This window comes from Nomascus leucogenys, chromosome 4 (assembly GCF_006542625.1).
Source record: "Nomascus leucogenys isolate Asia chromosome 4, Asia_NLE_v1, whole genome shotgun sequence".
Lineage (NCBI taxonomy): Eukaryota > Metazoa > Chordata > Mammalia > Primates > Hylobatidae > Nomascus > Nomascus leucogenys.
Genome location: NC_044384.1, coordinates 36,685,501 through 37,262,216, shown reverse-complemented (window position 1 = coordinate 37,262,216; position 576,716 = coordinate 36,685,501). Strand labels below are relative to the sequence as shown.

The following is a 576,716-nucleotide window of genomic DNA, read 5'->3' as shown; positions in this document are numbered from 1 at the left end:
CAAGATACATATTTTAAAGTGAAAATACAAGCTATACAATTAAATATTTGCCACACATAAAATCAACAAAAAATTTGAATCTAGAGTATATAAAGAACTCCTATGAGTCAAATAAGTAACTATATACACAACTTAAAACTAAAGCAAACGTATATTTCACAGAAAAGGAAACATTAATGGCCAAAAAACATGAAGTAATTCTCAAGCTCATTATTAATCAGGCAAATTCAAACTAAGCCATAAAACCTTCCATTTCTACATTCAGCATTTTGGCAAAAGTAAAAATTTATGACAATGTCAAGAGTTGGCAAGGATGTGAGACAGAAGGGAATGTTATAGACTGCCCTTGGGATATAAGTGTATGTTTGTATAATCTCTCTATGAAGTAATTAGTCACTACTTGGTAAGCTTGAAGATGTCCAAACTCTAAATTTGAAAGGACAGTTTTCTAACCTCTCTTGTATCTCAGTGTCTTCATTTGTACATTTTACCTAACTCACAAGGCTAGTGTAATGATTCAATGAGTTACACATATAAAGTGCTTTGCTTGGAGCTTGGCGTGAAATTAGCAGTGTTATTTTTTTTTTCTGAGATCTTACTTTGCACATGTATGTACATCTTAATTAAGATTTAGTAGTCAAAGCTTTTAAAATATTCTTTATATATGGTTTCTTTGTATCACTTGATCAGGATTAGCTCATGTCTATTATATCGGATTGGGACCTTCAGGATCTAGCATATCATCTTTACAGGAGTAACCATTCAGTGGTTATTATTGGCTGAACTTTTAAGTATTAACTGACTTAAATTTTCCTTTTGGTATTCCTGTACCTGGTTACTGTGAGTGGTCTTTGTGCTAGAGGATCGCTAGGTGGTTACTTTAGGTTGGATAGTTGAAAAATAGGAAAAGAGCATTCCAGATGGGGAAAGAGCTAATGTAAAGGACCTAAGGGCTCAAGTTGAACTTGTCAAAAAACAAAACAAAACAAAACAAAGCCAGTGGCTAGAGGGAAGTATATAATCAATTTGGAAAACAAGAACGGGATCAAGTCACACTACATAAGTTTATGTTTTGTTTTGTACAGGTACAAATCCACAAACAATTTACAGCAGAGGTCTATCAAAATATGATTAGCATTTCATAAATACGTTCACGACTGCTTTGTGAAGAATAAATTGCAGATGGGCAATAGTGAAAGCAGAGTGACCAGGCAGAACAATACAGTGATAACCTGGGCAAGAAATGAAGGTGGCTTGGACTAGTAGTCATGGAGCTGAAAGGATTGAATAGATTTGAGATATGTATTACTGGTAGTTAACAGATGTGCTTAATGATTGAGTTATTGGGGATAATAAAAAAAGAAGACTCAAGGATAATGGTTAGATTTTTGGTCTAAACACTGGTATCTATTAAGATTTGAAAGCCCATGGTTCTGCTGGGTAAGAGCAGAGGATGGATAAGGAAATTGAGATTTTATTTTGGCATGTTATGTTTGAGATACAAAGTAGATATTTAATTAGATATGTCATGAGGGCAGGTAGATATATGAGTTTGGTATCCAGCGACAGGTAAGGGCTAAAGATAAAATTGAGGAACCAGCTGATTTAAACTTATATTTTAAAAATAACTTGAACTATATTTTAAATCTGTGAGTTTAAGTTTCAGTTTTCTTATTAGGTAACTTCAGAGACGTTTTTGAGCGTCAAATGAAGTAACAAATAAAGGTGTTTTGCAAATTATACTGTGTACAAAGAACATTGGATTAGGAATTAGAAGACAGGAGTTTTAGTCCTGGCACTTTCATTGGCTAATGTTAGCTATAACATGATGAAATTAGAATCAATAAACTTTTTGGTCTCTTTCTTGTCTCATGTTTGAAAAGAAAAACTTCCCTCTATTGTTGTTAGTTTTCCTCCTTCACTGAGAAGAGCAGGGCCTACATTATTTAGCTGCAAATTAATTAAACATGTAAACTTTATAATCACTTTATCAGAAAAACATTAAGCTCCTAAATGGAACATTACAAGAACATCTTAACTTTGAGCCAGAGAAAGGACCCAAGAAGCAGACTGAATTCAGTGTCTGTCTGTACAATTTTGTACTGAAAGTAAACTTGCTTTTCTTATCTTGATTTGCAGTGGCCAGTTAGTTTAGGCAAAGTGGATCTGGGAGTGAGGATAAATAATAGTAAGAAAAAGAAAAAGTATTGGATAGATTTTTTTTTATGATGAACAAACAAAAGTCTTTATTTCTATAATTAAGCAAAGCCTTTATGGGTGGAACAAACATTTTAGAAAGCATAGCTAATTTTGGCTGCATTCATATTTTTCTGTGACCTTGACATTTATATAATCTGGATGCAAATTTGTGATTAGCTTAGAGGACAGGTGAGCATGAACTGGCTAATGGGCAACAGTTTAGAGACCACACAAAAATATCACCAGTCTCTAAGTTCTACATGCCATGCACAGAATCACAAATTTCCAAAGACTAGTTAACTTAGAGCTCAACTTTTTTCCTTTAGGACCAATTATAGATGGCCTTGAATATTTTCAGTGCTGTCAACTGATATCTTATGAAAAAACCTATACTATTTTTGTACAATTCTAAATGATAGGTAGTCCCTTTACATTTTGAAACCAAAATGAATGAACTGTCTCGTAATTTTCTCCCTTGCATTCTATTTCTGTTCTTAGAGAAACAAATAGACAAATAAAGAAGTAAACATGTAAACTTATTTGAATATATTGCATCTTCTGAGAGCTATCTATTCATCTTCATGTTCTTCAAGTATTTGTTATTCAGCTTTCTGGACTGCCTCATTAATACAGTTTATCTTTTTATGCATGAGCTCATTTTAGAATTTTACATTTTAAATGTGTTAGAAAGAACCATGATTACTTAGATATTATCTGACAATTGCAGAACTTCATGGAATGTACCCCCTTCACGATTGACTCATAGTGAGCTTGCATGATTAGAAAGTCCCATATCTTCCTCTTAAGACTGTTGAGCCAGACATTACCAACTGTACACTTTTATAAAGTTTGAACTTTTTTTCAGAGTTAAATTTAATAAGTTTCATATATGGCATTTCTCTCAACCTGACTTGTCTCTTAAAAGCTCTGTGTTCACTTGACTCTCATGATCACTAGAATGCAAATCTACTCTTCCTATTCTTTGTGTTGATGAGACTACTAATGGCCAGCACGGTATTTAAGTCAAGATATTTTCATTTCAGGGCTTGTCATCAAATACCATTGTGACATATAGTGTCTTTTAATTCTAATCAAATACAAATCAAGCTTTTAGGCTGATTATTTTAATGCATGCATGGGTCGAGTTTTAGAAAACTCTGATCCCTGACATGTGTATTTAATTCTTATTTTTATAATGTAATAATTCTTGTAGTATTGATATCCACTCTTTTTAAAATGATAACATTTACACTTTCTATGTTACATTTATCCTGTCTTATTTTTGCCTAGGTTCCAGCCATTATATATCATTTGAATATATAATCTGACATCTGTTGTGTTAGCTTGTTCTTAAAGTCATACCAAAATGTCTTCTGTCAATCCTTAATGAACTATATAATGAAGAGAAAACCAAGGAGAGAATTCCATTGACTGCTGAGAGACTTGTCCTTTGCTACTTGGAATCTTTGCTTATGTACTCAATCCTATTTTTGGATCTTATGCCATAAGATCCTCAACTCTATGCTTCATTTTCTGGTGTCATGATATTATTGTGCAGATACTCTGCCTGGATATGGGTAAATTTACCTGCATATCCCTGAGGTACCGTAGGGTTGCATCTCCGATGCAGACTCATTTCATAATTCTAACCACTGAGGAACATCTATCTTTAGATATTTTTAGGTAACTCCCACCCTGCTCTTTTGTTTTCTGTTCCCAGCCAGTTACCTTATGTTGAAAGCCTACCTCTCCTTCTGTGACTAGTGTGCTAGTCTGTGGCCTCACATAGTTCATGCTTGATATTGCACCTTCTCTGATGATACCTGAAGAATATAGATACTATTAAATTGTTATTGTTATCAGTACTTTATTTCTAAAAGATTCAGTTTTATTATTAATATAATATTCATAATAACATGATTACCATCATCAGCTTGGTAGTAGTAATAGCATCAAAAGGCTTAATTAGAGCTATTAAGTTTGCTGTTTTAATGACATGGAGTAGAAATCACAAATACTAAACCATTATTATCCCATCTTCTTCAATGTCAAATGAGGCCTTTCTCAAACCAACCATGCCATGTCCTCCATTGATTAGCATCACCTCTAAAGATGGTAATTTATTTGGAATTGATCGGTCATTAATTTAACATTTTTAAATGCCAAGATTTAAATCTGAATACTAAGACAGGAGGCCAAAAGCTGCATTCATGTATACTGGCTTCTTAAATAAGGTTTAGAGATCCCAGAAATTCTCATATTCAGATTAGTTGACCAAAACAGGCTCAATTGGCCAATTTGACTTTTTCTACTACAGAAAAGAGAATTTACATTTAAAAACTGCTTTCATTGCTTCAGATGCTTTGTCTGTGCTTCATTCTCATTACAATTCTATTGTTATCTTCATTTTGTAGATGAGGTGACCAAAGCTAAGAAATATTAAATAGCTACACTAAGGAAATATAGAGCAGAATCAAAGTGTGCATAAATACATCTGACCTCAATGCCTGTTTTCTTTTTATATTCTGCTTTACAAGAAGAAAATTTTCCTAACACTTTACTAGGTATATTATCTTGAAAAACTTGCTTAATTCTCCTAGCTGTAGATTTTTTCATCTATAATATGGGTATAAGAATAGTAATCAACCCTTAGAATTGCCTTGAAGATTTAATATAAAGTTCTTAGTACAATTTCTGGCATGTAGGTGATTAAATATACGTTATATGATAATGATAAAGATAATGAAGATAATTCTTGCTGTAAATCAAACTATTCAGAAAAATTCAAGAGGAAGTTATATGGTGTTTTAGAAAGAACACTTTATTGGGAATGTACTCAAGAAAAGAAAGTACTACAAGGTGCTTCTAAGATTTCAAGCCTGGCTGATGGAGAGAATTAGATTCTCAGTATCAAAGAGAGAAATAATAAAAGCAATGATCTATTTGGAAGTTAAAAAAAAGATGTGCTTTGTTATTGGCACACAGAGTTCTATGGAGTCTCTATCAGACTGTCGAGATTGGGATAGCCAACTTGGAATTGCATAAGTGGGAATTGTGATAAGGAGAATTGTGTGAGCTAAAAAGCTATGTCTGTGAGGTCTCGGCATGCATCTCTGTTGAAGCTAGTGGAGTCAATAAAATAGATCAGAATGAGAATTTAAAGTGTACAAAGAAAAGAAATGGGAACAGAAACTTCATAACATCTACATTAAGAACAAATAAAGAACACATTTACTAGCAATAAATGACTGAGGCCCAGGAGTTAACCTATTGCCTGAAATTTGTTGACTATAAAACAATTAGAGGTTTTCCTGGGGGATAGGTGGGGTCAGTGGATAATTATAACTGACCTCTTGCTTGTTTTTTAACTCAATAATCAAAATACCCCTGCCCACTTGAAAGAATTTGTGAAGACACGTTTGCCTCCTCAACTTTTTGTCCATACCACAGAAATTTGAAGCTGGAAATTTAAGATAACTTGACTATTTTGTTCTCTTTTCTGCTTTTCTGTAGCATCAAGGTAATTTCTGTATATTCCCTTTAACTTTCTTCTATTCAGACACTGCAGATACTAGGATAGAAGGTATAGGGCTGGAAGACTGAGGCAGGTAGTAGATATTTTAATCTAGGGATATTCTTCTTAACTGATATTAGGTTGTAACTCTATCTACTTGACTGTAAATTTTGAGGATAAATTTTGATTTTTATATATTAGCAATCAAATATTGTTAAGCAAATAAATAAATAATCAACAAATGAACAGATAGATATGGGATTTTCCCAGATAAGTAGCCATGCTTAGAATTCTAGTTTTCACATATTTTAACCATTTAGAGAATGAGATAAGCAAGCAATGGGAAGTGAAAAGAATATTACCCCAGACTAGCAAAGCTGAACTAGATAAATGAGTGCTTGGCAGTGGAATTTATAGAGAAAGCTTTGCAAATCTAGCTGTTCTCTAGCTGTGGTTCTGGAAAGTGGGTTCTTCTATTACCTAAATAGTTGGTGAAGAAAGGCCAGAAAAATCCATATGCAAACTCTCTTTCTTCCCTCATTCCATTGTTGAGTGTCCTGTCAAATAATCTTACTTAGATGCAAGGGAAGTTTGAAATGCAATGTTCTTGTGCACTCATAAGGTTAAATAAGATTGGTGAACATTTAGTTACTGTTATGTTTTTCAATCTCTGAAACTCAGTAATCACGTGACCTGCTTTAGCAAATATTTTGCATTTAACCAGAATCTCCCCTGGAAAAATCTGCTGTATCTCTTTCCTACCAACTGATGCTAACTTCTAAGCAAATATCATATGCTTTAGAATTTTGTTTCATTGGTACCTCAGTTTTGATACTAATTTTTGGATTAATTCAAACTATTCTGCAGCATCAAAATGCCCCCCACCCCCAAATCTCATGACTTAACTCAGTGAAAAACTGTCATTACCTCATGTCTCAGTGTGCTATAGAGGAGGAGAAGAATTTCCCTGCTGACACTCTTCCAAGCAGGGACTCAAGGACTTTGGCTCCCTTTCTAGAGTGGTGCCATTATCTCATGCATGTAGATGAGGAAAAGTGAGTAGATGGAAAATCATGAAAGATAGGTATGATCAGTTTCTTTTTGGCTACTGTATGGACAAATAGGCTCTAAAAGGTAAAGGTTAGGAAGGAATAGACTGGTTGGGAGACTACTGCAATAATCTAGATTAGAGCTGCTGATGATTGAAGACAGGAGTTAGAGGGGGAGGTAGTGAAGAGACAGGATAGTAGATAAAAATTTAGGGTACAACCCATAAGTCCAAGTTATATAGGTAATAACTGGCAGAACCCAGAGTCAGATCTTGTACTAATGTCTGAGTTTATTGCACTATTGCATATGGCTTTAACTTTACTCTTCAGCTTATGTGTAGAATAAGCAAATACTTAACAGTCTTCTTTTTGTGGCTCGAGATACACAATTCTCCCCTATTATGATGGATCCTGGCTAGCAGGTTCACAATCCAGTCATTTGTGGGCATGGGGAGAGGCTCTCACCCATTGAGACTGCTCATACTTCTTGTTAATGAATAAGCTACACTATTCAATTGCTCAGTCAAGGGTTCCCCCCCCCCCCCCCCACCACAATCACGGATTTGGTTGTTTCATCCATTTTCTTGTTTACCAAGAGGCAAGTCAGGTGGTCTGGGATTGCTGCTTTGCTTCTAGCTGGCTTCAAGTTGAAATGACTGAATTCAACACCATTGTTGAGACAATGTACAACCCTTGTTCTTTAATTACTCCTACTTACTTTCACCACATATTGTGATTCATTTGCTTAAAACCACTGCAATAGTTGCTGCCATAACAAATGCTTTCCTGAGAGTCAGATTAATGTTCCCCTTTGTTTCCAGCTTATCTGCAGCCTGTCTGCAGTAATATACTCAACCCAAACAAGCGTATTTTTCACTCACAGCCTGCCTTTTATGAATCCCACTGACAGTTCCTTAATAAATAATACATTTCTAAATGTTCCTAAGCTTTTCTCCTTATTAATAATTCCAGTAGCTTTCCCATGGCTGAGGGGTTTAATTTGGTCACTGACTCGATTTTATTCTTGCCTGTTTCTCTATATTTTACTTTTTAAAACTAATGTCTGGACAAGAAGGAGGTTAAAACAGTGCTCTATCATAGCAGGTGTTCAATAATTATGAGTTAGTACACACTACACATTCAGATGTATAATGGACACTTTCTTGGGTGTTGTTTGTTTTTTTTTTGTAGCTCTGGCCCTTTTGCCATGAGAACAAAACAAAATCCTTGAATCCCATTGAAAGATACCTTCAGGTTGATTCTCTGGAGACATATTTGTCACTAAGTTTGCAAAATGCATTCAAATTAGCATGTTTAGGTATGAGATGTTTATTTTTGGTGTTTTCAAGAAACTATCTTTTTTTGTGTGTTTATCTATAATAATGTGGAATTGTAACTAATGCCTAAATGAAGTCTTTGATCTTTGTTACAAAAAAAGTATTGGCTCAATTAATAAAAAAACAAAAATAGTCAATTTAAGGAAAAGAAGAACAAATTCATGTAATTACTCATTCCTCACACTGTGTTTCTCTGTTCTGATAACACTAACTGGGAATGTCCATTCCATTCTTCTTCCATAAAGCATTTTCTTCATAGCTAACATCCACGTCTGCCTATTCTGAAATCACCAGTTTATGGCTACCCGGTGGATGAATTTTTAAGTACTCCCCCGTAGACTTCTCTACTGTTTCATCATTATTATTTCTTCCAGGTATATTGTGAATTGAAGGCGGGGGAGTAAGACTTTGGCTTAGTCACATAGCATTTTACGTGAGATTTATCAGAGAAAGGACACTCAATATATGTGTTATAATTAATTGATTTATTTACTTCTATTTACATGCTATCTTTTGTGTGTGTTTTGTATGCTTGTCAAGAATTTTCTTCTTTTGTGGAAACTACACAAACCAGCAATTATGTTTTCAGGTTTTTTGTATCTATGCTGACAACCAGATTATTCTACATATAGTAGGAGTTAATAAATGATGATGTACTACAAAGAGAGAGACAGAAAATTTCACCATGGTAAGAAAGTTGTTGAGTAAATTCCTTTTTCTGGAAAAACTAAACAGTTTTAAATACTAACTATAACATATAATTTGTTTGATGTGATTCCTCGTGCTGTTGTAAAACCAGTTTAGCTCCTATACTACATATACTCAGGTTTTGAAAAGAAAAGGGGTGTTACAGAAAAAGGTAGACAAGTTTGGATTCTAAGAAATTTTGATTTGGAAAACAATTCTGATAATCCTATTATGGCATGTAGAACCTCACAAAAGCATTCAGTCTTTGGAGGGAAGACACTGTCAATTCCCCACCAGGATTCTCTAGCCCTATCTTTTCAATGCACACCAATCAACTTCCAACCGCTAGCACGTGTGCTTTTTACTGTAACACTTTCTCTTGTCACAGAAATCTCCAGTTCTGCACTGGCTGGGTGAAACAATTCTAAGTCGTGTGCCCTATCCTGACTCCTACAATTTCCCTGCTAGCTTAATCTCTAGTCTACTATAGTGGTAGGTGGCTTTCTCATTTGCCTTTTATTGTTTACCTTTTCTTTGCTATACTTCCCTTCCCTGTCCCAATTCCCCACCTCCATACCAGCATTCCCTTCACCCTCAAAATACAATACTCATGCTTCAGTTCTTGAATTTGTGCCTACTTCTGGGGAACTCAAACTAAGACACCGATGTATACTTCTTATTTCAACAGAAATTTATTTTTTATTTCAATTATTTGAATTTATTTATGCTTTACTGATTTTTTTTAATGGAAACCCACTCTGGACAAATATAGAATTCTTCGTGCAAGGGCCCTAGGATTGCATGAATATGTACATTTCACTTGAGAAATAGGAATAAGCACCCTCCTGAGGAGAGCCTGCTGAACAAGCTTAACCTAAATCCTCATTAAAACACTTAGTGTCTGTATTAGTCTATTCTCATGCTGCTAATGAAGACATACCTGAGACTGGGTAATTTATAAAGGAAAGAGGTTTAATTGACTCACATTTCAGCATGGCAGGAGAGGCCTCAGGAAACTTACAATCATGATGGAAGGGGAAACAAACATGTTCTTCTTCACATGGCAGCAGCAAGAAGTGTAAAATGAAGACAGGGAAAAGCCCCTTGTAATGCTATCAGATCTTGTGAGAACTAACTCACTATCACAACCACAGAGGGGAAAACTGCCCCATATTTCAATTATCTCCACCTGGTTCCTCTCATGGCACATGGGGATTATGGGAACTACAGTTCAAGATGAGATGTAAGTGAGGACATAGCCACACCACATTAGTGTCTTATTCGCAGGGATGTTGAGAAAGGCAAATAAAATCTTTGGTAACTAGCTCATATTTGGAAGAGACACTCACCTTGAAATACCAGGGAAAATTTTAGTTTTTATGTTTAAAGGGAGTAAAAGCAAACCAAAGTTCTAATACCACGAGCATAGCAAAACTGAGATAAAAATGCAAACCTATTGATGTACTCAAAGTCCCACATCTCGGGTAATCCTCTAAATTTCCTTCATTTCCATCTGATGGCTGATCCAAAGACACTGTTTCTCAGGAATAGCTGATTGGTTGTCTGCAAATAGTCAGTCCCTGAAACTACAGTTTGGATGTGAGGCATTGGCTCAGTGAAGTGGAGAGATGGCATGAGGTAGCCTGGAACTGATTTTCTCTTCTGACTGCATATATCAGAGCCTGATTTACCACTCGTTTATAATTAGAGTATTGAACAGTGTGCCGATTCACTAAGAACACAAGCTAACATATTATATGCTACCCAAAATGTCAATTGCAAATTATTATAGCTTGTATTTGGGGGTCAAGTTGTTCTAAGTATGACTTTATGTGTTGGCCATACACTATTTCAATTTCTGTAGCTTTGCCAATGATGTGCCTTCTACCCCACACCCTCCTCCTGCTTTGGTGTCTACTGAATTTTATTTGCATTGCAATGCCCAACGTCATATGGAGTCAGATTTCGTTGCCCCACAAAGGCTTGTATTACATTCCAAGTTCTTCTGCAGTTAATGTCAAAACCACTCACTGGTTTCTCTTGTGAGGTAATTACTGTTTCATGGCTGCATGCATGTCCTTTCTAACATGGTAGTAAGACAGTAAACAACTTGAGGGTTTTTCTTGTTTTTATTTTATTTTCATGATACCTACCACTCTTTGGGCACTTAGCTTCTCTCTCTCTCTTTCTCTCTCTCTGTCACTCACACACAGACACACACACACACACACACACTTTTTTTTTAAAAAATAAATGAACCATTCATTATTTTAAAGAAATAGGTGGGTGCTTGCTAACATTCACCCTTGCTTTTTCTTTCTCTGAACATTCTCTTCAACAAGGAACAAGGATTTTTGAAGTGTTCTCAATCTCCTGAAACCCTTTCTTTAACTTCCACCGTGTTCCTGTCAGTGAGAATCTTGTCTTTAATTATTTCAGAAATGTTGCTACTAAGAGTGGTCTTCCTGCCCAATACATACAGACATACTTTCATATGCATCCCAAGATCAGAAGTACAGCTCTTCTCTAAAATCAGAGAATGAGCTGCTCAACAGCAACCTTTCCACCTGCGCATTTGGTTGCATGACTGAGTCTCTCATGTCTTCAACTTCTCTAACTATATTGACTTCCTGTTCAATCCAGACACACTCTCTAATCTCTCACTCTATTCCAACTACATTCATTTTCTGTCTCTCATTCTCTTCACCAGTTACTGAAATCTATTATTAACCCCACTTCTGGACTCATTCTATGAGGTTCTCGTCAAACATACTAAGTGCCAAATGCAGGAAGCATTTTTAGTTCATATATTACTGGACCTCCTCTACTATATTTCATCTTGTTCATCACTTTCAATTTCATAAAAATTCCTTTTTTTACTATTCTCCTGCATAGCTCTGTTGCCTAGTTCTGAAAGCTTCTTTCTCTGTGATGATCCTTTCTCCTCAGTGTCGCATCCCTCACAGATCTGCCCTCAGCTGGTTCCTCTTCTCTATGTGTGTTCTCTTCATAGATTATTTCATGTCTCTTTGTATCAATTAATAGCAATATGCTGAATCTCAATTACTACCTCTACTAGAGAGCTCTACTTTAAGTTTTAGGTTCACATATTTGATTGCATGTAAGGTACATTCACCAAATATTCTAAATCCAACAAGTCCAAAATGAACTCACTATTTTTCACCTTAATAAATTTGCCTTTTTCTCAATCAACAATTGATATAGAGTTTTTCTCCCAAATACCTTTCTAGTCCACTTTGTCTTCTCTAATTGTGTAATAATTCAAGCTTGCCATCTCTCAGTTGGACTGCTGCAGCCACCTATCAATTTGTCTACATGTCTATAGGACTGGTTCTTCAAATCCAATATCCTCTTTCACTGAAGCAATTTTTCTAAAGTATAAATTGGTCCATTTTCTTCTGCTGAAAAATCAAACATTTGATCTCTTCCATAATAAAGTATAGCTTACTTAATGCAGCTTGTAATGATCCCCGCAGTCTGTTGCCAGCCCATCTATATAGTCTTATTTCTCTTAACTCTTGTCCTAAACTATTACAGGAACATGGAACTCACTGTAGTTACCCATATATCTGTCTAGTCATCTGTTATCTATCTATCTATAAATCTATCATCTATCTATGTCTATCTTTCTATATATCTATCTACTTTGCCCTCACTCTGAGTTTTTACTTATTTCTGTACTCTGACATAAAATCTTCACCTCCTCCACCTCAATTAAACACATTTATTCTTTATTTTAAAAATAGAAATATTTTTAGAGCAGTTTCAGTTTCACAGTAAAATTTTTAAAAAGGTACAGAGATTTCTCATATATTCCCTGCCCTCATATATGCATAGCCTCCCCATTGTCAGTATCCTGTACCAGAGTGACACATTTGTTCCCGATGAAACTACATGGCATATCATTAGCAACAAAAAAGCATGGTTTACATTAGAGTTCACTCTTGGTATTGTACATTTTATGGGGTTGGACATACGTATAATGACATGTATCAACTGTTATAGTATTATACAGAGTGTTTCACTGCCCTAAAAATCCTCCGTGCTCTGCTGATTCGGCCCTCTCTCCCTCCCTCCCTTCCAATCCTGGCAACCACTGATATTTTTCCTGGCAACCACTGATATTTTTACTGTTTCCATAGTTTTAACTTTTTTAGAATGTCATATAGTTGGAATTATACAGTGTGCATCCCTATTAGATTGGCTTCTTTTACATAGTAATATGCATTTAAGTGTACTCCATGTCTTTTCATGGCTTGATAGCTCATCTCTTTTCAACATTGAATTATGTTACCACAGTTTGTATATCCATTCACTTCCTGGAGGACATCTTGGTTGCATCCAAGCACTGGATATTATGAGTAAAGCTACTATAATCATCTAGGTACAGGTTTGTTTGTGTGGGTATATATTTTCAACTCCTTTGGATAAATACCAAAACCATGATTGCTGGATCGTATAGTAAGGCCATGTTTAGTTTTATAAGAAATGGCCAAACTGCCTACCAAAGTGTACCATTATTTTATTTCTACCAAAAATGAATGCTGTTGCATCACATTCTTTCCAGCATGTCAGTGTTCTGGATTTTGGTCATTCTGATAGGTGTACAGTGCTGCCTTATTAGAGTTTTAATTTGTATTTCCCTGGTGACAAGCTATGGAGCACCTTTTCATTTCACCTTTTCACTTATTTGCCTTCTGTATGTTTTTTACGGTGAGATATTTGTTAAGCTCTTTGGTCTTTTTTGTCTTCTTACTATTGAGTTTTCAGTGTTTTTTTCTTTATTTTGGGTAAAAGTGCTTTATTAGATATGTCTTTTGCAAATATTTCTCTCAATCTGTGGCCCGTTTTTTCATTCTCTTGATGGTGTATTTAACAAAACAGAAATTTTTTATTTTAATGAATTCTAGCTTATTTTTTTTTTTCCTTTTATAAGTGTGTCAGTGCCATCATACCTAAACTTCATCACCAAACCCAAGGCCATCTAAATTTTCTCCTATGTTTTCTTCTAGGAGTTTTACAGTTTTGCATTTTACATTTAGGTCTTTTTGTAAGACCTAATTGTCAATTACATAATTGACAATTAACTCAATTTGAGTTAATTTTCATAAAAGTTTGTAAGACCTGTCTAGATTCATTTTTTATACATGAATGTTCAGATGTTTAAGCACAATTTATTGAAAAAACTGTCTATGCTTTGTTGTATTACCTTTGCCTCTTTGATGAAGATCAGCTGATTATATGGGTCTATTTCCAGGTTCTGTATTCTGTTCCATTGATTTGTCTATTGTCTCACTAACATCATACTGTCTTGATTACTGTAGCTTTATGATAAATCTTAAATTTGGGTAGTGTCAGTCCATTCACTCTGTTTTTCTCCTTCAATACAGTGTTGGCTATTGTGGATCTTTTACCTGTTCATGTAACTTTAGAATCTGTTTTATCAATGTCCACAAAATAGTTGCTGAAGTTTGGCTTGGGGATGCATTGAATCCAATTGAATAAATTGGAAAGAACTGGTATCCTCACAAAATTGAATCTTCCTATCCATTAACATAAACAGTTTCTCCATTTATTTACTTATTTGATTTCTGTGATCAGAGTTTTGCAGCTTTCCTTATATAGTTCTTGAACATATTTTTTAAGACTTACACCTAAGAGTTTTATTTTGTGGAATGCTAATTTAAATCACATTATGTTTTTAATTCCAAATTCAACTTGTTTATTACTGGTATATAGAAAAAGATTGGCTTCTGTATATTAATCTTGTATTGTACAAACTTGACATAATCACGTATTTGTTATAGTAGACTTTTCTTATTGATTCTTTTAGATTTTCCACATAAGCAGTGATGCCATCTGCAAAGTTTTTTTTCTGTCTTCCCAATCAGCATATTTATATTTCCTTTTCTTATCTTATTGCATTAGGTAGAACTTTCAGTATAATGTTAAAAAGCAGGTGAGAGGAGATATCCTTGCCTTCTTCCTGATCTTACTAGAAAGGCTTCTAGTGTCTCATTAAGTGTGTTGTTAGCTGTAGGGTTTTTGTAGATTTTCTTTTGTAAGTTGAGGAAGTTTCCTTCTATTTCTAGTTTACTGAGAGTTTTACTGTGAAGAAGAGTTGTATTTTGTCAAATTTATTTATTTTTTTGCGCAACAGTAAAGTGTTCATTGAATTATTCTGAAGTTTATTTAGACATGTTCTCTTTTATTTCCAGCCTTTATTTTAGATTCAGGGGGTACATGTGCAGGTTTGTTATATGTGTATATTGTGTGATGTTGAGGTTTGAGGTATGTATGATCCCATCACCCAGGTAAGAGAGTAGTATCCAATAGTTAGTTTTTTAACCATTTTCCCCTCCCCCCACTTCTAGTTGTCCCCAGTGTCTACTGCTGCTATTTTTATGTCCATGAGTACTCAATGATTAGCTCCCACTTATAAGTGAGAACACATGGTATTTGGTTTTCTATTTGTGTGTTAATTCGCTTTGGAAAATGGCTGCCTACTGCATCCATGTTGCTGCAATGGACATGATTTCATTCTTCTTTATGGCTGCATAGTATTCCATGGTATATATGTACCACATTTTCTTTAGCCAATCCAACATTGATGGGTATTTAAGTTGATTTCATGTCTTTGCTATTATGAATAGTGTTTTGATGGATGTGCTAGTGCATGAGTCTTTTTGGTAGAACAATTTGTTTCTAAATTCTTTGAGAAATCTCCAGACTACTTTTCACAGTGGCTGAAGTAATTTACATTCCCATCAAAAGTGTATAAGTATTCTCTTTTCTTTGCAATGTCACCAACATCTGTTACTTTTTGGTTTTGATATGAATTTCTTTGATGAGTAGTGATGTGGAGCATTTATTTCATATGTTTATTGGGTGCTTAGATGTCTTCTTTTGAGAAGTGTCTTTTCACATCCCTTTCCCATTTTTAAACGGGATTATGTTTTTTGCTTGTTGAATTGTTTATGTTCCTTATAGATTCTGAATATTAGGCCTTTGTTGGATGCATACTTTGTGAATATTTTCTCCAACTCTATTTGTTGTCTGTTTACTCTATTGATAGTGTCTTTTGCTTTGCAGAAGGTGTTTAGTTTTATTAGGTTCCGCTTGTCAATTTTTGCTTTTGTCACAATTGCTTTTGAGATCTTAGTCATAATTTCTTTCCCAAGGCCAATGCTGAGAATGCTGTTTCCTAGGTTTTCTTCTAGGATTCTTACAGTTTGAGATCTTATATTTAAACCTTTAATCCAAATTGAGTTAATTCTTATATAAGGTGAAAGGTAGAGGTCCAGTTTCACTCTTCTACATATAGCTAGCTAGCTATCCCAGCACAATTTATTGATAAAGAAGTCCTTTCCCCATTGCTTATTTTTGTCAACTGTGTCAAAGATCTGATAGCAGTAGATGTGCAACTTTATTTCTGGGTTCTCTATTCTGTTCCATTGGTCTATGTGTCTGTTTCTGTACTAATACCATGCTGTTTTGATTACTATTTGGCCTTGTAGTATAGTTCAAAGTTGGATAATGTGATGCTTCTGATGACTTTATTATTTTTGCTTGGGATTACTTTGGCTATTTGGGTTTTTTTTTTATTCCATATTAATTTAGAATTGCCTTTTTTCTAGTTCTATGAAAAATGACACTGGTTATTTGATAAGAATAGTGTTAAATCTGTAGATTGCTAAGAGCAGCATGGCTATTTTAACAATATTGATTCATCAAATCTGTGAGCATGGAATGTTTTTCCATTTGTTTGTGTCATCTATGATTTGTTTTGACAGTGTTTTGTAGTTCTCTTTTTTAGAGCTCTTCACCTCTTTGTTTAAATATATTCCTAGGTGTGTGTGTGTGCCTATCATAAATGGGGTTGCTTTAGTTTTTTTTCCTCAAATTAATCTTTTAATTTAATTAAAAATTCTAATAAATATTCAAGCAACGCTTTTTTTTGTAGTGCAAGACACAGAAACCACATATTAGAGTAAAAAGAAAATCAAGAGCAACTAAGACAACCTTTAAAAACTGAGAAAGGAGAGGAAGCATGTCCTATAAGGGGACACGAATTATTGTAAATTACAGTAATGATATCTATGTGCGTTGGTACAAAGTAATACAATTTGGCTCTCAGCTCGAATGTTCTTGGTGTATAGATATGCTACTGACTTTTGTACATTGATTTTGTGTCCCGAAACTTTACTGGTCATTTATCAGTTCCAGGAGCTTTTTGTGGAGTCTTTAGGGTTTTCTAAGTATAGAATCCCATCATCCCCAGAGAGCTAGTTTGACTTCTTTTCCTATTTGGATAACTGTTCTTTCTTTGGCCTGATTCCTCTGGCTAGCACTTTCAGTACTATGTTGAATAGGAGTGGTGTCTTTTTCCAGGTCTTAAGAGGAATGCTTCTGGTTTTTGCCCATTCAGTATTATGTTGGCTATGGGTTTGTCATAGATGGCTTTTGTTATTTTGAGGTATGTTCCTTCAATGCCTACTTTCTCGAGTGTGTGTGTGTGTGTGTGTGCGTGTGTGTGTGTTTTAATCATGAATGGTTGTTGGATTTTACCAAAAGCTTTTTCCACATCTATTGAGATGATGATATGGTTTTGTTTTAAATTCTGTTTATGGGCTGAATCACATTTATTGATTTGTGTTTGATGAAACAGCTTTGCATCCCATGAATGAAGCATCCTTGATGGTGGTGATTTAACTCTTTGATGTGCTATTGATTTCAATTTGCTAGTATTTTACTGAGGATTTTTGGGTCTACCCACATCAGGGATATTGGCCTAGAGTTTTCTTTTTTCTGTTGTGTCTTTGCCACATTTTGGTATCAGAGTGGATTTTGGTTTATATAATGAATTAGCAAGGAGTCCCTCCTCCTTAATTTTTTGGAATAGTTTCAGTAGGATTGGTAACAGCTCTTCTTGTATGTTTGGTAGAATTTGGCTGTGAATCTATCTGGCCTAGGGCATTTCTTTCTTTCTTTCTTTTTTTGTTGGGTAGAGTTTTTATTATTGATTCAAATTTAGAACTCTATATTGACCTCTTTGGGATTTCAGTTTCTTCCTGATTCAAAAGTGGAAGATTATTTGCTTCCAGGAATTTATTCATTTCCTCTAGATTTTCTAGTTTGTGTGCACAGAGCTGTTTATAATTTTCTCTCAGGGTATTTTATATTTCTCTGGGATCAGCTATAATGCCACCTGTGTCATTTTTTATTCCACATATATGTATCTTCCCTTTTGTTCTTTGTGAATCTAGTTAGTGGTCAGTTAATCTGGTTCATTTTTTCAAAAAAACAACATTTAGTTTGTTGATTTTTCTGTATGGAATATTGGGTCTCAATCTTGCTTATTTATGCTCTGATTTTAGTTATTTATTTTCTTCTGCTAGCTTTGGGCTTAGTTTGTTCTTGTTTTTCTAGTTTCTCTAGGTGTGATGTTAGGTCATTAATTAGAGATCTTTCTAACTTTTGTGGTAGGTGTTGAATGCAATGAGCCTTCCTCTTATCACTGCTTTTGCTGCATCCCAGAGATTTTGGTATGTTCCGTCTCTGTTTTCATTCATATCAGTTTTTTTTTCCTTTTGCCTTAATTTCACTGTTTACCTAAAAGTATTTCAGGAGCAAGTCATTTAATTTCCATGTAATTGTGTGGTTTTGAGAGATCTTATTGGTATTTATTTCTGTTTTTATTCCACTGTGGTCTGAAAGTATGATTGCTATGGTTCTGATATTTTGGAATTTATTGAGGCTTGCCCTATGACCAAGCATGTGGTCAATCTTGGAGTGTGTTCTGTGTGCAGATGAGAAAAATGTATATTCTGTGGTTGATGGATGGAGAATTCTGTAGATGTCCATTAAGTCCTATTGGTCAAGGGTCAAATTTAAGTTTAAAATCTTTTTATTAGTTTTCTGCCATGATGATCTGTCTAATGCTGACAGTGGAATGAAGCCCTCCACTATTATTGTGTGGCTAAGTATGTTCATAACTCTGGAAGGTCTAGTTTTGTGAATCTGGGTACTCTTATTTTGGGTGCATATATCGTTATGGTATTTAAGTCTTACTGTTGAATTGATTCATTTATCAGCATGTAATGCCCTTCTTTGTCTCTTTTTACTGTTGTTGGTTTAGAGTCTGTTTACTCTGAAATAAAAATAGTGATGCCTGCTTTTTTTGTTTGTTTTGTTTTCTGTTTATGTTGTAAATCCTTCTCCAGCCCTTTATCTTGAACCTATAGGTGTCATCATGTGTGAGATGGGTCTCTTGAAGACTATAGACAGATGGGTCTTGTTTTTTTCATTCAACTTGCCACTCTGTACCTTTTAAGGGGGGCACTTAGACTATTTACATTCAAAGTTAATATTTATATATGAGGCTTTGATTCGATTGTGAAGTTGTTGGCTGGTTGCTTTGTAGTTTCTATTGTGTGGTTGCCTTATAGAGTCTTTGGGCCGTGCACTTAAGTGTGCTTTTGTGGTAACAGGTATTGTTCTTTAGTTTATACATTTAAAACTCTCTTAAGGATCTCTTTTAATGCTAGTCTAGTGGTAATGAACTTTCCCTTAGTGCTTGATTGTCTGGAAAATATTTTATTTCTCATTCACTTATGAAGCTTAGTTTGGCAGGATATGAAATTATTGATTAGAATTCCTTTTCTTTAAGAATGTTGAAAATAAGCCCTCAATTTCTCCTGGCTATTAAGATTTCTGCTGTGAAGTCCACTGTCAACCTAATGAGGCTTTGTATATGATCTGACCTTTTTCTCTAGCTGCCTTTAAGATTTTCTCTTTAGTGTTGACCTTAAAGAGTCTGGTGACAATATGTCTTGGTGCTGTTTGTTTTGAGTAGTATCTCACAGGTGTTCTCCGAATTTCTTATATCTATATGTCCACCTCTCTAGCATGTTCAGGGAAATTTTCTTGAATTATTCCCTCAAATATGTTTTCCAGGTTGCTTACTTTTTCTCCCTCTTTCTCAGGAATGCCAATAATTGATAGGTTTGGTCACTTTTACATAATCCCATATTTCTTGACTTATAAACAAAGTATTTCAATTGTATTTTGAAATTCCTTAAGTGAGTTTTTCAACTCTGGAAGCTCTGATTGCTTTCTTTAGAAGATTTTATCTCTTCCTTCATTTTCTGTGTTGCTTTAGAATTTTCCTTGTGTTGATTTTCAACCTTGTTTTTGAGCTTGTTGAGCTTCCTTGAAACCCGTGCTTTGAATTCTTTATCTATCATTCCTGAGTTTCCATTTTGGTTAGGAACTGTTGCTGGAGAGCTAGTGAAATCCTTTGGTGATGTTATCTCATTCATATTTTTCATGGTGCCAGAATTCTTGTGCTGAATCTTTGTCATCTGGATACACTTGCATTTTTAATTTTTGTAATCATTTTTCTCTGGGTAGAATTTTTTTCTTTCTTTCCCAATATTATTTTCTTTTCCCTTTGTCCCTCTCTTTAGGGGGTGTAACTGTAGCGCATACTGGGTAGGATCTTTTGGGTTAGCTTCCATAAACCCATGCATTTCTTTTGGCAGGTTTTATGTAGGGTTATGCAGTTCAACCTACAAGCCAGTAGATGGCACTTATGGGTAATAGCAGGCTGGCTGCGCCAACGTGGAGGGGTACATATTTGATCCATGTTTATTGGGAGAAGCTCTTTGTTGCCTCAGGCAATGAGCTGATCTTTTGTTTTTGTTTTTGTTTTTCCGGAGTCTCGCTCTGTCGCACAAGCTGGAGTGCAGCAGCGCCATCTCGGCTCCCTGCAACCTCCGCCTGCCTGGTTCAAGCGATTCTCCTGCCTCAGCCTCCCGAGTAGCTGGGATTAAAGGCTTGCGCCACCACGCCTAGCTAATTTTTGTATTTTTAGTAGAGACGGGGTTTCACCATATTGGCCAGGCTGGTCTCAAACTCCTGACCTCGTGATCTGCCCGCCTCGGCCACCCAAAGTGCTGGGATTACAGGCGTGAGCCACGGTGCCCGGCCAATGAGCTGATCTTAGAGTGCACAGTGATTTGAGCTCCCTGCTCAGCCCTGGGAGGATATGGGGACGAAGATGGATGGAGCCAGACCTGGCAGTTCGGCCTACAGGTCCACCAATGGCAGGAACAAGCACCAGCACCAAGAGAAAATCCAGTGGGTGGGCACCGAGCACCCTGAGCGTTCCTAGGTGTGGAGCCAGGAAACCCTCTCATCCACAAGTTTTCTGCACAGGGATGGGAGATGGCCTAAACTCCTAATCCAGGTGAGAAGGTGCTCCAGATGCCTGGAGATCTGCCTGGGCATGCAGAAGAGAGGCCCCCACTGCACTATGATCTACGTCCATGAAGGGTGGGGCAGCTCAGGCTGTTGGTCTAGGCAAGTAGGTGCTCTAAACACCTGGACTTCTGCCCGGAGGTGGAGCAAAGAGGGTCCTGCTGCACTACCACCTCAGGGGAGCAGGCTGGGGCAAACAGCAATGGCACACACAGACGGATTAAAGGTTGCCAAGGTGGCCCTGGCTACAAGTCTCACTGTCCAAGAGAAACTGTAGCTGCAGCAGCTCTCCTCCTGGGGAGCACACAATTATAGCAACTACTGTTGAAGTGCTTTCCACAGTTCTGCCTGTGGAGGCCCTTATCTTCGCTCCAGAGCAGGTGCTCCAATCTCTTGCCTGATACCAAAATGCCTGAATGGCCCTGCTGAAAGGTTGCCAAAGGATAGCTGACTTTGTATATGCCCAGATTAAAAATGATGTCCTGCTTTTGGTACTGGGTCTGCAAAAATGTCAGCAGCTTTTCCAGTGTCTTTCCCTCAAAGCATTTCTAAGCCTCTCCTCAAGTTAGTTCCAGAGCTTGGGAGAAACCAAGTTCTCTCCCTTGGCCCGGGTTGCTTAGGTTCCCAGTGGAAAGGCAAATCACAGAGGGAGGCTCCCTGCTTCTCTCACATACAGGAGCTTCACTCAGTTTTATCAGCAAGATGGCATCACAGGGGCTGTTTGCCAGCATTCTCCTCCCTGGGATTATGAGGTGTCCTTCTTGATTGCAGTACATTCCCATTTTCCTTCTTGAATTAAAGCTCACAGAGTATAGCCACTTGTTATTTCCAAATGGCTGAGACACGCTAAAAGTCTCTAATCTGCCAATTTGGAAAAAAAAAGAAAAAGAAAAAAAAGAAAACCCAATTGCTTTTCTGTATCTATTAGCATTATTATGCATTTTTTCTTATTTAGCCTGTTATGATGGATTTATCTGGGATAAATGCCGCTTGTTTTGGTTTCATTCTATATATCATTGAATTTTATTTGCTAATCTTTTGTTGAGCATTTTCTGTATCTATTGTTTGTTAGAGATGCTGGTCTATAGTTCTCTGTTATTGTAATGTCTTTGTCTGGTTTTGATATTTGGGTGATACTGGCCTCATGGAATGAGTTAAAAAAGTATTTCATCTCCTTCTATCTTCTGAAAGAGATGGCAGAGAATTAGTATAATTTCTTCCTTAAGTGTTTGGTAGAATTTACAAGTGAACCCATCTGGGCCTCATGTTTTCTTTAGTAGATATAGACATATTCAGATAGTTTTTGATTCCTGTGTAAGTTTTAGCAGATTGTGACTTTTAAGGAATTGATCCATTTCATCTAGATTTTTAAATTTGTGAACATGGATTTGCTCATAGTGTTTCTCAATACTAAGGTCTGAATATTTGTGTCTCCTCCAAATTCATATGTTAAGATCAAAATGTGCTAGGCAGTGGTATTAGGGGGTGAAGGCTTTGTGAAGTGATTAGGTTGTGATGACAGAACTCCCATTAATGGGATTATTGCTATCATAAAAAAAGATCTAAGGGTGCTCATTCACCCATTCCAGTACATCAGGAAGTTGGGCCACCCTTACTAGACATCAAATCTCCTGATGCCTCCATCTTGTACTTCCCAGCCTCCAAAACTTTGAGAAATAAATTTCTATTGTTTATAAGCCACCCAGTTTACAGTATTTGGTTACTGCAATCTGAATGAACTAAGACACTTGATTATCCTTTTAATGTGTATGGGTTCTGTAGTGATTTCACTCTTTTATTTCTGGTATCGACAATTTGTTCCCTCTCCCTTTTTTTTTCTTAATTAGCCCGATTAGATGCTTATTAATTTTGTCTATCATTTTACAAAACCAGCTTTTTATTTCATTGTTTTTCTCTATTGATTTCCTGTTTTCAATTTCACTGATTTCTGCTCTAATTTTTATTTATTTTTTCTGCTTACTCTTTATTTAATTTGCTTTTTCTCTTATTTTCTAAAATGAGATTGTAGATTATTAATCTTAGCTCTTTCTTCTTTTCTTATATATATATTCAATTCTGTTCCTTTTAAGGAATAGCTATTTCTTTCAAATTTACTTCTGAGCATTGGTTTTGCTGCATTCCAGAAATCTTGATAAGCTATGTTTTCCTTTTTACTTAGTTCAAAAATATTTTTAAAGTTCTCTTGAGAGTTCTTTGACCCATGTGTTATTTACACATATGTCGCTTAATTTCCATGTATTTGGGGAATTTTCCAGTTATTTTTCTGTTTTTAATTTCTAGTTTAATTCCATAGTGGTCTGCGAGTAGACACGATGTTCTTTTAAGTTTATTAAGGTGTGCTTATGACCCAGAATGTGGTCTATCTTTGTCAGTGTTCCATGTGAACTTGAGAAGAATTTGAATTTGACCGTCATTATGTGAAATAGTATACAGATCTCAGTTTTATCCCAGTTGACTGATGGTGTTGTTAAATTCAACTATGTCTTTACAGATTTTCTGCCTGATGCTTGTGTTCATTTCTGATAGAAGGATGTTGATGTCTCCAACTATAATAGTAGATTCATTCTATTTCTTCTTTCAGTTCCATCAGTTTTTGCTTCACATATTTTGACACCTACTTATTAAGTGCATACATGTTAAAGATTGTTATGTTTTCTTGGGGAATTGATTCTTATTATGTAATACCATTCTTTATTTCTGATAACTTCCCTTTTTTGCAGTCTGCTCTGTCTGAAATTAATATAGCTGCTCCCACATTCTTTTGATTACTGTTGACGTAGGATGTCTTTCTCCATTCATTTACATTTAATCTACGTGTGTCTTTATATTTAATGTGTGTTTCTTCTAGACAATATATAGTTGAGTCTTTTTTTTTGAGTTCATGCTGATAATTTCTGACTTTTAATTGATGTATTCAGACCATTAATGTTCAAAGTGATTATTTATATAAATATTTCATATATTTTTTCTTTGTTGTCTTTGTTCTTTGTTCCTGTTTTTGTCTTCTGCTCTTTTTCTGCCTTATGTATGTGGTTTTAATTGAGCACTTTATATGATTCTATTTTCTCTCCTTTTTTAGCATATCAGGTATACTTTTTTCCCCCCACTTTTGTTAGTGGTTTCCCTAGAGTTTGCCATATGCATTTACAGCTATCTGGAGCTCCCTTTCAGAAAACACTATACTACTTTACAGGTAGTGTGAGTACTTTATAATAACTAAGTTAAATTATCAAAATACATTATTAAAATTGATTTAACTTGTTCCTTTTTAATCTTTTCTGTGGCTGCTAGACAATTTAAAATTACATGTGTGACTCACATATTTATTCTGGATAATAATAGTCTCAAGTTGGCCGGGCGCGGTGGCTCACGCCTGTAATCCCAGCACTTTGGGAAGCCGAGACGGGCAGATCACGAGGTCAGGAGATCGAGACCATCTTGGCTAACACGGTGAAACCCCGTTTCTACTAAAAATAACATAAAATTAGCCGGGCGTGGTGGCGGGCGCCTGTAGTCCCAGCTACTCGGGAGGCTGAGGCAGGAGAATGGCGTGAACCCAGGAGGCGGAGCTTGCAGTGAGCTGAGATCGCGCCACTGCACTCCAACCTGGGGGACACAGCGAGACTCCATCTCAAATAAAAAAAAAAATAATAATAATAGTCTCAAGTATGCTTCCACTTGGGGAGAAAAAATTGTATGTGTGTGTATATATATATATATATGCTAGATAAACAATGGACATTTATTTTTATTTTTTTTTTATATTTCTGTCTTATCTTCCAAGAATCTTTTTTTTTCTTTTTTTTTAAAATTATTATTATACTTTAAGTTTTAGGGTACATGTGCACAATGTGCAGGTTTCTTACATATGTATCCATGTGCCATGTTGGTGTGCTGCACCCATTAACTCGTCATTTAGCATTAGGTATATCTCCTAATGCTGCCCCTCCCCTCTCCCTGCAACCCACAACAGTCCCCGGAGTGTGATGTTCCCCTTCCTGTGTCCATGTGTTCTCATTGTTCAATTCCCACCTATGAGTGAGAACATGCGGTGTTTGGTTTTTTGTCCTTACGATAGTTTACTGCGAATGATGGTTTCCAGTTTCATCCATGTCCCTACAAAGGACATGAACTCATCATTTTTTATGGCTGCATAGTATTCCATGGTGTATATGTGCCACATTTTCTTAATCCAGTCTATCATTGTTAGATATTTGGGTTGGTTCCAAGTCTTTGCTATTGTGAATAGTACTGCAATAAACATACGTGTGCATGTGTCTTTATAGCAGCATGATTTATAGTCCTTTGGGTATATACCCAGTAATGGGATGGCTGGGTCAAATGGTATTTCTAGTTCTAGATCCCTGAGGAATCGCCACACTGACTTCCACAATGGTTGAACTAGTTTACAGTCCCAAATTTATTTTTATTTCTAATTTTTCTGAGTTTTATTTTTGGTTCAGGGAGTACAGGTGCAGTTTTGTTACATGAGTAAATTGTGTGTTGCTGAGGTTTGGTATATGAATAATCCCATCACCTTGGTAGTGTGCATAGTACCCAAGTTTTTCAACCCTTGCCCCCTCCCTCTTTCCCCTTTTAGTAGTACTGTCTATTGTTCTCATCTTTGTTTCTCTATGTACCCAATATTTAGCTCCCACTTACAAGTGAGAAGATGCGATATTTGTTTTTTTGTTTCTATGTTAACTTGCCTAGATAATATCCTCTAGCTGCATCCATTGTTGTGGCAATTGAAATGAATTCCTTCTTTTCTATAGCTGTGTGGCACCACATTTGCTTTAGCACGTCCACTGTTGATGGGCATCTAGGTTGATTTCATGTTTTTTGTATTGCAAATAGTGCTGTAATGAACATACTAGTGTGTGAGACTTTTGACAGAACGATTTAGTTTCCTTTGAGTACATACCCAGTAAAGGGATGGCTAGGTAGAATGGTAGTTCTGTTTTAACTGCTTTCCACAGTGGCTGAACTAATTTCAGTTTCCACTAACAGTGTATATAATGCGTTCCATTTTCTCCACAACCTCACCAACTTTTTTTTTTTTTACTTTTAAAAATAGGCATTCTGACTGATGTGAGATAATATCTCATTATGGATTTTCTTTTCTTTTTTTTTTTAAATGCATGGAATATATCTGGAAGGACATGCAAAATCTAGTTAACTCCTGGAAGGGAAACTGGGAAGTTGTAAGTCAAAAGTAGAATAAAGCTTAAGTTTTAAGCTTTTCTGATTTGTACCCTTTGAATTTATTTTCCATGTACTCACAATCTATTTAGAGTGAAAATAATAAACATATGTTTTTTAAAATAAGATTCAATCCTTATGAAGAGCTTTAAGGGTTCTTCCCTGAGCTTATTCCCTAATCAGGTTGAAGTGTCCTTATTTCTTCTGTAATTCCCAATTATCACAAACATTACATTTACTGAATTATTTTATAATTTCCATTTGCATCTTTATTTCACATATACTATGAGCTTTTGATGCACAAGAACAAATAATTTTATTAATTGTTTCAATCTCATTCCTAAACTAATGCTATATATATAATTCTTAGCAAGAATTTTCTTTTTTGCAAAAACAAGAGAGAAATAAATTTCCTATTTTTCTCCATTGACCTTAACCCTGATATTCTATGCTTTGGAACTAATGGAGAAATAAGGCAGAATTTTAAAACTGAGAGAAAAAGAGAAGTTGAAAGAGGAAAGAGAAGTGAGGCTGCAGATAGGTCATGGCTGGGCCCACACCCACTGTGGTCTGGTGGGCATCAGGCCCTGGAAGATCCAGAACAAATGCCAGGGGAAGACTGATTCACTTGTTCCTTGGCCGGCTACCTCACTTGCCCTTTCACCTGTAACTCTACCTATTGGTCTTTTTTCTATTCTGTTTAGCCATGAAGGCCCAATGCAATTTTCCTTTCATAAGGTGGCCCCTTGTACCTTGACAAAGTTACTTTAGTTGAAACTGAGAGTTTGATGGGCTTCCTGAAAATCTTATCCTACCTTCACTTTCAGCCAGAATATAAACAGTCTTTTATTTAACATCTTACAGATAGTTGACTAAAAAGAGAGTCTCACTTTGCTTGGAAGCACTTACCTCAGATAAAATTGGAACATCTTATTAAAATATATTGACCTGTGGCAGCTAGAGGCTGTGGTGCTAAAAATATTGTTAACAAAATGAATCACATTTTATAAGAGGACCGGGGCAGCTAAAATTCTGAGAGAAATGGCAACTGTTTAAATGCAGACAATGTGTGTGTGTCTGTGTGTGTGCACATGTGTGTGAGTTTGTGTGTGTGTGTGTGTGTGTGGTGTGTTTCCCCCTTGAAAGCTTTTATTGTACTCTGGAAACAAATTGGCCCCAGGTCTGGAACATGTTAACTACCTTTTCAAGCTAACACAATGCTAGAAACATGTGTCATTCCATTTTACTGAGGCAGGGCAGTATGTATTACAGCAGGAGTTATGAGTGCAAAATGCTCTTCAAGAAGGATTGTGTTCTCATGGTAGGCTAGGATTAAAGATCATTAGAAAGAGGTTATGGTTTGTGTCCTATTTGGTCATTGGATGCCAGGTCTTTTGCGGCATAACCCAGTACCTATAATACTCACATCTCTTCCTCTCTCTTTACCGAACTTAGAAAAAATGTATCCGGAAATCTATTGTATTGAAGCCAAAACCCACATTTTGTGCAATAGATTGATTCATATTACATCAAAATGCTAGTGATTCTTCTAGACTCAGAAAACTACCACCTGGACAGAGATTACAGAACTGTTAAATCTATAACAGACTCAAGACATTCTCTCCATCACATCTCCATTTAATGGCCATTCAGCTGCTCTTGAACAACCTCACAGAGACAGCACACTATGCTTTAGACAGATCCAAGTCTTAAAGCCATTTTCCTTTAACATACCTACATTCTGCTTCCCTGTAGTTTCTAAACTTAGCCTTTGTTTTATTCCTTTGAGCTAAGTAGAACAACTTTAATCTCTCTTTCTCATGGCATCATGGTGGTCCTTTGCACCCTAAGAAAATTACTTATGTCTCTTTTCTTCAATTTTCTCTTTTGAAAATTGCAGATTAATATTAGTATCAAGTTCTAGCTTTGTGGCTGTTACTATTAGTAGAAGAAGGTGGTTGTTAATGCTATTAGTAAATAAGATTACATGTATAAATAGTGTTTAGCATCCTGCCTGGAACAGAGTTAGCATTCAACAAATGTTGGCTATTTTTACTATTATTTGAAGACAACTCCATAGTCGCGTTAAGTCTTCTCTTCTCTAGAATACATATTCTTATCACCCTCATCTCTGGATTAATTTTCTGGAAGGTAGGTATCCTTTTTAATACAGCAACCAGATGTGAACATACCATCTTGGCTGGGGCCTGAATGACAGTACACACTGCTTCTGGGAATGCTCTTCTGAGTACTGTAATTCTAGAAAACTGCTTTAGCCAACTTTTACCCTTTTAAACAGCCACTGAATTCCATAAAGCATCCTTTGAATTGAAACTGCTAAGTCTTCTTCATATGAACTTCACGTGAACTATTGCAGAAACTGCAATTATGTTTGTGCCAACCTAATAGTTTATAATTTGTACCCTTTGCTGGTTTGTCCTTTAACTTAAGGATGCAAATTTGCATTTATTTCTAATAAAGTTCATCTTATTTGATTTCATCCATTATATTTTTCAAATAGTTAGCTTTTGGTGTGTGTGTCAAAAAAGGAACAGATGAGCATGTGACTTATTTCAAGCATGTATTTCAAGTAATTTTTCATATAAACAGAACCTAAACAAAAGAATTTGAACTGTTTTTGAACTTTGTTCTCCATGACTGCCCTGTTCCTGTGCTGACATCAGAATTTGTTCAGTTATCCAGAGATCTAATTCTTCGCTTCACTATTGGCAATATTTACTGGAATATTGTCAATATGAGGTATAATAAGTCGGTCTTAATTTTGTAACTTCGATCAATCCATGCTAGGAGCTTAGAATGGTGCAGAAATCAAGAACAAATTATTGATGTGTCCTCCAAGGGGCTCAACCCTGTGTATCAGGGTCTACATTTCTACTTTCTAGGTAATGTGATTTGACCCAGCACTGGGAACTAGGAACACCTGGGTGTAGGTACCAATTTGCTGCAGACACTTTAATATCTTTTAGAGGAAAATTTGCTTTTTCTTTATATCTACTTTGTATCCTTTTTTAGCAAATAAATGTCTATATGCATGCTTGTCTCTAGTCTGTCAATTCAGCACTTAAATTGATTTGCCTTTTTTAAAAAAGAAAAATATCAGTGGGAACAAAAGGAAGCGATCAATTTTACATCAATGAAAGAGCTAAGGTTTCACCTTCTAGTTGGATTACTTCTGCACATCACTTTTGAAAAGGTAATTGAAAAATTGTGCACTTAGGTGGTTGAAGACTTGTTCAGTTATGTGCTCAACCAAAAAGAAATATTTAATACTTTGTCTTTTATGCAAAGAATTTGCTAGAAATTCAGAGAGAGTCTGGCATTGACCATAGGGATTTAGAAGAAATGGCTTCTGAAGAGGTTAGGAGAGGAGGTAAGTCAGGCCTAGGCCCGGGATTTCTTACTTTGTATGTGGTATCTGCTATAGCTAATTTTTCTCAATTCCTGCAATAGAAGTAAAAGCATTGTGTTTTAAGGATAAAATTTTCCTTTCATTTTGATCCTTTTCTGCTCTGAATAATTGGGACAGCATAAAGATACTACAGCTCCACACCCTGACAACTCCTCTTGTATGGATGAGCTTTGTAATATTTTCTTTCAAAAAAGTATTCATAGTTTTAAAAGTGATTTCAAACACTAATCAATTTATCTCACTCAGCATTTCTAATTGCCTAATAGATCCCCAGACCTGGTATGCATTTAAGACATTCTAGAAGTATAATAATATTCATAGATTTTTCAGGACAGAAAATATTTGTAATAGATGTTATCTGTGTCCTGGTTGAACAACCAGTGACACCCAGCAATTGATAGACTCAGCAAGTCTTCACGTTGCACTGGTAGAATTTACTCCCATCAGATGCGTAAGTGAAATACATGGATTTTATTGAACAGTTGGTAGGAGAAATGGAAGAGCACTTTGCTTGCCATGCCTTGCAACATAGTCCCTGATGAATCACCATTTGGATAGCTCTTCTTGCCAGTTGCCCCCATTTCCAAGCCAGTAGCCTTTAATTGCCTCTTTTTTTGTCCCTCCTTCCTCTTATAACATATAATCTCTAGATTTCACTCCAACCTCTTTTTTATGCGAGACACTCAGAAAACAAAGACACCTGCAGTGACCACTCTTCTTAGAAGTCTGATGAAAACTATTAAGAATAAAAAGGGTACCACAAGACATATTTTTTACATACAAAAATAGAAATTTATGAGATAGCTAAGAATCAAGGTGAACTTATCTAGTTAGAAAGGATTTTAAACCATATCACTGAATTATCACTTTCCATTTGTAGCCTTTCCACTAGACTTAGTGCTTCAGGGAAAGGGAGAATAGGTATCACTATGTAAAATATGCCATTGCTCAGATATAAATTTCCAACAAGACATCTTAGATTTCCTAATAAAACAACAGTTTTGCAGGCAGGCTTTTACTTCCTGGGAATTCAATACTTAGCCTTTACAGATCAAAAGTAACTATTGGAGGTTTTACCATACCGTAGCCAATGCATAGGAAGGACAAAATAATTAATCATAAATAAGTGGAGATCATTTCACACAGGGGAAGGGCAATCTTTCTTGTTGTGGGAAGAGATGCCAGGAGAAAGAGGAAGTGGTGTACAAGAGACCAGAGACAGGCCAGGTGCGGTGGCTCCCGCCTGCAATCTCAGCACTTTGGGAGGCCAAGGTGGGCAGATCACTTGAGGTCTGGAGTTCAAGACCAACCTGGGCAAAATAGCGAAACTGTCTCTACAAAAAATGAAAAAATTAGGTGGACGTAGTGCGTGGTGGCACACCCCTGTAGTCCCAGCTACTGAGGAAGAAGGATTGCTTGCAACCAGGAAGGTTGAGGCTGCAGTGAGCTGTGTTTGCGCCACTGCACTCCAGCCTGGGTGACAAAGTGAGACCCTGTCTCGAAAAAAAAGGTGAAAAAGCTGCCGATAGTTTAGGAAGAATCAAGGACATCATGCCAGATTCTGATTCTTAGTTTCTCAGGCATAGCCAGGGAAGATTTTATACTTCTAAAAAGGTCCATATTTAGTAACTTGGTATACACAAGGCTATTTATAACTAACTAAAGTTGAGGCAATTATTAAGTTGGAAATGAAAGACTGGTCATTGACTTTAGCAACAGCCTATATAATATCATGCTCAAAGGCCAGGTGGAGCCAGCCATATCTCAGTGATATCAGTTAAGGGTAATATGGATGGAGTGGCTTAGATGGCACCAAGTGCACACAAGAGCCTGAAGGAGAGTCCAGGATCCCTTTAGTGTGATTCCCCTGAGAGTCAACGATTTGAGTCTTCCTCTAACCTCTGAGCCGTAGAAGTTTCTCCTTGTTAGAAGATGGCCCTATTCTTAGAAGAGGGAGAAGAATGGAAAAGTCTTAAGAGGATGAGGGAAATCCTGAAAGGTCAAATAACTATCCAAATGAAAGCAAACTATAAATTGTAAAATGGAGATAACTTTAAGATGAGAGTGAAGATGAAAGAGATGGATGAGTTTAGATATAGAACTTAATTAGAAACTACATTTTTGCAACCTGATTCATAGTTTATTAATTTTGATCCTGCCAAAATGCTTATAGTTAAGAGTCAAAATGAATTTTGTCAAAAGAAGCTATTATATGAGCTAGGAGTAAACATGCTTTGCCAAAAGGGAGAAGAAGTAGAGCCAAATCAAGGAGGGGAACTGTGAGCTTGAGTTGTCTGCCAACTAAAACTACAAACTCAAAGCACCAGAGAAGGTCAGAGGGAAACAAATTAGAAGTCAATACAATGAAAGCAGCAACAGGAGTCAGTGGTTGATTTTGCAAAAATCTCATGAATTTTTGAGCTTTTTCTTTTGTTTTCCAGGCTTGGGTTAATACTCAACAAATCAGAAAGATTTTTCTTTTGTCTCGCTCTGTTGCCAGGCTGGAGTGCAGTAGTGTGATCTTGGCTCACTACAACATCCACCTCCCAGGTTCAAGCAATTTTCCTGCTTCAGCCTCCAGAGTAGCTGGGATTACAGATACGCACCACCACACACAGATAATTTTTGTATTTTTAGTAGAGACAGGGATTCACCATGTTGGCAAGGATGGTCTTGATCTCTTGACCTCGTGATCCACCCCCCTTGGCCTCCTAAAGTGCTGGGATTACAGGTGTGAGCCACCGTGCTTGGCCCAGGAAGAAGATTTTTAAAGCAGCAAGGCCAAGCTTGCTGGAAAAAGATGCCCTCATATGAAAATGCCTAAAAATTGTTTGTTCTCATCTGTCAAAACGTGGTTCCTTTTCAAAATAAATCCTACTCAATTGAAATAGAAACTTTATGTTTCCCATTTTCCTCAGTGAGAAGAATTCTTAAATCATCAAGGCTGGCAAATTTCCTTTAGGCTAAATAGCTTACAAAATATTGAATGAGTTTCTTAACCGTGCTGCATAATTGTGTAAAATTATAAGTAATTTACATGTTAGAAAAGGTTGCCCAAAGTAGGGCCTGTTCAAAGTACTAAGCTGAACAAACAATGGAAAACTATATGCTTGAAAGCAAACTAAAAATTGGATTTTAGTCTACTGGCAATGGTCATATAACTATATAACAGAGTTACACCAAGTAGAAATATGACTCATTTTGTTCATCGCGTAAGTTGGTTTTTGTCACATTTTGTCACAGTAATTTCTCCTAAATCTAAGAGAATAGGTCTTTTAAAAATGAGATTGTTGTTATGTTCTTCATATTATTTTTTTTTCCTAAGCTGGGTTGATTTAGATTGCTGTTCACACTCAATTTACTCTCCAAACATAACTGGTTTTTCTAGAAGAGCTATTACTGAATGGCCTTCTATCACTGATGGCCACTGTTACCTCACTCTGAGATTAGCAATTAGTCTTTGACATCAGTAGCTTTTCAAAATTACCCATTCATGGCCATTCCCCCAAAAAGGTTTGTATTTTACATCATGGAATTCAAAGGATTTTGTGTAGATTTTCTTTCTCTCTCTCTTTCTTCCTTCTTTCTGGCACTAATTACTTCTTTTGTCTGCTCTCAAGCTAGTTAAAGAGAGTCTTTTTACAGCAAATGAAAAATCAACTCATTTATTTTAGCCATGTCATGGTTAGTTTGGTTCAACAGTTATTCAGAATGGTTAATCAATCAATGAATTGTTGAGAGATTCAACAAATATTTATTAAACACTTCCATGTACTACAGTCTACAGTGTACCTTCCAGGGGAAGCAAATCAAAATCAAAGCACAGTTTCTGCCCTCAAGGATGGAGGGCCCAAAACTTGCAGTGTTATTATTGAATAGAGACCCTCAGGAGGTAGTTCTTGAAAAATATTTAGGATGTACAAAACTAGAATGGATTGATCATCACAAATTTGGTGACTAGCATGAATAAAAGATTAACTAAGTAAGCCTAATGAAGGTTAAGAGTGATGAGAGTGACCTTCAGAGAGTCAAAAATCCAAAACATTTTCTGTTTAATATTGAGGTATGTTAAATATACATATATGTATATATGCATATATATGTGTGTGTGTGTATATATATATATACACACACACACATATATATATATACAGCTCCCTAACAGATTAACTCTTCTAATTATTCAGACATTGCACCTATTAATTTCCTATTGCTACCTTAACAAATTACCAAGAATGTGGTGATTTAAAATAGCACACAGTTATTCTTTACAGTTCTGAGTTCTGAAATCAGTTACACTGGGCCAAAATCAATATGCCAGCTGGGCTTTCTCTGGAGGCTCTCGGATGGAACTGGTTTTCTTGCCTTTTCCAGCTTCTAGAGAAGCAGGCATTCCTTGCATCATTTGGCTCAGGACACCTTAATCTTCAAAGCCAACAGCACAGCATCTTGCCTCAGTAGTTACACTGCTTTCTTCTGTGTCAAATCTCCCTGTGCCTCATAAGGACACTTGTGGTTGCATTTATGGCCCATCTGGATAATCCAGGATAATCTCCCCATCTCAAGATCTTTCACATTGGCAAAGTCACTTTCACCGTGTAAAGTAACATCGTCAGGTTTCAGGGATTATGATATCTGTGGAGAAACATCCTTGTGGGCCATTCCTCAGTCTACCACAGACTTCCATTGAAATTACTTCATATTATAGCAGAAAATACTAACTGAGAAAGAAAATGGATGGTGCCTCTGTTGGAAAGAGGTGAAGTGTGAGAAAGTGTATTCAGAACTGGAAGTAGAGGAGTGGATAATTCAGAATGGATTGTGAGAGTGTGTGTTTGGCCTCCTGTTTATCTCACAGACACTATTTTTTGCTACCACTGAGGTTGTACAATAATGAGCCTACATATGCATATGTGGATCCCTGGGAATATCCTGAAGGCATGAGCTCAGGCCATCTGAATAGGTTTATTCAAGGAACCACATAATGTCTCTATTTGGCAACAGGAGCTACCTCCTTTGCAGTCACAATGGAATCCACCAAATCACAGGGTCATCTTTAGCACCTGGCATGCTGCTCCTCATCTGTGTATCCAGGAGTTAGAATAATCTTAAGATCTAGAATTTCCATTTAAACAGTCATTCACTCTGTCTTCTGGACACAATTTTTTTTTTTTTGCCATGCTACAGTCTAATTCATTCTCAAAGTGCAGCGCATCATGACTTAAAATCTAATTCTTAAGCAAAATACATCCACATGCATTTTTTTTTTTTTTAAGATGGAGTCTTACTCTGTCGCCAGGCTGGAGTGCAGTGGCATGGTCTTGGCTCACTGTAGTCTCCACCTCCTTGAGTTCAAGCAATTCTCCTGCCTCAGCCTCCTGAGTCGCTGGAATTAATAGGCACGTACCACCACACCCAGCTAATTTTTGTATTTTTAGGAGAGATGGGGTTTTACCACGTTGGCCAGTATGGTCTCTATCTCCTGACCCTGTGATCTGGCTGCCTCGGCCTCCCAAAGTGCTGAGATTACAAGCGTGAGTCACCACACCGGCCATGCATTTTTAATCATCCAGAGCCAGTGACCTATCCTCATTTTTCCATACATGGTATATCAACCGATGGCACCTAAACTGCCACATGCTAGTCCTATGATTTCTTATTGATCACTGCTTTCCCATTCCCAGGACTCTAAAAAATTATGTTCTTCAAGTGCAAATGTTTTTACATTATATTTTTATGTCTTTTAAGCTACTGACAACCACATCATAACACCAAGCTGAATGTCATTCCACATCTTTGTATTTCAAATGAGCACCATTGTGAACAGAAACCCAATCTAGGACTTATGTACAATTTCTGCTGTGTTTATACATTGCTGTGGGACCTTTGATAAATCATTTTCCAACTTTGAATTTCAATTACATTATCTGAAAATTCCCCATTATACCTACTGTCCAGGGTTATGGTTAGGGTCAGGGAAGGCCATGGTTGAAAAGGCATTTTGAAAGGTAATACTAGTGTAGGGTATTATTATCACAGAAATTATCACCATTAATTAGGCTATATAAATCTTATACTTCTATATTAGTCCATTCTTATACTGCCATGGAGAAATACTCGAGACTGGATAATTTATAAAAAAGAGGTTTAATTGACTCAAGATCTGCAGGGCTGGAGAGGCATCAGGAAATGTACAATCATGGCAGAAGGAGAAGCAAACATGTATTTCTTCACATGGTAGCAGGAGGGAGAAGTGCAAGCAGGGGAAATGCCAGAAGCTTATAAAACCATCAGTTCTCCTGATACCTCACTATCATGAGAATAGCATGGAGGAAATTAATTATCCTCATGATTCAATTACCTCCCACTGGGTCCTTCTCACGACACATGGGTATTATGGGAACTACAATTCAAGATGAGATTTGGGTGGGGACACAGCCAAACCACATCAACTTCTTTAAGTTAAATCAAAATACTATAGCTTTTTATGAGTATTGATAAATAAATAGAATTGTTGAGTAGGAAAGGATCATAGGTATTATATGGTCGATATCCCTGAAAAAATAAGATAGTTTCAGTATGGTCACAGTCTAGTTAATGGTGAATCTGGAAATGAAGTCCAGATCTTTGTAGTTTAAAGCAGTGGTATTCCACCACTCCATAATACTTATAATAAAGGTATGATGACTTCTTTATTTGTTATTCCTACACTCACGTGATTAATGCTTTATCTTTGCTAAGTTTATAAAATAAAAAAATCTGTTTCATGTTACACTTAAGTATTTACACAGTTATTAAGGTTTTCTTATTATTTTATTTTCAAGGCCAAATTACTATTTTGCTTTGCCTTAGCAAATTGCCATTTATAAGAATGTCTGCTTCAAAATCAGAATGTTGTTGTTGTTGTTGTTTTAAAAGGTCAGTTTGCAATATGTGCGATGAGAATCTTGCAAATATAGACTGTTACTTTTTGTTTGTTTTTATTTTTATTTTATTCATTTAGGTTTTTTTGTTTGTTTGTTTTTCAACTTTTATTTTAGTTTCAAAAGTTACATGTGCAGGTTTGTTACATAGGTAAATTGTGTGTCACTGGAGTTTGGTATACAAATGATTTCCTCACCCAGGTAGTGAGCATAGTATCCAATGGGTAGTTTTTCAATCCTTACCCTCCTCCCACCCTCCAGCCTCAAGTAGACCCCAGTGTCTTTTTATCCATGTGTATTCAATGTTTATCTCCCACTTACAAGTAAGAACACGTGGTATGTAGTTTCCTATTCCTGAGTTAACTTGCCTAGGTTAATGGCCTCCAGCTGCATCCATGTTGCTGCTCCAGACATGATTTTATTCTTTTTTATGATTGTGTAGTATTTCATGGTGTGTATGTTTCACATTTTCGTCATTCATTCCACCATTGATGGGCATCTAGGTTGATTCCACATCTTTGTTATTGTGAATAGTGCTGTGATGAACATATGAGTGCATGTGTCTTTAGCATAGAATAATTTATTTCCCTTGGGTATACACCCAGTAATGGAATTGCTGAGTTGAATGATAGTTCTGTTTTAAATTCTCTGAGAAATCTCTAAACTACTTTCCACAGTGGCTAAACTAATTTACATTCCCACTAACAATGTAGAAGCATTCCTTTTTCTCTACAATCTTGCAAATATCTGTTATTTTCTGACTTTTTAATAATAGCCATTCTGACTGGTATGAGGTGGTATCTCATTGTGATTTTGATATGCATTTCTCTACTGATTAGTGATGTTGAGAATTTTTCATATGCTTCTTAGCCACCTGTATGTCTTCTTTTGAGAAGTTTATGTCCATCACCTATTCTTTAAATGGGGCTGTTTATTGCTTGTTGATTTGTTTAAGTTCCTTATAGATTCTGGATATTAGACCTTTGTCAGATTCATAGTTTGCAAACATTTTTATGCTCATGGATGAGAAAAATCAATATTGTTAAAATGGCCATACTGCCCAAAGCAATTTACAGATTCAATGCTATATCTGTCAAACTACAAATGTCATTTTTCACAAAGCTAGAAAAACTATTTTAAGAGTCATGTGGAACAAAAAAAATGAGCCTGAGTAACTAAAGCAATCCTAAGCAAAAAGAACAATGTAGGAGACATCACACTACCCGACTTCAAACTACATGACTAGGCTACAGTAATGGAAACAGCATAGTACTGGTACAAAAAGAGACACATAGACCAATGAAACAGAGTAGAGAGCTCAGACAGAATGTGACACATCTACAACCATCTGACGTTTCACAAAGTCAACAAAAGTACACTATGGGGAAAGGACACCTTATTCAATAAATGGTGCTTGGATAACTAGCTAGTAATATGTAGAAAATTGAAACTGGACTCCTTCTTTCCCAATATACAAAAACCAACTCAAGATAAATTAAAAACTTAAATGTAAGACTTAAAACTATAAAAACCCTAGAACAAAATCTAGGACATACCATTCTGCACATAGCCCTTGGCAAAGATTTCATGACAATGTCTCCAAAAGCAATTGCAACAAAAACAAGAATTGACAAATAGGACCTAATTAAACTAAAGAGCTCCTGCACACAAAAGAAACTATCAACAAAGTAAACAGGCAGTCTACCGAATGGGCAAAAATATTTGGTTTTAGAGATGATGAAACCAAACTGTTACTCTCAGATGACTGATTACATACACAGAGAACACCAAATGATTTGGATATAAGACACCTCATTCTCTCGAAAAACATTTTTATATGTCAGAAAACAAAAGAATGTAGGGGAAATATTACTCTTAGCATAGAGAAAATAGCAATAAAAAATTGCAAGTGACAAGGAAAGCATAGTGCTTATGGTCATTATTGTAAAGGTATGAGTTCCCACCTGGAATATGATAGCAAGATAAGGGGACAGGCCTCAGCAGGCAGTGCAAACTGATCTCACTGCAGCTTAATACATAATGAGTGTCTTCATACCTCATTGATCTCATCTGAGGTCTGGTTGAAACAGGAAATTGTTCATTTTCATTGCTGACTAGAATTCCACTGGATGAATGTGCATTGATGGAAGAATGGACAAATAGGCTGTTTTGTTTTTGTGTCAACTTGGTTAATAGGATTGTGAGGACACAGGTAGGTGTATAATGCTCCAAATTTGAATCTGTCTAATCTCCTCTATTGCACAGAATACATCGCCTAGGTTGAATGATTTGTTTCTGGGTCTCCGTGGCTGCATCTCCTCAACTGAAGTCATGAAATCATGAATCACAGATTCTGAAATGTTGTTTAGAGACTTAGTTAATTAATTGGGGTAATACTTCAATCCATTTGTGTATCAACATACCTAGAAATTCCTACTTATCTACCTTAAAGACTATACATTTCAACTTACATTTGAACTAGTTAAAAGCATGAGTTCAGGTAAAAAGTCACATAACTACCAGTCTGGTTTTGCTCTAAGGCAAAATTTTGTTTTCCTGCCTTTGAAAAATTGCAGTGCCAGGGAAGTGCTAAGTTGTATTATTATGTCAGAAACATATTTGGGACAGGTGTATAAATTGTGATAATCCCAGAGTCTTTCAAGGAACTGAAGGGAATGGATAGATCTATTGTTTAATTGGTTTAGACAGCTGTCTACACAGCTGCATCCTGGCTATTTATCTTTGCCCAGTCACATGGTCCAGGACATCTGTCTGTGCTACTTTCCACCCCTGAGAAAACTAATGAGGTCGTCAGATACGCACTTTAGCCAGAGCTGGAAAGGATCAGCTAGCACCGGGATGACTGCTGGTCTGGCTTTTCATGACATGGTAGGCACATGTTTTGTAAAATATCTCATTATTTTTAGAGTGGCAATTCCAGAACCTGTGACACAGGACGCATCTTTTGTTTGGGGTGAGCACAACATTTGCTTCTCAGTTAATCTCAGATGCTGGCTAATGCCATGTGAAAAGCTAAATGTTGACAATAAAGCTACTGGCTCTGCCTTACTCCTGTTACCTCTACTACTGGCCTTTCTCCCTAAGCCTTTCCTGTCCAAATCCTGTTCATTTTTAAATAACCAGTCAAAATGTCATCTCCATTGTTAAGCCTTATTCACTCTCAAAGTTCACATTCTCTTCCTGCAGAGTATCCGTTGAGCTTTGTTTTTATCTTGATTGGTATTTGTGCTCTCCATGTCTACTTTTCTTATAAAAACGACTGAGATAATGCCATATTTATCTTTGTGTTTGGCATGTTACAGTACTGATGAGTAACAAGGTCTTGATCTTTGTTGAATTATTTTATATTTCTAGGTGAGTTATTGGGAATCCACTAAAATTATTAAGGAGGTCTTTTTGTGAATATCCTGAATAAAAAGATAATTAGTGTTAGAGTATCCTTGGGCAGAAGTACACTAAATATTACTGTCTACAAAATAATTGTATAATTATTGTAAACCTAACAAGTGAGTATAATCCTACTTTATTAATACCAGGGATAAATTGCAGACTTAGACCAGGAAATAGGCTGAAAAGGCAAAACTCCAAAGAATATTAATGCAGAATTACATATTCCTGGAGACAAGTTGCAATCCAAGCAGTGTTGCAAGGGCAAGATGTTATTGAAAGGTTTCCTGTAGGTGTGTTTTTCTATTCATTTGTGAGTTTATTTGGAAAAAAATTATTCTAATGGATCTTTTGGTTCTGTACTGGTTCTCTGGAATGGAGTTGGTTTAGAAAATGAGACTCTAATATGCATTTCATAATTCTATAAAAAGCTGTCATCACTGTAGCAGGGTGACATGTCAGTGGACTCAGCTGTAGCATAACCTTGGAGTGGGCTGAAGAAAGTATAGTGAAGTAAGGGAGATTTACCACCTTACGGGAACTAAAAGATGTTTGAGGACCTATATTCAGAGTGGAGAAAGAGATGGTCAAACATACTTCTATCTATCAAAGATAAATTACTCCCCCATCCCAACCTCTCATACATGCATAAAATATCAAACTATGGGGTGTTGAGCAGGAAGACAAGCAAGGAAAAGGCCAGGAGGAAGCCTTTGGTAGGGAAAACCATGGCCAATAGACTTGGGAACTATATACACAGATGCCCAATTGGTTTCTTTTTCTTGCATTGTATTTCCCTTATTCCATCCTCAAACATTTAGAAAGTTTTGCTAAAATTTCAGTCTTATGTTTGCTGTTTTGGGTAAAATAAAAAGAGGAGTATGTGGTTAAGTTTTCAGTCTGTTGTTTGCTGATCTGAGTAGATTAAAGGGAGGAGCTTGGAGTGAGGGGACAGGGGAAGGCAAGAGTGAGCCAATAAGGGAGGCCAAGTAGAGACACCAGAGACAGATAACCACACAAAACTCTGTTATTTAGCAGGAGTTCTATCCTGCGGTAACTGGACATACAGTGGCGGGCAATGATAGTGACTGGATGTTAAAGGTAGGATAATCTGAAGGCTGGAGATGAACTCTTTGAACATTGAGTTCATTCACTTCTTTTCTCGTAAATAGCCAGGTCATAAGTAGGAAACATAAGACTAGCCAAGAAGGAACTAATATAATAGTATGAATTGTTGACTTCAAGAGGGCAGGTGACATCATAGTGTATGTTACTTTGAGAATGACATGGAAATAGACTGGAGTATGGAGAAAAGGGGAAAATGGGAAATATCTTTCTTTCCGGTGGGTCAAGGATAGCACTGGGTGAGCTGCATGTCAGTGAAAATGTCTCAGCCCTTTTTGTCACTACAACATGATGTGGAAAAACAAACCAAAAAGCAATTTAAAAAACATCAAATGTTTAGTCATATATGAGAAGATCATTTGTTTCTTCACTGCCTTGCTTTGAAGGATTATGTATTTTATCATTTTAACTAAAGCAGCAGGATTCACTGAATTAGGTAGGAAAATCACTAATCACAGACTTCCTCCTGACTCCTATGGAAGCTAATAAAAAGATCATTTACTCCTTTATTGTCCTGTTTTTGGGGATTACATTTTTTATTGTTTGACCTAAAGCAGTTGGATTGGCTCAGATGGAAAATCTCCAACCACAGCCTTCTTCCTGGCTCTTATAGCTCATGTGTGACCTTTGCTGTTGCATTGTGGAGCTTCCAGCACAGGCCCTGGCTGGGGCTTGTGGACACAGATGCTGTCCCCTGAAAGGGCTTAGAAACATAAAATGAAGGTGGGCCAAAATAAGAGGCTCCTGGCTCGGCACATATGATGAGCCGGATGGAGGTGGAAAATTAGATATAATTGCCTCCGTGTCATCCAAACTAAATGCCATTTAAAAAACTGCATATGGATTTTGTTTCCGTTTTGATTGTTACGGTTTTTAGAGACATCTGTGAGCACTTGTGGATATGGAAAGCAGGATGCCAAGGGTGCAGTTTTGTAAAGGTTTTGTCTTACAGAAGAGAAAGCACTGAGTTTGGAGTCTGGATTACCAAGGGCTTAAATGTTGGGTTAGAGTGCCATTTCTACTTAGGAAGTGTGTTACTGTGGGCCAATTGCCATAATTCTGAATTTCAGATTCCACACATGTAACATAAAATAGTAGTACATTTTATAAAACCAACCAGCCCTATTGCTCATGTTCTCATGATTAAAATACTTCAAGACCATCAGACACCTCCCTGCCTGCAGGACAAGGTCTGATGTCCAACACCGATTAATGGGAACTCTTTGGTCCTCCATAACTCTCTGTAATCATATTTCTCACACTTCCACTCTGACCCTTCACAATGCTTCCTTCTCTCCAGCCATCCTTGCTACTTGCATCTGACACTACTGTGCCAACCTGTCTCCTGTCTCCTTGCTTTTGTCTTCAGTGCTCTCCGTTTCTAAAATGGTACTTTGCTTCCCTAGTGAGTTAACCAACTGAGTTATCCCAGTTCCTTTTTGGAGCTTCAAATCTTAATTATTTTATGTAATTAGTCTCCCACCTTTGAAAGAAATTCCAAATACAATTAAGCACCTCTCTTTTGAGTTCCTTGTAACTTAAAAGTCTTTATGTTCCTAGCATGTAACGTAGAACTTAATATACATAAAATGCTTAATGCTTTTGTTGAATGGATGGGAAATTAGAAGTCACGAGATTGTATATTCATGATGTGGAAAGAAGCTATACTGATCACCAGTGTATGTACCACCCTCACGCCCCAGCCTTCCACACTCACTATAGCATTTCCATCAAGATTAGAGGTCCAGCACCATCAGGAATGCACAGAGAAAATGTGAGGCTTGAGTCAGATTTTGAAGGGTGGTATAGGTACAGGGGAGATTTGAGGGAGAACTAGCCAGTGATGACAGCATGAGTTCAGGTAAAAAGTCACATAATTACCAGTCTGGTTTTGCTCTAAGGCAAAATTTTGTTTTACTGACCGACAGCTTTAGCTACTTGGACGTGCCCATCAGAGTTCTGGCCTTGGATAAGGGGTGCAGAGTCTATCACTCACAAAACCCTATGTCACTCAAGCACTTACCTTTTTCAGACAACCTCCATCTACTCTTCTCCATGGTGGGTAGGATCACTTCTGTTCCGAGCTAACTTCTCCAACACCTGCTTCTACAATCCCAGCTCACTGGTTTAAACTTTAAGGTACATAAAAGTATTTTCCTCTGCATGGGCTATGAACATAACAAAATTTTTCTCTCCTTTAATGGTGGGAGACTGCAAGTCAGGCCAGAGGTAAGCATAACAATAGTGGGGGTGAGAACTAAATAATGCTTGCTACCTATGTATTTTCCCCTTGCCCAATGTATACATGTGCATCCGTGTCCTGCTCACTTTAGGGTTATGTGTTGCCTTCTATGCTTTTGCTGAATGGATGGGCCAATTAATGGGGAATGAGAAGTCATGGGGTCATATGTTCATGATATGGAAAGAAGCCATACTGATCACCAGTTTAAGCACCACCCTTGGGTGCCAGCCTTCAACAGTCGCTATAGCATTTCCATCAAGATTAGAGGGCTAGCACCATCTAGAATGCTAAGAAAAAATTCTTCAAGGCCATAGAAGGCAATGAAGAATTTGTTTCTAATTTAGAATTTAAAGGTCTGAATATTGTCCTTCCAAGGAAGGAAAGAAGGTTGGAGAGGAATAAGTGATAAACAGAGAAAATGAATTTTTCATAAGAACAAAACAGAAATCGCAAATGCAATGTTCTCGTTACCATTTACACAAAGTTCAAATATATCTTTTTGAAATATAAATTGAAATGTTACAAAACTCCTGGTGCATTTTTTTAGAACTCTAGATTTTAGATATTAAAACTTAAAATCCAGTTATTTATACCATCCCACCAAAGTGAACTTAGCACTTCAGAAACAGACCAATGACAGTGTAAAGCCCTTTCTGCCAGTTGACAATTCCATTTTCTAGGATTTGAAGCAAGTCTTTGTAAAAACTAAGACTGTATTTCCACAAAGCCAAAAAAAAAGAAAAAAAAAAAAACTAGTCAAGGTAATTTCCAAAGAAGTCACTTAAGATATTTACCTAATGAATTAAAAAGGCAGCTTTTGATGGTTATATTTGAACCCCTCTATCAGCCCTTTGTGTGTTATATGGACACATCCTTAGGAATTGCTATGTGTGTGAGTTAAAAATTATGCCTGTAGCACCAAATTATCAGATCGAGATAACAGTGTTAGGATTCCTGACCTAAAAATGTAGCCAAACCAGAGAAACAAATGATGCATGAAGCACAGTGAATTCTCCAAAGATCTGAAGTATTTGGAAGTATGACCTTGTGTGACCCAGGTCATACTGAATATCTGCTGAGGCAATGTACACTTCTTGTTTTTATTTCTGATATTTAGAAAAGAAGAACACAAATCCATCTCTTCAAATGCAAAATTCAGCCATGTAAATAAGAAAGACACTTCCATTACCAAAGTTTACTGTTCTGTTTAGTATGTTCAATGAAAAAATCTTGACTATATTTCAAATCACACTTGCTCTTACAGAAGTAAAGACTGACATGCTTCCATTTAGACTTGGGTTTGTTCTTGCATGGTGAGAATATTTTGTTTTCCTTTTTTTTAAAAAAAGAAAAAAAACGTGAGCTCCAATGAATGCACACAGCAATTTATTTTGGTTAGGTCCATTTGCTTGTCATTCTTTTTCCTTAAAATGAATGATGCCAGGGATTCAGAAAACATATTTCAAGCTGTAACCAGGTTTTGCTATGTGCCTTTTGGTGGCCTAACATAGGCAATGTGCATACTTCAGTTCTAAGTAACTTGTTTCAGAGTTGGAGTGCCAGCTCGAATACCATATGTTTCATAGATATCTATTAGCCTACTGTTGGTAGGTAACACAGATATTTTTTATTTACTTGAAGAGTAAAAACTGGCTTTGTGCAAATACTAGAGTCTAAGGCTACAAGTGTGTTTCATTGATCTTTTATTAGTAAAGCAGTTAGGTGTCAGAGGTCCCCAGTCATCCTCTGAGAGGGAATTAATTTAGAGGGGAAGAGGGCATTTTATAATTCTTTAAAGCTGGAGATTCCATAAAGAATGGGAATTGCTTTAAAGAGCTGATTGGAAATCTTCACATCAGGGGTTTAGAAAAACTTAAAAACTAGAGTTTGGTAAGAGAAACTCTATGCCTGGTGAAATGTCATCTTATTCATCTCAGCTACCACTAGGAGCCAGAGCTCTTAACTCCGGGTGGCATCTGTGTTTTGTGTTTTTTTTTTTTTTTTTTTTTTTTTATTCCTTACTACTGTGTTTTAAAGTCTTAGCATTGAATCTGATTGCCCAGTAAAGCTCTGTGGGCTATCTGAGTTTTACTTCTGTGTTTAGTGGAAAAGGTACCAGGCTTGGAATCAGGACTGCAAAGCCATGCTTTGACAGTTGTTTGATCTTGAGATATTGCTCAATTTTTAAAAATAGAGATGTCATAAGATTCAAATAAGCTAAAGCACATAAAAATGCAGCCTACAAAAGGGTAGAAAATATTTAACATCAATAATTTAGATCGCAACACCCCATGATAGAAAATGGGTAAAGTCCAACAAGGTGACACAGAAAGGAGGCATAGCCGGTGACTTCAGCAACATGGGATATGCTTTTTCAGGCAACCTTCAACTGAAAAGTTGTTCTTTCAATGCCAAAAGTCAAAGTTGTGAAAGTGCTTTTCAAAATATAGTCCACATCTAGTAGTATCGGGACTGGGTAAGATGGCTATCCTAAATGGATGTCAACAGTACAACTATATCTATCTATAGGAGTCACTTGTTATAAAAGGACATTTAACACCATACAGCCCCAAAAAAATGTACAATGAGGTTAGAATAAACATGAATGATTTCACTGAGTCATGAGCCAGTGGTGTTAATCTACCCCCAATCCTTCCCTAAAATAAGTACCTGCTTTTATTAAGAAGAAATGTATTATGAATACTGAAGCATTGAAAATATGATTGCATTTTTTCCTTCTTTTTTTAAAGGATTCTTTTCAGCCAACAATCTTGTCATCTTCACATTTCTCACATTTACTTGGCTTTTCTGGGAGAGGAGGTGTGCATTTGCTTCAGTGTAGGTGGAGCAATTTGCAGGTAGGGCTCCTCAAGATGGTTCATCGCTTGGGCTACAGTGGGGCTGCTCCCTGTCTACCTTTGGGGTTTACCTGTACAACTGGGCAGCCTCTCAGTGGTGATGGTATGTATTCTGTCATTTACTCGGAAATAAGTCTAAGAATGCTAAATTTCAGAGCTCAATACTGTAAGGATGAGGCTCAGCTGCATCAGACAACAAAAGGCTGCTTTTGTGCCAGAGTGGAGCCAGGGAGTGGCCATTTTACGGTCAGGCTGCTCCAGTTGTCTTAACCACTGAATTGTGGCCAACTTGCAAAGATAAGATGAATTGCTAGGAGCCTGATTTGCAAATAGTCAATTCAGTCAGCCATATAGACACAGGCAGTGTAAAATGGAGGTCAGCTATGCACACTCAGCTGACAAGCGATGAAGGGTTTTGCAACTTGAGGTCATTTATATGAAATGAGTCCCATGCTGAAGAAAAGAAGAAAATTGCTTCTTAGTCAAGAGCACTGAAATCTGGAATTTATTCTGAAAAGAGGCTTGGAGAATATCTGGTCTAATCACTTTCTGTTATATAAGTAAATTGAGGCAAAAGGAAATTCATAAATTGGCCAGTATTACTAGAGTTAAGGAGAGAGCCAGGATTAAAATTCAGGATTCCATCCTCCAATTTAGTGCTTTTTACCGTACCCAAGGGAAATGTGTTCCGTATTTGCTTTCAAAATGCCTTTTCAAAAAGTTGCAACAGAGGGTGTCTTATATTTTACCCTACTCTAAAGCTGGTATGAACTGATGAATGGGTACATAAAAAGAAGGAGGATATCAGACTTCCTCTTATGATATCCTTGGGATAGAAGAAGGGCAGAAGAGGGACATGAAGAAGAGTGCCCTCCTCTTTATGGTGGGGATGTTTCGTTTTTATTTTATAGTTTAGAATTAGACACTGTTGTACTTCTCTTTCCACAATTATATACGTAGAGGTTTTCTTAAAAATAGTCGCACCCATGCTTCAAAAGTATGGACGCAACTATTTTTAATATGAAGAAAACAAGGCTTCAAAAGTATTAGGAATGTTATGCTGTTTTTATGTTAATTAAAAGCCACCTAAGTGATATTTAAGTGCCAATGATATTTCTGAACAGTGGACTTCATGATATCCCGTAGGTAGAATTGGGAAGTAGCTGGTTCTGCTGTTTCACCAGGACTAACTAGAAGAAGGAACATTCTTGTCTATTACAAATCATAGTCCACGACCTCATAATGCATTTGAAAAGAAAAATTGCTTCTGCCTTTGTACATTTATCTCCATAATATTCAACTTGCTTAATCAGCAAATAAGAAATATAAACAAAATGAAGCAAACAAACAAAACAAGTAAAAGGTACATACTATTGTCCATGTACCTTTCTTTGGTTATTATATAACATATAAAACTTCCTTAAATTTTTTAATTGAAAAAAGTATAAAACGTGAAAACATTTGAAATTGCATTTATTTTTATTTGCTTTTAGTTTTGCCAACTCATTGGGTGGAACAGATATGTTTTCAACTTCTAACAGCCTATGACTTTTATAAAGCTAATTCCTCAACTATATTTATGTTTTTCACTTGCCTAAGAACCTTAATTAAACATTTGCTAAGGAATCAGAAAAAAGTGATGAATATCTGTAAGAAGAAAGTTCATACTGTCACCTAATAACTACTACTCTTAACTGAGGGTTTTAAGAAGGAAAAACAAACAGAACAAAACAAAGATCAAGAATATCTTTTATAGTTGTGCTGCCGAAACTGCATTTATCGTGCCAGAATCCTATCAGTGGTAACGTCTTACTGAATAAGCAGGTAGTTTACCTGATCTCCATCTCCACAACACCTAATAGATATTGTGGGAACACACAAATCTTATTTTATGTTCTGCTTTGTCACAAGAAAATTAGATTGTGTTCTTCCAAGGGGCATGAGGAGATATATATATATTCATTGTAATCATCCATAAAAATTACTTTAAGTTGAGCCACTATAAGCTTTTTGGGCACATGCGAAATCTGGATGACGTGTTTTGGCTCATTTCACAGTGACTTGAAAGAAAAAAACTTTATACTTTTGAGTGATTTGCCACCAGACCTTTAGAAATAAGGCAAATTTGTGGATTTTCTTCCTCAGAAGCATATTGCAAAAGAGAAGTATTGATTTTATTTCATTCAGGCAAAATTGGTTATTTATTTTTACTTATGACCATTATAAAATAGAGCTGAGCTACCTTGTTATGATCAAGTAAGAATGATCTATATTGTTTTTCTGGATATTGAGTAGAATCCAAACCATATTGAGGTCAGCAGTGTTAGACAATTTCCCAGCATTGAGAGGTGGCGATAGGATGAACGTAGCTTGTGGACAGCATGTCTGAGTCAGAGCAATAAACTCTGGCCGTGCATGTACCTCTATTAGGAGCACAAAAGAATCAGAAGCCTCATTTCAGACATGATAATGATGTAGACTTAGATGGCCATAATAAACTCGTAATTATTTTTCAGTCAATTGGTCTATTTGATGATTCCTGGAATGAAACACTCTAATGGCTCCACATTTAGCAGACACATGCGTACAGGCACAACTAAATAAAGCAGCATGTTAGTACCAAATGCCTTTGCCTTTCGATATCCCAAAGGACAACACATCTAAAACTACATAAAATTAAGTTGCATACATATTCATCAAACATTTATAGAATATCTGATTTTATAATTCAATATGCTAATATTTAGGATGGTGAAACTGAGGCCTATTATTATGTCTATTATTTTTTCCTAAGTTCTAAATCAGTACTTAAGCCACTAGGCAGCACTGGTTTGTTCATGGTTCTATTAGAAATATTGTAGGAAATGACTTAGGGCATCTTTATCCACAGTGCTTCCTCAGTTGGGTTCGGTATTACTCTACCTTGTTCTCTCACTTCAGGGCTCAGCCTGAATTATACCCCTCAGAAGGAACTGCACTGCTAATCTTGTCATCCTTCTCTCTTTTACTCTCTATTGTGGCACTCTGCCTATTTTTCTCCCAGAATTTAGAAAAAAAAAATTCTAATTATGTTGCTTATATATTCATCTGCAAGTTTATTTTAATCTTCTCCTCGTTATGAAAGCTACCCGAGGCAGGGTCCTCATCTGTGTTGTTCATCACTCTCTTGTTAGAACACGAACAGTGCCAGGGGCAATGTGTTGGCTCCATTCATATTTAATAGTTGCATAAAAACGAGGGAGAATGGGGAGAAAAACATTAATAATGTTTAAAGTTCACAGGGGAAGGAGTCGAGGATGTTAATTGATATAATGTAAGTAGAATATTCGTGCACACTGTAGAGACATTAAAAAATGCTTTGGGGGTCAATGGGTGGTAGATTGAAGAGAGATTCAGAATGTTTGGAATAAATCAGAAAAGTTTGATAATAGGTGGTTTGTGGTAGGTGGAATAAATGGCTCCCAAAGATGTCCATGTCCTCATCTCCAGAACCCATAAATATGATGTGACTTTTCATGGCAAAGGGAATTTTGCAGATACGATTAAGTTAAGGATCATGAAATAGGGATCGTAGCCTAGGTTATCCAGGTGGGCCCAATGTAATCACAGAGGCACTTATAAGAGTAAGGCAGAGGTTGGGCGAGGTGGCTCATGCCTGTAATCCCAGCACTTTGGGAGGCCGATGGGTGTGGATCACCTGAAGTCAGGAGTTCGAGACCAGCCTGACCAATGTGGTGAAACCCCATCTCTACTAAAAATACAAAAATTAGCTAGTCATCGTGGTGTGTGCCTGTAATCCCAGCTACTCAGGAGGTGAGACAGGAGAATTGCTTGAACCCGGGAGGTGGAGGTTGCAGTGAGCAGAGATCGTGCCACTGCACTCCAGCCTGGGCAACAGAGCCAGACTGCTCAAAAGTAAATAAATAAATAAAAATAAGGCAGAGGACAGTGAGAGAATGAAATGTGATTATAGAGGCACAGATCAGAGAGAAGGAAAGAGAGAGACAAAGGGAGATTTGAAGGTGCTACATTGATAGCTTTGAAGAAGGAGGAAGAGGCCGTGAGTCGAGGAATGCAGGTAGCCTATAGAAGCTGGAATAGGCAAGAAAATGAATTCTCCTTTAGAGCTTCCAGAAGTAATATGACCCTGCCCCATCCATTTTGGACTTTTTACCTCCAGAACTGTAAGATAACAAGTTGCATTTTTTAAGCCACTATGTTTGCGATAATTTCGGCAATAGGAAACTAAATAAGATTACTCTTTAATCCCAGTACCCAGAGAAATAAGTTCTTCTTGACATTTAACATTATTTGTTTTCTTTTCATAAGTGGACTTCTGATCAATGAAGACAGTGAAGGAGAATATTAGAGCTGACACTAAAAGCCCTTTGTCATATTTGAAATAAACAGTTTATTTCTAAATTACAAGTCATATTTAATTTAGCATTATATCCTTAGCTCTAAATATAATAGAAGTTAGTGTGATAAAGAAAAAGTATTAGGGAAAGCCCATATCTACTTCCCTTCCACATATTTGCATACATTTCTCTTCAGAAGGTTCAGGAACAGCAGAGATGGCATTATCCACTTTGGTCACCTCATCCTCATGTCCAGTCTCAGGGAATGTGTTGAGTACCACTCCAGAGTTTCAGAGTGAAGCCGCAGGCTTGGTGCCCAGCTCTGTCTCTAACAAGCTATGGGACTCACAAGTCCTTTCTCTTTCCTGGTTCTCAACTTATCCATAAAATGTGTGTTAGCTTATTATGCTCAAGGCCCCTTCCAGCTCTAACTTCCTAGGCCCCAATTTAAGCTCTCTAAGAACCTGTGTTCTTTCCATTTTTGTTAACCTTGTGTTGTTTTCAAGGAACTATAACGAACATTCATCCATTTCTCCAAATCACATGGTAGGTGGATTTAATTTCTAAAGGAGTTAGAGAAAGAAATCATAACTTTCTGGGAGACACTGAGGAGTCTCTGAAGAAAGAAGATATACCACATATATTTATCAGCGCTGACATTTTCATCTGATTATGAACTGGACACATTTTCAAGTAATCTTTCTGTTTTTATGATTTTGTTCAGAGAGTCAAACCAATGTCAGGATAAATGTTGAATTTAGTAACATTTCCCTTACTTACTATATTATGTAAGTTTACAAATCTGGGTGTGGCAAAAGAAGTGTTAACCCACAAATCATACAGCCTTCCAGTCTTATCTGCAGAGGATACAATCCAAGACCCTCAGTGGATGCTTGAAACCATTGATAAAAGCGAACCCTGTATACGTTATTTTTTTCTATCCATACATACCTTTGATAAAGTTTAATTTATAAATTAGGCACAGAAAAATATTGACAAAAATAATGGATAATAACATGGAACAATCATAACAATATGCTGTAATGAAAGTGATGTAAATGGGGTCTTTCTCTCCCTCTCTCAAAATATCTTCTCATACTGTAGTTGTCCTTATTCTTGTGATAATGTGAGATGATAAAATGCCTACATGATGAGATCAAGGAGGTGAATTATTTAGGCTTTGTGACATAGTGTTAGGCTACTACAGATGGTCGCCAAACATATGATAATATGATTTATGATTGTTTGAGTTTAACATAGTACAAAAGCTATACCATTCAGTAGAAAGTAGTATAATACTCCATAATGCAGAACAGCAGCAGTGAGACACAGGTCCTAGTCAACCATGCCATCATGAGGCAACCAAAACTCTACAGAGTGCTGTGTTGTCAGATGGTTTTGTAGTCTTATCCATGTGTTCTGAGCATGTTTAAGGTAGTCTAGGCTAAGCCAGTAAGTTAGATGTATTAATGCATTTTCAATTCATGATGTTTTCGATTTGCAATGGGTTTATTCAGCAGTAACCCTATCTTAGGTTGAGAAGCATTTATAGTGACCGTCTGATGACATATCAGGAGAATTATCTGCTTTAGGTGATCCTGGATCATCAGGCCATAGCTATGTAGATAATTGGATGTCAGGAGCAGACAATGTTTACGGTTGGGGATCCATGGTAGTTGAAAGCTTTTTGCCAAAACCTTTTGGAAGAACATTGTAACTGAACACTGTTCTCTCTTTTTAACTTGTCAAAGTGCTGCTTCATAAATTGCAATCATTTGGCGATCATACACAGTTGACTATTGCTGTGCTCCATTGGAGGATTGTATTTCAAAATTTTGTCCTTTAATGTCAGTGCAATTCGAACCACTTTGGCAAATTTTGGTAATGTTCACTTTACTGGTTCTCCCTCAGTCTTTTCTTCTTTATCTTCCTCTTCCTTTGCAGATGACTCAACAAGTTCTCCTTATTACTTATTTGTTAACCGTTCTTGATGGCCTTCAATACGTTCTTCCTGTTCTTCATCAGACATTTTGACAAATCCTTCTCTACCAACTTGTCTTGCTGCATGAATGGCTTTTCTAACTTCTTCCTTGATTCCTGGGAAGCCTTTAAAGTTATTCACAACTTTATAAGTTCTTCCAGCAGGCACTCACAATTTCTGGTTTTATTTTATCCATCGTCACTTTAATGAATCATATTGCATCAGCAACAGTGAATTATTTCTAGCACTACCTTACGCCAGATCAGGCTCTGCACCAATTCCTGATCAAATTCAGTCAAATAGATAGGGTGGGGGTGGGGAGAGGGCATATGTGGCCTTGAGAAATTGAATGTTGCCCTGGTGAAGGAGCTAAAGTAATGCAGTTGTATTTAAAGATAAAAATACAACCTTGACATTTTTATTTTCATAGCAAACAGATTGAAGATGGCCAGGTGCATTGTTTATTATTAATAGGACTTTAAATTCCAATTTTTCCCCTTCCAAGTATTTTATTTTTAACTTCTGAGATGAAACATTGGTGGAACATAAACAAGATGGCTTTTACCCATGTTTTCTGATTATACTGCAAGGACACAAGGCAGATAATTTTTGTTTTTGTTTTTGAGGGCTTGTGGGTTCTTTGTTCTGTAAACTACTCCAGGCTTTATTATATGTTCACAGTGTTGCCACATAATACCAGAGTTATTTGGGGCATTCCATGGTTTGTGCACTGGTGCCTCGTTTGCACTTTTATTTTTTCTTTTTAAACAACTGTAGGTTCTATTGGATATCGTCTTCCACAACAGCCTGGTTTAAGCACAGGTGAAGACATACTTTGTATGGTATTCTTTCCCCATAATCAAATTCTTCAATTCTGCCAGAAATGTGGCAGCAGCTTCTCATTGGCAGATGCAGTTTCTCCATTAATTTTTATATTTTTCAGTCCAAAGTTATTCTGGAATATGTGTAAACATCCCTTATTTGCAGTAAATGGTTTGGTGTCACTCAGTTCAGGGAATCCCTTCCTGAAGTCATTGTATAGGCACAATGCATCCTGATGCAGCACAATGCCATCAATCGGAACACATTTTTCTATTCATGTTTTACATCCGCAAATATAATGCCTTTTCCATCTTCACTAAGCACCTATCAGACACTGTGGCTGTAACTTTTTCAGTTTAAGGTGTGACAGTAAAACTAACACAAATTTCTTTTTTCTTCTTCAACAATTTCATGGCTAGAAGATTTGTTCTTACTGTAGATCTTAGCAACCTCACAAAATGTTTTTTCTTACCTTATTAAGCCAAGGACTTCCACATTTTCACTTAAAGGAAGCACTTTGTGGCTTCTCCTTGGTATATCTGAATCACCAGCATCACTTCTCTTGTATTTTAGTGCCATTATTAAGTGAAATAAAGTTTCCTTGAGCACAAACATTGCAACAGCCGATCTGATAACTTAGATGGCTACTAAGTGACTGACAGACAGGTAGAGTGTATAGTGTGGATGCACTGGACAGAGAGAAGATTTATGTTCTTGGTGGGACAAAGCAGGGCAGTATGAAATGTTATCACACCACTCAGAACAACACACAATTTAAAACTTACAAATTGTTTATTTCTGGAATTTTCTGTTTAATATTTTTGGACTGTGATTGACCACAGGTAACTGAACCTGCACAAAGCAAAACCATCGGTAGAGGGGTACTAGGAATACTACTCTCTTGCTTTTATCTGGGTTCTCTAAAATGAGAACTCCCAATGTAGATGGCCCTAAGCTTGTAACTCACATTCAAAGTCTACAAGGATAGAGAGAAATTTGAGAAACCAAACACATTTGTGTCTACATATAGAAACTGGTTTTGGGAGAACTAGTGATGAAACTAAGTTAAGCAATTATTTAGAATGGGATTATCAACATTTAATTTCTTACTACTGGATCTTGCTGAATTCAACTCCTCCTTCTCCAAATTCTGTGTGTGCAGACCATGACCTTAAAATTAGTGCTAACAGCAAAACCCCTTTACCCCTTGCAGATTTTCCTCTTAAGTCTTTCTTGGGAGAAGAATTGCTCCCATGGTGTGGCAAAAAGTAGATGAGTGTTTTGAAGAGCCATTCAGTTCATTATTGTCAGTAATAATTGAAACATTGAGTTGAATAGTTTAAAGACCTGAATGACTCATCAGATTCAAAATCAGGATCTGAACGGCAACTATTTACAATTGGAACAACCCTAAGCTTGAAAATTTCTATCTTGATTGGATAAACCAGGGCAAGTAAAAAGTTGAAGGAGTGATAAAGCTATTGGGAATAAAATATTTAGAAATCTGAGAGGTATTCTTTGAAACACAGACCTTTATTTCACAGGTAGATAGATATGTCAAGGATATTGCTATTTGGGAAGAAAAAAAATTTCCCTTGAAGTACAAGAAGGACTAACTGATATTAATCATCTTATTATATTGAAGGGCTTAACAGCCACAGCACTGGATCAGTACATCTATTATTGAGTTTTGATGATAATGCTATTATCTGTGTAAGATCAGAAAAAAAATGACTTATCTTCATTTTTCTTGTCTGTACAATGGGGATAATAGTAGCACATGATGGTCTATTCCTGGAAAGTTTTTGGGAGGATGAAATGAGATAATGCCTGTGGTTCCTGAAAAACACTAATGGCTCAGTGATGGTAGCTCTTCGTATTATTGGTAGTATTTGTAAAATATGTCTTAAGCAATTCTTCTGGGCAAGTAGTGAGCTAGAATTTGAGGACAGAGTGCCACTGAGCAGCTCACAGTCTAATGGAACAACAGCCACATAATAAATAAGAGCATTATAATGTGACAAGAAACGAAGACAGACATAGGTAAGGTACATTGACTGTATGGAGGAGGAGTTAAATAATGGCATCAGGTAAATTTAGAAAACACTGTATATAGGAGGTGATACTTGAACTCCAATTCATATGATAAATTGAAGTTTCCTAGGAGGCAAAGTATTGTGAGAATGGGTTGTCTGCCTTTTAGTTTTAATGGAAGCTGAATTTGAGTGTGCTTCAATGTAATTTTATGATCAACTAATCGTGCATGATTTTATTTATCTAGTTGTTAGCATTCATGTATGTGAGAGAGGAATACAAGGGTATCCATTTGGAAAGGAAACAAGTGCCGGATTTTGAAAGACATCATGTAGCAGTCTCAGGACTTCGGATTTAATCCTTTAGGCAACAGTCAGCCATAGAAACTTTAGAAAACTGAGGAGTAACATGATGACATATATTCTGAAATTTTAGAAAGATCACTGTAATAACATTGTTGAGGAAGGATTTTAGGTAAAAAAGACAATATGTAAGGCGAATGCATAAAAGAGTCTTAATTTTAAGTCTATGTGAGAAATGGAGGGAGTTTTATCTAAGACAGTAAAAGCAGTGATGGAAAGAAAAATGTAAATCTAAGAGGATGAAATTCAGGTTCTCAGAAACATGTGAGATGTGAAAGAGACACAGATGCCAAGAATGACCATATTGATGGTTATGAATTGAATTAACTCTTTTAATTACTGACACTATTGTTACAGGACAGGGGTCCTGATCCAGATGTCAAGAATGACCATATTGATGGTTATGAATTGAATTAACTCTTTTAATTACTGACACTATTGTTACAGGACAGGGGTCCTGATCCAGACTCCAAAGGAGGGTTCTTGGATCTTGTGCAAGAAAGAATTCAGGGCAAGTCTGCAGTGCAAAGTAAAACTAAGTTTATTAAGAGAGTAAAGTAGTGAAAGCTACTCCATAGACAGAGTAGGAATTTCCCGAAAGTAAGAGGAGGAATACATCCATCCTAGGTACAACGCTTGTATATATGGGGAGATGTGCTCTGCTACAAGGGTTTGTGATAAAGGATTAATTTTCTGAATGACTATATTTTGCAAGAATCGATATTATTATCTTTAAAGCAAAATTAGGAAGCCCTTTGTTCTCCAGATATCAGGATATTTGGACACTCCCAAGACTGGGTCTGTTTAGTAAACATTATTAATTTGTTCCCTTAACCATAAACATCTAGAGGGTAAGAATGCCTAACTTTCTGAGAATGCAACCCAGTAAGCCCCAGCCTCATTTCTCTAGCCCTTACTTAAGATGGAGTCCCTTTGGTTTGAAAGCCTCTGACACTATTAATAAAGATAGGGTATACAGATGTGGCTTGGATTAACAAGTAGAGAGAGTTATTATATTCCGTTTTGGAAATGATAAATGTGAGGTGCTTAGCTTACCTAGGAGTGGAAAGTCAGATGCCAAGTGTTATAAATGAGAGACTGAGTGGAGAGGCCTTGCATGACCATGCTTGCCTGGGGGTTGTCAGCCGGCAGGAGTTAGATGAAACCCAGACAGCCACTGTACTTCCCCAGAGACAGACCTGAAAAAAAAGATTAAGGAGTGAGCATTATCGTTACTCAAAGAGAGTACCTAGATGCTCCACCTATATTTAAACAAACAAAAAAGTAAATGTGGTGAAATGTAAAACAGTTGATGAATCTCCTTAAAGAGCACACAGGAGCTTCTTGTACTATCATTTTTTTTTCTAAGTTTAAATTTATATCAAAATAAAAATTTTATCAAAAAAACTTTGCAGCTGTGTCAACAGAAACACTATCAAATAATTATTCTGAAAATTTGTGTAGGATGAGACAGATTGACCAGGTTGATGAGATACTTTCTTTTAATTAGGTTTATTAATTATTTTGCTAATGTTGCCAGTATAAGACTTTTACTTCAATATTAAGTTATCTGATATGGATTAATAGAAAGTTGCCTAATTCTGTGATACTGAAATTTCCTGGTAATCCATAGTGAGGAATTAAGTGAATGTGTTATCATTCCAGTCAATGGGTAACAACCAGACCAGAATTCTTCATTAAAATGTAGTGGGGAATGGAGGGGTCAGTTATCCAGGAAGTGCAATTATAGGAATCCAACTTCAAGGCTATAAGTTTGACATGTGAGATGAATGTTCATATTAACAGAACTCAGATAATTTACAATCTCTGACTTGGGGCTCTTACTAGGTAAATGCCATAAAAAATGACATAGTACATTTATATTTTGGTAACACTTTCCCATTTCCTTTAGCTTGAGAAAATCTATTGAAGCCCAAGGGCTTAGAAGAACACCATACTTTTATCTGTTTTCTTTGGGAGGATATGTACAGAAAGAAGTTATTTTAGTTCCTTGAATGTGGTCATAATGTACCAGCCAGAAAGGCTTTTTATGAGTCTTCCGATACAAGATAAAGTGCATTTTGTTATTAGAATATCAGTACCAGTAGAGATACCTCTTAAAACTGGCCATTTAACAGTGTCTTTGACATTTGGCTTTTAAATGCAAATACATATTTGAAAAAAAATCCACAGAATTAATTTTTAATGATTTAAAACATCGGAAAGAATGTTTTCTTTTAAACTAAGAGTCACCAAAGAAAATTTTAATAATATAATTTTTATTTTATGTGAAAAATATATAATTTACATTGGATCTTACCTTTCTTCTCAATAACTTTGCTGTTTGATAATTGTTTTGTGTACAGTTTTTAGTAACATTCAAGGGTTGCATACAGTAACAGTGTTGTCTTCAGCTACATGACCTTGTGTGAGTTATGCAACCATTCTAAACCTCAGTTTCCCCAAAATGAAGATGGAAACAGAATATTTATCATCAGCTTATTATAAATATTAAATGAGATAATGCATATGAAATGTTTAGTATGGTGCCTCATCTATTCTAAGTAGTCAATATATGTAAGCTATTATTATCTTAAGATGAAAAAATCAGTAATTTTGTCTTTTTGGACAAATGTATCTATTAGGCTATTGGCACAGAAAATCAAAACATTCATATTCATTAATGGTATGAATTGATCATTTATGTTTTTTATTATCTGGTCAATTTAATTAAACTCACAATGTCATTTTATATGCTAATCAATGAATTATATAGTCAGTCAATATTTGTTTTTGAAAACTTACTGTATGTCCCCCGTCTTAGCCATTGTAGAGGATACAATATTTATATCTCCCGAAGGTTATTCTTTAGCTAAAAACTGAAAGCATGGCTAGTGTTTGGTTGTTTTGTGATGAACTTGTACCTCTTAGTTATTTCAATTCTCTTTAATTTAACAAATAGACGTGCTCTACTTTCACAGAGGGAATATACAGATTATACAGATAGTGGGGAATATACAGATTATGAGGCTCAGACTATATCCTTAAGAATCAGTCTAGTGGGTAAAACAAATGGTCATATTATAGCGTTATATTCAGCACAATAAGTGTGCATAAATGATAAAATGCTAACAGACGGTAATGGAGAAAAAAAAAGACTGGTTATGTCTAGCAGGCTTCAGAGGACTAGATTGAGAATGGAAGCTTGAACTGGGATGTGAAGGATGAGTACACACTCAGTTTAAAATTCCAGGCAGAGTAAGGAGCCTGGAATACATGAAGAATGAAAGAGCTGGCATGTGAAAAAGAATTACATATTACTTGGTTGCAGAAGAAAATAATTAAGTGGATGAGGCAGAGGAAATGGGAATAGATGGTATGGGCAGAATCACATGATACATCTTGTTTATTTCAATTCTTACCACATTTCTTCATGGGAAATCTAGTTCCCCCTTCTCTTTGGGCTTAAGATAAAATTCAAATGTCTTTCCCATATGTTCTTTCCCTTTCCATGTGAGATGATAATGTATATATTTCATCATGGGTGATTTTCTTGGGTGAAGAAATGAGAAACTAGAAATCTTAAAACAATAAAACATTCTTTTCCAAATATCTCACTGCTGATCCCTAATGGAGCTTCCTTCCATTATTCCAAGAGCTGCAATGACTGCTACAGGACCCTAAGGGTTTCTTAGTCCCGTCAATGGCACCAAATCAACTCTTGATTCTTCCTGAAGGGGTTACTGAGGATCCCCAGGTAGCAGCTGCCTGCTACCTGTCACTTTTTGAGAAATTATTCAGTCTCCTATTCTTACCTCTGGGAAACAGGCCTGTGAAATAGCCCATGCTGTCACATTTCTTGTTGATTTTTAGTTTTTTTTTTTCTTCTTGGCTGTTTCAAGTTAGGTCATTTTACTGCAGTAGCTAAGGGAAAGTTCTGAAGTTTTCTAGAAGAATCTGCTGAGATGACTTCTTGGCAGCCAAAAATTCAGTGTTCTAGAATGCCTGGCCAAAGCACAAAGTTCACTTGTAAATAGTAATCTCCCTGTTCACAGAGGGCAGAGAGACACCTGTGTAAATACCTGGAGTAATCCTCAGTTTTCCTAAATTGGACAGGGAAACAAGGGCAGATTTCTAGACCTCATTCTTCTCTGACTGAATCAACATCTCAAGTGGGGGACATGGGATTTGCCTTTTAAGGCAGTGCCTATTCCATAGCAACTTTTTTTCCTCACTAAAGTTTTAAGAGCTCTGATATAAACTAAAACATTTGAAGACACTGAAGGATTTTGAAAGTTGAGCTTTGGGAAGATTAAAGTACTAGCATAGTACAAGATAGATTAAATCAAGGAGAAATTGGAGGCCATGATGTAGTTAGAAAGTTATTGCACTTCTAAAACAGGTCTAAGGGCATGAGGACAGATACTAATCTGGTATTTGGGTGGATGTGTGGCTGTAAATCATGGTAATAAATAGAGAAGATTGCAGTATAAATGTTTTCTTTTGATGTGCTTAAAAGACATCTACTGGCATAACAAACTCTGCCTCATCATTAAGAAATAGTGAAGAGATGGGCATGTGCTTTAACTTAAAAGGGCCAAATGTTCTCTGTGAGTGTTGACATGAAACTGGGAATTAAATATGACCATCCAACTTCTCCAAGAAAGACATGCACTGAATTAATAAGCTCGAGAAAGCTTCATCTCACCCTAGTTGTGAATGCAACCAGATGGCCAGTCACACATGCCACTGAGAAACACTGAAGTGGTTTTGTCTTTTTTAAAACAAACTAGGTTTTGATTATTCCAAGATGAAAGCTATTATGGAAAATGTTCATTGAGATAGGACAACAATGAAGCCGACAAAAAATAGCACAAGAAACAAATAAAAATGAGAGGTTTTCTGGGGACAGGCACAAAGCAGGTTTCCAATTCTGCTTTAGTTACCCAGGTAAATGGAATTTTATAATACAAGAGCTGGACAGGACTATTGAGGCTCCAGTGTTCTTCACTATACAAATGAGGAAACAATTCAGAGATGAAGACTTCCCTGTGTCCTTTAACCTATATCACCAAAGCATTTTTATTTATTTCAAAACCGATGCAAGTCGTACCAAAATAAACACGTATATGTGTGCTATCTTACTGATTTTTAAAAATAAACCTCTTTTTAAACAAAAACATAACATAGATTCAGAAAAATAACACTTACATTGTCAATATTCTAATTGATGAATATTTACAAAATGAATTATGCAAAAATGATGCAGTAAAGAAACAGAACATTATCAGCAACTCAAAGTTCTTCTTATCCTCTTTCCCATTCACTATTTACTCTAAGCTTATGATCTCAGGTTGTTTTAATTTTAAGCCTGTTAAAACCACGCTATTTTGAAATATTTTTGTGCATGTCTTTTATAAATATACATGCTTTTCTAGAAGTATTAATTTTAGATTATAATACATGTGTACAATTAACTTATTAGATTTTACTAGTTTCCTGGCAGATACTTGCATATGGACATTAAATTTAAAATCAAATTAGCACTGTCAAGCTTGGGGAAAAGAATAGTCTGTTAATCAACTTTGCTAATGGAATACTATGCAGAAATAAAAAATGATGAGTTCATGTCCTTTGTAGGGACATGGATGAAGCTGGAAACCATCATTCTCAGCAAACTATCGCAAGGACAAAAAACCAAACACTGCATGTTCTCACTCATAGGTGGGAATTGAATGATGAGAACACCTGGACACAGGAAGGGGAACATCACACATTGGGGCCTGTTGTGGGGTTGGGGGAGGGGGGAGGGATAGCATTAGGAGATATACCTAATGTAAATGATGAGTAAATGGGTGCAGCACACCAACATGGCACATGTATACATATGTAACAAACCTGCACATTGTGCACATGTACCCTAGAACTTAAAGTATAATTTTAAAAAAAAGAAAAAAATTAGATATTTTTTTTTTTTTTTTTTTTTTTTTTTTGAAGATCTTCTTTCAGCTGATATGGCGATTCGTATGAATCCGTTAGATAGTGATAAGGCGAACCGCTAGTTTTTATTTTAGTAGAGGTACCGTTAGCAGGATTCGATCCTACCTGATCCCCCCCGCCCCAATCATACAGCTGAGCCACCGCCTGCAATATATATTTAAATAACCTGATCCACACAATATAGACAAAAGTCAATACCAGGTGAATTGTAGTAAATATTAAAATTTGAAAAATATAGCTTCAAGAAGTAATATTAAATAATACTGTCAAGTACTGTGATGACTTTTGGGCAGAGAAAAAAACACTTTTTATAAATTGATGTAATGTAGCCACATTAACCCTAAGACTTTCTCTTAAGAAATAAAAAGGTAAACACAGTGAAAGATAATTGCAATACATGCAGCTGGTAAAGGGAATGAATTCAGAATATATAAAATCTCATACAACCCAATTGAAAAGACAGCCCAATAAATATTGTGCCAGTCTGGAATGGGCATTTTAGGAGAGAAAATATCCTAATGACCAATTAAAATAAAAAACTAACATTAAACTTAGAGTTAAGTACTACCACACACACACTGAATTTGTTAACATTCATTGGAGAGGAAGACGAGCACTGGGTTTTCTCACACACTGCTAATGGGAGTGTTAATTGCCACATCTATTTTAAAAGCTGTTCTACATTATTTACTAAAGTTATGCTCTCCTGAGTTCACACCCAACAACATATATCCCATGAGACAGGTACTAGAATGCTCACAACAGATTAAGTCATAATACCGCAACATGAAAACAATACAATATTTTATCCAAAATAGTACTGATTATTAATTTTATATATCAAATTATGGAATACAATAATTAGTATGATAGGGGTACTCAAACTTTTTAAGAGAGAATAAGGGAGTGGTGACAAAGAAGAAATATTGTGCAGAAGGTATTGGTGCTCTGCTTTCTTCCCTGGATGACGATTATCCAGTTGTTTGCTTCGTGATTATTCATTGAACCATTCACACATTTTGTACACTTTTCTGAAATATATTTTTATTTCACAGTAAAAATAAACAGAATCAACCAAATTTGATAAAGAATTCTTATACTAGAAATAGAAGAGGAATATTGTGGGGTAAAAGCTAAAAAAAGAAAAACGTAGCTCCAATACTAATCAGAGTCTTTGGTTAAATTAACATGGTATTTTCACAGTGCCTTAAATAAGTCATTATAGCACCCTGATGAAATAACAAGTCAAATTAGAGCTTTGGAGGTGGGATCTCTCTCTGTAAGAGCCCATTTCTTAGTGATAACACAGCTTGGTTTAGACAAGGGATTAGGGGCCAGAGGATCTTTTTGAAGGGAAATTCGAAAGACTAAGATTATTTGAGGTTAGCTTTTCTAGTGTTGACATGTTCCAAATTGTAATTCCTCTCCCTGTTTCTTAAGGTGGCAGCTTAATTTAATAAAGTGGGAAAATATATGATTATTATTCAGTGTTATGGAATATTCCTTCTTGTGTGGAATGCTCCTCCTCCTAGGTGTGCTGGATCTACTGCTAAAGGCGATTTGCATATGAGATAGTCTCATCCAAAGCTGGCTGACTAGGATTCTAGGAGGACTGCAGTTGAGACTGGGGCAGAAGAACGTTCAGCATCAGGAACTATTCTTTCTGTGGACTTTTCTGGAGCCATCAGTATCTCCGAGTCTTTCTGTTTCTGGAAACATCTTTACTGATTATTTTAATAAGACTTTCTACCATTCATCTTTCTCTGTGGTTGTAGGCTGTTTTCATGGACAATTGACTACTCGACTTGCTCTCTTCTCTATGTAGCCTCATCCTTATTGTTTTCATATTTGTTTACATGAACTCTGGTACGCTCATTTTGTGTGTACTCAGCTTCCTGCATTTGACTTTTCACTTGATCATTTAAACTCCTATTTCTTCTTACTTAGCATGAGCACTGTAAATTAACATGGATATGGATGTGGTAAACATGAAGTTTGAAAATAATGATTTTATAATAAACAGCAGAGATAAGGAAAGAGACAAGAAATGACTGGGGAGAAAAATAGCCAGAAAGGCATGTGAATAAATAACGAAACAAGTGAAGAGATATTTAAAAAGGAGCTTGCTTAGAGATGCAATGGAATGAAGAATACTGAAGAAGTGTTGCTCACTAGAGTAGCTACAGGAAATGAGAAGAGAAGCGAGTGTTAGGATAGGGATAGTTTGTGGAAGGGTAATACGTAGAGCAAACATTTGAAGATGAATAAATTGGTGTAATATAAAGCCAGGTTCAATATCTATTAAGAGCAAATAATATACTTTTGTCCTGAAATTCTTTGGATATGGGACCCAGAAGTAATGGCAGCGAGTCTTCAAATACTAGATCAAAGCATCATTTCATTGTATGATGTGTGTTAATGAACTGATTTAAGTAAATGCCATCATGATTTTACAAACAATAATAGGAGTTGAGTGAGAAGTGCAGAGTAGCAATTTGATAGAAATTGTCCATTGGTTAGGTGGTGTGAGAAGTCCTGCTGGAGATAAAATGAAAGAACAGGTTGTGGGCTGCTCATGCTGAGACAAAGCAAATAATCCAACTGAACTCAGCGTGTCACCACTGATATCCCCAGACCTCATGGGAAGTAGTCTTCATTCACTTCCCTGTGCCATCACCTGCATGACTCAACATCCCCACCACAGTTGCTTTCTCTTTTTCTTCAACAAGTATAAAGCTCTGCAATTAGATATACACAATGACTAAAAGCATGGAACTTGCAGTCAGATCTAATGGTGACACAGAAAACAAATATGTAATTGGTCAGTTAATTATTTAAGTAAGTGCTATGAAAGAGAACTGCAGCTTGTAAAGATAGTATATAATCGGGGCGGGTGTGGTGGCTCATGCCTATAATCCCAGCACTTTGGGAGGCCGAGGTGGGCAGATCACCTGAGGTCAGGAGTTTGAGACCAGCCTGGCCAACATGGTGAAACCCCATCTCTACTAAAAATACAAAAATTAGCTGAGCGGGGTGGTGGTGCCTGCAATCCCAGCTACTTGGGAGGCTGAGGCGAGAGAATCGCTTAAACCCAGGAGGCAGAGGTTGCAGTGAGCTGAGATCACGCCACTGCACTCCACTCTAGGTGACAGAACGAGATTCTGTCTCAAAAGAAAAAAAAAAAAACTAAAACAAGATAGTGTATAATTGAAAAGCTAATGTGGACTGGGAATTTGAGAAAGGTGTTTATCCACAAGTAATGATATTTATGCTGAAATCAGCCTACTTTATACTTTTGGCATACACAGAGTTACCCCCTTCTTTCACATCTCACCCAGTCCTTGCCCTTCCTGTCCTCTACATGGAATTCTTCCCAGAGTTTCTCATGGTACGTTACCTGGTAACTGTTTTGAAATGTTTGACTATACCTAAGGCTTCGAACAGATGGGTGCACATCTAAGTGTTTGTTAATATATTCCCTAAGAACACACCATTTACTTTGTGCTCTCAAATATATCACATAACGTTAGAGTAGAATGTTTTAGTCAAAAAATGTTTTAGTCAAAAAAAAAAATAAAAGCTTGCAACGTACAATGGAAGACTTGAAGTAGAGAAGATTGAGTATCACCTGTTGCAATCATCAATGTGTGGTCTAAATGACTTTTAATTTAATATAATAGCTGCAGCTAATGTAACTAGCAGTGAATTTTAAATATTTTCTCATTGAAGACTACTCAGCAAAATGTTTGTTCTCAGCATTATAGTGATTACTCAACAAGACTAAAGAAACAGCACGTGTAAAATACAAGGTTGAGCACAACATACTCAAATGGTGCCAGGAAGACTCATTTTGGCTGACATGGGGCACTGTCTCAGTGCAAGGAAAATAGAAGGCAGTATGGTATTGCAGTTGGGAGACTAGGCTTTTGATGCTGGAAACTGAGTTAAATTCTGGCTCTTTCTCCCACTGTCAACATAAATGTTCATAGGTTACTTACTCAGTCTCTGCCTCAGTTTCTTCATTTGTAAAATAGTGATACATATTATATCATCACAAGGTTGCTTTGAGGATTTAATGGAATATTGCAAGTATAACAGCTCAGAACAGGACTATACTAATACAGAATATTACTGCTACAAGTGATTGAAGCCCAATTTAAGTTGACTGAAAGAAAAAAACAAAATATATTTTTGGCTTAGATAAAAGAGAAGGACAGGGGTGGGGTTGAACTTCAGGTCTAGTGAATCTAGGAAATCAAATTACCTGTTTCAACTTGTTCCATTGAGTCTCAGCTTCATTCTTTCCTACTGCAAATAGATCTCTTCTGTTTTTTGGAAGACATGACACAGGTTCTTTTAGACTTAATCCCATCTTTCCTTGTCAATTGTTTGTACTTGGGGCATACAGTCACGTGTTGATTTTATGCTGAGTCTCGCTAATGTCCAATGCTGATGTGAGTTTGCAGAGAGACGATGCCCAGTTAAATTTGAATTTCAAATGAACAGCAGATTTATTTGTTTGTTTGTTTGTTTGAGATAAGGCCTCACTTTGTTGCCCAGGCTGGAGTACAGTGGTGCAATTATGGCTCACTGCAAACTCAACCTCCTAGGCTCAAGTGATTCTCCTGCCTTAGTTGCCCCCAAGTAGCTGGGACTACAGGGTAAGCCACCACACCCAGCTAATTTTTGTATTTTTAGTAGAGACAGGTTTCTCTATATTGCCCGGGTTTTTCTCAAACTCCTGGGCTCAAGAGATCTGCCAGTCTCAGCATCCCAAAGTGCTGGGATTACAGGTGTGAACCACCAAGCCTGGCCAAACAGCAAAATTTTAAAAAATACGTAATTTCTTATGCAATATTTGAGACATATTTGGACTAAAAATTGTAGATAATTTTTTTACTTATCTGATTTATTTATCAATACATTTTTTATTAATGGGTTCTTTGTATTCTGACAGAAATACCTTGAATATGTTGCTGGGCTCTATCTTGCTAGCCTTTGTGTAGTACCTTATTAGATAAGATCTAAGACAATGCCACATTATTGTTCTGTCATGCTTAACCCACAGTCGAGCTATAAGAAATGCTTATGCAATCTTTGTCCTGGTTAATGCTGAGAGTGTAGGTCACCAATTTCCCCACCTCTTTTTGTCCCCTTAAATGTTAGATATCTCATTTGTTCCCACTATTTGTCTCTTGTCTTTAGCATTTTTCAGTCTGTAGTCTGGCATGAGTTCGCTGCACTTCTTCTCCTGCAGGTGACACATATTACATATTCAGAGAGGTCACATTGGATTTCCATTCTCCAAGCCTGAGGTAAGAAGCAGACACTCTACCTCTACCCTTAGGAGAAGAAATTCTCAGCAAAGAAACACCTCCTTCCATGAAAGTTTTCTTCAAATTCTTTCCATCTCCAGACCAAATCCTTCTATTCTCTATACCCCTTTGATGTTTTTTTCTTTTTGAAATTTGCATTGTGTTGGGAAGCTCACTTTGGTGCATTTTATCTTTTCTATCTTGGTGCTTTCAACATAGTCCCTAACTTAATATCCTGTCCATATGAAACAACACATTGGAATACATAATCTCTGAAGTGTCTTCTTTCACTACTTTTCTACATTATCTGGGACAGCTTTCTCCCGTTCTGTTCTGAGTGATTTTTATCCCCTTAAATGTTAGATATCTCATTTTTGCTATACAAATTTTTTCTGGTCTTGAAGTTTATTTGCAAATATTCTTATTGTAACATCAGAGGAGTTGTCACCTAGTGACTATAAGAGCTACAAAGAAGCAAAATTATTTTAAAAATATACAAGAGCATGTGTATCTACAGTGGATGCATCTTTCTAAAAAGCCATTTTAAAAAATATAACCTTCCTTAAAATTCTCCAAGAGCCCCCAGCACTAACCAGATAAGGTATAAAATGCTAAATAGGACATTCATACATTCCATGATGTGGTCCTTGCTTATTTCTCTCATTTTTACCCTTACCCCTCCTCAGTGTGTTCCTTCTTTGAGGCCATTATATTTAAATTCTTTAAGCCACTCTATGATTCCATGCCTTTGCTTACTCTGTTTCATTGTCTTAAATGCCTTTCTTGGTCTTATTCAAGTGTCAAAAAACTAGTCAGATTTTAAAACACAAGTTGAAAAATCATCTGTCCTAAATAGTTTCTGTTGAGGTTCTGTCACCCCCCTCTCTCAGAGAACTGCAGTCCCCTCCTGTCTCGTCTGTGGACCTCATTGATTCTCGCAAACACTACTGGGATGACTTTACAAAAAAAATGATTTTAATTATTACTTACTTCTATTTGATTATAAATGTTTATCTTCCTGTATCAGACTCTTAGTTCTTTGAGCCAGAATCTATATAAATTTTCTCTGCACCCCCAACAGCTAGTTCAGTATCTTGCACATGGCATATGCTCGTGTAATGTTGTTCAGAGAGTAAATTAATAGTGTGTGGGATCCCTTTCCATGTGGTCACTTTGGGATAGAACATCATGCTTCTGCTAATGTGCCAGTAGCCAAACTATTTGGGGAAATTCTATTTTGAAATTCAGAGCCACTTCAGAGCCATGCAAGAAAGCAATGTTGGTCTTAGATAGCTTTTTGTTATTGGAGAGAAAATAAAATATACTAAAATAAAAAAATGAAGTCCACCTAGAAGGTAAGAATTGATAACCCTTAAGAAGTTTCAAGTAGGCATTAAACAAGAATTGTGTGAAAAGGAGGAAACAGCAGAGATGAATGTATTCCTTTAAAGACAGCACCCCACATTATATACTGTACTACTGAGAATATTTTTCCAATGAAAAGTGCAATCTTTGTTTCTACAATTATAGAGCACTGATTTAATTTTGTTTTCTACATTTTTTGAGTAATGTTTGAGAATATCTTAAAAGGCTACATCCATTTTCTACTAAGTATTATAGGATTTGAGTCCATCTTAATATATTACCATTCGCTTCTTGTTGAAATAATAAAAGCAACTATAAATTTTTTATAAAACTTAAAAATATGGTATTCTTGTTTGATAGTCTCAGTATATGAGAGAGATTGAATATAAAAATGGAATAATAGACCACATATAAAACTAGAACTCTGACTCATTGCCTGCAGGAATTTGCCCAGAAAACCAACCCTTTATCTACAATAAACAAGCAGAAAGCCAACCTGCTATAAATCAGACTTGCAGATAGTCAGATTGCTATCACTAGCAACAACACAGGAAGCTAAACAATGATATCTATAACAATCAGCCCTGAATGGCCAGTCCTTGATTAATAACTGACAACTTTCCCGACTTTTGTCCCAACTTAGGACCAATCACAGAGAACTATACATGTAGCTCCAAGCGATCACCTAGGTTGGCTCACGTGTATTTGGCCTGCGTACAACTTCCCCATGCCAATAGCTTCCATTGGGGCACACTGGAAGCCTTCCCCTTGTTTCACTATAAAGCTTTCTTTCCCCCTCTCCTATCTGCCTTTGAGTCTCTCCCAAAACACAAGTAATAGTGACTTACTCCCTTGCTATAGCAAGGTCTGAATAAATAGACATTGCGTTTCTTACTTGGTTGGTTTTCACTTATTTCTATATATGTGATGCTCATATTTTTTTCTCCTTCAGAACGTGATAAATATTGGACAACTTATGATTATTCCACATATTTTTATCATGAAGAAATGTGTGGAAAAATGACCACAATTAATAGAATGCTTCCTTTATTTTTAGACTACAGAAAACTATATTTAGAATCTGGTTGGATTCTGATTTAACATAATAGCTCTTCTCAGTTTCTTCTTTTGTATTTTCACTGTTCCTGATTATCTACTTGCTAATTGCAGTTTTAATTATACTCTCATCTCCAAGGGTCAGGAATCTTTTTGAGAGAAGAAAAAAATAATAAGAGTAGTCAATATCCTGTTCACAAATAAACACCAAATATGTTGCAATTTTTTGTGAATCAGCAGTTCCCAGTTCTTTCTTTGCAGCCTATGTTTGAAAATTTACCTGACAGATGAGGAAACTACAGTGAAGAATATTTTAATATGCAAGACACTAGTGCTGATCGATGGGAAATTACTGGGTAAACTGCTGTGATTTGCGATCTGCAAGCAGCAGCAGAATAGAATGCCATTCTGGCTTAATTGTTCCCCTTGGTAGATGGTGTCCGTGGGATGCTACTTTAGCTGTTTTGAAATCACCTTGTTCCTGGGAATTATGATCATGAGATCTCTTCACAACTGGTCTGCTGACTTGTATATCATGTTAGATCAAAGAAAATGCTGTAAATGCTAGTTAAGTTGGGGGCCCCAGGCGTTTGTACGCAATTACAAATGCTATGTGAAGTTTTATTTTTCTTTCTGAGAATGTACTTAGGAGAAGATAAATATTCTTTGAACTGGAGTTGTCTAGCTAAGACCTACTGTGGTGCTTAGATTTTACTTCTATATGTTTTGCCCTTGAGAATCTGATGTGGGCTATAGTCAACAGATTTTATTTTAAAAAAGAAGCAAAAGAAGAAAAAAAAGAAAAAGAAAGGAAAGAAAGAAAGAAAAGAAAAGAGAGGGAAGAAGGAAGGAAGGAATTGTTCATTTTAAATCAACAAGAATTTTCTAATTTTTTCTAATTCTGTTTGTCAGTGTGGCTTTTTGCTTTGTCAGGTCATAAAGGAATTGAAAAAAGTTTATTCTTTGAAGAAAGACAAATGAAACAAATATACTGGGCTGTAAATATTTTGTCTTTATGCAGTCTCTCCTCTTTCATTTTGACTCTTTAGAACACCTGCACATGCCCTCCAGAAACAAGCACCTCTCTCTCTTGAGGTTTTTCCTTCACTGTTCTGGCAACTGAGTCATTCAGTACCCTGAGCACAGTGCTCCCTCTTGGGCAAGGCACCAAATGCCAACACATTTTATCCTTCTCCTTGAACCAAAACTTAACTCTATTCCTTTGGGGCATCTCCTTATGAATTTGGTTACAAATCAGTTTATACTTAGGTGTTTAGAGATAATCTAAGTTTACTTATTATACATTAATATATATTTTAACAATGGACTCTTGAGAAAGGCCATGGTTCTTCATAATGGGAATTTAAAGCCCTATTGAAAGCCAGCAAGGGAGATGTAAGAGGCTGTTGGCCTCCCCTGAAATGACATCATGATAGGCCTTCTAACTTATCTGTGCAAAGCCCACCCTTGACCATGATGTCGTAAAGAACCAAATATGATTCCAGAAAGTTTGAAGGCTTTATTCCTCAAAACGTCACCTGCCAAAAAAATCCATAGAATTCCCAGAGTGATGCTTTGATGTGGTCTTATTCTCTCTGAGTTGTTATTTCTATCTCAGGCACTCCATCTCTAGGTACTACTTCTGAAGATAGCAAATCAATCTAGAAAGAGACTCCCTGCACAACCTCAGCAGGAGCTAAAATCTTGTATGTTCTCTGTTCCCAACACATTTGAGAGAACTGAGGTCTTCTTTGTAGAATAAGGATTCGATTTAAGTGTTTCTGTTTATTGGTCCCTCCCTTGCTATGTTTGTAGTGTGTACTGTGCCTCTATGGAAGACTAAGAGTAGATTTCAGATACCTCCTGCTCTGGCCCTATTCTGTTCTTTGTGCTTCCTATTCAGCAGCAGGTCTATGGGATGCAAACCTTCCTTTTAAGCTGGGGTTGCTGCCATCTGCCTTCCTTTCACAAGGGGCTTTGAGTCACACCAAATTGAGATCTGCAGGTTCATGGTGTGACCTTGGCTAGTAGATTACTTAAACTTTCTCACCATTATTTTGTTTTTGTTGTTGATTTTCAAAATGGAGCTAATAACAGCTACTTTATAAAAATCTTTGCAAAGATTTAGAGCATTGTAAAATGCATAGCCTGGCATATATGCTTGGTGCTCAGAAAAATGTGGTCCTCCTGGCTCTGTTTTTCACCTTGCTAATCTCTTTGATTCTAAAGACAGATAAAAATTAACAAAGCATCTTTTTTATGAAACAAAAAGCACATAAGGTTAAAAAGTGTTAAGAAATTATAAAACCAGGTCAAAGAATTACTTCAATTTTTCTGAGTCATTACTGAAGGAGTTAGGATACATGAATATGTTACGATTTAATTTATAGGTGGTATCAAAAGGATACCTGATCTTGCAAAAATGACAGACTATGTGTTGAATTTTGAGGAGTAAAAAATAAACCACTAGATGTGAAGTTTTTCCTTTACTGATTGTGAATCAGCTGAAGTCAGGAGTCGGTGGACTTCTGACTTACTGACTTCAAAGTTATGGAATTGGTGAAGCTTGTCTTTGGTACCCCTTCCTGATTTCTTTTCTCCTGTTACTCTTTGTTTTTTTTCGTTTGTGCAATGGCCAATTTCTCTTCTCTTTCTCCTTAAAAACTCAAAAGAAACTGGTAACAGTTATTCAAATATCAGTCATTATAAATCCCTAGTTTCCAGCACTCAAGGACCTTTACATTTTCAACATTATATATAGGAGTAGAAAGATTGGTTCCTAATTGAAGGGATTTGAGCCATTTTCAAGTACAGCAAGAAAATACTTAGAGTAAAACAGAAGCCCTTTCCCAAATTCCTGAAATAAACCACCAGTAATAATCACATTTGATTTTTCTTTTATAAAAAACACTGATCTTTGAATCTGTCCCATTGAAAAGATTAGAAGATTTGAATACAAGCATGGGTGCCTTAAGAGCTACGCATGCCCCTGAAAAGACCTAGAGAATAAAGTCCGGGACCTGTAAAAAGAACTTACTGTTATACACAGCATGTCCAGATATAGAACAGCACAGCTATGTAACAGTTTCAGTAACTGTAAAATTATTAAATATAAAAACATAGGATGACAAATGTGAATATGCTTTAAAATCATTTCACATCTATGGGACTGAAGCAATGGAGATTTCATGAATCAGATATCAGCATGTCCAACTAATATATGGACTTTTCAGGACATAGGAATAGCTCTTCTATCTTTTCACTTGAAAGTAAGTAAAAAGATAGATAGTAAGCTTGTGTTTTTCTGCAATAAATATTATTTGTTTGGTAATTTATGTAGTAAAATTACACAGTAACAATAATTGCTCTAATGACCCACTTTCATTGTTTTGACACAAAGAAATCAATTGTTTTCAATAAAAAGAAATGTATTAAATAGAACTCAGTATTTCCAGATGAGCTCATTTAAATAAATTTGTTTACAATATTTAGAACAAACTACACACACACACACACCCATACAGCGCACATCAGTTTTTGTCCAGGTTAAAGTTTGTATGACTGCAATGATAAACCCTGAAATATGATTGATTTGGATTTCCTAGTTGATTTAAGGCCTTACTGTTGGTTTAAGTACAGTCTTTTTCTTTGATTTGAATTGTGCTTATATGGACATATCTGGTGCATATGCTTTTAGGTATGCACACAAGTCTTAAAAAACTAATTTATATTTGAAAAATGCAGAAGTACTTTTATTTATAAATGTATGTGTGTAGCAATAAGGCAAAGTTTCTTAAATAGATAATTAGCCTAGGAAGTGGATATGTAAGAATATGAATATTTATATTAAATTTCTCACTCTTTCTCTGCAATAGACAGTTGGCCACTAGCCTTAGATAGCCAAGACTATTTTTATACTCTATATTCTATATACCAAAGAGGTGCAAATGTGGAAATCTTGAATTTAAGACAGCAGGTAAGGCTACTTATAAACCCATGAGATTTTAAAGATTTTACTCTGTAATTACACAGACTTCTCCACAAGTAATTGTTTATATAAAGAGAGAGTTTCTTAGTCCATCCCTGCTGCTATAACAACATACCACAGACGGGGTAATTTATAAGCAACACAAGTTTATTTTCACAGTTCTTGAGGCTGGGAAATCCAAGATCAAGTCGCTGGCAGATTCAGTGTCTGGTGAAGGCTCCATCTCAGCTTTTTTAGACAGCTCCTTGTTGCTGTGTCCTCATATGGCAGAAGGCAGGAAGGCAAAAAGGCATAGCTGGTTCCCGCCAGCCCTTTTATAAAAGCATTAATCCCACTGAGAAGGTCAGAGCCCTTATGACTTAATCATCTCTTAAATGTTTCACCTTCTAATACAATCACTTTGGGGCTGAAGTTCCAACATAGGAATTTGGAGGACACATACCTTCAAACCATAGAAGAGGGTTAGTTATTCATTTACTCAATATGTATTGAACATACTATGACCCAGGCACTGTGCCAGATATTCAGAAGACAATGGTGACTAAGAATCCAATTCCCAACAATAAGGAACAGGGTTTAGGGAAAGACTGATGAGAAAGCAGTGGTTACAGAAGAGATCAATGTTCTGTGATGATAAATAATGAAACATATAATGCAGCTACTTTAGGGAGTCATTGAAGACACTCAAGAAGAAACAAAGGATAAAATGAAAGAAGAAGATGGTAGAAACAATAAAGTCATGAAGAAGGCTTTAGGCAAAGGGTGAGGATATGCTAAGGCTCAGAGAATTCCAGGGGATCCCAACATACTCAATACATTATAAAGTAAAGGGCAGGTGGTAAACAGAGACTGATGAGGAAAATAAGGGCCAGGTCATGGAAGGTCCTCACGCTGACCTAAATAATTAAGATTGCAAGCTGTTACAATAGAAACCATGGAAAGATTAAACAGGAAAATGATCCAACAAGGCTGGACCCTTAAAAGATTACTCAAGGTGCAGCATGAAAAATATATTATTGGGAATCAGGAATTGGGGTGGAAGATACGCTGCTTCGAGATTTTGTAATTTTGAAAAGAGTATTGGTAGTCTGAAATCAGATATTTTACTTGTAGTGAAAGAAATACAAACATTTCAGAGGCACTATATATGGTGGAAGAATCCAAAAGGCTTTATGAGATATTAAGTGAAGGGAATAAAAAATGGTAAAAGCGGATGGGTGTGGGGGCTCACACCTGTAATCCCAGCACTTTTGGAGGCCGAGGCGGGCAGATCACGAGGTCAGGAGATCAAGACCATCCTGGCTAACAGGGTGAAACCCCGTCTCTACTAAAAATACAAAAACAAAATTAGCTGAGTGTGGTGGCAGGCGCCTGTAGTCCCAGCTACTTGGGAGGCTGAGGCAGGAGAATGGTGTGAACCTGAGAGGTGGAGCTTGCAGTGAGCAGAGATTGCGCCACTGCACTCCAGCCTGGGTGACAGAGCAAGACTCCATCTCAAAAAAAAAAAAAAAAAAAGGGAAAAGGGAAAACTGATGCCTGTTTTTCTGATTGAAGTAACCGGTTTTATAGTGGCATTGTTTAAAGCAATAGGCAGGATTTTAACAGGTACTATTTATTAGTTAGAGTAATTAAAGCTAGCTGCTTATATTAAAAACTCTTAAAGCCCAATGGCATAAGAAAATTGAAGACTAGACTAGATGTTGCTCACCTCATAGTTTTGATAAAGAAGACAGAGTTTTCCTAGTGGCCACTCAGGAAACTTGGCTCCTTCCATCATTTGCTTAAGATAGAAATAAAAGGCATTCAAGCAGTAGGAGAGGAAGCCAAACTATCCTTATTTGCAGATAATATGATTCTACACCTAAAACTGCCAAAAAGTTCCTTAATCTGATAAACAACTTCAGCAAGTTTCAGGATACAAAATCAATGTACAAAATCACTAGCATTCTTGTATACCAACAATATCCAAGCTGAGAACCAAATCAAGAATGCAATCTCATTTACAATAGCCACAAAAGAATGAAATACCAAGGAATATAGCTAACCAGTGATATGAAATATCTTTACAATGAGAATTATAAGACATTGTTCATATAAGTCAGACATGACACAAAGAAGTGGAAAAACATTTCATACTCATGGATAGGAAGAATCAATATCATTAAAATGGTCATACTGCTCAAAGTGATTTACATATTCATTGTTATTCTTATCAAAATATCAAAAACATTCCTCACAGCATTAGAAAAACTATTTGAAAATTCATATGGAACCAAAAAAGAGCTAGAATAGCCATGGCAATTCTAAGCAAAAAGAACAAAGCTGGAGGCATCATGTTTCCTGATTTTAAACTATACTACAAGGCTACAGTAGCCAAAACAGTATGGTACTGTTACAAAAGCAGACACATAGACATATGGAACAGAATACAGAACCCAGAAATAATGCTACACACCTACAATCATGTGATCTTCCAAAAAGTCAACAAAAATAAGCAATGGGGAAAGGAAGTCCCATTCAGTAAATGGTTCTGAGATAATTGGTTGGCCATATGCAGAAGACTGAAGCTGTACCCCTTTCTTTCACCGTATACAAAAATGAACTCAAGATGGATTAAAGATTTAAATGTACAACCCAAAACTATAAAAACATTGGAAGATAATCTAGGAAATACCATTGTGGACATAGGGGCTGGTAAAAATTTCATGAAAAAGATGCCAAAAGCAATCATAACAGAAACAAGAATTCACAAATGGGACCTATTTACACTAAAGAACTTTCACACAGCAAAAGAAACTACCAACAGAGTAAACAGATAAACTACAGAATGGGAGAAAATAATTGCAAACTGCACATCTGACAAAGGTTTAATATCCACAATCTATAGGGAACTTAAACAAATCAACAAGAAAAAAAAATCTCATTAAAAAGTTTCCAAAGAACATGAATAGACACTTTTCAAACAAAGACATACAGCCAACAAGCATATGAAAGAATGCTCAACATCACTAATTATTAAATAAATGCAAATCCGAACTACATTGAGATACTATTTCAGCACAATGTCAAAAGATAACAGATGCTAGCAAGGTTGCAGAGAAAAGGGAATGTTTATACACTGCTGGTGGAAATGTAAATTAGTTTAGCCATTGTGGGAAGCAGATTGGTGATTTCTCAAAGAACTCAAAGCAGAATTACTATTTGACTCAACAATCCCATCACTAGGTTTGCTGAAGAATTAAGGATTATAAAAAGGAATTCAAATTATTCTACCATAAAGATACATGCATGTATGTTAATTGCAGCCCTATTCACAATAGCAAAGTCATCAAATCAAAGTAAATGCCCTTCGATGGTAGACTGGATAAAGAAAAAATATGTATCTGATTTAATGATTTTTCTACTGTGAATGGTGATGACTTTGCTATTGTGAATATATATATATATATCACATGGTGCGTATCTATATATAGATACATAGACATATGTATCTATGTGTCTATATACATATACACAGACATAGACATACACACCATGGAATACTAAAGAGCCACAGAAAGGAACGAGACCATATTTTGCAGCAACATGGATGTAACTGCAGGCCATTATCCTAAGTAAACTAACATAAAAACAGGAAACCAAATACTACATGTTCTCACTTATAAGTGGGAGCTAAAAACTGAGTACATATGGATGTAAAGAAAGAAGGAAACAACAAATACCACAGCCCACTTGAGAGTGGAGAGAGGGAGGAGGCTGAGGATCAAAAAGCTACCTACCAAGTACCATGCTTATTACCTGGGTGTTAAAATAATCTGTACCCCAAACTCATGTGGCATGCAATTTACCTATATAACAAACCTGCACATCTATCACTGAACCTCAAAAAAAGAAAACAAAAGAAAAACCTTTGGGTATAATTATTGGTACCTGGAACAGACATAAAGCGAATTAATCAGAAGCATAGTACACTTTTGAGATAAATATATTGACAAAGAAACCATAAAACTAATGTGAAAAACAATCCACTTGATTGTTTGTTTGAAACATAAAATGATATTTAGGCTTTCTACTTTCCAGAAGAAGGCAGGCTTTAAAGTCCATACAATATCCAAGTATGTGTAAAAGGAGGAAACTTTTGGGCAGACAGAAAAAACATATTTCCCCTTCTTCATTGCATCAGAATGGGGCCACGTGACTAAGTTCTGGCTGCTGGAATGGGGCCAGAAGTTTTGTCCACCCATTGCAGCCTAATTGCTAGAATGTGCTACATGATGTTTAATGTGTGTGCTCTGACTTAGTTGACCATGTGACAGAAACTAAAAGACCACAGGATGGATGAAGCTACACTGGGAGAGCATTGAATTACATGAGAAAAAAACTTCCAAGTGTTAAACCACATGTATCAGAGGTTAGCTGTTACCCTAGCATCAATCATTTTTTTCCATCAGTGTAGGCTTAAGAGAGAAAATGATGCTTTCAGTTTAAAATAGTTTGACTCAGCCACCCCTTTGGGATGTCTAGAGTCCAATATGTAGGTCTATTAGAAATTGCAGGAGTAGACGACATTACCCAGGAATTAAGTATGCGGTGAGAAGAAAAGGGAGCCATGGGTCTTACTCCTGAGGAACTCTGTCATTTATAGATGGTCTGAAAAGGGTTGTCACTAAAGGAAGCTACTAAGAGTTGATCATGGATATAGAATGAAATTTAGGAGCCTGTATTGTCACTAAAATACAGAAAGCAGGTGCTTCAAAGAGGAAGCAGTTCACCATGCAATACTGTGCAGAGACATAAAAAAAGATAAGGGTTGAAAGATACCCATTGGGGTCTCATTGATGATTCTCAAAACCAGCAGTTTTATAGGAGTAGTGAGTGTGGCTCCAGATTTCAGTGGGCTGGAGCCTGAGTTGAAAGTAAAGAAGAAAAAGTGTGTAAGTGATTTCCAAGAATCTTGGATGAAGGTGAAGAGTAAGATAATAATGTAACTAGAGGAATGTATAGGGTGAAGGCAGGATTTTAAGACATGAGAGGATAAGAAACGGGTGAATGATTGACAGACAGCTCTTCATCTCTACTGGTGATTACAGAGAATCCCATTTTACACATATTATAGCTCCACTTCTAATCCCAAAACAATTTCCACATTTTTTCTACATTCCTGTGAAGTTAGATTGTAAAGTTCTTCAAGTCAGGGGATGTCTTCTATCTCTATGTCTTCTCCAAGGCTAAATGGACTTTGAGCACATAAGAGTGTCATAAATATTTTATTGATATTCAGCCACAATAGGTTTTGTCACTGCTTGATGAGAAATCAGATTCTGAAGAAAATTCATGGTATTACATTTCAGAAATAGGAATAGAATAGAAATTAGAAGAGAAACAGGATCCAATTTTCAAGAATTTTGATGGAATTTACTAGAGAGTTTTCAGAACATTCTTCTGTAAAGATTTTTAATATTAGTTTGCCACTAGCAATTACTATAGCATCAAATATAAAACTGCATATATATGTTATAAAATACTTACATATTCCTATAATTGTAGTTTTAATGTGACCTTTTAAATTTTTATTTCATTTATTAATCATATTAATGCTAATAAACTACTACTAATAAGTGCACCTTCACTTTTATTTAACTTTCACATTAGGTAAATCTAGTCCTGATGCAATCCAGGAAGGTAGGCTAGAAGATATATTTCTTTCTACTTCGTGACAGATGGGATTCGAATTCAGTTTCTTTACTTCCCAGTCCAAGGATTTTGCACTATACAAGCTCAATACATGCATTTTTGACATTTATGTCTCAAATATTTGGCTGCATACACCTAGTCCATTTTTGTGTCTACCTTCTTATCCCTAGGTTCTTTGATCTTTGGTATGTTTGAAATGAAGGATAATTATTTCATCTAAATTGAAGTGACTGCATAACACATCCATCAAACCTATATTTGTTAGATGGCTTATAGATCATGAAGATTTGAGGACTAGCTCCGTTTGAGAAGCCCATTCAGGCTGCCAGAAACCCTTTTCATCTTACCGGGCTGGCACTTAAGGTCTTGGCTCTGTATCCAATCTTAGGGTACTCAGGGAACAACAATACACTTGCTCACATTCTGCAAATCTTATTAATAACATTGCTCAGTGGGTAGGTAGAAACTAGTTAGTAGGGTGAGGATATTATCTGTGCCCTTATAATAAATTGATGCTGTTTGTTTGTTGTCTACATGTGAAGCTTATTCTGGCCATAGTAGAAAACTGATACCAGTAAAGGCAGTGGATCAGGAATGCAAATCACTTCAAACTACAGAAAATTTTAATGTTTAAAGATTATCTCAAAAATACATTTAGTTTAAAAAATAGCAGCTCATGCTACTAGCAGCAGTTATAACATGATAACTCCACTGTGATTATCTTAGCAATGGTCAATCCGCGTTTTAATTGTCTCTTTGTCAAATTGTAGTTAATGACCTTTCCTTCTCATGAAGGTGGAATAAAATATGCCTTTGGAAACAAACAGAAGGGAACATAGTCTAATGAGAAATTCAAATGAGTGATATGGAGCTGCCGAGCTTGCACCTAGTACTGTACTCTGAATGGCATGTTCTTAGTAATCAGATATTTTTGAAAATTATTTTAAAATTATGAAAAAAGATAATTGGTTGTCAGCTGGAGACATTTCGGAGTTTTGCAAGCCAATTTTGAACTAAGTTTTATAGCCAAGTTCCAAATACTTTGAAACTGTGCTTAAATTGGAGAGTTAATCTCTCCCAGAAAATATTATCATTAAATTTCCAAGAGAAGAATGCCCCTTAGAAATACAGACATGGTTTCAATGAAAGAGATCTGGACTGACTAACTGTGCATTTTGTGATTAGGTTCACCAACAGTTATATATACATACAGATATTTTCTAGACAAGCCATTTAACTTCTCCATATGTTAGTTTTTTTCACTTATAAAATGGGAAAATAATACCTGTGCTTTTTGCAGTAATTCTAAGGTGTAAAATGTGTATTTCCAAAGGAATAAGTATTTAGAAAATATTTATCATTTAGTGATGCAAGGTTTATCATTAATATGTCCTAAATTCCATATTATAATTCACTAGCCATTGTGGACCTATAGTACTTCGAAATATGATACACTTTTCTTTTCTTTCCTTTTTTTTAGATTCTATTTTCAAAATTGGCTCACAGCTTGGATATATTTGAGTAAAGCAGCTCCTCCTTATGTCCCCAATCATATGGCTCTTGAGCATATAGGGAAGAGTGTGAAAGGAGAGGGTGGGAAACATTACATTAAAGATTCAAACTCCTAGAGTTTTTTTGATTTTTAGTGTGATCTTTACCCAAAAAAAAAAGGAAGAAAAAGAAAAAAAAAGAGTCTATTAAGGCATCTTCTATGGTCAGATATATCTATTTTTTTCTTTTTTTTAACTTTCATTAAGTACCACTAAATATTAGGTTCAATTAAACTTTATTAATCTCTTCTGAGTTTTGATTGAGTATATATATATATATATATATATATATATATATATATATATATATATCAAGCAGGTATCTGCCTTTAAACATAAGAGACCTCCTAAATGCTTTATTTTATGAGTTGCCCTGTTTCAGATTCAGCTTTGTATCTATATCACCTGTTAATATGCGTGGACTCACAGAAATGATCATTGAGGGAACGCACCCTGTTTGGGTGTAAGTAGCTCAGGGAAGCAAACCTAGCAAGTAGCATTTGGTTTCCTAGATAATGGTGCCATCTTTTTGGCACTGATGGAGACAATGAAATATTCATGAGTTTCTTAAAGCCTTTTGGAAAGAATGTGTGCTGGAATGGAACATTAATGAGCCAGTTTCTTCTGGTTTCATGCCAAGCAGGGGCTGTTAAATAATTAAGGTGTGACAAGCCAGAGTCTACACAGGAGGAGGTGGGAAGAATCAGTCGCTCAGCATTGGAAATGTTCCCCTGCCATCTTGAAATGAACACCCATCTGGTCCAAGTTATCTTACATTCCTTCGGGTATTCTCTTTAAAAACCTTATGGTATCCAATGCATTAAATTGTTTTGATAAAAACCTGCTTCAGGAACATTGAACTACTTCTAACATGTTTGGAAATCATTTAATTAGCCTTTATTGAGTGCGATCAGCATTGTGTTAGGCACTGGAGAGAAAAGCGAGATAATTGTGCATCAAGATTCCTGCCCTCTTGGATCCCCAAACTAGTCGAGAAGCTATGGAAAAAGTTACTGTGTGAACAATTGTTTAATTTTTTAGAGGTTGAAATGCTTTAGGGAAAGATGCATTGACTGTTGAGTCAAGGAAGTTTTCATAGAAGATGAATGAGCTTGGGCCTTAGTGGAGATATTAGACATCCATGAGCAGAGGAGAAAAGAAGGTTTTATCTTAAGAGAAATAAGCAAATGAACAAAAGTATAGAGGAAGAAATGCACAAAAGAGGAAGAGAAAAAATAATCTGTGATGGTATATTAATAGCACTATAGAAAATAATGTCCTTGTTTTTCACACACTAAAATATATAAATAGTACAAGCATATGTTCTATAGGTAATGTTGAGTTGATGGGACAAAGTGTTGACTCTTCAGGATATACAAACTCTGAAAGCAAAGGTGGGTTCTCAGCAGAGATTGCTTTAGTCTTTCAGTAAAGTAGGCAAACTGAATTCTGACGAGTTTTTATGAGTACAGATCTTTCATATCAGGTCATGAAAACAGACATTTTCACAGTCTTGCATTAAATATGCAAAATCTCATGGTTCTTTCATAATAGAAAGTATTCCTGCTGCTTCCCTTGGTCATTCATATGTTATCTCCAGAATTGTCAGTCTGCGTCCTTCTCTGGAAGGCTGGGCTTTGCAGATCTTTAATGACTACATTTGCCTGTCTATATTTCTGTTTTCCCTTAAGCAACTGTTACTAAGCATGCACTGTGCATAGAATAAAAGGTTTTAAAAATGGTGTCTCTCTCTCTGGCTTACAATCTAGTTTAGAGAAAAACACAAATAAGAACATTTATAAACAGTCACCCAGAATCTTACCAAACAAATCTTATCTAGTATCTTTATGAATTTTCACTTAGCCTTTTTATCCTACATGGCATGTGTAGTTTATTTGTTCATTTTCTAGAATTATAATTCTGTCATATATACAGTTGATGTAATTTATCCCCTTTGTGATATGTTAAAACATATCCTATTCATTTGCAGAATATGCTTTTTAAAATTTTTTTGAGTCAGGGTCCCTCTCTGTTGTCACCCAGGCTGGAGTGCAGTGTTAACATCATAGGTAAGGTCATAGCTTACTGCAGTTTCAAGCTCCTGGGCTCAGGTGATCCTCCAGCTTCAGTCTTCCAAGTGGCTATGACTATAGGTCCATGCCATCAAGCCCAGCTAAGGTTTTTTTTTTTTTTCTTTTTTGAGACAGAGTCTCACTATATTGCCCAGGCTGGTCTTGAACTCCTGGCCTCAAGCAATCCTCCCACCTTGGTCTGGCCTCCCAAAATGCTGGGATTACAGGTGTGAATGACTATGCCTGGCCTTTATTTGTAAAATATACTTAATTGCCACATAGTGTACTAAAATTTATTAAAATATTCTTGCATATTTATTTACATTTTATGCTTTATTACTAGCTTTATTACTACAATTAATGCTTTGATAAACATTATACCAATCTATAATTCACTCGTTTATTCTCAGAGTAATTTCCTAGATGTGAAATACTTGTTTCAAAATCTATCAGCATTGTTAGTGATTTTGGCACATATTACCAAACTTTCCTAAAAATACCAATTTATTATTCATTCAATATATGAGAAGGCCCATCTGTTTCATAAACAATTCCTTGTCAATTTGTATATGACATTTTAAAAAGATCTTTGTTTATTTCATAGATGAAAATCATGACATTGTTTTTACTTGCATTATGTAAAAAGTTGAAAATTTTCTCATTTATTTAATGGATACTTATGTGGGATTTTTACTTGTGTGTGTGAGTTGTTTCATTATGACGTTTTCTCACTCTTTTATTTCTATAAGTAGGCTTTAGTAACTATTAACAACAATAGTTATTTTTAAATTCTTCATAAAACTTCTAATAATTATAAATTGTATTTGAAAATTAATGAAAAATTATAGCCAAGGCTTGTTTATACCAAATGCAAGCATAGAAAGAAAATTGAAATCTTATTACTTTTTGTCATATTTAAGAATAGGTTTAAATTATCAGGCATAAGCTTTAGAGCCTGGTCATTTTCTTCTAATACGTATATCTGATTTTCAGACCTAAGGTCCATTTGTTGGTCTTCATCACTTGATAACACACAACCTCCTACCTGCTAGGAGTTACTGAAATTCAGACATAGATTCTTAGGAGACAATGCTGTTTTTGTTTATTTGTTTTTTTTTTGTTGTTTTTAAAGAGAACAAATGGTACATTTTATTATAAAGGGGAAATTTATCTTTAAATGCATGGAAATATTTGCTAATCATTGTTCCACCTTGGGGTTTTTGAACTTGCTCGTTCATCTCCCTTGTTTCTGCCAGCCGGAGGTAACAGCATCATTCCTGTTAATGTATAATTTCACTCCTCTATTACATTCTTCTTGTTTGTATAATTTCACTCCTCTATTACATTCTTCTTGTTTTACCATAGTCTTCCATGAGCTGCAGTCTTTTTTTTTTTTGCTAATCCTTCCATATAAAAATCATGTTATTTGTTTTTGATATATAACTTGCAGCTTTAAAGGTATTATTTCCTCAAAGAAAAGAAAAAGTACCTCTGCCCTCGAAATACTTGCACACTTTTTAAAAACTTAAGAACAGCTAATTTTTAGAGTTAGGAAAAGGGAATCTTATTATTTTAGAATGTGCTGAATCATCCAATATAATGCAGCAATTTCAATTTCAATTTTACCCTCAGACTAATTGCCCAGAAAGAAAAATAAATATACAAGAAAGTTAGCTATGTACAAAGTGGCCAGATGAACAATAGATAACAAAGGCATTTGGGAGATGATGTATTTATCTGTTCTTATCCCATCTCATTCTATTCATTGAGGCGACTTAGAATAAGAGAATGACATCAATAGTGAAGGAAAAAAAGATAAATAGAAAACAAGACTAGAAAAGGATGAAATTAGTACATATAACTGCAGGCAGAGGTTACACATGTAGCTTTAACAAAGAGGGAATACAGATCAGTTTAAGATTCACAGTGTCCATGAAAGCAAACGAGCTGATCCAAGAGGAGGGCATTTCTTGATGCTGAGATGTACACACCCTATCTTGATGGATTTAATTAAAAAGTATTATTAACATAATAACAAAAAGACTTGAATAAAGGGAAGAGATGCCAGACTGACCTCAGGCAAAATAACTGGGCATACTAGTATATGATTTTCTAGCATTCCATATTTTTACCTATCAAAGACTTTTGACACTATAAATTCTTGCATAGTTTTGTATTTTCCCTGCCAAATGGTGTACTCAATAATAGTTATTCAATGATTTTATTCTCATTGCCAGATATGTGGTATAGCAGCAATACATTTTGAGAAAAAAATATAAATGCATATATATTTTTAAAGAAAGGAAAGACATTTTGGGACCTGGATTGAGACGTGGTACATATTGGTGCTGGAGTTAGTGACCCAGGAAGGCCTGCACCAGGTTTTGTTTAATGATAGGTATATCTACAAGTTGCAAAGACAATAGAGGTATATTGAATGAACCTCAGTCAATCAAATGACTTTCTGCTCTGTATTGCAAGTTGGGCAAGCTCAAGGTCAGTACGTTGACATGGGAGAACTGAGTACAGGAGTTAAAGTCAAGAAGGATTGTTCTTAAGTTATGGAATTCTTGGGCTCACTAATGTGTTCGTATTCCTGGTTGTTGCCTATCCTCAGAAACACTGCCTTTGGGCTTAGGATGGGTATCTGCACTCCAACTCTGAATTTTGTCCTCTGCCTTTCTTGAACTAACTTTTGTTACCTTCTTTATTATTCCTTTATTGAGAACTACCTTTTATCAAGCATTTCCTGAACACTTGGGATAAAGTGGAAGAGAAATCCACAGCCTGCCTTCACATAGCTTGAATTCACAGGGATATAGACATATAAGGTTGAAGAATTGAAATGTTCCTACAGTTTATGGGATAATTTCTTGGGAAACCTAGTAGTCGTCCAGCCCTTGCCACCTTACAAAGCTATTTTGTTTTCCATTTTGTGTTGCTAAGTCAAACCAGAGTCTTACTTGCTTGCAGTTAAACTTGTCACATCAAGTTCTCGAATACTCATTGTGGGAACCGATCCACTAGTCAGGTGTCCTACCAGTATGAGAATCAGTTCATGCATTCCAACCACTGTCCTAGACTAGGTTATTTTCCAACCTTCCTGGCCTGCTCTCTTCTATTGCTGCAGTAGACAGTATGGTTTACTGCATTTGAAAGCCAGGAAGAATTCAGCAGAATTCAGCTCTGATACTCATCAGGAGTGTGACCTTGCAAAATTATTTAACCTTCTGATCCACAGTCTGTGAATAGGAATAATAATGCCTTTCTCTAAAGGTTTCTGTGAAGGTCAAAGCAGATGAAATATTATTCTCTCCCAGTGTCAGGCACAGCAGCCCTTATTTCCTATCTTAGTTCCCGAGAACATAGGTATAGCCAGTAAACTATGCCTGAAGGAAGGAAGTAGAAGTCTAGGAAACTGAAAAATGATTCAATGAATTTATAAGTTGGGATGATTTCCCTAGGCAGTACCCTTAAATAACCCATTGAAAGCTATAATTTATTAGTAATGTTTGGGATAAAGTGACTTATCCTTTGGGAAATGTAAATGATGACGTAGTTATAATCATTGTTGCTTATTATCTTGTATTCATTTCACAGTTCAAAATATGGTGAGTTAACTCTATGTAGAAACAAAATTACAATAACTAAGAACACCCAGCATTGGTAATTGTTTTGTATTCAAATCTATTAAGATGTTTGTTATCTTATCTTTGCATAGAACTTTGTAAAATATTTAGTGATTAAATAAAAAAACTTCAGAAAAAAGGTTTGCCATAAAGGAGAAAAATATAGTTTCTCTCATTTCTTGCAATAATGCCAACTTGTGTGTGTGTATATGTGTGTGTGTGTAATTTTGAATAGCACTAAAGTTTAGAGTGTCATTGTACTTTCTAAGTGTTGATTTGTGTTTTAAATCCTCCAGCTGGTGTAACATAAAGCGGCAATTTAGTTATATTTTTATTCAGTCAATCCCCCACACTTGCTCATACTTGCTCTTCCTAGGGCTATGAGCCTTTATTAAGGTTATAAAATGCTTTGACCTTCATCAAAGGCACAGTGACTTCCCTTGAGGTCCAAAGCATTAATGATGAGGTGAAATGCAAAATCATTATCTGAGGGCAGCATCTCTCCTACCTCAGTAGCTATTCAAATCATCCAATTGAAAGGCAAACCTATCCAAAAGCTAATAAAGAATTCTCCCCGGCAGTTGAAATATTGGACAAATTGCTTTTCAACTCATGATAGGATGTTAACTGGGTGACAGCCCAATGCCGCTGGTTCACTATATTCCACCTCTGTAAGCTGGGTAATTGATGGTCTTTAGGTCTAGAGGTCAACAGTTGTTGGTGAGTTTGCAATGAGAAACTTCACCATGGAAATGGGCCAGTGGTGGGTGTTTATGACTTGTCATTGTTTCAGCGTCAAAGTCTCTATGAGGAAAGCCATACTTATTTAGGGGTAGTGTCACATTTGCATTCGACAGTTTATGAAAACTTGTAAGTGTACTGGTGGAAAATTGAATGATGACAACATGAAAAAATGTTACTTATGTGAAAATCAGTTTATAAAGACTGTATCTCATTCCCTTCCCTTCAAAAACAAAGCAGTTTGCACCAAAGTATGTAACACTCATGGGTGATAGTGGTGACAAATAAGTGTCTCCAGTAAAATCAATCTGTTTATTTCATCCCAGATTTGAAGACTATATTTAAAAAGCTCATGTATTTGAGAGCTAGAATAAATCATGAGAGTTCATCTTGACCAGTTATTATCCCACTTTCATATATATAAAGTTACTCATTAGTTACATGGTTAAAAAATGGGGGAGTCCTTTAGGAATACATCAAAATTTGGATTCCTTATAATTATCATATTTATAGTGAGGCAGGTGTTCTTGGGCTTCGATTGCATAATGCAATCATTTGATGTATACTATCAGAAAGATAAAATACGTCCCAGTTAAAAGGGATCTAAATAAACAACTAATTTAGGCGTATCCATCTATTTCCTGTGTCCACAGAGAACCTGGATCTATATAGGTGAAAATGTAAGTTGGTAATTGTTGTCAACACATCTTAATACTTGCTTGAAATAATATATTTACTGATAGATATAAAGATCAAATATATTTGCTTTTGACTCTTTTGACACAAACAAAGAGAAACAAGAGGGAAACTGTGACTGGGCTAAAGGAGCTAAAAACAAGAATCAGAAAGAGTAGTTCCACTCTAAATCTGAACACTAAAAATGTATCTTGGTAGGTTAGAGCATACCTAAAAGTAAAGTGACTTGTGGGAAGTATATAAATTCTGAACTTTTTGTTAAGGTTAGAGAACTAAATTTAACCACTAATGTTTGTGTAGGTCTTGGTACTGCCAAAGCACTTCCTCATATAAACTGGGCATTAGCACGTAATACACAGAGCACTGGACTGAGAATCAGAAGACCTGGCTTCTCAGAATGACTCAGACAATATCCATAACAAACTTAAAAAGTTTGGTCCTTAATTTTTTATGATATAAGATAATCTTTAAGGCTTCTTCTAGGTTCAAACTTCATGATGCATGTACATTCATTACTGTTAAATGTGTATTGTACACAAGAAATCCATTAGGCTAGTGTGACTAGAGTTATGTACACTGGGACTTTGGGCATCTTGAAGGCAGGAGGTCTGCCTCCTAAAGACTCAACCATCTGTTTCCTCACTTTTGAAGGAGCAAATATTTTTAAGGTAGCAATTGAAAAATAAAAAGTCTAATAAGGAGAATTTTAAGGTAAATTTGCCTTGGACCTAGTTAGCCTGTGGTGCCCTATATAGAGTTAACTTCCGATTGGGGAGCATTTGGGTAATGCCTTCTAAAGACTACCCCTCCAGACAGTGTTTGGACTCTAGTTTCTCATGGAAAAGAGGAGTGAAAGGAGAAGCTGAAGAACTAGTGGAACTTATGTCTGTGTCTTCAATATTTCCTATAGATGAATACAGAAAAACAAGAAAGAAACAAAATTACTCCAAGCAATGCATTCAACATACTTGAAGGTAGAATATGGCTTAATTTTTAAATAACTGTAATCACAAAAGAAAGAAAGACAAATGAAAACAAACAATAAAACACCAAATTCCTGGAATTTCTTTTATGAGTTTGCCATGGCACGAGACTGAGAGAGATGAAACAAGAGCAATCCGAGGAAAAGTGGAGGGAGGAAACAAGAGGGAAGCTGTGATTGGGCTAAAGGTGAGCTAAAAACAAGAATCAGAAAGAGTAGTTCCACTCTAAATCTGAACACTAAAAATGTATCTTGGTAGGTCAGAGCATAGATGGTAGGGAAAGAATTTAGTAGTGCGTGTCACTTGACATGGGAGCCCCCCAGAGCTCCTGGGGAAGAAAAAGACCAAAAGTGAGAAACATCTTTCATCAATTAAGTGGCAAGAGAAAAAGCAAAAGGGGAGATAGTAGGGCTCTGCAAGATAAAAGAGGGCAAACAAACAAACAAACTGGAGGACACCAGTTTTTCCCCCAATCATAAAACTAAAACGAAAATCACTAAAGATTCTAGACTTTGATACCGTGACAGAAGAATATGCCATTATAAGTATTAATCTTATAAACCACCCCAAATCCACAGAATAAACAGAAGAAAGACAAATCTAAACAAAATTACTGTAACATATCAGAAAATATGTTTTAGCACACTTCAGCTGATATTTTTTCCCTGTAGAAACATAAAGCAGGACTTACAGTCTCCAGTCCAGCATGAAAGAAGCTTAGAAGTGACTGCTCAATCCTAACAAGTAAAAAGCTGAAAAAAACTGAAACATCAACTCTTCTTAAATCTGTAAGGGTGGTAAGGTCATAGGACAAAGTGCTGCCCCCAAAATTGGAGAGACAGACAGGCTGAATACAGAAAATCACAACTTATTAGAAGCAGAAACCCATGAACAGAAACCTCCATTGAAACTAGAGCAGGGGTAGAAAAGCATGAACTGTAGCTGATGAATTGCTGGAGGCTGAGTGCTGAAGTAGAAAGTGGAATAAACTTATTGATTGTTGTATAGGCAATAGGTAGGATTTAAAGTATACTATTAAAAATCAACAAACCAGAGAGTAAAGTGTTAAATAAGAAATCAGGGGACAAAAGAAATAAAATAATAAAAAGAAGTTAACAAATTAGATTATATAAAAACAGAAGTTGCGTGTGTGTGTGTGTGTATGCCTGTGTGTGTGTGTGTGTGTGTATTGCCTGAGAGTATATTGGGGCATACTTGTACAGCGTGGTTCAGTGAGAATGCTCTTCCTTTAGACTTGAGTAAATGCTGTTGAAAGCACAGGTATCACTAGCATAGAAAAATACATGAGTGTATGTGCACAAATATGTATATATATATATACACACATATACATTTATCTCTGCAATGCATTGTTTTTCAACTTGGAATTGAGAACGTATGTGATTTTTTTTTTTTTTTTTTTGAGACAGAGTCTCGCTCTGTCACCCAGGCTGGAGTGCAGTGGCGCAATCTTGGCTCACTGCAAGCTCCGACTCCCGGGTTCACGCCATTCTCCTGCCTCAGCCTCTCCAAGTAGCTGGGACTACAGGCGCCCGCCACCACGCCCGGCTAATTTTTTGTATTTTTAGTGGAGACGGGGTTTCACTGTGGTCTCGATCTCCTGACCTCGTGATCTGCCCGCCTCGGCCTCCTAAAGTGCTGGGATTACAAGCGTGAGCCACCGTGCCCAGCCATAACGTATGTGATTTTTATTACATGAACTGTTGTTGCTTTGACAGAAATGGCAAGTGTAACTAAAACTGTGCAAACCCTAAGCACAGTTGCTGTGTTTATCTCTGTAATAGTGATAATATGATTAAGGGAATACAAAATATGTAGGATATGGACTAGCCATAGTGCTGGTGGCAAAAAGGAAAGAAAGGACATTACTCTTGAGCAAATGAGAGATACAGTCAGTGTTGGATTTCTTCCGGTATGTTTGGGTTTTAGAATTATATTCTTATTCTCTTTTTTGGTTATGTCTCTGCCAGGCTTTGGTATCAGGACGATATCCTTGATGAACATTGATGCAAAAATCCTCAATAAAATACTGGCAAACCGAATCCAGCAACACATCAAAAAGCTTATACACCATGATCAAGTGGGCTTCATCCCTGGGATGCAAGGCTGGTTCAACATATGCAAATCAATAAATGTAATCCAGCATATAAACAGAACCAAAGACAAAAACCACATGATTATCGCAATAGATGCAGAAAAGGCCTTTGACAAAATTCACCAACACTTCATGCTAAAAACTCTCAATAAATTAGGTATTGATGGGACGTATCTCAAAATAATAAGAGCTATCTATGACAAACCCACAGCCAATAGCATACTGAATGGGCAAAAACTGGAAGCATTCCCTTTGAAAATAGGCATAAGACAGGGATGCCCTCTCTGACCACTCCTATTCAACATAGTGTTGGAAGTTCTGGCCAGGGCAATCAGGAAGGAGAAGGAAATAAAGGGTATTCAATTAGGAAAAGAGGAAGTCAAATTGTCCCTGTTTGCAGAGGACATGATTGCATACCTAGAAAACCCCATTGTCTCAGCCCACAATCTCCTTAAGATGATACGCAACTTCAGCAAAGTCTCAGGATACAAAATCAATGTACAAAAATCACAAGTATTCTTGTACACCAATCACAGACAAACAGAGAGCCAAATCATGAGTGAACTCCCATTCACAATTGCTTCAAAGAGAATAAACTACCTAGGAATCCAACCTACAAGGGATGTGAAGGACCTCTTCAAGGAGAACTACAAACCACTGCTCAATGACATAAAAGAGGATACAAACAAATGGAAGAACATTCCATGCTCATGGGGTGGAAGAATCAATATCGTGAAAATGGCCATACTGCCCAAGGTAATTTATAGATTCAATGCCATCCCCATCAAGCTACCAATGACTTTCTTCACAGAATTGGAAAAAACTACTTTAAAGTTCATATGGAACCAAAAAAGAGCCTGCATCGCCAAGTCAATCCTAAGCCAAAAGAACAAAGCTGGAGGCATCACGCTACCTGACTTCAAACTATACTACAAGGCTATAGTAACCAAAACAGCATGGTACTAGTACCACAACAGAGACATAGATCAATGGAACAGAACAGAGCCCTCAGAAATAATGCCACATATCTACAACTATCTGATCTTTGACAAACCTGACAAAAACAAGCAATGGGGAAAGGATTCCCTATTTAATAAATGGTGCTGGGAAAACTGGCTAGCCATATGTAGAAAGCTGAAACTGGATCCCTTCCTTACACCTTATACAAAAATTAATTCAAGATGGATTAAAGACTTACATGTTAGACCTAAAACCATAAAAACCCTAGAAGAAAACCTAGGCAATACCATTCAGGACATAGGCATGGGAAAGGACTTCATGTCTAAAACACCAAAAGCAATGGCAACGAAAGCCAAAATTGACAAATGTCATCTAATGAAACTAAAGCGCTTCTGCACAGCAAAAGAAACTACCATCAGAGTGAACAGGCAACCTACAGAATGGGAGAACATTTTTGCAACCTACTCATCTGACAAAGGGCCAATATCCAGAATCTACAATGAACTCAAACAAATTTACAAGAAAAAAACAAACAACCCCATCAAAAAGTGGGTGAAGGACATGAACAGACACTTCTCAGAAGAAGACATTTATGCAGCCAAAAAACAGATGAAAAAATGCTCATCATCACTGGCCATCAGAGAAATGCAAATCAAAACCACAATGAGATACCATCTCACACCAGTTAGAATGGCCATCATTAAAAAGTCAGGAAACAACAGGTGCTGGAGAGGATGTGGAGAAATAGGAACACTTTTACACTGTTGGTGGGACTGTAAACTAGTTCAACCATTGTGGAAGTCAGTGTGGCGATTCCTCAGGGATCTAGAACTAGAAATACCATTTGACCCAGCCATCCCATTACTAGGTATATACCCAAAAGACTGTAAATCATGCTGCTATAAAGACACATGCACACGTATGTTTATTGCGGCACTATTCACAATAGCAAATACTTGGAACCAACCCAAATGTCCAACAACGATAGACTGGATTAAGAAAATGTGGCACATATACACCATGGAATACTATGCAGCCATAAAAAATGATGAGTTCATGTCCTTTGTAGGGACATGGATGAAACTGGAAACCATCATTCTCAGTAAACTATCGCAAGGACAAAAAACCAAACACCGCATGTTCTCACTCATAGGTGGGAATTGAACAATGAGAGCTCATGGACACAGGAAGGGGAACATCACACTCCAGGGACTGTTGTGGGGTGGGGGGAGGGGGGAGGGACAGCATTAGGAGATATACCTAATGCTAAATGACGAGTTAATGGGTGCAGGAAATCAACATGGCACATGGATACATATGTAACAAACCTGCACATTGTGCACATGTACCCTAAAACCTAAAGCATAATAATAAAAAAAAGAATTATATTCTTATAGCTTTCTTAACACCCACTATTTATTAAAATTCTTTCAGAGGAAAAACAGTAAATAAGCCTGAAACACTTACTTTACCTTCACACTCGCTTTTCCATGAAATGCCTTAACAAAATGTTTTATTATTAAAACCATTGCATCTTAGCAGAATAAACATTTTAATTGGATGGGTTGACAAAAGGTGACTCATTATCTTGTAGAATATTTTCCCAACCAGAGTCTGTGACCAGTTGCTCTTAGGGTTGAGCTTTTCTCTTACATATCAGAGCCCAACATATTCCATACTTTCAAAATAATTACAAAATAAGTATACAAAAGTGTGAACTACTTTTTATTTTTAACAATTTATATAGAGATCCAGTTTTCCCTCTTTTAAACACATTACAGGTTGTCAGTTCCCTTTGTTGTTTATAGCTCCATAAAATTTCAACCCCCATGAACAAAAGAATATGCTAGTCTACAGAACTAAACTTAAATTATTTTGCTCCTACTCAGAAAAGTAGTTTAATTATTTCATAAACTTCCCTCACTTAAAACAAATTTATTCTGTCTTTGATGCTTACTATAAATTGCAACCATGCTTCATTCTAATATATTCTATTACTATTTGGATCCTCAGAAGATTTAAAGGATGCCAATTTCCTGTACAATTTATCAGAAAATATTTAGCAATTCTGTTCAGAGCAAACTTATAAAAATACAACTAACAAAAGGTATATTACATTGTTTGCATTTTAGCATGTTTTCAGAACTGGTAACCTAGTTCCTTCTTGCTTCCTTTTGACAAGAGTAAGTTTAAAATTAAATATTAACCCTCCTCTCCATAAAAATACACATATATTATTTATTTAGGATGCACCAGTTATAAAATTATTGAGATTTTCATACTTTTCTGCAATACCTACATAAGGATTATCCTTCTTTATTTGATTTGATTCTCTTTCCTCATCAATTTTATTTAGTAGCCCTGTCACCTACTCCTGTCTAAAAATTAAATGAAAGACACTATTCCCTGGGTGGAAGAGGGAGGGTTAAACTTTCTTCTAGCATTTCTTTTTGTTTTCCAAGAAAAAGGTTTCTAACTAACTGGTGGATCAAATCCCAGAGCACTGGACTGGGCCATGCACACTCAAGTGTTAGGTTTCTGTGTGTTAGAAGGCCATTCATATTGTGATGGTCAATTTTATGTGGCAACTCGACTAAGCCATGGTGCCTAGTTGCTTGGTCAAACAATAGTCTACTTGTTATTGTGACTATTTTTGGCTTTAATAACATTTAAATCAGTAGGCTTTGAGTAAAGTAGATTACTCTTGATAATGTGAATGGGTCTCAGTCAATCAGTCAGTCAATCAGCTGAAGGCCTTTAAGAGCAAAGACTGAGATTTCCAAAAGAAGGAATTCCAGCTCAAGACTGTAACATCAATTCTTAGTTCAATCTCCAGCCTGTCAGCAGCCTGCCCTGTGGATAATCTCTCTCTCTCTCTCTCCCCCCCCCCCCCTCTCTCTCCTGCCTCTATTGGTGTTGCTTCTCTGGAGAGCCCTGACAAATAACACCTGCTAGTGGGTCTCTCCTATCCATTTTCTCCTTGTGTTTGTCTGGTGGAGGAAGTTTACCACACAGGGCCCACTCTTTCATTTATATTTGTTCTCTGTTGTCATGCCCCTTCCATTTCATATGAGTACAAATAAAGATAAGAATTTTTCCTCAGAGGTAAGAAATCCCCAGACTGTGAGTCCAGAGACTCCTGCATGGTGTCTTCTAGGCACCTGGCTAAGACAAAGTGATCCTTCCCCTAGTGTGTGCGGCTCCCTTAGGACCACAGATAAAGCCAAATATCATCCAATATAATTATAAATCTTACATAATATGCCAACATATTCTAATGCCTAAATTTGTTGGAGATTGAAAGGGGAAGCTCTATGTTGCCTGAATCTGTCTAAATCTGGTTCTAACACAAGATGGAACCACTCTGGCAGAAGACAGAAAAAAGAGTGGCAGAAAATCTCATCTGTTGAGGTCTCACTTTTGCTCTCAACCCAAGGCATTTGTTCTACATTATTATATTATTTAACATCATTAAACTCACACCATAATCCTGTGAGGTAAACATTGTCATAAGAACACTCAAGATCACAGAGCCCTTAAATGTCTGAGCTGACAGCCACTCCAATAAAGGAACACCCGCTCTCATAGCTGTCACTGTTTGTTCATCTGCTGGCTAAGGTGATAGAGATCCATAAACCCACCACAGAGGTGAGGATTGGCCTTAAATGTTAATTTTCTGAAGGTATTTAAATTAGATTCTTCTAGAAGTTTTATTCTTCTAGTCGCATAATGAAGACTGTTGTCCACCAAAATCCACATTCTTTCAAAATTATGGAGTTGGACTAAGATTCAGCTGTGTTATTGCAGACTGCATATCTTAGCCCTCTTAGCAACAAAGCGTTGATATGTAAATGAATTGACATGTGGCCTTTCAGATTTTGGATATCTTGCTATACTCTTTTTTCTCTCCCTACTGGCTAAGATGACCAGGGCATGGCCAATCATGAAGTCATTTTCTGCAGATGGCAATACCACTGTTCCCCTGTGTCTCTGAATCATGACATAAAGGGAACAACCCACTTGCCAAGAACACCCACCCTGGACTATTACATGAGTAAGAAACAGACTGGTATATCTCTTAAGTCACTGAATAATTGTTACGTGTCTTATTACAACAGAATACCTTAGTCTATCCCAGCCAGGCATATTCTGTTATACTTTTAGTTAATTTATTAACATATAACATTTTACTATATGAAAATATAGTACCCTAAAATGAATATTTCATTGGTGAACTTATTGTGATAATAAATATATTTATGCATGACCAAAATTAATTGTCAAGTGAATAAATTGGGGAAAAAAGAAGATTACATCAAATTCGTTGAATGTCAATATGTTTAAAAAAAAAGTAATTGGTAATATTTGACTGTTTTTTCCTTTCCAGTTTATTTTAAAAGCAATATGTAGATTCAATGCCATATCAGGTGTGCACTCAGTCCATATATGCAGGAGTATTTTTATTTCTTTGTTGCTCTTCATTATCGCTATGTCCTAAGCTTATCTCAAGCAAATTATATTTTCAAAATCATTAATAACAAAAAATGAAGACAGTGTCTCCACCATTTGCTTGTTCATTTAAATCACATCATTGACTTCTCTGATGTCTTTTAATATGGCAGACCTTTATTACAGATGTTTGGTGAAGTCTCACTGAAAATTGGGCAATGGGATAGATTAATTCTCATAAGCATTTCTAACTTCCTATAACATGGTTATTTTTATTAAAAAATTATTACAGAAAGATGCCTTTCCAAACTTACTATTTTTTACTTCCTTAGATAGCAGATCAATCTAGTGTCCTAACAATACACTTAAATTTGTTTTCGTGATCATGGAACAGATGGGCACATATAAGAAATGCCAAGCTTCATCAGTTTGGCTGAATATAGATGTTCCATGTGGTGATTTTCAACATGGTAAAGGGGAGAAAAAATTGATCTAGCGACATAGCAAAGGCAGTACTAGATAATTTCAGTCTTCATCTCCCACCTTAGCCCAACTATAAACTTTTTTCTCTTTATTCATATCTTCTACTCTTATCTTTCTATGGCCCCTAAATTCTCATCTGTGAGATATAATTTATGAAAACATCCATTGGGTCCTATAAATATTTTTAATAAAAACCCATTTCACTTGAGGAAAAAAAATACAAAATCCTTAACTTGGCTTCCAGTGAACACATTTTTTCCCATGCTGGCATGACTTCCAGTTGTTCTATATGTTTTCAACATTCCTAAGCCACAGTGACCCTTGTGTTTTCACTGTTTTTTAAACATTGAGTACTTTTTTCCCTTAAGGCCATCTCACACATTGTGTCCTTGGCAGGAATACTTTTTTTTATCCACTCTTCTCTCTGCTTCAAGTTAAATGACACTTCCTCAGAAAGGCCCTTTCCAACCAACCTTCTGTGTTATAATTTAGCACATACCAGAATTGTAATTTACTTTTGTGTCTGACATTAATTTAATATCTGTCAGTTTTCTGTAGTGAATACCTATTGGTTTGCCTACTCAGTATTCCTTCCCATTTTCTATGAGTAGAAATATCTTTCTGGAAATTTCTTTCCTCGCTCAGCCTTTGTGAGATATCTCCTAAAGATGTCTTTTCTGTTATAAAATTGTAACATCAACTACAATTTTCTAGTAGAGAAATGGATCCCTAAATATAAGACTTTTCTGCTAGTCACAGTTGATTGAAAAAGGGCCAGAATTTTTCCATAGGATTTTTAAATCGTAATTATCACAGTCAGTCTTCTCTCAAGAAGAACTCTCATGCTTTTAGCAGCCTTGTTTCTACAATTTGAAGAAATACAAGATGTCTACAATAGAAGACAATGAGGCTAACATGCAGAAATTAGATGTGAGAAGGACACTAAGAGTAGCAGCAGTGAGTGAGTTCCTGGGACTAGTTCTCCTAGAAACCAGGTTCTAACACTGACCTTCTTACAGACGGACTGATCTTATGAGGTACTCCAGTGTCTAGATACCTTAAGTTGGACTCCTGTTATTGATAATCAAGATTGCCCAGGAGCTGTACACTTGACAAAGTCATGGTGTGTCTCTCTTAAGAGGATGCCCAATCTTTCTATTTTCTTTGAAGCAGACATATTTGCATGATTTTGCAAAGGAAGCCTATATGTTAAGGGCCTATTAAACTACAAAGGACTCACATACTAATAATTAAGTTTCCTTATTTCTATTTAGACCTTCAGTGATTATGTGAAGGGCTTTCATTTTGTTTTAGGTTGAAATCTGAAAAATGTCCGGAGTGTGGAACTTTGCTTAGTACCTTGATTAAAGCCAACCATTCTAGATTTTTTTCGCTATTATGTTTCTTTCTTTCTATTCTCCCAAAACATAAACTCTTATTTAAAAATATGTTTAAAATTGTTTTTGTTTGTTTGTTTGTTTTTTGACAGAATTTCACTCTTGTTGCCCAGGCTAGAGTGCAATGGTGCGATCTCAGCTCACCACAACCACTGCCTCACGGGATCATGTGATTCTCCTGCCTCAGCCTCCTGAGTAGCTGGGATTACAGGTATGTGCCACCATGCTCAGCTAATTTTGTATTTTTAGTAGAGACGGGGTTTCTCCAAGTTGGTCAGGCTGGTCTCAAACTCCCAACCTCAGGCAATCTGTCCGCCTCGGCCTCCCAAAGTACTGGGATTACAGGTGTGAGCCACTGCACCTGGCCATAAAAATGTACTTTTAATAAAATGTATTTATCTGATTTGTAGCATTTAAGATTTCCTATATTTGGTTAGCTCAGGTGTGGTTGGGGGTGGGAAGGAACTCAGCTATTTTGATAATTTTTCCTGAGACTATTTTGCTAATGAAGTCTCCACAGATCCAACTGAGTGATGTAAAAATATAGGCTCCCTCTGTTTCTCAAAATTCCCACCCTGGGACCATACTCTTGCCACCTCACCATATGCTTAGAATATTTCAGGGAGTAAAGTCAAGTTGAAACAACATTTCCTACTGTTTCACCATGATTGTTTGTACAACAGATGCAGGCAATCCATCAATGCCAGGAGGAACTGAAAGGAAAATGTTCTCATGACCATAGACACCAAAACACAATCTTAAAATGCTGTCTTAAAAAGCAACAAAGAGCAATATTGGGCCCCTTTGAAAAAATAAGTATATTATTAATAATAAAATATTTAAATGATCCATTTGGAAGGAGATTGAACATAAGCCAAATGGAAACAAAGATTGGATAATTGGATAGGTGAATAATTGCAATAATGACAATGATAACACGTAACTAATTATAGATTACAAAACGCTTTCTGAGCCAGGCATGCATTTCATGTATACAGCAGTTCACATGAGGCAATGTTTTTAGAGATGAGAAAAATAAAATTTAGTTAGGGGAAGTGATAGAACGAGTGTTGTCAGATGAAATACAGGGCATCCAGTTACATTTGAATTTCAAATTTTTTTAAGTTTAAATATGTCTCAAATCTTGCGTACTTATCTGCATTCGAATTTAGCTGGGTGCCCTGCATTTTTATTTCCTGAATCTGGTAACCCTAGATATGATACAACAAGATTACACAGTTAGTGATTGGCAAAGCAGGTAATCCTTAACAACCAGTGGAAAAGGTAGTAGCTGACATGAACTTTGAAGTCTCTAGTGTACACTCAGGTGGAATTATTGTCATTGGCAGGGCATTGCGTGAGAAGTAACTTCACATCCCAGATTGCCAGGTGAGAAGCTAGTTTGAAATTGTCCCTGACCGGGCACATATTCTATTGAACCTTTTTGAAATATGTGTGGTATGTTGACACAGGTGGGGATATACATTAATTGTAAAGATTTCTTCAGTGACTACCACATCCACCAATCATTGAGGGTTAAAGATCTCTTCAAGTACAATGTGTGCTCTGAGATATTTATGAAGAACTAGCACATAATTTAAAAAATACTAACCAACGGGTTTCAAGTCTGAGCTTGGACTCTGTTAGGAAATAGATTCCAGAAGGGACATTTTGTGGACAATATAGAAACAAGGCCCTCTACTTTTCTGAACTTGTCAAGAGTCACTGTGGCAAGTCAGTGAAGACTTTGGTGGGCTTCTTGATTCAGTCTTCAAGGCAGACACTTATGGATCCTACTAAGTACTACGTATTGTTCCAATAATCACAGTTTTTAGATTCTTGAATCTACATATGAGTGAAAAGACAAATAGGTAAGAAACCTATAGATTTTGTCAATAGAAGTTCAAAAATCTGAGTTATTTGTTTCAGAGTGAGCAATCAGAGAGAAATTTCAGAAATGTACATATGACTTTTTTTTTTCCAGATGTGGCCAAAACAAGAGTTCTATGACTTACTTTATAAAAAATAAAACTTAGTTAGGGGAAGTGATACAACTAGTGTTGTCAGATGAAATACATATCAAGCTAGACAGAAGTAGTACACATCAAGCAAGACAGAATCGGATAGTGGTAGCTGGTCATGTTGACTTGACTGTAATAAGATGCAATTTATAGATCTGGGCTTAGCACAATTTTTTTTTCCAGTGGACATATCCATAGAACACTAAAAATAAGTTTCCCCATGGGGAGTCAGAGTCATTAAGAATCCTAAGAAATGGGATCTTCTCCCTTAGGCAGCAGAGTTGAATGCATGGTGCTGTCTCCTAGGAGGAATTCAGTTGAAAGTTATATAATAAACTAGTACTACTCTGTTACATTTTAGGTGTAATCACCCATTTGGGTATTTCTTGACTAAAGTGGCCTTCAAGTATCATTCCAGGAGTATGCCTCCAGTACCATGAGAAATGATGACATAGACTTCTACTGTGGAGTGAATGATACAAATGGGGATTCAGCAAGCCCCAATCTGTATGTGCTCAAACTAGGCAAAAAAACATTAAGAGGCTTAACACTTGACAACACTAAAAAGCCATAAGCCCCAGTATTGTGTTCCAGGGCAATGCTAAAATTTATAGATTCTTTAAAATATAAACATATCTGAAAGGGAGAAAACCACTTATATCTAAAGGAAACAATCCCTGTAAGTGATGGTGGAAGAGCAGATCAAACTCCAGATAGAAAGTGATGCAGATTTAATTAAGGAGAGACACAAACATCATTGTCATGAGAATGATAGGGAAAGTTTGGGGAAAGCTCACTTGAGCCAAAACTTTAGAGATTTTGCCACGTGGGTGCTTTTCCATCTTCCTAGAATAACAAGATCAACAAATTATGACCATTTTTGGAATCAAGTTGCTGTTTATTCTCCTCAAATTGTGTACAGTGCACTATGAGAGAATGAATAACATATAAGCATTTATGCTTAAAACTTCTTGCTTTAGAAATTATCTGTCATTCAAAATGTAAGTTCCCTAAGCTACTTGAGTGGATATTTGTGTCTTTGATGAGAAAATAAAAGAGATAGAAAAACTAAAGTTTTAATAGGGTTTTGCCAAAGGTGGAGGTATAACAGGAGGAGAAAGACTGAAATTTTAACATAGTTTCTCTACTTTTTATCCTATAGGAAATACGAAAACATCCTTGCCATATGCTGGAATGGTGTACTGCTGAAGGCAATGGACACTGGGGTTGTTTGTCCCTAATCACAAGGGAGCAATACCAGATCTATTATCTCAGGTTCAGAGAAGCGTGGTGTCTGACCTTCAGACAGGATCGAGTGCCGAGTAAAATAATTCCAAATATAGTCTGGGCCTTGCATGTAATACAGAGTAAAAGTTATCATAAGACACTCTCGCCAGTTTCTGTCACTTGGTTCCTCAGATGTTTAGTTCATTCTAATTACACAATCAGCCTTCTGATTCAATGAAGACTGATGAGATTGCTCACTTGCCACCCTGGAGTTCAGTTGGCAGCAAGTGAGGGAAAAGGTGAACTCTGTAACAAGGTTTAGAAGCCCTTCTTTTCTTAACTCCTTATAAAACAGAGAAGATGAGGAAGGAGAAAGGCACTGTCGTTAAGCTCTTAGCCAAGGAATCACACATACACACACACGTGTGTGTGTGTGTGTGTGTGTGTGTATTTCAACTCAATGTACAAGGACTTCTCAGCCCATAGCTCCTTTGAACACATTGTTTATCTCCCATAGCAAGAAGGACTAAAGTAACCAGAGATTTCATAATCTCTGGCCTGTAACATTTCTGCTGAAATATCTGCTGTTGGTCTAATGGGGTTTCCTTTAAAGGTGACTAGTCACTCTTCTTTTGTTAATTAATTTTTTTTCACTTTGACTTTAGGCATTCTGAATATAATATGCTATGGTGAAGCACTTTATGCAATGTATATTCCTGAGGATTGCTGGGCCTCCTGTAACTGGATGTCTGACTCTCTTGCTAGATGTGGAAAGTTTTCATCAATTATTTTCTTTAACAGTTTTTCTAAGCTTTTAAATAATCTTTCTTTCCCATCAGGAATACCAATAATTTCTAATTTCAGTCACTTTATGTAGTCCCAGACATCTCAAAGGCTTTGTGCACCCCCTTTTGTTCTTTTTTGTTGTCATTATCTTTGTCTTACTGGATTATTTCAAAAGACTTATCTTCAAATTCTGAGATTTTTTTCTTCAGCTTGATCTATTCTGTTACTGAAGCTTTCAAATACATTTTGTACTTCCTTCGATAGATTTTTTTAGGTTTAGAATTTCTGCTTTTGCTTTGTAAGATACCCATCTCCTTGATACATTTCTCATTAATATCCTGAGTTAATTTTCTAATTTCTTGAAGTTGGCCCAAGGGTGGAATGCAGCCCAGTGTTAAACTCTCAAAATTGTGCCTTGAGCCTGTGAACAGAGAGAGCAGATTTCTTCTCAAGTAAGTAGCATAGAAAAGAGAGATCCAAATAAACACAATTATAAATGAAAAAGGAGACATTATAACTGATACCACAGAGGCATAAAGATCATCAGACACTATTATAAATAATTATATGATCACAAACCAGAAAACCTAGAGGAAACCAATAAATTCCTGGAAGCAACCTCCCAAGATTAAACTAGGAAAAGGAGAACTCTTACTTACACAGACCAATAATGAATAGTGAGATTGAAATAGTAATTTAAAACTCTCCCAGCAACAACAAAGCCCAGGACCAGGAGGATTCACAGTGAAATTCTACCAAACATGCAGAAAGAACTACCACCAGTCCTCCTGAAACTTTTTCACAAAATCCAGGAGAAAGGAGCTCTCCCTATCTCATTCTACAAGGCCAGTGTCACCTTATCCCTGAAGAACATAGATGCAAAGATCCTCAACAAAATACTAGCAAATCGAATCCAACAGCACATCAAAAAGATGGTACACCATAATCGAGTGGATCTTATCCCAGGGATTCAATGATGGTTCAACATACACAAATCAAGAAGTGTGATATATCACATAAGCAGAATTAAGGACAAAAATCATAGGTCATTTCAATAGATGCAGAGAAAGCATGTGATACAATTTAGCATTAGTTTATAATAAAAATCCTTAACAAACCAGGCATAGACGGAAGATACTTCAACGTAATAAAGGCAATATATGACAAGTCCCCAGTCAACATCATTCTTAATGGAAAAAAGTTGAAAGCGTTCCCTCTAAAAACTGGAACAAGTCCAAGATGCCCACTTTCACCACTTCTATTGACTATAGTACTGAAAGTTCTTGCCAGGTCAATTGGGCAAGAAAAAAATAAAAGTCATCCAAATTGAAAAAAAGAGGAAGTCAAATTATCCCTGTTTGCTGATTTTATGATGTTATATTTAGAAAATCCTAAAGACTCCACCATCATACTCTTAGATTTGATAAATAAATTCGTGAAGTTTCAGGGCACGAAATTAGGAAACAGGAATTTGTAGCATTTCTATACACCAATAATGTTCTAGCCTGGGACTAAATCATGAAGGCAATCCCATTCACAAAGATACAGAAAAATGTCCCCCCCAAAAAACACACAAACAAACAAACAAACAAACAAAAAACCTAGGAATATATTTAACCAAGAGTGGGAAAACATCTCAATAAGGAGCACCACAAAAAACTAATGGAAAAAATTTTAGATGTCAAAAGCAAACAAGGAAACATCTCATGCTCACTGATTAGAAGAATCATGATCATTGTTAAAATGATTATGCTATCCAAAGCAATATACAGATTCAATGCAATTTCTATCAAATTCTAAAATTCATATATAGAACCGAAAAAGAGCATGAATAGATAAAGTAGTCTTAAACAAAATGAACAAACCCAGACCAGAGGCAGCGTATTACCTGACTTCAAATTATACCATAAGGCAATAATAATCAAAACAGAATGGTACTGGTATAAAAATAGACACATAGATCAATGGAACAGAAAAAAAAAAACCCAGAAATAAAACCACATACCTACAACCAACTAATCTTCAACAAAGTCAACAAAAATATACACAAAGGAAAAGCACCCTATTCAATCAATGGTGCTGAGAAAATTATATAGCCATATGAATAAGAATGAAGCTAGACTCACTCATACTTTTCACCACATACAGAAATCAACACAACATGAATTAAAGACCTACAAGTAAGACTTAAAACTATAAAAGTCCTAGAAGAAAATGTAGTAAAAACACTTCTGGACATTGGTGTAGGCAAAGAATTTATGATGAAGATCACAAAAGTGAACACAGCCGAAACAAAAATAGAGAAGTGGGACTTAATTAAACTAAAAGGCTTCTGCACAGCAAAGAAGCAGTCAACAGAGTAAGTGACAAGCTACGGGATGGGAAAAGTATTTGCAACCTATGCATTTGACCAGAATCTGCAAGGAACTCAAACGGCTCAACAAGAAACAAAAAATAACCCCATTAAAAAGTGGGCAAAGGACATAAACAGATATTTTTAAAAAGAAAACATGTAAATGGCCAAGAAAAAAAATGTTCAACATTACTAATCATCAGAGAAATACAAATTAAAACAACAATGAGATACCATTTTACACCAGTCAGAATGGCCGTATTAAAAAGTCAAAAGCAACATATGTTGGCAAAGATGTGGAAAAAAAGGAATGCTTATACATTGTTATAGGACTGCAAATTAGTACAACCTCTACAAAAATACAACAGGGAGATTTTTCAAATAACTGAAAATAGAACTAGTATTCAATCCAGCAATTTCCCTACTGGGTATATACCTAAAGGGAAAGAAATCAGATCAAAAAGATAACTGCATTTTTATGTTTGTCATAGCACTATTAACAATAGCAAAGTTATGGAATCAACTTCTGTCCATCAACAGAACATTGGATAAAAAAAGGGATATACATATACCATGAAATACTACTCAGTTATTTTTAAAAATGGTGCATATGTACAACTTTTTTTATCCAGCTTATCTTTGTTGGGCATTTAAGTTGATTCCATACCGTTGTTATTGTGAATAATGCTGCAGCAGACATACGTGTGCATGTGTCTTTTTAATAGAGCAATTTACATTCCTTTAGGTATATACCCAGTAATGGGATTGCTAGGTTGAATGGTATTTCAGTTTTTCGGTCTTTGAGAAATCACCACACTCTGATCCACAATGGATGAACTAATTTACACTCCCACCAACAGTGTATATGTGTTCCTTTTTCTCCACAAACTTCCCAGCATCTGTTATTTTTTGACTTCTTAATAATAACCATTCTAACTGGTGTGAGATGGTATCTCATGGTTTTGATTTACATTTCTCTAATGATCAGTGATGTTGAGGTTTTTTTCATTTGATTGTTGGTTGATGTATGTCTTCTTTTGAAGTGTCTGTTCATCTCCTTTGTCCACTTTTTAATGAGGTTGATGTTTTTCCTGTAAATTTGTTTAACTTTCTTATGGATGGAATACTATGCAGCCATAAAAGAGAATGAGATGTCCTTTTCAGGAACATAGATGGAGCTGGAGGCCATTATCCTTAGCAAAATAATAGAGGAACAAAAAACCAAATACTGCATGTTCTCACTTAAAGTGGGAGCTAAGTGATGAGAACACATGGACACATAAAGGGGAACAACACACACTGGGGCCTATTGAAGGGTGAAGGGTGGAGGAAGTAAAGTATCAGGAAAAACAACTAATGGATACTAGGCTTAATACCTGGGTGATTAAATAATCTGTACAATAAGCCTGTATAATGTTTATACAAATTTACCAGTGTAATGAACATGCACATATACCCCTGAACTTAAAATAAAAGTTTTTAGAAAACAAGAATGATAAAACTTTCTCTGTACTAGCAAGGAAAAATTCCCAAGACATACTGTTAAGGACAAAAAGCAAGTTACAAAACAGGTTATATAATGAGCTACCTTTCATGTACACGCATATGAGAGGAGTAAGAACATGTATTCACATTTATTTTCATTTACATAAAGAAACACTGGAAGGATATATAAGAAACTATTAAGAAAGATATAAAATAAAGAGCAGAGTTTCTACAGGGTAGACCAGCCAGAGGTGGAAAATAATACTACTCAACCTGCACCTTTCAGAATAATTTTTTCATGTTTTTAATTTACCTTTACTACCTATTTATTTGGTTCGGGACTCCATTTCCTTCACTTTGAGACCAAGTAATCAGGCTTCAGACTTCTTACCTCTGCCTGCCAAAGTCACTAACCTCATGACAGACATAATTTAGGTTAGAAGAACAGCAAAGTTCTTCCTCAACTGTTTCCTTAGAAAAGAACAAACTGATAAAACATGTGGGCCCCTAAAATATGAACATTATCTGTAAGACTGAGTTAAAATGTGTTCTAAAAACATCTTCTAAAAATGTGAAAACAGCAGAGGTATGACCATTTGCTAAAAAAAAAAAAAATATGTTGGGGGGACAATATGTTAAAAAATATGCATGGAAAAGCAGTATAGAGAATCGTCCTCCTTCTCTACTCCTTTTACAATTTTGATTTCATTCTTGAGTTTTCATAACGGACGTTTGTAAAGAGGGGAGATTTGCATTCAGGTGTAAGATTACAAGCATTTTAAGGCAACTTTCAACACAAGTATTTTTTTTACTAATCACTTCTGTGGTTCCCCTGCCCCAGACAAGAAAAAAAAAGAGAAATGGAAAGGGAAAGCTACGTTCAGGGCATGTAAAGGTTTTATCTAGCTTTAAGGGTTAAAAGAATTAGCACAAAGTTTAAAAAAGTTAAGCCACTTGTCTAAAAAAATTAAATAAAATCATGTCTTTTGCAGAAACATGGATGCTGCAAAATGGAGGCCATTGTCCTAAGTGAAATAACTCAGAGACAGAAAGTCAAATATTTCATGTTCTTATTTATAAGTCAGAGCTAAATATTGGGTATACATGGACACACAGAATGGAATAATAGACATTGGACACTACAAAAGTTGGGAGGGTGGAAGGGAGATGAGGTCTGAAAAATTATCTATTGGGTAAAATGCGCACTGTTAGTGTGCTGGATACACTAAACATCCAGATGTCACCACTATTTAATATATACATGTAAGAATCTGCACTTGTACCCCCTAAATACATAAGCATTTAAAAATAAAATACTCAAAAATAAAAAAAATCTGGCATAGACAGTGAGATATTATGTCTATTAGTAGTTTAAGCTTCAGCTGCAGGACCGGTTAGCCTGAGAATCCACACTGCAGGGGTGACAGCCAGCAATATATGAAAAAGTCCAGATTCTAGAAGCAGCTATGCCAAGGTATATTGATCTACACCTCATTTTATGCAAGTTACATTGGTGAGTGTAGGAACGTTTTTATTAAATAAATTAGTTCTTCGGTAATTATGTTGGTAAATAATAAAAATAGATGTTAATTGGTAAAATTGCAAGGTATTCAAGGTATGTGGTTGACCAAAAAATATAGAATCACTTCCACTGTTTAAAAACAGAGCATAGAAATTCAGTCAGAAGAGTAGTCTCTATGTTAGGAAAGGAACTGGAGACTATTTTTTTTTGAGACGGAGTCTCGCTCTGTCGCCCAGGCTGGAGTGCAGTGGCGCAATCTGGGCTCACTGTAAGCTCCGCCTCCCGGGTTCACGCCATTCTCCTTCCTCAGCCTCTCCAAGTAGCTGGGACTACAGGCGCCCGCCACCATGCCCGGCTAATTTTTTTTTTTTTGTATTTTTAGTAGAGACGGGGTTTCACCGTGGTCTCGATTTCCTGACCTTGTGATCCGCTCGCCTCGGCCTCCCAAAGTGCTGGGATTACAAGCGTGAGCCACCGCGCCCGGCCAACTGGAGACTATTTGGTCCTGCCATTGGTTTGTGAAAAGGGATAGTTACATGATGATGATAAGAGTAACAGAATCCTACCTCTGGAAGTATGTGTGTGTTGTGTGGACCTTCCAGGCAAGCTGATAGAGAATCACAAAGAAATTGAGGAACTGCAAATTTACAGAACATGAAAAGGAAATAGTGTGTGCCTGCTTACAAATAAAGGAGTATTTGTTTTTAAATAAACATTGTTTATGTGGCAAAATTTGGTCTATAATTGGTTCTCAGTGTAATTCTGATTGCAAGGTTCTGAATGGAGCTAACTGTCACAGGGCATTACGTCGTTCAGTAGCTCTTACTGCCTCCAAAAAGATCCCAAGAGTTAGACACAGTCAGATTGGCTTGAGTCAGTTTCCAACGCTTAGGAATAACTTTTAGTGGCTACTTTTAGCACTTTAGCTGACCAAGAGGAGAGAGATTTGAGGAAACGGACCAATTTTTGATGCTACTTAGAGTATGAAGCCATTATCTTCAGGCCATGTATCCACAATGTGTACCAGAGCCCACACTAAAAAAGTTACCTTTCTTCAACAAATATGCAGAGTTGAAGATGGGAAATTTAAGGGAGGTGACTGAGAAAAAAAAGAGATGTTATTCAATGAGAATATGGATTTGAGGTGATAACAGTAAAGTGCTTTTGAAGCACTTTTGAGAAGCTCATTTTTGTAGGAGGAATATCGACACCTGGGAAAGTTGCTTTAAATAAATTATGCTGCCAAAAGCACACCAGGAGAGTAGATGCGCTATGAACACAGAGACACAGAGCTGAATTAATGAGGACATCTTGTATTAAATCATTTGACAACCTGGATGCCATTTGTCATTGAAATGCAACTAAATATATATTTTATATACTATAAAATGCTCACTTTCAGATAGAGTGTATTACAATGTGAATATATCCACCCATGCGGATGGATATATTTTTCTCTGCCTAATTCCCTGTGGGGATGTGTGCTGTCAGAAGGACGCACCCTTAGATGCTGGGTAGGGAGGGCAGGACAATGATAGGCCTCCTGCAAGTAGCACCTGGCAAACTGCTAAAGAATTCATACTAATGGGGAAGGCTAGAGGGCTTTTGTGGAATGTGGAAACACTTTAACCTACTCCCCCCTCTCCAGGGTCCATCTGTACACTGTTGCCAGGTTCATCTTCTTCAATCTCCAAATTTTTCATATCTGTCTCCAGTTTATAACCCTTCAAAAAGTTATTTATTTCTCACAGATGAAATCCAAATACCTACACTTGGCAGTTCAGACCTTGCAGGGTATAGCCTATGGAAAGAAACCCTTCTTGGAATAAGCTGGGAATTTTCATGTTTGCTACACTTACCTTAAACTAGATTGGCTGTGCTTTTCTCAAGCTTTTTCACTCTGTTTGCTTTGCCAAATTTTATTCTGAAAAGAATCAAAGGTTTTGTGTTTGGGGGAAAAAAAGGGTATGGCTCTGTTCCCAGTTGATTCTATAGGTAGTTCTAGGAAAAAACAAAGAGCAAAACTATAAAACCTTCCTTTTCATGAGAAAAGATTGCTTGCCCACAAACTCTGTCTAGGCATTCATAAGCAATTTACATAATCAACATGGATTCCAAGTATCTCTGCACTCAACTGCATCAGATAAAAACAGTTTGTGCAATATAAATTAACTTGGCTCTCCCAACTTCCTATTTATAGTTAAGGAAAAGCTCTCTTACCATAAATGGAAAGAGGATGTTCTAGGATCAGAAACTTGTATCGATGTGCCAAGGAAGTAACACTGCAACTTGCCCCCTCTGAAATTATTGCTTATCCAGGCCTTCATTTTACCACTGGAGTGAGAGGCATCTAAGGAAAATACTAAAAGAGAGAAAAATGTCCAAAGAGTGGAGCAAAAAAGATTTGTATAAGCCCAAGTGCAAAGGAATCTGGTCCTGTGCCTCATGCCTGGTGCCAGTCATCCCATCTATGGCCAGGCAGAGTTAAGGTAGGATAAAAAAAAATTCGTGTTCCAAAATATGTGCCTATCAATGCTTCTCTTTCTTTACTTTTCTAGTAAAAGATGAATTGCAACCTTTGACTAACATGACAACATTTTTTTCCATATCTGAGACAAGTTTAACCAGGGAACAGTCCATTTGTGGAGGCTGCCTATGGTGAGATTAGCACAAGAGGTAACTTAGAGTCCCGGAATGAGTGTAGGAAGCAGAGGTAGAGAGAAATGAAAATAAACGGCATCTCACCCTTTACTTTCACAACCCAGGGTTCCAATTGGTTGGAATACACACCTGGCCAGGGGTATGCTGAAGAGCATACCTGAGTTATATCTCTCTATTTTCATTTAGTACTTCCAATTTGTTTCCTAAAATCTTGGGTGAGTTTCACATTCCCTTTTATTCTCTCCTACCCTCTTAGGAACCTCAGTAAACATCAGGCACTCGGTGTTCTCCAGACTGCAGTGGTGGTGCAGCTGAGGGGGCTGTGTTTGGAGGAGTAAGTGTCCACTCTCATGCTATTTTATTTCTCAGGCCCTTTGTCATGGCCTTCTTAGTGGTAAGATCTGGGAGGGTACAATATGGTGATAGATGTAACTTTTGCTTTTGAGAGGTAAGGTGAAGTGAGGCCTGAGTAAAGATTCACCAGTTTAGGAAGACATTGCAGTTTGTTTCTATTTGTTCAATTCAGTTTACTAGGTTAGAGAAGAAGATAGAGACTTCAAGCAAGGCCTGGCACATAAATCTTCCCTTGGCTAGACAGTCAATCATTAAAATCTCTCTTGAGGTTGTAAAACTTTTACTTTCTACTTGCCCCTACCATAAAAAATTAAATAAAATAAAGAGTTGCTAATTTTGTGGGTCAGAAATTTCTAGAATATTGAGTGGATCATATTTTCTACTGAGTGGAGTTACTCTTCCCTCTGTTTTCCATTCTATTATGCTTACTCCAGAGAGATAATGTTTTGGGCTTCCTCTCTCCCTCCCCCTCCCACCTCTTTTCCTCTCTGGGAGAAGAGGCATGACAGTGAAGAATATATAATATACAATGCCAAATAAAGTGAGTAATTGCTTTAGGACAGTGGTTCTCAGACTTTGGAAAGTCATGAATGACTAACTTTTTCAGGGACTTACATAAGCTTGATGATATTATTTGCCAAGATCAATATATACCTTTACATAAATAAATATAAGTATACATACTACCTACCATCATCATAGTTTGATAAAATGGAGGATACTTTATCATCAGAAATGTAATAAAATATTTTGGGTTTTAAAAATAATAAAATTGGCTTTTAAAAAAGCTGTATTATGAAATTTCTCCTGGTCAGACGAGGACTTCATCATTTGTGTAGTAGAAGATCGAAAAAGGGAAAGTTTACTATTCACTGATGTTGAGCTGCTAATTTAAGTCTAGCTCTGGATCACGTTTGGCTTGGAGACATAAATGAAAGAAGGGCTGATGATGCCAAAGCTCTCTATATAATTATCATTTTTAAGAGTTATATTGAAGCATAATTGTCATACAACAAACTACTCCCATTTAAAAGGTACTCTTTAGTAAGTACACTTTGATGTGTCTATACACCTGTGAAACAGCATCTCAATTAAGACAGCAAAATCTCCATTAATTCAAAAAATTTCTTTGTGCTCTATTGCAGTCTCTTCATTTAGTGCTTCCCATATCCCTAGGCAATCACAGGTTTTTTGCTATAAATTCCATCTTCAAGATATTTATATGAATAAAATTGCCCAGTATATATAGTATATACTCTTGTGGGGGGATTGCTAGGCTTCTTTCACTCAGCGTGCTTATTTTGGATTTATTTATGTTGTAGTATATACTAATAGTTCTATTTTATGTTGTGGAATAATATTCCGATACATAGATTTACCACATCTTGTTTATACATTCATTTGTTCATGGCCCTTGGGTTGTTTCCATATTTTGGCTATCACTAATAAAGCTCCATGAACATTCATGTACACATCTTTGTATAATGTGCTTTATTCCTCTTGAGTAAATACCCAAGAACAGAATGGCTGGATTGCATAGTAGCCATATGTTTATTCCTAGAAAGGGTTTTTACCCTTTTACATGCTGACCAGCAGCATATAAGAATGTTCCTTTTCTCTTTTTATTTCCAAATTTGGTGTGGTATTTTTTTCAGTTCTATCCATTCTAATAGATGTATAGTTGTATTTGTTATAGTTTCAACCTTCATTTCTTATAAGTAATTATATTGAACCTTTTTTTTTTTTTAATTGAGATGGAGTTTCGCTTTTGTTGCCCAGACTGGAGTGCAGTGGTGTGATCTCGGCTCACTGCAACCTCCACCTCCCAGGTTCAAGTGATTCTCCTGCCTCAGCCTCCCAAATAACTGGGATTACAGGCATGAACCACCATGCCCAGCTAATGAACATTTTTACATATGCTTATTTGCCATGCATGTATCATCCTTGGTAAAGTGACTGTTAAATCCTTGGCAACTTTTTCAAATTGGGTTGTTTGTGTTCTTATTATTGAGTTTCGAGTGAACTTTATATATCCCTGACAAGAGATATTTTTTAAAATCAGATATATGCTTTGCATGTGTATTCTCCCAATCTGTAGGGATTGGGAGAATTAAAACATAAATCCTTATCTTTTAATCCTTTTATGAATCTCTTTCAAAGAGAACCAATTTACAGGTTTGTTCTTTTATGTCTTGTCTGCTGGTGTCTTATATCTAGCAACTCTTTGCTTAATCCACATCACAGAATATTGTCTTATGTTTTCTTCTATAATTTTATGATTTTACATTTAATGTTTACATGTATGACCCATCTTATTTAATTTTTATATAGTTTTCCAGGTATAGATTGAAGTTTTTTTTTGCATGTAATGTTTATTCTAGTATCATTTGTTGAAAAGAGTTTTCTTATCTTCTAAATTTACATAGTTACTTTAAAAAATCAGTGGTATATATATGTGTAGGTGTGTTTCTGAATTTTCCATTGTTTCATTTATCTATTTGTCTATCTTAATGCCAGTATCACGCAATCTTAAAAATCTTGAAATCAGGTGATGTTAGACCTCCAAGTTTGTCCTTCTATTTTAAAGTCTTTAAGGGATATTCTAGGACCTTTGCATTTTCATATGAATTTTAGAATCATTGTGTCACAATTTGTACAGAAAATGTCTGCCAGAATATTGATTAGGAATATGTTGACTTTACAGATCAATTTGGAGAATATTTAATATCTTAGCATTATGAGTATTCTGACTCATACAGAAGGTTGCTTCATTTAGATTTTCTTAATTTTTGTCAGCAATGTTTTATAATCTTCGGCATGCAGGATTTTCACATATTTTGTTATTTTTTTCTAAATATTTCAAATATTTTGAATTTATTATACATCGTTTTACTTTTTAGTTCTGATTGCTTATTGCCAGTATATAGAAATGCAATTGAATTTTTATGTAGCTACCTTGTATTCTGAAAATTTTCCAAATTTACTTATTGGTTCTGGCAGCCTTTTAATAGATTCCAAATAGATAGATATGGTCTTTGAATAGATAATAATAAACAGGGTTCTAAATAGATAAATAATATTGTGTGTGAATAAAGAGAGTTTTACTTCGTTAGTTTCATTCCTGTTTTCTTCCATTTCTTTTTCCTATCTTATTGCATGGACTCGAGCCTCCAGTACATCCTTGAATAGAAGTAAGGAAAGTGAACAACCTTGTCTTGTTTCTGACCTTAGGGGGAAAGTATTTACTTTACATTATGAAGTATGATGTTGAGTGTTGATATTTTTGTATGTGCCCTTTATCAGATTGAGGAATTTTTCTCACATTTCTGGTTTCCTATGTGGTTTTCTCAGGAATAGATGTTGAGATTTGTCAAATGCTTTTTCTGTGTTTATTAAGACAATCATAAAGTTTTAAAATCTATTCATATGGCAAGTTGTATTGATTGATTTTCATATTTCAACCAACCTTGAATTCCTAGGATAAACCTTACTTACTTTTAATCATAATATACTTTTTATATATTGTTATATTCAAATTATAAAATTTTCTTTGGAATTTTTTAGTTAATTTCATGGGGATCTTTATTTATAGTTTTCATTATAATAATGGCTTTGTCCAGTTTTGGTATCAAGGTTTTGTGGGATGAAAGGTGGTCCTCAAAAGGATATATCTTCATTCTAATACCCAGACTTTGTGAATATTATCTATATGGTAAAAGAGTGAATAGCACCTTTTATGGGAAAATATGATTAAGTTAAAGATCTTTAGAGTTGATGCTTATCTAGGATTATCTGGTTTGCTCTAAATCCAGTGATGAGTTTCTTCATAACACAGAGGCAAAGGAATATTTGAGACACACAGAAAAGGTGAAGGCACATACAAAGAAAAAAACAAAAGGCAAAGTCATCACAGAGGCAGAGATTGAAGGGATGTGGTCACAAGCCAAGGAAAACTTGGGAACACCAGAATTACAATTGAGATTTCAGGAAAGACACTAAATAATGAATCAGAAAATAAAATGAAGTTGTTGCAAGAAAAATCAAGAATCTTGGATAGGGTAATGATAAGCTCGAGAATTCTTCTGAGATGGGAATGTCATCATCACCCCACTAAGAAGAGAGGCATGCTGTGTACATTAGCCCTAGGGATTGTGGAAGACCCACAGAAAAGCCTAGACCAGAAATTAGAAACAATTATCCATAGGATTTTTCCACAATACTTTTATAATTGATTTCTTTCACCAATTATTTCTATCAACATGTTGGAGTTTGCTAAGTGGTTAACATGTGAGGTTTAAAAGACAATTAACTAAGAAAATGGAATTAATTGACAAAGTTTTAAGTATTCTATAACGAAGCCTTTTATGAGAGTATAACGTGTTTCATGAAAAGAAATAAAAACTTTGAAATTAACCATTTCTTCAAAAATCAATGGTAACTCTGAAATTGATTGCTTCGAGTCTTTCTTTGGTCTTATATATGCTACAGTCTATGGTTGATTAAGCCAAGACCTTGCCTTTTTCACATGTTCTTAAATATTTGTCTACTAGAATATAAAAAATGTGATGACAGACTAATGTAAATGGAAAGCTTCACATTGCCAAATGGATTCATGTAAATTGCTACCCTGGAATTCTTATAACTGGTTATAATTCCCTGAAAAAAAAAAAAAAACCTGGCTTCATAGTTTAAAAATGATAAGCTCCTAGAAACATCGATTTTAGTTTCTTTTTTTCTCAGCTAATTGAGCCAAATGACCCAAGTGTAAAATGTGCCAGCAGCATTGGTTTTATTTAATAGAAAAAGCTTTCTTATCTACAGAGAACAGCAAAGAAAGCCTTGGGTGTGCACATTTGTCTATGAAGCAGCAGTATCTTCACAGGCCTTGGCCTTTGGGGCAAAAACAAACAAAAAAAACAAAAAAAACCGCGCAGAACAAAGAATAGTCATCTTGAATTTTGAGTAGATACACATTTAGTTGCACTTGTAGATTACCTACAGGCAATTGTGTCTCTAATTCTTTCCCATTATAAATTCTAAATTGTCCTCCTGGGATTTAAATAAAAAAGGATTAATGAACATTTTCAGGGAAAAAGACCAGACATACCCACTTAGCATCTTTCTTTGACATCTCACGTAACCTCTCAGCATCTTCCTCATATTTCCTGTTTAATTTAACCTGGTAATTTTTATTAAGGACAAAACCCACTAGAGAAAAATGTAAATAAAAGGTCAGAGCTCTATCTACTTTGTTATAAAGCCATTTTTATGATTTATTGTTTTTTGAGGGCATTCTATTCTCTCAAAATTTAGTGTTTAAGTTTTGTCTGTCTCCAAAGAGGAGTATCTTGCATTCATCTCTACAAATGTTTATTAAGTGCCTATGTGTACCAGACATGTACAAAATTCTGCAAATATTAAGAAAAATAAGACATAATTCATTTCTTCAAGAAGTGCTCATCCCAATTGAGGTGATAGATATATTTACCATTCACAAAATACAGAATAGAAAGAGCTGTGTATGTGGGGTGAAAATTGCTGTGGAATCTCAAAGAAAGAAATACTTTTCCTTTGCAATCTTTGTATTGCAGTTCACCACCACTTAACAACAACAACACGAAATCTCATGAGTAATGAACTTGAATGTAAAAGACGGCTTCAGAGACAGTGAGCTGACATTTTACAGTTTGCCCTAGGAAGGTACCCTAAGTTTGATTTATCCATATTTTGAAAATACAGCCAGCACAGCCTTGACAGATGCTATAGAGTAAGCACAGTGGGAATCCAAAGTCAGCTGCAATTCTAGGCTGAAACATTTTTTTTCTTCACACATCTTTGCACCTACATAACTTGATACAACTTTAGAAAATTTATTATCTGGACATTATCAGTTTTGCTCTGAGAATAAGTTTACTATGAGTTTTTGAGAGAAGGAGATATCGCTATTGATGACAAATGACTAAAGAGAAGATTTTAATCTACTTGTTTTTTATATATCCTTTGGAGATGGTTACAGAAGTCAAAATGCAGGTGAGCAAACATAATTTTTTGGTGTTCCTTTAGTTTTATTGATTTTTAAAGAAACAGACAAGAAAGGAAAGCATGGCTAGCTAATGAATTCTTTGTTTCTTAGGTATACTTCTATATACTACATTTAACCTATTTAAATGCATCTAATTTAGATTTAAAATAACAGAGCAATTTCTCCTCTATTTATATGGGATTTATTGATGAGTGGAGTTTTACATAGTTTTGGAAGGCATTAGAGTAAGGATTCAGGGTATAACGGCATTTTATAATAACAAATGTTCAATACCTTACAATGATTGATATTTCTGTGGCTGAAACAGCAGTAACAGTAGAAGATTTTTATAAGAATTCCATTTTAGCTTCATTAGAGATCTCCAAATTATTAGAGAGAAAGTGACAACTGCTTCTGCAATTGTTATAAAACAGATTGTTCTAGCAGTACTCTTTAACTATTTATTTTAAAAGAATTTCAAATTCACAGAAAATTTGCAATAGAGCAAAGAGCTTCTGTATGCCCTTTGCATAGTTTCCCTAATTGTTACATCTACCAGATTTGCCTTAGTGTTTTCTCTGTATATTGTGCTTTTTCTCTACCACGTGAGAGTGAGCTATACACATGACACACTATTAGCCCTCAGTGCTTCAATGTATATTTGTAAAAAAGAGAGACATTTTCTTCATAATGAGAATACAACCATCGAAATCAAAAAATTATCAAACCAATGTTACCATCTTTTCAACTGACCCCGTTCAAAGTTTACCACTTCTCTGAATTATATTTACAGTCTCCTGAATCATGTGTTGCATTTAGTTGTCATAACCTTTTAATCTCCTTTAACCTTGAATATTGCCTGCCTTTCCTTGTCTTTCATGACGTTGATGTTTTTAAAGAGTATAGGCCTGTTACTATGTAGAATTTCCTTCAATTCACATTTGAGTGGGTTTCCTCATAATTTATGCATAACTTATACACAAACAAATAAAAAATTGGGAGAGGCAGCAATTCATTACAAGTGATGCTATGTTTTCTTCATTGCATTATATCAGAAAGCACATGATGTCAATTTGTTCCATTACCGGGGATATTAACTTTTATTACTTGGTTAACATAGTGTCTGCCTTGTTTCTCCACTGTAAAGTTAATTAATAATAAGTATAATAAATTCTTAATTAATAAGTGATAAGTCTTTTATGAGAAGATACTAGGACTTATGCTGTAAGGTAGAGCTGTCCCTTCTCCATTTATTCATTTTTATTCAATTATTGATATCAGAATAGAATGATGGGTTCTTATGTGAAACTATTATATATATAAAATATAGTAAAACCTCATACATATAAGGTTTTTACATATATATGTACTTGAGGTTTTATTTTGAATGCTCTATTTATTTTTGTTTTAGTCAATTCAATAAGAGCCCCCTTCAAGATGGCTCCTTTGTCTTTTAGATATATACCCATCATTTTCTGAGTACTTTCCTACTATCTGGTACCATTTCTTCTAGGCTAATCTGCTATTTTTTTGTGGCCTCAGTTTTGGAGTCAGCCATATCCCCAAGGACCTTTCTTTTTTTTCCTTTTATTTTTTAGTATAGTGTTTGGAAATGAAACACACACACATTAACACATACATATATTTGTTTCTATCCATTTATCTAGTTGTCTATCTGTCTGTCTGCCAAATATAAGTTCACCCCACTCCCCCTAATTTCAACCCAACATCACAGGGTTTATTCTAGTATTCACCTTTTCATGTTTGTACAGTGAGGAGTCTAGATGAAATAATTATCAAAGTTTGTATATATTTGCTAGTTCTCCCTGTGTATGAACAGTTTAACAGCCACAGAACAGAAAGTTCAGTGCTGGGCAAGCTTCATGACCTGCACTCTGGCACACCTTTCAAAAAACATAACCCAGAAGAGGAGGAAGGGAAAGAGACAGGAGGAAAGGAGGAGGAGGTAGGGAAAGGAACCATACTTATTTTTTTACATTAATGTATGGTTTGTATTTATGTTATTTAGGGTGTATGTGTGTGTATTTATTTATATATATATAAAATGGAGTGGCATGCAGCCTTGAACTCCTGGGCTCAAATGATCTTCTCACCTCATCCTCCCAAGTAGCTGGTACTACAGGTGTGCACCACCACACCCTGCTAGTATTTTTGTTTTTATTTTTTGTAGACATAGGGTATTTATGTTATTGAAGCTGTACTTGTAGTACTTAATGTCTGTAGTAGTATTGAGTATGGATATTTCATTTAAATTATACTCACTTGACCAATTTTTATAACCAAATATTGTCATCCTTGCAGGTAAAAAGAGGGTATCCATGTTATGCCATAATTCTATTTGTTTTACCCCAATATTTTATAATTTTTGTACAAATTATAGCGTATATAAGAGATAAGAACTACTACAGAGAGAGAAGTAGTAATGTGGTGATGATGGTGTGTGTGTGTGTGTGTGTGTGTGTGTGTGTGTGTGTGCTTGCATGCATGAAAACTTTTTATTTTTCATCTTTTTAATTTATTTTTATGAGACCTCTGTCACCCAGGAAGGAGTGCAGTGGTGCAATTTCAGCTCACTGCAACCTCTGCCTCCCAGGTTCAAGCGATTCTTCTGCCTCAGCCTCCTGAGTAGCTGGGATTACAGGAGTGTGCCACCACTCCTGGCTAAGTTTTGTATTTTTAGTAGAGATGGGCTTTTGCCATGTTAGCCAGTCTGGTCTCGAACTCCTGACCTCAGGTGATCTGCCTGCCTTGGCCTCCGAAAGTGCTGGCATTGCAGATGTGAGCCACCGCTCCCAGCAGAAAACATTTTTTATTAATTGTTGAGGAAAGCTGACTGACCTGGCTAATTGAGTCATGAATAATAGCACAACATTTTTGGTAAAAATAAATACTTGTAAATAGCTATACATAATTTAATAGCATATCTTTCTTATCCCACAACTATGGGGAAATGCAGCCTCACACGTGTAAGCATTTTATTAGCTCTTATTAGCTCGGAGACACAAAGTAGGCATATAACCTCTTTGTTAGGCATGATGAAATCTCAGATCTGGTTCTCTGTGAGTTCCAGTGGCCCTTATTAAGAAAAGTGAACTTAGAGTAAATGTGACAACACATTAGGGGCAAGTTCCATCTAACCACAATCGTTACCAACAGCCAGTTTCTAAACACAAGATCAATTAGGAATCAAACCTAGGGAGTGGTTGTAAGTCACGAACAATGAAGAACTCAGTAGATTCTCATACTCTATGCAGGCAACAATACAGACTGTATCAGTGTTTTAGATAGTATGTAACCACCATTAATTTCACCAAGAAACTTACACATTTTACATGTTTATGCTAATTAACAAGTTGCTAATTTTACTAGTACGAAGATATTTCTAGGATTCATTATTCTAACTAACTTGAGGTACAACAAACACACATTTTAGCTAAAATGCCAAATGACTGAGTGTTAAGATATATTTACCAAAAGCCAAAAGTGAAGTTGTATCATTATTTGTGGTCAAAAATTAAATCAATTAACCACATTGCTATATAAGATCAAAATTGAACACCAATCTTCCCTTTCCACACATACTCACTATTGCCTATGCCAAAACACTTTTTAATAAATTTTAAGCCAATTATAGTCATAATAACAATTCATCCCTAAATATTTCAGGTTGTTTTTCTAAAAAATAAGTCTTTTTACATGGCTAAAATGATAGAATCAACTTAGCAACAGTAGCAATAATTCCTCAACAACCTAATAACTAATAAAATGCCTCCTTCTGTCCAAAGATGTCCTTTGTTGCTCACCTCTCCCAGTCATAATCCAACTCAAACTGTACATTACATTTTGCTATATACAATAAGATTCTTTTTCAATCTTCAGCAGTCTTTAATGCAATATCATTCTGCTAATTGACCTGTAAATTGCCCATTTTGGATTTTTGTGATTACTTCCTTGTGGTATCATTTGATGTTCTCTTTATCCTTGTATCTCCTAAAAATTGAAAGTTAATTCTAAAGATTCAATTAAATTCAATGTTTTTATGTTACATAGATACCAGAGGTAATTTTATATCTTGCATATTATTTTTCTTGAATTTGAGGATCCTTAGGAACGAATTACCTTTCATTGAGTTAATACATTTCAATCAATATAATCATTATCTTTTTGATGTTCACATTATCACAACATTATTCTGCAGAACCTCCTTCAAGCTAGCACCTTCGTTCTTTTGACACGATCAAATGATGATTGAAAACTTTCCTCTTTTTTTTTGCACAAGATGTACCATGCACCCCTTCTACTATTCCTGCCTCACACATGGAAACGAGACATTTTCCCCAGGAACACAGTATTCTTTTAGTTGAAAATTATATTAGAAACAAAAGTCTAGATTCTTAGGATATATATCAGCTTTGGATAAGATAATATCTCTTTGTCAATTTTGTTGGATTAGTAAAGATGTATTTTTTTCAAATCATGAGTTCAAATTGCTATTTCTAGGTCAGCTGTAACATCACAGTGTGGATATGATTAGGAAGTAGAGTTCCTTTAAAAAATTGAGTTTTCAAGGAAGTCCTTCTAGAAAAAGTGACATGAAAATTGTGAAATTGTGAATACAAGCTAATGTATTCACATTAGCTTCCTTGGAAGGACATTCTAGTTAGATAGAGAAGTACATACAAAAACCCTAGGTAGAAGCTTGCTTAGGGTAAGGAAGAATGAGAGATCCAGTGTGACTGGAGTAAATCCCAGTGAAAGAAGACAGAAACAGAAGAGACAAAATCAGCATGGGTGTGGAGAGTGGGGAGATGGAGGACACATCCTGTACATCATTGGAAGTATTTGAAGGGATTTGCATTTTGTGCTAGGTAAGATGGACGACAATAACAGGACATTTTCTTTTGTTTTAACTTAACCAAAGATTCACTGAACCCTGGAAAATGTGAGAAGAAATAGGAGCTTAAGCACTTCTTTGTACATTGAGAAGAGTGTTATTTGCTCTGTATTTCTAGATAAATTTTTGGTAACATGCTTTAAAAGCTGAAATGTATATACTCTGATTTTCTAAATCAACTTGCAAGATTTTTTCGTAATAAAGTAGAACAAGTATTCAGAATAATTTACAGTAAGAAAAAATGAGAAACAATCTATTAGAGAAATTATTACAACTATGTTATTTTAATGAAGTATTATACAGCCATTAAAAGGATGACATGAAGCTATATTTTTTTACATGATGAGTGCTACGTCATGTACACTCAAGGGAAAGAACAACAAACAATAAACTAAGAAAGATAGGAAGAAAATCATAAACTGCTTCTTTGAAAAGTTCTCTTAGTTCTTTTAATCTTAAATAGATAAGTTTTTGACAAGAGAAATAATAAAAAACAGATGTAATTAAAACATAATTTTAAAAAATGGTTAGGTATAATAAAATGTAAAATATAATAAAATATATGACAGTGAATTTCCCAGAAAAAAAAATAATTTACAAACTACAAGCAAAAATAACTTATAAAAAAAAAAAAAAAAAAAAAAAAAAAAAAAAAAAAAAAAAAAAAAAAAAAAAAAAAAAAAAAAAAAAAAAAAAAAAAAAAAAAAATGACAAATTGGCCAATAACTTTTAGTGATGGTGAAATTTTATATTTAAAAAAGCTACTTTCCTTCCTTAACCAAATGTAAAAATTCTTGGCCTAAACAGTTTTGACACACCTTCTACCAAGCTTTTAAAGAAATAGATATTTTATAACTTATATAATATTTTCCAGAAAAATAGAAAATGAGAAATGATTATTCAGTTGTTTTGAGGTTTGTATAAGTTTTATCCTCAATCCATTATACACAGGATGAGAAAATTAAGTGTAAAAATTCAAAAGACAGTATTATCTAATAAAAACATATAATGATTAAATAGGATTTTGCCAGTTTTCTAGATGGTTAACAATAAATTACCATACTAACTCTTATCATGGCCTGTAAACCTTGCATAATCTGGCACCTGCCTATGCACTTCAGCATAATGTGTGTCTTTCTCCATTGTTACTAGATTCTAACCACACATATTTCTATTTCTTTCTATGGAGCATCAAGCTCTCAGTTGTCTCACAGCCTTTTTGCTTAAAATTTCCTTTCCCTGGAATTATTTTTCAAAATCTTTCCTATTGACTATATTTTCCTTCTCCCATCTCATGTTGAAGACTTGCCCCTCAGAGAGAACTTTCTTGACCACCCTCTCTCAGAGAAGCCCCTCTGTCTACCTTCCTTTCCAGCAACTATCTGAATATCTTACATGCTATTCGTTTATTTGGGCATCAATTCCCACTTACTGAAACACAGGCTGCCTAAAGGCAGAAACCTTTGGAATATAGGGCTGGACCACAGGGCTCACTACATATCTTTACATAAACTTCACAAATCATGAAAGGGAGCATGAACAAGTTATTTGGTACCTCAGTTTCCTCATCTTCTATTTGGCCTAATAATCAATGCCCTGCTTACCTCAAGGGATCTTTATGAGAATTCAGTAAGACATAGAAATGTGAAAATTTATTCTGACATGGGAAAAGATATTATTTTTATTACTATTCTTGCTCTATTATCATCTTAGCTGTTACCACCATTTGAAAAATAACATCATTCTCAGTAAACTATCGCAAGGACAAAAAACCAAACACCGCATGTTCTCACTCATAGGTGGGAATTGAACAATGAGAACTCATGGACACAGGAAGGGGAACATCACACTCTGGGGACTGTTGTGGGGTTGGGGGAGGGGGGAGGGACAGCATTAGGAGATACACCTAATGCTAAATGACGAGTAAATGGGTGCAGGAAATCAACATGGCACATGGATACATATGTAACAAACCTGCACATTGTGCACATGTACCCTAAAACCTAAAGTATATTAAAAAAAATATATATATATATAAAGAAAAATAATCAAAACTGCAAAATAAATTTTTCTCCTAGTTCTTGTCAGCATCAATTATATGAGGTGGGTCATACGGCAGCTGGGATGTTGTAATCATTTCTAATGTTCTCTCTTCAGGGATATAGATAGACCATTCACTACTTGCCTGAAAACCAAGATTATTACTGTCGTATTTTTCCACCATTGAGCTGTGCCAAGGATGTTTATGTCTGTTTTGTTGCCTTGTAAACAGATGAACAAGATCCAAAAGGAGAACCACGGTGGCTGTGCTGGGATAAAAGGCTGCCTTGCTTTTTAAAAGCCATCAATAAGAAATACGGGGATGCAGGAGGACTGGTTGTAAATGGAAGACATCTATGTGAGACAGAAGCAATCTGTCCATGAATGCAGTGGGCTTTCCCTAAGCCAGCAATAAGAAGAAATGGGTGTAAGGCACAGGAGACACATCGAAACATTATTTTTTAAGAAAGTTGAAAAAATCTCATCTTTAAAAATGATTCCCAAGATAGAATTGTTTTCAAAATTTTCTGTTTGGTCAATGTCGCATGAATTTCTCACGGATTAATTATTGATTTAACTTGAAATATTAATGGGAGTACTCAGTAGGTACCACGCCTTGTTCTGGAGGCCAAAGCATAATCAATCATGCTTCAAATTTCAAGTACAGAAAACGGCACAAACCTATTGCGTATACCTTTAAGTACTTTGTAGTTTAGCAAGTGGTTTTCTGTACATTACCTTATTAAACTTCCAGAATAAATTCTGGAGGCATATAAAACAATCAAGCCAAAATTATCTAGGCAAAATGACTTCCTCAAAGTCATTCAGTTAATAGATGGTGTAGCCTAGATGTAAATCAGGTCATCTGCCTCTTAAATCAGTGCTCTTTTCAATCCATCACTCAAGTGCTTGTTATCTCAAAGTGGGTGGCATTAGCAGCTATAACACAGGCCACGATGTAGTGTTTGCTCTGTGACAGCCACACATCAAGTGCCTGGAGAAATAAGAGGTTACCTGGAGGAATGAAGTAAGAAATTACCTGGAATTTCTTCCATACCTGGAAGGCATGGCATTTCTACAAAGACCAAATAGATGAAACAGAACTTCTGCTAAGAAGGAGCTCATGACCTTCTTGGTGCTTATGATATAGTTGATATCTGAAATCATTGTATAGCTGGCAGCATAAACAGCACTAGGAATACAGAGAAAGTAAGATGATATCTGAGAAAGTGCCAATGAGAGATACAGTTAAGAAAGAAAGAAAAATAGGCAAGAGCTATAAACAGGAAACCCTCATGGCACTGTAACTCGGAGAACTGGCCACTTGAAGTGGCAGGTTGTCTGTATTATAGGATGGGCAGCAGTATCACACGCTGTCAGATCAAAGGTCTTGGGGTTGAGCAGAGACCTCAGTGGAGTAGAAACTGGATTGAGGAGTAATAATAGCTATTTCTTTAATTATCATTTGGTTTCTCCTGAAATAACCACACTAAAAATAATTAACCAAATAAACTTTATGATTCTGTAGTGTGAGGCTAGATTTAATTACTGCATTTTAATGACTTTTCGCATTGTCAGGTACCTCAGGCTGGTTTTAATGCAATCAAGTGGGCATTTATAATGGATAAGGTCTTCGGATATTGTCAAGTTTTCTCTAAAGATGCTACTATCTAGGTGGCTACGTGAATACAGACTATAGTATTCAGTATTTAAAATATTATTTTTTTCTTCTAAATACAAAATAAATAGATGCCAATTATAGAAAATTTAGATAGCACTGACATTAAAATACTTTGTAATGTTAAATTTTGGATATATAAGCCCACTGTTAAAATTTTAAAGTACTGTTTTAAATTTTTATTATTTGTATATTTATATACTTATTTGTATTTTATGATTATAATTATATATGACATATATATCATATATACATATATGTAATACATATACGTATACTATTACATATATATGATATATATAAACATGTGTAACACATGTGAGGCATATGAGACATGTGTATGAAATGATTTTATATGTCATATAATTATCATATGTATATATAATTTTATGTATAGAAAAATTACTATTTATATATATTGTGTGTATGTGTACCCATATACATATAAACAGAAAGAGAGACAGCACATTTCACTTACACTGTCATTATACTGTGTATACAGTTTTGTGTTCTGCTTTTCTCCCCACATAACAATTGTGAAAATTGGAGTGTATTATGTAACCCTATATATTAACCTCATCTCTTTCATCAGTCACCTTCTCATAGGCATTTGTGCAAAGGAGGGTTTGCCAGACAACTGTGCCTGAGTCAGTTCACTTTGCAAATGATTTTTGCACTGCTTGCTGCCCTCTTGGTGCCACTGTTTTCTCTGTGGAGGCTCAATAACTGGGAATCCAGATCAAATTCCCCTGATCCAATTTAGCCACCACTGTGCTGACCTCACCAAAGGGGTCATGCAGAGAAAAGTATAACCATCGATGGCCCTATCTACAAATTTTACTAAATACCACACAATGAATACTGTGCGTGCTTGTACAATCCACTTTCCTAAAGGATGGAGAATGATCAGAGGTGATTAAGGCTCAGGGCACAAGAGGTAGAGTGGAAAATAACCTGGATGCTGAATAAGGCAATTCCTGGAATCTAAGGAAAAGAAAGAAAAATTAAAAGCTTTCTGCATCCGCCATTGCTTTGATTTGCTATATTGTCTTAAAAATACACTCTCTGACCCTGCTACTTCCTCAAAGGGGCACAATACCTTTGAAGCAGCTATGGTTGTCTAGGGTAAATACCCAGGGTTCTTCTGGTGCCGGGAGAGTTTAGGAGACAGACACACACGAGTTTAGGAGCGGAGGTTTAATAGACAAAAGAAAGAGAAAGAAAAACAGCTCTCTCTCTCTAGTGAGAGAGAGGGAACTTTCAAGAGGAAAAGGCTGGCTGGTGGTGAATGTGCTGGATTTTATGGTCAGGTTTGAGGAGATGGTGTCTGATTTGCATAGGGCTCACCGATTGGTTTGATGAAGTGTGACGCTTGCATAGGGCAGGGAAGGCTGGTCACCCCACCTTGATCTTATTATGCAAATGAACTTTCCCAGGCCTGTGCCATCTTGTCTGCTCCTTACTGTACAGGTGGCTGACAAAGACAAAGGAAGGTGGAGCCGCCATCTTGAACATGTCTAGTCCTTAGTTCCTGCTGGCATTCACCCGTGCAAGCTCCCAACTTGTTTGTCTATGTCTGCAGCTCCACTTTACAGGCTGCTCTTTGTTAGAAAATGATTTGAGGCTGCTTTTCATTAAAAGGAAAACCTTACGGAGGATTTCCATACCCTCACTATCCACCTAAGTAATTCTTCCTAACTCCTGTATCACCTTTAGACATCATATTTCCCACAGTCTGTGCTGTGTATTTTCAGAAATACACACTCTGAAGTGGTTTTTGAAGGTTCAGATGAAGAAGGGCCAGTGTATGTTTCTCAGAAGACCAGCTCTGCCTCAGGGTAGTGAGGGCCCACATCTGGTACACTGTGAAATCTTTGCCAGTGTGAAAACATAAGCCTTTGCCTTTCTCGTATTTCTCCAGTCTTCATGTGGGAAAAAATTAGATGAAAGTCACCTAGATACATTTAGGCACATGGACACATACACACACTCTATACAAATAATAATTCTCACATCAAGGACAAACCTAAATACATTTTGTAAGAGGCATTTTTTTCTAATGCAAATAATCCATACAGCTTTCCCTACTCATTATGTAGAAAAAGCTTTACATGGTTCTGTAGAAAAGTATCAGATATAATCTCTTCTCCTACTTCCAGACATATCCGGGGCCTACTGATTCATAAGAAATGAAGCCTAGTAACTGTAATCATGAAGCAATCAGTGATACCTCCTGAAATTTCAGTTTTTCTTTACCTTGAGATAGAAAAATGTCTTAAGCATGATATGTTTCCTTTCTGAGTGCCATTATTTGCTTAATTACTCCACAATGGTTGACTCTTCATGTTTTCATCTCTCTTGTCTATAAACCTATCAACCTTTAAGGATTCTTTCACTTGCTTCACAAACAAACAGAAATGTTGGAGTGTATAATAAGCTAAATGGCAAAAACAATGAACAAACTTTCAACAAGCCTAGGTTCTGAGCTTTACTATTTCGTTAATGACGTGAGGATCATTGGACAAATCACCTAGACTTTATGTACTTCAGGCTCGCTCTTTTCAAAATTATGGAGAAAAGCAAAGCAGTCTTTAAAATCCCTTCAAGCACTAGTCTATGGCTCCAGAAATATTTGAATCAGTAATTCCTAGCTTTGAGCCAGATTATTTCCAAATGCTTTGAACTATCTTTGATATGTAACAAATTATCAGCCATAAAGGGAATTGTTTTTGATTTTAAGTAGAATGGCATCTGTCAGGGTTATTTAAGACAAACAGCAATTGTTTAAAGTAAAGGAAAGGGAGATAATTGTGGAAAAGTTGGTTATCAGTGAGTGCCTTACTGACCTCGATCATTACATAGATGACCCTCTGTAGGCTTTCCATCACTTAACATTCATTATTGAGCTCCTGTTATAAGCTAGGCACTGTCTTAGCACAAGGGATCCAGTAGTAATCGAAACATAAAAGTCTCTATGCCAGAGATGTTAAATTCAAGGCTTAATCATTACGGAATAGACCAAGAGCTTTGTCAGTGCCAAGCTAGGGAAAGTATAATGCCCTTGTGTGGGGGGAGGTGTGAGAGTTTAGTCCTTATGTGGAGCTTGAGGGAGGACAGGGTGCAGAAAAGAGGAAGAAGATTCTTTCTATTATAACAAAGTAAAAACTTGTCTAGCCCAAGCCTGAATAGATTTTATACTGCTTGCCTCATTTTTGTCAAGATACCTGGCCTGAGTGATCTCACCTCTTAAAATATCTCTAAAAGTTACTCAACTTTTTGACTATATCCTAAAATTCTGACTATATCCTAAAATTCTGACTAATGAACTTTGGCCTCTGTCACTATTTCTTCCTTAAAAGCCTTCTAAGTAGCTCTCAGATTGAAATCTGAGAGAAGTAATGCTAAAAGCCTTCCAACATGCTAACCTTTCATTTCCAGCTACTATCCTCTCCCTCAGAGCAAAGGTTACCTAAGATATGGCACTCATGTTGAAATCCAGACTGTGAATGTATGCTCCTCCAAAGCAAAGTGTAGGTGTACTGTTATTTCTATTCAATATTAAACTGTTTCCAGACCACCATTGCCCTCACCAAAAATGACACAGTAGGAATTATAGGAGTAATAGATTAAATTTAAAATAATTTAGATTTGAGAAAGATGAGGAAAGAAATCAATAGTTTAAAAGCACATGAAATGACAATCTGATAAAAGTGAAACAGATGCAGATCCTAATATCCTAATATCTAGTCAACTACTATTACCACAGATTGGGTAAATTGTGTTACATCTCTGCACTTTAGTGTCATCATCCATGAAATGAAACAGATCAGAAAATCTCTGGTGTCTAAATATATCTTTCTGGTATGGTTTAAGCAATCTTATTGAGAGCAGATGATCCCTTGACTTTTCCAGAGCCACAATCCTCTAGTTCTTACTTTACCTAGGATGTTTTAATTCTAGAGATAAGAAAGCTAAGATGTGAATTAACCACTTTTTTAAAGGACAGGAATACTTATATAGTAAATACAGGATTTTTTCAAGTACCTGAGCAAGGAAAACATGGTCTAAGCTTTTGAAGCAGAAGTGTCTTGATCTCAGAGAAAAGGAAAGGGCTGCCAACAAAGATAGTTAAGAATGTAATAGACAAGAGTCTTGGATGTTTATTATTCATCTAATACAAAAGTATATATAGGGAGCTTCTGGTGATTTAAAAATTAATATTTGATATTCTTACCTTCAAGAATAGAATATGGCAGGTTATATGGTATGTCTCTTTTTATTATAAAAGGTGAAGTCTCTCTCTCTCTCTCTCTCTCACTCTCTCATCACCTGTTCTAAGGGATGCCAGCTTGTATGCCAAAACTGAGCTATAGTAAGGTCCATGTGATGAGGTGTTGAATTTGTCTCTGGCCAAAGGCCAGTGATGAACTGAAGCCCTCAGTCCAACATCCAGCAAGAAACTGAAGTCTACCTACCAACAGCCTCTTGATTGAGCTTAGAACTGAGCTGTTTTCCAGTCAAGCTTTTAGTTGAGATTGCAGCCCAGATTATAACTTGACTGCAACCTCATGAGAAATTTTCAGTACAAATCATCTAAGCAACTTGCAGATTCCTGACCTACAGAAAATAGTAAGTAAGAGAAAATTATTTTTATGTACTAAGTTTTGAAGCAATTTGTTATGCAGGATTAATGCCAAAGTGAACTACAGTCCCTCTCTAAGGTGTCTTCCATTTCTTTGGTATCTCTATTTGCTACAAAGTAAACATACATTTCCAAGTGTGATCTCCAAAGTCCATTTTAACCTATTTCTTTCAAACACAACACTTTAGACAACACAACATTTCTATACATATTACCTGCGTTGCAGTCTAACTGGAACTAGACTTTTCAATGGAATTATGCTTTTAAGATGCTGAGGTTTGGTATGTGGTTTTTCCTTGGATTAAAATAAATAAAGAAAAACAAACAACCCTTCCCACCAAACTATTCAGCTTTCAAAGCACATCTCTTTTGCAGTATACCTTCAAGTTTAAATATACTAAGTCTGTCTAAAATGGAACGCCTGAAATGGAGTTTGAGTTCTAGCTCTGCTCGTTAAAGTTGTGTGATCTCAGGCATGTAACATTCTCACTTCTAAAAAATGGGGTCATATTTTGCTACATTAAAGAATTAATATATGGATTAAATCAGACAGTATGTGTGAAAACACTTAACAGTGCTTGATGTGTAGACATTAAATAACTGTTTCTTATCATTATCATTGTTATTCTCTTCCTAATTCATAGAAGATCACTGTGTTTATTTAATTCAGATACAATCTCTTCTTTTTAAAAATCTGATTGTACTTTTCTTGTTCTTCTCTAAGGGCACTTATTATATTTATTACAATTCTTTCTACATTCTAATTATTTTATGCAGGGATGGTATAGTTTCTCTCTTCCCTGAAGTGCCTTACATATAGCACAAAACTATAAGGAACACCATATGTGTTTGTTGAATCAAGTCAAACTTTAAGCTTTAAAATAGTTTTTTAAAGTAATATTGGCTTCTAAATTTTTTCCTAATATCTGCAACTCAGATGACTCCAGGTAGTTGGATATTTACCATATTCTTAATATCTCCATTGAATGATTTTCTGTTACTACTAAGAGTAATGAGCATCTTAGGCTTTATAGTTAGATGTGATCTAACTATAGAGCACACCAGGCCAGTCCTTTAGTTGAGCAAAGTTTCTTCACCTTTGTTTCAAGTCAAGATACTGAAACTCCCTTTCAATTCTAACTTCTGAAAGTCACACTTTCCTTATATATCATTTGTCTTTTGTTTAGTTTTAATCTTCAGGTAGACAAAGAGACTGACTTTTTAGTACTCCAGTCATTATGTACCTTTCTGGTCTGTATAATAAAAAGGCATTTCCTTTTGGGCCAAATAAAATTGACTTTTTAAAATACTTGATTTGGTTTCTTTCCTTTGATTTTACAACTTGAGAAGTCTGACATGTGAATTTAATGATTCACATAAAAGCCTAGTGTATTCATACAAAAACTACTTTTATGTGTGTTCTGGTTCCTGAGAAGACTGAAAGCGTATGTGCTAGTCTGAGAAACAAAGAGGAAAAAAAAAAGACCATTTGAAAGGTAGTAAAGGTTTATTTTACATCCTAGTTGCATTTATGCCACTAGCTGTGATTACCTTAAAATCTTTATATATATATATATATATATATATATATATATGTGTATATATATGTGTATATATACACACACATATATATGATACACATATATATGATAATAAAAAGCAAATATACACATATATAATAAAAAGCAAAGTAAAAATGTTTTTGTCCCTAGCAAATTGTGTTATTAGCCACATAGGTGTATTGATAAACTATATTAAAATCATAAATTTTTTGAGAGCTAAAAGAGAGCATGGGAATGATCTCATCTAGTCATTCCTAATCTGGGTTCCTAAAGAGCTATTTTCAAATATTTTTAAAGCCTAATATAAATTATTCAATGATCTATTATATAAATACACAATAAACTATTTCACAGAATATTCAGATCAAAGGAGTGAAAATAACAATAGAAGATGTTTGAGCTGGTATTTTCTTGCCCTGTTTTTTTTTTCTTTAATATAAACAAGGAAAATGAGCCTTAATGGTTTATTTTCTCAGGGTAACTCAGAACACTTGTGTCAGGACTCATAAGCCTTTTGCAGATTTCCATTTAGTATTCTTCTTATCTTACCTTCTGACTACAAATCATTCTGAGACTGAACTAATTGTCTGTGGTCTCCCTGGTAAGAGCCTTATGACTCTATATATGGGCCAAATAGTAGCCAGGTAAAAGCTTTCAGAGAAGCAGACTCTTACTTTAGTTGCTGGCTTCACACTTTCATTTTTGAAAGTCTCTGTGATGGCCACTGCCATCTGTATTTTGGATCTGACTTCTTTGGATCTCTATGTTATACCCGTGCTTTCTGTGCAATTAGAACCTGTCCAGTTTTGGTCCCACTTATTCACATTAAAGATCATTATGACAATATTATTGTAATAATAACATATTTACTGAACATCTACTATGTAATGGCTATTTTATTAAATGCATTAGACACATACTTCATTCAAAGCTAGTAACAACTCTGTGAGGTTCCAGCAAGTAAGATTTATATAATTCAAGTATTTGACCATGTTTGCTTAACTTCTGAGTATTTGATTCAAGGTTATTATTTAGGCATTATGGTTAAAAAGCTGGTGTATTCTCAGTCAGAATGCAAAAAACTTGGATGTCAAAAAATTGGTTTTTTTTTGCCCAGGTGGGAGCTGCAAGCTAGTCCTGCCTCCTATCTGCCATCTTAATCTCATTGTCCGTTTGTGTTTATATAATCAAGATCAAGTTTCTTATAATTAAAAAATAGATAAAAATTATTCTTATCATTTTCTCACTCAGCCTTTCCTCCCTTTTTACTAATTTGGTGTCCAATATATGAAGGCCTTTTTTAAGCAAAGACTTACCTTTCCACCATGGCTTATCTATTTATCACAGCTTTAGAAAGATGCTCATAGAAGCTGTCAGGTCAAAAAGGATCCAACAATTTAACAATGTTTATCAACAGTTTACCAATTAATAGCTTACAATAAGTTCATGCACATTTCATGAAAGGCTATTTGTATTTTAACAAAGATAAAATATTAACTCAAAAGCATGACTCAAAAATAATAAAATTTGTGGGGGATAAAATTACAGAAAGTTATATTTCAAGTGGGGGAAAATAATTCACAGTTAACCCCAAGTCACACGGTATAGGCAGTTTTCTCATTCCTGCTTACAGTCAGATATATATGGGGTATTGTGGAGAGAGGTATATATGAGGCATTAACAGAGTTTCATGCCATGGTACTATGGGTCTATATTCAGATTATCTGGGCTCTGGAACTTAGGTTTTATTTTTTGTTGTTAATTCATTCAATAATCCTGCATTGGTTGAGAAGCTAATAATACACACAGCACATCCTTCTAAGTGTATAGAGAGAGGAATGCAGTCACGACTTCTGTGCTCACAGAGTATACATGTAGTTTCAGGTGGAAAACACAGACTGCACACTTACATGTTAAGTAACTCACAGTCACACTTGTCAAATGAGGGGCTTTGAAAAGATAGACCAAAGGAACTTATCCTAGCCTAGGGTGTCAGGGAAGACGATGGGAAACCACTGAAAGGTTTGACTGAATGAGTGACAAGAACCAGATTTGCATTTGGTTTTAGATGTATCTTCTCAACCAACACCCTATTTATCCTCTTCTCTTTGTAGCCAAACTGCCTTAAGATTTTTCATTACAAAATATTTTTTTCTTAATTTTCTATTTACTTTGTAAACATTTTGTACTATGAAATATATCATACACACAAAATGTATATCAAATCTATATACAACTTAAAAGTGAAGGTGGTTAAGATATATTACCATACCAGGGGGGAGGAGCCAAGATGGCTGAATAGGAACAGCTCCGGTCTACAGCTCCCAGTGTGAGCGACACAGAAGATGGGTGATTTCTGCATTTCGAACTTAGGTACCGGGTTCATCTCACTGGGGAGTGCCAGACAGTAGGTGCAGGACAGTGGGTGCAGCGCACCGTGCACGAGCTGAAGCAGGGCGAGGCATCGCCTCACCCAGGAAGTGCAAGGGGTCAGGGAATTCCCTTTCCTAGTCAAAGAAAGCGGTGACAGACGGCACCTGGAAAATCGGTCACTCCCACCCTAATACTGCACTTTTCCAATGGGCTTAAAAAACGGCACACCAGGAGATTATATCCTGCACCTGGCTCGGAGGGTCCTAGGCCCACGGAGTCTCGCTCATTGCTAGCACAGCAGTCCGAGATCAAACTGCAAGACAGCAATGAGGCCGGGAGAGGGACACCCGCCATTGCCGAGTTAGTTGTTTGATTAGGTAAACAAAGCTGCCAGGAAGCTCGAACTGGGTGGAGCCCACCACAGCTCAAGGAGGCCTGCTAGCCTCTGTAGGCTTCACCTCTGGGGGCAGGGCACAGACAAACAAAAAGACAGCAGTTACCTCTGCAGACTTAAATGTCCCTCTCTGACAGCTTTGAAGAGAGTAGTGGTTCTCCAGCACGCAGCTTGAGATCTGAGAACAGGCAGACTGCCTCCTCAAGTGGGTCCCTGACCCCCGAGTAGCCTAACTGGGAGGCACCCCACAGTAGGGGCAGACTGACACCTCACACGGCCAGGTACTCTTCTGAGACAAAACTTCCAGAGGAACGATCAGACAGAAGCATTTGCGGTTCACCAATATACACTGTTCTGCAGCCACTGCTGCTGATACCCAGGAAAACAGGGTCTGGAGTGGACCTCTAGCAAAATCCAACAGACCTGCAGCTGAGGGTCCTGTCTGTTAGAAGGAAAACTAACAAACAGAAAGGACATCCACAGCAAAATCCATCTGTACGTCACCAGCATCAAAGATCAAAGGTAGATAAAACCAAAAAGATGGGAAAAAAACAGAGCAGAAAAACTGGAAACTCTAAAAATCAGAGCTCCGCTCTTCCTCCAAAGGAACACAGCTCCTCACCAGCAACGGAACAAAGCTGGATGGAGAATGACTTTGACGAGTTGAGAGAAGAAGGCTTCAGACGATCAAACTACTCCGAGCTACAGGAGGAAATTCGAACCAATGGCAAAGAAGTTAAAAGCTTTGAAAAAAAATCAGATGAATGGATAACTAGAATAACCAATGCAGAGAAGTCCTTAAAGGACCTGATGGAGCTGAAAACAAAGGCATGAGAGCTACGTGAAGAATGTGGAAGCCTCAGGAGCCGATGCGATCAACTGGAAGAAAGGGTATCAGTGATGGAAGATGAAATGAATGAAATGAAGTGAGAAGGGAAGTTTAGAGAAAAAAGAATAAAAAGAAATGAACAAAGCCTCCAAGAAATCTGGGACTACATGAAAAGACGAAATCTACATGTGACTGGTGTACCTGAAAGTGACAGGGAGAATGGAACCAAGTTGGAAAACACTCTGCAAGATATTATCCAGGAGAACTTCCCCAATCTAGCAAGGCAGGCCAACATTCAAATTCAGGAAATACAGAGAACACCACAAAGATACTCCTTGAGAAGAGCAACTCCAAGACACATAATTGTCAGATTCACCTAAGTTGAAATGAAGGAAAAAATGTTAAGGACAGCCAGAGAGAAAGGTGGGGTTACCCACAAAGGGAAGCCCATCAGACTAACAGCGGATCTCTCAGCAGAAACTCTACAAGCCAGAAGAGAGTGGGGACCAATATTCAACATTCTTAAAGAAAAGAATTTTCAACCCAGAATTTCATATCCAGTCAAACTAAGCTTCATAAGTGAAGGAGAAATAAAATCTTTTACAGACAAGCAAATGCTGAGAGATTTTGTCACCACCAGGCCTGCCCTAAAAGAGCTCCTGAAGGAAGCACTAAACATGGAAAGGAACAACCGGTACCAGCCCCTGCAAAAACATGCCAAATTGTAAAGACCATCAAGGCTAGGAAGAAACTGCATCAACTAATGAGCAAAATAACCAGCAAACATCAAAATGACAGGATCAAATTCACCCATAACAATATTAACTTTAAATTTAAATGGGCTAAGTGCTCCAATTAAAAGACACAGACTGGCAAATTGGATAGAGTCAAGACCCATCAGTGTGCTGTATTCAGGAAACCCATCTCACGTACAGAGACACACATAGGCTCAAAATAAATGGATGGAGGAAGATCTACCAAGCAAATGGAAAACATAAAAAGGCAGGGGTTGCAATCCTAGTCTCTGATAAAACAGACTTTAAACCAACAAAGATCAAAAGACATAAAGAAGGCCATTACATAATGGTAAAGGGATCAATTCAACAAGAAGAGCTAACTATCCTAAATATATATGCACCCAATACAGGAACACCCAGATTCATAAAGCAAGTCCTGAGTGACCTACAAAGAGACTTAGACTCCCACACAATAATAATGGGAGACTTTAACACCCCACTGTCAACATTAGACAGATCAACGAGACAGAAAGTTAACAAGGATACCCAGGAATTAAACTCAGTTCTGCACCAAGCAGACCTAATAGACATCTACAGAACTCTCCACCCAAATCAACAGAATATACATTATTTTCAGCACCACACCACACTTACTCCAAAACTGACCACATAGTTGGAAGTAAAGCACTCCTCAGCAAATGTAAAAGAACAGAAATTATAACAAACTGTCTGTCAGACCACAGTGCAATCAAACTAGAACTCAGGATTAAGAAACTCACTCAAAACCACTCAACTACATGGAAACTGAACAACCTGCTCCTGAATGACTACTGGGTAAATAATGAAATGAAGGCAGAAATAAAGATGTTCTTTGAAACCAACAAGAACAAAGACACAACATACCAGAATCTCTGGGACACATTCAAAGCAGTGTGCAGAGGGAAATTTATAGCACTAAATGCCCACAAGAGAAAGCAGGAAAGATCTAAAATTGACACCCTAACATCACAATTAAAAGAACTAGAAAAGCAAGAGCAAACACATTCGAAAGCTAGCAGAAGGCAAGAAATAACTAAGATCAGAGCAGAACTGAAGGAAATAGAGACACAAAAAACCCTTCAAAAAATTAATGAATCCAGGAGCTGGTTTTTTGAAAAGATCGACAAAATTGATAGACCGCGAGCAAGACTAATAAAGAAGAAAAGAGGGAAGAATCAAATAGACGCAATAAAAAATGACAAAGGGGATATCACCACCAATCCCACAGAAATACAAACTACCATCAGAGAATACTATAAACACCTCTATGCAAATAAACTAGAAAATCTAGAAGAAATGTATAAATTCCTCGACACATACATCCTCCCAAGACTAAACCAGGAATAAGTTGAATCTCTGAATAGACAAATAATAGGCTCTGAAATTGAGGCAATAATCAATAGCTTACCAATCAAAAAGAGTCCAGGACCAAATGGATTCACAGCCGAATTCTACCAGAGGTAGAAAGAGGAGCTGGTACCATTCCTTCTGAAACTATTCCAATTGATAGAAAAAGAGAGAATCCTCCTTAACTCATTTTATGAGGCCAGCATCATCCTGATACGAAAGCCTGGCAGAGACGCAACAAAAAAAGAGAATTTTAGACCAATATCCTTGATGAGCATCGATGCAAAAATCCTCAATAAAATACTGGCAAACCAAATCCAGCAGCACATCAAAAAGCTTATCCACCATGATCAAGTGGGCTTCATCCCTGGGATGCAAGGCTGGTTCAACATATGCAAATTGATAAATGTAATCCAGCATATAAACAGAACCAAAGACAAAAACCACATGAGTATCTCAATAGATGCAGAAAAGGCCTTTGACAAAATTCAACAACCCTTCATGCTAAAAACTCTCAATAAATTAGGTATTGATGGGACGTATCTCAAAATAATAAGTGCTATCTATGACAAACCCATAGCCAATATCATACTGAATGGGCAAAAACTGCAAGCATTCCCTTTGAAAATAGGCACAAGACAGGGATGCCCTCTCTCACCGCTCCTATTCAACATAGTGTTGGAAGTTCTGGCCAGGACAATCAGGAAGGAGAAGGAAATAAAGGGTATTCAATTAGGAAAAGAGGAAGTCAAACTGTCCTTGTTTGCAGATGACATGATTGTATATCTAGAAAACCCCATCATCTCAGCCCACAATCTCCTCAAGCTGATAAGCAACTTCAGCAAAGTCTCAGGATACAAAATCAATGTACAAAAATCACAAGCATTCTTATACACCAATAACAGACAAACAGAGAGCCAAATCATGAGTGAACTCCCATTCACAATTGCTTCAAAGAGAATAAACTACCTAGGAATCCAACTTACAAGGGATGTGAAAGACCTCTTCAAGGAGAACTACAAACCACTGCTCAATGACATAAAAGAGGATACAAACAAATGGAAGAACATTCCATGCTCATGGGGTGGAAGAATCAATATCGTGAAAATGGCCATACTGCCCAAGGTAATTTATAGATTCAATGCCATCCCCATCAAGCTACCAATGACTTTCTTCACAGAATTGGAAAAAACTACTTTAAAGTTCATATGGAACCAAAAAAGAGCCTGCATCTCCAAGTCAATCCTAGGCCAAAAGAACAAAGCTGGAGGCATCACGCTACCTGACTTCAAACTATACTACAAGGCTACAGTAACCAAAACAGCATGGTACTGGTACCACAACAGAGACATAGACCAATGGACCAGAACAGAGCCCTCAGAAATAATGCTGCCTATCTACAACTATCTGATCTTTGACAAACCTGACAAAAACAAGCAATGGGGAAAGGATTCCCTATTTAATAAATGGTGCTGGGAAAACTGGCTAGCCATATGTAGAAAGCTGAAACTGGATCCCTTCCTTACACCTTATACAAAAATTAATTCAAGATGGATTAAAGACTTACATGTTAGACCTAAAACCATAAAAACCCTAGAGGAAAACCTAGGCAATACCATTCAGGACATAGGCATGGGAAAGGACTTCATGTCTAAAACAGCAAAAGCAATGGCAACAAAAGCCAAAATTGACAAATGGGATCTAATTAAACTAAAGAGCTTCTGCACAGCAAAAGAAACTACCATCAGAGTGAACAGGCAACCTACAGAATGGGAGAACATTTTTGCAACCTACGCATCTGACAAAGGGCTAATATCCAGAATCTACAATGAACTCAAACAAATTTACAAGAAAAAAACAAACAACCCCATCAAAAAGTGGGCGAAGGACATGAACAGACACTTCTCAAAAGAAGACATTTATGCAGCCAAAAAACACATGAAAAAATGCTCATCATCACTGGCCATCAAAGAAATGCAAATCAAAACCACAATGAGATACCATCTCACACCAGTTAGAATGGTGATCATTAAAAAGTCAGGAAACAACAGGTGCTGGAGAGGATGTGGAGAAATAGGAACACTTTTACACTGTTGGTGGGACTGTAAACTAGTTCAACCATTGTGGAAGTCAGTGTGGGGATTCCTCAGGGATCTAGAACTAGAAATACCATTTGACCCAGCCATCCCATTACTGGGTATATACCCAAAGGATTATAAATCATGCTGCAATAAAGACACATGCACACGTATGTTTATTGTGGCACTATTCACAATAGCAAAGACTTGAAACCAACCTAAATGTCCGACAATGACAGACTGGATTAAGAAAATGTGGCACATATACACCATGGAATACTATGCAGCCATAAAACATGATGAGTTCATGTCCTTTGTAGGGACATGGATGAAACTGGAAACCGTCATTCTCAGCAAACTATTGCAAGGACAAAATACCAAACACTGCATGTTGTCACTCATATGTGGGAATTGAACAATGAGAACACATTGACACAGGAAGGGGAACATCACACACTGGGGACTGTTGTGGGGTGGGTGGAGGGTGGAGGGATTGCATTAGTAGATATACCTAATGCTAAATGATGAGTTAATGGGTGCAGCACACCAACATGGCACATGTATACATATGTAACAAACCTGCACGTTGTGCACATGTACGCTAAAACTTAAAGTATAATAATAAAATTTAAAAAAATTAAAAAAAGATATATTACCATACCATGAGATATATTACCAAGATTACCTCCACCTTGGGATACTACAGTATTTTTGTCACCTCTACTTCTACTTATCTCCTATATGAAACAATTCTGAGTTTTATAATGAATCATTTCTTGCTTTCCTTTATTCTTTTACTACATACAACTGCTTTCATCAGCAATATGTTGCATATTTTTGCCTATTTGCAAACTTTACAGATGTATGTGTCTGTCTATATACACACGTGTGTGCGCATACACACAGACACATATATATAGCCATGGGCAGTACAACTCTAAAAGAATTTAACAATTTGAAACAATTTTGCATCCAGATTACTTTGCAAGTATCTTTAAGTTCTCATGCCAATCCATGATCCTGTTTTAGAAAAAAGATCTACAGAATACATCAAAGGTTGGTAAATAAATGTGATACATGTGTATATTAATTAAAATATTATGCTTGGCATGTATGTCTTTTTTAATACACTGCTTTAACCAATGTTTTAACCAATGTTTAACCAACTATTGCATGGGATGAAATGTGCTCTATTATAAATGAACAGAATTATTAGCATTGTGTCCATTTACCTTAAAACTAGCTCATACATTTCTGGTGAAACTGTTTTTTATTTTTGTTATGCTATGTAATATCACGGTATTAATGTGCTCATTTTCGATCTTAGAGTTTTTCCTTCTCTATTACTTAGATATGTTATTACCAGATTATTTTTTAAAAAATTCTAGCTAATATCAAGCAGAGTAGAAGTTTATTTGTCTAGAACACTACAGACCAACTTCAGGATGGCCCTGAACTGCATGAAGTTGTTTATGTACACACATAAGTCTATCTGTGCATATAGTTGTAAGTGTAGTTGTAAAAATGAATATCATTCTTGCAACTTGCTCTTTGTTCTTTATTCCATTTCTGCTCGTTCTCCTTGATCCTTGTGAACACTTTATAATCATTTCTCCTTTCTGTTCCTCCCCTCAAAAAATTTGCTTATTGGGGATTATTATACATAAGAATTAGAATATCCAAGTCAATTTCTCACAATCTGGCCCCTGATTGCATGTTTCTTCTGTAATAATAATTGCCTCTTTGTGTTTCTGTCCATTTCTTCTCTGGTAGTGCTGTCATCTTGTTTTGGTGTCCACATAAAACTCTTGACAGGTTACATGAATCTAAAGAATGTGATACCGAATTATCCATGAGATAACTTTATTTTATTTTGTGACATGGCCTCTCACTCTATCACCTAGGCTGAAGTGCAGTGGCATGACCACAGCTCAGTGCAGCCTTGAACTCCGGGGTTTAAGCGATCCTCCTGCTTTAGCCTCCTAAGTAGGTAGGACTACAAGCACATACCACCACACACGACTATTTTTTTAAAAATATTTTTTATAGAGATGGAGTCTCACTATGTTTCCTAGGCTGGTTTTGAACTCCTCGGCTCAAGTGATCTTCCCGCCTTGGGCTCTCAAAGTGCTGGCAGTATAGTTGTGAGCCACTGCACCTGGAATATATTATTTTTTACCTCATATTTATTCTCTCATTTGATCTTCACAACAAGGAAATTGATAAGGGTCACTATTCTTGTTTTTACAAAGAGAAAAACAAAAGCCTAGAGAAATGTCAAATATTTTTATGATCAAAAATTCAATTACTGATATATCTGAAAATATATCCACATCTCTTACTATTAATCGAGGCCTAATTGCAGGCCTCTACTTAGCTTAGTGACTAGGTAAAACCAAGTAAATCTCTAGTACTAGGAAAGATAATATGCTTGTAATAAGATAATCTAGATTTAAGTCTTAGCATTGCTAAATACTAGATTTGTTACTTTATTCAGATAACTTCTCCTGGATCTTATCTTCTACATTTATAAAAAGTAAAAATAAAAGAAGAAGGGAGACGGTCATGTTTGAGTTTCTCTTGTCTCTTCCTGCTCTAAAATCTTTAATGGTATGTTATTTATTGGTAAGAATCATGCACACTGTATGAATAACTCTATCCTGCTCTCTGGCATTGCGGATAAGAGCACTTGTAGTTCCTTGCAGGAAAGAAGGAACATCTCCTACAGAATGCCTCTAGGACGCATTATAGCCTCAGGCTCATAGGACCCCACATATAACAGCACTCAGCTTTGTAAGGAGCAAAGGGAACCAAATGACTTGGAACAGGATTTTGACATGCCTGTCTTCGCCAATCCCTGCTAAACTGCTGATACTGTTTCTCCTTGTGAATCACTTGATACTCACTCAGTTGTGCCATCACCAACTGCTCTTCTTGGCAGGGCCCTCTGAGGGCTTTGCGGGCCACTGCCTATGATACAGTGCCAAATGGATTGTGGGATGGATAATTGACGATCAAATAAGCATCCTGCCTTGTGGCAACAGAAAACGTAACTCTTATTATTACGTATGCAGCCTTTCAAAACGCCATGTTAAATAGCCCGTGTGAAAGGAAATTAACCAAATTACTATTAGGAGTTACTTTTAAAACAGATGAATTGAGGGGCCAACGATGCTCACTTCTAATCAATCACAAAGGTTTTTCTAATTTCTATATTTTTCATGCCTCAATTCAGTTACTCACCATTTAGTCATTAACTTGCTGCAAGAGCCTTCTAACTGGACTTTTTGCTCTTAGTCTTGTCTGTTTCAACCCATTTTTCACAGTACTGCTTTTTTCAGGAAGGTTCCCTATATTCTTTACCATAAAATCCAGTTTGCTTGGCATTACATAAAATACCTTTCCTGAAGTAGACCCTTCTAGGCTGTCTAGCTCCATTCTTTGTCACATACCTCTGCTCTCCTTACATGCAGCTATGTCAGCCTATTGGTAGTTCTTTTGACAGAGGTATCCTTATTAATGATGAATACTTAAATGCAAATTTTTAATGAAATAAATCATTTACCTTGAAGAATGACAACTTAGTGATTGCTGTGAGGGTTATTTTTGGTAAAACCTGAATGTTTGCAGTTGCTCCCAAGCATGGAGCACAACTCAGAAAGAAATAATACATAATGAGTGCTGCATTGGACCAAATGATAGCCCTGCAAAAGATATGTGCATGCCCTCATCTTCAGAACCCCTGAATATTATCTTATTGCAAGAGTAAATATTTCTGTATGTCTTCATTTGGGCTGCTGTAACAGAATACCATAGACTGGGTGGCTTAAACAATAGAAATTCATTTCACACAAGTCTGGGGACTAGAAAGTCCCAGATCAAATTGCATGCAGAACCACGTCTGATGAGGGCACTCTTCCTGGTTTGCAGAAAGCCATCCTCTTGTTGTCTCTTCACATGGCAAAGAACAGAACAAGAAAAAGCAAGCTTTTGCGTCTCTTTTTATAAGGACACTAGTATGGTCCGAATGTTTGTAAAGCTCTCATGAATGGGATTTGTGCCCTTATTTAAAAAAAATAGCCAATAGACTTGCCTCACCTCTTCCACCATGTGAAGATGCAGTTAAGAGATACCATCTACAAAGAAATAGGCTCCCACCAGATGCTGAATCTGCTGGAGCCCTGCTCTTGGACTTCTCATCCTCCAGAACTGTGAGATATAAATTTCTGTGGTTTAAAAGCTACCTAAGTATTTTGTTATAGCAGCTTGAACAGACTAAGCCAGGCACTAATCTCATTCATGAGGCCTCTATCCTAATGACTTAAATATCTTCTAAAGACTCTATCTTCTAATACCTTCACAATGAGTATCAGGATTTCAACAAATGACTTTTGCAGGTAGGGTGGCACAAATATCCAGTCAATAACATTGTATATTGTAAAACATGTGATTAAGATGAGGATCTTGAGAGTAAGATCTTATCTTGGATGATCCACGTTGATCCTAACTCTAGTAACATGCAAACTTGTAGAACAGAGGCACAGGGAGTTTTGAGCGAAGAAAAGAAAGCAATTTGCCTATTGAGGCAGAGACTGGAGTAATGTGACAAGCCAAAGAATTCTGGAGCCAGGAGAAACTGGAAGAGGCCATGAGTTCTTCCCAGGAAACTTTGGAGAGAGCAAGTCCCTGCTGACACCTTAATTTCCAATTTACAGGCTCCAGAACTGTATGAGAATAAATTTCTGTTATTTTAAGCCACTCAGTTTGTTGTAACTTGTTACAGTAGCCACACGAAACTAATACAAGCACTTTAGTGAGAAGCATAGGTAACTAGGAGTGCACAGAGTCTAGCAGGAAGGATTAACTGAAGACTTGCAAAGCATATAAATAAATGATTTGCCCAATGTCAAATCTTCATCCTTACACTAAAAGTAACTAAGAGATCATTGAGTCACAGATTTTATTTGGTAGATAGGAAAGCTGAGGACCACTGAGGTTCCACGGCTTTTTACAGCTCTACGTGTGGAGAGTGACAGGGCCATGGTGAGAGTTTATGTATCCTGAGAACCCCCAAGGCTCTCTTCATCAGCCATCAATGCCTGTCTGTTGGAAATGGCAGCTTTATTCACTGTAACTCTATTTGTAATTATAAAATGTGGAAACATGACTAGGTCACCACAACAGAAAATTGGTTTGCATAAATTATATTACATTCAAATGATGGGATACTGGTAAGCCATTAATGTATTCCAGTTATTAAGATGCATACTATAGAAATTTAAGAATATATATTGAAACAAATTTATGATATATATCAGAGAAAACAAGGAATTCCCCAAAGATAGTAGTGGGTACAATTTTCTTTTTATAAAGAAATCATTAAAAAATAAAGCAAATGTAGACTTGAAAGGTCATACACCAAAGTGTTAATTGTAGTTGTTTGTGATAATAAGGATTATAGATGACTGTTTTAAAAAAATTGTTTTATATTTTTTTCTGTAATAAATATATATTGATTTTACAATTAAAAGGATTTTTTTTTTTTTTGCTTAAATTTCAAAGAACAGTCATTGTGTGCCAATCCCTAAGATGCTGTTCAGGAGACCAGGCATAGATATCTAGTCTATATTGTAATTGAGAATTAGGTGAGGGGTTCGGGATTCAAGGCTATCACAAGGCAGAAAGTACAGTGAGTGAACAACAAAGAAGCAGGAATAAATATGGATGGAGATGGTGAAAAGGGGATGCAGAAGCAGATACATTGGCTAGAAGATGGAAAGTTTACAGATAGACTTTGGATCTCTACTCTGTTAGCTAGCTGAATTTTATGATTTACATTGCCATTATTAATTCTAACATATAAATTATTTTGAAGACTCAATGTTTTCCTCAATGTGAGATCTCAGACAAGGCAGTCTGTGGAACATCTGGGCAGTATAGCCTGAATATCATAGAGATAAACTTTCCATTAAGGTTGGAGTCAGCTGAAGCCTGACCTATTAGAGAGGGGTTGCCTGGTAATGAGAGTGAAGAGTTAGGAGAGGAAGATTCAGGCAAAAAGCAAGGGTGTGTATAAGTCTATGTCTCTATTTGTGTGAACATCAGTCCTTGAACAATCCCACTGGTCTTAGAAATTTAGGGAGATTAATTTTTCAGTGAGAATGGACTTTTGAACAAAGATGGAAAATAATAAAAAACTCCCCAATCTGATAACAGGACAAGAAAAGTAAATCTTTTAAAAAATAGTGATGTTTTACATCTTGCCCTGTAACAAGTTTAGCTGTAGTTGCAGCTGAAATATAGCATTATTCGTAGCACCTTTTGGGGAGTATAAATTGCTATAAACTTCCTGGAAAATAATTTGACACTTTTAAAAATTTGTCCTAAAATCTTGAGGAAAGAATTTGAAAGGTAGACAAAAATTGTGTATACATATGTCATTCCTGTGGTATTACTAATATTGAAAACCCAGAAACAAATTAAATGTCCAAAATTAGATGAATGATCAAATAATATATAGTACTTACATATGATAGACTATTCTGTAGTCATTAAGAATCATATTTATAAAGAATTGAGTGAAAAAGGAAAGACATCAAATTGTAGATACATTACGTTAACTATACATAATTTATACCGAAACATGAACATTTTACACACACACAATACTTTGGAGGACATTTTTCAGTCTGAAAGTTTTAAAAAATAAATGTATGCATGCCAATTTTCAAGAACATATTTACTATGTAATCAGACATATCAGTACGATCATATACATCTTTCTCTTTGCAAAGTAATTAACATCTTACTTTCTTGATATATCAAAAGTTCAAATTATTGCCTTTTAAGATATAAGCCATTTTAACTGGGGTGAGATAATAACTCACTGTAGTTTTGATTTGTATTGCTTTGGTGATCAATGATGTTGACCACCATTTCATATACCTGTTTGCCATTTGTATGTCTTTTTTTGAGAAATGTCTATTTAAATATTTAAAGCAAATCAGTATATCTAAGAGATATCTGCACTCCTCTGTTTGTTGCAGCAGTAATAACAATAGGTAAGCTTTGGGAGCAACGTAAGTGTCCATCAACAGATGAATGAATAAAGAAAATGTAGTACATATACACAATGGCGTACTATTCAGCCATAAAATGAAGGAGATCCAGTCATTTGCAACAACATGAATGGAACTGGAGATCATTAAGTGAAATAAACCAGGCACAGAAAGGCAAACATCACATGTTCTCACTTAATTGTGGTATCTAAAAATCCAATCCATTGAACTCATGGACATAGAGAGTGCAAGAGTGGTTACCAGAGGCTAGAAAGGGTAGTGAGTGGTTGAGGGGGAGGTGGGTATGGTTAATGGGTACAAAAAATAGACTAAATAAGACCTCCTATTTGACGGCACAATAAAGTGACTATGGTCAATAATAACTAAATGGCATATTATAAAACAACTTAAAGAATGTTATTGGATTGTTTGTAACTCAAAAGGTAAATGCTCAAAAGATGGATACCCTGTTCTCCATGATGAGCTTCTTTCATATTGCATGTCTGCATTAAGACATCTCATGTACCCCATAAATATATACACTTACTATGTACCCACATAAACTTTAAAAAAACAAAAAATTAACAACTTCAGATTATATAGAACATATAGATACAGACTAATTGGAAAATTGGGGAACAGAAAATATTAAAACTTTTTTTATATATGAAAATAATGGTGTATGCAGATAGACCTTACTTGTTTCTTCTGTGTTTTAGCAGCACATTGCATATTTAGTTCATTTATAGGTAATTTTCTGAATGGTAGAGGAGTTCTTTGTTGTTCTGGATCCATAAAGAGATAAGAAATAAAGTTCATAAAGCTTATCCACCATGATCAAGTCAGCTTTATCCCTGGGATGCAAGGCTGGTTCAACATATACAAATCAATAAAAATAATCCATCACATAAACAGAATCAATGACAAAAACCACGTGATTATTTCAACAGATGCAGAAATGGCCTTCCATAAAATTCAACATCCTTCATGCTAAAAACTCTCAATAAACTAGATATTGATAGAACATATCTCAAAATAATAAGAGCTATTTATGACAAATGCATAGCCAATATCATACTGAATAGGCAAAAGCTGAAAGCATTCCCTTTGAAAACTGGCACAAGACAAGGATGCCCTCTCTCACCACTCCTATTCAACATAGTATTGGAAGTTCTGGCAAGGGCAATTAGGCAAGAGAAAGAAATAAAGAGTATTCAAATAGGAAGAGAGGAAGTCAAGTTGTCTCTGTTTCAGTTGACATGATTGTATATTTAGAAAACCACATTGTCTCAGCCCAAAACCTCCTTAAGCTGATAAACAATTTCAGCAAAGTCTCAGGATACAAAATCAATGTGCAAAAATCACAAGCATTCCTCTTCATCAATAATAGACAAGCAGAAAGCCAAATCATGAGTGAACTCCCATTCACAATTGCTACAAAGAGAATAAAATACCTAGGAATACAATTCACAAGGTATGTGAAGGACCTTTTCAAGGAGAACTACAAACCACTGCTCAAGGAAATGAGAGGACACAAACAAATGGAAACAAATTCCATCCATGCTCATGGATAGGAAGAATCAATATCATGAAAATTACCATACTGACCAAAGTAATTTGTAGTTTCAATGCTGTTCCCATCAAGCCACCATTGACTTTCTTTGCAGAATTAGAGAAAACTACTTTAAATTTCATATGAAACAAAAAAAGAGCCATATAGCCAAGACAATCCTAAGCAAAATGAACAAAGCTGGAGGCATCACACTACCTGGCTTCAAACTATACTACAAAGCTACAGTAACCAAAACAGTATGGTACTGGTACCAGAACAAATATAGAGACCAACGGAACAGAAAAGAGGCCTCAGAAATAACACCACACATCTACAACCATCTGATCTTTGACAAACCTGACAAAAACAAGCAATGGGGACAGGATTCCCTATTTAATAAATGGTACTGGGAAAACTGGCTACCCATATGCAGAAAACTGAAACTGGACCCCTTCCTTACACCTTATACAAAAATTAACTTGAGCTAGATTAAAGACTTAAATGTAAAACCCAAAACTACAAAAGCCTAGAAGAAAACCTAGGCAATACCATTCAGGACATAGGCATGGGCAAATACTTCATGACTAAAACACCAAATGCAATTGCAACAAAAGCCTAAGTTGACAAATGGGATCTAACTGAACTAAAGAGCTTTTGCACAGCAAAAGAAACTACCATCAGAGTGAACATGCAACGTACAGAATGGGAGAAAATTTTTGCAATCTATCCATCTGACAAAGGGCTAATATGCAGAATCTACAAGGAACTTCAACAAATTTATAAGGAAAAACAAGCAACTCCATCAAAAAGTGGGTGAAGGATATGAACTCGCACTTCTTAAAAGAAGACTTTATGCAGCCACAAACTTATGTAAAAAACTCATCATCACTGATCACTAGAGAAATGCAAATCAAAACCACACTGAGATACCACCTCATGACAGTTAGAATGGTGATTATTAAAATGTCAGGAAATAACAGATGCTGGCGAGGCTGTGAAGAAATAGGAATGCTTTTACACTGTTGGTGGGACTGTAAATTAGTTCAACCATTGTGGAAGACAGTATGGCAATTCCTCAAGGATCTAGAACCAGAAATACCATTTGATCCAGCAATCCCATTACTGAGTATATACCCAAAGGATTATAAATCATTCTACTATGAAGACACATGCACACATGTTTATTGCAGCACTATTTACAATAGCAAAGACTTGGAACCAAGCCAAATGCCCATCAATGATAGACTGAATAAAGAAAAATGTAGCACATATATAACATGGAATACTATGCAGCCATAAAAAGGAATGAGTTCATGTCCTTTGCAGGGACATGGATGCCGCTAGAAACCATCATTCTCAGCAAACTAACACAGGAACTGAAAATCAGACACCGCATGTTCTCACTCATCACTCATAAGTGGGAGTTGAACAATAACACATGGACACAGGGAGGGGAACATCACACACTGAGACCTGTCACATGGTGGGGGGCAAGGAGAGGGAGAGCATTAGGACAAATACCTAATGCATGCAGGGCTTAAAACCTAAATGACAGGTTGATAGGTACAGCAAACCACCATGGCACATGTATACCTATTTGACGAACCTGCACGTTCTGCTCATGTATCCCAGAACTTAAAGTAAAATTTAAAAAAAAATCAAGTTTCCCCACATAAATATGTACAATTACAATGTGTCAGTAAAAAAATAAAAAATTAAAAAAAATTCAAAAACGCCCTAGCTGATATTCCGAAGAGTCTTGCCTTAACACTCATGCACAAAGTCAACTGGGAAAGTTTTGCATTTGAGATGCAATTCCCTGAAGTTCAAATGATGACTTGTGCCTTTACTTTCTCATGGGTTGTACCAAGCATATGCCTGGCATATAGAGGGTGTTGCAGCTTGTGTCTGTGGCCTACTCCAGAGACATACTCCACACTTTTCTCCCCCAACACCTCCTTGCTAAGATAACTTTGATTTTGTCAACTAACTAGTCTTTTCCACAGGGCTCTATGTTTTTTACAAAAGTCTGAACCGGTAGACAAATCTCTATTTGTCTAAATTAATCATTGTAATAACATTCCCCAAACCAATGCCATGTAACTTAATTCTGATCAATGAGATGTAAGGGTGAGTCTGCAGATATTGCTTTTGGGGAAGCTGCTTAGCTCTTAAAGTAACAACGAAGAAATAGTCCCTTTGCTTTCTTGTGGACATGGATATCGGGAGAATGTGGTGCCACAGCTGTCTTGTAACTGAGAGGAAGCTAGTCAAACATTAAGAAAGGCAGAATAAAAGTTCAAAAGTCCTTCCAGACACATTCGAGATACTGAATTAACTAACCCAGAGCCACCTTGAAGCAATCCTACCTTGTTTTACTCTTTGTTATACACAGCAACAAGGCCCTTGTGTGGTTTAAATCCTTCTGAGTTGGGTTTTCTGTTACTCAAAGCTGAAAACATTTCAATTGACAGAGAAAGTAAAGAAAATGTTTGTTGAATTGAATTCAGTTAGAAATATCATGTGAGATTCCTAAGTAGACACAAAGGGCTAGAAGACAAGGTAAGAGACTTAGTCAGGGGGCTGGTCATGTAGAAATTTAGGATCTGCATCAAAGCTTTGCAGTGATGAGAAGCTTTCAGTGATTTTGAACAAGGAACAAATAATATTTGATTCTACTATTTTAAATTCATTTTTGTGCCTTCAACATTGTTTCCTATTCCTAACTTCTATTACAGTTAATTATTTATATATAATAAAGCTGTCTTGCTTTCATTCTTTCTGTCTTTTCCCTTAGCCATTTGTCTTTTTATTGATCTTCTACAATTCTTATGATTTTAACATTAATGCTATTCATCCAGCTTTGGACTTTTGACCTTCTTTCTCTTCTGCGTTTTCTTCTATTTGCCCCTTGGCTTTGTTGTATGCTTTTCAGGGCTTTTAGTCTCTCCAAAAAGAAAACTCTTTTAAAAGTGTGGGGTCAGGGCCAGGGCTACATTTACTGAAGTGGATATAAATAAAATTGAATCTCTTTGCAAAGTAAATCAGTGGTCTTGAATGAATATTTCAGTGTAAATTAAATTTCCATACTTAAGATGGACATTTGGAAAGGCTGACCTACAATAAATATGTTGTTTCCCATTTTCTCTTTTTAATAATGTGGAACCTTTAGATTTTTCTTTGAAGATATGAGTTTGCTAGTTTTGCAGTTGAGTGAAATTTGGGATTTGGGTAAAATATAATTTATTTGAAATTGAGATGCCCTTTCTCATCCATTTTCCTTTAATTATGCTCTGTTTTATCTCATATTCTCCAAAATATGCCTGCTTAAACATTTAAGCAGTGTTTATCAAAGACTTTCTAGACTTCATTTCTTTGATAAATTGAAATATAATTGTCTGCATCACATGAACATCTGGTTTCAAACTTGTTAGCTGTTCTATATTTGGGAAATTATAAAATTGTGTTGTTGAATATTAGTTGAATTATAAGGCATTCAATAAGCATACAGATGTGATAATATCAGTGGGAAAAATCCTTTTCCATGAAGACTTTGATTTACTTAAAGTTCATTGACTTGATTAAGAAATGAGACAAAAGAGACAATGACCTGACATTCAGTGGACTAGGTTGTACCTTATTATCTTCAAATACTTTATTCTCCTTTTTCTGACCGTGAGGTTTTAGCCGTGGTTCTTTCCTGTAGGCTGAAGTCTTAGTGGGAGAACGATACTTTTTAACTTTTTTTCTAGACTGGAAAGACAAAAAAAAGATTTCTTCTCTCTTTATTTTGAGGGTCATAAATTATCTTCATTTTGAATTATCTGAGAACCCCCTGCTGATCAGCTTCTAGAAGGTAGAAGGCAAATATTTTCTAAATGAATTTATGTATTCTCTGCTAAAGTACATATCAGTAGAGTTATAGTAAGATTGTCCCATCTTTTCCTGTTTTATTTATTTATTTATTTATTTATTTATTTAAAATGAAGTCTTGCTTTGTCATCCAGACTGGAGTGCAGTGACACAATCTCAGCTCACTACAACCTCCACCTCCCAGGTTCAAGTGATTCTTCTGCCTCAGCCTCCCAAGTAGCTGGGATTACAGGCACACACCATCATGCCCAGCAATTTTTTGTATTTTTGATAGAGACAGGGTTTCGCCCTGTTGTCCAGGCTGGTCTCAAACTCCTGATCTTAAGTGATCCACCCGCTTCAGCCTCCTAAAGTGCTGAGATTACAGGCATGATCCACCACACCTGGCCTGATTGTCCCATCTTTTCTAGGGAAAGCCTAGAAAAAGTGTTCTTTCTAGGAAAGAGCACAGTTGTGTTACTTCAACGACACAATATGTTTATTCATTTACTTACTTACTCATTGATTATTCTCTATATAAGACCCTGTGATGTATTTTAATGTGCTTAATCTCATTTATATTTTATACTAATTTGTGAAATAGGCCTCACTATTATTCCCATTTTACAGATTAAGAAATGAGAAGCTCGGAGCTCAGAGAGATTGTAGCTTGCCTAACATTTTACTGCTTATTTGGTTGTTTAAAACCATTCATTCTGAAACCAGTGAGCATAAAGTGATAGGCAGTTTTGAAAGAACAAAGTGAAGGTCACCTTCAATAGTATTAAAATGATGAAGAAAACACACAAAATGGAGGAAAGAGATAAGTCCCCAGGAACGTGATTTTATTATTTTGCCATGCCCTAGCTCATGAAACAGCCTTTTCCAAAAGCCATGGCCTGTGCAGTCTTGTGCTCAGAGAAAAGGGTACAACTGGGGAATCTATACACATAGTTTTTCCCCTTCACTTCCATACTATCACCCTAGACCACACTTGCCCAATTTTGAACCAAGATTATGGCTGGTACCTGTCAAATTATCATCTAGCTATCACTGTTTTCTCATCTCAATCCGTCTTGCATTTAGTTGCCAAATAAAGTTGCTCTACATCAAACTGCCTTTAAAGAAGTCTGAAGAACTTCTTGGCCTGCATAAAATACTCGGACTGTTTGGAGAAGGGCTTTGTAAAATTTGTTGTAAGTAGAAAGAAAGAATGGGTCGTCATTGCTGTGAAAAATGATAGCATCACATTTCTCTAAAGAGTGACCAATTCTTTTAAATTTTTATTCAGCCCTGAATATAGGTATTAGATTACATAATTGCTCATAAATAAAATACAATCATGGCACACTCTTTTCTCCTTCCAATCAATTCTCCAGAGCAAGAATTACCATTTTAAAAGGCAAATAATTGTTATTTCATCCCACTGTTTAAATTCCTTTAACAGCCTCTGGTTTCTCTCAACCCCCCCCCAAGTGGACACACATGGTCTTATTCCCAAATTTTCCCTCCTGTCTCATTATTTCACAGATCTTTTTTTTCCTTTCATTTCCTGTAATATTGCTCTCCATTACTTACCATTTGCCCAATTGCCACAGGGATGGTGCCCATACTGGTCTTACTGCGAGAAACCCCTTAATACCTTCCCTTTCCTCTTGGTCTAGATAATTGGTGTTCATTCTTTACATGGCAACTGAATCCTCCTATCTTCAGGGAAGCCCTGACCTCCTCAACTAGATCAAATTCTCCTATTACGGACAATATTTATGTACTCAAACTCTCCTTTATTGCATTGACTGCAGTCGCAAATTTAGAATTACAAATGTAACTATTTCATAGCCATCTTTCCCTGATTAGACCATAAGCTCAAAGAGAGCAAGGACCATGGCTATTTTAGTACAATTTTATCTGCAAGCTTAATGCAGTCCTTGACACAAAATGGGTTCTCAGAAAATGTTTTCTTAATATATGGATGAATGGTTTGGATCGCTGTGTTGATTACTGAGGGGTTAATAAACAATGCTGTGTAGAGTGTGTTGCACACAAGAGTTCAAAATATTAAGTAACTGAATGAATACATGAATAAGTGAAATTGAATGATCTGTGAGCCAATTATCTACTTCTGAATTTGTGGTTCACCTATCATTTTAGTTTGACATTTGAGACCATACATTTACTACCATAGAGGTCCTCTTTCTTTCCACTGATAACTGAAAAGATATGAGTAACTTCTATTATTAACCTATTAAATCCTAATGAATTCAGAAGATATGATATATAGTATATTATACAATATATTCCAGAGGCCAAGCTAAAGCATTCAGGGAATGTCTATCTTTCTATATCCTAATCCCATTCCCACTTTATATAGTAAAGCTTAGTGCTCAGAAAGGTGAAGGACTTCACTGACCCAAAGTCACAGAGTCTATGATTCCGGCATGATGCAAACAGAAAGCTCTTGAGTCTGTAATTGATAGGGTTTTTGGGCTTACTAAACATCTGCAGGGTACTGACACATTAACAGTGCTTTTATTTCTCACTTTACCTGTTCTACATTTAAACGTACAGTCTAATTGCTGTAAATACAGCATTTCTCACCAGTAATAAATTAAAAACCTTTGGCAAACTTCTCTTAATTGATGCTTTCACTCCCTTGTCTAATGTACTACCCTGAAGGGAGTGACTTTCAATGGCATTGCTTTCAGTGTCTTATTCGTCTTACCTAGAAAGGAAGGCAGACAGTCCTCATATTTTTAAAGGAATTTAGATTTTAAAGAGACACTATGGATCTGTTCCAGAAACCATATTTTAAAATGTATTTATTATATGGCTTTAATTACACCTCTAGAGAAGACTGAACAATGCAACACAGACAGTTCACAGCATAAATTATTGTTATAATCTTAATGGCATAACAGGTGCACAAGGAGAATATGTTTGTTCCTTCTTTTGAGGTTAAATTTACTAAAAACTCTACTTTTGAGATTATATTTACTAAAATTTTACTAAAATGGAAAATACAATAATCTAAAGTCATCCTAGCAAAATTTGATGTCTGAAGTTTCACTCAAGCCTAAAGTTGTCACGTCTTCTTTCCATTTGCCTCTTCCTTGAGTTTTTCATCACTGGCATTTTTACACTGGATTTTGGCATATTAAGTCCCTAAATGGCAGTGAAGGTACTTCAAGAGGTAGACGGAGCTTGACTGACCTCACCTGCCTTGGGACTTTTCCTTCCTTGCGGCCTCAGTTTCTCTCTCTATAGGGGAAGACTGAGTTGAAATAATTTATGTGGTTTCCTGACACACTGTTTATCTGTTATGTAATTTAACTTTTTCTTTAAGACACAAGGTTAATTTCTATGGAATATTAAAAAAGTGGATGGAATACAAATCACACTGACATTATCATTAAAACTATGCACCAGTTTTTTACAGGGCTGAAATGTCGATTTATAAATGTACTCTTTTGTCCGTAAGAATAATTTGGACCAGTATTTTGGAAGGAAGACGGAGACACCAGGTTTCATATACCATGGGGAATTAAAGGTTGAACTAGACTGAAGCAAATGGATGAAAAAAGTAGAATATGGTAAATCTGGGTGAGTTTTGCATTACATTCTTACTTCCCACCCTGCTTTGTTGTTCTTCATCCATTTATTTCTCTTAGTAATCCTTTTATCCTGTGGCCTCTGGTTACTTTGTTCTATCCCATGAATCCAAAGTCTTAGGTACAATAGATGATTTATGCCTATTACCCCCAAAATGACGAATGGTCTAGGTTCCCTTTCTTATCTTCAAATTTCACATGTTCTTTTTTTTTTTTTTTTTTTTTTTTTTTTTTTGAGAGAGAGTCTTGCTGTCGCCCAGGCTGGAGTGCAGTGGCGTGATCTCGGCTCACTGCAAGCTCCGCCTCCCGGGTTCACGCCATTCTCCTGCCTCAGCCTCCCGAGTAGCTGGGACTACAGGCGCCTGCCACCGCACCCAGCTAATTTTTTGTATTTTTAGTAGAGACGGGGTTTCACTGTGGTCTCAATCTCTTGACCTCGTGATCCACCCGCCTCGGCCTCCCAAAGTGCTGGGATTACAGGCGTGAGCCACCGCGCCCGGCCAAATTTCACATGTTCTTTGATCCTTCCACCATAGGCCCCTTTGCTCAGCTTTCAAAAATAGCAACTAGATCATATGACAAATATATTTATGTTGTTGATATTTTAATGAGATGACTAAATTTACTACTTTCTTAACATTTACATTTAATAGTGGATGGGTGGGCTGAAAGAATGGCTGCACTTCTGCTATCTAACCCCAAATAGAAACTCTAAGAGAAAAACTTCAAGCCAAGTAGGATTTAAGCACAAGCTGAAAATAGAGGGTTTAAGCCAGGTAGGTTTTAGGGCTCAGTCTTAAATCATGTAAAGACTCACATCAGAAGAGCTATGACTTTTTACACAAAGATGCTCATATGTAATGGAGATCTATCTATCTATCTATCTATCATCTATCTATCTATCTATCTATCATCAATCATCTATCTATCATCTATCTATCTATCATCTATCTATCAACTATCATCTATCTTTTGGGGTTTTTTTTGACACTGAATTTAGATCTTGTTGCTCAAGTTGGAGTGCAATGGCAAAATCTTGGATCACTGCAACCTCCGCCTCCTGAGTTCAAGTGATTCTTCTGCCTCAGCCTCCCAAGTAACTGGGATTACAGGTGCGCACCACTACGCTCAGCTAATTTTTCATATTTTTAGTAGAAATGGGGTTTCAACATGTCAGCCAGGCTGGTCTTGAAATCCTGACCTCAGGTGATCTGCCCGACTCAGCCTCCCAAACTGCTGGCATTACAGGCGTGAGCTACCATGCCCTATCTGTCTGTCTGTCTATCTATCCATCTATCCATCTATCATCTATCTACCTACTTACCTACCTATCTACCTACCTATTTGAGATGAAGTCTCGCTCTGTTACCCAAGCTGGAGTGCAGTGGCACGATCTGGGCTCACTGCAATCTCCGCCTCCTGGGTTCAAGAAATTCTCCTGCCTCAGGCCCCCAAGTAGCTGGGATTACATATGCATGCCACCACGCCCAGCTAATTTTTGTATTTTTAGTAAAGACAGGATTTTGCCATGTTGGCCATGCTGGTCTTGAACTCCTGACCTCAGGTGATCCACCTGCCTCAGCCTCCCAAAGTGCTGGGATTACAAGAGTGAGCCACCACACCTGGCTAGGTCATTATATTTTTAAATTTTTAAAATATATTTCCATATCTTGAAAGTTGTATTGACCCATCATTGTCTCTCTCTCTATATATATATGTATATATATACACACACACACAGATATATATATACACGTATATAGACATATATATGCACGTATATATACATACGTATACATACACGTATATATATATACACACATATATGTTTTTTAAGATATATAAATATATCTTTATATATATTTAGTGCTTCAGTGGAAGAACAGAAGCCTCCTAAAAAAGGGCATCATTTCACATCTTTGACTACTAAATTCTGTTTTGTTTCTTATCAGAAGAGCAATCTTGTCAGATTACTTAAAAGTTTGAGCTTGCAATGAGCTATGATCTCACCATTGAACTTCACCTGGAAAACAGAGCAAGACCCTGTCTCTAAATAAATAAATAAGTAAATAATGAATAAATAAAGCAAATGGGTCACTCACCACGATTTTTTTCTTAACCCCCCACCCAAAGCCTTTTGGGCTGAATATGGTGTGAGGTTGCTTTGGGAACCCTGGAGCTACTGACAAACTTCCTCATAGCCATGGGCACACTCAGTATTTTCAGTCAAGCTCCATTCCCATTGGTCTGTGCTTGTATATCACTTTTGCCAAGAAATATTAGGAGTAATCTGGACTCCTTGGGGCATCCACACATGGGCTAGACAGAGGGGGTTCAGAGAACTAGAACAGCTTCACCGAAGCAGTACTCAGGAATCCCAGTGCCCTCTTTGTGTCATGTCAGGGATCCAAAATGGTGGCAGAGGTGCTGGGAGAGGTGGGCTAGAAGGACCTGGGCCAGAATAAAGAACTGTGTTGGAAAGGACTTTGAGACCCATGGAAAAGGGACAAGTTCATTGGCTCCAGTAGAGACTGCCTGTTTTTCATGGCACATTTGCCAACCCCTGACATACCTCATAGTCAACCAGCCCAGTAAAGAGTGTTAGAGAAGATCTTGAGTTTAAAAGATCACAAAAGATACAGGGGATACCACAGGGCACAGAAGAGAAGGAAACTACTGCTATGAGGTCACTAAAGCCACACCTTTCTCCTACACCCAGATGCAATTTGAAAGGGAGAATAAACAGAGAAGAACTTTGAATAATCAAACACTGACCCAACTGCACCCAGCAGAGGTTGGTTAGTTAAAGAAATGTATTAAATTATTGTCTCAGATTAGCACTAAATTACTGGCATGAGCTAAATTTAGTCGCTTCTGCCACCAGCTCCCCCTTAGTCAGGAGTTCATGAGAAAGAACAGATAAATTATAGAGAAATAAACCAGCTGTTCCTTGTGCATCTGAGCATCGTACAAATGATGTGTAGCCCAACTGCCCAAGTTTTTTCCTCACTGATATTTTATACAGAAGTTTGCAGGTTCAACTAGTGCTTCCTGAACAAAAAATATAACATCTTAGGCTCCCATTTGTCTCTGATCTGAGAAATTATTTAGTCATGCATGTCTATAAGATAAATTAATAAAGAAATACCCTAACATAGGTAAATGATACTTTTCTGAGGGACAGTGATTGTATTCAGAGTTTCCTAGTACCTTTTCACCAAATATACACACACACACACACACACACACACACACACGTGCAGTATCCAGAAAAGTTTTTGGTACACAGTAGGCATTTCATTGCTATTTGATCAATTGTGTTGGATGACTACACATTGGCCTACAACAAACATTTATGCATATTGGGCAAAAGCTTTTAGAGACTTGCTTGGCAATGAAGGCGTATGCACACTGTAGTTCTCTGAGTTTTTGGGAATTACTTAGATGTCCTAAGTCTGGTAAGAAATTTTCAGGGATATAATTAGAAACAAGATCTTGATATTTTGTTCTTACACAAACAAGAGTGATTCAATAGCCCTTGGCATAAATATCTAGGTTTCATTATGGGACACTTTCTTTTGGTTCATTCTTTTGAAAGAAAGACTGGTTTAAAATAATGCTCAATGTCTGCCTCTGTCTCTGCTGGTGATAATTACCTTATATTCTTTTAGCATGTGGGTTATAATTTACAGAACTCCTTTATACTATAGAATAAAATGATTGGACTTGGTATCTGTTCCCCAATCCAAGCCTCAGTGACAATTTCTAAGCTACATAAATATTTACCAGGACTCTAGAAGCACAAAGAAAAGATAGAGCAAAGGAGAAATGAGCTAGAGAACTCTAGAGCCAAAGGCAGAAGAGTTGACAATGAAAGATAAAAGTTAAAACGTATGAAGATTTGATTGTGTTAGAAAATGTGCCAAACACTATTATTTACGTATAGGGCAATCAACAGGTTTTCAAAAATGCAGGCTCATCATTGGAAATTAGGTGCCAAGTATTATTTCCTAGATTGCATCTTTTGGCAAACAGGAGAGTCGCTGATGTATGGCAGCATTCATATGGCTTTCCCAGGCTTGGAGGGTTCTGAGGCCCTGGGCTGCAAAAGGCAAAGAATGTACTGGAGGTGAGTGTGCCGGTTTAATGGGACAAAAGCAAAGGATTAAACGTTCCAAGGCAAAGAAAGGAGAAAACATTGACCAGTTCTAAGACTATGAGAAAGACTCTTGCTATCTTCATGTCTTCATGTTGTCTCCATGGTTTTTTTTTTTTTTTTTTTTTGCTTTCCTCCTAATTATGAATCCTTTACAATTAAAAGGTACAGTGGATCTGGTTTTAGTGGCAATATAAGATGGGGGAAAACTGGTTAGTTTGTGCCTCACTCCATAGAAGATGTGGCTTGAGTAAAACCCTAGGGATAAAGTGGCAGTAGTTACTAGCAAAAGATAAGTATATGACAAGTTCCTTGATCCCAGGGTCTAAGAGAACAAAAGTGAAGTCTAAGAGGGTTTGAGAAACAGCTTTGGCCTCAAGCTATAAAAGGTCCCACAGGTACAATATCCTGAAAGGCTAATTTCCAGTTCAGCATCTAAAAAATGATAATCCCTAAATTCTCTTTTAGCTGTATCTGTATCACTATGTAAAATGTCTTTTTCTTGTCTGAGAATTTGTAATCCCATTGTTCTTTCAGTGGAGAGAAACTCATAGGTAAATGTTAAGCTACAGGGCCCATGTCTGAGTGATTCATTTCTGAATTCTCAAGTACCAGAGGCATTGTGAATAAAGAAGAATAAGTGATTGAATATTGAATGATAACTATTGTTAGGCCTCTGAGCCCAAGCTAAGCCATCATATCCCCTGTGACATGCATGTACACAACGTACACAACATCCAGATGGCCAGTTCCTGCCTTAACTGATGACATTCCACCACAAAAGAAGTGAAAATGGACTGTTCCTGCCTTAACTGATGACATTGTCTTGTGAAATTCCTTTTCCTGGCTCATCCTGGCTCAAAAATCTCCCCTACTGAGCACCTTGTGACCCCCACCCCTGCCCGCCAGAGAACAATGCCCCTTTTTCCTTTACCTACCCAAATCCTATAAAACGGCCCCACTCCTACCTCCCTTCGCTGACTGTTTTCTGACTCAGCCCGCCTGCACCCAGGTGAAATAAACAACTTTACTGCTCACACAAAGCCTGTTTGGTGGTCTCTTCCCACAGATGTGCATGAAATTTGGTGCTGTGACTAGGATGGGGGGGGGGACCTCCCTTGGGACCTTGGGAGATCAATCCCCTGTCCTCCTGCTCTTTGCTCCGTAAGAAAGGTCCACCTACGACCTCAGGTCCTCAGACCGATCAGCCCAAGAAACATCTCACCAATTTCAAATCCGGTAAGTGGCCTCTTTTTACTCTCTTCTCCAATCTCCCTCACTGTCCCTCAACCTCTCTCTCCTTTCAATCTTGGCACCACACTTCAATCTCTCCCTTCTCTTAATTTCAGTTCCTTTCATTTTTCTAGTAGAGACAAAGGAGACACGATTTATCTGTGGACCCAAAACTCCGGCGCCGGTCATGGACTGGGAAGGCAGCCTTCCCTTGGTGTTTAATCATTGCAGGGATGCCTCTCTGATTATTCACCCAAGTTTCAGAGGTGTCAGACCATGCAGGGATGCCTGCCTTGGTCCTTCACCCTTAGCGGCAAGTCCCGCTTTTCTGGGGGAGGGGCAAGTACCCCAACCCCTTATCTCCATGTCTCTACCCCTTCTCTGCTTTTCTGGAGGAAGGGCAAGAACCCGTCAACCCCTTCTCCTTCACCCTTAGCGGCAAGTCCCACTTTTCTGGTGGAGAGGCAAGTACCCCGACCTCTTATATCTCTGCACCCCAATCCCTTATTTCCATGCCCCAACCTCATATCTCTGCACCCTGACCCCTTATTTCTACATCCTGACCCCTTTTCCACTTTTCTGGAGGGTAAGAACCCCCAAATCACTTCCCTCCGTGTCTCTACTCTCCCTTTTCTTTAAACTTGCCTCCTTCATCATAGGCAACCTTCCACCCTCCATTCCTCCTTTTTCTCCCTTAGCCTGTGCTCTCAAGAACTTAAAACCTCTTTAACTCACACCTGACCTAAAACCTAAATGCCTTATTTTCTTCTGCAATGCCGCTTGACCCCAATACAAACTCGACAGTTGTTCCAAAAAGCCAGAATATGGCACTTTCAATTTTTCCATCCTGCAAGATCTAAATAATTCTTGTCATAAAATGGGCAAACGGTCTGAGATGTCTGATGTCCAGGCATTCTTTTACATATCAGTGCCTCTCTAGTCTCTGTGCCTAATGCAACTCATCCCAAATCTTCCTTCTTTCCCTCCCACCTGTCCCCTCAGTCCCAATCCCAAACATCGCTGAGTCTTTCTAATCTTCCTTTTCTACAGACCCACCTGACCTCTCCCCTCCTCCCCAGGCTGCTCCTTGCCAGGCCGAGCTAGGTCCCAAATTCTTCCTCAGCCTGCACTCCTCCACCCTATAATCTTTTAATTACCTCCCCCTTCACACCTGGTCTGGCTTACAGTTTCGTTCCGTGACTAGCCCTCCCCCACCTGCTCAGCAATTTCCTCTTAAAAAGGTGGCTGAAGCTAAAAGTATAGTCAAGGTTAATACTCCTTTTTCTTTATCCAACCTCTCCCAAATCAGTTAGTGTTTAGGCTCTTTCATCAAATATGAAAAGCCCAGCCCAGTTCATGGCTCATTCGGCAGCAACCCTGAGACGCTTTACAGCCCTAGACCCTAAAAGGTCAAAAGGCCATCTTATTCTCAATATACATTTTATTACTCAATCTGCTCCTGACATTAAACAAAACTCCAAAAACTAAATTCCAGCCCTCAAACTCCACAACAGGACTTAATTAACCTCACCTTCAAGGTGTACAATAATAGAGTAGAGGCAGCCAAGTAGCAATGTATTTCTGAGTTGAAATTCCTTGCCTCCACTGGGAGACAAACCCCAGCCACATCTCCAGCACGCAAGAACTCCAAATGCCCGAACTGCAGCTGCCAGGGGTTCCTCCAGAACCTCCTCCCCCAGGAGCTTCTACAAGTGCCAGAAATCTGGCCACTGGGCCAAGGAATGCCCACAGCCTGGGATTCCTCCTAAGCCACATCCCATCTGTGCAGGACCCCACTGAAAATCGGACTGTTCAACTCACCTGGTAGCCACTCCCAGAGCTGCTGGAACTCTGGCTCAAGGCTCTCTGACTGACTGCTTCCCAGATCTTCTCGGCTTAGCAGCTGAAGACTGACACTGCCCGATCACCTTGGAAGCCTACAAGATCATTACAGATGCTCTGGGTAACTCTCACAGTGGAAAGTAAGTCCATCCCCTTCTTAACCAATATGGAGGCTTACCTTATTTTCAAAGGCCTGTTTCCCTTGCATCCATAACTGTTGTGAGTATTGACAGCCAGGCTTCTAAACCTCTTAAAACTCCCCAACTCTGGTGCCGACTTAGACAACGCTCTTTTAAGCACTCCTTTTTAGTTATCCCCACCTGCCCAGTTCCCTTATTAGGCCAAGACATTTTAACTAAATTATCTGCTTCCCTGACTGTTCCTGGACTACAGCCGCACCTCATTGCTGCCCTTTTCCCCAGTTCAAAGCCTCCTTCGAATCCTCCTCTCATACCCCCCAACCTTAATCCACAAGTATAAGATACTCTACTCCCTCCTTGACGACTGATCATGCACCCCTTACCATCTCATTAAAACCTAATCACCCTTACCCCCCTCAATGCCAATATCCCATCCCACAGCACGCTTTAAAAAGATTGAAGCCTGTTATCACTTGCGTGCTACAGCATGGCCTTTTAAGGCCTATAAACTCCCCTTACAATTCCCCCATTTCACCTGTGCTAAAACCAGCCAAGGCTTACAGGTTAGTTCAGAATCTGTGCCTTATCAACCAAATTGTTTGCCTATCCACCCCGTGGTGTCAAACCCATATACTCTCCTATTCTCAGTACCTTCCTCTACAACCCATTATTCTGTTCTGGATCTCAAACATGCTTTCTTTACTATTCCTTTGCACCCTTCATCCCAGCCTCTCTTCGCTTTCACTTAGACTGACCCTGACACCCATTAGGCTTAGCAAATTACCTGGGCTATACTGCTGCAAGGCTTCACAGATAGCCCCCATTACTTCAGTCAAGCCCAAATTTCATCCTCATCTGTTACCTATCTCGGCATAATTCTCATTGAAACACACATGCTTTCCCTGCTGATCGTGTCCGATTAATCTCGTAAACCTCAAACCCTTACAAAACAACAACTCCTTTCCTTCCTAGGCATGGTTAGTGTGGTCAGAATTCTTACACAAAAGCCAGGACCACACCCTGTAGCCTTTCTGTCCAAACAACTTGACCTTACTGTTTTAGCCTAGCCTTCATGTCTGCGTGCAGCGGCTGCCACTGCTTTAATACTTTTAGAGGCCCTAAAAATCACCAACTATGCTCAACTCACTCTTTACATTTCTCACATCTTCCAAAATCTATTTTCTTCCTCATACCTGATGCATATACTTTCTGCTTCCCAGCTCCTTCAGCTGTACTCACTCTTCGTTAAGTACAATTACCATTGTTCCTGGCCCAGACTTCAATCCGGCCTCCCACATTATTACTGATACCACACCTGACCCCCATGACTGTATCTCTCTGATCCACCTGACATTCACCCCATTTCCCCATATTTCCTTCTTTCCTGTTCCTCACCCTGATCACGCTTGATTTATTGATGGCAGTTCCACCAGGCCTAATTGCCACACACCAGCAAAGGCAGGCTATGCTATAGTATAAGCCACTAGCCCGCCTCTTAGAACCTCTCATTTTCTTTCCATCATGTTCTTTTCGGACTCAGCCCGCCTGCACCCAGGTGAAATAAACAGCTTTATTGCTCACAGAAAGCCTGTTTGGTGGTCTCTTCACACGGACGTGCATGAAAACTATGCCCCTCATCCCTCTTCTTCCCTAATTAATGATTAAAAACTGTCCTTAGCCCATGAAGATGGGCTTGATGGATTCCATCGCATGCTTAGCTTTATGGTTTTCTTCTTCATGCTTGCCTATTAAACATTCAGAACTGTGCTCTCTGGTAGTGTATTTTCTGAGCTTGAATTTAATAAACCAATTCACACAATGGGAAAAAATGAGTGAATGGGCAATTTCATTTTACATGATGAGCCATTGTAAAACAAACAAGAGAAAAGCCTCTGGTAGCATTTAATGTAAGGGGAGAGAGGAGATTTTGGCAATATAGGGAGCTCACAGGGTCTCTGGAGCCATCAAGCCTCATACCTTACAAATAGTCCTGATGCAGGTGAAGCAGCCCTAAGAAGGACTCCTCAAAGGGGGGGAGCAAAGCATCCTTTAATGAGCATATGAACCACCAAATTCATAGTAGCTTCTCTCTTCCCACTACAGAGACAATATCCTTTTGCCACAGCCCAGTGCCTTCACTGTGATAATTTTGCTACAGCTTAACTGGGGCAGAACACTGTAAATACACAGATATTTTATTTCAGCTCTCCAATGACCCCAAACCAGTTCCTATTATTAATAATTCCTGTAAGGTTTATCTCTGGAGCATTCAAGAAGCACCATGACTTCTACAATTAAGAAAAGACCAGGCTGCAGATTTCTGCTCTGAATTATTTCCTGAGCTGCTTCATTATTTACTGAGATTCCTGAAATGCAAACAACCAGTGTTATCAGGCAAAGGCAGATCCCCTGAGCCTTTTATCATTCTGGCTGCAATTTTGCATATTTCCTTTATAACCAGACAGCATACCAAATGAAGCTAGACTCTTTAAAGGGAAATGAGGCAATTGGAATGTCAATTTTATTTAGTAATATATTGTAAAAACTGAACAGCATATCCAGCTGATTGACAAAATCCATCCAACTGTTAAAGGCAAAACAAAACTATCTCAAGAGGTACAGTTATGCAGATCTTGCTTTTACCTACAGGCAGATATTTAAAGAGAGAGAGACACACACAGAGAGAATATTGAAGCAGAATGCTACATATGGAATTGTCCAACTAATAAAATTCAGAGAGAGTGAGGAACTCAAAAGCAGAGATATCATGTCATATTTTCTCTCTTCTTCTTCAAAGATCCTTTTAGCTTCTTCCACAGGCTGTCTTTTCTCTTCAGTTTCTTTTCCATCAAGGATGGCATGGACTCCTTCTTGCGAATTTCCCTCACCAAGCCATGAAAAGCATCATCAATACAGAATCTGAGGGCTGCAGAGGTCTCAAAAAAACCACAATTATATTCTTGGGCAAGACTCAAGCCTTCTTCTGTAGAAACCTAAGGAAAAAACAAATAATGTTAAAAAGACAGAAAGAGAAAGACTCTTCAATTAAAAATAGGTTCTCTACTAGAGCTGTGTGTCAGGCCTCTGAACCCAAGCCAAGCCATCGCATCCCCTGTGACTTGCACGTATAAGCCCAGATGGCCTGAAGTAACTGAAGAAACACAAAAGAAGTGAAAATGCCCTGCCCCGCCTTAACTGATGACATTCCACCAGAAAAGAAGTGAAAATGGCCGGTCCTTGCCTTAACTGATGACATTCCACCGGAAAAGATGTGAAAATGGCCAGTCCTTGCCTTAAGTGATGACATTACTTTGTGAAAGTCCTTTTCCTGGCTCATCCTGGCTCAAAAATTCCCCCACTGAGCACCTTGCGGCCCCCACTCCTGTCCGCCAGAGAACAAACCCCCTTTGACTGTAATTTTCCTTTACCTACCCAAATCTTATAAAATGGCCCCACCCCTATCTCCCTTTGCTGACTCTCTTTTTGGACTCAGCCCGCCTGCACCCATGTGATTAAAAGCTTTATTGCTCACACAAAGCCTGTTTAGTGGTCTCTTCACATGGAAGCACATGAAAATGTGGACCTCAGTTACATTTAAAAATATATAGCAATGTGAGAATTTGTTTTAAGAGAGAATCCTAGAATTTTAGAATTTGAAGGACAAATGAGAAATTAGAATCCTTGAAAGGACAACGGATTAAAAAATTGAACTAGAAATCAGCTCTCCAGAATTCAAAAAAGCAACATAGCAAAGTGGTCAAAGAATAGCTTTATATTAAATCTGCTTTGTTCCAAGTACCAGTTCAACTACATTTTACCTTTGCAAACTTGGATAATTTTTTTGACTTTTTTTCCCAATTTCCTCAACATAAGATATTAATACCTACCTCAAAACCTCTTTGTTAGGGTTAAGTGAGATCATCTAGAAGAGGCGCATGCTGGGCACATGTTTAAAGCTCTATAAATGTTGGTTGTTATTATAGTCCAGAGCTTTCACTTAAGAGTAAGTTGAAGAGATGGAGTTGTCATAAAATTAAAAAATAATAATCTATCAAAAGAAAACGAAAAGCAAACACCACCATTATGGGTAAATAAGTCTCTAGCCAAGTATTCCAGAGCAGGTTTGACACTCCATAAGTCTTTGGTGGTACTTACCCATGCTGTGGTTCATGCTGTTGTAAGGGATCTCTAGAAATCATAAACTGACTGAGGCCAGGGACCATGTCTGTCTCACTTATCATTCCCTTAGTATCTACTACAGCTTCTGGTACCTATGTCACCATTAGCAGTATTAGAAGAGTTTAAAGAATGATCAACAAAATTACCCAGGGTTGAATAAATATTAACTAAAATATAAAGATAAATTAGACACATACATTAGCACAGTGGATTCTATGTTCCTGTGGCTGGTACTAACATTCCTACTCAAAATTTAGTGATCCCATAAAGCCCTACCAGATTATCAGTCCAGAATCCTGAGTTACCAGGACTCTGAATAATAAATAGACCTCCGAGCTCACTCATGTTGGATATGTGTCATAGCTAAGAAAAAAAAACCTTCGTTATTTTAAGCTGTTGACATTTTGCAATTGTTTGTAATCAGGGCAGAAACCAACTTTTTAAACTGTTACAACACATCATATGGTTAGTAAGTGGCTGAGCTGGGGTGTAAAAATCTATCAAGTCTATCCGATCCCAAAGACAGCACAGACAGGTTCTTCACTCTAGTCTGTGATAGATTGATCTCACTAGTGGCTGTTGAACAGAGATGAGTAACTTGTCACATTTTAACCCTATGAGATAAAACATGTCTGGATTCTCTCTCTTTTTTTATTTTTTTTATTTTTTTCATTCCTACTGGTAAACATGCCAATTTTTTTAGCTCATTTCTGTCTTAAAATAACTTAAGAAATGCAGCAAAAACAATCAACTAAGCTAATAACATTCTGACTTGCCAGCAACTGAGCAAAGTTATGTTTATTAAGTAACTTCCCTGATTTTCAAGTTATCACAAGTGATAATCTTACCAAATGGTATGACACTGTATAACGTGGGTTACCATTTATTTTTCAGTCACCTGTAAGAATTTTCCCCACCCAGAAGCTAATGACTCATATTTTACATTTTGTATAGCAACACAACAGTTCTGGAACTATTTTCTATATTTATTGGCTTTCATTAGGTTACACTTATATTAATACAGCCTAAAGGCCCTTGTGGCTTGCAAAATATTTTTTGTTTTGTTTTGCTTTGTTTTGTTGCTACACTGCTTTTTAGCAGCTAAGGAGTAGATTTTTGGCAGCTCTGCTCCAGGCTGTCAGGTGGGTTCTGGTATATTCTTCTTATCCTCTTATTTTGGGACTCAGGCTAAGAGAGCCCCTCTTATCTGGGAAATGATATTCCCATAATATAGAGCAGATGCACAGGAGGCAGGAATTATTTTATCTATATCCCAGGGGCCAAATGACACATGGAGAAACCTAAAGTCAATGAGGCAGGACATATGCTCAACTCACATTGAAGCATGACAAGAGTGGAGAGAAAACACAGAATTTTAAAAGAATCATTCAACTGACCACAGTCAATGTAAATGCATTACAGTCTCCAATTTTAAAAGACAAAGACTGTCCAACCAGATTTTACAAAAATCACTTGCAGTACCTTATATGTAAAGATACAGAAAGTGAAATTTGAATGGAAATTTACACATGAAGAAAGTTGCTATAGTTTAAATATCAAAGTAGACAGTAATTAAAAATAGAGCATTATTTGAGCAAAAGAGGAATATTTTCTAATAATAAAAGAAGACATTATATTAATTAATTCTTATGTACTAAAAATATAGTCTCAGTTTAAATTTTAAAAGTTGACAAAATAAAATCCAAAAGTTTAGTGAGATATTTTAATGTGTCTCTCTCAGCAATTGAAAGAACTGGTAACAATCCTATTGACACTAGTACACAAGAGACAGAAAGACGGAATCCTCTCTAAATCATTATATGAAGCCAGTATAACCCTAATACAAAATCCAGGAAAGGACATAACAAAAACAGAATTTAAAGCAAAAATAACATGATAATCTCAATAGATGCAGAAAAAGCATTTGACAAAATCCAGCATCCCTTTGTGATTAAAACCCTCAGAAAAATTGGCATAGAATAGACCTGCCTTACTGTAATAAAAGATATCTATTAAAAACTCACAGCCAATGTAGCACTGAATGGGGAAAAGTTGAAAGCATTTCCCCTGAGAACGTGAACATGACAAGGATGCCCACTCCCATCTCTTCTATTCAACATAGTACTGGAAGTCCTAGCCAGAACAATCAGACAAGAGAAAGAAATAAAGGACATTCAAACTGGTGAGGAGGAAGTAAAACTGATGCAATTTCCTGATGATATAATTGTATACCTAGAAAACTCTAAAGACTCTTCCAAAAAGCTCCTAGATAAATGAATTCAGCCAATTTCAGGTTACAAAATTTATATACACGAATCAGTAGCTCTGCTATATACCAACAATGACCAAGCTGAGAATCAAATCAATAAGACAACGTGTTTTACAATGGCTGCTAAATAAATAAATAAATAAAATACTTAAGAATATACCTAACCAAGGAGGTGAAAGACCTCTACAAGGAAAACTACAGAACACTGTTCAAAGAAATCATAGACGACACAAGCAAATGAAAACACATCCCATGCTCATGGATGGGTAGAATCAATACTGTGAAAATGACCATGCTGCCAAAAGCAATCTATAAATGCAATTTCCATCAAAAAACCACTGTCATTCTTCACAGAACTAGAAAAAACAATCCTAAAACTCATATGGAAGCAAAAAGGAGAGCACATAGCCAAAGTAAGACTAAGCATAAAGAAAAAATCTGGAGGCATCACATTACATTGAAACTATACTATAAGGCCATAGTCACCAAAACAGCATGGTACTGGTATATAGGCATATAGATAAATGGAATAGAATAGAGAACCCAGAAATAAAGCCAAATACTAACAGCCAAGAGATCTTTGATAAAGCAAACAAAAACATAAAGTGGGGAAAGGACACCCTACTCAACAAGTGGTGTTAGGATAATTGGCAAGCCACATGTAGAAGAATGAAACTGTATCTTCATGTCTCACCTTATACAAAAATCAACTCAAGATAGATAAAGGACTTAAATCTAAGATCTGAAAACATAGGAATTATAGAAGATAACGCTGGAAAAATCCTTCTAGACATTGGCTTAGGCAAATACTTCATGAGCAAGAACCCAAAAGCAAATGCAACAAAAACAAAGATAAATACTTGGGACTTAATTAAACTAAAAAGTTTCTGCATATCAAAATAAACAATCAGCAGAGTAAGTGAACAACCCACAGAGTGGGAGAAAATCTTTGCAATCACACATAGTGGAAGAAAATCCACGGAGTGGAAGAAAATCACCACAGTCTTGTCTATACATTTGACAAAAGACTAATATCCACAATCTACAAGAGACTGAAAGAAATCCGCAAGAATAAAACAAACAATCCCATCAAAAAATGGGCTAAGGAACTGAATAGACAATTCTCAAAAGAAGATATACAAATGACCAACAAAAATATGAAAAAATACTCAACATCAGTAATGATCAGGGAAATACAAATCAAAACCACATGCAATACCACCTTACTCCTGCAAGAATGGTCATTATCAAAAAAACAAACAATAATAGATGTTAGCTGGATGTGTTAAAAGGGAACACTTTTACACTATTGGTGGGAATTTAAACTAGTATAAACACTATGTAAAACAGTGTGGAGATTCCATAAAGAACTAAAAGTAGAACTATCAGTTGATCCAGCAATGTCACTACTGCATATCTATCCAGAGGAAAATAAGTCATTATATGAAAAAGATACTTGCATATGCATATTTACAGCAGCACAATTCACAATTGCAAAAACATGAAACCAGCCCAGAAAACAAGTGGGAGCTAAGCTATGATAATGCAAAGGCATAAGAAAGATACAATGGACTTTGGGGACTCAGGGGAAAGGGAGGTAGGTGGATAAAAGGCTACACGTTGGGTCCAGTGTACACTGCTCGGGTGATGAATGCACCAGAATCTCAGAAATCAACACGAGAAAACTTATCCATGCAACCAAATACCTACTGTTCCCCCAAAACCTATTGAAATAAAAGTAAGTAAAGAAATAAAGAAAAAATTAACAGGCAAATATTCAGTAAGGATATGGGAGACTTGAACAAAACAAACTCAATTGATCCAATTGACATATACAACATGTCATAGCTAACAAATGAAAAAGTCACATTCTCTTCAAGTTAACTTGGAACATTTATAAAAATTGACTTTATCCTAAAGTGAATCTCAAAACATTTCAAAGAATAAAAATTACAACATAGTCCAAAATAAATGAAATTGATCTAGAAATTTAAAAAACTCTACTAAATTCCCAAATAGTTGAGAAAAAGTATATATCTAAATAGTCAATAGGTCAAAAAAGAAATTATAAAAACATTTTCAAAATATTTGAAATGAAATGCTAATGAAAATGCACTGTTTCAAAAAAAAATGCACTGTATCATAACATAGGACTATCTATAGCTTTATTCATACTGATGCTTATAGCATTATAAGCATGTTTTTAAAAAGCATAAACACTCAAATTTAATGATCAAAATATTTACCACAAAAAGTAACCAGAAAGCTCAGCAAATTAATTTAAAGAAAGTAAAAACAAGGAAATGATAAACAGATAAATAAAATAGAAAACAATTATGCAATAGAGAAGATGAAATCAAACATGAATTCCTTTTATAAAGATGTCAAAATTTATAAAGCCCAGAAAAGACAGATTAAGGGTGATGAGGAAAAATAAGTCATAAATAAACAATATTAAGAATGAAATAGTGTATATCACTTCAGATACTACAAACATAAAAAAGATAACATGTGAACATGATGTTTGTCCCAATATATCAGAAATATTAGATGAAGGAATAATTTCCACCAAAATATAATTTTCAAAAACTTACACACAAAAATAGAAATTCTATATTGTCCTATACATTAGACAAAAAATTAAATTTGTGATTAAAACCTTTCCCATAATTGTCTCTATGACCAGAAGCCTTCTTTGATGAATATGTGTAGATGTATGCAGCAAAGACATGCAAATTGTTTACAGTAACATTATTCACAATAGCAAAAACAAGCAAACAAAAACACCGAAAGCAACACAAACCTTATTGCCAGGAGACTTGATAAATAATTTGCTATATATTAATACAATGTGATGATGCTGTTCAATGTAAATAAATGACATACTATTATATACAACTTAGATAAATCTTACAAACATAACAATGCTGAGTGAAAGAAATCAGACCTAAGGAACATTGTTGGTAAATTTTTAATTTTAGTATAGTTTTCTATTTACGGAATATGGCAACATATAATTCCCATTTACCCCACATCCAGTTCTCTCTATTTTTACATTAACACATTACACGATTACATTTTTTGAGAGGTTAAAAACAGAAAAACTATTGTTTAGTGTTAGGAGTCAGTATAGTGTTTCTTTGGAAGGAGATACAAGAAAGTTTTCTGGGTGCCTTTAATAATCTTCCATTATTAACCAATATGGTGATTTTAGGTGAGTTCATGTTGTTGTAATTCATGAAGCTCTATACTTATAATTTGTCTGCTTTATATGAAACTGCAATTAAACACTCAATTAAATAAATGCATTGTAAAACATGCAGCACTCCCTTTGAATTTGGAGCATAATTTTGTCCTCCAGTATAGTACTATTTCTGTATCTAAATATTGCATCATTCACAGCAAATAGGATATGTAAGATCTCTAAATCAACTCAGATCACATCAAATCATGCTTTGTCACAAAAAATGAGTTGAGTCTGGTTAGGTTATGCTAACAAATACATTAAGAAAAACTTTTACGTATCATATTAGTTTGGATTTTTATCTAAATCTAAACAATCAGATGACAAATTGTAGACTTGTATTAGTTTTTGGTTCGAAGGTTCAATATCATAAAGATAATAAATCATTTCAAATTAGTGTATAATTTCAATGAAGATACATTCAAACCCTGAAAACTTTTGAATCATAGGATGTCATACAGGGATACTAAAATTCACAGAGAAGAATAAAGGCACAAATAGAGAATAAATATTTGAATTCTAATAAGAAGGAGGTAGGAAGAAGAATAGTAACAATAATGTTGGTCTCACTTGATTAAGGCCATCTGTAAACCTATAATGGTTCAGGCGTGGGGCATTAGTTAAGGGTTAGACAAATAATCTTACTACAGTGCAATAGAGAACCTGGAAAAAGATCAACATATCTATGGAAGCTTTTTGTATTATTGGGATATCATTCCAAATCAGTGGAGAAATTAAGGTGCTGTCAATGGTGCCCTGACATTGAGTTATCATTTTGGATTATTTTTGACCAACATGTATAGGAGTTATTTCCACCAACATAGAAAGGTAATTTTTCTTTAAGAAGAGTAGAAGTAGAGAAGGATTGAAGTTAAGTCTTTAGCTAAATCCATAAATTTTTTAAGCATTTGAAAAAATATGTTTAGTTGCATATCTATAGTACATATATAGATATACATATGCATATTTTATACAAATGCATACTTACATTTATAAAATATTTCCTAATGGTTAAAATGTAAGCATCACAAATAAATCATTAGGGACATCAAAATTCAGTTAAAAGTCCAATATGATAATCAAGCTCGACCAGAAATAAAATCAGTAAACAAATCCCACGCAAATGTTCTTGTTGGAATGATATACAGCAAAACAGCACCTTTAATAAATGATATAAGTGAATATTTTATTTTTTGTAGCAGGCTGAAGTATACGTAAATTGTGACTACTCATTACTTTGATAAGTAATGTAGGAATCATGGACCATCTAATTCAAAGCATAAAATGTAGTTGCACATGATCTTAGATTTATTATCAAAATATTAATTCTATGTTATCTAATGGAATAATAACATTAATTTTCACATTTGCTATAATATCTAAATGGAAGTTATACTTAGTAAAATATTTAATCTTTTCTATATTTCCTTAAAAATTATTATTAGATCAGTGACATAGTTTTTATGTTTTAAGAAAAATACCAAAAGTGAAAGCATACTTCAACAATAAAGTTTTATGTTTCAAGAAAATACATTTTCATGTTTTAAGAAAATTTCATCTCATACTAATATTGACAAACCATATATTTGTCATACCTACCTTTGAGCTTGAAATTTATATGCCATAAATTTAATGCAAGAATTTGAGTCCAAACATGTCAAAAAACCAAGCCCCAAAATATTAATTTTTATAGATTTCTGGGTTTTATGCTTACTATTATGGTCCATTTGAAGGTCCATTTGAAGGACATATTGCAACAGCATCATAGGGAATAATTTTTAGGACCACAGCAGTCCACTAGTGGTGGTCTGACTAGTTTGGAACTAGAATGTATTACAAGAAGTAACAGCTTCCATATTAGAATTGAAAACTAAGGTAATTAACATATTCTTTTAGCATAAGATATCTTGTCTATCTGAATTTTAAGTAAAATTAAATTTTAAGTAAAATTAAATATTGAATATTCATCAATATTCATCTACTTTATATAGTAACTCCTAAGAAAGAAGCACAATGGTAGAAAGGAATTAAATTTTCTTATTTTTCAAATGAGGAGTTTCAGGCTCAGAAAGGTTAAGCAGTGGTTAGGAAATGGTTCAAGGTCACACATCTAATTAAGTAAAATATCCATCAAGTTCTACTATCTTCCATTAAGCACCGCTTCCCTTCTTTCTTGCTGTCTCTCATGGGGAAACCTTTACAGTTTCTTGTGCTAGGATTCTGTACATATTTAGCTGATTGTTCTGATGTGAGGTTTTACAACTTAAAATAATTCTTAAATAGTAAACAAATGGCACACAATATTTTATATTGCATTTACATGAAAAGTTAATTTTTTAATAAATGCAGAAACACGCCAGGGGTGGGGGTGGGGAAGAAATGTTGCAGAGAGATTATTTTAGGGGTAAGAAGCAATTGATGCAGATATCATTATACCACAGTGCCCCTCAACTGCAAAGAAGGAACGTTTTTGATTTAATGTGCCACCAGGAGGCCTTAGAAAGCAATGGCAGAAAAGAAGGAATAAAGAAAAATGTTTCATACAAGTAATAGAAAATTTCAATAACCCAGGGGTGCCATCTTTTTAATATATATGACCTTTTTCACCGAAGAAGATCACTGTGTAATACGCCAGGTACTCCCTGAAATGCTGGTTCTCATCTGCCAGAGGAGGCATTAGAACACAGCCACAGCTGCATGGGGGGTTGATGAGACCACTGGGGCAAAAAGGCAGGCAGAGCCTGTTCTAGTCCAGCCCAGCTGCTAGTGGGAAGTGGCAAGCATCCTGGCCAATTAGACTTTCAGTCCCAACAATCTGCTGACTTCAGGAGCTTTCTAGCTCTCTGCATATTTTTATCTTTTACCTGAGCTCGGTAATTAAATTAAATTATTGTAAAGGTAGCCAGGGTAATGGTGGTTGCCTAATAAGCTATATAATTCCTAGCAACACAAAAGGAAACTCTGACACTGCTTTGCTATAATTGCTAACCTTGAGTGAGGGAGTGAGGGAGATTGGCAGAAAGATGGGTCCGGCTCTTCCAACAGAAGCTTTGCAAGCAAAAATCTTAGTGGTTATGCTACTGGGTGCTGTTAAAATGCTTAGTGCATACAGCAAACTCTTTGGATTTATTTTATATTTTTAATATCTTCTTGTAAGTGTTTCACTCCATTATTTCCCATGGAGCTATTAATTTTCATTATGCAGTCTACATCATCAAAGTAGCAGGAATCAAAATTTCCTGGGAAATTTGTGAACAACACATCTTATTTGCTAACTTGAAGGAAAAGTGGCCCGAACTTGAATTTTTCTATTTTCATTTTGTTTAGTTGTATAATTGATTTTGATCAGTTTTAATAATATTAATGGCCTTGCCAGTTTTCTTGACCAGTTCTAGTGAAAGTGCTTTTGATTTATTAAACGATTTATTCACTTATTTAATATGAGAGTTACTTTAAAAAAATCATTTTCCATTTAAAGGTAAATGCTTACATGTCATCTCAAACTCCTTCCGGGAAAAGCAAAACAAAGCAAAGCACTGGCAAGATGTCCCACCCTTAGCCGCAGTCACTGACACATGGAAAACCATTCTTGACAGATCAGAGTGTGCTTATAGGGTGTCCCTTCCAAGAGTGCTCTATCTGCTCTGCTATTTTTCCCCAATTATCTTTTTTAGATGAGTGAACAAGTCTGCAAACTAAGCAAAACCTCAACTGGTGAGGAGATGTCAGTAACTTCTTAGCACTTCCCTCTTTTAGGAGGGATTATTTTGGAGCCTCCTTCTCTTGTATTGTAAAGGAGAAGGGCAAGAGTCTTCCTTGCCTTCTTTGTGGTAGGCAGAAGGAAAAGAACTCCTGGTCTTGGTATCAAAAACTCAGATTTCCACCTGGGTTCTTAGACTGGTAAGGAGTGTGGATTGGGGAAAGGCAAGAGTAGGAGTCAACAGAGGCAGTTTGGTTGCAAGCTTGTGTGTAGGTCTCTTTAGAACGTGGAGTACATTTTACACAGTAGAGCCCAACATTCCTCAACACATATTTTTATGCCTTTGCATATTGCTTTTTTCCCCCAATCTGGAAAGTGTTTCATCTTTCTTCTCTCTCACTTCTTCCAGACCTACTCAAAGCTTTACAGACAGTGCAGTCAGTCTATGGTGACCTTGGTGGCCTCTGCTTTGCTGTGCAACTTATCATCCTTGAGAAGTTCCTAGGCCTTAGTTGTTTGATCTCACCAACCAAACGCAAGGCAGCTGGACAGAAATCATATTTTGTCTTATCTTAATCCTCATTGTGCCACACAATAAGCAAGCCACACACTTTGCAGTGGCAGGTGCTCATTATTTAATCTGGATGATGATGAAAATGACACCAAATAAACAGTCACTGGAGACCACAGAGTCCATTATAATGAGTTCATAAAATTGAAATTTCAGAGGCCAGGATATTGCCCTCAACTGTATTTTTGCTATATTGTGGGCTTCAGCAAATGCCTACAATTGTGCTACAGTGGGTAGGTTCTGGAATCACATTACTAGGATCTAAATCCTGGCTACACCACTTTTTAGCCATGAATTCTCAGGGAGTTGCTTAGACTGTGGTTTAATTTCCTCATAAAATTCTACTTCATAGAATTGGTAATAGGATTCAATGAGCTATTACATGAAAGGCACTTATATAGTTCCTAGTATACTGTGTACTCCCAATAAATATGTTTTTGGTTTGTCTGTTCACTGTCTGAAAAGAAGACAGAGGAAATTTTAACTTCTTTTAGATCACATTTTAGTCCTGTTTATAATTTTTTCTACTTCTCACCATGACCTACAAATTCTACATGGTATTATCTCTGTCTGTTTCCCCAAGCCCGATTCATACCACTCTCCCTCATTGATTATATCCCATCATATTCGATACATGCTCAGTACAAAATCTTCTTGCCTTCAAATATTTGCAGTTGTTGTTTCCTCTGCCTGAAATGTGCTCCCCAAATGTCTCCTCCTGACTGTTTTCTTCAAGTCCCAGCTGAAATATCGCCTCCACTGACACCTTGCCTGACCATCCTCTCAAAAGCATTCTCACACATCCCCACTAATGCCATCCCATTACTCTTATTTTGTTGATAGGAAGGGCACTTAATTACTATCTGAATTCATCTCACTAATTTGCCTATATGTATTTTTCATCACCCATCAGTATAAAGTAAGCTTAGTTATTGCTGAAAATGTGTCTGTTTTGTTCATCTCTGTACCTGATCTCCAGCAAAGTGACTGGCACTTAAGAGGGCTCATTATTTGTGGATGACATCACTGGAACCTAGGCCATGAGAATACAGCTGAGGCTATAATAAACAGAGGAGTTTGTTGTCGATTTAGACAAATAGATAAATTAAAAGGAAATCTCAGATCAAAGACAGTGGCTAGCACAGGGTACAGCACTGTGGTGGCATTTATAAGTAATGCCCAGCCCTGTCTTAGTGGTTCTCAGCTTCCTGAGACAGGGAGCCTTAATCTTAGACCTGAATGGCAAGTAGTAATTATTTAGGTTGGTGAGGGGAGGTGGGATGTTGGGGGAACAGGAAGGAGTCTCGGTAAAGGGACTAAGAAAGGCCTAAGGCAGAAGTGATCATGGTGCTTTTGTGGGATCATCAGTAGTTAATATGGTTTAGACCAGAGCACAAGGGAGAAGAAGTGAGTACGAGCACAATCAGAGGAAATTAGTGAGTTTAGACATCTAATTTATTCAGATCTGTATGAGATTTGTTAGGAACCCATCAAATAAGTAATTTTTAAAAAGCCTATTTCTTGAGTGCCTACTCTGGAAATGTAATAGGTTTTCTCTCTCTTGCTGTTCTGGAGAGATATTGATTGAGTGGAGAGAAAAGCAGGACATAATAAATTAAATGGTGTAGCCAGTCGTTCTGAGACGCGGGATGGTAATGGCTCTAGGGTAAAGGGCTTTAGACTGCTTTGTGCAGGAGACATTTGAAGTCTCAAAGGCCTTGTGCTTTTCATCCCAGAAGCTCTGGTGTGCAGGGGGGAAAGGTTGCCATGGCAGCCAGTAGTTGCTATGAAGGGAAAAAAGAGAAGGTTAATGCTAAATATTTTGCTAAGAGCAATATCTGCCTTCTTTTTGAATTTTTCTCCTAAAGACTTTGCTTTTTAAAATACCTTGTTAAAAACATAAATCAATAAAATTGGGCAGTACGTGCAATATCTATAAATGCAGGACTATGCACGTGTAAATACACATGCATGTATGTGCATGGCTAAGGATATCTTCACATATTTGCACTAATAAATAAATACGTGTATTTGATGTGTATTAAATCAATGGTCCTTCTGAATCTTCAGGGGATTGGTTATTGTGAATAGCTAAATTTTCCATTTTAACATGGCCTAAAAATGTACTCTTTAAAGACCAAAAAAATTTTATTATTTAATCTATTATGTTAACAAATTTATAAACTTCCATATTATACTTTTAACACATAAAACAATTTAAATAATAAATTATATAATTCTACAATGTCTGGATCTCCTGCAGAATATAAGACCAAGAAGGCAAAGGACATTATATTGCCAGCAACGCCTCAATGCTTTGCAAGTGAACCATGTTCAATAAACACCTTTCCTATCTCTTCACCGAATGGAGACTGAATAAATTGATAGGAAGTTGACCAAAGAGTAACCAACCAATTACTACAGAAGAAACTCTCCGTGAATTAACTAGAGAATTGGAAGCTGAAATCTCACTTGAATTACTTAAGGTTTTAACTTATTTTCATTAACATAGCTATGCAATTCATTTAAAATGTCAAAATGCTTGATTACATATGTTGTCAGGTTAGAACATGGCCCTGCAGAATCTCTGGACAGAAAAATAAGAAGACCGGGTCATCATGTCTTCTTGAATGGAATCTAGGGACCACAGTAGCAGATGACTTTGATGAAGCCTAGAGGAAAACTCAAGGTTCCCCAGAGACATCTTGGACTCCTTCAAGCTCACAATTTGGGTAAGGCGTGCCATGAAAAGAAGGATGAAGTAGAACAAAATAAATTTTACAAAAGTTCTAACCCTAATATCTACAGAAAACAAAACTGAACGAATATTCTATATTTTCTGGCTTTACACACAGGCAGACAGGCATTTTTTGAAAATGTAGGTGCCTGTGCTTATTGGTACCACTATACATTTATATTCAATCTTAGCAGAGTCATCAGTGCTCTTGTCAATCGTTCTACTTATTATCAGCCAGTTCCCTTTCCTATTTCTCATTTAGTTCTTCAAATCCTTCATTTCTTGTCTCAGGTCTCTGACCCCATCCTTATTTTAAGCAGATGCTCTCACCCTCCTATTTCACCTCAGTGAGGAAATAAAAGCATCCCAAAAGAATGATTTCAACATCCTGGACTAGCACCTAGAAACTCATCTGTATTATTAGACATCTTATCTTACTCTTTCTCCTCTCAGGCAAAGAGAGGTTACTGATTCTTGTCAAGTTTGATACCTCTATCTGGGCTGAATAACCTTTTTTTTTTTAAATCTATTTCAATCTTGCAGTATTAGTTGTCCCACCTTTTTCCTATATTTTCAGTCTTCTTCTGTAATAGCCCCTTTGGTTTCAGAAAAATATTCAAGTCTCAACAGTTTTTAGAGTCCAGTTCATTTACTCTCTTATATCTGCCCTTTTTATAAGGTTAAACCGAGAAAGGATAGGGCTGGGGAAGGAAAGGATTAGAAAAAAAAAATATGTACAATTTCAAAATAAAATACGTTACAGGTTTATGTGCTAGTTTATCTTAATCACTTCTAATTTGCACATTAATATTCACAATCTGTATTCTATTTCACCTCATTCTTCTAACATAGTTTTGCAAAGCTACCATTCTTACTGTCAAATCCAATAGATGCTTCCAGCAATTTTTACCAACTGCAATATTTGACAAATTGCCTAGTTCCTTACTTCAATTCCTCTCCTTTGAATTGATGCTTTCCTCCTTTCTTGATTTTCTAATCTTTTTTCTTTTTGATAACCCTTATTTTATTTTTATTTTTATTTTGAGAAGGAGTTTTGCTCTCATCACCCAGGCTGGAGTGCAATGGCACAATCTTGGCTCACTGCTACTTCTGCCTCCCGTGTTCAGGCAACTCTCCTGCCTCAGCCTCCCAAGTAGCTGGGATTATAAGCAAGTGCTACTGCGCCCGGCTAATTTTATTTTATTTTATTTTTTTTGTATTTTTAGTAGAGACGGGGTTTCACCATGTTGGCCAGGCTGGTCTCGATCTCCTGACTGCAAGTGATCCGCCTGCCCAAAGTGCTGGGATTACAGGCATGAGCCACCATACCTGGCCTGATTACCCTTTCTGAATATTCTGTCTGAATATTCTGATGTTTGACTCTTTACTCAGGCATTTCACAATTATGTGCCCATTGATTCTGTCCTTGATTCTGATCAGGACTTAAATCATCAACTCCTACAGTTCCCAAGCCTTCAGGCTTGGACTAGAGCTATACAAATGGTTTTCCTGAGCCTCCAGCTTGCAGATTGCAGATGTGGGACTTCTCAGCCTTCGTAGTAGCATGACTCAATCCTTCATAATAAATCTCTTTCACTATATCTCTGTATATCCTATTGGTTCTGTTTCTTTGGGGAACCCTGAGTGATACAATCCTAAAAGCAAAAGAATTCAGGATTGCAATAAGCTTAAGGGTCATCTTTCAGGACATTAAATCATTATCTATGTCTCTTCCACATCTCCGTTAATGACTGTCTAGTTTCTGTAGGCACGCACTTACTGCACATTCCTCCATAAAATGATCATTTCTGTCAATATTTCTTACATGTAGTCAGAAGAAAATTTGAATTTCTGAGCTAAAATTGTTCCTGGTCTTCAGGTACTCCAAATTCCATCTTATATGAACTGAAAAAATGAAAACAGTTTGGGAATACCTAAATTTCCAAGATAATACAGTTCTTCAATATTGGAATTCGCATTAAATCCCAGGACTGTCTTTTTATTACCCTATCTGTCTCTTTGTCTAGAACACAAAGATAATGGGGTTAAAGAGATGGTGCACAAGACAAGAGCATTGTCATATACAGTAAAACGAAAGAAAAGGTTTAGGAAAGAGACTTCCTGGGGCAATCAGGCTTGCATTGAGATGGGGGGAGACAGGGATTAGAGGCTGCTGCCATTTTTTCCAGTTTAGTCAGAAAGCAGCTGAAGACCTTAGACAGCTAGAGCTGGGGCTCTCACTGTGTTAAATCTATACACACACACACACACATATATACGGATATATATGTGTATATATATATGTGTGTGTGTGCGTGTATATATATATATGTAAAAATTTTTTTTTCAAGCTTGAGTTTCACTCTTAGCTGCCCAGGCTGGAGTGCAATGGCATGATCTCGGCTCACCGCAACCTCTGCCTCCTTGGTTCCAATGATTTCCCCGCCTCAGCCTCCTGAGTAGCTGAGATTATAGGCATGTGCCACACGCATGGCAAATTTTGTATTTTTAGTTGAGATGGGGTTTCTCCACGTTGGTCAGGCTGGTCTTGAACTCCCGACTTCAAGTGATCCACCGGCCTCGGCCTCCCAAAGTGCTCGGATTATAGGCATGAGCCACTGCACCTGGGCTATATTTTTAAAATTTACATTCTCTAAGTGTCTTTGATAATAGAATATATGTCTCCAAGTCTCCATCCCCTTGGATTGTGGGGATATTATGTAGATGCAAGTGACTGCACAGATGACAGCTTTTAACTGTTGCAAGAAACCCCTCTGTGGCCTTAGAAACTCCTTTCATTTGTTGCTGCCCAAGCCTAGTTGCTTGATCATTCTTCAGGTGAACAAAATGACCTGCCTCAATGGCTGGACACACAGCATGCTGGTGTAAGGAAGGTAATCTTGACAAGTTTGTTAAGAAGCAGCAGCCTGAGACTGCATTTCTAAGTCAGTGACACCTGTTTTCTCTTCCAGATTCTGGTCATGTCAGAGCACCTGGCAAACAACACTATCACTGCAATGGCTTGTCAGCTCACTGACATTATCTGTGCTTTATTCTCCACAGAAGCAGCTGAGAACCTAGTCTGTGTTAGTCAAAACAGTAGGTCTCACTGAGATACATTGGAAAAAAGCATCCTATTTAAGAAGATGGTTGCTGAAATCAAACGGCCTGGGTTCTAGTCCCAGTTCTGCCACTTACTAGTTGAATGATCTTAATTGAATTACATATATGCTCTAATACTCAATATCCTCATCTTAAAATGGGTTAAAAAGAGACATGATTGATATAATAAACAGAAGGCCAATTGCTTATTATGTACTAAGTGTAATGATATAGGGACTTTTTGCTTGTTTATTCATTTAACGCGTGGCTGGTCTCCCCGCATGCATCATGCATCCTGATATGAGTGAGAAGTTTGATTCTTGTTTTTATGACCACCATGAGAGGGTGAGGCTGGGGACTCCTATGATTAGATATTCTAATATAGTTGACTTTATTGCCATATCTGTCCTCAGAGTGGTGGATTCTTCCTTTGGGCATATTTTATTGAATCAGACCTAAAAGCATTTTGCTAAAATCACAAGTCTTCATTTGCAAAAGCAATCACAGTTATGTTTAATCAATGCAGTCTAGAGTCACTTTTCTCTTCAATCTGTTGAGAGACATAGATATTGTTTCAGTTTCCTTGTTGTTTGCCCACACCTTTCTTCTGCATATTCCTGTAAATTCCTTGTTTTCCTTCATTATCCTGTTTTATCACTTTAGCTTTTCTCCTTGGACTTGTCTTTTTTTGTATCTGCACTAGTCAATATCCTGCTAATCCTTACAGGTTTTCTAACGTAACTCCCAGTCTCCACTTCAAGAAGTGTTTGTTGATCTCTGAGACTAGGTATAAGTTTTCTTTTTTAAATAAAGAAATCCCTAAGCATTTGCTTCTTATCACTTGTCTATTATTACAAGTAATATTTTTCTTATTCTTTACCAAAGGTAACTTTCATGGACATTAGAGCAGTGTTCCTTTTATCTCTATGTCTCTTACAAGTAGAAAAATCATCAAATTGACTTGAAAACCTGACCCCTATTTCCTAATATTAACTATTAACGAACTAATTGTTTATAAAGTCCTTCTCTTCTTCCAATTAACACAACTCTTTCTTTAAGAATTTCAATTCTTAGTTCATCCCCCTCTCATAATATGTGAGTATCAAAGCGACATGAATTTGCTCTTATTTTTAAAAAATTATTATTTTTGAGCCAGAGTCTAGCTCTGTTGCACAGGCTGGAGTGCAGTGGCACGATCTTGGCTCAGTACAACCTCTGCCTCCCAGGTTCAAGTGATTTTCATGCCTCAGCCTCCCCAGAAGCTGGGATTACAGGAATGCACCTCCCTGCCCAGCTGTGAATTTGCTCTTGAGATCAGCAATTAATTTTTCCCAGTGACACCTAATTCAGCAAAAGTACCAGTTCCTCTGACCAACTGTAATTTGTTTAAGTGCAAACCATGCATTGAGATGGAAGAGGCAGGGATTAGAGGCTGCCTGGTAGAGATGTAAGCCAAGAAATCATGGAATCATTGTCATTAGAGACACTGCCAGAAATAAGTTTATTCACATGTGAGAGAATTCCAGGCCATTTGTATAGGTCTCACTAGAAGGAAGTTAATAATATTAAGAGGAAAATAATTCTCTGTTAATTTTATATCTTTTAGCCTTATGCCTGGCCTTTATAAACAGATCCAGAATAATCCCCCCCCCATTTCCTTATGTACAATAACTCTTCTAATATGGAAAATACAGACCATGTCTTCTACTCATTGTTTTATCACTGAACTGTATTCAAAAGATTGTTTTGTCTTATTTTCAGAAGACAGACTTCAACCTGCAGAATCTTAAACAACAATGACATAGAGAGAAGAAAAATGAGTATATGGTTCTATCTTTCTTTGTTCTTACAGAAACCAAAAATAAGTATCCACAGAACAAATAAATACCAACAACAACAATGAAATTTTTGATGCAAGATCATTACATTTCTAACAAAAAGGATGCATAACTGCTTGACCACACCAGATATTAAAGGTTTTTTAAACTACGCTTGATACTCCCTCTGATTGGATAAGAGTAGAATTTCAAGTCTTAGTTTGTCCCCCTCTCATAATATGTGACTATCAAAGTGACCTGAATTCACTCTCAATTTTTTAAAATTATTTTTTAGTTGAACACTGCACTTAAATTTATTTGTCATATTAGAATTTTCTGCTTTCTGGGAAATAGCTTCCTTCAATGACCTACTCCAAATGCATTTTCCCCAGCTTGCAGCCTCTTAGGAACATTGGATTAGCAACATTTTTGTTGATCTCAAATCAACCAATGCAGTATATATGTAACTAGTACACCCTCCATAAATATTTACTAAACTCAAATCATTCAGATGAACATTAGCAAGATGAGTTTCATAATACAGCCATGTGTCATTTAATGATGGGGATACATTCATGAGAGATGTGCCATAAGGCAATTTCATCATTGTGCAAACATCATAGACACAAACTTAGATGGTACAACTTACTATATACCTAAGCTATATGATATAGCCTATTCTTCTAGGCTGCAAACCTGTACATCATATTGCTGTGCTGAATACTGTGGGCAATTGTAGCACAATAGTAAGTATTGTGTATTTAAACAAAAGAAGGTACAGTAAAAAATCATATAAAAGAGTAAAAATGGTACACCGGTTGGGTGCAGTGGCTCATGCCTGTAATCCCAGCACTTTGGGAGGCCGAGGCAGGTGGATCACGAGGTCAGGAGATCGAGACCATCCTGGCTAACAAAGTGAAACCCGTCTCTACTAAAAATACAAAAAATTAGCTGGGCGTGGTGGCGGGCCCCTGTAGTCCCAACTGCTCAGGAGGCTGAGGCAGGAGAATGGCGTGAACCCGGGAGGCGGAGGTTGCAGGGAGCCGAGATCGCACCATTGCACTCCAGCCTGGGTAACAGAGCAAGACTCCATCTCAAAAAAAAAAAAAAAAAAAAGAGGTACCCTGTATGGGGCACTTACCATGAATGAAGCTTCCAGGACTGGAAGTTGTTCCCATGAGTCAGTGAGTGATGAGTCAACATGAAGGCCTAGGACACCTCTGTACACCATTGTGAATGTTCTAAACACTGTACACTTAGGCCACACTAATTCAATACAAAGTATATTTTTCTTTCTTTAATATTAAATTAATCTTAGCTGACTGTAACTTTGTTGATTTATAAACTTTTTATTTTTTATAACTTTTTGACTCTGGTAATAAAACTTAGGTCAAAACACAAACGCATTGTATAGTTGTACAAAATGTTTTCTTCTAAGTTTTTTCTATTTTAAAAATTATTTTATTTTTGATTTTTAAACTTTTCTTTTAAAAAGTAAGACACAAACACACACATCAGCCTAGACCTACACAGAGTCAGAATCATCAAGACATTACTAAGTGATAGGAATTTTTTGGCTTCACTATAATCTTATGGGACCACGGTTGTAGATGCAGTCCATCACTGACCGAAATGTTATTATGCAGCACATGACTGTATATCTGTTTTTCTGGGTCTAAGATGAGTGACACTAAATTGTTGAAGGATGAGGAAGATGTTCTGATCAAATAAATAGTGCTGCAGAGAAGATTAAACCAACAGAACTCAGAAATGACTGTTACACATGAGTTTCATTCCAAAGGAGATAAGCTAAGTTAGTGTTCTGCAAAGCAGCATCGTGGTCACACTGATTTGGACACTAGTTTTCTGATCAGTAAGATCAATGGAGAGGTCTAGAAGATAATTGAAGTTACTTCTACTCTCAGCTTTTAACGATTTCTTAAATTTGTTTTTCTTTGCCTCACTCCATGCCTGCCTATCCTTTCCTCTTGAATCAATCTTTCAATGTCCCATTTCCAAGAGTAGAACCAACATTCACCCAGATGCTAACTGCCTCCCACCTTCCATATGCTACACCCTAGCTACTTAAAAGTACTTGCCCTTTTTAGAATGTATTATTACCTCTACCTAGATGCATTTTCCAGGGACATACCCCATCTCTTGAAGGTTTAACCTCCACTGTCTTTGAAGTGAGCCATTATCTTTATCCCTTAATTACAAATCTTTCCAGGTACCTTATAGATTAGATGTCCTCTTTCCCCCATAAATACCAGTTCTTGAGGAAGAAACTATCAAGTTCACCTTCCATCCTCAGAATTTAACTATAGCGGAGTTTTAATAAATATTTTTTGAATGGATTAGATTCACAAACAAAGTCACAGCATCAAATCACTAATGTTATCCTCTCATCTGCTAACCTTCTTATTTCACTGAGCATGTGCCATCTCTGAGAAAGCTATGAAGTATTAGCCTAAATAATTAAAACAAAAGTTTGCTTAAAAAACTAATTTGTGATGCAGCCTTATTTAGTTTGTAGTGTTTACTTGCCAGCTGATTTGACACATTTGAGAGTCCATTTATCTAAGCTATCTTGAAACGTCACTGTGGCTTATTGAAGCCTTCATATTCAGGCATTCAGTATATCCTTCATCACTAAGTTTCTCTGAGCCTATATTTTCTTCTCAATGGGGCTTGGAATATCCATTACTTTTGCCATGTTTCTGTAGCTAATGCTTGGAATGCATAATAAATACGTTTGCAAATTGGTAGGGTGAATATTTTGCAATTATAGAAGCAATTAATATTTGGTTGTGTAAGAAAAAAATCTTTTAAGAATCATGCATCCAGTAACAAGAAATGTATGCCAATGCCTAAGCTTTAACTATATGTAGAGAGAATAATGTCAGAACAGTAATGCAAATGACTCAATTCATGGACAATTTAAGAACAATAAACTTTAACTTGGAACATGTCATTATCTTCTCTGAGACTTGTTGACATACAGCCTGTCCTCATGAAAAAGGAAATATTTACTGTCTCCACAGGTATTTTACAACATTAAAATTCTGTTTGTGGCTTTTGTAAACCTCCCTGGAAAATTATAAGTGAGATTAAAAGAAACTCCTACAGCCTGGGGAGGAATTGATAGATGACCTGCCATATTTAAGACAGCCAACTTTCTGCTGAGGTCAGCCCTCACATACTGAGAGGACAAAAGCAAAACCCAAGCCCCAGGGAGAGCAGAGGCTGAAAGAACAAAGTGTGTTGACATCAGTGACCTCTAGCCTTAGACTAACGGGAAAGACTATTCTATTATGTATGTTTATATACATAGATGCATAAATGTTTACTTTCATATTTTTATATGGACACATATAATACATAATATGTTTTGGCTGAGACCCCACCCAAATCTCAACTTGAATTGTATCTCCCAGAATTCCGACGTGTTTTGGGAGTAACCCAGTTTTAGGTAATTGAATCATGAGGGCTGGTCTTTCCTGTGCTATTCTTGTGATAGTGAATAAGTCTCATGAGATCTAGTGGGCTTATCAGGGGTATCCATTTTTGCTTCTTCCTCATTTTCTCTTGCCACCACCATGTAAGAAGTGTCTTTCACCTCCTGCCATGATTCTGAATCCTCCCCAGCCATGTGGAACTGTAAGTCCAATTAAACCTCCTTCTGTTCCCAGTTTAGGTATGTCTTTATCAGCAGCATGAAAACGAACTAATACAGTAAATTGGTACCAGTAGAGTGGTGTATTGCTGAAAAGACACCTGAAAATGTGGAAGCAACTTTGGAACTGGGTAACAGGCAGAGGTTGGAATAGTTTGAAGGGCTCAGAAAAAGACAGGAAAATGTGGGGAAGTTTGGAACTCCCTAGAGATTTGTTGAATGTCTTTGCCCAAAATGCTGATAGTGATTCGGACAATAGAATCCAGGCTGAGGTGGTATCAGATGGAGATGAGGAACTTGTTGGGAACTGGAGTAAAGGTGACTCTTCCTATGTTTTAGCAAAAAGACTGGAGGCATTTTGCCCCTGCCTTAGAGATTTATGGAACTTTGAACTTGAGAAAGATGATTTAGGGTATCTGGCAGAAGAAATTTCTAAGCAGCAAAGCATTCAAAAGATGTCTTGGGTGCTGCTAAAGGCATTCAGTTTTATAAGGAAAGCAGAGCATAAACGTTTGGAAAATTCGCAGCCTGACTATGCGATAGAAAGAAAACCCCATTTTCTGGGGAGAAATTCAAGCCAGCTGTGGAAATTTGCATAAGTAGGAAGGATCCTAATGTTAATCCCCAAAACCATGGGGGAAAATGTCTCCAGGCCATGCCAGAGACCTTCAGGGCAGCCCCTCCTATCACCGGCCTGGAGGCCCAGGAGGAAAAAGTGGTTTCATAGGCAGGCCCAGAGTCACTGTGTTGTGTGCCTACTAGGGACTTGGTACCCTGTGTCCCAGCTGCCCCAGCCGTGGCTGAAAGGGCCAACTTAGAGCTTGGCCTGTGGCGTCAGAGGGTGGAGGCCCCAGGCTTTTGCAGGTTCCATGTGGTGTTGCGCCTGTAGGTGCACAGAAGTCAGTAATTTAGGTCTGGGAGCCTCTGCCTAGATTTCAGAAGATGTATGGAAATGCCTGGATGGCCAGGCAAAAGTTTGCTGCAGGGTGGGTCCCTCATGGAGAACCTCTGCTAGGGCAGTGCAGAAGAGAAGTGTGGGGTTGGAGCCCCCACACAGAGTCCCTACTGGGGCACTGCCTAGTGGAACTGTAAGAACAGGGCCATGGTCCTCCAGACCCCAGAATGGTAGATCCACCAACATCTTGCACCATGTGCCTGGGAAAGTCACAGACACTCAACACCAGCCCATGAAAGAAGCTGGGAGGGAGGCTGTAACCTGAAAAGCCACAGGGGCAGAGCTGCCCAAGACCATGGGAACCCATCTCTTGCATCAGCATGACGTGAATGTGAGACCTGGAGTCAAAGGAGATCATTTTGGAGCTTTAAAATTTGACTGCCTCACTGGATTTTGGACTTGCAAAGGCCTGGTAACCACTTTGTTTTGGCCAATTCCTCCCATTTGGAATGGCTGTATTTACCAATACCTGTACTGCTATTGTATCTAAGATGTAACTAGCTTGTTTTTGATTTTACAGGCTCATAGGTGGAAGGTACTTGCCTTGTCTCAGATGAAACTTTGGATAGTGGACTTTTGAGTTAATGCTGAAATGAGTTAAGACTTTGGAGAACTGTTGGGAAGGCATGATTGGTTTTGCAATGCCAGGACATGAGATTTGGAGGGGCCATGGGTGGAATGATGTGGTTTGGCTCTGACCCCACCCAAATCTCAACTTGAATTGTATCTGCCAGAATTCCCACATGTTTTGAGAGGGATCCAGGGAGAGGTAATTGAATCATGAAGGCCAGTCTTTCCCATGTTATTCTTATGATAGTGAATAAGTCTCATAAGATCTGATGGGTTTATCAGGGTTTTCCACTTTTGCTTCTTCCACATTTTCTCTTGCCACCACCATGTAAGAAGTGCCTTTCGCCTCCCACCATGATTTTGAAGCCTCCCAGCTGTGTAGAACTGTCAGTCCAATTAAACCTTTTTTTTTTTTGCTCAGTTTCAAGTATGTCTTTATCAGCAGTGTGAAAACAAACTAATACAATACATATGTATATACATTATATATGTAGTAATATATGCATAATATAGTATATAGCATATATATGTAACCTCATGAGAATAAAAATAAGATGCAGTGATTTTTTAATATCTTTTACTTATCATTATAGATTTATGCTCCGCATTCTCACTGATCTAGTTATCTTTCTGAATAATTTTGTCAGAATGATACTGGGATCAACCCAAGATAGATTTTGATGAGGAGTTACCATTAACAAAATCATCTAAATCAGGATGGCAGGCTCAAGTGCTGGTCTCAAGGTAGCCAAGCAATAAATTGCCCTCTGGGTGCCTGAACCAGCCAACTACCAGTCAGCAGAAGTTGAAGGTTTCCATGGATACCTCATCCAGGGCACAGGTGAAGTGATAACTCTTCAGAAGCTCTTTGCATAACTATGATGGCTGAGAGTTCAGTGGAGGTTAGCCTAATTAGTTACCAGGGTGAAATTAGTTTCTATGACAGTTTCCAGAGCCCACTTTAATCACAGGACAAATAGAAATGAAGAAATGAAATTGTGAAAGGAAGTAGAGATTTAAACTTATATCTGTTTTTATTGTTCCTTTAATATTATTGAATGATTCCCTGTTGCTTAAAACAGAAATTCACAAATTTATGTTTTAGGAAAGATACCCCATTTCCTAGCTGGATACTAGATGTTTTATGAATTGCAGCATATAGGACCATGCCCAGATTTCTGTTTTTCATGGATAAGGTACATTTTACAATTTGGAGTAGGTAGGGCTGGGTTCTACACACATTTCAATGATAGATATTTATCATTGCCTGCCCTGAAGGCCTTCTCCCACACGTTTAAAATGATATCCCAACTTCCCTTTGGACCAATACCCTTCTATTTCTCAGCTCAATAGTTTTTATGGAGTTGAGTCTATTTCTGGCTTCTGGGGTAGGCAAGTAACCCAGGCCAGGCTATTCAGAGAACTACATCCCTCTATCCAAATGCTGGTTGTGTGATTAGCATCTGACCTAAACAAGCTGATGTGATTCCTCTGTGGGAATTTTGCTAGCATTCTTGGGAAATCATCATGTCTTTTGATAGTAGAAGCTAAGATTGTGAAGTGTTTCTACCTAAGAAAAAAGTCAATAGAAAGTTAAGAAGAAGAAAGAGAAAGATACATTCTGATAATATCGTTAGGGGCTCTGAGTCCACTTATACCTGAAGCCAGCTGAATTGGGTTTCCCAGTTACAGGAGCCAATACATTCATTTTTGTGACTTTATTTTTTTAAACTACTACATTGGTATTCTGTAAAAACTAAATGGGTCCTAATATAGTTATCAAGTTTTTTTTCAGCAAATAATTTACAATTATGTAAGCCATTGCCTGGGACTCCTTTCTAGTCATCTGGAGTTTCCAGCTACTATGTAGACATTACTGTGAAAAGATCCCACAGTTGAAAACAAGATAAATTTTAAATGACCAGGTTCAGTGGGAGCCTGATACCTTTTACTAGATCTTCATATTTTGTACCAAATTTCAAGAATTGATTATGTATTGTTTAAAAGATAAATGTTTTAATATAGACTAAAAGCAAAAACAAAAATTTTGTTTTGGCACACCAGAAATTGGTGAGCAGGGTACTATCACTTCCTCTCTCCATCTCATGGGACTCAGAGGGCCACTCTATCTATGATTCCCTGTAAAATATTATATTTATAAGAAAGATGTCTTACTTCCTAGCTGGATATTGAATGATTTCTGAATTGCAAGATATACCACCATGCCTAGAGCCACTGGACAATGGGAGAATGAGTGAACCTTAGGAAAAGGGCAGAGTGTTACAGTGAGTTGGAAGAATTCCAGTATGGGTTTCTACAGATCCAAGACAGTCATGGCTGAGATTTCTAGTTTTTTTGTAGCCCAGGCCAGGTTTGGAAAGAAAGTGCAGTTTATGGTTGTCCACCCAGAGACTGCTTCATAGGGTCAAGAATTGGTGTCTGGGGCATACCTGGAGGAAAGGAAGAATACGGAATTGTCCTGTGGGATCTCCAGTGTTACAAATCATTTGGGCCACCTGGGCACTGAATGACAAGCTAACATAACACAAATAGTTTGGACCACTGTCAATGCCAAAGACCAGTTGGTAGGATGGTCACACCATCCAGAGCCAGCAGAAAAGTCACAATGTCCTAGAGGCATAGCTTCCTATCTAAGTAGAACATAATAATCCTCATGTGTCCCTCCATAGACTACACACATATATTCCTGCAGTTTCTGCAGTGAGAGAAAGTTGATGGAACAGGAAGGAAGAGAGTGAAAGGAAAGTGAATTAGTGTTCCATTTCCTTGGCATGAGCCTCATTCTAGTTCTGTGAAAGTTCAGTGCAAGCTCTTGAAGACGGGACTCTGAACTAGAGAGTGACAAACAGTAGCATCTAGATTTTGTTAAATATTTACCAGATACGGAATAGCTGTAAACTGGAAAAGACTGAAAACAAAAAGGATACCATTAATATTTTCTTGGTAAGGGATAGAGATATTGTTATTTGGCAATATTAAATTTTCTACTTTTGCATGCCAGTTCACAATGGGTTGGAACTTAAAATAGCAAAATATATTTCAGTTATGTCTGTGAGTTGAGACTGCTCAATACAATCTTTCCATTGACACTCAAAAAAAAAGAATAAAGAAAGAAAGAAAGAAGAGAAGGATGGAGAGAGGAAGGGAAAAAAAGGAAAGGACTCAATCCATTACTACCATCATTTCATGTCAAAAAGGTCATTTTCAAAGCAAAACATAAAATGAGGAGGAAAGAACTAATATGACCTCTACTTTCTCTCTCTTTTTTCTATTTTATGGAAGAATTGTGCAAATTGTACAAACTGGCAATTGGATGCAGAATACAAACTTTCTGAAAGAGCTTCTATGATTCCCACTCATTTACGTTTTCAGGACCATATCCCACTTTGCCTCTTTACTCTTGGCTCAAACTACCTCAAACTGTATTTTTTTGTTTAAATATACATTGTTAGTTTTCCTTTCATTATTTCTGTATCTGTACTTCCCTTAGCTAGACATGTCTTTCCTTTCTTATCAGTCTAAACAATCAATAATTATATTATCAAGACAGGTATGAAACATTAGTTTCATTGCGATGTTATTTTCTCTTATGTTTCTTGTACCTTCTTCTATAATAGTATTTATCACATTTCTCTTTAATTTTTTTGTTGATATACTTTACTTAAACTCTTTGAGGGAAGGGAAGAAGTATACAGTAATAGTTAACAGCATAAATTCTTGTACTTACATATCTGTAGTGAAATCTCATAATCATGAATTCAAATTCTATGGGGCATTAGGCAAACTATTTTACCTCCCTGAGCATCAGTTTAGCTGTTTTTGTATTCTTTTTTTTCTCAGAATTTGGTATTACCATACAGTATATATGTAATACATGTTTGATTATTAAAATCATGAATGAATTGATTTGAACAAATATATGGAGGGTATTAAATGTATAAAAGGTCTCTGCTACCAGTTTCTGGCAAAGATCCACTAAAACATCTGTAATTTCTTGAGCAATTAGGATGCTAGGTACACCTATTGTTCAAATTTTTGCTCTTTGACCGTGGTTCCTGATACAGAGCTCCTAATAAAATGTTCTTGGTGACAAAATTGTCTTTTGTTCTAATGAGGTGACTTTTGACTTTCTTGGGCTCCTGGATGAGAGCTGATCGCCAGAAAGGCCAAGCCATGATTAAAAGCTTGAAATTTTCAGCCTCACCCCCAAAACTCTGGGAAGGGAAATCCTGGGGTAGTTGGAAATGATTTTTGCTCTTACCTTTGGGAAGCTCTTTATACATGTTGCTGCTGCTGCACACCAGGTCTAGTGAGACCTTGGGAGAACCGTGGGTCTGGGAGAAGGGTCAAGGGTGGAGAGCAAAGATGTGTTTATTTAAAATTCTCCTTTCATTTGAGACAACTTACCCTCCAATAAGATCCATAAACTTAAGCCATATTAAAAAGACCTGTTTCTTTATACACTGTATCTCTTCATCCAAGGAAAAATAAAATTGTTTTTAACCCCCTTCTGTGCAAGGCAAAGACTAAATATTGGTGTTTTCTTAATAAATATTTATGTGTATGCAAATAAAGTGAAAGTCTTTAAAACTCCTGATATTTATGAACTGATCATAAAGTTTGATGCAGAACTGACATCTCTGACTCTCTGAGAAAACAGATTGAAAGGAAATCAATTCAAACCAAAGGTAATGGAAGGAAGCTCTTTGTATATGCTTGGAATAAATAATAAAAACAGAGTGATAGCATTGATAGAATCTGAAGGTAAGAATATCGGGAATATAAACTGATGAAAAAAAGTTTATTTTCTAGATTATGAGTGTGGCAAACTAAGGTTATTAACATGGGTGTGGCCGACTAAGGTTTTTAACAACAGTGGACTTGAATAGTTAGCCAGTACAGAGACCAGAAGACTGAAATATGCCCTCCTTTAAGCAAATTTGTTTTAAATAATTTATTTGGTGGCAAGTCTGTACTACATGCTGGGTGAGCAGTATCTAATATAGTCTCTATCCTCAATTTTTGAGTGTATATTTTAGTACTGAAATGCATAGTAATTAGTCAATTTAATATACAATAGCAATTACAATAAATGCTATGAAGGATAATTGTATGAAGAATTAATTAGTATACAAATTTGAATACATCCAATCAAGGAAGTTGGAGAAAGGATCCTCAGGAAATAATAATTGATCAGAGAGATGATAGAAGAGTTGGCATTAACTAGATTTACCATGTCTATCTCTATAACACAAAAGCTGGACTCTTCCTATATTTTATTCTTTAAAATAGTAATTATTTAAAATGACTAACAGGAAAATATTTCCCTCTTTCATTTACTTGGTTTTCCTCTAAATTCTAATTGGTACACAAAAAGGTTTGTAGAAAATGTTGAACTAAACGTGAATGAGAGCAATGGAATTGACAGTTTTACCAATGCTGTGAAAAGCAATTAATCAGCGTCACTAGGAGCCAGTAGGTTAACACTTCTTTAAACAAAAAAGATATTTTCACACCAGTAAAAGTTAAGAAAAGGAAAGCAATTCAGACCATTTACAAAATGTTTTTTTTTTTTCTCTTTGAAGTCTCACTGTGAGACTAGTATTAGTTTAATGACTACATATTTAAATGGTAGACTCAATGGTGGTTTCTTTGCTTCGCTTTGCTTTGCATTGCTTTTTCCCCCACTCTCCTCCCAACTTCATAGGCGATTTTTTCAGACAGGACCTAGTAATTTAACTATAGGGGGAAAGTCTCTAAGAGGCCAGAAAACCATGAGGGGTAAATCCATTATGTGTCTTCCTTGGAGAATAGCATACTCTCTCATTGCTGCCCCACAACTTGACTGTATCAGTGTATCTATGAAAGACCTGTCCTCAGATAAGAAAAAAAAAAAGAAAAGGTAAAACATAGAAATATTATCACTATGATTTCCCCAGACAGTATTTATGTGACACAGAGAAATCAGGTCAATCAGGTAGATAGGCATTTTTTTTTAACATTATCAATCGTTCAAATTGACTAGACTTTTTTTTTTTAACTAAACCAAATGAATAATTTGACACCATGGAGAGATAGCCTTACTCAATTTGTTTATTTATTTTAAATATCAAAATTATTGTGAAATATTAGAAGGAGAGCTATATCTAAATGTCTTTTATTCTTATATTAGTTTTCCCAAAAGTAAAACATTTTTTGAATGAGAAGCTTATAGTAGATTCTGAAATTCCATTACCTTTTAATACGTAGTGATGGAAACATGAGCATGACCATGACCACATATATGTTCTTCTAGTGACACTTTATACACAACAGTATGATCGCAGAGATTGAGACTTCAAATTGTATTATGCTTTTGAGCACATTAAACCTTATCATCTATACTTTGCTCATTGCAAAATAAGCAAGAGGAGTAGAAAATGATGTTTTGTTGAAAAAGTGAACTTATGTGTTTATCAGTTTATATTGATATAACAGGGAGTCCAAGTCTTAGTGGCACAACATAACAAAAGTTTCTTACATACATTACATTTATTTGTGACATATGCAACCTTCACCACAGTTCGGCTGAGGGTTCTGTTCATTGTAGCCACTCAGGAATCCATTGTATTGTAAGAGCTGCCATCTTTAATAAGTCTAATCACTATGCTAGAGAGAAAAGACATATCTGAAAGGCTTCGCGGTAATAATTAAATATTTTGGCCCAGAAGTGACATGGCTTCATACAATCATAAGAAAACTATGAAGGGTAAATCAACTACGTGTCCAGAAGGTAGAGACCCAGAAATATTTTAGGTACCACATTAATAAATGCCATACCCGGCCGGGCGCGGTGGCTCACGTCTGTAATCCCAGCACTTTGGGAGGCCGAGGCAGGCAGATCACAAGGTCAGGAGATTGAGACCATCTTGGCTAACACGGTGAAACCCCGTTTCTACTAAAAATACAAAACATTAGCCGGGCGTGGTGGCAGGCGCCTGTAGTCCCAGCTACTCAGGAGGCTGAGGCAGGAGACTGGCGTGAACACGGGACGCGGAGCTGGCAGTGAGCCTAGATTGCGCCACTGCACTCCAGCCTGGGCGACAGAGCGAGACTCCGTCTCAAAAATAAATAAATAAATAAATAAATGCCATACCTTCTTAAGAGTAAACAGTGACATCAGGACCAAAATAGATTCCTGATAGCCATCTATGGATTTCCTCTTTTCTAGACTTTCCCAAGGCAGTTCTGAGGGCAGAAGAAACTAACACACACACATACACACGCACGCACACACACACACACACAGAGATGTAAATACACACATACACACACTTTCGTACTTTCTTTTCTCCTTCTCAGTACTATTGAGTAAAAAAATAAATAAGTATCTTGCTTAAGGCAATAAATTGATGTGCTGAGATCATGAGAAATGCTGTAAGAGCTCGAAGACGGGTTCAACTTACTTTGTGATTAAAGTTGGCAGCTGCAAGCAGTAAGGATTTTAGATCGAGTGTAACAGTGTAGGAAAAGGGCATAAACACAAAGGGAAGATATAGTGATAGGAAGGATAGAATCTGAAGAAAAGTATTTCCAGGTCTTGGGCAAATGCAAATATATAAACAGTTGGAAAATAGATGATCAAAAGAGCAAAGACACCTGAGAATAAAGATAGGTGACAATTTTATTAGAGTCATTCATTCACTTATTTATTCTTTCAGCAATTACTAACTGATGCCTGACACCTGTTAAACCTGTAGTTGGCTCTCGATACAGAAAGTACAAGATAAACCCAGTCATTCACTCCATGGAACTCATAGGCTTACACATAAAAGGGTAATATTATTATAACTAATTTTTAACCTTCACTGAGAACTACTACAAACACATGAACTCTGTGTTCATTGGAAATTATACCAAAAAAGTAAAAAATGTCAATTTTACATGCTTCTTAAATTTATCAATATCAAATATCTTATTTAATTTTCAACCTGCTTCTTAAATTTATCAATATCAAATATCTTATTTAATTTTAATAAAAACAAACTTATGAAGTACTAGTATCATATCCATTTATGAACAAGGACACTGAGGCTCAGAGAGATTTAACAACTTGCCAAAAGTTTTGCACTAGAGTCTAAATTCAAATTTAAGAATCATGACCCTGTTTCTCATACTCTCAATTATTGTTCAACAAAATTATAATAATAATAAAATAATTCACATGCAGGAGATTCAGTGTAATGAGAAGCAATGGGAAGGGCATAAAGAAGGGAAATAACATTATCAGAGTTACATTTTCAAAATGTGATGGTCAACATGTATCTAGAATAGACTTTAGAAAGTCTAGAGTAGAAGAAAAAGGAAAACAAAGAAATTTATTGAAGTATTTTAAAAGCATGAGATTGGATTAGGGTGGTGGTAGAAAAGGTGGAGGAAAATGGTCAGATTTTGCAATACTTTGAACATATTGTTCCCAGATTGCATGTGGGTTTAAGAAAAGGGGGGAAAGTTGTTCTTAGGTTTGTGTCCTGATCAGTTGGGTGAACAATGTGCTATTTACTGAGATGAGAAAAACATAAAAGTTTGAGGGCAGGAGAAATCAAAAATTCTGCTCAGAAATCTTTCAGTTTGAAATAAAATATTAAGCCTTCCCATTGAGAAGAAAAAATGTCAGTCTGGCCATCAGAAACACATATCTGGACTTCAAAAAAAAAAAAAAGAGAGAAACAAGACTGGAGACATAAATTTGGGATTCAACAGCATATAGATGGCATTTAAGTCATGATCCTGGATGTCTGAGTGTAAATAAATCTCTGGGACTTTCAATATTTTCAGGTCGGGAAAAGGAAGAGGAACCAACAAAGAAGACTTAGAAGCAGTAGCCAATACAATAGGAAAATAACCAGGGGAATGTGGAATCCTGAAAGCCGTGTAAAGAATGCTTCCAGTTTCAAAAGAAAAAAGTGATCAACTGTGTCAAAAGTTGCTGCTGATATGTCAAGTAAAATGGGATATAATATGTTGGAGCTCATTGTCAGTATACATATTGTCATTTAGATCCAGGTCACTCCTCACTTCAGATTTGCTAGAGATTTTAGTAACATAGCTTTAGACCACAGTCTTATTTTTTCTATGGAAGCTACTGCTACCAAAAATTGAATTTTCAAGGCTTACTCCATGGAAGAGGCTAGTTGTTTTCTCCTAAAAGCATATGTTTAACTTAAATAGCTAGTATCAGATAAGCAGTGGTGTCTGGAACTTTTAGCCAGCATAAACCATATAATCTCTTGCTACATGACAAAATAATCATATATATTTAAAAACATACTTCATAAAATGATCATCAATAAGTAAAGAACACTTGCAACATAGTAACTCCAATTTGGCACACCATTTATCCTATTGATCCTCTTTGCATATTGGTTTTCAGAAAAACTTTTTTGTGTGTGTTCTGCCCTACAACTCCCATTTGGAAATTTGCTGTTCAAAGCCCTCATGCTGCCTATGGCTGGCTGCTGTGCTTTTAGAGCAAAGGCACAGAGTAGGACTGATCTACACAAGTACTCTAAAATAGTATCATTAAGCCCCTTAGTTAATTAGGTCTGGACTGCTCCCTTCTGCAATCAGAACAGGAATTATATGCTCATTTCCTCTCTTACAGTGTCACCAAAAGAAAAAAAATCTTTACAGAAAATATGGCAGCTCCAGATGGTGACTTTCCATCAATTAAGAAAACAGATAATTTTAGTTAACCCTTGGAAATCTTACTGTCAACTTTTTTTCTCTTTTTTAAATCTATTAACTCTGTAAAAGATCTTAACATATGTTTGCTAATGATTAATTATCTATAAATATCTACTGGACTTTATAAACACTTATACTCCACATAAAATTGAAAATTAAGAAAGACCAATGCATTTTCCTAGTGAACACATTAAATATATTTTAACAGAAAAATGATAACCCATGTACATGGGATTATCTGTCAGTTTTAGAAGTCATTCTATTGTTCGCAGCACCAGACCCCCTGACAGCACCAGGCCAGCAACTCTGCAGTCACCATTACCAGCTCTATTACCCACCACATGATGCCTGTATCCTTTCTCTTGAGTCCTAGCTGCTAAAAATTCCATGTAGATTGAAACATTCCAAATGTCTATATCTGAACAGCTAATTTCTTATTTTACATATTTTCCTTAGCTATTTGGCAAGCATCTAAATGCTCTTGAGCACTTCCATCCCATAATGGGCAAAGACGGCACACACACAAAAAGAGGCAATCCATTTGACTGCTTGTCAGTTGCAGCTCTGAAAAATCTATTTCCCTCTGGACAAGAGATTGGTTACGATTCATTAAACTCATTGACTTACTATGAACTCTTTTCAATTTCCCTAGTAACCCCCTTCCCCAGAAAAATGTTAATTGAACCAGCACATTATAAAAATCAGAAGTTTGACTGAGATATTTTTTGATTCCAAGAAATAAATTTAGTGAAGACACCATGATTTTCATATTGACCAAGATGTCCTAAATGTTGTCCTCAGCTCAACTGAACTTTAGACTGGCTTCTTCCTGCCGAGAGACCCCTGACCTCCCTTTACTTAGAGCATTTATTTTATAAAACTTGCCCTTGTGTTTTCTCTTCTCCTTTGAGATGTAAATCTTCAACGCACGAATATTTTTTTTCAAGAACTTGTGAGCCATCCCACTGAAATGCAATTGTCAAAAAAGATAGAGCCCCTGTCTCCCTTCCTCTGTTGGAGGGTAAGAGGCTTTTTTCCAACAAGCAACAATTAACAAACACATAACCTGATCACATGGAGAAAATTCCCTCACAACATCCTACGGTGCTTTTCCATTAGCTCACCCCGGTGGTTAAAAATCTCCCAGCTTTTTTTGCAGGGGGATTAAATTCAAACTCTCTCCTCTATTGCAAGTCTTGACCCTTACTGCAATAGTCTTGAATGAAATCTTCCTTTCCATTTTTAATAAGTACCTGGTGCAATTATTTTTATAGTATAATAACAGGAACTGTGAAATATGTGATCACAATATAAATGTAATTCTCATCCTACAGAGCTCACCGTCTGTTCAATAAACAGAAATGAAAATGCATGAGAGAATTACTGAAAAAGTCAAGGGAATAGAGATTCTATGAGAGAAGTCAATGTGATTTGGAAATGGCCTACAAATAAGATCATAAGTTAACACCTGTGTGAACACAAAGGTAATATTGCTCAAAGAACAACTCTGACTTTGCCACTAACTGCCCTGTGACCTTGAGCAGGTTACTTAATATCCAAGGATCTTGGATTTTTTATACATGAAATGGAGAGAATAGTCGATTTTGCTATGTAATGAAACTTAAAAATAGCCATTGAGTAACTATGATATGATAGTTGTAAATTTCTAAATGTTTTATATATATTAAATTATTTGTTTTATATATATATATAAAATCGTTAAATCAAATGCCTAGTCAAGTCTCAATTTAGAGGTTTTTTTTTTTTTTGCCAGGGTTAGGGATCATGGCCCATGTCACAGCCTCAAGGGGTCCTGAGGACATGTACCCATGGTGTTGGGTTACAGCTTGATTTTATATATTTTAGGGAGGCAGAAGTTATAGTCAAAGACATAAATCAATGCATTGGCTTGGTATAATTGGTTCAGCCCCAAAGGCAGGACATCTGGAAGCAGGGGGCTTCCAGCTCATAGGAGGATTTCAAGATTTCCTGATTGACCATTGGTTGAAAGAGTTAAGCTCTGCCTGAAGACTTCAACTCAGCTTGAGTTAAGGTAAGGCAGGAAAGGGTTCTGGAAGCCCAAGCTTCCTATCATGTAGATGACACCTCCAGGTAGCAGGCTTCAGAGAGAATAGATGTAAATGTCTCTTCTCAGATCTTAAAAGGTGTCAGACTCTCTGGAAAAGACCTAGTAAGAGAAGGAGATTCTCTATATAATGTAAATTTTCCGTATAAGAGACTTTTGCAGGACCATTTCAACATACGTCAAAGAAACGTATTTTGGGGTAAAATACTTTGATTTCCTTCAGGGGCCACTGTCTATCACATGATTTTATACCAGAGACAAGTTGGAACTTGGTATCTTATTTGCTACAAAGAATTTGTTTTGTCAGTCGTTAATATCTTTCTGTGTTAATGTTGATGTTGGTCAGTTGTGACGGAATTCTAAAGGGAGGAAAGTGTAATGCGCCATGTCTGACTCTCACTTTCCCTCATGGCCTGAACTAGCTTTTTAGGCTTTTTTTTTTACCCATTGGCCAAGAAGTTGTCCAGTCAGTCGGTTGGGGGGATTAGAATTTTATTTTTGGTTCACACATTCAATTTTCACAACAATGTTAGATGGTACTATTATCATCTCTATTTTATATATGAGGAAACTGAGGCAAAAAGAAAGTAAATATCTTGGTAAAAATAATCATTTCCTTTGTGGTTGACCTGCAGCGAAACTTTAAGCACTATACTTTACTGGTTACTTGACTCAAATAATAACTGTGAAAGTGTTTTCAAACTGAGAAAAGAATCAAATATACTGAAAATAAGTATAAAAAGAAATCCACTCTGAAAATAATGAAAACTGGTTCACTTTAACATTTCTGATTTTATGAATTGTAGGCTGTAAGGAGTAATAAACAGAAACTCTATAAATGATGTTTTCCTGATATTCTTTTCAGTTTATATATTCTAAAAGACCAAATATTTGTCTTCCTCTTTCATACTTATTTGAAAATTCTGCTTAAATTTCTACATACCTAAAGCAGCAGCATAATCCCCTGATAAATGCTTTTCTTCATAATGCTAAGAAGGACAGATTGAAATTGGTGCTTTCTGTCATCCGAAAGCAAGGGAGAGAAAACCTAAGAGGTGCGAACCTTCCCTTTTGTTTATTCCGCGTGGCTAACCACCCAAAGCAGCCTCTCTGATCTCTCCCTGCGAGCCTCAACTGCCGCTACTCAGAAGGTCAGGATTGTGCTCCACACATCTGTCACCATATTCCTCATGACTTTTAGGCACCAGAACCCAGAGGAATGGTAGAATTGAGCTGGGTTATTGATAAATATTGATAGCATGTATTAAAACATACTAGTGCATATGAGCTAGTTCTGCTTTTTGGTGATTTTGTTCTCTGACTCTTCTCGGTCTTGCTTGTTGCTTTTCAATTATTTGCACGCTTGTGTTAATGTATTCTGAAAGATAAGCAAGGCTAAGGAGAATAATGAGAACTTAAATGAATCCCTTCCTTTACAGTTGTAAGCAAAAGTCTGATGGGGTAGAGCTGAAACTAACAGACATTTGCCATTTGACTTTTGCTCTTGGGAAAAGGGATAATTTCATCCGCCTTTTTGCATTGTTCTATTTCTGGCATTTTTCCAACTAAGAAAAGTTTTCTGATGCAACAGCAAATAAATATTTATAATAACTCCTTGAAAATATATTAAAGATTAGCTTCAAGTTTCAGAAAAAATCTAACTGTTCAATATCTTTCAAAGCACAGGAAAATGTATAGTTTCTTTGTGTGTTCAGTATTGGTTTTATCTGGAGGTAAAGACTGGATTAGCCTTAAGTGTCTGGAAGATGGCTATTTAACCATCCACTCAATTGACATTTAGTTGGGCGGCTCAAAAATTGTTCCTTGTTACTATAGCTAATTTATAAAATTAATAGTTAGAGATTAGTGCTCATGTATTTTTGAGTAAAGTATTTATTGAATAACTACTATGCTCTTATTCCTTAGTGTTATATAGTATGTTATTTGGCTCTTTCTAAATTGTTATACCATATAACAGGCAGCAGGATAATTTGCTTAAAAAATAGAAATATTTATAATATATTTACATATATCTTATAAGATATTTATAATATATGATGTGTTCATTTATACACATATTTGCCTGGCTAGCAAGATGATTGATAGAAAGATAGATGGATAGATTAATAGATATACAGATAGGTGGAAAGATAGGTAGATAGATGCAACATAAAACAGTCGTGCTCTATAAGTGTAAGACAATTTAGACAAAGAAAAGAATAGCATACAAAACATCATACAGGCTAGAAAATAAATGTTCTAAAAATATTGTAAGAATTCTGCAGGTCAGTGTTCATAAGGAGAATCATAGAAACTGAAAAGCAGATATGCTTTAATAATTATGGTTTTAAGCCTAAGCTTAATGTGGCCTAGAATCCCCTTGGTGGGGAATGTAAATGTTTCAATTACAAGACAGAGAGCGCTAAACATGGACAACAAAAGGCAGAATCTTATATCCACTGGGAAAATTTTAAGTGCCAGAGACAGGCAAAAAATAAGCAAGATCATTACTAGGGAGTCTGGAAAGGTAATGGTCTTAAGAATTCAATAACAGAGAAAGGCGAGAAACAAGACAATCGTTGATGGAAACAGTTACACATGAGCAACCATAGGCCAGTGGACCAACCAGGATATTCCAGGAACTCAGTTTGTACTACAAAGTCTATAGATGCTGTGTTTAAAATACTTTTAAGTCCAACTTATTTCATTCTGAGTATTAGTGTCTTAGCAAACACATGTTTGTGCAGATTCTGATGCCATGCATGGAATTAATTGTGTAATGTGTGTATATTTCACTCAAAATAATAAGGAAACCAAGGCAAAAGTGAGGATAGTAAGGACTGGAGTGGCTACAGAAAGCCACTCCAAAAAATGGAACCTAAGCTGGTCATTGATATGTGGGCAAAAATGGACAGGCAGAAAGTGGTTATGGAGAAATTAGGGCAAAGAGTAAAGGTATGGGAGAAATAATGAGAGGATTTCAAGATAAGTGGAAGGAAATAAAGATTTTACATGAGTTGGTCAAATTATATTTAGCCTGTGCAATGTTAAATGCAGTTCTGAATACCAGCTTCAGGAGTAATAAAAAATTAGGTGGTTTTCAACTGAAATAACACTTAATTTTTTTTCTATTTTAAACAAAAATGTTGATTTTTTTAAGTTTATAATTTTAAAACAAGTTCCAGAGGCCGGACAGAGGACGAGAGCTGCATGTGAAATGTCTATATTCATAGTTACATTTAGCACTACTTAATTCTGCTTAGAGGAGTGAGTTGGGAAGAGAGAGAAAAGAACATTTAATAGCTCATTTTCCCTGAGTTTCCCAATCAGGTAAGTACCATAGAACATGGCATCGTATTTATCAGTGCGGATCTCGTTTTAAAAATAATTTATTTGTAAACATTTGGTGGACATGAGAGCTGGATTATAATTCTAACAAGCTGATGGAAGGTAAAATTTATATCAACTCCATTATGGCAAGGTCATTTATTATTCCTTATTGGGTAACATATTACAGATATTTGTTTCTGAAACCTTCAATTAATCACCATAACTCAGCACTCATGTACTTCTAGATATTAAGGAAAACTTTCAGGGGAAGAAATTTTCAAAGAATTAACAATGGCCAAACCGTGCTTTCCTTGTTCATTAGTTATTTGGAGTGAGTGTAGTTATACTTCCCACTCTCCTACTATACACAGTTCTACCATAGTTCTACCATTTTATTCACATTATATTTGCCCATCTCCCTTTTGTATATCTAAATTGTGCATATTTTTCAAGGCCAAACTCAAAATATGGTAGCTACATAAACCCTTCCTTGATGATTCTAGTCTTTGTTCATCTCTCCCTCGCGCTAAAAAAAAAAAAAAAAATAATAGGCCGGGCGCGGTGGCTCACGCTTGTAATCCCAGCACTTTGGGAGGCCGAGGCGGGTGGATCATGAGGTCAGGAGATCGGGACCATAGTGAAACCCCGTCTCTACTAAAAAATACAAAAAATTAGCCGGGCGTGGTGACGGGCGCCTGTAGTCCCAGCTACTCGGAGAGGCTGAGGCGGGAGAATGGCGTGAACCCGGGAGGCGGAGCTTGCAGTGAGCCGAGATTACGCCACTGCACTCCAGCCTGGGCGACAGAGCAAGATTCTGTCTCAAAAAATAAATAAATAAAATAATAATAATAATAATAATCTTAAAATGAAATGAAAGATAAAGGCGGGAGAATGCCATGGTTGAGGAACTAAGGTGGTGGATTTGAAAATACTTGGGTTTCAACCACTGTGCTGCTATTTTCTTTTAGCTGTCAGGCAAATTACTTACTCTTCATTTTCCTCAATTTCTTCCGTTGTAGAATGGGAGCAATAGCAATGTTCAGGGCAGTTATAGATATTGAATGAGAAGATTTTCCAATATGCTTTACATGGTACTTGATTGTAAATTCTCAATAAATGTAAGACATTTCTGCTAGTAAAATATTAGAATTACTATTAGTCCACCAAATCAGAGAAATTTTTAGAAATGGAACAACTGCATTTTTTACATTCACACCAACTGCAATGTTTTTTCTGTCAATAAAAATCTTAACTAGCCTTCCATATTCAGTTCAAATCTTAAATCTATCATTAAGACTCTCAAATACCTTAGTAATCATTAATCTCCTTTGAATTACCCTAGTATTCTTAGGGAGTTACATAATACTTTAACAACATGATTTATAAAACATTGAATGCACTTTGAATTCAAACAGACCGAAGCTTGAATCTCTTTTCTGTCATTTCCTTGTTATGTATCATTAGACACGTAACTATAAATGATCAAAGGTAAGGGATTTTACAAGTTCCATACAGGAAGATCTAAAAGAACTATTCTATTTTCCAACTATGAGTCACATATTTAAATGTAATATTTAATTTTAAAATTTAGTTACACATATAAAAGCATTTGTTAAATAATATATTAATTTAGATATAACATTTTTTCATATTTTATAAAAATTATTTATCCATTCATAATCATCTTTGGTATCAGCATCTCATAATTCAGTCATTTCGAAGGTCATCAAACCCTATTTTCCAGAGCTAGTTGAGATACTGCATTTTTGAATTTCTGAAAGATGCTATCTATGGACATTTTACTTTAAGTCTCAAGTTTCATTTGCGTAAGCTTGGCATACTTTTTTCATTTGCTCTGTAGGAATAGTTGTGATCCAAATTATTTACTGCTTTGGGTTTTTAAATGACTTTAAAGTCTTGTCTGTAATGATCCCAGGACATGGAGTTGAGAGATTATATCTCTCAGGAATCATTATTAAATCCATGTTAAGTTTCTTGGCCTCTCTTTTTTTTAAATTTAAATTATATTTCTAGAATCATCCAACTCCAGCTATGACTGAGAATGTTTCAAATTAGGATGTCTCCATCTTATGCTATTTTATTGTATAAAATAAGATAACTGAGGGTGACCCAAATTTTGAGCAGTACTAAAAGACTCAACCATGAGGTTATTCTGTTTATGAGGGATAGTTTTGTGTTTCAGCATATGTGGAACTCATCCTCCTTGTGTGTCAGCAATCTCACTTATAAAATAGTATTGCCTGTGTATACCTACAGTTCTAGAATTGTGGGGATGGTGAACTAAATGAGATGGCAGGCAGCACACGGGGTAGCACGCCCAGCACACTTTGCATCTTTCATACATTTTACAGTTAGAAAGGGTCGCCAAATTCATCAGAGAATACTGATGGCAGGGTAACTTGCCCAAAACAATGCAGCTAACATGAATCTGTACACAGTTTATCCTTGAGTAGGCAGTTAAAAATACCTTTCTTAAATTGAATGTACTGTACTATATTATGCTATGCCATAATTTCTTAAATTGAATGTACTATAGATGAAAGTAAACAACTTTGGAACTAGATGAGTAGAACAGTAATTCACAGCAGATGAAAAGGGTGAAAAAGTGAGGTGAGTGGCTCAAATTTTTGGCACATGAGGACAGAAAAAAGAAAATAAAAACCAGTGACTGGAAAATGGTCCTAGAGATATAACTGGCAAGGAGGCTCAAAGTATTGACAATTATGTTTTCCAAGTTAAGACTTTTGGTCTGGTAGTTGACTGATTTATATTAGTGTGAGTTTTAACTTTCCTGTACACAAGGGGTCCGAATTTATTCTAGATAGCTGTCACTTTGATATCTATCTTCTACCTTCTGTGTGTACTCTTATTTACTCGAGGCATTTAAAAACTGACACAAGACATTGTTATTCATGAAGTAAATATATTTATAGAATAATTTTACAGCACTACCATTATGCCTTTAGAACTACTTGGTATATTTGTTTTTGACAGAAATTAAAATAAAATCATTTATTAAAATATATGCAACTATTAATAGGAGCGGTGAGAGAGGGCATCCCTGTCTTGTGCCAGTTTTCAGAGGGAATGCTTCCAGTTTTTGCCCATTCAGTATGATATTGGCTGTGGGTTTGTCGTAGATAGCTCTTATTATTTTGAGATACGTCCCATCAATACCTAATTTATTGAGAGTTTTTAGCATGAAGCGTTGTTGAATTTTGTCAAAGGCCTTTTCTGCATCTATTGAGATCATCATGTGGTTTTTGTCTTTGGTTCTGTTTATATGCTGGATTACATTTATTGATTTGAGTATGTTGAACCAGCCTTGCATCCCAGGGATGAAGCCCACTTGATCATGGTGGATAAGCTTTTTGATGTGCTGCTGGATTCGGTTTGCCAGTATTTTATTGAGGATTTTTGCATCAATGTTCATCAAGGATATTGGTCTGAAATTCTCTTTTTTGGTTATGTCTCTGCCAGGTTTTGGTATCAGGACGATGCTGGCTTCATAAAATGTGTTAGGGAGGATTCCCTCTTTTTCTATCAATTGGAATAGTTTCAGAAGGAATGGTACCAGTTCCTCCTTGTACCTCTGGTAGAATTCAGCTGTGAATCCATCAGGTCCTGGACTCTTTTTGGTTGGTAAGCTATTGATTATTGCCACAATTTCAGAACCTGTTATTGGTCTATTCAGAGATTCAACTTCTTCCTGGTTTAGTCTTGGGAGGGTGTATTTGTCGAGGAATTTATCCATTTCTTCTAGATTTTCTAGTTTATTTGCATAGAGGTGTTTGTAGTATTCTCTGATGGTAGATTGTATTTCTGTGGGATCGGTGGTGATATCCCCTTTTTCGTTTTTTATTGCATCTATTTGATTCTTCTCTCTTTTCTTCTTTATTAGTCTTGCTAGCGGTCCATCAATTTTGTTGATCTTTTCAAAAAACCAGCTCCTGGATTCATTAATTTTTTGAAGGGTTTTTTGTGTCTCTATTTCCTTCAGTTCTGCTCTGATTTTAGTTATTTCTAGCCTTCTGCTAGCTTTTGAATGTGTTTGCTCTTGCTTTTCTAGTTCTTTTAATTGTGATGTTAGGGAGTCAATTTTGGATCTTTCCTGCTTTCTCTTGTGGGCATTTAGTGCTATAAATTTCCCTCTACACACTGCTTTGAATGTGTCCCAGAGATTCTGGTATGTTGTGTCTTTGTTCTCGTTGGTTTCAAAGAACATCTTTATTTCTGCCTTCATTTCATTATGTACCCAATAGTCATTCAGGAGCAGGTTGTTCAGTTTCCATGTAGTAGAGCGGTTTTGAGTGAGTTTCTTAATCCTGAGTTCTAGTTTGATTGCACTGTGGTCTGAGAGACAGTTTGTTATAATTTCTGTTCTTTTACATTTGCTGAGGAGAGCTTTACTTCCAACTATGTGGTCAATTTTGGAATAGGTGTGGTGTGGTGCTGAAAAAAATGTATATTCTGTTGACTTGGGGTGGAGAGTTCTGTAGATGTCTATTAGGTCCACTTTATGTAGAGCTGAGTTCAATTCCTGGATATCCTTGTTAACTTTGTGTCTCATTGATCTGTCTAATGCTGACAGTGGGGTGTTAAAATCTCCCATTATTATTGTGTGGGAGTTTAAGTCCCTTTGTAGGTCACTCAGGACTTGCTTTATGAATCTGGGTGCTCCTGTGTTGGGTGCATATATATTTAGGATAGTTAGCTCTTCTTGTTGAATTGATCCCTTTACCATTATGTAATGGCCTTCTTTGTCTCTTTTGATCTTTGTTGGTTTAAAGTCTATTTTATGAGAGACTAGGATTGCAACCCCTGCCTTTTTTTGTTTTCCAGTTGCTTGATAGATCTTCCTCCATCCCTTTATTTTGAGTCTATGTGTGTCTCTGCACGTGAGATGGGTTTCCTGAATACAGCACACTGATGGGTCCTGACTCCTTATCCAGTTTGCCAGTCTGTGTCTTTTGATTGGAGCATTTAGCCCATTTACATTTAACGTTAATATTGTTATGTGTGAATTTGATCCTGTCATTATGATGTTAGTTGGTTATTTTGCTCGTTAGTTGCTATAGTTTCTTCCTAGTCTCGATGGTCTTTACAATTTGGCATGTTTTTGCAGTGGCTGGTACCGGTTGTTCCTTTCCATGTTTAGTGCTTCCTTCAGGAGCTCTTTTAGGGCAGGCCTGGTGGTGACAAAATCACTCAGCATTTGCTTGTCTGTAAAGTGTTTTATTTCTCCTTCACTTATGAAGCTTAGTTTGGCGGGATAGGAGATTCTGGGTTTAAAATTCTTTTCTTTAAGAATGTTGAATATCGGCCCCCACTCTCTTCTGGCTTGTAGACATTCCATGCTCATGGGTTGGAAGAATCAATATCGTGAAAATGGCCATACTGCCCAAGGTAATTTATAGATTCAATGCCATCCCCATCAAGCTACCAATGACTTTCTTCACAGAATTGGAAAAAACTACTTTAAAGTTCATATGGAACCAAAAAAGAGCCCGCATCGCCAAGTCAATCCTAAGCCAAAAGAACAAAGCTGGAGGCATCACGCTACCTGAATTTAAACTATACTACAAGGCTACAGTAACCAAAACAGCATGGTACTGGTACCACAACAGAGACATAGATCAATGGAACAGAACAGAGCCCTCAGAAATGATGCCGCATAGCTACAACTATCTGATCTTTGACAAACCTGACAAAACAAGAAATGGGGAAAGGATTCCCTATTTAATAAATGGTGCTGGGAAAACTGGCTAGCCATATGTAGAAAGCTGAAACTGGATCCCTTCCTTACACCTTATACAAAAATTAATTCAAGATGGATTAAAGACTTATATGTTAGACCTAAAACCATTAAAATCCTACAGGAAAACCTAGGCAATACCATTCAGGACATAGGCGTGGGCAAGGACTTCATGTCTAAAACACCAAAAGCAATGGCAACAAAAGCCAAAATCGACAAATGGGATCTCATTAAACTAAAGAGCTTCTGCACAGCAAAAGAAACTATCATCAGAATGAACAGGCAACCTACAGAATGGGAGAAAATTTTTGCAACCCACTCATCTGACAAAGGGCTAATATCCAGAATCTACAATGAACTCAAACAAATTTACAAGAAAAAAACAAACAACCCCATCAAAAAGTGGGTGAAGGACATGAACAGACACTTCTCAGAAGAAGACATTTATGCAGCCAAAAAACAGATGAAAAAATGCTCATCATCACTGGCCATCAGAGAAACGCAAATCAAAACCACAATGAGATACCATCTCACACCAGTTAGAATGGCCATCATTAAAAAGTCGGGAAACAACAGGTGCTGGAGAGGATGTGGAGAAATAGGAACACTTTTACACTGTTGGTGGGACTGTAAACTAGTTCAACCATTGTGGAAGTCAGTGTGGCGATTCCTCAGGGATCTAGAACTAGAAATACCATTTGACCCAGCCATCCCATTACTAGGTATATACCCAAAAGACTATAAATCATGCTGCTATAAAGACACATGCACACGTATGTTTATTGCGGCACTATTCACAATAGCAAAGAGTTGGAACCGACCCAAATGTCCAACAACGATAGACTGGATTAAGAAAATGTGGCACATATACACCACGGAATACTATGCAGCCATAAAAAATGATGAGTTCGTGTCCTTTGTAGGGACATGGATGAAACTGGAAAACATCATTCTCAGTAAACTATCGCAAGGACAAAAAACCAAACACCGCATGTTCTCTCTCATAGGTGGGAATTGAACAATGAGAACTCATGGACACAGGAAGGGGAACATCACACTCCGGGGACTGTTGTGGGGTGGGGGGAGGGGGGAGGGACAGCATTAGGAGATACACCTAATGCTAAATGACGAGTTAATGGGTGCAGGAAATCAACATGGCACATGGATACATATGTAACAAACCTGCACATTGTGTACATGTACCCTAAAACCCTAAAGTATAATAAAAAAAAAAAATGTAAAAAAAAAAAATAAAATAAAATAAAATATATGCAACTATTAAAACACAAAGATACTGAAATACAAATGTATACTTACTTAAATGGCTTTGCCTTTACTGTTAGTTCACACAGAACTCTTTGGAGCACAGTTTGGCAATTAATTGATCTTAATTCTGGGGACTGACAATCATCTCTGGTTTCATCCTATTATCCCAGTGGTATTTTTCACTTGTCTTTTATGTGAACTCTTTGCTCCAGTCACATAGAGCTCCTCATTTCCACCCACAGACCCTACATAATAAATCTCAATGCTATGACTTCGTGTCACACCAGAAAAACCCATCACCTTTCTTTCCATTTATCAAAACTCGTTTGTTCAGATCCAGTATTTTTGCTCCAGAGAACTTCCTCGTGATCCTATGTTGTTTTATCCTCATCCTGTTCAGAATTTCTACAGCTCTGATTATCATACTAGACCATCATAGAATTTCAGAAAATACTCTAGAGGTGACAAAATTTATAGACAGGAAAAATGGAGTCTTTCAAAGAGCAAAATGAAATTTCCAGGAAAAAGAAAATAACATCAGCATGCTTCCAGGAGGGATGAAGGGCTTCCTTACAGAAACTCTATTATGCAATCTGCCATAAAGAATATAATAGATATATCTCCTAATGCTATCCCTCCCCCCTCCCTCCAAGCCACGACAGGCCCTGGTGTGTGATATTCCCCTTCCTGTGTCCTAGTGTTCTCATTGTTCAGTTCCCACCTACGAGTGAGAACATGCGGTGTTTGGTTTTTTGTCCTTGCAATAGTTTGCTGAGAATGATGGTTTCCAGCTTCATCCATGTCCCTACAAAGGACATGAACGCATCTTTTTTATGTAAATGACAAGTTAATGGGTGCAGCACACCAACATGGCACATGTATGCATATGTAACAAACCTGCACGTTGTGCACATGTACCCTAGAACTTAAAGTATAATTTAAAAAAAGAATATAATAAACACTCAATGCAGAAAGAAATATTTTTTGAGTACTAAAGAAGCAACTGTAAAAATCTGAAGCTCAAGCTATGTTTTCCAAACATGAGTTAGCAGGTTTGGAGTCAATGCAATTGCTCATTTGTGATAAGTTCTTTGATATCATGCTATTTAGTTTAATGAACCTGAATGTATCTTGTCTCTCAAATTAAATCGGCTTATAGGAGACAAGCATATGTCTTTCCTTAACTATTTTTATCAGTCTCATCTGACTACTCAGTAAAAACTTTTGGAATTAGTAAACATGAATCCTAATGGTTTAAAGCAGAAGTTTTCAAACATTTTAGATCTCAAGATTCCACTCTTAAAAATTATCGAGAATTCTATGGATCTTTTGCTTATCTTGGTTATATGTTAATATTATTTACTTATTAAAAATTAAAACTGATACATTAAAATATGTATTCATTTATTTAAAATAAATTTATTTTAATTTAGTAAAATTTAACAATTAAAAATTAATATGAATGTTAAAAGTTTAAAATTTAAATTATCAAATTTTAACTTGAAAATTTGATAATTTATTAATTCATGTAAAATAACATTAATATACACTTTATATGTTAACATAAATAACTTTGGAAAAAAGTAATTATAATTTGCAAACAAAAATATTTGTTGAGAAGAGTGTCATTGTTTTACATTTTTCCAAATGCATCTGGTTTAATACAAAACAGCTACATTCTTATATCTGCTGCTTAATGAAATATTTGCTAATGTATTGTTTAGTTAAAATATATGAAGAAAACCTGAGATCACATAGATACTTAGTTGGGAGAGGGAAAATTATTTTACTAGCTTCTTCAGGTAGTTTTGGATATTCTCTTTTGATACTACACCAACACTTGGCAAAACGATAGTTTATTCTAAAGTTCGATTGCAATGTGGAAATCCAGAACCGAGTTAATAAATGCTCCACATTTTGTTACACTTAGAATTCATTGGTCAATCTTGCAATTTGAACTAATCTTTATCCATGAATTGTTTTGAAAAATCCTGTATTTGTCATTTAAAATCATGGTTTACTCTCCAGTGAAAGTTTTAATGTTGATGTGTTTTATTATGTAATTTCAAAAATGAGATTCATTAATATCACCACCAATTTTGTCAGAAAAGTTTTTAAGTATTGGAAACCCGTCTAGTTCCATGTAGTAGATGTAAATTTCCAAAATTCTAATTACTATTTGAAAGTTTGATGACATTGTCATTTATTCTTCAAGTAGCAAGCTAATTCATTCCTTTCTGAGGCAACATCTATCAAATACCCAAGTCTGAAAAGCCATAGTTTGTCAGTTGGTCATTATAAATAAAAAGCAGTGCTCTAAACAAAGTGGCTAATTTTGCATGCCACTCAATTGCCCAAGTGCTTTTCCTGTGGACAACCATGTAACATCAGTATGGGGCAGAACTGGTTTATGTATATTTACCATCTCTTCATACAGAATATTACAGAGCTATGTAGTCAAGGGTAGAGATTTAATAAAATTAATAATTTCTAAGAATTATTCAAAGACATTCTTTTATTTTTGTCAGTTTGTCAGTGTGAATCAAAGACATTCTTAAGTGAAACTGGCATATCTTTACCGTGTGTTGTGATCAATAATAAAATGCCTGCTAGTAGAATTGGGTGCCACTATGTTTGTTCATTCTAACACATCAACAATTTTACCTAACATAATTTCTGTAACATCAGTACAAATGTCAACAGAGTGAAAATGTAAAAATGCTCTTAATTGTATTATAAAAACGGTGTTGACATTGTAGATTCTCTAAACAGGTCTTGATTATCACCATGGTCCGTAGGCTACACTTTGAATCACCGGTCTAAGGTTATATCTATGTTGGACCACCAATGCCAATGTTTAGGCTAAAGTATTTTCTTCCTTTGCATTGAATCTATAGATTGCTTTGAGCAGTATGGTCACTTTAACAACATTAATTCTTCTGGTCCATGAGCATGTGAAGTTTCTTCATTTGTTTGTGTCATCTACTATTTATTTCATTGATGTTTTGCAGTTTTCCTTGTAGAGGTCTTTCATCTCTTGGTTAAATTTATTCGTAGGTATTTTTTTTAGAGATACTGTAAATGGGATTGTCTTCTTTATTTTTGTTCTCAGCAAGATCATTATTGGGGTGTAGAAAGCCTAGTGAGTTTTGTACATTAATTTTTTTATCCTGAAATTTCACTGAATTCATTTCTTAAACTTAAGAATTTGTTGATGGAGCCTTTAGGGTTTCCTAGATATAAGATCACATCATCAGCAGAGATAATTTGGCTTCCTCTTTTCCAATCTGGATGCTTTTTATTTAATTATCTTGCCCGATTGCTCTGGCTAGGACTTCCAGTACTATGTTGAATAGGAGTGGGGAAAGTAGGCATCCTTGTCTTGTTCCAGTTTTTAGAGGGAATGCTTTCAACTTTTCCCATTCAATATGATAATGGCTATGTGAGTTTATAGTACATGAGCCTTATTATTTTGATGTATATTCCTTCTATTCCTAGTTTATTGAGAGTTTTTGTCATGAAGGGATGCTGAATCTTATCAAATGCTTTTTCTGTGTCTATTGAGATGATCATATCATTTTTGTCCTTAATTTTGTTTATGTGATGTAACAGATTAACTTCAATTCTTTCACATAGAATCTTTACAAACTAATTTACAAATCTGCAATTTCATATTTCTTAGCCCCACTCCCACACATTTATAATTTCCCTGCAATTTGAAAGGCCTCAATTTAGACAATCTGAGATATAGCTAATCTTTCCTCTTGTGTTTCCTATTCAAATAACACCCAACTGAGCAGATGGATCAATACGCATCTTTGCCACTAGACACATGTACCTCCTGCCTATTTTAAGGATGTAAAGCCCTCTAATACAGAAAAAAAACATTGGATGAGAAGACCTACTTACATGAAAATACCTTAATTTACATTTATTTATTTTTATTTTTTTGAGACGGAGTCTCGCTCTGTGGCCTAGGCTGGAATGCAGTGGCTCCATCTCGGCTCACTGCAAGCTCCGCCTCCTGGGTTCAAGCAGCCTACCGGGTAGCTGGAATTTCAGGCGTCTGCCACCACACCCAGCTAATTTTTGTATTTTTAGTAGAGATGGGGTTTCACCATGTTGGCCAGGCTGGTCTCCCACTTCTGACCTCAGATGTGCCGCCAGCCTCGGCCTGCCAAAGTGCTGGGATTACAGGCGTGAGCCACTGAGTCCGGCCCTTTATTTTTTTAATCTCTAACTTAAAGTTTTTAAATTCTTTTTATTTTGATAACACGCCTACAGGAAGAGAAGTTTAATGATGTGTTCTCATTTTACAGATAAGCAAACTTATGCTCAAAGAAGCTGAGACATTGTTGACTATTCTACCTGCTCCTCTGGTCTGGGTCAACCTTCCTAGTGATAGCAAGAACAGAGACAACGCCATCAACAAGCTTCCTGGGTGATTCCATTCTTGGCTGCCCATCAGACACAGAAATCCAGGGGAGTGATGCTCCACCCTTTCTTGGCCTAAGGGTTTCCTCCCTACATGCCTTTTGTTGTTCATAGAATAAGCAATCTAATGTGGCAATAAACTTAAAATCCATATTAAATAAATTAACTTGGGAAGCAGCAGGACTGTAGGATCCCCAAATTATTAAATATGCATATTTGAATTAATATAGTCATATAAGATAATCCAATTTTCTTTTTTTCTTAATTACATAATTTTTATTCGATATGTTTGTTGGCTGTCTATACCAACCCCAGACAAATCCTAAACTGCTGCCTTGACCAAATTAGATATGTATCTTCAGTTCTTTGCTTTGCCATTTAGTTACAATATACGGAAAATGAGTTTGTGTCCCAGACCACTCTGTACGTGACTGGGTAGTTAACCTTCTTTTGTCAATAACCTTAGCAACTGTTTCTGTTGTATGCTAATGAAATTATATTATGCTTTCATAATTAAACTTTTGCAAGTAACCAAATATTTACTTCATTGCAGTAGCTTGTTGAGAGCTATCTATTGGTGCCCCGCTGACCTGTTTCATTATTTTTCCACTTCCTTTATACAATTCATTGTATTTTGCTGAACAAGTCTGTTTTCCTAAGATTGTTAAATCTTAATTTTAAAAAGCTAAACTAGACTTAGAAAATTTGAATACATTTTATTGACACATTCAATTCTTATTGTTTTAATCCATTTTTGTGGTAAACATTTGCTGAGTTCTGCTTTTTTAATCTATTCCTGTTTCTTTTCTTAACATAAGATTTTCCCCAATGGTTCAATCTTTCTTCTGTGCTTGGCCTATGCCATTATAGTACTATTGATTCCAGCTATGATTTCAGGGGCACTTATTTGACTCCAGCATGACCAGTGAGAGTACTGCCTTCTACTGGGCTCAGTAATTTGTCGAGAGATGGGAATGTGACCCAGTCATAGCTAATAAAACATCATAAGGATTTTGGTAGACTGCTTGAGAAGAAAAATGTGTTCTTTTTCACTGGCCATGAACTTGGAAGGATATGACTTTGGATCTGTGGTAGTTTTCATGACATCATGATGGAAAAATTGATCTGAAGATGGAGCCATAACATAGAAAGTAGCAATGGATGGAGAAAAAAATAAATCTCGATATATATTTAATCTTGGTTCCAACTATACAAAAAAACTCATCTATGTCTTGCAATTTTTGTTTATTAATTCAATGAATTTATCTCCCCCACTTTTTTCCTCTCCTTAATTCAACTTTATTTGGGTGCTCTTTGATTTACAGCTGGTTTAATGCACACCTGGGCCAAGAGTGCATGGTACTCATGACTTAAATGCTTAATGGCATCAGAGCTTAGTACGTGGGGAATAACTGAACTATAATTTAGTCAATTTAATTGACTTCTTGCTATTTACAATATCAGTCATCGCAATGTAACTAGGCTCAACTCACAATTCCATTGCTATTTTCTAATCTGTTCTAGTCTATGCATATACGATATTATTTATAATAATAAGAGTAACCAATTTTCACTTCCATTTGCCTTGCATTTTATATATGTCAGAGCGTTTTCACATTTATTCTCTAATTTAATCCACAGACAATTCAATGAATTAGGGCAGGTGGCATTTACATTTTACAAATGAGAACGATAAGGAATGTATAGATTGCACGGTGTGTCGACGTTCATATACCAAGTCCATAGTGAAGTCAAGCAAGACCCCATTTCTAGTTGAAGAGCTTTTTCATTTACTGTCCTATTCCACAGGTTGACTTTTTCATGTAACCGTAAATTCATTTGTAAAATAAATACAAATGCATCCCAAATCTATTTATTTTTAGTAATATGTCATTGAATAATTGCCTCACTAATGCCAGCTTTAGTGAATGGTCAAATTCCACTCTTTCTGCCCTCCTGTGCAAAACTGTAGTGAGTCATGTTTTGTTAACTTTTTCTCTCCAAAGTAATAGCTGATTTGCCAGTATTCTTATCCGGATACCAAGGGAAATACTGAAAGTTAGCAAATGCTCCCTCTTCACAAGCACTCTCGCTGTTAACCTAGAGCCCTCAAACAAAAAAAAAATGTGTGTTTCAATAATAATGTATTTATTAGTTTCTAACTACTTCTTAAAATGGTTTGAATGGACTCTAATATAAGACCTGCTAGTAGTAATACAAGTGACTCTGTTAAATATGCAGGATACAGGAGGAAGCAGCTATATGTAAAATAAAATTTCATCTTTTGAGTTTAATTTTTATCTATAAAATGATACCAGTCAAATTTTCTAAGCTTTTTTCCCTACACTGCCAGACAGAAATTCTTCATTTAAACTTAACCGTTTTACTTCTTGGCCTGTTGAACAGTACATAGGCATTTTTAATCATCCCTCATACATCTACTCTTCCTCTGTATCTAAGAACCTACACTATCATTTTAGATCAGCTCAGATTCCATTTAGCTATTACATAAATCCTATTCTGACTTCTCAGTCAGTCATCTTTCTTATCTGGACTCTTTGTTCTTGTTTAAGGAAAAGGTCTCATTAAGGGAAATAAATTTGGGGGACTTCAACGTATTAATGCCAAATAAAGTCATGAAACTGAATGAGATCACCCAGTAAGTGAGTACAGTTAGAAAACAAACAAACAAAAAAAGAGGCCTGAGGACTGAGACCTGGGCATTCCAAATTTAGAAGTTGGAGAGATAAAGAGAACCCAAAGGGAAAAAAAGACTAAGAAGGAGTAGACAGAAGCTTCAAAGTAAACATTCAAGTGAAAGCAAGAAGTATTCTAAGGAGAAAAGAGTGATCCACTGTGTCAAATACTGTTTTTGAATCACGATTAATTTTTACTCCTCTACTCCTGTTATTACTTGATGGAGGAAGATGGGTATCAAGATTAACCAAAAAGTTTCTTGATTTTTTTCTTTTCACATTTTCTGGGACACCCTAATGACTGTTGGAAAAGCCTTCTCTCATATCCATATCCCTTACAATTTCTCATTAGCACCCTACAATTAACTTTTTTTTTTTCCTGAGACTGTCGTATGCTTAAATTTTCTGTGCTCCCAAGTTCACTATTTAACTAGAGTATAAGAAAGAATACAGCTATCTCATAGGCATACATTCTATTTTCCTCCAAGAAAACAGTTCACTCTTTCTGGTGAAGGTAAGGCCAGGAACTCCTTCTTTTCCTCCTTCCAGAGTGCCCCACACGGTGCTAGGCTGCACATCGCCTAGCAGACACAAGCAATCAGAACTTCCCCAGCCATAAGGAATGCAATGTTGTAGCAACGTTGTAGCCATGGTTCTTCCCTGACTTAGTAGCATCAGACAAGTCACTAATCTTTTCAATCATTGGAATCTTCATTTTTAAAGTAGGCATATCAACCTAGGCCAAATAAATTAAGTCATTTATATGATATCACATTGAAAGGTATAGATCATTGAATAATCTAGGTTTGACTAATTAGTGAATCAGTTTTGCATTAATTACAATGCTTGCTTCTACAGTATGTCTTCCAAAATTCTCCTAACAGTTCTCGATTACAAAGCTAGAAACATAAGCAAACATGAGCTCACATTTTTTAAGGTTAATACAGATAGTTAGATCTTAGAGACACAGTTTATATCTCTGATTTCTACTTCTGATTAAAAAAATATTTCACATGGATGTCTCTGTGCAAACAGCTGAAATAATTTTTTAAAACCCTCAGAGCTAATAAAAATGATGGAATTATTGTATGGTGCGCGTTTATTATAGGAAACAGTTCATATTATGCAGTAAAAGCTGATTTATATCATGTTATTTATCAAAAGAGGAATGAGAAATATTTGAGGACTGCCTTGCTAATTTTTCTTTTAGCCTGATGAGAAATAATACACAATAAAAATGATAAAAATAATCACCAGATAAGTTGACACTGGTGAGAGGCATACACCATTTACTTACATTTCTTTTCCATGAAAAAAATCTTAATGTGTCAAAGACAGTAGAAAAATTGACACTAACATTTTAAATGTTTTTCCTTTTTTGAAACTAAGGAGAGAGATGGGCAAGAGGACCCATATCTGCTCCTGGTCGCACTAAGCTGGGTGCTGTGCCCAGGGTTTTACATGGGTTTTCTTGTGGGTCAACTCTCTTTAGGCATTCCTGTGAAATGGACAGACTAATACAGTGAATTAAGCTGAAACGCTCCCTTAGCCCTCATATTTTCTTTTAGTGATTTTCCATCCACTACCCTCCACTGCACTTCTTGGCTGTACATTTCTACCTGCCCATGCTGTATTTGGAATTGAGCCCACTTCTATACTGAGGTATGTTCCCTTCATGGAAGAGTTTCTGAATAAATCTGATTTTACCACTTTCCTGTCCAGCTCTGGTTTTCCTTTGACAGGTCTTCCAGAAGACTCAGTTACCAGAACTGCATTATAAATTCAGAATGGAATAAATTGCAAATATTACTTAATACCTAACTATAGTTCCTGCCTCCTTAAGTAAAGACAGAAGAGCTCAGGACATCAGAATAGTGATGTAATTCACTTGGTAAAAGCAATAAAAAGAAGTTAAAAATCCCTTTTTTCCTGAATTTACCTGGAGCTAATCTTAGATATCTCTAAATCTATATGTACCTATTTGTAACAAGGAATAAGAACTTCGTAAGGTTATTAAGAGAATTAAATAAAATAAACAGTATCTACAGAGAGCATCTATACACCAGGCCCTCAGGAGATGGCCTGAGCAGAGGAGACCATAAATATTAGTCTCCTTCCTTGCTCCTTAGCTTATTTTGTAGGAGAAATGAAAAGGACTGGAAATCAGGCATATAATCTAAAAAGAAACTCAAAGTCCTAAGAAAAGTCATTCAAAAAATCAGAAAGTCCATGGTTGTGAATTGTAGTACTGAAAAGGAGGACAAGATGTGTTTACTCTTGTGGTGGTCACACTTTTATTCACTCAAAGCACATGAAGAAATTCCACTTCCATGTGAAATTCTGGGCTCTACGGCCAAAATTTTATCTCTTTCTATCTTATCAGAAGAAAAAAAAATCAAAAGACTCACCATCATATTATGCAGTTTATAGTTTTTTATTTTATTTTGTTAAAAGTAATTATTTGCAAACTTGGGCATGTTACTATTGTTTGTTGCAAACATGAGAAAGGGACCTCACAACTAACCTCAGCACAGGCAAATGCAAGACCCCCAAGATCTAGGACCACCCCCTAAGTCACTATTAGGCCTTGAAGCAGTACTGCCTCAGAAGTTTTCAAAAAATGTTTTCCTCATTAGCTAAGTTCCACAATGATTACCTTGCTATGAGCTGAATTTACATGGATAGAAAGCATGGAAAACAACATAAAGGTCACTAGTGGGAAGAACTAAGGGCTTAACTTATTCATAAGGCAAATTTAAATGTTTTACAAAATACTGAAATGGCAAGGCATACAAGGGAATATAAGACATACAATGCCTACAAGAAGGCGGACAAATAAAGGGAAACATGCCACTGTTCTTGGCTGATTCTCTATACTCTTATTTGCCAAATATCAGGTTTGTGTCATCCTCTATATTTCCTTTCAGATCTACAAATTCTGTTATTCTAGATCATGAAGCTTAACTTCCTTGAAGATATGCAGGCTATCATATAATAGCATGAAATATGTAATTTTAATTTTTGGATCTTTTAAGCCATTATCCCACTAGAAATTTTGCCTGCCTTTTCAGCATATATGCATTGAGATTGTGGTGTTTTGTTTCAGTTACTCAAAATTCATCATTAAGTAACCTCTATGTTTCAAGAACCATTCTGAATTTAGAAAGCCCTAAACAATTATCTCAAGAAGTTTTCATTCAGATCCATTTCTGTTAATTCTGGGAAAGACAAAAAGGTTTAGGATTTGTGAACTTAATATTAGGGGAAATGGTACCCCACAGTCATGCAAAGTTAAAACTGAAAGCATTTCTGGCAAGCAACGGTTTCTCTTTGTTTTTTAAGCATTGAGATTATGTATATTTGATGAAAGCTAATTTACTTTAATTCAATTTCCAATAGTTTATAATAATATTGGCTTTTCCCTCCTAATGTTTATTGAGTTAAAGTATTACAAAAACAAATAGAATATAGCACATAACCGATAGATATTAAATTGGAAAGATAATTACAGATCTTCAATCAGACTGTCCCTTCTGATGGGACTATAGGGAAGCAAACTTGTCAAGGGACATTACATTGCACCTTATGTTCTATTCTGGCTTTCTTTCTCCCCAGCCCCTCCTCTCCACCATTGGCACCCGGCCAGTTAATGGTTACATTGCATGTTGAAAATTGGGTTGCCACTGATTTCCAGACAATTGCTTCAGAAAAGGGTTCTGTCTTTACTCACAAGGACTTAATTGAAAATCTCTTGTCTCTCTGTTAGAGAGAGCCTGGTGATAACTCTGATGCAGATGGAGCCATAAAGAACCCTCCCCTCAGGATCTCAGCATGCTGGAGAATCTTTCTGGAGACTTTTCACAGATCTTTAATCATAATCAACCCAAGGAACTGCAGCCAGTCTCATTGCATAAACTGTTTATTTTAGTTTTAGTGTTTGTTTGTAATTACTTGTTATCCTCAACTACTGTCACGCTGTCAACATATTAACTTCAGCAGTTATCAGGAGGGAATTATTCTGAAAAATAAATAGGGCATCTCTGTCAGGACTTCAGAGATAGAAAATAGAAAAGTAGAAAAAGCCAAATGAAATTCTTTTCCCTACCCCAAAGCCCCCAGTGGAGCTGGAACAATGGATTAAAAGGCAATCCTTTCATGAAATTGCAATATAAGTAGCTGAAAGACTGTTACAGAATAATAAGATTATAGAATTTCTTGGAATGGGCTTTAGAAATAATCTAGCCAAACCCTTTACCTAAAGTAGAATTTCTCACTATTGCATTTCTCATAAATAATCATCTTTCATATCCATTTGAATGCCCAAATAAATAACTCTAAAAATATTCCAAATTAACTTACTAATCTTCACTGCTCTTCCCATAGCCCAAGCTACCAATATTTCCCAATTGAGCTATTGCAATCTCCTCCTAAATGTTAGTTACTTTTTTCTCTCTCAGCTTCCTTAATCTATTTTCCTTTCAGTAACTGGAGTAATCTCCTTAAAGAAACAAATCCAGGCCTCTTATTTTCTTCAATGACCACTTTCTTATAATACAATGAAGACTAAAGTCTCACAGAGCTGAGCATGATCTGGATCCTGCCAAACCTTCTAGTTTCATCTAAGAAAATGCTTCCCCATATTTTATGTCTCCATACATATTGGTTTTACTTTACTTTTTCATTTGCAATGAGCAACATTTGTACTTAAGTTCCCTGATCCTGCACTTTCTTAGTTTTTCTTTTGACAATCAGGTCTCAGCTAGAGTTCACCTCAACACAAAGCAGCCTTCTCAGAACCTCCCAGACTAATCTAATTCTCCCACTATTATTATAGATCTTGCACTTTTCTTTCATTAATTTATTATAATTGGAATTTAAATGATTATTTGTATATGGATTTTATATCTTTCCCTCCACAAAGCTATCGGCTCCATAAAGTTACGGAATGTGCCTGTCTTAGACACCACTATATCTCTGGCACTTTGAACAGCAGTCTGGCTCAATAAACATTGGTTAATCAAAAGAATGGATAAATAAATGGCATTTATTTTTTAAAAAATCATTATTAACTATTATTTTGTGAGCCTGTTCATCCTGTGAATAGGACTACAAATTCGATCATTTCTTTCTTATGTTGCTTCTTTGGAGCTGTGCACTGCTGGTCCTATACATGTTTAAGGACAGCACATTTCCCTGAAGCATTTATTGTTATTTTTTAAGATGATATTGATTGTAACTTTATCCACTGTATATGGAATCTGGTTTCAACCTTTAGCTGCCCTCCTCTAGATCTCTAGATTTCTGTGCTACTTCAGGGATTAAGGGATTAATATTTAAACCATTATACACATTGATCTGAACCTGCTCAATTCGCATGTGGAAGTAAACGTCAGAGCTGATCTACTCTTAAGGTAATTGTTACTACATTTGTTTGAAGCACGTTGCATTTTTTTTTTTTTTTTTTTGAGACGGAGTCTTGCTCTGTCGCCCAGGCTGGAGTGCTGGAGTACAGTGGCGCTATCTGGCTCACTGCAAGCTCCACCTCCCAGGTTCACGCCATTCTCCTGCCTCAGCCTCCCGAGTACCTGGGACTACAGGCGCCCGCCACTATGCCCGGCTAATTTTTTGTATTTTTTTTAGTAGAGACGGAGTTTCACTGTGTTACCCAGGATGGTCTCAATCTGCTGACCTCGTGATCCGCCCACCTGGGCCTCCCAGAATGCTGAGATTACAGGCGTGAGCCACCGCTTCCGGCCGGCATTCTTTCTTCTCCTCCAAACTCTCTTATGTTTTCCCCTTAGTTTCCTATATTGGAATTATTACCTCTGACTGTTTCCACAATTCTGTTGGCTACTTCATTCTGTTAATTTTGCATGCATTCCCTTGGTAGTTTTGTCTTCTCCCATAGGTTTCTGTAGCACCAATTTTTTTAAAATTTACTATTAATCTTTAATGGAAAGTAGAAACAATAAAAAAAGCAAACAGCCTCATGTGTCATAATCTGTCAACTATAAAGCATCACACAAATGTATGTCAGTGTTGATAATGATGAAGTGGTGATGATGGTGATGGTGATGAAAAAGAAGAAACAGTTGTTATATCCACAGAGAAGCACCAAGCTTCACTTCTAGTCTTTAATTTTTAATTACACAATCAGCCTTGACTAATCCCAAATTAGTTATGAAAATGTTTGGATATAACATGGCTGGCTGCTTGGTCTGAAAGTCTAAGCTCCTGACTAAATATAAGCTGACCACATACATGTATTCTATTGGATTAACAAGAGCTCAGTTACGTATCTATTCTTTGATGTTGAAATTTATTGGAAGGCAGAAAGATCCAGAATGTCATGAACTCTAACTGGAAATACCCTGGGAATAACTTGTTCTTTTTTCAAGCATAGGACACTGACATCTGGGTCCTTTTCAGAATCAGAATATCCAAAACCCTGCAGTGATTTTAGCCAGTTACAAAATGCGAAAAATTTGAATTCAGATTTAACCCATTAAAGATTTCCCATCTGAAATTCTGCAGCAATAATGAAAATAAGCACTAACTTATGTACCTCAGGCCTAGAGGAAATCATACCGATAAGCTACAAATAGCTAACTCTGGTTTCTCCCTTGGTTACTAGCACCAATTACTGATGACTGTCATTCCTTCTTTCTTTCATACCCATCTCCTGAGTTACAGAGGGATTATGATGTATTTAAACAGCTATTTGAAAGTGTTTCCCATGACGCTGTTTTACAATACACAAAAATGTTAACTGGATGCTAGTGCTACCAGATGTTTCTGCAGTTTGTTGAACAATGTACTCACAGCATGGAAAACTGGGCTTCTGCTCAATGTCATTTTGGCCATCCAAATGCCAGGAGTCATGGGACTTTTTCTGTAACCACACTAATAGCCCTATTTATTTATTTTATAATTTTTATCTGACTTATTAAAAAGATTACACAGCAGGCATGAAAACAATGCAAGAAACACAAATCGTGAAGCCCAAATGCAGAAAATATAGGATATCATAGTCAGAATTAGATAGAGTTGAAAATAGGGTCAAAATTAGAAGCATTAATTTTAATTAGGATTATAATTAGGATAAATGTTAAGTCTTTTACTTGGGTGCAAACAATCAGTAAAAATGCCAAGATGCTTGAGATTTTATCTGTGAACCAGTTTATACAAAATGAGAAAGCAGTTCATTAGATTGCATGCTCAGTATGAACGAACAGTGATATGGTATAGTTACAAAAAGTAAACGTAATTTTGAGCGGCATAATAGAAAAACTAAAAATAAGAAAATCAGAAATTGCACTGTTCTTGGCCCTGATAAGATAACATCTGTAGTCTCGTGTGCAGTTTTAGGCATTGTGTTTTACGGAAAATACTTATGGAAGGATGCACTGATATGGAAGACAAATGAGCAACATTGTCTAGTGTCATCATTTCCTGTTTGCACGTTGACAAGATAAAAAATGAAAAACTTTGTTAAAAAGAAGAATGGCTAAAAGGATGGAGGCATTATTTATTTTGTAAACAATTCCTGGGACTTCGGGCATGATTTTTCTTAAAGTGGCTCTTCAAACCACGTATGAAAGTTTTCTTGCTGAACCATCTTTTTCTTTATTCGTTTTCAGGATTGATTCTTCTGATACTGCTGATTACATGAATGCTTTCATACTTCCTCACTTTCTCTATACTGGGTGTCTTAGAATCTCAAAATCATGCTATTTTCAGGCATTTTGAAATGTTATGCCCTGTTTATTTATAAAACAAAACAAAATAAAAATCTCTAACATTTTATTTCCAGCTTTTTTTGTTTTGTTTTGTGGCAGTATACTATATGCTTTGGAGTGAGATAGTCTTTAGAGAATAATGGCTCTGCCCTCTACCAGAACCCGGCCCTGGGCAAGGCCTTTACCTTGCTAAATCTTAATTTCCACTTCTGTAAGTTGGAGACAATAGTGCCACTCATTCTTCATTCACATATAATTTTAATTAAATATTCATTAACAACCAGCATAGGCATTGTACATCTACTAAGATAAAACAAACATTAGCTTATCTGCCTATCTATCATCAGTAAATTCCAATGACTTCATCATTCCAACCTATTTTTTATTCAAATATATGGGTTTCTTTTGTTAAATTAAGCTGAATATGCCAAATTTTCTCAGTCTCATATTATCCACAGAAAGGAACTGAGATCCACCTTATTTAATACTAAAATGAATTAAGAATATGAAGTAGAAGTTTGTTATTCTGACCACTTGGAGCTCTTATATTGTCTTGAGATATCTGACCTGGTTTGATTTGATATTGTTTGTCACTGAATACTATATGATGGTGTGAGTGTTTGATCTGATATTGTTTGTTGCTGAATACTATATGGCCATGTCAGTATGTTTGCAGTGGATTGTAAACAATGGGAGCTCTTCATTTCTGTGCAGCTTTCCTGTTAGTTTTCTGTAAGTGGAGCAGAAATTTAGTATGCATTCTTTTGACTATTGTGGTATTATAGGATGCAAGGGTTTCCTTGGCAACCTAATTTAAGCAGTATAAAATAATAGAGCATGTTTTATAGGGCAATTAATACACGTTTTGGTACATTCCAACCTGATGCTGTTTGCTGCCCACGGTATTTATTAATAGTCCTATAAAGCATTTTGCAAACAACATTGCTTTGATAAAAATAAAAACATTAATTTAAAAAATTCAATTCCAGTAACAACTCTGTTTTAATTAACTTTCAAAATATGTTTCCTCTTTAAGAAACAGAAGCGGTTATATTGGCTAGCATAGAACTGGATCCTGAATAGGACAAAGTACAGGTAAGTATTGAGATGTTGTGCCACTGTTAAGAAAGCCTGTTAACATCATAATTTTAGTTACATTCAAGCCTAAAAAGAAAACATGAGCCGAAAGGACTTGATACATACTTATTAGTGAATGAATCAAGCCATTTATAAGTGAATTGAAGAATAGAGCCACATCTGGTGGATTATAAACCACACACACAAAAAATGAGAATAAGTTTTTAAAGTCAGGATGTCCCAAGGGAAGTTTTTACAAAGCATCAGCACTTTCAGGGTAACAAAATACGGATCAAGCGTAAATTGTACAAGAAAGAACATTCACTCCAACATGGATTGAGACTTATTTTCTTAAGAAATTAAAGAGGCTGGGTGTGGTGGCTCAAGCTTGTAATCTCAGCACTTTGGGAGTCCGAGGCGGGTGGATCACTTGAGGTTAGGAGTTCGAGACCGGCCTGGCCAACATGGTGAAACACTGTCTCTACTAAAAATACAAAAATTAGCTGGGCGTGTTGGTGAGCACCTGTAATCCCAACTAATCCCAACTACCTGGGAGGCTGAGGCAGGAGAATCGCTTGAACCCAGGAGGCGGAGATTGCAGTGAGCTGAGATTGCGCCATTGCACTCCAGCCTGGGGCGACAACAGTGAAACTGTGTCTCAAAACTAAAAAAAAAAAAAATCAAACAAAAGAAATTAAAGATAAATACATTCTAGGTATCCCCAAAGGTTTTTCCATATTTAACGCGATAAATGATTAACTCATGGCCTTGGTCCCGAAAGTAAATGTCAACTATCACATCCCACTGTGACTATGACCAGAGTATGCTGACTCAACTCACTTGAGGGTCTTTACCATCATCAGCTTACCAGAACTGATAACCTCTAATTCCTGTTTTAATTTGCAGAGAGGGATACATTTTAAAACCTGGAATTTGTAATTCTCTGTTTTCCTAGATATTCCCTAATCAGGCACACATGAGATAGTGCGCAGAGCAGTGTGAGGCCGTTGGAAAGAGAACAAGGATTTTTAATGGTGAGGCTTGACGATTATTACAATTTTCATCAGCAAAAATTATTTTAAAAAGCAAAAGCACAGCAAAAAGCAAAAGAAAACACCCACCTTTCTCTGAATACAAAAATTTAAGACTAAAGACCAAGATTCTAGACCAGTGGTTCTAAATAGTTTATGTGAGTTACATCTATTGAATTTTACCATATTAAAAACTAAAATTAAGAATTTTTATCACATTTATTAATTCATGTTAAAATAACAATTATAAATCTGTTACAAGTTAACATAAATAACTTCTTATGAAAAATACATTTTCTAAAACAGAGCAAATTTCTGAGAACAGTATTGCTTTACATTTCTTCAAATCTCATTAATATCTGATTACCTATTTTTGAAATGTAATATGTTGCAAGATATTATTTAGTTGAAATACATGAAGACTTTCTGAGCTCATAAAGTTGAAAAAGAGAGTACTTCAACAGCCTTTCCAAGTGATTGTGGATATTCTTTTTGCTTTTATACCAAAACTTGACTAAAATAAGTTCTAATGTAGAATCTAAAATCATACGAGTAAATGTCATATATTCTATTACATTTAAATTTATTTTTCTAGGTTGCATTTCAAATGAATCTCGTACTCATGCCTGATTTCGTAACATCACGTAGTCATCACTTGGAAAATATCGGCTCACTGAGCTATGCTGATCTTACAAATGTTAACACATTGATTATACAATATCAAAGAATCACATTTATTGATGTCGCTACCCAGCTCATAAGACAAATCTTTATGTGTAGGGAGGCTGCAAAGTCAGGATGCAGATAAAAGCTTTCAAAATTTCTAAATGTCCCTTACTCAAACTTTATTGCTGACTACAAATACTGCTCATGATTTCCCTTCAATGGACAGGCTTGCTTTAATACAATTTTGAGAAATTGTCTACCAACCTCTCACTGAATACTCATAGTTTGTTTGTCAGTCATGCTTTCAGGTAGAAATAGTGTTTTATGAAAAAAGCCACTCACCATTTAATGACATAGGTAGTTGTTCTCAAGACTACTTTGTACTTCATTTCACAAAAGTGTTTTAGGTGCACCTCTCATTTCACTGACAGGTTAAGAGATAGGTAATCAAAAGCGGAGATTTAATAAAATTTATATATATATATATTTACAAATCCATTGAAAGCATTCTTAAATTAAACTGGCTTTTTAAAGTTTATTTTGGCTGGGCACAGTGACTCATGCCTGTAAGCCCAGCACTTTGGGAGGCTGAGACAGGAGGATCACTTGAGGTCAAGAGTTCAAGACCAGCCTGACCAACACGGTGAAACCTCGTCTCTACTAAAAATACAAAAAATAGCCAGGTGTGGTGGCACACACTGTAATCCCAGCTACTTGGGAGGATGAAGCAGGAGAATCACTTGAATCCGGGAGGCAGAGGTTGCAGTGAGCCGCGATTATGCCATTGCACTCCACCCTGGGCAACAAGAGTGAGACTCGGTCTCAAAAAAATGAAAAAAAACAGTTTATTTTTACTTTTATTTTCTTCAGGCCTGCATGACCATGAAGAACACAATGGCAATACATGCAACTTGTGGTACTGCGTTGATTTGTGCTAACGGGCCAGCAACTTTCACCTCATTTGCTTTTACATAATCAGTGTAAATGTCCCCACAGTGAAATAAGCTAGTAGCAACTTACTATTATGAAAATAGTTTTGACTTCATAAGATCTCAGGGGTCTGTGGACCACACTTTGAATGTAGCTATTCTAGATTAACACTTTGCAAAGCAATTAGCCTAAATTTGCTTGACTTTAGAAAATAAATGATTACTGCATTTGCAAAGGCAATAGTTATAAAATTTTTAATATTTCTCTAATAGCTGAGTCCATACTTAAGCAATACTGAGAAAATTCAGGAGAGTAAATTATAAACAGGATTTTCTAGGCTAGCAGGTTAAAAGAATTATTACTCTCTGAAGGAAATAACTTTTTATCATGATAACTTAAAAGAATTACTGCTGTGATATATTTACAAAGGGTGCGTGGCTTTAAATTATATATTGTATTAATTGTAACTGTTCATATTTTCTTTCTTTCTTGTCTGGACTTCATTATCCCTATGGTATTGGCCTTTCAAATTATGTATCTTTGAATCTTTCAATTTATAAATTTGTTACCTTAAATTTCAAAAAAGAAAGCCATTTTAAGCTGGGTAATTTCTTCCTTTCAATATTCTTGACAAGACATGGACCTTAGACTCCTCTGTTTTCTTGGTGAATAGGTCATTCATTTCATACATTTTAAGCAGCCTTGAATAAAGTCTTGTGTTCTGAGAACACTTCTGATATTTTAAAATATAGTAGGCTGGGTGCAGTGGCTCATGCCTGTAATCCCAGCACTTTGGGAAACCAAGGCGGGCAGATCACCTGAGGTCAGGAGTTCGAGACCAGCCTGGCCAATGTGGTGAAATCCCATCTCTACTAAAAATACAAAAATTAGCTGGACGTGGTGGCAGGTGCCTGTAATCCCAACTACTGGGGAGGTGGAGGGAGGAGAATGGCTTGAACCCTGGAAGCAGAGGTTGCAGTGAGCCAAGATTGCACCACTGCACTCCAGCCTGGGCGACAAGAGCGACACTCCATCTCAAACAAAAACAAAACAAAACAAAACAAAAAAATAGTATCTGAAACTGTTTATCCTGAGTGAGAATAAAAACATAAAACAAAACATTTATAGTGCTTGTGCTTTTGTTATTTACGAGAACCCTTGTCCCTTAGAAGCACAAAGCCCTTGTCCCTTAGAAGCACAAAGCCTAGAGGCAAGATTACTTTAACACAAAGTGAATGTGTGTGTGTGTGTGTGTGTGTGTGTGTGTGTGTGTGTGTGTAATCTGAAGGAAAATAAATTAGATGTGAATTTCCTTGAGGACTTCAGCAGGTAATGGTGTAGGTAACGTCAATGCTAAAGATGTTAAAGAAGGCTTTCTGATCATCCTGGCTTATAGAGAAATGAAAAGCAATTCAAAGCTGGTTCTTTTGGCATATGTGGATGATGTGTTCGAAAGAGCCCCGCAGATCCTAATGAGCTGTCGGTTGGCCAGCTAGTCAGAATTCTCAGTATGCCAGAATAAATACGAACAAACGATTAATGAATTCCTAGAAGACAGCATGGCATCTTTCAAGGTGGTTTTGCTCAATGGAGCAAAAGCAAAATCATTTAGCATCCATTCTCTCGCCTCAGAGTTGCACGAGATAACTGAGAAGAGTGCGTTACTGCTGAGAAGAACTAAAATATTAACATGAAGGTCTGTATCACAGATGCTGGATATTTACCATACTCAGAGGTCTGCATTCTGCTAAAACACATCAAGAGGATCTGGAAAATGATGTGCTTCACAGAAAAGAGAGATTACGCACTCATGCAAAAAATACACATAGAGGACATGTAAAGTCATATTTTTTTGTAGAGATTTTATTCCCCCATCCTATTGTTAAAGGGAAGAGCCACAGTTCTGTCTTTAAAGACAAAACCTGATTCTATATCTTATTTCAGTGTAGATTTCATGATAAAAATATTTAAAATTAAACAAACTTAAGTAAACATCATTTGAATTAATAAATTGGCAAAAAAAGAGAATTCAGTTTTTTTTTCGTGATGAGTAAGAGGGAAAGGCATAGTTAACACATTATCAGTTAAAAGTTTGATTAAACTGAAAAGTAGGCCATCTTTGTTCAGCAGAGTTTCGTCTTTAAACTACTTTTGCCCTATTTTGTAAATGCCAGAAAAAATGGTAGGACATGTAATTTGTTCATGTAAATCATCATTGTGTGGAAAAATTCATCAAAGCCTGGGCTCAATAAAAGATCTCAGCTCTAAAAATAGCCAGAATATAATTATACTGTTCTATTTAGACAGGCTCTCTACTAGTAACTGTTACTAAATTTAAAATAATATTGATACCGGAAATGCTGGCCTCAAGCTTTACAGTAAAGATCTGGATTTCCCAAGCTTTCTAGCAACGTTAAAATAAAAAGAGAGCTTTGTTTAGAATGTATGTACATTAGGTGAAATTTTGGATTAGAACTGGTCTTGTTTTCAAGGATTTCATCATACTGTTGAGATAGGATAGGCAAAACAAAATGTAAAGGTCATAGATACTTATTGCATTATGTGATTAATAGAAATATGAAATTCAAGAAATTATTCTGACTATATTGTGTTTTGAAAATCATCTGATTTGAGTCATAAAATTTTAGTGCTGGAAGGAAACTCAGAGAAAATCACAGCCAAATGCCCTACTCAGATTAAAAAATAGGGGCATGGTTAAAAGACTTGACCAAAGTTCTATAACTAGAGAAAGATTTAAATTCAAGCTTCCTAAATCCCAGTATTATTTGCTCTCCACCACACTAAGCTGCCTAATCACATGTGATGGGTAGTTTTGTTAAGTAAGGCTTCAGTTTGAGCCATGAAACTGGGGAATTTCAAATAAATTCCAAAACTACCCTGAATATTTGTTTTTACTTAGTCATGAAAAGCCAGTTCTAAATGAAATCTTGTAGCACTTACCCACTTGGATGAATGTTCAACCTTTCCCATCTCACCTGTATGAGGCTACTTTGTAGCACTGATTTCTACCGGCCTTGAATACAGTTTTGTATGAATATATGTGTCATAAAATAACTATCTAATATAAGGTTTGATAGAAGAAATAAGACCCAATGTTAAATAGATCAGTAGAATGACTAGTTTACAATAATCTACTACATATTTCAAGATAGCTAGAAGACAATAATTCGAATGGCTGTAGATTAAACACACATATTTAATGTGATAAATATCCCAAGTAATAACAAATAACTGATTTGATCTTTATAACTTATATGTTATATATATATAACTTATTATATACAATTTTTATATATAAGTTATATATAACATATATGATATACGTTATATATAACATATATGATATATGTTATATATGTTACATATATGTATATATGTTATATATGTTATATATGTTACATATATGTATATACGTTACATATGTTATATATGTTATATATAACATATATATTAAATTATCAAAACTATGTATATCTATTATGTATCAATTTTAAAAAATCCCAAAATCCTGAGAATAACTGTCTAAAGAAAGAGATTATTTAAGAATTGTAAGGTAACTTTTAATGAGGTGTTTTGGGGCCGTATTAATATATAATGGGGCTCATTGTTGTAGGCTATTACAAATACTGTCAAAACTAGTAACCCACAGAAAAGAAATCATTGCTTGCCTTTATAGTACAACTCCTCTAGTGCACTTGCAAAGTAATCTAAGAAAGACATGCTCATTAGTGGCTCATTACTTAGCTGGCTAATTGCTGTTCATATCAGCAACACAAATCACAGAAAAAACTTATTAAAGTAACCTATTAATTTTTTTTTCCTGAAGAGCTTCATTATACAGTATCTTCTCCTAATTAATGTAATCAGCACCATAAAAATCCAAGATGAAAAAGAACCATTAGGTCATCTGCATTCAACTACCTGGAAATAGAGAGGCTATTCTCTGCAATGACCAGTCCATTAATCTCAAGCAAGGAATCTCACTGACCTCACTATAAATAACTGCTTGCCTTTTAAAAACCCCTACCTATGACGTTAAATTTCTTTACTCCATAGAAATTTTCTTGGCTTTCTTTAAGAGGAGAATAGGTGCTAAAGTTCAGAGTAATTTCTCCACATGAACCTTCTAATGCCTTCTTACTAACTCCAGTACGAAGCCATTAAACCTTCAGATACAAAATCTAAAGTTTTTATTTTGCCTGGTTTTACACATTGTGACTCCAGACTGCCTTTCTGGTTTCAGCCTCCTAGCATTGTCTGCTCTCTAAATCTGAACTTTAAGCTTCAGATAAATCTTTTCAATTTTTATCTTTCCAAAAAGTGGTATCATTTTCCCTAGCTTTGCCTTAGTTTCTGCCATTCTCTCACTTTGGGATAATAGACTCATTCCTTTCAACTTTAAAAATGTACAGAAAATTTTAGATTTTGTCTGGAAAGTTAGAGTAGATGACCTCAAAAGCCTCTTTTAATTCTTAGATATGACTGTTTCTTATTCATCCCTGAGGGATCACCTAGCTTTAGGCTGCAGACCAAATAAAAGATCTAGAAAGAGATGATTACCACAGACTTAAAATTACTTAAATGCTATTCTTGATTCTTGAGTATTATCCATACTTTTCCACTGAATATTAAATGACAGCACCATCTATAGCCAATAATAACATTTTTTTAAGTGTACAAAATTTCACATTGAAGTCATATTTGTAGAAGTTATGTAGATGTAAGGATATGTAAAGTAGGGCCACAGCCAGAAAACAAAGGACTACACTAGTGTTGAATGGTTTTACAAATGACCAAGATGAGACAGAACCATATGTTAGTGATCCAGGAAAGTCTCCCAGATTGTAAAGATCTGACAAGAGTTCCAAAACTTACATAGAGTCAAATGGTTGAACTCCATATTTAGCTTCCTTAATAATGAGATCTAAAGTTGTTTTGAAAGAAGTAAATTTAAAAATAAATAAAATGATAAATATCTAATAACTAAAAATAAATATCACACATTAAAAATCCACATATTGTCATGGCTTAGTTGAAAAATATGTCATATCAATCCAAATATTGTCATGCCTTAGCTGAAATGGAATGGAAGGATTCATTTGCAAAGCATGGCAAGGTGCTAGAATGTTGAGTATATAATTACTGATTAAAAGACATCAAAGCCAAAAGAACATATATAAAATGATGAAGAAATAAATGAGCAAATATCATGAAAACTAAGTTATTCAGAGAAGGCAAAGATCTAGGTCTATTTCAAGCAAGCATTGGGTAAATAAAGTAAATATGAGCTACTTATGTATGAGTATTGAATCATTCTTCATAAATATGAAAGTCATGGGGCTACCAGTACATAAAGAAGATACTTGGAAGCAGAAGAAAACACAGCTACCTATAAATATGCAAGATGTATGGTAAGTGAGATAGGAGCAACTTTTCATAGTAGATTGCATTGGTATAGAAGTTATTGGTGCTATTCATAGACTATTTCTGGCTCTCTGAAACCAGGACATAATAGTATTTTACATCCTAGAGACTTTTGAAAATAGCTATGACTATGTGACTCACTTTGGTCAACGACATGTGAGTCACATTTTAAAGGTTAGTGTACATGTCTCCATATTCCCATTTTCCTGCCTTGAACATCACAGAAGTCCAGAAATGGAGCTTCCTCCTGCTTGTGTCTCTTAGTGAGGATCATGGGAAGTAGAATCGTCTGCCAACTTAAGATTGACAAGAGTAGAGACAAAAAATCAAGTTTTGTTGTTTTAAGTCCTTTAAAGTCATTCGAAGAACATTTTCAGCATAAACTGGTTCATACTGAATGAATAAAATGGCATCTTTGGCTTGGAGAATTTTGTTAGAATGTCCCCATTTCTTTACTGTACCTCTCTTACATGGTAATACAGCAAAGTGATTGATTTTAAGTGTTCTACTCCTAGGAACTTTCCTCTCTGAGAGACAGACTGCAGATCTTTCTTTTATATCCTTAGGGTTTAACAAAACTTCTGGCATTTAGCAAGATCTTCAATGTGTTTTGTGGAAGGAGAGAAAAGGGAAAAGAAAGGAAGAAATTAAAGAAAGGTGGATTGATGCAAGTCTCCCAGGCTATTCATGCTGATTGGATAGACTGATTTATTCAAGAGTTTGTGACTTATATTTATCCTGCCCAGAGACAAATCTACTCTTAAAAAAGCCCTTCATTAGCTTTAATGTTGCAATCATTCAGAGTATTTCTCAAAAAGTAAATTTTGCAAACCTTTCAGCCTGTTGACAAGTTTTACAAAAAATTAAACTATTAAGTTTCTAATGAATGTCAATATGTGCTTTAAACCATATTCTGTTTTATTTGTACAGCCACCTCAATGAATATTAGATCCTAAAGTTAGGTTCATGTTAGTATCTCGTTCAGTCCACATGAAAGTGGCTTTTTGGCAAAAGAAAGTATAGAAGAACAGAATTAGTTTTTGTTTGGCATATACAAACTTGCAAAAAATCATTGGCAGATAGTAGCATAGTAAGAATAAATAGAGAGTTTTTACTAAAGTTTATTTTTACATAGTATTTTCTTTTGAAGGTGCCTATTTAATAGGTTCTCTTATTAAAATAAACATCATTGGTTGAATTGACTTTATCGTTAACAAAGAAGAATTAAGAAAATAATCATTGAAAGAATTCCAATAATAGGCCATGTATTTTGAAAGAAAAAGAAAAGTAGTGGTGGAGTTACATCTGTAGATGGATTTTTCTAATATCAACAGCTTTAGAGAAGTATCATTGTCCATTATTCTGAATTTTTTTGGCATTGCAGTTTTATGTTTTATTCTTTTAAGTTTAATAATAATATAAAAATTAGGAAAATAAAAATTCATGTCTAAACTTATATTTGTACTTATTTTCAATATATCAAAAACAGCCATATAAGTCAATACTGAGCATCTACAAAGATAGTCCCTCTTTAAAAAGATGCTATGTATTATTCAAATTTGACAGAAACCATCCAGTAAAAGAAATAAATTCATTTAGTAACCTTCTGGTGAAAGTTAGTACTCCAAAAATAAAAATAAAATTCAAAGTAGTGGGGATCTAGACTAGATTGCAACTCTGACTCGGGCGGACAGAGCAGCATGTGGAGGCTTGCATCATGATATTTTGCTGCAGAACGACTGTAAAAATAAGTCAGGAAACCCAAGAGCACCCACAGACCCTCTGAAGGAAGCAGATTGCTCCTGCAGGACTGGAAAGACACCACAATACTACGAGTGCCCAAACTGTGGAAGTGCGAATGGGAGATCGTCTACCCCAGAACACACATCCCCACTGGGGAAACTGAAGGTCTAGATTATGGGAGAAGATTCTAACCCTACCTGGAGCTGAGTCAATTGAGAGAGCTGAGCGAAATACAGGGGTAGAGGAAGCAGCGGGGTAAGGCCTGAGAGCTCACTGTGTCCCCTAGCAAACCATTTCTGCCTGGCCTTTCAAGGGGTCCTTCGGGAGGGCAGCCAGAGGCACTGGGAAAAGGCCAGAGGGAAAGGGAAATCTCCAGCTGAACTTCATGATAATTTGAACTGACTGAGAAGTCTCCTAGCCTGAACTCAGGGGAGGGCATTAATCTGGTGTGCAGACTCCACAGGCAGAGGAAGAAGGAAAGCCATACTTGCTATCGAAGCTGGAAGGCAAGCAGCCTGGGACAAGTTCTCAGCCCTACTTGTCCACTGCCTGGAAACAGACTCGGTGCTATTGGTGGGGGCACAGTGGAAGCGAGAACAGCCCTTTGGATTGTGTGGGAGCTGGATGAAGCCTGTGACTGCCAGCTTTCCCCCACTTCCCTGACAACCTGTATGACATAGTAGAGATAGCCACAATCCTCCTGGGATCATAACTCCATTGACCTGGGAACCTCACCCCCATCCCCCACAGCAGGTGCAGCAAGACCTGCCCAAGAAGTCTGAGCTCAGACATGCCTAGCCCTGCCCTCATCTGTTGGTCCTCCCTACCCACCATGGTAACTGAAGTCAAAGGGCAAATACTCCTGGGAGTTCTAGGGCACTGCCCACAGCCTGTTCCTCCCCATACTACCACAGCTGATGCTTTCTGGAAAGCTCCACCTCCTGGCAGGAGGCCAACCAGAACAAAAATAGTTCGTTAAACCACCAAAGCTAAGAACACTTACAGAGTCCATTCTCCTCTCCCGCCACCACTTTCACTGGATAAGGTGCTGGTATACCACCCCCAGTACCAGCCTGGAGCCTGGTAGATTTGCTGGGTGACTACATCCAGAAGAGAGATAAAGATCACTATGGCTCAGTTCTCAGGAAGTCACATCCATAGGAAAATGGGGACAGTAGTACATCAGGGGAACATCCGTGGGAAAGAGAATCTGAACAACAGCCTTCAGCCCTAGACCCTTCCTCTGACACAGCCTACCCAAAATAGAAGGAACCAGAAAACCAACTCTAGTAATATGGCAAAACAAGGTTATTTTACATCCCCCAAAAATCACACTAGCTCACCAGCAATGGATCCAAACCAAGAAGAAATCCCTGATTTACCTCAAAGAGAATTCAGGAGATTAGTTATTAAGCTAGTCAGGGAGGCACCAGGGATAAATGCTCAATGAAACAGATAGCATAAATAAAAAACAGTCAAAACCTCAGGAAACAATGGACACACTTACAGAAATGCAAAATGCTCTGGAAAGTCTCAGCAATAGAATCGAACAAGCAGAAGAAAGAAATTCACAGCTCGAAGACAAGGTCTTCAAATTAACTCAATCCAACAAAGACAAAGGAAAAAGAATAAGAAAATATGAACAAAGCCTCTAAGAAGTCCGGGATTATGTTAAACGTCCAAACTTAAGAATTATCACTGTTCCCAAGGAAAAAGAGAAGTCTGAAAGTTTGGCAAACATATTTGGGGGAATAACTGAGGAACATGTTGCTATCTATATACAATATGTATACAGAATTGAGACAATTGACATGTTCAAAGAATGGAGAAGAATGAAACAAAGTAGGTAATTATTTGATGAATTTTAGTAGAATAGCCCTGTACTTGCATGAATGTAGAAATTAATATAGCTGAGGGTAAGGCCTTTCTTATGAAGTGGGGAAACATACTTTTTAGAAAGTTCTCCAGGGTATCTGAGGCAATCAGAACAATGCAAATCACTCAAAATCCAGTTATGTAGCAATCAGGGATACAATAGTAACTACATTTATTTGACACATTAATGTATGTTTAAAAATCTAAAAATCTTCATGATAGCAGGGGACAAACATAACAACCATAGACTATACATATTGAAAACGTCATTAATTAATGGTGAGAGACAGTTGAAAGACCTGGCTTTCAGAATCCAGTCTACACAGAGAGCATGACAGCATAATCTTTTTCCAAGAACCACCTCAACTTTGATCTTTGAATCAGCTGATAGGTCCCTTGGAAATAACAATCCAGTCAGGACAATGGTGTGCCAGTAAATATTTAATAATCAGATCTCCAAGCAAAAAAAAAAAATGTCTGATTCGTAGTTTGCCAATTTCCATGGTATAAATACCCCCACTGTGGCTGATTTCAAACTGCTGATTTCATGATGTCACTGAACACAGACTTGAGAAGAGATGCTTGTGCACAATTGGCTCTTGAGAGTTAACATGAGCCAGCGGGAGCCAATTCCAACACACCATGGAATCAGGGGCACTCTCATGTCCTTCTGCATCTAGGGGAATGAATTCACCAAATGGTTCACCTAGGAAGGCTAGATATTACCATCATGCTCAGATAGTATTGTTATTGAAGTGCGCATAGATAAGTAAATTGCAACACTGGGAAATAGAAGATTTTGAGTCAAGAGACGTATTGTCTAGTCCTTTCTCTGCCAATAACTGCCTGTGATACTTAAGCAAGTCTGCTCAATTCTTGGAGCCTCAGTTTTTTTAAGTGTAAATGAAAGGCTTACATAATATTGTTCCCAAGAACTCCTTCTATTCAAAAATACATAATCCCACATAATAACACAATGTAAACAGCAAGGCAAGGCCCTGTGACTACTGTATCTAAGCTAACGAGGAATGATACTACATCTGATAATTAGTTTTCAAAAGGCTGTACATTTGAATGAACTCCACTATAAGATCAAAAAAACCAGCAATAAACAGAAGACCCTGATTTAGCTAGGAGGAGAGGGAGAGGAAACTCTTTATTTTGGTTCCACTGCTCACTGTGCACCAGATAGTTGAAAGTATCAGCTAGATAAGTGCCTCACATACTTTAAGGTGCATAAAAATAACTGGGGATCTTGTTAAATGTAGATTTGGATTGAGACATTCTGGGGTAGGGTCTGAGAAACTGCATTCCCAACAAGCTTTCAGGGGGAAGCTATACTGCTGGTCTGAGAATCAGACTTCACAGAGCAAAGATTTAGATTGAAGTAAAACTTTATTTATTTATTATTATTTTTTTTTTTCCAGTTTCTCAGACTCCGATCTAGCTCTGGAAGAACTTCAGGGAGAAAAAAGGGATTTGAATCACATCAGCTATTTAAACAGATCTGAATTCACTTTGGTAGACAGAACATCCACGATTTAGTTGAAGCTAAATTGATTATTTGATTCACTGTGTTCTCAGATTCTTTTTTAATATTTTTCATCTAGTTAAAAGGTTTCACAGAATGTAAGACAATGGATTAGATTTGCAGAGTTTTGTTGGCATAATGGAAAAGAAAATCCATTTTGTGACCAGTTTGATCTGTAATAATTAGTTTCACAATTATTATCCAAAAATGTCTTTGAATAATTAATTGGATAATGTTCATGTAGGTTTGAAATTACTTCCATCAAAAGGGTAACATTTATTAGATGTCATAATTATGATATGTACTAAAGGAGTTCAAAATAACAGATTAGCATGGCTTTTGAAGGCAATTGCATTATAATGGAAGTAAAACTGTATTGTAATTCAGTCTATCTGCATTGAATTTTTGATGAATGTCGCTTATCTTTAAATGGAGATTGAGAATTGGAGTTTGGTCCAGGGGAAGGAGGGAGGACTTTAGGGCCAATGAAATTTGGGCTTGAAATTTTGATTGGCCAAGTAATAATTGTGCAACCTAAGACAAACCACATAACTTTTCTGTGCCTCAATTTCCTAATACATAAAATAGGGAAACAATATTTCTCTTTCAGGACTGTTGTTAAAATAAGTGATAATATTTATGAAGCACCTAATACAGTACATGCACAAAACAAGCATCCAATGAGCAGACATTTGGAGTAAATAGTTTTCATAGTTATTATAGAAAAATTATATTATTTTGTGCTATATTTTCTGTTAATAATCATATAAAGAATTTATTTAGAGATAAAAATTGCATTTATTCCTAACACATATTAGAGTAGGTATTATTAGAGTAATATATTTGTCATGTTATTTTGATTTTACAAGATGAATTTTTATTAAAAAGAGTAATCATGTCTACCAATAAAACATCTATTTAATATGCTTAATTGTTAACATAAAGTAAAATACTATAATAGACTTCTTTGAAAACAATAAAGTATGTTATAGATATGAGTTACTAAATATTCCACCAGAAAAAATGGTCATGCATTATCTGATACACACAGTTAAAATACTGATGCCTAGAATGGGCAAAATTCGGCAAGATGGATCTGTAATTAACTTCATAATTCCACTTTTGCCTGTTTGTGCTACATATTACCATTGGTACTATGAAAAACACTTTAAATGTATAAAGTCGGATGCTTTTCCTCTGAGAAACTGAAAGATAGGATTCACACATGAAGCCATTAGAACCTTACATGATAGAATGTACAGGGCTAACCATTTCTATATGTAAATATTTAGAAAAGAATGAACTCTGGATAATAGAAGCATCAACTAAGTCTTTGCAGAGGTCACAGATTCTAATTTTTGACCTTGAATGTTAGGTGGATTGGGAAAAGTTGCTACAAGCATTAATGGATCACATTCACTTAGCTGAGTATAACAAGAAGCACAGAAACAGAGCAATGAGTTTTGAGCATGAAATCCTGTACACATGCTACTGACTGTACTAAAAAATAAATCCTCAGAAGACATAGTCAATATAGCTCAGTAAGTAGAAATGGGTAAATTATGGAGCATCTGGACTACAATACAGCAGCATTTGAGAACACTGTGGTAGGGTGAACAGTGACATAATACAGAAAGTAAATCCAGTTAACAGTTAGAATTGTTCTAGGTAGAAAGAATTGAAACGGAGAAACATTCAAAGTAGAAAGGATATAGTGGTCTACAAAAGTGCATAAATATTGAGTCTTTAAAATATGTTCCTATTCCTTATCTCTGTTACCAGTGCTAAATGTTATAAACATATTGCACAGAATTAAGGAGATGACAGATCAATGCTATATCAAAGTTTAGATAAGAAAAGTCATTTGTTCAAGAATATGAAATACAAATGAAGGCAGAGGTGGTAAGAAACCTAGCTTGTGAGCAAAAGTGAGATACTCTTATCTAAAATAAATGTTTCTCTTTCTGCCTTACATAATGAGACGTTACAGTTGAAATCGGAGGAACTGATAGCATCCAAATCATTGGAATCACCAAATTTGTATTCACCAAGTAATAGGATTATGCAAAAACAATGTAAATGCCACAGTCCTTGCATTTCTATCCTAACACTTAATGCTGAAAACTCTTAGTTCCATTTCATTAAAATCACCAGAGATTTGAAATAACATGTAAGCGATATGTCAAACATAGAAAATATTGCCATTCATAAACTGTTCATTTCCAAAGAATATCGTGTTAAATCCTTATTATTTCAGGTGTGTTTTTTTTCTTTTTTTTTTTTTCCTTCTAAAGCAAGCTTGACTGTGTCTTGGTGATGTATTCTCCAGCAGAGTGGGTTTTATTGTATGTTTTTATATTTAAAAAAAGTACATCTTTATGTGTATCTCATTGTACTCTACAAATATCAATTAATTTACCCTGCTTATGTTATCCCCAATTCTTAAAAGATGGAGTGCTTGTCTTTCATTATCTAGCAAAACAATGACTTTACAAACATGTATAAGTGTTCGACCTGTATTCATTGTCCCATTTTATTCGCCTGTTAAATGCATTTGGGTCAGCAGAGAATTCAGTAAAAACAGCAGTAAAAACAAAGATCAACATGTACAAAAAACAATGGATGTTTTCTATGTGATACTAATATGGGTAGAGTACAGTCGTTACCATACCTGGTTACGCACAAAGGATTTGTTTCAGGATCCCCTGTGGATACCAAAATCCACGGATCCTGAAATCCCTTATATAAAAGGCCAGAGTATTTGCATATAACCTACACATATACTTTTGCATACTTTAAGTAATCTCTAGGTTACTTATAATACCAATATAATATCTACATATCATTTTATTCATGTGGATTCAATCTAGTACTCAGCACAGAACAAATTTAAGTTTCACTTTTTGGAACTTCTGGAAATTATTTTTTCCCCAAATATTTTGATCCACTCTTGGCTGAACCCATGGATAATGAACCCACAGATATGAAGTCAATTCCATTTTCATTTCACCACTGGCATTCACCTTTAGTTCAGCTTTGACTGAAATACTCATTCATTTGATCACTACATTTAAAGCATCAGAAACTATTCTTTGAGCTATAGATATACAGATGAACATCATCAGGACCTGACCTCGAACAGAAAATAAGTGTTTAGGTAGAAGGCAGAAACAAACCAGTTAAAAAAAAAGTGAACTGAATTATCTTTCATTCATCTCTTTACATTTAGCATTCTTCTCTGGTCTCTGCCCCAGCAGTTTGACCTACAGGGGCTACATCTATAGGCTTTTTAACTCTCTGCCCTCCTGTAGCATTCAGCCAATGCGGAATCATGGAAGGGATTGGAATGAAGAAGGGTGACATCAGACTTTATATTCCCCTGGCTTTCTTCTTAATGGTTCACCTTGGTTTGCCTTCGCCCTTGTACTGAAAGTCACCAAGTCTGTTAAGGTGGGTCTCTCTACAAGACTTCTTGCCAGATTCTGCTAACCATTTCTTCTCTTTATCCTTTCAGGTCTGGAGATAGAAAAAACTATGAGATATTGAACCATCCTTTCTACACTCTGCCCACCTTTGTGTATAGTCTTTTTCTCCTTATCTGATTGCCCTCTGTTTCCTGCTAGGACACTGATATAGTTTGGATGTATGTCCCTTTCAAATCTCATGTTAAAATGTGATCTGAAATGTTGGATGTAAGGTCAGGTGGGAAGTGTTTGGATAACAGGGGTGGATCCTTCATGAATGACTCTCCCCATGGTATTGAATTCATAGGAGAGCTGCTTGTTTTAAAAGAGCCTAGCTTCTCTGTGTTCTCTATGTGACACATCTGCTGCCCCTTCATCTTCCCCCATGAATAAGTTTCCTGAGGACCTCACCAGGAGCAGATGCCAGTGCCATGCTTTCTGTACAGCCTACAAAACTCTGAGCCAAAATAGGCCTTTTTATCTCAGTAAATTACCCAGTCTCAGATATTCTTTTATAGCAATGAAAAACAGACAAATACAGACCCTGACTGATAGAGAAGACTTTATGTAACTAATGGGAATTAGAACCAGACCCTGTATAACAAAGAGGATTTGAGGAAATGATGTAGCACGACGAGAAGATTTAAAGAAGGGGTGATGAACAAAAATACTACCTTAAACTGTGGCATCAGGATGGTACAAGGTGGAGTCACATGACTATAAGCATGTTAGTTTTGATGGAGTAGACAGTTCATGCTGTGAAAATGTGGATGATAAGGCCGTAACTGTTACTTTAAAGCAGTAGTTGTCAACCAGGGATAATTTTGCACCCAGGGGATATTTGGCAATCAATATCTGGAGACATTTATGGTTGTCAAGACTGGAAGAGAAGAGGAGGTACTGGAGGTGCTACTAACATCTAGTGAGTAGAAGGCATGGAGCCGTAGACATCCCGCAATGCACAGGTAGCCCCCTCTCAACAAAGAATTACTCAGCTTAAAATGTCAGTTGTTTAGTTTGGAATATGTGTAGTATCCTTTGACTACTTGCCCTTCCGTTACAATGCAGGCAGGCAGGGAAGGTTCATGCATTCATTCAGTAAATACTTACTAATTACAGATTATCTGCATAGCACTGGGTGAAGTCCTGTGATACAAAAGCATATAAAAAGAACACAGTTCCTAACCTCACAGAGCCTGAAACTAAAAATGAAGCAAAAAACACATTAATCAAACTATTAACAGAAGTTCATGTAAAATAGAAACTGGGTAACTGTGACCATTGAAAACACAGGAACTTAAAATGGGAGAAAGGGGAGGGAGTTGTTCTATCTAATGAGATCAGAAAAGACCTGATATAGAATCCTAAAATAGTCTGGATGTGTATCCCCTCCTGCAGGAATCCAGTAGGAATTAGGTAAGGCAGGAAGAAAGCTAAATGCAGAGGAGACAGTATGTGCAGAGCTTGGAGATAAGAGACACTGGCTAACACCATTCATGCCTGTAGAGTATTTTTACTTTAGTATTGCATTTGTGTTTGAAACTGTTTTATTTTTCCTCCAATTAGAGAATAAGTAGTTCAGAACTCAGAACTGTTTTCTATTCCTTTTCAAGCTTCTACACCTGTAGAGAATGCTTTATAAATGGCCCTAATTATAATTGGCTCAATGGCTAATCATGCATAAAACTTGGGATCCAAAATTTAGACCCTAAAGTTATTTGGCAATTTCACTCATATTGAAGAAAACTTATGCACATGTTGTTGGCGACGGTTGATTGTGGCAGTTTAAAGAGCTGCCCAAGTCTCTTTAGATTTTGTACTCTAGTCAGTTTCATCTGCAATGGTTGGTTCCAATACATTGTTGTACAATATTAATAGACACCAGAAATCACTGCCCCAATCTGGCACATGGGTTGAAAGCACACTAAATGGAATGTCAAGAGACCGGCACCATACCTCCAGCTCTGCTCTAATTACTCCATAACAATCAGAACCTTCCTAAAACTATGCATCCTGGTTTTTTCTGCTAAAGGTTTATCAATAATATCTTTATTTTACATATCTGAAGAAACAATGACACCGTGTCTTTGAAACCACACAAAAACTCATAAAGTCCTAGGCAAATGTAAAGACATATACACCTATTTGAAAATAAGAATTGGGAATTCATAGCATAAAAAGCATCTGCATGAAATTCAAAATGCAAAAACACTGGCCAACATCCAAAGAGAATAACAACTACAATAAAGTTGGCAACGAAGGCGTTTGCCCTTGGAAGCAGAGTTTAGGCAGGAGAAAGAAACTAAGTGATTCCCACTGTTGAGACTGTGCCCAAGAAAACTATGGTGGAAAGCCTATCTGTGGAGCATCCCCAGAGGCTCTAGTAAAGAAACCAGCACTGGGGGGCAAGAAAGAGGCATTACATTCCTGATGGGGCAAATGTACTGATAGCCTCAAATCAGATAACTCTAATGCCTGCTTTGTGATAGGTAAAGACAAAAAATACCCATTTTCATTTTTAGTCAGAAAAATTTCTCTGAGTGCTCCCTCAGCAGTGGTATTTTACAAAAATAAAGCCTCAGAGCCAGCCAAATTTTACTACAAGGATATTCATCACAAAATATTTTGCACATTTGTTTCAAAACTATGGAGACAGATATGGCCAATCCCTAACTGATTATTTAAGTTTACCTTTATACAGCTTGGATAAAAACTCAGTGAGAGGAAAACGAACTTGTTATTTCCACGCATCTGCATTCCACAAGCATTTATCAAATGCCTACTTGGTGCAGAGAACTTTGATAAAAACTGTGGAAGCAAAGATTAGGTGAATAAATAACTGCTAACATAAAAAGCATATTTAGGTGTAAACAGCGTTACAGGAGAATCAAGAGATCAAGTTTCTATTTTTAAGTTCTGCCTAACATGGTTGTGCCTGTGGCTGGCAATTTATCCCTGCATACTTGTTTCTAATTATAAAAAGAGAATGTGGATTAGAATAAAATGATACTAGTAAGTACATCTATAATTTATTATACATCTATTATGCACCAGTACTACACCAGAAGTTTTACATTCACCATTTTATTTAATGTTTATGAAAAATGTTTGAGATAGATATACATATTTAATGGATAAAAAAATGGGCTCAATTCACAGAGTCAAGTTAATAAATGAGAAAGAGGCAGAACGGAGATTGAAGCTCATGCTCTCCCTATCATCTTATTCTTTTCCTGTTCAAGCGTGGGGAAGTTGTTTGAACAAGCATGTGTTCAACCTTACTATTATCAGGAAACACTCTTTACATGTACAGCATAATTCCGTGTAAGTCGTCATCTTTTCAAATGAAGACTTTTGGTTCATCTTCAGACAGTTTCCACTCATTTCTTTGTTTATTTAAATCAAATAATTATTCAGTAAATTATGTTAAAAAATCATGAGAAAATATTAATTTCACTATTACTAATGGTTCTAGATGCATGAGTTTATGACTTTCTGAGAAATATTTGAACTTTGAACTCTTCTTCACAATGTACCATATTTTTAACCTTGAATGTTAATACACTGAAAGAAGTGAATGTTGAGTTGATAAATTCTCTTGGTTTAATTTCATACATTTACAATTTAAAAGCCAAAGAACAACGGGAAGGTTGTAACTGACACAGTAAGTCAATTAGACTGTTACAAAGATTGTCATAAACAAGGAATGACTTATGAAGATGTGTTCCACTTTCATTACCATTGTCCATTCTTTCTTGGAATTAATATAAGAGTACAATATTCATAGCTATTTTTGACACTCCATTGACAATTGTAACAGTATGTACAAGATTCATTTCCTTGCTACTTTTCAACCTGTTTTCTCAAAATATGGTAATCTAAATATTAAGCTGAAGAGATAATAATTGACATTCCAGATCCAATAATGCATGGTTATAAATCAGATAATTTTATATCTCTGAAGATATATTAATCTAAAAATCCATTTGAAGGAGTGGGATTTTAATAAGGATATTCCTATCAAATTATTCTCCTAGGCAAATCTCTAGCTATAGCTAGTTTAAATCCTGTAGGGGTTTTGTGTTTATGTGTGTGTGTGTGTGTGTGTGTGTGTGTGTGTGTTTGTCTTTAATTACGACAGAAAAAAACTAAGGAGAAAAATTTTGATAATGAAGAAAAATGCAGAGCACATACTATCAAGACTTTATTGGCAGAATTTCAGCAAGTTATTCTATGCCTGATAAAAGGTCATATTCAGAGAGCCATATTCACGAAGTTGAATTAACTTCTATTTTCAAGCTAAAAAAGTATTAGATTGGACCATTCCCATCAACTCCATTAATTGCAAGAATTTGACATTTTGCACATATAACCGGTTCTACAATTTTGACTGAATTCATTAATTTAGTTAAATAAATTTGATAATTTAGTCAAATTTATGTTATTTAATTTAATGAAAAATAATGGTCACCTCAGGTTTTTTAATAACTGATGAAAATTATTTCCATTAATATATATAATCTCTAAAGACAAAATAAATATTAGTATAAGTATATGGAGAATATGGGACAAAGAAAAGAGTAGAAAAAATACATGAAGCCAAATTCATTCCATAATGTATTCAATATAAGCTAGAGATAGATTAAGAATTTAATTCTAAACTTTTAACAGACAGTGTTAACTGGGAGATAGGACCAGCTACATAACTCAGTGTCTTTATGGTATAAGTTAATTGATTGCCTAATTAAAAGATAATATTTCTAGTACTAGCACCTATAAAAATTTTTCTTAAAGGAATAATGCATCCATAATGTCCCCCAAAACATCTTTAAAGTATACATTGTTTGTGCACTAAAACATATTTGATTAAAAATTTTGTAGACTAAGCATTTTACACAAAACTATAGCACAATTTTACTTATGTACATCGATGTAAAAATGACATAAAATATAAGCAAATCAGTTCTAATAATATATAAAATAATATCAACAAGAATAACAGTAGCAAAGATTTCATGCCTGGTACTGTTCTATGTGTTTTATGTATGTATGTATGTATGTATATTAATTTACAATAATCTTTAGGAAAAATTATAATAGTTTTTAAAAGGATCAAAAAAAAAATTAGGTGTGTTCAATTGGAAACTAAGGTTTGGCTAGCATACCCTTTGCGCTTAAGTCTTCTGTGCAATCTCTATGCCTTTCACTCTTTTTCAGCTATTTTACAACTCTGTAAGTTGTAGAAAACTGGTAACAATGCAAATAATTCTTGACTATATAAATGCATAATTTTCATCTGGTAGAATTGCAATTAATTATTGCCCTGTGGATAGACTCATTTGACATCTCTTTGACAATTAATTTCTCCCTTGCTTATTGTCTATATGTGGAGCACTTCTAACTTTCCTTTAAATCAGTTGTGACATCTTGCTAAATCCCTCATTAATTAGTCAGTTAAAATTATTGGCAAATGTTCATCGTATATTTATTTGAGAGTGAGGATTTTACCTTTTTCACACACACACACAAAATCCTAATTGGGTTTATATATATTTACTCTCCAGTTGAAGCAGGCACTCTCTTACATCCATTTTACAGAAGAGAAAGCTGAAGCATATAGATGTTAAGTAACTTCCCCAAGACTGTTCATGTAGTAAGTGGCATGGCCAGAATATGAACATCGAGATTATTAGGTTTATCTCAACATGATAATGTTTAATATTGTAATTGATAGAGAAAGAGATTAAGAGAGAACAAATATTTAATCATGGCAAGAGATGCAAAAAAACATTTCATAAGATTGTACGTTTATTTCTTCCCACACCAATCAACCAAACAACCAATCTCTCCCAGCAACCTGAGGTAAAGAAACTGGGAGCTAGCATCATGTTTTAATGTTTACGTATTAGAATTATTTCCATGAAAGTAAGAATGTATCAAAATCCTACCATCCCGCAGGTTGACATTATACAAGAAGATACAGGCAGTACCTTCAGATGAAGAAAACAATTTAAAGGTTGGAATAAAAATGTTATTTACTGACAATTTGATATCTACATGGACTATTCTAAGGTTTTTCAGAAATATAATGTAAGAATTAGGTGAGTTCAGCAAATGTGCCAAATACAAGCTGAATTTTCAACAATTAGTAGCATTTTTAAATATAAGTAATGAAAATTAGAAAAATAAAATACTAAAAACTAAAATCCATGTTAGCAAAATAAAATACATACTTATAAACAAATCTAATAATAACATCTGTCTCTATTAGAGAAAATTACCAAATATTATTGAAAATATAAAAGAAAATAAATCCAGGTTATGGCAGTTATTTGGTTACTTAAAATATATGTCAGTTCTCTAAATTCATATGGAAAAGTCCAAAAATGCAATTCTTAAAACAAACAAGCAAACCAAAAACAAGGAGAGAAGACTTTGCCTAATGTGTTTGAGGTTTTGTGTAATGCTATTTGTCTATAGTAATGAGAACTATACAGTATTTGTGCAAGAAAGAATAGAATACAGGGTTTAGATGCTGACCGGCATAAGACTGTGTTATATTTTAGAGGAGGTATCAGAAAATGCTGAGGAAAAGAAGAATGTTAATAAACATTGTTGAAGCAATAGATTTTCTAATTGAGAAAATAAAATAGCATTAGATATCTTCATTGAATCACATAAAAAATGAAGTAAAACTATAGATTAATTATTAGAAAATATAAAAAAGACTGACTTAAAGACCTCAGGGTAGTAAAACATTTCTTTAATCCGGCTCAAAAGGCAAAAATAATGCACAAAATAATGAAGATATTTGTACAAAAATCAAACACTTTTTTTTAAAACAAAAGACTACAAAAATAAAATTGAAATTAAAAGGTAGAAAAACTAGGGAAGATATTTCCAGCATAAAAAAGAAAAAGGGAATGGGCAAGGAACTCACACACAAATCAGTAAGAAAAATAATATGACAAAATATAAAATAAACATAGGATACGTATAGGCAATTCACATAAGAATAAAATGGAATGGTCAATAAACATATAAAGACGTTCGATATCAAGTATTTAGAAAAATGTAGGCTGAGCGTGGTGGCTCATGCCTGTAATCCCAGCACTTTGGGAGGCCGAGGCAGGTGGATCACGAGGTCAGGAAATCAAGACCATCCTGGCTAACATGGTGAAACCTCGTCTCTACTAAAAATACAAAAAGTTAGCCGGGCCTGGTGGCAGGAGCCTGTAGTCCCAGCTACTGGTGAGGCTGAGGCAGGAGAATGGCACGAACCCAGGAGGCGGAGCTTGCAGTGAGTGAGATCGCGCCGCTGCACTGCAGCCTGGGCGACAGAGCAAGACTCTATCTCAAAAAAAAAAAAAAAAAAGAAAGAAAGAAAAATGTAAAATAAAACCACAATGAAATGCCATTTTATTCTCTATCAGGTTGGAAAACAAAAGGAAGAAGTTTGACAATAATAAGTGCTGACAAGGATATGCATTGACAAGAAACTCTCAGACTCTGCTGGCAAGACCATGAATATTTACAACCACTCTGGAGAGGGCTTCGTCAATAATTTGTATGTTATACATATGCAATTATCAATTCAAAAAATAGTTATAAAATATTCAGTGAAATTATTATCAAACACTTACATTGATCATTAAAATGAAAATAAACCTCATAGCTGAGTAACGGTAGAATATTTCATTGTGTCCATTACTTGGAGCACCAGCATAGATAATTTGCTTGTAAAACATCCACTTAGGTGACTACATTGTTTAAATTACCTGTAGATTTTTAAACTACCATTCAGTTACATAATGCAAGGCTATTATTTAGTGATAACTTTGGTTTTAGAATAGGTGACATGTAGCTCTTCATTTTTGCAGAAAATAATTAACAAAATCAGTTGGCTGTTAAAGCAATTAAGTTGGTTAATATAAGAGAATCGGTTAGGTTAGGCAATGGTGACCCAAGACCTTTCATGGAATGAAAATTGAACCTTGGTGGTAACTTGACAGGAGACTCACCATTAGTTCCAGGGAAAGAAACATGGAAAGTCAAGGGAACGTCACCGTGGCCTGGAGCGTAAATATTCATAGTATATTCTATTCTCACATTGGAAGTAAACAGGCGACTGAAAAGGCTTAGACTCAGCCTTATCATGCTTCTCTTGTTGCCTAAAAACTAAATTCATGTTCTGGAAGTAAAAATTAGCACCCCTTCTCCTTAGGCTCTGATATTCAGGACAGGCATAGACTATCTTAAATAAATCTTAAAAATTAAGAGGCTCTTCGGACAGGGCACAGGTGCTGCCCTAGACTCGTTTTCTGAGTAGTTTGTGCCCTTTTCTGGCAGGGCACAGGTGTTGCCTCGGTGACCTCTCACCATTGTCTATGGGTAGTGGAACACTAAGAGAAATTCCTGGGATCCTTCCTGGATCATTGGAAGAACCATCTGGACAGGTGGAAATAAGTATATTACAGATGGATCGGAGCCAGAAGCCTGACTATCCTCTTTATATGGTTCTTTTTTGTCTTATGGTTCATGAGTACAATTGGAATAATTCATCCAAAATCTGATTCTGATGCCTAATATATGATGATCACCTTAGAGACATATATGATTATCATGGCTTTTTCAAACATGATTTTTAGATCTAGAATTACAAAAGTAAAAGTAATATTAATGCTATAAAACACACGTCTCTTCATATAAAATCTGGATAGTATGACACACCAGAAAGTAATACTTTTACAAAAGGTTAAACTCTACTACCTACCCAGGGATAATTATTTCTAATTGGAGGGTGGCTCTGTGAGCTTCCTGTGTCTCTAGGTTGAACCTAAATTGCAGGGAGATGTTCTGAGGGAGAGAAGGAGAGCCAGGTATGACTTCCAGTACTAGAGAGCATACAATGGCAATTAAAGGACAAAGAAAAGGTCCCTGACCATCTGTTGTTAGATGAGACTTTCTCAAATTAACACCACCTTTCTGGCTATGTTTCTTAAAAGTCAGCATAAAGGGTAATCAAACTCAAAGAAACTTAAGGAAAACTACAGGATGACAAGGAGCAGAGAGAATATAAGTAGTGTGTGAGGTTAGGAGATGCGGACTAAAAAGTAATTAAAAATAAAATAAAAGTAGAAATAGCAAAAGCAAACAAAACATAATATAAAAGATATGTTATAATTTAGAGGATTAAAAGAACAGAAAATAAATCAACGGTAAAGTTGAAATGAAAAAGTTAAATATGAAAATAAGTGAATGTAAGGATCCATGGCAAGGATTAAAAAGTAATAGAAATAAAGAGGATTGAGGAAAGCTGTATTTAAATTATCATTCAAACAGTGGGAAAATGAGATACATAATTGAGGAAAATAGAGGAATAAGAAAATTACCAGAAGCAAACAAGGAGTGAGAATTTCTAAAAATTCTTGCAGCTGTCCAGTTGTTTTTCTTGACAGATACCCTCACCCTAATGTAATGGGCAGACTTTAAAGACCATAACTAGCCAGCTGTACACACTGAACTATCACTTCTTTCAAGGTCAGGCTCATAAAGCCACTGTCTGATGTGGTAAGGACATATGTTTTTAATACAAAGCCACAGGTGCAGTTTCTGGGTTGCAAAAGCAACCATTAACAACTCAATTTGGTGTTGCCTGGTGTTCTGTTTTCTATTCACAGTAATCATTTAGAATGGCAGTTTGAACTGCTTTTTACTGTAATAAGATGGTCAACGTGGTCAGGATTTCACATGACTCACAAATATAGACAGCAGTGAGAACTCCTTCCTGAAAGGAGTTCACTCAGTTGCTGAGGAATTTTCCAGGGAGAAAAAGTGTCCATGAATAACCCAGGGGAAATTATACACTGCCCATTCAACAGACTTGCTGGATTAAGAAGATTAAACTTTGGATCTGTAACGTGTATAGAGCCAAGCTCTACAGGAACTAAAGAAAGACAGGAATTTACTAATAATCTGTAGTTGAAAACAGGGCTGGCAAATGAGACTAGAACTCAGAGGTCCTTCCACATCACTCTTTCTATATTGTCTGACTGCCTTGTAAATATAAAAACAATAGATGCTATAGGAATTTAAGGCAAGATAGGGAACAAGTTCTGCTTCAATCATAGATAGGTTTATAATGAGTGCTTTTTGGTGATAATTTGTTCCTTTCCGAGACTATTAAATGAATCAAGGCTGATCAAGGTCTCCACTTAAAAACAGAATCATGGGGTCACCAATTTTACTTTCTTCCCAAAAGTAATTGGTAGAAATGGATTCTTCTTCCAGTAGTATTTTCTAATTTACTCTTCTAAATAAGGGCACAGAACAAAGATGTAGGAACTGAAAGTGCTTTTTCTTACTGCATAATGAAATTCAAGTGTGCTGACCTCCTGACCATGATGTATAAGTCTAATGATTTTAAAATTACTTCTGCCTGCTGAGTTGTATATTCTACCCTGGGACTAACTAATTATCATTTTAAACTGAACAGATTATGTAAATGAGTGTGCTTGATAGTTTGTTCTTTTCTTTGTGTATACTATGAAAGGCAGGAATAGTTTCTCAAATAAAATGAATTAAACATCTGTGCTTAGGATTGTCTCAGTGTTACAACACTTGTTTTCTCATAAAGATAGTTTTATATCTAGACAAGCAAATGCTTCAGAGGAAGAGTAATTTGAAGGACAGTAGGAAACTCCCATTCTCCACAAAATTAACTTTGTTTTTTATTGCTTTCTTTTCTACCAGATTTGTCCTTTGTTGCTAAGAATCTTTTTCTTTATTACTATTATGATTATTTTTAGTTTAAATCCATTGTTAATTTGGGCACATTTGCCTTGGTAGTGTGGTCAGATCCTTTAATCAAAATACAGATAGGGGTGTAGTCTGTGTGGGGATGGACATGGGGCTTGTTTGAGGCCTTAAAGGAGAGTTCCAAAGAGCAGGAAATGTGATGGAGGGTCTAGGAAGAAGAGAGAGAACTGGAGGCAGGAAGAACTGTAATGAGGCTGACATTTGTGAATAGTAAGTTCTACATTTGATCTAATTCTTGCAGGTATGGAACTGCAGGTAGATAAAACATGCACTTAACTAGGAAATGGATGTTCAAGTAAGATTGACTATTGTTCCTGCCCCACTCCCTAGTATCAAATATACATGAAGGTCAGGGAAACCACCTGAGTGATTAACTCTGCTGCTAGCCCTCCAGGCCTCGCCCCTTCCCTGCAATGGCTGTGACCCTACATAATCCTGTAGCTTCTAGAGCAGTTACTTGGAAGATCAAGCTTGATATCCACTCGATTTTCTTCTGATCCAGCAAACATCCACACAAACCCAAGCCACAAATTATCATGTCTACTATTTTTATACTTGACTTGCTATTCGTAGGTTAAAGGCAGACTCACAGGAGAAAGCTTCAGGGCAGGCAACAACCAGAGGAAAAATTGTACAAAATAGGCTGAAAATGGGAAAGAAATGAAGAAGCAAAGAGGAAATCGATAGAGAGGCAGCTTATGGTCCAGGGCGTGTCACTAGATTTGGCTTTTAATCATTTAGTATCTGGTCAGAGTTAAAATGAAACCAACCATTACATTTAATCTTGAGTCTGTAGCAGTAGTGAATAGCTAAGTGATGTAATAAATATGTGATTAATTTCCAAATAATGTAAATACCAAGTGAAAAGTGTTGATGAAATAAACTTACAGGCCAGTCACTTAATCCCACCCACAATGATGAAAGCAGAAATTTTTCTTCTTAGATTATTTCACACAAAACCTGATTTCCAAGCAATTCCCACTGTCAGAACACACCTAATAAATAAAAAAGACCCTGAATGAAAATCTTATCTTTTATTTATTTCTATTGATGTACAATTTTTGTACATATTTGTGGGGTACACATATTTCGACACATGCATGGACTGTTTAATGACCAAATCAGAGTAGGATATTAGCCACCTCAAACATTTATCATGTATTTGTTTGAAAACATTTCATATTTTCTCTTCTAGTTAATTTGAAATATACAACATATTGTACTTAGTTATAGTCACCTTCCTGTGTTATCAAATATTAGAATTTATTCTTTCTGGTTGGGTGCGGTGGCTCAGTCCTGTAATCCCAGCACTTTGGGAGGCTGAGGTGGGCAGATTATTTGAGGTCAGGAGTTCGAGACCAGCCTGGCCAACAAGGTGAAACCCCATCTCTATTAAAAATACAAAAAAGTAGCTGGGCATGGTGTTGCATGCCTGTAATCCCAGCTACTAGGGAGGCTGAGGCAGGAGAATCACTTGAACCCCAGAGACAGAGGCTGCAACAAGCTGAGATCCCACCACTGCACTCCAGCCTGGGTGACCGAGTGAGACTTCATCTCAAAAAAAAGAAAAAAAAAAAAAAAGAGCTTATTTGTTTTATCTAGTTGTATGTTTGCACCTATTAACATACATTTATTCATCTCTCCTTCCCCAACACACACCCTTCTCAGCCTCTAGTATCTATTATTCTACTGTTTACCTCTATGAAATCAATTTTTTCAGCTCTTGCATATGAGTGAGAACATGTGATATTTGTCTTTCTATTTCTGACTTATTTCACTTAGCATAATAACCTCCAGTTCCGTGTTGCTGCAAATTACAGGATTTCATTTATTTTTATGGCTGAATCGTATGCCATTCAGTATATATACTACATTTTCTTAAATCCATTCCTTTGTTGATGAGCATTTAGGTTGATTCCATACCATCGCTGTTGTGAATAGTCCTCCAATAAACATGGGAGTGCAGATATCCCTTTGATATACTGAAGATCTTGTCTTTTTGAAAGAGAGGATAAACTCTATGGGCATGAAAGCTACTTTAATCTGTACAGCATTTTACATTACAAATACATTGGATAAACTCTATGGGCACGAAAGCTACTTTAATCTGTACAGCATTTTACATTACAAATACATTTACATATACTATCTCATGGAATTAAATAAGTAAAATAACTTGCACCAAAGATCAAGTAACTTCAAAGTTACAGATGGACTCAAACTAATTCTCTTGAGTCAAAATCCCAAGTTATCTCAATCTCTTATTCAATTAGAGAAGTGACTTGTTCAGTATACTTGTATTGGTTGATTCAGATCAAATTGGACAATATAATATAACAAGTATTTATTGAGCACTAACTCTGTGCTCAGCCTTTGGTATGTATGGATAGGAAGAAAAACAAAGAAAAATAAAATAAAATAAAATAAAAGACACTATTTTTCTCAGGGTACATTCTTCCTGTGGTGAAAAGGATTAGCTTTGTGAAGAGGGGAAGGGAGAAGAAACATTACGTTGTTATTATTGTCTGCTAGGTATGGTGCTATTGATTTTAGACTTTTCAATAACCACTAAAAATACATATTGCTTCTGTTTTACACAGAGGAGTTCAAACAAAGAGAAGTAAAATAACTTGCCCTCTCCCCAAGCTGATGTGGAGTGGACTCCATCAGACTGAAGTCTTTCCCTACCATGCTTTTCTCCTTCCCAGGGGTTATAATAAACAAACAAAAGGCAAAAACTCATTTACCATGAAGCTCACAAGGAGAACAACACAGGACTGACTGTTTTGTCCAAGATTCTTGCCTGGTTTGTTCATGGTATAGTTGCAAGTTTTGTAGACTGAGAATCCAAAAGTCTGCAGTCTAGATTTATACTTGTTTTAAACTCATTCTGGGGACTTGGACAATTCGTATAAACTCCAAGAGCCTTTATTTTCTTACCTGTAACTTAATGGAATAAGACAAGCCCAAAGGTTTGCCTTATTTCCAAAATGATGCTTTAACTGAGTTTGATCTACATTAATTATATGACTGGATGGTTGAAACTCCATTATTTATACCTGCAATGATGGGGGTGGGGTAGAATTTTGTTATCATACTCTCTGTCTCTCTCTAAAACACACACATACATACACACATACACATGTACTTCTACGATAGTTTTGAGTAGTTTTCAAAATGTTTTGCAGAACTAAAATAAGATTATCTGTATAAAAATTAATTTTTACTGAGTAGTTAGGGAAATGAATTAGAATTACATGAATAAATATTTTAAACCAGTTGAAAAATATTTAAATATGCAAGTATACAGTGAGGCACTATACTATTTTTTCAAACAATATCACAGTCCAATAAATACATTCAATATTTTGCACACTTAAATATATATCTACAAATTAAGCTAAAAATAGTTCATGCCAGAGTGAATTCATTGCATCCTTTAGGATGTTTTTGGCATGCTTGACATAAATTAGTCTCATAACGGACATGATTGTTAAACCATGCAAGCACAAAACAAAATTCATTTAATTTTGCTGAATGAGCTGGTCAAGCAGGAGTCCTCAAACTGTCCTCACATTACCCTTTGACATAAGGAGTCAAATGTTTCTACTTGAAGAATCATACAGTTATAATCTGTGAAGTTTCCAGTTACAATCTTTCACTTTTAACTATTTCTAACTAGAGTAAGATTTCAGGTCAAAATGTTTCAGACAAGTCAAAAGACGTATTGAACAATATGAGAACTATAGTTAATAATAGTATATTGTATTCAAGATTTTTGCTAAATGTGTAGATTATGGCTGCTCTTGATCCAGGAGGAAAAAATGTACAGCTATGTAAGATAACAGATATATTAATTTGTTCCACTACAGTAATCATTTACACACACACACACTCACACACACGCACACAACTTATAACATCATGTTCTATAACTTATATATACACAATAAAATTTATTGTAAAAAATATTTCTGGAAACCTATGTTCTATATTGGCCTCACTCAATGCCCTTGTAAGGGGATTTCTCCAAAGCTTACATTAGTCCATTCTATTTATATAATATTATCTTTCAAAAACTTCTCCTGCTACTTGTTTATTAAAAGATTTATTGACCCAATATTTAATAGATATTATAGCAGGATATGTACAAATGATGTGCAGAGAAGCACACATAAAGTTGGAATTGTACCTCAGAATGATGATCTTTAAATATAAGTTTTTCAATGTAAATAAATTAATGCATGTGAAGGCAGGAATCAGTTTTAGATACCATGGGCACCAGATACTTTCAGAATAACTGGAGATTAAATAAGAGTTATAAATAAATAGGTATAAATTAAACTCTTTAAAGAGTTATACATTTAATTTTATTAAATAAAAGTTATAAATTAAAGTCAGACTGTTGTTTGCTCAATATGGTACAATTTAAATAAAAATAGTAAATTGATATTTGCCAAATATAAAATTGTTTATCTCATTATCAACAACAATGCATTTATTTGTAGTAAAGTATCCAAATCATTTCACTTCTTTGGGCTTCAGTTTTCTACTTTGGAGAGTGGAAAATGAGGTAATCTTTAAGTATCCTTTCTAGGTGTGAATCTTATTTCTTATTTAAGAACTTATTTCTTACACACTTCCTACTCCCATTTCAAAGTTGTGGGAAGAAAGAAAATTTGGACAGTAATAATCCATGAGGGCAAATGTGACACAACCTTTAATCAAACCAAACCAACCAATATTAAATAAGAAATCTTTCATCTCATACTTGACTTTCTTTTTTTTTTCTCTCAAGTAAGTGTCCTTCCTTTCTTGTCTTGGAGGTCACAGTGGGTTTAATGCTCCCTGGAAGTAAGGATCTACAATAGATTCTATATCTATTTTAGATATAGAATCATCAACGGCTGAGCTAGGCTGAAGGAAATGACACAGAGTGGGATGGGGAGAGTAAAGCTGAAGTCCTCCACTCTGCCTCCACTTAGGAGCCCACGTGTGTGGAACAGTCAACATACTAAAAGGCAGCATGAAAGCCTTGGACATTGAAGACCAGAAGGCAAGAAAACAGCAGAAAAAAAAGGAGGTCAGCAGGCAAAGCAACCAAATTTTACTTCTTCAGAGCTTTATCTCAAAATGAGAGAGGAGAGGCTTCGTTTGGGGATGCTAGCATAACTTTTCCTCATTGTCGGTTAATAAAGACAAAGAAAAAGAACATTAAGCCCCATAGAAACGGTATGAACAGTAATAGTGAAGAAAAATGCCACCAGCTCTTTTAGCCTCTGCTGAGTAATGTTCACTTTACTCTGAGATTACCAAAATATTCGGAAATGATATATCATCCTGTTTCCCATCCCCCTTCAGAAGGAAAAGAGCTTTGAGTTAAGTACATCATAGTTTTTAAGATGCTTTCTGATTTGCGTAAGAATTTAATCAAACCTTTCCCCAATACAAAGACTCTCAAGAATACTGCTCCTGATTGATAAGATGGGAAGGACTCCAGTTGTCTTTACCAACATCAGACAGACCCACTGGGTTCACTAATGCATCATTTTTCAAACTATCTATGGAGACAGCTGTTTGTTTTCTTTTTCCAACTGTCATACCTGGATACACAGTCCTAATGTACACCCACACCACTCCAAGCCCTCTTTAATAAAGCAACTCAACTGATTATGCCCTTGAATATCGTAGTAATGTTAAAGTGCTATAAAAATTTCTTTTTTTTTTTTTTTTTGAGACGAAATCTTGCTTTGTTCCCAGGCTGGAGTGCCACTAGTGGAATGATCTCAGCTCACTGCAAACTCCACCTCCCAGGTTCACACTATTCTCCTGCCTCAACATCCAGAGTAGATGGGACTACAGGCACCTGCCACCACACCTGGCTAATTTTTGGTATTTTTAGTAGAGACGAGGTTTCACTGTGTTAGCCAGGATGGTCCGATTTCCTGACCTCATGATCTGCCCGACTCGGCCTCCCAAAGTGCTGGGATTACAGGCGTGAGCCACCACACCCGGCCTCTTTTTTAAAAAAAAACCATTTACTTTCAAGTTCTATACTTATCTCATGCTAATCATATCAGTTTATGGGCTGGCACCTGTTTAGGGAACTACTTTGAGCAAAAATGCTATTCAAAGCTGTTAGGAGACGCGCAAAAGAATTTGGCTAAAGCTTTCTCCAATAACACAGTTCCTTAGATAAGAGAAGCAAAACTACATGACAGGAAGATGAGCAAAGAAAGTATTGGGATTTGGGGTAAAACTTGGTCTTTCTGTAGTCCCAGTTTGAGCCATTAAGCCAATTTCCCCAGGTTGTGTTGTTTATTTTTGCTGCTTTGTTTTTATTTACATGTAATTAAAAAAATCTTTTAATTGATATTAAACCACGCATTTTGGAAGCAGAACACTCTCGGTTTCTGTCTACACAGTACCAACGAAATTAGGTAAATATAGGACTATAGTAGTAAAACATGAAGCAGAAAAATAAATGAATCATATCAATTAATATTTTCTAGGAAGGAAAATACCTGAGTGACTTTTTGGGGAGAAAAAGATGTCATGGCAATATAAAAACCTGACAAACTCAACGCTGATTAACCCCATCTCTAAAGTGCTGAAATTCCCAGATTCCACTACAAAATCGGATTCTTCATTACACATTCCACTCTTTAATTGCTTTATATATTGTATTGCTTTTTCATTTCTCCAAGCAGATTAAATAAGCTCACCAAAGGCAGAGTTTGTGCAATATGTTTTTTTTTTCTTTATATAACTGCATAGGACTTATGTGAAGTTCTTCTCTGCAAGAAAGAGTAGGGTTTCAAGAAATAGCCCTTCTACTTTTTCATGCTTTTTGTAAACACTTCCTCAAAACTTTATTCTGCAATATCATTTTTGGTTAAAAAATATGATGGACTGGAATCCTGATGGATTTTTAAAATAACTTCTAGAAGTTCTTCATTTTCTAATAACAATTATAACAATAAAAATTACTACTATTATTAGTGTATGTTGATGCCAAGATCCCTGGCTGTATGTCATGTAATACTACCTCTAATCTTCCATGGCAATTAAAGGGCATGAGGCTTAAATTTATAGGTGAGAAAACTGAAATTTAAGGAGGTCAAATAACTCATCCCTGGTCACATAGTTACTAAGTGGCAGCATTAGTACAAAGCATCAAAACAGCTTTGTCTCAGTCCAAAGCCCATTTTCTTCATATTGCTTTGTTTTTCCTATAGACATGTTGCCTTTTTAGGCTTACAATGTCTTCTTGATTACACGCCTCAGAATTTGAAAACCAAAATCTGTGGGTTTACTTTGATACCCTAAAGCCTATGAGTCCGGATTAGGCACTAGAAAGTTTGCTTCAGCTGTTATTTACAACCAAAAAGAACAAGCATTAGAAACAGCTACATATGGTATTGAAACTGGCATGCACAATTTTCTCTCACTTGAGAAGAAGGAGCTTGCCAGAGCTAGTGCAAGCCTCACCTTGCAGAGCAACTTCCGACAACAAGACGTTCAAGCCAGATGGGTCCTGGCAATAGGCATCACAACAGCCAGCCCATAATGACAAGAGAAATGCTAACATGACAGAAAGCTAGTAAACATATTAAAAATCTTCCCTCATCCTAAACCAATCCTTTGCACACTGGAAAATGAGAAGAGCAAAATCCCAATAAAACAAATCAACAAAAATCAAGAGAGGGAGAAGCTCCATGTCTGACTTCAGCTGACCTCCATTAGAGGGCCATTTTTTTAGGATCAATACCCCTAATGCATAACTATAGACACCCACCAATCAATGGGAAGTGATGAAAGAAGCAGAATCAATAAACATTAGAAGAGCTAGAGAAAGCGAAGAAAGAAAAAAAATACAATGAGAATACTGGACTTTGCTGAAATGAGAGGTATGGGAATTGCTTGAGAGCCCTGTGTTTTCTCACTAATCTAAACTATTTCCCTCAACTGAAAAAAGCTTATATCTTGGCCTAGGTTTACTTTATGTGCAGATGGTTAATATCACAGTGTGACTTGAGGGCTTGATTGACTTAAATGATTTCCTCAAGAAAATTCCATAGTATGAACCATATGAAACTATCATGTGATACTATAATGTAACAAAGTCCTGTCTTCGTGGTCTTCTTATAAAGAGTAAGTGCTCCTAGGAGGCTAATACATCATGTCATTATCACTGTAACATCAATTATGTAGCATCTACCATTTAGCAAGTACTTAATATTACTGTGGCCAGATAAAATTCAGAACACCATGCAATATTTAAGACTGAGAGAATGAACATACGAATGGACAGTGGTCAGACCATACCTAAAAATAAAATGCTGACCCACAACCTTCAACAATTTCCCCAGGAAACCAACTTCATATCTATAATAACCAGTCCAGGAAGCCATTCCACTCTATGTCAGACTTGCAGGAATCCAGATTGCTATCTCCAGAAACAATCCAGGAAGCCAAACAATAACTTCTTTAAAAATCAAAATGGCTAGCTTTGGATTAACAACTGAAAGTTTCCCTAATTTTTGTGTTTGCTTTCAACTAAGGGTCAACCAAAAAAGGTTGAATGTACACTCCTAATCTATCACATACGATGTCCCATTCGGGTTAGCCCACCTTAAAGCTTCTGTATTGCAAAAAACTCCAATCAGGGCAGAGCTGAATCTTTTGCTTGTTTCCACTATAAAGCTTTCTCACTTCGCTGCCTGCCTTTCAGTCTCTGCCAAAATACAAGTGATGGTAGCTGACTCTCTTGCTACAAATAAATAGCCTTTGCTTATTCTCATTTGTTTCTTTAACTTATTCCCCCAGGACATACAATCTTAGAAAATTATTTACTGTTTATCTAAAATTTAAATCCAACTGGGCATTTAGTGTTTTCATTTGCTATTTCTGGCAACAAATGCCATATTTACTATATGCCAAGAACTTACTATATGGCAATACTTACTGTATGCCAAGAACTTACTGTATGGCAATACTTAGAGTATGCCAAGAACTGCCGTTAAGAGTTTGACACACATTGCTTTTAACTTTTTTTTCTTTTTCCAAAGACGGAGTTTTGCTCTTGTTGCCCAAGCTGGAGTGCAACCGCTCAATCTCGGCTCACCGCAACCTCTGCCTCCAAGGCGCAAGCGATTCTCCTGCCTCAGCCTCCTGAGTAGCTGGGATTACAGTCATGTGCCACCATGCCCGGCTAATTTTGTATTTTTAGTAGAGACAGGGTTTCTCCATGTTGGTCAGGCTGGTCTCAAACTCCCGACCTCAGATGATCTGCCCACTTCGGCTTCCCAAAGTGCTGGGATTACAGGTGTAAGCCACCGTGCTCGGCCCCTTTTAACTTTCACAATATTCTGAAGTAGATATCCTTCCTAAATGGGGCATCTATGGCTTAAAGACATTTAGCAATTTGCTTGAATCCTACAACAAAGGACTCAAAACCACGTCTGTCATATGGTAAATCCCATGCCCTTTACCACTAGACTACCTTCTGAAGTTAGGACTGGCATCTCCACAGTGGAATTTGTACAAAATTCCTGTTTGGCAAGACCTGAATGCTAACCTATAAGCTAGCGAGCAGGCAGAAATTGGTAACCAAGGATACTAAGTAGAGGGAACACTGAAGATGTGCTAGATTAGGGAAAGAAAGAAAATGAGAAAGGATGATGATGTCAATGATAAGTTTCATTAAATGCTTTTATGAAAACCTCATCTTAAAAAATGCAAACATGCATGATCATTATAATAGATATATTAGACAAGCTAACAGATATTTTCCTTTCTCTCCAATCCCTTGTATACCATAAACTGGTAGAAAAACAGCCTTCAGTTTGCATAATAGCAGCTTTTCATCCATAAAGCTTAAACTAAATAAAATTTGAGGATCCTTTTTGAAAATGTGTAGTTTTAAAGTTATAAAATCGTAAAATGTTACTGCTTTCAAATTTTCCTTCTATAAAGAGCTATGATAAATTTAGGTGAAATTCAATTTCCAGAAAAGAGTATTTCCTCCTCTTGATGGTTTGCTTGTTTCATCTAACGGTGAAAATATATCACCCATAATTTTTCATTTTTATATCCTGGAGACCTGAAATTAGAGTCAATAGTAAGACATTTAAACTGTTGCTTTCAGTTTGCATACCCCAAGCTTACATCAAGATCTGAACTTCTCTGTATACTTCCTAGCTATCATTCAATAACTATATTATACCAGTGAAATAAGTTTATTAATTTAGGTTGTGTCATGCTTCCTATTGTGGATGTTAATTCTTACTTTTAATATTATAAATATGTATATGCTTCCGTGATTGTACAAGGGAATCATCTTACTATTATTTATTAATCCAGCCCAAAATTGTCCAAGCTCTGAATCAGCTGACTTATATCATAGTTTATATTGATCTCTTTTCTCACTCAGCCCTCAAGAGCTTTGTCATAAAGCTTGTGCCACCCATGTCTGGCACATTCTGCAACCTGCATTCACATAATGGATTATTTTAATCATAAGTTGAAGATCTCACATTATTTTTCACAAAAATTCTTTTGTGGTATTTTCCCATTGTTCCAGACAACTTCCAGCCAGTTGAGGGAGGTAAAAAATGTTTATTTGCTGTGGGCTGATATGCAACTAATTTGCCTATTAATGATATTTCTCCCCAGGGGAAAACATTCCTTTAATGTCTTTGCCGGGTTCACCTTCTGCGTTGATGCAGGTCTGATTACCATTTGTTAATTTTATTTGCATTCATTGATCCGTTTATATATCAGTCACAATTTGACTTAATTTCCATTTGGTGGAAAGTATACATGGATGTTATCAAAGTGTCTAGGAAATAAAAGAGGCTTGAGCCTCGTATTATCCAATGTCTGTCATTTTTTAACAAAATGTATAAATTACCTGGTCAGAAATAGAAGGTGCAAATGTAAATTACTAATGTAAAATATTTTATTTCCCCAAACTATCATTTTATTGAATATAATAAATATATTCAATGTATTTTTCTCAGTATAAGAAAGTGTATTAATGTAAATATACATTATAGGAGATGGTAGGACTAGAAGTCTTATAAATATGCTTCTCAGATATTTATCAAACATCATAAGCAGAGTTAAGACTTTAATAGGACACTAATCTATGTCTTCCTACCTCAAACTGAGAGAAAGTTTATTACAGATTGAGCATCCCAAATCCAAAAATCTGAAATTCAAAATGTTCCAAAATTTGAAACATTTTGATGTACCAACATGATGCCACAAGTGGAAAATTCCATACCTGACCTCATATAATGGGTTGCAGTCAAAACACAAAAAATTCAGTCATCCCAGAGAAAGTGTGATCCAGAAATAGAGTAAAGCAGGTCCTGATGACTTCAGCTGAGCCTCTTAGCCTTATAATTTGTCAAAGCTCAAATGAAATTAGAAAATAATCTCTTCCAAAATTCTTTTACAGAATAGAGAGCTGAGGCCCAAAATCGTTTAGTGATTTTATCAGATTCCTATTGATTTCTAAAGCCAGTAATATTTCTATTATTATGTTTTTGTTAGAATCAACTAAAGTCAACATTTTTACCTAACACCTGCCTTGCACTAGATATTCTTCTAAGCATTGAGGATATAATGGGGAAGAATGTGAAGTCTTTATAATTAAATAGCCATGACTAGCAGACAAAGCAGCAGGTAAACACCCACCTCACATAGAATGTGATGAGTGCTACAGTTGGAGTGAAAAATGGCTATAGTGATTCCAAGTAGGGACACCATACTTGTCTTGTGGAGCATTATTTGAAAAAACTCCATATATTAATGAGTATATGGTTCAAACCCATAAGTTTTAAAACCTGCTATGTCAGCCGTTGAAAAATCTCCAGTTGCCTCTAGGTATCCCTTATAATTTTCTCCTGTTACCCTACTGAGATATCAAAAGAAAGCAATGAAATATTGATCTCAGGATCATAATTTAGAGATCATGAAATACATACTTATAAAACTCTTTGATGCTTTGGCCAAGATCCCTTCCAGGGTGTGACCACCTGTCTGGAAACTTGGTGCACATGACTCAGACACATAGGGCCACAAAAGGTAAAAGCTGAAGTAAGAGATTTTATACCTCTCTCCAGAACTCTGGATTAAAAGCACAAGTCTGTTCATTTATCATTTTATTAGCCTCAGTGACACTGGAATAAAGCAAGAAAGCTCAGGGGGGGTTCTCAATTTAAAAAGTTTTTGTGACCTATTTCTATAGAACTTTGGCAAGTATATAACAGACTTGGATATCAGAAAAATATGTTTGTAGCAATGACTGGCGAGATAGTGATGAAACAGGGTCTGTCAGCTCAAGAGAAGTCTCAGAACACAGATTGATTTTCCCAGAGAAACTGATACCTAAAGAAGTATCTGAAATACAATTAAAGATTATTTTGGTGAAGGCAAAAAATAAAAACATTTGAGTAAGAGAAAATGTTACCTATTACAGGAATAAAGGGAAAGAGTGACTTAAGAAATATAAAAGAGATAGAGTCTAACTGATAATTAAAGTGACACAGGATTTTCTCAGACTATTTGTTGGACTCATAATAGGGGTATATGTTTTCTCAGCCTACCATGCTCAACCCCTTGTGAGAGGGAGCATGTGAGCAAGTGAGTGTGGGACTCGGCCAGCCTCTCTGGGCACTGACATAAGAGCAAGCTCTGTGTGACAGTGCCCAGATGGGGGTGCCTGCAACCCCAAAGCCCCTGGGGCATGTTATGATGCTCTCTTAGCTCCACCATCCATGGACAGCAGTGTATCAGCTCAGTTAGCCACTTGCCTTGTCACTTGGGGCAGCTGCCCTCCACTGGTGAGGGCAAAGGGACAATGTGACAGCCTTTCCTGGGTACCTGAACTTGGTGGGTCCAGACCTCTCGTCCAGCATCCAAGAAGAATGAGGTCACCTAGACACTTGAAGGATGATGAAGACAGATAATTTTATTAAGTGATGGAAGTGGTTCTCAGTGTAGAAGGAAGCTGGAGAGGGGATGGGATGGGCAGGTAATCTTTCCTGAACTCTGGCCAGCTCCTTCACGAAGTCCAGCAGGCTCTTCCCTGAAGTCATGCTGTCTCGCTGAAGTCAGGATGCCTCTCTGAAAGCAAGCTGCCTCTCTCTCCCCTACTGACTGAGTCTGAGGTCTTTATAGGCACAGGATAGGCAGGGCAGGGTGGGGCGGGCAGTATGTAGCTTTGGAAAAGGCAACATTGATTGGTAAAAAGACATTATTCAGAAGGAACCAATCAGGAGAGAGTGGGAAAATAGGAATAGAAGTTCTCACTTTGGGCCTCAGGTTTCAGGCTACCTTGGCTTGAAGGTGGGGTTTTATAGGGTACCTGTCCCTATCTGCCTAGAATTTATCTGCCTCCACCCTCTATCAAAAGTAGTGCCAGATACATAACAAGTATTCAAAAAATATGTGATTATTAATTGTACAAGTGGACAATGAAGTAATCGAGGTTAATATTTAAGTTTTGGGGCAGGGAGTTTTATTAGTGGACACTGCTGACCATTATTGCCATAAAAATCTAAGAATGAGGGCAAATGATGTGTTCAATTTTGAATGCCTTAGAATATCAAAATTAAGAAGTTGAGTATATGGGATTGTAAATCAGTAAAAAAAAAAATCTTGATAATACAGATTTAGTAGTAATTGACATATTGAAGACAAATGGAAAAAATAAAATGGAAGAGATTTTTCAGGGATCATGAGTAGAGAAAAACAAATGAGGAAACTCAATGGGGTAGTAAAAATTAAAGGCCAAAGTGAAAAGACTACAGATACTAGACAGTAGCTAAACTTTTCAAACAGTGTGAAGAGGTCAAATATGTTTCCAAATGAAGACAGTCCAAATATATAGATTTGAGGAAAAAATATATAGATTTATATGTTCTTATATATGTATAAATTATCTATATATTTATGTACTATATAATTTTATTTTTATTTAAGGGAAAAATGTATTTACATAGACAGTATAAATAGAGATTTGAGGAACATTATTGACAAACTTGACCTAATTAATATACATTGCACCCATTAACTGTAGAATGTACATATTTTTGCAGTACGTGAAGCAATTATAAATATTGGTCATATATTTGCATAATGCAAATTTCCTTACATTCCAAATAATTTAAATTATAATAGAAATATTACATAAATTTTACCTATTAAATATTGTAGAAATTATAGAGTATATTGTCTCACAAATGTGCAATTAAGCTAGAAATCATCAAATACAAAAGGTAATTAGGAAACACTTTTCTACGCAGAGACTAATAAATACTTCTATAAAAAAGTATCAAAGAAGAAATCACAATTAAACTTAAAAAATACTTTCAAGTATTTAGAATTAGAAAGAAATATTATATCTTCAAACATGTGGGTTGCAACCTAGAAGGAAATTCAAAACTTTTTTAATGCATATATGAGAAATAAAGTTTTAAAATCAGTATGCTACATATCAATGTTAAGAAATTAGCCAAACAACAAACAATTCAAACTAAAAATGTAGTAGGTAATAGGAAGAAAATAACAAACATAAGAGCAGAAATTAATCTAATAAAAAGCAAAACAAAACAGAAGCTCTTAAAAAACAGTGATTTAGTTGTATTAATTCCTGGACATACTGAGCAAAAAAGAGAGATAGCAGAGAGTAACTAAAATCAGGAAGAAAAAAGGGGATGTTATGTAACTTCATCAGACACTGAAAATATCATAAGCAAGTAGGATTAATTATAACTCAGCAAAATTTACATTAAATAAACAAATTCCCAGGAAAAAATACATAAAAGCCACATACAAAGAAAAAATCAGAATAATTTTATAATTATAAAATAAATCTGTAACTAAAAACCTTTGTAAAAACAAGGTTTTCAAACCATGAATTTGCGTATGTATTTATTAAAAACATAATCTTACATAAATTATTCTTGCTTGGTATGGCATCAGCTTTGATAATAAAATTTAACAAGAGAGTTATCACAGTGGAAAATTAGAGTCCAATCTCACAAACATAGATGCCAAAATCTTAAATAAAATAGTGGCAAACCAAATCCATCAATATATAAATGAACACTAAATCACAAATCGAGGTTATTCTGAGAATTAAAATTTGGTTTAATATTCAACAAAAAAACCAATGTAATTATTTTTGTGAACAGAAGAAGAAAAAGTACACAATTATATCAATAGATGCAAAATACTTCAATGTTATTATTCATTAACGTAAAAATATTTAACTAACAAAGGATAAAAGGGAACTCCTCAAATTTATAAGAAGTATTTATAAAAAATCCAGAGCAAACATCATACTTCAATTTTAATGTTAAAACTTTATTTTTGAGGTTAGGAAAATGTCATGAATAGCCACTGATAACACTATTTAACATTTTACCAGAGTGTTAGAACACTTGATATCTTGAACTGGTGTATAATTTCATGGGTTTTCACTCTGGTATAACCTATTGAGTTGTGCCTTTATGTTTTGCACTTTGCTGTATGTAGGTTACATACGCCTCTTCCTCCTCCAAATGGGAGTGTTTACAACAAATTACTATCATTTGCCATGCGGTAAAAGGTCTTCAAAAAACATATATTGGACTGTTCCTCACTAAGGAAAGTGGTCAGTACTTGTTAAATTCAACTGAACAAACCTGAACTTAAGCATACACAGTTTAACTTGAGTATTCAACAAAGAAAAATGTGGTATAAAAAGATGTTGCCTTAGAGAAGCAACTTATTGGACTATAGGAAATAAAGAACTAAAGAGAAACAAAGATATCCTGACAACCATAATCATTCATGTCCTGGGGCTCAACTTAATGCTCTTCCTGACTATGCTATCTCCATGCCAGGAACGCTGCAGAACTAAGTTGTCTTACTGTAAGCAATACTCTCTATCATTGGATCAACACTCAGACTCCAAGGGAAGTCATTTTAATTTAAAAAAAATAATAAAAGTAGCAAAATTACCTTCACTTTAAAGATCCTTTTTTGCCCTAAAAAAATTCTAAGTAGTTCATTTAATAAATCTTCATGCACCTCAAGATGATTGTGTCATCTGTCATTCTTCATGTCTCCAGTCCATATAACCATAATTTCTAATTTTAAAAAACAGATATCTTTTATTAAAGAGATTTAAGTCTTTTAAATTATATTTTTACTGCTGGAGAGATAGTTGGAATTATTTGTAGCTACGTTCTAGGTAGGCCTTTGGGGAATAACAATTACAGTCTGCAGTATAACTTTCAGTGTTTCAAGAAGGAAGACACAATATACATATATTTTAAAAATGTAAGTTAAATAAAGGATAAGAGCATTAGAATTTGAATTAACAGATTGCTGTATTTTTTGAGTAGTCAGTTAGCAGGATCAAGGTAAGATAACTAGACATGTTACCAGGCTGGCTACCAGATGATAAACCTAATTTATAATGAATTTAGTAAGTATTATGATGGACACTGTGATAGGCCTCCTAGATCCCCCTATAATGAGAGACATTACCCAGCTGCTGGAAATGTAGTAGGCAGATAGTGTTCAGTTGTCAACTCCTTTGGTCATTGCCTATCTTCTGGGAGCTGTCTAGCCAAGCTTATTCCAAGGGTGGTTTTCATCAGATACTCTTCAATGTTGGCCATGTTGACATGTTGACCCAATACAGAACAATGCTGAAAGGCAATTCTCATTCCAAAACTCTTCCCCTAATAGGTTTGGCTGAGACTGTAATTGGGTTTGCATTGCAGAGCTGAACTTCTTTTTAGAATCTACTTCCTACAAAACACAACCTATTACAAGGCTCACAGACTTAAAAGGACTATAGTAGTATAACATGTTCAAGACTATGAAGCCTAAATGGTCTTTCTCAATACAAGTTAAGTGAGTAGATATATCAGTGTATACCTATCTTCCTGTAGTCACAGGCTTCAGTAGTCCTAACTGAAACTTGGCGGTTAGCATGGAACAACAATGTAGCTACAACTTAAACAACACTTATTCTGTGGCAAATTTCTTCAGATTTGTGTATGTATTTATCCATAAAAAATGTTGTGAAGTAGGAATTATTATCATAATTTAATTTACAGAGAAGAAAATGGATACCATACATACTGACAAGCTAGTGCAGGTTATAAAGACAGAGAATGACTGCCTCAGGTTCAAGCTGCTGCTTGACTACAGAGTTCTCTCTCGTTAGCATAAATGGCGTGTCATTTACAGAAAGCACATTGTGAAGTTTTTTTTTAGTGAAAATATTTTTGAAGTACTGTTCTGAAATGGTTATTCAACTTTAGGGGTTATTTATTAGAATAGTTTGATGATTGAAGCAATGTTTTGGTTCTTGAAATTGTTTAATTTTAAGAAAATGTCATTGATTATTATGGTTTATCTGAGATAGGTCTGTAAACATATTGATCACTATTTCTAGGCCTTCGATCCACTTGCATTTATGAAACTAGATCACAAGAAACCAAAAGGAACACTTTAAAAAAAAACATTTTATATGCATTAGTTTATTTAATCTTCCCAATACTCTGCGTTACCTGCTATTTTCAGATGAGGAAACAGACCTAGTGAAGTAAGCTGACCTGTCTACAGTCACATAACCACAGGACATCTAGTGTAGAGCTGAGATGTGAACCCAGGCAACCTGGGCCCACACCTGAGTGCCTAACTACTCTATATACTGCCTTTGAATATGATCCAGTCTAAAATTCAGTATTTATAGGCCAAATAGACATTCTCCATCCAGACCACAACAATCTCTATTATATAGCACCTACATCTCATCATACACATGGTGCGCCAATAGGAATACTTTTTGATTTAGTGTCTGTGTTTGCAAGTGCATCTAAATTTATTTTAGAGTCGGATGACCTGGGTTCAAATTTCAGTAGTGCCACTCATGTACTGTAAATGGCTCAACTTGTGGAATCTCGGTTTTCTTGTGAGTAAAAGTCAACTGATAGTTTTTTCAGGGTAAGTGTGAAGATTAACTGAGATGATGAAAATAAAGTGTTCAGTACAGTGCATGGCATATAGTGAGAACCCAATATAGTCATTGATTATTATTAACATCTGTATTAGTACAACTGAAGCACCAAGTTATCTTCAAGTTTGAGAGTGGACTTCAACAATAAGAAAAATGTGAAAAACCTTCTATTCAAAACCTTCTAAATCATGTAGTGAATCATGGAACATTTATTCATCATCACCTCATATAAACTTAAACAGAACAATAATGTATAAATTAACTGTTTCTAACCCAATCCAGCTTGATGAGCTAGAAAACCCTAGGAAGGCAGGAAAACCCTAGGGAGCTGTGATCTCAGCTCAATCAATTAAGAGCTCTCTGACAAGGGAAAAGCCATTTCACCCTCTTGGTCCTCAATTTTCTCATCTATATAATTAGGACTACATTAGATAAACTCTAAGTTTCCCTTAAACAATAATAGTCCACAATTCTTATGCTAAGTATTCTAACACTAAGGTCCAAAGTACATGTCCTTCCAATTTTTAAATATACTAGAAAGTATAATTTTAATTTAAGAAAAAAATACACCCGTGTGTGTGTGTGTGTGTGTGTGTGTGTGAATATACATAACGAGATTAATAAAATGTTAATGAATCCCTTCTGGGGCCACACTGGACATTTAGGGAAGAAAAATATCTGGCAATGATAATTCTTTGGAATGCTCCGCTCTTTACCTCTCTCTATTTAATTTGCTATCAAAACAATCAGTTAACATCTGGACAGGAAATTCAAAATGCCACCAGTTTGGAATCATTTTACCCTAGGGCTTGGCTATCACTCAGTTTCACCATTATCCACATTATCTAAATTGCTTGAACATGTTTATGCACGGTTAATGGATTGTATTGTAAAGAGTAAAGTTGGCCTGGACATAAGTCTGGTGGCAGACCACATTTGATGATGACTGTGTTAATAGCCTTTATGCATGAATTCCTTTTACACATCAAGCTGACTCACTGGCAAAGATATTCCTGAAAGATGGAGTGATTTCAAAGGCTTGAGGAAGATTATTGAGAATGGATGAAAAACACTTACACTTGATTTTCTAGTGAGAAAATTCGATGTTTATAGAAAATGTTAAAGATATGTAAATAAAGAAAAAATATTTCATGAAAGCAATATGTAGAAGATACAATATCTACCTTATTATTTTTCTTTGGTTTTCATGAGAAACCACATAAAGTTTTCTTAACAGTGGGGTTTTCAGGGCCCAGACCCATACTATAGTGTTGGCTGCAAGTCCTACTTTGTCCAAGGTGCTTCCTTAACTCCCGGTTCTTATACCTAGTGATCTCATCCATCTCTGAAATTACTGTCACAACACATTAGGCATTCTCTTTATGACTTTGTTCTGTCACCATAACATACATTGTTTTCTCAACCTACTCTATAATTCCTAGGCTGGGAACCAGATGTTATACATTTTTCATATCTTCCACATTGCCTTTTACAGTGATGTATACATAAGAGGTGCTCGTGAGTGAGAAAATAAAGAAAATTAATGAATTATAATGAATTAACTGGCAGTGCCAATGACCAAACTTTACCTAATCTTGTCAAATTGGTGCCACTTTTTCATTCAGATGATGCCAAAAGTCTAGCCAAAGGAAATTGCTATTACTCCAAAAACCCTATTTTGAGGTGGCTTTTTCTCTTTTCTATCTCTGCAGAGCTACTTGATACTTTACATTTGTGGTGTGCTTATCATCTTAAATGTAACTTTTCACGCAGAATCTTGTCTAATTTTGACAATAAGCCAGTTGTGTATTCAATAATTTAATTTTGCTGATTGTTTTAGAATCAATTACTAAACATAACATCTAGAGATATGTGTTTGGGAAGCAAAACAAGACAAAAGCAACAAACACAGAAAAATGTGGAGGATTCTAAAAATATGTGCTCAATGTTGCCTATCACATCTTATTTCTAGAAGCAGTCATAGGCATGGGAGCAAAAATTGAAAGGCAATGGTTTTCAATATTTTTTTAACCCTTGAACTCTTAAAAGATAGATAAAGGGCTGGGCGCATGGCTCACACCTGTAATCCCAGGAATTTGGGAGGTCGAGGCAGGTGGATCCTGAGGTCAGGAGATCGAGACAATCCTAGCCAACATGGTGAAACCCCATCTCTACAAAAATACAAAAAATTAGCCAGGCTTGGTGGCACACGTGTATAGTCCCAGCTACTCTGGAGGCTGAGGCAGGGGAATTGTTTGAACCTGGGAGGTGCGGGTTGCACTGAGCTGAGATCGCTCCAGCCTGGCGACAGACCAAGACTCTGTCTCATAAAAATAAAAAATAAAATGAAAGACAGGTAAGGGTCTCACAGCAGTGCACGTAACTCCCATGGGTAATATTTGCTCTCTGAGGTATTTGAAGAGGCAACAGTTTGCAGGATACATGGGATCCCACAGATGCCTACAGTCCTCCCTGATTTTTGTCTGCTTCCAGGCACCAGGGTAGTGGATCTGATCTCCAGTTCAAGTGCACCACAAGGATATAAAAGTGCTGGTCACCATCTACTATCACCCTCAAGACTCAACCATAAAATTCTGTTCTCTAAATTAAGCCATTAAGTCCTGAAGACAGCTATTAAAATACAAAGTGTGCCTTAACACAATAAAATGGTAGCAGATTATGATATAATTCTCTCTCATTTATAGTTTAATACATTTAGATGAATTAATCAGGTTCTTTGCTGTTGCTTTACAATCTATGATTACAGCTTTAAAACTTAGGAAAGGTCAGTTTTGAAACAAATTGAAGGTAGTAAGAAAGGCAATAATGAATTTAGCATATAGGGAATCACAGATAAATGTCCTATTGACTTAGGATACATAACGAAATATTAATAAGGCCCTGTACAGTTGAACTGATGTGTCTAAATATGAGATTTAGGATGGGTTAATTAATTGGAATCTTCATGGTGTTCAGGCTCTGGGACTTTTTCCTCACTTTCATCATTTATTTGTTACTCAGAAATGTTGTTGAGAGACAGGGAATAGAGTCAAAACTAAATGGAAGTGGAAGTCCATTTCCAGATGCTCTCCTTTGAACAGATTTGTCCTCTTCTATGATCACAAGCCCTTTATAACCTTGTCACCTCTGCCTTTATAGTTTCTAATTTACATGCCCGTAAAATTAAGTGAACTCAACTTAATTCTCTTTTGAGACTTTGTTTTCAGAATTTCTTCTTCCCACCCTCCCTCCCTCTCTCTCTCTCTCAATCTTTCTTTTCTTTTCTTTTTCGTTTTTCTTTCTTTTCTTCTCTTTCTTAGACAGGGCCTTTCTCTGTCTCCCAGGCTGGAATGCAGTGGGGCAATCTCGGCTCACTGCAACCTCTGCCTCCCATGTTCAAGCAATTCTCCTGCCTCAGCCTCCCAAATAGCTGAGATCACAGGTGTCTACCACCATGCCTAGCTAATTTTTATGTTTTTAGTAGAGACGAGGTTTCACCATGTCAGCCAGTCTGGCCTCGAACTCCTGACTTCAGGTGATCCGCCGGCCTTGGCCTCCCAAAGTGCTGGGATTACAGGCATGAGCCACCATGCCTGGCCTCTTTTCAGAATTTTGTAATGACTTGAAATAAATTTGTGATACCTGTCTTGTATGCATGTTTACAATTAGTTATGCCTTCAACTGATATAAAAATGATCAAAAAGTAGATCTATCCACTAAGCCATTTGGGGTATTTAATGAGATGATGTTGAGTTGTCACAATTGACACTGCACAATTTTAATAACTTATATAACTTTAATAACTTTAATAAAGACTCATAGAATATTATACAGGTTACAAGTATTGGAGGATTCATTTCTCACATATGCATTTATATTTTTGGCTTCTTTACTCATATTTTAAGCTATTATTATAATTTTAATTTGGTCTCTACAGCAGAATTTCTCAGAATCTGAGGATTTGCCCTTTTAGATCTGTATCTCTCATTCAGCCTAGTAAAGTCCTGTGTACATGTTCAACAATTTTCAGTAATTGTATGGATTTGCCAGCTATTTTAGGTTCTACAAAAAGGCAATTCAAACATTTGTTCTCCTAAATCTCTGACCTGTGTCAAACCTAAAAATAAGTTGCAATACATGTTTAGAAAAAAACTCTGGGTTTATGTTCCAATCAAGTGATTAAATTTATTCTATTCAAATAAAACTTATTTTCAACTTGTAAGTTCTGTGTAAACTAGATTTAAAGGAGATAATCTATTCCTTCTCTGCCTTCTCTTATTTCTTATTACTGGTAGCTTAGTACATTGCTTGATCCTTTAACTGTATCATGAAATTAGTAATTCATTGTTAAACTTGATTATTATTCTTTAAACATTAGCTCTATCTCTATAAATATGATGTAAACTCCTTGAGGACAAGGACCATGTCTTACATTACTTTGGTTCCCCGCATTCTATAACTAAGATTAGTACAAAGTGGTGTAGTACATGTACCTTTATAGTTTTATTACTTAATATGTTTCCAAATTCTCCAATCAGTAGGTCAGAGAAGATGATATAACCTTAGTTTGATTGTCAGGGGCCTATATATTATTCACATTATATTCCCATAGCTCTTTGCCTAGGATCTTTAAGATAGTAAGCTTATAATAAGTAACTAGCAAGTGGGAGATCTTGCATGATTATCCAGGAAGGCAAGCGAGAGGCAAAATTCCACCTCACTTTTCCAGTCAGCAGAGGGTGAAACATTCTTGTGTGGGGAGGTTTTAAGCTTCCTTCCTTACCCAGGATGCTGTGTCATTAATTGAGCCCCTACCTTTCTTTTAGGGTCTTAAGAGTAACTGTGAACTTAACTTGGCCTTTGGAACTGAAACAAACATAGTTTTATTTCTCTGCATATTTCTCTGTCTATGAGACCAGGCATACAGTTGAACAATACTGAGAATTAAAAACAAACAGCTAAAGTACTTCTTCTAGGAAATATTTGCTCCAAGAACATAAGACTATGAACCGATTAAAATAGCTTTATATCTAGATTAACAGCTTGATCATAAAAATTTACATTAAGACCTTGGCCTTACTGTATCCGTCAATCCAATACTAGTATGACATAAATACTGAGTAATCCAAACCATTTGCCCTTCCTGAAGGACCCACCTTAACATCACACAACTACTACCCAGACCCCAAATCCTACAAATCCTATAACTACTCTTCTCTGATCTCCTCCTTTTCAGATGCTATTGAGAGACTATAAAGGTGGTATTCTCCCTTACTGGAGTAGGTGTAAAAAACTTGGATTTACCTTATTAATACATTTCTATGATAAAATTTAGGGAGAGTCAACATCCAACAATTTTCTAAATCAGGTGGGAAATCAGTCATCAGAATTACATATTATAAGTATTCTCATTTCTAAAAACTAGAGAAATATTTTGCACAGCTAAGACATATCTCTATCAAATGTTATTTTATGAGATTTCAACACAGTTTTTACATTCCTGAGATAACAAGGCCTGGTGGGATCTTGCTTTTTTTGAGGTTAGATTATTGTATAGAAACTTTTCATCAGGGAAATACTCTCTACCCTTCTAATGATTTTACTTAAGCATTACCATTGTGAAATTTATAAGAGATTAAGAGGTAAATTTTTATTCCAGAAGCATTTTGAAAGGGCAGAATAGTCATTCAAGATATACAATTATAAGAGAGGTTAACCATCTCTGCTCACTGCTATAATTCACCAAATGTATCACACAATAAAATTCTGTGATAACTCACTTTTCCTGACAAAACCTGTAATGAGAACAGAAAATGGAATAAATTCATCTATTCACTTGACCCAACCTGTAAGTAGAAAGGGGGTAAATGCCACAGAATTATACCTTCTAAAAGTCACCATCCAGCTGTAGTCTCATGGTTTTCCTTAGATTATTTAGCTATATATCTTTTATAAATCTTACCTCTCATTTCAAAAAATTCACAAAGTCTAGTCAGCATTTTAGGTAATAGTTATAGAATGCAACCTAGAAAAACATTTTGAATCCTGTTTTTTCTAATTTTTATAGCATATAGCTTTCTATCTTGCCTCAGAGTTACTAATTACATCAAATGCTACAAAAGGATGATGATATGCAAACATTTGATAAACATCTACTATACATAGATAACTCTGCTAGCTGAATCATTAGTGAAATTTTAGTATTTTTTTAAGAGGCACTATGTCTGTTCTGTCTTTATTGAGAGTGATGTTGGGGCTCAAAAAATACCCCAAAATGAAGCCCTCAGAAGCAGCCTCAGAAGTAAAAGTTTTTATTTGACTTTCTTCGGCCCTCCTGTTTCTCAGGCCTGTTCGAAAGTGCCTAGCCATAGAAACTAGAATCCTTCTTTCCAAAGGTGAATCATAGAGACCAGAATCCCTTTTCCTCAAACCATCCGTAAAGCCTAAAGATAATATCCTAACTTTCCCTCACTTTTCTATGTAAAAACTGTCTAAAAAGAAATTGTATGTGATCTACTTCGTTTGACTATAGGTCATAAGACCTTTATTCAGGAGAGAGTCCTATCTCATACCTAGAAGGAAGGAATTGCATACTCAGAAAGGCCAAGAACAATCTAGGCAGACATGCCTTGCTAGGTTACCCTACTCCATCTAGCCGCATTAGATCATACCTTTTTTGCCCAGTCATATTTCTGTACAGCTCTCCATACTTTGTTGAGCCTACACATAAAACTAGACAATTTCTCTTGAATCTTTTTCATTATGAAGCCTTCTGTGTATACACATTAAATTCATTTGTATGCCTTTTCTCCAATTAATCTGCCCTAGGGGGATTGATTTTTCAGCAAAACTTCAGAAGGCCAAGGGGAACTATGATACCTATAGTGATATCAAGAGGAACACAAGACAAACACAGTCACAGTACTGTTCTAACTGGATTCTGCCTTCAATTCTTCCAAGAGCAAGCTCCTTAAAATCATCCATGTTTAATTTTTCTTCTGAGCATGAAGGGATTAGACTAAAAGAGTGGTTCTCAAATAGTAGGAGAGGGGAATTTTTCCCATCTTTCCCAAGAAGATATTTGGCAATTTCTTGAGACGTTTTTTTCTGTTCTTTTTTTTTTTTTTTTGAGACCAAGTCTCTCTCTGTCACCCAGGCTGGAGTGCAGTGGCGGGATCTCGGCTCACTGAAAGCTCCGCCTCCCGGGTTCACGCTATTCTCCTGCCTCAGCCTCCAGAGTAGCTGGGACCACAGGCAACTGCCACCATGCCTGGCTAATTTTTTGTATTTTTAGTAGAGACGGGGTTTCACCGTGTTAGCCAGGATGGTCTTGATCTCCTGATCTCGTGATCCGCCCACCTCGGCCTTCCAAAGTGCTGGGATTACAGGCATGAGCCACCGCGCCCGGCTGAGAAGTTTTTAATTATCACAGCCAGGGTTAGGGGAGATACTAGCATCTAGTCAGGAGAGGCCAGGGATATTGTGAAACATCCCACAAACTACAAGGTCACATTCCACGCAAAATATTATCTGTCCTAAAATATCTGTAGCTTTACAGTTGAGAAATACTGAACTAAAACATCTCTAAGATTCCACTTCAAATTCTATAAATCTTCGTCCAACTCTTTTTTCTCTATGTGATTCTTTTCAGCTCATTTTTATATCAAATCACACATTTATGGACAACAGCATTGAGTTATTTGTTGGAAGATAAAAATTTTAATTACTCTGGTATAATTTTTTTCCTGACAGTCTAACAGATCCTTAGCATAAGAGCTTATAATTGGATACACAAACAATTATACAAATAAATTACTAAAAATACCTTATTATAGAACAAGACAAGTCAAGACATTTTAGGTAAAAGAGCCTAATCCTCCTGGTGTCATTTACAACTACATCCCACACACATCATAGCCAGCCCCTGCAAAGGGCCTGTATACATCACAAAGTAAGAATTGTGCAATGAAGTGGCTATGCCCTGGATGTTTTTGCATACATTGATATGAAGGGGATCTTTATTTCTGCAATTGGAGTGTACAGGATCATTTGATTTGGGACAGGTTGCAGGCCAGAAGTGATTTACGGAGGGAATTACATGGTATTTGGTAACGCTCAAGACCTAGGTACTGGGAACGAGTCTTGGGCTACATAGATAAGACCAAAGGTGATTTAATAACATTTGCAGGCTGTGCACAGTGGCTCACACCTGTGATCCCAGTACTTTGGGAGGCCAAGGCGGGGGGATCACCTGAGGTCAGGAGTTTGAGACCAGCCTGGCCACCATGGCGAAACCCCGTCTCTACTAAAAATACCAAAATTAGCTGGGCATGGTGGCGCACGCCTGTAATCCCAGCTACTCAGGAGACTGAGGCAGGAGAATTGCTCGAATCCAGGAGGCGGAGGTTGCAGTGAGCCAAGATCGAGCCATTGCACTCCAGCCAGAGCAACAGTGAGACTCTGTCTCAAAAAAACAAACAAACATTTGCAAAGACTTTAAAAGTTTGAGTTCAAGCAGAGTTGCTCTTAATATCAGGTGACAACATATGAAAGATATGGAAAGAGGACCATCTCTGCACCTCTGCATGAATACCCGTTCTGCTCTGGAATCTAAGAGCTCTCAGGAGCAGAGGCACTTTGCACTCTCCCAGTAAGCCCCAATAGCAGCGGGCTATTTTAAGAAGCTTCACTAGAAGAGGGACAAAAATGTATGACTAGGCACAAGAACAGGAGAGGAGAAACCCACAGAAGCAGACGGTGCAGCATAAATGCCACAAAGGAGTCTCCTGAATGGAAACTTGCCCCATTAGAATTTTTTATAAAAGATTTATTGGAGTGTAATTAACATACCATAAAATTGACCCACTTAAAGTATAAAGCTCAGTGGTTTTTATTATATTTAAAAAATTGCGCAAACCTCAACACTATATAATTTTAGAACATCATTATTGCATTCAAAAGAAACTTCATAGACATTTGCAGTTGATTCCAATTCCCCATTCTCTGGTCCCTGAGGCTGTGGCAACCACGAATCTACTTTCTGTTCTTGTAGACTTCCCAATTCTGGAATTTTCATATAACTGGAATCATAATATGTGGTCTTTTATGTCTGTATTGTTTCATGTAGCATAATGTTTGCAAGATTCATCTATGTTGTACCATTTATCCGTACTTCATTTCTTTGCATTGCTAAATAATATTCCACTGTATGGATATATTACATTTTGTTTATTATTTCATCAATTGATGGCATTTTGGTTGTGTTCATTTTTGGGGTATTATAAATTATACTGCTATGAACATTCATGTATAAGTTTTTAGGTGGACATATGGTTTTCTTTTGGATCTATACTTTTGAGTGGAACTGACGAGTCATCTGGTAACTCTATGTTTAATATTTTGGGGAACTGCTGAACTTTGTTCCACAGAGGCCACACCATTTTAAAGTCTCACCAGAAATGTGTGAGAATTCTGATTTCTCCATATCTTTGTCAATTATTGTTGGGCTATGCCTTGTTTATTTTTGACATTTGTGGGTGTGAACTGATGTCTCGTGGTTTTGATTTACATTTCCTCAATGACTAATAATGTTAAGCACATTTTCCTGTGCATACTGACCATTTAAAAAAAATCATCCTTGGAGAAATGATTATTCAAATTCTCAGCTGATTTTTACATTAGACTATTTGTCCCTATATTGTTGAGTTGTAAGTGTTCTTTGTGTAGCCTGGATAAAAGTCTCTTAAAAGATATGTGATTTTTCCAACATTTTCTTTCATTATGCAGGTTTTTATACTTTTGATAATGTCTTTAAAGCTGAAGAATTTTTGATTTGGTATGTCCAATTTAATTTGATAAATCCTAGTTTTTTTCTTTGTTGCTTGTGCTTTTTGTGTTACATCTATGAGTTCATTGTTTAATCCATTATGAAAGTGTGCTGCTATGTGTTCTTTTAAGAATTTTACAATTTTACCTTCTACATTTGGATTTATGATCTATTTTTAAATCTCTGATTTATTTGACTTTGTATGTGGTATGAGATATTTAACGGTAGTTCAAATTAATTTTTTTTTTGAGACAGGGTGTCGCTCTGTCTCCCAGGCTGGAGTGCAGTCGTGTCATCTCTGCTCACTGCAACCTCCATCTTCCAGGTTCAAGAGATTCTCATGCCTCAGCCTCCCGAGTAGCTGGAACTACAGGTGCTATGTGACTATGAATATGTCAGAAATTTTCAGAGCCCCTCTACACATTTCATTTCCTTGATTTTTAAAAAACAAATTTTAGAAAGCCTCTTGTTTATACTATCTTGCGTTACCACCTCAGACAGTTGCACAGTTGAACAATTGTCACTGATTATTTTTGATGAATATCCTGGGGACAAGTCTTTTCTCACTAAGGAGCTCCAACTCTAACCCAGGACAAATAAAGACAAACCATGTGAGTGAGACTTTTCTTGGGAAATTTCATGTGAGTCATGCAGTGCTCTAGAGATTAAGTTTCTAGGGAGCTCAAAACCTGTTTCCCTCTCTGGTGGCTGCTAGGCTACAGTTTTTAACAGATATCGTGTTTCTAAGACAGTTGTTTTAAGACCATGGAACTGGGAAGAAGGAGATGGGAATGGGGCAAGTTAAAAATGCCACAAAGCTTGTTGTTCTTACAGAGATTCAGACATTTTTCTTTAATAAATACTCATAGAATTGTTGAGAGCATTTGGTTAATTTTCAGAGTTTTGAAAAAGTTGATTTTAATAATTTTTTCCAGTGTTCTCATTGCTTTTATGGAGAAACAGATTTTTAGACATCCTTACTTCAACATTCTGGAAGTACTCTTCTGTTTCTTTAGAACTTGAACAAAAATTATGCCATTTCTTTTGACCTCCAATTAGGAAGAGGATGGGGAGAATAGACTGAGAATACCCTCTCTAGGAGGAGTGCTACCTATTTTAAGAAACATAAAAATTTCCGTCAGTTTCTACATAGTCTCTACTAGGCTGCAGAGAGCTTAGTAATGAACCCTGGTTTTTATGCATTCTTTATGCCAGCAGACAAGACTTAAGGCAGGGCCTGAAAGAAAGCAGATGAACCAAAGAGAAAAAAAAATGACCTCATTCTGCACAGCCATGTTCCTATATTCCCAGGATAGCAAGCACCTGTGCAGGTTACACTTTGTATGAGGGAAAAAAAATGTTTCTTAAAACCTATCTATCTCTGAGAATTAGTCTTTGTCTTTATAAAGGATGCATGCAGGTATACGGGTGTGTGTGTTTTTGTGTGTTTCTGTATCACACATTAATTTACATTGTACACAAGTGTATGGACGAGATGCAGTTTCTTTACTTTGTTTATAACAGGCCTGATCTTTCTCATAAGATTTATACCTGAGTATAGTGAGAAGATAAAATAAAACAACTATATTTGGGCAATCTGCTTTAAAACTTGTTAGGACTCAATAGCTTAAATAGACTATTTAGGTTTACATTGAACTGTTTACTCAATATTCCATATTTATCTCCTCCACTTACAGCTACTCTCAGATAATATATGAGTAATGAGGAAAGAGTTTGAGTAACCTGATGGCAGTTAGGGAAAGGACATTGTTCATCCCTTGCCTGGGTGACATTCTCTGAAATATGCTTGACCCTAGTTCTATCTCTGGCATCTCCTGACTGATTTAAGCAGCAGCAGCAATCTGTATTTTTGTACCCTCTCAGGGACTGCCAGATGACTCAACTTCCCCTTTTCTTTTTTGCCTTTTAGTCTCATTGGGTACTTATTTCAGACTCTCTGATCCATATCTCTGTCATGACATCACCAACTACTCCACCACTGTATGCCCCATGGGAGGCAAGCTGGTTCTCAATGGGACATTCACATGACAGCATAGACTAAGGCTCAGAAATATAACAGAGACCCCATCTCTTTCTGACCATGCTGTTCCACTAGATCAATAAATTGATACTCTTCTTATTTTGGGTTGGGGTCACCCATTTTGTTAAGAGATTCTGCAGAGCAATCTTCTTCTAGAGTTTCTAAAAATAAATATATCAAGAGTCTCTCTGTCCTCTATTTTCATCAAATTATCTAATACACCTCCTCTTCTCCCTTTCAGTATGCCTGTGCTAAACAGGGGCTAAACAAACCTAGAACACCTTATCTCCTTTAAATATGACTGGCTTTTATTCGTATTATTTCTGAGCATACTATTTCGAATGCCAGAAATTTTTTTAGATCTCTCTGTATTGCAACTACCACAATCCTAATCCTACCTTCTACCCTGGATGTTTGATATTTAAGACTGACAGAGAAGAGGGTCTGGTATGTTGAAAAACAAAAGAGAAAAGCATTTTACTTTTTTCTACTTTTTAAAAATTAATAATTGATATGGTTTGACTCTGTGTCCCTACCCAAAATTCATCTCAAATTGCAATCCCCGTGTGCCACGGGAGGGACCCGGTGAGAGACGATTGGATCATGGGGGCTGGTTCCCCTATGCTGTTCTTATGATAGAGAATGAGTTCTCATGAGATCTGATGGTTTAAAAGTGGCACTTCCCCCTTCACTCTCTCTCTCCTGCCACCAGGTGAAGAAGGTCCTTGCCTCTCCCTTGCCTTCCGCCATGATTGTAAGTTTCCTGAGGCCTCCCCAGCCATGTGGAACTGTGAGTCAATTAAACCTTTTTCATCCAAAATTACCCACTCTTGGGTAGTTCTTTATAGCAAGTGAAAATAAGCTACAATAAAATGCAATAATATTACACACATCTGTAATATGATCCAAAGAGACAAAAAGATGCTTTGACTGATGAAGCCAAACATATTGCATTGTGGTAAATATTATGTGATACAACCACCTTTATCCAAAAGCAGAAATCAATAATTTGAGGTTCCTGGTTTTAAACTGTAGTGCCAATTTCATATTTGTGAGTCCATTAAAACTTGATCTAATTCTCACAGGCTTTCCCTTTATACATTTATTACTAAGGTATTTTATTGTGTGCTACACATCATGCATTATACTTCACAACTCAACATACAAACTGCCTGAACTGAAATATGTGTTGGTTAACATCAGTGTTTCAGCCTCCCAAGGAAGTGTCATTTTTTCCTTGCAATTCAACTCTCTGTTCTGGGTTTATATAACTTTCCTAACAAGATTATGAAACTCCTGAGAACAAAGAACAAATCTCCTAACTTTTTATATTTTCACTGTTGCCTATGATTAGGTAGAGGATAATGTTGGGGAGCATAAAACACATATTGAATAATCTATTGATACTTAGAATCTTTGTCTTCCCACAGATACCAATTTGGGATTCACATGCCTCCTGTTTTTATTTTTTTTCCTCTGTCTTCACTGTTGTGCCTCCAACAACAAGGTGAGGCATTGTATCCAATGAATAGAGCGGAAGCCTCAAATCTGGAAACTGTAGACTAATGTTTATAAATTGTGATCATCCTCTGGGCACAGATTATAGAATTTACTGTGTTGATATGCCAGCAAAATAAACTATCCATCATTACTAAAAACTTGTAGACAAGCATATCTAATTTGGCAGAGTCTTCCTTTTGTTGGCTTTTGGAATTCAAGGGTATGTAGGTGTGTATATGCATTTATCTTAGACTTCTCATCATTCAAAAGGACAGTTTGAAAAAGCGTGACAAAATCAGAGAATCTTTAACCTTAATTATCAAAGTTTACTTCTACCATTATTCTTCCATTAAATATACCAATATTTAACTCTCCCTGATTTTCTTTGTGTTATTTTTACCAGTGAAGAAGAAAATTCTCCCACTACATCTTTCCTGGTGTCTGTAATTTACTAAAGAAAAATGATCTAGATAAGAGTAAACTAACAATGTTATCGAACTTCTTATAAGCAGTAACATAAATTTCTTTAAAATTAAATTTGGAAGCCACACATGCTTTTTTGGAAATTCCAGGAAATGAACTCTCCAATTCTTTCTCTGAATTAACTCCTAGTACATTCAGTGGAACCTTTCTCATGTCCTCAGCCCTGTTTCCACTAGTGCCAGGTGAAGTATTTTAGCAGTGCAAAAGCTTTGAATATGGCTACAGAACACCTCAATCCAAATCTCAAGCCATAATACAGAAGATTCTAGAGATTTCTAGAAAATTCTAGAAAACCCCTTTCAAATGATCAGCAAAGGGTGTGTATTTCAAGAATAAATCTAAATAAACTAGTGAGAAGCCGAAATAAATAACTGGGGTACTGAAGCCAAACTAATTGCATCAGGTACTGGGTCTGTTAAAAAGAAAGAAACAATGATGAGATATCATTCAGAAATTGTTCTGGGGAACTAGCAACTCTATTCACAAATTGAATGACAAGATTGTATAAGGAAATGGAAAAAAAAACTATGTGAAGTTGATACTGTTAAACAGAGTCAATCAGCCCTTTCAATAACTTCCTGACCCAGAACACAGTATATAACACTTTCCTATCAATCACTCACATCTACCTGTTGGTTGCCATGCCTTTCTCCCTTTTATTTGGAAAGTTTAAATCATCACAGGAGAAGTTGAACCAGGTATCAACACTTGAAGTACTCACACCATTAATGAGATTTTCAATTTTCTTTACAATTTCATCTTTTTCCACATTATGCCCCTGAATAATTGAAAACAAAATTTTATAAATTACAAATCCACATGAAACCTCTGTGTACAATAGTCATTTAATTAGTCAAGGCTTTCTGTTGTTGTTATCATTAATAGAGTAATTGGTGTTTCTACTGCATACTCTGCACTCTGGTGTACTCTGATGGGAAGTGAGAGCTGCTGTCCTTTCATGGGAAATAGCCAGACATCTGGGCACTGTCTTCAAACGAGAATAGCACAGGAATGGAATCGAAAATTCTGCCTTCATCATTTTGGCAGTTTTCAAAGAGTCTCGCTCATATTGAAATTCTTGAGTTTCTAGGGAGAAATTCTGTGCTATTTACACCATGCCACTCAATCTGTTCTTCCATTTATCCAATGTAAAGAACCAGATCCTTTTTCACAGAGCCTGAGTTACACTACTCTCTTCATTTCTGCCTAGCAAGAAATTCCAGTGACTTCAACCCACAAGCTTAACAATTTTCAGTCCTCCACTAAGCCTCGCCAAGGCAGGTTAATTTTTAGGAGGCTCCATATACCCTGAAAGGTGGGGATTGCTATGGACCCAGCTCACCATGTGCCCACAATCTTTGCCTGTGTATGGAAATGCATGCCTTGTATAAAAAGCCCCAACCACCTGCCTTACTTACTAAATGGACACTCAGCTGCTCTTTGGGAACCTGAGCTTCAGTCTGATTGACAAGAGTCCATACCTTATAACTCATTCTTATCAGCTCTCATTCCCAAGAGGTTAGACTCTGTACTTCACACCCAGAACTAGTTATAGCCCAGTTACTGACTCAGCATATCACCTCAGCCATGAGCATTATTATCTATTCTTTGTAACAATCCCTCACAATAAACTCTGGCATGCTAATCCAATCCAATGCAAGCTGGTCCTAATCCAGTGCAAGTTTTGATGACTGATTGTGCATAGTTGGCCATCCCAATGTGTCCCTGGGCATGCTATGTTGGGCCTCAGTCCACTTACTTTCCTTGAGGACCTGATGTGGAGTCCCTGTGTTCTGCAAATCCAAGCCCATCTGCTATTGTTATTACCAGCACAGATAGATTGAATTTAATTTCTTGACCAAATTTCTCCTGTGGCCTTCACATGGTATATTATGGCATCTCAGATAAATAGGCACATAGCAATGTATAAACATATTACCTTGAAATTTAACATAACAGGCTTTCCCCAAATTTATTATACTTTCTAGATATGAGTCACTCATTCACTCAATAACATTTTCCTAGGCCCTTTAACAGGACAACAAGCAGCAAAAAATCAAGTACTCTATCTTCCAGTATTGGATTTTTAAAAAAATGAATAAGAAATTGAAGTTTTAAGAAGAGACATGAGACATTTAGTTTTATGAACTTCAGAATTGGCTACTTGAAGCTTTGGTTATGCAGATTGCTTGGGTGACTGCTAATATGTTGATGCTAGAATTTAGAAAGACTAAATCTAACTCTGAGCCTCCCCCACCATTCCCCCATGCAACTACAATACACTCTGCATATATTCCCAGCCTCATGCAATCTACATTCTGGAAAAACCAGATCACATATGTCTTCCCAAATGTTTTACCAATGTCTTCAGGCTGCATCCTCTGCCTGGAATGTTCTTTCCACCAATTTCTACCTAGGCAACTTTTCTCCTGGCACTTCTTTTTCTGTGATACCATCACCTCATAGAAGCTTATCAGCAAATCCAGATCCTTAAGCTTGGTAAAACCAGCACCATCACCTATCTATTTCTTTTGTGTAAAGCCATCTCACAATACAGTCCATAGATAAAGCAATTGACAGAAGATGCCTTGGACCTGAGTGGGTGTTTATTATGGTTTTGAAACAATTGACATGAGAAGCTGGTGGGTTATTTTCTTCCATCTTCCCTTACTTAAGCATTCAAGTTACTAATGGATACCTTAAACTAATGCACATGTCTTGTTATCAATCCTTAAGAAATACTTAATATTCAAAAAGGAACAAATGTACATTTATCCCAAGAAACATATAATGTTGATTAATATTTGTAAAAGAAATGAAAATATACTCTCTCATAGACAAGTGGTCTGTGAACAGAATCAATGCTGTGCTAGATAGTAAAGAAAGAAAAGATTGTATTTCTCTCTCGAAGTCTCTTAATTTTCCATTAAACTGCCTTTCCCAAGCTCTGATACCTGTCTGATCTATCTCTCTCCAAATCAGGCATCTATTCCCCCATTATTCCTATTGAAAATGGCATAATTGTTTTCCATGTGCTAGGTCTTATGCCCTTGGGAATTGGTCTTCAGCATCATTAACCATGACAATTATTTCAATATTCATCTTGTGCTGTCAGGGGAAAAAAAAAAAGCACCCACTTCTCCTAGGGTCACTCTTTTCTTTCAGATATTATATGAATGTGATTTTTAGCAGTTCTTTAGAAAATACCTCAATCTCATTTTATTCTTAATATTTAACCTCAGTATTATTTAGCTCAGTTCAGTATGAAATCATATTTAAATGGCTCTTTTTTGTATTTAAACATCTTTAGACAGCTCAAAAAGTCCTCATTATAGAGTCATAGTTTTTATATTTCTTACATGGCTTTTGTTCTATTTTGTTTGATTGCACCTAGTTCTCTGTCACCAAGGGGCACTTACTAATTGAATCTCCTGCTTTAAGTTTAACACCTTCCAAAGTGAGTAAGCTTTAAAAATCTCTATTTTATATCAGCAAAATTGAGCCATCATTTGTTCAATGTGAACTATTCTTTACTGTTCCTCATAAGACTGCTCTTTACCTTAATTGGGAGGGAGGCTTCTTTATAATCTCCCACTGATTTGCTTTGGCTTTTTTTAGTACTGTCAACTCTACTAACATGAGAACATTAATTAAATGTGGCTGGTGACAACAGGCTTTGTGGGGATTCTGTAAAATTCATATGTCCTATGTCAATGATTGACAAGTGAGAGTGCATTAGAATCACTGAGCAAAACTCAGTTTGCTGGGCCCTAGTCCTGTATTTCTGATTTGGTAAGCCTGGATTTGCTCTAAAAAGCTGTATTTCTGACAAACTCCAAGCAGACGCAACTGGTCTGGGAAGCACACTTTGAAAACAAATGTCCATAGAATCCAGTCTCAATACACTCTAATTATAATTAACTAGTCCAACAGGCAATCAATATCCTAAAGAGTGCAGGTGATTGGGGGAAAAAATGCTATTGGAAGGTCATAGAGGCTCATGCCTGTAATCCCAGCACCACTGAGGTGGGCGGATTGCTTGAGACCAGGAGTTGGAGACCAGCCTGGGCAACATAATGAGGCCCTATTTCTGCCAAACATTAAAAAAATAAAATAGCCGAGTGTGGTGGCACAAGCCTGTAGTCCCAGCTACTCAGGAGGCTGAGGTGGGAGGATTACTTGAGTCCAGGAGGTCGAGGTTTCAGTGAGCCAAGATTGCACCACTGCACTACAGTCTGGGTGACATAGCAACACCCCGACTCTAAGGGGAAAAAAAGTACTATCACTTTCTTCATGATTCTCAGCAATTTCGGTACACTAGAATGATCTGGGGGAGCTCTTAAACCTCTGGAATCCCCAATCAATTAAATCAGAATTTCTGGTTGAATCTCAGGCATTAGAAGTTTCTAAAATGTCACCGGCTGTTCCAATGTGTGGCCAGTGCTGAAAACCACTGCCTTACTTTAAGGAGTATTTTCCACAGGTAAGTCAAATCAGTAAGTTTGGAAGTTCAGGGGCAAGTTAGTGTTTGTCTTCACTTATACTATGTGATTTACCAATAGAAAAAGTAGACACAAGCATATTTTTCCATACATGCTTTTTTAACTGCTGGGAAAGTAAATCCATCACTTTCCTGCAAATTCATGCACATTGAGAAATGTGATTTAAATCAATGGTCCATTCAATTGTCTGTTACTGTCTTTTCTTCCTCAGTGGGATCTCTCATAATTGCTCCTTAGTTTTCATTTCCATACTCAATAAATTATTAAAAATAATAGCTCATATTATTCTGGTCTTGTGGGAGAGGGAGAAATGGCTAGGTTCAGCTGTGAAAACCCAAGTTTAAGCAAACTGAGGAAACCAAGCCTGGCTTATCAATGTTACATAATTTGCTCAAGATCTTATGGCTAGTACATGATGGATGTAACAAACATTATTTTTAATTTCACACATTATTTCATTACAAAAAATTAAATGAGTGCTTGTTAGATGCTAGGCAGCAGTGTAGACACTGTGGATGCTCTTTACTAAATCAATAAATACTTGTTAAATAATGCTCAACTATATGGAGGTGGAATATACATGAGACTCATGAAGAAATGGTGCCATCTTTGTTAACATCAATCCAAAGAATGTGTACAGTGAAGGTTCACCAATGACTTAAAATTATCAGGCACAAGAATGCCACTCTTTAATTCATTATTTAATTTACTCTTGGTAGTATTCAAGTGGAAATTGGAATACCAGAATCATCATAGAATCAGGAACCTCAATGGCCTTTTTTTCCCCAGCCTTTCTCCTAATTTAGTGCACCAATTATAAAACGTCTGTGACAGATGACAGTCCGGACTGGGCTTGAATACCTTGAATTAAGGGGCTTTCACTTCTGTACTAGATAGCCTGTTACATGGCTGGAAGCTCCAGTTGGTGAATTCTGCCCTAGATGGAATCCCAAATACATTTACACACAAGTTTTTTCTTTTAAATTTAGTCCTAACATCATTTGTGGAACAAATTTTATTATTTCCTCTAAATCAGCAGTCCCCAAACATATTAGCACCAGTGACCGGTTTCATGGAAGACAATTTTTCTACAGATGGTGGTGGGTATGGTTTCAGGATGAAACTGTTCCACTTCAGATCAGGCATTAGTTAGATTCTCAAAAGGAGCACACAACCTAGATCCCTTACATGCACAGTTCACCATAGGGTTCGTGCTCCTCTGAGAATCTAATGCTGCAGCTGATCTGATAGGAGGTGGAACTCAGGCAGTCATGCCTGCTGCCCCACTGCTCATCTCCTGCTGTGCAGCCCGGTTCCAGGCCACAGATCAGTACAGGTCCATTGCCTGGGCTTTGGGGACCCCAGTTGTACATGACAGTATTTCAATTCTGATTTCTTAGATAATAACTGCTCAGAGACTACTTGCCTCAATACTTCACTAAATATTGGAAAATATTGTTTCTCTTTATATAGTCTTGCCTTTATCATCTTGTCATAAATTTTTTATTATAGTTGCTGCACCAACATTCATTTTTAGGCCTGATATAAAAGTTGTTTGAACCCCAGTTGTACCCTGTCCCCTTTGATCTGGTTAAAACTTTCCATCCCTGTATGGTTGCTTGGGATATAACCCATTTGTCCCTCATCCCACACACCAAATGCCCAACACAGCTCACTGCTGCTGACCAGAATAAAACTTATAATTAACAACAGAATCATGTAAATAAGTTCTCCCCTTTGTATGTGTTTTCTTTAAACTAGTGAATCCACAAGTCATGAAGGAAAGCTTAAAGGATAATGTTCTTGGACCTTAATAAAGGTATAGTCCCACATATCCTTTCTCTACTCTCTGCCTGTTGGTTGAGTTCCCTGCCACCTCCAGACTTCCCATTGGCCCTCATGGGCACCCCTCTTTTCTCTGGGATCTGTAAGTAATACCTTTCTTCTGTTTTATTTGTTTAGTTTTATCTTCTTATTGTGCCTCACATGGCAAACACACACTAACCTAACTTTCTCCCTGGACATTGGTCTCCTAGAGAGTGGCTACTTGTCTTGTTTTATGGCCACTCATAAAGACCTCAAAATCAAATTAAAGAAAAATCACAACACATCTGGTTCAGATTTATATATCAACAAAACTTGGATAATTAGAACTCTTCTTAATAATAGAATCAGTTGAGTTATCTTCTGAGGCTGTCGTACCTTTTTTTTTTTTTTGACACACAGTCACTGCAGTGGTGTGATCTTGGCTCACTGCAACCTCCACCTCCCAGGTTCAAGTGATTCTCCTGCCTCAGCCTCCCATGTAGCTGGGACTACAGGTGCATGCAACAACGCCTGGCTAATTTTTGTATTTTTAGTAGAGACAGGGTTTCACTATGTTGGCTAGAATCTGCCTGCCTCAGCCTCTCAAAGTGCTGGGATTACAGGCATGAGCCACCACACCCAGCCTGTACCTTCTATAATTCTTTTCTAGGATTGAATTTTGTTACCTAATAATTATAAAACAACGTTCTCAAAAGGTATGAAATCCTTTTGAAACAAGGACTCATCTTTAAAATGCTACGACTGAAGATCCCATACATAGGGAAATTCCACGCAAGAAAACAACCAATAGGGTAGGCCAAGAAGCAAGCGCATGTCACTGTATTTCATGTGAAAGGTTTCCTATAAAGTTGGGCAATATGGCAGCCCTGCTGAGATGATAAGAAAAAAAAAACTTCTTTGATAAGAACATTCAGAATAGAAGTTTTGCCTTAAATCTTAGGAAATTCACTTTTAGCAGTTTTGTCAATATACCTTTCAATAGCTTTATAGTACACAAATATTTCAAGTCCTTAACGGCTTAATTTCCTACAAAAGACTGAATATTTCACTTTTGGAGGTTAACTTTCTCATCAACAGAAACAACTGTGTTATTATCACCGTTACGATGTGGACTGCAAAGCTATCAATTATTGACTTGTGGTCTATGTTCTGACTGTGATGACCTACATCATGCACTGGGCCACTCTTGCAACAACTAACTCATGTTGAGATATTATTATTCAGTTCATGTTTGTAAAATATCTCTGAGATTAAGTCTTCTATAACTGCTGCAGCTCCTATTCATCACCTCAACTCTCTTAACCCTGTTGCATTAATCAGCAACACACATTTTAACACTTAGTATTTTCTAATATTTCTTTGTCTGGTATGATATTATATCTCAAAAACTACATTTTAAACTACATTTAAAACATTCTGTAGAAGTCATAATCATATACATAATCACGCAAAATCATTTATGTGATGTGAATTTAAGTGTGTGTCTGTATGTGTATGTGCGTATACACGTGCACACACATATATATTCTAGCTATTACTTGCTAAATAAACATTTTATATTTCATAATACAAAAATAAAACAACCATTGATTTATTATGAATAAGGTATAAAGTAACACCTGGACACACAACTAATCCATCCTGAATCTGTTTAAGCCAGATATTATTTGTGCCTCTAGATAACCAAATGTCATGGACGCATACTACTGAGGAAAACTTAGAAGCCGAGAAATAAGACAGCAAACACAATCACCAAAACTCATTATTCCTCAGCATGGGCCAACCAGGTGTAGATGTTCTGTATGTCTCATGGCCAAAGGTGTAGAAAGGTAGAAGCTGCCTTGGCCAGTACACTGGGCTTAAAAGTGAAAGTACTCTAAGGGAAACAACAAACTTTATCATGTTACTTTACAAAATATTTATACATCAACTTAAGAGTGGCTAAGTAACACTTAGCTTCTCTAAGTAACAAGACTTATTTCAAATGATCTGGGGACACAGGAACCATGGTAGGGAGTATGTACCAAAGCCCTGGGAACATCCTGTATGTCAGGGATGTGAACATTAGCCAATAGCTTTGTCCCACAGACTCATTCAGTTTCACCCTTTGCCAGGCTGCCAAATTGGGGAGGAAAGTGAATATCCAGGGCCATCTCCATTGTCCTTCATCATCGTGCTTTAAAAAATAACTCCTCTATATGTGAATTTTTCTATTAAGTAAAAAACAAACAAAAAAAAACCAAAAAGGATTTGTGGACTTTTTTCTTTTAGTGTTAACACTTTATTTTAATTACAAGTGACAGGAAACCCTCTCAAACTGGCTAGGCCATTGAAGAAAATCGATTGGCTGATATGGCTTAAAAGTCCAGAAACAAAACTAAATTCAGATATGTCTTGTTTGTTGCTGAAATGTGATCAAGACCTAATTTTTCTCTCTTTCTTCCTCTCTATCCATTGAAGATTCATCTACACTGTAGACCTGTGCAGATTCAGACACCACCTCATGATGTCAAAATTGCTGCCACAGGAACAAGGTCTTCTCTCTACAACAGCTGAATAGAAGTCCTAGTCCTCTCATTGCCTGGATTTGCATCCTGTGCCCAATACTGAATCAATTGCTGTAGTCCATGGAATCCTAAACCTTCTCTGTTCACAGCAATCTGGTGCCTCAATAGTCTTTTTCATGATATCCTAGGTCAAAATAAATACACAACAGTTCTGTTTATTAAGTAATTAGGTCCACATAACTTGATAAGCATTCATACCCTAACAACATAGTAGCTGCTTGAATATATAATACACATATGTATTTTTAAAAGCACTTTTATTTTTAAATAAACATAATTATCTAGTAATGGGATGTGTGGGCTACGGCAAAATTTCTCAAATGTTAGAATCAGATTAGACACTTCCACTCTTATTCCTTGTCCCATATTAATTTTTTCATGCAGTACTTGTTGTTTTTATCATGATAATAACTGAAAAACCAGCTTCATAAACATATGATATCATTTGGAACATCACACAATCCATTGTTGTTTGTAGTGTACTATAGATGTATCACAATGAGTATCACCGGATGTATCACCGTGGCTCTCTTAAAAATTTACAGTATCTCATAATCCACACTCTGAAAGCCAAAGATGTCATTAGAATGATGGAAGATGCTGCTTGGGCTTAGCTGTCCTAACCTAGTCCTTGACCTGAGGGTGAGGCTGACTTCATATAACTGGGTGTGGAGACATTTTCCAAGGGGAATTCAAGATGCTGTTTAATAAAATGAATTGAGAATGTTGCTGGGCAGTAAGATCTCCATTATATCCAATTTGTTTTTCCTTATTATTGAAATGTGATTATATTTATTTGCTTTTTGTGTTTTATCTATTGAATGAGACTTAAAGTTCCCTAAGGGCAGAAGCCTTTCTATAGTTGAAAAACATTTCAAGTCTATACTTTTCATTCATTAAAGTCCATAAGGTTCATATTATTAGTTCCCCTTTGAATAGAAAAATGCTGATCACATAAAAGGTTATATTTAATAAATGATTTTTGACTGGTTGAGAATGTGAGAGAAATTCTTACGAGTAAAAACACAGAAGACATATCTAGGAACAATTTTTTCCCTAAGTAATATTCCCCATATTTATTTTATACACTTTGGTTTTAGAGTTATTTAACAGTTCTAGTAATTTTATTCCCTTTTGTTGTTCTCCTCGCTGTTCCTTGATGAGCTTTTAATTTTAAAAAAAGATGAGAATACATTAACAAGGAAGAAAGAGCATTTTTCTTCTGCCAAACAGAAGGAATATTCAAGATGGTAAAAGTAGATATCAGAAACTTGTTAAAGCAAGTCTTCAAAAAGAAAAGAATGCTGCACTCCTAAAATTCATTTGTTTTCAGGAAGGAGGGGGCAAATTTTCCAAACTTACATAAGAAAATTAACTTCTCTATCCTTGGAAATAGTCTTGAAGCAGAGAGAGGCTGCATGGCATAGTGTAAACAGTACTGAACTGGGAATCAGAGAACTGTGGCCCTGGGGGAACACAACATCACTTTCTTGCTGATAATTCCTGAGTTTAACTTGGAGAGCACAGCTTTAGATACAGAATGGGAAATGAAGGCTGATTCTCCATCACAACATCATTCCAATGAGAGATGGAAGGGAGCAAATTATGAATCAACATAACCCTGCTCCCATCACTGAATTATTGAGTATGAAACTAAAACCTTGGAGAGGCTTAAACAATCTATCAGCTGCTAAGCTTTCGTTAGAAAATTAGCTCATGATATGTAATGGTCTTTCTTATACATTTTAATTCCTTTTAACAGTTTAAATAGAGCTTGAGTAATAGCTTCTTAATGTTCACTACAGAACGTAACTAAATCTTTAATGGACTCTTGCTGCAGCCTGCTTAATATTGTAATTTAATTGAGGTCTATGTAAAAGAAGTTTTCTTCTACTTTTTTATATATTTATACTTGCAGATTTGTTAAGGATCCATGTTTCAGTTAAACTGTTTTGCATAAACACAACTAGTATTTGTATGTGACTGACATGGAAATCTTCACAATAGAAGAAACTTTACGTTTGCATTGTTGAAATCTTTAGATTAGAAAATAAATTGTAATTGAAAAAGTAAGAACTGGCCAATGCTTAATTTCTATTTATGTATGTGCAGGACCAAGGACCTGTCTTGTGTTTCCCAGCTGTGTACTGTGAAACCACCATCTTGCCTGTTTCTGGTATGCAATGCATTTCTCCCTTTAATCAGGTTCTGGGCTCAGAATCTTCATCATGCCACGTTATGAATCAAGAGAAAAATTGAAAAACAACTTCCCTTTACTAGAGGATTTGACTTTTTTTTAGGCACCAACTTGCGAAGCTGAAGGTCTAATGATGTAATTTCGCACAGTTGTCCATAGTTGGGGAAAGAGAGTGAATCCATATGAGAGGTGGTTTGCAAGGAGTCCAGATAAGGTTCACACAGGGCTTCCTAGTGTCATGAGAATCACACTGCAGAGCCAGGAATCTATTCCTCTGAAATTGAACTAATCATGCACAGGCGGCATGTGGTTTAAAGTTTATGTACATAGTTTAAGCAGGGAGAAAAATTGAGAACCAGAATAGTCAGCATGTCATGGTGACTGGCACCCTCATCTTTTCTACATATTGCTTTCCTGTCTCTCGGCTCTCCCTACAACTAGAGTGTCTGCCACCTCTTTTCCCCACTTCCTGCCATTCATTTAGTCTTTCATCCCATATTTTCCTTTATTCTCTCTGTAGTTTTAGCATGACATTCCTGTCCTTTGAGATAAGTAACAATGGATACATTCTTGTGTTTCATTTTGTTTCAAATTTTGAATTTACCCCCTTGGGCATGTTACTTTATTTTTTCTAAGCCCCAGTTGCCTTCTTTCTCTCTCTCTCTTTTTTTTTTTTAAAGGTAATATACCTACTTCACAGAATTTTTGTGAGGCTGGAATGAGAGAGGCTATAAAGAGGATAGCACTTTAGATACTGTAATATACTAGTAAATTGTGTTGTGCTGTTGCTGATGTTTTTATTTCTCCATGACTAGCAAACCTTTGAACATGTGGAAACAGAGATGCTTGGTGGTATGCAGGCAAAATCTGTAGTCAATGCCAGGTCTGCCCTCCTTATTCAATATGCTGAGTTCATGTAGCTGACTATTGTTTAAAAACATGTTTTAGGAGTTTTGCAAACAGAATATAATTGGAAACCAGGAATATTTTTATTACCAGTACAGATAGCTTCGGAAAAAATGGAAAATGTAATAGACCTATCAGTGAAGCCACCCTTTTTGTCTTCTTTACCCATCTCCACCCAAATCTTTCTATCCTGTGTTTTGCCTGTCCTTTCTGGTGAAGAGGGTGATCTAGTCTTTTCAAACTTAACAGAGTTCTAGGGATACAGCACATTGACTGGCTCAGCTATTTGCATTTGAAAATAGCATAGATGGGATGAATGCTCTACATCAAGGATTTAACCTTAGATAATGTCATTTATCACCACAGAGTTTGTGAAGGAGATAGTTTGGAAATGGCTTCCTTTAACCTATAATACCTCCTAAAGCATCAACAGATTTTTTTTACGGAAGGGTAGGATTTGTGAAGGTCAAATCATAAATCCAAAAAAAAGAAAATTCAATTCATTATTCAGTTAGTCACTGAAATTGAACGATACGGACTCAAAAATTTTAGAGCCAGAAAGGTAGAAATGTCTTTACAGATCATTTGGTAGTTCAGCACTCTAACTTTTAGTATAGAAATTAGGTCTCAAAGAAGTCAGATGATGAATATATTTCTCATTACAATGACCAGTATTACATAATTCATGTATTTTCTCCCCCAGTGAAGACATTTTTACCACATATTCAAATAATAATAGTCCATTCTGAAACCAAGCATCAATTAAACTGTGCCTGAAAGTTTTTTTTTTTTTTTTTTTTTTTTTTTTTTTCAGAAAACTACACTGATTAGTTGAGAAAGTATGTTCATGTGGAGTGATCATTTTTAGGGGAGTAGAAAGGGAGTACCTAAGATGAGACAGAAAAGGAATGAGGTCTTAAATTAACTTTGTTTTCAATTTCATGCCTCTTTGCTCTCCTTGGTCTCTACCACTTGTGAGAAAAGTAATCACATGGGGATGAAAAAATAAAAGCAAAAACCATGAATAACATTATTACTGAAATTGTAAAGTTAGTAAATAACACTAGAAAACACCTTCCCTGGTAATTTTGAAAAATATATCTTTTGTGTTTATATATTTAAAGATTCATATTAATTTTAGTACAGGTTTTTTTTTCTAATAAGTAATAGCCAAGAAGTAATAAGTAATAGCTAAGAAATACATTGTTAAATGCCAGTATTATGCTCCTATGGGTGCATTTAATTCTTTGTTCCCACATAATTTGATATTTTGTGAAAATGAGCTACTATCCCATGGTATTAAAATATTTGACATTAAGTTCTTAAGAAATTCAGGGATTTCAATTTTTTTAAAATCCTGCTATCCCTGGTAAGAGTAGTGGAAAATCCAAACCCTCACAGTTTTAAACTCCATTTTCACTAGATGGACTACTCCCTGTACTAAAGAATGGCACAGGGAATTAGCCACAGAGAACATTTATTCTAGTTTTCAATGTTCTGCCTCTTCTTTACCTTCCACTACCCTTGAGAAATATCATTTTTATAGTTTCACTTTCTGTGACAGACACTGACATTTTTGAAACTAAAGAAGAAAACTACCAAATTATTAAAAGAATCAAGACAGCTCAGGTATAGTTGGAAGACATATGGTTAGGGTATATATTATATAAATATACACATAAAATTCAAGTATTCAGTTATGTTTTGATTAATGTTTTATTCCTGCTCTATTTTTGACCTGAGAGAGATCTTTGTTATTTTCAGGTGACTTTAAAATTTTAAATATTTTTTGTTATTTTTGTGGTTATCTCTATGAGGGTAACTTTGTTTTGCTAACTGCTATTTGTTATCTTCCCATCAATACTTTTTAAGTTCCTACTTTGTGCTAGGTTCTGGTCTAGATTCTCACCATTCATGAGTAAACAATTATGAAAAAAACAACGCTTATCTCTGTTTTGTGTTTGTATACACTATATATATATATATGCATATACACACATAGATACATATCTCTATACAAATATTTATGTGTGTATATATGCACACACATATGCATAGATAAATATGTATGTTTATATACAGCTTGAGCATCTGTATTCTGGAAATCTGAAATCTGAAATACCCCCAAATCCCAAATCTTTTGAGCACAAACATGATGTAACAAGTGAACAATTTCACACCCGACCTTATCTGACAAGTTGCAGACAAACCACAGTCAAAACTTTATATAGCATAGTTGATTAACATGTATTTTGTATGTTATATATAAAATATATTGTATTCTTATAATAAAGTAAGCTAGAGAAAGAAAAATGTTATTTAAATAATCAAAAAAAGAGAAAATATATTTACTATTTATTAAATAGAAGTGAATCATCACAAAGGTCTTCATCTTTTTTGTCTTCAGGTTGAGTAGGCTGAGAAGGAGGAGGAAGAGGAGAGGTTGATCTTGCTGTCTCAGGGGTGAAAGAGGTGGAAGAAAATTTGAATATAAGTGGATCCACACATTTCAAACCCATGTTGTTCAAGATTCAACTCTGTGTGTGTGTGTGTGTGTGTGTGTGTGTGTGTGTATGTGTGTATAAGTTATATAATCAAACACTGCAATTTCCTGCCTCTCTCTCCCCCTGCTTCCAAACTTATTCCCCATTGGCAACCACTTTCAAAACATTTTGTTATTCTTTTGGTGTAAATCTCCATGTCACTACAAACCATTCTTACATTGTAACTTCTTGAGTTTTCTATGTTAGGCATTTTCTCTTGACTTTCTCTATGGAAGGTGAGAATTTAGCTTTCTGTAACACCCCCCGCCCCCCGTCCCCCGTCATCAATTCTTACTTCTACTCATTTATTTTCCTCATATCTTTATGGCGTATTTTGACCAGAGTACTAAGTGCTATTCTAAGTGACCCTTGTAATTTCTCCACTACTTAAAAAATCTTCCCTAGGGTTTATAACTATTTTGGTCTTTGTTTATGTTTCCATGTACTCATCACTAATTCAATATCAAAATCTCCTCAAATTATTCTCATTTTCTCTCAATATATTTAAATATATCAGGTATTTTACCAAGTCGATCTTTTTAAAGAATCTTCTACTAGAAACTTCTGACTGGTTCCAATCTGAATGATTTCTTTCCAAACCTGTGAACAGCTTTCATCCTGGGACACTTTCACCATCTTCCTATAAATTTTCTCTTTATTTTGAGCCAAATCACTTCTTGCCTGAATATTATATTTTCTCCTGTATTGTTCTACTCCTTCGTTGTAACAGAGAATATCTTCCAAAAGTTTGATAACAAAAGGTACAGGGACGAAGTATATTTGATATCTTGAATTCTGAAATATCAGTCTTATTTAATAAGTGAGCTAGGTATCAATTTTATTGGGATTTGCCTTCAGAGTTTTTAAGGCATTGCTTCACTGTTTTTAAAATTCATTGTTGCTATTATGTTGTACAAAGCAGAAGCTATTTTCATTTATGATCACTTGCATATCACCTGACTTCTTTTTTGTTTTATTTGCTTTTGTTTTCTCTTTCTGCAAGCTGGTAATCTTCGTTCTTTATATGTTCTTTTCATAAAAGTATATTTTGTTACTTTTTCGAGTTTTTTTCTTAAGTTTCCTCCTCTATCTCCTCCAAATTATCTTTTAAATATTGTTTGTTTTGGTTTCTAGTTTTTCTAGTTTTCATGTTCCTCAAATGATAGGTCATCCAATATTGTCTGCTCATAATTAAAAGTGAAGCATTAAAAAATAAAACATTCTTTTCAAAGTTAATAAACTTTAAGTGGTTGGGCAGAACTTGTCAATTGCAGGCTTCAATTATAACAATTTAGGATTTGATGATTGAGTTTTAATCTCAATGTATTTATAGGTATTACATGCTCATAGGCTACTAATTTTCTTCTGGAAACACTAGCTCCAGTCTGTGTATCTGACTGCTAGATATCTGGGAGTTCAGTGAAAGAAGAGGGCTGGCTTGTAACATATAGTCACCCAATGTTCACTTAATTTCTCTCTGTTGAGTTTAGATCCATTTCCCTTAAGTGATCTGGTGTTCCTGCTACAGAGACACAGTTTCATCTTTCCAAATCCAATCTTTTCGTACCTGAGAGAGGGGTGATAGTATAGTTGTGTGGCAAAAAGGACTGGATCTCGTATTATAGGTTCTTCTTATACAGACTTCCCAGCAACTCTCCCGTTTGTGCCCTACCCTGACTCCATCTCTGGAAATACCTGGGGCTGTTTGGGACTTCTAGAGCATAAATCAATTTCTTTCTCAGTTTTCTTTACTGCTAGCTAAAGATCTGCTTTCCAACTTCTGTTTTCTTGATTTTTGTTTTACCCCTTAAAAAAATCCCCTTACTATTGCTTTAGTGGGGTTTCAAGAGAGTTGAAAATATGTGTGTATATTCAAGCTACCAACTGTAGCAGGAACCAGTCTGTTACTGTTGAAAGTTTTGTTTTGTTCTGTTTTTGCCTTTGCTTGTGGCATCTGCATTATTGTTCTTGCCTTGTTTTTATCTTTTATGTATGTAATTTTTCTCATTTTTTCTAGGTATTTATGCCTCTTTTGTCCCTAACATAATTATATTCCTTAGAGTTTCCTGTCTCCATATCTGTTTTATCCCTTCTCCGTAACTTCATCCTACTTTAAATACTTCATATACATTGATGACTTTGAAATCAGAATCTTGAACCAAGAATTCACCCTTCTGTTTCAGAATGGTGATTATAACAGCAAGGGCATGTGTCCAAAACAGAATTCTTCCTCTTCCTACCTCTTTTTCTTTTTTTTTTTTGAGACGGAGTTTTGCTCTTGTTGCCCAGGCTGGAGTGCAATGGCATGATCTCGGCTCACCGCAACCTCCACCTACCGGGTTCCAGCAATTCTCTTGCCTCAGCCTCACGAGTAGCTGGGGTTACAGACATGCGCCACAACGCTAGGCTAATTTTGTATTTTTAGTAGAGACGGGGTTTCTCCATGTTGGTCAGACTCGTCTGGAACTCCTAACCTCAGGTGATCCACCCGCCTCGGCCTCCCAAAGTGCTGGGATTACAGGCGTGAGCCACTGCCCCCGCCCGTCTTCCTACCTCTTTTAAACATCCCACATCCTGCTGCCTCTCTGACACTTGGAAACTCACTGTTAATGGTACCACAACCTACCCACTAATTTAAAACAAACAAACAAAGAAACAAACAAACAAAAAATAGAAGTTGTTTAAACATCTTGTTGTCACTTGTTTTCCATATCCAATTGGTCAATAATTCACATTTACTTTGCTATCCCAATTCTTATTCAATAATGCTCAATTTTTGCATGTCTTCTCTTATTCTAATAGATTCAGATTTTTACTCCTTCAATCGATTCTTTATTCAACCTTCAAAATGATATTTTCTAACACATAAATAATACTAAGCCATTTCCTTGTTTTAAATGTCCAGTAATACCTCTTTGTGTCAATTCCTATGGAAAAGTCCAAGGCTCTTCATGATCCTACATCTTAGTCATCTTGGCTTCCTTGCTGTCCTTGCATTTTCTCCTTTCTGTATACATGAGGGGGTTGCAGCAAATGACTTGAGATTCTTGAAATTGTTCATGCTTTTTCCCTCCTCTGCATGCTCTGTTATCTTTACATCTTTATCTGTCAGCTCTTCCTTAAAATCTCAACTCAGATCTAAGAAGCATTCTCAGCATGGTCATGTTGCTTATGTGCCCCTCTTCTGTGCTTCCTAGTTATAACTATCGCTTAGCACTTTCAACATTGTGCTCATTATGGCCTATTAGATCAAGAGTTTTCCAAGGTCCAGAATTATATCTTATTCATGTCCAGTAGTAACACCTAGATGGTGAGTGAAGAGTGTTTATTGGATTAATGAATGCCTGTGTTACATTTTTAATTGTTATCTCAGGCATACAGGTGGATTACTCCAAAGCACATTGCTCATTTAACTTTTTCTGCATGATTGTACAAATCTTATTCTTGCTTTTCTACAGAATATAAGCATTTCATGCTTTTTTCAAAGCAGCCTCTGGTTATGGTTTACACCTCTCTATTTCACATTGGGCTCTTGCTTTCCATTTGATTATTTTTTAACTATTTATTTTCTGCCACTCAAGTTCATAACTGGGTACTAAGATACAGGCTTAATGGATTAGTATTCAAAGATGGAAAACCATCCAGCTACTGCAGCAATGAAGATATCAAATTAGAGGCAGTGCTGATTCATTCCTTCCCCATATGACATCTGTGTCTGCAAATGCTTGCTGGCTATAATATGAGGGGTCTGGATCTTAGACTGCATCATGCTAGTACATATTTGGAGGCTGACAATTTTCCATTCCTCCATGTTTTCTATTTAAAAATAAGTTATCCTTGTAGCAGTCTTTGCTAATTTCAGTGATGACTAATTATTTATATCTGACTGTCCATATGCTTTAAAGACTTTGACTTAGAAGGAACCATCAGTCCAGTTAAACAACCTAGTAATTCACACTGATGCTTTACACAAAATCTACTGGTTAGCTGGTGGAAATGACTGGGTAATTCAGTCAAAAGAGGTGAATTTTTCATGTTAGCATAAAAAGAGGTCAGAAGTTGGTATCAAGATCACTGGGTCTAGTCACTGTCACTTTTTAAGTGGTTTGATATGGGTCAATCAGTGAAACTCTAAGCATTGATTTCTGCTTCTGACAAATGGAGTAGTAGGAGGAATATGGTCTTCTCCAGAAGAGGACCACAATCTATTGTTAAGAATAGAGCCCAGCCTGGGCGACAGAGCAAGACTCCGTCTCCAAAAAAAAAAAAAAAAAAAGAATAGCGCTCTATTTGGATGATTTCCTCTGATCTCAGAATTGCTCCTACAGACTATGGGAACGGTGCTTTGTAGTTCTAGTAAACAATGAAAAATTAGGCACATTTGTAGTTTTATGATACACCTTTCCCCAACACTTATATAACATCTGGCAGTAAGTAGGTAGCTTGATAGCATATATGATCATATATTCCATTATATATTTGTATATATTATGTATTTATATTAACAAAATCACTAAGAATTAAAGAAAATTTCTCACTGTATATCTAAAAACCAATAGATACATGTTTATGAGTTACAAAATAAAAACACTTTTGAACTGCAAATAAAGAAATAAACTGAAGTGGCGTGTGTGTGTGGGTGCACGAGAGTGTGTGTGCGTGTGTGTGTGTGTGTGTGTCTGATTGTATTTCAGAACCCCAGGCAGACCTGGTGTGCTAACATATGTAAAATTCTAAATGCTGCACAAAACACTACTAAGGCTAAGTTAGTTTTGTTCCTGACAATAAAGCCAGGAATGGAGGAAGCTGGTGATCTAATATTGCTTAATTGACTATTGCACAGTGCACAATGTCATTGTAATTGCTCTGTAGTTAATTTGTGGTACTCTGTATTTGTTCCATCTATGACTATGTTAATTTTCTTGCCAAACATTATCATAATTCATGTGTAAATCCTCTGTTGAAGAAATTGGACATTAGAGACTCAGCAGGACACAGATTTCCAATAGCACTTTTGCAAATTAGTTCCTCTAGGTGAATGCTTCGGGTTTTTCAGATTTCCTTTTGCTTCGTCCAACATACGAGAGGACAAGCAAATCTTTTCTCTCAGTGGGACGCCCCCATGCTATTTTCAGAAATAGATGAATTTGTGATTATGTAAATAATTCTTTGAAGTAACATTTTATGATTCTAGAAATATAAAAATGGAAAAGTTTCTCTTCAAATCTTGGGTAACTCCAGCTATCCAGAAGTTTGACTTATCAGAGTTCCTCTGTTCAGACGACTGATTTTTCTTTTTAAAAGAGCTACTACTTCTAAAAATGAGTCTTGAAGATCATGAGTCTAACTACTATTATTTTCTGATTAGAATCCCAGAAGTGCTAAATGGCAACCCTAAAATGATATAGCCCATTAGTAGAAGAACAATGTCTTTTTTGCCGTGTGTAATGCTATACATTATAAAAGTCTGTAGGTTACTCAGCCTTAAAAAAGCAGAAAACATTTGCAAGCCAATAAACTTCTATGTAATAACCCAAATAAACCCAAATTATAGATGTCACAACATTATGGTTTGCCATATGCTAAGAGTTAACAACCTAGAAAGATGTTCTTCAGGAGAAAAAGCCTGTCAATTTGAAAACAGAGCATAGCAGTGGGTCTCAAAGGCTTTTCTAAGAAGTGAGTAACCCAGGAACTAAGCAGTCTCTCCCAGGAGCTGAGAACTTTAAATATATTCTGAGCTTGCTTGTCCCCTATTGGATTCTCAGTTGATTTCTCTTAGCCTGGAGGGTTTAGACTCTCAAGTGAAATTACTCTCTCTCTCTTTTCCTTAATGTCAACAGTTAAGGTCATAACTATGATAAACCCAAGACAATACCAGTCATCTGAGAAAACTTCCCTTTGGAAATCTCCACACATAACCCTAAAATAAGTGAAATAATCTTAAGATCTTTCACCATGATTGATAGATTTCTATCACTTTTTCTCCTCATCATGGCTGTTCATGTTATGTAGACCTGTGAGTTGTGTCATTCCAGAGATGCCAGATAATTCAATCACCCTCAGTATTCATTCCCCAGTACCATTTTCATTATTAGAGGTGTTCGTTAGAACCTACTGGAGAGTGAGTGTATTATTACATTATCTTGAATAATAAACTGGTAACTTGCTATTATCCATAGATCACAGGTTAATTTGTCAGTTGAGCAAAATGCTACCTGACAAGCATGGGGAAGCAGAATGCAGAATAGGTAAAACTTTAGTTAAGTGAAGTGAGAGAATTTTAAAACTTACAGGGAGTGATCCTTGTTGGTTATAGTGTGATTAGTGGATATCACATAAGGCCACCATTGGTTTCTACATCAACTATTTTCCTTCATTTTCCAGTCAACCTTCTTTAAAGGTTATTTGCACTTAAAATATCCACCCCGTCACTCTAGTTCATTTTTTAACCACTTGCAAAAAGCTTCTACTACAGCTCCTACTGAAACTGTTCTCACCAAGCTTACCAAAGTGAATGGCTTGATAGTTGTTAGGTTATACCATTGGACTAACTCAAGTCAGTCTTGATATTAAAATGCTTCTGTTGTGAATTCATCTTAAATCAAGGTAACAATTGGCTCTCAAAGGTATTGCTGGCAGCAAAATAAAATGAGAGCATTGAAATGGAAATAGAAAATAAACAAAGACAACTCAAGAGCTTTACGTGCTGCTTTTGTAACATTCATTTCACAGATGGTAAATTAAAATCACTTATACCCCAATAAAAACACCAATTACTAATAGAAATATTCTCTAGTTAAAGAATAGTCAATTAGGGCTGGGCGCGGTGGCTCACGCCTGTAATCCCAACACTTTGGGAGGCCGAGGCGGGTGGATCACAAGGTCCGGAGATCAAGACCATCCTGGCTAAAGTGGTGAAACCCTGTCTCTACTAAAAATACAAAAAAAATTAGCCAGGCATGGTGGCGGGCACCTGTAGTCCCAGCTACTTGGGAGGCTGAGGCAGGAGAATGGCGTGAACCCAGGAGGCAGAGCTTGCAGTGAGCCAAGATTGCACCACTGCACTCCAGCCTGGGAGACAGAGTGAGACTCTGTCTTAAAAATAATAATAATAATCAGTTAGGCTCCAAAATATATTGGAAATAGTACAAATATATTTTCATGGATCTTTACTATTAGAGGAGAGGGCTGGTGGAATAGCAGTAATATCTCATTAGTTTTCATATTGTAGGACTTTCCATATGGATATTACAGACCATTAACCAAAGTCACTTAAATGCAAGACATTTTCGAAAGGTTTAACACATATTTGCATATATAATTTCTGTGATTCTGATTTAAAAATTAATCTAATAAATTTATATTAATGCTCCCATTTCTTAATAAACTTCCCAGATCTCCAAGGACCTAGCCATAGAAGTGTACTGATTACGTTCATTCTCTGACATGATCATGAAGGGGCCTGAGTCCGACAGCTCAGTGTCTTTTCCTTAGGAAGTGATTTATTAGTAACCAGGATGTGTGATTATATTAATTCAGCAAATTTTATTTTCTTCAAAAGGAATTCTTCTCAATTTTTTCCTTTAGATGAATTGGGAAATAAAGGCCAAGTGATAATTTTTGATTTACTGCTGTCTATGATTTTCAATGATAAGCTGCTGATTAAAATATACATTTCTAAAGTGTAAATTTTGAAACACATCTCTACTTCTGTCAGTTTTATATTTGCTTCCTATCAAAAGCATCATAACATCTTCATCAGACAACAGAGGAATGAATACTTTAAACAGAACTTAGAAACTCTATTGGGTGCCGCATAACAATATAAATGAGCATAATAACAATTAGTAGGGTATAAATAGATTGATAAAAATTATGCTAGACATGATAGATATGCTATATAGCACAATAGGAAGAACTAGAACATTAATAAATTGAGATGTTTGGATTGTATGAATTAATAACTCAACTGTTTTGTTTCTGCTATGGAATAGAGAGATTCCAATGCTAGGTTTCTTCTAGTCTTTCATGGTCAAGTAGGTCTGCCAGCACATTGGGAAATTATGCAAATTGGTGTAAATCTTAGAAAAGTGAAAGTAACTGGGCACATAAGTTGTACTGCCTTTTCCATAATTTGACATCTGTATGGTATGTGAGAAGATTGGCAGATTATTTTGTAGCACATAATGAATGCTAACATAATTTGGGGCATGCAGTATTAATATAATAAATAAAATGAACCAATGCAGAAAATGACAGAAGGGCAACATGAAAATTAAACAGAAATGATAGTAGTAAGATTGGCTGTTTTCTAATTATGAGATAACAGGGATGCCTAGCTGCCTTCTAAATTATTTGGATTGGAAACAAATTATCTAGAAAACTCATAACAGAGTTCTAATAATTCTCTTTTTGCAAGACCACAGTGCTACTTTCATTCAGGAAGGATGACAGAGTTGAAGTCCCAGGTCAGGTAAGATTGTTTCTAGAAAGAATAAAATAGAAATTGGAAAGCCAAGGTCCCCCAAAATTATGAGGTTGACAGAGTACTTTTAGTAACAAAATAAAATATTTGTTTAAGAACAATTATTTGTTTCATTTAATTCATTTTGAAGTGTGACTTTGGAGAAAAAGATATAATGCTGTTAAAATAAATCATACCTAAAAAGATATTAGGCTAAATAAAAGCACCCAAGACTTTAAAGGCCAATTGTAGGAGTTATTAAGAAGATAAAAAATACAAAAAGTAAGTAATAAATATTCCTTAGTTATCAAGAGAGAAAGAAGTAGTTTCTTTGAGAAAAAATAAAACAGTACTTTCTATTTCAAAAAACATCATGTTATTTAAGATTTTTTACTGGTAAAATGATTTGCATATGTGATTTCATGGTAGGTAATCTCTCTTGGAGTTTGACAAGTAGCATGAAACAGAAAGTTTCAGACTTCAGGCTTAGGTAATATATCACTCCATACATAAAAGAATTGTGAAAATCCAAAACACTGACAAAAACAAATGCTGGCAAGGATGTGCAGCAACGGGAATTCTCCTTCATTACTGGTGGAAGAGGGGGGAGGATGCAAAATGGTACAATCACTTTGGAAAACAGTTAGGCAGTCTCCTAAGAAGTTAAGCATACTCTTATCATGCAACCCAGCAATCAAGCTTGTTGGTATTTACTCAAATGAATTGCAAATTTATTTCCACACAAAGACTACATACAAATGTTTACAAAAGCTTTGTTCATAATTTCCGAAACTTGAAAGCAACCAAGTTGCTTCACAGTAGGTGAATAAACAAACTGTGGTACATTCATACAATGGAATAGTATTCAGCATCAAAAAGAAATGAGCTATTAAGTCATCAAAAGACATGGAAGAAGCTTAAATGTCTATTACTTAAGGGAAAGGAGCCATTCTGAAAAGTCTACACAATGTATAATTCTAACTATGTAACATTCTAGAAAAGGTAAAACTATGGAGACAGTAAAAAATCAGTGGTTGCAGGAAGTTAGAGGAGACAGAAGAATGAATAATCAGTGCACAGAGGATTTTTAGGGCAGTGATATTATTCTGTTTTATGCTACATGAATTATGCTGCCATGGATTTGTCAAAATCCATAGGAAGTACAACACTGAGAGCAAACCCTAATGTAAACTATGGGCTCTGGGTGGTAATGGTGAATTAATGTAGGTTTATAGATTGTAACAAATGTACCACTGTGGCGGGGGATTTTAATTGTGTGGGGGAAGGCAGAAAGTATATGGGAGCATTCTATATTTTCTACTCAGTTTTGCTGTGAACCTAAAACTTCTGTAAAAAAACAAAGGGTTTTTGTTTGTTTGTTTGTTTGGTTGGTTGTTTTTTGTTTTTGTTTCTTGCCACTAATGGTAATGCTAGGTTGAATGGTAGCTGTTGTAAGCTATCTGAGAAATCTCCAGACTGATTTCCACAGTGGTTGAACTAATTTACATTCCCAGCAACACTGTATAAGCATTCCCTTTTCGCTGCAGCCTCTTCAGCATCTGTTTTTTTATTTTTTTTCTTTTTAAATAATAGCCTGGGTATATACCCAAAAGAGAATAAATCACTCTACCAGAAAGACACATGCACTCATATATTCACTGCCGCAGTATCCACAATAGCAAAGACATGGGATCAACCCAGATGTGCATCAATAGTAGATTAGATAAAGAAAATGCAATACATATACACCATGGAACACCACAAAGCCATAAAAAAGAATGAAATCATGTCTATTGCACCAACATGAATGGAGCTGGAAGCCACAATCCTAAGTAAATTAAGGCAGGAACAGGAAACCAAAAACTGTATGTTCTCACTTGTAATTGGGAGCTAAACATTGAGCACATGTGGAAATAAACATGGAAACAATAGATACTGTGGACATCTGGAAGAAGGAGGGAGGAGACTGGGTTAGAAAACTACCTACTGGGTACTATGCTTAGTATCAGGGTGACAGGGTCAACACTCCAAACCCCACCATCATACAACATTCTCATGGAACAAATCTGCACATGTACCCCCCTGTTTCTAAAATGAAAGTTGAAATTTTTTAGATTTTTTTAATTTGAAAATATTGAAAAAACTAAAATGCATTTTAGTATAATGGACAATATTTTGGTCAATTGTATCTGTTATAAAGTTAACATATACTATTTTAAAAATAAATGACATATTCTCTTTAAAAACCACCCAGGCTATCCAGCTTTCCTCAGGTATTCAAATATGAAGAGACTCTACTGATCCAAAATTACTTAGTATATCCACCAACGTACAGGTGTAGTATTTAAATTAACATAAACAACCTCTTTAGAATAATTCCTTATCTTTACCACATGCTAAACTTTCTGATTTCACTCTGCCTTAGATGAATTATATTATATATATAACTATAGGAAAATTGGGTTATTTGTGTTGCTTTCTTGCAAGAAAATAAAGTAGAATTACCATTGACTACTCAATATCATAGATATTTAATTTCTTGACATTTCTGTCATGGTGACAGACTTACATTCCTAGATATTATAATTAACTGGGGTTTCTAACTGAAGAAAGAAGCCAGTTTTCTAAACTGAAAAATCAGTGATTTTTTTTTGTAATGGATTAGTGATAGCACAATGCCTTAAGGCTAAGGAGAAAAGTCATTTTGTGATGGACACATTATTGACACGCTTCCTTTTAAAAATGTATACCGCCATCAAACATTTATACATATAATCACAGAAGATAAACATACATACTCTATCTCATGTAACATAAGCAGGCATGTGTGTTGACAACGAAGGTTCAGAGAAATGCAGAAAGAACATTAGTTTTTTTTGCTATTTATAATCCATTACATCAAATACTTTCAAGTAGGGATAAGAATCACCATTCATTTAACCAGACTTGTCCTTGTGCTATGAATTTGTTTAGTTTTGTTTTTCACAAAGGACATACATTAAAGAGATAAAACCCCCTCCTATCTCCTCCAAATGTTCAGCCTCTTTGAGTGACTAAATATATTTATATGTTTAGGCAGTATTGTATTATGCATTATGTTATAATATAAGAAGCTGGGTGATTTGGGCATCATTTCTGGCTGCCACTGAGATGACCTCAGGAAAATCATTTGACTTGAGTGGTCTCGATTTACAAAATGAGAGTTTCAGGATACTTTATAACTATATTGCCTTCCAATTCTGTTTCTATATTCTTTATGGAGGATAAAACATGGTTACTCTTTATTTGGACTATTCCCTATCATCATCCTATTATAAAAAAAAATTCCAAACAGAAATTGTCATGAAAGTTACCAGTAGCAAAAAAAAATTCAATGATATACCCAACAATGAGAATTTTAAAGTAGTTTTTATCTTGTAGATAAAATTTTTAATACTATCTACTACACAGCTTGAACTCTATTTGGCAAGAAACTTAATTTTTGAAATTCTTTAAATGCCACAGAAGGAAAGAAAGAAAAGAGGGAGGCAAGAAGGGAGGGAGAAAGAGATGGAAGGAAGGAGGATGAAAGGAAGGAAGTTAAGATGGAAAGGAGGGAAGGAGACAGAGAGAGAGAAAGAGAAGCAGGGAGGAAAGAAGGGAGTGATGAAAGCATAGACATTCTAAGAGCCAACAAAAAGGCCCAGAATTATCTTCTTGTTAAACTTTTACTAAGTAATGGCCAAGGACATCAATGTAGCCTGCTTTTAGACCCACTTAACTGGTTTCACATTCTTTCAACTATGTTGCCAAATCTAAAAAAAAAAATTATAAACACTGAAATAAAAGAATAATAAAGATAAATCAACTTACCTCTGCCTTATTAAGCTTCCATAAACACAGAGCTATATTAGGGAATAGGACAGTTGCTTGGCATATAATTCTAGGAGCAATGCTAAACTATCACTGGAAATAGATATGACAAAGAAATTTATATTTACCAGAAGTTATATCAGGGACTATTTAGTTTATAGTTGAAGAGAAGGTTTTGATGAATTCTTTGGGTGCAGGAGGAGGTTGAATCCTCCAACAGACATATTAAACTAAAAATAGATCATCATTTAGTGACTAAAAAAGAGGAACTTCTGCATAATTGCAGAGCCTGTGTTTGTCGAAATCCAGAATGTAAGGACAGAGCTGAACAACGCAGTAGAGATGCAACCCTGGCCCCAGCAATTTTTCTTCTCCGCCTTTCCCTGGTAGTGCACTGAGCTTCAATCCTAAATGACTACTGTTCTCATATTTTAAAAACAGCAACTTGAAGGTACATCAAACCATCTAGATATTCACATTCTTTCACTGAACTGTCATATAGCCTTTCATCTCCATATTTAAAACACATAAACAATTATTATAATCTCTACACAAGTTACTGAAGTTATTAGCATATTTTCTCTGTATCTTATTTATATAGAAAATAAAAATGCCATTCAATGTCCACAGAAAAACCTGCGCATGGATTCATGGTTGCCAAAATTTGGAAGCAATCAGATGTCCTTCAGTAGGTAAATGAATAAACAAACTATGGTATATCCAGACAATGGAATATTCTTCAGCATTTTAAAAAATGAGCTATCAAGCCAGGGTAAGACATGCAATAACTTCAAATTCATATTATTAAGTGAAAGAAGCCAATCTGAAAAGGCTACATGCTGTATAATTCCAACAATATGACATTCTGGAAAAGGTGCAACTATGGATACAAGGAAAAGCGTAGTGGTTGCTAGGGGTAAAGGGGGAGGAAGGGATGAATAAGCAGGGCACAGGTGAATTTAAGCAGTAAAACTATTTAGTATGACACTATAATGATAGACGCATGTTATTATCTATTTCAAAACCCATATAATGTACAACAATAAGAGTGAACCCAATTACAGGACATGGGCTTAGGGTAATAATGGTGTGTTGATGCAGATTTATTGATTGTGACAAATGGACTATTCTAGTGAGGGCTATTGATAATAGGAGAGGCTTTGTATGTGTGAGGGCAGGGGGTGTGTGGGAACTTCTGTATTTTCTTTTCAATTTCTCCATAAACCTAAAAAAAAAAAACACACACCCTCTCTAAAAAATAAAGTCTATTCACCACAACAAACCTCTCCTGGGTAGAAGGCCCAGGTCAGTGTTACATTCTGCCAAAGTTCATGCTCGCCTCCTCCAATCTACATTATAATCTTTTGCTTCTGAACTCTGTAGCACTTCTTACCTAAGTACTAATTCAGCTCTAAGTATATATTCTCTTTTGCACTGTTAAAAAACCTTTCATATGTGTAGGCCCCATTTTTCCAGCTTAAGTGAATGTCTTTTCTTTAAAATTTGTCCCAGAGCTGGACTTACTATAATTAAGAAGTTCTCATGAATTAATGTATTTTAATACTATCTTAGTTGGGGTCTATTGGATTATACAGATTCTTAAACTATGACTAAAAAATAATAAACTCTGTTCTCAGAATAGCTTGATGCTTCAGAGGAAATAATCCTGCTTAAGAGGCTGAGGTCTGCATTACTAAATTGTTTTGCCCATATTAAATCTTATCTGACATTGTGCTGCCTGATTCACATTCAGAATCTGGAGTGGCTTTGAATCTATGCAAAGCACAACACTTGAAAATGTAGTTGAAGAAAATACCCCAGTCATTTGACAAATAAAGCAGCTTTAGGATTATGTACATAAAACATGTGTTAGTGACAAAATACCTGTAAGAAAACTAAGAATATCTATTTTTCTTTGAGATAAAAATGGATAAACAGAATTACCTGAAATCCTGGTGTCTTATAGAAAGATCACCTACTAACTGTTCTTTGCCTGGCAATGAGTCTGAATACTGAATTCACAATGTTGTGTTATCAGTTCTCCGGATGGTCCATCTCCAAAGTGGTCTGAGTTAGGTCCACTGAAGTGAAAGAACTAACACTAATTGTCTCTGTTATTACCTCCACCTCTATCCAGCTTTGAATCAAAAAATTATTACTAAAGCATGGAGGCCATTTTTGGAAATTGTATCACAATAGATGGTCAGTAGGTCCTAAAATCCAAAGCCCACAGGAATTTGGAGACCAATTGAGCATTTTAAAAGCTAACTCTCCTGGGTGTGGTGGTGCATGCCTGTAATAATACCAGCTACTCAGGAGGCTAAGGCAGGAGAATCACTTAAACCCAGAAGGCGGAAGTTACAGTGAGCCAAGATCGCCACTGCACTCCAGCCTGGGCAGCAGAGCGAGACTCCGTCTCAAAAAAAAAAAAAAAAAAAAAAAAGCTAACTCTCTGAGTCTATGCTGTGCTGCTATAATAAAATACCTTAGTCTTGTTAATGCAATATAATAAATATTAATTTCTCACAGTTCTGGAGGCTGGAAAGTCCAAGATCAAGGCATCAGTAAATTCAGTGTCTGATGTGGGCTTCTTCTCTACTTCCAAGATGCCACCTTCTTGCTGTGTCCTCAAAAGGCAGAAGGGGTGAACAGCTCCCTTAAACCTCTTTTATAAGGGCACTAATCTCAGTATAATAGCAGAGAGCCTTGATGACTTACTCATCTCCTAAGGGCCTCAGCTCTTCATACTTTTGCATTGGAGGTTAGATTCCAATAGATATTTTGGGGGGACACAAATTCAAACCATAGCACTTTCTAATTTTAGGATCTTAAAAACATGGAGTTGGTCATATTAGGACATGAAGCCTGTAAATGGAGCACCATCTTTGAAATAGTTTTTTACATGTTCCTGTTAATGTGAATTTCCAAGTATCTATAACGAGGATAGAAGGCAAGTGAAAAAGAGGGAGTCAAAAAGAGAACCACTGACTTCATTCTGTCATGGGCTGGTATACCCCTCACTCCTTTCACTACTCTTTGGTCATTTTTCACCCTTAGTTAAAACTCATTTATTTTTTTAAAAAGCGGCTTAACTCACAAGATTAAAACAAGTGACACTGAAATGTGAATGAGCAATAGAAGCAATCCCTTCACAAAATTATTACATTTAAAAGATCAAATTTTAGTAAAAGTAATTTACCAATTGAGAGATTGTAAACTGTATTCAGGACAGCAAGCATGATAGAGCTCTTTGTCTATGTCAGAATGCTGATGGCGCTCAGCAGAAAGAGCACAGCTTAGCTGATCCCTTGCAGCCGTACATCACTGCTGTCACCTCCCTATATATCCTGTGGTGGCAATGACACATGAAAATAGAAAGAAGACAGGATGTTGGCATAGTCAATGCAGTAAGTGCTTTGTAAGGCAGCTGGCGAAACAAAAAGATTGTCCATAAAAAATGCATTGATGTCACAAACCATGAGTTTCTTGGAGACCAAATTCTAGCAGAAATCAACAGAAAACTGAATCCAATAATCGGCAAGACACACAAAACATTTCAAGCATCAGTGAAGAGAAACTTATCTAAGAGGCAAGGAGTATATAGTGGTCTATAAAAGAACCTCACTAATTCCTGGATGGATAATGAAAGAGCAATGTATTTAACAAAATAATTATTAGTAGAACAACACTTAATATAAGTACATTTATAATACTCAAAAAGTAGCAGTCTGATCAGTATAGGCTATGCTATGATAATTAAAGGCTATGCTAAGATCAGTCAGGCTATGATAATGAAATAAATAGATCTCGATAAGTCTGATATTGGTAAATAGTAGACTATGAAATCAACTCTAAAAAGGAAATAATGAGAGCAGTTTATTAGAGTCAAAATTGAAACACTTTACAGCTACACTTAATTTATAATGAAAATTAAACTGCTGTCTGGAACAAATTATACTGTAGTATGATAGGCAATCACATTGACTGACTTTTCTGTATATAGATATACTTTTGAATAATTTGTAGAAGTCAGTTTGTCTGAAAAAGTTCAGTGCTAACCATAATTGCTCTACGCATAGAGAAGTTGTTTTCGCAGAGGGATTAAATGTCTTTAGGCTTTGCCCTTCCAGGTAAATATGATGAACATAAATGCAGGTGTTCACTTAGTCTCTTCTCAAGTTATGAAGAACCTAGTTTGGAAGTGGAAGCCTCAAGTATCAGTAGAGGGAGAAAGAGGGTGAATTTCCCTCTTACCCCTAATGAGGAAATCTGCAGATAGTTTTATGATAACAAATTAATTAAAGTTTGGCATTTTAATCTTATGCAATCAGATATAAGATATGAATTGGAAACTCCTTTCAAAACATTTTATCCTACTAGTCTTTGTTTTTTTTTCTAGTAATTCTTGTAGTGACTAAATTGCCCTGTTTTATAATACTCAGAGCCTCAATTATAACCTTCGCATAGCTTAAAATGATTACTAGTCATTACCAATTAAAGATTTCAGATCAAATAGAAAATGTTTCCTATTTTCTGACATTGAGAACAATACATATGTATTTTAGATTCATGGTATTAGACCATAATTCTCTGAAAATGAAACATTTTATAATTCTTCCACATTACAATCTTAAGAATTCTCATTAAGTTCCTTTCAAATACATATTATTATTTTTACTTCCTGTTCTATCAATCTCCAGATTTGAATGTTTTGGGGGCAGTAAGACATGTGAGCACAGACTTCAACATTAAAGTTACAGTGCTCATGGTCAACACCAAAGTAAAAAGGCCACTATGTAAAAATGTGATTGGATCACCTGATTGAGGACATAAGAGATGTAAACAGTTTTAAGTGAAATTCAAGAAAACTGGATTATTGTCCAGGATTTTCACTCAATAGTTTTGTGATCTTAGGAAGTATTCGATAAGACACTTTCCTCTTGCATGGAGTGCAAAATCTGACATCTCTATTAACTAGCATAAAGGGATCTCTCAGTCACAATGCAGAGTGGAAGGAGCAAGTTGCACAGCAATATGGGCTTAGTAAAGCATGAATAGGCATTCAAAAATCTATAAGGAAACACACCAAACTGATAACAGTGGTTTTCTCTGGGATAGAAACCAGGAAGATGGGGGATGTGGCAGGTACAGTAGAAGGCAATCAAAGGCAGACTTTAGATTTGCTGGTATAGTTTTCGTTTCTCACGCCTGTAATCCTGGCACTTTGGGAGGCCAAGGCTGGCGATCACCTGAGGTCAGGAGTTCGAGACCTGCCTGGTTATCATGGTGAAACCCCATCTCTACTAAAAACACAAAAATTAGCTAGGCGTGGTGGCAAGCACCTGTAATCCCAGCTACTGGGGAGGCTGAGGCAAGAGAATCACTCGCACCTGGGAGGTGGAGGTTTCAGTGAGCTGAGATCGCGCCATTGCACTCCAGCCTGGGCAACAAGAGTGAAACTCTGTCTCAAAAAAAAAAAAAAAAAAAAAAACAAGTTTGTTTTCCTCTATCACTTGTCAGAAGGCATGGATTCAACTTTCACTTCAAATTTCATCTGTAGAGACAATGACAGGAATTTTTCTTGCCTTCTCTTGTACAGTATGTCTCTCAATGGGCATTTTTCGGAACATTATCCTGGCTAACTGATTTTTTAGAGAGAAGAAAGTTAACTGCTCATTACGTTTTTAAAGAAGTTTATCAATATTGTTTAATGTGAGCGTGGTATTCTCTTTTCTTTCTGTTTCAAGCTATGTTCCTCTGCCCACTCTCTCAACATTGTAATACAATCTTGGATGCTCCTTTGAAAAATGTTTTCTGTCTTATGGCTAAGATTCTGCATCCTCTTTTCAGTCAGAGGAATGTGCACATATTAATTTAATCTATTGTGCTAGGAAGTCTAGATTGCCTGGAGGACCTGATATTATATCAGAAAGTATTCAGTTGACTCAGCCTTTTATACACTAAACTACCTTTGCTGATCATGGTGAGCTCCAGTATGTTTAATTATTATTTACTGTGTGAATACAACATCATAGAGTGAGAAAACCTGTTGAGCAAATGCCATTAGATGGGTATTCTAATCCTGGCTTAGGTAACAGTTTTGTGACCTGAGGAAGTTCACCTTACTATGTTATTTTCTTTCCTTACTTTAACTTGGCTTATCTGGTTTTCTTCAACAGGCTTTGGCATTTTAAATGATGCAGTCCTCTTCAATGTACTTAGTCAGGTGTGACTTCTTCTCTATACCTGTCATAATTCTTTATCTTTTCTGAGACCAGCCTGTCAACCATATAATCACAGCAAGGTTCTACAGGTACTACACAGTCATTGGAAGAAAGCAATGAGAGAATGTGTCATTTCTCGTTTCTTTTACTTCTTTATATAAAACACCTGATAACTCACTCCCTTTTTGCTTTCATTATCCACCGTTACCTCCCAACACACTAGTTACAGTGTCAGTCCTGAGAGAGAGAGACTTGCTGTGTTAGATTGTGATCTGATGGCACTGGGGAGTGTTAGAACGGCAGCTGGTTGACAGTGGGAAAGGTTAGTCTGAGGCAGTGGGAGGTGGGTTTGACTTGGTGCCCACAGGGACTATGAAGAACTGTGATGGTAAACAAAGTAGCTGAGAATGCCTTATAACTTTGTGATTGGCAAATGTAAGGACAGAAGAATAAAACATCTGCATAGTCTACCACATGCATTCCTAATGCAGAGACCCCAAAGGGAGCAAAAGGTTGATTTTAGGGGGCTAAAATGTCATACTTTGTTTATGTATAAAGCACAAATAAATATATAGCACATAAACCTGTACAGTATACCTATGGTATTAAAGTTTCATGGTGGATGTATTTAGGAAAAAAAATGTATAAAACACCTACTTAGGTGAATTAAAATAAATTCAAATATAAGTATAAATTAAAACTCAATAGATGTAAATAAAACTCAAACATAATATAACTAGACATATAATTTAAAAAAAGGATTAGAAACACTGGTCTAGCATCATTAAAAAATAGGCTATCAAGTATAAAGAGGCCTGGATAATTAGGCTTAGGGATGGAATGAGATTCCTGATGATAGCTGATGTAAATAAATAAATGCTTCAGTCTTTGTGTTATACCACAAGAAAACCGAAGATTGTATGGTTAACATCTCTGGCAGCAGCTGATAATCGTGGGCAAAAGATGGACGCAGAGGTAGAGGAGGGTGAAATGGTCAGGATTTCCTATTGAGACTCCAAAGAGAAAGGGGCCAGGGTTCAGATTCTGTCATTGCTTTGTAGGCTCCCTAACTTGGGAGGAGAGGATTGAAAAGTGTGGGTGGCTGGGCACAATGGCTCACGCCTGAAATCCCAGCACTTTGGGAGGGTGAGGCAGGCAGATCACATGAGGCCAGGAGTTCCAGGCCAGCCTCACCAACATGGCAAAACCCCATCTCTACTAAAAATTAGCTAAGCGTGGTGGCGGGTGCCTGTAGTCTCAGCTGCTTGGGAGGCTGAGGCATGAGAATTGCTTGAACACGGGAGGCAGAGGTTGCAGTGAGCTGAGATTGCACCACTGCACTCCAGCCTGGGCAACAGAGTGAGACTGTCCCAAAACAAAATCAACAACAAAAAAGAGAAGTGTGGGCAATTGTATAGTCTTCTTCAGAAAGATTACGGGTTTAAACATTGAGGACCAGGATGTCAGACCACAAAAACAAAAGAAGCAAGCATGGCATTATTACTGTAACCATATAATATCAAACTCCAAGATAACTTTGAGTGACAATCACTAAAATAATAAATGTTATTATATAATTTGTTCGATTAATATAGTCCATATTCAAATTTCACTGTTTGCCCTCAAAATGTCCTTTAAGCATTTTTTCCTGCTCCAGAATCCAATGCTAGTTTAGGGATTCCATGTGATCATCATGTCCTTTTAGTTATCTTCAATCTTGCCTGTCTCTTGGCATTTGTCTATTACGACAGACAAATTGTAAAAAGTATGACCAATTAGTTTGCAAAGAGTCTCTCAATTTAGACTCCTCCAATGTTTTCTTGTAATTAGATTCAAGTTATACTTTGGAATAAGAATATTACATAAGTGATATGTCCTTTTCAGTGCCCCTCATTGGAGCACAAAATATTCTTTGTCTCATTACAAATGATGCTCACTTTTATCACTTAGTTACAGTGTTGTCCTTTAAGAGTCTTTGTTGTGATAATTAATACTTTTTAAATAAATAATTAATTTGTTAAAAGTTATTTTATGACTATGTAAATATCCAGTTCCTCATAAAAATCAAACATTCACCCAATAGTTTTAGCATCTATTGGTTATTCTTTTTAAAAGTAATTACTTTACAGTTTCTTTCACTCACTGATCTCAATAACTGAATCATCTTATTTTTCAACTACATTGAATGTTGTCACGTTTCGGTGGGCATAAGAATTATGCACTCATTTTGAAGTGTCCTGTTCCTTATCTTCAGGTATTTAGATTAATTGTTTCTGTGAAGCTAAGGAACAGGATACTTCAAAATAAGTGCTTTCCTTGGTGAAGGAAACTCAAGCTGGAGGGAGAGATCAATAGTTGAGATACCCTATATGGCAAGTGAGTCTTTATTGTCTGCAGTGTCCCATATGTCACCTCTGTCATCACTGATGTTTTTTCATTTGTCTGTTAACTCACTGTATCTGAAACAGCTTTTCTCTAGTAGCTGCTTATGAAAAGGCTTCCCATCCTACGAGTCTTAGTTCATATTGGTTCTTCTTATGAGAGCTATAGTGAGAGAGCTATAGTGATTACCTTTATTTCGATTCATGGTCAAAGTGTGAGGTAATGCAAACCTGAGGTGCATTAAAAGCTCAGCACTGGGACATTCATTTCCTTCTGAAAATATGCATGCCATCACTAAAGATATAAATGTGTAGCCTGTGATTGGCTGAAGCTCAGCTGTAGTGATTGACTGAGACCCAGGTATTTTTTATAAAATATCCTGTTAGACTTTAAGTTTGTTTATGTATTAAATTAGCTTGTAGTTCCTTACCTAAGGAATCAAGGTAAAGAAGCAGCCTCAGGCCAAATTTAGTTTAATTTAACACATTTTTAAAATCTTCATAAAAGTACATACTTTCTCAACATTGTATTACATATACAATCTAATATATTATTAAATCGAGCAAGTTAGTTTAATAAGTACATAATTATATAATTTAAAAACAATAAAATTTAATTAATGAAATTAATGAAAATGGACCACCAGAAACTAATTATTAACTAACCTCCAGTAATAATATCTAATGTCAATTAGAACTTAGAGTATGTATTATATATCTTAATTAATCTAAATTGAATGTGTGATTAAGAAATTTAAGATTATTTTTAATAAGGTGCTTTTCATTCTACAAAATTTAATGCTGTATAAGTTTTGAAGAAATTTCTGCTTCTTTTTGGTGGAAGATATTATTATAAAACCTCACATGTGACAGATATAGTATAGACACTTAATGAGTTTTAAAATTAAAATAATGTCTCTGGGGCTTTTCAGAAAACCTACCTTAGAGTCAGGAATCTAAATGAAAAGTCAGGTTATTAGTCCATGCCATGACAGGCAGACACAGTCACTGGTTAAAATTAAGCGAATCCCCATATACAAATAATTAGGCTTAGGATATGCCAGGTTAACACTGCACAGCCTCATTGTACTATGCCTTTTTAAAAAAGAGAGAAGCTAAAGAGCTCACATGAAAATACCTTTTAGTCAAAGGGTTTCTTTTGATGGTATTGGCTATACCTAAAGCCAAAGCATCATACGATCACATCCCTGACTCTGTCTTCTAATATAGGCTTCCTTAAAAAAAAAAAAGTACCCTTAAATAATTCTCTCCCTCTTTTCATTAATATCAGTGTTGATAGTACTTTCAGTAACAAGATATGTGAGGGATAACAGTGATTCAGCTTTGTAGGCTGAGGCAGAAGGGCTTAAGAGGAAAAACTTAGATGTTTGTGAAAGGGGAAAAATATGAATTATATCACAGAGAACATAGTAAGAGATGGAATCAGAAAGCAGGTAAAGCGGGGGTGAATCTTTAACAGTGTCTCTCAAAGTGTGAAACACAGAACTCTAGGCATTACCAAGACTCTTTTAGGAGATCTGTGAGGTCAAAGCTATTTTTATATCACTGTTAAAATTTTATTTGCCTTTTTTTTACTGTGCTGGCATTTTTACTGATGGTGCAAGGGCAATATTGGATAAAACTGATGGTTTCTTAGTATGAGTCAAGGTAGTGGCACCAAATTGAACTAGTACTTTTCTATTATTTGCTGCCTACTGCTCACAGTATAAAGAATGGCAGTTTAAGAATAAATTTGATGAGACAATAAACATTATTAATTGTATTAGATATTGATGTTTGAGTTCATATTAGTTTAATATTATGTGTAAGGAAATGGGAATGATGCATAAAGCAGTTCTGCCAATGTACAATTGTTGCCTTGGATTAAAGCACTTTTACAGTTGTTTCAGTGAGAAGCTGAACTAGCGATGATTTTATGGAACACTATTTTTGTTTGAGAGAATGATTAACAGACAAACCACAGTTATTCAGACTTGAGTACCTGGCAAACATTATCTTGACAATTAAAGAAGTAAAGCTTTAATTACAAGGGGAACTGACAACACTTGTGGCCAGTAACAAAATTTGAGCTTGCAAGCAAAAATTAGAATTTTCGAAAATGTGTATCCCCCATCACAGGCTTAAAAATCTCCCAATTGTAAAAGATTCTAGATATATTGCAGTAAAATTAATGAATGTGATGTTTTGATATTGTACAAGTAGATGTGTCACCATTTAAAGAATCTGTATAACTCATTGAATCAATATTTTTTAAAAGTCCAATGCATGATATTATAAAACCATGCTGTTTTGCTAAAAGGTCAATTTAAAGTGCAAGACAGACCAATGAGTTTTGATGTAGGAGAATATACAAGTTCATTGGCGTGGCTTTAGATTGCACATTGTAACTATTTTTTAAGCAAATACCACTTGTTTAATTTTGCTGTATTGTCAAAGGAGAATATCCAAATCTCTCTGGAAAAATACATTAAAATATCCTCGCTTTTCTGAAATCAGATTTTTTTCATATACTTTAACCAAAACATGTTTATTGCAGATTGAATGAAGGTGCAGATGTAGGGATCCAGCTGTCTTCTTTTAGACCAGGCATTAAGGAGATTTGCAAAAAATATAAAACAATGTCACACATGACTAATTTTGAGATAAAATATAGGTATTTCCCATAAAGGTCTGTTACTAATATGATCATGTAATGAGTTCATTGTTAATTTGAATAAAATATAAATATCATTCATAAATTTGAAAATTATACCTTAATTTTTAATTTGATAAATGTCAAAAGGTATGACGCAGATAAACAGAAGCTCTTTGTGGGGTTCTCAGTAAGTTTACAAATGTAAAGGAGACATTCAGAACTACTGGTATTTATGTTTCCTGCCTATAACATTTTTTTAAATTTGTCCTGATGGTGATTAGTATATTGGCATGTTGTAAAACCCTAAAGTAAAGCAAATTATTAAGAATATAAATTCAGAAAAGGACAACAGATTGCAAACAGTGGAAGTCCCACAGGGAGCTTCAAAGTTACTGAGGATGTTCTGTTTCTTGGGTATAATGTTTACAGATGTTCATTCTATTATTGTGTACTTTATAATTTACATATATTATTTTATATATTGTTTAACCAAGTATTTCAAAATTTTAAAAGGTGCAAATAGAATTCTAAATAATAATTTACTGGAAGATGGGAATGGAAAAAATTGGAGGGCCATTGAGGTATACAAATGCATTGTTTGTCAAGATAAAAACACCTTCAGAAAAAAAAATATGTTTGAGGAAAACTGGAAGTTAACATAATAGAAATATAAACTGTAACATCCAAACAATAAGAGAGTTAAAAAAGAAACAAGGAATTGTTAACTAATGACAGAAATTAATTAAAAGAAAACAATCATAAATAGGAAATGCCAAATAAATAAAAATGTATCCGTAATTATAGGCAAATGGATTAACATTGACTTTAAGTAATTTCATAATATTGAATTTTAAAACTGAATTCTATAAAATTAAAACAAAATGTATTTATATAATGCTTACAAGAAGCACAATTTAAATAAAATGACAGAAGATGATGGACTATAAAAGATAAAAAAAATGTCAAAAAGATGGAGAAGGCATAAAAATAGTAGAAAAAGAAGTAATGCTGGATATTCAAACATAATATACGAACATGCTTTTAACAAAGTCATCTTAAATATGACACCAACTACGAAAATTATGGGAAAGAAATAGACAAATTTTCATTCACACTAAGGTGCAATATTTTAATGTGCTTCTTTCAGAATCTGATATAATAAATAAGCCAAAATAAACCCTATGTAATATATTTATTGATAGATAAGAGCAGGTTAATAGGTTGATAGGGATAGCTACACTTGTTTCTAGAGCCCCAAAATATAGAAGATATTTCATTCTTAAGCACACAAAATATTTTGCATAAATTGATTATCTAAGAGCTGCAAAGCAATTTTCCATTTTAAAGAGCTGATTTCACAGAGACTGTGTTGTCTGACCATAATATAGCTTAATCAGAAATAAAATATTTATGTATAGATATAGTATAAATGCATTTTTAGTTTGCAAACTAGAAAAATAAAACTCGACACAATTTTTATGCTATTAGGTGAATATATGACATTTATTTACAAAAATATAAATTATCATAATTGGCTCTAGAATAGAAAACCTTCACCTCAATCCATGACTGCTACCACTATCCAATCTATCCCCACAAAAAGGAGGATAAATCAAGTCCAGAAACTTTTACAAGCCTTCATGAAACAGATAATGCTATCTATCACAGAAGCACAGATCAAGAAGGAAGGCTACTAGACTTATTTTATAAGTCATTCTTACCTTGATGCCAAAATGGACAGGAAGAATACAACAATAGAAATATAAGCAAATCTTACTAAGGCATCCAAAGTGAAAAAGCAAGCAAATAAATCAAAGCATTTTTAATCAAAATCAAAGAAGAATTTTTCCTGAAACTAGGCAAATTAATTATAAAATGCATGTGGCAGAAGAAAAGTCCAAGAATTTAAAAGACAATTAATAATAAAAATTAGGAAAGGATATTTGCCCTACAAAATAGCAGTATAAATTGTAATGCTATATTCATTATAATATTATATAGGAAGATATATAAAATGTATAGTGTTCCTACAAATGGACCCAGGCACATACAAGAATTTCTTTGTATGACAGTGCCAATTAATATCTAATATTTGATCAAGAAGATTTATATAATGGAAAAAAGTACTCCATTTCTATGTTGCATCATAAACAAAATAAATGATTAGATAAGCCTTAATTGTCTAATCCAAAGTTTGAGAGTATTAGAATACAATGTAAGAAAATATTCCTGTGGCATCAAGCAAAACCCCTATCAGCAGATACACTATGGGTAGCAATGAGTCAGGATAGATGCCAGCCATGACACTGGAATAGGGTCCCGTACGTCTTTGCAGTGTCAGGTATTAGTCCTAAGCTACTGGATCTTTGGGAATTTAAGCAGTGTCCCAGAGAGGGGCATGAGAGACTAGAGCAGCAGTGATCACTTGGGCAAGAGGGAGGCCTGAGGTCTGGGAGGTAACTGTTAATGAGAGCTACAAGAGTATTTTATAGTTTAACAATGGATGTGCTGTTTCAGTGTTCCCTAACTACATTAGTTCTGGCCTACTGAGGAAGAAATTTGTAGGCAAATAACAAAATACAACTCACGAAAGGAAACTGAAATAATAAAGTAGATAAAATAAATGATAGATTGGCATATACACATTTAACATAAAAAAGAATTAGCTGGGATATATAAGAAATTTATATTCATCAATTCATACACAAAAGGCAGATAATAATAGAAATTTGGGCAAAATACGTAAATAGATAATACACAGAATGGGGTGTCAAAGTACATGAAAAATTGTCCCACCTAAGTGGCAATCAGAAGAATGAAAGTCAAAACAGAAGGATGAGATAAAATTTAACATTAGCCAGATGAGCAAAAATTGTAAAGTCAATAACTAGGACATAGAAAGATGAATTTTTATTTATTCCAGAGGATGTATACATAAATTAGTGCAATTGTTTTGGGATAAAATTTGTCAATAATCCATAATACTTAAAATCTGCATGCCTTCACACAGTTTAATTTCCCTTCAAGCCATGTCTACAAGGGAAGTTTTTTCACTTGTATTTGAGGAGATGTGCACAGAAACATTCATAATGGGATTGCTGGTAATGCAAAGGACTGGGGGGAAGTTTAATAATAGATCAATAGATAATTTTAATATACTCATTGTTTGGAATATTATTGTATGGTCATTTAATAAATAAATTAGATTTTGTATGTGTTAACATAGATATCAAAATTATAACAATGTGTGAAACAAGAGCAGGGTAAATACATCTATGTGGATGTAGTTGTATACCTGTAAAACTTGCTGTATATATGTGATGTATTTAAATTTACTTAAATATTACAGTAGGTAAAACATTCTGTATTATATCTAAGCATACATGCTTTTTAAGAAAAGAAAAACATGTTTTTTTGTTTGTTTGTTTGTTTTTTGACATGGAGTCTCGCTCTGTCATCCAGGCTGGAGTGAAGTGGTGCAATCTTGGCTCACTGCAACCTCTGCCTCACAGGTTCAAGTGATTCTCCTGCCTCAGTCTCCCAGGTAGCTGGGATTACAGTTGCCCACCACCATGCCTGGCTAATTTTCGTGTTTTTAGTGGAGATAGGGTTTTACCATGTTGGTCAGGGTGGTCTCAAACTCCTGACCTCAGGTGATCTGCCCACCTTGGCCTCCCAAAGTGCTGGGATTACAGGCATGAGCCACCGTGCCCAGCCAAACACATGTATTTTTGATATTGGTTATATCTGCTCTAAACGGATCAGAATCTAGGATGCTGATAAAACTGATGAGACAAAACAGAGTCCAGGTAGGTGGTTGGCTTTAGCAGAACTAGGGATAAAGGCTAAGGAGGAAAAAAAAATACTTATAAGAAATGTTTTCCCATTTATCAATTAAAAGTAAATGAAGCAAATTGAAATATATATATATATCTGCCTATACACGTATTTTTCCAGCAATCTTTTTATTTTAAGTCTTATATCTCTTCAACGAAAGTTTGTTTTTTCAATATTGAATACCAATTTTAAATAGGCAGGGGAGGATATGTTCCTCTGTTTGGGACACCCAGCCGTCTTGAATTCCCAAGACATATGCAATTATATGCTCTGCCCATTATTATGATTCTATTTGCCATATGGCAGCAACAAAATAATACAAATTTTATTTTCTTATCAAAGTAAAAATCAAATCTATCTCTCACAGTGTCTCATCTATACAGACATATATATACTGAATATGCAGCAAAATAGAATCATAAAACTCCTAAAATCATATTACATTGTTATTTATTACTATGTGGTTTTCTTTATAAGAGATGTCCCCTTTGATTACAATAAAAGGGTCTTTTTTTCTTTGATCCCTTCTAATTCAACACATTTTAGAGGGAAACAGGGTAATTCTTAGTTTAAAAAGTAGCATGATACACTTAAGACACTCTGATGATGCTTTTGAAATTATTGAATTCTAAGAGAAAAGCCACCTTCTATCCAGCTTCTATCCTGCTGTTCCTAATGATAATTTTAATTGCAGATTATTTTCATTTTTGGAGCATTACTGATAGATTGGAAACAGATGACATACATCATTAATTGCCATTTATGGAACACTGCATTTCAAAACCTGTCTTGTCTGCCCCATATTTGTCTGATAATTATGAAAATAGGTTTTTTTGCCTCATTAAGAGAACCAGTAATGAAAACGATACGTCTTTTTCTATTATTCCTTGTCTTTGTACAAAACACTCAAGGCCTAGACTAGCCAACTGTCCTACCTATTGTCTTTCTCTCATTCCTGTCATCAACTTCAGAATCTGATGCCTTAGAGGAGGCACTCAATAATTTTTGAATTGCCTTTTCCTAGGATGGTGATGTTCTGTGGGGTCATTATCTCAAACTTGTTGTTTTGCCTATACGTCCCTCAGTGTGTGTTTCATAACAAAAAGAAAAGCATATTATGTCTCTACTGTTTTTTTAAGTCTTCTTTTAGAAAAGATTTCTTTCTGATTTTGTGTAAGTTAGTTTATTCCTTAATTAAGTATATAGACTAGTCGTGTAGGCAGATATGTCAACAAATGAATACAGTGTGAAAAATGCATAAGGAAAATCACTGGCAGTGTAGAGGTCACAAGAAAAGGGCACACCAATGTTTCATATTCAGTGACTAGCAAAAGGTATAGTATGGTGATTGTTTAAAAGTTCAAAGGGATGAGAAGTAGCAAAATAACTTGGCATGATGGAAGTGGACAAGGGTCATGCTTAGAAAAAAGAAGACATTGTAATTTACTCTGTAGACTGTTGAAGGGGTTGAGCACAATGATAAAGACATTTTCAATTTTTAGACATGCATTTGGAGAAAAACAAGCTCAAAGCTCAAAGCAGAAACCTACCAATGGTGCTTAACACAGGCTGGGAAGAATCTAGCATAACCATTATTTCATCTGTATGGCACTGACTCCATATTCCTCTACCTTTTTTTTTTTTTTTTTCTTGAGATGGAGTCTCGCTCTGTTGCCAGGCCAGAGTGCAGTGGCGTGATCTCTCAGCTCACTGCAACCTCTGCCTCTGCCTCTCAGGTTAAAGTGATTCTCCTGCCTCAGCCTCCTTAGTAGCTCGGCCTACAGGCATGCACCACTACACCCAGCTAATTTTTTTTTATATTTTTAGTAGAGACGGGTTTCACCATCAGAAGAAATGGAATGCTGTATTCAAATTGTTTAAACAAAGTAACTGACAACCTGGACATACATAGAATGTTGTACCCAAATGTATATACTTTTATAAAACATGCATGGAATATTTAACAAAACTAGTAAAAGGAGTGCTATAAATCAACACTTTATAAATTTCAAAGGACTAAAATTGTACAAAGTACATGCTTCTATAATATTATAAAATAAGAAGGTATTAAATAAAATGATAACTAGCAATTTACCATATAATAAAAAATTAAGAACTACAAATCTGAAAAATGCATGAATCAAAGCAGAAATCACAATTGAAATTAGAAAATATTTTTTACTGAATAAGAAAAATATATAGAAATTTAGAATAAAGCTATATAGCTAAAGGCTTCCTTAGAGGAATAATTATAACCTTAAATATATAAATTAGAAAAGAAGACTGGATGATAATGCATGTGCTGAGTGAGTATCCATATGAAGTATTCAGAAACGGAACAGTAAATTAAATTCCAACAAATCATAAAGAAGAAATAATCAAAATAAAAGCCGAGGAAAAAGTAAATCAAAAAATGCCAGGATAAACTCATTAATAAAAATAATGAAATATAAAGAAGAATATATCAAGACCTGAGTTTATTCCAGAAACATATGGTACATTTTACAATTATAAATGAATTGGTGGAATTCACCATTAATACAATTACAAAGTCAAAACTTATGCTTGAGAACACTAATAAAATAGATGAATACATCTAAAGATTGTTCAAGAAGAGTAGAACTAATAAACTATATCTGGAATTAAAAAGGGGACATCACTTCAAATTCTACAAACTAATAATATTAGAAAGGCTTACAACAATTTTGTACCAATAAATTTGGAAATTTGACAAAGTAGATAAATGATTAGAAAAATTAAATTTATCTAATGAATACAAGAATAAAGAATCTAGTTGCAAAACTCGTAAAAGTGTTGAACTCATAATTTAAAACTTTACAACAAACAATAGGCCCATAATAATTTACCAGTGAATCTATTCCAACATTTTAAGTAAATAGTATCATTCTTACATAAATTATTTCAGAGAATAGGAAAAAAAAAATAGTTCTCAATTTCTTTTGAGGCCATAGTAACACTGCTTCAACTAACAGTTGACCAGGATATTTCCAAATTAACAAATTAACAAATTCCAAATTTCCAAATTAACAAAATATTAATCCAGGTCAATCTTACTCATGATCAGAGATACAAAAAAATCCTAAACAAAATATCTGCAAACTGAATCCAGCAATATGGCATCAAGACTTGAGTTATTTTCAAGGAAATACCTCGTAGACTTACTTCACACGTAAAAATAAATCAATAAAATTCCCAATTTTATAACATAAATTGATGAAATTCTCAATTTAATAAGATAAATCTTATAATTCTATCAAAGGAAAATAAAAAATATTCATAAAATGTAATATTCTTTCATGATAGAAACTCTTAGCAAACAATGACTTAAAATCAATTTTATAAAAGAAATGTCTGTCACAGTAAACATAGTTAATGAATACATGTTTGGAGCTTTTTGTTTGAAATCAGAAATGGGAAAAAGATGCCCAATTTAATTTAGCTTTTATATTTAGACCCATAATTCTATTCCACACTGCAAGAGAGAACCTGGAAATAATTCAAAAACGAAATGAGATAGGATTAAAAAGTAGAAAGGAAATAAGACAATGTTCATTATTTATAGATGACATCAGTGTGTATATAGAAGATGCTAAAGGTAAATTGTTAAAATTAATAAGCGAATTTTTTAAAATTATACTTTAAGTTCTAGGGTACATATGCACAACGTGCAGGTTTGTTACATATGTATACATGTGAGTAAGGCCAGAGCGTATGGATAGAAAAATGGTCTCTCTCATAAACAGCTGCAGTTGAGATTTCAGTCAACAGCAAGCATCAACCACCAAATAGGTGAGTGGGAAAATCTTAGATGACTCTAGCCCCAGACACCATTTGGCCACAACCAGATGGGAAATTTGAACAATAACAGCCTAGATAAACACAGTTAATCCCTAGGACCCCCAATAAGTAATAAATAAGAAAATAATTACTGTTTTAAGAAACAATAACTTGAACTGATGCATTGTGCAACGATGAATAGTAGGTAAATATATTCAACAAATAGAAAATAAAATGTAAAAATGATTCAATCTTTCAAAATTGAGAAAAACGTAAAACTGAATGAAAGATGTGCTAGTCTTCCTTTTAAAAAACTCTAAAATATGACGGAAAATATTAAAGATTAAATAAATAGTATTTACAATGTTCATTGATTAAAATATTCAACTTTGTAAAGTTGTCAATTCTCCCTAAGTCATTCACTGTAATTCAGTCGAAATGTGGATAGGTTTATGTGTTTGCATGTGGAATTGACAAGCCAATTTTAATATATTTATGACAATGAAGAAGACCAAAAATAGAAAATGTCTAGGTAAGAAAAATAAATTTGAGACCTTTCACTACCATATGTCAAGTCTTATTACAGAACTACTGCAACTGGGATATTATGTTATTAGAGTAGTTATAGACAGACAATGGAACATATGAGAGAGTCTACAAATGGACTAACACACACATGGTCAGTTGCTTTATCACAAGGGTGACCTTGAAGAGTAATAGAGAAAGCAAGATCTCTTTCACAAATGGCACTGGGTCAAATTGACTCTCATATGGACAAAAAAAAAAAAATCATCCTTACCATAGGAATTCTAGTAGGACTACAGGTATAAACATGTAAGGTAAAATAAACAATCTAGAAGCAAACAAAAATACAATTTTCACAAGCATAGGCAGAATAAGATTCCTTAAAATAGTTTCACAGAAAGCACCCACTATAAAACAAAAGATCGATAAAATGTACCCCAATAAAATTAAGAATTTATTTTAATGAATGGTATATTCAAAGAATGATAAAACAAACCAAGTGGGAAAAATATGTACAACATGTATTTCTGACAAATGACCACATCCAAACCAATTGTCAGGACTCCTACATACTACTAAAACAAGATAACCTAATAGAAGACTGGCAAGGGACTCGAATCAGACTCTAGTGAAATAGGATATGAAAATTACCACTCTGCATTTGAAAAGAGGCTCTTCTTCACTAGTATCCAGGGGTATGCAAGAAAAACCACAAGGAAATATCATTACATGCAGAATGGAACGGAATGTTTAAAATTAAAAAGACTGACAAGTTAGCAAGGATTTGGAGTAAATGGAATTCTCATATACTCCTGGTCATAGTGTCAGTTTAAACAACCACACTGGAAAACAGTTTGGTAAAATCTACTGAAGTTGAACATATGCACATGTTATGACCCAACAATTCCACTCCTAAATATAGAACCAATAAAAATAATGAATATGTGATTCAAACAATAAGAGAAAGAACATTAATAGCAGCAGTATTCATAAATGCCTCAAACTGGACACAATCTAAGTGTCTATTAATAACAGAATATATGAATAAATTGTGATATATTCTAACGAGGGAATATTCTATTATGATAATAATAAATGAACATGTAAAACCGTGGATGAACCTCACAAATATGCTATTGACTGAAAGAAGTCAGAAACGTAAGAATACTCCTGTAAAATTTCATTTATGGCTGGGCGCGGTGGCTCATGCCTGTAATCCCAGCACTTTAGGAGGCCAAGGCGGGCGGATCACGAGGTCAGGAGTTCCAGACCAGCCTGGCCAATATGGTGAAACCCTGTCTCTACTAAAAATACAAAAATTAGCCAGGCGTGGTGATGGCACATGCCTGTAGTCATCATATGTGATTAAGCTACTTCTCCGGAGGCTGAGGCAGAAGAATTGCTTGAACCTGGGATATGGAGGTTGCAGTGAGCTGAGATCGTGCCACTGCACTCCAGCCTGGGCGACAGAGTGAAACTCTGTCTCAAAAAAATAAAATAAATAAATAAATAAATAATAAATATTTTATTCAAAGTATTAAAAAAGGGTCAACTAGTCTGATGTTAAAAATCAAGGTAGTGGTTTTCTTAGAAGAGAAAGGGGATCATTTACCTAACAACCTTCAGAGGAGTTACGCTTTTAATGTGTCAGATTCTATTTCTTGACTTGCATGGTTATGCAGCTATATTCACTTTTTAATAATTAAATAAGTTGTACACTTATTATTGGCATACATTTCTACATGCGTGTTAGTCTTTAATACAAAAAAAAGTTTCAAAATACATTGTACAAACCTAAGACAGCTTAAAAAGAGATTACTCAAGAGTCTCTAATGAATACTTTCATTCAGAATTTCTTGTAGATGTGGCAGGGTGCAACCCTCCTTAAGAGGCCAGATTTGGTCTCTTAATTGCACAGCTATCATTACTCTCCTCCCGTCTTCCTGTTGAAAAGGAGGTGTAGTGAATACAAGCATATAAAAGGGGTCCCCCTTATAGAGAAGAGGAGGGTTTTGTGGGAAATATAGCAAATTGATTATTGAAAATCCTGATGAGGATTGCTCTCTTTCTTGCTCTTAGCCATCTTTTGACTCTGTGTCTTTTCTACCTCTTGAATTCTCCTGTTTAAAATGAGGTGGTATGGATTAAATTATAGCTGAAATCCCTTCAAACTCAAGCTGTTTCTCCCTTAGAGTTGTTCTGTGCATTTTCATAGATTAAAAGAGGTCAGTACCACCTGAACCTCACTTTGCAATCAATCAATCAATGGCCATAAAATACCCCATATATACTCAAGACAGTGCTGGAATGTGTGAGGGATTTAAGAGAATTAAAATAAAGAGAGACTGATTTTGAGGGACTTATAGCATAATTTAGAAGAAAATAAAAAATAAATATTCCCAGAACAAACAGTAATTAACAGCATCAAGGTGAGGCATTTGATATCTATTGAAGAAAATGATAAAACAGAAAATTTGGTGAAGTCATGGAAGAAAATGTGTGCTTTAACCTGGGCCTTGGGGAATAGAGCAAAGTGGTGAGACTAGGAAGGCATATTTAGTTGTCCAGTGTGAATACAGGCAGGAAATACAATGAAATATGCATGGAAAAATGTTTGCTGGAGCTCAGAATAGCTACCTTCTAGTGATGAATAAAAAGTAAAAATATTTATTAGCTGAAAACCCATTGATAGGTACACTCATTTTACCTCTGAGCCGTTACTGGATTCTACAGTTTGGAAACGGAATGGCCTTAAAATGAGATGGATACAAAATTTCAGATAGGAGAAATAAGTTCAAGAGATCTATTGTACAACATGGTGACTTTAGTTAGTATATTATATACTTAAAAATTGCTAAGAAAGTTGATTATGTGTTCTCACCATGAAAATGCTAAATTTGTGAAGTAATACATGTGTTAATTAACTCTATTTAGCCATTCCATAGGGTAAACAAATTTTAAAACATCATGTTGTACATCATGAATATATACAATTTTTACCTGTCAGTTAAAAAGCGAATAATAATTTATTATTTATGTATTCTTTTTTTTTTTTGAGACTGAGTTTCACTCTTTCACCCAGGCTAGAGTGCAGTGGCACGATCTTGGCTCACTGAAACTTCTCCGACTTCTGGTTTCAAGCAATTCTCCTGTGTCAGCCTCCTGAGTAGCTAGGATTATAAGTGCCTGCCACCAAGCCCAGCTAATTTTTGTATTTTTTAGTAGAGAAGGGGTTTCACCATGTTGGCCAGGCTGGTCTTGAACTCCTGACCTCGTGATCTGCCCGCCTTGGCCTCCCAAAGTGCTGGGATTACAGGCATGAGCCACCAGGCCCAACCGTGAATAATTAAAAAAAAAAAAGAATAAAAGATAATAAACCGGGGTCTGACCTGCATGAGTAACAACAGCAGAGAAACTCCAGCCATTCCAGTCTCTACTTCACATGTAATGCAGTAGCAGGCAGAACAACCCACTCTCAGAGCCAGCATCAGCAGAACCCTGCATCCTCCTGGCACCAATGGACTAGGAAAGTTCCTATTACCACTGCAGACAACATCAGAGGTTGAGCAGGAAGCCCCAAAGACGTCAAGTAACAAAACAGACTAGAAAGCATTGCAAGGAGAGGGACAACTAAATCATCATTGGACCCAAAGCCCACAAAAAGTAGTCCAGAACTCACATAAAAACCCTAAACAGAGCAACTTCCTGCCAAAACAGAAAATGTAAATAGGATTATGCATCTCCTAATGTAATGACTAAAATGTCTGGGATGCAATAAAAATCACTGGTACCAAAAACCAGAAAAAATCACAATATGAATGAGAAAAGACAATTATTTGATACCAATACCAAGACTATCCACATGTTGGAATTATCTGTTAAAGATTTTAGCCAGGCATGATGGCTCATGCCTGTAATTCTAGTGCTTTGGGAGGCCAAAGCAGGAGGATTCTTGGAGGCCAGGGGTTCCAGACCAGCCTGGGTAACGTAGTGAGACCCTGTCTCTATAAAAATTTTAAGAATTAGTCAGGGGTGATGGCATGTGCCTGTAGTCCCAGCTACCTGGGAGACTGAGTCAGGTGGGTTGCTTGAGCCCAAGATATAGAGGTTGTAGTGAGTTATGATCATCACTGCACTCCAGCGTGGGTGACAGAGTGAAACCCAGTCTCAAAAAAAAAAAAAAATTAAGGCAACCGTCATAAAATGCTTCAATAATCATTATAATTTACTGTAAAACAAATTTAGAAGACATGGAAAATCTCAGGACATAAATAGAATATATAAAAATAAAAAAGAATCAAATAAAAATTATGGAAGTGAAAAACAAAATAACCAAAGAAAAAAACAAGCAAAAATTTCACTAGATGTTCTCAATAGTAGAGTGGAAAAGACAGAAAAAAATCAGTGAAATTGAAGACAAATTAATAGAATTCACTCAATCTGAACAGCAAAGAGAAAATAGGCTAAAAGAAAAAATAAACAGAGATCAAGGGATCTGTAAGACAATAACAAAGATCTGACATTAGCATCATCATAATTTTGATAAAGAAGAGAAATGGAGAAGAGCTAAGAAAGTAGTCAAATAAATATTGGCTGAAAACCTCCCAAATTTGGCAAAACACATAAAGCTACAGATTCAAGAAGCTGAGCAAAACTCAACTAGGTTAAACCTAAAACTACACCAATCACATTATAATTAAACTCCTGAAAACTAAACACAAAGAATAAATCATTAAAACAGAGAAAACTGCTGCATTTTCTATAAAGAAAAAGTAAGTTTAATGACAGAATCTGTCATCTGAATCCATGGAAGACAGAAGGAAGTGATATATGTTTTATCAAGTGCTGAAAGAGCAGTCAATCCCAAATTATGTATCTGGTGAAATCATCCTTCATACTGAAATAAAGACATTCTCAGTTGAAGGGAAATTGAAAGAATTTGTTGCTAGCAGATTTATCATTAAAGAGTAGCCATAGGACTGCTGGTGGGAATGTATAGGTAGGTAAGTCGGTGCAAAAATAATTGTGGTTTTGCCATTGTTTTAAATGGCAAAAACCACAATTACTTTTGCTCCAACCTAATAAATTAGTACAACCACTATGGAAAATTGTATGGTGATTCCTTAAAGAACAAAAATTAGAACTATCCTTTGATGCAGGAATCCCACTATTGAGTATCTATCCAAAGGAAAAGAAGTCATTGTATGAAAAAGACACACACCCACACATGTTTATAGCATCACAATTCACAATTGCAAGGATATGGAACCAAACTAATTGCCCATTGACTGAGTGGATAAAGAAGATGTTGTACATGTACACCATGGTATACTACTCAGCCATAAAAAGGAATGAAATAATGTATTTTGCAGCAACTTGGACAGAGCTTGAGGCCACTATTGTAAGTGAAATGACTCAGGAATACAAAACCAAATATTATACGTTCTCACTTGTAAGTGAGAGCTAAGCTATGAGGACGCAAAGGCATAAGAGTGATATAATGGACTTTGAGGACTCAGGGGTTGGACTTTTAGGAGTAGGGTGAGGAATAAAAGAGTACACACTGGGGACAGTGTATACTGCTCAGGTCCACTAAAATCTCAGATATTACAACTAAAGAACATAACCATGCAACTAAAACACACCTATACCCCAAAAATTGTTGGAATACATTTAAAAACCCTCCAGTTTTGAAGTTCATATTTTGTAAATTTAAAAATCAAATCACCCTAATACAATAAAACAATTTATTTTCTCAAAAAAACAATTATTTTCTCAGGTGGCAGGTCCAATAAATCTCAGAAATCACCACTAAAGAACATAAACATGTAACCAAAACCCACCTATACCTAAAGATTGTTGGAATACATTTTAAAATCCTCCAGTTTTCAAGTTTATATTTTGCAAAGCTAAAAATCAAATCACCCTAATACAATAAAACACTTTATTTTCTTAAAATACAGAATGGCTGAAGGAAACTCTAAACTAAAAAAAAAAAAAAATTATAAAAGATGATGAGTGGGATCTTTAGAAAGTAAACAACAGAATGAGTAAAAATTGCAGTAAACATAAGAAGACCATCCTTCATTTCATGAGTTTAAAAATTATATTTTATATTTGGAGTAAAAGACGAACACCATCTGACATGGTGTTCTATGTATGCAGAGGAAATGATTGAGACAATTATACCTGAAAGCGGTTAAGGGGACCTACACTGAAGTAAGGTTTTTATACTTAACTTGAAACAGTAACACATTGACACCAGCAGGCAACTACCAAGAAAACTATATAAACAGCTATAATGAAAAACATAAATACATCAAAATAGAATTCTAAAACTATTTTCAAGTTATCCACAGTTAGGCCAAGATACATACAGACAAACAATGGACAACTGAGAAAGACAAAGTGAAAACAGAAAACAAATAATAAAAAGGCAGACATAGGCCCTAAACTATCAATAATTATTTAATTGTAACAGTCTAAACCAATTAAAAGGTAGTGATTTGCATAGTGGAATTAACAAACACCACCCACTTATATGTGGGCTGTAAGAAATCTGTTTCAAGCATTATTGATACGGACAGGAGGCAGGGAAATACTGGGTATAAGAGAGTGGTTTCCTGGCAAGGGCTCCACTCTCAAGCCTGGAAACCCACAACCCTAAATGGGAACAGGCATTCCTGTTTTCCTGCCCAAATGTTGCATTTTGGCCCACAACACCCCGTTAACCTGTACATATATAAACCCGAATCCTCAGGCTCCAAGAGCAGATGAGCAGAGGAACAGAAGAGTGGCAAAGCGGCAGAGTGGCAGAGTGGTGAGGCAGAGGAGAGAAGAAAAGGAGCACCTGAATGTTGACAGGAGTTCAGCTGGGGACAGTTGGAGAGGTTGGCTGCAGGATGACCATACTCCAGGGGATGATCATCTTCCCACTCCATCCCCTTTCCAGGTTCCCATCCATCTCACTGAAGCCACCTCCATCACTCAGTAAAATCCCCACAGTCACCATCCTTCAAGTCCAAGTGACCTGATTCTTCCTGGATGCTGGACAAGGACCCAGGAACCAAGAGGGCAGGGTGTAAAAGGCTGTCATCTGACTCTCCACTGAGCTGGTTTAACATTTAGCCATCTGTGGACAGCAGCTGCTAAAAGGATATTAATTGTAACACACCCCTAGACACTACCATGGGGCCAGGGTCCAAAAGCGCTCGCCCTTGCTCCTGCACCTGCCCATCTGCCTGCTCCCTTTCCAGTAAGGGATTTGAGCACATGGTGGTAGAGCCACATTCCTGTTGCAAGTCCCAAGAGGGGTCAGAAGACTCTCCTGTTTCATTATGACACAGATAAGTTGAAAGCAAAAGGATAGAAAAGATATATCAGGCTAACATTGATTTTTAAAAAGGAACAACTATAATAATACCAGATCAAGGAGACTTAAAAGCAAACGAAATTACTACACACAATGAAGGACATTACAAAATTATAAATGGATTAATTTGCCAAGAATATAGCAATCCTAAATGTGTTTGGACCAAACAAGAGAACTTCAAAATACATAGAGTAAAAACCAATAGAACAGAATGAGAAAGAAATCCATAATTATAACATGGGTTTCAAAATCCCTTTTTTTTAATTTTTTTATTATAGTTTAGGTTTTAGGGTACATGTGCACAATGTGCAGGTTTGTGACATATGTATCCATGTGCCATGTTGATTCTGCACCATTAATCGTCATTAGCATTAGGTATATCTCCTAACCCGTCCCCCCCCCCCCCCCCACAACAGTCCTGGAATGTGATTCCCTTCCTGTTCCATGATTCTCATTGTTCAATCCCCCGGCGCCTGTAGTCCAGCTACTCGGAGGCTGAACAGGAGAATGCGTGAACCCGGAGCAGAGCTTGCAGTGAGCGAGATTGCGCCACTGCACTCCAGCTGAGCAAGACTCCGCTCAAAAAAAAAAAAAAAACTCCAAAATCCCATTTTTAACAATTGATAGAAATCAGCAAGGATAGCGAATAATGAAACATTAAACAACAAGATCTACTGACATTTACAGAACATTGTAACCATCTACAGCAGAGTACATATTCTTTTCAAGCTTACATGGAACATTCACCTAGATAGACTATATCATGGTAATAGAACAAACTTTAACAAATAAAAAAAAAAAAAATCACACAGAGTATGTTCTCTGACCACAATGTATCAAAGAAGAGTATAGCAATAACAGCAACTCAGGTGGAAATTTTTCAACATCTTACAAATTAAAAATATACTCCTAAATAATGCATTGGTCAAATAGGAAATTTCAAGGGAAAATAATACATAGAGTGGAATAAAAATAAACACAAAATATATTTTTAAGAAGACATAAAGAAGAGCAAAATAAATTCAAAACAAGCTGAAGGAAGAAAATAATAAAGATAACATCAGAAATCAATGAATTTGTAAACAGGAGAATAGGAAACTAATAAAACTAAAAGCCAACTCATTTAAAAAAATCAATAAAATTGGTAAACTTTTAGCAAGATTGACAAACATAAATTGAGACAAGACCTAAATCATAAAATCAGAAATGCAATAGAAGACATCTCAACAGATCCATGGGTAACTACATAAGATAGTGGATATGTTAATTTGTTTCACTACAGCAACCATTTTATCATATATACATATCTTAGAACATTATGTTATATGCCTTATATATATATATGAAAAATTTTTATTGAAACAAATTTTAAAAATGATTACAAGGAAATATTATGAATAACTTTACACTCATCGATTCAGTAAGGTGGAAGGAATAAACTTCTTGAAGACCACAAACTCCTCAAACTCAGTCAAAATCAAATAGATAAATGGAATAGTTCTATAACTATTGAAGAAATCAAATTTTTATTTTAAAAACTTCTGCTCAAGAAATTTCCAGGCCCAGACGGTTTCACTGGAAATTTTACCAAATATTCAAAAAAGAATTAACACAAATTTTACACAATTTCTTTCAAAACCAGAAAAGGGAATACTTCCTAATTCATATTATGAAGCCAGTATTATACTGATACCCAAGCCCAACAGGGATCACATGAAATGTAAAAAATGTAGACCAATATATCTGATTAACTTAGATGAAAATAATTCTGAACAAAATTTTATCAAAATATTATGGAAAAATATATATGTATAATAATGCACTATGATAAAATGTGACTTATTCCAGGTATGTGAGACTAATTAAATATTCAAAATGTATTAATGTAGTCCACCATTTCAATAAGCCAAGGAAAAAAAACTTATCATATCATTTACTACAGAAAAATCATATTAAATACCCATTCATGAAAAAAAATTCACTTTCAGTAAATTAGGAATATAGATGAATGTCCCCAAACTTATAAAGAATACCTATAAAAAAAACTATACCAAACATCATAATGGTGAAAAATTGAATGCTTTCCCTCTAAGATTGGACACAAGGCAAAGATGTCTTTCCTTACACTTACAGAAATGATCCTGGAAATTTTAGCCACTGCAATAGGCAAGGAATGGAAATTAAAGACATACAGATGAGAAAGAAAGAACTAAAACTCTCTATTTACAAATCACAAGCTTGTCTGTATAAAACATCCCAAGTAATATACAATATACTTTAAGAACTAATAAGTTTCTCTCATGATGAATACACAAAATGCAATTGCATTTCAACATACAGATAAGAAATAATTGGAAACAAATGAATAACAAAAATATAATACCATTTCCATTATTCCTAAGAAAATTATATAGGTATGAATCTAACAGCTACAGTTTTTGCATAATTAAAATTATAAAATGTTGATGAAGAAATCAAAGAAGAGCTAAATACTTGGAAAAACATATTCATGGATTGGAAAACTCAACATAGTAAAGATGTCAATTCAACATAATTTAACCAATAGGTTTAATTTAATTTCTTTCAAAATGTCATTGCAGTTCTTTGTAAACATAAAATTACTCTAAAATTAACAGAGAAACATCAAGCATTAAAATAGACAAAATATGTTTTAAAAAGAAGAAAAACGAGGGAGGAATTATTGATGTTAAGACTTATGTATGTATGCTGAACTAATCAAGTCAGTCTGGTAGTGGCAGAAAGATAGACGGATCAAAGGAACAGAATAGAACATGCAGACATAACTCCACATGAATATGCCCAATTAATTTTTTATAAACTTGTAAAAGCATTTCAATAAAGAAGGAAAAGACTCTTCAATAAATGATGCTGGAGCAATTAACCATCCATCAGCCAAAAAAAAACCACTTTATACAAAAATAATTTTCAAAATGGATAATTGGTATAAATGTGAAACAAAATGATAGAATTTTTAGAAAAGAACATAGGAGAAACTCATGGGTACCTACGACTAGGCAGTGTTCTGAGATTTGATACCAAAACCACAATTCATAAGAGGGAAAACATCAATACATTGAGTTCATCAAAACGTAAAACTTTTACTCTGTAAAAGATCCCATTAAAAGACAAACTACTGACTAGAACCAAATATTTCCAAGTCACATATCTACAAAGGGTTGGAATCCAGAATATGCAAAGAACTCTCATAACTCAAACTTAAAAAAAAAAACAATCCAACAAGAAAATAGTCAATGGACACAACGAAAATGAAAATAAGCATTATCTTAGGCGAAATAAGCCAGGAACAGAAAGACAAATACTTAATTATTTCACTTATACATGGAATCTAAACAAGTTGGGTTCACAGAAAGAGTAAAAAGGTGGTTACTAGGGACTGCAGGGAGGGGTTGGTAAGATGGTCAAAGGATACAACATTTTGGCTAGTTAGGAGTAATAAGGACAAGTGATCTATTCTGCAACATGGTGGCTGTAGTTATAACAATGTGCAATTCCTTGTAAATAACCAAGAGTAGATTTTAAGTGTTCTCACCACAAAAAATAAGTATGTAAGGTAATGCATATGTTAACTAGTTCAATTTAGCCATTTCACCATGTATAATTTTACAAAACATCATGTTGTACCTGATAAATATATATAATTTTCCTTGTCAATTAAAAAGGTAAATAAGAAAAGAAAATTGTCAGAAGCATGTACAGATACTTAACTGTAGAGGATATTCAGATGACAAATACACTCATGAAAATATGTTCAATATCATTAGTCATTAGAATAATGCAAATTAAAATCATAATGAGATATCACTATACGCTGATCCAAATGACTAAAATGAAAACTAGTGATAATATCTAATGCTGGCAAGGGTGAGACTATAAAATAATAGAGGCATTCTGGAAAATACTTCAGCATTTCCTTTCAAAACCAAAATGGACTTATCATAAGATCTAGCAATTGTGCTCTTGGGCATTTATTCCAGAGAATTAAAAGCTTATGTTCACACAGAAACTTGTGTGTGAATGCCCATAGCAGCTTTCTTCATAATAGCACCAAAGTGGAAATTACCCAAATGTCCCTGAAAAGGTGAATAAACAAATTGTGATATATCCAAATCCGAATGCTATTTAGTAATAAAAAGAAACATGCTACTGATAACAAAAACTTGGATATAATTCAGGAAATAATGCTGAGTGAAAAACAATCTCAAAAGAATGCATATTAACTCATTTTGTTCATATAATAATCAAAAAATAAAATAATTATATAGATGAAAAATGAGGTAGTAGACTAGTTCCCAACTAGTAGTTAGGGGTTGGGATAGGAAGGGGATGGAGAAGGAGCAACACGATGGGCCTCAGAGTAATGGCAGAGTTGAGTGTCTTGATTATGCTGGTGGTTAAGCAGGCTACACATGTGACATAATTGCATCAAATTATACACATACACACATGCATGAGTACATGTATAACTGGTGAAATATGAACGAGCTTTGTGGATTGAATCAATGTCACTTTATTGTTCTTCATATTATTCAAGAGTTGCATAAGATGTTAACATTGGGAATGTTAAGAGAAGGATGCACAGGGTTTTTATACACATTTGTTTGTAACTTCTTGTGGATCTGTAATTATTTCTAAATAAACAATCTGTAAAAGCTGAATTATGTAATTCCCTAAGCATGTGGTTGAGTTAAAGTAAAAAAAAAAAAATAATAGTACTCCATGAACACACAGCTAGTGCTCCTGATTCTGAGTATCTGTAGTTCAGTCTATGGATATCATTCATTTGGATTTACGGTATTGTCTTGAATTATCTAATGCACCTACATTTATACATATAATTACACACCCCGCCCCCCATACACTTGATTATTGAGTACAGCCAGAGCCTAACTGCTGAGTGTTGAGGAAATTTTCCACAAATGTTAGGGTTTGGGCAGGCAAGGATACCTGGGAAAGGGTATAGAGACCTGAAATCTTATGTAGGGTAATAAAAAATTTAAAAAACTTTACTCACTCAGTATTTACTTCCTTTTTGGCACCTCTTTGAAGTGATTGGTTTTAAAAATTACAAAAGGTTAGTTAAGAGTGGTATTGTAATATTGGATTTCATTTCAAGGAACCAATCCAATTCCCCAACAGCTTTGCTTTTTTCTTTTCCTTAAAAAGAAACAAGCTTATTTCCCAAAGCCTTTTCTGGCTTGTCAATTTTACAAATGCAGTCAATGATCCATGAAAACCAAACAATTCAGTGTAAGACAATTTAAATAAAGAAGGAAAGCAAACAGTTACAATGTCAGTTCAATCTGAGGGAACACAGGCTCTGTTCCAATGAAACATGAAACTATCAACTGGAAGTCTATTTAGGTGTAGATGTGCAACATAAATGGTGAAATTTAGATTTTTCTAAATGACAAATTTGCCTAAAAACTAGATTAAATCTGTAACACTTTCAACATTGTTGTTTTTAACATAAACGCTATTTTATATTTTAAACATTTGTATATATGCATCTATATATATACATATATTTGTATATATGCGCATATATAGTATATATACATGTATTATTATTATATATATATTACACTATATGTGTATATATATTTTTTCTTTTAGGTCTCAAATATTTCATTTAAGGCCTTTAAAACACTTGTAGGTTCTATGCTCTTATAGTGTCCCAAAATAAAATTATCCTTCATTTACTTCATTTTATATTCTAGGCCACTGGCTCTCTAACTTTAGCATACTATACTCTAGAATCACCCAGCTAATTTGTTAAAATAGATTGCTGTGCCCTACCCACAGAGTTTCTGATTTACCAGAACTAGGATGGGGTCTGATAATTAGTATTTCTAATGAAGATCACAGGTGGTACTATCTCTTCTGGTTTGGGGACAACATTTTGAGAACCACAGTTCTCATCCAAGATGAGTTTTTCCATACATTTAAAAGTTAGTTTAGCTTTTCTGGAATGGCCAGTAATCTTTTGTATGTGTCTGTTGTCTATCTCCAGATTACTCGCCTTTACTTAGCTCATAAACTATGCAAAAAGGCAGTAATTTCTTCAAGGCTCTCTTAGGCATATTTCAGTTATTAAAGAATTGCTACTCTGTTTTACAGCTGAAAAAGTGGGAAATAATTTCAAATTTAATTTTGCAAAATCCATGTGCTGAAGCCTGTATCAGAAAGCTCCCTAGGCCTTCACCCAGATTAGTTACTGTTACTTTTCACACAATTCGTATGCACTTGATTAGCTACTTTCTAATTTGTAAGAGAGCATATTAGAAGAATAATAACCCAAAGACTATTACAATAATCCAGATGAGGGATAGGGATAGTAGCACCCAGTATTTATTGAGGCACTACTCTGTGACATACACTGTGCTAGATAATCTACTGACATTATCTCATCTGTCCCACCCAAAAAACAATGACAGAGATATTATCATCCTATTTTACAGAAGTAGACACTGAGACAGAGTCTGAAGCACAAGATATTTATTAGGAATCAACATTTGTGAAAGGAAGGAGAAGGAGGCAGGGTTGAGCAGAGGGAGAAGTTGAACGTTAATGCAAGCCCAACAGAGTCTTTACCAAACTAGTGGGGGCTCCCTAGCAAGATTTGCCTGTCAGTATCTCACATTGGGCTGAAATGGCTGGAAATGTATGCCTACACTTAACTGGAAATGAGTTTCCCCAGAAACAGTGTGACATCAAGCAAGGAGGCTCTATGTAGCTGAGGCTGACCCTTTAAGCACTTAATGGCTGGAAGCTATCTATGAATTATATCTTCCTACTCCTGTGCTGGATAAGAAGTACTTCTCTGAAGAACTTAGGTACAAATCAGTGTCTGTCACTGATTCATCCAAGGACACAGTAATCATCCGAGTAACAATTCAAACCCAGGACTATCTGATTCTTTCAACTACATAATCTGTTAGTTTCTGTATGCTGCTTACACTTCTTAACAATGTCATGAGGACTCCATCATGGACACCCACTGGATTGTGTGATAATGCAGTAATGACCTCAGGTATCACTGAGGAATGTAGAAGAATTTGTTGCTACACGAAAGGTCTGTAAACCTCACTGTAATCTTGTCACTTGCCATCCTGTCAGTGTGCAGTATGAGTATGGAATTTGTGAACAGTCAGCAAGCACTATCCCTTTCACTCAAGCTACTATCATTTCTCATTCTGATGACTGAAAGAGCCTCCAAATGCATCTCGCTGCTTCATGGTTGCTTCAACCAATGTCAAGACTGACTAAATAGAAATGTATTCATACCACAATTCTGCTCAAATGTTTTAAACAATTGTTGTTCTAATTTAAATAAAATCCAAACTCTTACCAAAGAACTTTTTAGCTCTATAAAACCTGACCCTGCCTCCTCAACCAGCTATTATGGCTTTCAAATATGCTAAGCTAAATCCAATTGTGAAGATTTTGCAAGTGCTATTTGTTCTGTCTGGAATGCTCTTCACCCAAATCCTCCCCACAGTCCAGAGTTGTGCTCAATGCTGTCTTTTTAGAGAGGCCATCTTGACCATCCTAGAGAAAATACAGTTCTGATTCTTAAACTCCACATGCCAACGCCTTCCCTTGCTTCATTTACCTCCTTTGCTCTTTTCACTGCTCAGAATTGTGTACACATGTGTGTATGTATGCATGCATATTTGAGTGTGTATAATTTTATTCCTAGTACCATTTTTGCAATGTGCAGTTAGAATGCACATAACTGTACTCAAATTGCTCATTGTCTGTCTCCTCCACTGTAACTTCACATTATTGCATATAGAGATATTAGCTGTCAAGTTCATCTGTGTACTCCCAGATTCTGAAAGAGTGCTTGTTACCCACTGGGAAAATGAATTAAATTTAAAAAATGACAATAGTGAAAACATGTATGTGTAAGCTAAGGTAATTCAAATTCCAGTTCTACAACCAACCAGTTTGGATAAATCATGTGAAACTCTAAGCTTTGTTTTATTTTGTTTTGTTTTCTGTCTCAATTGGAGTTAATACATTCACATTTATTTAATTAAATTAAATAACATATTACAAAATGCTATGGAAAAGATAAATAGGGCTAATTAATTGTTAAGTGAATTTGGCTATCTATCCCAAAATAATGAGTAAATTACCGAACTTTTTTTTCTCTTCAAAAAATAAGCCCTCATCATTTAGAAAATATGTTTATATAAATTTTCCAATGCACTGATGATGAAAGATAATTAAGCACTACTCTTATTTTTTTAAGTTTGAGCGGTATTTGCAATTAATTACTACTTTACACTATATCCAATATGCTCTGCTATATATTTATGTTTTGTCTTTGATTAAATGTGTCTACAAGGGAGACACTATGAAATTATGCTTAGGATGCTTGATATGTGTGTACTAGGCAGACTGATCTTCCAAGTTTCCCACTGATCACTCTACTGCTTGTGTACACTCATAAGACCCAAGGTTTCTTTCTTCCTCTCTAGATTGATCCTTTTCGGTCCTTCCTAAAATAACTGTCACCGTTCACCTTATCTTTCTTACTTGGTCAAGATATTCATTCATTCATTCAGTATCTTCGTTCTTCAAATGTGCTACCCACATGGGTCTCTCCTGGTTTTCAAAAAGCACTGCACCTAGGAAATGTGCTATATTGTTCAACATTTAATTGTATTGTTTAAGGGGGGCTTTCTCCCTACATCATAGGCACAGATCCTGAGGAGAATAGAAAGTTCTTGAGGACAGGGACTGGATTACTCATGCCTTTACTATATTCCAAAACCATCACCACCCTCCAAAGATAAGTAGATGCTTGATAGAACTCTGAATAGATATTATGCTTTTTTAATCCAGTAATTCCTAATTCACATGGTTCCAAATACCCCTCTAAGTAAAGAAATGAAACTATTTTAATTAGATATCTCACTAAAGAATAAATAAAGGCCTTTCATGATTTCAACTCAGTACTTCAAGAGTTATGTAGACTGTGGGAAGCAGAGCTTCAAGGCCTAAAGCTGAGAATCAAGCTGCAATTACGCTGTTGGTACCGAAAGGTTTGTCTATCTTCAGGATATCTTCAGGATAAAACAGTTTAGCCAGGCGCAGTGGCTTATGCCTGTAATCCCAGCACTTTGGGCGGCCGAGGCTGGAGGATCACCTGAGGTCAGGAGTTCGAGACCAGCCTGGCCAACATAGTGAAACCACGTCTCTACTAAAAATACAAAAATTAGCTGGGCATAGTGGTGGGCACCTGTAATCCCAGCTACGTGGGAGGCTGAGGCAGGAGAATCACTTGAACCTGGGAGGTGGAAGTTGCAGTGAGCGGAGATTGTACCACTGCACTCTAGCCTGGGCGACAGAGCGAGACTCCATCTCAAAAAAAAAAAAAGTTTGTGGTCTGCAATTGATGTAAAACTTTCTAATCTAGCTCCCAAATCCCTGAAACTTCCTTCATTCATAGACTACTTCTACTTTGCACAGCCGTTCAGGATTTTGGAAAAAGAGAAATCCAGGACTGTCTCCTTCTACTCTCCAGCGGGAAGACAGAAGCCTGCATGAATAGGGACAAAGAGCATGGGAGCTCAAGGACCTAACGTTGTTCAGGAATTAAGACAGGCTTTAGAATAGTCTGGATAAACTTTGGACAGAATTTTTTGGCTGTTATAAAACAGAACTTTACAGTAATTTTGAAACCCATTTCCTTACTTTTATTTTTCCTCTCACCAAAAGGATAAGGAAACCAACTTTGGGCTACTGCTTGCTTGTCCATGGCCTGGAACTGCCCACTCCAAACCCAAAGAATTATTATCCTGATTCTTCCTGCTCCTCCTTGTCCATAAGATGCTATTGCTCTGAGAAGCATGCTAGTATCTTGAAGCTGATATAAACAAATAAATTCATGATAAAATGGCAATGGTTTGTAGGCCAACCATAAGACATAGTGAGATTTTAAGTCAGAACACACTGGGTTTTGTCTCTCAACTCTAACTAGCTGTGTGACCTTGAACAAGTTATTGAATGTATTAGAGATTCACTTGACTCATATGTAAATAGGTACAAAGGAGACTACTTCCTGGTCTTGTGGTGAGGATTAAATAAAATCATGTGTGTAACGTGCCCAGCACAGAGCCTTGAAAACACTAAATGTATCATCAGTAATATCACCATCAAAATCAATATTTTTCACAGATTAAATACTATCCTTTGAATCCTTCCACATTAAAGCTCAAGGAGGTGAATAATGATAAACACATAATACATTAAAACTCATTGTCTTTTCATTTATTTTTTATCTTTTTTAGAAAGGGCCCTGGGATTTCCCAAAATGCATTAAGAATATAGGCACCTATTCTTACCAAATATGAAAAGAAGCAGCTTCAACCATCAGAATTCTTCCCTTCCAAACTCTTTCAGTGTAGGCTGATAAGGAATAAGAATTGCTTAGTGAGAATCCTACTCCTTTGCCTCTCACCACTAAACAATAGCACCAGCGTAATTTCACCTTGGAGAGTTTAACTTTATAACTCTAGGAATTCTCACAGAATTCTTTTGAGCTGCAAACCATCTAGGTGTCAGCATCTTTATTTTTCTTTTGAGTTTGCTTTTTTTTTTACATGAAGAAATAGAAACCTAACCTTTCAGATATTGATGAACAAAAAGAGTACAATGTGATAGTGTTTTAGTCTTAATTTTGTCACTAGCTGCGATAGTTTAGTAAAGTCAATTGCTATCAATATATTTATTTGTCAAATGTCCTCAGTCTTCAAATGCTTGGTTTACAAATACACAGAGCAGTTACAAGATAAAAGTGTGAATTGAAATCATTTTGCTCAGAAGAAACCACTCTGCAGTTTTAAGAATAATTATTGCTATCACAACCACAGCCAGAAGCCAGATTTTTACATCAACACTTCATTACTGGAGACAGTGATACACAAACATTTTTACAAAGACTGCAATTTGTGTTTTCATGGTTTTTGCACTTTCTGTGACTATCTTGTTTACAGTACTTGCTTTTATCTACAAGGAAAAGACTATCAAATCTGCAAAGTTACTCAACTTAGTATCTTTTCCTGGGTTTTTATTTCAGTGACATTTGTAATGCTTGTGATTCACTTCACTGCTAATCTGAAAGGAGCAGCTAATTATCCAGGCTGGGATAGGGGTTCTGATAAACATGCCTTTGTGAGATCCTAAGTATCACCTTTGAGCCTGGTAAGACAGGGCCTGGAGAGTGAGGGAAAAGTAAATGTCAGCCAGCTTTGGAGTCATGAAGAGCAATCATTGTAGAGAAAGTTTAGTTGATTTTTGGCCTGAAAAAATGTTTCCTGAATGTTTTCAAATTCACTAGCTTTTCAGAGTCACTTATAGCTTTCCTAACTGAAACCCTGTCAGAGGTTTTTGTACTCCAGGAATTCTTAGAAGTGCAACAAAAATGGGCATATGATCACTTGGTGGCACATTTAGGGTGCTTTGTCACACTAGTTCCTAGAGGCCCTAAGAAAAGTAAAGCATTAGCACTCTTCAGAGGAGTATAGGAAAGGTTCAGCTACTAAGCCTCCAACTTTCTTCCTTTCTGCCAAGTATCTAAAATAGATTCTATTTAACTGATGAGATAAACTTGAATTCTTAACCCATAGAAATGCAACCATATCATTCTGAACATGTCTTTGGAGAAAGAGAAACAACAAAGTAAGACAGCAGAACAGTTGCAGAGGAGATGAACAAATATTACAGTTCCTAAAACAATAATTAGCTGCCATTTTAAGATGCTTAGATTCTCAAGTAAAATATACAAAAATATCACCACAAAAATGCATTGCACTAAATCATAGAAATATATTCCCTGTTAAACATCAACTTGTAAACATGGACTCTGTGTGAGATCTTTTCAATTTAAGAAAACTTAAAACATATTAAGCATGAAAATCCATATTTACAATACCCTTAAGATAGGAGACAACTATTTGTTTTAGTGGAGATTCCTACGTTAGTAAAAGGTTTTACTAGTTGACTAATTTAAATAGGCTAACGATAAATCATTAACTGGAATAACATGAACTATTGAAAGCCAGTTCAAATTTAAGGTCAATGAAAAGAAAGATGAAGCATCTCAATTTATAACAAAGCAACTCAATTTAGAAAATTAGATTTACAAAATTTGATTTACATGCCACTTCTCAGTAATGTTACTTTGTACAATGTGATTCATGGGAATGGAATTGTGATATGATTTGCCTGATTCTTGAACCAGGGCAACTGATTTATCATTACTATCTTGAGATCTCAGGGAGGAAGCCATCACAGTTCGGCCATCTGTTATTGCCCAAGAAGTAGTGTCTGACCAGATGAGAAGAAAATATAATCAATGAACTATGTAAGTTATGGTAATGGATCCCAATCTAAGCTAGCCATAGTTTCTTCCTTATAAATTTTGTTTGTTCGGAGAAGTTTTGAGACTGTCTGTTGATCACATTGATATAGCAGATGCAGCCTGAAGGAAATGGATGGTATATAAAAGTAATTTCTGATGCAACCTGAGAAATAGTGGCTTGTTCTAATTCTGGAAGGAGGGAAAGATTCTGTTTTGATCATCTATTGCTGCATGAAAAATTACTCCCAAAACATGGTAGCATAAACAATTTCATTTTATTTGCCACTGATTCTCTAGGTCGGAAATCCAGACAAGGCTTACCTGGGAGATATTCGTGTTCCATGTGGATTGGCTGGCTATCTTATGAGGTTACAGTTACATGGTGGCTGGTGCTGAAACATGCAAAGTGGCTTTGCCCACATGTGTAGTGTCTTGGCAGGGACAGCTGTGAGCCTGAATCTCATTTTGTCCACATGACTATCTTCTCATGGTTAGCTTGGGCTTCTTTACTTGAACTCAAGGGTGAGCAGTTCAAGTGGCAATGGCAGAAACTGCAGAAATCTTAAGGCTACACTTCAGAAGTCAACAAGAATCATTTCTACTGTATTCAGTATATAATCCCAGATCCCAGGGGATGGGGCACTAGTAAGGGCACTCTGCAAAATAGCATATGTGGTGAAATATTATGGAGGCCAACACAATTTACCATGGGACCACCATGACTTATTAGAAAAATCATGTGCATAATTTCTTTCTCATAATTTTCAGTGTGAACCTGGGAAAGCAGTCATATTTTGTACTATGCATCCTCAGAGCAAAAGACAGAAGCTACCAGATAAAATTGGCACTCACCTGGCGGAACTGTTCCAGATCAATTTTGTTACCCACCAGCACCAGGGGAATTTCATAGGTGTGGCGGACCTGAAAAATGAGCTCTTTAAACTTGGCTGCCTCCTGAAATGATTGACGGTCAGTGACGGAGTAGCAGATGATGAAGCCTTCCCCACCTCGCATGTACTGCTCCCGCATGGCTGTGAATTCTGCCTGCAGGAAAAAAAAAAATTAGTTTTGGGCTCTCAATATAGCTAATTAATATGAGGTTTAAATGTAATCATTATGAAATTTGAATGTTTTAAACTATTAAGAATATTGATATTTAATAATAGATTTCATTTATGAGATCTTAGAAAAACATATTAAACAGCAATTTTTACTCATGGACTCTTAGGGATTATATAAAGATGATGTTTTTTAATTTGTAATGACCTCACTTTAAGAAAATGAATCTAAATGTTTATACTCCAATCATTAAATTTATTTGAACCCAGGCTAGATATTCTTTAAATTACATATTTCAGATATTTTCTCACTCCCTATTTATTGGAACCAATTTTCTTTTCTGGAAACATTGAAGAAAAAAAATTGTATAATCTAAGGAAGTTGGTTTCACTTTGCAAATGAAAGTTGGTTTGTATAGGGGATTTGCCATACGTCTGCCAAGGAATCTGGGGGAACAAATTTTTCTACTCAAAAATATGAAAATGAATTAGAGTTAGACCTTGGTTTTCCTTGTGAATGGAAAAAGTTATTAGCATTGATAATTCCAGATCCAGTTATTTGTTTGGGTGTTAGATTTGTCTCATGAAGGTGCATAAACAGAAGGATCTGGATTGTTGAGGGATGGTTCAATTTCTACATTCTGCTGACTCTTTCATCTTCTTTCAACTACAACTTCTCGGTGACTGAGAATTCAATATTTGGTCTGAATTACAATTTGGAAGGTTCCTTTAAGTCTAAAATATCTGTTTTCATTCAATTTTATTCTGAAACTACTGTTAAAATGACAATGGCTAATTAGATAGAAGCGATGGAAAATATGAAACTTCTGTCGGTGGAATAAGCAATGAAAGAACAAAAGAGCATGTTGTGACTTGGACAATTTGTGCTATAAGTAATCAAAAAAATAAAAGTTTAGATGGGTTTTAACTGTGTTTGAAGAATTTGAGAAAATGGGACTTCTTTACCTAGCAAAATGTTTATAAGAACTCACAAAATGCCCTACTCAGAGTAATTGCTTAAATAATGTTAATTTGATTTAAGCTAGCTTGAAAGATGGGAGCATTTATGTAGATCCAGGAACTTTGGAAAACTAGGGTGGTTGCAAGTCCAGAGAGTGATAAAGTTAATAAATTCCTGAGTTAACAAGTGAATTTCACAATCATTTGCAGTAAATGTGGAATAAATGCAAATAGCTTTTGCATCGGTTTCAAGCAATCATTTCTAAGTTGCAAGAACTGGATCACAGAGAGGACAAGAGACTTGTCCAAAGACTGACAGCAACATGATATAGAGTTGGTTCAAAAAACTCATCTTACCTGACTCTCACTGTTACTTAGCATTAATTTTTATTTTAACTCAATCCTAACTTTCACTATGTGAATGAAATGTACTAATTTGGGAGAAAAAATATCCTATTGGATCCACATTTCATTCCTGAACCAAGATTGAGTAATAAAATATCTGGGATCCCTCATAGTTCTGACATACTCTGATTTTGAAACCCTATGTCTCAATCAAAACCCCATAATTGACAGGACTCGACTGGAGAAGTATGGACTGAAAATGATAACATGTTTTTCAAACTCATAATTACATTTCTTTGGAAAATAAATTATAGGATCATCTTAGAAATATGTTTGATCTTGAGGAAAACATAATTAGATCTGTTATATCAGTTGTATATGATTAAATGATAATAGAAATGCAAGCTAAACTGGAAAATATCTATTTTACAAATTAAAGTTTATGCTATTTTCTGATTACTATTTTCAGTACTAAAGTTTTTGATTTTCAGTCGTCTAGTCCTTTTTGAAAATTAGCAAATACAAATATTAGCAAAATGTTTGAATGATACAGATGTATCTAGTACTAATTTAGTTTTCTTCCCACCTCAAACTTCTAGTTTTCCTTTTCAAATGCATCAGTTAATAGCTTCTTTAACTTTACACTACTGTCTGTGTACATACAAGCATGTACATATTCCTTCTTCCTTTATACGTCATTCTAAACTCAATGAGAAACATAATATATACCTTTAATTAAAATGTAGTAGCCCTAATATACCTTGGAAACTATTCTATATAAGTATATATAAATTTTGCTTATTCTTTTTTATAGAGACATCATAATTCTTTTTATACATGTACCATAATTTATTTAGCTACTTATCTATGAACAGGCATTTAGATGGCCTCCTTTTATTCTTATTATAGACAATGCTGTGATATATATTCTTAAACATCCATATCGCACAGATTTATCTATACCTGAGAAACAGTATTTCTAGGACAAAAAGAACATACATTTTACTTTTGAGAAATATTGCCAATCTCCATGCCAAAGACATTGTATCAACAATACTTTCTCCAACATTATATAAATGTGACCAATTCTCCTCATTTTCAACAATGCTGCTTATCAAATTGTTCTACTTTTACAAATTGTAGAATTGAAACATCATGTTCCTTTTATTTGTATTTATAATTTATGTGTTATGATCAACATGTCCTGTGATTTATATTCATTTATATATTCTCTTCTATATACTGATTTTATTTTGTTGTGAAGAATGTAGTAGTTTTCTTTGAAGGGGGTTGGTTCTTTTTGTTGTGCAATTGTATATTGTTTTTTAAATTTGAACTGAAGGAATATATTTCAATGTGAGACATAAGAAAAAGAGCAATGCATTTTACTACTTCAACAAAAATATACCGTAATGAAATGACTAACAAAGTTGATAAAGTGTAACAACCTGTTTGGAAGACAAGCAAATTACAGAAGGCAAAATTCACAGAGAATATTGGATGATTGAATGAATAAAGGTCCAACAGTGCTTGTTGACCAGATTCAAAGTCGTACACATATCACATTAAAAATAGATATGTTAAGGAATAACATCTAATCTAAATTGGAATCTCTAGGTATGAAGTTCCAGCATACATACTTTAAAATTTGGATGATTTTTGTTTTGCACCTCTCTGTATGAATACATAACTGAATGTATGCTCAAGAGTGGTCTTTATATTCTAGAAGCGGAGAAAGACAGTCATAGTACATGACCTCTAGGACTGTTACTAACTTAGAGCATGTCTTCTGACATGTCACATAACCTCTCTGTGCCTCAATTTCCCCCTTTGTTAAAGATGGATTAGGACACACACTTAACCAGTCTTACAGGACAGTAGAAAAGCTCAAATGAGAGAAGAGATGTGAAAATGCTTTGATGATTTTTTTAAATACAATACAAATCAAGCCTATTATTATCTCTGGTACAAATCTGGCAGAATAGAACCATTCACTGGGAGAACAGGCATGAAATCTTCTTTTAGCTGCATTAAATATAAATGTGGCAGTGTTTTTTATATAAGCTTAATCAGAAAAGTATTAAGCTTTTTTTCCCAAACAGAAAATCTTTCCACCAAGAAAATAGATGTAATGAAGCTATCATAATGAATGGGGAGGATATTTTATCTTAGATGACCTTTTCTATACCAACTCTTTACACAACATGTATATATGTATCTGTGTGTGTGTGGTGTGTGTGTGTGTGTGTGTGTGTGTGTGTTTTACTAAAAGATGCAGTAGAGGCTGATGGGACCCAGAGATTTGAGCAAAATCTCTGTACTATGTATCAACTTAATAATATATGATAACGAAATCACTTTAAAAGGAAAAATGCTGTGTTCAACATGTTGCTTTTGTCTTCATTCACCCATGAATTAAAGATCCCTATACTTTCTGTTTGGTGTATCCTGAATGTTAATAACTTCCTCATTTGCTTCCTGCTATAAATTAAACTTGTTGGTTAATTAATCAGGAACATTACTAGATTCCATTTGCTGTCTATAAGTAGCAACATGTTTATGAAACAGACCGTTTGTATAAAATACTACAAATATAAGCATTTCTAATATTTTCAGAGCTATTCTGAATACAACATTCCAGTTTGATCAGTTGCCTTTGATATACTCCCTTGTATTAAAATTATGTGATAATTTTTCTATATTCAGAAAATGAATAAAGAATTTTTTATGAATCTCATATTCCAGCTTCTTGATTATCAGAGTAATAATTTTAAGCAGGTATTAGAAAATGTAGGAACTGGACCAGCTCCCCGTTGCATTCAAGTAGCAGTACTACAAAGATATGAATGCCTCACTGTATTCAAAAAGCACTAGCACTGTATTCAGACCAGCTTATTAACCACTCCCAGTAAGGGCACACAGATAGCATTACACATATTGATCTGAATCCCTTTTGGCCATCTCTTTAATACATCACATGTCCATATTTGTTCTCCTTATGGAAAAAAAAAGTAAATTAAAAAGCCAGACAGTCATACACCTAACACTGTACCAAGTGGTAGAATACATATATATATATATCTGAACTTATCTGAGTTGGAGAAACACAACCAAGCCAAGATAAAATGAATGAATAATAATTAAGATCTAAATGAACCTTGAGGTTGAGAAAATGGCAAGAACAGTTTTCAGAGGGAAGGCAAAGAGGGCTTGGTGAGGGAAAAGGATGTGATGTTCTTCCTTAACTTTATTATTTGTATAGAGCTCCTCAACTTTCAGGTAACCTCCCTTCCAAAGATTATGTATAGTCACTCTTAAATAGCCTTTCATAGTCCAAATTCATCATTTGCATAGTAGTTAATCATCTAAGACCTGCTTACCCTTCAATAGTTGAGTTTTTGGAGGGTGGCATAGCACAGAATCAAGTGATTGTTGTTTCTTTTATTTGTATCTTTTAAATGAAAGTATAGACAAAATTATAAAGGATTAAAGTCTAGGTATCATAAATTTACTATAATTTATGCAAAGCAAAAGGATTGCAATAAGTAGGAGTGGTGGTTTCTCAGTCTCAATCTGATGCCTTAAACTGGTTATGTCAATTGAAATAAAAACGAACAAAGAGCTTTTATAAATGCCAATAATATGAGGTCAAAGATTGTGCCTAAAAGTCAAAATGTAATTAACAAATACCATTTTACAGTTTTCAGAGAAGATTATCATTTGTTTTTTGGTATTTGACACATATTTTTAGGAATGCATTTTATCATGGAATACTGCTTGTACTATGCCTAACTCATTCATCAAATATTTATTGAGCACTTATATATGACAGGCATGTAAGATTTGAGATTGCTAAAATGAATACATATAATAAAACTAAAATATGGAGATATATATATATATATCAAATAAAAATTAGAGCATCAGAACCAGGATAGAGTGAGGAGACAGAGTTTGATTTACAATTTGACTCTGAAAATCTAAACAACCCGAGCTACAATGAAAACATGATCAATCATCACTTTTGTCATCAATTAACAACATATTAATTTGACACAAATCTCCCCTAAGCACTGATTTCTGAAGGCAATTTCTCTTCTTGGGGTTGAGATAACAGACAACATCCCCAGTGTCAACCCAACTAGATCTGCAGTATCAGATTCTCTAAGACTAATCTGTGATTGTGGTTTTCAATGCAAGCCCTGCCAAACATTTCATAGTCATACTCAATAATACTGATGGAAGCTTCAAGCAAGATAATATAAAATCATTCTGTAGAAAATAGTGTGTAATAATTGAGAATGATATTTAAAATCTTTTTAGTTTAGTTGTTGGCATTGAAACTGGAGGCTTGAAGGGTACTTGGAATCCAACTATAATGATGGCTCCTGGAAAACTGTTAACTAAATACAATTTGAATAAGTGTTAAGGTTGTAACGCAGGAATAGCTGCATAATTTGTAGATCCCAATGCAAAGTGAAAATGTGAGGCTACTTGTTCAAAAATAATTGAGAATTTCAAGACAGCAAGAGTAAAACATTAAAACAAGTGCGATGCCCTTCTGGGCTTGGGACCCTGGGCAGCTGCAGCAATTGCCAGCTCATGAAGCCAGTCCCACTGCAATGGGATTAGCACAAAATAACAGCCAGGAGCACATGTGAGGGGAACTCCAAAGAAGACTCCATGGACAGATGCCCCAGAAAGAACACTGGCAATTATGTTCAGAAGTCAAGTCACTACTGAAGCATCCTGACCTCAGTGAGGAGCACAGGCCTGAACAAAGATGGATGTTCCAGGAGTTGAGAGGTGTGGAGTTGTGGCGAGACCGAGAGTATAGGGTGAAAGACTGGGATAGGCCCTTAAGAAGAGAAACGATGCAACAGAAAGAGGTGTGAGTATGACTCACATAAAGAGGTGGTATGTTCTTGTTGCCAAGTGAGATCAGACTCTTGAAATCCCTGACAACCAGGTTTTGGGTTTGATGCAGTAGGAAACCAAGAACTCAAGAGATTTTTGTCAGGAGGAAAGTAACAAGCAGGCAGCCCTATTTTAGTAGGATTGGTCTGGCAATGGTGAGAGTCACAGTGGAGGAAAGGGCCATTGAAAGCAGGGAGAAAACCATGAAGGCTTTCGCAGTAATTCTGAAGTGAGGTTTCACAAAAGGAGAAAGAAAAGGGGGGAAATCCTTGAATGAGAGGTCACAATAAAGAAAAACAAAGAGAAAAGAATTATGAAAAAAGGACATGAAAAACGTATCTCACATTAGATATAAACAAAGTATAGAGATATTAAATGAGATGGCCGAATTCCCAGAACTATCAAGTAGAAAATCAGAGACACATTGATACCACTGCCTTGCCAAGGAAAGAAAGAATTAAATTAAATTAAATATAGTTCCAGCTTTTGTAGCCCTGGATCTGGTAGCTGTAATGACAGAGATCAGCTGATTGAGAAAGTAAATAACTTAAGGGCCATCATGTCCCATACAGAGTTCTACTTGTCTAGTTAGAGTTAATATTAGACATCCAAATGGAACTATCCATAGATAACTGGAAACACAGCTTAGGTGAAAGATTAGAATCTAAATGGGGTAGTTGTGACAGACTCAGGGGGCAAGCCTTTTTGATTGAATATGTGAGTTGGAAATAGGGTACAAAGCAATTAGTCTGGATCAGTTTGGGGGGACAAATTCTTTTTGTCCCTTCTTTTTGAGAGCTGGAGCTTTGCCTCCATTTGAAGTATTTTATCTATTTTAAAGGAGTTTTTACAAAAATGGTTTTTGACAGCTTTCTTCTAGTTTTGTTCTTTTGCCAGGCATGCTCAGTACTGAACAGTCCTCAGATTTTGGCACTTGCGCCTCTGCCTCTTTCTTTTATTGTAATTACATGTGTTTTACTCTCATTCCCATCACTAGACTCTAACCTAACTGAGCATCATATTCTCCAAAGCACTAGGGACAGTGCCTGGATCAAAGCCCAACAGATAATTATATTATCACTTGGTTAATTACTTACTTTAACCTAAATGTTTTTAAATATGTTACTATTCCCTGGATGATATGCACTTTAAGGGGAATGAGGATTAGAGGCTGGAGGATGAAGATAAAAGGGAAAGAGAATCAAATCCTTAAACTAAATGGATAAAGCTTTTAGTTACTTATTCATTCCTGTACATGTAAAGCCAGGTCTAGTTTAACTTTTAGATAAACCTATATCCTACTGAAATCCACAACGATTATAAAGCAAGTTAATGTTCCTTATTTCATTCTCTAGCATTAGTCATTTGTCTTACGCTAAGAAGGGAGGAGGAAAGAGGAATCTTACTGTATTTGGATCAAATTTTGCACCAAAATTTCTTTCCCATAGAAGTTTGTTTGCCTTTCCTCTTTCTATTTGACTTGTATTTTGTCAAAGATTTAAAGTTTCATGATCACCTCGGGGGGGTACAAGTCCACTAAAAGATATTTCTAATCACAGCTGGCTTCCTGTTTATCCTGGAGGTCACTCATACTGGGAGCTGTTTTCCTGCTGATAAAACCTACAGGAATGTGTCTTGGAAGAAGCCAGCATAACTGTGTTGTGAAAGGATTTCATCTGCTGCAGTTTAGTCATTCCCAATGTGATACTGAAAAGATGATCTCAACAAAAATAGAGTGAAATAAGAAAATCCACATGACAAAGTTGCAGTTGCTAATTGATTTAGAGTATCTGATAGGATACTACTATAAATAAGAAAAATGATATGGGACTCATGCACACACATACCCACACATGTTTTCTCTAAAAAAGCTTCACCATCCACAATGAAATTCATATTTCTAAATATTGAATACAAAATAAATTACTATTTGGTTCCTCCTTCAGTAAAAACCAAATGATCTTGTTTTGCAATATAAATAATAATTTGTCTCCAGATAATTATAAAATTTTAGAGTTGTACTGAGAGGCCAGCACTCCCTCATGATACAAATGAGGAAAGTGGTTATTAGAGCAGATGTTTGTCCTCTATAACATCAGAAGTACAACCAGGAAGAGATTACAAGGTTCTTGACCATCATAAAGTGCTGGATATACTTCATCCTCCAGCTTAGTTAAACCTCCTGAGTGGCTGCTGTAACCCCAGGGTCTCCCTTTTCCAATCAATCCATCAATGGGGGGAAATCCATCCATTTCACTATCTGATTACTCTTCTTTAAGTACTGCATTTATTCTGCAGCTCTTCTGTCTCCAAAGGTCCAGTGGTTACACATTTACTTTCACATCAAATCTATACTCATCAGCCTGATTTTAAGACCCTATATAATCTGATATCATGCTACCAATCAAGCTTTATCTCCAGTTAATATTGAATATGCCCTCTCTAATGGGGTCACTTCTCTCATGGCCTGATCATAAAAGCTGTCTCTCTTACCATTGTGCCTTCATGCACATTATTACTCATACTTGAACCTTTTCTAGGGAATTGAGAATTTAGTGATTATCAGATGCAAACTTTTTACTTTGCAGATGAGAAAATCAGAACCCAGAAAGGTAGTGATGATATCATTTTCTCATAGCTAATTAAAACACAGCCAGCTCAGAAATTCCAGTTTTCTAATCCCTTCTACATCACATGGGTAGCCTTCCTTCCTTTGCTGTGATCTGAATCCTGTGCATGCTTCTTAGTCAATTATATTCTTCCCGTTTTTTTGTGAACCCATGCCTAACAAACCCAGCCTTTATTGAGAATAATTTTTCTGTATATTTTCATCACTTATGAACTTAAAAAAATAGCAATTAATTATATCTTTCTTATTTTCTTTTTATTCAAGGAATTAGATTTGTGACACCAAGCAAATTTTAAACATTTTAGAGGACAACATCTATGCTTAAACTGTGTTTAACACTTATGTTGCACTTATATTGCTTGGTAGATTTTTAACATTAAAAAATTCAATTAAATTGCTGCCATTTGAACAAATAAATGCCATTTAGAAAAATACTTTGATGTGCTAACTCTATGATAATGTATGTATTCTGGAACACGGACATAATAAGCAAGCTTCTAACAGTAAAGGAGTTTGTGAGTACTAATAAGGTACATCATCCTAGATAAATCTTTTAAGAAAATTGGGAGAAAAAAGTTTTAAAATTTATATTGTTTAAGGACATGCCTGTACAATGAAAATCAGCAAAATTTTTGTTCCCAAGTCAGTCAATATCTTTCTGTCTTTTAAAAATACATTTGTAACCTTGTGAAATGGTTTGGCTGTGTCCCAGCCAAAACATCATCTTGAATTGTAGTTCCCATAATTCCCACATCCTGGAAGGGACCTGGTGAGAGGTAATTGAATCATGGAGGCGGTTACCTCCATGCTGTTCTCATGATAGTGAGTGAGTTCTCGTGAAATGTAATGGTTTCATAAGGGGCTTTTGCCCCTTTTGCTCATTCTTCTCCTTCCTGCCACCATGTGATGAAGGACATATTTACTTCCTATTCCACCATGATCGAACACTTTATGAGGTCTCCCAGCCATGCTGAACTGTAAGTCAATTAACCTCTTTCCTGGCTGGGCGCGGTGGCTCACACCTGTAATCTCAGCACTTTGGGAGGCCGAGGCAGGCAGACCACGAGGTCAGGAGTTCCAGACCATCCTGGCCAACATGGTGAAACCCTGTCTCTACTAAAAATACAAAAATTAGCTGGGCGTGGTGATGCACACCTGTAATCCCAGCTACTCAGGAGGCTGAGGCAGGACAATCCTTTGAACCTGTGAGTCGAAGGTTGCAGTGAGCCGAGATCACACCACTGCACTCCAGCCTGGTGACAGAGCAAGACTCCGTCTCACAGAAGAAAAAAAAAAGAAACCTATTTCCTTTATAAATTACCCATTCTCAGGTATGTCTTTATTAGCAGCATGGGAACAGACTAATATGCCTTGCATCTTGCATACAAATATATTAGGAAAAAATTTAAATATATAGAAAAAAATCATTGTTTGTTCCATATTATTTCAACTCCCTGCAGTAACTGTGCTCAGTCAAATAATTTGGTTATGCAAATGTAATTGTGTTTCATTACACTTTTAGACTCAGGTGAGCTGTTCCATCACATAAAAACATCATCATATCAGTTTGGTAATTTTAGAATCATTTTGATCCAGTTATTTAAAATACGACAATTTTAAAATTGCATATTCAACTACATTGGAAAAAATAGGATTTCATTATTAGGTTAGAGCCAGGAAAAATATGGGGATAATGGAGAATGATGAGATAATGAGGATATTTGAGTTTTAAAATTATCGAGGCTGGTTTCTATTATGGTATTGTTTGTGAGATGCCTCAAGATGGATTCACTTGGGAAGTTAATAGTTTTTCAAATTGTCAGTAAGTTGTAGTAAATATAAAAAGTATGGATATATGAATATCATATTAACATACAGCATAGATATTAACATCGTATGATATCATATGCATACATATAAAATATAAGCACATATATTAATATTGTATAGCATATGTTTCATTATTTTAAAATGTATTTTGGTGCCTAGGACATACAATAATTTTAAACAATGCTTTTCTGAAACCCTTTCTATTGCAGCAATATTTTAAAATCAAAAGCTTCCTGTTCAAGAGAGTCAGTAATTTCTCAGTCTCTTGCCCCTCAAAATGCAACTGAAATCACAGAACTATTGTTATTATTTGACATCTATACTACTATTGGAAACCCAAATGATGGTAACAGTAACTCAAAATTTCTGGAAAATTAAAAGTGAAAGCAGAAAAAAATGATAAATAGAAAGAGTCCTAATGAAGTCTTGGGAATCATCAAACACAGCATCATCAACAAATAGAAAAAGTCAGAGTGTCTGTGGGTAGTGATCAGGGTAATTAAACAAATAAACAGCTGGGACAAAAAAAAAAAGAAAAAGAAAAAAGAAACACCTTTCCCCTACATTATCAGTTACTGCCTTTACCACTTGTTCAAAACCCTGAGGACCCTGTTAAGGAAGATACAAGGTCTAACGGTGGGACATTCTGGTGTTAGTGTTGGGGCCTCGAGAGAGAGAGAGCTGAGCAGATGCTGAGATGATTCTGAATTGCTTCACTAGAGAGTGGAGTGGGGCAGGGCTGAATGAATGAACAAGGACACTGCTCAGGAAATGTGCTAAGGGAATCCCCTATATCACCCTACAGCAGAGACACTCTCTCCCTCATTTTTTGTGGCAGTCTTCTGCCTGCAAGTCTTTCAGATTTTAGCAAACACGGATACCGCAGGGTTGGTTAACAGCCGTGAAGCTCTGGACTCATCCATTCAGCACTTATTAGATGGTGTCAGTGCAGTTGCATGGGGTGCCCCTGCTGGATACTAAGATCGAAGAGAGTCGGGAACTTGTCTAATGTGTTCCTCCTTATACAGTCTTCGTACAGTGTCTGCTATAAGATATTAGACATATTGTTACCAGAAGGCTGACCTGGAGTGTGAGATGTCCAGGTTCTTGGTGTGTTCAAAGAATTGAACAAAGTGCGCAAGGTAACAAAGGAACGAAATGGTGAAAGTAGGGATTTACTGAAGCTAGAGAACGTTCCACAGGGAGGCAGCAGGCCCCCAGCAAGTGGCTCAAGACCCTGGTGACAAAGTTTTCTGGAGTTTAAGTGCCCCATTTTGAGGTCCAGATTGGCTATCTACTATGCGAATGAAGGATTTGGCCTGTGGCCATTTAGAGCCCAGAGTGGATTTGGCACCCTATGCAGATGAAGGAATGGCCTGCATTTGGCCCGCGGGCGATCCAAGGCAGTTTCCTTTCACATCCGAGATACAGTGGGAAAGGGGGTGGTGCAGGGAGTAGCTTCTGATACTTTGTTACTGGGGCTTAGAGACATAGGGATAATATATGCACTATCATTTAACTGGTGAAATTGCCAGGACACACATAGACTTCCATTTCCTAACCAGCTTTTGCCATAACAAAAGTAGAATCCAAACTTCCATCACACTGGACAATGTTAAGTTTCCTTTTAAGTATGTGAAACGACACAGAAAAGTGCAAGAGGTTGTTGTTAATGATGTTGTTTCATTTTCAGAGAACTCATAAACAAGAACCATTCTGAGAAATGTTGGACTGCTGAAGTGAAGAACCAGAGACATTACACATTTTTCTAACTACTCAGAAACTTTTCCTGACTCCTGTTCATTCTGTGGTCTCTATCTTTTATGCACTATCATACTTACAACACCAATTTAACCGTTAAGTATATATCTCTATGCTACATGTGGCATTCTTTAGTCCACCTTCATATCAAGGTGAGTACATGTGATGTAATTATGAGAATGTGGGCCGGGCACAGTGGCTCACGCCTGTAATCCCAGCACTTTGGGAGGCCAAGGCGGGTGGATCACCTGAGGTCAGGAGTTCAAGACCAGCCTGACCAACATGGTAAAACCCTGTGTCTACTAAATATACAAAAAGTAGCCGGGCTTCGTGGTGCATGCCTGTAACCCCAGCTACTCAGGAAACTGAGGCAAGGGAATCGCTTGAACCTGGGAAGCGGAGGTTGAAGTGAGCCAAGATCATGCCATTGCACTCCAGCCTGGGCAACAAGAGCAAAATTTGACTTTTTTTTTTTTTTTTTTAAAAAAAAAAAAAAGAGGAGAGAGAGAATGTGACCTGAGGGAACCACAAACATGACATTGGATCTGCTGGGCAAAGATCTTGATTTCTCTGACCATCTATTTTCTCATCTGTACTATGGAAAATCAATGCCTTTCCAGTACCACCAACATGAAGATTAAATAATATAATGTATGAAAAATGCCTTCCTCTATGTTGGTTCTAACATAGTTTGCCTCTGAAAAATACTAGCTATATTGTTACTGTCATTTTTTTCCTATCCTCATGAAGCTCACCAAAGTAAAATCCCTAATTGCAATTTTTATTCTTGAATAATTTGGCCAACAATTTTGTCTTTAAAGGTTCTTGAAAACATGCCTGCTTCTATGCAGTGCCCATGAGGAGAGTACTCTATTATCCAAGGGATTCAAAAATTATTTTTTATGCCACTTGAACCTCAGAGGTACAGCAGAGAAGGTGGTGAAGGGGACAGTAAAAGCTTGACTGTGCTGGCAACATGATAAGTAGGGCAGCATGCATGGATTCCTATTTCCTATTATTTAAATTAGGAAAGAAAGAAAAAAGGAGATGTGCTCTGGAAAGCATCAAATGCAACTGCAAAGCTGGTTTAGTTATCAGCTAACCACAAAGCTTCCTGATCTACATTGTCTCAGGGCTGGATCTCATTTGCTCAAATTTAGATTGACTGGAAAAGAGGGTACTAAGACAGGGATAGAATATTTCTGGGAGTTAACATAAGTTGTAAACAACAGAGATAAAATTCATTGGGGGAACATAAAAACTAACCCAATCTTATCAAACTGAAGAACTCAGAAAATAGTCATTGTAACTATTTAGGGACATAAGAGGATAAACACAACTCTTCAGGAGGCAAGGGATTGGCTATAGCTCTTTGAGAGGCAAATGTAAGGTAGGGTCAAGGCATAGGTAGTTCTCTCCCTCTGACTGAGGACTCCAGTGGCTGTGGGGGATTACTCTGAGCTAAGGAAACTTCAGCCTGAGGCAGAGTAGATAAATAGAAGGATACTCAAATATTGGTCACCAAGGTATTCCAAGGATATTTGTAAAGAGGAAATATGATATCTAAGAAAGAAAGGAGAGTGGAAGAGTAACTACATTTCACTTGATTCAACGAATGTTTAAAATTGGGTATTTGAAAGTTTTAAGTGAGAAAGGAAATAAGTATAAAACAGTATTGAGTGTGGCCAAGGGGATAAAATAATGGCATAAAACAAAAACAAGGGGCTTTCAAGCAATGGATGCAGAAAGCCTGGTGGTAGAAATGCCAGTCCAGGAAATATCTGCAATGAGACTGAACAAGTTCGAACACATCTATTTCAAGAAATTTTGATCTTGGATGAAGAAGAAAGAGCAAAATGATACTATAAAATAATTCCTTCTCACCTAATTTTAAAGATTCAGTAGAGTTTAAGACATGTGGTACATACTGCCAAAATTTGGTACTTCCTTTCCACCTCTTCCCTAAAAACACTGTCCTTTAAAGCTGTTGAAGGAAGACTTAACAAGATAACCAAGTTTCAACTTTAAAATATGCTTTAAGACATAATTTTGCTTCCAAAATAGCAAGCTGCCTACTCCAATGTTAGAATTGAAGAAAGATCCAAATATGGAAAATATTCTATTTACATTTAGTCCAAATGCTCAAGAATTATTAACTTACTCTGATAAGAGAATTATTAGTAATAAAATTATTAATATAGCACATATAATACACTTTTTCAAGAGGTGGCATCTTGCTCTGTTGCCCAGGGTGGAGTAGAGTGACACAATCATAGCTCACTGCAGCCTCAACTTCCCAGGCTCAAGTGACTCTCCCATCTTAGCATCCTGAGTAGCTAGGACTACAGTCACGTGCCACCATGCTCAGCTAATTTTTTATTTTTTAATTTTTGATAGAGATGGCATCTCACTATGTTGCCCAAGCTGGTCTCAAACTCTTGGGCTCAAGCAAAACTCCTGCCTTGGTCTCCCAAAGTGCTGGGGTTATACTGGTGTGAAGCACCACCCCCGGCCAATAAACTACTTCTTATTTGCTTAGAAGACATTAAACAAAACAACCAACTTAATAGAATTTTTCAAATACATTTATTGAGCACGTAAGAAAGCAGATGATTTGAAAATGAAAACTGTCAAAGAATTATATCGGCAAGAGGCTAGTGAGAGGGATTAATCATGGGGTTCTGAAGCTATACTGCCTGGGTTTGAAATCTGACTCTGCCACTTCATAGGTCCCTAGGATTCTGTTTTCTCATCTGTGCAATGCGGTTTAAAAGAGTGCCTACCCCATAAGGTTGTTGCAAGACCAAGTCTGTTATTACAACTAAAGCTCTGTAAAAATTTCCTTTTGTAATCTGCTTCCAAGACTACCTGGACATAGCAAGAACCAATGTACTTTAGCAACTATAAATATTGCTTGGTTTACTAGGTCTGTTTCCTCTGCTTAGCTCAAGATAGAACTAATAGCTCTATTTGTCATAAATGATCAGGAATGAGATGTGGAATTGCGGTTTGGACTTGCCCCTTTTAATCACCTTTTGTTAGGCTGACAGAGCTACAAATAAGCCTAAAGCCACAGATAATTACCCACAGGAAGAAATTCTACTTATCTCCTGAAATGGTTTACTAATGCTTAATCTGGTATTACTATTAAAAGAAAATACCTATTTCAAGTTTTAAAATTTTGTTCTTTATTCCAAGTAAAATACGCCTATAAAATTTTTTTGCAAAAAAAAAAAATGCTACTGAAGTAACATTAGTATTTATATCTAAAACCTGGACTGCAAGCCTGATTACAAACATAGGTCTCCCTTCCAACATTATTGCTAGAGAACAATATAACCTTTGATAGCTTTTGGCACATCATATAATACAAAAAAAACAAAATAAAAATACATCATTTAAAAAAATTATAAGTATAATAATAGTGTGAAAATACCGACTAGAGCCAGAAGGATTTGCTTGAGAAAGTTTCATACATGTACACGGCAATTTGCATTAATTTGACCATTCCCTATTGCTTGTCAACCTGAATGAAGGCCTGATAGAGATAAATCATATAGATTAACACTCTGAAAGGAAGCCAACATTGGTGTTTTAATGCAGCCAAAGCCAAATAACAACAGTCCAGGAAAGATACATTTTATGCCCCCATGCATTTGTTTATGCAGCTCCCTATGCCTTAATTTCCTTTCCATTCCCCAAGGTTCAGTTTAAATGCTGCAGATCACATCTTCTCCTATTTCTCTTCAAAGGAAAAATGCTCTTTCAAATTTTGATTTTGAAAGGCTCACTCTCTCTATATATACACACACACACATTTCATATATATTAATATATTTAATATATTATTAATATAAATTATATAATAATATATAGTAAATAACATTATTATATATTCACTAAAATTATATATAGTTAAATATATATAATGTGTATATATACACACACATATATAGACACACACACACACATTACACACCCTCTCTTCACAGGGGCACTGTGTTATCCTTGATGTCTACTTGTTGGCCTATCACACTGTATGGCTGGCTTCCAGGTCAGGTGCTGTATCTTTTCAATGTAAGTAAGAATGAATTAGCAGCGTGCTGCACACAGCACTTAGTAGGTCCTCCACAACTATTTGTCAAATGAATGAAAAAACACATGTCATATAAAGTCCTTAACAATGTATATGACTCTTTTGTAAGCTTCATTTTATTTTTCAAAAAGAATAGTATTAAAAGGCATCAATAATTCCAATTTATAAATTAGGAAAATGAAGCTCAGGAACATTCAGTATTTTGACCAATGTCAGACAGTTAGTGAATAGGGAGATGAGAATCTCAATTTAACTCCACTTAACTCTTAATTCTGATGTACATTCCAAAATAGCATGCTGGTAAGTTTTCTGACTCTTAGAGCAGCAATGTCATTTGTTTTATGGTACAAAATCTTGCTGGTCGAGGAATTTAAATGCAACTGCTCTGATAGTATAAACCAAGGTCCCATTTATTTCTAGTTGATATCTTGGAAAATTGTGTTTATTCTGTCAGGCTTGACACTCAGCCTTCTAATGCATATTGTTTGGCTTTCTGACATTATTCAGCAGAAGAGAGGCTTTAAACAACATTTCAGGGAAAGGAGCAATAGTTTGATCTTGAATGTGGGGAAGAAGGGATATCCAGACAGAGACTTTACAAAGGCAAAAAGAAATGAGCAAATGGTATATATCATTTTAAGCAGATTTGCATGACTGGAGCCAAGAGCTACTGTCAAGGAAGAAAATAGAATGGCTGTACATAGAATTGGGATAAGAAACTGTCAAGATGGTATGATTTGAGGAACACTAAAAGCTATTCCCTTGCCTAGAAGTATTTTCCCTGCTGACCGCCCCCCACCCCTCACCAATGCCTAATATTACTTATTTTTCTGAGTTAGAGCATCAAAAATTTCTGTTCACAGTCAAGTCTCTTTTCCAGGAGGGATGAAAGTTTCATTGTTTGCTGCCCATAGATACAATGTGAAATGGTTGATCAAATTACCCAAGGTTAATAAATTCCTTAAAGCAATGCAAATAAATCCAGAATAAGGCATGTAAACAAATGTTTTCTAGAGAAAGTGATATAACCCCTACTCCCCTTACCAAACAGTGTTGTTGTGGAGTAGAATTAATCACATCGATTTTCTATGGGGAAAAATGCCAGATACTTTAATGTATTAATATTTGCTTTAATATCTAACATGATATATTTAAGTAGAATTAATAACATTGATTTTACAGTGCTGTTGGTCAAGCATTGTTCTGTTTCATATATATGTATGTATATTTGTGTGTATATTTAATATGTATGTTTTATTCCAGTTAATTTTATGAACAACCCTATAATGAAGAGACTAAGGAACTAAAAAGGAGACAAACTAAGGAACAGAGAAGTTAAATAACCTGTCCAAGATCATACAACTAGTTAGTTGTAGAACTGGGATAGGTAAATTTGTTTAATCTCTGTCATTTCCATTATAGCAGTTTATGCAAGGATAGGTGAATATTTTACTGGCATTCAAATTATCAAGGTATCATTTATGTATGACTCATCAAAAAAGTTGTTTTATAGTTGTTATCTTAATTGTTCAAGTAAAAAAAAAAAACAGTGAATATGTCAAACACTTACACTGATCTGCCCTTTGCCTTTTCAAAGTAGAAATAATCCCTTAGACCCTAGAAATAACAGTTGATCACCCCCAAACCTCTCCATATGGCTTGGCATAAGGACTGCTTTTTACTGGCACACAGAGTGGTTGCTGCTGGCAGGACTCAACTTCTATAATTTTCAAATTAATTGAAGGCATGCATGTACCTTCACCCTCTGGACAGTGAAGGAGAAGTGGACTCTCAGTATCAGAAACCTCTCTCCACTCAGGAGTCCAGTGTTTTGCCTCCTGGAATATTTAACATTAAATCAAGTTTCACAGCTATGTACTGTCTTCCTCTTCCTTTAACTGTTACCATACCTTCGACAGTAGGTCACAAATAAAGTCATTTTCATCAATGTTGTTTTGTTACACATTGATGAGGAAAAAATATCCAGCCACCGTCTGCGTGGAGTTTGCACATTGTCTCCATGTCCACGTGTACTTTCTCTGAGTGCTTGGGCTTCCTTCCATGTGCCAAAGCTGTGTCCATTAGGTGAATTTTTAGGTTTAAATAGCTCTATTCTGAGTAAGTGTGGGTGTGAGTGTGGCCTGCAATGGGATGGTGTTAGTCTACAGTGGGTTTCCACCTTGCACCCTGAGCTGTCAGGATAGGAAAAGGAGTAAATGAATGAATACAAATTATTGTAAAATAAAAATTCACCAAATCTGCATCATCATAGAAATGTTTGACAATAAATGATGTGATAGGAAAGCGCCCATCGAGCCTGCTATATTGGTGATTGATGATGTTTGAACTGCATGGTGCTAGTGTGTCCAGAGCTGGTTCCTTCTGGTGTGTTCACAGTCTTGCTGACTTCAAGAATGGAGCTGCAGACCTTCATGGTGAGTGTTACAGCTCTTAAAGATGGCACGGACCAAAAGAGTGAGCAGCAGCAAGATTTATAGTGAAGAGGGAGAAAGAACAAAGCTTCCACAGGTGGAAGGGGACCCAAACAGGTTGCCACTGCTGACTGGTGTGGCCAGCTTTTATTCCCTTATTTGTCCCCTCCCATGTTCTGTTTCTGTCCTATCAGAGTGCCCTTTTTTCAGTCTTCCCTGCGATTGGCTACTTTTAGGATCCTGCTGATTGGTGCATTTTACAGAATGCTGATTGGTACATTTTACAGCATGCTGATTGGTGCATTTTACAATCCTCTTGCTAGCTACAGAGCACTGATTGGTGTGTTTTTACAGAGCACTGATTGGAGCATTTTACAATCCCCTTGTAAGACAGAAAAGTTCTCCAAGTCCCCACTCGACCCAGGAAGTCCAGCTGGCTTCACCTCTCAGTAGGAGATACTCCTGACAATTTTCAATTTGCAAATACTTATTCTTTGATTTAACCTACCATGACTATGACCATTGTCACCCCTGAATCACCACAAATTGGGTAAATCATTCTTTTACATGTTTTTATTAATCTTTTCTAAATGTATGCATATCTCACATTTATTTATTTTTAGAAGTGGTTTGGGTCTTTATTTAGAAATTTGATAAATTTTTTGCCCAGAAATAGGTCATAGGAAGTTAATTCTTGTTTATATATATTAGCCTATGGTAGAATTGGTTTTGTGATGTTATTTGATGTAAAATCAATGTTTCCAAGAACCTGTCAATGACTTTAGGACATTAGGTGAGGACTTACTGTACTTACTTTTGTCCTAAATTATGGAGTCATCCTTCTCTTTTATTCCCACACCTCACATTGAATCTGTTAGCAAATGTTGCCAGCTCTACCTTCAGTGTATCTCCAGAATCCAACTACTTTTTTCTTTTGGAAAGGACACCACCATGGGGGTAATCCCCACCCCATTCCCTTACTTTATTGCAATAGACTCCTAGCTGCTTTTCCTGCCCCTCCAAGGTCTGTTATCAATACAACATTCAGACCAAGTCTCTGAAATGTAAGCCATGTCAGGTCCCTTCCCTACGTGGCTCCCATGTCCATCAGTGGAAAAAACAAGAAGTCTTGACAATGAGCCCTGGGGCCATATGCAGACTGCCCTCTACTCTAACTTTTCTGTTCCTGTCACTTACTGAGCCTCACTTGCTCATCCCACTCCAGCCACACTGGCCTTTCCTGTTTCCTAAATGTGCCAGGCAAACTCTCATACTTCTTTGTTTACTTTTTCATTATAGTTCTTATGCCATCTAGCACACCATCAAGTTTGGTTGTTTATTTATGGTATTTATTGTTTGTCTCCCCCACTACAATGTAAGCTTCATGAGTTCAGGGATTTATGTTTCCTATATTTGCAGAAATGTCCCCTAGCCGGAGGCATGCCTGGCACAGGACAGGTGATCATTGAGTCTTAGGAAGGGCTGATTGGCCAGATGGGTGGGCCCCTGTGATTTCGAGAGAAAGTGTGCATCTCAATGAGATAGGCTCTATTCAGCTGCAACGCACCATTTTCACATGGGAGAGAGAGCCAGAAATGTGAATTTTTATCAGGTATCTCCCAATTCTAAGATTGAGAAATAATTTTAAAAATTCCATCATTGTTGTTGATGATGATGTTTTGTTTTTGGGTCTTCAAACTAAGCCAATCACATTGGTAGGGACAGGTTTGTCTACAAGTTGCTACTTTGGGGCTCTGTCCTGAGACTGTGAGATGCTAAGAATCTTTTTAGATTAATACTCAAAGATTCTACTTAAGTTCCATTTTCCAGATCACACTTATTTCCAAGAAAATGTACAATTTATAAGAGCCAATGTCTTCAGTCATCCTAGGAGAGAGATTTTGTCGCTTCTGGAAAGTCTCTCTGCATTGAACCATCTAGGACAGACAAGAGGGCAGCTGCAATGATTAAAGGAGTTCTGAGAGTGATTATTTTAATTATTGCATACTAAGAAAACTCAAACATTAGTTTTTGATTTACATCCTCTTTTGTTTATAAAATAATATTTCTCAAAAATTTACTTAAAATTAAATTAATGAAAGAAATTAATTACATTAATTTCTATTCAACTTTATTTTATTCTCAAATATAATTTATTTTCATCTGATAACTTTAGCACTTGTACTTTATAAGATATTTTACAGGTATATTTTGTCACTGACAATTTAGCATTCACTTAATTAAACTGTTCATTGATATTTATTCCGTAAGAGTCTTTCTGCAAAGGGCAATTACATTCTACAAATATGCATAGTCAATAAGTGCATCCAGCTTTTTTTTTTTAATTCTTTATTTGTCCCATGTGAGTGAAAATGTTGGGTTATCAGTTTAATATTCATTTAGGCACACGTCTCTTCTTTGAAAAGGCAAAACATAGACTTGCAAAGATCCATTCCGTTAGAATATCACAGGCTGAACATGCGTCCAAGAATGTGGGCACCAACACTGTGTGAATTTGGTATAGGTTTTTGCTGCGAAGGCAAACATTATGGGTGGTGGTGTTGAGTGTTTACCCATGACAGAAGAAGCATTAGCTTATTCCAGTTAGGCAGTGATAAGGTTACATTTGATTTGGTTACTAATGTCATCATTTTGTACTGGGTGTGGTCTTTTTTAAATTTCTGTTCTCTTATCCTTTTTAAAACATGCATGCATTTTATTTCTTTCTCAGACTTGTGCAAGGACGCATGATATCTATGAAGGCTTTTATTTATAAGATGTGCAAGCTACGCATATCAAATCCAACAGTCAGATAAAGTCAGCTTATCAACAAATAACAAAAAATACTCAAACCAGTATTTGATAAATGTTAAGCTAGTTTTATCACTGGAAGTCTTTGCATGAGGAAAATAAGAACAGAGGAACATCAGATAAATGGTGTTGGTTGAAGAATAAGCACTAACTGGATAATGTTTTTTGTTGTTTAATTTCTATTTTTTAAAAAAGGTCATACGAAGGCAAATTTTAAATGCTGTGAATACTTTGGGTGCATATTTTAGGTACCTGTACGCTATCTTTTAATACAAAACTAAAATTTCTCAAATGTAAAATTAAGTAAACTGACCATAATATGTAGACCCTATGAAAAAATAGTTTAGTCTAAAGGAATACAAACCTGCATGCTAATACGACATTTTTATTAAAAAAGTTGCACTTGTAATAATATCTTAATGTAGGCCAGTTGTTCACACAGCTTGCCGAACCTCAAAATTTGCATTTCTAACAAGTTCCCAGTTGATAGTGATAATGCTGTTCTGAAAACCACACGTTTAAAATCATGGATGTAGCTTATGTTTTTCTATATCTCTTCTTTGTGGTAGGTCTGTTACAATTCTATTAAAGACAACACAAAATTCTCGTGTTCAGGAGGCAGTCTACGCTCTTTTAAACCACAGTGAATCTAATGTTTCCTATCAGTTAATAAATTACTATACAGGTATATTTTTTAAATATTCTAATAATATATACTGTACCTAAAATTCTGAGAGATTTCAAGGGTTAAGGAGTAATTACTTTTCTTATTTGCTAATAGGAATAAAACAGTATACATTTTCTAAACTTTGTAAGAAGTTCTATCATCTGAATCTTGCCAACTTTGTTCTTGTTAAGGGTGCTATGAAAGACCTAGAAACTAGGAATTATCAAAGGTAAAACTATATTGCCTAAAATCTCAAAAAAATATCATTTTTGCTACAGGAAATTTAAGGTAAGGTACTCTGCTATTTCAGCAGAGATGTAAATGAATGTGAAATTTAGTGAGTTAGCATCCAAAGATAGTAAAGAAAAAAATATGAAAGGTCACTTTCAGCTCTGAAAATCTTATTCATGGTAAATTACTGTACCTAAGCTTTAGAAGTGCAAAAGAATATTTTTTTTCTTTCCATCTTGGTTCCAGAATTTCTTTGCCTAGCAAGAGATACTATGGACCAGTAGCAAAATGGGTCAAAGAAGAGAAGTGCTAGCTCTCTTTTCTTTTTTTACATAATTTAGATGAAAATTATAGCTATGAATATATGGATACACTATAGAATTTCCAACTAAGCAATTGGGAAATGATTCATTGAAGAGCTAGATTTGTGTTAGTTCTTAATCCAAGCATTTAGACATATGGATATGGGGAAAAATGACCTTCAAGAGCACATAAAACTATTAGGAAAGAGAAGGATGTTAGAAATTGAGATGCAGACATAGCGAATAGCTAGTGGTTCCATTTGGAGAGAAAGCTTAACTGAGAGTGGACTGAATTCCTTTGCCTTGAAAACACAGTTGACAGCTGGATTGATTAATTCATTTCTGAAGTCCAGGTTAAATTGTTTGTGGATGTTGTGATCAGTCGATTATTTACAATTCAATGAGTGAATCTTTCATTGCCCATGGCTGAACACCTTAAGAAAATGGAATTGAGTTCCTTCAGTGTTTTGCTTTGGATTTCCTGTATTAACCTTTGTTACTGCCTGCGACATTTCATGTCTCTGATTTTGCAGGGCATATTAGAGGGAGCAAGCCTTCTTAGAAATCACTTGATAAGGACTGAACTTAATAGGGACTTTAAATGTTACAGTTATAAAAATGAAGGATTTTCTATACAGAGAATGAGGCCATGAATCAGCAACACTGCTACTATCCCAACATAGTAAGCATGAGGTGGGCAAAGGAATTAGAAATGTGGGTCAGTAGCACATGGACTATGAACAGCTTGAAACAGATCAGCACAGAAAACTGCAGAGCCAATGGGTATTGATATAGAACATCCTGTTCAATGTTCGTAGTAGCTGTATATAAAATATATTTAAGTCAAAAGAAGAATAAAATACATATATTTCTTCCCCTAGAGAGTAGGTACTATTACTTCAAGATATATTTTATCCTTTACCTAAAGATAATAACTAAAAAACTTCTCCAAGTATAATTTGTACATATTTATATCTACGTATGTATCTATATGGATTAGATGGATTGTACCTAAGTTAACAAAGTTAGCAGAACTACTTTTGGAATGCAGTTTTCAGCAGACTTATTTCTGTTTCAGTATGATACACCATACCTCCTACCATTCTAAATGTGGCACATATAATATGCTTTTAATTGGAATGAATTGCATTTAATCTCATGCAGAGGATACTGAGACATTTGTGACATCTTTAAGCATAATGAGGAATGGAAAACAAGAAGTGAAAATAATTTTCTTAAATAATATAATGTCCTGACATGTTGTTCAAATGTTCAAAAGTATTGGCACACTGAGGTAGTTAGAGGAGAGAGGGGAGGTGTGTGGCAGTTCCAAGTTAACTCCCAGGGCCTGATCTCTGATATTTGGTCTTCCTCAGTGACACTCTTGAGTTCTGCAGGAGCAAGGAGGAGTTTATGATTCAGGGTAATGTACCAGTGTTCATCCTAGGGCCAGAATGAACAGGTGTCTTGTTATAGAATTAGTAGTCTAAGAATGGGACACATCAGATGGGATGACAAGAATTGAAGTCAGGACATAAAATACAAGTTTGGAAAGTGCACATGTATTCTAGAAAATGGACCTGAGCAGAATGCAAACTAGGGAACCTCCCAGTTTGCCCAAGGAGTCCTAGATGATATCTGACTTGTCTGAGGTATTTGTTAATACATCCTTATCCTCTGAAAAGTGTCCTATTTGGATAAGTTATATGATCATCTTAATCAGAGGAAAATGAAGAGAACGAAACTTCAGTTGGGGCATTGCTCCCTCAGCTGGAGCAAACCCAAAGCATGCAAAATGCTGTGATGGCAGAACCCTACTCCCAAGTCACCCTCAAACCACCCACTTTCCTCTCCATTATACCTCAAGAAACAAGTTAAATCCCAAAGTATAGGAAAGGAAATGAGAAAGTCAAAGAATCCTGCCCACCTGGGAGCCTAGAATTCTCAGAGCAACTCTGCTCTTGTTAAAGCTTCATTGGTTTTTCAACTTACTTTTCAGTTCTTCTGATTTCCCACAGCTCTACTTCCCATCTGTGTTTCAGCCAGTCACACAGCTGGGGAGAAATTAAAATAGAGAGTTCTGCAGCAATACTTAGAATTTGGAGCTCTAATTAGATGCCCTGCCACATAGACCATGGCTTCCAAGCCAAAAAGATCTGAACTATACCACATATCTTCCTGCTCCAAAAGGGACACATGTGTGGTGTGGGGTGCCCAGTGAAATGCCAGTAATTCCCTATTGATGTGAGGATGACGGGGAACTCTCTGAATAAAGGAGTCAGCCTAAATAACAAATAGAGAGAGGCTCCCTAAAAGAAATTTATTTGGGAATAGGGCGTTGCAATGGATATATGCATACCATAGTAAATTATGTGTATATTCAGGGAGGTAAAGGAAGACAAAGGTTTTCAAATGAAAAAATGAGGAACATCACATAAATGTTTCAAAATAATTATTCTTGGCTACGAAGATCAATAACAGGGGTGATGCCAGTCTGTGGTTAGACAGGCAATTGCTGGGCAGATATCCTTGCAGAAATATGTTTTGTGTAATGTTGTGATGGCCTTTGTGCAAGGTTGTAGTTTTTGCAGCCTTTTTCGGTATCAGCTATACAAGTATGAGAACTCTCTCTTCATAGCCTTCCTCGGCTATATTTAACTATTTCTTATTAGTTACTCCACTTTGATTCCGACAACTTTCACAAAGAATATTCAGAGGTACAGAACTACTTGGGGCTTTGGGATTAATAATCTGAGACTTGTCTCTCCAGTGATGAAAGCATCTAAAGAATAAATTTGGTTGAATAAAAAAAAATAAAAGTCTCACTGAATCTTTACCCCAATTGATCTGCATTTTAATCTGTTTCTGAAGGGAGCATTTTTAGGGCTTGGATGTTATATACACAAGAAAGAAAGAATAAATATCTGCTACTCATTCATATCCACATAATGGGAGAATCATCTCTTAGCATCTCTAAGATTTGACTTTGTGAAAATTAAAACAGCTCATGCACAAGATACAACATATTAAATCATATAATGAGGCTTGCACCCAAAACTAGAAGTTGCCTATTTTACTTCTTCCAACATTTTGTGCTTCTGTGTTAATTTTCAGTCAATTATTCTATACTCAACTGCTTATCTTCTTCTAGTTAATTAAATATTACAAGGCTACAGTAGCCAAAATATCATGGTACTGGTACAAAAACAGACAAACAGACAAATGGAACAGGATAGAGAGCCCGGAAATAAAGCTGCACACCTACACCATCTGATCTTCAACAAAAATAAACAATGAGGAATGGACTCCTTATTCAATAATGGTGCTGAGAGAGCTGGCTAGACATCTGCAGAAGAATAAAACTGGATCCCCATATTTCACCATTAAAAATTAGCTCAAGATGGATGAAAGATTTAAATGTAAGACCTCAAACTATAAGAATCCTACAAGAAAACCTAGGAAACACCATTCCGGACATAGACTTCGGGAAAGAATTTATGACTAAGTCCCCAAAAGCAATTGCAACTAAAACAAAAAATGACAAGTGGGAACTGATTAAACTAAAGAGCTTCTGCACAGCAAAAGAAACTTTCAATAGAGTAAACAGACAACTTATAGAATAGGAGAAAATATTCACAAACTATGCATCTGACAAAGGTCTAAATATCCAGAATCTATAAAAAACTTAAATAACTTACACAAGCAAAAAGCAAATAACCCCATTTTAAAAAATGGGCAAAAGACATGAACAGACATTTAAAAAAAAAAGGTAAAGAAGTGGCCCCCAAACTTGTGGAGCGTGTGAATAAAATGCTCCACATCACTAATCATCAGAGGAATGCAAATCAAAACCACAATGAGATACCATCTCACACCAGTCAGAATGGCTATTATTAAAATGTCAAAAAAAATAACAGATGCTGGTGAGACTGCAGAGAAAGGGGAACACTTATACCCTACTGGTGGGAAAGAAAATTAGTTCAGCCACTGTGGAAAGCAGTTTGAAGATTTCTCAGAGAACTTAATACAGAACAACCATTTGACCCAGAAATCCCATTACTGGGTATATATCAAAAGGAAACAAATCTTTCTACCAAAAAGACACATGCATTTGCATGTTCATCATAGCATTATTCACAATATCAAAAAGTCATGGAATCAACCTAGGTACCCATCAATGGTGGAATGAATAAAGTAGAAAATGTAGTGTATATACACCATGGACTATTATGCAGACATAAAAATGAATGAAATCATGTCCTTTGCAGCAAAAAGGGGGCAGCTGGAGGCCATTATCCTAAGCAAATTGACACAGGAACAGAAAACCAAACCATATATTCTCACTTACAAGTGAGAGCTAAACATGAAGTACTCCTGGACATAAAGATACCAATAGTAGATACTGGGGACTGCTAAAAGAGGAGGGATGGAAAGGGGAAAGCATTGAAAAACTAACAGTTGGATGCTATTCTCTGTACCTGGGTGATGGGATAATTCATACCCCAAACCTCAGCATCACACAATATACCCAGGTAATAAACCTGCAAATGTACCTGCTGAATCTAAAATAAAAGTTAAAAAAGAAAAAAAATATATATATATATAAACATTATATGATCCAGCAATTCCACTTCTGAGTATTTAACCAATAGAATTGAAGTCAGTATCTCAAAGAGATATTTGCACTCCCATATTCATTGCAGCATTATTTACAATAGCCATGACATGGACTGTAAATAATGCTTCAACTAAATGTCCATTCATGGAATAACGCAAATAGGAAATGTGGTTTATATACACACACTGTGTATTAGTCTGTTCTCATGCTGCTAATAAAGACATCCCTGAGACTAGGTAATTTATAAAGGAAAGAGGTTTAATTGACTCACAGTTCCACATGGCTAGGGAGGCCTCACAATCATGGCTAAAGGCAAATGAGGAGCGAAGTCATGTCTTACATGGTAGCAGACGAGAGAGTTTGTGTAGGGGAATTCCCTCTTTATAAAACCATTGGATCTCCTAAGATGTATTCACTGTCACAAGAACAGCATGGGAAAGACCCACCCCCATGATTCAATTACCTCCTACTGTGTCCCTCCCATGTCACATGGGTATTACGGGAGCTTCAATTCAAGATGAGATTTGGGTGGGGACATGGCCAAACCATATCACACTGGACTATTATTCAGCCTTCAAAAGGAAGGAAATCCTGCCATTTATAGCACTATGGGTGAGCATTGAGGACATTATACTAAGTGAAATAAGCCAGACACAGAAGAACAAATACCATATGATACCACTTATGTGAGGAATCCAAAATAGTCAAACTTTATAGAAGCAGAGGGTTAAATGATGGTTGCCAGGGGCTAGAGAGAAGAGGAAATGGAGATTATTAGTCAAAAGGTACAAAGCTTCAACTGTACATCATTAATAAACCCTAGGGATCTACTGTGTAGTATAGTGACTATAGTTAGTGATACTGTATAGCATACTGGAAATTTTTCTGAGAGGGTAAATTTTACATTAAGTGTTTTTATCTGCCCCAAAAAAAGAGCGTGGAAGGAAATTTCTGGAGGTGATGAATATGTTTATGGCATAGATTGTGTTGATGGTTTCACAGATGTATACTGTACAGCTGTTTGCATGTCAATCATCCCTCAATAATGTGGTTTAATAAAGAAAATAAATGATACTACAAGTAAAAAATCTTCCAATTTTATGAAATAAAAATATATATACTACATACATACACATTCAGATATATATAATGTATAAAGAAGAATTTAGGCCACCACCAGCTTTAGAAATAAAATATTACTAGAGCTATCAGAGTTCCTATATATCTGTCACTGAGAACAAGGCTTGTATTCTTGAGGGAAACATTATCCCGCATTTTTTGCTTATCTTTTCTTTCTTTTCTTTACAGTTTTATATTCCTGAGGTGTTTTTTTTTTTCACATTATACCATCCTTTCTCAGCTTTCCCAGAAAATCTACAAAATAAATCACGTTGTTTTTCATGGTTATCTTCCTCTGCAGAAAACTACATTGTAGTTTTCTTCAATCTACAAAATCAGTCTCGTTCATTTGTTTATTTTGTTTCTTCCCAAAATGTGTAGCAATCTCTCATCCATTGTCTTCTCTTTTTGTCTTTGTGATCATGCAAACTTTAGTATTTTAATATCGTTTTAATATGTTTTAAAAGAGAGAGGAAAGAGACATATGCTGACATTCTGCCATGTTTATTTCTAAGTCATTGTACATTATTAAAATATACTTTTTAAATTTCTCCTAAAACCTTATCTTTTATTATGATATTGACTATTTTAAAGAAATACCAAGAATCAATGATTAGAAAGGAAAGATACTTGATGGAAAAAATGAGCCATCTCAGTGGCACCCTAAAAGTGAATGATACAGAGGTAAGGCCAGGAACAGCTGTTGCTTTGGGACTATGGGAGAACAAAAAGGACATTATAAAACTATAGGAAGCATTTGTAGAGGAGCCAGTGGTAGTATGATTCTCATGACCTACCGACTCTGGCCTATTAGGGGCAGGGATGCTTAAAAGAATAACAGGAACCCCTTATTTGGTTAACACCATTTATTTCTTATGAAATCACAAAGACATATCTGAGAGGAGGGTCTTGTTATCCTCATAAACAACACCGTTAAAGCTTGGGATATTTCCCACAGTTGCTTTCCCCAGAAAAGTTCTTTCAAATTTAGTTGTGATGCCCAATGCTATTCTTAAAATATTTCGGTTATTATTTCTATAAATAAATGTTTAAAAGAAGTGTGGGATTTTAAAATAAACTACTTTAGAATAACAGTAGAGACCAGATAATATCTAGAGAGCCCTTCCAAATATTATGCTCTAGGCTGAGCTGAGATCTCAGGCTTTTCTTATCTTCTACAATGAACTCTATTTCTCATCTAAAACTTGAAAAGAAACAAGTTTGCTGAAGAGGATATTTCTGCAAATTGTAGGGTTTATGCTCCTGAAGTGTCTGAGGTTGCAAGAAATATATCTCACAGAGAAGAGTATAAAAGCAGAAAAATCAATAAATGCAGCAGTGTATGTTTTAAAATACAGTAAATTGGGCACGGTGGCTCATGCCTGTAATCCCAGCACTTTGGGAGGCCGACGCGGGCTGGTCACTTGAGGTCAGGAGTTTGAGACCAGCCTGGCCAAGATGGTGAAACCCTGTCTCTACTAAAAATACAAAAATTAGCCTGGCATGGTGGCAGCACCTGTAATCCCAGCTACTTGGGAGGCTGAAGCAGGAGAATCGCTTGAACCTGGGAGACAGATGCTGCAGTGAGCCGAGACTGCTCCATTGCACTCCAGCCTAGGCAACAAGAGCAAAATTCCAACTCAAAAAAAAAAATACTTTAAATATATTAGGTTGTGGCAAACGTAATTGCTGATTTTCCCATTAAAAGTAATGGCAAAAATAGATGATGGTATCAACTTCCAAAAAAGAAAATAGAGAGTAATCAATTTGATCTAGTCCATGATCCTTCTGAAGCATGTTCTTCCTTATTCAAGACAGGCAGCCTCACAAGCTCCATATAATGTAGACTTGATCAGATTTTGGTTTTTTGAGCCATCTCTTACTTGCTTGAAGCTGAAAGTGTTTTGGATTTATATTTTCCTTTTATTTTTTTTTAAATTTTTAAGGTCTTAATGAGATTGTATGTACAATATAGCCTTTAGATGATTTTCTCAGTGCATGTTTATGTCCCTAATCTCCAGCCCATACCATGAATTGGTGCTTTCTCTATGTTCTACCAACCACAAAAGCACTTCTATAGTAAATTTCCATCATGGGATGATAGAACAAAGATTATTGTCACCTTCCTTGTTTTAAAAGGACAGATGTGAATCTCTATACATGTTTTGCCTCTATTATCTTCATTCATTTAAAGACTTCTATTGTCTTTCTCCTCAGCTTTATCCTTTCAAAAATATGTCACTTTACATTTACCACCTCTCATACTGTTCTCAATTATTACTTTTCCTTCTCTGCATAGCAGACTAAGGTCACAATAACTGAGAAAGCAATAGGCTGTATGTTTGCTTAACAATACTTGTGTTGTTGGGCATTTCAAAGTATTTTATATCAGACAAGCTATGTGAAGCTTTGGGAGGTCAGGAGGACACACTGGTGTCTCCATGCAGATATGAGGAGGCCAGGGTAGAACACGAGGTCATTTTATAATACATTTCTGAGGAAGTCAGATAAGCAGTAATTAAATTATCAGAAAAAATAGTTGACCATGATAATTCAAGCTGTTTCAAAACAGTGACAACAAGAGCTGTAACCACAGATTGAAATTGTTCAATAATACTATTGTCATTTCAGCCAAGAGTTACTGCTGTTGGAAACCAAATTGTATGCAGAAGAGCAGACACCAGAGAGTCCAAGGATTCAGATATAATATTTAACAGGTAGATGAGTAAGATAACAAACCAAACACACAAGTGATACCAGGCTGATATGAGGGCAGAAGCCAGCTAACCGTGGTGGCACATGAATAACAGTGGTTTGATTATGAACTGGCCTCGCTTTGGTGTTGAAGATGCCCCAACACTCTCTCCACTTAAGTTTTAAGGAGGGTACTGTAAGGTTAGGACTTAAAAGGGTCAAAAGGTCCTTCCCCTTCTGACGTTTTATGATTTCATGGCTTTCCATGAGAAATAGCAAGTCAACGTCAGAGAAGAGGCTAAGATCTTATTCTCTGGTTATATGCCTGAGTCTGTACCCCAAGTATTCTGATGTAATTTGTTTGAAGTAGCCTGATACTCATGATGTTTTTAATTACAATTGTCCTTTTTATTGCGATTTAATTCATACAAGAGAAAACTCACAATTTGAAGTGTGCAGTTCAGGTTTTTACTATATTCACAAATTGTGCAATTATCACCACTAAGTCCAAAACATTTACTTCACCTTGAAAAGAAATCTCAAATGTATTCCTTGTCCCATCTTTCCAAGCTCCTGGCAACCACTGCGAGACTGTAACTACTCTGTATGAGTTTACCTTTTCTGGAAAATTCATTTAGTCTTTTTGGATGTAATTTCTTTTGCATCTGTATGTAGTCTTTTGCATCTGTCTTCTTTCACTTAGCGTAATGTTTTCAAGGTTCACCACCTCGGGGTGCTTAAAAGCTACCTTAGGTGATTCAAGTATGCGGCTAAGATTGAGACCACTACAAAAGGAATCCTCTATTCACAGAAAATTCAGGTAAAGACTGAGTCACTGGAGGATCAGAAAGTTTGGGTTCACTCTGAGTTTTGAAGTGATTCTTAATATCCAAGGATAGATCTACCTCCCTTAGCACCATAAGAGGAATGATAATCTCTACCCACACTCCACATCTCTGCCAGAGGATGCTCATGATTAAAAGAAATAGGTCAAACCCCCAATAATCTAGCCAACCCTGGCTCAGTGCCTCAGGAATAAGTGCTGATTGCTAAACAAGTCCTTTTAATTCTCTCTGTGTCCTCCTTTGCTGTCATTCTGCTAAATCCTTGATCACTTAGGCATGGAGATAGTGTATCTGTAACCTCCATGGACTATTTGGGCTTTGTGGAATGAGAGGAAGGTTAGAGATAAATGAAACATGTACTTGAAATTTGATTTCCTCTCTGCTCCATTTCATCGGTTTGAGAGACGGTAAATCTAATCACAGATTGATCTTATTAAGTCTAATGACCTGATGATTAACAAGAGAAATGCATCCATGGTCAAATTGCCTGTTTTAATTATTCTAAGGAGCAGTACCATCAATGGGCAGCAGGAAGCAGTCTCTTAGATGTGGGTTAGCTTGCACATGGTGTTGTCTCGGTTATTACTCTCTTGATACTTAGCAGAGAAATTACATCCAAAAAACTCAGATACACTCAGTGTCTCACAATTTGCAATAGGCAGTGTGAGGCAGAGGTGAAAGGTTTGATCTTGATATGTTTCACAAGTTGTAATGGCATCCTGGCATCCCGGAAGGCTGCTAAGAGAGGAGGTGAGAACAAGCTGGAGAGGAGTCCATTGGTAGGAGATAAAGAGGAGACTGTTGTAACACAGGGAAGCCAAGGTCTAGGACAAAATGTTTACTGATAATTCAGGCAAAGACTGTTTGGTGTCTGGGCTTTTCTATGGCAAAGGCCTCTTAGGGACCATATAACTGACCTGACTTCATACTATTAATCAATATCAGTAAAAAAGTGGAATAGTTTTAAATGATACATACATTAGGCATTACATATTCACTTAAAACACAAATGTATATTCATTTTCAAATCTTTGATGGTGAGCCAACACACCCCCTTTTGGAAATAAGTCTGCCAAATGCAGTTATATTTTTGCACAAAATATCCATAATGCATCCTTCATGCTTTATATTTTGATACCATTAAAGTAGAACAAGAATTTAACACAGTTTTGAGTCTAGAATCTGTAAGAATTCAGAATTATAGATTTTTAAATGACAAATTTTAAACTGTCTTGCCAATCCCTGTTGCAACAATAATTTGGGAGAAGAGAGAGCTAAGACTCATGGTTAACATATCATTTCAAATTACTCAACTTGGTCTGCATGTTGACTCTCTTCTCACAGTATTTTATCAGTTCATGCAATTTATGTAAATTAAATAATTCCTGTAATCCCAGCACTTTGGGAGGCCGAAGCATGTGGATCACTTGAGGTCAGGAGTTCAAGACCAGCCTGGTCAACATGGCGAAACACTGTCTCTACTAAAAATGCAAAAATTAGCCAGGCGTGGTGGCACGCGCCTGTAATACCAGCTACTTGGGAGGGTGGGGCAGGAGAATCACTTGAACCCAGGAGGTAGAGGTTGCAGTGAGCTGAAACTGTGCCACTGCACTCCAGCCTAGGCAACAGAGTGAGACTTCTTCTCAAAAAATTAATTAACTAATTAATTGATTCATTAATTAATAACAATTTACTTAAACTAAAAATTATGTGCAACTGGTATAAACTGGTTTGGAAGAAAATATTACTGTTTGTAAACATGTTGGAGAGAGCTTCAGTTCAGGTATAGCAGAGTGCAATCTTGCTGCCAGGATTTAGAAAATTTGAGGCATTGATCATTAAGATTTTGAGAGGAAGCAGGGACCACTGGTTAACCTGGTGGGTGAGTTAAAGAGGAGGCTGGTTAAAAGACTTCCTACTGTAACAGCTGATATGAACAGAGTGAGGTATCACAGGCTTGGGGAGCCATGGATTGCTCACCTTTGGCAAGGCAAGAAACAGTCTATAAAAATTGGTTTCTTATCAAGACTATTTCAAGATCAGCAATTTGGAAATGTCCAAAGTTTACAAATTTGCTAGGTATAGATTTCTGTTTTAAAATGTAATTTTGCATTAGCATCCCAGCAATTCTTATCTATTGTTCTATATAAAATGTAGGGTCTTGATCTGTTATGTTACAAAATATATAAAAAATTATTGACCAAGATATGTACACTTCTGGTGCCTACATATGCATTCAGCAGCTAGAAATGTGTTTCTAGCTGGCTCCAGGTACTGGGATAAGAACGATATCAATTCTGATTAGTATAGAAGCTTCAGGCAGCCACGAATTAGCTAATATGATAATACATTTCATACTAATGGGACATAAACTAGGGATGCTTTTGAAATGCGGGGAACAATGTTTTTAATAACAAAATGTGGAGATGAGGACAAGCTTGATAGGAATCTGTTGGGAAGAGGTAAAAGAATGATAAAATCTAATATATAATTTGATCATGAAAAATACTAAAATGTCAGACCATGTCCAGACCATTGATATTGCCAAGCAAACTCCGGAACATTTCCCTAAATCCTATCTCTACATCTGAAATGACTCTGGAACGTGCCCCCTCTGTCCATTCACAGAGCCAGGCTACCATCCTTTGCCTGAAATTCTGTAAAGGCCTTTTAATGATCTTCCTACATGTATTGTCTCCCTACAGGGATTCCAGGGTGAACATTTAAAAAGACAACCCCACTTTTATTACTCTCCGTCAGTGACATCTCATTACTCCTGGAACAAAATTCAGACTGATTAACCCGGCTGACTGACCTGCTTAGCCCTATTTTGGCACATGGTGCCTGACATGCTCCCTGTCTGAGCAGTACTGGGCATCTCTCAATTTACAAACTTGCTATCCTCTCTCCTGCTACAGACGCACCCATATGTCAGTTTTCATGCCAACAATAGTTTTTATTTCCTCCCCATCTGCCTCCTGAACTCAAGATCATGTCTTAAAGCCTTCATTGACCTTAACCCTCCATATTATGCAAGGTTCACCGTGCACAGTTGCAATTGTATAAAATAGTTTAGTTTTACATCTGTCTTTTGCACTAGACCACACTTCATGAAGGGACTCCATCTCTGCTTTGTTCCTACACTTTCTTGTGTCCCGCTTCATATGTAAACATCGTAGGCTCTTAATAAAAGTTTGCTGACTATATTAACTATTTCTATTGCTTACAAAATAATTTGAAGTCTTATTATTTGACATTTTAATTGCTAGAGCTAAAAACTGTAAGGACATTGCCAATATTAAAACAGTCATTTTAAGACAACAAAAATGCTTTTTTATAAGACTTCTTTAAATATTAAGGTAAAATTTATTTACTGATTTCAGGAATTACAGTATATATAATAAGTTTAACAAGTACTATATTATCACTCTTAAATTCTACAATTAAACAGTTACATCTTCCACTCTAGATCCTAAACAGATACTAACTTTAAAAAGACAGTTTTCTCACTTATTAAAAATTTTCATTTATCATTCTCCTTTTTCAATTTACATGTTAAAAGACTTTCAATTCAATCTTGAAATAAATGGAATGGAGGGCCCAGGCTAGTATGTTACTATTCTCCTAACAGGCTCTGGGGACCAGTCATTTGTCAGATTTAAGCCACTGTACTCCATTTAGACTAATTCATATGATAAAAACTGTAGCATTAATAAAATTTCATAATTTAATTGCACTATGAACCATTGCTTAGAGGCTTATCTGTCCCACAGAGGATCAACAGCCTGGTGAGGACATCACAGCTTATGTAAAATAATGCAGCCATTTATTGTATGCCTAAACTTGAGATATTTCTGAGATAATGACTAGAGAGATGAACAGGCATGTGGAGAAGCCACGAGTTGGTATGTCTTAAGTAAATGTAGTATGGGTAAAATTCCGAGAAAAGATGAATGAGATTATGTACACTACCAAACAAATACTGAGGTAAAAGAGGATATTTTTAAAAAGTAAATTATAGCATCAATTACAAATAGTCAGAAATTTCAACTCTATAGATTAATTGAAATGTCTTAGCACTGTTCAAGCTTCACTCTTCTGTGGTAGATTCCCAAGGACATAGGATCTTCATAAATGGCTACTTTTCTCAGCATCATCTTAGAAGAGAATTAAGGAATTATCACAGAAGTCTACGTTACCTAACATTATAAACATATTTTCACGGTCAAAACCTCTACAGAGCATGTAAACTTGAGAAGATTTGGAAGCAATTCTTTGAGAATTGAGGTCCTGACAATGTTTTTTTGTTTGTTTTTGTTTTTGTTTGAGATGGAGTCTCACTCTGTCGCCAAGGCTGGAGTGCAGTGCAGTGGCATGATCTCGGCTCACTGCAACCTCTGCCTCCTGGGTTTAAGCAATTCTCCTGCCTCCGCCTCCTGAGTAGCTGGGATTACAGGTGTCCACCACCATATCCAGCTAATTTTTGTATTTTTAGTAGATATGGGGTTTCACCATGTTGGCCAGGCTGGTATTGAACTCCTGACCTCAGGTGATCTACCCACCTCAGCCTCCCAAAGTGCTGGGATTACAGGCGTGAGCCACTGCATCCGGCTCTGCCAATGTTTTTAGCAGTGCTCCTCCATGATCATGAATCCAAGCTGAAGGTTGAAGCCAACAATATTTACAAGCTCTAAAGATATTTCCTAACTACATTTTATTAACAGGACCTACATCAATAATGTAGGCTAGCATAAACATGGCAAGATGATATACAGTTTGTTATCAGCAAATATATTGACTAGCATGTTTGTTTTCTTTATTATGAAGAAGGTATACTCATCACTTCCTCAAGATAGGGGAAAAATTGTCTTCCTGTTACAAAACAAGCCTCTCAAAACATTATGTATCTGTATACTTTTAATCAATCACCTTTCTTCTAAGGTTTATTTTAATGGTTAAATTTTTTGTTTTTTGCTTATTAAGTATATTTATAATGTTCCCCCTTGTGTCTTGGAGTGTCTACTTTGTAAAATTAAGGATGTGGTGGCATATTTATAAACTATTATATCTGGGATAAACAGAGGGGAATTATTTTAAAAGTCATTCTGGTTTACAGGGTTCATATATAAAAGAATAAAAAGTTGAAAATAATAAATGTTATATTCACTATACACCTAGCTCATATGTATCCTAATCTTCTACTGTAAAAGCAATCCAACAACTTCAGTTTCTTTTCTGAAGTGACGAATTCCACATTGTCCTTTCATCTCTGAGTTTAATAAATATCTGATGAGAAATACTATTAAAGTTGTTACCAGTCACTCCAGAAGTAGAGTTTTGACAAAGATTGGACAGCAAAGCTGGACAACTTATTGCAGGACACATCAACTCAGGTTTAACACAGGAGTACTGAATTCCGAATATGATTACACTCAGACTGTGGACTCTTATCAAGACTCAGCTAGAGCTATTCAGCAAAGCTTCCTCTAGTACTATCCTCTGATAACTGGCTTTCACTTATAACCACACATTTCTCTGAACTAGAGTGTAAAATCGAGGTAGGGGTATACATGGCACCTAAAGACCAAGTCAAGAGAACAGCTGTGCAGGTGTAAAATAATCACATTGATTCATTGTGAAGATGTGTGACCCCTATTAGTGAGTTGACTTCATAGTTAAATTTTATAATCATATCCCTTGAGCCACTGGGTGTGTTGCTATTTAGGCTACATTTTCTATGGTCTCACCAGAGCCATATGAAAACAGCAATAATTTTTCTTTAACCACCACAACTACTAACATGGAGTCATCTGGCATTCTAATATCAATTAGTGGAACAACCTCCCAAAGTGGTATTCTCTCAGACGACAGTGAGAGTATGCGTTTTCCATGGCACGCTCCATAGAGTCTTTATAAATATATTGATTCTATTGACTTTCTGTACTTTAATGAGCAGATGATGATTGGCTGCATCTCACCCGTGTCTTGCCTATTTTTTATTGCTCCATAACACAACAACTTTTCTGTAAATTTTAGATGTGAGAATAAAGGAGAGAAATGTTTAGGGGTGAAAGCACTGGTAGCTATGGAAGCAGACTACTACCATACTTACACATGGAATCTGCCTGATATAAAATAGTCAACCATTCTACCAGAAAGAACTTTGGATTTCCTGGGATAGCAACTTTATTTTAAAATCAAAGTTGCATATCTGCAAATAAAAGTAATAGCACTTTGCATTTTACTATCAATGGAGCTTTTCTGTATTATAGCAGGACAGTGAGAAAACAATTTAAAAAACAGGAAGAGGAAACCCATTTAAAATGGTTTTAAAACTATTTTTATCCTTCGAGGGCATGAGTTTATAAGCCCATTAAAATATTGCTGATGAAAATGCATTTTTAATTCCCATTAGATAAGATTATATTTTAACTTTCATTTGAAACTTGAATGGATTCAAGATGAGAGAATAGCATTTTCAGAAAATAAGCTGAAAGATCCTACATAACTGCCAGAACCACTCACAGACGTGTGTTTAGGGAATGAAAGTGTGTTTTTCTGAACAGGCTTTGAGAATCAAACAGCTTTTGCTTCAAAGTAGAAAGCAGGATGCAAAATTTTTGGCTTAGGAGCCTGGCAGGAAAAATATGTATTTTGATTTCTTAGTGATATCAAAGATACTTATTAGCTTAGTGGAGGGACTCCATTTAGTTTCAAACCGTCATTCTAACATAGACCCCCTATTTCTGTGAGTAGTCTCTGAATGCGATGGTCATTATTGTTTTCATTTGCATTAAATAGAACTCAGAATTCACAGGATGCTAGTATACAAACAAACTTAACAAATGGTCTCCAGGACAATCCTATATAAAGTGGCTCCTCGTCAAATTCTATTGATCAGAAGACATTTTTTACCTACTTTTGAGGGCACTTAATGGCTCTGAGACAATACATTTTCCAACTCTTTTGGTCACAGTGTGTCTCCAGTTGCTCATTAAAGTCAAAATCAGCATGCTATTTACCTATCCGTGTTGCAAGGAATAATCCACGTTCCTTGAAAAGGAGCATTTAAGCATCTCTGCTGCCTAATTGCAGAATTGATTTCTAATGGAGAGGTTTGGTTCCCCAAATACCATCTTTTCCTGATTTTCAGATGAAATGCAACATACTTATATTCCAGAGCCCTTGAAGATTCTTAGGAATAAGAATAGGTTTAATAGAAAATAAGCTTACCAATAGTCTTGAACCAGAAAATTCCAGGATATATTATTTTCTTCTGCAATTGATTGAAAACAGTTACCTAATTAAGAACCACCTACAATATAGCTAGAAAGAGCCCAGGCACAGACAGTGACATGGGAACATCCAGCATATCTGGAAATCCATGAGGGTCAAGACAATATTTAGAAGAAAATAAATGGAAAACTGGGTTCTTGAAACTTATTCAAGGCCTGAGGAATCCCTCTTACTCTTTGACTATCTTTCCAAAAGAACACTGAAAAAGTTTTAACATCATAATATTGCTATATTCATGGGAAAAAAAAAAGAAGGAAAAGTTTTTATAATACCTTTCTTTGGCTTTGTCATCAAAATGTTGTGAAAGGACAATAAATCCTGGCCGGGCATGGTGGCTCCTACCTGTAATCCCTGCACTTTGCGAGGCCAAAGAGAGCTGATCACTTGAGGTCAGGAGTTTGAAATCAGCCTGGCCAACATGTTGAAACCCCATCTCTACTAAAAAAAATACAAAAATTAGCTGAACATGGTGGCAGGCACCTGTAATCCCAGCTAGTAGGGAAACTGGGGCAGGAGAATCGCTTGAACCCAGGATGTGGAGGTTGCAGTGAGCTAATATTGCACCACTGCACTCCAGCCTGGGCAATAGAGTGAGAATCTGTATTAAAAAATAATAACAGGCTGGGCACAATGACTCATGCCTGTAATCCCAGCACTTTGGGAGGCCGAGGTGGGTGGATCATGAGGTCAGGGGTTTGAGACCAGCCTGGCCAACATGGTGAAACCCCATCTCTACTAAAAATACAAAAAAATTAGCTGGGCGTGGTGATGTGCACAAGTAATTCCAGCTACTCAGGAGGATGAGGCAGGATAATTGCTTGAACCTGGGAGGCAGAGGTTGCAGCGAGCCGAGATCGTGCCATTGCACTCCAGCCTGGGCGACAGGCCGAGACTTTGTCTCAAAAAATAATAATAATAAATAAATATAATAATAATAATAAAATCAATCAATCAATCAATCAATCAAACTTCGGGCCTCAAACTCATTAAGCCAAAGGGGAAAGTTAAACTGGGAACTGGGTCAGGCAAATCTTCCTCCCACTTTTGGTTCCTAAATAAGACAACTACTAGATGAAAGACACGAACAGACACTTCTCAAAAGAAGACATTTATGCAGCCAAAAAACACATGAAAAAATGCTCATCATCACTGGCCATCAGAGAAATGCATATCAAAACCACAATGAGATACCATCTCACACCAGTTAGAATGGCCATCATTAAAAAGTCAGGAAACAACAGGTGCTGGAGAGGATGTGGAGAAATAGGAACACTTTGACACGGTTGGTGGGACTGTAAACTAGTTCAACCATTGTGGAAGTCAGTGTGGCGATTCTTCAGGGATCTAGAACTAGAAATACCATTTGACCCAGCAATCCCATTACTGGGTAGATACCCAAAGGACTATAAATCATGCTGCTATAAAGATACATGCACACGTATGTTTATTGTGGCACTATTCACAATAGCAAAGACTTGGAACCAACCCAAATGTCCAACAACGATAGACTGGATTAAGAAAATATGGCACATACACACCATGGAATACTATGCAGCCATGAAAAATGATGAGTTCATGTCCTTTGTAGGGACATGGACGAAACTGGAAACCATCATTCTCAGTAAACTATTGCAAGGACAAAAAACCAAACACCCCATGTTCTCACTCAGAGGTGGGAATTGAACAATGAGAACACATGGACACAGGAAGGGGAACATCACACTCCGGGGACTGTTGTGGGGTGGGGGGAGGGGGGAGGGAGAGCATTAGGAGATATACCTAATGCTAAATGACAAGTTAATGGGTGCAGCACACCAACATGGCACATGGATACATATGTAACAAACCTGCACATTGTGCACATGTACCCTAAAACTTAAAGTATAATAATAATAATAATAAAAAAGAAAAGCTACATGCCTCCCCTATATTTTGCCCACAAGGAAATTCCCAGTGAGCTCCAAGATTTTTACCCTGAAGTGTTTCTGTTAAAATCCTACCATGGCAATGTTAATTGATTGTTTATCTTTACAGGTGCAGTCACTGCTCCACCCCCACCTGACACAATGCATATTTGATTGTTCCCCTGCCCAATTTTGTCTATGTTATCTTATGTAAAAATGCAGATTCACTACTAAGCCAGACAAAGGCATGAACGACTATGTTTTCCTACTTCCACTTACATAAAAATTGTGTACTTCTCAATATCCTGCCTTTTCTCCTTTAAATTTGGAGCCCTCAAAATCATCTTCAGAGAAAGGCATAAACCTGTCTCTGGGGTGTGCATCCTTAACTTTGGCAAATAAACCTCCTAAAATGATTGAGACTTTTCTCGTCATTTTTCCTGACTGACAATGTCCTATTCCTAGAAGACTTGTAATGGTAGCCGTCACTAGCCATGTGTTTTTCTTTTAATAGACTAGTAGTCTGGAGGTTGTGCATATAAATATACTTCTTCAGCGATATTAAGCTTTTTGGGAGAAGCCCTTCTGATTTATCCTTCTCTGGTTACCATTTTGCTTGAGCAAAAGCAGTTGATTCTCATTCTTAAAACTTAACTGAGAACTACCTTAACAACACATTAATGACATTTTCTCTTAATCAATTGGCACATCTTGGCTAAGTTGCAAATTTCATGAAGGCAGAAAAAAATGTTTAAATTTGTTTGAATCTGTCATAGCTATTAGTAATGTTCAGAGACCATGATCCATGTCCAATACTGAATAGTTCACTGTTAAATGAATGAACAAACCAGTTTTGAGAATGATAGAATGTTAGAGCACAAAATCCTTTAAATAACATTTAACTCTTTAAGAATGGGAAGAAAGTGAATCACGGACACAATAAATATTTTGTCTTACCTAATGCTACATATCCCAGTTGAGTAGGATGTGAAAAAAAGAGGTCATATGATCTATATGTTTCATTCATTTTTACTAAGTCTTATTCTTAACTGTGTTTCTGCTTCATGATGCAACTGTACCGTAGTTATGGCAAGCGGTATGGGCTAAAGCTAATGTCCTCAGTAATGTGACCAAATAGAATGCAATATTGTCATTCATTTATATAATCTAAATCATTTCCCAACTGATCAATATATGGACCATGTAAATCAAGGAAAAGCTGAAAATAAATACTCCTAATGTTTAGAATTAGGGAGGATAAAACTTTTTGTGCAAAATATTATAAAGGATGTAAAGAAATACAAAAATATAAAAATGTGGTGGTAAACAAACGTGTACTTTTTTTTTTCAGAATTCTTCCATGATTTTACCAACCTGAGTATTTGATTCATTGTCCAAAGTTTCCAACTAGGTGTCTTTTAATTACATCAGTGATATTCTCAAAAAGTGATACATGAATAGCAAGCACTACCACTCAGATAGTCCAGTCTTACTCACCTTCACAGAGACAAGCTTTTAAAAGAGATAACATAGCCACATCACTGTACGATTTCAGAAATGATTCATGAGCATAAGGCTAGGATCACTCCAGCTTTGTCATTTAGAAGCCATGTGACCTTGCATAAGCCACTTAACCTCTTCTGAGCCCCAGTGTCTTTATTAGTAAACTGAAGAGACTGAAATATGTGACCTCCTGAAGCTCCTTCTAATTTTTTACATTCATAATTATAGAAATTTTCATGGATATTAAGTAGAAACCTTTGTAAATTGACTTCAGAGTTTCTGCCAAGAGCTATCCTTAGTGAAATTTCTGTTGGCACAGTGGCCCAGCAGTAATTATAGGATGCAAAGTTCTTCCATTGTCCAATACAAAAATGAAATACTGAAGGAAATGCTTTGAATTAATGGTGATCAGTAAGCTAAGAAATGAATGTCGAGAGATCATTGAATGACATTCTGTTTTTCGGCTATTTCGATCAAAAGTATACTTTAGAGAATCTTGGTAGCCATTTTATGTAGTACTTATATGCCAAGTACATATATATTTTTTAATTTGGCAAATTTAGTATTGAAATTGTGAAGTTTCAGCTAAAAGTTTAATGATAAATATAAATCTAAATATTCTACATATCACACTGATGAGCAATTAGGTTCTTAAAGCATATTTTGATGAAAACATTCACTATGAGAGAAAGCTAAAAAGGTGATATGATAAAATATGTAATAATGAAATTTGACATTTCTTCAGTTTTGAGTCTAAATTCTTTCTTAATATGTACAAAAATGAAAGTGTAAGTTCTCCAAGGTCAGGGACTACCACGATTTTATTTCTTTTGTATCAATATGGAACAATCAACAATTGGGGCATTATAAATGTGTATGTTCAATTAATCATGTTGAGAATGTCAGACACATATAGACATATAAATAAATAAATATATATATATATATATATATCTCCACATATAAGAGGAAACACAGTTGCCTCTTAAATACAGGGAAATACTAAGAACATTGTGATTGGCTTCTATAAATCTTTTGTAAATCTTTCGCAGTTGATGGTCTAGATAATTTTTTTTCCTGAGTCAATACAGATATTTACCCTTAAAACATACTGTAGAAATGGTCATCTTGTAAAAGGTGGTTGTTGTTGTTGTTGGTTTGAGACAGAGTCTCGCTCTGCCGCCCAGGCTGGAGTGCAGTGGTGCAATCTTGCCTCACTGAAAGCTCCTCCTCCCGGGTTCACGCCATTCTCCTGCCTCAGTCTCCCGAGTAGCTGGGATTACAGACGCCCGCCACCACGCCAGGCTAATTTTTTTTTTTTGTATTTTTAGTAGAGACGGGGTTTCACCGTGTTACCAGGATGGTCTCGATCTCCTGACCTCGTGATCCGCCCATCTGGGCCTCCCAAAGTGCTGGGATTACAGGTGTGAGCCATCGCACCTGGCCAAAAGTTTTTTCTAAAATTTCACATTTTGTGCCTTCTTTAGCAAAAAATCCAAATCATAATTTTTAATATATTGATACTTTAATAGTGTTATTTATTAATATTATTATACCTAGCTGCTTGCCTTTAGAGCAAATGGTTCCAGACTTACATATTTATAAAATAATTTTTAAGTTTTATCTTACATTTTAAAATAATTTGATCTTTTTTCTATAAGTTGTCAGTTTATTTTACTGTTAAAATATTTGCTTCTGGAAACCCAGTTTTAGTTCTAGAAATTTAGGAAATCAGCATGTTATATCTGATACTAATATCAAATAGACTCAGAACGAGAACATCATAGTCTCCCTTGTCGTGACAGAGTTTATAAACCACGTATGAATTTTATTTTATGGATTTTTTTGACATTTGCTTGGGCTACTGAAATCATTTTTATTTGGTTTCTATTTTCTGGTCTTGTTCAGTATAGTGACTGGCTTTTCAACTATGCATGTTTAATCATAGTTGGATTTATAGCTATGTACTGTACAGAGCCGCTGTACTGGGGGAGAGCTACTAGTTTGTGGTTTGGATGAACTATATAAATTAATTCAAACTGGAACAACTTTGAATGAAATTCAATGCTACCAAAAGAATTAACAAGCATTAATTGCTATACAGCAGGAGATACCAACTAGGAATGTCCTGGGAAAATTAGGATTCACACCAATCCTGTTTGCAGTAATGTTAATAGTGAATTGTTTTCAAGCATCTCAGAGCCAAAACAGTGGATCACAATGAACTTGGCCCATTTTCCCCAAGATCAAAGGGTATGCTTAGTTCTATCAGTTTGGGATATGAGTATGGTTGTAAATATACTCTGTCTTCTCATAGTTAAAGCTGGACTGGCATTTGTTGATTCTCCTAATGACAATGCTTATAAAATCAGTTTGTACTTAAATGTCTGGCTGTATTTTTTACTGTTCTTTTTCAAGTTTTCTTTTACCTTTTCATCATATATTTCTGACTATATGGCAAGTCCTTCAGGTTAAGCCTTATTTCTAGAGCTTTTAAAAATGTGCCTTACTTCTAGATGGACTAGATAATGCCAGCATGGAGTGATTTAAGAAGTATGTGAGCGGAATACACATTTTAAGATTATAGTAACAGGATACCTGTATTTGAGTCTAGCGTTGGGTAGGCAGCAGTGAGGAGAAGTACATTGGAGGAGGTAGTAAAAGGAGGGTAGCAATCTCTCCACTTCCTCAGTGTCACATCCTAAGGATAATATATGAATTTGAACCCTGGGAATGTTCTTAAAGCCTACCTTCCCATACCTTTTGATTTTGATGTTACAAAGCTTGCATCGACTCTTAGTAAGTTAGCATCTATCAAATAATCAAAACTATCAAAATGTAGTAAAAGCAGACAAGAGAGTTTGGACACATGTATTGATTCTAGAATATAATTAGTGAGGAAATGTCCTAAACATCATTCTAATTGAAGCTCTTGGTTTGGAACTTTATTTCCAGTTTGGGAACAATTCTAGCCCGTTTTGTTCTTCTGGACCTTAAAATATCCACAACCATTTGTAGAATAATGGGATTCCTTAAAGAAGGGGTCATGCCCTTAAGTATTCTCTTTAAAGATAAGCCACAAACTGGGGAAGAAAGGAAAAAAACAAATTGTTTGTGGCTAAAAAGCAATTTAAGCTTTCAGAGAAGAATTATATAAAAATTAAGCTAGTAGTAATTCAGAAATCACAGGGCTTTATATCTGGAAGTCACTTTAGAGATCAAGTCTAATTTATTCATTTCACAGATGAGTAAACTAGGTCGAGATTGGCTACAGGACTTGCTTTGACTGCAGAGTTGGTTAGGAACTAAACCTAGTACCAAACTACAACTGTTTCCCATTGTTCCAGAATGACTTAATCCAGGCCAAAGCCAGTTATGGGGCAAGACTTAGGTCGTGGAATTGACTGGATATGTCAGCATTTCAAAAAAAAAAAAATCAAAGAAAAAAAAATTTGCAGAATTAATTTTTTTACTTCTAATAAGAATGAGGATTATTCAATACATTTATAATTAAAGTAAACTTATATATATTTTGGTAGAGTTTCACCTAAACTTATAATTATTTTTAAAATACTTTATCTTTAATTTTTTATTTAGATCATTTAGATATCAAAGATAACCCAGTATCAAAATTTGTGCACTTCTACCATAGTATTTATTATAATTTGCTGCAATTTTTAATTTAGTGTATCTTCACTTCCCCAAACCGCAAGCATTTTGAAGAGAGAGCCTCAATTTTATTTCACTCTGTATTTTCTTGACCTATTGCAGTTCTTGGTACACTCTAAGTTATTCCATAAAAAAAGTGAAATAAGAAAGAGCTTGAGTGGAAATGTAAATTGATTTTAGACATAGCTAGCTTAAGAATTTGCTGTACTACCTTAGATAAATCACATTACCTCTATGAGCCTTGCATTTTCCATGTATGTAATGAGTAATTTTTTTTTCAGGAGATAGATCTGGAACCAATAGATGGAAACTATAAAGAAATTCTCAGCTCATTGTAAGAAAAACTCTTTCTAATAAGTAAAGTTTTCCAAAGCTGTGCTTGTTTGTTTCCTAAAACAGAATTCTTAACAAATGGAAGACATCAATCATAGGCTTAATAAGCATGTAGCGGAAGAGTTAAGTATTAAAAAAATTAAATGCTGGAAAGGCTTAGGGTACAAGTTCTTTATAATCTGAGATTTGGTGATGCCATAGGATTATTATGGCACTGCAAGATTATGTGTATAGTAAGATGAAGGGCAGGACATGCTACCCCAAAATATGGTACCTTGGAAATGCAGAAAACCTCAAAAGCAGAAAGGTCTATCTGAACTTCTCTCACCGCTGCTCTTTTGAAGACCCTCATTGACAGGTATCCAGTCCTACACCCAGAGGAAAGGAATATTGCACAGAAATGCCAAAAAGAATTTTTGATCCTTTATGGTTTGGTAATGGTTTGGTTTATTACCATTAGCAATGGTAATGGTTTATTAATATTAGGTTATATCCATTTTTATTCAATCATACTTGGCACACTGTTCATTCTTAATCAAACCTGAGCATAAAAATACACATTTTTTCCTGGGTCTTTGAGTCTTCGTTTTGGAAAGCTCCCACATCATGTAAAGCTTTGGTTAAATAAACATTATGCTTATCTATTGTTAATGTCTCTGTCTTTTGTTATAGTGTGTCAGCCATGAAGCTTACAATGGGCAAGGAAAATATATCACTTGGTATCTCTTACAAGCACAATCATGAAACACATTGGGACTTGGCCTCCAATATTGCCACCAAGAAAACACCCACTTTACTTCTTTGTATAACATTTTACTCAAATTCTAGGTGATGACATTAATAATAGCTTTTCTGTCTACTTCCTGGATTTGTTGTAAGGATAGTAAACTTCAACATACATTGAAAATTAATAGTACCAAAAGAAAACAAGGTGATACTATTAAAAATATTTCAATGGTGTTCTCTCCTGTTCCCTACAGGGAACATAAGTTCTGTTAAATCAACTGTATAGACCACCTCCTGAATGGAAGGATTTAATAATGGTTTGAAAGCCAACATATCATCATCTGTTTAGCCTGATGTACTCCTGACTATGTTTGGCTGCAGTTGAAACTAGCTTTAAAAAATTTTTATTGATATGAACATTTAATAGCTTTATCTTTTTAATTGTATGTTTGCCAGTTTCTCAGTATTACTAGAGCATAGAATTTCAGATTTATCTCATCACTTACCACTTCACCCACAATGAGGTAAGATTCTCCATCTCCAGCCATATGTAACTAAAAAATGTTCTATTAATATTCTGTATTGCTCAGCTATTGCCACAATAATGCTACAACACAAACCACCTCAAACTTAGTGTCTTAAAGCAACTAGTGTTCGTGATTTTTCTAGTTCACAAATCTGTGTGGTATCTGTAGCAGATCTGTTCCATGTGTGGGTAGACTGGGCTTTCTTTCTTTGGGTTGGGTTTAGGTCTTTTCACAGGTTTTCTCAATCACTGAGGACCAAGGGCTATCTGCAGCATTCCCTTTTCTTGAGAAGTAGCACAAGTACACTTAGTGCTTCTAAAGACCTTGGACTAAGACTAGCAGATTGTCTCATCTGCCTGCATTCTATTGGACTAAGCAGTGACATAGCCAAGTCTACATCAATAGAAAGGAGAAATATATTGGCTATTCATCATTATATTGGCACCACACTTGGGACCAAGTAAGTCCACATAAATACTGTAGACTGAATGAATATTCAATAAATGAAAATTTCACTTTCTACCAAAGCATAATTCTAGTTGAGTGTTTCCAACAACACAAATTTGCTATTTCCCAGAGCAGCCATTTTTTGTATTTGAGCATTTTAGTTGCTACAAACCCCCTGTTATCATGAGTAAAATTTAACCTACTCAATGTTCTTCCAATTAGATCTCCAGTTTCCACTGAAAAACAAGCACACTTCCTCTTAGATAAGATAGCCCTTTCAAATAATTGAAATAATTTTTCCATTGTATATATTCCCAGTGGCTTCAACAGTTCTAACCCCCATAAGTCCATTGTTCAAATGTTTCTAGAAGCAAATGCATCTGTTAATATATAGATTTCAAATAGTCTTCAAATAACTCATAAATATAGAAAGAGATGACCTATTTCTAGTTGCTTGTACACTATCAATATTCCAATTATGCAGTTATTTTAAAAACAGTAACATAGTGATGAAAAAATACAATGTTTTAAAATAATGAAAATCTTTAAGTACAAAGGGAAATAATATAATGAAGATTTGTGTATACATGATGCAGGTTTTCAACTTAATAATTTCCTATATTAGAACTCTAATAGAATATGAATCATCACATGCATAGTTAAAATCTACTTTGTATTTCCACCCTTTCTTAACTTTTCCCCTTTCCCCCATAAGAGGTAATGACGTGCTTAAATATTTTATAAAAATTTACCACATTCTAAGCCACAATCAAAAATTCTATGTACATCAAATAATCCATCTTTACAGACTACATTATTTACATTTTGATCCAAAATCAATAAAAAATTATAAACAGGATGTGTATGTGAAACAAAGTCTACTTTTGTATTGACTGAAGTATTCTGTTTAAGTTAAATGTGTTTACAAATCTTCTACAACTATACAGCCTTTTAATCGAACACCAACAGAGGTGCATTAAAACTTTCTACTACATAAAATTTTGAATTTGTAAATGATTTACAGTTCTCTTAATTTGCCTTAAATATTATAGATTAGAATTTTAGAATATTGTGAAGATTTTTTTACAAACTGACATTTCTACTTTAATAATACTTTTGCATAACATCTATTTGCCTTATATTAATACAGGTATACTTGCTTTGGGTTTGGCTACTTTTGCCTACCTTTTTAATTCCTTATTTGATTTTCCATTTTTCTGTACCATTTGTCTCCTTTAACCCAAATATAGGTTAGCTTTATTCTTTTGTTCAATATGATACCGGCAATATTTGCCTATTTTAGGACAGAGATTTATTTATTTTGATTTCTGATATTTTGATATGTATATATTATACTTCCTTGTTACCTTTTTATTCTTCCTTTTTTGTCTTATATTGTATTAACAACTTTTTATTTATTCTTCTCTTTTTCCTGTGCTTGTATCAAATTACATGGTTTATGTCTAGCACTTGATGTATGAGTTTATATTTTTAACATAATCATTTTGAAAGTATTAAGTTAAATAAAATATCCACCTTTCTTCAAAATATATCTAAGGCATGGAGATGTTTTAAATCTTATATCTTTCCTCACAACTTACTTATAATTGTGATGTAGTATTTTAGTTCTATTTTTATATCACAAAAAAATTACTTCTCTTTCTCTCCTCCTCCTTCATTTTCTTCTTCCCTACAGGTTTGCAAACTAACGTAGTAGACCATACTAAACCTTGGTTATGTCACTTATTCCATCAGACTCCTTAGCCTTAGTTCCATTAGCACATTTGCTAAGCAGATCTTTCTTTATATTCACCTAAAATTCTCTAATAGAAATGATTATCACATTAGGATCTATGTCAGAGTTTTGTGCAAACCTGAGGAAAAATAATAAAGTATTTTTAAATTTTATAATTTAATTGGCAATATAACACCTACATGGACTCTTTTATTTTTAGAAAATTGAGAGAATTTGGAAATATTCTGGTTGGTAATTTTGATTCTTTTTAAATTTAATTCCTGATTGTTATCACAAATTTGTTCTTCTTCTGCTTGAATAAAGTCATCTTCTCCTTTGTGGTAAATATATTGGAAGCTAAAGCATAAAATAAACTCAGAGATTGGAGAGGTTTAAGAACATCACCTACCTGGCCAGCAGTGTCCAAGATGTCCAAGTAAGCTGGCTCATTGTCAATCCTGACCTGAGTCTTATAAGCATCTTCTGAAAAACACAAGACAACATTTACATTTAAATGTGACAGGAAAGGCATTATTAATTTTTAGATTTCATATAGAAGAATTTCTAAGTAAGTTACTAAGATAATCAGAAATATTCCTCAAATAACGTATATAGATTGAAAAATGATGTAACTGGGGAAAATATAGGAGAAAGTATTTCTGCTTATGGTGAAACCAAGTAGATTTCTCTTTCATCAGGAAAATTTTATGATCTGAGGTGCCCTAGTGATGTTACCTAGAGAAAAACATGGAACAAATGTTATTAGTTATTTCCTAACAATGCAGGGCAAAATTGCATCCTATCATCTTTTGTTTTTATTATTATTATACTTTAAGTTTTAGGGCACATGTGCACAATGTACAGGTTTGTTACATATGTAACCATGTGTATCCTATCATCTTAATGGTAAAGGGCTGAAAGCTTTTATTAGAAGATCGGGAGTAAGACAAGATTCCTTGCTCTCACCTCCTTTGTTTAACATAGTACTAGAAATCATAGCCATAACAATTAGGCAAGAAGAAAAAATAAAATCATCCCAATTGGAAAGGGAGTAAAATTATCTCTGTTCACAGACAACATAATCTTATATGTAGAACCCTAAAGGTTACATACATGCAAACCCTAAATGAATTTGGCAAAGTTGTAGAATATAAAGTCAACAAGCAAAAATAAGATATGTTTCTATCAACTAATAACAATATAAAGAGAAAATTAAGAAACCAATTTCATTTATAATGGCATCAAAATTAATGAAATACTTAGAATTAACAAAGGATGTGAAGACTTCTACATTGAAAATGGTAAAATGTTGCTGAGAGAAATTAAAGAAGGCACAAAATATTGAAAGACATTTGATATTTATGGACTGACAGATTGTTAAAATGTCATACCTGCCAAAGGAATCTACAGAGTTAATGCTGTATTAAATGGCAATTCTGTTTTTTGTTATTTGAGAAATTACCACAACACTTTCCACAATAGCTGAACTGATTTTCACTCCCAGCAGCAGTGTATAAGCATTCCCTTTTATCTGCAACCTCACTGGCATCTGCTATTTTTTTGACTTTTAAATGGCCACTCTGACTGGTGTGAGATGGGATCTCATTGTGTTTTTTATTTGTATTTCTCTACTGATTAGTGATGGTGACATAAAGTGATGTAGAATTTTATCAAAAGTCTTTTCTGCATCTATTGAGATAAATAACCATGTGGATTTTGTTTTTAGTTCTATTTATACAATGAATCACACTTATTGATTTGTATACGTTTAGCCAAACTTGTATCCCAGGGATGAGGCCTACTTGATCATGATGGATTAGCTTTTTGATGTGCTGCTGGATTTACTTTGCTAGTATGTTGTTGAGGAATTTTGCATATGGATGAACAAACCATGGCTGAGAGTGTGGGATCCAGGTCATGGGCTGCTTTATAGTACACAGCCAGGACCAAGGTCAGTGGGCCTGTTACTCAAGACAGAGAGGACCCTGAGCAGACAGTGATGATGGCAAGGTTAAGGCCAAATTTCAATACAGCTGAGTCCACAGGGAGATGAGGTTGTCTTTGGGTCTGTAGTTGGGGCAACAGTAAGTGAGTCTGCCACCTGGATTTTGGCCTGCCTTCTCAAAATCTTCATCTTTGGTCTGGGGCTCTACTAGAGTTTCACAACTTCCTGCCTAGCTTCCCAAGCTCCCACCATGTTCCCACAAAGCCATTTGTGAATGGCTGTCAAATTATTTGTTGCTATGGGGGAATATGAGTGGGAGATCTCCTATTCTGCCATCTTGCTGACATCATGTACCCCAATTCAAGATCTTTCTTCTATTTTAATGTAAGCATCTACAGCTAGACATTTCCATTTTAGCACTGCTTTTGCTATATCCCATCAGTTTTAGAATGCTGTGTTTTCATTTTCATGCATGTCTGACTATTTTCTAATTTCCCTTGAGATTTCTTCTTGAACTCATTGATAGTTTGAGAATTGGTTGTTTAATTTCCACATGTTGTAAATCTTTCAATTTTCTTTCAATTGTTGGTTTCTAGTTTTATTCCATTATGATTGGAAAAGATACTTTGTATGATTTGAATATTGCTTCCTACTTATACTTGAAAGATAAAGAAATGCTTCCTGGGAGAAGTAGCACCTAAATTGAGTAGGAGGAGTTAAGAGAAAGTGAAGCAAGAGAGGAAAGGAAAAAAAGAAAAAAAGAAAACCAGAATCCCAAATGTTGAAAAGAGTATGGAACAACAACAATAAAAACTTAGATAATTTCAGTGTACCTAAATCCTAGAGTTTAGAGAAGACATGTTGATGAAATGTAAGAGATAAATAAGATTAACTTATGAATATATTTAAAAGAATCATGTATTTGAATGAGGTATCTGAAGTCAGACTGCCTGGGTGTAAACCCTGGTTCTGGCATTACTAGCAGTCTGATTTTAGGAAAATCACTTGACCTCTCTAAAAGGTAGATGTCTCATTTGTAAAGGTAACAATTATTTGTGTTTGGGTCATGGAGTTGTTGCAAGGATTAAATGATACAAGAAGAGGAAGTCACCTTATAGTTTGTATGTAATAAATATAAGAGTGTCTTGCATGCAAAAAAACTAATAAAGGGTGAATATGTTCATTATTATTAAGAAACGTGGAGTTCATTATAATGCCATCTTCAAATGTGCATTTTAGAATGCTCACTCTGGCTGAAATGTGGTGAGTGAATTGCAAGATGGAAGACTGGAGGTACAGAAAGAAGATTAAGTAAATATGTAGTAATTCAGGTGAGAAATAATGTGTAAGATAATGGCATTAGGGTTGGAGGAAAGTTGACAGGTTTGCAAGATGTTTAAAAGGTAGAAACTATAGCACTTAGTGACTAATCATATGAGAAAACAAGAAGGAGGAAGGTAGAAGAGAAACTCTCAGATTTCTTGCATTTGAAGCTGGGCAGATGGGTATGACATTTCCTGAAAGAGGGAAGGCAGAAGGATAACCACAGGTTTAATTTTAGAAATGTTGACTTTGCCATGTCTGTGGCTCACTCAAGTGAAGACAATAAAGAAACAGTTATCTGGGCCTGAACTTCTGGATAAAGCTCTAAGGCTCTTCTTTCATTGTATTCATTTATGGTCTTATTCATGCCAATCTTATTCTACATATCTCAGCCTGTTAAATATCTATACTTCTGTAAAACACAGTTTTACACATTATTGGTAAAACACAGCTGGACTTCCTGAAACTGGAAGTCATAAACTCCTAGAGTCTGGCTGCAATCTACATTTTGTTTTATGTAGTATTTATATTATAAGCAAAGAGCAAACTGAATCACTGCTAAAAGCTTTTAAAACATCATCGGATTTTGGCACAACTCAATAATTATTCATACTGTTGATTGTGAGCCACAAGTAAACAAATGAATGATTTTCAGAAACCATTGTTGTAGAAAGTAGTAATGATCAACGATAGGAGGCATTTTTCCAATGTATAATGCTGAGTAACTCTCACAAGTCAGATTATTGCTAGCTGCGGGAGCTATGAAGACACACATGGGCACATAAAATCATGGTCTTTACTCTCAAGGGGTTTGTAAAATAATGGTAGGAGACATACATATAAACACACATATACAATGGGATGTTAAAATCACAAAATGTTTAAGAGCATAAATGCCACTTCAAGGAAATTCATTTCTTATGACTGTGCTCCAGAAGGCAGAAGTTGTGGAAAGTATGACTTGCAGGGTGCTCCATCTAGTATGATTTTAGCAACTCTCAGCCATTCTAAATGTATTCAGCATATGGCCAACCATACAATTTTTCTATTTTCTATTCCACTGCTCTTTGTACATTCACTGATCTTCCTCTCACAAAAGAGAAATCTTGTGGAATCACTTGCAATTTATTTGAAGATGCATGGGGTTGTTTTTCAATTGCATAGGGAAATAAGAATAGTTACTCTGAAAAGGGCTCTGTGACCCAAGGATTATAAGTGAAGCTTTCAGATTTCGTGTTTGTTTATTTAAACTCAAAGCCCCAAAGAAGAGCCTGCTGAGGCCAGGGGCACGCTGAGTAATCTAGGCGAGAACTCCTCTGTGTGATTATCTGAGCTCTAGATAAGCCCAGCACATGAAACGTATATCAAATAAAAGCTTCTCTTGGGATCAGAAAACCCCTTCAAAGGGACTTGATGAGAATTGGCTGGAAACTAAAGCCAGACCTTTTAGCCATGGTTTTTTTTTCTCTCTTTTAAAAAGTGTCTATCAGAGTACACATTTCATTGTGGGGAATCTAGGTCACCTGCCTGGCCTCCATAGAAACTAATCCTTTTCATTTCCTCCCCATAAACAATCTTTCTGTTTCCATTCATTCACCCCCTTTGAGACCACCCATGTAGGAATACACTGTCAGAAATACTCTCTTGAATGCATATAAACACTTCCCTGAATTTCAATCATCTGCCTATAGGCCCAATCCTGAAGTGAACTCATTTATCTTCCCAAGCATGAGGCCAAATGCATACAAAGCTTTATCAGGCAGAAATGGTAGCAGCTGCCTGCTATATCATTTGCGCAGAAAAGCACACTGGGACTGCATTCTTGGCATCTACTGCCTTAAAATTTCTCTCAAAGTACCAATGTTTAATTTGAGATCATTGCTTCTCAGGATATATCTTCTCCACTGTCCCTCTTCAGCAGAATTGCGTAAGAAGATATCACTAAAGGCCTGTATTAAAGCCTCAAATCTATCACTAAATATCTGTTATTGGTTGGCCATGAAACCTTATTTGTAAGATGGCGATAATAGTAACACTAGTCAATGCGTGGGATTTCTATAAGGATCAACAAAAGTAGCATATAAGACAGTGCTTTTGAAAAAAGAAAGCAAAATTCAAACTCAAGGAATATTATGTTATGAGTTTTATTTAGTACTGCTTCAAATTAGCCATGAAACTAAATTAAAACTAAATTATTTCTGCTATTTATATTTACCCATGTGGAAATGTTTTTCCCAAGTAAATCATAAACATTTTGGCAAGATATGTTTGCAATAATAACTAGAAATATAAAGTTTTTGATTAATTAAAAAGTGTAAGGTGTTCTGGATAATTTTCCCAAAGCAGCTAATGTATTTTTTCAGAATAATCATATTCATTTAAATAATTTTAAAATATTTTAGTTGCAAATATAAAGTTAGGATAATATAAGACCACCAAAAATATATAACTAAGAAAAAAAATCAGAAATTTAATGGTAAATTTTCATTAAATGATTTTCAAATATCTTAAGATGATTGAATACTTCTTACATGGTTTACCTCATAATCTGAAATATATAAGTGGTATTACAGTGAAGCTATTTTTCTATAACTCCAAGCTATTATACACCTCCAATATATTAATCACTGACCCAAATTTTTTAAAGGCAATAAATAGTACAAAGTCTCATAGAATCTATTTATAAGTTCTTTCTCAAAGGATTACTTGAATAAATCATCTCAATTGTAGGTACATATGTGTGTCTGTGTGTACAGAGCAGAAGTATCTTGCAATGTACTGTGCTGGACACTTTTTCTTGACCAAAATGTTAAATCCTGGATGAATCAGCATAATACAAATCTAATGTATGTATCAATATATTGATCAATAAAGGATTCAATATATATTTGAGTATGGAATAGGTGCTGCACACTCAGATGGCAATACAGTCTACACAATTGAAAAAGCCAGGTGGTTTCCACCCACATTGAATTTATAATCTTGTGGGAATACATAAAAAAGCAATTGCACTGTATTTTAATGACTGCTACATTAGAAGTACTTTGAAGGGTTCTTATTTAGGGAGATGTCAGAGAACACTCAGAGGAACTGATGTTGAGCTAAGGTCAGTTCTTCAAGTGATGGATTGAAAACAGAGTTAGGAAGGAGGAAGACGAGGGCTCTGCCAGGATAAGAGAAAAGAAGTTGCATGAGATCTGATGTAACCCTTCCTTTGGGCCTAAACATTCAGTGAAATGTCATAAGAGTCTACGTGTTTGTTGGCTGTGAAAAAGGCTTGTAAAACTGGCTGAACTGAGTTTGTGGGATGACTCAGGGTAAAGAAGAACAACCTTTCCTATCACAGAAGTAAAAGCTGAAGACAGGGTGCCACAAGGAAATAAGCCCTAGAAATTCACAGGAATTATAAGGCAGAGCATGGATTTTTTCTCATGCTGTAATATTAACAATTCAGTACAGTTTACTTAGGTCTCTGAGAAATAGGAGCTTCCAGATGATATCTGACTTACACAGCAATTGAAATCTTTCCCTCAGAAATCAACTGCCCCACTAGCATCTATTTATATAGATGGAATCTCTCTAGTATCAGAGGGATGCTGATTGGTATCAACTACCCCACTACCACTAGGTAGGTAATAGGGTAGTTGATATCAATCAGCATCTCTCTGATATCCCCTGGAGATTCCCAGTGTCACTGCTCTGGAAAGTCTGCCCAAAGTGGCCAATCACACACTTTCTGTGGTGTTTGCAGGAAGATTCTCCAGTGACTAGCATGCTTGTCAGAATGTCTGTGCCCCTGGACTCCTCTGCAGGAGGCCTTGCCAAGAACAGAAAACCCAACGTGGAGGGGCCAAGCTGGGGTGTGTCCTGTGGAAACACAGAACCCTTCCTGGAGATTTGTAGATACAGAGGACCACTACTGGAAGATGCCATTTTTAACAATGACTTATCAGATCAAGGACAAGCAGATGGAAATGTATTTGATAAGGAATATACTGATCTTCTGATCATGGGACATGTAGCCCTGGCAAGAGTATGCAGAAGGAACAGCCAAATCACTGCTCTTCCCCAAAGTCATTATCTACAGAAAATGCTTCAGGGTGTCTCTCACATGTTAGAAACATTTCATCTTTCCCTTTCAAACTGAGAGAATAGAAGGATCCATTGGAAACCTAATTCCCTGGCTCTCTTCTGCCAAATAAATATGAGCAACAGGACTAGGTCACAGTCACTGATGCTGAATGTCTCCAGTTCTTTGTTTCTGCCTCACTTAATTATTGTTTGGGGATGAAGGGGAAGAGAAGAAAATATTCTTTCCTCCCCAGCACCTGGCATCTCTTGGTCTACCTTTTTAACCCCTCAAAAATACCGTTGAAAAATGGCTTTATGATCCTAAGACCATGATCTCTGCAATACCTGTCTTCCAGAGGTTTTATATGATAGAATGAGCTTAAATACACATTATTTCTTCACAGAAATAAAAAGAACTTTTATGATCAAGGCAGTTGTATGAGTCTCAGAGTCCTAATGACTCTTCAGCCTCATCTGATGGTCTCCTCAGAGAGGATTCCAATGTACCTCTGATGCCCATCGAGAAACTATGAGAGTATCTAGTGACAAAGGTCTGATTTATACTAAGACTGCTATTACTGGGAAGATAAAATCCATGAAGTTTTTCCTATTGTTCCTGCTATGTAAAATTTAAAACCAGGAGCCAATCATAATCCCAAAAGACACAATCCAAAATGCCATAATCTTGAATGTTGAAATCCTGGAAGATCAAAATTCCAGAAACAGAATTCTGGAAAAAAATTAAAAAATATTAAAAATATATTTATTCATATTTTTAAGGGAATTCCTTTGAGAAAAATGTATAAATATGACAGAATACTTCATAGGCCACCTTAAACAATAAAATAAGCAATAATAACATACATATTTTTGCAAACATAAACACTCAGGTACATTAATGACAGTCTCAGGAATATAACAGCTATGAGAAGATAAACTATATTCATAAAGAAATAGGTCAAAAAGTGAAATGTATAAACACATATCACAAAGGTTGCTCATTGTGTGCACGTAGCTTTATAATTGCAGTCCACAGAAACACTGTCATGAACAACCTAAGTCTTGACTAGATTGACTAGAATCCATGATGGGTCACCACCATGTATGTCTGAAGAGCTGAGATCTCAAGAGATTTTATATTTCACAAATGCAGATGTACAAAAAGGACTTCTCTTCATTGATGGTGGAAGGTTTAACATTTTTACATTGAGTACCAAGAAAGCCAATGTTGTAACTCTTAGTCGGAAGCCAAAGCCTCAAAACTTGGGGAGCTGCTGGTGTAAGACCTGGAGTTCAAATGCTGGTGAGTCTGGAGTTCTGAAGTCCAGCGCAGCAGAGGAAAAGTCTGTCTCAGCTCTCAGAGAAAGATCAATTCACCTTCTGCACTTGTTCTCTGCAGGCCCCCAGCCAACTGGATGGTGCTGCCAATGTTGATGGCAAATCTTTCCCAGCTAGTCCACTCAGACTCACATAGTGATCTCTGCAAACACCCCCCCACACACACCCAAAATAATGCTTTACCAGGCTTCTACATATTCCTTAATCCAGTCAAGCTAACACCTAAAATTAAGTCCACAAATCCACTCCTTATCATCTTGGCACCCATACACATTTCCTAAAACCATACTTAATGTCCAAATAAAGACAATCACAAGGTAATAGTTTCAGCTAACATGATACAGTTATCCCATCATTGTAATTTTCAGGATTTTAGATGTTAGGGATTTTAGACCTTTGGGATGTAGATTTAGGAATTTTGACCTTTCAGGATTTCAACTTTCGGGATTATGGCATCAAGGATAGTCTTTTGAGATTATTATCCAAATTTACACTTGCTCAAAAATTAAATACTTATGTGTATATTGAACAAAACACATACATAATTTATATGCTAAAAATTATACAATACTAATGAAAGAAATCAAATATTTAAATAAATATTATTTTTAGAGATTGGAAGACTCAGCATAATAAAGATGTTCATTCTGTTCAAATTTATGTCATGATTTAACAAAATTCTTATCAGAATTGCAGAATATTTTTTGTATCTATAGCATAATTATTTAAAATATTTTATAAAAAAGGAAAGGATTTGGAAGATAATTTTAATTCCACAATATAATGAATAGAAAGGAATAGGAATTTTGAAAAAGAAAAATAAAATGGAAAGAATCAGTTTACCTGATTTCAACAGTTATCATACAGCTACAATAATCAAAACAATATGATGCGGGCAAGGGATACAGACACACAGATAAATAGAACACAACAGAGAATCCAGAATAAAACCCACAAAAATGTGACTGACTAAATTTTGACCAAGGCACAAAAGCAATTTAGTGGAGGAAAAAAATAAGCGTTTTTAACCAGTGGTGTGGGACCAACTAAAACCCCATTGGCAAAACAAACAATCCTAGAGCTAATCTCATGTCTTTCACAGAATTAACCTAAATAGATCACAGAATTGAATATGCGATTTAAAGCTACAAGTTTTAGAAAAAAAAATGAGAAAATCTTCAGAATCAAAAAGTCTTAGAATTAAATTTCTAAGATGACATATTAAGCATAGACTATAAAAAAAGAACTTCACCAAAATTTTAAAAATCAGCATCTTTTACTCTATGAAAGACTCCATTAACATGAGGAAAAGACCAGCTAGAACAGCAGAAAATATTTGCAAATCACGTATTTGATAAAAAACTCGTATTTAACATATATAAATAACTCTCAAAACTCAACAGTAAAAGCAAACAAATAGGCAATCCAATTACAAAGTGATCAAAAGACAGGAAGGGCAATTTTCACCAAATATTATATACAGATAGCAAATAAGCACATGAAAACATGTTCAACATTATTAGCCTTAAATAAGTACAAATTAAAACCACAATAAGATATCTCTACATACCTATCAGAATGGCTAAAATAAAAAATGTAGTGACATTACCTAAGAATGTATAAAAATTGGATCAGGGACACATTGCTGATGGATATATAGAACGTTACAACCACTCTGAAGAACAGTTTGGCAGTTTCTTACAATAATTTAAAGAAAACTAATCATGCATGTATCATACAGAGCAATAATTGCATTCTATATGTATCATATAAAATAGCAAGTGCACTCCTGAGCCTTTATTTCAGAGAAATAAAGACATGTTCACACATGAACACAAAGAAAGTAATGTTTTCAAGTTGTTTATCTTAGCTTTATTCATAATGGCAAAAAACTGTACACATAGCAAATATTTTTCAATCAATGAATGGTTATGCAAACTGTGATACAACCATATCACGGAATACTGTTCAATAATAAAAAAGTAGTGGAGTATCATTGATACAGGCAATAAAGTGTGTGCATCTCTTTCAAATTATTCTAATTGAAACAAGCCAATCTTTATTGGTTACAAACTATATGATTCCATTTATATATTATTTAAGTGACAAAATTGTAGGAATAAAGAACAGATTTGTGGGTGCCAGGAATTGTGGAGGGAGCAACGTATGGCTTCATAAGGCAACATAAAGGATCCTTGTGGTCAGGGAAATGTTCTGCGTCTTGACTATCAATATCAATATCCTGGTTGTGACACTTTGTTATAATTTTCAAGAGGTTACGATTAGGAAAACTGCGTGAAGAGATATGAGATGTTTCTTTATTACTTTTGTTTTTTATTTGTTTTCATTTATTATACTTTTTTGGCTTCCAAGAAGAAACAATCTGTATTATTTCTTATAATTCCATGTGAAATTATAATTATCTAAAACTACAAAGTTTAATTAAAAATATCAGTATCCACTTATGTTTTAAAAACTCCAAATTTCAAAAACATATTAGAAAACTGGACACAGAAAGCATCTTTCTTTACTGATTACTTGGTGTCTAAACAGAACCAAAAGCTAACATCATGATTTATAGAAAAATACTAAAATTATTCCCTCTGAGAGTGGGTACAAGATAAGAATACTCAGTATCAACTATTTTATTCGCCTTGTGCTCGTGATTCATACCTGCTTAATTCTGCAAGAAAAATGATTTATGTGAAAAAAAAGTTTAGCATAGAAAAAATGCCACTATTCATGAAAAATATTGTTTGGGCAGGCATGTAGAAAATTCAAAGAAGTTATAGAAAAACTAGATTAAATAAATGAATTTGTTGAGTTTTCTGGCAACAAACTTAGTAAAGAAAAATCAATTTATTTGTAAGTATAAGAAACAAAGAGATGGGAAATTAGATTATTTAATGATTCAATTTACCACAATATAAAAAATTATCAAGTTCCAAAGAATAGATCTTGTAAAACTTTTGAAGACTTCTACTTAGAAAGCTATGAGATGTTATGAAGAAAATTAAAGATCATCTAAATAAGTGGAAGTATATGCCATGTTTATGGGTTGGATGATTCAATATTGCAATGATGTTAGATTTTCCCTAATTGATCTAGAAATGCATATCAAACAGATTTTGGGGTGGGAGCAGTGATGCACGAACCGATTCTAAATTTATGTGGAAATGAACAGAGCCAAGAATTTGTTTAGAAAATCTTGGAAAAGGACAACAAGCTCTATCATGTATTAAGACTTACTGTTAATTCATAGCAGTTAAGACAGTGTGATATTGGCACATGGGTAAAAAAATAAACAGAATAGAGAACCTACACACTAATTAATCATTTTTTAATATTACAGTTGGCATTTCTGAGCAGTGGAAAAAATCTTTCAATAAATAAAATTGTTAATTGAACATAAATATTATAATTTATATATTTGATATAAATATTGGGAAATAATGGAATTTGCTACCTTACACTATATACAACAAAGAAATTTTAGTTAGATTGTAAATATAAATATTCAAAGAAAAACAATAAAGCAAATAGGAGATACTTTGGAAGAATACCTTCCTGACTTAGAGTGATAAATCTTAATAACTAATATAAAATGGCATAAAGTAAAAGATTGACCAATTGGAATACATTTATAAAAATTGGGCTACATTAAAACAAAAAAAATTGTTCATCAAAAGTTTTTAATATGAGAATGAAAATATGAGTCATTTTATGAAATAAAGTGGATGTAACAACAAAACGTTCATGTCCAGAATATGTATGGTTTTTTTTTTAGGTGGAGTGTGGCTCTTGTTGTCCAGGCTGGAGTGCAGTGGCAGGATCTTGGCTCACTGCAACTTCTGCCTCCTGGGTTCAAGCGATTCTCCCGCCTCAGCCTCCCGATTCTCTGAGATTACAGGCGCCCACTACCGCGCCTGGCTAATTTTTGTAATTTTTAGTAGAGATGGGGTTTCGCCATGTTAGCCTGGCTGGTCTTGAACTCCTGACCTCAAGTAATCCCTCCCAAACTGCTGGGATTACAGGCGTGATCCACCTTGCCCAGCCCATATCCGGAATATGTAAACATTCCTACAAATCACTCACAAAAAGGCAACCTCCAATGAAGGGCAGGCAAAAGATTTAGGGTTAGCTTTCTTTTCGGTTGTTGTGGTGGTGGTTTTTAGTTGGTTTGTTTGTTAATAATAACAGATAAAGCTGTTCATTTTTATTATGTATTTTATTTATTTATTTTGAGATGGCGTCTCGCTTTGTCGCCCAGGCAGGAGTGCAGTGGCATGATCTGAGCTCACTGCAACCTCTGTCTCCTGGGTTCAAGCGATTCTCATGCCACAGCCTCCTGAGTAGCTGGGACTATAGGTGTACACAACCATGCCCAGCTAATTTTTGTATTTTTAGTTGAGATGGGGTTTCACCATGTTGGCCAGGCTGGTCTCAAACTCTTGGCCTCAAGTGATCTGCCTGCCTTGGCCTCCCAAAGTGCTGGGATTACATGGTGAGCCACCGAGCCCAGCCAGCGGTTTATTTTTTGTAATAAACCAGAAATGTAAATTATTATTTTAGTAAATAAACTTAAAGCTGTATAACTTTATTAACATCCAGTAAAAAGCAAATTAAAACAATGATATGATACAAATGCTAACCTAACAGCCTGGCAAATTTAAAAGACTAACAACATCAAATAATGGAGAGCTTGTGGTGCTATGAGAACTTTCATAATACTACAGATGGTGTGTAAAATGGTTCAACCAGTTTAGAAACTGTTTGGAACTGTTTGGAACTATCAACTAAAGCTGATCCTACATATAACTTATGTGGCAGGCTGAATTATTGGTTTCAGTTATATATATACATATATGTGTGTGTGTGTGTATGTATGAGAGCATAATATAGGTGTTTATATATGTGTGTGTGTATGTATACACACACATGTATCATGCTGTCATGGCAAGTGGGTGTACTGCCCCATTTTTTGATTTTAGACTTGACTATGCAACTTGCATAATAAAATAATAATAGATGTGATGTGAGAAGAAGCATGAAACAGGCATGTGCAGTACGGCTTAGGCTGCTTTGATTTTTCCATTGCCATGGGAAAAATAGTCCCTCAACCTACTGATTTCAGAAGCAACCTAGATACCTATCTGAAACAAAGACATCCCAACTCATCTACAGGTGTATGAGGGACAAACAAAAGTTATCGTTACTACTCCGACTTTGTGGCAATGTGTTATACAACAAAAACACACTAGAACACTTTACTACAATCAATTTCACACATCAGGGATATATGTACATGTAGAGTTGCACATGTGCGGGAAAGGCATAAATGAAAATATTTATATCACCATTATTCATACCATCCCTAAATTGGAAACAACTAAGATGTCTTAGTTCATTTGTGTTGCTATAAAATAATACCTGAGGCTGGGTAAGTTATAAAGAAAAGAGGTTTATTTGGCTCACAGTTCTGCAGACTGTACAAAAGCATGAGGTCAACATCTGCTTCTGATGAGGGCCTCAGGAAACTTATACTCATGGCAAAAAGTGAAGTGGAGTAGATGTCATGTGATGAGAGAGGGAGGAAGAGAGAGGAAAAAAGGGGGCAGGCTCTTTTCAACAAGAGCCTTGTGGGAACTAAGAGTAAGAACTGTGAGAGTAGTACCAAGCCATTTATAAGGGATCCACTCCCATGACCCAAACACCTTCCATTAGCCTCACCTCCAGCATTGAGGACCAAATTTCAACATGATATTTGAAAGGGACAAATATCCAAACTATATCACCAGAGTGTATCAACAGTAGATGTATAAATCAACTCCAGTGTACTCATAGAGTAGATTACCTTTGCTATGAATTTTTTTAAACTATAGAATACAACAATGTGGTTCAGTCTTAGAAACATAATGTTGAGTGAGAAAATCTAGACAGAAAATACACTTTACTTTAAAAAAAAAAGTTTTAAAAAAGAGAATTTTGTAAATTCCTGAATTGTAAGAAAGGAGAAAATATTCACTTTATCTAACTGTTCCTATTTTTATGGTAATATTATATTTGCATAAAATTAACCTATGATTTGATTAATTTTTTCCAATAATTTTCTTAATTTTCTCTAGTCTATAACAATTGTATTTCAGATAATGACAATTTCTGGATAATTAGTCTTCATATTGAGTAAATACATTTCTGAGAGTGTTGGTGAGTATTGGTTTTGCGGATGAAAAACAGAATGATGTGGAAGGACCTTTCTGTTCAAAACATCTTTCTCATTGGCCTGGCATGATGCCCTAAGTTCCACCTCTCTGCTTCATTCCCTCTGGTTAAGATAAGCCATTTTACTTCCAGGAACTCCTATTAAAATGCAATAAAACTACAGGAGAGGTAAAATATTAGGCTATTATCAACCACAAACACCTTACCCTGAGATTACTTTTGCACAAAATTAGCTGTCACAAGAGAAAGCAGAAAGCAGGGCCTAAGGGAATGATCAGCAGAAATGATAAAAGGGAAATGGAAGGGGAGAGAAATACTGCTAATAGATTTAAGAGCAGAGACTAAGAGAGTACTGGGTGAACAGCGGAGCTGCAAGAGGTGGATGGGCTCCTGAGGACCAGAAAGGACCACGGGTTAGGGCAGCAATCTGCTGAAGAGTAATGCATGCACGGGAGAAAAAGGTTCATTCTGTTTTCTTCTCAAAACTGATTAACAATAAAACATGTTTTTTTTTGTTCCCCAAGTTTGTTGAATATGGAGTTTTAATAAGTGAACCCTGTTATACACCAAAGATAAATCTGACAGAGAGGAACACAATGCATGGAATTCTAGGCTTGCCTTTGTGAAGTTGGACAATCCTTAATTTGTCAGCTTCTCTAAGAGCTACAGAAACAAAACTTCCTCTATAGAAGGAGGACAAAAAGTTCTGTTTCTGTTCTTGTTTTTGGACAATGAATGGGCTACCATAAAGCTTAATGAACTTTTCCGTACATACAAATCTCCTGAGGATCTGGTTAAAATGCAAATTCTGGTTCAGTGTTGGGCCGGGACTGGGATTCTGTATTTCTAGTAAGCTACCAGGCCATTCCATACTTCTGGTTCAGAACCTACAATAGCACTATGCAACAGAAATACAATATGAGCCACATATGCAATTTTCTAGTAACTATACTAAAACAATAAAAGGAAATGGATTAAATTAAATGTAATATATGTTATTTAACTCAATTTATCCAAAATGTCATTTGAATGTCTGCAAGCAATATGGAAAAATATTAATGAGATATTTTACATTAATTTTCTTACACTAAGTTATTAAAAGCCATGGTTCATATTACACTTAGAGAACATGTTGATTTGGACTAGTCACATGTCAAGAACATGAACGCCCACGTAGCTCATGGCTACTGTGTTGGCCAAGGCAGATCTAGAGAGAAAGGATCACTTGTTGCAAAACCGTAGATCTCCGTAGATTCAAAATGTAGCCATAGAATATTCTTTCACAGCTCTTTGTGGCCTTTTTGATTAGATGAGACAAAATAATAATTTAAAATATAATACAAGTGAATGTCATCCCTACTTATGGTTTAAGCTCCTACTATGTTTTAGGTAACCATTTCATAGTTTACTTTTTGTACTAGTCAGGGTTATCCAGAGAAACAGAACAAGTAAGATAGATATATGTACACACACACATATATTATGCATTTTCCAACATATATATTACACGTTCTATATTTACAGATATGTGTGTGTGTGTGCGTGCGTGCGTGTGTGTGTGTATGAACTTATTGTAAGGAATATAATAATGGAGGCTAAATCCTCAGATCTGCAGCCAACATGCTGGAGAGCCAGGAAAGCCATTGGTGTTTTTTGAAATTCAGTCAGTCTGAATTTGAAGGCCTGAGAATCAAGAGAACTAATGGTGTAACTTCCAGTTCAAACAAAGGAGAGGACCAATGGCCCCAGTCCAAACAGACAGGCAGAAGGAGTTTCCTTATTACTCAGCTTTTTAAGGTCTTCAATGGTTTGAATGGGGCCCATCCACATTAGGGAGGGCAATTTGCTTTACTACCTGTACAGATTCAAATATTACTGTCATCCAGAAATACTCTCACAGACATATCCAGGATAATGGCTGACCAAATGCCTAGGCACCCCATGGCCCAGTTGATTTGATGCATAAAATTAACCATCACACTTGCCTATGAGGGCTTTCTGCACTTGCCCAGTCAGAAACCGTTGCACTCCCTATTGAACTTCTAAAAAACCTTATGCATAACTCTGTTAAAGAAACTTTTTCATTCTGTTGTAATTATTTGTCTTAGTCTCAGCTGTTTGAAAGCATGAAGCATGCCTTATTCATCTTTGTATATTCATTTTCTAGCATTCTGACAGGTACATAATAAGTGGTCAATAAATTCAGTTTACTTTCTTCTCACATTGTGTCTAGCACTCTGCTCAGTTTTTTCAGTTGTGATGCTTATTTAATTTGCACAACACATTGTGAAGCATATATCAATATGTCAATTTTAAATATGAAAAAGAGGTATTACACTTTACAATCACAGACCAAATAGGAGGTGGTTGGGAGATTAAACTAAGTCTGTTAGACACCAAAAGCTGCTCCTATTGTGCTACACTGTTTTTTTTTATTATTATTTTTATTTTTAAAGACTAACCAAAGGAGTACAGAGGTTTTCTTTCAAGATTTGGGGTTGTTCCTTAAATGAACTGAGTAAATGGACTAGACTCCCAAGTCTAGTCCAAGCTTAAATTAATACTCAGATATAAATAATAAAAAGCAGAACCTTTTCGGAAACCATATTTAGTAAAATGCAGGAAAATCATGATATTGGACAACTGTTAAGTTTGTAACCCAGCATCTTTTGAGTCCTACCTTCCATGATTGAGATAGAAGCAGAAATGCACTTTCCCAGCCCCCTTTGCATAGCGGTTACAGGCTCGTGTATCCAATGAAAACGTTGATTCAAATGTCAGCCATATAAGGATATTGGTGCCAGGTGTATTTGAATTTCTGGGAAGAAGACAGAGTAGGCAAACACACTCCCATACACAATGGTGGCAATGACAGTTTCACTGCTGGGTTGGTGCAACCAAAGCATAATTTAGACCTGCTTCAGGATGTGTACTCTCAAAATTCACTTCTGTGTATCCACTGCAGGTGATGTAAGCAATACATAACAAATTCTTTCCAATTTGGGGCACCTTGAAATTGTCATGCCTCTGAGCCCAAGCTAAGCCATCATATCCCCTGTGACCTGCACGTACACATCCAGATGGCTGGTTCCTGCCTTAACTGATGACATTCCACAAAAAAAGAAATGAAAATGGCCTGTTCCTGCCTTAACTGATGACATTATCTTATGAAATTCCTTCTCCTGGCTCATCCTGGCTCAAAAGCTCCCCTACTGAGCACCTTGTGACCCCCACTCCTGCTGCCAGAGAACAAGCCCCCTTTGACTGTAATTTTCCTTTACCTACCCAAATCTTATAAAACGGCCCCACCCCTATCTCCCTTCACTGACTCTCTTTTGGGATGCAGCCCGCCTGCACTCAAGTGATTAAAAGCTTTATTGCTCACACAAAGCCTGTTTGCTGGTTTCTTCACATGGACACGCATGAAATTTGGTAAGAACCCCCATCCCTTATTTCTGTGCCCTGACCTCTTATCTCTGTGCCCCAACCCCTTATTTCTGCACCTCGACCCCTTTCCCACTTTTCTGGAGGGTAAGAACCCCCAAACTCCTTCCCTCCATGTCTCTACCCTTCTCTTTAAACTTGCCTCCTTCACTATGGGCAATCTTCCACCCTCCATTCCTCCTTCTTCTCCCTTAGCCTGTGCTCTCAAGAACTTAAAACCTCTTCAACTTGCACCTGACCTAAAACCTAAATGCCTTATTTTCTTCTACAATGTCGCTTGACCCCAATACAAACTCGACAGTAGTTCCAAATAGCCAGAAAACAGCACTTTTGATTTTTCCATCCTACAAGATCTAAATAATTATTGTTGTAAAATGGGCAAACGGTCTGAGGTGCCTGACATCCAGGCATTCTTTTACACATCGGTCCCTCCCTAGTCTCTCTTCCCAATGCAACTCATCCCAAATCTTCCTTTCCTCCTGCCTGTCCCCTCAGTCCCAACCCCAAGCATCACTGAGTCTTTCTAATCTTCCTTTTCTACAGACCCATCTGACCTCTCTCTTCCTACCCAGGATGAGCTAGGTCCCAATTCTTCCTCAGCCTCCGCTCCTCCACCTTATAATCCTTGTATCACCTCCCCTCTTCATACCTAGTCTGGCTTACAGTTTCATTCCGTAACTAGCCTTCCCCCACCTGCCCAGCAATTTCCTCTTAAAAAGGTGGCTGGAGCTAAAGGCATAGTCAAAGTTAATGCTACTTTTTCTTTATCCAACCTCTCCCAAAATCAGTTAGCGTTTAGACTCTTTTTCATCAAATACAAAAACCCAGCCCAGTTCATGGCTCGTTTGGCAGCAACCCTGAGATGCTTTACAGCCCTAGACCCTGAAAGGTCAGAAGGCCATCTTATTCTCAATATGCATTTTAGTTTATTACCCAATCTGCTCCCGACATGAAATAAAGCTCCAAAAATTAAATTCTGGCCCTCAAACCCCACAACAGGACTTAATCAACCTCGCCTACAAGGCGTACAATAATAGAAAAAAGTTGTAATTCCTTGCCTCTACTGTGAGACAAACCCCAGCCCCATCTCCAGCACACAAGAACTTCCAAATGCCTGAACCACAGCAGCCAGGTGGTCCTTCAGAACCTCCTCCCCCAGGAGCTTGCTACAAGTGCCACAAATCTGGCCACCAGGCCAAAGAATGCCCGCAGCCCAGGATTCCTCCTAAGCCGTGTCCCGTCTGCGTGGGACCCCACTGAAAATCGGACTGTTCAACTCACCTGGCAGCTACTCCCAGAGCCCCTGGAACTCTGGCCCAAGGCTCTCTGACTGACTCCTTCCCAGATCTTCTTGGCTTAGCGGCTGAAGACTGACACTGCCCGATTGCCTCAGAAGTCCCCTAAACCATCATGGATGCCAAGCTTCAGGTAACTCTCACAGTGGAAGGTAAGTCCGTCCCCTTCTTAATCAATACGGAAGCTACCCACTCCACATTACCTTCTTTTCAAGGGCTTGTTTCCCTTGCCTTTATAACTGTTGTGGGTATTGACGGCCAGGCTTCTTAACCTCTTAAAAGTTCCCAACTCTGTGCCAACTTAGACAATACTCTTTTAAGCACTCCTTTTTAGTTATCCCCACCTGCCCAGTTCCCTTATCAGGCTGAGACACTTTAACTAAATTATCTGCTTCCCTGACTATTCCTGGTCTACAGCCACACCTCATTGCCACCTTTCCCCCAGTTCAAAGCCTCCTTCACATTCTCCCCTTGTATCTCCCCACCTTAGCCCACAAGTATAAGATACCTCTACTCCCTCCTTGGCGATTTATCATGCACCCCTTACCATTTCATTAAAACCTAATCACCCTTACCCTGCTCAACGCCAATATCCCATCCCACAGCACGCTTTAAAAGGATTAAAGCCTGTTATCACTTGTCTGTTACAGCATGGCTTTTTAAAGCCTATAAATTCTCCTCACAATTCCCCCATTTTACCTGTCCAAAAACCAGACAAGCCTTACAGGTTACTTCAGGATCTGTACCTTATCAACCAAATTGTTTTGCCTATCCACCCCGTGGTGCCATACCAGTATACTCTCCTATCCTCAATACCTCCCTCCACAACCCATTATTCTGTTCCGGATCTCAAACATGCTTTCTTTACTATTCCTTTGCACCCTTCATCCCAGCCTCTCTTTGCTTTCACTTGGACTGACCCTGACACCCATCAGGCTCAGCAAATTACCTGGGCTGTACTGTCGCGGACAGCCCCCGTTACTTCAGTCGAGCCCAAATTTCCTCTCCATCCATTACCTACCTTGGCATAATTCTTCATAAAAACACACGTGCTCTCCCTGCTGATTGGGTCCAACTGATCTCTCAAACCCCAACCCCTTCTACAAAACGACAACTCCTTTCCTTCCTAGGCATGGTTGGATACATTTGCCTTTGGATACCTGGTTTCGCCATCCTAACAAAACCATTATATAAACTCACAAAAGGAAACCTAACTGTCTCCATAGATCCTAAATCCTTTCCCCACTCCTCTTTCCATTCCTTGAAGACAGCTTTAGAGACTGCCCTCACCCTAGCTCTCCCTGACTCATCCCAACCCTTTTCATTACACACAGCAGAAGTGCAGGGCTGTGCAGTCAGAATTCTTACACATGGACCAGGATCATATCCTGTAGCCTTTTTGTCCAAACGACTTGACCTTACTGTTTTAGGCTGGCCATCATGTCTCCATGCAGCGGCTGCTGCTGCCCTAATACTTTTAGAGGCCCTCAAAATCACAAACCATGCTCAACTCACTCTCTACAGCTCCCATTATTTCCAAAATCTATTTTCTTCCTCACACCTGACGCATATACTTTCTGCTCCCCAGCCCCTTCAGCTATACTCACTCTTTGTTGAGTCTCCCACAATTACCATTGTTCCTGGCCCGGACTTCAATCTGGCCTCTCTCATTATTCTGGATACCACACCTGACCCTCATGACTGCAACTCTCTGATCCACCTGACGTTCACCCCATTTCCCAATATTTCCTTCTTTCCTGTTCCTCACCCTGATTACACTTAGTTTATCGATGGCAGTTCCACCAGGCCTAATCACCACACACCAGCAAAGGCAGGCTATGCTATAGTACAAGCCACTAGCCCGCCTCTTAAAACTTCTCATTTCCTTTCCATCGTGGAAATCTATCCTCAAAGAAATAACTTCTCAGTGTTCCATCTGCTATTCTACTACTTCTCAGGGATTATTCAGGCCCCCTCCCTTCCTTACACATCAAGCTCAAAGATTTGCCCCCACCTAGGACTGGTAAATTAGCTTTAATCAACATGCCCCGAGTCAGATAACCAAAATACCTCTTAGTCTAGGTAGACACTTTCACTGGATAGGTAGAGGCCGTTCCTACAGGGTCTAAGAAGGCCACCACAGTCATTTCTTCCCTTCTGTCAGACATAATTACTTGGTTTGGCCTTCCTACCTCTATACAGTCCTATAGTAGACCGACCTTTATTAATCAAATCAGCCAAGCATTTTTTCAGGCTCTTGGTCTTCAGTGAAACCTTTATATCCCTTACAGTCCTCAGTCTTCAGGAAAGGTATAATGGACTAATGGTCTTTTAAAAACACACCTCACCAAGCTCAGCCACCAACTTAAAAAGGACTGGACAATACTTTTACCACTTTCCCTTCTCAGAATTCAGGCCTGTCCTTGGAATGCTACAGGGTACAGCCCATTTAAGCTCCTGTATGGATGCTCCTTTTTATTAAGCCCCAGTCTCACCAGACCAACTTGGACTGTGCCCCAAAATACTTGTCATCCCAACTATCTTCTGTCTAGTCATACTCCTATTCACCGTTCTCAACTACTCATACATGCCCTGCTCTTGTTTACACTGCCAATTTACACTGTTTCTCCAAGCCATCATAGCTGATATCTCCTGGTGCTATCCCCAAACTGCCACTCTTAACTCTTAAAGTAAATAAATAATCTTTGCTGGCAGGACTATACTGAATCTCCTTAGGCACTCTCTAATTGGATGTCCTGGGTCCTCCCAAATCTTAGACCTTTAATACCTGTTTTTCTCCTTCTCTTATTCTATTAGTTTTTAAATTCATACAAAACTGTATCCAGGCCATCACCAATAATTCTAAATGACAAATGTTTCTTCTAACAGTCCCACCATATCACCCCTTACCACAAAATCTTCCTTCAGCTTAATCTCTCCCATTCTAGGTTCCCACGCTGCCCCTAATCCCGCTCGAAGCAGCCCTGAGAAACATCGCCCATTATCTCTCCATACCATCCCCCGAAATTTTCGCCATCCCAACACTTTACCACTATTTCATTTTATTTTTCTTATTAATATAAGAAGACAGGAATGTCAGGCCTCTGAGCCCAAGCTAAGCCATCATATCCCCTGTGACTTGCACGTACACATCCAGATGGCCCATTCCTGCATTAACTGATGACATTCCACCACAAAATAAGTGAAAATGACCTGTTTCTGCCTTAACTGATGACATTATCTTGTGAAATTCCTTCTCCTGGCTCATCCTGGCTCAAAAGCTCCCCTACTGAGCACCTTGTGACCCCCGACTCCTGCCCGCCAGAGAACAACCCACCTTTGACTGTAATTTTCCTTTACCTACCCAAATCTTATAAAATGGCCCCACCCCTATCTCCCTTCATTGACTCTCTTTTCGGACTCAGCCCACCTGCACCCAGGTGATTAAAAGCTTTATTGCTCACACGAAGCCTGTTTGGTAGTCTCTTCACACGGATGCTCATGAAAGAAATCATCCTAGAAAAATGACTGCCCACACCACTTTACAGAAGACTTGAGTTTGGACACTCAACAACCTGGTCATCCCTATGAAAACTGTTTTTCCTAGACCTGGCTCTTATTCCCTCCTCCTTCTTTAGGCTTCTGCACCATGTGACATTTTATTTTTTCTTCTCTTCCCCACAGCAGAAATTCTCATTTATAGTCCCTGTGTCACCTTTAAACATCTGGTCTCCATTTACCTTTTCACCACTCAGTGGCAACAGCCTGTTGTTTCAGAGATATGCACCAGAGCAAAAGACAAGGACACACAACTACTGATTAATTTTTATAGCACATAATTCACTCCTTAGTTTTTCTCTCCCTTCTGAGGCAACAAATGTAGAAAATGTCTTCCACATGTGGAGCCCAAGTGATTGGCACATGTCCTTTTTATATGGTTAAGGGCTATCAGCAGAAACTCAAAGATATATTTTTGTTTTTTTATTATTTTTTTCCTGTTCCCTTCCCTCCTTCCCTTCCTATGCTCAAAGTTATGACTGCATTTGGGGGGTAAAAAAGCAATGTTGAGAAACCAAGGAAAGAGAGGTAAGAAAGAAAGAAAAAGAAGAAAGAAAAGAAAAAAACAAAAGAAAGGAAAGAAAGAAAGAAGAGAGAGAAGAAGGGGGGAGGGAGGGAGGAAGAAAAAACGGAAGAAAGGAAACTGACTTGGAGTTCTTACCTGATTAAAAGTTTACCTTGTTTCATATTTTAATGCCAGAGAGACACAGCTAATGATGCTAATCTTGTATCTCATATGTGTTGTCACAGATTTCACCTACTCATTCAAAAAATATTTTGAGCATCTACAAATTTGTTCTGGGGCATAATATAATCAAAACTGAAAAAAAACCACATCTCTCACATACTATAATGTAAAGGAAGAGAACTTAAAATAATAAAAGGTGATAAATAGTGAAGCACTATTTTACCATCTCAAGGTGTTCCCACCAACTCTTGGAAAATAGCCAGTGACTCCAAGAGACATTCAAATAATAAAGATGAGGAGTAGGTTTCAACATCTGGGATTTAAACATGCTGATGATCATTGACATAGAGTTATTTTTCCATGTCCTTGACTACTGTATTGAGAAAGAGAGAATTTCAGTGAAAAACAATGGAAACTTTAGATTGTAACCAAGTCATCTAAGCCACAGAACAATGTAGCTTGCAACGAGGTTCTGAGAGTTTCACCACAATACATTTTTTTAACTTACTTCCAACTTCCAACAACTCACTGCTATTTGTCCTGTCTTCTAAACACACAGGACTTTTTTGTGTTCTCTTAATAAACCATGGGATGGCACAGTTTCATGACATTGTTTTACTAGGAATTCCTTCTTCCACCTCTCTATTATGCAAAGTGCTGCCCATTAGCTTTAAGAACCACCTCAAATATTATTTTCTTTGTGAAGGTTTGACTTACCCATCTGTCTCAAAATAATTTATATGCCTCTTTTTCACAACTACAAATCAATTTACCACATCTCTACAGGAACACTTTGCTCATAAGTAGAGATGCCTATAAATTCTTTCCCATACTCCCTTTTTAGTTTTGGCTATTCTGTTTGTGGAACATAACCCTCTACTGTCTCACTGCTAAAGTGCATAATACTCTTTTTGCCCCATAAGCTAGGTCAAATAGATTGGACCAACACTAAGAATTTGGTCTTAGATAACAAGTTGAACCTGATTTTCTGGAAATAGGTTTTGGATCTTTTTAAAAAAGATCCCTTGGTGATTCTAACATGCAGCCAGAGGTACAAATCACTGAACTAAAGGAATAAAGCTATACACTGCATTGAGTCAATAATATTCAATGTCTCAAGAATGTAAACAAAGAGATACAGAAATTAAATTACTAGATATCAAGATCATGTATAGCCAGACTGGGCTCCCAATTTTGCCAAGTGGGTGTGCTAAAGCTTAGAAGGCTGCTCTGTCAGTCTGCAATGGTGTCTGCAATTAACGCCTCTTCATTCTTTTGCAGGGGTTGGGGGAATAATTTCATATATCAAATAATAAAAGAGGTAGGTTTATAGGACTTTTACAAGGTAGCATAGACTGTAAGTGTTAGATGATTGCAAACTGGGTTACTGCAGGGAATTTGTTGTTGGGAAGACCTAATTTGAGGTCCAGTTCTACAATGTGTTAACTCTTAATTTTTATCACCAAGGACTACAGACGTGAAGGCTTTTTATAACTAAAGAAGAAAATAAATGTCTACCTCAGTGTTTCTCCCTACCCCTTTCCCCGAGTCTTGAAGAAAAGCAAATTTACAATTTCCTTAAGAGACAACTTTACTATTATTTTCTAACTTCAAGAAGTTCTTCAGTTTAAACTTAAATATCTTTATTTGCCTCTCAGGCTGATCTCTGCTTATGCTATGATGTTTTCATAGGCACGATGAGCAATAATAAAAAAAAAATCTTTCATTACTCTGATCAGTTTATTAATCTGACACTCATAATGCAGTTTCACTTTTTTAAAAATGCTGACACTCATGGCCATACAGATTGCATAGAGTACAATCCTAGATGGTCCTGTTTCCTTAAACTCCAATTTGAAAGAAACTACCTGGAAGTGTGAAAAGTGAAGTCCCTGCCTATAAGAAAAGGGGAGAAGTGACATATTTACATACAAATGTGTATGGCCATATAGTTGCAGCTAGAGCAAAAATTAGGATACTCATGGGGCAAAAGAGGTTGTTTCCACTGGAGAAAAAGAAGTCAAACAATCCAACTTGGCAAATTAACTGAGAGTTCCAAAATTAGAAATGGCCCTGATAATTATAAAGTGATCTGAGAGAAGAAATTGAATGCAAAACAGTACCTGATCCATGAAATCATTGACGATTTTATCAGGACATTTGAAGGTTTTAATTTCATGATTTTCAAACTCTAGAGAAGTTAAGATTTTCAAAAGATACAAAAAGACAATATATCCAGAAAATAGGTGGTAAAAAGAGGAGGTTGTAATGCTGAAGAATGGCAAAAATGGCAGACCTCTTTGACTTCTTATTTCTTCCTTTAGTAAGACAATTGTATTGAGAATCAAAAGATCACACTAACATTTGTAAAGAAAGAATGAAATCCCAAGGTGTATTATTAGATTGTAAGGGAATATGTAGCTACTCCAATGGAGTGAAAAATCTCCTTTTTCAGATTAATGGCATTTTAAAATTCTAAGAAAATGTATAAATGACAGTTTGAACCATCACCACACAGGGTAATGTGCTTCGTATAGGTGATTGACTTGCAATCTCAGTTGATAAAATGGAGAAGTATAACCTGAGAGCAAAGATAATTGGAGAGATTAGTAAATGTTTGAATTACTCTGTCTACACTGATAAATGGTATATTGTTTTAGGTATGTAGAAAGTTTTCTAATAGTTTGCTATGAATGTTGCCATGTGTCACAATTTGCTTTGTATTTTTATTAATTTTCACAGAAGTACAGAAAAATACATGTTCATATAGGAAGATGGTTAAAAACTGAGAAAGATAATGAATAGTTTAAATGATGTAACTGGTATCCCAAAGGTCCTTGACAGGGTTAAAGAATCAATTGCAATAGGACAAGACTCAATGGAGATCGATACAAATTTCAAAGGATGTTTTGATTTTCCTTCTTAATATCTATAGACAGGATTAAGAGATTTACATTCAAAATAGCAGTTATGATAAAAATGAGAATTTTTCTGTTGATAAGTGATACGGTTTTGCTCTGTGTCCTTGCCCAAATCTCATCTCAAATTATAATCCCCACATGTTGAGGAAGGGATGTGGTGCGAGGTGATTGGATCATGAAGGCAGTTCCCCTATGCTGTTCTTGTAATAGTGAGTTTTCATGAGATCTGATGGTTTAAAAGTGGCAGTTCCCAGCTCCCACCCCCCTGCAGCCATGTAAGATGTGCCTTTGCTTCCCTTTGGCCTTGAAGTTTTCTGAGGCCTCCCCAGCCATGTGGAACTGTGAGTCAATTAAGCCTTTCTCCTTTAAAAATTACCCAATCTCAGGTATTTCTTTATAGCAGTGTGAAAATGGACTAATACTACTGGAATCCCAATAGAAGTCAATGAAGTGAAGTATTTACAAAAGCCAGCCAAACTCTCTTGGGCTATAGGGGATTGCATTGGGAAAGTAGAAATACCTGCATTTATTTAAAACAGTATTATCTACTGATCAGGCTATTTCTATTTCATTCTTTTATTTCATTTCATTCTATTTCATTTCATTCATCTATTTCATTTCATTCATTCATTCATTCAATGAACTATTTCATTCATTGCAGTGGGATACCACTCTGATATTGACAGACTGTGATATACACAGGGAGGGACAAGAGTCATTTTTGGATTTGAAGCCTTGCTACAGAAGAGAAATGGAGGATAAGAAATGGAGGATGTTCAGCCTAGAGAGGGGAGGGCCACACAGTGAATGTTTAATGTCAAGTTTTTAAAGGGTTTCAATGTAGGCAGAAAATGTTATTGTGGCTCTAAGGGACATAAAACAAAACAAAAATAAAATATTTGGTGAAATTTCAAGGAAAAAATATTTTAGCTCTATATAAGGAAAAAAATGTATAGGCAAGATGTTCATATACAGGCCAAAAGATAAGATGGGTTTTAATGAAAGAAAGTGAGTGCTGATAAACACAGGCTGTAGTCAGAGAGATGTGGTAAACAGTTCAAACATAAGATGGGTGGTTAGATTGAATATCTTTTAATATATTTTTCCTATCTCGGTATGGAGGAATTATGGAAACAGATAGGGAAGATCATTATAAACATATTTGAAACTAGAAATTGAATGAGAAATAGTGCTTGTCTTATTAGCGCATTTGGGATTTTATCTGGAGACTTCAAAGTTTAATTTCACTTCTTTTAAACACAATTTTCCTCATTTTCTCTTTACGTTATTAACCCTCTAGCTGTACTTTCTGAAGATCTTGTGTCAAAGGGCCATTCATCTGTTAACATAGAATTGAATACTTTTAAGCTGTTCTGTGTTTTGGAGTAGCACAATTAAGAAGATGAGGAATAACTCCTCTCGCAGCTGGAACGGATGTGTGTGCATGTCACAGGAATGAAATTTCAGAACTCTAGTGGATTAGTCAGGGTTATCTAGAGGGACAAGACTAATAGGACAGTTGTATATATTAAAGGGAGTTTCTTAATGAGTACTGGCTCACACAATCACAAGGTGAAGTCCCACAAGAGGCCATCGGCAAGCTGAGGAGCAAGGAAGGCATTTCGAGTCCCAAAACCTCAAAAGTAGAGAAACTGACAGTGCAGGCTTCAGTCTGTGGCTGAAGACTCAAGAGCCTCTGGCAAACCACTGGTCCAAGAGTTTAAAAGTTGAAGAAGTTGGAGTTCAATGTTTGAGGGCAGGAAACATCCAGCACAGCAGAAAGATGAGGGTCGGAACACTTAATCGGTCAAATTCTTCCACTTTCTTCTGCCTGCTTTTATTCTAGTCACACTGGCAGCTGATCAGATTGTATCCACTCAGGTTGAGGGTGGGTCTGCCTCTCCCAGTCCACTGACTCAAATGTTAATCTCCTTTAGCAACACCCTCACAGACACACCCAGGAACAATACTTTGCATCCTTCAATCCAATCAAGTTAACACTCAATATTAACCATCGCATTCAGTAACACACTTTTAAAAACTACCCATACATTAGTGACAATTACCACCCTCTACCTAAAGCTAAAGCTCTTTAAGGTGAGAGGATAAGAGGTACTGGCTGCAGGATGCACTAGTCCCTGCAAGGTATCCAGATGATCACTTGCAGGGACTAGTGCATTGATGAGCCACCGGAGAGGAAGAAATCTGATCCATTTTAATTATTTATCTGGAGTAGAAATTATAATCTACTATAACACCTGTTGTAGGAGGAATAATGCTGCCCGTCCCCCAAAGATGATTAAGTCTTAATCCCCAAAATCTAGGACTACATTACATTACATTGCAAGGGGAAATTGAAGTTTTATGTGGATTTAATGTTGTTAATCAGCTGAACTCAGCATAGAGAGATTATTCAGGATTATCCAGGTGTGACCAATGTAATCACAGAGGCCTTTAAAGAGAAAGAGAGAGGCAGAAGAGAATGGGGAAAGACGTGACTACGGAAGGAAGGACAGAAATAGGCTGTGCTGTTGGCACTGAAGATAGGGGGCAGGTAGGGGAAAAGAGCAAGGCATGCAGGGCAGCCAGGAGGAACTGGGAAAAGAGCAAGGAAACATTCTCTTCTAGAGCCTCTAGCAAGGAACTCAGGCCAGCTGGTACCTTGATGTTAGTCCAGTGAGACCTGTGTCAAAACTCTGACCTCCAGAACTGTATAACATTAAATAATGCATTGTTATAAGTCATTATGTTCCTTCTCATTTGTTATGACAGCAGTAGAAAACTAATAAAACATCCAAGCACAACTTTTTTTTCTGCATTCAGGAAACAAAGAAACATATTTAAGAGAACAGAAAGGTAGAATTCTCTTAAAACCATTTTTAAATGAGAGATTTACCAATGTTATTTTTCTAATCTTGTTTGTATATGTGTAACTTATTTTTCTGAGTGAAAACACAAAGACGCTTACCTTAATTACAAACAGTAATCAGAGTTGATTATCCCTTCAAAAGAAAGCCTCTTATATGAAGAATCGGTCTCATACAGATTTTTGTTTCCTGGCAAAAATTCACTGAATTAAAAATAAATTCATTCAGTGTTAATCACATCTATTTCTTGACTTCTATTTAATTGACTCTGGTACCAATGTCCATAATAATTAGCAAGAAAAGAAGCTACAATTCTTCGATAGCCTGTTCTGCTCATCCAGCTAGTAAATGGATGACTTGATATTAAAACGTTTGTCTTTCTGATGCCAGAAATTCGGTCCTCTCCACTCTATCATTACTTTTTTTTTTTCCTCCTCAGTGACACACACACACACACATTAATATTGCTCTCCTAGGCCTACCCAGGTTCTGAAAAATTGTCAGTATGGTCTCGAATAGCGTGTCTTCCTCCCTATTTTGAAAGTAGAAAAATCTCAATTTTCCTACCCCAAACGATATTCAATATGACCTTCCGTGGCAACAGGTTCATTCTTTCTATGCTTTTTCTGTACTCTATTAAAAAAATCAGAAGGATCCGGGTGTGCTCTGTACTGATTTTTTCCCCCTAAGTGGCTGTTTCACCTGCCAAAAACAGTACTTTAATTATCAGTAGAGATGACTATTCTGACTAGCCTGGAGATTTTTTTCTGCTTAAAATGCTGTGTATTTATGAAAAGGGCTTTCATTTCATATTACTGTATTTAAATCTGCCTCTGAGAGTGGGGACCCTAATGAATAAGGTCTGTACTAAATGTATTTAATTATTACAGAGTTTCCAGTCTCTGTTCCCTAGGCCTGGATCAACATGCCTATCACAGGGAGGCACATTTTCAGCAGGTCAGTTCTCCCTACTCTGCTTAGAGTGAGTTTAGCTCTTTCAGAACTGAAGTTAGAGGTGTTTTATGCAAACATGACCCATAATCCTTAGCTTACATAAATTAGGGTACTTCTATTTATCTCAAGGGCTGTTATCAACATTAAAAAAGTAATTTTCAAAAGCTTTTTTCAAAGTTAGCATGAGCCTCATAGCAGGACTTCCCCATAAACAGATTTAAATCTACTGGGAGACCTCAAATGCCTCCAGTGTGCCTGACACTTTCTGGGAAGTGCAATTAGTCCATTCTGCTGACTCTGAGCTTTGCTCCTATACTAATCTTTTCTCTGGAATGAATGACCTTGTACCACCTCTGCTTCATACTCATCCTCCAGGACTTGGGGTAAGTACTTCCTCCTCTTCTATGAGACCATTCGCTACAACAAAGTAATAATTGTCCTTTGCTACTCTCACTCACAGATTTTCTTTCTGTAAGATTTTCACATTGTGCTTCTTATTGTAATTATTTATGTTGGCTATTATATTCCTATTAGATTGTTAGATCTGCAGGCTCAATTACTATGCTGTGCTCATGTTTGCATATCTTCACAGCATTGAGCACAGCCTGGCTATCAGAATTGAACCAAAGTACCAAAGAAAGAGGTCAGGGAGGGGAAAAATAATTGTGCCAGAATCTGGAAATATTTTTTGTGTAACCTCTAAGACTTCCTAGCTATGGGCCCTTTAAACAAATCACTGCAGCTAAGAAAGAAAAAGTTATAGACTTGGAGATTATGACATAGAATTTTTAAATTATAGAGTGCCCAACCCCTCAACTCTTCACCTCTAATGCTTTAGCTAATTCTATCTCATCTCCTTCAATCTGGCTTTAAAGCCTGCTGTGATAAACTCTAGGTTATCAAAGCTTGAGAATATGAAATTTGATTTTTAAAAGGAAATATTGTAAACTAGATAGTTATTGTAAAGTTGATTTACAAAAATAAACCTGGCTATTAATTAAAAATTATCATTTATTTCTATTTCTACATATACAAACAGTTGTTTACAAAGGGAATATTTTTAAAATCTGTAATATACACTTTTACCATCTCTGAGATTAGAAGACCATGTTTTGAGAATGGAAACTAATGTGTTTGAATAAAATGATAGTGAAAAAACACTATTAACAACAAATGCACATCCATTTTCCATTAGGAGAACTCACTTAATTACTCTAAAGTAAGTCTCCTGTTGGCAGTGACAGCATTGCCCAAATTTTTGGCAATGACATAAGATAAAACCACTTAGAAGAAGTGAAAATAGATTCTGGAAAGATGGCAAGGGCATAGATTTTGACTCTCCCTCAATTTCCTCATTTAAAAAAAAATGCCCCCTAAGGCAAAACCATCACTTAAATAAAGTATCCCATAAACCCAAAAATATGATTAGATTTAAGACTTATTACTGAATGCTCCACATTGCATGGGATCAGCATATGTGTAAGAGAAAACAGAAACAGAGGTAGACAACATGAGGTCTGATGGATTCAAAAACTAGTACTCATTCAAAAGGCCAGAAAGCATCTTGGAGAATAGTGGCTGCAACTGAGGGGGAGTTACACACTGCAATAGCCAGAGAGGGCAAGAAATCCTCAGAAGAAATGAAGATGGTGAAGTAGAAAGCTCCCTCAATGCTTCCAAAACTATTTAATTAAAATTCTTTTTCATAACAAAAGCCCACGCTGAGAATAAACTTTTAGAAAAAATAAATGAGAGTAACAGGCTTAAGAGAGACAAAGGAAACAGAATGTTTAGATAAAAGTGGGAGAAAAGAACAAAGAGAAAATCTCCCAGAAAATAAGCCTTGAACAGAAAATCGTGCTGTATAGTAGTACAATTTTTAAGAAACTATCTTAAATGGTGCCTCTGTCTAAAATATCAGGAAAATAAATTTTATATAAAAATGTATAAAAAGTTAAAGCCATCTTTTGTACAAACATAAGTAAGAAGAAGAAAGTAGGAAGAAGAAGAAAAAGAAGAAAGAGGAGGAGGAGGAGGAGGAGGGGAAAGCAGCAGTAGCAAAATGTCCTGTAGACAAGAAAATCATACAGGACAGTTCACCAAACATTTGAGAATGTTACCCAATGTTTTTTAAATGAGTTAAAATGCATTAAGAGCATAATGCAAGATATTAAATAACACAAATCAGAATTAGGAGAATTAGGAAGTAAGGTTATAAAAACTTAGGAAAGAACAAATCATGTCAGAAATAAAGGCTTAAGTAGGAAGAGCTCAAGAGTGAATAAATACAATTGGTGATGCCTTAAGAGTTGTGAAAGATAAAACTTAAAAAATGTTTAAAAAGGAAAATAAATTTAAAAAATAAAAAACATTCAAAAGAATTAAAAATACATGACATGCAAAGAAGTTCCAAAATATTAATAATAGTAACCTCCAAAGAAGGAGAGCAAAGCTAGAGAAGACAGTAAATATTAAAAACTACAATTCAAGATGATTTTCTGGAATTAAAAAGAGAAGAATTTAAAATTACATTTAAAAAAGTTACATTGTATACTTGAGAAAATCAGCCCAGAACCACCATTACTAAGAGAATGCTATATACAATTATTGGACTTGATAGAAAAACCAAAAAGAAGAAATAATAAATAATAGAAAAAAAAGTTAGATTGTCATCATACTCTTTATTAGAGAAAAACAGAGTAATTATATTTAAGGTGCTCAAGGAAAGAAAATATAAACCAAAGATTTTATATCATGCAAACTAACTTTCAAGTATAAAGATAATAAACAATTATCAACATGCAAAAACTTAGCAATGTTTCTATAAGCCCCTTCTTGATAAAATAATATAGAAGGAACTTCGGATGACTCACATAACGGATAAGATGTTGGCTTAAGTAGGGATAAGCATTAAATCTATATTTATATGTAGAATTAAGACTATATGAGGGAGAGGATGTCATGGCTGTATGCTCTGACAAGATACACTACAACTATTTTTAAAATGTGAAAAGAATGGGGCCAGCATATGCAAAATTTTATTTTTTAACTTTCAGCCATCACATTTTCCAGCTCTGTTCACTGAAAAAGTTTAGAAGTAATGAGCAGTCAGTAGCAATGACTATGCCTAGCACACAGGTTGTGGTGTTAAATCACCATTTTGTGCTGAGACAAACCAGAGGTTTTTGAGAAATGGCTGAGTACAGTTCTGAGGTGGGAGATGAGCAAGAAGAGCCACGAACATATTTTCATATCGGATAAGAAGAAAACTAACAAAGACTACTAGAGTTGAGTTCATAAGACTCAGGAGTCAACTTGAAAAATTGCTACTGGCAAAAGATAAGGCAATTGGAACATCATTAAGGACAATGACTTCCTTGAAATAATACCCACCAGGTATGTTTGTCTATAAATTCACAATAACATATGATTACTTACGGAAAATACTAGAGAATCATCTCATTATTTTGAAAACTGGTAAATAATGGAAAGACTCAAGCAATTAATTATCTTGCCATTTTTGTACAAACTAAAACAAGGAGTGATCAAATAGCATTGGTCATTTCATTTTATAAAAACATTCCAAAAACTAAGAAAAGTAGGAAAGATAGAGTTGGGATATCACCATTTTGCAATTCTTAATGAATTAAGAAACTAAGCATTGATTATCAATGGCTGTTAACACAAAAAGCAGGCAACCAGATATTGTGTGTCTTTGGATCAAGGAGATAACGCCACATATGAATTTGTCTTTCCACAAAATACCAAATCTGAATGTGACTAAATCTTTAGCTCCAACTAGAAATTTGTAGGAATTTCTGAAGCAGATTAATGCATTAAACTATGCAATGAATAACAGTAGAGAGCAATTAATATTAATATTTTTAAAATAAATTGCTCAAACACAAATAATACATGTAATTTTACACATACACATAGATACGTAAATATACTCATATAGGTATCATACAATGTACATATAAAAGATTATATGTACACATACCCATATATATTAAGAGAGTGGGGAAAATAATGGTAAACTATAGTTCTACTTGTATCAATGGAGTTATAAAATTATAAAGAAAAATTTAAAAGTGATTTCATAAGAGCTGTAATAGGGTTACTTGTAGTGGAGAGAGCGCAAAGAGAGCTTTGGGGTAACTGGCAAAGTTCTACCTTATTTCATAAATGGCAGTTATAAGGATACTTATACGAACTCATTAAGCTGTACATTATGTTATCTTCAATAAACAGCAATAAAAAGTAAAAAAAATAAAAGAGCTAAAGTAGAATATTCCATTTATTCAGACCATTTATTTCATTATGAAATAAACCTGACACTATTCAATACTAAACCTCTGGGCATATTTTATATTACCATGAGCTGTGAGAAACAAACTTGGGATAGCTTTGTATAAATACTTCTGTCCTGGAAAAAAAATCTTTTTAAAAAGGTTGTAATAGCACCTTGATAAATAAGACAATTTATTTAAAGAAGTAGTATCAATGTAATGTTTATTACAATAAATACACAAGGGATTCAGAAATTTTTATTTTCTAGCTATAGCCTCTGTGGAGCTCAGTTTCCTAATTGGTTAAAAATACAGGAGTTCATGTTTGTTTTGTTAAAGTTATGCTGAGGATCAAGTGAGATTCAATTGCAAACATAAAAAAGCAACACAAAGAACTATATCCTCATTTGGAAATGTGGCAAACTACCACCACTCTAAATGATCTTCAAGTAGTCAACACCTTAAATATTTGGTATTTATTAAAAATAATTAATTAGAAACCAACCCATCGCAATGTCAGTAAAGAATCTAAAACTTCTCTAAAAATAACCTGAGACATCCTAATTCCCTATGTCTACACTAGAAAAAAAATTAGTTAAATATACACGTCAGTCACGAACATTTTTTTAAAATTTAAATGTAGCGTTGTTGTTTGTAAATAAAGAAAATAATACAAGAAATGTGACGGCAACATTTTTCAGCAAGTGGAGCTCAGTAGGGATAGATCATTTAAAATAAAATGACCTGAATGTAATTTGTATGTGGACAAACGATTTTCTTTTGCACTCTCAGGTCCTCTTTGCAAGGATAGGAAAAAAACAGACTTATTTAAAGAGTTAAAACGCTTCCACTTTCAATACAAATGGAGAAGAAAAAGAGAAGTGTCAGGCAACAGAAAGTTGGTCATTGGTGAAGTTCAGAGAAATTAGGCAGCTGGAATATTCTCACAACCCATCGCCTCTTCTTCTTGGAGCAGCCTGAATATTTTCATGGTCTTATTAAAGACAATTTCAGAAATGCTTTTCTACATCATTGGATGCCATTTTTAAACAGACTAAATCTTATGAAAATTTATGTTTAATTCTAAAACATGTTCCACCCACCACCGTATTCCAATTAAAGCGTGACATTGACACATCCCATGTCCCTGTCTGATGCAGTGTTGAGAAGGCACATAATCTCACATGCTGGTATCTCTCCAAACCAGGAAGCTTCTTTCACCTCTAATTTGCATGATGCATTCATTTTCAAATTAGTCACGTGATTAATGAGCATCTTGGAGAGTGTCCAGTTTTATCCACTCTGTCATGTTCCCCTTATTCCCACCACTAGACTCAATTAACTCTCCCAGCTAGTGCCAAATGATTGCACACAGTATAAATCATGCTTGTTCATTTGTTCCAGAAAACAATCACATCCACTGCAATTTAGAAATTGTTTTCCATTGGCGAGGATAATTAATTGTTAAAATGTGTATCAGCAAGCATTTTCCTTTACTACATAGACTAAACCTTCAACTATTTGATATTTATCAAACTCCAAACTTGTACTCCACAGTCTTCATCCTCAGCCTCTGAAGAAAACACTGCAGGTTTGTAGAGAAATTCTTATAATGAGCTGTTTTTGTCAAACTTGAATTAGGCTGCAGCCCTCTAATAGAAGTGAATTAATGTAAGAATGGCTTCATAATGAGGAAACTGAAGACTTAGGTTATTGTTTTTTCACCATCTTATATTATTTGTTTCTCCCTCTCACAGCTCAGCTGTACTTTGCAAATTTTTATTATTTGAATATCCAGTCATAATGTGAAAATTAAGCTCTGCTCTTCACACCATCTCAATTTAATTGACATTGTTTTCACTTCATGCATAATCTAGGAAGAAAATGATTGTATTTCTTCTGCAACAATTTTGTTCAGGTTTGAGTCATTAATAATTACAAATTCTTGAAAATAAAATATAATAGTTGCCTTTTAAAACAGTTACATTTTCACTGGAAGTTCCAGACAGCATTTCTGTTTCACAAAGGAAGAATAGTCATCGGGCATCTTGGTTAAAATTATTTGTTTAATTGAAAAACTTTAGATCTTTTACTTGAAAATGCACCCACACGCACACATACCAGAGCTCTAGGTCATGACTAATTTTTACAGGAATAAAAGAAAAGAAAAAAGTTGTAAACAGGTAACTGTGCTGTGGTTGTAATATTTGTACATGTTCAACATTACATAATTTATTGAGAAACATGGGATAACAATTATTCTGTTGCCAGGATATATGGGAGAACAATAGCTGTTCCCAACATATATTTCTGGGTGCTAAAGACATGAGACCTAAATAGGTAGAAAGAGTCCTGGTTCCTGTGAAAGATAGTGGAAAAAGAAATACATGTCCAATAAAAGATAATGGTTAATGATAAATGTTATACAGAAAATTTTATAAAGATAATAAAATAGAGTGTCTCCAAAGAGAAAACATTTCAGAGGATATCCAAATGACAAAGAGGAGTCAGCCACAAGGTATAAAAGTCCTCTGGGCAGATAAAGCAACTAGTGGACAAAAGCACGAGAATCCGGATCCATCGTGGTGGTGTGATCAAGGAGGAGCAGGAAGGTAATACTGGCTAAGGAATAATGTGCAATCAGAAGAGTGGAACAGAATACAGGAAGAGATAGAGGAGCAGCCAGGAGCTGCATCATGCAACCAAAGGGGCCAGCTGTGTTCCTCTAAGTGCAATACGAAGCAAAGGAGAGAGATGTCCTCTGGCAGCTATGTGGAAGACAGACCAGAGTGAGACAAGACAAAGAAGTGGAGGGGAAGCTGTGTCATTTTTGGCATGGATTGCACAGTCTAGCTCTACCTTTTGTTTTATTTTATTTTATTTATAGATTAAAGAAAAGTTTGGTAGAGAAGAATAACAGAAATTAAAATTATTAAATTCTTAAAATTATTAAAAGAATAAGAGAAAAACAACCAAATAGAAGTTTTTATCCTGAAAACAAAATATTCCTAGGCCTAACTGAAGAATTCTATATTAAACTTCACTGATAGGAATTTGAAACTTTGTTCACTTCCTTCTGTCATAAACATTTCTTTCCTTCTACAGTTATTTCGGGGTCAGTTTCAGTTTGATGTGTTCCTAGTGCTTTTTCAGACATCTCAAACTGAAGGGCTCATTTTTTGCTTTCTGAAATTCCAGAGCAATTACTGTAAATGCCATTTCCTTGGAATATTCAATAAAGTAGTAATAATTTCATATTCCTCTTAAACATATTTTTGTATTTTAATCGGGAACATCAATATTTGAGTACCAAATTAAAAGACTGCATAAATTGAATATGGTAAGATATTTAAGGTCAGGAGAGCTTTTTTGTGTTCCTGAAATTATTCCATTGGGAAACTGCCTATTTTTCCCATGTTCATGTCCAACGAATTCTGTAACCCTAGGACAGCATTAAGAAGAGTTCAGCTAAGAGCAACATAATTGTGAAAGGGGTTAATAATAAAATTCAAGGTTCTTTAGTGCTCATCTCATTTCTCTTTTTCAGATGGTGCAACCTAGAAGTATAAATTACTGCAGACTGAGCATTACTGTGCAAAGGTCAAGACTATTTGTTTTAAATTTACTGGATTGCACAGCACTAGAAAAATACCTTATTGCCTTCAGATAGTGATTTTCTTTTTTTCTTTACCTCTATAAATCAAAACCACCGTATTTTTTAAATGGGAAAAATAATTTCTATATACAAACTTTTTAGCACTGCATTCTAAACTTGAATTGATATACAATAGAGCTGTCTTGTTTAAAACATAGTAGAGATCATTTATTCTGGGGGATTTGTATATCATACTTCTGAGGATCTAAGAGAAAATAACGGATTTTCACATTTCAGTTAAATTTATGGAAATACAAAGGGTAGTATCTGTATTTCTACCTTTTCTGATTTTTAAGCGTTCTCTATACCCATTTTATTGGTTTTACTTTTCATACTCTATGCTCAAAAAATAATGTATCTAAATATATGTATTATATGTTATTTTATTTATAAATAAGGACTATTATATATTTCCATAGTATGATTATAGAGAATAATTTTTATTCAGCATTTATCTAAAGTTTATAAAGTCTGCACATATATTATCTAAATCAGTTCTTATAACTCCACATTTTATGGCAGATAATATTAGCCACATTTTGTAATTGAAGAAATTCTGATCCCAAAAAGTTAAGTGGCCTGCTAAAAACAGAAAATTTGGGGGAAAAATCCATCACATGCAAAGGTCACACATTTATCACAATATTATTGATTTTATAATCATTTGAGAAATTATTCTGTCCAAAAATTCCAATGTCCGTTGACAGTAAGCCATATAAAAGGGAATAAAAGCACTAGCCCATATTATTTTGTGTCTCAGATGCTCTTCTCCAAACCAATAACCTGATTCACCTTTTTCAGAACAAATCCTCTCCCTAAAATTAAACATTTCGTGTGTACAGACATGTGCCTGTACAAGGCACAGTTGAGTCATATTTTGAAAGGCTGCAACATCACTGAACTGATCAACATGATGACTTTGAAAAGATTCTTATTTGAACACCAAATTCTGGCACTTTTGTTTAAAAATTGTTATAGTACTTTATGATTAACCACAGTGGTTTATTTTTTTTAAACAATGCAAACATGAACTATAGCTTGATAGCTAATAGTTTGCATGTGAGTAATGAATATAAATTTGTGTCAATCATTTTCACTTTCCTAGTGATAATACAGTGTCCAGGAATCGTGACTGAGAATTACTGCTCCTGCAGTTTCTGATTCCCAGTGGGCAGAATGTTGAACTTTCATTATACACTGACAAAATATATTTCTCCTAGTATTTATATATGAGCTTAGGAAAGGAAAGTACAACTACAACAGAAAAACATGCCATCATTTGAGGCCGAGATTACATGAACATTTCTGTATACTGCCACATTTTTTAAACATTCCTGTATCATCTGCATTATACAGCGCTGAAGTATTAGGCTTATATGACTCATGCTTTCCTTCTGAGAACATTGCTTTTGGCACTATCAGAGTAACTATCTGCATGATGTATTAACTCACTGCCATTTTCGGTATCAAATGCTATGAACTCGAAAACTAGATAAATAAGCATCTTGATGTTGTGTGTAAAGACAAAAGGAAAACTGACTTCCACAAGGGTCTGACATCCTCTCCTGGGCATACTTCTCACAAACTATGTCCTTTTGGTTTCTTTATGGTTCCCTAGCTCTAGGCTAGATACACTAAATGCTGCCATCGTTGAGTCATTAAGCTTCTCTTAAGGAGTGAAAATATAGCATCTAAATTTATTCACTAAGTAAAATCGAGTTTCTTTAAGGCTCCGCTGCTGGGTAAGGCACTGGAATTTCAAAATAAAAGATAATTATGAAACCAATAATCACAGTCACTCACAATCCAGGGGAAGTGGAGTATCAGGGAGCTTATCCTTGAAGCGGTAATCCTTGAGCTTATTTGTGAAGCAAAAATAGGCTTTAACTAAGCAAAGCACAGAGAATTGAGGCAGAAGTAGAGGTAGAACAAGGCATAAGAACATACTTCAGACACATAGATTCACTTTTTGAAGAAGCACTGTGGAATGAGGAGAGGCATTGATATTTAGTACAAAAGAAAAGATAGTATTGCTTAAGTGCAAAGAGAAAAAGAGAAGAGAATGGTGCTTACAAGGCTCAAAAAGTTGACAGAGCAGCCCAAGTACAGCATTGCAGGACATATTACCCTTTTTTTCCTCCTGTTAAGGAAAGTCATTGAAAAATGTTAAGCAGAAAGAAGGATATGTAGTTGTGTTGTGTAAATGCATGTGAACATATGATCATATCTGAATTTTAAAATGATCACTCTGGAGACTTTCTTTCTAAGATGGAGAACTTTATTCCTATCTCAGATATGTAGAAATAATTAGAAACAAACATTTTAAAAATATAATAAATACATAAATTTTCTTCAGAAAAGAGACTTTCAAAAGCAAAAAGGAAGAAAATGTGGGAATAAGAACAAAGAGACCAACACTGTAAACAAAAAACACAAAATAAGAGTGCAGGAATGAGTCCAAACATACCAGTAATTTTTAAAACCGTGAATAAGTTAATCTATTGAAAAGAAAATTTAACTGATCAAATGGAAAAATTCTTATATATAAACTACATATATAGATAGCAATAAAATGTTTAATAATCTGTGTAATATAGCTATGTACAATAACATGAATAAATTTCACAAACATAATATTGAATGTAGAATAGCCAGATGAAGAATAACACAGACTGTATTTATAATTACACATATATATGTATTACAAAATGAGGCAAAAATGTTTACGCATGCTTGTTTTATATTAAAACTGTTAAGAAAAGCATGGAAAATGTAGGGTTATAAAGAACATGGTTGTGGGTAGATAGCATGAGAAGTACTTATGAAATGTTGACACAGCACACTGTTTTAGCTGTGTAGTAGTTATATGAGTGGTTACTGTGTAATAAAATATTGAGCTATAGCAGTCATGAGAGTGAAAATATTTTTAGAACATATTTTGGAGATAGAATCAATAGCTCAATGATAGCATAGCTAAGAGAGGTAAGTAAAAAGAGTCAAGGATGACCTCCAGTTTCAGAGCTTGAACTACTAGATGGATAGCAATGTCATTCACTGACTCAGGGAACACCACAAGAGGAACAATTTGGATAGGCATGAGATCATAAGTTTAATCTGAAATGGTAAAATTTGAGATAAGTATAGAGCATCCAACTAGAAATGTCAAGTAGGTAATTGGATGTTTAGTTTTAGAAGTCAAAAAAATGATCTAACTTATTTTCAGATGTATGAGATACAAATTTTGGAGTCAGAGACATATATGTAGATGGCAAATAAAAACATGATAATTTTCGAGATTGTCTGGAGAAAGAACCTTCATGCTTACTTGACTGTGAGAAGGTGAGAGTCTAGGATTAATTAAGCCTTGAAAAATACCTAGATTTATTGATTGGATATCCCAGAATGAGTTTTCAAAAGCAGCAGAGCATTGCCTGAAAATAAGTAATGAGCCATAAGCCAGGGGATTATGTTGAAGGAGACAAAAGAAAAGAATGCTTCTCCCCAAAAGGACATAATCATCAGTATTGGTTACCTCTTAGAAGTACAGTAAAACATTGACTGGCTATCATGCACAAAATATGACAGTATATGGAAGCTTAAAGTAAAAACACCACTCATGCTGATACTTGTAACCCCTGTCTATCTTAAACAGTCTCCTATGGCCTCATATATTCAACTGCTGAGAAGCTTCCAGTTAGTTAACTTGGTTTGACTAATGAAGGTTTAATTATTCCCAGGTGCATGACTATGTAAGGACATTAGGAAAATACACATATTTTTTAAAAATGCTATTACCCAGCATCTAATTAAAAAAGTGAGAATTTGTTTAATGTACAAAAGCATCAGTCAAGTAAGCATGAAGATGCATCAACTTTTATTTATGACTTTCACAGATTATACGCATCTGGAAGATTTGTTTCCTATCATTTCACATGACTGACAAAAATAGAAAGATAAAATAAATTTTAGCTGTTTTCTAATATACACGAACTGTTGCTTACATTGGTGTGGTGCTTGATAGCTTTTAAATTGTTTTTTACATAGTTAATTTTAGCTTCAAAACAGGTTCATTTTTGTTTTTAAAAATAAATATGGCTGGCATTATTTTACAAATAAGAAAACAAAGGCTCAGATTGGATCAATAACTTGCAGAGAAGGACAACTAATTTGGACTCTGCTCTTCTGATATTTAATTCAGTCCCTTTTACTATAACATTATAAAAGAAGATGTTTTCTCCCCCTATCTTCTGCCCCAGGTAAATCATAAGCACACCAACTCTAAATGACTGCATCCAGGAAATATTCAAAGTTAAAGAAAATTATCTATCTTTGTACTAATGAGAATGCACATTATGGGACTCTCTTTAATCAGAGTAAGTCAAATTATAGAATATGGACAATTGACATATTCAATTTGGTTATTTACAGGAATCTGACTAACCAAATATTTCTAAATATTTTTCTCCATGTCCTCACTTCTTGCTGAATAAATACATACTAATATGGACAACTTCAATGTGAAATGTCAGAATGTTGTCCTCCTTATTCACCAGGAACTGTATCAACATAGTAGTTAAAATTACATTAGTTAAATTGAAAGCTTTAAGCAGAATCTGCCATGGCTAATAACAAAGCTCTTCTTTGAAGAGGCCAAAAATTAGAAGGTAATTGTAAACAGCTCTGACACTGGGGTCAAAAATTATGGATTAGGATCCTAGTTTTACCAACTTCTAAATATATGGCACTAGGTAAATGTGTCTAAATTACACTAAATCATTGAAAGTACTGAGAGGTGTGTTACAATTTTAAATGTATCCCTAAGTAGAATATTTTACACTCTACATTTTTAAAATGATAATTACACAAATTGGGAGAGGAAAATGCACACTTTGTTAGCTCATTTTAGGTACGCTTAAAATAGCTTTTACATCTCAATTTGCTTTCATCGGCAATCAGTCAATATATGTAGGTCATGTCTACACGAATACTTTTCTTCTCACTCTAATTATTTACATAATTGGCTTATTAGGAGTCAATAAATAATAAAAGATATCTTTAAAAATAAGCTATTAAAATAATACAAAATATAAATATAAGTAATTTGATTGCATAACACAATTGGTTCATGTTTGCTTTGTTATTTAGGTTGACTAGCAGTTATTTTAATTAGCTTCTGAATTTGGTCAGCATCAAAGATGGTTAACTAAATATTTCATTGGTTATAGTACTATCTGAAAACGATATTAAAATAATAATTATAACATTGTTTTTATTACGTTACTTAGCAGTAGTAGTTAGTATTTAGAATTAGGAAATGATTACAGTATGCCAGGTTCTAGGCTAAGCACTTCACATTTATTATCTCAATTAACCCTCACAGGAGACTTATGTGGTAGGGAGAGTTATTATTTCCATTTTTCATTTGGAGAAATAGAGTTCAGTAAATCATACGTAGAAATGTAGTTATCTTCCCAGCATCACACAGATGAGAGTCACATGCGATTTAAAGCCAGATGCATCAAACATCCATCTGTGAGCTGGTAGGGCTGGCCATTAGTTTTAGAAGGTTTCGATTATTTACAGTGAATCAGTAATTCTGGTGAATATAGGAAGAAAATTGTCTTTGCAACCTGATACACACACGTTCACTGCAAGAGTAAGACAGTACTAAGTTTATGCTGATGTGAAATTTCTTTCTTTTTTTGTACCACATAAAGAATTAGTAGGGGGGTGCCCTAGTAAGTTGAGCTCAAAGTCAAACAGCTTGTAAAATTTGTAAAATTAATCACACCGTTCAGTTCACTGTCTCATCCCTCTAACTCTTTCTCCCTCACACTGCCCCTAACACAAGGCGTGATTAGAGTAGCCACAGATGTTTCTGGCATCAGAGAAAGAGGCAGAGGGCATTGCAGAGGTCAATTGACTGGGACACTATTAGAACTGAAGTTTTGGGCTGCTTACTTGCAGAGGGGCTTTCCAAGGCCCTATACATAATTATGTATTCAAAGTTATATCTGTTTCTGCTTTTTTTTTTTTTTAAGATACAAGTATTTCAGGAAACTACATCAAGTGGGCTAGTAAGAACTTAACTATACATAGAAGTGATTGCATATAAAAATACATACCATTAAAACAAGTTAAATTAAATGTATCCCCAAATCAAAACAGAGATAATTCATAAAACAGCAAGAGAAAACAATTAAGAAAGAATGAAAGAAAAAAATCAAAGAACAAAAAATATACAAAACAACCAGAAAACAATGAACAAAAAGACAGAAATAAGTGCTCACGTATCAAGATTAATCTTGAATAGAAACAGATTAAATTTTCCACTTAAAAGATACAGACTGGCTGAATAGATTTTTTTAAATGATACAAATATATGGTACCTAACAGAAACTTATTTCACTAGTAAATACACATACAGACTGAAAATAAAGGGATACAAAAATATATCCCAAGCATATCAAAACCAAGAATAAGCAACAACAAAAGTACAGGCCAATATCCCTAAAAAACATAGATACAAAAATTCTCAAAAAAATACTAGCAAATTAAATCAAACAGAGCACCAAAAAGATAATACAATATGATTAAGTGGCATTTATTCCAGAGATTCAAGGATGATTCAACATATGCAAATCAATAAACATGATACATCACATTGACAGCATAAAGGAGAAAAATTATATGATTATCTCAATAGATGCAGAAAAAGCATTGATAAAATTAATATCCCTTCATGGCAAAAAAACCCCCCAAAAACTAGACATAGAAGTAACATACCTAACATAATAAAGGCAATATATGAGAAACTAACAGCTAACATCATACTGAATGGGGAAAAGCTGAAAACATTTCCTTTAAGAACCAGAATAATACAATGATGCCCACTTTCACCACTCCTATTCAACATAGTACTGGAGATCCTATCCAGAACAATCAGGCAAGAGAACAATATGAAAGGCAACAAACTGAAAATCAGTAAGTCGAATTACCCCTCTTTACAGATGACATGATCTTATATTTAGAAAACCCTAAAGACTCCATGAGAAAACACTAAGATCTGATAAATATATTCAGTAAAGTTGCAGAATACAAGATCAACATACAAAAATCAATAGTGTTTCTATACACCAACAATGAACTAGTGGAAAAAGAAATCAAGGATTCAATCCCATCTACAATAGTTACAAAAAAAAAAAAATCCTAGGAATTGATTTAATCAAGGTGGTGAAAGACCTCTACAGGAAAGCTGCAAAACACTGAAGTTCACATGGAACCAAAAAAGAGCCCGCATTGCCAAGTAAATCCTAAGCCAAAGGAACAAAGCTGGAGGCATCATGCTACCTGACTTCAAACTGTACTACAGGGCTATGGTAACCAAAACAGCATGGTACTGGTATCAAAACAGAGATACAGACCAATGGAACAGAACAGAGCCCTCAGAAATAATGCCGCATATCTACAACTATCTGAACTTTGACAAACATGACAAAAACAAGAAATGGGGGAAGGATTCCCTATTTAATAAATGGTGCTGGGAAAACTGGCTAGCCATATGTAGAAAGCTGAAACTGGATCCCTTCCTTACACCTTATACAAAAATTAATTCAAGATGGATTAAAGACTTAAATGCTAGACCTAAAACCATAAAAACCCTAGAAGAAAACCTAGGCAATACCATTCAGGACATAGGCTTGGGCAAGGACTTCATGTCTAAAACACCAAAAGCAATGGCAACAAAAGCCAAAATTGACAAATGGGATCTAATGAAACTAAAGAGCTTCTGCACAGCAAAAGAAACTACCATCAGAGTGAACAGACAACCTACAAAATGGGAAAACATTTTTTGCAACTTACTCATCTGACAAAGGACTAATATCCAGAATCTACAATGAACTCAAACAAATTTACAAGAAAAAAAACAAACAACCTCATCAAAAAGTGGGTGAAGGACACGAACAGACACTTCTCAAAAGAAGACATTTATGCAGCCAAAAAACACATGCAAAAATGCTCATCATCACTGGCCATCAGAGAAATGCAAATCAAAACCACAATGAGATACCATCTCACACCAGTTAGAATGGCCATCATTAAAAAGTCAGGAAACAACAGGTTCTGGAGAGGATGTGGAGAAATAGGAACACTTTTACACTGTTGGTGGGACTGTAAACTAGTTCAACCATTGTGGAAGTCAGTGTGGCAATTCCTCAGGGATCTAGAACTAGAAATACCATTTGACCCAGCCATGTCATTACTGGGTATATACCCAAAGGACTATAAATCATGCTGCTATAAAGACACATGCACATGTATGTTTATAGCAGCACTATTTACAATAGCAAAGACTTGGAACCAACCTAAATGTCCAACAACAATAGACTGGATTAAGAAAATGTGGCACATATACACCATGGAATACTGTGCAGCCATAAAAAATGATGAGTTCATGTCCTTTGTAGGGACATGGATGAAACTGGAAAACATCATTCTCAGCAAACTATCGCAAGGACAAAAAACCAAACACTTCATGTTCTTACTCATACGTGGGAATTGAACAATGAGAACACATGGACACAGGAAGGGGAACATCATACACTGGGGACTGTTGTGGGGTGGGGGGAGGGGGAAGGGATAGCATTAGGAGATATACCTAATGCTAAATGACAAGTTAATGGGTGCAGCACACCAACATGGCACATGTATACATATGTAATAAACCTGCACGTTGTGCACATGTACCCTAAAACTTAAAGTATAATAATAATACAATTAACAATATATATATATATAAATAAAAAAAGAAATCAAAGAAGACACAAAAAACAAATGGGAAGACATTCCATGTTAATGCATTCAAATAATTAATACTGTTAAAATGGACATATTAACCAAAGCCATCTACAGATTCAGTGCAATCCATATCAAAAGAGGAATGCATTTTTCACAGAAATAGAAAAAGCAATCTTAAAATGCATATGAGGTCAGGCACAGTTGCTCACGCCTGTAATCCCAGCACTTTGGAAGGCAGAGGTAAACGATCACTTGTGGTCAAGAGTTCAAGACCAGCCTGACTAACATGGTGAAACCCTTTGTCTACTAAAAATACAAAATGCCTGTTGTCCCAGCTACTTGGGAAGCTGAGGCATGAGAATCACTTGAACCTGGCAGACGGAGGCTGCAGTGAGCTGAGATTGTGTCACTGCACTCCAGCCTGAGCAACCGAGTGAGACTCTGTCTAAAACAAAACAAAACAAAACAAAATGCATATGAAACCAGATAAGAGCCTAAATAGACAAAGAAATTTTGAGAAAAAATAGCAAAACTGGAGGCATCACATTACCTGACTTCAACATATGTTATAAGGCTATAGTCACAAAAACAACATGCATGGTATTATTACAAAAATAGACACACATAGTCCAAGGAAGCAAAATGGAGCACCCAGAAATAAATCCACAAATTTATAGCAAATTGATTTTCAACAAAGTTGCCAAGAACATGCATTGGGAGAAAGGTACTGTCTTCAATAAATGGTGCTGGAAAAACTAGATATCCATATACAGAAGAATGTAATGAGACTTCTGTCTCTCACTACATACACAAAAAATTTCAAAATGGATTAAGGACCTGTTTGTAAGATCTGAAACTATGAAACTATTACAAGAAAACATAAGAGAAATACTCCTGGACATTGGGCTAGGCAAATATTTCATGTCAAATACCTCAAAAGCACAGACAACAAAGGCAAAAATAGACAAACGGGGCTGTATTAAAATAAAAGCTTTCTACACAGAAAAGGAAACAGTCAACAAGATGAAGAGACAACCTGTTGAATGAGAGAAAATATCTGCAAACAATTCATCTGACAAGGCCTAATATCCAGAATATATAATGAACTCAAAAAACTCAATAGCAAAAAAGTAAATTAATCAATTTTATAAAATAATAATTTCATTAACAAATGAGCACAGAACTCAAAAGGATATTTCTCAATAGATGACACACAAATGTCCAAGAAGTATATGAAGAAATGCTCAATATAATTAATCATCAGGGAAGTGCAAATTAAAACCAAATGAGACATTATCTTACCCTGGTTAGAATAAGTATTATCAAGTAGTGAAAAAATAACAGATCCCGGTAAGGATGTAGAGAAAATAGAACTCTTACACACTGATGGTGAAAATGTAAATTAGTATAGTGATATGGTTTGGATTTATGTCTCCACCCAATTCTCAGGTTGAGTTGTTATCCCCAATGTTGGAGGTGGGGCTTGGAGAGAGGTGATTGGATCATGGGGTGGTTTCTCATGAATGGTTTAGCACCATTCCCTGGGTACTGTTCCTGTAATAGTGAGTGAGTGAGTGAGTTATTGTGAGATCTGGTTGTTTAAATGTGTGTAGCACCTCCTTCATCTCTTCCTCCTGCTCCAGCCATGTAAAACGTGCCTTCTTCCCCTTTGCCTTCCACCATGATTGTAAGTTTCCTGAGGCCTCTCCAGAAGCAGAAACCACCATGCTTTCTATGCAGTGTGCAGAAATGTGAGCCAATTAAACCTCTTTTCTTTATAAATTACCCAGTCTCAGGTATTTCTTTATAGCAATGCAAGAACAGATTAATCCATACAGCTATTATGGAAAACAGTATAGGGGTTCCCAAAAAGACTAAAAGTAGAATTATCATATAATCCAGCAATTTCACCATTGGGAATTTATCCAAAGGCAAGGAAATTATTATATCAGAGGGATACCTGCATTCCCATGTTTATTGCAGCACTATTCACAATAGCAAAGATAAGAAATCAACCTAAATGTCCATCAATGGATGAATGAATAAAGAAAATGTGATACATAAACACAATGGAATACTACTTGGCCATAAAAAATAAAATCCTGGCATGTGCACAACATGGACAGAACTGGAGGTCATTAAATTAAGTGAAATAAGCCAGCCACAGAAAGACAAATATCATATGTTCTTGCTTATAAGTGGAAGCTTTATTTTATGGAGGTAGAGAGTAGAATGATATTTACCAGATGCTAGGAAGGGTGTGAGTGGTTGTTGGTCGGGGATAAAGAAAAGTTGGTTAATATGTAGAAACATACAGTTAGATTGAAGGAATAAGTTCTAACGTGTGGAAGCAGAGTAGGGTAACTACAATTAGTAATGAATTGTATAATTCAAAATAGCTAGAATATAGGACTTGAAATATTTCTAACACATAGAAATGGTCAATAGTCAGGATGATGGATACCCTAAATACTGTGATTTGACCAGAACATATTCTCTACATGTAACAAGATATCACATGTACCCCATAAATATGCACAAATATTATGTATCAATAAAATATTTCTAAAGTTTCCATATTAACCTCCTGACATTTATTTATTGGTAAGCTTGTATTTTCTGTCTCTTTCACTAAAATGTAATCTCTATGAGGGGAGGAAATTTGTTTTTTTCATTGCTATAGCCCAGCTCAGAAATAATGTCCTGAACATATTAGATATTTATTATTACAAAATGAATGAACATGACAGAATATTGATAGGTAAATCAACCAGAAGGAGTGAGAATTCTCCTAGTCTGAAAAACTCAACAACAATAAGATAATACTAGCATATTTAAACAATTAGTGGTTTATTCAGAAGAGCTTATCATGAATGCTGAGAAAAGAGTGTTTTTTCAATTTTTCTGGGACTGATGAAATCATAGTCTATTTTGGAATACAGAACAAAGTGTTGTAGTCTTTATTGCAAGACCAATGCAGTCGTGAAAGATGTGTTATGCATTCTTAGTATGACATCATTAAAACTTTCAGTTTTCTTAAATTCCTTGGACTGATTCAATACCAAACAGGCAAGTCACATATTCCCATGTAAGACAGCTGTCATGGAGATCATATGCTACTCATATCCAGTTTTTCAATAGAAACTTCACATAGTAGATTGGATCAGAATTTCCAATTATGATTTCTCCTCTTTTATATAGTTTTGCCACAGGAAAAATTATGATGATCATAAGTGCTTTGAGTAATTCCAGTTGCAGTGACAGTAATATCTCATTGTAAGTTAATAAACTGACATTATGGTTGCCTTTCCATTCTCTATGAATAGATTCTCTGAGACTTCAAAGAAGAGCACAAAGTCTAGGTGTCCTTATCCTGACAGCTTTCCATTTCACCATTTTCATCTTATAGTTCGATTAATTCCTGCTAAGGAAATCAAAATATTCATTTTGTCTTCAGCAGAGTATAAAGCAATTATATCTACATTATTTCACATAAAAATCATGGAAAATAATGTCATCACTACATTTTTATAGATGAGGAAAGGCCAGCAACATATGTTAAATTTTTCAAGGTTGAAGGGACAATAAGTACTTTAGTTATTCACTCAACAATCTACTGATTCTCTGCTATAAATCACACAATGATCATTTTTGGGAGACTCCAATGACTAAAACAGCATTTATTTTCTAGCTAAGGAAGACACATACAACTATATACTAAATAAGAAGGTAAAATGTGCTTTGAGAAAAAGAATAGAAGAGAGTGAGTGTATTCTGGAGGTTCGATGGTGGTCAGTGTAAGCATGTTTGAAAAAAAGGCATTTGAATCCTGGAGAAGAGACTTGAAAAAGATAAGGATGTTAGCTCTTAGAGTATTTTAAGAACAGTATTCCAGGAAAGGAAATATCAAGTGCACAGATGTCAGTGTAAGAAATTATCTGGCATGTTTCAGAAACAAAGAGGATAGTAAGGACATCAAATAAATGAGGAAGAATGCTAAAAAATAAAAGTCAGATGGCCAAGTTATGTCATTCATATGCTTTTATAGGCTGTTGTCAGTTACTTTTTACTCTGGGTGAAATGAGGAGCTACTGAAGGGTTTTGAACAGAGTGACATAATCAAGCTTATGTTTTAAAAAGATCTTTCCAGTATAAAAATAGACACATAGATCAATGAAACAGAATAGAAGGCCAGAAATAAAGCCACATACCTACAGCCAACTGATCTTCCACAAAATCAAGGAAAACATACACTGGAGAAAGGACACCTTATTCAATAAATGGTGCTGAAAAAACTGGATTGTCATATGCAGAATAATGAAACTGGACACCTATCTTTACCATATGCAGATATTAACTCAAGATGGATTAGAGACTTAAATGTAAGACCTAAAAATATATTTAAAAAAAACTAGAATAAAAACTGAGAAAAACGCTTTTGGACATCAGCCTTAGCAAGTAATTCATGACTGAGACCTCAAAAACAAATGCAACAAAAACAAAAATAGACAGATAGAACTTAATTAAACTAAAAAGCTTGGGCACAGCAAAATAAGTAATCAACAGAGTGAACAGACAACCTGCAGGACAGGAGAAAACATTTGCAAACTATGCTTCCAACAAAGGGCTAATATCCAGAATCTTCATGGAACTCAAACAACTCAACAACAACAACAACAACAACAACAACAAAATAGCTCATTGTAAAGTTGGCAAAGAACATAAAAAGACTTTTTTTTTTTTTCAAAAGAAGACACACAAACAGCCAACAAATATATGAATAAATGCTCAGCATCACTCTTCAGATAAATGCAAATTAGACCAATGAGAAATCATGTTACACCAGTCAGAATGGCTATTATTAACAAGCCAACAGGCCGGGCATGGTGGCTCATGCCTGTAATCCCAGAACTTTGGGAGGCCAAGGCAGACGGATCACTTGAAGTTGGGAATTCAAAACTAGCCTGGCCAACATGGCGAAACCTCATCTCCACTAAAAATACAAAAATTAGTAGAGGGTGGTGGCATGTGCCTATAATCACAGCTACTCAGGAGGCTGAGGCAGGAGAATTTCTTGAACCCAGGAGGTCAAGGCTGCAGCGAGCCGAAATCATGTCACTGCACTTTCAGCCTGAGTGACAGAGTGAGATTCTGTCTCAAAAAAAAAAAAAAAAAAGGCAGCAAATAGGCAAATAGCAGATCTTGGTGAGGACTGCAGAGCAAAGGGAATGCTTATATACTCTTGGTAAGAATGGCAAGAATGTAAATTAGTATAAACTCTGTGGAAAATGATACAGAGATTTATCAGATAACTAAAAATAGAACTACCATTTGGTTTAGCAATCCTGCTACTGAGTATCTACTCCAAGGAAAATAAATCATCATAGCAAAAATGTACCTACACCTGTATGTTTATTGCCGCACTATTCACAATAGCAATGACATGGAATCAAACTAAGTGTCCATAAAAGAAAGACTGTATAAAGAAAACATAACATATATTTGACATATCTATATGTCACATACATAGATATATATGTCACACACACACACATATATATATGCCATTAAATACTACTAAACCATAAAAAAAATAAATCATGTCTTCTGCAGCAACATGGATGAAACTAGAGGCAATTATCTTATGTGAACTAACTCAAATAGAAATTCAAATATCATATGCTCTCACTTGTGAGAGCTAAATATTGTGTACACATGAACATAAAGAGTATAATAATAGTTAATGAAGACTCCAAAAGGTGGGATGATCCGGGGGTGTGAGAGATTAAAAATTACTTAATGGAGACAAGGTACAATATTCAGGTGATGGCTACACTAAAAGACCAGACTTCACCACTATACAATATATCCATGAACAAAACTGCATTATTACCTCTCAATCTATAAGTAAATAAAGGCAAAAAAATAACTCTGTTATAGTGAAAATAAGCTGCAAAGTGAGGCAAGAGTAGAAACAAGGATCTAAAATAATAATGTAGGCTGGGGATTCTTCTGGATCAGATCAAGATGGTAGCAGTAGAGGTAGTGAGAATAGATGAATGTTGTACATATTTGGAAGTAGAGTCAACAAGACCTCCTGAGAGTATATTGTGTGGCAAAAGAAAAAAATCAAGAAAGAGCCAAAGGTTTTAGGTATGAGAACCCAGAATGATGAGATTACCATAGAGATAAGAAAGGTTGGCTGGGCACGGTGGCTCACGCCTGTAATCCCAGCACTTTGGGAAGCCAAGGCTGGTGGATCACGAGGTCAAGAGATTGAGACCACCTTGGCCAACATGGTGAAACCTCATCTCCACTAAAAATACAAACAGTAGCTGGGTGTAGTGGTGCGTGCCTGTAGTCCCAGCTACTTGGGAGGCTGAAGTAGGAGAATCACTTGAACCTGGGAGGCAGAGGATACAGTGAGTTGAGATCACACCACTGCACTCCAGCCTGGCAACACAGCAAGACTCTGTCACAAAAAAAAAAAAAAGAAAAGAAAGAAGAAAGAAAGAACGAAGGAAGGAAGGAAGGAAGGAAGGAAGGAAGGAAGGAAGGAAGGAAAGAAAAGAAAGAAAGAAAGAAAGAAAGCAAGAAAGCAGGCAGGCAGGCAGGCAGGCAAGGCTGTAGATGAAAATTTTTTTTTTTTTTTTTGTAGAAAGAACCAGAAGTCAGCTTTGAACAGGGGAATTTAGGAATGTCTATTAGACATCTAAATGGAGAAGTTGAGTTGGAAGCTAGAGATATAAGTATGAAATTCAAGAGAGAAATATAAGATAGAGAAATAAATTTTGGAGTTGTAACATATACATGATACACAAGGCCATGACACTGAAGACAATCACCAATGAAGGGAATTTGGAGAGAGACAATAAGAAGACCAAATGCAAGAAGACTAAATGCTGAGTCTTAGGGGGACTTCAATATTCAGGTAAACAGGAAGAACTAGACAGTGTCAGAAAAGCTGTTACAGAGGTTAGAGGAAAATCAAGAGAGTATGATATGTTGTACGCCAAGTGAAAAAAGTGGATGAAATCCAAGAGTGGTAGAACATATCAAATGCTGCTGGTAAGTTAAAATGGAAAGAATTAATGTTGTCCTCGGACTAGCCACTAAAGAGTCAAGGTAACCCTAATAAAAGCAATTTCAGTAGAGCGATGAGATGAAAACATGGCTAGAGTTGATTGAAGAAAGTAGTAGAAAGGGAATTAGAGTCTGGTGGTACATTCAACTCTGAGTGGCTTTATAGCAAAGCAGTGGAGAAATGCAAAAGGCACTAGTAGAAGTGGGGAAAAAATTTTTAACGTTTCTTAATATTTAGAGTGCAAAAACACCATTTTTATGATGATAAGAAGTGATTCATAACAAGAAAATATTGTTTCGAGCAAGATTTTTGATTTGGACATGGGGATGGAATCTACTGAATGGAAATGGTAGTACTGGCTTATGTAGGAGCATTGGAAGTTCACCTAAGTTAATAGGTGGCAAGGCTAAGTGTGGACTCAGAGTGGTGGGTAGCTTTAGAAGTATCTTCTGGATGGGAGTCTTTAAAATTTATCTTCTAGATGTTTCCATTGTCTAAGTAAAGTAGAAAGCAAGGTCATCAGTGAAGATGTGAAGACAGGAGGAGAAGTTGGTGATTTTGGAGCAGTGAGAAATTGAATAGTCTATGACCTGGAGGTATATTCTAGAGCACCATTAAAAGCCTATTTAAGATCAAGCATAATACATTTAAAGTGAGACCAGGCTTCATGGTTATACTCAGCTACTCCAGTGCAATTTCATAAAAGGTTTAGGTTTACTTTGGGTGGTGCTTAGCTTACTATATCGAATGAGAGAGCCAAGAGGTCTGAAATTATGTGACCATAGAAATCTAACTTAGACAACAGGGGAAAAAAATGTCACTGAAGTTGCTCATGCATTCTTGTATTCCACAAATGTTTTCATCATTCCCAATAAACATGCACTGTGCGAGGTCCCGTATGAAATTCAGAACAAAGCAGGCATGTTTTCTGACATCATGGAACCTACTTTTTATATGGGAAGATGAACAAAAAATTAATGTAACTTTTAACTCAGAACTGAATAAATATGATTCAGGAAACAAACTGTGTGCTGATATAGGAAATGCACCTGTATGTTTTGCATTTGTATGTGTGTATGTGTCTGTATGTATGCCTATGTGTGTGTTTATGTGGTAAGCAGTTAACTTAGATAAGGTGATCAGAGGCCTCTCTGAGGAGATGTATGCAAACTGAGACCTGAAGAATGAGTAAGAACTTGTTCTGTAAAGAGCAGAAGGAAGCTGTTTAAGGTACAGGAGAGTATCTTGACAAAATCCAAAGGCAGAGAAGAGGTTGCTTGGCATATTTAAAGAACTAATGGGAGTCCAGTGTGGTTGGTGCGCAGCAAGCAAGAGGGTGTTACAGGATCCGTTTGGAAAGAAAATACGGAGCCAGGATGAAGGCAGAATTCAATACCCAATTTAATTAGTTTCATATGAATTATCTTTCTATTGTACCACATTCAAACATTCCAGAGTCATTAATAAATATAATTCTTCAAGTTTAGTTTATAGGCCTTGATTTCCTTCAATAGTTAAATTATTCCAGTTTAGTTTATAGGCCTTGATTTCCTCCAAGAGTTGTACTGGAGCACTTATTCTGCCTAGTAGTAATATCCTCCCTTCTCCAGACCCCTTCAGTAAGTATCCGTTCAGTGTTTCTCTGTAGACCATGGCTCTGTGGTTTGCTCTCTAGAATAATTGGATACATTAATCTATGCAAATATATAAATGACTCCTAATGGCTCTGGGCATTAACTCTCCCCTGAGCATTTATACTTTAACAGGAATTTTCTAGTGACACAAAGGAGTGACTCTATTAGTGTATATTTTAGACACAGAACAGGCCATTTTAGTGTAATTCAAACACAGTATTTTTCTAAATTCCTAGCTTAAGAAGTATTTTGTTTTTCTACAAGAGATATTGAGAAATGTATACTTAACGTGGTACATTTGTTCCATGTTGGTCTAACAGCCATTGAGCATGAGGCTATCTGCAGATGACCTGTCTATATTGTTTTTTTGTTTTGTTTTTTATTTTGTTTTTTTGTTTTTTTTTTGAGACGGAGTCTCGCTCTGTCGCCCAGGCTGGAGTGCAGTGGCGCAATCTCGGCTCAATGCAAGCTCCGCCTCCCGGGTTCATGCCATTCTCCTGCCTCAGCCTCTCCGAGTAACTGGGACTACAGGCGCCCACCACCACGCCCGGCTAATTTTTTTGTATTTTTAGTAGAGACAGGGTTTCACTGTGGTCTCCATCTCCTGACCTCGTGATCCGCCCGCCTCGGACTCCCAAAGTGCTGGGATTACAAGCGTGAGCCACCGCGCCCGGCCGACCTGTCTATATTGTTGATGTACTTTGCTGCTGATATAAAGTCCTTGTTTTTTCAAGCTTCCCAAATCATTCAGGAAGACTTGACTCTATATATAGCATTTTATTCTTTTTTTGTAGAACTTGTTACAGTCCTTATCAATTGCTCAGAAAGAATATAAATCTTTCAGGTGAGACTATTATGCAGTTTTCATGGTTTGTAAGTGAAATTGGAAGTCTAAAACACTAAAAGAGGAAAAGCATTCTCAGTTGAGTCAATTACAAGAGGATGTGTTCCTTGAAAATGGGATATGTAAGTATAGTTGGAAACTTGTTGGTCTTGTGAATTTCTGGGCACTGTGAGAACCAAATAAATGGATGGGCAAATGAGATAATAAAATAATAACTGATTGCTCGGTTGTTAAAGCTGTTTTCTTTCCAAAGGGAAAGCAACCCTAAGAAACAATGGATAGGTCCTTAAGGCCAGTTTTTTTGTAACTGAATTGTGTTCTGTATTAATGTTATGACCTCAAATCATCTTAATGTAGTGAGACAAAAAAAAGAAAAATTGGACTCTAGACAAGGAGATATGATCAGCTCTCAGAGATGATGAAATAAAAGTAGGCAAAGAAACTCAATGAAAAAGGAATTCTTGCCTATCATTGTGCACCTTTGATTCCTTTGCTTTGAACAATGCCTGAAACATAAACATTTATTAAGGAACTAATATTGAATAAAGAGGAAGGATTAGGAGAGCAGAGGAGTAAGAATGATTGGCATTAGCACAATGTTTAATTTTTCATGAAAATTTTCTTTTGCTAATCATTTTAGGTCAAGAAATAGTAATTAACAAACAGAATTTTTATAAAAGACTACTAGAACACCTTTGATTAGTTATTAGTTTAGTTGCTCACCAGGACTCTAAAGTTACTATAGCAATATCTAAAAATTATTAATGCTTTCCTAGAAATGTATTTGCTTACTAATTTTCCATTTAATGAATATTTTATAGCATCTGCTATATGTTCAACATTCTGTTTAGGTCTGGGATACACTAGTAATAACATATTGGGCTTTTTTAACCTTTAGGACACTTTAACAGATAATTATCTAAACAATTATTTAATTTCATAGAGATTAGTGATATTAAAAGTATTCAACATTCTAAAAGAATGCATAAAAGAAAGGTTTATTTTTGGGAAGTCAAAAGGGGCGCTCTTGGGGAAGCAATATTTAAATTTAACAGAAAACTACGAGTGAATGAAGCAAAAATGTAGGTGAAAAAGTGAAGAGCATTCTGGGTAAAAATATGGGTGAAAATGCCCTAAGACAGAAAAGGGCTTGACTAGTCTGTGGATCTAAAATAAGGTGGATCTGGTTGATGCCCAAGAAAGAAGTGGCAAGTGTGGAAGCTGAAGACATAAATAATAGCAAGACCATAAGGGTCTTCATTTTCTTCTTAGAATTTTTATGCTAAAAATAATACAACACTAGGGACCATCAAACAGAGATTACAGTAGTCCAAATTTATAGTTTTCAAGATTTTTTTTGGTTCTGTGTAGAAACCAATTTTAAAACAAGTCCAAATTGGAGATGGGTGTGGCTTAGAAAAAGATGACAGAAAAGTTTATAGAGAGATGGGGACAGTTTTAAAACCTGTTATAAATGTAGAAACAACAGAATTCTGTGAGTGGTTTACTGTAGAAGTTTAAATAGGTATCATGAATTATTCATGGGTTTTTGGCATGAGATGCTGGTGGATCGGGTGCTTTACCATGAGAAAGAATCCTGGAAAAAGTAAACATCTACTACGGAAAATCAGCTATTAAAGTTGAGGCATGTTTAGTTTTTCTGCTTTGGAACTAACAAATGGAAAAGTTAAGCAGGCTGTCAGTAGTATTCATCTTTCTCTCACAGAAGAGTATAAGACTGTAGGTATCTAAACCCTTAGCCAGGCCTGCAAGATCTTCAAAGATCTGGTGCCTGGTAATGTATTTAGCTCTTGCTTGCCATCCTACATATTATACCATTTACTTCACCCTTGGGCGTCTGGTTCCCAAAATGCCCCAGCTTTGTCACTTGTTGTGCTGCCTTGTCTCGGTGCCTATACTTTTTGTTTTAGCAATCCCTCCTCTTCACCGGCCTAATTCCTATGCATCTTTCAAAAATAAGTACAGAGATTATCTGCTCTAAACTGTGAAAGAAAATTATGACAGGCAATTGTTTTGGACTATTGAGCTCCTGCCCTGGGCCTAACAGACGAGACCAAACCAAAATGAAGTCACTCACGCTAGATGCCACAAAACCAAACTGAAATTTTAAGCAAGCAAATAGACCCGTGAACAGACCAATACTTTCTGAAAGCAAGAGATTCCATTCTACCTGAGTCAATGTAATAAAGAAGTCTCCTCTGCTTTAACCCTTACAAAAACAGTAATGTGAAGTAACCTCATATTAACCAATCAGCTTTTCCTTTCTATTGTTATAAATTCATTGGTTACTGATGTTGAAATTGTTGCCAATAAATAAGGGGAACAATTACTCCTTGGGAAGAACGCTGGTATCAAATAATATATCTAACTCTTTTCAGTGATAAAGGGATCTTACGTTTTCAGAATTGAGGTATATTTGAAAGAAGAATAACTCTAAGCTGAATATAAGGGAGAAAATAAAGCCATATATATCTCTCAATTATTTTAGACAAAAGGCTATTTAAAAGCCTCAGTCAGTAGGGTAACAAACAGATCTAGAGAAGGATTGAAAAATATTTATTTCCTATCTCAATTGTGAAAAAAGTATCCTTGATAGGTATTATTCTTTTATAATTTGAATGATTTTCAAACTGTACTAATATGAATTTCCTCTTAAGAGGTCATTAAGTCAGCCACACTGAGTTATAGTTATGTAGCAGAAGCAGGTGGAAGGTAAATTATTTCAGACTTTTACCTTCTGCAAGCAGAATACCAATGGAAAATTGTTAACCAATATTCCCACTAGAAAGGCCAAGAAATGAAATGATGGGAAAATCGAATCAAAAGTAATAAAGTACTCTATGTTTCCATTTTCAAACTTCTTCCTCTAAAGCTGTTTTATTTATAGCCAGATAAAGGTACGATTTTAGCTATCTGTTAGTACTGAATGTCCCGGTATCTTAATCTCAAGTGATAGATGGGCCTCATGGATAACTAAAGGAGACATCATCATATACTTCTCATTTCTTCTTTTTGAAGGAGTCATTTATGATTTATTCACATCTACTGCCCTATTCAAGCTGTTAGATGTGAGAGTTTGATGAACAAGAAGCTGGTTTTTGAGACACCAATACATACAAAGCTTAAAGAATAACAGAAAATTTAAACAACTGAGTGAATTTCTGATTTCATAAATTATATACTATATTATTGAATTTTCCAACAAGATAAAAGATTCAGAGATTTTTCCAAAGATTGTCCCTTTTCTGTAACTTACCGTGTGTGGTACAAAGCTACTGGCATTCTAGAATTAAGATATTTAGAAAACAGACTTAGAGAATTATCAAGCAATGGTTGCAGCCAACCACTTCTAAAACTTTACAAAGTAGTTTCTTTCTCTTTAGAAACAAACCTCAACTTATTGAGGAAGTCCTTTCCAGTTACCACATACTGATTGCATGTACTTAAATATAATCAATTTACTTCAACTGATGAGGTGGTCTTAATAAATAATCAGACATTTAAAAATATGTTTTATATATGTCAGCAATGGTATGCAAGCAAATATTCTGGGGCCTTTTGGGAAAGAATACAGGAGCATAATCTACAGGATAACATTTAATATATCAAGTAGGATCTTGAATTAAAATTTCTTGATAAGCATAATAGAAACTAGATGATCTTACCCATGGGTGGGGTGAGGATAAGAGATAATCAGACTGAGGGAACAAATAGGGTAAGTAATGGGGAGTGGTTAAAGGAGCTCACCATCCAGGCAGCCAGTCAGCCATGAGGCTATATGCCTCCCTCTCTGGGAAATAAAGCTTGATGTGTTTTTAATACCAGTGTGTTTCTAGACAAAGAGTACTACGGTGGACTCTGCTTGAAAATTTCCAGCTAATCCTTTAAAGTAGTTTTTTGAATGAGTAAAGCAATTTTAAAGATTTCCAGCTAATCCTTTAAAGTAGTTTTTTGAATGAGTAAAGCAATTTTAAAGACATCTTTTGTGCTTTGAATGAGGCAGAAAACTTGTTCCCCAATGCAAAGCCTCTGCAGTATATTATGACAGAAAGAAAAGTGGGTAGGAGGAATAAAACATGGGTGGTGTTTTGGCTCTAGCAATATTTTAACACCCTAAATGTCAGCTTCCTAACCTTCAAGATGAGAATGATGGATAATATTATGTCTATATCTAACGTTCCAAATGCACCATTAACATGGCTAAATAACTCTGCAGTAGAAAATTCAGAGACTGACCGAAGTGAGCAAATACATATATAATCACATCAATTTTATTATCCAGAGTACAATTTTATTATCCAGAGAAACTTCTCAAATGCAGATAGATATCCATTATTAGATACTGAAATCACTTAATGGATTCCAACTACCATTTACCAGAAAGAAATAAAATAGATAATAACAGAGTACCCGGCAAGAAGTTAAGGACAAATATTGTCTCTTGAAGCTTCTGTTGTGGTACGTTACATATGATAGATTTGTGTGTATGTGTTCTGGGTCATAGAGTAAATTATATTTATTTTCCAACAACATTGCTATTATTTTCAAGCCACTTAGTAACAGTATCTTTATTTGAGCTTACGGAGAAAAGAAGTTTCCACTTACCTATAGTAGGGTCATGATAATCAGGGAATTGATGACTAATAAACTGCATTGTCATTGCTGAAAGAAAAAAAAACACATTTTGTTTAATAAAAATTCACTAATTCAACAATATACTTACCAACATAGTCCACCAATCTTTTAAAAGGTTATGGTGAATAAGTTAGTTATGTGAGTGACTAATTTAATTTCACACAAAATGAAAACAATAAGACAAAGTTCTAGAGGGAAAAATGTGTCAGATAATGCCAGATACTTCTCTGAAATAAATATGTTCAAAATTTAAGTGTATTTCAATAAAAATGGTATTAGAGTAAAAATAAAGAAGCTCTTGACATAATGAAAATGTAAACCAGTTACAGAATCCCTCTTGACCTGCTCTGGCTAAATAGTTGGTAATGATGTGCAAGTCCCTTTCACCAAAGAATCTGTACAATCTCTGGGACTCTAAGTTTTTCATCTTAAAAGTGAATAGATACCCTCTGAAGTTCTTACGAACTATAAATATATGTAATTACATGATTTTTGTCTTTAACTGTTCAAAATTAAAATTATTTCAGTTACTTTTATTTTGCCTATTTATGTTATTGACCACCTTTTTTTCATTACTTTTTTTTCTGTAATTCTGTATTCTCCACATTATTTCCAAACCTATGATTTTGTAAAACATTTGTAATATTTCTATTGTAAAGTATTTCCTCATGTGAATTTCCATTATTAGGAAGCAAAAGGAACTCTGAAGCAAAACAATAAACTTAGATAAAAATGGTGTATAATAGCTCTTCTCTTTCTTTTTTCCTCACTTCTGCATGTGTGTTTGTTAACAGACTCTCTCCTTGAGTAAATTTTAGGTGAGATCCTAAGCCTTCTTCTCTACTAGGCCTCAAACAAGGACCCTGTCCTTGCATTCTGGCTGGGTCTATATATCCCACTTGTAGTACAAATCCTGCTAAGTCAGTGTAGAAAGAATCCTCCCCTGATATCTGATCCTCTGTCCTACCTTCAACAAGTCACTTTAGCAAGAATCTTCCTTCCCTTGATGTCTCCTCTTAGGAATTTTCCATTCACAGGTGTAACCCCTCCCCTCTCACCTTCCTCCTCCTCTGTGCCTTGCCTATACATATCTGCGTGTTCTTTCTGTATTTGGAATTGAGCCCAGTTCTATACTGATGACTCTTTTCCCTTATGGAAATAGTTCCTGGATTAAATTTATTTTTATCACTTTAACTAGTGTCCAGCTCTGGTTGTTTTTAACAGTGTGTACACACTTTAGCAAATGTTCAGAGCAGAGAAGACTCAGTTACATTCAAAAACATGGGAATGCACTAGTCTGACCCTGCTGAGAAATGCAAAGAAATGGAAACTGACACAGTGGAAGAGAATTTCTGTTTTATGCTTTAACAATTGTTTACTTCCTTTATTCACATGGACAAAAGACGTCTCTACATGTAAGTGTTACTCAATTTGACAACTTTGGGCAAATTTTTGAAATGCAAATCAACATTCCTTACAGATAGCCTGAGGAGTTAGAATACTTCGGGTAAACAAACTGAAAGCAACATGTTTATTAAGTGGATATGAAGAAGCATTTGGAAAATGCTTTTCCTGAGTTTTAAAATGGCAGTTGCCTCCCTCTCTGAGTTCCTGACTGGTTTACTCCCAGTTAGAACACAGAGGTCAGAGGCATGGCTTCATGTGAGCAATTAGCTATGGGTAGTCAGTCATCTCAATTTCAATGATAGCTTAGTTCAGTACATTTAAAACTAAAAGGAGGATATTCCTACTCCACTCAAAACAAATGGATATAGACTTAATTACTAATGTGATTAACAGTCTCAACATCCACCTTATGATAGTGAATTATTTAGGCTAAAATCTCAAAGATGTCTTTGCATCCCTTCCCTCTCATATCCTCCATACAAACATAAATTTTAAGATTTCACTCCAACAAATTTTTCATACATCTTGATTCTTTCTGCTGTTACTCTAGTTCAAAATCTTATATTTCTTTTGAAAATCTCTATTGCATTAGACTAAAAACTGTTTCCTCCATAATTATTTTATTTTCTTTACATTAGCTCTTTCCCAATGGTACCAACATCATCATTAAAAAAATTATGTCACTCACATGTCAGCTGCTATTAAAATAAAGAACATAATCTTCAACATGATATGCTAATATATGTGGTCTTTCGTGAACCACATTCATCTTTCCTTTCAGTCTGAACTTATATCACTGCCCAAACAGCTACTAGTCTTGTTCTCGGACTTAGTGTGGTACTTTCCATCCATGAGAATGACTTTATCCTATGACATAAAAATGACCTTTGCCGTCTTCATTTTGATATCAGAATGATGAAGACTCGCTCCTTGCCAAAACTTCAGTCAGGCTCCTCTGAACCCTCTTCTCACCTACACCTAAACTTTTGTACTTCCATATTCATCTTTTCATAACCCAGATTTAGCAAGAATACTGCTAAATCAGTTTAGAGAGCATCCCCTACCCTTGCTATCTGATCATTCTCAATACCTGATCAATTTCTTCATCCCCACCACTCCTCAAGAAATATTTGATTTCCCTGCCTTCAGCAAGAATCTCATTAAATTTGTTTAACCAGAATCACCTCTTCTGGATATTTCTTAGTAATTTTTCCATCCACTGACCCCAATCCTGCTTCTCGGCTATACATCTGCCTTAGTGCTTGCTGTATTTGGAACTAAGACCAGTTCTATACGTAGTTCTTCTTTATCCTTTGCCATAGTTCCTGAATAAAATCTGTTCTTACCAATTTAACTATTTTCTGGCTCTGATTTTCTTTAACAATGTTAAGAATGATTGATATCGCTACTCATATGTCACACCATTCTATTCACACATTTAAACCTTCCTCTATCAGGTATCAGTACGTGATAGTCACGGAAGCTGTCAAGAAGCAATAGAAAGAACTGTTATGGGCTAAGTTAATTGATATGCAATTGGGAAGGAATTGTGGAGCCTGAAGAAGTTTTGAACAAATTAAAAAAAAGATATGAAAGCATTTTAATAAATAATAGAAATATTTGGATATTAGACTTGAGAAACATACAGCCAACACCAGAAATAAATGAATCAGTCAAGGACTTACCTGTTAGAGTTATTTATAAGAACACCTAGGCCGGGAGCAGGGGCTCACGCCTGTAATCCTAGCACTTTGGGAGGCCAAGGCGGGTGGATCACCTGAGGTCAGGAGTCCTAGAACAGCCTGGCCAACATGGCGAAATCCCGTCTCTACTAAAAATACGGAAATCAGCTGGGCGTGGTGGCGCATGCTTGTAATCTCAGCTACTCAGGAGGCTAAGGCAGGAGAATCACTTGAACCTGGGAGGTAGAGGTTGCAGTGAGCCGAGATTGTGCCCCTGCACTCCAACCTGGGTGACAGAGCCAGACTCCATCCCCCTGCTACCTCCCCCCGCCAGCCTGCCCCGCAAAAACAAAACAAAACAAAACAAAAAAAAGTATATATTTAGATGATGGAGTTTGTGCTTTAATGGAAAACTGCTGCTTGTTGTATAATTGAAAAAAGCCGTTTAAGTGTGGAATCTTCTGACCCACCGCTGAGACAGAATCAAAGCAAAAGGAGCCAGCTGAGCTTTGTTTCAGAATTCAAAAGATAATTTTAGAAAGATTGATTTGTATAAGTTTCTTTTGTGTTTTACAAAGTGGATCCCCTATGGGACATCTAACAGGCATTTCCATTTGGGGGAGATAATTTATAAAAAAACAGTTTTTGAAAAATCTCTCCTAAGTACCTATCAAGCTCAACCTGTTATCACACTGGAGAGAATCTGCTATCAGTCAGACTGGAGATTAAATTTTATTTCATTTTATGTTACACAGTTTTATATCCTCAAAAAATTGGCATTCTATTATTCCTTGCTACAGAGCAACTTCATAAGAAACTCAAACATCATAATTCTATCCTTTTTTCAGATATTTTAATTGTATTGACTTTATAATATCTTAATACATTGGTTCTAAAAATCTAATAACAACGGTCTATCTTTTACTCCCAAAACATTCATTTATATACACACAAGAACACAATATTGAGAAATGGGTAATGATCAACAAGTCCCAAGTAAGAACAGTTGTCCTAGAAAATATCAGCATAAGTCATAAATCAATATTTTGATCAGAATGTTAGGGTATCAATGAACAATGCAATTGTGAATTGTGGCTTTTATTATTTAAAAGTTTCCCTTATCTCATTTAATTATTTTTATCGTTTTGGTGTGATCAAAGTTATAATCACTGCATTAACTTTGTTTCAATTTGGGGGGTTTATTCCTAATTTTTGTTTGAATTTACAATCGTAAATCATTGTGTTTCAGGAGGTTCTTTGTATATTACAGTGCTGGATTTTTTGCACCAGTTTAAAATTTGTTTTATTTTAATAGGCAAGTTAAGTCCATTCACATTCTTGTACTCATGTTCTCATTCTTGTTTTGGTCTAAGGTTTAAAATTGAATATAATAAATCTTCGTCAATTAGCTATTTTTTTTTCAAAGTTTTCCCAATCTTCTCTTGACTGGATGGAGGAATATATATATATATATACACACACTTATGATAGAATTCATGGGTACAGTATTTCCAGTGTTATTGCCTATTTTAAACTATTTTTCTATAGCCTTGATACTTACAAGACAACTTGGCTGGATATAAAATACTTGTCCTGCACTTTTCTGAACCATGTTAACTGTTTGATCTGTTTTTCTGGAGATACTAAGGATTCTTTTTTCTTTATAGTCCACTAGTTTTACTAAGTTATGTCTTGAAATTAATAGTTTCAGGCCGGGCGCCGTGGCTCACGCCTGTAATCCCAGTACTTTGAGAGGCCAAGGCGGGCGGATCATGAGGTCAGGAGATCGAGACCATCCTGGCTAACACAGTGAAACCCCATCTTTACTAAAAAATACAAAAAATTAGCCAGGCATGGTGGTGGGTGCCTGTAATCCTAGCTACTCAGGAGGCTGAGGCAGGAGAACAGTGTGAACCCGAGAGGCAGAGCTTGCAGTGAGAAGAGATTGTGCCCCTGCACTCCAGCCTGGGTAACAGAGTGAGACTCCGTCTCAAAAAAAAAAACAGTTTCAGATTTCTTTTTTCAGGTACAAGTGGGTCTTTTCAATAAGTAAATACATATTTTCTTTAATTTCTAGAACTTTTTATTGAATCTTTTTTTATATATATATATTGTTGTTTTTATTCTTCAAGGATTTGACTTTTTATGCTGTTGAATATTTTTTGCCTGGTTTTCGTTTCTACCACATTTTCTCTGACATTTTAGACCTTGTAAAAATTATTATTAATCACATATTAATTCTCTTGTTTCCCTGCTCTCCAAATGTCTCAGTTTCATTCCAAAGTATTCTCCCAAGAGTACCTTGTGATTTGTCCCTTATTTCTGAGACGATTTTGTCTTTTCCTACAATTTCTTTTTTCTCAGTATATATCTTCTTTAAGTTATTTCTGTTTCTCAGTTTTTGAATTTCTGATTCTGTGTTTAAATTCATCTACACACGATTATTTGAGGATGTTTAACTCAGTTAAGCTTCTTGTAGTACATGTCAATACTTTGTTAAATTTTGGGGGAGAATATTTATTAGCTTAAAAGAGTTGACTCCCTCTTCTTCTTTCTTCTTAGGGTAGTTTTGTATCCTGTTTGTTTCACCTTTTTTTCTCTGTTTCTATGTATTACATGTTCAGTTTTACATAAAGGGTGTTGTCTTCTGTCAGGTTAGTAAGGTGCAGGATTTTTTTTTTTTCAAATTAGGTAACATTGACAGGTGGTGGGGATCATAGAAGTAATTGTCATATCGTTTCTCTTTGTTTTCAACAGAATCTTTAGTTTTCTTCATTACCTTCCTACTTTTTCCTTCACTGCCACATCTTGAAGGTGAATACCTCTTTTCTACTTATTTCCATCTCCCTGAGAAGCAGATTGTCAGTTCTGATTCTGTTTACTGTCAAGCACATTATCACTGCTGTGAAACATAAACTTTCAGACTAATTTGCAGCATTTTGGCAATTAGTGTCGTATGGCTTTCTTTCAAAAGATGATTTTACCAATATTTCATTTAAGTACTTGACTTTGCTCTCCTCTTCTCCTCAGTCTTTTAAGTCTTCCCTCTCTCCATCCTCCACAACCACAGCCTTGTAATGGCAGCAGAATTTCTGTTTACATTTTTTTTCTTTTCTTTTTTTTTTTTTTTGAGACTGAGTTTTGTTCTTGTTGGCCAGGCTGGAGTGCAATGGTGCAATCTCAGCTCACTGCAGCCCCCACCTCCCGGGTTCAAGAGATAATCCTGCCTCAGCCTCCCAAGTAGCTGGGATTACAGGCATGTGCCACCATGCCCGACTAATTTTGCATTTTTAATAGAGACAGGTTTTCTCCATGTTGGTCAGGCTGGTCTCGAACTCCTGACCTCAGGTGATCCACCCTCCTTGGCCTCCCAAAGTGCTGGGATTACAGGCATGAGCCACCACACCTGACTTCTGTTTTATTTTTCTACTTAGAGGTAATTTGACATTCATGGCATAGATCACATGTGGTTTAATTGTACTTCTTGTTGGTATTTTGGCTTTGCAGAAGGATGTATGGAGAAATTCAGATCAAGAGGCCAACTATATTCTCCTATTCATTTCTCACTGACCAGTAAACCCTTATGTGTAAGATGGAGCCCACAAAATTCTTGAAGAATAGACCTTCAAAACTTGATGCTGAAAATTAGCAATTAATTTTTTCATGGAGAATTTAGGTCAAATATGACCTAAACACAATATATTTAGTTTCTGTTCTTATCTATGCATCAGATTACTTCAATTAGAGGATTAGAATCTATTTGTCTAAAAAGGCCGAGAGAGAAGTGTAAGAAAGACTGTCACTGGATCCCAATTTGGTCAAGACCTCCTAGAACAAGAAAAATCGTGCTGTCCCAAAAGATTTCAAAGTTCACCCATAAAACACCTATTGAGCATCTACTGTGTGCTAGATATTGGGAATACCAAATAAATAGGTGGAACTCTTCAAATATAGTGAATTCTAGATGTGTTTTAGACATCCTGAATCAGAAAATTAAGCTGCATGCATGTGTGAGTGTGGGTAGGGGAGAGATTGATGGAAATAGGTGCCCTGGCATAAGTAGAATGTATAAGAACGCTATTTCCTAGCTCTGTCTTACAAAGAATTTATTAGTGCAAAAGGCAAATGGCTGAACAAAGATTTTGGTGTCTTTGCTGCAATTATTTTTCACTCATGTCAAGTGCAACATAAGGGATGCTGGAAGATGACTGTTCTGTTCTATGGAGTCTTTCCCAGATCCCCTCATCAGGTGGTCTCCCATCCCTCAGAACTGCAAGGCCTCCTCTGAGTTCTTTATGACAAATTGGCATAAAAGTGAAATAAGAGAATTCAGAGAATTGTGTGACAGAATGTTAAGTAAAAAAAGTGCCATAAATATTGTACATTACTGTATCCACAGTCTATTATTAAAACTCAGTTACTTGGCTCTTCCTAACTACTATGAGATGGGGTGCATGTTAGGAAGAAAAGAAAATAGGTTTGGTGAACACATAGCAGGCTCCAGCATAAGGGGGAAAAGGATATTTAAAGGAAAGGTGGAAATGTCAAATGAAGGAAAATGAAATGTTATACTTTCCCCCCAAAAAGAAAAATCATTTTCTGAAAAACTAACTTTGGCCTTAATGTTCCTCTGTATCTTACTAGCTTCTACAAGGAATGCTTCTAAATTATCTGAATAAGCACCTTTTAATTTTTGATGAATATTAACAGAAATTATTATAAAAAACCATACTTTTTAAAATTTTTGTAGGGTGTAACAACCTACATGCTAGAAATATATGCATAATTGTATTTATTACTTTTAAAAATTAATTATCTAGATAGGAGTACATCTGAAATAATATGTGAAGCTTTTTTCAGGTTAACTATGTGGTCATCATAAAAATATCTGGGAAAAGACATAACAATAGGAGGCTTTTTCTACTTTAGGCACATAAATGCTTCTTTGAAAGTTGGTTAGTGGCTTTATGGATACAAAGAAAGTGAAGAGTGTGTATGAGTAGAGAAGACATTGGGTCAGAATATTTGCAATCTTTATAAAAGTAATTAGGGATGAAAATAAAGAATGCTTAGTAGACTCTTAATAGCCCTTTGCTTTAACTTCTAAAATTATTACAGTTAATTTATTACCCTTGTATAGCAAGGAAGAATACTATCCTACCATAGAAATGGACATTACTTAACGGTAAGCCCTGGATACTATTAGGAAGTACCTGATGGATTTCATATCAAAGACCCTTTTTCTTTATTAGTGGCTATATCATTAACATATGTTATGTAAATGTAGTGTTTCCAAGGACTTTATAAAATATTCATTAAGTACATATAATAAATAATGGCCAAATGCATCTTAAATGTTCATACAATGGTAGTGGTGAGAGATTAAAAACAATCATTTTTAAAAGCAAACACATTTTGTATGGACTTCTTTTTTCATGCACATATTTTTATTTAAATTTCCATTTCATTATTCAGATATTCCCGTAATTTATTATTTCATTTTAAAGTTAAATATAAGTCAACTGCTTCTTGCTTTGCATAATTCAGTATTAAATCATCAAATTTACTTCTCTGAAAATCTGACAGTATTATATATCACCCTCCTTGGAATGTCAGTGGTATTTGGCCAGAGGCAGAGACTGTCAGTTATGAAAGAGGAAAATTATAGAAAGGGGTTATTTCCTACAAAATTTTATATATATATATATATATATATATATATATATAGCATAAGATCATATAATTCATTATTACTCCTCCAACCCACACCCACTCCTCCAAAAAATACTTGATATTTATGCGAAGTACTAAACTAAAGCAATTTAGAGAATAATGCAATCTAAAAACTCAAAGACAGAAGTTGGCAAATCACTGCTTTCCCTTTGAGAATCGATGTCCTGTCAGTGAAATGGGAAAAAGGAGATTGGGAGAGAGGTCACTAAGATTTAGCCCCATTTGTCTTGGTTTTGGGGACCATGAAAAAATCACGCAAACTCTCCAACTTAATTTTCTCATCTGAAAAATGAGAAGAGGGAAGAGAGATAACTTAAAACCGCCTCCAAATTAAGCATTCTGCAATGCCTCTTTCTTCGTTTCATTGTTACCATCATCACCATTCCTTCCTCATCTATTTAGGATCTGGTTATTTCTCTTGTACTTCAATCCTCTATTTTATTCATTCTGTTCCCGTCATATTGGCCTTCAGAGTTTGTCACACCTTTCAGTAACGCCCTTTCCCAAGGAGAGTCTTTGTTGGTGCTTCTACCTCTGCCTGGAGAACTCTCCTCCAGATACCTGCATGGCTTGCTCTATACTTCTTTCAGATTATCATTCACTTGGGCCTTCTCTGGGAGGTGTTCTCTCATTACTGAATTTAAATCAAAACCCTTTCCTCCTCCTTGGAACTCCCAATATTCCCTTGCTGGCATTCATTCATTCAAAAATATTATGTGTCAGACACTGTTTAGATAGTTGGGATACGTCAGTGGACAAAACAGATGAAGACCCTTGCCTTCTAAAGGTTTACATTTGAGAAGAAGATGGGGAGTTGTGGAGGACAGCCAGTGAAAAAACACACACATTTGCTTACACAGTAATAGTGTGTTTAATGGTGACAACAGCAACAAAAAATAAAATTATTATAGCACTATTATTAAAATAAACATTTATTATGGTAGGTGGGATAAAATTCTATGACAAAATTAAATAAATATACCATTTTCAACAAGAATAAGAACCATGTACCATTTTCCACTATTAAATAACTTGTTCATATAGTTTATAAAAAAGATAATAATGAGTATTAAATTATTATGTCTTTTATGTCCCAATAGATATATTTACCAGAAATTATAGGATTTTTATTGAAGACATCATTATTTAAAATAAGGCAGAAATTATATCTTTTAAAACAATTTAAATTTAGGATATTTTATATATCAATTTAAGAGTATTTAAGTTTGATTTATAACCTCACAAAATTCCTTGAAGGAACAATTTAACAAAATTGTTTTGAGAGCCATGCAGTAACTTGGTTAGGTTACAGAGCAATATCAAGGAATCAGATTGATTGGGCCATAGGACCCCAAAGCCAAACTCTTTCCATTGTGCTAATTGGTTTTCATTAATTCCTTCCTCTTACCTGAAAATTTATGCACCATGTGGGCCATTGATATTTGCTGAGTAATAACATACATGTACACTAAATGTTTATTTTTGAATGAATAAATAAATAAATGCATCTAAAATTAACTTTTGACTCAAAGTCAAATTAAAGTAAAAGCAGGGAGACTGGGCTGGGCCTAGTGGCTCACGCTTGTAACCCAGCACTTTGAGAGGCTGAGGCGGGCAGATTACCTGAGGTCAGGAGTTCAAGACCAGCCTGACCAACATGGAGAAACCCCGTCTCTATTAAAAATACAAAATTAGCCGGGCGTGGTGGCGCATGTCTGTAATCCCAGCTACTCGGGAAGCTGAGGCAAGAGAATTGCTTCAACCAGGGAGGTGGAGGTTGCAGTGAGCTGAGATAGCTGAGATAGCGTCATTGCACTCCAGCCTGGGCAACAAGAGTGAAACTCCGTCTCAAATAAATAAATAAATAAATAAAATAAAAGAAAGCATGGAGAGTGTTCTTTTATTTTCCCCTCAGCACACATATTTACAAACATTTTCTAAATTGCATTGAGTTGAGGGTCAGAAATAGAGCTACAAGAATCCATAGCACAGGATCTTTCCCAAGGACATGCCCAGAGGAGGCATGGCAGAATAGCACCCAGCACCTAGGCAGCCAAGCTGCTGTGCACGGAGAATAAGACTGAGATAACCACCAACCTGGAATGGCCCCAAACAGGAGTGATAGGATCTTTTTAAAGTCAAGGTAAAAGGGAGGTACTAAGCATAGTAAAATAGGGTCCTTGTGGGGTTTGGTAAAGATCTCCTAATTCTCTTTGCAGCTTGTAATACTGACAACGTTGATCTTCTGTACTGAAAGAATGTTGAATCAGAAATTGGGTAAGAGGTATCCCGATCCCACTTTAATGACAGCTTTCATTTTTTTTCTAATTAATGCATTTCTAAAATGAAAGAGGTTCTCCTCTGTTTTCTCTAGGAATAATACAGGTTCTAAATTTCTATAAAATTAACATTTAGAAAGGGGTATTCAGCACTGGTGGTTTGGTGCTTTCCAGATCAAAAGCATAATTCAGCATATTTATATTAAGGTAATGAAGCTCATTAATGCAGGCTAATACCAAATCTATACTTCCCAGAGTCAGAATTTCTGAACCAATTATTTTCTTAGAACAAATCCATCACAGTTCAAAGGTGGGCAGGGAATCTGAGATTGTGATTTAATTTGTTTATTTAGTCATAAGACATTTACTGAAGGGCTGGCATGTCTACGTTTCTATAGGTGTGTGGTTATAGGATACGGATGGTTGAGAAGAAAAGGAATGAGATTTGGGGGTTGAGGGATAGATTAGAAAACAGCATCATTTGGTTGGGGAAATGGTGTTCAACTGAGCAGCTGGATGGGAGCAGCACCTTTTGCAATTCTTCATTTCCCTGAGTGTTTTTCCTTCTATGGAATGTTCCCCTTTACTTGACATTTCTCCACAAACTCACTGCTAATGGAAAGAAATTGTGCTTTCCAGGACTTTAAAAACTCTATTCATCTTCACTGACTGATTTTCAAGGATGATTGATGAGACACAAAAAAGCAAAGAATATTAAAACTAAATATTACCAGTCATTATTTATTTGCTGTATGCTGACAGTTTATTTTGAACTTGAAGAAGAAAAATAGACATTTTCACTAATATTTTCTCAAGTATTTTAACATTTAGGATAAACCTCATCTCCTTAGGTAAATGGAATACCTAAGGAGTATTTCAGTATGCAGTGCCCTGCATACCTGTGCCAACATACGTAAATACAACTCTCTCTGTAGTGCCATTCTTATAGCATAATAACTAATGGAGACAATTACTGGAGTCTCATCTACATGAATGGGTGGTAGTAACTACAGACAATTCCAAAGCATTCAGATTTTAAAATGTGTATAATTTTTCACAGGAGTTATCATAGATGTTAATATCTAATCCATATGAGAATTAATATTGTTATCATTTGCCACAATAAGAATTTCCTCTGTCTTGACACCCTGATCCTGCAATGAAAACATTTTTTGACATTTTAGATAATCATGTTAGTAACTACTGGACACCAACGTACACCCGCGGCTGAAGGTTTTACTTTCATTGGTTTAGAAGATTATCAAAGCATTAAGCACCCGTGATTTAAGTGTTGCTGTAATATCTGCATACATCCTAAGCATTTTCTTTTGTTTGATGAATCTCCATCCTACTTGTAACAATTTTGTAAAAACACTTTGAGAAGAGATCATAGAATAGTCAACTGCCTACCTTATCAGACGGGCATTGGGAGGGCAGAAATAATATTTTTACCTCACCTCTAATATCTTTTTACCTCCTGCCTGGAACTTCCCATTTTGTGCCTTGTATCATGAATGTGTTTGGCTTCCTAGACTCTTTTCTTAAGACATTATTAGCTTCCACCAGCTTCCACAGTCCTTCATGAAAAAAACTGAAAATGGAGGATGGACCATATCCTGAATAAAAGGCATACTCTTTCATGGCCTTATCTAGATCATACTTATTTAAATTAATTACGGTAATAATGGTGATAATCTTTATAATATTATATTTTCATAGGGTTCTTTTGGTTTATACATTATTTTAACTGTATTTTTCTTTTCACAACATATGTGAAATAACATCAATCTAAAGGCAATGGCTAACAGGCTGGGTGTCAGATGCAAGATAGGCAGTCCTGATAGGCTGGAATGATGGGACAAACCCAGAAAGATAAAATGTAACGGAATCATGCAAAAATCTCATATTTCAGTCAATAATCAATGTGACAATTACAAAACTACAAGAATGAGTCAGTGCTGGTATGACATCTGTTCAAATGAAAAAAGATGTGGAGGTTAGGATCAGATCTACGTAATTATCTGACACAACATAAAATTTGAAGGATTTGCACAGTTTTAGAACAGATTGTGACCACATTATTAATTTTCAACATATCACTTGTTGGTCCACTAGGCTGGATTTGTTATGGTGACACAAACACATCCACTGACTAGATCAGTCCCTGGACTGGATTTCATCTTGCCTCCACAGTAAACGTGCTTTGGCTCCACACAGTACCCTGAGATGAGCTCTGCCTAAAGCTGGGCTGCTTCTACTGGCTTCTAGTCACCTGACAGGCAGAGGCCTTGGCACCCTAGAGACTGGGAACATGGTGTCTGGCAGACAACACAGGGTCTTCCGCAGTCAACATTTACAGAATTGAATCATGCCTATTCTGTCTAGGGCAGTGGTTCTTAAAATATGGTCAAATAACCCTTAGGGTCTGAGAGGCCTTTTCATAGGGTAAATGAGGGTCTCCCTTTTCCCACTTGTCCGTATAAAACCAGCTTTCCTTATGTACTCAACCAAAACAACATACTTTAGCATATTGAACACAGAAACAGATAGACAAATGCAATTGTCTTTTAAGCTACGCATCCATGGGTAATTTAAAACAAAACTTCAGTTTTAATTTATAGTATGGTAGATATCAATAAAAATAATTCACATAAACAAAGCTCTTCAGGGTGCTCAGTAATTTTCAAGTGTTTAGTGTGATCCTCAGATCAAAGAGTTTGAGTGCTACTGATCTAAGGTAAAACATTACTCTTCCAAATAAAAAAAAGCTATAATTATTCACACATCAATTAATAAGTATTTCAAAAGCCTATAATCAAAGATGACACAATTTGAAAACATACTTGGACAAGTTGTCTATATGACTCCAGATCATTTCTTTTTTCTCATTTCCTTTTATTTTTCTACCATTTCTCCTTTCTCAATGTCATATATTCATGGCTATTGTGCTTATATGTCTCCCTTTTTTCTTATGATCCTTCGCTTTTTCACTCATTTTGTCCCTCTTGCCATATCCAACTATTTCTCTCAACACTCTTTCTCCCTTTCTAGAACTTGCTGTCATTTTTTGTTTTTCCACTTCACTACTATCTTACCTGTGCACAATATCAAATTATAGAATTAAAAATTAATGCTGTGCTTAATCAATAAAGTTTTAGTAAATTTCTGCCAAATCACTCCATCTACTCATCCCAAGACAGCTAATATTAAAATTTTGGTGACTAAAAACCAAAACAACACCAAAAATAAATTTACAAGTTATACTTAAGTGTAATGCTTGCATTTTTCTCTTGATACACTTTTCAATATTCTTAGGAAAATATAAAGAGAAAATAAAGTTAAAATAAAATAAAATTATTATATTTATAAACTAACATATGAGGAGTCTACAAATGAGAAGAGTAAGCAAAATGTGAAGAAAAAGGAATAAGTTTCTTTGAAAAGGCCTGAAGCCAGGGGCTCAGAGAGATGGACCATGCCAGGGAGACATGCAATGGAGCATGGTTAGAAAATTTGGGACAATTTAATAATAGATGTCAAATTTAAAGTTTTGCTTGCTTTGTGTTGAAATTATACTCCTTTGTTTCTCCTCTTTAATAAATTATATGACACAAAAGTATGAGGGGAGTTCTACTGTTTAAACCCATCATGGAGTGGAGGCTGACTGGTCAAAGAGGAGGGCAGCCTTGGAAGCTGAAAGCAAAAGTTGAAGCACATGAGGCCAATGAAATGGCTGCAGATGTGAGCTGACTCAGGGATAACCCACAGGGATCTGTGATCTATCAAATTTGGAATCACTAAAGGTACAAAGAAAGTATACTGTCACAATGTGTGTTATGCTGGGACTTGAACAATTCCATTGAGACATTTTCTGACTTTTAAGCCAGTTCCTTTAACAACCATTTTATTATATGGTTGTATTATATGGGTTCACTAAATTCAAAGCTAACTGATGTCAGGCTCCTGTTTCTTTTGTATATCTGTAACAATAATATTAGTGTTAAACATGACATTAAGTGTAGCATGTATTCATTAAAAATTGGTGACTGGTTCACCGCTGATATAAATAAATGCATCAAATATTTTGAAACCAGTAATTCAAAGAATTAGGTATTTAGGTTGTGAGATAACATGAAACTGTCAGTCTGGGAAAATGGTTAAGGAAACAAGTGCTAGAAGCTTAAGACATTTCCTGGATATTTACACATCATGTGGCTTTAGGAGAGTTATTAAGTAATTAGTCCTCTTTCATAGTTGCCTCATCTATAATGTAGGGTTAATAATAATACCAACTATGGGGTTGTTATGAAAAGTAAGTGAAACAATATATGTAAAGAACTTAAACTAGTGACCAGACAATCGTTAAGTTCTTGATAAACATTTACTGAGATTTACTTTTAAACCATTTTATTTGGAATGATTCAACTGATTTGTCTTTTTCAATGTTTCATCATGGTCTCAGGGTCTATCTAGCTACAATATTTTTTTTTTATAAAACCACAGCTCACATTTGCTCATATGATGTTGTCCCATCTGTTTGAAATATTACATTTCAATCAACTGGTGTTTCGCTTTAATGAATACACCTTGTTTGATGTTCCTTATATTATTATGGGAATGCCAGTTGTTCATTTTTCTGTTGTTTAATTAATGAATTAGTAAAATTGTTTCAACCACATGTTAGACTGAATTGAAAAATAGTTTGAATCTAGAGTAGTCACTCCACTTATTACTTGGTTAGGGTTGTTTTCTGCTGTTAGCTCTTAATACATGAATTGTAGTATCACCAGTTTGGCACTCCAACTCTCTGGAGGAAAAGTTAAGTGAATTATGGAGAGAAAACTGGCAAACCAGCACTGACAGACATGATGATAGTGAATCTTGGCTTGTGAAATTCCAAAGACAGCGTGTAGTTCCGTTTCATAAACAATGACACAATAAGAACTACCGGGAAGTTGTCCAGGGTTTGATAGAAAGATCATTGAGCAACAGTGTCAGTAGAGCTAAAGTCTCATAACACCAAATGCTGGTTCATTAAATTAATTCAGACAAGTCACAATGACAGCTCTAGCTCAATTTCTTTAGCTCTAAATTCCAAGCAATGTACTAGATATGTTCTTTTTATTTCCTGTACATTTAATCAACAAACAACTGCACTACAGCTAGGTCCTCTGTTAAGTTTTAGGGACACAGAGGTAAAAGGGGTAAATTCTATCTTCAAGGAACTCACAGCAGAATGAAGGATAAAAATTAAAAAGATAATTACATCATTGTGCACTAAATGTTATGATAGTTAATCGCAGGTTCTAATTTAGGCAAAGAAGAGGGAATGCACTCCAACCTTGGGGAGAATTAATTATTTCTCTGAGAAGACAGGGCATGCTGAATCTTGAATAGTGAATATGTATTAATAGTTAATGGTGCACATGGGTAAGAAGTAGAGGAAACTTACTACGAGCAAAGGAAATAGCATGTGCCAAAGTTCCAAAGGCTCAGGCAACAAGTGGTATTCAGGCATTTCTGCTAATTCAGTATAGATGGAGCTCAGAGTGGATGTAAGGCGTACAGCTTGCAGATGGAGGCTGGAGAGAAAATCTAAAGTCATATCACCAACGGTCCATTGTGTCATTAAACATTTTAAACTTTCTTCTGAAAGCAATGGGTAATTGAGAAGGGATTTTTTTTTTTTTTTTTATGAACGAGACATACTCAGAATTGCTTTTTATTTGTTTGTCTGAGACAGGATCTTGCTCTGTCTCCCAGGATGGAGTACAATAGCACAATTATGGCTCACTGCAGCCTTGAATTCCCTAAGTTAAGTGATTCTCCCACCTCAGCCTCTCTAGTAGCTGTGCAAGTGTGCACCACCAGGACAGGATAATGTTTAATTTTTCTGTGTGTAAGGACAGTATCTTACTATGTTGTCCTGGCTGGTCTCAAACTTCTGGGCTCAAGTGATCCTACTGTCTTGGCCTCCCAAAGCACTAGGATTATAGGTGTAAGCAATCTTGCCCAGCAGAATTGATTTTTGAAAATAAAATCTACCAGCCAAGATGAAGGAACAGATATAAATAGACATTTCTGGGAGCAGGAATACCTGTTAAGAATCAGCTGTGTGAAATGTGAATGAGAAAAGGTGAAGGCTGCGAGAAGACTCCAGCAGTAGAGGTGGTGTGGTGTTATGGTGTTTTGGTATATATTGGTTTGCATCCAGGGTTCCTGGTTCATAACTCCATAGTAATGCTTGTTTTAGTCTTTTGTTACAATGTTGGATGTATTGGGCCTCAGGGGCAGGCCTCAGGAAACAGAATCCCCTTCTGTCCTCCATCTTCCCCAAAGCAGGACTGTAATCGTTCCTGCCTTTCTGATTATGGGTTTAAGATCCTTCCCAGAGAGGGTCCTGCCCAATACCTGAGGGAAGCAATGCTAACATTGTGAAGCTTCCATAGAAAACCCAAGAGGACAGGGTTTGAGGAGCTCAGGACAGCTGAACACATGGAAGCTCCTGGAGGACAGCACGCCCAGGGAGGGCATTGAAGCTTCACGCCCCTTCCCCTATACTTTGCCCTACGTGTCTCTTCATTTGTATCCTTTTGAAATATTCTTTTCAATAAACTGGTAAACATAAGTAAGTGTCTCCCAGAGTTTTCTGAGCCGCCCCAGCAAATTAATCCAACCTAAAATGTGTTAGTGAGAACCCCAATGTGAAGCCAGTTGGTCAGAAGTTCCAGAGGCTCGGACTTACAACTACTGTCTGGTGTGGAGGGGGGAATACTGGGGGCTGGGACTCCAACCTGTAGGATCTGACACTATTTCCAAGTAGATAGTGTCCCACCTGACTTAGAGGAGACCCAGTTCACTACTTGGTGTGTCAGAAAAAAACAAAACAAAACAAAACACGTATTTGGCCACAGAAGTCTTCTGTGATAATGATTGCTGTTGTGGTGGCATGAAAGTAGAGAAAACATTCAGTTAAAGGTGAGAGATTTTTCCATTACAGACAGAAAGTTTTGTAATAGAATGAATAGATATTACAGAAGAGAATTTGAAGGAATTGGAGACTGATCGAATAGATGAGGTATGGAAGATAGTTATTTTTTTCTGGGTGGATGGGATGGTGACCTTTGCTAAGGGAACACAGGAATGGTAAAAGGTTGAACAAGATAAATATTTCCATCCAGGAGAGGTTCACTTTAAGGTGCCTGTGGGCTTATAATGAAAGACATTCATAAATTGGACATGTGTGTCTAGAGATCGGGAGATGATCCTTCAAATCTTTGCATATAGTATAACAAATTTATTTAAAAAATTAACTGGCCAGGCGTGGTGGCTCAAGCTTGTAATCCCAGCACTTTGGGAGGCCGAGGCGGGCAGATCATGAGGTCAGGAGATCGATACCACAGTGAAACCCCGTCTCTACTAAAAATACAAAAAAATTAGCTGGGCGTGGTGGCGGACGCCTGTAGTCCCAGCTACTCGGAGAGGCTGAGGCAGGAGAATGGCGTGAACCCGGGAGGCGGAGCTTGCAATGAGCTGAGATTGCGCCACTGCACTCCAGCCTGGGCGACAAAGCGAGACTCCGTCTCAAAAAAAAAAAAAAAAAAAAAAAAAAAATTAACTATGAAAAACTTTTTTAGTGTTAACTGCCTACTAGCCATTGGTCTAAATCTAAATAATTAAATGAGTGAATATTAAGTACTTGCTATACGCATTGCTCTTGCTTTGAAGTAGCTCATTAACTCAGGAGGGATATAAGCCTTGTTGGCTAACTTACAAAATAGAAAATCAAAATGTCAAAAAAATGTTTAACTTTTAACCTTGTAACTTGTTATGGAGACCCCCTCAATCACCTCTTCCCAGATAAAATTCCTGCTTGTTCAAGCTAGAGGTTCTTTTGGACCCTTTTCCACTCCCTATGTCTCTTCTTACCTGATTTTTTGATTATCACAAGCCTGTACATATCCTGTATGACACAGAGTCAGAGAAGATACCCAGGACTCTACCAAAGTTTTACAAGACATGCCAGACAATAGCTTGCTGAACAACAACACTCCACTCTCATGAATGTACTTTAAGCTCTTACTCCTCTTGCTACCATTGTTCATCTATTCAACAGTGGCTAATAAATAAAGAACGACAACTTATTTTCCTTCTCACAATGTCAACCTTTAATTATGGAATTAACTTATATTATGTATATAACTTAAAAAGCTAAATAATGCAATTGATATGTGTGTAAAAGACCTGAACTTAAATCGTTATAAAAATAATGGCTGCTCTGAGAAATTTAATTAGGATTGCGTAAAGAATAAAGAGCTATTTATAAGAGTGATTTATTAATTGGGCTTATATGTTTCTATTATGTTATCCAAGGCAATTTGTAGGATGTAAAATATAATTTGAAAAGAAATGATGAATATTTCCTAACTCTGTCTTTACGAAGACTTCATGGGCTTTATCATATAACCTCCCATGTAAGACTCTCTAATTCCTATTACATACAGGATCAGTTCCAAACTCCTTAGTTTGAAACTCAGAAAATCTTCCTAATCTGTTAGCCTGAATTTGAACAAAAAAGTCCAGGGGCTGGTGACTTATCAAACTGCTCCTCCACACTGTTGACATTGCCCCAGTCATGTCTCTTATCTACTCATCTCTTTCTTCTCTATTTAAACTCGTAACATTTAGCTCAGTTTCCCTTTCCTAAGAACTTACCTGATCCTCCCAGTCTTTAATGACATCTAATTACCTTAAGCACTAATTCTCTGCCTTCTCTCACACTCTAATAATATACATAGGTCTGTGACTTCAAGTAGCCTATCAAAGTCTGTGACTTCAAGTAGCCTATCAAAGTAAGTGTAGAGAAAGTGACCAGGAGTAAGCAGGAGAAAACAGTTCTATCTTGCCCACCAGTAAAGGCATATTGCATATTTTTTTCAAGTCTTGGAGGCACTTTTTGATAGATACTATTTCATGTGGATAATTAAATGGGGCCCAGAGAGGTTTGAAAACTTACCACAACCCTCTCAACTTTTAACAGGAAACACTATTTGAATCCAGTACTGCCTGGCATATGTTCTTCATCCTCTTACCTATAGCCACGTTGTAGGGGTGTAGGCTTTGAAGTCAGGGTACCAGGATTTAAATTGCAATGCTGCTCCTTGTTAGGTGTGTGGATTAGTTTAGGAAATGCTGTCTAAACTCTTTGTTAAGTAATTTACGTACTTACTAGTGGTAGGTTTGTGAGCAAGAACCCTAGGCCCTGATACATAAGTTATGCTCACTTCATAAATAAGGAAATTGAAGCACAGGGAGTTTAGGAAACTTGTCCAGAGTCATATAAAAAGACACACAACTGGATTTCAATCCCAGGCAGTCAGCCCACACTCTGAACTAGTATACTCATTATTATGATAGCTTCTATGGAAAGCTATCATAACCCCTTTAAGCAACAATAGATTTCTTATGTATAAAATGGGTATAGAATTGTTTCGAGGATTAAATGGGATGATAAGGACAAACTAAGCATAATGACTGGCACATAAAGGAACTAGATAAATATTTTTTGTTATCTTCATCATCTTACTATGCTGTCTGGAGGGCTGGGGGAAGGGACTCAATATTTTTACCCCACCCGAAAGGGATTCTGAGCATATTTAAATGTTCTACCTCGTATTCGTTGATTTGATTATTAAAATGTTAGGTGTTTTAAAAAATAGCGAAGAAAATAAAAGGCATTATCAAGTATTGACAGATACATGGATTAGTAAAAAATTATATTTAAATCATAGTAAATGATGGAGCATTGTTTTATGCTTTCATATACAAAGTAGTTCCTTGTAGAAGAAATTTCCTCTTTAGATCTTATATCCATTTAACAGCAGAAACCAATAGTATAATCTACTGCAGAATCTGAACACTTGCTTTAATCATACTTGCCTATAATAGAGTCATACAAATGTATTTTGGACCCTATCACATCAGTTTCTATCATTACCTCCTTTACTCATAGCTAAATGCTCCCAAGGCAGAGTTCTTGGCAGGATTTGGACACACTGGAACTCTTTGACCACTTGCAATTCCCCACTGAGAGGGGAAATCAGCTCTTTGTTGAAAGTTAGTTTTGCTTTGTCCCCACCTCCAAATTTGAGCCAGGCTGTCTGTAAACGTATGTCTGTGACTGCAAGGATGTCAACGCTAGATTGTGCAGCTGGGTCAGTGTCAATATACTTTCTGATAAAAATGAAGGACCTGAAGGTAGACAGGATTATGATGGCCCCCAGCTGAGGACAGAAAGAATTTCAAGATAAGGTTAAAAGGTGTCTCTTTGAGGCAATTTATAAATGTGTTACTAATAAGATTAGGAAGAGTTCTGAACCTCACAAAGAAGACTAATCTTTAACACCTAATAGCTAAATTGGACTGTGTCGAGTAACATGTTTAAATAAAGAAAGGACATAATAATGAAAGGTGGTCTATATGGACTCGAGAATATTAATTGAAGCATAATTACACACCAGATGGTTCAGCAATGACTATGGAGGAGACAAATGATATCTGGAAGATAAGTATTTTAATAATTAGAAAGACAGACTTAGGATATGCTGGGTAAAATTTTCCATAGCTCTTTTCAATTCCTTATATGCTGTTTCATGCTCTAAAACCCATCTGCTTTCCTAGTCTGTTTTCTTGGTACCTTGATAATAGAAAGATTTCCCGACATAGCAGAAAATAAGGTGATTCGCCGAAGAATAACTCTCATTGTAAATTGGCCATTCTGCACTTTAAATTGTTTAAATTTGATTAGAATGAATTAGTCTCACAGATTTTGTTACTCCCATGATGCATTCATAAAAGTTTGTTTGTGAACCTGCAAAACCAAGAAGAAATCCTGACATGTAGAGATGCCCTCATGGTGATGTATGTGGTTTTCAATCTGCTGATTGTTTTCACCTACTCTTGAGTTTTCAATTATAGCTGTGCATTGGATTCACCTTGGTTACTGTTAAATGCATCAATTCATGGGTAACCCTTCAGGCTTGTGGAAGTAGCTAGGGCCTGATATACTGTTATTTAAAAAGCTTTTGAGCTGATCCTGTTGTTACATTTTCTATGCCTTCTGAAAATGTGGCCATAGAATAAGGCCCTATTCATGAGAGAAGAGCAACCTGATAAATCAGTGATTGCTTCTCAGTTATGTATATAAATAACAATCTCAAAAAATTGAGAACTAGCCATATTCTTACAAAGAAAAGCTGTGTAAGCAGCATAATTCTTTCAGCGCTCCCCATGGGGTCTCCTCCAGAGACATGGCCTCTGGGAGAGCTTGATGGATGTCTGGTGATGAAAACAATGATGAAATGGCACTAAGACACTAAGATGGAAGTTATGGTTGTGGGTGCTTGACAACCCTGTATCAAAAGCTGAATTAGAGGCAGATTAGTTAAGACAATCTCTCAACTTCAAGTATAATACCCCTAAATCAAAAGAGGGTGCCCATGATATCCTTCAAGTTATCCAGAAAAGAGTAAAAAATGATTAAATAAAATATATTCATCATTATCCACAAAAGGGTGGGTTCATATTACATTTTTTGTAGCTCCTTTAGTAACTCCTGAACACAAACACAAAAGGAATTCTTCACTGCGTTTGAAAAAAAGATGTAATTTAAAATATAACACAAAGATAAAATCCACAGGTGTAACTTCAAATAAATGACATTATTTAGTACCAAGGATGGTACTGGAAGACTGGTTATGAGGTTTTTGGACATGTTGTTGGTCTAGGAGAAAAGGATGTGGATTCCAAGGAACATAAAACTTCAGAGGTATACCACAGGTCTAGTAGGCAAGGATGTGAATGCAGAGAAGTAAGCTAAATGAGCCGGGAAAGACAGGTACCTTGGTGTTGGCAGGCAGAACTTTAAGGTTATGGGTTAGCAACAGCAACCTAAAAATTAGAACTTTGTAAAGGTGAATTCCACACCTAAGCCCTCAGTTTTTCTCTGAATTTTATTGGCTTCCATAGTGTGTGTGGATAATCTACATGAGAAGGTTTACGTACAGAGTCCAGTCCTGTCTGCAAAAGTAAGAAATAAGTGAGGGCATATAAATAATATCCCTAGATCTGTTCATACTGGACAAGCAACAGTTGTCTATTATTATTGCACATGCAGAAGCCTAAACTTACCAGGAGATTTTTGCATAATACTATATTTAATATTTAATAATACAAGTTAATATTTACACTTTAAAAAGTCACTGATAAAAACAAAGTCCGGGGTATTAAAGAATCGCCAGTGCTCTCTGGAAAGCTAGGCCAACACTATGAAACTCATCAATACTACAGCACACTGAATCTAAAAAAACGATGAAAGTAATATTCCACCCAAGATTGTGCAGACACTGTCATCAAAACTAATAAACATTTATGGCAAAAGATTATTGGGAAGCTTCCCTTCCTGGAGCTGTTTTCTCCTAGGGAAATATGAATTTATAGGAACTATGGTTTAAAGGAAATTCTATCACCCATCATATTTTAGGCTGAGAAATGACCAATAGGGGACAGTGTAAGTGGTGGCACTTATGAAACAGGAAGTCAGCACTTGACAGCCATTTTATTACCCCTTGAACATATTGAAGAAATAAATCATAAAGGTCGTAAAGAATTTGGGCTTTTGAAATCTGGGCTTGGGAGCAAGAGCCAAAGTCTATGTAGACTACAGAGATGTATTCTAGGCACTGTACTCCCTTGAGTTGCTCCAGGCATTAGTAAGGTCCTGACAGTCAAGCATTTCCCGGGGTTCACCAGGGAGGAATGAGCAGGACGATAGCTTTTGACTTAACAGAACTGCCATGATCTTTGAATTGACCTCAGCAAACAAAGCAAACTGCCTGCTTCCTTACTCTTGCCCAGATACTTCAAATTTCCATAATAAACTTTGATTTGATGATAATCATGGGATTTTTCTTTTCCCTGGTGTGAGTTCTTGAAAAAATAAAATTCCTTGTTCTTGTTCTGATGATAAAGGGTGCATAAGCAAGTCTAACCCGCCAGTGGAGACTATTTGTAGATATAGTATATTGAGTTATATATTTCTTTAGGCAGGAGGACTAGCTAACAGTATGAAATGCTTATTCATATTCGTTATATCCAAGTTTTCTCTTTCCATGCCTTCTCTTGTCCTATAATATATTGTTCTAATCAGCAGACCTATTTTCTGCCCTCTTTGATACCACGATCTTACTTATTGTTTGAGTTAAATCACAGAGGCCTGTAGCCCTTGGCTTTCTCAAAGTGAAGCACTATATATAAAATGAGTTACTGCAAATAAGACAAGGGCCAGTGCCATAAACCTGTCAACCTCATCTCCAGGATTTTCATTCCAAATAGCACCACATGCTTTCTTAATATTACTTCGCTTTGAAAAAGGACAAGCTTCTATTAAAGTTAGGCATCTATGAATCTCATGTTTCAACACATTCCCAATAACACAAAGGAACTGGGAATATTAAACATGGATCATTTTGAATAGTTTTTTGATAAGGTTGTAGTGTATGTGCACGCACATGCATGCACATGCATTAAACTGGCATTCAATATTTAGTTACCACGAGAAGCAGGTGGCATTTAGTGTGGGTTTAAGATTAGGGGTATAGCACCTTATAGTTTTCCATACTCCACCCAGGAACATCAAATAATTATGGGGCAGCAGATATTAATATTTTCTCTAGCAATGGAGCTAATCTTCCAAGTGATCGACACTTGTTTTTTTTTTTTTTTGTATATCATCTAAGGCCGAACCAGAAGTAGCAAATGGCTTGGGCCAAGAAATTAAATGAGCTCAGAAGCCAACCATCCTTGGGAGGATTTTGGTGTGTCTTTCCTGGGCAACACTTAATAGAATTTTGGACTTTCTGGATCTGTATGAGAAGAGGCACCATACAGTGAACAAACAAAGCAAACAAGAAAGGTATCAGGAAGATTTTAATTTTGGCATAGCATCTGGTAAATGTATTATCTCTAAATTAAAGTGGTAATTAAACTAAGGTAGAATGAGCTGAGTAGTAGTTTAGCAGCCAAGTAATTTGCTGCCATGGTACATAGTTTAGAAGCACAAGCTTGGTTGTAACTTTGTTGATAGTAATGTTGATGTGTCCTTTTTTATGTATTTCAAATATCAAATAATTCAAATCACTTGAATGTACAGTGATACAAAAATTACCCTTGAATCTATGAAAGGATGATCAAGTAAGTGACTAGCATGAGAAGCCCAGGTGTGAATTACTATTCTTAGACATAAAGATTCTACATTATCTGCTACTCAAGGAATAATCCAGCTTTAGATTCACCCGGGAGCTTGCAAGAAATGCAGACACTAAAGACTCCATCCCAGACCTACTAAATTAGATTCTAATTGGAGGAAGAGAATTCAAATGTACATTGAAGTTTGAGATGCACTTCTGTACTACACTCAGAAGATTTGATACATCCTTGTGTGTGTATGTGAGTAGGCAGGACATGTACACAAGAATCACTCATAAACATCACACTGTCACTGAAAATTAAAGTCTATAAAAAATAACTGTTTCTCCTCAGGTGCAGTGTCTCATGCCTGTAATTCCAGCACTTTGGGAGGCCAAGGTGGGCAGCTTGCTTGAGCCCAGGAGTTCAAGACCAGCCTGGGAAACGTGGCAAAACCCTGTCTCTACAAAAAAATCAAAAATTACCCGGGGATGGTGGTGTGCACCTGTAGTTTCAGCTACTCGGAAGGCTGAGGTGGGAGAATTACTTGAGCCTGGGAGGTCGAGACTGCAGTGAGTTGTAATTGCACCACTGCACTCCAGCCTAAGTGTACAGAGTGAGACCCTGTCTCAAGAAAAAAATATAGCTTATTTTTCAATACATTGAACCCTTGAGCCTATTACTAATATTGTTCCCTGTCTCCTGCTCCTCAGGAACAACTTGCCTCCAATCTTCAACATAGCTGCTCTTCCCTACTGGCCCCACACCAAAAACAAGCTTGCACAGGGGCTGTAGGCTTGAAGAATGTATGGAAATGAAATATGTAAATACATTTCTTCTATATTTTTTTCCAAAAAGGAATGACATGATCATCTTTTTAAGATAGTAGAAGTCATTGTTAGTATTTATTGAGGACATACAATGTGCAAGTCTTTCTTGCATGCATTTTATATACATCATCTCATTTATCCCCAAAATGACATTGTGACATGGGTATAATTATTTATCTGTTTTATGGATGTCAACAAGAGTTACAGAAACTTTAAATAATTACCTATGGACATAAGGCTATCATAAGGTAGAAGCAGACTTCATTCAAAACCACAGTGTTATTCTTGCTTTGGGTAGAGTATTCAAATTACAGGGATTTTACACTGGTCCAAGCTTAAGCGATATCAAGGGTTAATAGCAGTTATCACAGACAAGATATACGTGAGAAATTGGACTAATATAGAATAATTAGGTTAGAAACAGGACAGCAAACAGAATGAAGAGTTCACTGATCTCTCCGTCTATCTAAATTAATTCAATTTTTCCTCTTGCATACCAAAGTTCCAGCACTTATAACTGATGGACACTGATGAAATATCTCCTTTCGAACTTCAGTAAACACTTATTTGAATTAAATTACTTTGACCACTTACTAACTTGACTTGTTTTATTGTTCCATGAAATGTGAAATTTCTCCAGTTAAACTGTGACTTCCTTGTGGGGATGAGAATCATTCTTACACTTTTTTTGTATTTTATTTTACAGAAAAGACAGCAAATGTCCTGGCTTTAGCTTTTGTTTAACATGCTTATGGATCAATTAACTAGCAGGTTCTGGACAACTCTTGATTTTAAGGGATGTCCTAGAGTGGGTCCAGGATTTAGACATGTGCAACAAGTGGTAAGTAACCCCACCTCGGAGGCTAAGAAGGCCTCCTTAGAGAAGTTCCAGGAAGTTTATGTCAGGGACAATTAGGCTTAAAGCACAGTCTTTATTCCGTTTGTGAACTGAAGTTCATCCATGACAACACAGCATATTAACTAAATAATTAACTTGAAAAGATCTGAGAGGTATTTCATAGAGAGCAGTAGAATTTTAGATCTAAAGCAAACTTTAGAGAGGATAGCATTCCAACTCCCTGAATCAGAAATCAGAGTTCATAGAGAATAAGAGAGTTATCAACGTAGCCAAGCAACACTCAAAATAGAATCAAGGTCTCCTGATACCTTGTCCAGTATTACTCTGCCATATGATGCTATCTTCACAGCCAAGCACATTTGATGTTATGATTGAGTAATAAAACTTCCTCATTAGAAAGGAGTCTGAATGCCACTAATCTTGTAATGAAACACTTGATTCCAAGTTCCACAATACAGTCACAATGACACCAGAATAATCCAGCAGATAAAATTGCACTTACAGTTAAGAGCCCAAATGGTTAGCAATGGGATTGGGAGATGCTGTGAGAGAATTAGCTATGCCTTCATATTATTCCAGAACATATTGGGTCTGGTGTCCACTACCAAGCTGGACGCCAGTGATGGGATCCAGCCAATGATGCCAATGATGTTAACTCCATTGAGGAAAGGATTAATTAACATTGAAACTTTCAAAATATGGACACATAAAAACAAATTGAAATGCACCCCAGTCATCCAAAGATCGTTCAGAAAAAAAAAATTAGTAGATGAACTAAAACACAGTGACTACAGATTTTCTCTGGTGTACATAGGAGAAAACAGATCTTGTGCCTTTTACACTGACAATCAAAATCGGCCCTTATTTGGCTCTGTTGCATGTAAAATCAGGTATTTTAGATCATTCCAACATGAGGAAAGCATCATTGTTATCCTTACAGTTTATAATGAGTACAGTAGAGAGCAGATGCCCAGTATTTTTTTGAATCCTTTTAATAGCAACTAAATAATTGAGCATGGCATACCCATAGCAAGTGTTTTCATGCACTCATTTAATGTATTATAACAATCCCTGTGACCAAGATATTATAATATCTACATTATATATAAAGAAACTGAGGCTCATATATGCTGTAAGTAGTACAGTGTAACATAACTGATAAATGATCAGGACAGAATTTGATTTCAAGTTTGCCAGATTCTAAAACCAGTCCTGTCAACCATTTTATGATGGTTTATTTATTGGCTCTCTAAGTCATTTCAGGTTTCTTTATTTTTTCATAATATTGATTTTACAATTATTTTCACTAGACTAATATATAATAGTAATCCATAAAATAGTCTACCATTTCTCAGTATTTTCTGAAACTTTTTTTGATTCATACATATTAACATATTCACAGAAAGCTCAGGGCCCTCTTATCCCTTGTAGAAAAATAATAAGCAAAGGATATCAGACTCTTTTTCAGGGTTGGGTATGCTACAGGTGATAGCAAGAGGAGACAGACAAATTCCTAGGCAGACAGGGACAGGTCCCCTGTGAAATCTGACCTTCAAGCCAAGAACAGTCTAAAGCCTAAAAACTGAACTGCCAGTTCTGGATAGAGTCCATGACCTGAGGGAGAACTTTCATCTCTGTCTTACCCACTCTTGATTGGTTCCTTTGGAATGATGCCTTTTAACCAATCGAATGGTGCTTTTTCTAAGACCATCCATAGACCAATCAGTAAGTAGCCCCCCGTTCTAAGCTCATAAAAACCCCCCACTCAGCCTCACAGAAGGCAACCCACTTTCAGGTTCCCTCTCCCTGCTGAAAGCTAGCTTTCTGTTGCTCTATAAACTTCTACTTTGCCTAACTCATTCTCCAGCGTCTGAGTACCTTATTCCTCTTTGTTTCAGAACAAGAACCTGGAACTTGCTAAACTGAGGGAGTGAAAAACATGTAATGCTCCTGCCCACTGAGCTGCGGACAGTGGGAGTAAAAGAGCCGTCATTCTCCCTCCCACTCACCAACCAATGAGAGAGAAGAAGCTGCTGGTGGCCGCTCCCTCTAGCCCACCAAACAACAGGAGAGAAGCAGCCACGGGATGCCACTCCCTCCCACTTGCTGAGCTACGGGAATGAAAAAGTGAAGCTCCTGGCACTACTTTCGCTGACTCACTGAATTAGGGGTGCAAAAAAGCCACAACATAGGGAGGTTTACATGTATTTAATGTTTATATGAGCTACTATGCAGATATTCAGGGCATGGATGGATGAGAAAAAAAAATAGGGCATTTTGCTGTGTGAAGTATTATGACAACCCTCAGGATTTCCTAAAAAAATTGAGAGTAAATGTCTGTACTTTCCTTCAAGACAAAAAAGAGGTTATTCCTTAAGATGGGCAGTTGTGACCCAGTTACAAATAAAAACATCACAGTTCCTCCTCCTCTATACATTCTATATATTCCCATACAGTACAGCCTGTAATCCATTATTCTTAGTGGCTGAAAAGATTTTGATGAGATTTATTTTTTATAGTTTAGAATATATGAATAATGAATCTTAATGTTCTAGTCAAGACAAATATTGGATAATAGTATTAAATATGAATTCTCAAATTACATGCATAGCTTCAGAGACTTTGATAAGCTACCCTTTGTCTTCAGGAGAACCACTAAATTGGGGAGCTCCGCAAGGCCAAGATCAGTAGTTTAAATCAGTCTGGAGTATCTAGAACAGAGCTGGGAAAAGTTAATATACTTTTGATAAATATGAATCTTATTTGACAGGACAAAATGACCACGTTTAAGTATGGGCAAGTGATATAATATCAATTGGGCACATAATAAGGAAAAAGTAATTCTGACATGCAAATGGTGATTCAGAGTGACGTATAAAGCACTAATTAGATAAAGGCATTCTAACAGAAATATGACATGGAAAACTTAGAGGGTGCGTGGCTATCAATACAACTGGACTTTATTAATAAGAATTAGAAAATTGTGGTTATATTTTGAAAAGGAAAGTCTAGGCTCATACCAAAGTGATGGACATGGCAAAGAGATGGCTATGGTAGTTACATATTTTCCTTGAGGGTTATAACCAGAGAAAGAAGTTCACAACAGAACAGATTTAAATCAAACTATACAGATTAAATTACAGCTGGACTCATGCCTTTCTTTAAAAAGTTGTTCAGTAAATATTAGTAGATTTGAGTAAAAAAGAGATAATACATCTTATAAATTTCAATATGGAATCATTATATTGCCAATTTATCTTGGAGAAGGGGTGGTTTAAAACAAGATTCACCATACTTGTGTCAGGAATTTTTCTCACAGCCAACCGTCAAAAGCACAGGGTTCTATGCCCGCAGAGCCTGGTGTGTTGACCAATATTGACTAACTTACTTGGCTCCATTGGTGACCTTTGGGGCTAAATGAGTAGCCAATTTCTAGTTTATATGCAGGAATATAAACCCAATAACTTTCCATTTGTGTAAGAACTTATTTGGGGACATTGATAACCCTTAGGCATTAACAATTTTAACAAAAGTCATTTATTTTACTCCCCTTTTGAAATTAATTTTAAGTTGTTGGAGAAGTTTTATGGATTCTTCTTTAGTAATATATTCCAATCAGGAATCCAGTGAAATGCCTTTAAACTTCAATTTTGAGTCATAAGTTATTTTCTTTTATTTAGGGTACAGCTTTTCCTGGAAATCTTAAATACATAAAATACAGTTCTTATGTGACAGCTTAGAAGATTCACAAAAATGAGAACTAAAATATTTTTCTCAAAGTCAAGGATTGCACACTTCTTTCATTTGTTACTAAGCAGATAACCAGGCATGTTATGTCAGTAAGTCAAAAGTGGGCTGTGGGAATGATTATGGAAATGTCTATTAGGTACCAACAAGAGCTGGGAGGTCATAGGCAGGAGTAAGACCTCATCCAGATGACAACTCCTCATTACAGAATTCTAGTGTCTTAAAATGAAAGACATGTTAAAACTTCAATCATTGGTTTTACAGATGAAAAATTTATGTCCAGAGAAGGTAAAGGATTTGATTAGGGACTAAGAAGCTCAGCAGTGGCAATACTGGAAGCAGAAACAAGATTTCATGGCTTCCTTAACATTTATTCAACAAAGTCTGCTAAAGTAATAGATGGATGCCCTCATAAAGTGATCACAAATTTCAGAACAGAAATAAGTAGAATTCAATCTTGGATTTGTCGAAGGAAAGTAAATTAAGGTAGGAAAAATGCTAGCATCTTCCTAACTACAGAAATATCAACTCACCAGAAATTTATATATCAGAATATATAATTCACTAATAAAAACATTTGTTAAGCGTTGGTTTCAAGTTAGAGTAATGCATAGCCTTTTCAGAAGAGAGATAAGTGCATTTATTATTGGTGAAAATAGCTTATTCCCCTGACTGCAGTAGCTCTAATTAATGTACATTTTGGAGGTGACAAATTTCTTTTCACATCCTATTACTAAGCAATACACATTTCACTCAGGATAACACAAGAATTAAATAAAGAGATGCAATTTCAGACAGAATAAAGTCTTAGGATCAGTAGATGGCAGACAGGTCCCCATAAAACTTTGAAAGAACACTAGAGCAATATGATTTCTTGAGCAATTTTTCTTCTGGCTTCATGTGATGTGTTTTAATACAGATACCCTTAACAATGAAGTTCTGAAACAACAATGGTCCCTATAAGGACACTTTTCAAAATAAATCACAATTAGAACATTAAATTCTCATTCTCAATAAGGTGACTGGCCAGATATCACTTTACGTAAAAATTTAACCAAAAATTTTATATTCTGTATTCCTCACAATAACTATTTATTTTTATTATTTATTTATTATTTATTTATGAGAGAGAGTCTTGCTCTGTCACCCAGGCTAAAGTACAGTGGCACAATCTGAGCTCACTGCAACCTCCACCTCCTGGGTTCAAGCAATTCTCCTGCCTCAGCCTCTCCAGTAGCTGGGACTACAGGCCTGAACCACCAACGTCGGCTATCATTTTCACTTTTTCTAAACATGCAAAGTAAATCACAAAATAGCAACTTATTTCATTTTAACTAGACTTTTTTTTCTGTTTTTGTTTTTATTTTTCTATGCTTTCCTTTGGTGGGCACTCATCAGTAGAACTTTCTGAATCACCAGGAACACATCTTCAACCATCTGTACATGCATAGGTACTTTAACAGTAATCAAAGTGTTTTATCTTCTTTATTCACTTGAATTAATACTATCTCATTTTCACCCCCTTTCATTTCATAAAATGGAAGTGATTAGACAGATATTCCTGCATGCTATTGAAAATTGTGTGGTAACAAAACTAAGACAAAGATCGTAGAACTAGGTAACTCCCACTTATGTGATCATGGAAGGTTTTATAGAGAATATAACATTAGAGTGAAGACATGAACAATAAATAAAATTTAGAAAGTTAGAAGTGGTAGGTGGAAAACTTCGAGTATATAAATAATGGCTTAATCCAAAGCATGTAGTTGGGATAGAAAAAAACACATGGTGAGGGTCTGTTTAGTGAGTAGCATTTATGTTAAGGCTATACAATTATATCCGCAGTAATATTTAATTGTGCTTTAGTTTTATGACAACAAATTTTAATTTACAGCATTATTTCTCAAATTTGAGACTTCATGGATTTCCAAAAATTATTTCAATGGTTTCACACCATAGATTCTACCTGATTAGAATCTATGAATTAAAATCTGGAATTTAAGCTAATTCTAGATTAAAGGTTGAGTGCTATCTATTTAATTAAACATTTGATGCATCATCATCATTATAAAAAATGTAAGCACATGCACTGAAACCAAGTGGTAAGTCTGGGTTACAAAGTGCCCGTCCAGAATGATCTAGAACATGCTTACAATGATTTATGATTGGCTATTTAATTCACAAAATTTACTAAGAAAATCCATAGAAAAATTGTGTACTCTGATAGCAAGGGTCTGTAAACCACCATTTAAGAAGCACTGTCTTATAGGCAATCGTACAGCATGAAAACTTAAAAGCACAATCAAATTGGTACTTACAGAATAAATATTCCAGAGGATTTCATCTTAAGAGACAAATGGGAACATCTGAAATAACATGTTCATTAAACTAGTCTATCAACTAGCATATAGATAAGGCCCTAGGTTTACCCTAGGTGATAGGTGCTAGAGAGACAAAGATAAACACATGGTTGTGTCATAAAGAAACTCATGGTTTAGTTAGAAGAAAGTCCTCTAGACATATAAGCATAGTAAAATATGGAGATTCAATGGTAGAGAAATTGACAAGGAAGCGCCATTTAATGTAACTTGGAGGCCAGAGAAGACTGGTTAGGCTAAGCATTAAGCAATGCATACAAACTGTATTTAAGCATGTGTTTGGACATGTGATTAGAAATGAGGTGGAGCTTTTAAAGAAGAAAGGACAGCATGGATCAACGTTCCTTTGATGTTTCTAAAGTGAACAGCTGGAAGCAGGGGTTGCTTAGGAATAAGACTGAAAATCTAGACAGCAACTAGATCCCTGTGATTGTAGTAAATTGATATTAAGGAGTTGATTTTGTCTTTAAGCAATAGTGAGTTCTAGGATCCTGGGAAGGAAGACATGACATAGTTGACTTGGCATTTCAGTAAGATAAGTATAAGGAGAAGTATAGCAAAGAAGAAAGACAGAAGACTAGTGTAATATTATTCAAAGTAATGATAACTTTCTGGGATACAACATGAGTGATAGAGATGAATAACTGCAGGATAAAAATCATATTCAAAAGGTAAAACTAGTTAGTAGGACACCACACACACATAAGGAGTGACTAAAAGGAAAAAATTAAGCATCAGCTATTATATTTCCAGCTTATTGGGTATATATCAATTGAAAACAAGAATGTTGACAAAAGGGGTCAAACTCTGTAAAATATTTGAAGAGATTATTCTGAGCCCACCACGAGTGACCACGCACACGATGCAGCCCAAAATGAGTGACCATGTGCATGACATACCCCTTGGGAAACCTGAGAACATGTTCTCATGGTGGTCAGGGCACAGCCCAGTTTTATACATTTTTGGGAGACATGAGACATCAATCAAATACATGTAAGATATACATGGGTTTGGTGCAGAAAAGTGGAATAGCTCAAATCAGGGGCTTCTTGGTTATAAGTAGCTTTTAAAAGTTTTCTGATTGGCAATTAGTTGAAAGAGTTATTATCAATAGAAAGGAATATCTGGGTTATGAATGGGGTTGTGGAGACCAAAGTTTTATCATGCAAATGAAGCCACCAGGTAGCAGGCTTCAGAGAGAATAGATTGTAAATGTTCCTTATCAGACTTAAGATCTATGTTAATGTTAAATGCTGGTCAGCTGTTCCTGAATTCCAAAAGGGAGGAAGGCATAATGACCCTTCTTATTCTCATGACCTGAACCAATCTTTCAGGTTAACTTTGGGGTGCCTCTAGCTGAGAGGAGAGAGTTCATTCAGATGGTGGGAAAGGATGGGGGCTTAGAATTTTATTTTTGGTATGCAAGACTATACTGAGAAGAGAAAATAATTAAGAAAATAAAATGATCAGTTTAGTTTTTGACATGTTGATTGTGTAAGGCCTGGGAGATATCCAAGGCTCTAATGGAAGACACAATACAAACTTGAAATTTGGGCAAATGCTATGACCTGGAAATACAATTGTAAGATTCAACAACTTAGTATTTGACCAATGTGATGAGGATGTATAAGATAGCTACAATTTATTGAGTAATTAGAGGAGGCTGGATTCTCTCCAAAGTTCTTTAAATGAATTATCTCATTTAAGGCTCACAATGAATCTATGGAATAGGTACAGATGAGTAAACTGAAGATTTTATTTCAAGAGGTAAATTGCCCAAGATCACACAGGTAGTTAGGGTTAGAGCTCAGACTCAGGCTTGAGAAAGCTGACTTCAGGGGATTTACTCATAATAACTGGGCTAACCATCTGAAACATATGGATTCTCTGAGAGAGTGTATAATGAGAGGAGCTTTGGACAATAGCAGAAACCTAGGGAACAGCAGCAATTTTATATTTTATATTTATTATTTTATTGGAAAATGAGCCTATGAGTGACATAGAAATCAGAGAGATCCTTAGCAAACCAGGAGGCATAGTGTCATGGGCATCAAGAACCTAGAGAAGGATGCAGTGGTCAATTGCATAACTGCATTCTGGAAGGCCAGTAGAAAGGTAATATTGTTCTGGCAGTTGAGAGAAAATATTCAGGAATGTCTGCACAATGTCTTCACAGTCTAGCTTCAGTAGATTTTGGAATTTAAATGATATTGCAATTGGTAAGGTAGAAATTGATTGATGTGACTATAGCTACTTTTCTGAAAGTTCATAAATACAAAAAAAAACACATAAGACAAGAGGCTTCAATTTGTGTTGGCACAATTTACATGTTTGTGTGATTTTTGAACCTTGCTTCCCTAAACTCAGCATTTCAGAGGCATTCAAACCAGAGTGACTCCATCTTGAGTGAGGGCTAGGAAAAATGAGGCTGGGACTTGCTGGGGTGCATTCCCAGGAAGTTAGGTATTCCTAGCCTCTAGATGTTTCCGGTTAAGGGAACAGATTGATAGTATTTACTAAACCGATCCAGACTCAGGAACGTACTGATATCCTGCAATCTTGAGAACAGAAGCATTCTTTATTTTGCTTTAAAGAGAACATCAATTCTTGCAAAATATAGTAATGAAGAAAATTAATCCTTTTTCACAAACCCTTGTAGCAGAGCACATCTCCCTGTGATTTTTTGTTGCTGTTGTTTTGTTACCCTATATATAAACAAGCATTTTACCTAAGGTGGGTGTGTTCCTCCTCTTACTATTGGGAACACCCTACTCTGCCTATGGAGTAGCTATTCTTTCACCACTTTATTTTCTTAATAAACTTGCTTTGGCTTTACACTGTGGACTCGCCCTGAATTCTTTCTTGCGTGAGATCCAATAACTCTTTTTTGGGATCTGGATTGGGACCGCTTTCCTGTAACATTCTGAATTGCTCTAAATAAGTCTTCGTGTTATCTCTGTTAATTTGGAAACACAATGTTATCATCATCTCTTTAATTCCATCTAGACTTGGCTTGTCTCTACCACGTAACCAACCTCCTTGTTTTTGTCCTTGCCCACCTACAGTCTATGCCTCATACAGAAACTGGAGTGACACATGGAAAATATCAATCAAATATTTATATCCATGCTCAGAATTTTCTGATGGCTTCTTATGACACTTAATATAAAATCTGAAATCCTTGCCAAAGACTTACACAGTCTTCTGGGTTTGGTCCCTACTACATCTGTGACCTTATAACTTAATGATGTTTCTTTCTGGAGTATTCTTTCACCAAATATTCACAAAGCTTTTTTCCTCTCACTTCCTTCAGTTCTCCGCACCGATGCCACTTCCTCAGAGAAAATACCCTTGAGAACAATAAAATAATAACTTTCTCACCTCTCTCTACCCCTCTTGTTGTGCCTTATTTTTGTCACATTACTTCTCATTACCATTATATTATATTGTATCATATTGTAATATACATTTCTTCTAAAATGTAAGTTCTCTGAGTCCCCGTAGCTAGAAAAGAGCCTTGCATTGAGAAATGCACAAGTATATATGTCAAATGAATGAGCAAAGGAAGGAAAGTATGCTTATGGCAATGCTGCATATTGCTAGGAAAATAAGAGTGGGGGGACTTATTACTTTAGAAGTTTTATTCAACTGGAAAATAATTTTTCATGGCTCTATTTAAGGAAGCATATCACCATACTGTCAAATAGACAATATGGGTTAGAGGAATTGGTAATCAACAGATTACAATCATTTCGCCAGGACCTGAAAGCTTAAGAATGTAAAGGAAAGCTATAATCACAATTTCTCTTTCTTCCCTTCTGCTTTTAGAAATATTTCAGGAGACAAAACCGATGGTGATCCTCTAATTTCTTCATTTATATTAATGGCAAGCTATAATGGAGAAAGTGGTAATAAGGAAGATGATTTCGATTCAGCTCAATAAAACTACAGTGAGTCCCTGAGTGCCAAGGACTGTGCTAGAAACGAACAGCAAAGTGCCATTTCAAAGAAAGAAACATGATGAGCTAAGAATCACATTTGTTCGCAGGTCACACAGGATGTGTTTTTAACCAGAGTGAATGCAGTGGAGGATAAGGGAAGCAGCTTTTATTGATCTTGTTATTTATATGAAAACATGATTTGCCTGTTTACCACAGTGTTCATTAAGTGCATCAGCTATTATGTAGTGAATTTTTCCAACACAATGAATATATTCAGCTGAAAATTACCAGAGCAACCATCTTATAGAATGATAATGCCTGTGAGAAATACAGCAGTAATCCAGTCAAATGTCTGCCCATAGATTTGGGTATTGCTGTAACAGTCCACATGCTTTCTGCAATTACAAGCCAGCTCCATATTTATCAGTTTATTTTCCATATACAGCCAGTTTTATCATCCTTTAGACCTTGTAAAAAAAAGCTGGTAATTAACCTTTTCTTGTTGCACTTGTATAAAATGTGACTGAAACAACTTAATATAGGAACAAAAAAAGAACATTGGCTTTTTATGGCTTCAAAGTGAAATGTATATTTTTACCAATAATTTTCTGGGTTTCTCCATCTCAGTGATATAAATCTTGCAGACTTTTCTGTTGCATCTATAAGCAAGAGAAATTTTTAATTGTGAGGTTTGCTTTAGTGGTTCTGTTTCTCTGAAATTTGGAAGTAATTATCTTTTAAAAGTCCTGAATATTCTCCCTTTTCAAAACCATCTTGGTGTCAGGCTTAAGTTTTTATGATCACTCTAAATTGTTAGAATCTGATGCTTTTATTTCAACTCTAACCTGTATATATCAAAATATATGGAACTACATCCCAGATTCTCAACTGGTGATGGAGTGGGGGTGGCGGTGGGGTGAGGCTGTGAATTTGAATGGGACAAAAAGAACATCTTTATTTCTAACTAACAATTGGAGGATACCCTTTCAAAATGAGTCTCTGATTGACAGTTGGCATTTTCTTCCATTGTTAATATATCTACTCTACTGGAGTACCATTAGCAGTATCCGTGGCTTTGTTACCAGTACACATATGTGCTTTTTGAATCATCTCCAGGTTGTACAGATATCTCCAGTTGTTGCTAATGATTATCAATACTTTAAAATTACAGTATTATTTTCTCTTCTGAGATCTTATCCGATGTGTGCTTAAGGAAGCATTTACATTACTGTATTACATTTATTAATACTTTGACAAATTATTTTAATACAATTGGTTTTCTTTATAATTCTACCTCCTTTATTTTGTATTTAAAAGCATTATTAAGAGGAGAGGTTCTATAGATTTCATCAGACTTTCAAAGGTATCTATGACTCAAAATCTGACAGGTGAACGGGAAGCATACTCTACCTTTTTTTGTTCACTTATTCTCCTTCTAATCTCACTATCATCAAAAGAATGATCAGTTTTCAGAAAATTCATTTATGCCTCTGGTGGTTTTTTTTGCTGTTGTTGTTGTTGTTGTTTTGTTTTTGAGATGGAGTCTCACTCTGTCTCCCAGGCTGAAGTGCAGTGGTGTGATCTCAGCTCATTGCAACATCCACCTCCCGGGTGCAAGGGATTCTCCTGCCTCAGCCTCCCAAGAAGCTGAGATTTCAGATGGGTGCCACCACGGCCAGCTGATTTTTGTATTTTTAGTAGAGATGGGGTTTTACCATGTTGGCCAGGCCGGTCCCAAACTCCTAATCTCAGGTGATTCACCCACCTCAGCCTCCCAAAGTGCTGGGATTACAGGAGTGAGCCGCCACACCTGGCCCTAATTCATGGTATTTTTATTCCCGAGCAGTTCACAAAGAAAGTTCCAGAATTGGGATCTGTCTTCTAAGTCTTTTTCCAAATCAATTTGCTTATGACACTGTTGGCAGAGTTAATAATCAGCCAGGCATTTAGGGCTGAGAGTTCTTTTTAGCTTTTTATGACTACATAAAATTGTAAAAAGAAAACAGGACATCACTCTCAGAGATAAAAGGGAAGAAACTCTTCAAGTCTTTGGGAAATTACACCTGTAATGTTTCAGTGAAAAACAAAACAGTCAATTAGCAAGCTAGTCATCAACTCTTGCTAAGTAGCTAGGATGGATTACTGGTCTAGTTCTTGCTCAGAGGACTTTAGAGTTTGTTATTTTTCCGCCATGCAGATTTCTTCCACAAATCTTTACCTTCTTACCATCTCTACTCTGCATTTCATCTGCCTGTTCTGAATCTCATTTTTCAGGCTTTTTGCAACTTCCCACATCTTGCAAGGTTGTAACTAATTAATCTCTTACTGGAATTGACACTAAAGGAAAAACAAAGATACAAGAACATTTCCTCACATTCTATTTCTCTGTTATTCAACACTTAACACTTACTAGGTGTGGGATGCTGTGGGAGAAAGGAGAATAAAACATAATTCTCCTCCTCAAGCTGTCTTACACACTCTAGCTTCCTCTTCTCTCTGAATCATGCTCCCCATATACCCTTTCAGTATGTTTCAACGGATCCCATGTGTCTGAATTTAGAAAGTAATCTTAGGGTAAATTGCTATTTCTAACTAGAAATGTAACAATAACTTAATAATGAGGGTGTAGAACTCCTCAGAGGCCGCAGTCTATCTTTCTGAAAAGAGGAAGAACTGCATCATCTGGAAAAGTTAATGCTCCCATCCCCCAACTTCTTAGTCAGATGACAGCTCATCATCTCATTGATTAGTATGGAGATCAGTCCGCATTGACCCTCTGAAGATTCCTCCACTTGTTTGCTTGTTTATGTTGTTTGTTTTATTCTGACAGCTTTTTGAAAGGGTGCTATCATATGCTGGAGTTTTGACTTTCATTGCTTTGTTATGTTCTTTTTATCACAACATAGTAGCAGAAAATGTGAAATAAGTTTAATATTGCCAATATTTTGTTCCTTTGGATGTATCTGGTGCGGCATTTAAAGGGATATCATTCTTTCTTTGTGATGCTAGCTCCAAACATATATTTACATGTAAATTATTACTGATCTCCACTATGCACTGTCTTCATATAACTAAGGCCCTCATCCAAAGATAACCCTGCCTGATTAAGCCTTTAAATTAAAACCTTACTTCTTTAAACATGGATTCACTTTTGCAGATATCGTCATATGTGAACTTAGTTAGAGGTGGATGTGGATACAAAGACGAAAGCAAATATGGATCCTGCCATCCAGGAATGGCAATTAGGAACCCTCCCCTCCAGCAATCCAGACTGGTTGACTGGACATACCTGGTTTCCACTAACCATAAAACATAAGAGTCCTATAATGGCATTTAAAGAGGTTTTGCTGTGCATAAGAAAAAAATTAGAAATAATTTGTGGGTTCTGGGAATGTCTCATGGAAGAGGTAGCAGTTTAAATGGGTGTGAAAGCATGGAAGGGTATTTGATAGGCAGAGACAAATGAGAGAAAATGTTGTTATCAATGACACAGTGGGAGGAACAGGTGGATTCCTCCACCTGGTGTGCGTGGACCATAATGTATGTGAAGGAAGGTGAAAAAATGGGTAGTTTTACAAAACAAAATTAGATTGCTTCAGAAACAGCCTTTTCATTTTTTAGATACACAATTACAGATAGTAACTTTACTAAATAGTCTTTTGCTATTTAGAAGCAGCATAAGAACAGTGGCAGTAATTAGAAAGTAGAGATCGACTAAAATAAACTCACTTAATATTTAAGTAAAAATTTTGCAATCAAACCACCCAGCAATGAACACACTTAAATCTCTTAACACCTTTGTCTGTATATCGTCAGATTTTTCTTTGCATATGTTTGTAGGCATTCATTTGTGTGTTTATACAAATGTGTACGTATTTATAAGTAAACATGAGATTACACTGTACAAATTGCTTTGTAACTTACTTTTTTCAACTAATAATTCCCATCCTTCTACTGCAGTATATGTTTATATTATACACAATTCCGACTATGTTCAAAGTTCCCCAATGAGTCCCGAAATTTTATGCATACCTAATTTACCCAAACTGGGATCTCATCCAAAACTGTGCATTACCCCTTATTTTTGTATGTGTTATGACTTTTTTTTAAGATACGTGTACATGTATGTTCATTGCAGCCATATTCACAATAGCAATGACATGGAATCAACCGAAATGCCCATCAGTGATAGACTGGATAAAGAAAGTCTGGCACATATACACCATGGAATACTATGCAGCCATAAAAAGGAATGAGATCATGTCCTTTGCAGGGACATGCATGGAGCTGGAAGCCATCATCCTCAGCAAACTAGCACAGGAACAGAAAACCAAATACCACGTGTTCTCGCTTCTAAGCAGGAGCTGAATAATGAGAACACATGGATGAAGGGAGGGGAACAACACAGGCTGGGTCCTATTTTAAGAGCACAGTGGGAGGGAGAGCAACAGGGAAAATAGCTAAGGCATGTTGGGCTTAATACCTAGGTGATGGTTTGATAGATGCAGCAAACCACCATTGTACACATTTACCTATGTAACAGACCTGCACATCCTACACACGTACCCTGGAACTTAAAATAAAATAAAAATTTTAAAAGACTCTTTTAAAAACACAGTACTAAGATGTCTTAAATTATTTATTATTTGTAGTTTTGTTGTTATTAAATTCAACTATATCCTGCTTTGGTTTCATGCTTACCAAATAAGAATACTCCTATTCCCTGCTGTATTTAATGTTTAAATCAGCAGCTCTTCCTTTTGTTATTTCTAATATGGGCACCATTAGTAAAAAAAATCAGTTTTTTCACATTGATCTATATATGATACAAGCAAAAGAAAACTAGTTTTCTCTTTCATAAAGTGGCATGAACAGAGGTTATGCTGAAAGAAGTTTGTAGGCATCTTCTTTTCTGTGTGTCTATGATTAACTTCTTTGATAAGAAATTGACTCCTTTGTAAATCTTAATGTTTAATTAGTTTAGAAACTGTGAGAGGCTTAGATACAACCACTCCTAAGCATACTCAATGCATACATACATATATTTTGCTTTACAAAGAATGACTTTTTATAGAAAAATTGAATTCTGTCTTAAAACACAAAATTTAAAGTATGAAGTTCCTGTGATTTTTTTCTTAAATATAGTGCTGGTTTCTGAGTCTAAATATACATGCATATTACTTTTAGCATCATTTAATTATAGTTGGAATTGTGGTTGCAACCACCTTTCAATTTGCTGCCATTTTGCCTCTTGCCACGAAGTTTCATTCTGGCTCCCCCTCTTTTTGTCTAAGAACCTGTCAGTCTCATCAGATGAGCAAAAAATGCCCTTGCTTTTTTCAAGCTACACTAGACAAAAAGGAAAGAGAAGAAAAATGGGCTTTTTGAAGATGATTGAATTTTGTATGAATCCAAAGCTCATTTCCTTTCTGGCTTTAGTGAATAAAAGGATATTTGCGAGATCCTGCAATACTAAGTATCGTTTTTTATCATTTTAACATGGGGAGCTATTTCAATAGAAACAAGCTGAGACGAAGGACAATTAAGCAGAGGCCTGGCTTTAGAGTGCTGTTGGCATTCCTAGACAGGTTCCTTTTTGTGATAATATCTAAGTTCTATTCAATTTCCTCAGCTTTATACTGTGGTACTTACAGCTTCACATTATTTGGATTGTGAGAATATATTATTTATTTCTTCTACGAAGCTTAAAACAGTACTACTGAAACCTGGATATACAGAATGGTGACAAAAAGAGGGCCATCCCCAGAATGTGTTGACTGATTTCTGCAGTTCATTAAGTGCTTATGAAATGTTTGTCTACTTAGAGCTGCATAACTATAGCATTCTTTCCGTTAAATTGATCTTTTTTTTTCTCTCAGTAAGTATTTATTGAGCATCTACTAAATGTCAAGCTTGGGATACAGCTGCAGTGAACAGGAAAAAAAGCAAAAACGAAAACAAAAATCATCCAGCCTTACATAGTTTATGTTCTAATAAGGTATATGCTGTGTTGTAAGGAAAGAGGAGTGCAGGGGTGACCAGAAAAAAAAAAGGTATAATATGAAATATACTGAATTTTGGTAAGTGCCAAAGTAATACCTAAAAACTGTGCAGGTATTGAGGGTGGGAAGTTGCCAGGATGGTCTAATAAAGAAGGTAACATTTGATTGAGGTCCATAGATATGTCTAGCAACATCTCTTTCTAGCTCATGATGCTGAAGAAGGCAGAGAAGACTCATGTTACCAGATGAGCTAGACATAAGTTAAATCCTAAGAGAGACGTTTAGATAGCAATGGCAAAGAGTGTGTTGCTTCTTTTTAAGAGGCTCAAACACAAGCCTCAGTTGAATCCAATAGGACCTATAATTTCTGTTTCTTCATAAACACTGTCAGAGCAATCACAGGTATATAGTGCCAGGAAATAGAAAATGTGCCTGAGTGTTTTCTATGTATACGTACTGAGAAGGCAAAATTTTGCTTGTGCATGTGAGGATGTTTATTATAGAATCTTATAAAAAATCCATCTATTAGGTAGCTAATAGAATCTCCATTCAAACTCCCAACTGGGGCTGAAATTTCTTGCTTGTATCCCTGATGACATGGCCAAAGTACTCTTTTCTTGAACATTTTTCTCTGTGGCATTTTGTTGTTGGGTAGCTTCTATTCCAAGGAAAAACATCTTCATGTTGAATTTAAGCCTGGCCCTTTGTAACTTGAAATTTTATCTGTTTTTATCATTATTACATTTTTAGTGAGAATCCTGTAACACCAGGAGACTCCAGTTCTTGTCCAGGATTAAGCACTAACTGGCTTTACGGCTATGATGATTCATGTAACATCTTTTGAATTCAAATTGTAACATGAGCAATGTAGCAAGCACTTTTATAACTGACAGCCCATCACTTACCTGACAGCTATTGTGCCCACCACCTGTCACCATGTCTATTTCTATAGCCTGAACAAAGTCTATGTGCATTTACCCGTGTATTCTTTATTAGATGTTATTAGAGATTAAAACAATAGTGTCTAGAGCAGGTAGTACGTAGCATTTTTTTAGGACACTGATTTTTTAAATGTATTATGCTTCCATTTTCTGTGTAAGATGAGGCAAAATTACCTAGATGCTGACTTCTCTTCAGCTAATTCAGGTTAATATTGCCATCAAATTCTCAAATTTAGCAAAACATTAATATTTTTTCTAACTGACATGCCTTGCTTCCTCCAAAGACATTCTCTTTTGAAAGGGATGCTAAAAAAAGAATCTTCCTCTGACCTGGCCCAATTTCACAGTCAACCTCAGCATATTGCATACCATGGACAGCTAAGCTTTCTGCTTTTTATTACTGTGAGTAATGACATTGTCAATGTTTAATTTTCTAATTTTAAACTCCCTGGCTGAGATTTCAAATCTCTCAATATTCTCGCGCTTGACAATTCCTCTAACCACATCTCCATTCTCTACAAACCTAAACTCTCCACAGATTGAGCCTGTCCCCACTCTGACCTCTCTGTGTGCCAGATGCATTCTTGCCACTGTACTTTTGCCCAAGCTTAGAGGGAAGGGTCTACATACTTCCTTCCAGCTAGTCTTCCATCCAGGTATAGCCAAATTCCCCCCTTTACAAGAAAGCCTTTCCTGATCACTGCCACATATATAAATCTATACAGCCTTTGAATTCCAAAACATTTGGAATCTCTTTTTATGGATATATTCGACACCTCCAAGTAGTCTGTAAGTTCCTTTAAGCCTCATGGATCCTTGCATTGCGCACATGCTAAATATCACTGGCTCTGTGTACTACCTAGCATAGTTTACATTCCTCCTGGAGCCATCAGGGAAAAGAGCATGGCCACAGGGTGCAGGCAAACCAGGGAGAAGGCTAAGGAGAATCCCAGACTCCCGCTTCCCGGGACATTTTTGGCCTCAGATATGGAACTTTGGACCCAGAAGAGTTAAAAGCATTGTCTCAGACTATCTTTCTTAATCTTTTTCTGATTTGTTTCTCTCTGACTGTGGTCTTTTTATCTCGGCTGCATCAATCTTCTATCCAAGGGCATCTACAGAGTCCAGAGGGCTAGTATACATCCCAGAGGAGCAGGAAAAGGAGCAGGGACACTGTAAAAGATGTGCCCTGGCTGGACTGCAGGATCCACACCGTAATTAAATAAAATTCCAGTGACAGAGCAGAGCCCTGTCAGATAAATTACATTCTGTTTGAATACTTAGCACTTTTTTTCTTGGGCAAACATCAAAGATAATTTGTTTCATTTAAAAAGAAAACAATTGCAATTGCTTTATAAATATTGTTCAATGTAGTAGCAAAATAATTTATAGAAATACAGAGCCTTACAAATCATCTAATTAAATTTTTAATTTTTCAAGTGAAGAACCAAAACAAACTAAAATCACAAAGCTTGTAAAACTTACTCATGATCACTCTTTAGGGAAGGCTAGAGCTGAGATTTGTGTGTTTTTTGTTTTTTTGATTTGTTTTGTTTTGGTTTTTTACTAACACTGGAAATAAAACAAAGACTGAACAGACAAATCAGAAAAAAAATACTGGATGCACTATAATGAACATTTCTAATTCGCTATAAACATTTTTGTGGCCAGGTGACCAGAAATCAAGAAAATATATTTTTCAGATATTTTCATGTATATTAAGACACAATTAATTTATGAGTGAAGAATTTCCAATTTCTCCTATAGGACTAGTGTAATCCCCAAAGATCATCATTAGTAAGGCTCTGATGACAACTAAAGCCGTCAAGAGTGTTCCTTGGAAAAACTCCAAGCAAGGGAAACCTGACTTATGACAGGTGAATACAAAAGACAATTTTCCTTTCCCATAATTGAAGTCAGTGTCATTTTTCCATTTGATATTTTAAGCATCAGCAATATGTCTAAGCAAACTGGAGACATACTACATTTGAAAGTAAATTTGGAGCCTATAATCCTGGTTTAATCAGACTCACTGTCGGTCAGTGAAGTTTGTCATGATTGGACTTCTCCCCTACAAAGAAAAGGAAGCCTCGGCCTTCGAATTTCAAATTTGAATATGAGAAAGGCACCTGAGTTTCAGTGTGCTGCTTCAGTCAGTAAAAGTGTCTCTGTCACCCACCTGGGTTCTGCCACAAATTCTGCAAATCTTACTCATTACATGTGATGACAGTTGCTATTAAATACTGGTTTTATTAAGATGTTGGTTAATTTTCGTATTCAAAAAGTAATTAAAGAGAGGGAACTGAGGCTTTAACTTTCACTCAGTATTCACCACACTCAGTTCTTATGTTTCTTTGTATTTATTGGTAACTAAGACCTCTGGGTCTAATAGACTTTCTGGCCACCAATCTATATTCAGTTCCTACCCTGTACCAGGCCGCTTTCCTCTGTTAGAGAATGTATGCACATCAGCTAATTCCTCATATCAACTCATCAACCCTGCAAAGGCAGGCATTTTTCTTCCCATTCTAATGATGAGAAAAACAAGGTCAATACAGGTTGTATATGTTCTGCTCTCCAACGTAAAACTTATCTGATTAGTGATAGATAAAGGAGTTGTATCTGGGACTTTCTGATTCTCACACCTTGCTGTCTCCTTTTTAATGTTTCTAAATTTAACCATTAGGTAGGGCTTTTGTGCAACATTTGGATGTTTGATCACATTGACTTAGACATCCAGCCCATGGCAACCTGAAGCTGAATGACCAAAAAAACCTACCTCCTTACCTCACACCTCTGCTTCTCCCATCTGCCCCCTTATTGCTTATGTGCTACTTTGTTTTTTTGTTTTGTTTTGTTTTGTTTTACATTTAGGCTTGAAAAATTAGCATTGACCTTAAATAATTTTTTATTTCCCAAAACCCACTATAGGCTTATTTCGTTTGATTCTTTCACAAAGCAAGGTAAGAAGGGAAATTCTTAAGTCTCCCAGTTTGCTGCAGAAGTCACTAAATCCCAAGGCAGCCATTCAATGACTGGCTTAACATCACTTGCTGCCACTCACTTGCTCTAAGAACAACTTTTATTCCTGTTGTGTCCTGTATGCTTTCCATAGGGTTCGTTCTCCTTAAGAGGGATGACCATGTAATTTACTATCCAAACTAGGACACTTTTGAGGATGAAAAAGGATTCTGTTTAGAATAAAGCAAGGACAACAGGGATATACCGGGATCCTGGGGCAAACCTCAACAGATGGCCAGCCTAGTCTAAATGAACCTGAAAGTTTCCTTTAAAACAATGATCCTTATTAGCAAATTGCCAGGAGTTTTGGTGACAAATGAAAGTCTCTGTTATGTAAGAAATTAATCCAGTTTTTCTAAGTCATTGATATACTAATTACACCTATAAGTCTATTAATGGATATACACAAACACTAATAAAAAGGCCTAAAAATATTTTACCCTTTGGACATCTAAACTTACTTATGTAATAACACTTAGAAAAATAATCATGATGCTGCTTATGTTATAGCACTTTATAATTTATATACTGCTCTTGTAAGGGGCTAACATCATTTATTATTTTTTAAGCTTCATAATAACCGTAATGATAATCATCATAATTATGGTTAATATTTATTAGCAACCATGCATTCTCTCAATCAATCCATCTCGGTAAACTATAGAGTAAGTATTATTGTTTCTCTGTATTGGAGAGAAAGAAATTTAGGGACAGAGAGGTTTGGTAACTTCATTGTCATGCTGCTGCTAAGTCTAACTTCGTATGTGCTCTTACCACTATTCTTCAGGAGTTCTCCACCTTGAGATAAATATGCATGCCTCATCCTTCCTGTTTCTTTCACAGACAAGCAAACTAGGGTATCAAGAGGCTGAGTTCCTCCTAGAAGACTCCTGATTATATTTAAAACTCAGGTCTTTTTTTTAAAAAAAAGACTCCTGAGTATATTTAAAACTCAGGTCTTTTTATTTCCTGTTTGTTCTGCCCTCTTTTATCACACAGTGCTTCATGAATAACAGATTTATTTTTAATCAATACCATAACCTGTTTAATTATGTTCAGAAACTTCAATGTGAGTTTCAAAGCCTATATCAACAGCATTCCTTCTCATGCTGTTTGACTTTTCTTCTTTCCTTTCTTTCTTCTTACATTCATTTTTTTCCATCCTTCTTCCTTCCTTCCTGACTGCCTACACCAAACATCCTCTGAGTAACTGTTTAATTCTTAGCAGTAGGCTAAGCACAGGTTACTCTAAGACAACATAACCCATTTAAGATAGTCATAATCTGGTCCTGGACTTTTTTTATTGGTAGGTTATTAATTACTGCCTCAATTTCAAAACTTGTTATTGGTCTATTCAGGGATTTGACTTCTTCCTTGTTTAGTCTTGGGAGGGCGTATGTGTCCAGGAATTTATCCATTTCTTTGAGATTTTCTAGTTTATTTGCATAGAGGTGTTTTTAGTATTCTGTAATCATAGTTTTTATTTCTCTGAGGTCAGTGGTAATATCCCATTTATCATTTTTTATTGTGTCTATTGGATTCACAGACAAATTCTACCAGAGCTACAAAGAAGAGCTGGTAACATTCCTTCTGAAACTATTCCAAACAATGGAAAAAGAGGGACTCCTCCCTAACTCATTATATGAGGCCAGCATCATTCTGATACCAAAACCTAGCAGAGATACAACAACAATAAAAAAGTTTCAGGCCAATATCCCTGATGAACATCGATGTGAAAATCCTCAATAAAATACTGGCAAACTGAATCCAGCAGCACATCAATAAGCTTATCCACCACGATCAAGTTGATGCCATCCCTGGGATGCAAGGCTGGTTCAATATATGCAAATAAATAAACATAATCCATCACATAAACAGAACCAATGACAAAAACCACCTGATTATTTCAATAGATGCAGAAAAGGCCTTTGATAAAATTCAACACCCCTTCATTCAAAAAAACACAATAAACTAGGTATTGATGGAACGTATCTCAAAATAAGAGCTATTTATGACAAACCCATACCCAATATCATATTGAATGGGCAAAAGCTGGAAGCATTCCCTTTGAAAATAGGCACAAGACAAGTATGCCTTCTCTCACCACTCCTATTCATTGGAAGTTCTGACCAGGGCAATCAGGCAAGAGAAAGAAACAAAGAGTATTCACATAGGAAGAGAGGAAGTCAAATTGTCTCTGTTTGCAGATGACATGATTGTATATTTAGAAAACCCTATCGTCTCAGCCCAAAACCTCCTTAAACTGATAAGCAACTTCAGCAAAGTCTCAGGATACAAATTCAATGTGCAAAAATCACAAGCATTCCTATATATCAATAATAGACAAACAGAGAGTCAAATCATGACGGAACTCCCATTCACCATTGCTACAAACAGAATAAAATACTGAGGAATACAACTTACGAGGGATGTGAAGGACTTCTTCAAGGAGAACTACAAACCGCTGCTCAAGGAAATAAGAGAGGACACAAACAAATGGAAAAACATTCCATGCTCATGGATAGGAAGAATTAATATCGTGAAAATGGCCATACTGCCCAAAGTAATTTATAGATTCAATGCTAGACTTATCAAGCTACCATTGACTTTCTTCACAAAATTAGAAAAAAACTACTTTAACTTTCATGTGGAACCAAAAAAGAGCCCATATATCCAAGACAATCCAAAGCCAAAAGAACAAAGCTGGAGGCATCATGCTACCTGACTTCAAACTATACTACAAGGCTACAGTAACCCAAACAGCATGGTACTTGCACCAAAACAGAGACATAGACCAATGGAACAGAACAGAGGCCTCAGAAATAGTACCATACATCTACAACCATCTCATCTTTTACAAACCTGACAAAAACAAGCAATGTGGAATGGATTTCCTATTTAATAAATGGTGTTGGGAACCTGGCTACCCATATGCAGAAAACTGAAACTGGACCCCTTCTTTACACCTTATACAAAAATTAACTCAAAATAGACTAAAGAATTAAACATAAAATCTAAAACCCTAAAAACCCTAGAAGAAAACTTAGGCAATACCATTTAGGACATAGGCATGGGCAAAGACTTCATGACTAAAGCACCAAAAGCAATGGCAACAAAAGCCAAAATTGACAAATGGGATCTAACTAAACTAAAGAGCTTCTGCACAGCAAAAGAAACTATCATCAGAGTGAACAGGCAACCCACAGAATGGGACAAAATTTCTGTAATCTATCCATCTGACAAAGATCTAATATCCAGAATCCATGAGAAACTCAAATAAATTTCCAAAAAATACCCAAACAGCCCCATCAAAAAGTGGGCAAAGAATATGAACAGACACTTCTCAAAAAAAGACATTTATGCAGTCAACACACATAGGAAAAAAAGCTCATCACCACTGGTCATTAGAGAAATGCAAATCAAAACCACAGTGAGATTCTATCTCATGCCAGTTAGAATGGTGATCATTAAAAAGTCAGGAAACAACAGATGCTGGCAAGGCTGTGGAGCAATAGGAACACTTTTACACTGCCAGTGGGAGTGTAAATTAGTTCCACCATTGTGGAAGGTAGTGTGGCAATTCCTCAAGGATCTGGAACCAGAAATACCATTTGACCCAGCAATCCCATTACTGAGTACATATCCAAAGGATTGTAAATCATTCTACCATAAAGACACATGCACACATATGTTTACTGCAGCACTATTTACAGTAGCAATGACTTGGAACCAACCCAAATGCCCATCGATTATAGACTGGATAAAGAAAATGTGGTACACATACACCATGGAAAACTATGCAGCCATAAAAAATGAGTTCATGTCCTTTGCAGGGAGATGGATGAAGCTGGAAACCATCATTCTCAGCAAACTAACACAGGAACAGAAAACCAAACACTGCATGTTCTCACTCATAAGTGGGAGTTGCACAATGAAAACACATGGACACAGGGAGGGGAACATCACACACTGGGACCTGTCAGGGGGTGGGGACTAAGGGAGGGATAGCATTATGACAAATACCTAATGCATGCAGGGCTTAAAACCTAGATGACAGGTTGATGGGTACAGCAAACCACCATGGCACATATATACCTATGTAACAAACCTGCACGTTCTGTACATATATCCCTTAAAGTATAATAAAAAAAAGTCACTCATAATCTATTGAAAGATGCAGACCTATCAGTTGAGGGTTTCTGTAGCCTGCACCATGGCCATGTGTGAGGAGCAGTGGGAGTATCTCATAGTTCTGTGGATGAAGTGGGGATGAGGGGGAGGTAGGAAAGGGTAGAATAAGAAGGAAGCGGGAGGCTTTTTTGAGGAAATGCTGTAGTGGCTTTGCAGAATGAGAGAAGAAAATGTCTTTTTAAAAGTATTTATTGACTTCTCTTATATAGCATTAACAAAAAAAGAAACAAAAAGAAAAATAAAAATACTTATTAATGTATTAATTTTTAATAAATAATAATTGTATATCTTTGTGGGGTACAATGTGATATTTTTATCTATGTATGCACTGTAAAAAGATTAAGTCAAACTGATTCACATATCTATTACCTCACCACCTTATTGGGTTTTTTTGTAGCAAAAGTGTGAAAAAAATCTATTTTTTTAGCAAGTTTGAAATATACAATATGTTATGATTATTTTGTTCACCACACAGTACAATAAAATACTAGAAAGTATTCCTCTAGTCTAACTTTGTACCCTTTGCTCAATATCTTCTCTTTTTTCATTCTTCTCCTTTCCTACCAGCCTCTGGTAATCACCTTTCTGCATTCTGTTTCTGTGAGGATTTGTTTAGAGTCTACATACATGAAGTTGTAGTATTTGTCTTTCTGTGCTTGGCTTATTTAATTTTGCATAATGTCCTCCAGTTCCATCAATGCTGTTATAAATGACATAATTTCCTTATTTTCTTAAGGTTGTAGAGTATAGGGTTAGTATACCTTATCCAGTGACATGGTTTGGCCATGTACCCACCCAAATCTCATCTTCAGTTGTAGCTCCCATAATTCCCACATGTGACGGGAGGGACCTAGTGGAAGATAACTGAATCATGGGGGCAGTTTCCCCCATACTGTTCTCATGGTAGTGGACAAGTCTCACGGGATCTGACGATTTTATAAATAGGAGTTCCTCTGCACAAGCCCTCTTGCCTGCCACCATGTGAGACGTGGCTTTTGCCTTCTGCCATGATTAAGAGACCTCTCCAGTCACGTGGAATTGTGAGTCCATTAAACCTCTTTTCCTTTATAAATTACCCAGTATGTCTTCATCAGCAGTGTGAAGATGGAGTAATATATTCAGAATGCTTGGGACTAGAAATGTTTTGGATTTCAGATTTGTTCAGATTTTTAAATATTTGCATTATCCTTGGCTCAACATTCCTAACCCCAAAACCCAAAATATGTTATGCTTTAATGAGCATATCTTTTGAGTGTCATGTTAACACTCAAAAAGTTTTAGAGTTTGGAGCATTTTAGATTTTTGGATTAGGGATATTCAAGATGTATAGACATTACAACTGATACAACAGAAATACAAAGAATCGTAAAAGGCTACTATGAACAACTATACACCAACGAATGTATAACTTGAGGGAAATAGATGAATTCCTAGAAACATGCAACCTACCAAGACTGAATCAGGAAGAAATACGCATGATGGAATACCACATAGTCTTAAAAGAAACAGTGCTTTTAGAGGGAGCTGTTGGAGAATTTACATGTGAATAGCAGGGTAAAATGTAAATGCAACTGTAGAGAAAAGTGGAGACAAAACTTGAAGGCTGTGTATGCCCCACTGCGGGATTCACATATTAATATGAAGGCTGGGGATTAAGACCACATCTCACTCCACAAAAGGCACTGCACGACTGGCCAGAGCAAGGCCCAGGGGCTCCCATGACCAGTGAAATAAAACATGCAAAGGGAGCCACAGAAAGGGCTATGGGCAAACAGTAGGAAGCCTTGGGATGCTAACCTCCTGGATGAAAAGATCATGCTCTATCTGGCACATTGCTGTGGAGAAAGAAGAGGGCAAATGCCACACTAAATGGCTTCTCAAAGACAGTTCTGAGAAAGAGTAGGGCTAAATAGAGTGCAATAAGAGTTCAAATCTTCCTGCAGGACAGGGACTATGTCACGCTCATCTTTGATTCCCAACAGGTGGTGCAACTGCTGGCCCAGAGTAGGTATTCATGGCTGGGCATGGTGGTTCACACCTGTAATCACAGCCCTTTGGGAGGCTCAGGCGGGTGAGTCACTTGAGGTTAGGAGCTGGAGACCAGCCTGGCCAACATAGCAAAATCCTGTCTCTACTAAAAATACAAAAATTAGCTGGGTGTGGTAGCAGGCATGAGTCCCAGCTACATTCTGAGGTATGAGAATCACTTGAGCCTGGGAGGTGGAGGTTGCAGTGAGCTGAGATCACACCACTGCAGTCTAGCCTGGGCAAAAGAGCAAGGCTCTGTCTCAAAAAAAATAAAAAATAAAAAAGTAAAGAGTAGGTATTCGTGAGTCATTGAGTAGATAGAAATAAGAGATAAGATCTTAAAAATAACCATAGTAACGCTTGGATGTGTTCCAATGTGTCCTTACTAATAGGCACTATTTTGAGCATTTTATAGACATTAATATAACTAATCTTCAAGATAATCCTGTGAGGCACCTCAGCACCTGTGTCTCCCTTTGAGATTCAAACAAGTTTTTGAGCTTTGATTACTTTTAATTACTCATGAAGTTACCTTACTCGGTCTTACCAAAAAGTGACAGTGTGATTTCCTTCTCTCTGGTCCTACAGTATCTGTATTCAACAATGTTGTGAATAAAAACCACAGGTCGTTTTATTTCAAAGGTGTCCTTCATCAAATACCTGTCTTGTATCATCTTTTCTTAGTTTCAGGTAAGAGTCTGAGGGAATTTGTGTAACTGCTCGAATAGTACAAGAACACTCATAAGTTTATTGAACAATATTTCTTTTTTAACCATTCTTGTATTGAAGTTGCTGAAGCTGCTTGGTGGTCCTTGGTGTGGTTGTCTAGAGGCCAACTCACCAGCACAAACAGCACTAGTCTGGAAACACAAGTGACAATGATGTGAGAGATACATGTAGAAGCCAAAGCTTGCCTCTAGTTACACATAATTTCAGTCTTTGCTATTGTTGTTAGTCTGTTGTTTCTTAATAATTTTACTGCATTAATATTAGCCTAGTCTATGAACACAATTACAAAGCCTAGTAGCCCAAAATCAGAAGAGTTTATGTCTAATCCAATTCCTGTACATAATAGCTGTATAGTCTTGAGCAAAACTGTTAAAATGTCTCAGACGTCTCCTCTTTAAAAGGCATATTACTCCCTACACCATTTTTAATTGCTCTTAGAGAAACTATGTAAAAGCAAAATAAAAACTTTGAAGACTTTTCAAAATGTTATTAAGGGACTACTAATGACATTATCTGAAGCAGGCTTGCTGGGAACTTTTGCAGTTGCCCAACATTTACAAAAGGAGAATGTAAGAAAAAATGAAGCCAAATTACAAGTTCTTTAATGTTCTAATATTTCTAATACATTGTATTTTATGAATAAGCAGTCCACTAAGAATAGTTTAGTAAAAACTTGAAGCCAAATGAAAACTTGTTTAGTCTCTATCTTGAGGAACATGAGAGGTAGGCTTTTATGGATACCTCTATTGCCTAAAATTCTCCTCACAGTAAAAAAACTGGTGTAATTCAGGGAAAGAATAGAAACAGGATAGAGAGGAAAATATACAAAGTTGTAGTACAATAGTCTATCTTAAATCATTTCATGATTTTTATTAACAGCAAAATTCAAAATAAATTATTCATCAAATTTGTCCACAAATATTTTCTTGAACTTGAGCTGGACTTTGATGAACACAGTGCATTTGGTCTGACATTTATCATCATTTTCATGGCCTCCATTCCACTTTGCTTGGATCGTTATAAAGCAGCAACAGTGGATTAACTGAATCCATAGCTATCAACCAAGGGGGACCTTATTGGAACATATCTATGTTCAATGTTCTCCTTCATGCAATATTTGTTCTTGACAGAGGCAATCTAAGGAGAGGTATGTAAAAGTGTTAATTATGGAAAAAACATGAGGCAAAGTTTTTATCATTGATTATTTTGGAAAAATATAAACTGAGAGTTCACTGAAAATACAGTTAATAAAAAATAATCTAAGGTTCTTGAGATAGTTGTGTGTATACACATGTATGTTTTAAAAGAGTTTTCCTGGCAGAAGATAAGGATGCCCTTTCTCACCACTCCTATTGAATGTAGTGCTGGAAATCCTGGCCAGGGCAATCAGGCAAGAGAAAGAAATAAAGGGCATCCAAATAAGGAGAAAGTCAAACTACTCCTGTTTGCAGATCCTATATCTAGAAAACCCTATAATCTCAGCCCAAACACTTCTTAACCTGATAAACAATGTCAGCAAAGTCTCAGGATACAAAATCAATGTGCGAAAATCACCAACAACAATGAAGCCGAGAGCCAAATCAGGAACACAATCCCATTCACAATTGCCATAAAAAAGAATAAAATACCTAGGAATACAGCTAACCAGAAAGGTGAAAGATCTCTACAATGAGAACTACAAAACACTGCTCAAAGAAATCAGAGATGACATAAACAAGTGGAAAAACATTCCAAGGTTGTGGATAGAAAGAATCAATATAGTTAAGATGACCACCCTGCCCAAGACAATTTGTAAAAAAACTATTTTAAAATTTATATGGAACCAATAAAGAGCTCAAATAGCCAAGACAATCCTAAGCAAAAAAATAAAATAAAATAAAGCTGGAGGTGTCATGCTACCTAGTTTCAAATTATATTACAGGGCTACAGTAACCAAAACAGATTGACACTGGTACAAAAGCAGACACATAGACCAATGAAACAGCAAGGAGAACCCAGAAATAAGGCTGCATACTTACAACTATCTGATCTTTGGCAAAACTGACAAAAACAAGCAATAAGGGAAGGATTCCCTACTCAATAAAAAGGATTCTGTATTCCCTTCAGCCACAAGTGGAAGGCTAAAAATTGGTCCCCTTCCTTTCATATACAAGAAGTAAATCAAGATGGAATAATGATTTAAATGTACATCCAAAACTATAAAAAGCTTGGAAGACAACCTAGGCAATACTATCCTGGACCTAGGGATGCGCAAAGATTTCATGAGGAAGATGCCAAAAGCAATTGCAAAAAAAGCAAAAATTGACAAGTGGAATCTAATTAAACTAAAGAGCTTCTGCACAGCAAATGAAACTATCAACAGAGTGAACAGACAACCTACAAAATGGAAGAAAAATTTTGCAAACTGTGCATCTGACACAGAAGCTACAAATAACTTAAACAAATTTACGAGAAACAAAAAAACATTAAAAAGTGGGCAAAGGATATGAACAGACACTTTTCAAAAGAAGATGTACATGTGGCCAACAATCATATAAACAAAAGCTCAACATCACTGATCATTAGAGAAATGCAGATCAAAACCATAATGAGATACCATCTCACACCATTCAGAATGGCTGTTACTAGAAAGTCAAAAAATAACAGAGGCTGTTGGGGTCATGGAGAAAAAGAAACACTTGTATGCTGTTGGTGGAAGTGTAAATAGTTCAGCCATGTGGACGACAGTGTGGCAATTCTTCAAAGACCTAAACATGAAAACACCATTTGACCCAGCAATCCCATTATTGGGTATATACCCAAAGGAATATAAATCATTCTGTTATAGAGACACATGCACATGCATGTTCATTACTGCACTATTAACAATATCAAAAACATATCAATCTAAATGTCCAATGATGTTAGACTGGATAAAGAGATTGTGGTACATATACACCATGGAATACTATGCAGCCAAAAAAAGAACAAAATCATGTCATTTGTAGGAACTTAGATGGAGAAAGTTTGCTAAGGCCATTATCCTTAGCAAACCAATGCAGGAACAGAAAATCAAATACTGCATGTTTTCACTTACAAGTTGGAGCTAAATGATGAGAACACATGTACATATGGAGGGGAATACCACCAGTGGGGCCTGTTGGAGGGTGGATGGTGGGAGGAGGAAGAGGATCAGAAAAAATAATGAATGGGTACTAGACGTAGTATCTGGGGGATGAAATAATCTGTACAGCAAACTCCCATGACACAAGTTTACCGATATGACAAGTTTACCTATATGACAAACCTGCACATCCCTGAACTTAAAATAAAAGTTAATAAGAAGAAAATTCTTTAAATAAGTTAGAGTTTTCAAATTTGTCCTCTTGAATTTTAAAGTAAATAAACAGAATGTGTTTTCATTTACTATTTATTTTAATATATATTATATATTTCATTTACTATTTATTTAATGTGTATACATCAAACACTTACTTTGATAAAGCTATTGGCCTTTGTGCTATTATTTAAGACAAAGAAAATAAAATTGTTGTCCTCACAGTGTTTATACATTCACTTGTGGAGATTAGACAACAAATGGCAATCTTAAGACAGAGACATGTTTTATTTTTTGTTTTTATTGTTGCTTTTCACACCAATACCAATGAGATTCACTAACATCTTTGGGTAGGAGCTTAATCATCAGTTCTAACATTTAGATTATAGATTTGCACTGGGTGATACTAAAATGCTGAATAATGTGGTCTTTACTATGGCCCCATTTGGAAACCCCTTGCTTCTGATAAATATGACCATAAGCAGCAGGTCATGATTATTTTCATTTGGACCCTCTGCTGTGGCTGGGCCTGCAAGGCTGATTTCCTATGAGCCACATGTGCCTCAGATTCCTTCACTTTAAACTGGATTGTTCTCCGGAAATTAAAACAAAATTGGATGTTCAGTTACCTAGCAGAAAGAAGATGTGCTACAAAAGAAATCGCATTATATGCTCCAAAGACAAAGATGACCTTTGGATTATGCGTTATTTAGGATTCTGAATGCTCCTGGTCTCTTCTCTGCCTGCAATAATTGAAGGAAGATTTCATCTGTTTTATTTAACCTTTCCTTCTTTAGCAATATTTAAAAAACATCTGATGTGTCCATTTTTCCTTGGCCTTAGCTACATCTAGGTTTTTAAGCACTACCTACACATATCTAAGTAAAATGATTTCAAGTTTTGAAAGAATTCAAAATAATTATATGCTAAGTCATTTATCATTCCATATATATTATTTCATGGATAATTTTAATGGTAACTGTGGTCAAAACAGATAATAGAACTCTTCTTTTGATGACATCGCATGCAAACACAATATGAAAAACAGTCCTACTTTCCAACATACTGGGACCTCTACCACCTTGGAAAAATTATCAGAGGATCCAGAGAGTGATTCTTTAGATTGCAGATGCCCATGCAGTTACCTCTCCCCAAGAAACATGCTTTTAGCAAGGACTCTGTAGAGGTCTGACTCTGTAATCTCCAAAATTGAGGCTCATGGAGTTAGAAAACTCACACTCTAGCACATTTGCAATAGCCAAAATCAAAGATTTGTTTTTTCCTCTTAAAAATGGAGTAATCATACCTGCCTGACCAGGTCACAAAATTACTAGGTCTGAATATCTTAAGACTACTTTGTGTAAAAAATGGTTTTATTCCCTAAAATCTGTTTAACTGAAATGAAGTTTGTCATCTCTTCATATGAAAATAACAGAATAGATTCTCACTGAATATGGGGTGTGTTTTTGATTTTGTGAAACTTAAATGCAGTCTCACGATTAACTGAAGATATTCTAGGAGCATTTCAAAGACATACTAAGTCCTTCTTCAGATCAAAAACCAATGTGAGTACAAACTGAGAGGACCATGGTTGCCAATAGGAGCCCCATATTAACTGTTATCAAGACAGAAGCTCAGCTTGAAGGCAGCATTTTATGTCAAAACAGTTTCTCAATATCAAGTAAATGTTGAAAGAATGACAGTGAGGCCAGTGAGTATTATGTAATTGCAAGCAACATAATATTATTAAAGCAAGAAATCATGGCTGAAACTTAGGTTCTATAAATGGTCTCTTATTTTGCCTCTCTTGGGCCAGTCTGGAATAGTCAGGGGGAGTTTCTGTCTTTTTGTTAGTAAAAGTTACACATTAAATAATGTTATTTTTATCACTAAATATTAGCTAATACAAGCTTTGACAAATGCATAGTATATTCTTATATGTAAGCAAGGTTATAATTTCTACACAATAGCTATCATTTATTTTTTTAAAGAATAAAATTACAGGGTAAAACCACTAACACTAATTTTATTAGCATTGAGTCAAACAGAGAAACTTCTTGAAAAAGAATATGTGAGTAAGTGGGAGAATTTATTTAAGAGCTGGAAAACATCTTGAGTTAAACGAATTCAGTGCTTTCGCTTTCTAAATGAGAAAATAGAGCCCTAAAGTACTGAAGGCTACTGTGGTATTTCTTGTTAAATTGTGTCACTGTCAGTCAAGGAAAAATGCTCATTTCCCTGAGTCTATTGGAGTGGGCTGTACCTCCCTCCCTACTATCAATGGCAAAGCCTAACAGCTAGTTTTCATTGAGGAGATGGAAATATGCTATCCTGATTTTCTGTAACAAAAATCACACTTACTTCGGCTATATTTCAGGGAAATGTGTTTTTTAAAATGTTTATTACTATCAGCAATTTATTGTTATAGACCTGGCTCTTTTATTTATTCCCCCTTTGTTTTTTTGTAACTAGAGGTTGTTGGGAGATTTGCTTCCCCAAAACAGCCACATTTAAGTATATGATAAGGGAACTAGAGAATGAATATCCTGCAGGTGATGAAACCTATCAGCATGTAGAAGGTAATGCTTTCTTCTGAGGTGAAATTTCCAAAGAGTCAGTTCTCTGTGAGGTCAGTGAAAAAGAGAAGAAATGAGCTAACTCCAGCATTTTGGTTGCTGGGAGGTGTAGGATCCAGAGACAACTGGGGAACTGATGAAGATCATGAAAACTGTTGTGCCTCTCAGGTCAGTACTGACACTGACTTGCAGAAACGCTAAAATTTACCGTCACCACACTATCTTCACATTTCCACATTACATTAAAATAGTTTATGCAAGATGAGCTACCAAGGTTTGGATTGCATAAGAAACATATGTGCGAAGCAAAGTTGAAAATGAAAGCCAGGGCTGGAACTGGGGTGAGGCAGGCACAGAATTGGAGAGAGGAGCAGGGGAGCAAGCACCAAAAATTCAATAATCTAGAAAAATTACTTTTAATAAATATTTAAAAATTCAAAATTAATGCAAAAATCCATGAAGAACATTTCAAAATTGGTATTAGTGTTTCTTTTTTTTTCACTTTGTCTCAGGCTCCAATATGATTCGGCATGGCTCTGATGGAAGATATGGAAGATCAAGGGAAGCCAAAGAGAAATCAAATAATTATTTCTATTCGTAACATTGAATATAATAGAAGTAGTATTATAGAAGATGGGTATTTACAAAATCTGACTTGGAGATGGAAATGAAAGCTTATAGATTAGCTTCAAATCCACCTCTCTCTTGCTTTTAATCATCTCATAATGTGGATCAGTGGTCATATATTGTGCAATATATTTTCTTTCATCTGGTTCTTGATAGCATCATGAATTGTTAATTACTTTGAATTCAGTGAAATGACATTAGAAGGGTTAAAAAAGACTTTCAAGGAAACAGGATTTTTATGATACAGAAAATGGCATTGAGTTTCACGGGAAAATGTATTCAGGGAAATTGTATTGAGAGTAGGCCCAATTTGTTTGTAGAAAGACTTCAAAATTAATTAATAGAATTAATGTAGATATTATGGAATGACATATGAAAAGATGACATCAAGGAATTAAGAATGAAAATAAGTCAAAATATTAGACATAAATTAATAAACTGTTGTTTCCATCCATTAGAAACCTGAGGTGGTACATTCTGTTTTAAAACACAGACAAGTGTTCTCATTGTTCAATTCCCACCTATGAGTGAGAACATGCAGTGTTTGGTTTTCTGTCCTTGTGATAGTTTGCTAAGAATGATGGTTTCCAGCTTCATCCATGTCCCTGCAAAGGACATAAACTCATTCTTTTTATGGCTGCATAGAATTCCATTGTGTGTATCTGCCACATTTTCTTAATCCACTCTATCATTGATGGACATTTGGGTTGCTTCCAAGTCTTTGCTATTGTGAATTGTGCTGCAATAAACATACATGTGCATGTGTCTTTATAGTAGCATGATTTACAATCCTTTGGATATATACCCAGTAATGGAATTGCTGGGTCAAATGGTATTTCTAGTTCTAGATCCTTGAGGAATCGCCACACTGTCCTCCACAATGGTTGAAATAATTTGCACTCCCACCAACAGTGTAAAAGAGTTCCTATTTCTCCACATCCTCTCCAGGATCTGTTGTTTCCTGACTTTTTAATGATCACCATTCTAACTGGTGTGAGATGGTATCTCATTGTGGTTTTGATTTGCATTTCTCTGATGACTGGTGATGATGAGCATTTTTTCATGTGTCTGTTGGCTGCACAAATGTCTTCTTTTGAGAAGTGTCTGTTCATATCTTTTGCCCATTTTTTGATGGGGTTAAAAAATGACGAGTTGATGGATGCAGCACACCAACATGGCACATGTATACCTAGGTATCAAACCTGTACGTTGTACACATGTACCCTAGAACTTAAAGTATAATAAAAAAATAAAAATAAAACATAGACAAGTACACAAAATAAATTCAAAACTCACTACTTGGGAGAAAATTTGTTTAAATTGCTTGATCTTATGTAAAAAAGTAAACTTAATTTTAAATTCAATGTAATCATTGTATCTAAACACAAATGGCATAGGATTATATCTTTAATACCTATCCACTTACTTATCTGCAGTATAACTGCACTCGCTGATTTGATCAGTTCAGCAACAAATGCAGATTCTAAGTATTAACTCAAATGACATGATAATTTGATTAGACAAGATATTTAACACTATTATATCTGGAAATACTTATGTACAGAATATGGATGTTAAAAAATCTACCTTTTTCCTTTACACTAATGTTAAAGGTGGGGAATATAAAGTCAAGAGAGGTTGGTCACTCAGCTCGCTACTGAAAGATTCTGGCTTACTAGGAGACAGTAGTAATTTATACACAGTAATGTCTGCGTTTACAGTAATTAAAACTTTGCAAAGGTGTTAATAATTAGAAGAAAAAAATGCTTGTATAGCACATGTTCAAGAAGCAGAACAACCTGGAAAATTGAGACTATTTCACACTGGAGTAGAAAAAGAAGGAAGGAAACAGAGGAGTGAATATAAATCCCAACTTGTAAACAAGTATTTCCTCAGAGTCTGTTAAGAAATCCACGAAAGCACATATTCTAATGAAGATGGTCTAGATTTGCACCAGCAAACCAGACAAGATGAATTGAATGAAACTTTAAAATTTGGCCTATCTGAATTTCTCTGGTCCATATGGTAGTAATTCATATAATTTAGCTGGAAACTATCGTCTTCCTTGTCAGGTTATTAAACAGTATCCTTTGAGATTTAGAGGGGTGACAGATTTCCTAAATCTAAAAATGAATCTACATTTCAAGAAGAGTACACCATGTGTATAATATCACAGAAGATTATTTTTAACATGGAAAATTTCACTTCAGGAGAAAGTATGTATTTATATTGCCTATAACATTCAAAGACACATACTAGCAGATACATGAGAACAGATTATTTACATATTATGTTTTGGTGACTACTGGAGAGATACTCTTGCTTTCACATTTCTCTTTTATCAGCCTACAATAATATCTAAAATGGTTTTAAAATCATGTTAGTATGTTTGTTTGGTGATTAAATATATTTAATAAAACAACTATAATTACCCACTAAGTTGAGTGGTGGGGGTTCACAAGTGTTTGTTTTATTCTCAACCTTTCTAGGTTAGATTTTTTTATATGTATCAAGAAATTCATACTCAAAAAGTATCTAAAACTAAAATTCTAGGGAAATTACTCAACGTAATTGATAAAATCATTTATGCCACAGTTTCTTGAATAAGTAAATTTTGAGTTCTTTGGGAAAGTACGATGCTAAAAACAATATCTAATGGACTGAGAGAAAAATGTAATGAAGGGATAAAGAGCTTCATTCTTAGAAAGAGGTGTGTATTTGATCCTATCCAAAGGGTGTTAGCTGTAGTTTAGAATTAGAAGAAACTAATTTTAACTAACAAATATCAAGTGTCCCATATATCCTGAGCCCTTGCTATCATGAGAAAGAGAGAAAGCAGCATCATGTAGACTAGGGATTCTCAAACTGCTATACAATATAATTATACGGGGAGATTTGAAAACACCCCTTAGAGTTTGTGATTTTGTAGATCTGAAATGTGGTGTGAGCATTTGTATTTCTAACAAGTTCCCAGATGCTGTAGCTGCTGAGGACCAGGGAGCGACAATTTGAGAAGTACTGGCATAGAGTATAGAGCATATAAAACTTAACTTACAGGGGTTTATATTATAGAGAAAAGACAGGACATACACAGAGGAGGTTAAATATACAAATCCGAATACGTTAAATGTTAAATAAATAGCACAGACAGCGAAAAGTAGAAATACTGAGAGGGAGAATAAATTACTGTGGGTTTGGATATTTACCTCTTAGTTCTTGAAGAATAAGTGAAATTAAAATAAGCAGAGAAGATTCCAGAAAGCTACTGGAAAAGAGTAGGATATCTTATGCAAAAGTTATGTATAGAGACGTAAGGTATACTTGGGAGACAATGGAAAGTTCCTTTTGTCTGGAGCAAAGGGTTTGTATAAGAAAACAATAACTCCCATTGGGTGAGTTTTATTGGAGGCTGATGCTAGAAGGTCTACATAGAAATCTGAATAAAAAGAAAACTTTATCCACCAGACAGCTTTTAAAGACCTGAAAAGTGTCACTACAGAGCTCTTTATTACAATGATCTCCAAGGGTAGTTTTCCAGCCAGGCTCCAGTGAACTTGCTATTACATAAATCATAACCAAAGTCCTGTCCTTTGGAAGACCATCCATCACTTTCAGGAAAGAGGCATTTTTAATATCAGCAAATTAAACACAAATGGATATTCAAAACTCCAACAGATGATTAATCAATAAAGGTGGAAGCAGAGGACCTTATTAGTTAGCTAGATATTAGCTGGTGTAGCTAAAGTGCTAGCTACAAAACTTGAAAATTAAAAATGATAGCACATGCTGGGAGTGATGGGGAGCAGCTCAAAGAGATGTAAAATGTGTGACCTTCCAGGATAAGCTCAAATTGAACAAAATACTGAAGCTATAACCTGGTTCCTTAAATTCTCTTTTGAATTCACTTGTTTCTAAAGGTTTTCTGCATGAGAAACTTGCAGTGTTGGAAGTTGTATTAGAAAGTCCTTTTCTGAGGGATCAGAACGACTCTAGGTAATAACCTTTTACCGTCAGAGTTTTCAAAAATGGCAGAAACATGTCTCTTCCTTTCTGGGAAGAACCAGGGGTTTAGAAATCAGAAGCCACTTTCTTTCCCAGAAAATCATTAGCAAAAGCAGCCTTTGGTTCCCCTCCTTCTAAGCCCATTTGCTCAGGATTACATGAATCTTTTCACCCTAGATAAAGAGAGAATAGTTGTAACACATAGGGATGTAAATAATAAATGCTTTTATTGAAGTAAGGGAGAATAAAGTCATCTCAGTCTTAGAGAAAAATGGAGAAAACATAATTGTCAGCCTAGGTAGGACAGAATAGGTTTTTTGTAAAGACATAATGGTTACAATAACAACAACAATAACAACCACGACGACAATAACTAGTGCTTATGAGGAAGTGCCATGTACTGTTTTCAGGATTTTATTTACAAGAATTCATTGGAAGCCTATTCATTAATTCATTGGAAGTCCACTGTACTATCAAACCCATTTGACAGAGAAGAAAACCAAGATTCAGAGATGCTGAGTGATATACCCATGATCACAACATTGCTGAAGGAATGGACCAGGATTTAAATGCTGGTAGCAAGATCTCAAATCTTTACTCCTAAGCACATACTATACAAAACAAACCCAGCCTCAGAGGAATGAACAGTCATGTCAATATTTGGGATGAAATAGAGAAACAGGATGGCAACATCTGGCCTATGCTCCTAAGAAAACTTCCATGCTGTTGGCATATGATTTTAAGGAAAGGGGAGATGAACTTTTCTGATTTTCTATTTTGGTTCTAGGTAAATCATATATAGCAAACTTATGTGGAAAAGATAATCAGAAAAAAGAGCACTAACAAGATCAGCTTTGATGCTTTGGTAATTGTAATTTCCTTATCATTTGTCTCTCTTTGTCTTTCTGAAGGTGTGGGCTCGGGCTAGTTCTATGACTCTAGCATCCAGAATGATGACTGGAAAGCTATATAACTCAATACATCTATACTGCATATTAAATGAATGAATTATTCAGTTTAAACCTCCTTAATAGAGTGTGATTTCCAAGGTTATAATGATATATAAACGAGTTTTTATTTACTCCCTTTCATTTAGAAATGAACATTACATTAAGTAATGTAAGTTTGCATTTTTAATCTTATATATATATCAATGTATTTCTTCCTCACCTTAACTGTCAGTCATTTTATTAATATAAACTATCAGTCTTTCTGTTAATATAATAAAAAATAGTAACTTCAGACATTTATCAAATACCTATATACAGATGACACTTGTTTATTTGGATTATTAAATTTAATCTTCATATTTCCCCTACAGCATAGGTTCTGTTTCAAAAACTCTTAAACTCAATGGGAGTATAAGCATCAGAAGATCATAAACACATGTGTATTTGTGTATTTTGTCTCTCTATAATATCAAGAGCCATGTATGCTCTCTTTTGCTGCATAACATTAAAATAATCTTGCAGGGTTTTTTTTCTGACAAATTTGCATAGAATAATCCATTTCAATTGATGGCAAAATTATTTTTGGCTTAGGCCCACAACACTCTCCTATTAATTACTAAATACTTTTGGCATTTCTTTCAAAATATAACTAGAGTCTTATCACTTCTTATCTCTACTGCTACAGCCCTGAATCTCACAACCCACTAGCAGGGTTGGTATTATTTTCCATACTTTAGAGATTAATACATTGAAGCTTCACAAGTTTAGGTAACTTTATTTCATTTATTCACTAGGCGGTTGGGAGAATAAAACAGATATTCTAGTGTTGGAGAAGGCCAACAATAACTAGTAACATAATCAGTTATTACATTGGAAAGCAATAGGTGCTATAGAAAGAAAAAAGTGGACCAAAGAAAGGGAGATTTGGATGTGGTAGGAAGGTGAGGTATTTCAATAGAATAGGCTGGTGCGGACAGGTCCATTGATGCAACAATAGGAGAGAGATGCTTGAAAAAGATAGAGTAAGCCAAGCAGATATCTGGAGAAAATTATCCCAGGCAGAAGGAAAAGCTAACACAAAGACCCTAAAAGGGAAGTGTGCCTGTCTGGCATATTTTAGGAACAGCATGGAAGCTGATATTTCTGAAGTAGAGAGAGCAAGAGGGAGGTCAGTAGGACATGAGATCACAGAAGTGACATCGGCTGTTAAAAGTGCTGTGAGTGAAACAAGAGCCATGGTAGAGTTTAAAGCACAGTGATGACAAGATCTGACTTATAGCTTAAAAGGACCACTCTAGCTGCTGTGTTAATAAATTGCAGGAGACAATTGAAACATGGAGAAGTGTTAGTGCAAAACTATAGATACAGGAAAAAGAGGATGGTAAGTTAGAATTCAATTCACAATTCAGTTTTGAAAAAAGGACACCTCTGGATATACATAGAAGACAAAACCAAGGAAATTACTTATGAACTGGATGTGGAAGTATGAAGGAAAGAGAGAAGTAAAGCATCAGGCCAATGTTTTGGACCTGCACAATTGGAAAGATGGAGTTGCTATCAATTGATATGAGGGAGGCTGGGGGTAAACAAGTTTGAAAAGAAGATTGGTGGTTTAGTTTTGGGGAATTTTAGTCTGCATTTCCGGACTTCAGAATCCCCCAGTGCCTCTCCCAATCACTGCCTTATCCCTTCCTTGAAAGGAGACTACGTAGGTGATCTTTTTCTTTTGTGTGTGTATGTATGTATATACACACACATGCACAGACATATATGTGTGTGTTTGCATTCACACATAAATATATGCACATATATATATTTTCTGTCTATGTATAATTAATGTGTATGTGTATATTATACATATATAAATTCTAACACAATTGATTCACTCATAGTAATGAACATGTAGACTTTTAATTGAGGACTATTAGGAATAATGCCACTGTAAACATTCTGACCATGCCTCTTTGTTCATACATATGTGAATTTCTATTGAGTATATATAGCTAGGAGCAGAACTGCTAAATAATCTGATCAAGTTACATATATTTCTTCATCTTGGTACCGAGTGTCAAATTATTTGGTATGGTGGCTGTATGAATTCATACTCTCATTATACCCTACCTCTCGGTTAGCATTGTAGTCTTTTTAAATTTTTGTCATTTTAATTATGTCTAATTATCCAGATATAAATTTAGATATAAATGTAATCTAGATAAAAATTTAATTTAATACAAAGATATAAAGGTATATAAATGATATTGAAGCCATGTGACTGGATAAATTACCATAGGAAATTAAGATGAGAAGAAGCCCTGTGTCCTGCAATATTAAGAGATCTAGAAGAAGAGGAAGAATCAGCAAAGTCACTTGATTTATTAGTGGGAGAACTGAATTTCAATGCATGCCTGTCCCTCTTCAAAGTCCATGCTGTTTCAAACATGCCAGGCTGTCTCAGAATTACATTCAGAAAATATATAAATAAGCTAAGAGTGGCAGACCACTGGTATTCTTGTCATAGCAAAGTATTTTAGGTAAAAATGTTTTCAATTTGCTTTTCTGTGATGAAGTAGAAGGCAAATTTTTTAAGGGCAGAAAAAATATTAAAGGCTTTTGTGGGGTGGCTCTAAAAAAAGTGTGAAAGCTCCTATTAGATCGTTTAAGCTCATTCATTAAGACAAAGCAAGTAGAAAAGAGTGAGTAGCTAGCTAAAAAAAAGCAGACAAAATAGGAAGGAAAAACTTTTAATCCTAGAGAGTAAAGTTGTTTTCTGTATGTTTATTTGCTTTTCATTTTATTGTTGTTTTGTTTGTTTTCTAATAATGGCAACAACTTTGCCTATGAAATAAGTTTTGCCTTCTTGATTTTACAGCTTCCTGACATCAGGGAGAATTGATGCTTTGATTTGAATCTAGTCCTATTCGAGATTCTATGGTCTTCTCTTCTTGGGATTTCCTCTTATCAAAATTAAAATTAAATCTTATGCAGAATGATTTTTACCCTCCCAGGAAACATATGTAGAAACGTGTGGCTAATTCAGAATTCAGTGTTGCAACTACAGTCTACCTCAGTTTTTCTTCATGGTGACCAAGAAACAATTGTTCTTTCTTATGTTAGTAAACATTCTGAACTTAGAACTTTGGGGATAAACAATGTTCTAAAGTCTTACTTGCTGTGATCTTCTCATAACATTTTATAAAATACTTTCTTTTCTCCTCCTCACTCCAACCCTCAGGAAACCTTTTTTTTTTTTTTTCCCGGAGAGTAGTCCACAGTTCTGGTGTGCAGTGGGAAAAGGCTTGGGAAATAAAACATGAGCTATTTTCATTGTTTCATATGTCGGGTATCCTAATCTTTTGCTTTCAAGGAATGTGTACACTGCTTCTGATTCTGTCTGCTGGTGCATGCTCAGTTCTTTTTAATTCAGCATTTATGTATTTATTTATTATTTTTCTCTTTGGAGACAAAGTCTCGCTCTGTTGCCCAGGCTGGTGTGCAGTGGCATGATCTCGGCTCACTGCAACCTTTGCCTCCCGGGTTCAAGTGATTCTCATGCCTCAGCTTCCTGAGTAGCTGGGACTACAGGAGTGCACCACCAGAGCCAGCTAATTTTTGTATTTTTAGTAGAGATGGGGTTTCACCATGTTGGCCAGGCTGGTCTTGGACTCCTGGCCTCAAGTAATCTGCCCACCTCGGCCTCCAAAAGTGCTGGGATTAAGGACGTGAGCCACCACGCCTGGCCCTTAACTCAGCATTTATATCTTGTTTGTGACTATCTGCCATGTTTTGATGGACAAACTTCCTGTGGTCTATTTGTGTTTCTGAACATCCTAAACACTAGGTGGGCTTATTGGCCTTCAAATCCATTGTCACCAAAGATTGTTAATGCTAGCCTGAGTCTAGGTTGTTCCCAAGCCACACCCTTACCCTATACTCACATACCTGCCACTTCTCTCTTGGTACCAGTTTCTTTCTCTATTATTTATGGCTCTATTGTGAACTTTTAGAATATTGCTTAGTTTTATTTTACTACATATGCCTGGTGTCTTACTCTCTGAATTTCCTCAAAGATGAAAAAGGGTATTATGTTTATAAATATTTTTGAAGATTTACTCCCATAAGTATCATGGGAAAAGAAGGACAATATATAATCCATTTTCTACTCTTCATGAATTTGCTATTAAAACGGGAAAATTAAATATAAAGAGATAACAAATTAAATATAAATTCAAACTTTAAATAACATCTTAAGACCACAAGCCAGATGCTCAAAGAACCTGTGTAATTGTAAATAGTTACTGGAAGGGATAATAATCAGAAAGAATTTTAAGTGTTATAAAGACGAGAGAAGATATTAGACTGGAGTAGACAGGGAAGATATTAAAGAGCAAGAAGTACTTGTGCAGAATCTGAAAGGACAGATCAAATTGAACAAATTGAGGGAAAGGAGGAGAGAGCTTATTTTAAAATAACTTTGTGAATAATATGGGAAAGAAGTCCTAAGAATTTGGGGAACAAAAAGTAAAATCGTTTGTCTAGAAGGTAGATGACAGTGATGGAAGGACATGTCTGGGTCTATTTCAATTCTAAAATGATGGTGTTGGAATATAGTAAGATATCTTAGTTGTTCGAGGAGGAGAAGAATCAAAATGGTATTTCAGGACAGTGGTATGAAGTGGTACGAAGAGCAGATAAGAGTGGGATATGGGGGTTTAAAAGATGATAGAAGAAATCCCACTACTAGGTATTTATCTAAAGAAAAGGGAGTCAGGATATCGAAAGGATACCTACACCCCCAAGTTTATTGCACCACTGTGCACAATAACTGAGATATGGAATACACCTGAATGGCCATCGACAGATAAATGGATAAAGGAAATGTCATATACATACGTAATGGAATGCTATTCAGACATGAAAAAAGAATGAAATCCTGTCACTTGCCACAACATGGATGAACCTGGAGGACATTACATTAAGTAAACTAAATCAGGCATAGAAAGATAAATACCAAAAGTTCTCACTTGTAAATGAAATCTAAAAAAGTTGATATAGAAGTAGAACTGTGGTCATTAGAGGCTGGGAAGAGAGAGGGAGGGGAGGATGGGGAGAGTTTGGTTAACAGATACAAAACCACAGCTAGATGGGAGGAATGAGTTCTGGTGTTCCACAGCGCTGTATAATGAATGTGGTTGGCTATAATTTATTGTGTATTTTCAAAAAGTTAGAGAGGGTTTTAATGTTCACAGCACAAAGAAGTAATAAATGTTTGAGGTGATAGATATTCTAATTACCATTATTTGATCATTACACATTGTATACACCTATGAAAATAACGCATAAATACATATGATTATTACTTGTCAACTAAAAATGAAAGGGGAAAAAAAAAGATTCTGAGGTGTTCCAGACTTCTGTTACTCAGAATTTGCCCATATAAAATCCCTAATGTTTTTCCACTGATTTCAGTCCTAAGATAATAATATTGGAATAAAGTAAGAAATATTTCTAAACAGTAAATAAATAAATAAATAAATATAATAGGCAGGAACCAATTAGCTAAAGTTTTTTACAATTTCAAATAAAAGATGTGCCCTTTTGCTACCAAATAAAGAGCCTGATTTCTTCAATTAAACAAAAATCTGTATCCATGTAGCTTATTATTAGCTTTTCCTGCAACCATTAAATATGACTCTTTCCCTTTAAATGTTCAGTGTTGCTACTATGGAGAATGGAAGACATGTCATATTACTCAAAATGTATTAAAACAATACACATATTGGAAAAATTAATTTCAGTCTGGATTCAAGCAGAGGCATGCTCTGTTAAAAGCCATAGCCCCTCTAATCAGGCCCTTTGTGGGCTATTGTAGCAGGCAATTGTCCTCCAGTCCTTTCTCTAACAGGCAGTGCACTGTGTGTGTGTGTGTGTGTGTGTGTGCGCGTTTGTGTGTGGTATGGATCAATTATGATGAATAAAGGGATTGTTTACTAAGGTAACTAGTAAACTACTTTTATTACTGTCACTGAAATTACCACTCAAGAGACCAAAGCAGAAACTAATCAATATAAGGATCTAGAGAGCAAGAACAGGAATAGAGCAGGTGCATAGACAATGGCAGTTCTACAATATTCAACCCAAATTGTATTTTCCTAGGACCTATCTGAAATATGTGTCACTACTCTTCCCTATGTTACAGAGGTAAACTGCCTTAGGTGGAGGCATGGAAGGAAGGAAAAATAAAGGAAGGGAGGAAGGGAGGAAGAGAGGAAGGAAGGGAGGAAGATAGGAAGGGAGGAAGGAAGGAAGGAAGGAAGGGAGGAAAGAAGGGAGGGAGGGAGGGAAGGAATGAGCGGTTTTAATGAAGGTGTAATATTGGGCACTATAATCTATAGTTTTTATTTAATATTTTCCAATGTCACCTACCCAGCAATTCTCTGAGGATATTTTAATTAAAGCCCTTAATGAGGAAAAGGGAGACTCAAAGAGCTTAAGTGACCCGTGCAACGTCAAGTGTTGTTAAGGGTAAATAAATAAAAATAAAGCTATCCATTTATGTTATAAACATTGTCCCACAGTTTGTGCCAGGCTATGTCATTAATATTCTGAGTATGAAGCATTATAGTAGTTATTATTGTCATCCCCATTTTACAGATAAGAAAAGACAAATATGGATGTCCTAGGTTACCCAAACCCCCAGTTCACATTATTCTGTCATCACTTCTTTGGTGGGGCTTCATTCTACAGATTGAAGGTTGATCAAAATAATACATGGTAAGGAGCACACTGGACAGTGGTTAAGGGCCTCAGCTCTGGCAGTGGTTGAGTTCTGCATAGTCACCTCAGGCTCTGGGTTCCTGAGTGAATTACTCACATCTTCAAGCTTTACTGTTCTCATCTATTAATTAGAGATATTAACCACACCCACACTGCTGGGTTTAGTGAGACTTAATAAATTAACATATTTAGTGCATTTTGAACAGGGTCAGGTATATGCAAAACTCAGAAGTGTTCGCTTTTATTTTGCCATTCATTGCAGGAAGAAATTGAAAGAATAATAGTTCGGACAAAACAAGAAATATTCCTCTTTTGTGAATGCACACAGATTTATGAACACAAACACACACTTTATTGCGCATTTTAAAGCATATTAAGAGGGACTGTGAACTGGTAAAGTGTCTAAGGACTTCTGATTCATTCAATAAGTGACTACCCAAACATTGACTTTCACATATACAAGAAATCTTCTGATAAAGAACTTCCCTCGTCCACCACCACCACAACTTCTCTAAGAGTTAAAAATCTTTCTTCAGTGTTCCATTGTAAGATCACAAATTATCTACACTATCTCATTTCAGTTCAATTAAACATTTTTTCCTGGGACTGCAAATATAGTTTTCTCTCTGATTTCCTTTTCAATGCAACATCTCCAGGGAGGCCCCAATCCCCCACTACCCCTTCGGCTTTACATCCTTCACGTATACTTTAGAGAGAATCAGATTTCTATCTGCCCAATACACATGGCAGTGGCAGGATGCTGAAGTGCTTGGAGTATATGGGGACCAGAACTATCAATACTCTCATGCTGAAGCTGTGGTGTTAGCTGAAGTAGAATGATAGTAGGCAAAAAGGGCAGAAATGATGATCTGGCAGAGTGACTAGCAATGACACTTAGCTGGTCCCTGCTGAGCAATGAGAAGGACAGATGGTACTGTTTGGTCAGGGTCACCAGAAAGCTGGTATTTATGAGGAAAGCCCAAGTGATTGAGTAGATATCATTGATGGGCTTTGCAAATGGCCAGATTCATTGATAGGAGTGCACCTTGCATGTGTGTGAGCAGTACAGAGGACCACCGTCTGTCAGTGTGTACAGTCGCAATCCCAGCACACTGCAAACACACACATGCACAGAAATAATCAGTCATAGGCAGCAGGTTGCTCTCCAGTGAGATTTTATGCTGGTTTACGGGAGGCAGCATGGCCTATTGGAAAAATTCATGCTCTAGAAAGTCAGGAGACTCTAGTCCCAGTGCTACAAATGAACAGCTGAACGATGTATGGTAGGTCATTTTAACTTCCTAAGCCATAGTTCTCATTGCTTCCAAAATACCTCCTATACATCTCTATCATTGCCTCACAAGTCTGTTTATACATCTTGTTTGTTACCCTGGTGGACAGGGCAGAGGCTGTGTCTAATTCTTGGTCCTATCTGTGGGCTTTTCACAGGTCTAGGCACGCATGCGTGCACGCACACGCACATGCACACACAAACACTCTTTTGTCAGTTTCTATTAATTATTCCAAAATGTATATGTTTAAAGAAAATATGCTTCCCTAAGTAAATCAGCACCTAATTTCAAAAATCTGTATGGTTTACTCAGCACCCTGTTTACTTTCTTTGTTAGCATGACCCCAGGTTTCAATAAATTCCTGTAATTACTGGGTTACTTGGTTTTCTCAAGTTGAAAGGAATTGTCACCTTCTCTCTATGTGGTTGAGGCTCCCAAGGGTCTCTGAATAGACAAGAACAAACCAGTCTTTGGCACCTCCATGCTAAAATGTTTAGTCAGAGCTCCTCATGCCACCCACTACCCCATCTAATAAGGGTAGCACTCTCCGTTATGTAGAAAATTAAAAATATTAAAATATTTTCATATAGATGATTTTGTGTGATGTTTAAAATACATGTATGAAAATGCGGCCGGGTGCAGTGGCTCACGCCTGTAATCCCAGCACTTTGGAAAGCTGAGGCGGGCGGATCACGAGGTCAGGAGATCGAGACCATCCTGGCTAACACGGTGAAACCCCGTCTCTACTAAAAATACAAAAAAAAAAAAAAAATTAACCGGGTGTGGTGGCGGGTGCCTGTAGTCCCAGTTACTTGGGGAGGCTGAGGCAGGATAATGGCGTGAACCCAGGAGGCGGAGCTTGCACTGCACTCCAGCCTGGGTGATAGAACGAGAATCCGTCTCAAAAAAAAAAAAAAAATGCAGCTGAAGTTAGAACTCAGGTTCACTGTAGCATGTCTTCAAAAAATAAAAACTTTCAGGTGAGAAAATAAAAATAATGTAAACATCGAACTTAGACATCCATATGTAGGCACATTAGTTTCATCATTTAATATCTATGTGCCTTGGGCCATATTATGTTGTTTGTGTGCGTACCTCAGTTTTCTCATTTATAAAACGCAGACAGTAATGCCTTCCTCACAAGTTCAAGGCAGGGCGAGGGGTACAGTAAGGCAGGGGAATGTGACAGACCTCAGCCAGCAGCACACCAAAGCAAATGCCTGAACGTAAAGAGCTCAGCAACATGTGGGCTCATTGAGGGATCATTACATGCTCGTTCATCTCCAGTCATAGATGGGGCAGACATGTCGTATAGTACTCATGTAGAGCTGTAGAAACTCTCTTTCATCAATTTAAAATCTACAGAGTGCATATAATCTTGGAGATGTTGTCAATCAAAGCCTTTCACCTGAATTCTGTTTTCAATCATTATTTGAGTGAGTAGATACCAATTTACTCTTTTACTGAGCCTTATTTAGACCTCTTGGCTAATGCTTCCTGATAGTATTGCAGTGAGTGATGGTCTGCAGTACAACTGAGGTGATAACAATTAAGGGTGAGAACAGAAGGCCCTGGAATCTTAAAATCTTTTTACTTTCCCCTTGTTTATTTTGTTTCTTTGGCCTTACAGTCCACAGGGTTAGGATAACGCATAGCCAGGATGTGACAATTGTTCAGCTTTGTCAGACTCAAAGTTCTGCTAATGAAGTAAAACACAGAGGCTCTGGGACATGAATTATGCACTTGGTTGTTTGCCTTGATTTAATTCATCAGATAAAGGCTCAACTTCCTACCTGCTTTCCTAATTCACTGAGGTGGAAGGAATTGGTTGTGTGCTGCTTTCCATTTACCTCAGAGATTCTGTTACCGCTTTCTCTTTATAAAATCCTGCTACATGAAACTGAATTTACAGAGGGGACAAACTGCAAATGGCCGTGGGAGAGAATATGTTTGTTTATTTTACAAATGAGTTTTTTCTTTACAAAGAATTCACAATGGAAACATTCTAATAAATTCTGAGTTCCCTAATCCTTTTTGTATTTTCAGTTTATTTGTGTTGTGTAACTTTTTCACAGTTAACTAAAGCATCTATTGAGCAAATCTCAAAAGGTATTTTTTCAACTACCCCATAGAGACACTAAGTTATCAAGATGCTGCCATTAAAAACTATAAGCCTTCACATCCGTTTGTGCCCCTGTATACACTGTTTATGTTCAGTTCTCTTCCTTGGATCTCCCCATACTTTTCTTCTTCAGCATCAAAAAAATCCTCCTCATCCTTTAAGACATAATTTAAGTACCATCTATGCTGTGATTTCTTCTCAGCTTTCATATCTCTTATAGCCACCCATTATACTGAGTTTCCAAAGCTCTTACATTAGAAGCCTGATATAAACTTACTGTTTTGTATTACACATTACAGCAAATTTTCCACCACGAGGTGGTGCACTCCAGAGGTCAGGAATCACCTGAAATCATAGTTATGAATAACACCCCCTCCCTTCTGAATGACTTGCATAACATTTCATACATATTTCACACTTGAAGGTGTATGTTAAGACAACATTTTGCCAAATAATTCCAAGATGTGTCCTAGAGACCAGAGAAGGACATAAAGTTCTCATCTGACATTGGGAAACTTTTTCTGCTTTTCCCATGCAATTTGATAGAAAAACAATTTAGATGTAGAAAGCCTGCACTCATGTCCAGTCCTTATTTTCTGACTTTCCTACTAGACAAATCTCTTGATAGTTCTGTGCCTAGATACCTCTCCTACTTGCCTTCTTATTTTGTGATCAAATAAGATCATAATCAGAATAGGTAAAATGTTATTTTTACCCAATTTTATGCAATAATATCTTATTTTGCAAAATATGATCATTATGAATCTTAAATTCTTTAAATCTTAAAACATTATAATTATGTTAAGTGTATGCCTGTATACAAATATTTCCTGCACTCCATATATATGTACAAATATATATACATATATATACATATATACATATATATACACATATATATACATATATACATATATATACACATATATAAACCTATATATGCACATATATATACCTATATATACACATATATATACCTATATATACACATATATATACCTATATATACACATATATATACATATATATACCTATATATACACATATATATACATATATATATATACCTACTATGTACCCATAAAAATAAAAAAATCAGTAAAATAAAAACCTACAAACTTAGCATAAATCCCAAATGCAGATATTTTCCAAAATACCTGGAAAATAAGATATTATTTTTATTAAATAAAATCTGTTGAATAAATTTGATTCTGAACTTGGAGAATCAGATGTGAAGCCAAGGAAGGCAATATTTCATCATGCTCTGACATTGAGGAATGGCCTTGCTATTTCAAACCACAATGACAAAGGTCAATATTTAAAACTGTTATAAGGATTGTTTAGGCTCCATAAAACTTTAAAACTGTAACCATGAGATTATTTTTATTTTATTTTTTTAGGGTGGGTGAGTGGCAGGCAGTGGAACAAAATGAGATAGAAGGCTAAAAGAAGATGCCTAACATACTGAACTTTATTGGATAATTGGTCTTTTTTGTTTTCTTTTGGTTTTAGTTTTAATCACAGTTTGTAATATAAGTTTCTATTCTACTGCCATTTAATGTTATTTCACTGAATGTGTGTGTGTGTATATATATGTGTGTTGTTTCTTAAGTAGTTTTCTCATCATGAGTCTTGTTTTTAAAATAAACTTTATTGTGTATATTTAAGGTATACAATATGATGTTGTGGGTTACACACAGATAGTAAAATATTTACTATAAGAAAACAAATTAGCATATACATCATTTCACATAGCTACTTTTTATAGGGGGTGGCAGTAACAGCAGCTAAAATCTACTAATTTATGCAGCACTAGTAACAATGGCCAAGATTTGGAAGCAACTTAAGTGTCCATCAACAGAAGAATGAATAAAAGAAATGTGGTATATATACACAGCAGAATACTATTCAGCTATATAAAAGAATGAGACCCAGTCATTTGCAACAGCATGCATGGAAATGGAGATCATTGTGTTAAGTGAAATAAGCCAGACAGAAAAAGACAAACTTTGCATGGTCTCATTCATTTGTGGAAGTTAAAAATTAAAACAATTTAATTCATAGAGATGGTAGAATGATGGCTACCAGGGGCTGGAAAGGGTAGTAGGAAGAGGGAGTGGAGATGGTTAATGGGTATAAAATTGTGGTTAGATGGAATGAATAAGATATAACATTTGATAGCACAACATGGTCATTATTGTCATGAATAAGTTATTGTACATTTTAAAATAAGAAAAAAGTATAATGGAAGATTTATAACACAAAGAAATGATGAATGCTTGAGGTGATGGATACCCCATACCCTGATGTGATTATTATACACTGTAAGCCTGCATCCAAATATCTCACGTACTCCATAAATATATACATGTATAAAATATATACACCTGCTATGTACAAATAAACATAAAAAAATCTACGAATTTAGCATAAACCCCAAATAAAATATTATTACCTATAGTCCTCATCCTATACATTAGATCTCTATACTTCTTCCTCCTAAACATCTGCGACTTTGTATACATATCTGTTACTTTGTATGGTGCAGTTTTGATTCAGCTTACTCTATGTAAAAGTTGGGGAGTGATGGAAAAGCAGCTTCAATTGTGTCAGAAGGACTGGATTCTGGATCTGACTCTGCCACTGCTGTATAAATGACCTTTGCAGGTCTCTTCGCCTCTCAATGCCTCAGTTTGGCCATTGTCCAAATAATTCTTGTGTATCCCTGTTTTCTCTGCAGTTAGTAACATTCTTGGACAATATTACATATAATTTTTAATTATAAAAATATGGCTACAAATATAAATATTATATATTTATACAGAAGTATTATGCATAGTGTTCAATTAGGTTAAAGATTAAAGAGGCATAGATGTATAAATCAAAGTGATAGCCTAGATGGTTAAGATCTCTTCTAAATATAACATTCAAGACCTAGGAAATGCATTATCAATGAATCTGTTTTCTTCTTAATAGTGAGTGATGCAACTCTTTGCTCTTCTCAGACCATTAAACATAATGTAGTAGAGTTAGATAAAAGATCACAGAACTCTAAATTATTACCCCCATGACCAGGCACAAGTTATTTTTCTGACTTCTGTTTTTTCATCTGTGAAATAGAAATACCGACTCTTGACTAAGGTTAGGACTGAGTATAAGCATGAAATACATGTAGCCCATGCCTGCCATGCAATGGGGGCTTCATAAATGTTTATGTCCTTCATAGTAACTAGTACAGGACTGTGCATAATATGTGCTCAGTAAACTTTATTGATTACTTGTGGTTTAAAATTCTTCACATAAAGTACATTCATTAACTGACATATTTTAAATCTTGTGGGAATTCCTATTTCAGTAAAGTTGCAAATTCTTTTAAAAGTTTCTATTAAAAAAATATTTTGGTAAAACATGGATAAAAACATTTCTCAGGCCAGGCACAATGGCTCATGCCTATAATCCCAGTACTTTGGGGGGCTGAGGCAGGACCATTGCTTGAGGCCAGAAGTTTGAGACCAACCTGGGCAACATAGTGAGAGCCTATCTCTACAAAAAGAAAAAGAAAAAGAAGAAAGAAGAAATATTAATATACATAGAAAATCTCCAAGATTTTAAAAATTATAGTCACCATAAATTGAGTTTTTAATCCATGTTTAAGGCTGACTTGGACTTGACTCTCAGAATTGGAAACAGATGGTAGCTTGATGCATCTTCTTTAGTTTCTTCAGAAGAGCAAATCTCTTCTGGAAATCTCTTCACACAACCCAGGGTAATGGGGTTATACAATTCCTTCATATACCTCTGTTGATCTAAGTCTTTGATATGAAAAGTAGGTTTTAAAGTGTATATTTTAGAGCCATGATCATGCCACTGCACCCCAGCCTAGGCTCAAATGAAATAAAATAAACCATGTGTATTTTTAGCTCATTTGAAAGCAAGTATTTTAACCTTCAATAGAAGGTTAATATTGAGAATCAGTGCTTGAATGTTTATATGCTGATAGAAAAACATCAGGTAAGTCACAGGGGGAAAGTCCAAGGACCAGATGATTTTATCACTGTGATTTCAAACATTTAGTCATAAGGACAGCATTTTCCAGGTGTGAAATTGTAATACGAGAAATATTCTCTGGTGTAGTAGCCAAGGTTGCCATTTACAACTGAGCTGTTTACACTCTTTATCCTTATCTTTCTTTGAGAATGAGCTGGTTATTCCTGTCTTTTCATCTCACTGGAAAAGTTTAGTTCAAGTACTTAATTACGAATTGACTTCTATTGTACAAAGCAAAGATGAGAGCAAGCCAGGCCACTCTGTGGGCCATGTGTCACATTGAAAATCCATAGTCATTGGAACAGTAACAATGATCAGTCAGCACAAATAATACTTGGGAGAGATCAAAATAGAAGTTAAAATATCATCACTATAATATCAGCAATATCACAAGAAAAGTGTGTTGCTGAAGGATGTTCCTGTCCAAAATCTCTTCTCTCCAAGTTTCATTTCCGTGGAATAAAATGAAGTAGGCTAAAAATCAGTCACTCTATCCCCACATCCCCCAAGCTCCTAAAAGCAAATACCTAACCAGCAAACAAAAGCAATACAGAGGCACATTGTTGCGACAATTTCAGCATCTCCCTGACATCACAAGCTGCTGGTGGCATTTAATGTGAATTGGCCTTTTGCCTGTTTTTTTTTAAATCTGTTTTTCTCTCTTCTTCAGTATTTTATTCTCACATTGTTTATTTCTTTCTTCCTCACTGTATCTGACTGGATTCTTGTAAAGTATAACTTCATTTTATATAGATCATGTTGTCTCTATCCTTCCTCCATACCTTCCTCCTTCCTTAAATCCTAACCTATTTTGATTCCTTCCTTCTCAAATCATTATATTTAGAGGAGAAAGCTTTTTAAAAATTCCTCATTTATACACAATTACAAAGCTTTTCTTTCACATTTTTGCCTCCCTAGAAGAGATGAATAATTTTTTTCACTTTGATATGCATTTTGCTACTGACCACATCCAAATGTACCTATTTCTTTTATTTTTTATGAGAATTTTCTTTTGTAGGGTGAGGAGAAGAGGTGGGGGTGCTGAATTTTATGTTTCTTGCTGTCTTTAACTTTGTTGTCCACTAAAGTCACACTCTCCTTCCTCTTCCTTTCCTGTTTGGTTTTCCTATCCCTTGTGGACCCATCCACCAAAGGTGTTAATTTTTTGGTTTCTTCTGTCGAAAATACTGTCTTCAACTTTTAATTTTTTTGTCAACACTAAAACTATTGATTTGTTTTGATGCTTTTTGTCCATGCTAACTCTAATATTTCTTCTACCCTTTAGAATTCCCAAAGATATATTCCCAGTGGAGATATTTAATATTTATATAAAAAGCTATATTTATTTATTTTCTAGTGATAGCCATAGCTCCGAGCTATCTAACTTTTGATCAGCCATAAAAACTACTATGTATCTATTTTTTTAAATTTTTTATACTTGGCCTTTTAGGCTCCTCAAGAATCCCAACAACTGACACTTCAGTTCTTCATGTACCAAAACAAATTTGTTATTCTTCATCTCTATTATCACCTCATCTTCATTTATCTGTGTAGCTTTCTCCTTTAATTGACCACAAAGTTTAGTTTGATCACCCTGCACAAGACTCACAATGAATATCATTCCATAAATCACTGCCACTTTCAAAAACCAACTTTCTTTTTGTATTCAAAGCCCACACACACTATGTCAGACTACAGATGAGGAAAAAGAGCCTCTTAATGAAAGAAACAAACACAACAATCAACACCCATCATCCTGAGTATATGTCTATGTTTGTAGCTGTGTTTAATTGAGTATTCATAGCACTTCTTTCTTTATGTGAAGATTTTTGAGAATAGGAGCACATTTTTCTCATACCATGACAATTTCACACATATTTTTATTATTAAAAAAGACCTATACACTAAGAGCAAATATCACCCAGCGTGAAATCAAAGAAAACAATTATCCTCTTAAAGTTCTGTGGATCATCACTGGCTGTCTGCATTCTCCTGACTCATCAGCATCGGTTTAACAGTCCTGACACTTTGGAGCATCCTGCCAGACCCATGCTCTGTGTTTAACTGCCACAGTTCACCTCTAACAGCATCAGCAATATCATTTTTCTTTCACTCTATAGAGTTGTCTCTATAGAGGTCCCTCCTTCCCCAGCATTTGGTGTGAAAACTTACCGCTTTTACCAACTCCCCCTGCTCCCAGCATTACCACCTTGTACTCTCTGGACCCGCCTGATGCGCTGCCTGGGGAGCAGCTGGCTTCATTTTCTACCTCCATCTTACCCGAGGGACTGGAGGAAAAAAAGAAGGAGAAAGTCACCCGTGTCAGGTGCTTGCTCGAATATTAAGCAACTCTAAAACTGTGTCAAAGCAAAGGTTTTAGTACGAGGTAAGAACCATCAGCGTCGGGCTGGCTGCTGGTCCTCCGCTCGAGCGGGTCTCATAGCAACCACTTCAATTGCTTCCAATAAAAATCTGGCTTTTGCATCCCCCACCCTTCCTTCCGATCCTTCACTCTTTCACGTCTCCTACAATCTCTCTCTCTCTCTCTCTCTCTCTCTCATTTTTATTTCCTCCCTCATTTGATTCTTTCTCCATTTCCCCTCCCCACTGTCTGTCTCTCTCCTTTCTCTTTCCTGCCTACCTCCTGCACAGTCACAGTTGTTAGTGGCACACACACATTCGACCCCTTTTCAGGCTGGGCTGCTAGAATGGAGTGAATCTGAGACCTCACAGGAGTTGCTATGTCTCACAGGATGACTTCTGTAGGTACAGCTTCAAAGATGCTATTTTCTTTTAATCAAAGTCAATTAATAAGGATTTCTTCTGCTTATAGTCTTACATTTTATCATGCTTCTATTGCAGTTTTCATTCTGGGAAAATGGAAAAACAAAACAAAAACAAAACAGAACAGTAACTCAGGGCTCATAAGGATGGATCTTCAGTGTTATTGAAGTAACAGCCGGCTAACAGGAATTGTTCAGCTCACTAGACAGTTGCAGGTTTAACATAGAGGGGGTAATTGAATTAGATCATTGTCATATTTGGACAAGGCTCATGCTTGTTTACATTAAGTTATTAGAAACAACCTAAATCACAAGGACTCTATCAAGCATGAAAGAGATAATTGATAAATATTTTTACTGACAATTGTACTAGCATAAAAGATTGTAGAAGAATAGTTTCAAATGTCCAAACTATTATTACCTGTTTGAATTCTTATAAAGCTTTGTGGTGTTTGTTTTTCCTCTAAAGAACTTCTAAATTACAGAGGGTCTAGAATGTTTTCAATAATTCCTAATTGTCATAATAAGATCCTGTCTTTTAACCAACATGATGATGTTCAACATGTTTATTGTCTATTTTCTAAAGCTTGAATCATTATTAGTTGCAGACAAGTGTTTGGTGTGCATAGACTTGTCTTTCTATCTGGATTTTAAGCTCCACTAGGAAAGGAACTATATTTAATCCATTTCTTGTGATTCTATAATGTGTGCACTGAGTAGGCACTCAATATATACTTGCTGGTTTCTGTAGAGGCTTCAAATTGTTATAGCCAAGAGCACAGGCTCTGGAGCCAGAATGCCTGTGTTCAAATCTGGGCTTAGCCACTTACCAGCTATATGACCTTGGGCAAATTCCTTCACCTCTCTGTGCCTCAATTTCTTTATCACTGAATAGTTAATTAAAACACTACTTTGTTAACTCATTAAGTGAGCTAATATTTACATAGTGCTTAAAACTGTGTCTGACAAGTGATAAGTACCACACAGGTATATGATACGAAAAGTATGTTATTATTTTGAATCTGTGCTGCTGTCAGTCTACTGTTTACAAATACTCGCCCAAGAAGAGAAGATTATATTTTCATGTGTTTATTGGCCATCTGTATATCTTCTTTGCCAAAGTATCTGTTCAAGTCTTTTGCTTATTTTTATACCAAGGTGTTTATTTCCTTATTGCTTTTTGAGAATTCTTTATATGTTTCGGATGTAAGTCTTTTGTCATATAAATATTCTGCAAATATTTTCCTCTAGCGTGTGGTTTTTCTTAACAGTATCTTTCAAAGATCAGCAGTTTTAAATTTTGATGGGGTCCAATTTGTAATCTCTTTCTTTTACAGATCATCCATCAGGTTTTAAATGAAACTTTGCCCAATTATTCTATTCCCACTTTTCTATCTTTTTTACTCTTTGATTGTGAATTCACTCAGTGTCATAGGTCTATTTATCATCTTTCTATAGGTAACTGCCAAGTTTGTAATTCTGGACCCATTTTTTTTTTTTTTTTTTTTTTTTTTGAGACGGAGTCTTGCTCTGTCGCCCAGGCTGGAGTGCAGTGGCGCAATCTCGGCTCACTGCAAGCTCCGCCTCCCAGGTTCACGCCATTCTCCTGCCTCAGCCTCTCCGAGTAGCTGGGACTACAGGCACCTGCCACCGCGCCCGACTAATTTTTTTGTATTTTTAGTAGAGACGGGGTTTCACCGTGGTCTCGATCTCCTGACCTCGTGATCCGCCCGCCTCGGCCTCCCAAAGTGCTGGGATGACAAGCGTGAGCCACCGCGCCTGGCCCATTCTGGACCCATTTTTTTCTTTGAGCTGCAGAAATGATTCTAACTGCTTCTGGCATGTCTCCATCAAAACCCTGATTATATCCTAACCTCAGTATGTCCAGAAGTACATCACCCTCATCCTCACTAAACAAAGTCAACAGTGTTCTATACCTTTGTGGGGAGTTTTACCACCCTCCAGTTCCTACCTTTAGATTTACCTCTTCCAGTATTTGACCTCCATAACTGAAGCAGCTCTTTAACTTTTTCTCCCTGAATACAAGGTCTTTGCCCTTTGTTCCTTTTCACAGTGCTCAATTCATCCTATCCACTGACATCAAAGAAATCCACCTAAAGTGTCAACTTGACAAACCCTGTTGTCAACATATTCATATACTAAGTGCCTAAAAATGCAACCCAGTAACTCATAGAGACACAAAGCATTTATTCCAGTCTCTTGTTCCAACGTAGCCCTCACCCTCCCTACAATAGAGTCAGTCAGAAGAAGCTACCTGCCTTTCTTCCAACAAAACTATCATTTCCATGATTGGGTTTAATCAAGAACTGAGACTATAATTATCCTGTAATTCTTTAATTAAAACTTTATTCCTTAATGAAATGGTATATATAAACAATAGCATTTAGCTTCAAGGTCTGGGTATTTTTGTTTGTTTGTTTCTAGTTGTGTTGCTGAAATTCTTGTGACCTTGAGCAAATCATGTGCCTCTCTAGCTATTCCACCATCTGTTACTCTGTTTTCCATGTCAGCCATACTGATTTGGTGAGAAAGCACAGAAACTGTCATGCCAGCTGTGTCCTTCGTTCTGTTCTTTATTTACCATATTATTTTAATGTTGATTAAGAGAAAAGAATACATGGAAATGTCCCTTCATGATAAATAAGTGAGTGTCTTTCCAAATATTAATAGACACTGTGAGATGTGAAAAGGACATATAGGTAGTGAATTGGCTTTGTTAATATATCTGTCCATATTTCTCCTATAAAAAGTAGTAGGGTTTTTTTTTCATATTTACATGGAAAAAAAACCATGAAGTGCAGGGAAACTTTCCTAGATATAAAGCCATCTCTATCTATCTTTTCTTTGAAATTCGAAGGTACTCCACCCTAGATCCTTCTCCTGAAGTACTAAGGGTCAGAAAACCTTTTGATTGATAATGGCAGAATTTTGAAGCATTCTGATGCTACTGTTTTTCAGTTTTATTCAGTGACTTTTGTGAGTATGCATTTCTCCTCCCTTGCTTTGACCAGTATACCCAAAAGTCTGTGTTTTTGTGTGTTTGTGTGTGTCGGCCAGGGGGGTCGTATATCTCCTAGTTGTATAAATGATGATTGAATAGAGTCCTTAAGTAACCAAAATCATTTCCTAACAGATAGCTTTGCACTTGGAAAAATTATTAAATGATCAGAGTTTGCATTCAGTTCCTCTACCCTCCCCTGGCAGTTGCCATTCTTTTTGGATGGCACATCATTTCCTTTGAGTGCTAGTCTCCATTAAATTAAGATGCAGATGCTCAGTGTTCATTCAGAGCCACTCAACTCCCTAAGCAGGCCCAAGTCAGCTCTCCCTTGCCTCTGTGTGCTACTGCTGCTCACCATTCCAGTCTTTCTCAGAGGACAAAAGGGGAAGCTAATTTAACAAGCAATTCCCTCAAAAGCAATATATTTGCTTTATTTATATTGATACAGTTCTAAACTCCCTTAAAAACTGCTAAGGCATCTAGTCACTCTGATAGGAATATTGGGGAGAAGTTTGGAAGTTTGAGAGTTCTTTTCTCACCTTTCTGGTTACTGGTAGGTAATTTCTCATGCCATTGTCTGCAAAGCCACTTTTCCTTTCATTCTAATTTATTGTATTCTTTACAATGACTTATTTACATTGTAGTCCACCTTACTAAAATGTTAAGACCTCGTCTATATTCAACTTTGACTCTCTAGGATGTTTCAGTGTCAACAAACACATTTTCAATAAAATGAGTTTTAAAGACCTAATTGGCTTTTATTTGTAATTCATGAACCAGGCATCATCCAGTCCACAAAACAGACAAAAGCTCCAGTGGGCATGGCAGTCTAGTCACTTTCTGTAAAGCAGGATGACCAAAACCAAGAAAACAGAGTAAAGCAAAAGTAGATTGAATAATATCAAGTTCTTCAGGTTACTTTTACCAGATAAAGCAGGGGGGATTTTATCATGCTGGATCAGGTTAACTGAAACCCTTTTGATTGGTTGATGTGAATCTCCTGCTTTTTGTTTGTTTGTTTGTTTTGTTTTTAAATTGGCTGCTTGAAGATTTGGCTATCAACTCTCTCCCAGTTTCTTGGAAGGTCAGATCTTACAAAGCTTTTAGCTTAGGTTTTGGTATGGTAACGTGAAAGTTTAGCATCAGTGACTCCATTTTGGGTTGATCGGCTGGGGCCAAGTCTAAGGCCTCAGTCCCGATCAGTGGGCTCTCATAAATTTTATTTAATAGTGCAGTACCTGGCATATGCTAGATGACTAACACATTTTTGTTAAATGAAGGAATTTATTGTACCAACTGAGTGACCATATATTGCTGCTGTTAATTAAATTAACCTCTCAAAGTGTATAATTTACTATTAATACCCTAATAAAAAAGACAACTCAACTTAGTTGATAATCTCTGAATAAATGAATGTTTGGCATGCATGTTCTCACCATAAAGTATAAGACTATTTTAAAAACTGGAAATATCAAAGCCAAAGCATGAAGAAGAAAGAGCTAATTTTGTAAATAAAGAGCAGAGCACAGACTTTTTTGCCACACACTGACCTACTCACTTTCAGTAAAACTCAAAGTCAATGTGAATACTTCTTTTTGTGATACTTTCATCCTGAAGGCTTACATTAGAAAAAATGATCTTACATGTAATCTAAGTGACTTGCATATATTTATTCAACATGTATTCATTTATTCATTTATTAAACATAGATTAATTTGCTCACTGTCAAATTCATTCATTTCACAACTGTGTTCAGCCTTTCAGAAAAACAAAGGAAAACACAATATAGTTCATGAGTTCAAAATTATTATAGCGTAGTGTGGGAAAAAAGGCAGCTGTCCACTAGGCCTTGGAATAAGCCAGCATGTGGCAAGTCATTGAATAGATAAATGGGCAGAGTATGGCAGGTTTGTGGGACAAGGGGAGACTGACTCCAAGTAGGAAGACAAAGTGAGGTGTCAATAAAGAGGACTGCCTTGGGCTAGGACTTAAAGTAAATCTCCAAAGAAAGAGATTACAAAAGCAACGGTGTTCAAAGTTTAGAAAATAAAATGTATTTGGTAAATTATAAGTTGAAAAGATAACTGATGCAAAAGAACATAGGAACATATTCCAAAACTGGATTATAGATGAATCACAGAGAGTTGAATTATAGCATATAGAGCTTGCATTTTGTTGTTTGTTTGTTTGTTTTTACCTTTCTCTTTAAGCAAAGCAAAATACCAACTTTGAAGCAGAACAGCGAATAACACAGGTTTCTGATTAGAGAAAAATCAAGGTCTGGCTTGAGTTTACTTTTTATCCATTAAGCCTTTTTGACTTTCTCAAATAGCAGTGAGTTGGAACTCAGCTAAATTTCCATAATATTTATTATTGTTTAGTCTTTAGTTTGACACTTAGCATTCTGTAATTTACTAAATTACAACCTATTTGAGAGGAGCCCCTGTTCCATTTTACTGTATATTTTTTATGGTCTTGGGCCCAGGCCCTGATATGTAAATGATAAATAAAATATTGTTCAGACATTTTTTATCAATATACTTCATAGTAATATCTGATATGGATACTGCTGATTATATATTTTTTCTCTTCAGTCAGTCAAAGTTGACTTTTACAACGTAAATGAAATAATATTAGGCTAAGGATATAGCAAAACATAGACAAGCTATAGGTGTGAATATTTAAACCCTATAAAAACAAAATTACTTTATAGTGGTAAATTTCAGAGAAATATCCTGCAAATTTCCATCTGCATTTTATTGCCCAGAGATTTCAATCATTTTTTACTTTCATCTGTTTATGATAATTGTAATTAATGTCTGCATTGATGACTCTGAGGCCATGGAAGATTCTGCAATATAATGTCCAAGAAATATTTAATTTTATTCAGTATAATTTTGATATAATCTATTTGTTATGGTTTCATCTTGTAGTAGATGCCATCAGTTATCAATTTGAGTTGGTAAATATTGGAATATATTATTGTGTTCAAATCCTGGATAAGGAGTTACTATAACTACCTCAGTGCACAAAATGGCACTATGTTAGACTAAATATGTAGCCAAGCTTTTTAATATTGTGTTTGAATAATTTTATATTCCACTGCAAATACTACCACAAAGCCCTGCTATTAACATTAAAATAATTGCTTTCTAGTTTAAAAGTTAAGACAGTATCACATTTTTACCAACGTTATTTGTGAGGTTGCTTTAATTTCTCCTGAGAGATACAAAATTAAAATTAGAGGATGCCTTAGATACAGTTAGTATAGCCTTTCATCTGAGAAAATACCCCATAATCAATAATTATTGATCTATGCTTTGAATACTGAGTATGGGAGATTCACTACATTACAAAATTGCCCAGTGTGATCTCCTATGATAGTGAAAAACACTCAGATTTTAGATTAAGGAAGCCTCATTATGAACTGACCTCTCTTACCAATTTATTAACAGTATTATAATGAACAAATATTTTAATCGGTCAGAGCTTTAGTGTCTTTATCTTCAAAACAGAAACCTAACATATGTAGTTTTTATGAAATTCAAATGAGATGATGTAAACTCAGTGTCTGGGAACACCATCCATAGCAAACAATTAGATATTAGAAAGTTCACATGAAACCCTCTCTCTACTAAAAATACAAAATTAGCTGGGTGTGGTGGGTGCCTACAATCCCAACTACTCAGGAGGCTGAGGCAGGAGAATTCCTTGAACCCGGGAGGAGGAGTTTTCAATAAGCTCAGATGGCATTATTGCACTTCAGCCTGGGCAACAAGAGCGAAACTCCAAATAAAAGGAAAAAAAAATCAAAAAGGAAGGAAAGAAGGGAGGGAGGGAGGGAGGAAGGAAGGGAGGAAGGAAGGGAGGGAGGGAGGAAGGAAGGGAGGAAGGAAGGGAGGGAGGGAGGGAGGGAGAGAGGAGGGAGAAAAAGAAAGAAAGAAAGAAGAAGAAAGAAAGAAAGAAGAAAGAAAGAAAGAAAGAAGAGAAAGAAAGAAGAGAAAGAAAGAGAGAGAGAAAATTCACTCATTTGTCAAGTACCTTTCAAGTAAGAGAGAAATGGAGCTGGGGGTCTTGGTTATTCCAGCCCCATGAAATTTAGAAACTGTGTTGAGTGTGGGACAGGTCAGTGTGGGAAATGAACAGTCTCTTCAAGAAGCATGGAGGAAATGACAGGTAATGCCCAACATTGTTATGTCTAGTAGGTGCTAAGTATGGAAGGGTGGCAGAAGAGAAATCTCGACAGACAGCTTAGAAGTAAACTATGATAGGTTTTCTGTTGTTGTTTTCGTTTTTCAATTCTGAGAATTTTTTAATTACACACCAGGTGATGTGAAGCCAAAGATGGCTTTTAAGCAGAAATGTAATATGAATAGGTTGGTGTTTTACAAAACTTACAAAGCTCTCCCTATAGGTAATGTGAAGAGGGGATTACAATGAGGAGAAGCTAGGCAGCAATAGAATGCCTAGGTGGTTCTTTTGGTTGCTGGGCAGAAAAAAGATCATAATCTGAACTAGGTTAATTAGGCCCATGGCTGAGGAACTGTAAAGGTAAATGTGACCCATGTCACATGACTGGAGAAAATTGTCAGGTGATGGTATGCCTGGGACACACTGGAATAAGAAAGGAACAGGAATCAAAGATGGCTGAGGTTTTCTGTTTGGATCACTGGTTACCATAGACAGGTAATAGTATCCCTTCCATGGTATCCCAAGGTACAGAACTGGCTGAAGTAAACAGGGATATGTCCATAATAAGTCCAATTTTGTTTGCATTAAGATTGATGTGCTTGGCTGGGCATGGTGGCTCATGCCTGTAATCCTAGCACTTTCAGAGGTGGAGGCAGGCAGATCATTTGAGGTGAAGAGTTCCAGACCAGCCTGGCCAACATGGCAAAATCCTGTCTTCACTAAAAGTACAAAAAGTAGCCAGGCATGTGACGCGCGCCTGTAATTCCAGCTACTCTGGAGACTGAGGTATGAGAATCACTTGAACCCAGGAGGTAGAGATTGCAGTGAGCCGAAATCATGCCACTGCATGATTTCAGGCTAAGTGACCCAGCAAGACCATCTCACAAAAAAAAAAAGAAAAAGAAAAAGAAAAAGAAATAAAATTGATATGCTTTTGGAATACCTCGTTAAATGTGTAAAGAAAGCAGTTTCAAACCATGGATATGCAGTTCAGAAGAGAGATTGAGACTTATGGATAAAGAGATCTTCAGTTTATTACTGGTAAATGAAAACACAGAAAGAGATTAGATTCTCTATGGAGTGCTTGCTAGAAAGAGTAGAGATCTAAACATGCCTTTGTGAATGCAGAGATTAACTAAAATTGACCAAGGTAATATTTTCTGTGTTCTCTCTTCAAGGAGCTTTGCTAAGAAATTTGTTGTGCTTTTTTTTTTTTTCCAGACAGGGTCTCATTCTGTTACCCAGGCTGAAGTACAGTGCATAATCATGGCTCACTGCAGTCTCAAACTCCTGGACTCAAGTGATGCTCCTGCCTCAGCTTCCTGAGTAGCTGGGGCTACAGGCATGCACCACCACACCCAGCTAATTTTTAAAAAATCTTTGTAGAGCTGAGGTCTTGCTGTGTTGGCCAGGCTGGTCTAGAACTCCCGGGCTCAAGTGATCCTCCTGCGTTGACCTCCCAAAGTGCTGAGATTATGCATGAGCCACTGCACCCAACCTTGCATTTTTTTTTCATTTGTATCTACGCAATAATCCTTTAAGGCTTACATCCATATTATTGAAAGGATAAAGAAGAAACATACTGAGATTTAGGAAAGCCGTGAGGAGAATAGAATGCAAGCAAAAAGAGCCTTGAAGAAGCAAGTGTTGGTCAATGCCATCAAGTGCTTTAGATTGGTCATGTAAAAATAGCAGTGACAGTATATCATTCCATTTGAAAAGTAAGAACTCATTAGTGAAAACAGAAATCTTAGCAGAAAAGTAAGAGTGGAAATCAGATAGCAAGAAATAATGAAATGAGTGGAGTCCAGGAGTTTAGCATTGACATATGTGCTTTTAATTTGAAAAGTTGATGGTGACAGAAAAGAGTGTGATAAGATCATATATTATCCTTGTTGAGGTTATGCCTTGAAATGGTTATGGAATTAATGGAAAATCATTTTTAAGGTATGATTGGCATAATATTTATAAAAACAATTGATATTATTCTAATTACACATATTTAAAACAGCTTGCCAAAGACCCTACAGCTAGGGAGCAGAAAAGGCCAAAATTTGATGTTAATTTTTACAATGAATATTTGACAAACATATGTCTTTTAAATGTATATACATTTCTTGCCTATTCCTGTGAGTTTTTTTTAACTATATTTTACCCACCAGTCTGTGACAGATCATAACTTTTGTGTTAGTTTTATTGTTTGGTTTTGCTTTCAGCTAAAAACTCTTTTTATAACCTATTGTAAACTTTCCTTCACTTAGATTTAGGCAATCATTCTTGTCCTATTATCTTTTGTGACTGTAAATAATTTGCTTTGTTTATTTTGTTACCTTGATGATATTTATAGATCATGTCATAGAGACCCTACCTTGGAGATCTCTCTTTTGTAGACTGTATAAATTTCATCCCTTATTCCTCAACTCATATGTCTTATTCTCTAATCTTAGGATATATTTTGTTGACATTTTGATTTGTCCTTTTTCTCAACTCACCTCTACAGCTTGTCAGTATTGCCTAGAGAAATTAGGGTGGAAAGCTAATGGTTTAAAATGCTACCTAGCAAAGAGTTCAGATATAGCTTCCCCAACATTCTAACCAAAATACTTATGAAGATGGAGAAAATAGAAAAGCAAATTCACGGAGGAAAAAGTCAAGAAAGAAGTAAGGCTAACTGGAGAAAAAAATAATCGCTGACATTTCTGTTCTTGGCTTGGTGAAATCTACCAAGTCTGCTGTCCCAAATACTGAAAGAGAGACACGTGAAACTCATGCACTCTCTGTACTCTCCCCTGATTTAGAGATGAGTGTCTGCACCAAATATAAAACTGGGCATGGATTATTCCACTGCCCAAGTGCTGATTTTTGAGATTTTTCAGGAGCCTACTTTCCCATCATATTTTTTTAAGCCTATCCATAATTGCAACACTGTGTCACATACATAAGAGGAGTGTGGATTGTTATATATTGCACTCTGGAGGTTAGTCTCAACAGAACAAGAGAAATGAATAACCTAAGGAAAAGAGCATTCTGTATATTGTAAATTATCTAAGCACTCCTCTTCAGGGAACTAAGAGTGGGGAACAGGCAGCATGGGGAAACTGAGACTCAGACAGATTCACACATGTGCAAATAAGCAACCAGAAAAGAAGCTTCTGAAAAATGTTGTGGCACAAGAAAAAGAATGTTATCACAATGATGAGCAACAACAGACCTCTGAAAAATCTTACAATTCTATGATTTTTGCTCCAAAAATATTTACATAAAATATTTACAAGTTCTTAATAGTATATGAGAGTATGGCTTCTATAGAAAAGTAAAAACTTGTTTTAAAATAGAATTTTTATAGAAAAGTGGAACGTGATATAAAGAGAAGGCTTGCAGATGAAGGTACAGTAGTGGGAGAAGATACAATGTAACACTCATAAAGTAATACTTGTTATTTTAGTGTCTGGACTGGCATATATGATTCTCAATAAATATTAGCTGTTATATTTAATAAAAGATTAAAAATAGGGTGTACTATTGGAAAATGCAAAGACACCTCTGTTGCACTAATAGAGTTTAAACTCTAACTGAAAATGGGAAAATATATTTGACAATGTTGAAAATTAAATCAGTGGTGTGAAGCAAAAACTTAAAAATGTTTCCCAGGATGCAGAGGAAAAAGGCAAGTTAGTAACAGTGATGAGAAAAATGATGATAGAGCTGAAGGATGTTGCACTTTCACCCAAATCGTAAATGATGATTTTTCCCTCCATTTCTCTTAGAGATGTGGAAAACGAGCACAACAGACATAGTGCCAGATTTGATATGAAGCACCAGCTAAAATCACCAAGTCAGAGGCATGTTTCTGCAAGAGCAGGTATAAGGCAAGCAGGATGTAGATTTTTTTTTTCTCCATCTAACTGCTATGTTTGTTCCTTAGGGAATAAATATAATGAAAAGCATCTTGGAAAGAAATCAAAACAGAGCTAAAAAGGACTACAAAGACACCAATAATGTGAAAACAAATGAATGCTAAAAAAAACAAGGAAACCAAAATCAGACATTAGGGGGCTCAGCCAAGGAGAAATTTTCTGAATTGGTGAAAGGCATGTTTAATTAGTTGTCTTCAAGTGTTATACTGAAGGCAGCCCTTCCAGGAGCTAACTCTCTCTGGAGAGGATGTGATTTCCAGAAAATATATTATTTATCTCAGTGCAAAAAATTAACTTACATGTCAGTTAAGGTTTTAGCCCACACATGAGGTCTTATTGTGTTACTGAGCATAGCTCATCAAGATACTTCAGAAAGGGTTTGTTGGGCTAAATAAAGATGGCAGACTGGAAGGAACCTAAAATAAAAATGAAAGTCAGTGGAGAAAGAGTTGCCAGAGATCAGCCTCTGAACTTTATGTATCAGCTGAGGAGCTCCTACCATTTACTTGAAAAATCTCCCCTGTCTGAGAGATAGGGGAGACACTGGGCTGCCGTTTCCTTAAGCACTTGGATCTTGCTAATTATGGGCCCATTAGCAGCATTCTGCATTAAATTTGGCCTTGCAGGAAGATAATACGAATCCTCAACTCAGGCACAAAAGGCTTTGGCAGTCGCCTTGACCTACTTCCCCATCTTTCAGCATTCCCCTCTACGTTGCAGATTTGCATTCCTCCAGCTTAGGCTCCATACATCAGGGATTGCAAGCTCAGGGGGAGCTAATTGTTTTACTGTTATAATTAATGATTTATATTGAAATAGAATATTTCTCTTTTTATCTTCTACTTATCCTAGTTCTGCCTTTGGAATGCAAACTGTCTAAACACTGATGAAAAAGCCCTTTGCATCCTTTTGCTCTTTTCTCCAGGCACAATGCTAGTTTCTGTAACAGTTTTGTGTCATCGATTAAGACTTTTCAGTATGCGTTACCCTCATATAAAAGTCTTTTAAATCATTCCTGTTATATCTTAGAAAACTCATCTATCTGTCTTTCCACTCAGATAACTAATCAAAGCATAATCCACCTAGCAGTAAGATGAGAGACTCATCAAAGTCTCCTGCAATCAAGGTATCCAATGAACATCCTGCACTGTTAGATGTGGCCCTAAATCCCAACTGAAGTACTTACTGGGTTTAATTGCTGCTTTACACATGTATGGGCACAGCCTACACACTTTCTTTCTTTTTTTTTTCTTCCCCCAAACGTGAATTTGTGCTTGGATGCAGAAATGCTTCCACCAACTTCCTGGACTGCAAAGTCATGAAATATTTAGTAGCTGTTCATTGCTCCTTGCTTTCTGATGCACTTAGAGCATCTCATAAACACCCCAAAATAGACCAGGAATGTAAAGTGTAGTGAGTGGATTTGGGTGGTTAATCTCAATCTCCAATGGGAGAAGGCATTGGCAACTCTAAAAAAAATAATGTAGGCTAAATGTTAGACAAATTAAAAAGTAAGACACAGTCCTTATTGAGATTGGTAGTTATTGATTCATTGTGAGTCTAAGTACACACGTTAAGCCTCTAAAGAGTCAAAAGTGCTGCTGATATATTATTGGGTTTGAAGAAGAACAACCAGGATACAAGAAAGAATTACTATCCCAGGATACAGCCTTCAGTTCTCTTCAGTTCTGAAAGGGATGATGTTGTCTAACGACTGAGGCAGAAATATCATTAAGTGTCTATTAGAAACTTAAAGTAAGGAATGAGAGTCTATCAACTTGAAGCCCAGCTGGACTTCTTATAGACAGCAGCACTGGAAAACTCAGACTTCCAAACGAGGAAAGGATTCACTGAATGTAACTTATCTAAGTTATTGGCCATGAACAACTTTAACAGAAATTGTCTTATGAATTACTTTGAACATTCTACAGTTAATAATTTTAAAAATGTCTTAGAGCTGCAGGAGTGTTGAGATATTGTTCCAGCAAAATTTCCTACCTAATTAAGAACCCCCACAGCTGGGCCTGCTGTGTCTTCTTGAATTCCTTCAGCGACAGAGAGCAAGCCTCATCTTTAGCATGAATCTGAAGTACCAGTGATGGCTCAGTTAAGGATTTAGCACCAGAAGATGTGGTTTAATTCTTAGCTCTGCCATTTACTACAGGGATGAATCACTATGTTTTAGAAATTCTGTTATATATTTTAAAAATCTATAAAATCAAATAACATTCAACATAGACTATAAAAATATAGCTAGTTGTTTTTAATCTAAAATATGAAACAAATTTATGGTATATGGTTTTGCTATTAGTATTTTGAAAGGACTATAATATATTGAAATAAATTTGGTTTATTTGTAATTTCTTTCCATTTGTTTTAGTTTTACTGTGTGCAGCAATAGAGAACAATCTTCCTCAAAAATAAATATTTAAATGATTGGCGGCAGTTATCCTCCTTCAGCTTAGTTTTTTCACTTGGAGGCCAAGTGCCCTCGATTACTGCCAGGTTTCCTCTTTGGAGACACACTCCTTGTCATATTGCTTATCTTCCTTTGTGTGTTTCATATTCAATTTTTCAGTGACACTGTCAAAGTGGGGAGCTGGAAGGAAGCATAGCACTTCTGGTATCACTGAGCACTCATGGATACAGTGAGATGACTCTTCTTGGAGCCAGAGTATCATGCTTTTATAGAGACATCTTTAGCATACCCAACCATGCATTCATTAAAATATAGTATTTTTCCATGTATTTGAATGTTCATTCAAATCCTCCTTTTACCGTTTATTTTGTGACTATGCCTTATTTCACTAAATGGATGGTCAATCTTTAGGGGCAGAGGTTACTTCTTTTGATGCTAATGGCACTTGGCGTCTGCTAGGCTAAGTGTTAGATGTTCAAAGAGAATATGTATTAAATTGAGTCAAATTAAATGGTACTTAAAACTTCAACAGACAGCAGGCTAACTACTGTCCCAGAAACCTCCTAGAATCCTTATTTGGGTATTCTTTTCACATAAGGTAGGAAAATTAGAATCACAAGGAAAAGAAAACGTGAAGAGGGAATGGCAAAGATCTCAGCCTCCAATACAATTAACCTATGTTCAATAACAGACTGCATTGTGAATATTGATAGTGTCCATATAAGCCACACAATAGCAGAGGATTGCAGCAGATAAAGGCTTAGGACAGGCTATCCTCTGTTTTAGAAAATGAATACCCCTTGATCAGAATTTGTTAGTGCCATATGTTAGAAAGTATTCTCTTTTAAAAGTCCACTTGGCAAAGTGCCCCTTAATAACATCCAGACTCCCAGTACCTTTAATTGTTTCCAGATCACTAATCATTTGATCCAGAGAGCATGGAGAGTGGGGTAAAAGGGAAAGTGAAACTGAAAGCTAAAGGGTTTCGAGCCACTACTAACTGAAGGTCAATCAGGAAAGTATTGAGCATCTGACAATGAAGATCTCAGTCAGAGACAAGCAACGGTTTGAATTGCAAAGGTTGTGTCTGCTGGGAGCACTGTTCAGGAAGCATTGTGCAAAGGGCACTGGTTGCACCGGGTGGAGGTGCTCATGCCCTACCCAACCCACCACTGTGCAGGGCTGCCCCTCAGAACATTACAGGGTGCTGAGTGGATCTTGGGGACAAGCTTGTTCTCTATCCTGGCCCATCCTTTCCATAAACGACAACTATTTTTCCCTATCCTCTGTTTATGTATTATATGACTCAAAGCCTTCATTCTCATATTCACTCTTTCCTTCTTTCTTTCATCTTCTTCTCAGCACTCAAGTCCATGTATTTCAAATCTTGAATGTTTTTTCTTAACTTTTGAAGTGGTTTTAGTTTTTTAGATTTTAGATTCTGGTAGAAGAATTAATGAAATTTTCATCTGATCAGTGGATCATGTTTAAACAGTTGAGGATTTTCTTTCTGTTTTTTTTGTTGTTGTTGTTGTTCATGTCATGCCCTGTAAATTTGCAGGGGGTATCTTTAGAGTAAAGTGAGAGTAGGTCAGCTATAAAACATTCAAGAAATAACCCCAGCTGCCCCCTTCCATCAGCAATGGCAAGGAAAGCACTTAGGGTTTCTGCCTCAGTGGAGCATCAGACTGCAGTTGCAGCCGAGGAAACACGTGGCTTTCTGAGGCAAAAGTTCAGGTTGGATTCTCTGGATTGTGACTTTGAGATTAATAAGCCCCCCAGGGAGCTCCCCTGGAGATGATTTTGGCGATAGGAAAGTTTTCTTTAAATTGGGAAAACAGGCTTCTTAGAGCAAAGCCATCTCCACTCAAGCTATCACTAGAACAGAAAATAGACTGTTACTTCCAGCTGCCAACACAAGACTTTGGGGGAAGACTCCACATTCAGAAGTGTTTAAATTTACAGTTGAATACGGTTGATTTTTCATAAAGTGACCAAAAGCTGCATGCTGTTCTCTCCAATCCTGTACTTCAAAAAACTATATAAAATAGTTAAATAAATAAGCAAAGAAAATAGAAATTAACCCTATATGCAAAGAGGTCTAATTGGAATTCTCCTTTTCTGTCATTTTTTTCTTCAAATAAAACTACTAGCTCTTTAAAAATTAATCAAAATTATACTTCTGCACAGTTTGCAGATTTGAATAAGCACAGAAAGGTTAGAACATAAACAAAATCTTAAAGTAAAACAAAAACTTACATTTTGAAAAGGACCTTGAAAATTCATAACACTAGATAGGGCTCTGTTTTCCCTAAGCTGTGTATGATGCAAAGTGATAATCAGGCTAGAAAAAGTCTACTTCACACTTCATGGTAGCATATGCCACAGGTGAATGATTTGATTTTAATTTAAGTACTTCATTACCATTTCCAAATAATGAGCTGATAAACTGTACATTTCAATTTGAATGAAAAACAACAATATTTTACTGTGATTTACAAAGTATGCCAAATTTTGACTACAAATTTGCACATAGAAAATAATTCAAGGACATTTTCTAATTTAAAAAAATCTCAGACACTTCTCAAAGAAGTCATTTATGCAACCAACAAACATATGAAAAAAAAGCTCATCATTGCTGATCATTAGAGAAATGCAAACCAAAACCACAATGAGATACTGTCTCACATCAGTTAGAATGGCAATCATTAAAAAGTCAGGAAACAACAGATGCTGGAAAGGATGTGGAGAAATAGGAATGCTCTTACACTGTTGGTGGGGGTGTAAATTAGTTCAACCATTGTGGAAGACAGTGTGGCGATTCCTTAAGGATCTAGAACCAGAAATACCATTTGACCCAGCAATCCCATTACTGGGTATATACTTAAAGGATTATAAATCATGCTACTATAAATACACATGCACACGTATGTTTATTGTAACACTATTCACAATAGCAAAGACTTGGAACCAACCCAAATGCCCATCAATGGTAGACTGGATAAAGAAAATGCGGCACATATACATCATAGAATACTATGCAGCCATTAAAAAGGATAAGTTCATGTTCTTTTCAGGGACATGGATGAAACTGTAAACCATCATTCTCAGCAAACTAACACAGCAACAGAAAACCAAACACCTCATATTCTCACTCATAAGTGGGAGTTGAACAATGAGAACACATGGACACAGGGAGGGGAACATCACACACTGGGGCCTGTCAGGGGATGGGGGGCTAGGGGAAGGATAGCATTAGGAGAAATACCTAATGTAGATAACAGGTTGATGGGTGCAGCAAACCACCATTGCACATGTATACCTATGTAACAAACCTGCAGGTTCTGCACATGTATCCCAGAACTTAAAGTATAATAAAAAAAAAATAATAATAAAGACTGCTCTTCCCACTTCTAAAAAACAAACAAAAACTGGTGGCACTGAACAAATATGGAATAAACTACAGGGATTTGGATTTTTAAGTCTGTTAACATTTTTACTTTGCTCCCTTGTACCATTAACCAAGATCTTGGTTATATAAGAATATAAAATTGGAGGCTGAGGCAGAAGGATCATGAGGTCAGGAGATGGAGACCATCCTGGCTAACATGGTCAAACCACGTCTCTACTAAAAATACAAAACATTAGCCAGGTGTGGTGGCAGGCGCCTGTAGTCCCAGCTACTCAGGAGGCTGAGGCAGGGGAATGGTGTGAACCCAGGAGGCGGAGCTTGCAGTGAGTGAAGATTGCGCCACTGCACTCCAGCCTGGGCAACAGAGCAAGACTCCATCTCAAAAAAAAAAAGAAAATAATATAAAATTGAAACAAAAACTCTCTTGAGACATTTCTCAGGCACTTTGAATGTAGAGCACATTCTTTCAATGATATCACTTAAAATATCAACCTGTGTCCTGTTACATGTCCACTTATAAAATTATGTATGACTTTGCATACTTGCTCAGGACTATTAGTTGAGATTTTGTAGGAATCTTGTGTAAACTAGTCTCACATAAACAGAGTATATGGTCACCTTCATCAAGGATTTGAGAATGCTAAAAAGAGACTCTTACCTGGAAATGTCTACTTCACATGACATCATTGTTACGATGTTTAGTGATTTATAAACTTACGACATCTTTGAGCTGAGAGAGATTTTTTAGAAATGGTTTATGTGTATCTCCTCATTTTAAACAATACAGAAGAAAAATCTAGATAGATTGGGTGACTTTGACAGATTCCTCATCTATCTTCCTAGAAGCTGTGTTGACATCCTGAATGCAGGTGCCTTAATTCCAGTCAAATGATTACTGAACCCAACTTTGCCCTTCCTCCCTAAATTCTTTTAAAATTCAATCTTTCCTAGAACAAATTAGTGATATGGTTTTGCTGTGTCCCCATCCAAATCTCAACCTGAATTGTATCTTCCAGAATTCCCATGTGTTGGAAGAGGGACCCAGGGGGAGGTATTTGAATCATGGGGGCTGTTGTTTCCCATGTTATTCTCATGATAATGAATAAGTCTCAGGAGATCTGATGGGTTGATCAGGGGTTCCTGCTTTTGCTTCTTCCTCATTTTTCTCTTGCTGCTGCCATGTAAGAAGTGCCTGTTTCCTCCTGCTGTGATTCTGAGGCCTCCCCAGCCATGTGGAACTGTAAGTCCAATTAAACCTCATTTTGCCCCCAGTTTCGGGTATGTCTTTATCAGCAGGGTGAAAATGAATGAATACAGTTAGGTTCAGACATCAGTTCAGGTTTTATTTTCTTTTGCTACTTTCCTAATTGTGGGCTTGCTAATGAGGTCTACCAACAGCCGGAAATTGAAAACTGGAAGGTGGCCCAATTAGAGAATGAGGGTGGGAGATGGAAAGACACTAAGAAAACGTGGGGTGTGGAAAATCACTCAGACAAAGTTTATTGTGCCATCTAAACCCATGGTTGTACTGAAACAACAGCTAATGAAAAAGTATCAAACCAAATATTGAAACTACTGTAGCTCTCTCAAAACTGAGGCTTTTCTGATGATGCAATTTCTTTTTGATCACGGTCCTCCCATGCCCAACTCCTATTCCCCAGGAAAAATAATGCTATAAAGAACATGAGACCAGGTGCGGTGGCTCACGTCTGTAATCCCAGCACTTTGGGAGGCCGAGGCAGGTGGATCATGTGTTGAGGAGTTCAAGACCAGCCTGACCAATATGGTCAAACCCCGTCTCTACTAAAAATACAAAAATTAGCCAGGCACAGTGGCAGGTAGCTGTAATCTCAGCTACTAACTAGGCTGAGACAGGAGAATTGCTTGAACCTGGGTGGTGAAGGTTGCAGTGAGCTGAGATCGTGCCACTGCACTCCAGCCTGGGTGACAGAGTGAGACTGTCTCAAAACAAACAAACAAACAAAACAAAACAAAACAAAATAATAAGAAGTCAAGGTGCAGAATCTGGTTCCATTCGCATGCTAAATCTAGTGGAAATGACTTTCCTGCAAGCTGAAGCGCAGTTCAGAGGAAGATGACACAGGTGGTAGATGTGTGTCTCTCATTTTTTGATAATGAATAGATCTTCCCCCACTAATTTTATTAAGTGCATTATAGTTGTTCCTCTTCTGGTAGTTAATATAAAATATCATATGTTTGATTAATGTAAATGGGAACATGCACCAGCTAATTTTTGATAGGTCAGAAGTTGACTGGAGACAGAACAATAATTTCGCTGACAAATGCACTGGATGTATCCAGAGAGCAAATTCTGAAAAAGGTAAGAAGGACTGAGGATCTGAGCTGAAAAATACAAATAGGAAGAAAGCAAGCAAAGGAAATGTAAATTTGTCAGGAGCTAGCTTGTGCCTCTATTATATGCAAATTTCCATCCTCCTCATTTCACCAAGAAAGAACTTTGACTGAATGGAGAAGTGGCTGGGGACTGGCAGTGGGTGTGATTAGAAGGAGGAGGAAATTGGCTGCCAGTATATGTAACATACCTGGGTCTATTGACAAGGATTTAACAGCCCAGAAAGGAAGATGGCTATAAGAATAAGTAACTCAAATAAAATAAATCTTGACATTGCTGTGAGGAGACTATTCATTGCTCTCCCGAGAGAAAACCCCTGAGACTTTGTGGAAACAAAAATGTCATCATGGAGGATAAATTTGACTGGAGGCACGCACATGTACAAAAACTAAAGAAAAGTTTCCCAGACGAAGAACTTGAAAAAGTAGTGGTATGATGCACAACTGGCTCTCAGACAGATACGGCATCTGCGGTGTCATTTAATACTCACTTACGTGTGCATGAGGTAAGGATTAACATCACCATTTGTCAATGAAGAAGCCGAGGTCCATAGATGTTTAGTAACAGACACAAGACCACATTGGCAAGGAGAGAACTCAAAACTTGTCTGTAGTCTTTCAATTATGCCTTAAGGCTTCTCATTCCTTTCTACATAGGCATATTATAAAAAGCAGAGAAAGACCACACATTTTCTGAGGTGCTCCACTATGTGCTGTAGCCCAGTAATAGAGTATGCACAAGATTGCAGAGTTATGTTCCTTTAGGGATCTTGCCCAGAACTTGAAGGATAAACCAGAACGACTCTATTCTCAGGATCTCTCTACTCACTAGGATGCAATCCTTCCTCATAAGCCTGGCATTGATTCATGTAGGTGAGAGAGACTCCCACTTTCTCAGCTAATAGAAGATTTATTTTTGAACTCTTTCACACACTTATTCTTCTGCCACAGGGAGCCTACGCATTAATGTGATCTCTCACTTTGCACCTAATTAAATGCATGTAAATTCAGAAGTACATCATGTCATTGTACTAAGAAATAGATGCGCTGGATATAATCTAAAGCCTGCTAGGAATTTAAAGTTCAGAAATACAATGGTAATTGCTTTCAAGTTTGAGTGAGTGTTTCAAGTGTTGAGACTGAAGAGTCATGCAAAGAAAGGACACCCATGCAGTCACCAAGCATATGGTGCTCAGAATGGCCTTCTGTTCTTCCCAATTCCATTCCTTATGACTTTGTTGAAAGAGGTAGGAGTAATTATTATGGAATTTAGAAAGGATACCTAATAATATCCTTAGATGAGGGATGTCTAATCCATTTGAACATCATGATTTTTGAATCCTTTGTGCACACCTCCTTATCCCTAGCCCACTTCTGGCAATATTATTTAGTACAGTACTTTGCAGGAGTTTCTCACAGACCATTTCTGATCTACAGAACTTTGAAATTTGAATATTGAAGCCAAATTTGGCATCATTTAAACTTTTAAGATTTGCAATTTCCTTAGATATAAGAAGTCCATAAATACAGCTTTAGTCTTTTAAGATGGAAGAAAATGATTTTTAAATTGAAAAGGAAAGACAAATTTTTTTCAATATATTTATCTGCCTCTCAATCTTATAGCCTCATAATGATATCTGGTATGATTATAAATTGATTGGGCTGACATTTTTATAAGCAGATTAAAACTCATTCACTCTAGTGAAGATTATTCTTTAAAGTGGTCTCCATAAAACACTATTATAGCTATTATAGCTATTCATAAGGTGCACAGATATTTCAGAACCCTTTCTTTTGGATTTATCTTCAGATCCAGTTCACAAAGTACAGAAAGCATGAGTTTTATGAATTTACAGTGTCCCGTATTGTTTATTGCCCTACCCTACTTCAAACAATGTGCTTAATGACCAGTTTCCAAACAATATACCTAATATTTTGTGAGATTTCAATAGAGATTATCTGATTTTTTTCATCAAAGTGAAAAATTATCTTTGGACTAAATATACAATATAACGGTCCTGTTGGTGCTTATTAAGAGCATCTAAAGTGAGGAGTTTCATAAAAACAATTCAGAGAAAGGAGATCTCAAAAAATTATGGAATTTATTTAAGATCTCATTTACAATGTTTAGCTCCTGACAAAGTTGGAACATGGTTGAATTTAACCTTGTTCTTGAACCTTGTGTTTCAGAGCTCTCTACAGCACTCTGAACCCCTCTGAATTTCTGTCACTGAGACTTTTGGCCCTCCCCAATCTGGCAATTTGCACATAGCCTGTCTCCTTCACCATGTAGGTCCTACCCAAGGCCATTGTCCTCCCATTTTTCTCCCAGCACTCCAGAAGTGGTATGTAGTTTTCTAAGGGCCTCGTTTGAAAAAGGAGAAGCAGGAGGAGGAGGAGGAGGAGGACAAGGAGGAAGAGGACTTTAATTGGGATACATGATAGGGTTTGGCTGTGTCCTCACCCAAATCTCATCATGAATTATAGCTCTCATAATCCTTACATGTCACGGGATGAACATGGTGGGAGGTGATAGTGAATAAATCTTATGAGATCTGATGATTTTATAAAGGGCAATTACTCTGCACACTCTCTCTTGCCTGCTCCCACATAAGATGTGCCTTTTCTCTTCCTTCGCCTTCTGCCATGATTGTGAGGCCTCCCCAATCATGTGGAACTGTGAGTACGTTGAACCTCCTTTTCTTTATAAATTACCCAGTCTTGGGTATTTCTTCACAGCAGTATGAAAATGAACTAATACGATACATAATTCCAATGTTTGTTCAAAACTCGATCTCATTACTTGGAACTGTTAATAATTATTTGTCTTAAGAGCTGTAGTGAAGATGGCTGAATAGGAACAGCTCCAGTCTAGAGCTCCCAGTGTGAGCAACACAGAAGACAGGTGATTTCTGCATTTCCGTTTGAGGTACTGGGTTCATCTCACTAGGTAGTGCCAAACAGTGGGTGCAGAACAGTCGGTGCAGTGCACTGTGTGTGAGCCAAAGCAGGGGGAGGCATTGCCTCACTGGGGAAGCACAAGGGGTCAGGGAGTTCCCTTTCCTAGTCAAAAAAAGGGGTAACAGACGGCACCAGGAAAATCAGGTCAGTCCCACCCTAATACTGCGCTTTTCCAATGGGCTTGGAAAACGGCACACCAGGAGATTGTGTCCTGCACCTGGCTCGGAGGGTCCTATGCCCACGGAGTCTCACTGATTTCTAGCACAGCAGTCTGAGATCAAACTGCAAGGTGGCAGCAAGGCTGGCGGAGGGGGTCCCGCCATTGCCCAGGCTTGCTTAGGTAAACAGAGCAGCCAGGAAGCTCCAACTGGGTGGAGCCCACCACAGCTCAAGGAGGCCTGCCTGCCTCTGTAGGCTCCATCTCTGGGAGCAGGGCACAGACAAACAAAAATTCAGCAGGAACCTCTGCAGACTTAAATGTCCCTGTCTGACAGCTTTGAAGAGAGTAGTGGTTCTCCCAGCACGCAGCTGGAGATCTGAGAACGGACAGACTGCCTCCTAAAGTGGGTCCCTGACCCCTGAGCAACCTAACTGGGAGGCACCCCCTAGTAGGGACAGACTGATACCTCACTCGGCCAGGTACTCCTCTGAGACAAAACTTCCAGAGGAACTATCAGACAGCTGAATTTGTGGTCTCATGAAAATCCGCTGTTCTGCAGCCACTGCTGCCAACACCCAGCCAAACAGGGTCTGGAGTGGACCTCTAGCAAACTCCAACAGACCTGCAGCTGAAGGGTCCTGTCTGGTAGAAGGAAAACTAACAAACAGAAAGGACATCCACACCAAAAACCCATCTGTACATCACCATCATCAAAGACCAAAGTAGATAAAACCACAAAGATGAGGAAAAAACAGAGCAGAAAAACTGGAAACTCTAAAAAGCAGAGCACCTCACCTCCTCCAAAGGAACCCAGTTCCTCACCAGCAATGGAACAAAGCTGGATGGAGAATGACTTTGACGATTTGAGAGAAGAAGGCTTCAGATGACCAAACTATTCCGAGCTATGGGAGGAAATTCAAAACAATAGCAAAGAAGTTAAAAACTTTGAAAAAAAATTAGATGAATGGATAACTAGAATAACCAATGCAGAGAAGGGCTTAAAGGAGCTGATGGAGCTGAAAGCCATGTTTCAAGAACTACACGAAGATTGCAGAAGCCTCGGTAGCTGATGCAATCAACTGGAAGAAAGGGTATCAGTGATGGAAGATGAAATGAATGAAATGAAGCGAGAAGGGAAGTTTAGAGAAAAAAGAATAAAAAGAAATGAACAAAGCCACCAAGGAATTTGAGACTATGTGAAAAGACCAAACCTAGGTCTGATTGGTGTATCTGAAAATGACGGGGAGAATGGAACCAAGTTGGAAAACACTCTGCAAGATATTATCCAGGAGAACTTCCCCAATCTAGCAAGGCAGGCCAACATTCACATTCAGGAAATACAGAGAACACCACAAAGATACTCCTCGAGAAGAGCAACTCCAAGACACATAATTGTCAGATTCACCAAAGTCGAAATGAAGGAAAAAATGTTAAGGGCGAAGAGAGTGGGGGCCGATATTCAACATTCTTAAAGAAAAGAATTTTCAACCCAGAATTTCATATCCAGCCAAACAAAGCTTCATAAGTGAAGGAGAAATAAAATACTTTACAGACAAGCAAATGCTGAGTGATTTTGTCACCACCAGGCCTGCCCTAAAAAGCTCCTGAAGGAAGCACTAAACATGGAAAGGAACAACCGGTACCAGCCACTGCAAAAACACACCAAATTTTAAAGACCATCGAGGCCAGGAAGAAACTGCATCAACTAATGAGCAAAATAACCAACTAACATCATAATGACAGGATCAAATTCACACATAACAATATTAACTTTAAATGTAAATGGGCTAAATGCTCCAGTTAAAAGACACAGACTGGCAAACTGGATAAGGAGTCAAGACCCACCAGTGTGCTGTATTCAGGAAACCCATCTCACGTGCAGAGACACACATAGACTCAAAATAAAGGGATGGAGGAAGATCTATCAAGCAAATGGAAAACAAAAAAGGCAGGGGTTGCAATCCTAGTCTCTGATAAAATAGACTTTAAACCAACAAAGATCAAAAGAGACAAAAAAGGCCATTACATAATGGTAAAGGGATCAATTCAACAAGAAGAGCTAACTATCCTAAATATATATGCACCCAACACAGGAGCACCCAGATTCATAAAGCAAGTCCTGAGTGACCTACAAAGGGACTTAAACTCCCACACAATAATAATGGGAGATTTTAACACCCCACTGTCAACATTAGACAGATCAACGAGACAGAAAGTTAACAAGGATATCCAGGAATTGAACTCAGCTCTGCACAAAGTGGATCTAATAGACATCTACAGAACTCTCCACCCCAAATCAACAGAATATACATTTTTTTTCAGCACCACACCACACCTATTCCAAAATTGACCACATAGTTGGAAGTAAAGCTCCCCTCAGCAAATGTAAAAGAACAGAAATTATAACAAACTGTGTCTCAGACCACAGTGCAATCAAACTAGAACTCAGAATTAGGAAACTCACTCAAAACCACTCAACTACATGGAAACTGAACAACCTGCTCCTGAAGGACTATTGGGTACATAATGAAATGAAGGCAGAAATAAAAATGTTCTTTGAAATCAAAGAGAACAAAGACACAACATACCAGAATCTCTGGGACACATTCAAAGCAGTGTGTAGAGGGAAATTTATAGCACTAAATGCCCACAAGAGAAAGCAGGAAAGATCCAAAATTGACACCCTAACATCACAATTAAAAGAACAAGAAAAGCAAGAGCAAACACATTCAAAAGCTAGCAGAAGGCTAGAAATTACTAAAATCAGAGCAGAACTGAAGGAAATAGAGACACAAAAAACCCTTCAAAAAATTAATGAATCCAGGACCTGTTTTTTTGAAAAGATCAACAAAATTCATAGACTGCTAGCAAGATTAATAAAGAAGAAAAGAGAGAAGAAACAAATAGATGCAATAAAAAATGAAAAAGGGGATATCACCACTGATCCCAGAGAAATACAATCTACCATCAGAGAATACTACAAACACCTCTACACAAATAAACTAGAAAATCTAGAAGAAATGGATAAATTCCTCGACAAATACACCCTCCCAAATACACCTTCTAAACCAGAAAGAAGTTGAATCTCTGAATAGACCAATAACAGGCTCTGAAATTGTGGCAATAATCAAAAGCTTACCAAGTAAAAAGAGTCCAGGACCTGATGGAGTCACAGCTGAATTCTACCAGAGATACAAGGAGGAACTGGTACCATTCCTTCCGAAACTATTCCAATCGATAGAAAAAGAGGGAATCCTCCCTAACACATTTTATGAGGCCAACCTCATCCTGATACCAAAGCCTGGCAGAGACACAACCAAAAAAGAGAATTTCAGACCAATATCCTTGATGAACATTGATGCAAAAATCCTCAATAAAATACCGGCAAACCGAATCCAGCAGCACATCAAAAAGCTTATACAACATGATCAAGTGGGCTTCATCCCTGGGATGCAAGGCTGGTTCAACACACACAAATCAATAAATGTAATCCAGCATATGAATAGAACCAAAGACAAAAACCACATGATTATCTCAATAGATGCAGAAAAGGCCTTTGACAAAATTCTACAGCCCTTCATGCTAAAAACTCTCAATAAATTAGGTATTGATGGGACGTATCTCAAAATAATAAGAGGTATCTATGACAAACCCACAGCCAATATCATACTGAATGGGCAAAAACTGGAAGCATTCCCTTTGAAAACTGGCACAAGACAGGGATGCCCTCTCTCACCACTCCTATTCAACATAGTGCTGGAAGTTCTGGCCAGGGCAATCAGGCAGGAGAAGGAAATAAAGGGTATTCAATTAGGAAAAGAAGTCAAATTGTCCGTGTTTGCAGATGACATGATTGTATATCGAGAAAACCCCATTGTCTCAGCCCAAAATCTCCTTAAGCTGATTAGCAACTTCAGCAAAGTCTCAGAATACAAAATCAATGTACAAAAATCACAAGCATTCTTGTACAACAATCACAGACAAACAGAGAGCCAAATCATGAGTGAACTCCCATTCACAATTGCTTCAAAGAGAATAAAATACCTAGGAATCCAACTTACAAGGGATGTGAAGGACCTCTTCAACGAGAACTACAAACCACTGCTCAATGAAATAAAAGAGGATACAAACAAATGGAAGAACATTCCATGCTCATGGGTTGGAAGAATCAATATCGTGAAAATGGCCATACTGCCCAAGGTAATTTATAGATTTAATGCCATCCCCATCAAGCTACCAATGACTTTCTTCACAGAATTGGAAAAAACTACTTTAAAGTTCATATGGACTCAAAAAAGAGCCCGCATCACCAAGCCAATCCTAAGCCAAAAGAACAAAGCTGGAGGCATCACGCTACCTGACTTCAGACTATACTACAAGGCTACAGTAACCAAAACAGCATGATACTGGTACCACAACAGAGACATAGATCAATGGAACAAAACAGAGCTCTCAGAAATAATGCCACATATCTACAACTATCTGATCTTTGACAAACCTGACAAAAACAAGAAATGGGGAAAGCATTCACTATTTAATAAATGGTGCTGGGAAAACTGGCTAGCCATATGTAGAAAGCTGAAACTGGATCCCTTCCTCACATCTTATACAAAAATTAATTCAAGATGAATTAAAGACTTACATGTTAGACCTAAAACCATAAAAACCCTAGAAGAAAACCTAGGCAATACCATTCAGGACATAGGCATGGGCAAGGACTTCATGTCTAAAACACCAAAAGCAATGGCAACAAAAGCCAAAATTGACAAATGGGATCTAATTAAACTAAAGAGCTTCTGCACAGCAAAAGAAACTACCATCAGAGTGAACAGGCAACCTACAAAATGGGAGAAAATTTTCGCAACCTACTCATCTGACAAAGGGCTGATATCCAGAATCTACAATGAACTCAAACAAATTTACAAGAAAAAAACAAACAACTCCATCAAAAAGTGGGCAAAGGACATGAACAGACACTTCTCAAAAGAAGACATTTATGCAGCAAAAAAAACACATGCAAAAATGCTCATCATCACTGGCCATCAGAGAAATGCAAATCAAAACCACAATGAGATACCATCTCACACCAGTTAGAATGGCCATCATTAAAAAGTCAGGAAACAACAGGTGCTGGAAAGGATGTGGCGAAATAGGAACACTTTTACACTGTTGGTGGGAATGTAAACTAGTTCAACCATTGTGGAAGTCAGTGTGGCGATTCCTCAGGGATCTAGAACTAGAAATACTATTTGACCCAGCCATCCCATTACTGGGTATATACCCAAAGGACTGTAAATTATGCTGCTATAAAGACACATGCACACGTATGTTTATTGCGGCACTATTTACAATAGCAAAGACTTGGAACCAACCCAAATGTCCAACAACGATAGACTGGATTAAGAAAATGTGGCACATATACACCACGGAATACTATGCAGCCATAAAAAATGA

The 576,716-nt window shown here is 36.1% G+C and overlaps 1 protein-coding gene across 2 annotated transcripts; it reads right to left on the bottom strand.

Annotated features, from left to right (window-relative positions):
- Window positions 1-165,333: 165,333 nt before the first annotated feature.
- RIT2 (Ras like without CAAX 2) lies at window positions 165,334-548,950 on the bottom strand. Of its 2 annotated transcripts, XM_030810507.1 has the most exons (6): window positions 548,864-548,950; window positions 548,197-548,312; window positions 466,277-466,333; window positions 405,126-405,199; window positions 354,114-354,305; window positions 165,334-165,827 (listed from the first exon to the last, which is right to left on the bottom strand). In XM_030810507.1, exons 2-6 carry the CDS (start codon window positions 548,297-548,299, stop codon window positions 165,600-165,602), a joined length of 654 nt encoding a protein of 217 aa, XP_030666367.1. In that variant the 5' UTR covers window positions 548,300-548,312; window positions 548,864-548,950; the 3' UTR covers window positions 165,334-165,599. The 2 variants fall into 2 exon arrangements, with proteins under 2 accessions (XP_030666367.1, XP_003267611.1); XM_003267563.3 differs by lacking the exon at window positions 548,864-548,950 and having other exon boundaries at window positions 548,197-548,500.
- Window positions 548,951-576,716: the final 27,766 nt, after the last annotated feature.

What these genes read in the sequence shown, in the direction of transcription:
- RIT2 (XM_030810507.1), bottom strand. Translation starts at nt 548,299, where the DNA reads ATGGAGGTAGAAAATGAAGCCAGCTGCTCCCCAGGCAGCGCATCAGGC. An exon ending in AGGGGGAGTTGGTAAAAGCG is followed by an intron (nt 466,334 to 548,196) that starts GTAAGTTTTCAC and finishes TTTTTCTTTCAG; the next exon opens with CAATGACAATGCAGTTTATT. An exon ending in TTATCATGACCCTACTATAG is followed by an intron (nt 405,200 to 466,276) that starts GTAAGTGGAAAC and finishes TGTGTTTTTCAG; the next exon opens with AAGATGCTTATAAGACTCAG.